The sequence below is a fragment of the Phocoena sinus genome, chromosome 5, assembly GCF_008692025.1.
Source record: "Phocoena sinus isolate mPhoSin1 chromosome 5, mPhoSin1.pri, whole genome shotgun sequence".
NCBI lineage: Eukaryota > Metazoa > Chordata > Mammalia > Artiodactyla > Phocoenidae > Phocoena > Phocoena sinus.
The window spans coordinates 37,033,353-37,610,068 of NC_045767.1; the positions used below are offsets into that span (position 1 = coordinate 37,033,353).

Genomic DNA, 576,716 nt, shown 5'->3' on the forward strand with positions numbered 1-576,716 from the left:
GGACCTTGAAGATGGCGGAAGAGTAAGACGCGGAGATCGCCTTCCTCCCCACGGATACACCTGAAATACATCCACACGTGGAACAACTCCTACAGAACTCCTACTGAAGGCTGGCAGAAGACCTCAGACCTCCCAAAAGGCAAGAAACTCCCCACGTAACTGGGTAGGGCAAAAGAAAAAACAGAGACAAAAGAATAAGGACGGCACCTGCACCAGTGGGAGGGAGCTGTGAAGGAGGAAAAGTTTCCACACACTAGGAAGCCCCTCCGCGGGCGGAGACTGCGGGAGGCAGAGGGGGGAGTTTCGGGACCGCGGAGTAGTGCACAGCGACGGGTGCGGAGGGCAAAGCGGGGAGATTCCTGCACAGACGATCGGTGCCGACCAGCACTCACCAACCCGAGAGGCTTGTCTGCTCACCCGCCGGGGCGGGCGGGGCTGCGAGCTGAGGCTCGGGTTTTGGTTTTGGACGGAGCTCAGGGAGAGGACTGGGGTTGGCGGCTTGAACATAGCCTGAAGGGGTTAGTGCACCACGACTAGCCGGGAGGGAGTTCGAGGAAAAGCCTGCACCGGCCGAAGAGGCAAGAGACTTTTTCTTCCCTCTTTGTTTCCTGGTGCGCGAGGAGAGGGGTTTAAGAGCGCTGCTTAAAGGAACTCCAGAGACGGGCGCGAGCCGCGGCTGAGGGCGCGAGCCCCCGAGACGGGCGCGAGCCGCGGCTGAAAGCGCAAACCCCAGAGACGGGCGCGAGCCGCGGCTAAAACCGCGGACCCCAGAGACGGGCGGGAGACGCTAAGGCTGCTGCTGCCGCCACCAAGGGGCCTGTGTGCGAGCACAGGTCACTCTCCACACCCCTCTTCCGCGGAGTCTGTGCAGCCCGCCACTGCCAGGTTCCCGGGATCCAGGGACAACTTCCCCGGGACAACGCACGGCGGGCCTCAGGCTGGTGCAACGTCACGCCGGCCTCTGCCGCAACGTCACGCTGCCTCTGCCGCCGCAGGCCGGCCCCGCACGCAGTGCCCCTCCTTCCCCCATCCCCCAACCCCCGGCCTGAGTGAGCCGGAGGCCCCGAATCAGCGGCTCCTTTAACCCCGTCCTGTCTGAGCGAAAAAACAGACGCCCTCCAGCGACCTACACGCAGAGGCGGGGCCAAATCCAAAGCTGAGCTCCTGTGAGCTGTGAGAACAAAGAAGAGAAAGGGAAATCTCTCCCAGCAGCCACAGAAGCAGCGGATTAAAGCTCCACAATCAACTTGATATACCCTGCATCTGTGGAATACCTGAATAGACAAGGAATGATCCCAAATTGAAGAGATGGAATTTAGGAGCGAGATCTATGATTTTTTTCCCTTTTCCTCTTTTTGTGAATGTGTACGTGTATGCTTCTGTGTGACATCTAGTCTGTATACTCTAGCTTCCACCATTTGTCCTAGGGCTCTATCCGTCCATGACTTTTTTTTTTTAAATTCTTTTTCTTAATAATTAAGTTTAATTGTAATAACTTTATTATACTTTACCTTCGTTCTTTCTTTCTTTCCTTCCTTCCCTCCCTCCTTTAGACAACGAATCACCCCAAATTGAGGAGGTGGTCTCAGGGAGCAGGATTTATGATTTTTCCCCCTTTACCTCTTTTTGTGAAGGTGTATGTGTATGCTTCTGTGTAAGATTTTCTCTGTATAGCTTTGCTTCCAACATTTGTCCTAAGGTTCTATCCGTCCCTTTTTTTTTTTCTAAATATTTTTTAATTCAATAACTATATTATACTTTATTTTATTTTTACTGTATCATCTTTCTTTCTGTCTTTTTTTCCTTCTTTCCCTCCTTCCTTCCTTCCTCCCTCCCTCCCTCCCTCCCTCCTTTCTTTCCTTCTTTGCTTCTTTCTTCCTTCCTTCCTTTCCTCCTTTCCCTCTTTCTTTACTCATACTTCTACTAATTCTCCCTACTTTTTCTCCCTTTTATTCTGAGCTGTGTGGATGAAAGGCTCTTGGTGCTCCAGCCAGGAGTCAGGGCTCTGCCTCTGAGGTAGGAGAGCCAACTTCAGGACACTGGTCAACAAGAGACCTCCCAGCTCCACATAATATTAAACGGTGGAAATATCCCAGAGACCTCCATCTTAACACCAGCACCCAGCTTCACTCAACGACCAGCAAGCCACAGTGCTGGACAACCTATGCCAAACAACTAGCAAAACAGGAACACAACCCCACCCATTAGCAGAGAGGCTGCCTAAAATCATAATAAGGCCACAGACACCCCAAAACACACCACCAGACGTGAACCTGCCCACTAGAGAGACAAGATCCAGCCTCATCCAGCACAACACAGGCACTAGTCCCCTCCACCAGGAAGCCTACACAACCCACTGAAACAACCTTAGCCACTGGAGACAGACATCAAAAACAACGGGAACTACGAACCTGCAGCCTGCAAAAAGGAGACCCCAAACACAGTAAGATAAGCAAAATGAGAAGACAGAAAAACACACAGCAGATGAAGGAGCAAGATAAAAACCCACCAGACCTAACAAATGAAGAGGAAATAGGCAATCTACCTGAAAAAGAATTCAGAATAATGATAGTAAGGATGATCCAAAATCTTGGAAGTAGAATGGACAAAATGCAAGAAACAGTTAACAAGGACCTACAAGAACTAAAGATGAAACAAGCAACGATGAACAATGCAATAAATGAAATTAAAATCACTCTAGATAGGATCAATAGCAGAATAACTGAGGCAGAAGAACGGATAAGTGACCTGGAAGATAAAGTAGTGGAAATAACTACTGCAGAGCAGAATAAAAAAAAAGAATGAAAAGAACTGAGAACAGTCTCAGAGAGCTCTGGGACAACATGAAACGCACCAACATTCGAATTATAGGGGTTCCAGAAGAAGAAGAAAAAAAGAAAGGGATTGAGAAAATATTTGAAGAGATTATAGTTGAAAACTTCCCTAATATGGGAAAGGAAATAGTTAATCAAGTCCAGGAAGCACAGAGGGTCCCATACAGGATAAATACAAGGAGAAACACGCCAAGACACATATTAATCAAACTGTCAAAAATTAAATACAAAGAAAGCATATTAAAAGCAGCAAGGGAAAAACAACAAATAACACACAAGGGAATCCCCATAAGGTTAACAGCTGATCTCAGCAGAAACCCTACAAGCCAGAAGGGAGTGGCAGGACATACTGAAAGTGATGAAGGAGAATAGCCTGAAACCAAGACTACTCTACCCAGCAAGGATCTCATTCACATTTGATGGAGAAATTAAAACCTTTACAGACAAGCAAAAGCTGAGAGAGTTCAGCACCACCAAACCAGCTTTACAACAAATGCTAAAGGAACTTCTCTAGACACGAAACACAAGAGAAGGAAATGACCTATAGTAGCGAACCCAAAACAATATATAAAATGGAAATAGGAACATACATATCAATAATTACCTTAAATGTAAATGGACTAAATGTTCCCACCAAAAGACACAGATTGGCTGAATGGATACAAAAACAAGACCCTTATATATGCTGTCTACAAGAGACCCACTTCAGAACTAGAGACACATACAGACTGAAAGTAAGGGGATGGAAAAAGATATTCCATGCAAATGGAAACCAAAAGAAAGCTGGAGTAGCAATTCTCATATCAGACAAAATAGACTTTAAAATAAGGACTATTAAAAGGGACAAAGAAGGACACTACATAATGATCAAGGGATCGATCCAAGAAGAAGATATAACAATTGTAAATATTTATGCACCCAACATAGGAGCACCTCAATACATAAGGCAAATACTAACAACCATAAAAGGGGAGATCAACAGTAACACATTCATAGTAGGGGACTTTAACATCCCACTTTCACCCATGGACAGATCATCCAAAATGAAAATAAATAAGGCAACACAAGCTTTAAATGATACATTAAACAAGATGGACTTAATTGATATTTATAGGACACTCCATCCAAAAACAACAGAATACACATTTTTCTCAAGTGCTCATGGAACATTCTCCAGGATAGATCATATCTTGGGTCACAAATCAAGCCTTGGTAAATTTAAGAAAACTGAAATTGTATCAAGTATCTTTTCTGACCACAACGCCATGAGACTAGATATCAATTACAGGAAAAGATCTGTAAAAAATACAAACACATGGAGGCTAAACAATACACTACTTAATAATGAAGTGATCACTGAAGAAATCAAAGAGGAAATAAAAAAATACCTAGAAACAAATGACAATGGAGACACAACGACCCAAAACCTATGGGATGCAGCAAAAGCAGTTCTAAGGGGGAAGTTTATAGCAATACAAGCCCACCTTAAGAAGCAGGAAACATCTCGAATAAACAACCTAACCTTGCACCTCAAGCAATTAGAGAAAGAAGAACCAAAAAACCCCAAAGCTAGCAGAAGGAAAGAAATCATAAAAATCAGATCAGAAATAAATGAAAAAGAAATGAAGGAAACAATAGCAAAGATCAATAAAACTAAAAGCTGGTTCTTTGAGAGGATAAACAAAATAGATAAACCACTAGCCAGACTCATCAAGAAAAAAAGGGAGAAGACTCAAATCAATAGAATTAGAAATGAAAAAGGAGAAGTAACAACTGACACTGCAGAAATAAAAAAAATCATGAGAGATTACTACAAGCAACTCTATGCCAATAAAATGGACAATCTGGAAGAAATGGACAAATTCTTAGAAATGCACAACCTGCCAAGACTGAATCAGGAAGAAATAGAAAATATGAACAGACCAATCACAAGCACTGAAATTGAAACTGTGATTAAAAACCTTCCAACAAACAAAAGCCCAGGACCAGATGGCTTCACAGGTGAATTCTATCAAACGTTTAGAGAAGAGCTAACACCTATCCTTCTCAAACTCTTCCAAAATATAGCAGAGGGAGGAACACTCCCAAATTCCTTCTACGAAGCCACCATCACCTTGATACCAAAACCAGACAAGGATGTCACAAAGAAAGAAAACTACAGGCCAATATCACTGATGAACATAGATGCAAAAATCCTCAACAAAATACTAGCAAACAGAATCCAACAGCACATTAAAAGGATCATACACCATGATCAAGTGGGGTTTATTCCAGGAATGCAAGGATTCTTCAATATACGCAAATCTATCAATGTGATAAACCATATTAACAAATTGAAGGAGAAAAACCATATGATCATCTCAATAGATGCAGAGAAAGCTTTCGACAAAATTCAACACCCATTTATGATAAAAACCCTCCAGAAAGTAGGCATAGAGGGAACTTTCCTCAACATAATAAAAGCCATATATGACAAGCCCACAGCAAACATCATCCTCAATGGTGAAAAACTGAAAGCATTTCCACTAAGATCAGGAACAAGACAAGGTTGCCCACTCTCACCACTCTTATTCAACATAGTTTTGGAAGTTTTAGCCACAGCAATCAGAGAAGAAAAGGAAATAAAAGGAATCCAAATCGGAAAAGAAGAAGTAAAGCTGTCACTGTTTGCAGATGACATGATACTATACATAGAGAATCCTAAAGATGCTACCAGAAAACTACTAGAGCTAATCAATGAATTTGGTAAAGTAGCAGGATACAAAATTAATGCACAGAAATCTCTGGCATTCCTATATACTAATGATGAAAAATCTGAAAGTGAAATCAAGAAAACACTCCCATTTACCATTGCAACAAAAAGAATAAAATATCTAGGAATAAACCTACCTAAGGATACGAAAGACCTGTATGCAGAAAATTATAAGACACTGATGAAAGAAATTAAAGATGATACAAATAGATGGAGAGATATACCATGTTCTTGGATGGGAAGAATCAACATTGTGAAAATGACTCTACTACCCAAAGCAATCTACAGATTCAATGCAATCCCTATCAAACTACCACTGGCATTTTTCACAGAACTAGAACAAAAAATTTCGCAATTTGTATGGAAACACAAAAGACCCCGAATAGCCAAAGCAATCTTGAGAACGAAAAAAGGAGCTGGAGGAATAAGGCTCCCTGACTTCAGACTATATTACAAAGCAACAGTCATCAAGACAGTATGGTACTGGCACAAAAACAGAAAGATAGATCAGTGGAACAGGATAGAAAGCCCAGAGATAAACCCACGCACATATGGACACCTTATCTTTGATAAAGGAGGCAGGAATGTACAGTGGAGAAAGGACAGCCTCTTCAATAAGTGGTGCTGGGAAAACTGGACAGGTACATGTAAAAGTATGAGATTAGATCACTCCCTAACACCATACACAAAAATAAGCTCAAAATGGATTAAAGACCTAAATGTAAGGCCAGAAACTATCAAACTCTTAGAAGAAAACATAGGAAGAACACTCTATGACATAAATCACAGCAAGATCCTTTCTGACCCACCTCCTAGAGTAATGGAAATAAAAACAAAAATAAACAAATGGGACCTAATGAAACTTCAAAGCTTTTGCACAGCAAAGGAAACCATAACCAAGACCAAAAGACAACCCTCAGAATGGGAGAAAACATTTGCAAATGAAGCAACTGACAAAGGATTAATCTCCAAAATTTACAAGCAGCTCATGCAGCTCAATAACAAAAAAACAAACAACCCCATCCAAAAATGGGCAGAAGACCTAAATAGACATTTCTCCAAAGAAGATATACAGAATGCCAACAAACACATGAAAGAATGCTCAACATCATTAATCATTAGAGAAATGCAAATCAAAACTACAATGAGATATCATCTCACACCAGTCAGAATGGCCATCATCAAAAAATCTAGAAACAATAAATGCTGGAGAGGGTGTGGAGAAAAGGGGACACTCTTGCACTGCTGGTGGGAATGTGAATTGGTTCAGCCACTGTGGAGAACAGTATGGAGGTTCCTTAAAAAACTACAAATAGAATTACCATATGACCCAGCAATCCCACTACTTGGCATATACCCTGAGAAAACCAAAATTCAAAGAGAGTCATGTACCAAAATGTTCATTGCAGCTCTATTTACAATAGCCAGGACATGGAAACAACCTAAGCGCCCATCATCGGATGAATGGATAAAGAAGATGTGGCACATATACACAATGGAATATTACTCAGCCTTAAAAAGAAATGAAATTGAGCTATTTGTAATGAGATGGATAGACCTAGAGTCTGTCATACAGAGTGAAGTAAGTCAGAAAGAAAAAGACAAATACCGTATGCTAACACATATATATGGAATTTAAGGGGAAAAAATGTCATGAAGAACCTAGGGGTAAGATAGGAATAAAGACGCAGACCTACTGGAGAACGGACTTAAGGATATGGGGAGGGGGAGGGGTGAGTTTTGACAGGGCGAGAGAGAGTCATGGACATATACACACTAACAAACGTAGTAAGGTAGATAGCTGGGGGGAAGCAGCCGCAAGGCACAGGGATATTAGCTCGGTGCTTTGTGACAGCCTGGAAGGGTGGGATGGGGAGAGTGGGAGGGAGGGAGACGCAAGAGGGAGGACATATGGGAACATATGTATATGTATAGCTGATTCACTTTGTTGTAAAGCAGAAACTAACACACCATTGTAAAGCAATTATACCCCAATAAAGATGTTTAAAAAAAATAAAATAAAATAAAATGTACATTTAACACAAAAAAAAAAAAAAAAAAAAACCTGTTCCACTATGGGATGTCCCATCTCTGAGTAGATGGTACCAAGTCAGAAACGTACAGGTCATCCTAGACATCTTCCTGTTTTCAACCCCCAAATATGATGACTACGTCTTGCTGATTGGACTACTGCATTAACCTTCACATCGATGCCCTCTTCCTCCCCTCCACTCCTTCCCAGGCCATGTCTCTCCTGGATGGTGCCAGCAGCGTCCATTCTCTCCAGGTTGGCTCAAGCCAATTTGGTCTATGGTAGCCATATCTGAGTCACTCCTTCGCTGAAAGACCTCCAAAAACTTTTCAATGCCTACAAGACCTCCATGAATTGTCCGCTAATAACCTTCCTACCCGTGTCTCTAGGGGAAGCCTCTACTTTCCACGGAGCCATTGATTGGCAATGAGACACAAAGAAGAAGGTGGATCTGGGTTTGCCTCCTGGATCTGCCATTTACTCTGTGGCCCTAGAGAAGCTACCTAATTTCTGTGAACCTCTGTTTCCCTCACCTGTTTTATAGGATTAATGAAGAGATACTGTAATGTGTCTGCTACAGGGAACACACAATAAATGCTAGCTATTATTGTTGTCTTAGAAAGTTTGTAAACAGAGGAGTGACATGATATGATTTGTTTTAGAAAGGAACTCTAAAGGTCTTATGGAGGATGGGCCAGGAGTAGAAGCAGTTACTTGGGCTTTTTATCGGCTTCTGTCTTCCAATACACAGCTACAGGTAGGGAGTGCGGAGATAATTCTATTCCTGCTTTGTATGCGTCCTTGCTTGTCTGGCCTTTGTTTGCCAAAATTACCAGCAACCACTCCACCACCACCAACAACACTAACACCATTACTCGTGAGTTTGCTTTCTCTGGATCAGGCACATCACTTGAAGATTTATCTAAATTTTTCCTAATCCTCAAGAAGACCAGGTAGAGGAGGATGTTATTATTCTTATTTGACAGATAACCTGCTATGAAATGACGTTACTCATCATTAATGTATATGGGAACGACCATTTCTCACCCACCTGAGAGTACTTCCTCCCTAATTTTACTGCACCCCTACTTCATTTGTGTGGTAACATGTTCAGGGGAAGGGGATTCCTCCTCCAGCCCCAGGAGATGAACCATCACTGACTCCCAGAGTTTCCTTACAGGCTGTGGGGGTGATGCTAAAGGTCTCTGCCTTTTATTTAATGGTGGTGGTTAGACCATTATATTTAATGTATTTGTTGATATTTGTTGTGTTTGCATTTTAATCTACCAAACTGCTATTTCGTTTTCCATTCTTTGATATGTTATTTGTCCTCTTTTCCCTCCCTTCCTGCCTTTTTGGTGTTGAGTATCTTTTATAGTTCAGTTTTATTTTCTCTGTTGGATTATTCTCATACTTCTTTTTTTAACTTTATTTATTTATTTTTGGCTGGTTGGGTCTTCACTGCTGCACGTGTGCTTTCTCTAGTTGCTGTGAGTGGGGGCTACTCTTCGTTGCGGTGCGTGGGATTCTCATTGCGGTGGCTTCTCCTGTTGCAGAGCGGGGGCTCTAGGCACGTGGGCTTCAGTAGTTGTGGCGCGGGCTTAGTTGCTCTGCGGCATGTGGAATCTTCCCAGACCAGAGCTTGAACCTGTGTTCCCTGCATTAGCAGGTGGATTCTTAACCACTGCACCACCAGGGAAATCCTATCATATCTTTTTTTTAGAGGCTGTCCTAGGTGTTACAATATACTTTTTTTACTTATATTCCATCTTCAAATAGTATTATGTACCTTCACATATAGTGTAAGAATCTTGCGACAATACACTTCCATTTCCCTGCTCTATCCTCTCTGCTATCGTTAACCACATTTTTGCTTCTATTTGTGTTAAACTCCCACGTACGTTGATGATATTCTACTTTTTATATGCAGTTATCTTTTAAAGACTTAAAATTAGAAGAATATGTTTTTACAAATATTTGCACCTTCTGGTGCTCATTTTTCTTTTATGTAGATCCATATTTCCATCTTGTATCACTTATCTTCTTCATAAAACATGTCCCATAAGATTTCTTCTAGTGCAAGTTTTCTGGCAATGAGTTTTCTCGCACTTTGTGTCAAAAGTCTCTCTATCGCCTTCATTTTCAAAAGCTGTTTTTACTGAGTGTAGAGTTCTAGGTTTCCAGTGTTTCAATTTTTTTCTTTCACTACTTTAAAGATGTCAGTCTTATTGGATTTGATTTGCTAATGTTTTGTTGAGGATTTCTGCATCTGCATTTATGAAAGATATTGGTTTGTTGTTTTCCTTTCTTATAATATCTTTATCTGATATTAAGGTAATGCTGATCCCATAGAATGATTTAGGAAGTGTTTCCTCTGCTTCTACTATCTGGGAGAGATTGTAGAGAATTGGTATCACTTCTTCCTTGAATAATAATAATTGTCATATGGAATAGTTTCACCAGTGAATCCATCTGGGCCTAGTGCTTTCTGTTTTGGAAGGGTATTAATTATCGATTCAGTTACCTTAATAGATATAAGCCTATTTAGATTGTCTGTTACTTCTTGTGTGAGTTTTGGTAACATGTGTCTCTTGAGAAATTGGTCCATTTCATATAAGTTATCAAATGTGCAAGTATAAAGTTTTGGAAAATATTCCTTTGTTTTCCTTTTAATGTCCAAGAGAATAGTTGTGATGACCACTCTTTCATTTCCAATATGTAATGAGCTTGTTCTCCTTTTCTCTCCCTTGATTAACATGGTTACACGTATATTGATTTTATTGATCTTTTCCAAGAACTGGTTTTATGTTTTCTTGATTTGTTTCTATTGTCCTATTTTCAGTTTCTTTGACTTCTGGTACAACAAATTTTCGTATTTCTTTTTCTCTATTTAAGATTAAAGTACAGTCTCTTACAGCCCCGTGTAGTCCCCTGACCACTACTCCTTACCTTTAATTTCTTCTTTTCCAGGAGCAGCTAATTTCAACTGTTTAGCTGTTTCTTGTGGCATCATACATTGACCTTCTATTACAGCAGATGAGAATTTAGCTTTCTTATACACACGTAAACACACACACCCTTCCTCTCCAGTTATCTAATGCAATTTAAGTACAATTTTCACTAAATATTCAGCATTTATGTTATTATAACTAATAAAATTTTATTTGAAGCTGATCCATGTAGTGCATTTTAATTACATTTCCTTTTTGGTGTAAATTTTCATTTTCCCTAGAGTTAACAATTGGCTAGGAATAATTGATAGTTATGGTAAAAAAAAAAAAAGACTCATCTTTTGGAGAGACATACTGAAATATTTATGGACGAAATTATATGTTGTTAGAGATTCGCTTCAACATAACATGAAAGGACATCTGGCCGTGACAGAGTAACACAGACTGAATTTAAACTTCCAACTTAAACAACTAGAGAGCTAGCCAAAATACAGGAAAGAACTATTTTCAGACATTGAGCAATAGGCAGCATGGGACCGTGATATCTAAAAAAAGGGAAATAAATGAAGGGAGCCCTATGACTGCCCTAGCTTAGTGCCCGGAGGCAGTTTTAAGGCTGCAGATCAGGGAGGGAAAACCCAAACAGAGCCCAGCAGTCTCCCTGAGTTGAGGAGACAGAGAGCGGAATTCAGGGAGGCTGAGGCAACTGGGATTTACGAGGCAGAATATAGAGGAGAGACGCAGAGAGGGAGAGAGAAAGAGAAAGAGGGAGGGCACGTTAGTATCAATAACAGGACCCCCTTGAGTCTTTGTCTGAATACTGAGCCATGTGTACATGAGGGTGAACTGTCAGCAGGGAGAAAGAACCACCAGAAAGACGTAGTTTCCGAACAATTCCCAAAGCTCACCAAGGACTGGGAATATTTCCCATTCCCGCCAGCCAGTGTGTGATGCATCAGCTGGTCTTCTGGTGGATCTTGCCTTGGTAATGGGAATACATTAACACTTCTGGATTCACCATAACAAAGCTTAAAAGCAAGTCTCAACAAATCTATAGAGACAGAAAGTAGTTGCCTGGAATCATGAGGGTTGGGCAGGAGCATGGGGATCGTGGAGAGTGATGGCTGATGGGTACATTTTGAGGTAACGCAAATTTTAAAAAATTAGATTATAGCTATGATTGCACAATTCTGTAAATATACTAAAAACACAGGGAACTGTACACTTTAAGTGGGTGAACTTTATGGTATGTAAATTCTACCTTGATAAAACCATTAAAAAAAAAAAAAAAAAGAAAGAAAACAAGCCTCAAACAATTTAAACTGATCTCAAGTGACTTCACAGCATGCCAGAACAAAGTCCGAAGCCACTTACAGGAATACAAGATAATCCAGTGCCCCCAAAACATAAAATCACCTATGCCTGGAGCCAATCCAAAATTACTAGGCAAATAAAAAAGACCAGAATAATGCCATTTGCAGCAACATGGATGGACCTAGAGATTGTCATACTGAGTGAAGTAAGTCAGACATAGAAAGACAAATACATGATATCGCTTACATATGGAATCTAAAAAAATGGTACAAATGAACCTATTTACAAAACAGAAATTGAGTCACAGATGTAGAAAACTAACTTATGGTTACCAAGAGGGGGAGATAAATTGAGAGATTGAGATTGATATATACACACTACTATAACTAAAAGATAACTAATAAAAACCTACTGTATAGCACAGGGAACTCTATTCGGTGCTCTGTAATTATTTGGGAATGGAGACTAGAAGAGAGAGGATACATGTATATACATGGCTGATTCACTTTCTATACAGCAGAAACTAACACAACATTGTAAATCAACTATACTCCAATAAAAAATTTAAAAATTACCAGGCAAGCAAAGAAGCAAGAATATAAGATTCATAAGTATGAGAAAAAACACCCGGTCAATTGAAACTGACTTAGAAATGACAGATATGAAAATATTAACATATGTTGACATTAAATCAGCTATTATACATTCCCCATATGTTCAAAATGAAGGAGAAAACATAAACATGATGGGAGAAACAGAAGATATAAAAAGTGTTCACACCACTTCTGGTTTCAGCTCTGACATGTTCAGCTTAGAAGTCAGAACTTCTGTCTTTCCAACAAGAAGAAAAGCTGAAAAAACTGAAAACCAATGTCTTTTCTGGATCCTATCAGAGAACTGAAGTCACAGGGCAAACCCCCCCCCTAAAATCTGGAGGGATGGGCCAATCAGGAGAGTCACAGCCAAGACCCAAGACTCAGACAGATTCTATGTGAAGGGATGGAGACAGACATTCCATGCATGCCAACACTAACCAAAAAGAGAAAGAAAATTCTGGATTTATACAGTGAAGCAAGTCAGACTTCAGAACAAAGGGAATTATCATGGATAAAGGAGACATTACCTATTAATAAATGAGTCAGTTCTCCAGGAAGACATAGCAATCCTAAATATGTTTGCACCTAACAACTGTGTATCAAAATACATGAGGCAAAAACTGATAGAACTACAAGGAGAAATACTCCATGTAACAGCAGCTGAATATGTATTCTTCTCAAGTTCACATGCAACATTCGCAAAGATAAACCACATTCTGGGCCATAAAACACAACTAAGGGCTTCCCTGGTGGCGCAGTGGTTGAGAGTCCGCCTGTTGATGCAGGGGACACGGGTTCGTTCCCCGGTCTGGGAAGATCCCACATGCCGCGGAGCGTCTGGGCCCGTGAGCCATGGCCGCTGAGCCTGCGCGTCCGGAGCCTGTGCTTCGCAACGGAAGGGGCCACAACAGCGAGAGGCCCGCGTACCGAAAAAAACAAAACAAAACAAAACAAAACAAAACAAAAAAAACACAACTAAAAAAATCTAAAAGAATAGAAATTATACAAAGTATGTTATCAGATCAGAGTGTAATTAAACTAGAAATCAAAAACAGAGAGAGCTGGAAAATCACACAAGTATTTGGTATTAAACAACACACTTCTAAAGAACATATGGATCCTCCAAAAGTAGTCTCGAGAAAATTTTTTAAATTTTTTTGAGTTGAAGGAAAGTGAAAATACAACCTAACAAAATGTATGGACGCAGCAAAAGAAGTATGTATGGGGAAATGTATACCATCAAATGTGTGTAGTAGAAAAGACAAAAGATCTAAAATCAATAATCTAAGTTTCTGCATTATGAAGCTGGAGAAAGAAGAACATTGCATGAGACAGACCCAAACTTGAGGCTCTGTTTTGCCCCCTGACTCTAGAAGAGTTTCTCAACCTCTATACTAATTTTATTCACCTGTACAGTGAGGATATGAAATAGTACCCATCTTATGGTTGTTGAGAGGTTGAAAAGAAAAAGCAAACTCCCAATGCCCAGCACATAGTAAGGGCTTAACAAATGTTGGCTAATTGTGCTGTTATGGATTTTTTATGGTAGTATAACATAATATAAATATTCTATATTTTATTCAGTTTTATTGTTGCTATTCAGTTGTTTAGTGGTGTTCATGAATATTTAATGACATAGGAGCGCTTTAACAAATACAAATAAGTAAAAAAAAAGCAGACTTATGGGAGATAACAATGTTTAGCATTTAATCAATGTCTGTTCAGTAAATGAATTAATAAAACAGGAAAAGAGGAAGGGAGGAAGGGAGGGAGGGAGGAAGAAAGGAAGAGAGGAAGGAAGGAAGGAAGGAAGGAAGGGAGGGAGGAAGGAAAGAAGGAACCTTGTTTTTCAAGTGATTGTGTAGAATAAAAAAAGAACTTGAAGAAAGTAGAGTAAAATCTTAACATTACTTGCCCCTGGAGAATTGATTGCAGATGATTTTCTGTTACTTTTCCTTTGTGCTTCTAAGTAGCTTCTAAGTTTGTTAAAATGAATCTCTATTGCCTTTGTAATCAGATAAGAGCACAAAATGGTATCTAAAATCAGAAATTTGGTATAAAGAAAATCATTTTCATAATTTAGCTTCTAATCATATTCCTCATTTAGGAGTATCTAAAACCCTCTTCACATAACAATAATAAAACTTAAAATAAACTTTTCTTACCAGTTTTTCTATTGTGCTATGATTGGGTAGATTTGCGTGATCAACAGACACGCGTAGTTTCAGTTAGAGATTGAGTTCTGCTGCATGTAACAGAAAGAAAAAGGTAATAGTGATGTAAATAAGATAGGAGTTTAATTTTCTCTCACATGACACACAATCTAGAAGTGACATCCAGGCTGGGACAGAAGTTCCACAATATCACCAGTGCCATCTTTCTGCTCAGCCATCCTAGGTGCATGGCTTCCATCCTCCCGGTTATCTCATGGTCCCAAGATGGCTGCTGCAACTCCAATCATAACATCCTCATTCTAGGCTGAGGGAAAGAGGAAGGAGAAGAGAAAAATATACCAGATGTGGCAACCCCCTTTAAAGAGCTTTACTAGAAGCCCCACTTCATAAGGTCTGCTTGCAAATTATTGGCCTGAACTAAATCACATGACAACCCCAAGTTCAAGGGAGGATGCGAAATGTCATTTGGAAATGGCATCCCCCAAACTGGGGTTCTCTAGTAAAATAGAAGTGGAATAAAGGGTGTGGGTGGGCAACTCAAAATCTCTGCCAAATTCTCATGTGGTCAGTGGGAGACCAGAAGTGGTTGAGACTTTTCTATTATGGGAAGAGGAAGCTAGGGCTTCTGTGTGCTGTTTCTTCTGTGGACATTCTCATTTACTCCTCAGAACTCTTTTTTTTTTTTTTTTTTTTTTTTGCGGTACGCGGGCCTCTCCCGTTGTGGAGCACAGGCCCCGGAAGCGCAGGCTCAGCGGCCATGGCTCACGGGCCCAGCCGCTCTGCGGCATGTGGGATCTTCCCGGACCGGGTCACGAACCTGTGTCCCCTGCATCGGCAGGCGGACTCTCAACCACTGCGCCACCAGGGAAGCCCAACTCCTCAGAGCTCTTTAGACTCAGAAGTGGATATTACTATTCCCATTTACCTCTGGAAAGTGGGCTTCAGATAGAGTAAATATCTCCCTAAGAGCCACCAGCTTTGCAAATTCCAGAGCTGGGTTTCTAACTCAGGTCTGTCTGACTCCAAAGCCCATCTCTTTCTACTGCACCATCCTGACGCTCCTGGTCTGCAAATGCAGGCATCATTTACTTTTTCTTTCAGCCATTGATAAGCGCATTGTGTATTGGCAGGTAGTAGATACTTAGTGAATATTTGTCCAATGAATGAATGAATGAGTGACTAAGTGCCTGCCTTGTGGGGAGGGGCTCACTGTCTTCCTGGTAAGGGACATCAATCAGGGCCACACAGCGCCATCTACAGGATGCTGTGACCCCCTATTTCTGAGGAGCACCCAGGAAAATGTCACCAAGGATACTGGGTGCGCACCTGAGCTGGGAGGACCGAGCAGGGTGTGCAGACAGGAAGGGAACTCGGGCTTGAAGGGATCACAGTGCGGGTGGGAAGATGAGGTGAGGATGTTCCAGAGCAGGAGGGTCGGGGTGGAACAGGGCAGGTCCTGGAGACCAAGGGCTGGACTCTATCTCAAAGACTCAAATGCTCTGTGTCCCTGGGGCGGAACAGGCCATGGAGCTCAGTCTGGGCATCTGTTGGTGGTTCCTTTGTGTCTTTACCAGTGTTTGTAGCCCCTCACTTCCACTCTTCTCGTTTCCTTCTCAGCAGCTAAGTTTTGGGAATTTACGAAGTGAACACCCAGTGTGATGGGCAGGAGACTCTGGTGGTTTGTCGTGAAACTCCAATTTCATTTTTCGAATTATGTGAGTTGACTCTTCCCTGTTGGTGAAGAGGGGGGATTCCGTAGCCACGGGCTTTCTGTGGGCTCACCCTCAGGTCTCCAGCTCCTGGGACAGAGTCGGCTGTGCTTGTTTTCAAGGTTAATGTACTTTCCCTAGAGTTGCACCTCTTGAAACTAAGAAGGCGGGAGTGTATGGCAGGGTGGATAGGAATGGTGGATGGTAGGATTGCGTTCTTTCCGGAGGAAATAAATATAAATCTCAGGTGGCTCCGTGAAAGCAAGGGTTAATCTCATTCCTCCTCTAGTGGGTCGAACATTTGACAACTTAGAGACATAGGCTGCAAACACATAGGCTGCAAACAGAGTTTTCTCTTTTTCCGTAATGACTTAATTTCCATTTCTAGCCAGCATTTTCTGCTGTAGAAAAACTTGACCAAGTCACGGTCAGGTAAGCCCCAGCAAAATCAGTGATTTCTTAGTTTTAATTTAAACTCAGATGATTTCAGCGTCTCTCCCTCCCCCCTTCTCCCACCGCTGCCGTTTTGGTTTCCAGGAGAGGGAGGTACCCACGGTTCTGGTCCAGAGTTCCCCCTGATGATATATTGAGGTGTATATGACCAGCCTGCTGAGGTCTTGTTGTCAGTTTCCACCTCAGCTTGTGGCCAGGACACCCCCACTGTCACCTGTGGTTGTGTCCCCTCATCTCAGCCCTGCAGGCTCCAGGTCCCCTCACTCAGCTAGGACCTGCACCCTTTTCTAGTCTCCCTGTGCCATGCAGGCGTGGAGGTGAATTCCCTGAAGCCGCCCTCCAGTCTACCACCTGGACCCCACTCTACCAACCCGACTCCAGCACCGTGATGACAATGCACCTTTTCCTTGAGCGTTGTTGCCCTCCTGGAGTCCCAGAAAGGAAGCAGGTGCAAGTTCCCTGCAGACACTCCTCACGTAACTGAGGTTTCTAACATTCTCCTCACCCCACCTCCAGGGTCTCACCTGGAGAAAGGGGAATAGTGTGGTATTCCTTCTAAAAGACACTCTCTCAGCCTCTTCCCCTCTTTTCTTCTCTCTCCCTCCTTCCCTCATAGCCTCACCTCCTGTTGGGTTAGAAAACTTGTTTTTATTCTTAACATATTTCTTGCCATCTCTACTGGGTGTGATCCAATCTTTAGACTCAGAATCCTCCCAGCTCCCAGATTCGGGAAGCACTTCTGAGTCTCTCAAAGCTTTGCCTCTTGCTGTTGAAAATCTGGGTTTCAAACCTGTGTCTTCTATGATTTTCAAGAGATTATTTTGGAAGTCAACAGCCTCCACTGTAATCTGATTTCTGCCAGGTCATTCCAAGGAGAGGACCATGTGTGTTGACTGTCGCTGCTTGTTTGGGGTGGATGGGTAATGGGTACAAGGAAATGGGTGGTGATGGTGGGGGGAACCTTGGTTAGCCCAGAATTTTCTCTTGCTCCACGTCCAGGTATCTGGTAGGGACCCCACAGATGTTTGTTAAGTGGGTGGATTTCTGAAATGTAAGAAGCGCATTTCTACATGATTTTAGACTAAGCATTCCAATCATCAGAACCTCCGTGTCTGTAATTATAAGTTGGTTAAATAAGGAATTCTTGCCTATCTGCCTCACTTAAGCAATGTGGTCGGGGGAGTGGAGGAATTGTTTCCACGGCAGCGCAGAGAAAACCATTCATTGCTGATACTGTTGAGGTTGGCAGTGGGCTCAGGAAAACCAAGGAAGGGACTGGGACAGCTGTTGTGGTTCCCATGAGCAGGCTATGAGTGAACTTTCCCCGCCATGATGAGTGGTCCTTTTTTCCGGAAGGACTTGGTGGGGCCAATGCTGAGAGCTTGCTGTGTGACCAACGACTAGCCCCTCGTGTATAATAACACGCTTATGTCTCACAACAACTCTGCAAGGTAAATACTAATATAATACCCGTTTTACAGATAGGAAAACTGGGGTACAACAGTTAATACACACAGAAGGAGAAACTTGTAGGTGAGGGAGCCAGGATTAGAACTTAGGCGGTCTACCTCTGGAGACTACATCATCATCAGATGACAAGGATGAGTGGTGGCCCCAGAGGGGTAAAGGTGTTGGTTCTTTTAGGAGGTCCCCATAAAAGCTGTGGGCACTGGAAAATGAGGGCTCCTCACAGGAAGCTGAGATACACATCATGGGTATAAATATTGGGGATTTCCCAGGCACAGGTCACTTTCGCATGGCATGTCCAAGCCAGATCCACCCAGAAGCTGGTCTCCTGTAGGAATCAGTCAGCGTTCGTTGAACTGATTGAAAACAAGGTGTTATTAATATCACTTCTCCCAGGGCTTGTTTTCTCATCTGGAAAACACACACAAGAATCTCTACTGTCAAACCTGCGTGTGTGTAGGTTAAATGCAATAACAGAACCTGAGATTACTAGAGGGGTGATGGGACAGTGACAGTGTCCTGCACCCTGATGGTGGCTCAGAGCTCTAGGAAGGAAAGACAGGAAGTCCCATGTATCGTGCATCTAAGGGAGGGAGCATCTTCTCAGGTGGTCGCATTTGACTCTACGACCTTGTGAGATGAATATTCTGCTCCATCAACACTGGTCCTGGCGTTCCCCTCAATTCCTTGAAAAGCATCAGCGTCTGTGCTGCCTCAGGGTTCTTTACACCTGATCTGTTCCTGCTTCCTGGTATGTTTCCCTTCCTTGCAACACACACATGTGTACAGACACACACACACACACACACACACACACACACGTGCCATCCTTGTTCTTCTACCTGGCTAACTTCTTTAAGTCTCATCTAAATTCCTTTTTGGGAAGCGTTCTCTGATGTCCAGACCTAGCCTGGTCCTCTCTTTACGCCCTGTGGCCCCTACATGTCTTGCTGGAAATGTGCATCACCCTGGGTCTTTGCACACATCAGCATGCCTGGCTGGATACGGAACCGTGAAGGCTGTGACTTTGTCTTACCCACCAGCACCCTCAGCACCTGGCACTGGGCCAGGCACTTACTAACTGCTCGATTCGCATTTGTTGGATGAGTGCACAAATTATTTATCTTCTCCATTTTCACACGAGGAGACAAGGGCTCAGAGATATGCAGTGACCTGCTCAGGGTCACCCAGCTGGTGAGAAGGACTCTTGCCAGGCCTGGGACTCTGAGCTCACAATAAAACAGCAACAGGCCTTGAAAAGACCTCAAAGCTCTGGGGAAAGGTGCAGAGGCTGAGAAGAAAGGGCATGAAATCCCTCTGGCATTCCAAACATGCACAAATGGGGAAAAAAACTAAACTCATGCTGGAAAAGGAGCTTGTTTTCCACCCTTCCAAATCATCTTATCCCAACACTTTCTCTCTCTCCAGGTTTTACCTTTCACGGTGACCCACCTGACCCCTCTCTTTCAAATGACAACTTCCTCCGAGCTCCTCTCTTCCCCATCTCTGCACCTATTTTTCTCCATACACCGCCTGGCACATACCTATGTATCTGATGGGTTGTGTATGGTCTGCATGGCGACACTGGGGTGTCAGTTCTGTGGGAGTAGGGATGCTGTCAGGTTTGTTCACAGCTATATCTCCAGTGCCTAAAACAGTGCCTGACACCTAGTAGGCATTCAATTAAAAGTTGTAGAAATTTATAAAATAGGAAAAAATGAGTAAGTGAAAAAAAATTGCATCTCACTCATGCTGATTCCTCTCTTAAAAATCTATATTCCCACCGAGCAATCTTACTACAACAGTTGACTGCAACTCCGCTGTGTGGAAAGGTCAGAGGCAGCTGGAATAGCAAAAATTAGATTTTAAAAATTCATTAGCATGGATGAGTGTGTAGTGATGGGGAACATTCAGACAATGAGGGTGGGAGTGGAAATTGAAAGAGCTTCTCTCAGAAACCTGCTTCCCTACAACCTTGCTAGCAGTATATGTTGTCCAAGTGTTAGAATTTTGCCAATTTGATAGGGGAGGAACAGCACATTAAGGTAGTTAAAAAAAAAAAAAACTGTACTGAGGTATAACTGACGTGTAATAAATTTCACATGTTTAAAATGCACAATTTGATGCATTTTGAAGTTTGGATACAGCTGTTAAACCATCACCAAAATCAAGATAAAAAACATATCCGTCCCCCATGAAAGTTTCCTTGTGCTCCTTTGTAATCCCCACTCTAAAGGCACCTCCCACGTCATCCCCAGGCAACCACTGACCTGCTCAGACCTTATAAATTGGTTTGAATTTTAAAGCATTTTGTATAAATGGAACCAAACAGCCTGTATCCTTCTCTGACTTCTTTCACTCAGCATAATGATTTCGTTTCATCCATGTCATTGCGGTGTATCAAGTTTATTCTTTTTATCGCATAGCAGTACTCAGTTGTACAGATATACCACAAAGTGTTTATTCACTTACCTTTTTTTTCTTTCTTTTTTTTTTTTTTTTTTGCGGTACGCGGTCCTCTCACTGCTGTGGCCTCTCCCGTTGCAGATCACAGGCTCCGGACGCACAGGCTCAGCGGCCATGGCTCACGGGCCCAGCCGCTCCGTGGCATGTGGGATCCTCCCGGACCGGGGCACGAGCCCGTGTCCCCTGCATCGGCAGGCGGACTCTCAACCATTGCGCCACCAGGGAAGCCCTTCACTCACCTTTTGATGGACATGTGAGTTGTTCCCGGCTTTGGCCGGGAACATATAAAGCTCTGTTAGTGGGCTTTCATGTCTCTTAGATACATATCTATGAGCGAATGGCTAGATCTTAGGATAAGCATACGTTTTTTGTTGTTGTGGTTGTTGTTTTTACATCTTTATTGGAGTATAATTGCTTTACAATGGTGTGCTAGTTTCTGCTTTATAACAAAGTGAATCAGTTATACATATACATGTGTTCCCATATCTCTTCCCTCTTGCGTCTCCCTCCCTCCCACCCTCCCTATCCCACCACTCCAGGTGGTCACAAAGCACTGAGCTGATCTCCCTGTGCTATGCGGCTGCTTCCCACTAGCTATCTACCTTACGTTTGGTAGTGTATATATGTCCATGCCTCTCTCTTGCTTTGTCACAGCTTACCCTTCCCCCTCCCCATATCCTCAAGTCCATTCTCTAGTAGGTCTGTGTCTTTATTGCTGTCTTACCCCAAGGTTCTTCATGACATTCTTTTTTCTTAAATTCCATATATATGTGTTAGCATACTGTATTTGTCTTTTTCTTTCTGACTTACCAACTTAAGTGTCCATCATCGGATGAATGGATAAAGAAGATGTGGCACATATATACAATGGAATATTACTCAGCCATAAAAATAAACGAAACCGAGCTATTTGTAATGAGGTGGATTGACCTAGAGTCTGTCATACAGAGTGAAGGATAAGCATATGTTAAACTTTGTAAGAATCTGTCAAGCTGCTTTCCACAGTGGTTGTTCCACTTTACATTCCCACTGAGAATTCCAGGCGCCTCCACGCCCTCACCTAAATGCGTATGGCCATTCTTTTTACTTTAGCCATTCGAATAGGTGAGTAGTGATTTCTCATTGCAGTTTTAATTAGGATTTTATATGTTTACTTGCCAACCGCATATTTTCTTTGGTGAAGCATCTGGTTAAATCTTTTACCCATTTTTAATTAGGTGGCTTGTTTTATTTTTGGGGGTGTAAAGAGTTTATTTATATTCTGGAGACAAATTCCTTATCAAATATATGGTTTGCAAACATTTTCTCTCCTTATCTTTTCATTCTTTAAACAGCATCTTTCAAAGAGCCGAAATCATTAATTTTGAAGTCCAAATTGTCAATTTTTTCTTATATGGATTGTGCTTTTGTTATCTAAGAAATAAATATTTGCTCAACCCAAGGTCATGAAGGGTTTTTCCTATATTTTTTCCTAGAAGTTTTTTATACGTATATTATATATGTATGTAATATATACTATATATGTATATATGGACATACATATGTGTATGTATATACTATATATGTATATGTACACATATACAACAATATGTATACGTGTATATACATACACGTATACATATATAGTTTCATAGCTTTACATGTACATCTATGATCCATTCTGAAGCTTTTTGGTATATAGGGCAAGCTATGGATCGAAGTTTGGTTTTTTTTTGCATATGCATATCCAATTGTTGTTACAGCATCATTTTTTTTGAAAAGGCTCTCCTTTCTCCACTGAATTGCCTTTACACCTTTGTCAGTTATGCACAATGAGTCAGTCTGTTTCTGTATTCTCTATTCTTTTCCACTAATCTATTTGTTTATTTTGACACCAATAGCACAGTTTCTTAATTACTATAGCTTTATTGTCTTAGATCAGGTAGTATTAGATATATAAATTTGTTGTCCTTTTAAAAGGTCGTTTTGGCTATAATAGGTTCTTTGTATTTCCATACAAATTTCAGAATTATTTGGTTTTTTAAAAAATATTTACTTGTTATTAATTAGTCATTAATTAATTAATTAATCAATAATTAATTATGGCTGCGCCGGGTCTTAGTTGCGGCACATGGGATCTTCATTGTAGCATACAGGTTTTTAGTTGCAGCATGTGGACTCTTAGTTGCAGCATGCATGCATGCATGTGGGATCTAGTTCCCTAACCAGGGATGGAACCCAGGCCCTCTGCATTGGGAGCGTGGAGTCTTACCCACTGGACCACCAGGGAAGTCCACAGAATTATTTGTTAATTTCTACCAAGAATCCTGATTTTGATTCAGATTGTTTTGAATCTACAAATCGGTTTAGGCAGGATTTACATCTTAAAAAGACTGAGCCTTCTGACCCACAAATATAGTAATGAATTATTTTTAATACTATTGTAAATCATATTGCTTTTTAAACTTTTCAATTTTTGGCTTTTTTTGAGTCTCCTGCCCATCATTATTACTTTATTGAGTGACAGTCATTGTAACTTGTTAGGGGCTAGATATTTTTGTATTCCTATAAATATCCTTGAGCTTTGTTCTGGGATGCAGTTAAGCACTTGGAGTTGTTTTGATATTTTGAGTCTAGTTTTTAAGATTTATTAGGTGGGACCAGGGCAGTGTTTAGTCTATGGCTAATTATTCCCCACTATTGAGATATGCTTTTTCTGAGTACTCTACAGAATGGTCCCAGAATTAAAAGATCGTCAGGTCTGGGAAGAGCACTGTTCCCAACCCTGTGTGAGTCTTGAATACTATTCCCTCTAATCCTTTTTGGTGTTTCTTTCCCTGGTCTCAAGTAGTTTTCTCACATGCATATTCTGACTATACTCTGCTGAATAGTTGAGGGTGACACTTTGAAGTTCTCTGAAGTTCTCTCCTCTCTAGTACTCTGCCCAGAATCTCTGGCCACCTTGAACTCTCTGGACTCTGAGCTCTGCCTCCTTAACTCAAGGAGCCCTTGGACTCCACCTGAGTCCCCTTCCCTGCAGGGATGCCTAGAATGTCTTTCAAGACAGAAAGTGGGGCCATCATAGGGCTCAGTTCATTTATTTCCCATCTCTCAGGGTCACTGTCCTTCATTGCCTGATGTCCAATATCTTGAAAACTATTGTTTTGTAACTTAGTCTATTAAAAACCTTTTTTTTTCTAGTGGAAGGGCAAATCTGGTCCTTGTTACTACATCTTGGTCATAGGCTCTAGACTAAAGTAGCTTTAGTTATTTTTTCTCATATCAGTTATGCATCTTTTCATACACTTTAGATTCTTATTCTGTAAATTGTCTATTTGTTTCTTGGCTCATTTTTCACCGGGGTTTTTCTTCCTCCTATAATTTTGGAGAACTCTATAGAGATTTATATATTAGGGATACTGATACTTTGTTGTTCTTGTGATTTAAATTCCAAATATTTTCCTAGAATAATATTTGTCATTTTAATTTTTGTCATGCAAGTGCTTTTAATTTTTACGTAAAAGTATTTTCCCTTATTGCTTCAAAATTATTAAATGGGGCTTCTCTGGTGGCACAGTGGTTGAGAGTCCGTCTGCTGATGCAGAGGACACGGGTTCGTGCCCCGGTCCAGGAAGATCCCACATGCCGCGGAGCGGCTGGGCCCGTGAGCCATGGCCGCTGAGCCTGCACGTCCGGAGCCTGTGCTCCGCAACGGGAGAGGCCACAACAGTGAGAGGCCCGCGTACCGCAAAAAAAAATATATATATTAAATGTATTTCTTAAAAACAAGCAATATAAGTAAGCACATTAGGGGGAAAAAAGCATTCAGATAAACTCTTTAAACATCCCTTGGGTGAGGGACACTAAGGTTCTGACGTAACAGCTAGACTGTCAGTATCCAGATTTTTTTTAGAGAATAATGTCTTTGAAATATGCTTGTGTTGAATATTTGCATGAACCTGTGCTACGAATCTGTTGCTAAAGTTGTATGAGGTAAACCTCTGAATATTGAATTCAGTTGTTCTTCCTTTCAAAGCTCTGGTTATAGTGAAAGGATCCCTGGGAAGAAATTCCAAGCACAGGAACCCAAGCAGAAAGACTCACATTTAGGGATGGGCAAAGAGTCTAAACAGGGAAGCATGGCTAGGGAAAAGCAGTGCCATCATTTACTGAGCATATACTATGTGGTGACACTGTAGGAGAAGATAGTTGTATAGGAGAAGGGCTGCAGTGGGTATAGTCCTGTTTGTGGCTGCCTAGTCTGTGGAATACCCTTCCTAACTTTGGAAACTTATCCTCCTTATGATACCTGCATCCCTGAAGCAGAAATCAGTAACTCACTTTCCCAGCCTTTCTTGCAATTCAGGGCAGGCATGTGACTCAGTCTTCACCAATCAGATGCACTGACCTGAGACTTTGATTTGCAAAAGAGAAATGATTGGATGAGACAAGTGCCTCTGGAAATCCACTTTCTCAGAAGAATTACAGCAGAGGTTACTCCAGAGAGGGACAGGCAGGACTGGAGTTCTGGGGTCCAGCCTCCCAGTCAGCCTAGTAAGATAAGATGTCCAAGCTCAGTGGAAGTGCCAGTGACTGAACTTCACTGGAGGTGACAAGCAGGGAGATTTGGACATCGTTCCTGGATATTGTAGCCATCAAACCTGATCCTCAGACCCTTTGGTAGGGGCGTCTGGGGGGTCCCTCACATCTTTAAACTGGTGCTGGGGGAACCTCTGGCTTTTGCCCATTATTTAAGTCTTGTCAGTAAAGAGTTGCATTTGAAACTTGCAGCTTCTTCCCAAATAACGGGTAAAAAAGAGGGAGACAAATAAGAAAAAAATTCTCCCTGTTTTCTTTAGAAATTAGAGATGAAAGTAAAACCATTGCATTATCGCCGCCAACCATTCTCTTTGTTCATTTGAAAAAGAGTCTAGCATTTTCTATACACCAGATGCTGTGCCGAGTGACAGACCTCTATGAGATGCAAAAGGAAAACCAGGATATCAAAACTTTTCGACCAGTGGGGACACCAAAAACAGTAAAAGCCTTTATCGCTCCCTGCAGTCGCATCCGGAAAATAATTCTGCACAGGCTGCGCGGTGTGAGATGTTTGAAGTCACTGAACACGAAGCCCAAACATGTTAATTTGAGAAATTAGCGGGAGGTTATTCCACCCCCCTTCCCAGGAATATCATAGGAAATTTGTTAGCACAGAATGACAATACGCCAAGGAAGAAGAATCCCCAGAATTGTTCATTAAGCCTATAGTTCCCATTGCTATGTCAGGTTCTCTTGAGAAAGCCTTTAAACTCTTTCAAATTTATTTTATTGAAGTATAGTTGATTTACAATGTTGTATTGATTTCTACTGTACAGCAAAGTGATTCAATTAAACATATATATATATATATATTTTTATTCTTTTCCATTATGGTTTATCCTAGGATACTGAATATAGTTCCCTGTGCTACACAGTAGGACCCTGTTGTTTATCCATCCTATATATAATAGTTTGCATCTGCTAACCCCAGATCCCAATCCATCCCTCACGCCCCTTCCCCCTTGGCAGCCACGAGTCTGTTCTCTATGTCTGTGAGTCTGTTTCTGTTTCATGTGGATAAGTTCATTTGTGTTATATTTTAGATTATACATATAATTGATACTATATGGCATTTGTCTTTCTCTTTCTGACTTACTTCACTTAATATGATAATCTCTATGTCCATCCATGTTGCTGCAAATGGCATTATTGCCTTATTTTTTATGGCTGACTAATATTCCATTGTATACATGTACCACATCTTCTTTATCCATTCTTCTGTTAGTGGACATGTAGGTTGTTTCCATGTCTTGGGAAAACCTTAAACTTTGATGGTAATGCAAAAACCCCCAGCCTCTCACCTTTAAGTGGTGCTTCACAATTTTCAAAGCATATTCCTTCCTTCCTTCCTTCCTTCCTTCCTTCCTTCCTTCCTTCCTTCCTTCCTTCCTCCCTTTCTTCATTTATTCGACCAGTAGCTAACGGAGGATCTACCATATGCCAGGCACTGTTCTAGAATCAGTGCACAGCAGTGAACACTACTTGCAAATTCCTCCCCTCCGTGGAATTAACACCCTAACTTTGGAAACTTATCCAAACCATTCTTATGGAAACGTATCCACCCATTCTCCCATAGCACGGTGAACAGTTCTCTTGGATTAGGATCACTTTCCATATGGAAACCTGAGATTCAGATTATGTAGCCTGTAAGCCCCTCCCCAGTCTGTTCTCCACAGAGCGGCCAGACTGATCTTTTAAACAATGCAAATCACTCCCTGCTGAAAATCCTCCAGTGGTTCCTCATCACTCATAAGAAGGAAATCCAAATTCCTTACCATGGCCTGCAAGGCCTTGAGGGATCTGGTCTGCTTTGACCTCATCTTGCACCTCTCTCTCCCTTGCTCACTGTAATTGAGCCACATTTGTCTTCTCTCTATCCTTCCAATACACCAAGCTGCATCCCGCCTCAGGGCCTTTGCACCATCTATTACTGAACATGCTACTCTCCATGTATTTCCCTGCTACCATTCAGGTTTTGGCTCAAGTATCATCTCTTCAGGGAGGCCTTCCAAGACTTGTCTACCTTACCTAAATTATCACACACTCACCCATCTTCCCCCAACACCTGTTGTATTTTTCACATAATGCTATCAGTCAGCTTTCTTAGTCACAAGAAATGGAAAGGGACTCCGGCTGATGTAGTGATGGTGAAAGGGAATAACAGCCTTCACACTTTGACACACTGACCTGTCCTTCTATCCCTTACCAGCTGTGTGGTCTGAGACAAGATTCTTAATCTCTTTGATCCTATAAAGATGGTAAGTCAGGCCATACGCTTCCTCTGCACAAAGCCTTCTAAGGGTTTCCATCTCAGACAGAGAAAAGGTCAGGCTCCTTTCTCAGCCCTGTAAAGCCAAACCTACTGGACCATTATTACGTGCCTGACCTCTTCACCCGCTCCTTCTCCTCTCACTCTGCTCCAGCCACTTTGGTCCTTGCTATACCTCGAGCAGCTAGACATGCTGCTCCCTCAGGGCCTTTGCACTTGCTGATTGCTCTCTCCGCAGTACTCTTCTCTCACCATCCACAGGGCTTGCCTCCTCACTTCTTTTCAGCTTTCGTTCTGATGTTGCCCTCTCAGTGAGACCTTCCCTGGTTGAAAACTGAAACCCCATCTCTCCCTCCCCACACCTATCCCCCTCCCCTCATTTCCTGCCCTGTTTTTCTCCATAGCACTCATCAGCTTGTAACACACTGTGTCATTCACTTGTTTATATTCTGTCTCCCTTCACTGCAGTGACCGCTCCATGAGAAAGGATGCATCCAAGCACTTAGAATCCAAGCACATCGTAGGCAGATCTGCTGAGCAAATGAATGAACCAGATCAGCTTCCTTTCCTCCTCACCTGTGCAGTGGGTGGTTAGAATCCCTCCTGACATGAGGGTGGTGAGGATGAAATGAGGTTACGCCCTTAGAGTGTCTGGTGTGCTGCCTGCAGGTACAAATCTCAGGTCCCCTCCTGTCCAGCTTGCAGGCCCGGCTTCTCACCCAACACAAACAGCCCAGGGCACAGATCTGATTAATACCCTTCACCTCAAGCACCCTGAGCGCCATGTTTGAAGAAGGCATGTAAATAACTGTCAGGAGCTAAACTCCTGTCTGCCAGAGGTTCAGCCCAGAGGTGGCCACACTCAGGTGGTCACTGGGGAGAGGGGACAAAGATGCTCAGCTTTGGAAGGAATCAGGACACCATTGATCCTGCAGATGGGGTGGCAGCCGGGGATGCTCAGGACGCGCTGTCAGCCTGAAGGACGCACAGTCTAGCTGGGTTCACTCACGTATCTCATGGTATAGACGATGGAATGCAAGTAAATAATGAGCTGCTACAGAGATTCACAGGTGGGAAGGGAAGATACCTTTAAGAAGGTGACAATTCAATCGAATTATATTGCGAGGAATTTGTGGGTATCTTGGAGGCAAAATAACACCCAACTTTGAACCAATTAAGACCAGGAGCACAATAGGTGGAGATGAGAATACCATCTTTAAAGGTTGAACTGGAAGATGGTTCTTTGGGACACTAATCTACCACCTTCTTGATCTACTGGCTTTCAGAAGAAAAGGCTGGACTGGTCCCTGTACCTGAGCTGAGTGGCCACATGGATTTCCTTCTACTTTACCACTACCTCATGCGTTAGGTAGGTTTTCTCCCCACCATCACAGTAGTTCATACATACAAGATGAGTTCAGATTTAACCCAGACCCAGTCAGTGGTGCTGTCCAATGGTGCCCAGCAGGCAGCTCTCTGAGAAAGGGGTTCTGAGACGACCATGTGCCCAGCTCAGTGATGAGACAGAGAGAAGCTCAGACTCTCCCTCCTGGAGAGTGGGATGCAAATACTCTTGCCCTTATGGAAATACCAGGAGTAGGGAAGAAATTTCTCCTTGCAAAGCTGGCCAATCATGGCCGGCTGAAGTTTACGTTGATTTGGAAAACTGTAACAGAAGCAATGAATTCAGACAGGTATATTAACACGGCCCTCATCATCAACATGTCAACAAAAACAACAATAATAGTAACAGCAGCATTTCGGCAGCACCCCCTCTGATGCTAGGGAGTAGGACAGTGTGCTTACTTAACATGTATCATCTCATTTAACCCTCACAAGGATTTGCCTGAAAAGGTGAAATGGGGAGAGACTGTGGATGAAATTATACCCCTAAGATATTTGCCATCCAGTGAAAAAGAACTCAGTTTTGGAGGTAGACCAGTCGGGGTTCTAACCCAGCTTCTTTTATTACATGAACAACCTCAAGCAAGTTCTATAACCTTCCTGAATTTCAGTTTTTAGTCTCTCACAGGGAGCTTACAAAATGAATTCTAGCTTTGTCGTGAGGACTGAGTAAGGTAATGTGTGAGGTGCAGAGCACCCTCCCAGTGGGGTCACCTGGAAGGCATCTTGTCAAATCAGATTCGAAGAGAGAAACAACTGGGGGATGAGGTCACCCACCTACCCACCCTCTCTCGTCTCTGGGGTCCTTTATCTTTCATCATTTAGTGTCCTATCAGCTGGGAGCTGTCAGAAAATCTCAGAAGGGTGGGAGAAGACACCTTGGATCCCTCACGCTTGTCATCTTCAGCTTCTCACTGATGCTCAGTTCTGTTTTCTCAGGAAACATTAAAAAAAAAAAACCCTTCACAAACAGAAAAACACCCAAAACAACCCTACTTCTTCAAGGCAGACTCTCCGAAGACAGAGGGAATTGAACCTCTATCCATCTGAGGACCTTGTTTGGGTTCTGCATGTCTGTTCCCAAGAGAATTGGCACAAAGGCCAGGATGCTCAGGGGACCCTGGGCTTCCACTGAACAACAACACGTTTTCTTCAGGCTCCACACCTGAAGGCAGCGCGGTGAAGCACATGTGCTCTGAGAAGCGGGGTTGGGAATGGTCCATGCAGAATATGCATCTGTGGAAGAGGGCTGAAGCAGTCCCCCACCTTCGGCCAACAGGATTCATCCCTGACTATAGGCCCTCACCCTCCTTGGCCTGCTGTGGTCAGCACCCACCGACAAAGCTAGCGTTCTTCTTTGCCATTGGCTTCCTGAGCTCAGGGGCTGCACTGTTCGCTTTGCCACTCTCTTCCTCATGACTATTTCCGCACCCCCCCCCCCCCACCCCAGGTCAGATTCTGATCTCCGGCAGAACTCCAGCCTCAGCCCCAGGGTGAGTGGTGCGCGGAAGCAGAGATTACATCTCAGAATTTGTCCCGCCCCAGGCGAAGGTGCAAGCTTTTGTATTCCCGTACTGGCCATCATTGGCTATGGGGTGGGGGGGTGGGAAGGACCCTGGGAGAGTTCTTCTAGCAAAGAACGCTCCAGTGCCCAGGGGCAAGCCTGGGAAGGTTGCAGGGGCACACCCTTGACAGCAAAGCATACAGGGCCGGGGGTGGAGGCATAGAGCTGGTGAGAGGTTTCTAAGGAGGTCTGGGCTGGGCCTGCTGTGCTTTCCTTCAACCAAAGGTTTGGGCAATAGATCAGTGTATATACAATGGAATATTACTCAACCATAAAAAGAAACGAAATTGAGTTATTTGTAGTAACTAGGTGGATGGACCTAGAATCTGTTACACAGAGTGAAGTAAGTCAGAAGGAGAAAAGCAAATACAATATGCTAACACATATATATGGAATCTAACCAAAAAAAAAAAAAGGTTCTGAAGAACCTAGGGGCAGGACAGGAATAAAGATGCAAACGTAGAGAATGGACTTGAGGACTCAGGGAGGGGGAAGGGTAAGCTGGGACGAAGTGAGAGAGTGGCATGGACTTATATACACTACCAAATGTAAAACAGATAGCTAGTGGGAAGCAGCCGCGTAGCACAGGGAGATCAGCTCGGTGCTTTGTGACCACCTAGAGGGGAGGGATAGGAAGGGTGGGAGGGAGACAAGAGAGGGAGGGGATATGGGGATATATGTATACGTATAGCTGATTCACTTTGTTATACAGCAGAAACTAACACACCATTGTAAAGCAATTATACTCCAATAAAGATGTTAAAAAAAAAGGGTAGGCCTGCTTGGCGTTGCTCACACGGTCCCCCTGATCTGGGCAGAAGGAGACCTTCACTGCCACAGTCAGATACGGTCATCCTGGGGTTTGAGGCCGTAACCCCCGCTGGCATCAGAATGTCCCCTGCATGGCTCTCCCCACCTGTTCAGAATTCCCACGTGTGCAGGTGGCCATGAGGGAGGGGCCTGGTGTGCCCAGGGCTCTGGCACAAGGCTCCTGTATCATTATAAAAGCAGTCTATGAAAATGAAAACATAGAATACAAGCGTCCTGAATGGGTACCCCACCTCCAGATGAGTCCTGCCACAGAAATAGTGTTTAAACTTTTCTGCTTTTATTTTTTCTGATTGTGTATCACCCAATTTTATGTGCACGTATGTATGTTTTTGTGGTTTTTTATGTTATAGGTGGTATTTATTGAGTCACTAAGATAATCACATTTCAAGCATTATGCCATTTAATATTGAAAACAATTTCAGAGGCAGATCCTGTTTTCAGTTTTATTTTACAAATAAAGAAATAAATTCTTGAAGGTTGATGAACCTACCAAAATATATACATAAAGAATCCAGAAGTTTGAACACAGATCTTTCTGATGATAAATGCATGTTCTTTATCACTAAATTTGTTTTTTTAAATTGAAGTATGTGTGTGTTTTTATAATTATACATAATCAAATTTTTTGAGATTATATATTCTTTACATTGAATAATAAGGGATCTAGTGTATTTGCTCTATTATCCACTTCCTCTTCCCTCCCTCTACATTTTCTAAGTTTTCTTGAAGTTTGGTGTCATCTGTTGATTAGAGGTAGAATGACTGTAAAGTTTAGATAGTTTAAGCTTTGGGTGCGTCAGTTTCTCAGGTTCCTTCCAAAGCCTTGGACCTAACTTTTTTTTTTTACTTTTTGCCGTACGCGGGCCTCTCACTGCTGTGGCCTCTCCCGTTGCGGAGCACAGGCTCCGGACGCGCAGGCTCAGCAGCCATGGCTCACGGGCCCAGCCGCTCCGTGGCACGTGGGGTCTTCCCGGACCGGGGCACGAACCCGTGTGCCCTGCAACAGCAGGCGGACTCTCAACCACTGCGCCACCAGGGAAGCCCTGTGCTCATTTTCTTAAAGAAAGTCCACAAATTGCACAAGCTTCAGACCCTCAAAATCCGGATCTGCCCTGTTAACTTTATGTCAAAGTTGTCACATATGTATGCAGTATAGGTATATAATATATAACTACTAGCATGCTGTAATCACCATGCTATAATGAGGATGATAATAAGCTCTATTTCTTATTTCATCAATTGAAATTGTGCCTGTGGACTCCCATCGTGAAAAAATGAGCTGCCTAGCACCTGGAGGATTCTCTCCATCTCTTCACCCCTCCGTCTTCTGACTTCTATCAGCTAAATCACAGTCACATTCTCTTTATTAAATAGAAGGAAAACATCTTTGCTCTGTCCATGGTTTGATTCTACAATTTTACACCAGCAGAAGTATTTGCAATACTATGTTTGTTATGTTTCCTTGGATATAAATTTCTACCAAGCCAAGGGGTTTGCTTAGTTCTAAGAAGACGCAGCCACTATGCAAGAAGCAGAGGAGGAAAGAGATTCAGGCCTGGATTTGGGGACTGGCTCTTTCCTTCGCTAAATGTGTGACTTTCACAAGTCATTCCTCATCGCTGGGCCGTGGTTTCCTCATCTGTGAAATCGAAATCCTAACTGAGTTGATCTCATCGGGCTGTGAAAGTTCCGTGTATGTGCATGCAAGGTAGACGGCTTAGCATGTAGTAAGCACTCAGTATACCTTAGTGTTATTATTACAAATACTGATCTCATGTGTCTCAACCTCTCCATCAGATTTCATGGATGGAATATTCTCTTTACTCATATTCTCTTTACTCTCAGTTCTATGACATTTCTTCCCCTTGCTTCTCCAGCCCTTTTATTGCATTTTTTATTGGGGCCATAATTTTTAATTTCCAGGAACTCTTTCATATTCTTCCCTTTTTTTCAGAACAGCTTGTTCTGTTATTTTATGGCTGCAATGTCTTCTCAAATCTCTCTGAGGATATGAATTCAATCTTTCAGAGTTCTCTTCTCTTCCCTGATTCAACTATTTCCTTTGGGGAGAGCTGTTCTGTGTTTATCCTGGCCTCCTTCTCCTGTGATCTGCTGTTCCCCAAGGTCTGCTTATCCTGGCCTGTTCTTATGGTTTGTCAATAAAGGACCAAGCTGATGGTCAAGGTGGCTCCATGGGTTTCTGCCAGGCCTGTGTGACCGTGTTTGATCCCTCGACTTCCCCGTGAAGGAAGGTTGACGTGGGCTTTCCCCGTGGGCGGGGTCTGTCAGAGCATGGCTTGACTTCAGTCTGTAGGGCTGGCACAGACAGACAGACAGAGTGCCCCTCCTCCAAGCATAAGCTCTACCCTGAGCACTAGGACCTGCAATTAGGTTAGCCTTCCTCAGGGACCTTTCCGATTCTTTGGAAAGTAAGACTCCAATTTCAGTCTTGGAAAAAATGAAGTTTTGCTGGGGTGTGGGTGGAGGAAACAGTGTTGGGAGGGCTGATGGCCAGCTCTTTTGCAGACATATTTTTTAAAAATCTTTTTTAAGATACATGCACCCCAATGTTCATAGCAGCATTATTTATAATTGCCAAGGTGTGGAAGCAGCCTATGTGTCCATCAATAGATTAATGGATAAAGAAGATGTGGTATAGATATACAATGGAATACTACTCAGCCATAAAAAAGAAGGAAAATTTGCCAGTTGTAGCAACATGCATGGACTTGGAGGGCATTATGCTAAGTGAAATAAGTCAGGCAGAGAAAGACAAACACTGTATGATATCACTTATATGTGGAATTTAAAAAATACAACAAACCAGTGAATAAAACAAAAAAGAAACAGACTCACAGATATAGAGAACAAACCTAGTGGCTACCAGAGGGGAGAGGGAAGGCGGGGGTGGGGGGAGTATAGGGATAGGGGATTTAAAAAAAAGGTTATTATAGGATTACATGAAATCATGTGTGTGAAAGTTTTGAAAATTGTAAAATACTATAGAATTTAAAAAAATAAAAAGAGAATCAAAAAACCTTTTTATTTTATAATAATTTTAGATTTACAGAAGAGCTTCAAAGACAGCATGATTTACCTCTCCCAGTGTCGACATCTCACGTACCCACAGTACATTTGTCAAAGTTAAGAAATGAACATTGGTACGTTACCATTAACTAAATTCTGGACTTTCTTGGGATCTCACCGGTTATTCCACTAATGCCCTCTCTCTGCTCCACAAGGCCATCAGGTTACCTCATTCATTTAATTGTCGTAGCTCCTTAGTCTCTTGTAATTTGTGATATTATTCAGTCTTCCTTGTCTTTCATGGTTCTGATACTTTGGTGAGTGGTGGTCAGGAATTTTCATCTGAGGTTTGTCTGATGTTTTCTCATGAATCCACTGGGGTTATGGATTTTGGGGAAGCACACCGCAGAGATGAAGTGCCCTGCTCATCACATCTAACTCGGGGTACATGATATGAATGTGACTTTTTCCTGGTGATGTTATCTTTGATCACCTGGGTTAGGTGGTGTCTGTCAGTTTTCTCCACTATAACATACTTTCCTCCTCTTTCCATATTGTATCTGTTAGAAGCGAGTCAGTAAGTCCTGCCCACAGGTGCCAGGATAACTGCCATGCTCTCCCATGACCCGCCTCCCTTGCCACTCTTGAGAGGGAGATATGGGAATGTACCGTTCCTTCTCCTTCCCCTGAATGTGCCTCTATCTGGATAGGATGTGCACAACGGAGGCCACCATTTAATGACCAAGAGGGTCAACATCCTGAAGACAATGCCGACACATCAGGGATATCAGTGCAGAAGGATGAACAGAACACGGGCTCCTGGTGATGCTGTCGATCTGTGAACAAATATTTAATGAACAAATGAATAATTGGAAGAGCTCTCTATTTATTGCCCAGCTATTTCACAAAGGTTTCGAGGTGGCTCTAAGGAAGAAACCTAATCAGATTCTGTGCCAGGGATTTTCCCTCCCGTGGACTTGCTCTTAAGTGGGATAATACATTTTCTCGTATAAGATGGTTAGAGTTGGGTTTCTTCTTGCTTATAGCAGAAAGAAAATGGATACACTACACTTTTAGAAAAATCCTCCTGCAAACAAGCAACCTTTTTGAAATACCTCTCTGGAGACTCTTACAGAGATGTCCTTTAAACACGGCTGATGTTTTTATCTGAGAGAGAACGTGTGTGTGTATTTGTGTGTAAAGGGAGCAGGACATAGAGTGTTGAGTAGAGGAGCAACCAGCTAAGAGAAGCAGGTGGGAGAAAGAGCTCAGCTGAAGGCATCGAGTGCTTACCGTTCCCACAAGAGGGATAAAGGAGAGGAGAGGACAGTTTTCACTCAGTGTGTATTGCATGTCAGGCAATAGGAGCTCTAAAGACACGATTTTATTGACTCCCCACGATGGGCTTAGAGATTTAAAGCGGCTTAAAATCTGACTCCAAAGTCCTGCCACTTCCTTTACCACCCCAATCCAATCCTTAGACAAGTCCTCTAGAAATGTCCCCAGTCCATCCACTTTTCTCCATCTCTGGCGTTACCACCCTGATCCAAGCCCCATCATCCCTTTCCCAGTCTGCGCCATCTCCCATCTAACTGGTGTCTCAACTCCCTCACTCCTACTGCCTATTGTCTGTTGTCTGCACTGTCTATTGGTCGCTCCTCTCTCCAGAATGATTCAAGGACATCTCAGTGTGCAAATCCAAACTCTTTCCTGTGGTCCCTTCAGATTTCCATGATCTGGTCCTGCTTGTCTCTGCAGCCTCATCTTGTACATTTTTCACTCCACTCACCAAGCTCCAGCTTCCTTACTGTTCTTCCAGTAATTCCTAACTTAGGGCCTTTGCCCATTGGTCCTCTTTGCCTGGAATGATGTTTTTCAACCTGCAGGTCCTGACACAGGAGGCTTTCATTGAGCACACCAGGGTAGCTCCTCTCTGTGTGTCACCCAGGGTACTCCCTTTATTACCTTCATCTCAACTTGAATTATTTTTATTTCTCAGTTACTCTCCTTGACTGACTCCCCTGTTTAGAATATTGGCTCCATGAAGGCTAGGACCTTCTCACCACTGAGCCTCCAGCACTCAGAACAACGTTTAGCACATGGTAGGTGCTCAATAAATATTTAATGAACCAATGAGCATAATTGGAAGAGCTCTCTATTTATTGCCCAGGTATTCCACAAAGGTTTCGAGGTGGCTCATAAAGAAGAAACCTAATAACATAGAAAAACGTAAATGAACGCTGAGAACATCAGACATAGGGAAAATGTAAATTAAATGACAAGAGCAACACCAGATACTTAACCCAATGCAATTCTTAAAAATGAGCCTAACCTTGGCTACGGGTTCCCTTTGTAAATAGTTCAATAAAGCCCTTTGTAAATGGCAAGGGGTTCTAGACATGGACTTCCTGTCCACACAGCCCCACCTGACTCAATCAGGACGGTCACTGACCTGAACTGGGCCAAACTCTCTCACACTTGGACCAAGAGATACAGAGAGGGACTTGGACGGGGGGTGATATGTTCTGGAACTATGAAAAGAGCAAGCCTTGGGCCATGGGCAAGCAGATGGAGCAGCTGGAAAAGCAAGTGTGGGAAGAGGAGCAGGAGTACGGCATGGCCATGCGGAGATGGAGCCGCGGAAGAGCACGTGCAGCTTCAGAGAAGACGGTGGCAGCTGTAGCTGCCTGCTGACTCCCCAGTTCCCATGAGGCCATCTGCAGTTCTCCAGTTAGATCAGCAGGACTCCACTGGGTCCTTCTGACAAATCTTTTTCTTGAGCTTCTAAGTCTCTGTTCTTGGTAGTCATGTGGTTCTGAGGCCAGGACTGATTGATGAGAGACGATAACGCTGAATTACACTAGGTTAGGTTGTGCTGCAGTAACAAACATCCCCCCAGGCTGAGTGGCTTACAAAGCAAAGACCTATTTACCACTTCTGCTACATATCCATCAAAGGTTGACTGCTCTTCTGCTGCAAAAAATCTTCACTCTGGGTCCCAGACTGACGGAGTAGCCCGTATTACCAGCCACTGTGGCAACTACCCAGTGGGTTATGAGTGGTTGGAAGGAGGATTCCGCCTATCGTGGCAATGAAATTTCCTAACTATCCAAATTATGGATGGACAGCTGACACTTGCCAAAACCCAGACTGGCCATGAGAGGGCACAGGGTATTAATGACCACAGGATTCTAGAGTCTGAAAGTCCAATATCCACAATATCACTTTCTTCCAACCTTCTATCCACTCCCTGCTTAAACCATATTGAATATTTGCTATTCCTGGAAGATGCCCAGATTTCTTTTTTATCTTTGGGACTTTGCAAAATAATGGTCTTCTCCTCCTCCTAATCTTCATCCCCTAATTAACTCCTTCTTTCTTTCACTTTTCCTTCTGGACTGAGGGACTCTTACCTTTTCCAGGAAGTCTACTCTGATCCTTTAAAGCTGGGCTAGGATCCCTGCTCCGTGTTCCTATAACTCCCCCTCCCCCTGTGCAATGTCGTCTACCTGAATGATAGACGTCTACGGTTCAAATTGTCAGGTGGGTAGCCTGACAGTGTAAAAACCTTAGCAATAGCCAGAACCTTACAAGATATGGGACTAATTCTTTCAGAGGCATAGATGTGAAATGTAATACAAAAGAGCATGTCTATGAGTACACCCTGGCTGTGACTTCAACGAGTGGTAGATAGGTGAGGGTGGAGAAACCCTATGGAAGGAGATGTAGAGGAGGCAAGTGAATAAATCCTGGGCTTATTCGATTTTGGTTTCTCTGATAGAGGACTCTCCTACAGCTTCACAGTTAAGAGAAAAGGGGAATTTTCACACATTTTGCTTTGCCAGGCATGTCGCTGATCAATCCTTTCCCATTTCTCTCAAAATAAAGGAGGAATTTGATCTCATTAATTAGAGCCTAATTGATAGTTAGCCATTCATGGGGCCACTACTACTAATGGGTAGAACCGCCATGCTTGGCACCCTTGAGGCTGCTGGATCCTAGGTCAGATTTTGAGAAGAGTAGGGGGCCTTGCTAATGCTTTGATCCTGGGCTTCTTACTTCCACTTGAACTTCCCACAGGGCTGGCTCGGCATTGGGGTTTCAACATTGAGAAGGTCAGTTGTTCGCTGATTCCTATTATGTTCTTATATGCTGAACTCCCTTGAGAACCTGTTGTGAGGGGAGCAGGGGAGCTGGGGAAGGGCTGATCAGCAAAACAGGATTCAGGTTTTTCTCTTCCTGGCCAGAACACCATCCAGGACGCCCCCATTCTCACCCTTAATTGTTAAGTTGACTAAACATGACATGTGAAATGAGCTCCTATTTAGAAGATGCCATTGAATTGAGCATAGAAGGTGGTTGTACAAATAGATTCTTAGAATGAATACAAGGCCAGGAAGGATGCAGGCTCTACACTTGCAAAGGGCCTGAGTGTAACTTGCCATCCTCTCTGCAGAGAGGAAATAATTAGCAAGTGTGTGTTTGGTGGGGGGGGGGGATGGAGAATAAACATGAAGTGCAGAGACACTGATTAATGTATTTGAGGGGAAAATACATTAATCATGTTTGTCTGTGATTACCCAGGAAGAAGCACCTGCTTGGTCCTTGTGACAGTTAGTAATTAAACATGAGAGAGGCCTAGCCATGGTTTCATGTTTGAGGTCAGAAGAGGAAATGGGACAGACAGTGAATGGTGAGAGGCACAGTGTGTGGGCTGAATCGTCAAAGTGATAGGCATTTGCTAAATGTGGCCCAAGCTCGGTGCCAAGGTGGGAGTGTCTGCACTTCTTTCATGTCCATTGAGAGATGGCTTTAAGGCAGCTCTGTGCTGGGGGGCCAACTATACACAGCCTGTGAACCCTGATGGAGTTCACGGCCTGGAGTGGGGTGTGTGGGACACATAACCATCATTGTGTTATACCAAACTCAAGTTCAGCTGCTCACTGCTCAAAAGCCAATAATTCGAGAGGCAAGTGCCAGTAGAAAGGAAAGGTGCTTTAATCAGAAAAGCCGGCAATCTGGGGAGAAGGTGGACTCACGTCCAGCGACAAACTCTGAAGATTCTGTTCAGCCATGACAGTTTTTTAAGGGGAAGAATCTCAGTGAATCATTGAGGCAGGAGGTTGGGTTCTGCATCATTCTTCATTGAATGCAGACTGGCTGACCCTCTATCTTCAGATGTTACCTTGTCCGTGTGATCTGCCTGCAGGATTCCTTAGGGGGTTGTTGGGGCGTAGAGAGCTAATCATTCCTTAACTACTGGATTCTTTATTCTTCTTTTTATCTAGGAAAAGGATCGACAGGTTAGACAAGGCATGGTGTGCATTCAGGAAAGCATAATTCAGGAGTTAGTTTCAATTGCTTAGTGAGAGGGGGACAGAAATGGGTAAACAGGAAAGGGGCAAAAGAGCTCCTTTCAATTGGCCCAGTGTGGTAATTGCTGCCAAAGTAAACTGCAGGGCTTCCCTGGTGGCGCAGTGGTTGGGAGTCCGCCTGCCGATGCAGGGGACGCAGGTTCATGCCCCGGTCCGGGAAGATCCCACATGCCGCGGAGTGTCTGGGCCCGTGAGCCATGGCTCCGCAACGGGAGAGGCCACAACAGTGAGAGGCCCGTGTACCGCAAAAAAAAAAAAAAAAAAAAAAAAATTAAACTGCAGAAGCAGAGACGCTACACAGAGCGCTGCTGGGGGGACTTGCTGGCACCGGGAAGAAGAAGAGAGAAAGAGAGTGACTTTCAATGCTCAACTGGGAAGGGTGTCACTGACAAGCGTCCACAGTTGGGAAAAGGCCCAGCAAATTCTTCGCCATGGGGAACTTGTGGGGCTGAATTCCCGGTTGCAAGCCAAAGGTGCATTCTCAATCCGCCCATCTAATGTCCCAGATGTGCCTCCTGGACCAGAGGCCAGCAAACTTTTTCCCTAAAGGGCCAGACGATAAATATTTTCAGCCTTGCAGGCCATCTGATCCCTGTTGTAAATAATCAGTTCTGCAATTGTGGTTTGAATGCAGCTGTAGACACATGGAAGCAAATGGGTGTGGCTAGGTTGGCCTGAGGACAGAAGGGACTAGATCCTTGTTACTCCAAGTGTGGTCCCTGGTCCATTATTATCAGCATGCTCTGGAAGCTTGTTAGGAATACAGAATCTCAGGCCCCACTTGGGGCCCACTGAATTAGAATCTGCTGCTCACAAGGATTGTTCCTGAGGCCTCCACATACGTCACTACCACATATGGTGCTTGCACTTTTGTCACCTGTAAAATGGAGACGATTCATATACCCCGCGGGCTGGGTGGTGTGAGAGTCCTAACTTCACAGTTTGACAACGCTGGGAGACAACTCTCCATGGGTATCTTGTGTCAGTGTATGTCTTATAAGTGAGACTGATGGCCTTTCTGCTCTAGAAGGTCTTCTCAAGGATGTTTGTGCAGCAGACAAACCTGGCTGATGGAGACTGTGTCTCCCTGGGAGCAAAGGGCTAGTGCGCTCACTGCCTGTTATAAAACCTCCAGGTTCCCTGAGCTCAGGGTGCCTTTCGTGTAATGCATCCCACTGCGTGTGCATGGGTGCCTTTCGTGTAATGCATCCCACTGCGTGTGCATGTCTGCTGGCCTGCTCCACGGCATCCTGAGGGAAACGGGGCCCAAAAGGCAGCACAAGTAGTTGCTGATGCTATGGTACTGCTGTCGTTATTAGTAATGAAGCCCTCTGATGACTTAGGAGTCTCTTGACACACCTCCCTTCCCTGAAGAGAAGGAAGTTTCCTGGATGGCTCAAAGTCAAGCAACCTGTCAAGGTAAAGGGTTCCAGGCAACTTCTCCCAGCGACTCCTTGTGCTTTTAATTCCACAAGAAAGGAAGAAGGGGTAGCATTTACCTTTCCTTGGACTCCACGCTTGGCTGGTCCCTGGGAATCTTCTGTAGGATGCTCGAGGTCAGAAGTGCTAGGACCGGGTCCTGATTCAGAGATTCCATCCCCTGGCCACCCTCTTTCTCCCTCCTAGAGCAAGGGGCCACAAACAACCCATGTACTGGGAAGCGTTTTAAACCTGGTTCACAGCAGCGTGGAAATGGTAAGGAGCATCACATCAGAGCTGGAAGCTGGGTGCTGTCCCCCCTGAGAAGGTTCTCTTCCAAATGCGTTTCCTGGTAGGGGACAGAGTCTCCTTGTAGTGACAAGTGGCAGGGTGGCTCCAGGATCTCTGTAGAGCAGGGACTCAGGGCACCGTTCTGGAGGGATGGGGGAGGATTTGCCTTAGGGCCGCTTTTGTTAAGCATGCACCTGTGCTTAGCTAAAGAGCACCTTAATGGGGTGGCTTTGTGATACTAAGAGAGACTGGGAAGGGCACCCCCAAGCCAACCCTGTGGGGTCTCCACTATGTAATAGAAAGTTCATGAAGTTTGGATCCTGGCAGACAGTTCAGATCTTGACTTTACCACCAAGTAGCTGGGGGACGAGCAGGCTGGGGCACTGCCTGCTGGGCTCCCTTCGCGCCTGGTCTTTGTAGTGGCTTCTGGGAAGGTCAGTGGTAGCTATTTGACCCGAAGCCTGAAGTAGGCTGCATGGGAAGGGACAGAGATGGAGGGCTTGCGAAGGGGGTGGGTGGTGGAGACCGCTGTCTGCAGAGATCAACTTGGACAATGTGTGGGAAGAGCTTCATGAAGTGGGAAGCGATGCCCTGCATGGTGAGGACTTCAGCTTTACACGGCATGAGTGTAACACGAGTTAACACGTGCGCCCGCTTAGAGCCCTGAAGTTGACCTTCATAACTGCTGTATGAAGAAGGCAGAGCAGGAATGACCAGGCCCTGCTCATGGGTGCAGAAACTGACACTCAGAGATGTAGGCACTTGCTGAGAGCCTCCCAGTGCGGCCACACAGTGAATTGTGGAGCCATGATTTGAAGCCAAATTTCCCACTGCAGAGCCAGCTTTCGCTGGGCCAGTATCGGACTGGGTGGGCTCATGCCCACCCCAGAGAGGACCAGTGTGTCCAGTGGGGAACAGCCTCCCAGCCATCGCTGGAGACTTCAGCACATGGAAGCTGCTGCCTGCCTCAAGAGCTGATTTCTCTGTGGGCCGAGTACCCCGGAAAGGGAAGCGGACCAACCCATGATGGGAGTGGAGGTGAGTCTGATGGACAGGGGTCCCTGAAGAAAGCTGAGAGATAAGCCCTGGCAAGGGGGCCAGGGAGCACCAGGAGGCAGGGACCCCAGGGTCAGTGTGTCCCTGCACAGGACCGTCCCAGGACCAGCCACATCGTGTATTCTGAGAAGGTGAGGGAGGAGGCATAAAGGCAAGAACTGAGTTGCCTACAGCTCAAGAGCTTTGCGTTGGAACCACCATTAGAAGAGCTGATTTTTTTTTTTTTTTTTTTTTTTTTTTTTTTTTTTTTTTATGCGTTACGCGGGCCTCTCACTGTTGTGGCCTCTCCCGTTGCGGAGGACAGGCTCCGGACGCGCAGGCTCAGCGGCCATGGCTCATGGGCCCAGCCGCTCCGCGGCATGTGGGATCTTCCCAGACCGGGGCACGAACCCGTGTCCCCTGCATCGGCAGGCGGACTCTCAACCACTGCGCCACCAGGGAAGCCCCAGAAGAGCTGATTTTAAGAAGTCCAGGCTGTGTCTCTAGAGGCTGGAGAGAAAGAAAAGGGGTGCCACTGGTGTTCTGGCAGAAGCCTGTAGGTGAGGGTCACGGCTCATGGTGGCCAGGAACCAGGATGGTCAACACAGCAGAATGACAACAGCCGTAGGCACTGAGGATTCATAGGGGATCCCCTTCTCCCCAGTGGTGGGGAGGGGGCCCTTCTGGCTAACAGGAAATTATGCTGTGGTCACTCAGGCAAATTTGGGGAGGATTACGGACAATATACTGTACTTTCTGCCAGTAAGTGGGAAGGGACTCAGAGCATGCAGCTTGGGGTTACTATTACTATAAACGTGACCTATTTTTACTTACTGGCACGAGAAGCCGAAGTTATATTTCAGTGGAGGTGGGAAAGCCCTGTCAGTGTTACCAATTTACTGCTTGTCCCTCTGTGCCTGAACCCCAAATCATAAGGTGATTCCTAATGCGAATTCTTGCTTGGATACATGTTTCTCTGATCGGACTGCTTTCCCAACAACCGGCTTGGGGCTCTGTACTCTGGGAATGGGGGTTTGGATGAGGGAGAAGGGAAAACTCATTTGGAACTTGAGACTGAGGAGATATGCTCTTAAGGGGATTGGGGGTGGGGACTGGGTACCTCATTGGTGGTTCAGGGGGAGGCAGCCTCTGGGAAACCACTGGGACCAAGAGAGAAAAAAAGAGCAGGGGAGGTGGCAGTGGGACCAGAGAGGAGGCTGCCAAAAAGCAAGCTTCACCCACTTGGAGAGTTTGTGTTGGGCTTGCATTTATCTCATTCATTCCAAATTATTGATTACCTCCTGTGAAACAGGCACTGTTAGGACCGGAAGATGGAGGATGAGAGGAGATAGGCACGAGAATCAGACCTCTCATAGGAGCTTGAGGATGAGCCATGGGCGAACGTAACCCTGTTGTGCAGTTGGCAGCAATCAGAGCTGCGAGAAAATGCGTGAGAGGGTGTGTGGAGGAGATTACACCTGGCTTGGGTTAGGGTTGCCATGAGACCCAGAAGGCATCATGGGAAAGGTGGAATTGGCCCATGAGAGGCACGTATTTTAACACGTAGAGATGGGAGTTGAAAGGCATCTTGGGTAGGGAAGGCAGGGTGGGCAAAAGCAGGGAGGCGGCAAGTTAAGTTAGAATCTGTACAGTAGAGCAGTTACTGTTCATTTGCATCCACGTGTGTGCTATATAAAGGTTTGAGCAGTAATTTGAGGAGATTTTAAGAGTGTTTTTCTTTAGGTGGAGAATCTTCTGTATTTTTTAAAATAATGATAAGGACGGCAATGATGATGGTGATGATGATGATGATGGTGATGGTGATGATGATGGTGATGATGATGATGATGGTGATGGTGATGATGATGGTGATGATGATAACATGAATTGTGATCAAGCTGATTGAGCCTTGAATTGCCAAGTTTGGTTTTATTCTGTGGGCAAAGTAAACACATCACTGACTTGAAATCCTTCCCACCTCCCTGCCCCCAGTCTCTATGTGCCTCATTAAACTTGTCTTTGAGGGGACATTGCCCATCCAACCCAACCCTGAGTAAGAACAAAGTTGTAGGAAGGAATGGCCAAGAAATAGTTTATTCTGAACAACGAACAAGGCTAACTTGAACAGAGCCAGGAAATCCAGCATCTTGAGCTACTTCCAGCTCCTGCCCCTAATTCATGAACTCAACCCAGTGAGGGGCCCTAAGTGCTGCCAGGGTCACAGTGAAGAGAGAAGCAGCCCTGTTATTTCCTGGAGGGGACAGGATGGTGCCAACGGGAATCAACGAATGAAAAGTGTCCAAGACAAGTGGACATGTGGGCAACACCATCTAGAAATAGCCTGGGTTTGAAGGAGGAAAACAATAATCATTTCTTTCCTTTTTTCAAATAAAAATATAAAACCACACAATACATTAAAATGTCTCTTAAGAAATCTAAGAGATGGCCTTGACAGTCCCAAGGATTGATTTATGAGGTAAAAAGTGAAAGTTGGATGCAAAATAAAAACACAATTGAACTTTCAGAGGAATGTACAGATATCAGAGACTCTAGGATGAAAAGTTCAAAGAATCTTAAACACCAGGCTTGTTTCTACAGAGAACTGACTGCCAAATGAATGAAACAGGAAAGTTTCTTCAAATGATCATAATGCAGACCAAAAAACCAGCTACCATTCACAGAGTATTATGTGCTGGGTATATCACACACAGGATCTTTTTTTAACCCTACAACAACCCCCGAGGGTTAGTTTTATTATCCTCCTTTTAAAACAAGGAAACTGACACTCAAGGGATTATGCGATTTGCCTGAGGTCTTCCGGTTAGTAAACAGCAGGGCTGGATTCTGGACACGGTCCTGATTCCAAGTCCAAGCTGTATCCCCTATGCTACAGCATCTCCCACTTCAAAGACAAAGTGCTCCCTGAACAGATCGTAAAGTAGTTTGCTCTTTGTGTGAGCCCACCGTCCTCCTACACTTTCTAACCACCTGTGCTTCCTAATTTATCAGTGTGGAGCAGCCTCCTGGATGGCAGTTGGAGACCCTCTTTAAGACAATGCCGATGAGATGACATAACCCCTTTTCAGGAAAGAAAGCGTGGAAGGGGACGGAGACTCAGAGTTCTGCTGTGGGACTGGGTTTTGGGAAGAACTCTGCTGACACTGTATAGGAGAGACTGATGGTCAGTGACTTGACCTTCTGAATGGGCATCTACGGGCCATCCCAGCACCAGGGGTGGGGTGGGAGTGGAGACCTACTGAAATTAAAGGTGGAGATGGTGGAGAGCCATCTTAGAAGGTCAGAAAGACTGGCCTGACAGAGAAGACAAAAGAAGACACTTCCGGCTTAGCTCCAGGATTCGGGAATGGTGTTTCCATAGGCTGGGCTAACACATCAGATGTTTGAGGGCTGCATTTTCGAAAGTACTGTCTTAAGAGTCAGGATGGACCGAATTGCAAAGTTGTGTTGGTCTAATTGCTTTGGGGGAGGGGAGTGCACTTCAAATATTAAGGTTTTATTTTGCCCGTGTAAACAACTTTATAAAGGTTTTGCATGTCCGCTACCCAATTGGATTCTTTGAATAACCTTGTAATTAGAGGTGGGGCAGAGAGCTGTTTAACCCCTTTGGCAGATGTGGAAAACTGAGGCACAGAAAGGGCAAGGCTTGTCCACAGTCAAGCAGGTATCAGCCGGGCAGCTGGGATCAGAACCCAGGCTCCCCAGCTCCGAGTCCAGGGTTCCTTCTCTGCATCTGATGTTATTAGAGGTGAGACAGGGACCATCGTGGCACAGAGAGGGGCTTTTGGTGGGCAGGGCAGAGGTGTGTGCAGTCCCGCTGAAAGCCACAGGTGGTGGCTTAGCTGCTGCAGCCACGGGAGCAGGCGTGAGCCAGAATGTCGTTGTTACACCCGTCCTGGAGCTTGCTCTGGGCCTGGCTCCCGGCTCGGCCTTCTGTGTCCAAGAGCTGGCCGCTCTGCCCTTGCTGCTTCCTCAGCCTGCAGACAAGCACAGCAGAGACCCAAGTTAGTGATGTGGAGCGGGGGATGTCCAGGGACACGGCTGGGGAAGCAGCGCGACCCAGGAGCCTTCATGTCGCGCTGGCCTGGGGAAGCACAACCCCTGAGGGGGCGAGAATGCTGTGTCTGGAGCCTGGCAGGCTGGGATCCACACCCAGCTCAGGTGTGGATCTGAAGTTACTCAACACCCAGAACCTCGGTTTCTCTATCTGTAAAATGGAGATAGTAATACCTACATCACGGCTCCTTGTGAAGTCCACAGGAGATCATGTATATAATTTGCCTAAGTTGACACAGTAGGTAAAGGGGTGTGTCCCACACATTATTCGCGCATGTATGTGTAGTGAATGCCCACTGATGGACCAGTCACCATGCCAGGGAGCAGAGGAAATCCTGGCGAGCAAAGCAGTCAGGTTCTCTGTCCTCATCGAGCTTATCACATGATGGGGAAGAGGGACAGTGATCAAATTGTCCCACAAATATCTGAACAGATGAGCACCCAGACTTACAAACTACCCCATGACAAACTGTGTTAAGGGAGCACAATTTTTTAAAAAAAAATTTTTCTTGAAGTATAGTTGGCTTACAATGTTGTGTTAGTTTCAGGTGTACAGCAGTGACTCAGCTATATATCTATATATATCTCTATCTAACCATCTACCTATCTACTCTTTACATATTCTTTTCCATTATGGTTTATTACAGGATATGGAATATAGTTCCCTGTGCTATACAGTAGGACCTTGTCGTTTATTTTATTTATAGTAGTTTACAACTGCTAATCCCAAACTCCTAGTTTATTCCTCCTCCTTCCCTTCACCCTTTGGTAACCATAAATTTGTCTTCTATGTCTGTGGGCCTGTCTCTGTTTTGTAAATTAGTTCATTTGTATTACATATTTTTTAAAAATTTATTTATTTTTGGCTGTGTTGGGTCTTCGTTGCTGTGCGTGGGCTTTCTCTAGTTGCGGTGAGTGGGGGCTACTCTTCGTTACGGTGCGTGGACTTCTCATTGCGGTGGCTTCTCTCGTTGCGGAGCATGGGCTCTAGGCGCACGGGCTTCAGTAGTTGTGGCTCGCGGGCTCTAGAGCACAGGCTCAGTAGTTGCGGCGCATGGGCTTAGTTGCTCCGCGGTGTGTGGGATCTTCCCGGACCAGGGCTTGAACCCGCGTCCCCTGCATTGGCAGGCGGACTCCCAACTACTACACCACCAGGGAAGCCCCTGTGTCATATTTTAGATTTTGCATATAAGTGATATCATATGGTATTTGTCTTTCTCTGACTTACTTCACTAAGTATGATAATCTCTAGGTTCATCCATGTTGTTGCAAATGGTATTATTTCATTCTTTTTTATGGCTGAGTAATAATATTCCATTGTATGTATGTACCACATCTTCTTTATCCATTCATCTGTTGATGGACATTTAGGTTGCTTCCATGTCTTGGCTATTGTTAATAGTGCTGCACAAACGTGCGTGTATCTTTTCGAATTAGAGTTTTCCCCAGATATATGCCCAGGAGTGGGATTGCTGTATCACATGGCAACACCATTTTTAGTTTTTTTGTGTTTTTTTTTTTTTGCGGTACGCGGGCCTCTCACTGTTCTGGCCTCTCCCGTTGCAGAGCACAGGCTCCGGACGCACAGGCTCAGCGGCCATGGCCCACGGGCCCAGCTGCTCCGCGGCATATGGGATCTTCCCGGACCGGGGCACGAACCCTTGTCCCCTGCATCGGCAGGTGGACTCTCAACCACTGTGCCACCAGGGAAGCCCAACCTCCTGTCCTTTGTCTACTTGCAGGGACTAGGACCAGGTGCCCAGTGCCTCTGCCTCTGAGGTTTGCAGCCCTCCAGGTAAGACAACTGGGAAAGGTAGTCAGGATAAAATATATCATCCTAGTGGAGGAGGGCTCAGGGTCCAGAGGCCCAGAGGCACTGGATCTAGAGGCCAAAGTGAGCAGGGAGGGGAGAGCCTAGGATGAGGAAGGGAGGTGGTCAGACTTCCTCAGCAAGGCTGGGATTGCCTGGGAATCTTGCTCCCCTGGCCCTTTATTCCCTCTCCTACATTCAGAGACTCTCTCAGATACCTCTGGAGAGAAAATCAGATCGGAACTAGGGAAAACTCAAATGACTAAGAAATCTATGAGAGTGAAAGGGAAATGCTTTTACTTCCAAAGTAGGACACTGTTGTTTGGTTCACAATCTGTGAAGCCCCATAATTCTCTGGGTAAATTGCAAGGTAAAGATGAATGCCATTAAGATTTTCTTTTAAATGCCTAAACATAGCATAGACAGCATTACTATCTCTAGATTTCTGAACTTCCCCAATTATAACGCAAAATAAAGCTTCAAAGACTGCATAATAAAGAGTGGAGCATAGGGATGAGAGAGCCCTGATGAGGGAGAGATGGATTCTGAAATCTTGTGTAGATCAGGGAAGGCTTCCTGCAGGAGGCAGACTTTGAGCTGGGCTTTAAGGATTGGCCTGGAATGTGTGAAGCTGGAGGGGGCGAGGGAGGAGATTTGAAATGAAGGGACACCAGTGAGGTAAGTCACAGAAAGTAAAAACAATACTGCATGGTGGACCAGAGTCCTTTCTGGAGCTGGATAGTTTCAGCCACTTCAGCTCCTCCTTCTGGCCAGAGCTATTTCAAAGAGTAGAACCAGGGGCTTCCCTGGTGGCGCAGCGGTTAAGAATCCACCTGCCAATGCAGGGGACACGGGTTCAAACTCTAGTCCGGGAAGATCCCACATGCCGTGGAGCAACTAAGCCCATGAGCCACAACTACTGAAGCCTGTGCGCCTAGAGCCCGTGCTCTGCAACAGGAGAAGCCACCGCAGTAAGAAGCCCGCGCACCGCAATGAAGAGTAGCCCCCGCTCACCGCAACTAGAGAAAGCCTGCGCACAGCAACGAAGACCCAACACAGCCAAAATAAAGGAATAAGATATTCTTTTTAAAAAAGAGTAGAACCAGCTGTTTCAAGTCTCCCCTCCTCTATGGAGGGTCATAAGTATTCGTAAGAATACTATGACCATGGGTACTGGAGGCCTAGAGTGGTGTCTAAATGAGGTGTGAGTCATGCGCCTTGTAACTTACCACCAGGTGCAGTGTGAGAAGGCAGAATCCAGAAGGATGGACCCCTCTCTAGACATCCACGCATCCATCCACGGGCTTACACAACTGGATTCGAATCTAGTTCTGGGAGGCTCCAAAACCTGCATTCTTCCCACTACATTTGCATTCCCACCTACTACCAACCATTTAGCATCCAGCCACCATCCACCCACCCATTCACTTTCTATCCACCTATCCATATATTCATTCATTTGCTTACCCTATTCATCTACCCCATCCATCCAACCATCATCCATCCATATGTCCATCTGTCCCACCCCACCCCCACCTGTCCACCCCTACTCACCTAACTGACCTCCCCTTACTCACTTACTTATTCACCTACCCACCCATGTACCTCTATACAGATACCTATCTATTTACCTCAACCATTCATTATCCATCCATCCATCGATACATCCCTCCATCTACCCTTCTACTCATCATCCAAGTATCCACTTACCATCCATTTCATCTATTCACTATCCACCCATCCATTGATTCCCCCCATAGACCCCCTATTTACCCATCCACCCACACAGCTACCTCACATCACCTGTTCATCTAGTATCCATCCACCCATCTATCCCTCCATCCACCACCCTTCTGCCCATCCAATCATCCATCTACTCCCATATTTCCATTCATCACTGCCACCCTCCCATCTGCTCAATGCCCACCCACCCATTCACTCCCCTATCCTTCCACTCATCCCTTTTACCAGCACTATCCGTGTGCCAGGTTCTATGTTCCAGGCTCACAGTTGAAGGGGCTGGGGAGCAGGACAGAGAGCAAACAGTGAACATTCACTGTGATGAAGTCTTTCCTGGAAGGAAGCAGTATGGCTTGGCATTCAAGGCCTGGGTTTGGAGCCAGGCTGTCTGGTTCTATCCCTGGGTCTGCCACTTACTAGCCGTGTAACTTTGGGAGGCTAGATTCAAACCCAGGGCTCTCTGTCTCCAAGACCCCTGCCCTTTCCACTGACTCTTATGCCTTTCAATCTGGATATGGAAGGAAGGTAGCATGGAATGATTTTTCCACACTCTGAAGGAATTAGAAAGTCTCAGTTTGCTCAAGTAGGAACCCACGAACCAAGACAATGATATGAAACCATATGGTTGGCCCCGAGAGCTCACTTCCATGACTAGCCCAGAGCCTAGTTATCTATAATTCAGGAGGAAACGAAAAAGGATTTTACATATCTTCCTAGACATAGCCCAAGTCTACGGAAGCAAACTGGCTAGTTATCTCCATGATGGCAGGTCTCAGCCACTTTATCAAATTAATTGTCAGCTTTGTGACCAGAATTCTGAGGGATGGATGTGAATGCTCTCAACGTCCCAAACTCAAGCATTAGATTCCAGAAGGAAGTGCCCTGTGATGGAGACCCTTGATTAACAAGAATGGAACCCATTAAAATTTGTAATAATTTGGGCTGGAGGCATTTTTCAAAGGCAAAGCACTACATAGGACTAAAAGAAAATGGTTAGCAATCACATAATTTCAAATCAAGCTATTTCACACCCCGAGGATGGAATCAGTTTCATACCAACATTGATCTGCAACATCAAACCCTAGGTGCGGCCTGGCCTCCTGTTCCAGGGTGATGACCAGCTTTCCTTTGTGCTGTGTGCTTTAAAAATGGGAAACATTTCAAGTGCCGTCACACCTATTCACGTCATTTCACTGGTTGTATGTCTCCTGGACTGTGTGGAGTCGTGGCGTGGCAGTGTGGCATGGTGGGAGAAGGCAGGATTTGGAGCTGTACAGAATTTGATCAGGATCCCACCTTTGCCATGACTGGCTGAGGGGCCTGGGGGAACTTACCCAGCTTCCTGAAGCCCGTTTCCTTACCTGTAACATGGCCACAGCACCACCTCTTTAAAGGAGAAGGTGAACTAATGCATAGTATCCATCTGCCCTGTAACAGGCACTTTATAAAGGGCAACGATTTTTATGATGATGATTGCAGTGTGGGGACACCCCCATTTCACAGATGGAGAAACTGAGGATCGGTAAGTAAAGCTTAACTTCCTGCCACAGTTCTGATGAATGTCTCCCAGCAAGGAGGCCCCCACAGATGGTTCTGCAGGCCTCGCTCTGGGGGATCAAGGCTGAAGACCTGGAGAAGAGGAGGGTACTGGAAGGGGGTACACACAGAGTGGCTGAGAGTCAGGACCCAGAAATGGGTGAAACAGGACAATAGGCTCATGGGGAGGGAATCCAGCCCCACAAGTCATGGTGGGGTCCAGAGGGGCCTGTAAACCAGGGAAGGCTGGGCATGGAAATGGCAACTGGAACTGGGTCTCCAGCCTGGTTACTGGTCTCCCCTCCTCTGGGCAAGGGACACCGAAAGCCGTCTGTGGCTGCACGGCAGCCGGCACAGCGACCAGCCTGGGGCTGGTGCACAGTCAGTATGTGTTGGAAGGCTGGGTGGGTGAATGCAGGGATAAATGCCCAGCCAGGTTTCCACCCCTCATCAGCAGCCTGTTTGCACAGGTTGGCAGGCTCTGTTTCAACACACCGAGGGGGGAAGGATGCCAGTCTCAATTAAATGGAGTAAAAGGATGTCTTAGCTGGACAAAAATTGGATGACCATTAGAACTGGCGAGCTCACAGCCCTCGTGGACAACAGATTGCATGAGTCAACATGCATGGAGCTTTTTCTCTTGTGGCCAAGGGAGTTGATAGGTTGTTATTTTGTGTGTATGCGTAAGAGTTCGTTAAAGAATTAAGGCAAAATGATGTTTGATGTGGCACTTAATTGATACAGTACTGTATTGGTCTGATAATTTTGTGCATAATTAATGTTACTAGCAAACACTTGGGCAGTGCCGACTGATTGTGTAGGGGGGCTGTTAAGCGCTTAACATCTGTTAACTCACTGGTCTTTACAACAATCCTTCATATGGAGTAGATTTTAGTACCCCATTTTACAGATGAGAAAAACTGAGGCAGTAGTGTGAGGCCCAAGGTCACAAAGCTAGCATGGATCAGGATTCAAAACCAGGCAGTCTGATTCCAGAGGCTATGCTTGAAGCTGTTATGTACACTGCTTCTCTATGGTTAATAAAAACCAGAGTCGAAGTTACCAGAAAGTTCTGAAAGGGAACACTCCAAATTGAAGAATGGTTGTCTGTTTGGGGACAGGGGGTGGATACTGAAGAGAAGAAAGCAAACAGTCACCTGGTCTAATTGTTTGTACACTGCAGGAATCCCGCCTCCAGCATCCCTAGCAGAGAGCCAGCCAGTCTTAACCCAAACCCCACTGCCCACCTCTCAAGATAGCCCATTTCATGTGGGAACTGCTCAAATCCTTAGAAACTTTTCCTTCATATAGAATTTCAACTGAGAAATCTGCTGCCTGAGAGCTCCTCCCCGTTGGCCTTTGTTGTGCTTCCCGGAATTATTCAGCTGATTCTAATTTCTCTCTCATGGGACACTCCTTCAATTCTTAGAAGCCCCCTGGACCTCCATCATCCATCTTCCATCGTCCCCCAGGTCCACCCTGCCCCACTCCCTGCCTGCTCTCCAGCTTGGGAGTCCGACTTGTAGGAATTGTATCAAAAGCTCCCAAGCTCTTTGGGCTTCCAGCTGGGCTTGGCCCATGGGGAGCTCTGGCAGAAATCAGGAGTAAGGGCAGTCAAGTTTGGGCATCAGGTCCCCAGCCCCTTTCCTGCACTGTCACCTGGGGCTGCTGGGAACATCGGAAGGTCGCTGCTCTAATCAAGGTAGCCTTCTCCCTGGACGACCTCCCTCTCCTCCTCTCTGTCACCCACCGGGTGGGAACACCTTGCCTTCTCCGAAGCCCCAGTTCACTGCACAAGCTTCTATGACGCCCTTACAGCCACACCTTTGTAAAGTGTCCTTTGAAAATAAATTATCCTTGGAGTGTTTCCTCTGCAACTCTGACTGATACAACATGTTTCTGCTCTCCCATGAGGTGTCTCTTCCTTAAGTAAAAACTCAGTATAACTGGCTGTTCCGCTTTCAAACCTCATCACTTATTGGGAAGACCACCTTGTATGCAATACTTATCTCACAAATTCAGTAACAGCCTTTGGCCAGAAGCATTACAATTCTGTCTATTTTATCGGCTTTGCCTGAAGCAAAACCTATTTGAGGGAGTCTTAGGATGGCGTCAGCTATGGCATGGGTGTGATATAGCAAATTGTAGGGGATTATTTTACTGAGCATCCTCTCTATATACCCCTTTGCAAATGGATGAGCTCTGGGAAAATTGAAGGGATGGCAGCCCCGGTTTCTGAGTGATAGGGGTTGAGATTTGATGAGTTCATCCTCACTCAGCACCTCCTCATTTAATACCTACACCCACCCTTCCAGATAAGAATTAACAGCACCCATTCTGAGGGTGAGAAAAGGATGAGAGAGGATGAGGAACTGGTGGTAGGTCACACAGCTTTTCAGAGGGGAGCCCCGGGCTCAAATGGAGGACCTGGCTCTTCCCATCTTCCCAACTAAGTGATCCTCCCTATACACTGGCACTAGTAGATTTCTCTCTAGATTTAGAGGTGAAGCTGAGCTTTTATGTCTGAGCTGGCTTAAGGATGAGACTTGCTGGGTCCTCACTTCTGTGGGTTGGGGGCCTGATGGACAGGTAGCCGCTAATGGTGTTCACCAAACATTCTGATTTGCCCCTCTCTGGGCACGCAGCAAGATTGCACCTCCTGGCTCCTCTGGGGCTGGGTTCGGCCATGTGACCAGTTCTGGCCCGTGAGTGTGAGTAGAAATGCTACCATCAGGCTGGAGCATTGCCGATGCAAGACCCTCCTGAAGTCTCTTTCCCTCTGTCAGTCTCACGGCAATGTTCCAGAGATGCTCCTTCAGTCTGCATCCTGGAATGATGGGGATGGTGACATGGCAGCAGCACCCCCCAGCTAACCTGCCATGAACAGGAAACAGACCTTTGCTGTTGTAAGCCGCCAAGATTGGGAGTTTGTGCCTCTTTAGGTTCAGAGAGGGGTTCTGGAGATTCAGACACTGGTCTGTGGGTGAATAATGGCCTCAGTCCAATTCTGGGCCAGAGAGTAACCATGGGAAAACCCTGGGGCTGCAGATTGAAATGAACTCTTTGATGGCCAAGGGACCTGAATTGGTGTCCACTTTGGGGCCGGTACTTCCATGCCTGGGCAGCCAGCCCTCCCTGTCCCCTATCCCCCCGTCCCATCCATGTACAGTTATCACGTTCTACCTGCCCAGAGGAAGGGAGGAGGTCAGACAGAAAGCCAAGAGGGACCACCTGCCATTTCTTTATTAACCTTCCCCAGACCTCAACATCTGTCACTCCCTATTCCTTCCTCTCCTGGGCTCTATTTACCCTACGCTATCGTCCTTACTTTCCAAGTGGAGTGGACCACCATCATTTTGCCTTTCTAGTGATTTTATAAATCTTACCTCCCTCTCACAGCTATTGATTGGCCTAAGGGCAGACACATGACCCAATCAGCACCAGCCAGAGTTCTCCAATGGCCAGATTTGATTGGTCCAGGGACTAGCACCTGACCAATCAGAGTCATTCCCTGGGGTACTCGAATTTGAGATCAGGAAAGCATTCTCCTTCTTGTCTTTCCTCAACTCCCTGTTTTATCTATTTTCTTGAGTTTGGTGGCAGAGCTGGGAGACTCAGGAGCTCAGTGTGTAGAAAGAACTGGTTTACAATAAAAGAAAATGACTTTGATGTGCAGAGAAAAACAAATCACCGGAAGGAGGAAGGAGTGAGTTCAGGCAAGGTTCCTGGCCCCCGTCCCAGTTACTTTGGGATCACATTGCATTCCAGCACTTCTGTGGCTGCATGAGTCCTGCAGTAAGTTTCCATTTCACTGAAGCTGTTTTCTTTTTGTTTTCATCCCTTGTAGCCATGGTAGTCTCAGAGAATTCACCATTTATGCTGGTATCTTCCTCTCGAGACTCCTAGAGCCACGATTTGTGTAGGTTAAGCTATGGGACTTAGGTATGTGTTTTTTTTATATATATATACACACACATATAAACATATATACACATACATATATATATACATACACAAACACACACATATATATACACATCCCAATAAAGCCCTTGTAAGTCGAAAATATCCTAAAAGTCAAAAATGCATTTAACATACCTAACCTACCGATCATAGCTTAGATCTTCCTACCTTAAACGTGCTCAGAGCTCAACATCATTAATCATTAGAGAAATGCATATCAAAACTACAATGAGATGTCATTTCGTACCAGTCAGAATGGACATCATCAAAAAATCTACAAACAACAAATGCTGGAGAGGGTGTGGAGAAAAGGTAGCTCTCTTACACTGTTGGTGGGAATGTCACCACCACCACCACCACCACCATCATTTATTCTAAAACAGAACATTAGGCCCTATTTATAATTTTCAAATTTACACATAGCCTCATTTCACGTAAGGCCTATAAATATTCACATAAAAAATTAGGGTACCTCTTTTTTACTAGAGAAAACCGATTGAAGGGAAAGTAAAATGGGTCTTTAAATGAGTTAAGTCTGAGCAGCCCAGTAAGAGCATGTGCTTTACTGCTCGGGGCAACGGGGTTGTATACACTCGGGGCGATCTGTCAGGGTCTGCGTGTCTCCCTTGGCTGACTGAAAACCAAGGCTCCTATCTTTTATTGGTTGAGATTGATATGTCAATATCAGTCACCCTTTTCCACCTGGCTGAAACTTCCTTTGATGGAGAACCAAGTGAAATGGACAGAGGGCCCTGATTCCTGTGTGATTTCTTGATTTTGAGTTTTCATGAAATTTGAGTTTTTGAAAGAGCCCAGAATCCAGCAGATGGAAGAAGTGAGTTCAAGTCCTTCATCTTCCAAGTAAGAGCTGCAAGAGCTTCAGAATAATTAATAATAATAATAAGTACCTCAGGAAAATGTGATGAGTAAGGATTAGGGCAATGGTTCTCCACTGGGGGTGATCTGCTTGCCAGGGAACATGTGGCAATGCCCGGGGTCATTTTTGGTGTCACAGCTATGGAGGTGCTACTGATATCTAATGAATAGAGGTCACAGATACTGCTAAACATACTACAATGCACAGGACTGTCCCCACATCAAAGAATTGATGTCAATAGTCATCAAGTGTCAACAGAGCTGAGGTTGAAAAGCCCTGGATTAAAGGAACAGGATCTAAACCCAAAAAATCATGTACAGTTACTGTTAATAATATTATTAAACATAACATGTGCAGTGTTCGATTTTTAAAATGTAATGTTTTCAAGGGCTCCAAAGGTAGCTTAAATGTGCTTTTAAATATTTTTATTTCTTTAAGAGAGGAAGCAGATAGAAAATTCACCTCCTCAAACTCCTTTCGCACCAGGGGCTTTTTATCCTGCAAAACTTTGTCAAATGCTATTGAAAAGACTTTTTGGAAAAATCACCCCTGCTCGGATCTTTGGTCAAAATAGGAGGACAAGCCCCACAGTGCACTTCTCAAACTAATGGAAGCTCAGCTGCCCAGGCCCTGGAAGCCCCGACCAGTCCCTGGAAGCAGATGCTCCACCTGGCTCAGTGGCCTTTTGCCAGCTGAGACCATTAACCAATAATAGCTGCATTTCCAGAAAATTAGGCAGTGCTAATTTTAATCTTGTTCTCTGTTTAGAAACTGAAGTCCAGAGAGGTCAGACCTAGGGCATCTCCTCCGCGTTTGCACAGCGGCCTAAGAATGTCTGCATCCCACCATCTCCCCTGCAGGCTTCAAGCATCCTGAGGACATGGTCCTGCTGGATCCACTTCCATGACCCCAAGTCTCAGGTCAGGATATAATATATCTGTCAAAGGGCTGAGTGAGAACCTTCTATGGGAGCTGCCACAGTAGATGCCCGGCCCATGTCCCCTTGGCACTTCATGCCTATGACAGCTTCCTCATCCCACGGAGGGAGGGGAGCTTTTTCTCTGTCCAAGAGTTTTTTTCTAGTTGAGGAAGTGCACCTGGCCCGTGCAAGAGGTAGGTAGTTATGCTGGGGCGGTTAGAGCCTTCAGCAGTATTCTTCCACCCACGAGGGCTCGAAGTTGCAGGTGAATGATCCAGGGCAAAGGAGAAAGAGGGCTGGAAGGTTTGCAGTGTGTATGGCTGTTAGCATAACTGACGCCATCTTGGGCCTGTTCATTTCCTCCTGTCCTTCCACTGACCCTACCTAGGACTGTACTGTGTAGTAAATCTCTTCTCTGTCGTCAGTGGTTTTGTAATGAATAGATATTGTTTAATGATCATGAGGTCCAGGTAGTCTCCAAATAATGATAAAGACCTTCGCTGACATATTCCTGGCACCCACCCATCATAAATCAGATAAGGCCTTGACTTAGGAATGCGATCCCCGTCTCCAAGCACTTACCCCCATACCCTAGGTTAACTATAAAATTGTGATGGTCCCTCGGAGGTGCGGAGTGCAGCTGCCGATGCCTCCAGATTGCCATATGCCCCATCCAATCTGCATGTAAGTTACCCGCAATAAACTTCACAACTGTACTTTATGGAGCTGCCTGCCTCGTTGTGTGGTCTCAAGATACCTTCTCAGTTCGTTGGGCACTTTTCATTCCCTCTGTCCTCGGAGATAGTTTTAGATGGGGAATTCTCATGACTCAGTCCAGAACCAACTGGAGGATGCACGGTTTGGGCACTCTGGTCTCCTGCAGAAATTCTCATCAGAACGACTGGAAGAACATGTTACAGCGCAGATCCCCAGGCCCATTCTCTCAGCTTCTGATTCAGAAGCACACCGTGTTGGTTTCCTGGGTGCGGGGCTGGGGAGCTGTAACACGGTACCACCAGCTCGGTGGCTTATAGTAACAGAAATGTACTATCTCACAGTCTGGAGGCCAGAAATCTGAAACTAAGGTGTTGGCAGGGTTTGTTCCTTCTGGAGGCTTTGAGGGAGAATCTGTTCCAGGCCCCTCTCCTGGCTTCTGTTGGCTGTGGGCCATCCTTGGCTTTCCTAGGTTTGCACGTGGATCACTCCAATCCCTGACGCCATTTTCACAGTCTTCTCCCTGAGTCTGTGTCTCTTTTCTTATTAGGACACCAGTCATATTAGGACACCAGGCAAGGGTCCCCTGCCCCAATATGACCTCATCTCAACTAATTATATCTGCAACAACACTATTTCTAAAAAAGGTCGCATTCTAAGGTCCTGGTGGCTAGAACTTCAGCATATCTTTTTTTTTGGTGGGGGAGACATAGTTCAACCTGTAACAGGTGCAGCAATTCTAAATGCTAACAACCCCCCGGGAGATTCCGACATGACCCCCTGTGACTGTGGCACTTCCGTCTGGTTCTTCTTTACAGAGCCTTCTGCAGAGACAAGGCCTGTAACAGCGGTACATGGAGCAGGACCAGTCTGTTGCACTTTGACGGCCGGGCGTGCAGAGAATGAAAGGAAACAGAACTGCTGGAGGGAGGCAGGGAGGGGCAGCATGGTCCCAGCGGAGCATGAAGGGAAGCCTGGCTCGGCGTCTTGGCGTCCCCTACTGTCACCCCACTGGCCACATGTCTGAGGTCGGAAAGAAGGTACTTGACTTAATTTTCCAGCTACTCAAATGCCAACACAGCAGGTGCTTCAAAAACAGGATTGCAGAAAGACGTGCAGGATGAATAGCGCCGACTTTTTTTTCTTGGTTTAAAAGGAAATCTCTTGCTTTGGGGCAGATCATGCCTCATGAATTGACTTCTCACAGGCACTTTTGTAGATGAGAAACCGCAGCAGAGAGGGTTATGGGTAGATGCAGTGTGGCTCCCTTCCCATGTACTTTGTGGAGCAGGGATGGGGTCTGACATGGAGGGGTTGACGTGATGCTCAGACAGCATCCAGACACCAAGCCGTCCACCTGGATAGTTTTATATGGTGGGTGGGGAGAGGCTGGGGGAAAGGCACTGCTCCCAGCACACCTGCTCTGACAGGTAGCCTATAGCCTCAGAGCCACGGGGGAGCACCTGAGGTGAACAGAGAGGCAGGGATGAAACAGCAGGAACCTCGGTGAAACCCATGCACATCTCCCCTTACAGGCCATCTTCTTTCCTGCCTCCTGCTTTTGCATATGCTGGTCCTTGACCCCGCAGCCTCCATTGGAAAATGACTTCCACCCTCCCTCTGTTAACAGTGCCAGCCTCACTTCAAATCCATGACCACAACTCTCAAAGGGGTTCTCAGCACGGCTGGGCGATCCTACTACATTTCCCTATCCATTCACTCTTTTTTTTTTTTTTTTTTTTTGCGGTACGCGGGCCTCTCACTGCTGTGGCCTCTCCCGTTGCGGAGCACAGGCTCCGGACGCGCAGGCTCAGCGGCCATGGCTCACGGGCCCAGCCGCTCTGCGGCATGTGGGATCTTCCCAGACCGGGGCACGAACCCACGTCCCCTCCATCAGCAGGTCGACGGTCAACCACTGCGCCACCAGGGAAGCCCTATCCATTCACTTTTCCATGTGAGAAAGAACATCTAATTGGTCGAAGCCACTACATAGTTAGATTTCTGCTAAAAGCAGCCAGATGCAACCCCTAACAACACAAGGACGGATATCTCATGTTCATCTTCTTTTAAGGGGAAACAACTTGGATTCTTCGGATTCTAGATTGAAGCATCTTCTGGCACGCGGCACAATATGAAATGTGACTGCTCTCCGCTCGGGTCCGTCACCCCTCTGCCTTTTCACAGGCTCACATTTGCCATCCAGGCGCTCTCTGAGGACCCTTCAGACATGCCTGAACTGATAAAGGACCTGAGGCAAGGTTGCCTGGAGCCCACCATCACTTTGGCCCAAAGTGCCCAAGCTGGTTTGAGCGCAAGTTCCCAGGACTGGGTGTCTACCGCTGGGAGGGGACCATGAGCCTCAGAGCAGGCAGGACCGCCGGGAAATTGTGATGAGCTCTGAAACCGCTCACCACGTCAGTATCCCTCCGCCCCCCGCCCCGTCCCAAGTCTGACGCGCTGTGTTACAGAGGCACTTCCCGTTCTGCTGGGACCAAGGACGTAGTCCCGCAGTGGGTGAGGCTTGCTGCCCAGCTTGGTGTGTGTGTCTGGGCTAACCTGGGCATCCACCAGCCCTAGAGCTTTAGCTGACCAGGATAAATGACAGGCTGCAGTCTCCTTCACCTCCCCCAGTGCCCACTGGGAATGGAGCCCCACCCTGCCCCCCCGACCCAAACAACTCTGCCCCGGGGCCCTCACCTCGTGGTGCTCCACCCTCCATGCATGCTTAGGGAATACAAACTTCCTCAACAGCCACTGGTCCCTGTGTCTGCCAGGCCGTCTCGTTCTCTGGGCACTGTCCTCACTCCTGGAACTCCACGCCTTGCCCTCCTCGCCCGTCAGGACTCAGCCGGGCATGGTGGCTCCAGAAGCTTCCCTGACACCCAGGCTGAGCCTGGCATCTGCTGTCGGAGCCACGCCTGGGCTGCCGTTTTCCATATCATGCATCCCCAGTGCTGCTGTCACCTGCTATAAGCTGAAAATGGTGGAACACTGGTGAACGCCTAAGGGCCAGCCTGGCACGTGTCCATCTGGCCCTCCTGGAGGTAGGGAAGCGCATCCCATCATCTCCGCAAGCCCAAGGCCTAGTTGAGTGTTGGCCAAATGGGGCTGATGTGCTGTCAGTCCTGCCTACAGGGTTTCAGCTCCTGCTGCATGAGCCCACGGCTGCCCAAGCCTCTGCTCTAACTCATCAGGCACAGACGGATGAGCCCCCAGATAGTAACGTCAGCTGGGACCAAGCCTGAGCCTCTGCTTCCGCGACTGCTGTAAGGGCAGTCATGCGGCCAGGTCCGACCCCAGCTTCGCCCCTCCCGACTCAGCGTCATCCTATCTCCTGCCAGCCCATGATGCTGGGGTCCTAGCACTGTCCACACCACCTCACCCCATCAAATAATAACAAGAACAGTGGCAATAACAACAATAATAGTAACCCTTTTCACGAGGACTCCTACCATGCCAGGTGTTGTATGAACAGCCTCATTTAGCCTTACAACAAACACACGGCAAGGGAGTGATTTCCACTTTGTCACTGCTGAAAATGAGGCTCAGTGACGTTAAGTGACTTGCCTTAGGTCACTCTGGCAGCGGAAGAGCCAGGACTTGATCCCGGGCAAGTCTGCTCCAGAGCTTGGGCGCGTAACCATCTGTAGGCCTGCCCCTCTGCGCCAGCATCCTGTGTGCCGGCTTGGTCCTCCTGTGGCCGCCCCACTTCACATGAACACCCTGAGGCCCAGAGAGGTGAAGTTAGTGCCTTGCTCGGGCCACATGGCAGAGGCAGGATTAGAACAACGGCGTCCACCTGCTGTTTCCCTTCCAGCGTCGTGGCTGGCTTCATGGGGGGCCAGGGACCCCGATTCCCCCAGGGAGACTTTCTGCCCTTGGAAGGGCTCTGCCCAGCAGATGCTGGTGGTGGACTTACTTCTCTCTGTTGAATATGATGAATTCTTTCCGCACTGTCTCCAGGCACTGCTGGAGGTGTCCATTCTGTCAAAGAGCACAGAGAGGGGACTGTAAGGGATGAAGCATCAACCAGGGAGTGAGGACGAGCAGAGACTGATCTAAATGGGGCTGGGGACAATCAAAGCGGCTGGAGCAGCCCTGATTGTAGCGGCGGCTGTGCCCCCGGGGGTGGGGAGGGGGGCTGGCAGACAGAGATGCTTTTCTCCATTTTAAGCCATTAAATCCAATTTAAAAGCCATGTTAAAACGGAATAGGAATTGAAAATCATGACCTTGGTTTCCTGATCACTTGAATGTTCGTTAGTCCTAATTAAGAAGCATGGTGGGGAGAGGGAGAAATTTCAGGCCAGCGTGCAAAGGTGCTCAATCTCTTCAGGAACAGGTGCCAAGGACCACCCGTCCCACGGATGCTCTGTAATACACGTCTCAGAGGCTTCCTGGATGCCGAATGTACACTGCATGCCTGTGCAGGAACCCCACACCCTTGTGTGCCCTTACGTACACACACCCAGCCCTTCCCAGGCCAACTTCTGCATTGGGCTCTGCAGGCACTGGCCTAGGCTCCACGATACTTTTAGGGGCTACAAAGATGTTTTAATTTCTTTTCAAGTAAGCTGAAAAAAATGAATTTTTCAAATTGAAAGTTCTATTCATCTTCCTACCAATGTAATCCTGCATTGCAATTTTTAATATATTTTGATGGAGGAAGGGGCAGTTGTGGGTTGAATTGTGTCCTCCAAAAAGGTATGTTGTGGAATGGATAAAGAAGATTTGTGTATATACAATGAAATACTACTCAGCCGTGAAAAGGAATGAAATAATGCCATTTGCAGCAACATGGATGGACCTGGAGATTATCATACAAAGTGAAGCAAGTCAGAAAGGGAAAGACAAATACTGTATGTTATCACTTACGTGTGGAATCTAAAAGATGACACAAATGAACCTATCTACAAAGCTGAAATAGACTCACAGACATAGAGAACAGACTTGTGGTTGCCAAGGGGGAGGGAAGGAGTGGGAGTTTGGGATTAGCAGATGCAAACTATTATATACAGGATGGTTAAGCAACAAGGCCCTACTGTATAGCACAGGGAACTATATTCAATATCCTGTGATAAACCATAATGGAAAAGAATATGAAAAAGAATGTACATATGTGTATAACTGAATCACTTTGCTGTACAGCGTAAATTAACACAACATTGTAAATCAACCATACTTCAATAAAAAATAAAAAATAAAATTTTAAAAGACATGTTGAAGTCCTAACCCTCTGGACTGGTGAATGTGAGCTTATTTGGAAACAGGGTCTTTGTAGATGGAACTAGATAAGCTGAAGTCATCCTGGAGCAGGGTGGGCTCTACATTTAACGATGGGTGTCCCTAAAAAAGGGCCGTGTGAAGACACAGAGAGGAAAACGCCACGTGAAGACGGGGGGAGAGATGGGAGTGATGCAGCCGCGAGCCAAGGGATGTCAAGGGCTGCTGGCCACCGCCAGAGGCTGCAAGAGGCAAGGAGGGACCCTCCCTATAGCCTTTGGAGAGAGCAAAGCTCTGTCGATACCTGATTTTGAACTTCTGGCCTCCAGAATTGTGTGAACACATTTCAGTTGTTTTAAGACACCAAGTGTGTGATACTTTGTGTTGGCAGCCTAGAAAATTAATGCGGTGGCCCACAGAGTGTGGCCCTGGGTGCCTCCACAGTATAAAACCTCTGCAGAGGGTGCTGGGGGCTACTCGGAACAGCGCTGGTGTCGCTCAGCATCATTTCTTCTGCTCTTGCTAACAGATACGGAGGTTCCTGCGCTAGGAACAGGGCTAATGTGAATGACGAGAGCACGGATATGTCCCTCTACAGGGATGATTTCACAGGGCCCTGCTATGAAAGACCACTTGTTCGATGGAGGCATTTTATTGACTGCAAATGAACGTATTTGGTGGGGCAAAGTGACAAGCCCCCCATCTGGCTAAGAAGCAGCTCAACCATATTCACTGGAGTATAGGATTCCTCTCTGCCTGTGGTCTGCTCCTGAGACGGCACTCACCAGAGGACAGCTGTCCTTCGTGCCATCTTTGGACCTGTTCTTTGCCAACCTCTTCTTCTTTTTGTGAAGTGGTTTGGATTCAAGAATCATTTCTTCAAGTTCAAATGTGGGATCACAGTTCAGTCTCCCTTTCTGAAAGGAAATGGAAAAGAAAACACGGTTTGTCTTTGTTCCGTGCCATTGAATTGTATTTTCGTTCATTTGTTCATCCATTCATTCTATCAATCATTCATTCAACAAGTAACAATGAACTACTCCTATGGGATACATCAGCTACACTTTCTTCCTGATAATGAACAGTGACACATCCTCGCTGCACACGTCATCATTTATCCCCATAATCCCGCCCACCTTGCACACCCCACTTATTAACATCCACAGGTTCCCTTGATCTCCTTACGTATGTTCATTTCGTGAGGTTGAGTTCAGTTTTCCAATCTGTTCTTTTCACTTATTTTCTCATACTCTCCTTCTCATGTCATTACTACCTTTCCTATAAATATCATTTTTAACAATTCCATTTAAAAATACCATTTCTGGCCAAAATCTACCCAGTTCCCCAGCCTGGCTCCCTGTTCTCCTGCAGCTAGAGCCAGCTGACCCTCAGGCCTGGCCCTGCCCTAGGCTGGCCTCCTGCCACTTTGGTCAGGAGCAATATTGGTCTCCCTGACTTATCCCAGGTGGCTCTTTTCCATCCTGAGACCCAGCCCAGGATGCTGGCCCTCTCAGGCAGCAGTCTGGTGGTTATAACATCAACGGCTCTGAAGGTGCTCAGAAAAACCAACAACCCAGTTCTACTGCTTTCTGACCTTGAACAAGTTTTTAACTTCTTTGGGACTCAGTTCATTATCTGTAAAGTCTGGATAAGCATTCCTCCCTCATGCAAGATTAAACAAGTTAAAAAAGTTCTTCATGTAGGGCCAAGTGAGAATTGAGTCCTTGAGTAGGTGTCCCTGTTCCTGATTGGATGGGGGCCAGGGAGGGGAGGGACCAGGCACAACCGTGGGGGGGCTGCCAGCCTTGCCACTGAGTCCTACAGCCTCACCTTTCACCTGCGTGTCTTTGAGGGAGACATATAACCTCTCTCTGCCTCAGTTTCCTCATCTGTGTAAAATGCAGCAGGCTCAGTGGGTTGATGAGGATTAACTGAGATAGGGCTTGCAAATCTTCTAGAATGGGTCCTTCCTGATCCATGGCAGGCCTGCAATGACTGACCACTCCCTCTGCTGCCCTGCAGTCCCAGCCGCCTCCCATGGGAGCCCCGGCCTTAAACCCTAACTTATAAGCGAGGGTCTTGCTACCTGCCATCAAACTTGCCTTGGCCAGGCTGCCTCACCTCTCGATGTCAGCCAGTGCCCTGCCGTGGCCAGGACAGGAGGAGGAACCAGGGCTTTGCAGATAGAACTGGGGCAAGGCCTGGCTTTTCCACTCACTAGCAAGTCCCTCAACCTCTCTGGCCCTCAGTTTCCATAACTGTAAAATGAGGGTAAGTGCTCTGAACCTGTGAGGCTGGGGAGCAGTACTACATTCTTTTCCCTTTCCCTTCTCCATCCTGGAGAGAGGTCCCAGCAGAACAGTCCCCGCTGGGATTGTCTGTACTGACAGCACTCCCCCACCTGCCCCGCCGGGATCCTCACACCGCCAACTTCTATGGCTCCACTAATAGTCCCCTTTCCCTTGGTGGCACATCTGTCCCCCACCACTCTCCCTCTCCCAGTGAGCAGGTCAGATTCCAGGCCCAAGTCTTTCCTGGCCTGATCTATCTTCCCTCTCTCCCTCCCTCCCTCCCTCCCTTCCTTCAATGGAGGCTCTGGATCCAGACTGCCTGAGGTCAAGCCCTGGCTTTGCCAATTTCTCACTGAGTAATCGTGGGCAGTTTGCTTAACCTGAGGCTATTCACTTAAGCTGAGACTACTAACAGGGCCCCCCTCCCTGTTGTGAAGCGTATATGACATAATGTACGTGAAGCTTTAGAACACGCTTAACCCTATTGGCTATTATCATTAACTGATCCATACTCAGGTGACAAGCACATATTGAGGTCTTCTAGCAGCTTCTGGGGTCAACCATTGCTCTGGGATCTCTCTCAGGCGAAGGTCAGCCAACCCACCCTCTGAAGCTCTCGGGGAATGGCGGATGCACGCAACAGAACGTTATTGACCGCTAACGCAGACCTAGGCACCTGTCCAGTGGGGAACCAGGGAGGGTGAGATCCACTCCAGGTTAGGGGATGGAGAGGCTGGCTGGGAAAACGTCCCAGAGGAGGCAATGACTGAGTTTCCTCCTTATCCAGAAGGCAGTTACCAAGACCCTCCAGTGGACCACTTGCTGCGTTTTATGCTGTCTGGAAGGAGGGGGAGGAGATTTCCAAGTGGACAAGAAAGGCACTCCTGGAAGAGGAAGCACTGTGTTCACAGGTATGGAGCTAAGGAACAGTGTGGCCAGAGGGGACAACTGCAGGCATCTGCGTGTGGACCTCGGAAATCAGGTACAAATCCACCCTGAGTCTCAGTGAAACGTGATTCCTCTGGTGCTCAGGTGACCGTGGCCAGCAGGGGCCCCACTGGACAGCTTCTGGCGTCTTCCTGCCCACCCAGGTGGGGGACCCCGCACAGGGCGGGATGCCATCGAACAGGACCTCACTCACATTGGGTACGAAGCCGGGCATCAGGGCCTTCTCCCACACCGCGTCCCAGTTCATGTCGGCCAAGTAGGGTGCACTCTGGACGTCACCGAGGCTGGACAGGCGGCTCTTGGGGTCCTTGGTCAGGAGCTGCAGGTAAAGGGCAAACGTGCTCGCTTGGGCAGTGCACCCCACCGAGGTTTGTGGGGGAATCCAAAGGTGGAGTCTTGGGAAAATGAAGGTGCCCCTGCTTTCTGCGTTCCATGAGTGTCCTGCCCTGTTTGGGCTGCTGCGTTGGAAGCATCACCTACACTCATCTCTTTATAGCCAGGGAGGAACGGAGGGGTCAGGCTGCTGGAAGGTCATCCAGCAATGGGCTCTTTGGACAGGGACTAGATTTTCGCCCGCCCTGCTCCCCTTGGGAACTCGCACCCTGTGACATGCCACCTCTCAATGAGGTCTGCAGAGGCTTCCAATTAAAAATAAAAAGAATTAGCCACCTTGTTTTAGGACTTTCAGCTTGGTAATGGGATGCACAAAAGCATAATAAAATTTCTCCCTGGACAGCTATGAGGTGACCTCTGCAGTCTGATGGAATGGCCTCATTTGTAGCCAAGGGGTCAACTTTTAGCTTCCCTTCAAATGGAGTTTCTGCTAATAAGGGGTGATGCAGTAAAAGAAAAAAAATAGCCGTACATTACCTTGCATCCAGAGGGGTTTTCAGCTTTCAAAACACTAGCTTATCTGGTGCAAGGACACTGAGGCTAAAAATGAAAGACGGGGCCCAGCCCTGGGAGGGCTACTCGGTAGCAGTGTGGCCCCGGCTGAGCTGCTGGCTGTGCTGTGCATGTTTCCTCCTCCGAAAGAAGGAAGGATAATGGTAACTCTTCCACTTCTGGCTCATGAGTCAGATGAGACCCATAGGGGATGGATGAGGACCTGGGACACACCAAGGCAGGATGCCACCCCCAGCTGCTGGCAGGTGGGAGCTGGAATCAGGACCCCTGCCAGTCGGCTCCCACCTGCCACTGCAGTGAGTGGGCTACAGTCACACCATGGGAGGGGCACCTGGCAGGGTCGCACCTGCTGATCACGGTGGCCTCTCTCTAGGAACTGTCCCCAGAATGACGGGTACAGATTTAAACAGAGACGCCGCTTCAATGCCCAGGGCAGGGCGGCGGTGGAGGCGGGTGGTCACCGTTTAGGACAGCAGTTAGCTCTCTGACTCCATGGGTGGGTGGGAGGTGGAGGTGTTGGCAGGTGGGTAGAGCTTCCAGGTGATTCCAATCAGCAGTTGGTTAAGGACCACTGATGTCTAAAACCCAGGGGGTGAATCTCCCCTAAAGCAATTTAACTGATGAGTAATTCCCTAAGTCATCTACAGAGTTCGGAGGGATTAAGAGCTGACATCTGGAGTTCAGAGAGCTTGCATTTAAATCCTCCTCTGCCTCTAACAGCCTTGTGGCAGTGAGTGAATGATCTGCTTTCCCGAGCCTCAGTTTTCCCATCTCTACTATGGGGGCACTGACACTACTCCTCTCACAGGGCATGTAAGGACTAAATGAGCAGAGCCCCCATATAACATTCCCCCAACCAGTGCTGGCTGCCGTCATCATAATTCCTTCATTAAAGGTGACTGGTGCTGACCACATGCAAGGCTCGACTCTGTGTCTCGGAGGATTCCGAGTGAGTTTAGCTGAATGCCAGCCTCAGAAGGAGGGCGCCACGACCCACTGCCCATGCTGAACTCGAGCTTATCAGAACACAAACAACAGGGCCTGCCCCACCATTTCTGATTCAGCAGGTCTGCGGGTGGAGCCTGAGAATCCGCATTTCCAACAAGTTCCCGGGGGATGCTGGTCCAGGAACCACCTTGGAGAACCACTGCTTTATTCTACTAGCAACTACTAGTTCCCAGGAAAAGTCAGGAGACGCCCAATGTCTTAAAGGTCAGTGAGTTAAAAGATGATTTGTAAAATTTTTAAAAAGCTATATGCATTAAATATTTCTAATTACTAGAAGCTTGTTGTGGAGTGAAAAGAGCCTGTGGGCTTTGTTGTCACAGACGTGACTAAAAGCCACCTTGTCCAGCGGCTTTGTGATCTTGATGCGGGATGGTGAGAGTGTTTACGATGAGGCATTAGAGGACCGCTGACTTTATTATTTCCACTACTGTCCCACCATTTGTTTTCTCATTCCTTAATCTGCTGGTCTGCCTGTTACTGCACTGAGTGCCCAGCTCCCTGGCCAGGTGGGCTGGCGGCTGCCCCCTTACCTTCTTCAGCAGGGCGACCATGCCCTTGCACCACGTGGAGGAGTAGTGGACACGCTCCACCTTGAAGATGTTGAGGATCTCATCGATGGGGGTGGCCGAGTGGATTTCATATGGCCTCTGCAACCAAAGGACAACAGGTGGCATCAGAGAGAGAGACCCCATGTGGTTAAAACAGACATAGAGAACAGACTTGTGGTTGCCAAGAGGGAGGGGGAGGGGGAGGTGGGATGAATTAGGAGATTGGGATTGATAGATATACACTATTGATACCATGTATTAAATAGATAACTAATGAGAACCTACTGTATAACACAGGGAACTCTACTCAGTGCTCTGTGGTGACCTAAATGGGAAGGAAATCCAAAAAAGAGGGGATATATATGCATGTATAGCTGATTCACTTTGCTGTACAGTAGAAACTAGCACAACATTGTAACGCAATTATACTCCAGTAAAAATTTTTAAAAAATAATAAAATAAAGTCAGCTCTGCACCTTTAAGCTCCAGGCTCAGCCTTAATCTGTTTGCGTGGTTGTGGAGAAACCCAGGTCCTTCGACAAGAATACTGGCACATACTAAGATCCATATTCCATCTGCATCAGGTAAAGAGTTTTACTGATGCTCGGTTCTCACTTAGGATGTCTTGACTCAGGAAACCAAGTGGTCTTTATAAGGTAAAGTAATTACATGTTCTGCTGGTGAAAGTGATTTTGGCAGCAGGGCACTGGATATATATATATATACACACACACTCATTATGGAGTGCAGGTGCATCTCTATTCCAGGAAACTCAGTTTACAGAAATTGCCAATTTACCGAGAAATGGAAGAAACAGGAAAAGAACTGCGGTAGACCTGTTATTTTATTTTATTTTTTTTACATCTTTATTGGAGTATAATTGCTTTACAATGGTGTGTTAGTTTCTGCTTTAAAACAAAGTGAATCAGTTATACATATGTTCCCATATCTCCTCCCTCTTGCGTCTCCCTCTCTCCCACCCTCCCTATCCCACCCATCCAGGTGGTTACAAAGCACCAAGCTGATCTCCCTGTGCTATGCGGCTGCTTCCCACTAGCTATCTATTTTACGTTTGGTAGTGTATATATGTCCATGTCACTCTCTCACTTTGTCACAGCTTACCCTTCCCCCTCCCCATATCCTCAAGTCCATTCTCTAGTAGGTCTATGCCTTTATTCCCGTCTTACCCCTAGGCTCTTCATGACATTTTTTTTTTCTTAGATTCCATATATATGTGTTACCATATGGTATTTGTCTTTCTCTTTCACTCTGTAAGACAGACTCTAGGTCCATCCACCTCACTACAAATAACTCAATTTTGTTTCTTTTTATGGCTGAGTAATATTCCATCGTATATATGTGCCACATCTTCTTTATCCAATCATCCGATGATGGACACTTAGGTTGTTTCCGTCTCTTGGCTATTGTAAATAGAGCTGCAATGAACATTTTGGTACATGACTCCTTTTGAATTATGGTTTTCTCAGGGTATATGCCCAGTAGTGGGATTGCTGGGTCATATGGTAGTTCTATTTGTAGTTTTTTAAGGAACCTCCATACTGTTCTCCGTAGTGGCTGTACCAATTCACATTCCCACCAGCAGTGCAAGAGTGTTCTCTTTTCTCCACACCCTCTCCAGCATTTATTGTTTCTAGATTTTTTGATGATGGCCATTCTGACCGGTGTGAGATGATATCTCATTGTAGTTTTGATTTGCATTTCTCTAATGATTAATGATGTTGAGCATTCTTTCATGTGTTTGTTGGCAATCTGTATATCTTCTTTGGAGAAATGTCTATTTAGGTCTTCTGCCCATTTTTGGATTGACTTGTTTGTTTTTTTTGTTATTGAGCTGCATGAGCTGCTTGTAAATTTTGGAGATTAATCCTTTGTCAGTTGCTTCATTTGAAAATATTTTCGCCCATTCTGAGGGTTGTCTTTTGGTCTTGCTTATGGTTTCCTTTGCTGTGCAAAAGCTTTGAAGTTTCATTAGGTGCCATTTGTTTATTTTTGTTTTTATTTCCATTTCTCTAGGAGGTGGGTCAAAAAGGATCTTGCTGTGATTTATGTCATAGGGTGTTCTGCCTATGTTTTCCTCTAAGAGTTTGATAGTTTCTGGCCTTATACTTAGGTCTTTAATCCATTTTGAGATTAATTTTGTGTATGGTGTTAGGGAGTGTTCTAATCTCATACTTTTACATGTACCTGTCCAGTTTTCCCAGCACCACTTATTGAAGAGGCTGTCCTTTCTCCACTGTGCATTCCTGCCTCCTTTATCAAAGATAAGGTGACCATATGTGCGTGGGTTTATCTCTGGGCTTTCTATCCTGTTCCATTGATCTATATTTCTGCTTTTGTGCCAGTACCATACTGTCTTGATTACTGTAGCTTTGTAGTATAGTCTGAAGTCAGGGAGCCTCATTCTTCCAGCTCCGTTTTTCGTTCTCAAGATTGCTTTGGCTATTCGGGGTCTTTTGTGTTTCCATACAAATTGTGAAATTTTTTGTTCTAGTTCTGTGAAAAATGCCAGTGGTAGTTTGATCAGGATTGCATTGAATCTGTAAATTGCTTTGGGTAGTATTTTCACAATGTTGATTCTTCTAATCCAAGAACATGGTATATCTCTCCATCTATTTGTACCATCTTTAATTTCATTCATCAGTGTCTTATAATTTTCTGCATACAGGTCTTTTGTCTCTTAGGTAGGTTTATTCTGAGATATTTTATTCTTTTTGTTGCAGTGGTAAATGGGAGTGTTTTCTTGATTTCACTTTCAGATTTTTTATCATTAGTGTATAGGAATGCCAGAGATTTCTGTGCATTAATTTTGTATCCTGCTACTTTACCAAATCCACTGATTAGCTCTAGTAGTTTTCTGGTAGCATCTTTAGGATTCTCTATGTATAGTATCATGTCACCTGCAAACAGTGACAGCTTTACTTCTTCTTTTCCGATTTGGATTCCTTTTATTTCCTTTTCTTCTCTGATTGCTGTGGCTAAAACTTCCAAAACTATGTTGAATAAGAGTGGTGAGAGTGGGCAACCTTGTCTTCTTCCTGATCTTAGTGGAAATGCTTTCAGTTTTTCACCATTGAGGATGATGTTGGCTGTGGGTTTGTCATATATGGCCTTTATTATGTTGAGGAAAGTTCCCTCTATGCCTACTTTCTGCAGGATTTTTATCATAAATGGGTGTTGAATTTTGTCAAAAGCTTTCTCTGCATCTATTGAGATGATCATATGGCTTTTCCTCCTTCAATTTGTTAATATGGTGTATCACGATGATTGATTTCTGTATATTGAAGAATCCTTGCATTCCTGGAATAAACCCCACTTGATCATGGTGTATGATCCTTTTAATGTGCTGTTGGAGTCTGTTTGCTCGTATTTTGTTGAGGATTTTTGCATCTATGTTCATCAGTGATATTGGCCTGTAGTTTTCTTTCTTTGTGACATCCTTGTCTGGTTTGGTATCAGGGTGATGGTGGCCTCACAGAATGAATTTGGGAGTGTTCCTCCCTCTGCTATATTTTGGAAGAGATTGAGAAGGATAGGTGTTATCTCTTCTCTAAATGTTTGATAGAATTCTCCTGTGAAGCCATCTGGTCCTGGGCTTTTGTTTGTTGTAAGATTTTTAATCACAGTTTCAATTTCAGTGCTTGATTGGTCTGTTCATATTTTCTATTTCTTCCTGATTCAGTCTTGGCAGGTTGTGCATTTCTAAGAATTTGTCCATTTCTTCGGGTTATCCATTTAATTGGCATAGAGTTGCTTGTAGTACTGTCTCATGATCTTTTGTATTTCTGCAGTGTCAGTTGTTACTTTTCCTTTTTCATTTCTAATTCTATTGATTTGAGTCTTCTCCCTTTTTTCTTGATGAGTCTGGCTAATGGTTTATCAATTTTGTTTATCTTCTCAAAGAATCAGCTTTTAGTTTTATTGATCTTTGCTATCGTTTCATTTCTTTTTCATTTATTTCTGATCTGATCTTTATGATTTCTTTCCTTCTGCTAACTTTGGGGTTTTTTTGTTCTTCTTTCTCTAATTGCTTTAGGTGCAAGGTTAGGTTGTTTATTCGAGATATTTCCTGTTTAAGGTAGGATTGTATTGCTATAAACTTCCCTCTTAGAACTGCTTTTGCTGCATCCCATAGGTTTTGGGTTGTCGTGTCTCCATTGTAATTTGTTTCTAGGTATTTTTTGATTTCCTCTTTGATTTCTCCAGTGATCACTTCGTTATTAAGTAGTGTATTGTTTAGCCTCCGTGTGTTTGTATTTTTTTTACAGATCTTTTCCTGTAATTGATATCTAGTCTCATAGCGTGGTCGGAAAAGATACTTGACACAATTTCAATTTTCTTAAATTACGAAGGCTTGATTTGTGACCCAAGATATGATCTATCCTGGAGAATGTTCCATGAGCACTTGAGAAAAATGTGTATTCTGTTGTTTTTGGATGGAATGTCCTATAAATATCAATTAAGTCTATCTTGTTTAATGTATCATTTAAAGCTTGTGTTTATTTATTTATTTTCATTTTGGATGATCTGTCGATTGGTGAAAGTGGTGTGTTAAAGTCCCCTACTATGAATGTGTTACTGTCGATTTCCCCTTTTATGGCTGTTAGTATTGCCTTATGTATTGAGGTGCTCCTATGTTGGGTGCATAAATATTTACAATTGTTATGTCTTCTTCTTGGATCGATCCCTTGATCATTATGTAGTGTCCTTCTTTGTCTCTTCTAATAGTGTTTATTTTAAAGTCTATCTTGTCTGGTATGAGAATTGCTACTCCAGCTTTCTTCTGATTTCCATTTGCATGGAATATCTTTTTCCATCCCCTCACTTTCAGTCAGTATGTGTCCCTAGGTCTGAAGTGGGTCTCTTGTAGACAGCATATATATGGGTCTTGTTTTTGTATCCATCCAGCCAGTCTGTGTCTTTTGGTGGGAGCATTTAATCCATTTACATTTAAGGTAATTATTGATATGTATGTTCCTATTCCCATTTTCTTAATTGTTTTGGGTTTGTTATTGTAGGTCTTTTCCTTCTCTTGTGTTTCTTATCTAGAGAAGTTCCTTTAGCATTTGTTGCAAAGCTGGTTTGGTGGTGCTGAACTCTCTCAGCTTTTGCTTGTCTGTAAAGGTTTTAATTTCTCCATCAAATCTGAATGAGATCCTTGCTGGGTAGAGTAATCTTGGTTGTAGGTTCTTCTCCTTCATCACTTTAAATATGTCCTGCCAGTCCCTTCTGGCTTTAAGAGTTTCTGCTGAGAGATCAGCTGTTAACCTTATGGGGATTCCCTTGTGTGTTATTTGTTGTTTTTCCCTTGCTGCTTTTAATATGTTTTTTTTGTATTTAGTTTTTGACAGTTTGATTAATATGTGTCTTGGCGTGTTTCTCCTTGGATTTATCCTGTATGGGACTCTCTGTGCTTCCTGGACTTGATTAACTATTTCCTTTCCCATATTAGAGAAGTTTTCAACTATAATCTCTTCAAATACTTTTTCAGTCCCTTTCTTTTTCTCTTCTTCTTCTGGAACCCCTATAATTCGAATGTTGGTGTGTTTCATGTTGTCCTAGAGGTCTCTGAGACTGTCCTCAGTTCTTTTCATTCTTTTTTCTTTATTCTGCTCTGCAGTAGTTATTTCCACTATTTTATCTTCCAGGTCACTTATCCGTTCTTCTGCCTCAATTATTCTGCTACTGATCCCATCTAGAGTATTTTTAATTTCATTTATTGTGTTGTTCATCGTTGCTTGTTTCATCTTTAGTTCTTCTAGGTCCTTGTTAAATGCTTCTTGCATATTCTCTATTCTATTTCTAAGATTTTAGATCATCTTTAGTATCATTATTCTGAATTCTTTTTCAGGTAGACTGCCTATTTCCTCTTCATTTGTTAGGTCTGGTGGGTTTTTCTCTTGCTCCTTCATCTGCTGTGTGTTTTTTTGTCTTCTCATTTTGCTTACCTTACTGTGTTTGGGGTCTCCTTTTTGCAGGCTGCAGGTTCGTAGTTCCGGTTGTTTGTGGTGTCTGTCCCCAGTGGCTAAAGTTGGTTCAGTGGGTTGTGTAGGCTTCCTGGTGGAGGGGACTAGTGCCTGTGTTCTGGTGGATGAGGCTGGATCGTGTCTTTCTGGTGGGCAGGTCGACGTCTGGTTGTGTGTTTTGGGGTGTCTGTGGACTTATTATGATTTTAGGCAGCCTCTCTGCTAATGGGTGGGGTTGTGTTCCTGTCTTGCTAGTTGTTTGGCATAGGGTGTCCAGCACTGTAGCTTGCTGGTCGTTGAGTGAAGCTGGGTGCTGGTGTTGAGATGGAGATCTCTGGGAGATTTTCGCTGTTTGATATTATGTGGAGCTGGGAGGTCTCTTGTGGACCAGTGTCCTGAAGTTGGCTCTCCCACCTCAGAGTCACAGCACTGACTCCTGGCTGCAGCACCAAGAGCCTTTCATCCACACGGCTCAGAATAAAAGGGAGAAAAAGTAGAAAGAAAGAAAGAAAGAGGATAAAATAAAAGTAGGATAAAATAAAATAAAAGTAAGATAAAATAAAATAAAGTTATTAAAATAAAAAATAATTATTAAGAAAAAAATTAGAAAAGAAAAGCAAAAAACGGATGGATAAAACCCTAGGACAAATGGTGAAAGCAAAGCTATACAGACAAAATCTCACAGAGAAGAATACACATACACACTCACAAAAAGAGGAAAAGGGGAAAAAATAATAAATCTTGCTCTCAAAGTCCACCTCCTCAATTTGGGATGATTCGTTGTCTCTTCAGGTATTCCACTGATGCAGGGTACATCACGTTGATTGTGGAGATTTAATCCGCTGCTCCTGAGGCTGCTGGGAGAGATTTCCCCTTCTCTTCTTTGCACAGCTCCCGGGGCTCAGCTTTGGATTTGGACCCGCTTTTGCGTGTAGGAAGCCTGAGGGCGTCTGTTCTTCGCTCAGACAGAACGGGGCTAAAGGAGCCGCTGATTCGGTGGCTCTGGCTCACTCAGGCCAGGGGGAGGGAGGGGCACGGATGCGGGGTGAGGCTGCGGCGGCAGAGCTCGGCGTGACGTTGCACCAGCCTGAGGCGCGCCGTGCGTTCTCCCGGGGAAGTTGTCCCTGGATCCCGGGACCCTGGCAGTGGCGGGCTGCACAGGCTCCCCGGAAGGGAGGTGTGGATAGTGACCTGTGCTCGCACACAGGCTTCTTGGTGGCGGCAGCAGCAGCCTTAGCGTCTCATACCCGTCTCTGGGATACGCGCTGTTAGCTGCGGCTCGCGCCCGTCTCTGGAGCTCCTTTAAGCAGCGCTCTTAATCCCCTCTCCTCGAGCACCAGGAAACAAAGAGCGAAGAAAAAGTCTCTTGCCTCTTCGGCAGCTCCACTTTTCCCGGACTCCCTCCCGGCTAGCCGTGGTGCACTAACCCCCTGCAGGCTGTGTTCATACCGCCACCCCCAGTCCTCTCCCTGCGCTCCGACCGAAGCCCCAGCCTCAGCTCCCAGCCCCGACCGCCCCGGCGGGTGAGCAGACAAGCCTCTCTGGCTCAGACCTGTTATTTTAACTGTTAGAGCTGAGCTGGGCCTTGGGGATCATCTCATCCGATGTTTTCCCCCCCGAATCATTTTACTCAAAATCCCAAACATAGAACAGATGAAAGGGAATAACAGTTCCCTGGGCTATTTAAACCTCCAAAGCCTGGAGAAACATTTTTTTCCTGTATGAACTGTTGAATCACCTCTTCAGGGTCCTACACTTCCAGGAAACACAGCTTGAAAACCCCTCCCTTTATGGAGATATAAAACCTGGAGGGGCGAGGTCCCAGAGTTCATTTCCCCCCAGGTTTTTGACTCCCAGCTCAGGGCTCTCTCTGTTTGCTTTACTGAGGGACAGAAAGGCGGTGCTCAACCCAAGGGCTGCCTCTCTCCCTTTCTTGGGTTAGTATACCAACAGATTCCTCATCTCTGTGGTTGAGCCCACCATCCGGTGTGTACCCAGCAGTTCTTAGCTCTGCTCCAACCTCTAGGAGCGCCATACCCCTTCCTCTATTAGCCATCACCCATACCTTCTCTGTCTACTGAACCCTAAGGAGAAGTGCTGACAGAGGTCAAAGGCAAGGGTAACACCACGTGAGGCAGGTGGCTGGGGGGAAGCAGAGAGGCACCATAGCGTGGGCTCTTAGGGCTCCACCCCCTGCTGCAAGGCCATGGGCCAGTGATCTGACGTTCAGAATCTCATGTATTTATTTATTTTTAAGAAACTTGACTTTATCCATCTGTTATTTAGTCAGCAAATATTGTGTCCCCAAGGTATACCAACCTCTGCTCTAGGGGCTGGGGAATACGTTAGTAAATAAACAACAGAAAATTCCCCACCTCATGGAGTTTACATTCTAGTGTGGGGACATAGACGATCAAAATACGTAAAATAAATATTGCATGGTGTTACGTGTCTTAGAGAAAAAGGAGGGCCTGAGGTGTCTGTGGGCGGGGGAAGCAGGGGAGTTGCAACTTTATTTTTAAACATTTTATTAGCGTATAGTTGATTTACAACATTGTGTTAGTTTCAGGTGTACAGCAAAGTGAATCAGTTATACATATACATATATCCACTCTTTTTTTAGATTCTTTCCCTGTATAGGTCATTACAGAGTATTGAGTAGAGTTCCCTGTGCTATACAGTAGGTCCTTATTAGTTATCTATTTTATGTAATGGTGCGTATATGTCCAACCCAATCTTCCAATTTATCCCTCAGTAAGTCAGACAGAGAAAGACAAATATCATATGATATCACTTATCTGTGGAATCTAAAAAAAGGGTACAGATGTACTTATCTACAAAACTGAAATAGAGTCACAGACGTAGAAGACAACGTTTGGTTACCAGAATCTCCTTTAGTCCCCTTGGTTACTCTGTGGCAGCGGTTCCCAACCGGGGATAATCTGTCCCTCCAGGGGACATATGGCAATGTTTGGGGACATTTTGGTTGTCCTTACTGGGTGGCGGCAAAGTCCTGCTGGTGTCTAGTGGGTAGAGGCCGGGGATGCAGCTAAACATCCTACAGTGCACTGGGCAGCCCCCATCACAAAGCAGTACCCAGTCCCAAGCGTCCGTAGAGCTGAGGCTGAGGAACCCTGTGCTTTGCAACCACTGTTCTCCCCATCTGATAGACAAGAAACAGGCTCACCCCCAGACATTCAGAAACTGTGCAACAAAGCTGGGATTTGATCCCCAAAACGTGTGATTCCAAAGCCCAGACTCTCACTTGACCACCATGCTGTCGTTTCCATGGACAGCACCACACTACCTACAGAGTGAAGCCGGTGCCTCCAGCTGACCTCAGTCAGGGTCCTTTCTAGACAGCCCCCAGACTGTCTTTCTGACTGCTGGTCAGTCTAAGATGTTTGCTGTGTCAGCCTCAGCTGCCCTTCCCGGTCTCTGCTCACGCGGTTTCCCAACCAACTCATATATGATCCCCCTTAACGCTTCCTCCCTCAGAAATTCTTCCCTGCTCCTCTAAGAAGAAGTCATCAGCATTGTCTCTGCAGCTGCCTGTCTCAGAATCATCACCACGTGCACATTTATGTAGCAGTTAGCATCCCTCCAGTGTGCTGGACGCCGCGTGTGCTCCGCCTACGTTTTCTCCTGGAATCCCCACGGTGACCCCGCAGGCCGGCCTCATCATCCCCATTTCATGAGGGAGGAAGCCAGGGCTCAGATGAGTTAAGTGACTAAGGCGGAATCACAGCATCAAGGAACACGGGTTGTGGATGGGAGCCCGGACCTCTGCTCACCGGGCCAAGGACCTCCCCACTAACGGTCAGCAGCCACATGTGACTCAGCTCCTCTCCCAGGGCCTGTCTCCACCTTGAGAGGTGCTAAGTTGGAAAGGATGCAGACCTGCCAGCAGGCCCCCGGCATGGGAATCAGAGACACCAGGGGAGGGGAGCTGACATTGACCGAGTGCCGACCCTTTATCGGTCACAGAGCTGGGTAATTTGCATCGTCAGAATCACTTTATATTCACAGCCACCCTGTTGCGTAGGTGTTACTATTATTATTATTTTCTCAGTTAACAGATGAGGATTCTGAGCATTTGGTCTGTCTATTGGCCTTGGTTAAGATCACAGACAAGGTGCCTGGTAGAGCCAGGGTTTGAACCTGTGAATTCTGCTAAGATCCTCTTTCTGTGTTACGAGGAGGCAGCTTTCAGTTGAGTAAGAGGAAAATCTTTCTAGCCATTAGGGCTTTAAAAAAAATGAAACACGTTCTTTCTGGATATAAGAGCCCTGTGCATGCGGAGGAAAACCAGTGGACAGGTGGGTGACACTGCCAGGGAAACCATCAAGGAGCCTGGTAGGTGGGGAAACAGGCGCTGGGTAAGACCTTTAAGTCCCTTTTCTGAGTCGGTGGATGAGAAACCTCCCTTTCCTCTCTGTCCCCATGGGGTTCTCTTCAGGGGGTGTGGTCACAGTCCCTGAGACAACTGTGCTCAAAAGGGAACTCTCCAGGTGGCGCTTTCTTTTTGTTTTGCATCTTTATTGGAGTATAATTGCTTTACAATGGTGTGCTACTTTCTGCTTTATAACAAAGTGAATCAGTTATACATATACATGTGTTCCCATATCTCTTCCCTCTTGCGTCTCCCTCCCTCCCACCCTCCCTATCCCACCCCTCTAGGTGGTCACAAAGCACCGAGCTGACCTCCCGGTGCTATGCAGCTGTGTGGCGCTTGTTGAGTCTTTTTTTTTTTACTTAGCAGGTCTCAGGGTGAGAACTGAGATCCTTGTTTGGGCTCATTGGAAAGTTGGGTACAAGTTACTCCCCTCGTCTGGGCTACAGGATCCAAGCAGGCTCACCAAATTCTCTGCATTGAAATTTCAAGCCCACTTGATGACACTCCACTCCTCTGCTCTCCTGATAGAGCATTTCGGGAGAGATGTCTCTTTCTGCTCTAAGACTAGAGCATGCCTGGGTCCCTGGCTAACATACCATATTAATACCTTCAATCTCCCACTTTTCATTTCTAATGCTTTCCAACTCTATGATCTTACAATATGTGTTAGAAAATTCCCATCATGACTTTTATCTTTTGGAGGTAAGGAGCCCCCTGGATCCTGAGGGAATCAAGGAACAGGGGGGTGATCACCTATCAGGGATGCTGTCACTGACATGATGGAGGAATTTCAATGAGGAAGGATAACTTCTAAATTCACACAGTCCATGGAAAAATATGAGTGTTTTTCAGTATAGCTTTTGGACTAAATGTGATCGTTTCCAGGATTAAAAAAACAGAATAAGCTATTTGCATAAACCCATTGTGTTTCAAGTCAAAGACGAACAGACCAAGATATCTGGGAGACAGAGTCACACCAACCCATGACAGGCATTCTTGTTCACTCTGTCCCCACACCAAAGGCCCGATCCCACCATGTGACCCTCCCTCTTCTATTAAAAGTGGCATTTGGATCCCTAAGCAGAAAACTCAGATACATTGAAAATGAAACGTTTTATTTTGAAGCCCTTGGGGCTTTTTGCCAAGTCATCATCTTTGACTGTTCTGACTTGTATTCTGGCAGAGAATACACTTTCTGCTGGCAAATGACCAATCGTGCTTAGGCCGACTGCTTGCCAAGGTCATTTGTATGATTGATTCCGTGATAAACATCATCCGGTTATGTCTGTGTTCTCTGGTTCATACAAGTTTCATGGGGACCCTCATGTCCCCTCCTGGAGCATGTATATTAAAGAACCAGTACACGACAAAGGAACCAACCAGGGAGGTGGGGAGAGATGAATTGTTTTCATTCAGTGCCCGAGAAAACTCACAAGTTCATATACATATTTTTTGCATTCTAACAACATCATGTACTGTAGTATGTTTTTGAGGAATTCGGGGGAAATCACTGAGATCAAGAGAGACCCCAGTTGCTTGAACCACACGGTGATAACTAATAACACTCACATAGCTTGTATGGTTTTCACACAGCTGCCATCATTCATTCCCTCATTCATTCCCACCAGTTATCACTGTGAACTGGGGGCTCCTGCCCTCAAGGGGCACCGTCTACCCGCCTTAATATGCATATATGCAGATGACCGTGAGACACTGTTAAAGCAGCATCCAGTGGGAGGCACTGACTCTCTACGCTGTGTGCTGGGTGCTGGAGCTATAAGGTGAGTTATACGCAAACTGAGTGTCCCAGTCTAGGGGTGCATCGATCCCAGGATAACTTCAGCACCACAGAATAGACTGAAAGGATGTTCCTATCCCCATTGTATGAAGGGGAAACCATGGTTCTGAGAGGTTAGATGGTGTCATTTTCAAATGATACTTGTGTAAGAAAAAAAAAAAGCCTCGAAATTCGTTTGTCATAATTCTTTCTGCTAAAATAAAACTGAGTTATTAGTTGCCAAATAGTTCCATTAGTCATCTTCAGCTTTTAAATTTAAAAGAAATAAAACAAAAATACGTACTGAATGCCCCATTTTTATAGGACACTGAGCTAAGTATTCAGGGAAGGTTGGAACTAAAATAACAACAACAAAAAACCAAGCTGGAAAGCTGGGCACGGGCGCGTCATGTTGTGGGTTGAAAGAGGACAGCGTTTGAAATCATGACACCAAGATGCTTTGGGTGTTTGAGCTGCCACGGATCAGCTGCTGAGCTTCACACAAGACCCTCCCCCTCTGGACATCCCTGTCCCCGTGAGTAGAATGAGGGGCTGGACCAGAAGCTTGTTAAGAGCTTTCTAATGCTCAGGACCTTGGAGTTGGCACACGGGCAATCAGGACTGCCACCCAGGGCCGGCATGGTGCACATCCAGCGGCAGGGCCATTCCACCCCACCCAAGCCTGGTAGAAGCTGAGCCCCCCACTTCCACAGCCCTCGCGTTCACCACACAGGCGGACATCTTACCCAGCCCCGCAGCAGCTCATAGGCCGTGACACCCAGGGACCACCAGTCAACAGGGTAGGAGTACCCAGGGCCTCCGTCCACATACACCTGGAACACTTCCGGGGCTGCCAAAGACAGAACAAAAGAACGTTACTGCACGTCTCACTTTCCACTCATTGCCTCTTACAGAGAGGACACGGGGCCAGAAACCCAGCTTTTTGGATGGCAAAGCCAGTATTCCATCTGCTATGCCACGTGGTTTCTGCACTCCGTAAGTCACGAGATGGCTAGAGAACAAGGTGCAGGCATCACAGGAAACACTGGTGTGACACCTGGGACAGGATACAAATGGGGCAACCCAAGTGTGCTGTGGAGGGTGTTCTGTCGGGGAGGGTCAGGGAAAGTCTGGGGAGGAGGAGGGTTCGCTAGAGCATGAATCACGGTCACAGCCTGGGGATTAAAGTCTGAGTTAAGAAGAAACTGCACCCCCAAGGGGCTAAGAACCTTGCTGAATGTCATTCTGCTCTGGCACCAACACCAGGTCAGGTGTCCTAACAACTAGGATGCTCAGAGCCCTCTGTGCCTGGTGCCTGTCTCAGGTACGGTTTTATTTTAGCGTAGGTGGGATCGAATATGAAATATCCAGGATAAGTAAATGCACAGGGACAGAAGACAGGTCGTGGGTTGCCAGGGGCCGGGAGGGGGGATGGGGAGCAACTGCTCACTGGGTTTCCTCTGCGGTGATGAATGTTCTGGAACTAGACAGAGGTGGTGGTTACACAGCATTGTGAATGTACTAAATGCCACCCTGTTTGAAAACAGTTCATTTTACGTTATGTGAATTTCACCTCAATAAATGAACAAGTGGAGGGTGGAGGCCCGTGGGTGATGGATCCTCACTCCTCAGGGGGCTGCAGCTGTTCCAGGGTCCCCTGGCCCTGCTGCTTCCTAAGCTAAAGGGTGGTGGGTTCATCATTACCTCACCCCCAACTCATCAGGCCAGGAGTTGCATCTCCAGCTCTAATTGTTCATATTGGCTTCCAGGAAAGTCTTGGGAAATGTGGATCATTTCTAGCAAATTAATTTGTAGATATAATTCCATTTTACGGGTGTCAGAGCAGCCAAACTCTCTTGCAGGGAACCAGGACATGCTGTGTTTAAAGACATCTCGACTCAATTTTCAGACTGGCATTCAGACGGCGTGGGATTGGGGAGGGCTGGATGAGGCAGATGAGGGCAGACATGGATGCTCAAATCTGGGCTCTGGATTGGCAGCTGGACCACTGAACCTGACCAGCGGGCAGATCTCAGCTGCCCTCTAGAGACCCTCTCCATTTACTTTGTATTTTCTAGCACTTTCACCCGAGGGTTCTCCTTTCCTCTTCACAACAACCCTCAGGGCCGTGTTATCATTTGACACATTTTACCGAAGAGGTTCAGAGAGGGACAGCGGTGCACAGGAAGTTACACAGCAGGGAAGTTCAGAGCTGAGGTGCGCCTTATACACTGGTCAAATCCCAGTTTGAAATAAGGTTCGTATCAACATTTGAGTACAGAAACATACCCAGTCTACGTTGGGGAAGATGTGATTGAGAGTTTGAGGAAATGTCCCTTTGGGTAATTTGAGCTTCCCAAAGGAAGCAACATGGTGTGATGGGAAACAGGAAGAAGGTCAGTGGGGCTGGAGCTGAATTAACAAGTTCTATTTGCCTCGGTTTTGTAAAACATGAACAAGAATCAACAGTGTGTTCACAGGGTTCTTAGGAGGATTAAGGAACAACGCAGGCTGACAGCTAAGCCGGATGCCCGGCTGGTCTATTGTGAGTGTTCCAGGAATCTTGGGCGTGGTTTTTATTACTAGAATTGTCATTCAAACCTCCTCTTCCGATCGTGCTCAGCCTCGCCACGGTCCACCCAGTCAGCCTGGGAGGTGTGATAAACTTCACCGTCCTCAGCCTCTTGACTATCCGTCTACAGACCCGCTGAGTTTGGCATTTCTGGCATCTTTCTGTCTGCCCCTTCCTATGGATCCTAGATCAGCCTGAATGCAAAGGTGGCAATCATACCTGTTCATTAAACATCTAGTGAGAAAATATTTGATTCCCTAGCAGCTCCAGGCACTGAGCTGTGCTATTCTGCATCCCACTGGGAGCCTGAGGCTGAGCTCCAACCCAGCGGGGCCTCCTTCCCTGCACCCCAATCTGTGTACTTGTCCTTCTTCCCTCCGTGCTGAGGGTTCCAGGACAGAAGGAGCCACATCATGCTGGTATGTGCATGTGTAGATGTAATTCTACAGAACCAGGGCCTCGACAGCTGCTGGCCCAGCCCGTGTGCTCAGTGAGGGAGGCAGGGATGTGCCCAGGAGTGCAGGCGAGGCTGCGTGCCCAGGTGTCCCCATAAATCCTTGTGGCGCCTGGCAGCCCCATGCCCAACTGGAATTCAGGGTAGAAGCAGCAGCTGACCAATTCCGTCCTGGCTGTTGTGACCAACCAAGTGACAAACGTCTGCAGCCTGTGACCCCACTCCCAGAGAAGGTGACAGTCTCTCCTCCCTTGCACAGCTGGGGCTGAGAGAACATAAACAACCTTTATGTCACAATCCGTATGCCACCAGAACGGCTGCTTTAGTGGCCTGGATCAGTGATTAGAGGCGAGGGCATCATACAGGATTAGAGCTTGAAGGACAGGTACAAGACACATACCTGTCACCATCATTTCAGGTATGAATGAATGAGTATGGAAACTACAGTTTGCCAGGTGCTTTGTTAAGGATTTTACACGTACTACTTCTCTTCATCCTCCCAACCGCCCAATAAAACAAGTCTACAATGATCTCCACGTTCCAGATGAAGAGGCAGAGACATGAAGGGGTGTAGTTGGGTGAAGTGTCCCCAAAAGATAGGTCCAAGTACCTGTGAACGGGGCCTTATTTGGAAATAGGGACTTTGCAGATGTAATTAATACAGACGTCAGGATAAAGCCATCCCGGATTCAGGGTGGACCCTTCCTAGATTCAATGGCTGATGCCTTTCTAAGAGAAAGAAGAGGTGGATTTGAGAGAAAGAGGAAGCCGTGGGAGAGGCAGAGCCTGGAGGGATGCGGCCACAAGCCAAGGAAGCCCTGGAGCCCCCGGAACCTGGAAGAGCCTCTCCTACACCTCCGAGGGAGCACGGCTCTGCAGACACCTTGATATTGAACTACTGGCTTCCAGAACTGTGAGTGAATGAATTTCTGTTGCTCCAAGCCACCGCATTTGTGGGACTTTGTTGTGCAGCCCTAGGAAACTAGTAAGAGGGGCTGGGAACTTGCTCCAGGTCAGCCAGCTGGGATGGCAGAGCTGGGATTAGCCTCTCTCAGTATCTGATTCCAAAGTCCTTTCTCCTATACCGAGGTGACTTCCAGGGGTGATGGACTTACCTGAGGATGGGTCCTAATGAAAGCTGCTACCTTCCTTCCCTCTGTCCCAGAGCCTGGCACTCAGCCAAGTACATGGTAGGCACTTAATCAATGCATGTCAATTTCACCCTGGTACCACATTGCTTGCCTGCTTCAGAAGTAGAGACAGCTCACAGCCTAGGACTGTCAGCATGGCAGAGGTGCAGGGTCCCTTGGAAACCATCTTGTCATCATCCCCTCTGTGTTAGAATTGGCCACCAGGCTTGAGGGGCGAGAGTGGCTTGCCTCGGCCACAACTCACCAACTCAGGGCTCAAGTCAGAACTCCTGGTCCTGACTTCCAGGTTCAGGGAGTTCCCATTATTGGAACAGTTAAATTCAGCCATCAATGCCAGATGACTCTCCCTCCTCAGCTCCTGTATCCCCTTTGTCCTCTTCGCCAACACATGGCCCTTGTTCAGATCCCCATTCCCTCCTCCTGGTCTCCTGCACTAGCTTCTCCACCCATCCTCTGGCTTCCAGAGTCTCCTTCTCCAGTCCGTCCTTGCTTCTGGGGGAGTTAGCTTTCTGATATGCAACTCAGACCACGGCAGTACCCTGCCTCAAGGTCTTCCTATCACGATGGCTGTTTCACAATCTGTATTCCTAGGAATGCCACCAGCCATGTTAGGCTCATAGATTTTGGAGGAGAAATGATTCTGAGGTCAAACGTGTCTGGGAAATGACGAGGTTCAATTGCGTTCTTTCTTGTAGACTTCTTAGCGCCTTTAATGACTCAATAGCAAGCATGGTTTGGAAATTTATTAGACTTGATCCTGGAATCTTTTTGATTTTTCAGTGGAACAGTACAAAGTACTAGGGCTGGAAACCCATGTGGCCTAGAGGGTGGTTTAAATTCTGTAGCCCCTCAGCTCCTACCTGTAGATCTTCTAAGCTGTATTATGGCCTAGGAGTTGCCCATGGCCACCTTGGGCTCCAGCTGCACACGCTGCTTGCCGTTCCTAGAACACCCTGTCTGTACATCTGTCTCTTTTTCTCTCCCCTAATCCACCAGGTTCTCTCACAAAGGGTGCAGCTTCAGAGTTACCACTTCTAGGAACCAAATACGTACCATTCTGCAGGCTTCTTTACATCTGTCATGTATTCCTCAAAATACATCTCTGCTATTATCATTTTCTTATCATTCCCCTCCCTCCAGACTAGATTAGAGCTTCCTCTTTATCCCCACCTCCCCCAGGCATCTCTTGATTTTTACATTCCGGCTGCATTTTTGCTTATTTGTTTGCTTCTTGCTAGACTTTAAGCTCCCTGAGGGCAGGGACGGTCATGTTCTCCCCGGCTCCCCAAGTCTAGCCTGGCATGAAGAAGACACGTGGGCAAGGTTTATTGACTGACTAAATAAATGAATGGTCGTATTTTAAAAAAGCAAACAACACCAGTACAGCCCTCGCTACGTGCCAAGCCCTGTTCTAAGTTCTTGACACACTGTTAATAAAAATAGCTCATCTCTCTGGAGCATCTGTCATGCACCAAACTTTGTTTTAAGAGTTTAGCAGGTATTAACTCATTTAATCTTCACCATGACGTGCAATTTGGCTAGCTGCAGCTGAGTCTCACTGAGGAAAGGACCAGGAGGTTCTGGGCTGATGCTGGCAAGGCTAGGACTGGGGGTTCCCTGGAGCAGAGTGAGTGATGAAGGAACCCTGAAGGGGGAGCCCAGGACAGCAAATGACAAACCAAGCAGATAGCTGAAGTTGGCTATGGTCTCGCCCAGAAAGGACGTCTAGGGTCCAAGGTCTGGGTACACCTGCAGGGGTGATGGATAAATGAAATTTCCCAAGGTCTTCCAGAAAGAAAAACAACTAAAACTTCTTGCAATGCCCTGGTGGGGTAAGGGCCAACCCTGAGTCTATTTTGAGCCATTGGAAATGCCCACTGTAACCATCACCATCATGCACAGAACAGTCATGCGAGCTTTCTAGGGCACAAAGATTCCTTCATGATCACCCCCACCCGTGCTCAAAGCACCCTAAGCCCCAGATGAAGAAACAGATGCACAGAGAGGTAAAGGGGCAAGTTCAGGGCCGTGGAGACAGCAAGTGGAAGAGCATGGACTGGAAAGCTGCTCTTAACCACTTTCAAGGGGCGCTCAATACAACTGTTCCATTATTATCATGAGCAGTGGTTTTCTTTACAACACCAAGAGCTGCATTATCAATGTGGCCATTTGTTGAGCATCTACCATGTGCTAGAAGCTCTTCAAGTTTCTTTACATATATGATTTACTCCTCAGGAAAGCTAACATTTACGGAACACTTTCTATAGTTTCACATGCATTATCTCATTTTATCCTCAGAAGGAACTTGAGAGGCGAGTACGATCATGATCTCCATCTGAGAAAGCCAGGCTTGGAGAGGTGACACAGCTACCGTGGCTCCGAGCCTCATTCGAACCCAGGCCTCCCCCATTCTCTGGGGTCATCCAGAATGACGACCAGACCTTGCCCTGTCTCCTTCAAACTCCAGACATTACACCATCTTTATGTATATGCTGAAACTGAAAATAATGTATCATAAAACAGATATACATATACACACAACATATGTACTCTATATGTTCTATACGCCAAAATCTCTCCATGGTCAGTGCATTAAATCTGTGAATTCAATTGGAACGAAAATCAAGAGTATTTACAAAGGTCCGGGTATTCTAAAATTAGGAAATTAAGGTTTCAACATAGTCCAAAAGAAAAAAAAAACCATGTGGTTCGCCATTAACATGCACATTAATAAAAGTGGCTGTTGAGTTACATTCCCCAGCAACACCTGTTTCCTTCCACGCTACATCCCCAGGAACTTCCACGGTGTGCATGCACGTTGCACGCTCCATGGATAGTTGTGAGCCCACGAATGAATACACTGGGGGGAAATCGGCCTGCACGGAAGCTGCTTCCCCAGCACGGCCCAGTGGCATGGATAGATCAGCCCCACTTCCCACTAACCTTTTCTACCAGTAGCTGAGCAATTGTGTCAGTGCAGGTTTTAAATGGAAAGTGAGTCTGGATTCCAAGGGACGTCAGAGAATTGGCCTTCCAGAAAAGCAAGAACATGGGGTGTCGTCTGAAAGAGATCACCCCGAGGCAGTGTAAATATGCATGTGGTGGGCTGTGCCCCCTATCCTCACCACACAGAGCTTACTTCCTCATTAGACTAAAAATATGGAGAAAAACCACAGAAACCACCTAAGTTATAATTATTGGTCTGATGCTTTAGCTCTGTGAATATTCCTGAAGGCTTTGATGGCTGCAGTGGAGTACGACAATGCTATTCAATGTCTAGCTTACAGGCTGACTGGCTTCCAGGATCGGTTTCTACAGGTAATCGCATCCTTCTGGACTGGGAACATAGAATTACCGCATTTCAGCCTAGAGGGGACCTTCAAGGTAATTTCCTTCCTCCCCTACCTTTTGTAGGTGAGGAAGCCGAAGCCTATTGGAGGAGTTCCATGGCTTCCAGCCCAGCTGGGACCAGAGCCCAGTTCTCCTGTCCACTGAGCCTTTCTGTGGCTCACACATCCCGGCTGGCAGGATGTGCCAGATCTGGGCACCTCTACCTAGAAGCCCCACACAGGCATGGCATGTTCAATCTGTCCAAGCCAAACTCTCCCTCTCCAACTGCCCCTTCTCCTGGGTTCTCAGTCTCTGTTGATGGGCTGCTCAGTCGTGCAAGTCAGAAACGTGGGAGGCTCATGGACCCTGCCCCTCGTCCAGCCTATGTTTTGGATCATGTGATTAATTCTCAAGACTCATCATTTTTCCCTTCCAGAATCTTCCTCTCTTCTCTGGTCCTTTTTCACTTCTGCTCGGACTCATGACAGCTCCTCCCCTACCCCAGCCTGGGGCCCTGTAATCCCACTACGCTTACTCCTCAAACACCTTTCTAAGTCAGTAGAATCAGTGGAACGGAGAGACGGAAGGTGTGAGTGTAGTGGTTATTCAACCTGAACCTGAACCCCAGCTCCCAGGCTTACTGCCACAGTGGCCTCAGGCAAAATGCCTAATGTCTTATTTGTACCTTGGTTTTCCTCGTCTGTTAAAAGGAATAACGATGTCTGCTACATCAAGTTATTGAGAAGAGAAAATGAAGCACAAAGTAAGTGCTCAATAAATGCAACCTAACATTGTTGTCATTGTATTATCATTCACATGTTCAAATCACTTAATTAAAATCTTTCCAAATTTTTCTATTTACTGTAGAATAATGGTCAAACTCCTTAGCATGAAAAATTCCTAAAAATACGTTCCAACCTCCTCGTATTTTGGCCACTATCTTTATTATAGCCATTGTGCCAACTTCAAAGAATAGGACACACTTTATGTTTAATCTTCTATGACTTGCCTGGTAACCGTTACCTTATTTTTTATACTCATGAACTCCTACTCATACTTCAAAACCCAGACCAAATTTTACACCTTCTGTGGAGTGTTCTTCAAGTCCCTTCCTGTTTCTCAGTTCCCTTCTTTTCCCCTCTCTTGAACAAGTACATCAGTGTTCTGGATTCTCACCAAACCCTTGTTGGTTCCTCCCTTGCAGCACTGATCATGCCGTACTGTAATTAAGGATATACATGTCCACCGTTCTCACTGGCCTGTGAGCTCTTTGAATAGGGGTATGACTAAGTCATGGTCAAAACGTCAGGGATTAGCACAAAGCTATATGTGAGTCATTTAGAACAAGGACTGACACAAAGCAAGTTCCAAATAGATGTGAGCTAGTTATTATCACATCAATTCATTATTGAATGGGAAATGAAGTGCACACATAAATGAAAGACCAACTCACAAACGTACATGTTGTACATGTTCCCCCAAATGATTCAAGAGCTCCATCATCATTCTTTGATTAGAGTGTGTGGAAAAGCTTTGGAAAGCAGAGATGAGCAGGGTGCCTGGCCTCTGTCTGGATCCCTTGGGGGCAATTCATGTTTCTTTGGCTTTTTATCTTGGCAAATGAACTCAGATATTAATTTGAGATGAAATGAATCTGCTGCATCAGTCTGATAATTGCTTTCTATCTGGTGATGCTGGTAGTGTTAATAATAACAGAAGAGTCATTTCATTAAGGTATGTAAGACGCTGCTCAGGTGTGGACCAGTAGGACCTCACCTGTCTGCATGAGAAAAGGAACAGCAGGGAAAGTTTAACTGGCTGAGAAGCTCTGATGAGGTACAGAAATTAATGATGCCCCAGTACCAGAAAACTACTTCATGTTAGATGTGTCAGATTAAATTAGTAAATTAAAAAAAGAAGACCCTTGGAAAGTTTTCAGAGAGAATGATGGAAAGTGCTAACTGAAAGCACAGGGTTAGAATCAAGTGCATTTTACACGGTTAATATGTGAAATGGGTGATAAACATCTAAACAGCATATTAGGCCGATGGAAAAGTTCATTTAGATAGTGCTACTCTCTTAAAGGATTCCAAGATCTCTGTTTATCTAAGGCCCATAATGTTCATTAAAATTTCCCACTGTCAAAAGCTTTGGTGGGTACACAAGTACCATGTGATCTGGTCCCGCCATGTCTCCAGGCTCACTCTCCTTGCCTACTTTGTTCAGGCCAATCTAACTTCCTTATGGTTCTTTCGATGTGACAAGCTCCTTTTTGCCTCAAGGTCTAGGCAAAAAGTTGCTATCTCCTGCAGTGCTTTTCCACCTGCTGTGCTGAACAACACCTACTCGTCCTTTACGACCTAGATGAAAAGTCACTTCCTCAGCAAAGTTATCCTGACCCCTCCAATCTAATCATCTATCCCATCAGCGCCTCTCTTTTTCCACCATAATCCTTATAAAGACCTCAAACAATTCTACTCTGTTTAAAATACAGGAGTTGGAAAGAGTGTCACTCCCAGACTAACAGTGAGAAAAAGCTAGATCATCTATGAAACCATAACTTTTCTTGAACTCAACTAGTCTGAAATTTAAGGAAAGACGGGTGCCTTCGAGAAGGTTTGGGATGTGAATCCTGGCTTACCTTGGGAAGAGCATGGGAAGAAAACAGGGCTGCCATAGAAGAGAGTAAGGAGACTTAAATTAAGATGCTTAATTTAACTGAATTGCTGAAGGTTGTATAAGAACTTAAGTGAGAGAATAGAACTATTGTTTGTCCAGATACAGGAGGAATTTGCCTTACTCACAGACTCCTCTCTACATACCCTCACTGGGTACTCATGGCAAAGACTGGGCACAAAGCCTCTTCCTTATATGAAAAGGCAAAGGATAGAAAAGCCAAAATAATTTTGAAAAGAAGAAAAAAGTTGAAGGACGCTCACTACCTGAGCCGAGTATTATTATGAAGTGAAAGCAAAAGTATGAGATTAGTCAAAGCAGAAACAAGTAGATCAATGGAACAGAATAGAATCCAGAAACAGACCCATGCATTTATGGTCAATTGAGTTTTGATGAAGTTGCAAAGCCAGTGCAATAGAGAAAGAATCGTCTTTTCAACAAATGCTGGATGTAACAATTGGACAGCCCTTGTAAATCAATGAAAATTCACAACACATTCGAAAGTGAACTCAAAATGGCCTATAGTTCTAAATGTAAAACCCAAAAGTATAAAACTTCTACAAGAAAACAAGCAGAAAAATCTTTGTGACCTCATGTGAGGGAGGAAAAGATGTTTAGAATGACACCCCATACATGATCAATAAATGAAAAATAAAAAATTGGACTTCATTTGAATTTAAAACATCTGCTTTTAAAAAGATGCTATTAAGGTAACAGAAAGACAAGCCACTGACTGGTGAAAATATTTGCAAATATATCTGGCAAAAGACTTATAACCAGAATATATAAAGAATTATCAGAACTTAATAATAAAAAACAGATGACCCAATAAATTAATGGGCAATGATTTGAACAGATACTTCACAGAGAAGGTATTTGGATGCAAGCAAATAAAACTATATTCAACAGTTTGTCAGTTTCTTAAAAAGTTAAATGTACATTTACATATGACCCAACAATCCCACTTCTATGTAATTATTCTAGAGAAGTAGAAACTTGTTTATATACAAACCTGTACGCAAACAGTTTATTTATAATTGTGTAAAACTGGAAACAACTCAAATGCCGTACAACTGGTGAATGGATAAACCAAACGTGTATATTCATCCAAAGGATTTCTACTCAGAAATCAAAAGGAAAGCTACTGATCCACACAACGTGGCAAAACCTCAAATGCATTATTCTAAGTAAAAAAAGCCAGATTCAAAAGTTTGTAGAAATATGACTCTGTTTTTGTGACTTTCTGGAATAGTCAAAACTATAGGGATAGAAAACTGATCACTGGTTGCCAGGAACTGGGATGAGGGAATCTTGGAGGTGATGGAGCTGTTTCTCTGTCTTCATTATGGTGGATTAATTTACTGGATTACATTAAAAGAGTGCATTTTACCGCATGAAAGTTGTTCCTCAAAAATAAGCATCTCGAACTATATATATTTATCAGTTCGATGATTTGCAAAGTGATTGTCTCCCTCACAAACAGCCAAACTGACGAGGGCAGGAATATTGCCTATTTGTTCACAGACGTGTTTTCAGCCCATGGAACACTGTCTGGCAGGTGGAAAGTGCTCAATAAATCTCTGCTGGATGGATGAATAGATGGATGGATGGATGGATGGATGGATGGATGGATGGATGGATTGCCAGGTTCTCAGGAAAGATACTGGGCCCTGGAGCCTCACTGGCCTGGGTCTGAATGCTGGCTCTGTCACTTTTCTCTGGCACAGGGGTAGCAAACTTTACTTCCTTTAGCCTCCATCATTTCTACAAGGGAAGTACAAGCATGGCCATGGTGCCTCCACAGCCACCCGTGTTTGCTCACTGGGGAAAGGAACTCACATATGGTGAGTACGGACAGGGCACCGGCCCAATGATCTCCCAGGGCACCCACCACCCCCCAGCCGACCCAGCTCCTATCATGAATTAGGATTTGGTTGGGGTCTCTTTCCCCAATTAGACGGCAAACTCCGTAAGGCAAGGGAATGTCAGATTTGGGTCTGGGCTCCCAGGGCTTAACATATACTAAATAGTCTGAATAATGATAACAGCAACAATAATATCAGTTACCAGTCTGATGCATCTACACTTGACTTTACGTTAGGTACTTTCCATAGTTACATCATGAAATCCTCACAAACAATCTACTAAGGCAGATTGCATAACCATTAATCCCATTTCTCAGATGAGGACGCTGTTGGGTCCCGTGGTTTGACCTTCACCATGCTGGGCAGTTTAAGTGTATTACGTTGGCTAATGGGATTTGCCTAAGTTCACCCAGCCTCTAAGTGGAAGACACCCAAATCACACCACGCTGAAGCCCATACTTCATCGAGACTCATTTCTGGCGGGCCCGATTGCCCATTTTCTTCTCCAAGGCCACCCATGAGGCCAATCCCGTGAGTCTCCAGCACTGGCCTTTCCACTGGTTCCGTGGCCCTTATCATGGCATTCAAGACCCTGGTACTTTGGCTTGTTTCGTCTCTCCCCCTCACCTCCTCTTGTTCTACAAGCTATAAAAAAATGGCAGTGCTAGGGTCTCCCAGCCCACCATGCTGCGTCACTCCTCTATGCCTTTGCTCGGACTGAAATGACCTTTCCTTATCCTCGCCTGGCAGGTGAGCTCTGAGCACACCCTGAGACTTTGACTGCTCAGATGGTCCCATTCTGGGGAATCCATCTTGACAGGGACCTGCTTAAAGCCAGGCCTGCACAGCTCTCTGCCCCACAGATGTTGAGCCCCTTTGGCCCCGGAGAGCATGACTCACCCCTGTGCCCCAGGGCCTAACTCTGAGCCTCACACCTCTGAAACACTGTATTTGCTGAAAGAACACTCAGCTCTTCATTTCACCTCAGATGAATAAACTCTGAAGCCCCGGGAGGCTGCTGGAACATTTCTGACTTCTAATTTGGCACGTTTCAGAGAGTTTTTTTTTTTTCTCTGTTGGTGAATTCCATCTGCTCTTTTAATGAATGAAAATTCAGTACTATGCAAATATTTCTTCTGGGATCATCCTTCGTGAGCAACCTTTGGGAGCTTACTCATCAGCCCGTTCCCTGAATCCATGTTTGGAACATTCTGGGAACTTGTTATTGAGCCTTTGAACTGAACAGCTCAAGTGAGCGAAATCAACAAACCTGCCACTTGATAGCGGGAATTTATAGCCCTGGGAACTGCAGGATGTGACCTGAATGAGAGAGTTTCCCTCTCACCCCCATTTTCCCCACCAACCTCCCACTGCTTGGCACTGCCAACCCCTACGGTCTCTGAAAATATATCCATTTGGTAAATCAGCTGTGCTCTCTAAATCCCATAAAAATCTCTCCTGTGCATTCGTTCACTAATTCAGGACTGAAGCTCCTTTAATTAGAAGGACACCAGAAGCCCTGAATCCTAGGTACAGCTGGGACAATACACTTTTTTCTTGTCTGAGAAATGTGACTTTCTGATACAAGAACTCAGTGTCAAAAAGCAGCTTGGTACAGTGGCGAAAGCATGGACGTCAAAAGCAATGTAAGTGCCCATCAACAGATGAATGGATAAAGAAGATGTGGTACATATACATGATGGAATACTATTCAGCCATAAAAACAAATGAAATAATGCCATTTGCAGCAACATGGATGGACCTAGAGATTGTCATACTGAGTGAAGTTAGCCAGACAAATATCACATGATCTCACTTATTCTAAAAAAATGATACAAATGAAGTTATTCACTAAACAGAAGTAGACTCACAGACAGAGAAAACAAACTATGGTTACCAAGGGGAGGGGAGGAAGGGATAAGTTAGGAGTTTGGGATTAAAATATACACGCTACTACATATAAAATAGATAACCAACAAGGACCTATTAAATAGTACAGGGAGCTCTCCTCAATATCTTGTAATAACCTATAATGGAAGAGAATGTAAGAAAAGAATATATATATTTATACATATATATACATACACATATACACACGTATATATAAAATGAATCACTTTGTCGTACACCTGAAACTAACCCAATGACTGTAAATCAACTCTATTTCAAGAAAAATTTTTTTAAAAAGCATGGACGTCGGACCCAAATAGACATGGCTTCAAATTCTGGCTCCATCACTTGCTAGCTGTGTGACTCTGGGCAGGTTAGCTAAACTCTATGGGCCTCAGGTTACTCATATATAAAATGAAAGAGATGTAGAAGTCTCATGTGGATCTTCTGGGGATTAAATGTAATGACAGACATCTGGTAGGGTCAAAATACATGTTGGTTTTCTTCTCCTTTTTGACAGTGGGGCCTCTGGGTCAACCCTGGTCTGCTTTCCCAGAGGCTGAGAGCCAGGACAGAGCTGCGTCACAGATGAGTGGGAAGCCAGGGCATGAGGCTGAGGTAGCCCAGGAAAGTCTGATATGAACAGTGGTAAAGCTGGGGCAGAAAGGTCAGGGTTGGGAGAACATTGTCTTGAATTTCTCCAGTGGTCCAGAATCTACTTTCCTAGAGATCAATTTGCTTTTTGGAAATAGCCTCAAGGCAGTGGGAACTAATTTATAGGATTATAGAGGTGGCTCCAATTGGGAGATTCTTCTTTTATGTCACCTCTCTCCTCCATCCTCCCTCTGGAGATGATGACTCCTCCGGCCTCTACCTGCCCCTTCTGGCAAAATGCTCGTGGGCTTAGAATTGGTGTTCTTCTCTCCTGTGTCCTCCCTGGGGGATCCTGTCACTGCCATGCCTTTGCTGCATCTCCGTGCCGGTAACTCCCCATGCACAGATGGAGTCCACATCACTCTCCAGTTGCTTGGAGTACATCTGAATGTCTTGAAGTTCCTACAGGCCTCACTTTCAAATTCATCCTTCCCACCATCCCCCACACCTGCTCCTCCTGCAGTGTTCCCTGCACAGTGATCATCACTGTAATCCCCTCTACTGCTTGATTCAGAGGCCTGGAGGCAGCCTTATCCCCTCCTTCACTGCCATTCTCCATCTCCATGTCTGATCTCTGTTGAATCTTAAAGCAAGGACCTCCTTGGATAGAACTGCCCCAGCTCTGGATCCTTCTGGAATGGGATTTCAGAAAGGTCGTCAACAGTGAAAGCCTTATTAAGGTCTGTATTCAGCATCCCAAGGGGATTCTGTGAAATGGACAGACCCACTCATTGTATACCCTCTGGTGTTCACACTGACTTGGGTCTGCTCTCACCACCAAGGTCAACTTGGGTAGGTCTCCCGATCTCTCTCAGCCCATTTCCTCAACTCTAAAATGGGAATAAAGAATTGCACCTACTTCATGTTTGTGAGGATTAAATAAGGTTATGGATGGAACGCCTGGCACATACATAGTAAATACTAAAAAGTATTGTTTTTACCATTATTTATTGCCAAACTTCATTTATGTAATCTATTTAGTAAGTTAAAGATGAAGGACACAAGGAGTCCATTCTGGGGAGACGATGACATAGTTTTTGAATCTCCACAATCCACCTATAAACAATGGCAGAGCAGATAAATAGCTAAACCAAAAACCATGGGCAATATTTACTACAAAGCTAGGTTGTCCCCCCAGACCCCAAACTATAAGCAGGTGGGAACAAACCAGCAACAGTGACAAGCCCTCCATGGCAGTGATTTCTGTACAGAAGGAAACAAGGAAAATAATAACACAGCCTATGACGGACCAGAGCACAGGGGAATTCAAAATAGTGAGCCGACATTGACTGGGAGGCACAGCTGACCAGTCTGAGAATAGCAGATGAAACTGGGAGGGACTTGTCCAGACCCATCTCAGGTGAGTGAAAAGGGCCCTTGGTAAGTTTTGCAGGAGCTGGAGAGTCTGGGACACAAAATCGCTTTAATCAATCCAGCCAGAGCTCCCATCTAGGAAAGATCCCAGGGAGAAACTGTTGGGAATGAAATCAAAACTGAGCAGGAAGGGGGCCCCTCAGACCAAAGAAAGAGGAGGTCCAGAGAGAAGTGGGCAAGTGGAAGTGGGCAAGGAAATCCCAGGTACCAAGCTGCCTTGGGATGTGACATGTCACTTAAACAACAGAAGAGGAAAGTCTGTTAGAAAAGCTACCCTGAGCCACACCATCTTATAAAGGTTCAGGGAAACTAATATTACGTGAAAATGAGCAACAGAAAAGTATCAAAGTCAAATTCCATGTCAAGTTATAAGCCAAAGGAGAAAAAACAGCAGAACAACATTGTACAAGGAAAGCACCTCAGAAAAGACAGTGTGGTGGATTGTTTCATAAATGGCTCCCCAATGAATCAGGCTGCCTGGTATCCATGACCAGTGCAGTTCCCTCCCATGTGGTCCCTGGTCTTCGTCATGTGACTTGCTTTGTCCAGTTGGACATCAGGAAATGTGAAGCAAGCAGAGCCTTGATAGGCACGTGGGAGTTGGTTCTCCTTCTTGAAACCGCTGCCACCATGTGAGCAAGCTCTCTCTAGTCCCCTTGATATGAAAGACCACCCAGAGAGAGGGGCCCATTTATCTCAGCTGTCCTGGCTGACCCAGCAGCTGAATGAGTGACCACAACAAAAACCAGCAGAAGAACCACTCAATCAAGTGGCAGATAAAAAGGAATGAAACTGAGTTATTTGTAGTGAGGTGGATGGACCTAGAGACAGTCATACAGAGTGAAGTAAGTCAGAGAGAGAAGAACAAATACTGTATGCTAACACATATATATATGGAATCTAAAAAAAAAAAAAAAAGAAAAAAATGGTCAGAAGAACCTAGGGGCAAGATGGGAATAAAGATGGAGATCTACTAGAGAATGGACTTGCAGATACAGGGAGGGGGAAGGGTAAGCTGGGACAAAGTGAGAGAGTGGCATGGACATATATACACTACCAAAAGTAAAATAGATAGCTAGTGAGAGGCAGCCGCAAAGCACAGGGAGATCAGCTCGGTGCTTTGTGACCACCTAGAGGGGTGGGATAGGGAGGGTGGGAGGGAGGGAGATGCAAGAGGGAAGAGATGTGGGGACATATGTATATGTGTGACTGATTCACCTTGTTATAAAGCAGAGGCTGACACACCATTGTAAAGCAATTATACTCCAATAGAGATGTTAAAAAAAAATCAAGTGGCAGAATTGTGATAATACAATTGTTATTGTTCTAAGCCACTAGGTTTTGACATGGTTTGTCATATAGCAATTGACAACTAATATAGACATTAAGAATTAATAACTAATATAGACATTTAAAAATTATGCAAGACATGAAAGAACACATAAATTATAATTTAAATACTCAGAAATCTGGCAAAAGAACTCAGGAAAAAAATTAGAAACAAAGGGAAATTATTTCAGAAATAAATATTTCACTAGAAAATACACAAAGCAAATAAACGCAACAGAGAATGCTTTAATGTAAAGAGAAAGAAAAAAAATGAGAAAAAATTTAAACATAGGATGAAAGAGATAAGAAAGATTTGAAAATGGCAAATATTGAAGACTGACAAAGAAGACCCAACATTCAGATAATAGGCAGCCTTAACAAAGGAAAAGAATGTGTACTAAAAAAAATGACATTTCCATGAAAAGTCCTAAAGAAAAACCAACCTGAAACCACATTGCAAGAGCACTGTGTACCTGAGAATATAGATCCAAAATGACCAACACCAAAATTGTATTCTGGCAACACTACTGGACTTTAAGGAAAAAGAAGAAGGGTTTGTTGTTTACTTGTTTGTTTGTTTTTCCCTAAGCTGGAGCCAACCTTTCTGGCTGAGTAGGAGTTCTCTAGAAAACACAGGAGGAGATGGTCTTCCTGGCAGGGGAGACAGTTTAGGTAAGGGCCAAAGGTGTGACAGAGCATGGCACATACTGGGCATGGTTTGGGGTCTGGTGAGGGGATGGGAGGTGGGTGAGGGAGGGGTGAGATGAAGCAGGAGAGGAATGCTGAGGCCTGAGGGGATCTGGAATACTCACCCATGTAGGGCTTGGTCCCGGCCATGGAGGAAGCCTTTTCTGTGCCTTTCACGACCGTCGCTATGTTGAAGTCTGTGATGTGAACATGTCCTGGAGATACAGAATCAGAAACCACAGTTAGCAAGAGCTGTAGGCAGCTGGGTTATTTCCTTGTCTGATTTAAAGCTGTGGTCTGCAAAGCGGTGGGTGGGGCAGGAAGAAAATATTAGAACTTTTATTTACATTAGTATTTTAACTGATACTTTAGAAGTGCCTATTTTGGGCAGCATCATTTACAGTAGCCAAGCTATGGAAACAACCTAAGTGTCCATCAGCAGTCAAATGGATCAAGGTGTGGTATGTGTATACAGTGGAATTTATTCAGCCCTGAGAAAGAAGGACATCCTGCCATTTGGGACAATAAGGATGGATCTTGAGGGCATTATGTTAAGTGAGAAGGCAGACAGAGACGGACAAATACTGCATGGTCTCACTTGTATGTGGAATCTAAAAAAAAAAGTCGAACTCATAGAGACAGAGAGTAGAAAAGTGGTTGCTAGGGGATGGGGGAGGGGGAAATAGGGAAAGGCTGGTAAAAGGATACAAACCTTCAGCTGAAGAAGAATAAGGTTTGAGGATAATGCAAAACATGGTGACTATAGTTGATAACACTGTATTGTATAATTAAGATTTGCTAAGATAGTAGAACTCAAATATGCTCATCCTCCAAAAAATAGATACATATACATATATAAATATGTGAGGTGGAAAAAAAGTCTATTTTATACGCAGGTTTTATAATGTGAATTTTGGTGGTACATGCATATTATTTATAAATAAACAAATATGTTGAAGACATAATGAAGTTTTTATAGATTAAAGTTTAGCAGCACTGGTCCAGAGAGTGAAAGCTCCTGATAAATAAATGAGACAGGAGAGTCCAGACTCCCTCTCTCAGGAAAACAGTGGGTTGGGAGAGGGTGCATGGAGGGAGGATTCTCATACCCTGAAGACACCCTTGTTCTGCTGTCTGTCTGCTCTGGTCAGCGGGGGCCTTAGTACTGTACCTGATGAATTGAGTAAGGAGGGGGCTTGGGGGTTGAGACCACCTTCCATCCAGCCTAAAGTAATGACAGCAGATGGGACGTGGGTGTTGAAGAACCCTGAGAGGGAAGGAAGAGGGACAGAAAAGGAAGGAGACAAGGAGATGTGGGGATAAAGGGGAAAAGAAAGAAAGTGACAGAAAGAGGGTGAGAGGTGAGAAGGAGGAAAATCCAAAATAGTGAGTACTGGCTCTCTGGGGAATTCAGAACATAAAATAAAACCAGCTCTGTCCATCAATGGATGAATGGATAGAGAAGAGGTACGATGGGTCTACGTAGATATACAATGGGATAGTACTCAGCCCTAAAAAAGAATGAAATTTTGCCATTTTCAGCAACATGGGTAGACTTGGAGGGCATTATGCTAAATGAAGTAAGTCAGACAGAGAAAGACAAAAACGTTACGATATCACTAATATGTGGGACCTAAAAAATACAACAAGCTAATGAATAAAACAAAAAAGCAGCCAACTCACAGATGTAGAGAATAAACTAGTGGTCACCAGCGGGGAGAGGGAAGGGGTAGGGGATTAAAAAATAGGGTTATTATGGGATTATAGGAAATCATGTGTGTGAAACTTTTGAAAACTGTAAAGCACTACAGAATTTTAAAAACACATAAAATAAAATAAAACCAGCTCTGAGACCCTTGAATACCTGATATCAATGCAATCACATTTCTTTCTGTTTGTCATCACATCATCTTGTGAAAATGGTTGGATTTTCACCAAATCTGAGAGCTGTGTTTGGGATGGTGGGGCTTAAATACAGAAGTGGGTGGCATACACAAAATTGGGACATTGGGAGAGCCTGGAGGGCACCTCCAAGAGATGGACAGACCCTCAGTAGAGCAGGTGCAAAGAGGCCTGCTGAGAGGTTCATGGGAGAGGCGTACCTGATGTGATCAGCCACGGTGGACGGAAAAAGCACCAGCGGTGTCACATGCAAATCCCAAATCTCAGGCTCAACAGCCAGCACCGATGTGTGACTAAGCTGCTCTGCCAGGCGCTCTGTCCAGTGCCCCCGGGTGAGATGCAGCCGGAGGTACTCAGTGATGATCTGTAGTACCCTTCAGCTGCTTGTGGATGAAGCTTAAGTCACCCAGCCAGGCCCTTGCTGGGAACCCTTTCTGGCCAGACACACAGTGTCCCCACCCAGGTAGCATCTCTAGAACATATCCAGTCTGCTCCAGCCTCTGGGGCTGGGATGAGCATCCCTCCCATTCAGCCATCCATGGTCCTATCTGCAGAGAGGCAGTGCGGTGCAGTAGTTGGGTGTACAGACTCTGAGACAGGCTGCCTTGGTTTGGGTCTCAGCTTTGTTGTGACCAGCTGTGTGACCTTGGGCAAATAATCTCCCTAAGCCTTGGTTTTCTCATCTGTAAAATGGGGATGATGATAACAAAACATCCATCTCAGAGGGTGGGAGGAGTCAGGAAGTTAATACATATGAAATGGTTAGAGCATACTGACCCACATGAAGTAGGGAATTTCGTATAAGCATTTACTCTTAGCAGCACTGTCCTGCCAAGGCGTGGCTCCAATCCCCTCTCCAGCTAGGGCCAGTCCACTCCTGCATCCTCTATTGCCTCATTTCTAATACTAACAAACAAGTAAATTCACAGTCCTGTTTTCCACTGTGAGGTATGTGAAAGTAGGTGGACGTCTGAGTCGTTTCTGCACCCCACACCTGAACAGTTCCAAGCACTGCATCACCACTGGGAGGGAATTCTGGAATCTTCAAATATGGTTTTTATTTGGTTTTCTTTCATTTCTCCTCCTCTTAAAATGTTTTAATATTTGCATTATGAAAGTAAAGCCAGCTCATTATAATAAATCACAGAATACAAACATGTGTTTGAATCTCTCCTTTCCCTGCCATATAACCACCCTGATTCATACAACTCCTCCATTATTTCTCCCTTCACTTATGCAAACGTATATCCACATACGTTAGGATTTGGTTTTGTTCTTAAAATAAAGAGCTCAATACTTCATGGGTCATTCTAAGAGTCACTTTTGCATTTAACCATGTATTGTGGACATATTTCCAAATCAATATACGTAGGTCTACCTATGAGGTCCACAATCCCTACCTCCATTCGAAATCCATTGTTTTGTTTTGTTTTGTTGTTTTGTAATTCATTTAGTGATAAAATCTGACCTGGAAGTCCTCTTCATAGTTTTTAAATTTTATTTTTAAAAATAAATTTATTTTATTTATTTTTGCTGCATTGGGTCTTTGTTGCTGTGTGTGGGCTTTCTCTAGTTGTGGCGAGCGGTGGCTTCTCTTGTGGAGCACGGGCTCTAGGCACGTGGGCTGCAGTAGTTGCAGCGTGTGGGCTCAGTAGTTGTGGCACGCGGGCTCTAGAGCGCAGGCTCAGTAGTTGTGGCGTATTGGCTTAGTTACTCCACGGCATGTGGGATCTTCCTGGACGAGGGCTCGAACCTGTGTCCCCTGCATTGGCAGGCAGATTCTTAACCACTGCGCCACCAGGGAAGCCCTTCATAGTTTTACTTATTCTACTTAGAGTGAAAAGTCATGTTTTGCTACAGAAACATTTATATATTTGATTACAAGATGCTCTCCAAGCCTTGCTACATAGTATACAGTATATATTACATAATATACAGCATATATTATTTTAAAATATTATTATACGTTATGTTAGACACATTATTTTCATATTATTATGATATATATTATTTAATACAAGTATATATTTAAGTCTGAAAATATCTGGGTTATGAAACCAAATCTGGCCCCAAGGGTTTCAGATAAGAAATTGTGGACCTGTATTTGCAGAGTATTCCATATATGGTTATACCATATTTTATTCAACAATTCTCCTATTATGGCACTCAGGTTGTTTCCAGTTTTGTTTGCTTAATTTTTTGTCTTGTTCTTATAAAATATGCAGCAGTAGTATTCTTGAACTTATCTTTACATATTGATACTTTTATTTTGACTGGAGAAACTCCCAGAAGTGGAAGCGTGGAGTTAAAGGGTATGCATTTTATGTTCCCGAAACTTACAATTTATGGTACTATAAACAGAATATGAGTGTGTATTTCTCTGCACTTTTACTAGCACTCACTGTTATCAATAATTTTACTTATTGGCTATTATCAGATGATGAGAAAGGTTATTTCAGCGCTGATGCGGCTGCATAGTTTTCACATGACCAGTATCTCTGCGAACTGCCTATCTAGAATGTTGGTCAATTTTCAGTCAGAGATCCTTGACTATTCAATACATTTACCCTTTTCTCTGGTCCAACTACTGCAAATATCATCTTCTAGATTATTGCTTTTCTTTTGACTTTATAGTATCTCTTCCATATGAAAGTTTAAAGAATTCAAACAATATATTATTTTTATAGTTTCTGAGTATTATTTTACTTATAACTTTCCAGTTTCCAGAAACCTACTCTACCCCTAAGATTTTATATATTTTCTTATAATATATATATATAATTTATATTTTATATCAATATTTAAATCTCCCAACCATATGGATTATATTTTTCTATATGGTATGATATAGTTTCTGATTTTATTTCTTCCAAGTAGATAGCTATTTGTTTCAACATTTATTGAAAATGTCATCCTTTTCCAATAACTTGTAATGTGACCTTCATTTTACATCAAGTCACACATATATGTGGATTTGCATATGGATTCTTCTTCTGTTGTACTGACCTATTGTTTATTGCTGGACCAGAATTATACTCATTTCATTACAATAGATTTGTAGCCCATTGTAAAATTAGATGAGAGCGGTCACCCTCATGATTGTTTCTTTTCCATGTTTTCTTGGAAACACAGAAAAGAACATTTATTCTCAAATGTTTATTTTTGGAGATGAATTCTGTCTAGTTTTAGGAGATACTCCCATTAAGATTTTGATAGGAATTACACTAAGTTATGCATTCATGTGAGAAGTGTGGACATGTAATCCACCCAAGATCATGCTCTGTCTTTCATTCAGCTTTATTCCTTCAGTGTATGTTTAGTGTTCTCTTCATTTAGACCTTGTAACTCCCTGGATAAATTTATTCCTAGATATTATATAGTTTTGGTCACCATTTTGAATGAAAATATTTTCCTTTCCTTTTTATACCTAGTCATTTTTAGTACAATAAAAAGCTCTTAAGTTTTGCTTATTTATCTCCTATTTTGCTACTCTATTAATCATCCATAGTACAAGAAATTATCTCCCAATATCCTATCTCCCCTTCTAGGTAGTAATAGAATTTTTAACTGCGTTCATGCTCACCCAGTTAAAGACTATATTTCCCAGATCCCCTTGCAGCTGGTCATGTGACAAGGTTCTGACCAATGGGATATGAACAGAATGATATTTGCAACTTTCAGGATATTTCCTTAAAGGGAATGAGAATTCCCTCCTTCCCTCCACTACCCCCCGCCCCGCATTCTGTCACCTGTTATGTGGACTTGGGGGGATATTTTGGGCCACACAGATGAGGAGCAACAAAGTAGAAGCAGCTTGGGTCACAGTAAATGTCAATGGAGGAGAGATTAGACTTTTACCAAAGAGAAAACTACTTCTGTTTCGTTAAAAAAAATTTTGTGAGTCTTTGAAAAGCAATTATGTCTCTCTTAAATTTCACAACCCGCTATTAATTTTGATAATTTTTCTAGTGAGCCTTTTGGTGTTTCTAGGCACAGAAGCACATCATCTGCATACAATGATGGTGTCCTTTCCCTGGTTGAAGGGCTTAGAGCACAGTGGTTAAGGACACAGTCTTTAGAGTCAGATTGCTCAAGAACAAACAGCTGTGCTCCTGTGTGGGACATCTGCTGTTTGTGGCCACTCACATCCCCTTATCTCAGCAATTACTCATCCCTGCGCATCTGGCTGTGGAATGAGGCATGTGGCTCCAGCTGCAGCCAGCCAGGCTAACCTCACGCTTTGGCTCTAACAGTTGGCTCAGGGTTGGGCATATGAACCAACTGGGGCCAATGAAAACTGGGGAGATGATTTTCTAGGGATTCAGGAAATGGAGAGTTTTCTTTCTTTTTTTTTCAGGAGCTACCTAAAGTGATATTCTCTGCCTTTGGCCAGTGTGATGTGGGGATATAACCACGCTCCTGCCCCCCCAGGAACTGTAGAAGCCATTGGCTTCCACAAAGAAAGACAAGCTAAAGATGAAGCCTATCCTTGGAGAAGGCAGAGCTGCAAGGGTGGCAGAGAAATGGTGCCAAAGCCTGAGCGAACCCTGCCTGAAGCCACATTCCACTGGGCTTCAGCTATACAAGCTAAAAAAAACCCTTTGTTGCTTAGGACTATTTGAGTTGGGCTCCCTGTTCTTTGCCACACACGGCTGGTGTCCTAATTGATGTAGCCACTTACCATGAGATTTGGGCAGGTTATTCCACTCTATAAGCCTCTGATTCTTCTAATACTAATAAGTACCTTGTAGGGTAGTTGTAAGCATTAAACAGGGTAGACAGGGACTGAGAATATGACCTTTGAGCAAAGACCCAAAGAAGAGAGGCAGCAAGCCATTGGACTTCTGGGGGAGGAGTGTGATGGCAGAGGGAATGGGCAGCACAAAGGCCCTGCAAGGGACCAGCGAGGGGGCCAGAGAGAGAAAGTGGGAAAGGGGCTCAGATGGCTTTTACTCCAAGTGAGAGGGTTTTGAGAAAGAGAGATACAATCCAACTCACTTTAGAATCACTTTGGCTTGTGTATGGATTGTAGTGGCAATAGTCAAAGCAGGGAAACTGATAAAGAGGGAGAAAAACAATGTATCCCCCATCTATTTAAGCTGCTGTTGTTTAGGGTTGCGTAACTGGTACATAACTGGTGCTGAAGCGCATTTAATCCTTAAGTACTCTTATCAGGGGGGTATGGCTACCCTGTTTTTTACAGAAGAGTAGCCTGAAGCTCCAGAGACCAGTGACTCATCCACGGTCAGCAGCTGATACGTGGGAAGCTGTTTGTCTCCAGCCTCTTCCGGGGCGGGCATTTCCCTCCGCCCCACGCTGCCCCCTTCAGAGCTGAGTCTCACAGACCAGCCCTTACTTCCTTCCGGCCTTCTGGGGTGGAGGATCTGGGGCAACTCTGAAGCCGACCAGTCTACAGGGAATTCACGTCCAACAGGAGCGCCAGACAGCAGAATTCCACTTCTGGTTTCTGTACCGCGTGAGTTGATGAGCTGTAACTTCCCGGTGTGTCTCCTTTAACGGTTGAGTCAAGATGTGGGAAAGTGAAAATTAGTGCCATATGAGGTCTCCGAGTTCCTTCTAAGGAGGATGGAAATTTACTACAAAATGTGCAAATATGAACTGACTTTTCAGCTATTTGTTTTCTGTAAATTAAAAACATTCAAAATTCAGGGAGAGAAGGAGCCCAGGATACTGTGTGAGATCTGTTAGTACAAGTTTTAATGAGAGAATCAATAATCAATAATCATCCTCCCGGCCCTGTTTATGAATCCTGAACTCCAGCCCTGCTTCTCTCCTTTCTCTGAACTCATGGAAATTCATCACACCTCCAAGACTCTGACACCATTTGGAATGCTTTTTCCTCCCCTCTGCCTTGCAGATTTCCATTCATTCTTCAAAACCTGGCTGGAGAGTTATATTACTGCTGGATGCACATCTAACCTTTGCTTGCTTGCTTCCACTAACAGGAGACTCACTACCATGAGGGGTGTGTGTGTCTTAGTTGGCTTGGGCTGCTAAAACAGATTACCACAGACTGAGTGGTGTAAACATCAAGCATTTATTCTTCAAAGTCCTGGAAGCCAGAAGTCCAAGATCGGGGTGCCAGCATGGTAGGGTTCTTGGTGAAGGTCTTCTTCCTAGTTTACATGACAGCTTTCTTGCTGTATCCTCACATGGTGGAGAGAAAGAGAGAGCTCTGGTCCCTTCATCCCCATATAGGGCACAAATCCCATCATGGGGGCTCCAACCCTATGACTTCTTCCAAACCCCATTACTTCCTAAAGGCCTCAACTCCAAGTACCATCACACTGGGGGTTAAGGCTTCAACATGAATTTTGGTGGAGACACATTTAATCCATGGCAGACTGACTAGTTTAGGCTTCTCCTCTGGACCCCGACCCGTACCTCCACAGTCCCCTCTACTGTCATTCCCATGCTAGCATTCACCATGTTGTATCTGTCACTTTGTGCATCTCCTTGAGGAAGGCCAGGAATCCTCCCTCATTCATTTCTATGTCCCCAGTACCTTAGCACTGGCCTGACCTGGAAAAGGTACTTATCAAGTGTTTGTTGACTGGCTGATCGACTGACCAAACAAAAGACTGAATGAAGGAAATATGGTAGGCAATCCTATCACCTTTTTTTCATTCTTTACTTCTTAAGGCTATTATGATATTTACAGGAGTTGACAACACTTCACATTTCAATTTTTGACTTTTAAAACTGTAGCAACGTCACTTTTTCAGCTGGACCTCAGCTGACGGGACTCAGCCACCCTCTCCATGGTTTTTGTAATCACTGGTGCCAGTGTCAGGATTGGCACCACGAGGACCTGTAACTTGGGCTATTTTCCGAGTACAGAAGTACTTGACATCCATGTGACTTGGAAAAATTCTCACTCATTTCTTCATTCACTTAGCAATCATTTAATGAGCACCTCCTACCTGTGCATATGGGTGGTGGGGGCTTGAAACTGCAGACACTAAGGATGTGCCAGTTACCTGTGTCATGGAACTGGGGGGTGGGATGATGGAGATTACACGGGGCTAAAGTCCCATCCACAGTCCCCTCATTGGGGTATAACTGGCAATGCAGAGAATCTTCTCAGTATTACCAGTAACAGGGACTCCTACTTCGAAGACTGATTCCTGCATCTTCCCTGTATATTCCAGGAGAAAACATCCAAAGCCTTCCTGACTTTTGCTGACTTTTCATCTGTTTCTTCTGCACCTACATTGCACAAGTGTCTATTCCTGCTCCACCATGCCACCCCCCTTCCCTTCTCCCCTCTCAGCCCCTGTAATGAAATAACCCCAAACCCGCGTGGGTATTCACCAAATGAGTGAGGGCAGTGCAGTGCTCTCACTGGGACCGACAAGGCCACAATCCAGGAAAAGATGGGGTCTGCTTGGGAGGGGATAGTCAACCGAACGGCAGGCTTTGTTTACTGCAGAGTGAGTTCTCTCTAGGTCTGTCCTCAGGAAGCCAAGATTGGATTCGTGGCTCTGAATTCCTGGGAGTGAGTACTAAGGTAGTGCCCACCAGAGGGCACTAGATTGGGAGTTAGGCTGACAGGGGGGTCCATGTGTAAGAGATGATCTCCTCGCACATTATTTTCTGCCTTGTTTCCCTGGAATTTGGAGTAAAGCCTCGTGGGAACATCTATCCCCACCTTAGCTGGTTTACGGGGTCTACATCATGCCTAAGCCAGAGGCCAGAGTGGTGCTGCTGAAAAGACGCAGCTGGATGCCCAAGAGGATGAGAACCTTGCTGTGGACCCAACTGCCCCGCCCATGACAGGCTTACATGCTCACTGCTAATAATATCTGTACTTCCAAGATGTCAGTGTGATGCTACCCTGGCTGTGATACTTCCCTCAGGATCACACATCCTGGGCACTGTTTCCTGTTGCCTTCATGGAGATGACAGTGAATGTACTGTAGGACAGTGGCAGAAAGAGAGTGGGGGTGAGGAGAGGGAAAAGGAAGGAGGGAAGGAAGAAGAAAAGAAAGAAAGAAAGAAGAAGCCAAATCAAATTCCAGGGCACCAGCTTATCCAGGCTTCATTTGGCTTTACCTCAACCAAAGATTGACTCTGTTTCGGGGCACACCTTTGCCGGATGTAGAACGAATGACCCTCTGATTTTCTTCTGTTCTATTTGATTTGACCTCCTCCCCTATCTTGGACATGGGATGGGAAAGAAGGACTTTCAAAACAATCTGTGTGGGACTTCCCTGGTTGTCCAGTGTCCCCCTTCCAATGCAGGGGATGCTGGTTCGATCCCTGGTCAGGGAACTAAGATCCTACAGGCTGCAGGGCAACTAAGCCCGCGCGCGCCTCAACTACTGTACTCGCGGGCCTCAACTAGAGAGCCCGTGTGCTGCAAACCACAGGGCCCACGTGCTCTGGACCCCACGCACCACAGCTACAGAGCCCACACACCCTGGAGCCTGTGCACCACAAGTAGAGAAGAGAAAACCCGCATGCCACAACCAGAGAGAAGCCCGCGCACCACAATGATGGTCCTGCGTGCCGCAACTAAGACCGACGCGGCCAAAACTAAATAAAATAAATAAATAATAAATAAATAAATCTTCGAAAAACCAAAAAAATCTGTGTGCTCCCTGCTCCCCCTGTGCGGGGGTGGACAAGCAATAGCAGGGTACAAGAAATGCAACACGCGTGGGATTTCTTGAGCTCCTAGGCTGAGATTCGGGGGAAGTCCCACCCAAGACGAGTTTCAACGCCTTCACCCGGGATATATTGTGATTTCGTAAAACCTGCCCAGCCTTCACACCCTGTTTGATATGATGCTGCTTGGAAACCGCCTCCCCCAAGGCTTTTGAGAGGGCGCAACAGTTCTGAGTTTCTTTCCCCTCTTCTCTACTTCTGTGGCTTTTAATGTTAAGTCACGAGATTTTGGGTTAATTAGTTACTGCAGCATAGCCATGGCTACCTGATCAATCATTTCCCTTCCACGTCTCTGTGTTGGCATGTAATTTTATGCAATCATACTAATCACAGTGAATTAGGTTTACAGGGAGGTTTTTACAAACTTTCTCAGCCATGATTTGCTCTTTGCAATGACTGAGAGGCACGGGGATAGAGACTATATTTTGATACCTAGTATACTTTTCCACTCCATTCTTTCCTGCCTCCTGTATTATAAGGACCAGAAAGAGAGAAAAACCACATGTCCTGACCCTCTTGCAGCTAGGGGTCTGGACAAGATTTAGCTTCTGCCTTTTAAATGCACTCAGGCAAGGTTTGGAAGCAGAAAGGAAGCAGAAGGAGAATGCCATTTGAAGTCTGGAGTTACACTGTCTCAAGTCAAAGAAGTATGCGTGTCTCCAAACCAGAAGCTGGCAGACAGACATGACACACACCCTTCCCTGTCACCTTCAGAGGGAGCACAGCCCTGCGGACACCTTGACCTCGGGTTCCTAGTCTCCAGGACTGGGAGACAATACATCTCTGCTGTTTATTGCCTCTCAAATCTGTGGGACTTTGTTCCAGCACCCCTAGGAAACTAATACAGGGGGCTATTTATTGGGGGTCCTCAGAGATTCCTGCTTTGGGTCTTCAGGACTTTAAGACATCACACTGTGCTAGACACTTCCATTCCCAGCAGTCTTCAGAAAGAATCTCATTACAAACCTCCCAAGGACTCCAGGCTAGCTTTAAGCCACATTCCTAAGCTTTATCCTTAAACTCGTCTAGAATAATGACACGCACTGTTGGCCCCTCTGACTTAGCAGAAACACCTCTGCCCACCCCCCACCCCCCCAATTTGCCTGGGTGGCTTTTCCCACTTCCATCTCAGCTGCTCCAATCCCTGCATCTGAGGCTTCAGAATCAACACACGCCTGATTTGTTAATTTCCTGGAGTCTCGGTCGTGAGGGGGATGTCACAGCACATACAGTGTTTTGACAAGTGATAAGGGGGTGTTGCTGCTGGCCACTGCCGTTTTGGGGAACACTTATCACACTTGCTTACAAATATGTCAGCAACAGATGGAGAGTAAATTCTTTGAAATAAGTCCAGTGAATGAGTGCTCTGAAATAGAGCCTGTTAATAGAAAATTAGAAGTGAAGTCCTCAGATTAGGAGACACTTACCATTGAAAAGATAGTTTGTTATTCACAGCTCCTAAGAGGAGGGGTCACATCACACCATGTGGGTCCCCCCAGGGAAGTACTAGCGTTAGTCATGAGACAGAGGGAGAAGGGAGGAAATGTGGCCAAGAGCCTTTCTGGTGGTTTCTGTGGGAAGGAACAGGTAAGGCAGGGCAAGCAGGCTTAGGACTGGCTAGTCTGAGTGATCTCAGGGGTTCTGGGGCACAGGAGCTGTCCCTGGCTGTTTGGATCCTGGCGCTGGGGTGTTTAGGGATACAATGAGAAAACAGATTCATTCTGCTGGCATGGCTGCTGTGTCACCTGTTACTAAAGGTCCAGGTGAGGTTTCTGATCCCCAAGTGCCCATCCCGAGGTCCCTGAGAAAAGAATGAGTTCTACACCTCACAGCCTGCTGTCCTCTGGCCAGTGGAGCTTTCTCCTTTGCCCTCTGGAAGGCTCTGCTCCCAAATGCTCTGGTGCCCACACTCTGGAGGGAGGATGCAGAAAGCCCTCCCTCCCCCTCCCCCTCCCCCTTCCCCAGCTTCACTGCCCTTCTGCTCCGGCACAGCCTCACCCCTGCCAGTCCCAGCACTTACCCTGCTGGGTCAGAATCACCTGTTTACTTTTCTGTCCCTCCCTCAGCCCTGGCTACACCTTAAAGCTACCACCTGGTAGCTTTAACCCCATGTTCACCCCCGCCCCGCCCCCGCCACACCCCGCCCAGCACTTTCTCCTGCGAGATGAGTCAAGTGAGTGCCTCTGCGGGTGGGACCTTGGCATTGGCACCTTTTACGGTTCCTGGGTGACGTGCAGCCGTGGCTGAGACGCGCCACCCTAGACCACGATGTCCTCGGCCACAGGGGGTCTGTGTCCTTGGGTCGCCTGTCACAACACCTGGCTTATGGCAGGTCTGCAAAAGTGAAGGAATTACTTTCCTGCATACAGAAGAGGACAGAGCTACAGTTGTCCCTCAGTATCTGCAGGGGATTGGTTCCAGGACCCCCACTGATACCCAAATCTTTGGATGCTCAAGTCCCATGTATAAAATGGTGTACAATTTACATATAACCTGGGCACACCCTTCCATATACTTTTTTTCTTTTTACTTATAGATACCTCATACAATGTAAATGCTATGTAAATAGTTGTAAGTACAATGCGTATGTTATGTAAATAGTTGTCAGCTAGCAGCAAATTCAAGTTTTGCTTTTTGGAACTTTCTGGAGTTTTTTTCCCTGAATGTTTGCCATCTGAGGTTGGTTCAATTCGAGAATGTGAAACTCCAGATAAGAAAGCTGACAGTATATGGTCAGTACCTTTTGACCAAGGGTCCTCAGTAGACACTCAGGGCAAAACGCAGGCACTGCCCTTCTGTCTCTGACTCCCGGCTCTTTGCTCATTTTGGGGGACGTCAAGCTCCCACGTGTTAAAGGCCAGCCCCCCACCTGCCCATCTGCTGGATGACTGCGTTAATCTCCGCACTTCCTCCTCCTCTGTATCCTTCCTTTCGCCATGTCATTTGGCAGTGCTCAACCCCGACCCGGTTGGGTCTTGTGAGTTGCTTTGCCCACTGGGGTGGCAGCAAATGTGATGCAGGTGGTGGCTTAAGTGACTGGGCTTTCCCTGCCTCTGTTTCTGCTATGGCCACGCGAGATCACACAGGGCTGGCCTGCCAGAAGGTGAGCCATGAGGAGCTGGGCCGACTTGCCCAGTCAATGAGCCAAGGTCACGGTGTACCAGCTGGCAGCCAGGCGACCCCCAGACATGGGAGTGAGCACAGCCAACGTCACCGTAGCTGCCTGGCTGACCCTGCAGGACCTCAGTCTTAGGAGCAAGCCCTGCCTACAAGAGCTTAACCCCACAGGCCTGTGAGCTAACTGGATGTTTCTTGTTTATGCCATTGAGTTCATGTGGTTATCCATCACCCCCCAGCATTATTGTACCAACAGAAAATGAATGCAATCCCTTCCCCTTCCCTCTACAGTTTTAAATTCCCCATTTCCTAGAGCACTTTGCCCTCAGCCCTAAAGCACTCTCAACTCTTCCTCTCACGCTGTGCTATGATGCTACATCCTCCTTCAACTTCATTTTACCTCCAGGTACAGTCTCCCTCTGCTTTTGCTGCTAGCCAAGAGACCCCAAATCTCAGAGTAGAATTAGCGTCCATTCTAGGAGATAAAACCAGTCTGAAAGATCAGGAAGCAGAGGGGAGCAGAGACGCTGCTGGATTTTATATAACCAGCAGATCTTGAACATTTTGAATAAAATATGAATGCATTTATTTAATTATGCTTATAACTCACTGTAAACACAGCAACCAACTTGTTCTCTGAGAAAACACTTAATGAGGTCAATCAGCAAACTCTTTAAATAGAAACACATAGCTATCTGTTTTGTAAGCTGTTTTTTTTTTTAATGCATTTAACAACAGGGTAAGGAGATCTAATGTACAGCATGGTGACAGTAGTTAATAATACTGTATCGTGTGGTTGAAATTTGCTAAGAGGGTAGATGTAAATGTTCTCACCACTCACACAATAAGAACGTAACCTTAAGAGGTGCTGGATACGTTCATTACCTTGTGTTGTTAATTTCACAATGTATATGTGTATTAAATCATCATGTTGTACACCTTTAAAAAATCACATTGTACAACCTAAACATATACAGTTTTTATTTGCCAATCACACCTCAATACAGCTGGAGGGGGGAAAAAGGCAACAATGACTAAGTAAGAAAAAAAGAAAGAAAAGCTGATGAGCATCTATCTCCTGTCATAAATCAGGGGAAGGAAAAACATAGCCACAGTCTCCTCTCTTGTCCTTCTCTCCTAGGGGAGAAAATTTGTGTTTTTTGAGAATCCTCTGCTCCTGATTTTCCTTCTGCACTGCCCCAAAAGGCACTCACTGGATGCTAAAGCTGACGGAGGGGTGGGTATCAGCCATTCACATCTTAGTATGAAATAGTGTTCAGTGCTCTGTCTCGACAGCAAGCTTGATGAAAAAGGAGCTTAGAGAAGAGAGAGGAGGGTTCGAATCCTTGGGGAGTGTGTGGAATGCTGCAAAGCCAGAGGGCAGGGTCAGGACACTGTGTAAGGCATGCGGGAGGTGGGGAAGGATGGGGAGATCTGGGAGGAAAGTGGGAAAGGGCTGAGGGGGAGAGGTGAGGACGAGCACAGAGGGGGAGGTAGGAAGGGATGGACGGAGATCCAGGAGCCCAGGAACGAGGGAACCCGGAGAAGGCTGTGTGAGCTCTGACCCGAGGCTGTAGCATCGGGCAGGAACTACGGCATCAGGCAGGCCCTGGGTAACCCCACAGGCTTGCTGAGTCTCATTTCATCCTAGAGGAAACGGCTGAATTATTCCTACTGCTTGGCGTTCCTGCCTTGATTTTGCTTCTGGAAAGCTGCCCAGGGCCTGAAAGGTCTTTGTCCAAAAGTCTCTCTCAAGTCTCTAGGCTGGGGCTGTGAGGATCCCAGCCAGAACCCTGCCCTCCACACCCCTGGTTTCCAGGGCAGCCCTGCCAGGGGTCCTGCATCACCCAGCCTGTGCCTCTTCTCCCTCCACCTCACCTGCTTCTGTGATCTGAGCAGAGAAAGGACAGGAGAGGCTGAGAGCTATAAGCTAATACAAGCCCTCCCGAGCACCTTTATGTCCTGGTGCTGGGACAGTGGCTCATCCTCCCCATCTTGTCTTAGACCTCTGCCACCCTGCAAGGCGGTATTACTTGTTTTGCAACTTGCCTGAAGACACACAGCTAGTTGGGGGACCAGCTGAGACCCAGGTCTGGGGTTCCTGCCTTTTAGATACAAACTGGGGACATTGATTTGCAGCCTCAGCTCTGCTCAGTTTCCCCCTGGCCACCTAAGGTCATCCTTGACCTTCCATTCGGGAGCACAGGGATTTCACCTCTCTGCCCCAAAGCATTTGGGCTGGTTTCAGCCTCTGGCAGGAGACTGGAGCCCAGATGGTCCCATCCACCACTCCCACTCTGTATCCCAGTACCAAGGGGTTTATACAACGAGGCAGGATTCCCTGAGACACACTGGTGACACGCACAAGTCCTAGAGGGGCTTCGGGCTGGAGCCACAGCCCCAGCCTGCGGGAGGGAGTGGGGGAGGTAGGTCAGAGGAGCCGTGTAGATGAGACGGCAGACTCATCCCCGAAAGATTCAGCAGCACGGCAGAAAAATCCCCACCTGCTCACTCCAGCCCACAGCCCCGAAAGCCCTTGGGAGATGAGTTCCTGAAGCAACATCGGGGAATTTTGTCTCCAAGGCTGCCATGATGGTTGGCTGCAAAGTTGCCTTTGGCACGGACTGCAGGAGACTGTCGGTCATTGCTGGGCTGTGCCCTGGACTTGTCCTGACTTGACTGGGCACCACATCCCTGGGACTGACTCAGAACACAGAGGCCCAGGTTCTCTAAACAGGACAGGGTCTGGCCTCTGATTCTTACCAAGTCCCCCAGGGGATTCCGATAAGACCAGAGTTGGAGAGCCACTGACATGGAGGCTTCTCCATGGACCAGCCGTGTCAGCCTCAACTGGGAGCTGTTATAAATGTAGAATCCCAGGTCCACCTCACTCCACTGAATCAGTTTAAGAAGATGCCCACACTCCGTACACACATAAAAGCTTGAGAAGCCTGGATGAGGGAAGGCTTAGAGGATTACTGATTACTGATTTCTAGCTTGCCAAGCACACCCTATCGCATTTGATCCCCATGACAATCTGGAAGGTGGGTATCATTTTCCCCATTTTACTGAAGATGACATTGAGCCTTAGAGAGGTGAGTGACATCCCTGAAGCCCCGGGTTCACAGGTCGGAGAGCAGTGCCGGGAGGCTCAGAGATTTCCAACCTTGTATCCCATTCCCATTTCTGCTCTGTTGTCCTCACACCAGGACGGGAACGGTGATGTCTTTAGATATGAAACCATCAAATACATTGGACTTAACTCACCGCAGCAGGACACAGACCAGAAATTTACACAGGTGCTCATTCACCAAGATTGAAACAAAAGAAGGCTTTCTAGTCGACCCTAAAATCCAGCTCACCAGGACCAGGACCAAATTCCCAGAGCCTCAAAGTTCCCACTGAAATAGTCTCTAGAAAGCGTTCATAACCGGCTTACCGTGTTCATCCAGCAGTATGTTGTCTGGCTTGATGTCTCTGTAAGAGAAAACAAAGAAGCTGAAAATGTGATTTCTGGAGCCTGCGGAGGAGCACGTGACAAACATGACAACCGGGGATAAATGCCTGATGACACCTAGAGTGCCTGTCTCTCCCCCGGCATGAGGGCTCAGACAGGGAGCAGAAGAGTGAGTGTTACGATAGTGGAGCCCCGTGTTCCTGCTTCCTTCCCTTTTCTTTTCCTGGAACTGCAAGTGGATTATTGTGTGAACATTCTTCTCCTCAATATTCTTAACGATTTCTGGCCTCTTGAGTCCCAGGAATGACTGCTCACTGAGCACAGGGTCTCTACTGGTGGGTACAGACACTTACCCTTCCTGATGGAATTTAGCCCTCCCACCTTGCTAGGTACTAAACCTCCCAGGTGTAATGGTCTCGGCTCTATAGACCTGGGAACTGAGGCTCCGGGAGGTTCAGTAACTTGTCCTGGTCATCCTTGTCCACAGCCTCTGCCAGTTTTGGTACAATCTCAGAAGATTTGACATTTATTATAAAGAAGTGAATGGGGCTTGAATTTCTAACATCTGTGATTTTTACATGGAGCTTTGGAAAGTGTATGCACGTTCATGATGATTAAATCAGGGTTGAAGATGTCAATTCAGTTTCTTAAAAGATCACACCCAGCAATCAGCTGGTTTTTGTACAGTCTGTGAGCTAAGAAGGGCTTTTACATTTTTAAAAGATTGTAAAAAACAAAACAAGACACACACACACACACACACACATGCACAAAGCAAAAATGAAAAGAAATGTACAACGCAGACTGATGTGACCCTCAAAGCCTAAAATATTTATTATCTGGTCCTTCAGAAGTTTGCCGATCCCTTTTGCACACAGAAGGCCATGTGCAGTGAAATCTCGGCTGGGGAGTTTCTGGAAAATTCTGCTCTATGTCATCATTATAGCAAAGGGTTCCCAACTCCAAGCTGTGCTTTTCAAAGGCAGGGGTTTTGCTTTCTTCACTTCTGTACCCCTAGCATGGCGTCTGTCACCAGAAGACACAGTCAAAGAAAAACCAGGACCGTAGTTAAAGCAGTAAAGACAGATTTTATTCAGTTGCAATCACCAAAGGGGAAAAGACACCTCCGCATAGAACTGGGCTCGATTCTGAACACAAGGGGGACAAGTGGGGATTTGTAGCCGAGGAGCAGGTGGGGATCGGTGGATGGAAAGTTACTAAGAGGAGACATCAGAGGTGAGGGGGGTTCAGGATTCCTGCTGATGGCAGGCCAGGGGGATCAAACCACCCGGGGGATGAGCAACATGACCAGAAGATGATCAGGTCGGGAGGGTGGGGGATTCTGGCTAAACCAACTTAGCAGGTTCTTGCTAAGACCGGATGATGCAGAGACAACGCAGAAGTACAAAAGACAAGGTTGGATTTCAGAAGAACTCATCAGAAGACCCTGAGTGGAGTTTTAGGGGGAAAAGAACCTTTGTCAACACACAGGAAACACGGAAGAATGAATGTGAAAGAAACACAGCCTTGGAGAAACTCAGTGGACAGCTTCAGCTCTGATTTACCCATCATTAACATGCACACACTTTCCAAAGCTTTGTATTAAAGCCGTGGGTTTCAGAAATGCAAGCCCCACTCACTCATTTAGAGTAAATGTCAAATCTTTTGAGACTAATGACAGCTTTCTTCAAAATAAAAAGCGATTGCTCCTGAGTTTATCAAATAGCAATTCTACCTGAAAACACACCGTGGTTATTGGTTATTTGTAACAATATGGGGGAGAAAGATACACTCATACCATAGCTTTAAATTTTCATTTGCATTGTGACTTGTGAATACTGATGAGCATTAAGCCAATGGAGCCCCAGCTGCCAAGTTCACAGACACAGGTCCCTGGTGAACAGAGATTGGTCGTTAGGGGAGTCCCCAGGGGGAGGATGAACTAGAGAGCTCACACAATTAAAACAAAAGACGGAAGACCTGGAGTCAAGTGTTTGTGGCTCAAATCAGCAGACACTTGGCCCCTGTCTAGGGCCTCTCCCAGGAGGAGTTCTCCAGAAGAGGTGAGAGAAGGGAAAATAAATACTTGTCAAGAATGAAAACACAGCAGCAAATATTCAAGAGCATCCTTTCTTTTTTTTTTTTTTTTGCGGTACGCGGGCCTCTCACTGTTGTGGCCTCTCCCGTTGCGGAGCACAGGCTCCAGACGCGCAGGCCCAGTGGCCATGGCTCACAGGCCCAGCCGCTCCACGGCATGTGGGATCCTCCCGGACCGGGGCACGAACCCGTGTCCCCTGCATCGGCAGGCGGACTCTCAACCACTGCACCACCAGGGAAGCCCAAGAGCATCCTTTCTTTAAGGTGTCACTAGAACTGCGATGACCTTGTTTGGGGTGTGCGGATCTCGGAGGAGCTGGCTGTGGACCAAGACCATGAGCCCAAAAGGGCTGCAAGGTCCTTGGCCTGAGCTGCCGCCCCCGCTGATGCTGAAATTGCCCTGTTTTGGGGTTTTCTGCCCACCCCGCTCCTTTTCTTCCTTCTTCATCCCTCACTCCCTCCTCTGACTTCTTCCTTTTCCTTCCAGGGCATTCCCGGGATAGCCCTCAAATGCTCCCTCCTGGCAGGTCTGGGCAGAGAGCTGGGGACACAGTCCCTTCCCTCTGGAAGCTCAGAATCAGTGGGAGAGGGAGACACGCAGGTGGGGTGGCACAGAAGCCACGGTGCAGGGAGACTGCTCTGGAGCTTGGGGGGGATGGAACTGGGGCAGCTGGAGAGGGAATGGCCGGCCAGGGAGTCACACGGACCAGTGGGGACCAGGGTGTCAGAGCCAAGAAAAGTTGGGGCAGTGGTGGCCGACCTAAGGAGAGGTGACCTTGTGTAGTAGGGTGAAGAGTGTCCCCCCCAGAATTCATGTCTACTTAGGACCCCAGAAAGTGATATTATTTTGAAACAGGGCCTTTGCAGTTTCAAGGAAAGATGAAATCATCCTGGGTTTGGGGGGTCCTAATGCCTGCTGTCTTAGAAAAGAGATGGAGGTTTGGACACAGACACAAAGCAGAGAAGAGGCCATGTCAAGACATGGGCAGACACCACAAGCCAAGGAGAACCAGGACCCCCCAGAAGCTGGAAGAGGAAGGAAAGGATTCTCCCCCGGAGCCTCTGGAGAAGGCTGAACCCACTGGCACCTTAATTTCAGTCCTGGCCAGAACCGTGAGGTCACGAATTTGCGTTTTTTTTAAGCCACCAATTCTGTGATAATTTGCTGTAGCAGCCCACAGGAGGCTACACATCTGGCAGAGAAGAAAGAGAGCTAATGAAGGAGGTGGGTACATGTCAAGTGGCAGCCAGCTTCCCCCACTGACCACGGTGTGACCTTGGATAGGCCCACCATCCATCAGAGTCCACATTCTGAAAGGCCTCCATTCATGGTCTCTCGTATCATGAGGACCAAACAGGGGCACAGATATCAGTGGCTTGGTCAACTAGACCCCATGGCTCCAAGGAAAGAGGGTGTCCTGCCCAGGCGAATCCGGCTTGGGAGCTGACTGACTGACACCCCGGCGCCTCTCCTGCTATCCGGGTGACCTCCCTGTGCCTCGGCTTCCTTTGTGGTGTGGACTAAATGTCTGACACATGCCTCTGTGTCAGCTCTTAGCACGGAGGGGAGTCAATGGTCCTCAAGCATCTTGGGGGCATCCCTTCCATGGTCACTGGGGCTGCAACAGTGAACAAGGCAGCCCCAGCAAATGGAGCTCGCTTCTAGGAGGCTGACAGGGGTGAATAAGTGACAAGACCCCAAGTTGAGACAAGTGCTCTGAAGAGAACAAATCAGGGTCTAGAAAAGAGACCTGCTTTTGGTAGGTGGTCAGGGAAGGACTTTCAGAAGACGTGACATTAGGTTGACATGTGAATGACAAGGAACAGTCAGTTAGACGCAACCTGGGAGCAAGCTCTCATCGTGCAGGTGAGTCCACGGAAAGCTGGGAGGTTGAATGGTTTAACCTGTGACATCTGTCCAGCCTAGGGAACAGGACAAAGGTGGTGGGGTCATTCCCATGATTACAGGCTATCAGACTGAGTCCTGGCGGTCTGGAGTGGGAGTGGCCACATGGCAGGGACCTGCGGGCACCTCTAGGAGCAGAGTGCCAGCAAGGAAACAGGAGGACTTCATTCCTGTAGCCACAAGGGACTGAATTCTGCCAACAACCAGGAGAGCCTGGGAAAGATCCAGAAAGGAGTGCAGCCCAGTGGACACCGGGGTCGAAGCTTTGTGACACCCTGAGCAGAAGGGCCAGCTAAGCTGTGGCCAGACTCCTGACCTGTGGAAACGCTGAGGAAATACATAGATACAAGTGTGTGTTTGTTTTAAGCCGCTCATTTAGTGGAAATTTGTTCCACAGCGACAGAAAACTGTCATGATAGCTGTATGGTCTTGGGCAACGTACCCTGAGTCACACTCTCCTCATCCGGAAAATGGGAATGACGGTCCCTATCTGACAGTTGCTGGGCATGTACACGGAGGTGCTGTCACACAAGGCTTAGCAGGGCTCCCAGTGTGTAAGAAGTGCTGAAATAAATAACGATGAGGGTCCTATCTCTGCTCTTTAAAAGGAGCTAGGGAGGCCTCAGGGGTGGATTCTTGAACTTTTAGCAAAGTGAATTAGATCTCTTTCAGAGGAGACTCACCAGGCAGACTCCTGCAAAGCTTCACGTAGGAGACGGGAGCCTGATTCATTCGGGATTTAATAAGAATAACATTTTATGGGCAAAGCATCTTATCAGAGCCTCTAGGTTAGTGGGTTCCGGGACCATTTCCTCCAGTTCCACTTTTCACATTGATCATATCTCAGCCCAAGCACGTCATCCTGCTGAAAATGGGCCTGTGTGTTCAGAAAGGGCATCAGAAGCATTGCGAGGACGGGCAAGTCTGCGACAATGTTTTCCGAGGACAGGACCATAATTTCAGAGCTGGGCAAAATGACACTTTGATAGAAAGTGTGCATGCGAGGATATAAAACCTGGTTCTGCTTTTGAATTATCCCCTAACCCCCAAATAAAACAAAGCATAAAATGTCAGTTGGGCTATTCAAAAAAAAAAGGGAGGGGGCTTCCCTGGTGGCGCAGTGGTTGAGAGTCCGCCTGCCGATGCAGGGGTCGTGGGTTCGTGCCCCGGTCCGGGAAGATCGCACATGCCGCAGAGCGGCTGGGCCCGCTAAGCCTGCGCGTCCGGAGCCTGTGCTCCGCAACGGACATTACAGAAGTGATGCAGGAGGAGGTGGACACACAGCGGTCCCATTCCAGTCCCGACTTTGCTGGCCCTGAGGTCCTGGCACAATGCCCAGGGCGAGCCTCAGTTTCCTCAGCTGTAAACTGGAAAATAACACATACTCCACGTACTTACGGTGAGGATTTGTTTGTTTTAGTCGGGTTTTTTTTGCCCATTGTTAAAGCACCTAAACCTACATCCTATCTATTACAGGAGCTTATCTTTATCGTGTTCTGAAATGCAAATTCGATAGTTTCAGTCGTGTCATCCAGAAACTTCTGTAGTTCCTCACTGCTGTCCAAGGAGTTACATGTAAGGCATTACAGGCAGGACTGGGGACAGGAGGAAGGATAGCCAGCTCTGAGGCTGGAGAAGACTGGTTGTGCCGGAGTGGTGGGTTAGAGGTTGGTGGGTAGAGGGAGATAGGTTTAGACAGGTGGGTTGAGACCACTTATGAGGGGCTTTATTTGATTATGGAGCCAACTTCAGGTTTTTAGACTTAGGAGGCAATACCTGGGATTTTCCTCCAGGCTGGCTGGGTACTAGATGATTCCGTTTGATGTAGGTGGGGTTTTATGAGAGCAGCCAGCCAAGGGCCAGGCCTGTAGGATGCATGCCTGTTGTTAGTAACAGAAGGAGCAAAGACATTTCGGTCTTGGGGATGAGCTACCAGAACGGGCACTGGGGAGGGAGGCTGGATGCAGTGACTGAGCCAGGGTTGAATGGGTGGGATTCACCTTGGCCGTGGAGCTCTGTGGCCAGCTGGCACCCATCCAGCAGCAAGCCGACGGGGGGCAGGAGGCTGATGAACTTGGTTCTCACGTTTTGGAATCTCTCACCGTATTGGTGTGGACTGTCCTTCCAGAAACTGGGTACCGATTCTGAAACCGCGTATTGTTGCTACTGGTTAGATTTCACTTCTTTCTCCTGTCTCTCTCCTGCCTCCTGTGGAGGGCAGGGACCATGTACGGCCCCCAGCCCCCAACACGATGCCCCCACGTTAACAGAAGTCCTGATACTACTCACAGCTGCACTTCCTGGAGAGCCTACTGTGGGTTGGGCACCACGTGGGCAGGTCACGTGGGTTTCACAAGGAGTGTGGCTTCTCTGGATCAGGTGCTGTGGCATCACCTTCTGTGTCACCCCGCTCAATTCTGACACAACTCTAGAGGCAGGTATCACTCACTACTCCTATTTTATTGATGAAGAAAGAAGTATTTACAGAGGGTCAAAGGTCACATGTCAGCAGACAAGACCCATTCTCAACTTGCCTCTAGATCAGTGTTCTCTACCTGGGGGAAATACTCAAGAAAAAAATGAATCTCATAATTCCAGGAGCGTGGCTGTAATACATATGATATTTGGTCAGCAAAATTATGTTACTTGGATTTCAGGATATGTTTCTTTATTACAACACCCACATACAAGGTTGTATTTCTTTTTTAATATGACCCGAATGGCTTTACAAAACATACATCTGTCCCTTCTTACACAAATTCCCTTAATTGCCCTCTGGTACCCACAGTGCTGGTGGCCGGTGTCTGGGATTCCATATTCTAACATAATCTCAAAAATAAAAAGTGAATGCTGAGATGTGGCTGTCAACTTTGAAAACCATCAAGGGCATCAAAGCAAACTAGCAACCACTACCACTGTACTTGTACAAAAAGAGGGAAAGGGGAGCCCGGAAGAGTCATGAGGACACAATTTCAGAATAAGGCACAGCTGTCACAGGCCTCAGGCCCATTCCTGGAAAAGTGTTTATTATTTTTTAAAATTTATTGTATTGAAGTATAGTTGATTTACAATGTTGTGTTAATTTCTGCTGTACATACAGACAGGGATGACCATGTGAGGACACAGGGAGAAGGTGCTGGTCTACAAGAAGAGAGGGCTCAGAAGAAACCCTGTTAACACACTGACTTTGAACTTCCTGCCCCCAGAATTATAAGCAAATAAACTTCTGTTATTTAAGCTACCGAGTCTGTGGTACTTTGTATGCAGCCCGAGCAAACTAACACAGGTAGGTAATATTATTATCCTTATTTTACTGGACAACAAGACTGCAGCTGAGAGCAGTTAAACATTTTCTCCAGGTCACAGAGTTCATGGTAGAGCCTGGATGTACCAGTCAGAGACCCAGGTCTTGATTTAAAGGTATGGAAACAATTTCTTAAATGTACACACAGCCTGGTGAGTCAGTTCTTTCTTACATCTGGCTTAAAACCTCTTGTTGCAACTCAAATCACTTTCCTCTCCCTTTAGCCTTCGGGAGGGAAAGTGCATCTTGTCAAGCCATGCTTGGGGCTTGTTGGTTTTTCTTTCATCCTGCAAAGAACAAGCATCAGCATGGTTGACATTGATTCATTGCATTCAAACGGCTATGCCACTCCACGGGGCCTGGGTGTAAACTGCATTCGGCTAATTGCCAAGTATACCTCATGGATGGGTGAGGCCAACAACACACTGCCCTAGACACCATGAGGGCGTCGCCTTTCCAGGCAGGTCAGGAAGGGTCCGTGAAGCCCACGCAGACCCACCTAGCCAGTTTTATTTCTTTCTAGTTGCTCTAGGAACACTAAATTACAAAGGTCTGTCCATGAGTCAGTCTGTGAACTCCTCAAGTTAAGCGCCACCGCACAGCATATGGAAAACAATAAAAGTGTGTAAGAAGGGTAGGGTGCTTGCCCACGCCCTGCAGGGACCGCAAGACAGCCTGTGATGGTAGATAAAGCTTTAAAGCCCTTCACACATGAACTCTACGCCTGCCTGGGTCTCAGTTTTCCTCATCTGTAAAATGGGGATGAAATGAAATAATGAATGTAAAGGACCTAGCTCAGTTCCTAGCATAGAGTAGGTGCTCCAAAAATGGTGACCCTTTCCCCCACTTTGACCCACCCCTACTTAGCAGGGAGTTTAGAGGGAACAGTATGGGGCAGAAAACGAGATGGAAGAGCCGACCCTGAAAATGATTATGACCATCCTTCACATGTACACAGTTGTACAGTTCACAAAACCCCTTCCCATACTGTAATTCGTTTAACCCACATGAATGCTCTGTGGGACAAGCATTACCTTCTTTTCATGGACAAGGAAGCTGAAGCCTTAGAGAGGTGAAGTGACTTCCCACGGTCAGAGTTAAAAGTGGCAGCAGAGGGATTGGAACCCAGCTCTCCTGATGCCCAATGCGCTTTCCATTTCCTGGGTGGGGCAGACACCCAGTCCTCGTGTCCGTGCGCACGCTGTTCCCTGGCCTGGAGCTCTCCAATCGCCTCCTGGTCAGCCCCTCGCATCTGGTTGCCCTTGCTCAGCCGCCACTGCCTCTGAGAAGCTCTCCTTGAAGTCCTGGATGGTCCCGGTCACTGTCCTGCATTTTCTTCTTCCCTGAACTTCGCTGGCTGTGACCACAGCCAGCGTGTATGTGTGAGTGATTATATGAATGATGTTCTTCTTTCCCAATAGGCTCTGGGTTCCATCGAAGCAGGGCCCACCTCTAGATCAGCAACCTGGCGTGGTGCTGCGCACAGACTGGGCTTTTGACAACTATTGATTAAGTTTCTACATCTATAAACTTGTCCCAAGGCACTGGGTAAATGTTGGCCAGAACCCTAACGTCTGAGTCCAAAGGTCCCGAGGGAGAACCAGGCCAATTAGTGTCAGGTCCTGGCAGGGCGTGGTCCAGGCAGGGGATCCCCCCCAACTCTCCCGACTTCCCCAGAGACCACGGCTTAGCTCTCGCTTTACTTCACTCAGTTCTGGCAGCTTGCAAACTGCCACAGTCATTCGGTCCTGCATTTCCCTCTTGGATTCAGTAATCGTGGTGGGTTCCACGTGGCGGAGCCTAAGAAGTGCTGTGACTCTTCAGGAGCTCCGTGGTCCCTCCCACAGCTCCCAGTTCTTTGCTTTTCCATTAAGATGCTCAGACATAGGCCTCATGTTCTTAATCCTACTTTCTGAGGAAAACACTGCAAAGAGACTCCACGTCAAGGTCTTCTTCTATTCACGTGATTCCTACTGGAATCTAAGAACACTGGGCAGGAGGACGCCTGACCACCCTCAGGAATAACCTGTCATTTTCCAGACCAACAGACTGACGTTCAGGAGAGGTGAGTCATTTCCTTGGGTCAATCGGTAAGTGAGCCTCAGGGCTGGGGTCTGAATTTTGCTTTCCTGACTATTGTAACCTTCTTAACTGCCTGGATCTTCCTGAGTCAGTGAGAAAGGTATTGAATAGCTAAAAAGGAGCTAGGAAATAATTTTGTTTCTCCCTCCCTTTTTACAGACAAGGCAAATGAGTCTCGGAAAGGTTCAGTGACTTGCGCTAACTTACAAATACGTCCTTATAAATCTGCGATCAGGTCTGGCTTGATCTTTCGCCATGGCCAGTGCCCTTTCTATCGCCAAGAATTTGTTTTCCCGCTTCTACTACCTTCCTCCTACCCCCTCCCTCCAGACCACTGTTTACCTCTCTCTCGGCTTCCTCACCACCTGACATTTTACGTACTGACTTGTTTTCGTGGTCTCCCTCTCCAGACTGGGCTATAAACCCCATGACGGCAGGGATGATTCCCCCCATTGCTCTACCACCAGGACCTAGAACGCTATCTGCCATAAAGAACACACTCAGTAAACAGGTGTTTGGATACTTGGGTGGGTAAAGGTCCAGCATTCAGGACTACCTGCCCCCGTGATTCCTCTTCATCTGTTTCTCAGGGTTGGTCCATAGTCTTCCAGCTCCAGAAACTAGGGTTCTTTGAGTAATACAGCAACTCAGGCCCCACCCTAGACCAGCCACAGCCTCAGATTCTGTGAGCCAGGCCTGGAAACCTGCATTTTGACAAGCTCCAGTGGGATTTTGATGCCTCTTGGGGTTTGAGAGGCCTGCTCTGCTTAAGGGGCAAGACAGATATCTGAGTTGGTTCACAATGGGAGGCTGAATTCAGGAGAAGAATTGCCCAGAATTCTTAGTCTCCAATCCTGGCGTGTAGACGTCTTTCACTAAAACGTGGGGCCCGGGTGATGGGCTCTGATCCCTTTAGGAATAAGTTAGGAGGATTGTGTTATAGCTGCTGAGTCCCGTGGGTCCCCTTAGGGGCAGGCCCGCTCAGTTTGATCGGCGTGATGGGGGGATGGGGAGAGGGGAGAATCACCTTTTGACTCACAGCGTGGATCTGTGTGCAGAAGTGAGCAGAGGAGGCTCTATTTTAGTGGGTTCTAAAGCAACCAGACACGGCAGGTACTGATCAGCCGGCAAAGGGAAGAAGAAAACAGCCCCTCACACCCACCCACCCAAGGCTGATGGCAGGGCCCAGATTGGAACCACAGAAGGAGGGATTTCCCTTCTCTGATTTTTCTAGGAATGAGGGAGGCCTGGTTAGAAAGTAGAGTCTACGTGAAGCATTACAGTGAATTAATATTTTAAAGAGTTGCTATTTTTAGGGCCCAATCTCTCTGATATTTCATCCAAGGGAGCACGCTGCCAAAATGTGTAAGAGTCACCGAGTCCCAGCCTGGGACCTTAAGTGTATCTGAAACAAACTAGCCCTGGGTCTTGTAACCTTGCTGAGACTCAGTTTCCTTATCTGTAAAGTGGGATAATCATCACGTCCACCTCCAAGGGTTGTTCTGAGGATTCAGTGCAATGATGTAAACAAAAGAATTAGCCTAGGCTTGTTGTGAGGTCTCAGTTAATACGTCAAAAAATTTTAATTGCTTAATTATAAATAAATCTTGGTTTGGAGAAGGGAAGTGCCACGGAAAGCAGCAGAACTGAGACCAGGATGGAAAGCTGGGGTCTTTTTGCTGCAAGTTGCTGAGAATTAACATCTTGGGGCAGCCTCAGGAGGAAGACCACAGACGGACTGAGGGGCCCTCTGTCACATCTCCCTCTGTTCCTTCCACCCGAGGGAAAGCAAGACACAGCTGAGAGGGAAGCTTAATAAGATCTGAACGGTGGGGGCGGGGGGCCCTGCATGTTCATTTTGTACTGGACCCCTGTAATTATGCGGCTAGTCCTGCTTTTACCTCTCATCATGTAATTCTTAGCTTATTCTGCAGACTCAGAGAAGTCAAGCAGCGTGCTCACGGTACAAAGGTCGTTGTGCCATCATCACCATCGTCATCACCATTGTCGTCATCGTCACCAGCACCACTGTCACCACCACTGATGTCACCATCACCATCATCATCCCCACTGGCCTACCCTGCCCCCCAGCTCTCTGTCCTGTCACCCAGGATACATCTGCACAACCGTAACACGGTGTGAATGACTACATGTGTCACCTGTTTTCTTGTCACTCCTTGTCTTTCCCTATTGGAGCGTAATCTCCAAGAGAGTTAAGAACCTGCCTGAGTTTTGCCCACTCTGTTTCAAGGAGAGAGCAGAGCCTGGCACATAGTAAGCTCCGAATACACTGTGGAAGGAACTGATGATTTCCCAAGTTTCCATTGCCACAAAGTGCTGTAACTTTACATCCTTTATCTTAATTAATCTTTCCAACGACCCCTCTGGAAGGACAGTTATTCCCATTTGATGGATGAGGAAGCTAAAACAGAGAGTTTAAGTCCCTGTATACACACACAGAGAGGGAGAGGGGCTGGGACAGGATTCCTGTAAAGTCATCCTCAGCTTAAACATGAGGCTTTTCTCTACATAACATCTATTCACAAAATTAGGGCATTAGGACAGTTCCTGTATGTCTCCCAAGCAACACCCTTCTATTTCATAGCGTAATTTCAGCACAGGAGTTTGGCCTTTTGTGTTTCTCTGGGCAGCACTGGAGAAGTTTGGGAGTGGGGCTGGGAGGGAAGCGAGGACTCTGGATTAAGAATAAGGGGTTGCTCTGATGCAGCCCACTGTGTTCCATTTTCTTTTTTATCTGTTGAGTGAAGAGATAATGAAATAGCTCTCAGCCAGCTGCAGGATAGGTCTGGTTAGGGGCAGCTTCACCAGAATAATAAACATATTAAATTGTCCCCAGGAAAGAAGCAGTGGGCTTGGCAGATGCCCTGTGCACTGGATGTGGCCCTGAGATTCCGGCAGCCTCACATGTGCACGCTTTCATCACGTCCTGTCTCAGACAATGGTGGCTCCAGCTGTAATCCTGGCAATACTGATGCCAGCAGCCCCTGGGCCATGATCCTCACTGTTCTTAGTAATGGAGTCCCCTCCACAAAGATCCTAATTCATCACGTGCACAAGGAGGAGAATACCTGTGCCCTGCCTCCTTGGAGGAAATGACCTCAGGTAGCTGGCTTTAGGCGGGGCTGGGATCTAGGGGTTGTACTTGCTCGAGGCCCCAAGGATGCACCAGAGGGACTGTTAGCCTTCAGTATAGTCTGCTTGGGCTGCCATAACAACATACCACAGATGGGGCAGGGAGGATGGAGGGCTTAAAAATCAGAAATTCATTTTCTCATATTCCTGGGGGCTAAAAGTCCAAGATCAAGGTGCGGGCAGGGGTGACTTCCTCTGGGGCCTTTCTCCTCGGCTTATAGATGGCCGTCTTCTTGCTGTGAACTCACACGGCTGTCTCTCTGTTCATGTCTATGTCCTAATCCTCCCCTTCTTGTAAGAACGCCAATCATATTCCATTAGGGCCCGCCCACATGATCAATCTCAGTCATCTCTTTAAAGACCCCATCTCCTAATACTGCCACCTTCTGAGGTACTAGGGGTTAGGGTTTCAACATATGAATTTTGGGGGACACAATTCAGCTCATGACACCCTCTTATGGGATTATATGAAAAGGAGAGAACCCTCCTGACCTCTGGGTGGAAGGGGGGATGATCTACCCCCTCTGGAGATGATTATGGGGAAATAGAGGTCCAGGAAGAACCAGGCTCCCTGAGGTCAGAAAGGGTGTCTGCAGTCGGCATTAAGGATGAGATGTCCGAGAGTGGACTGACCAATGGAGTTAAAGGATGCTGTAGAGAGTGAGGACCAAGTGATGGAACCAAGGGGACCCTAGAGAAAGGTCTGAGAAGAAAGGGAACGTGGTAGGGAGCGCCCAGGGGGAGCAGAGAGGCTAGTGCCACAGATCTTGGAGACCTGGGTTTGAATCCAGCTGTGCCAACAATCTCACAAGGAATAGAGGAATATCCATTTACAGGACCTCAGCTAACCGGTTACTCTCAACTTCACCGTTATCACTGACCAGCAGAGGCGGGAAGGAGGGGGCCTAGCTCAGGGCTGAATCCTGAGGTTTCTCCCCACCAGTGTTCCCTTGTCCCTAACCTCAGGGGTGACCCCTGAAAGCTCTCTGAGTGCTCACTATCTGCACGGCTCAGAGCTGCCCAGAGGCTTCACCTCTCCACGTAGAGCTTGGCAGACTGGACACACCAAGGAGAGCCGGGGGAGGCGGGGGAGGGGGAGGCGGGGGAGGGGGAGGCGGGTGGCAACACAAGCTAAGTTGGGAGCAGCAGCAGCTTGTTATGAGGAACAGGGCCACCGAATCTGGGCTTTTTGAGGAGACCTGAGGAGAAGCCGCAGCGGGAGAATTTCTAACACAGTGGCAACTTGCTTACTTAGCATCTGAAAAAGATCCTTCGGGACAGCTGGGAGAACAAAGAGGCAGAGAAAGAAGGCAAGGCGTTGCGACCACCAGGAGGGTTGTCAGTAAGCTGGGAGAGAAGTGAGTGGGCATGGAGAGGAAGGGACAGAGGAGAGGGGAGGGGGAGGGGGTGGCAGGGGAGGGGGGAGGGGGAGGGGGTGGCTGCAGCTTCTGACCAATAGCTTTAAAAGGGACTAAACGTGCTGTGGGAGACTCTGCTTCTTCCAGCCTCATTTTCATCAACCTGAAGCTCACAGGTGGCCGCATTTGTGACAGTTCCCTGGGATCTGTGCACGCCTGTGGAGGAGAAAAGAAGTACATCTCTGTGCCGGCCTTTCTAAGACAGGTGGGGTTGCTGGCTCCTGGGTCTTGCCAGTGCTGTGCTTGGGTCCCTCTCTGCTCTCAGACAGATGGCAGGCGGGGGACCAATGAGAAGAAGAGGGAGAGGGAGAGAGAGAGAGAGAGAAAGAGAGAACATGGCTTTGTGCACTGATCTTGGGAGAAGGGAGGGAGGCGGTTTGGGGGCCAAGGGGAGCTGGGATGTCAGACGTCCCTCCTTGAACCCAGCTGGCTTCACTTGCATACTTTGTGACCTGACCTAACTCAGTCACGTGACCTCTCTACACCTCACTTTCCTCATTTACAAAGTGGAGGCAACAATTCTTGCCTCCAAGGAGCGCTATGAAGCCTAATGTGATAACATGAAAACAGGACACCCAATGCTGCAGGAAGACAAAGGAAGCATCGAGGCTGAGAGGACTGGGGGTGAAGGGTCCTGGGAAGACTTGGTTGGGGGGTGTCAGGACACACTCCAGCCAGTGTGAGGATCCTGCAGGGGTGTACAGAGGACAAACCTGACTCCATGCTGGATCTATTCCTTTAGCTCTAACCCCTGTGCTCTGTGGCCGGTGCTTAGTCATGCTGGCTCTGCCCCTTTATAAAAGAACGTTGCCTATAGCCTGAAATATACACGATAGCCCATTCTCAAAGCTCTGACCTTTAAAGGTTTAACGCTTTCCCATTCATATAGAGATAAAAAGTTGCAGAACAGAGGATAACATTTGTCTTGCAGGCTTAGAGGAACCTCGTGAGCTGACATATGCGGACAGCTGCGAGAACAAAGGATTCCAGCACCTAGAAGTTGCAACAAACAGCCATACGCCCTCCCCTTTTAGTATAAAAGAAGCCTGGCAACAAACAGCCATACGCCCTCCCCTTTTAGTATAAAAGAAGCCTGAATTCTAACTCGGGGAAGATGATTCTTTAGAACGCTAGTCCACCATCTGCTTGGTCTGCTGGCTTTCTGAATAAAGTCACTATTCTTTTCCCCAACAACTCATCTCTTGATTTATTGGCCTGTCCTGCAGCGAGCAGTATGAGCTTGGACTTGGTTACAGGGGTTTCCACTGGGGGAGTGACATGGTCTGATTTACGTTTGTAGAAGATGGTTTGACATTTTCCAGTAAACATGGGGAACTGACAAGATGCATTTGGACCACTAGAATGCAAGCTCCAGGTGGACAAGGACGGCTGTGTTTCTGCTCATTACGTTGGAAGAGTGCCTGGCACAGGGTAAGGGATCAGCAAGTATTTATTCAGTGACTGAATGAGTCCCCCCGGCAAGACAAGGAATAAAACCAGTATGAACCCACTGGGACAAAGAGATCAGGACAATTTATACCAAAGGATGAGCTGTCATCACATGTTTAAAAAGCAAAGCAGATGGAGGAGCCGATCGAATGGGCTGGAGGATGCTCTGACGTCAGGGCTCCCATAGGGGAGCCCAGCAAGCCAGTCACTCACAGAACCTTGGAGCATCTCCAGCCGTAGAAGGACCGGGAGCCATTGAAGATGGGCTGTGCTGGGGGCTGGCTAGCTGACACTCCGCCCCTAGGGTGTTGAACCCACAAATCCACTCCCAGCCCCATGACGCTGGGTCACTCACAGGGAAGGGTGGACGTGAGCACAGGGCTGAAACGGGGAGGGTAATAAACAAAAGTCTGATTCATAAATGGTGTCCTGTCCTGCAGCCACAACCTCAGCAGCCAGGCCAGGGTCAACACCGTTCATGAGACTGAGGGTGCCCCAGGGCTACTGCCTGGGCATCCTGTGGAGGAAGCTCTCCACCAGCTCTCGCTGTATGAAGCTCCACTGTGGGGCCCTCCATGCCCAAGACCCACCAACCAGCTTTTAACTGCCTCCTTCTTCAATATCAGTGAACAGTTATGCATGACCAGTGGCCATTTGAGAAAAATCTTCAAAATGAAAAGCAGAGATAAAATAAAAATATCAAAGGACCTCAGAGGAAACAGAAATAAATTCAGGGAAGAGGAAACTTCAAAATAACTATTATTAATATCCTCAGAGAGGTAGGAGGAGATACTGTGCCCATAAAACACAACAGGGCACAATGAAAAAGGAACCGTCAGAGGAGGAGAAAGAGCTCTGGGAAATCGAATATCTGACAACTAAAAAAAAAAAAAACGAATCAATAGACAGGTTTGGAGGATGAAGCCAGGGAAATTTCTCAGAAACTAGAATGAAAAGTCTCACAGATGGAGAATAAGAAAAAAAAATTAAAACACAGGGGATCATTCTAGCAAGTCCAACATCCAAATAATTTAGGAGCACAGGAAGGTCCAATGTGAGCAGAGGGAGTGTGGCCAATGAGGCTGGGCCAGCAGGTGGAGGAGGTGGCAGGGTATGAAAAGTAGGCTGGTGGGGGGAGCCTGGAGTTTCAGGAAGTGTGATTTCGAGGACCATAGTGGGTGGGCGGTGGTTTTAGTACACACGCAGCCTCATTCTGTCGCACTGGAGCACAGAATGAGAAATTCTCATTCAGTCCTTCTAATTAGGTCAAAGAGGTGTCTTGGTTTGATTCTTTTATCTCTTTAGCATCGGCCACTTGCTAATATCCCTTTTAACAAAGAGAAAGCAGATGGCGGGATGAGCACCTTCGACAACTGGATCTAGCTAGCCCTTAATAACATCATTTTGATTTCACTATGTTTGTTTTCATGGCCACCTTATATTTACAACAAACAGCATCGTTTCCTCTTTCAAGGACTAACGTAGAGTGTCTTTCTGAAACAAATTTATCTTAGCAAGAGCGAATTGAGTTTGAGTGCTATTTAAACAATAGTATAGGTAGTATGGAGATACGGCAAAAATCATAAAGGTAGAGTATGTGTTTCCTAGGGCTGCTGTAACAAATCATCACAAGCTGAATGATTTAAAACAACAGAAATTTATTCTCTCACAGTTCTGGAGCCAGAAGTCCAAAATCAAGGTGTCAGCAGGGCCAGGCTCCCTCTTGAGGTTCTAGGGAAGGGTCCTTTCTTGTCTCTAGTTTCTAGTGGCTCCAGTGTTCCCTGGCTTCTGCATCACTCCAGTTCCTGCCTCTGTCTTCATGGCTTTCTCTCCTCTGTGTCTCTGTGTGCCCTCTTCTGCGTCGTAGGACACAGTCTTTGGATTTAGGGAATTTAATGGTTAATTTTATATGTTAACTTGACTGAGCCATGAGGTGCCCAGATATTTGGTTAAACATTATTTCTAAGTGTTTCTGTGAGGGTGTTTCTGGATGACAGTAACGTTTATTGTTGTTTTTTTCCAGTTTTTGTGGTTTTTTTTTGGCTGCACCACATGGCATGCAGAACTACCCTCCTGCTGACGGATCGAACTTGTGCCCCCTGCAGTGGAAGCATGAAATCTTAACCACTGGATCACCAGGGAAGTCGAGAATAACATTTAAATTGGTGGACTGAGTAAGGCAGATTGCCCTCTGCAGAGTGGGTGAGCCTGATCTAATCAGTCGAAGGCCTGACTAGGACAAAGAGTAACCTCCCCTAAGCAAGGGGGAATGCTGCCGGCAAGATGATCTTCAGACTTGGACTGCAAGGTCAGCTCTTCCCTGGGTCTCCAACCTGACAGCACACCCAGCAAATTTTGCACTTGCCAACCTCCATAATTGCATGAGCCAGTTCCTTAAAATAAAGCTCTCTGTCTTAGAGAGAGAGACAGAGAAGCGGGGGAAGGGTATATATAGATGTGTAGATATATCTTACTGATTCTCTTTCTCTGAAGAGCCCTAATAGTGGAGGAAATGGATAGATCTGGGATGTTCTTTCAACTCTGGGGGTTTGGGATGTTGGTGAATTGGAAAGCTCTTGCTTGAGCACTTGCCACTGTCCACCACCTTCTTCTTGAAGCTCCTTCCCACGAGCGTTGGTGTGTGCTGGCTGAGTTCTCTGTTCTTCTCATTCCTTTGCTGCTTCCCTTCCGGCTGCTCTCAAAGTGTGGGAATTTGGGTAAAGTCTTGCCCTGGCCCTCTGAGTTTCTTTTTAAACGTTTTCTCTACCATTCCATGAATCTTCTTTTCTCTTATGGTCTTGAACTTTCAACCTCCAAAGTTTAACTCTTACTAACTTATTAAATCATTAAATTAATGTATGGCATCTCTGAGCAGACGTCTGCTAAATAGCACATATCCTTCACACCTGGAGTGTGAGAACTTTGAGGAATAAAATAAGAGTAAAGCTGGAGACCAACATGGTATCTTTATTACTGGTAGAGGTTAGGTTGGAGGATGAGGCTTAGCAGGAGGGCCCACAGGGCCTGGGAATCAGAATATTCGCCCACTCAGTCTTGGGTAACTCAACCAAGGAAGGTCCCTCCACATGGAGAAGGTCTGCTCAGTTAAATGTGTAGCACAGAGAACAGAACACGTGCTCTGTGGGCAGAGCTGAGCAGGCCACGGCCAGTAAGTCTTTCCAAGTTACTAATCAGATGAGTCACTCTACATTAGCACAGAGGGGCTCAGAGAGGCCAAGAGTTACAATGAGTGCCCTTCAGAGGCAGAACATCAGGAGTGAGGAAGGACCATGTCCACCAATGCCTATGATGCCAGTCATCTGTCCAGACTGACATGGTTGTCCCTGCCTGCCCAGCTGCTGTCTCCAACAATCTCAGCTGTCATTGGTTAAAATTCCAGATCAATCCATAGACCGGCCACCCTAGTGGGAATTGTGAATGGATGGCATGATGGTAACTCTACTGCATCAATGTGACTGAGCCACAGGGTGCCCAGATGTTTGGTCAAACGTTATTCTGGGCGTATTTGTGAGGATCCTTTGGATGTGATTAACATTTGAATCGGTAGACTGAGTAAAGCAGATTGCCCTCCCCAATTTGGGTGGGCCTCATCCATCAGTTGAAGGCCTGAGTAGAACAAAAAGTCTGACCCTTCCCCTTGGAGGAGAGAATTGTTTCCTGCTTGCCTTTGACCTTGAAGTGAAATATCAGCTCCTCCTGGGTCTCAAGCCACCTGGCCCTTGGACTGGAACTACCATAGGCTCTCCCGGGTCTCCACCTTGAGGACTCACCTGTGGATCTTGGTACTTGTTCACCTGTGTAATGAAGAGAGCCAGTTCCATAGGCAGATGGTGCCTTGCTTATGATGGTTCAACTTAATGATTTTTCGACTTTACAACAGAGCAAAAGCAATTTGCATTCAGTAGAAACCATACTTCGAATTTTGAATTTTCATCTTTTCCCAGCCCCATAATATGCAGTGTCACGATGCAGTGGCTGCAGATCCGTCGGTCACATGATCACGAAGGTGAACAACTGATATACTTACAACCGTTCCGTACCCAGACAACCGTTCTGCTTTTCACTTCACTACAGTCTTCAATAAATTACTTGAGACAGTCAACACTTAACTATAAAGTAAGCTTTGTGTTGGGTGATTTTGCCCAATGGCAGGTTAATGTGAGTGTTCTGAGCATGTTTAAGGCAGGCTAGGCTAAGCTATAATGTTTGGTGGGTTAGGCGTATTAAATGCATTTTTGACTTACAATATTTTTAACTTACAATGGGTTTATCAGGAAGTAACCCCCACGGTAGGTCGAGGGAAATATGCGTATCTATCCTATTGGTTCTGTTTCTCTGGAGAACCCTAACAAATATGGATGTGCAAGCTATATCCATGAGGACTCATCTTGTTTCTGTCTTCTGAGTGACTCCTACTCATGCTTTAAGTCACAGCTGCAAAGTTATCTCCCTCTAGAGAGCTCTTCCTGGCTCCACAGGCTGACCCCGCTGCTGCTGTACTCACATCTTTCAATTGGTGTGAACAAAATGCTTGACTCCTAGACAGCATCCAGTTAATCCTTGTCGACCTCAAGCAAGCAACATGAGGATTCACCACTAGGTCCATGGGTCTTGTGTCCTGACGCGCCTCTACCGTTGCTGAACCCAATCTTAAACTTTATTGGGCTTATGGCAGAAAACTCAGCTTCCATGCTCTGTAGCATGAAATGCCTTGCAAAAATCAATCTGAATTCAGGAAAAAAGTACGGATGTGTGTTGGAGAGGAAGAGCTGGGAATATTAGTTTGGTAGAATCCCCTTTCTCCTGCTGAGGCCTTGAGCTCAAAGTGTGTAGATGCAGTTATTATTGTAATGATAGGGATTAAGCTGAAATCTTAATCTTAAATAGTCCACTGACCCAGAAAAAGATGAAAGCTGTCATCTTCTCCTTTTTAAACACTCTGAATTCTTTGGTCAACTATAGGACAACTGCCTCGGTAGGATGCCAATATAGAATAGCAATGACGATGTCTAGAATGCAGAACGAGAGCTAAGGGGTGCTGGACACCATGAGTCCTGGCCCAACGGTAGCTTCAAGGCTCCAGCTGAAAGAATGGATGGCATCATGGTGTCTTCAGTAAATTAACAAGCCCATGCACAACCCGGCTAGACAGAGGAGGCAGGAACCAGGGAGTACCAGGGCTGTGGCACCCTCTGCTTCCACATTTTCTGTTCTCTTGCTGGTTACCCTGGTCCCCAATCCTTTGTCTGTATTTCCTCAAATGTAAGCCCTTCTCACTACTGGTGCTCATCTCTCTGTCATGGGGTTAGTCAACTATTGGCTAATTTTCTTGTGCTCTCATTCTGGACCATCTGCTTTTTCTGTATTATTTGCCTGTCTGCAGGGATGAGTAGGGTCAACTCAAGTGCAGCCCACATCCTGGCCTGTTGCCAGGGGTGGAGAGAAGTGGCTTGTGCCTCCAGCAGGACATCTCTGTGACCATCTGGGTGTGTCCTGCACCGGGGGGGGGCTCTCATTCCCACCGTGCCACCTCCTGCGACACTGCCCCTCCCTGGTCTCCCTGCCCCAAGTTCCATAGGCTGGAATCTTGGACAGTCACACAAAAGAATATATTTATTTATATCCACTTTATTCCAAAAAGGTTTATAAAGTGGCTTACACAACACATACATTACCACTGGGTTATAAAATAAATAATAACTGATAATGTGAGGGAAACAGAATTCAAGCCCTATGAAAACTGCACCATTGGTCTATACAGTACTCTTGTACGAACTGGAAAAAGACGCCCCCCTCTAGACAGAGGTCAACCTATGTCTCAGGCACAAATCTTGTTTTGGTAAATAAAGTTTTATTGGAACGCAGTCACCCCCATTCATTGGTGCATTGTCTATTATTGCTTTCACACTGTGATGGTGGAGCTGAGCAATGAGACAAAGACCTTACGACCCACAAGCGTAAAATATTCACTCACTGGCCCTGTAGGTAAAACGTAAGCACAGTGAGCTAGCTGAGCACAGCCAGGGCTGGATTCCAGCTCCCCTCTCTCCTCTGCTGCCCTGCCTTGTTGTTGTCTTCATAATAACCTTGCGAGGGACTTAAGACAAGAGACAGGCTCAAGAATGACAAAAGCTTGGCTAAACCCCGGACAGGTTCCTCCGAGCCCCCTTTCTGATCAGACCTCATCTTGGGGTCTTGTCTTTGGCCTGCCAAGTTTGATTTTAGGAAGAACACTGCTGCCACGTCAGTTTAGTGAGAATTCCCCTACTCTTGATGTCTCCTTCTAGTAAGTTTTCATCTGCTGAACCTCCATTCTGCTCCTTGGCTAGAAATCTCCACTTGTCTTTGCTGTATTTGGACCTGAGCCTGATCTCTCTTCTCTATGGCAACAGTCTTGACCCCTTTGCAACAGTCCTGAATAAAGTCTTCCTTACCATTTTAGCGAGTGTCAGGATAATATTTTCTTTAACAGAGGTGACTATCTCGCCTGAAGTGCCACGGTCAGTCAGTGATGGCACCAGGGCTCCAATCCAGGCTCTGTGGCAGCCAGTCCAGCAACTCTGTTCTGTGGCACCTGCCTCTCCAGCTAGGCATCCAAGCTCAGACGCTGCTTGCACACGCTGAACTCTGGATTTGAGTTTGGGGACCCCTTTGCTTGAATAAAACATTTCTCACCCCAGAAGTATAAACAAACCTCTGATTCATAGTCTTGATCACCATCTTTACCCACTGATGCCATTAGTCACTCTTCAGGATTAAACTCTCTCAAAAGGGCTGTCAAAGAGTTCATTCATTCACTGGTTTGTTCATTCAAAAACATGGCGCTCCTGCAACATGGCAGGCACTGAGTCAGCCAGTGAGAATCCCACAGCGAACATGAAGACATCCACAAGAGCCTTACCACTGGTGAACTGCTTAAATCAACTCTGTTCAATGTACTTGCTCATAGCTTCCTGGACCACCTTGGCCCACAGCTGGGAAATGCACCTAACGGCCCACATCTGGGAAATGCATGCTGTGCCTCTCTGCCTGTTTCCTCATTTATAAATTGGGAATAATAATAGACCTAATTCAGGACACTGTTGTGAGCATTAAGTGAGTTATTGAATGCAAACCCCTTAGAACCAGACCCAGCAAGTGGTAAGTTTGCTGTGGTTTTATTCAGACATCTCCATGTAGAGAGCGTCCATGGCTGGTCAGCCAACAGCAAAAGGACTAACATGGCTGGTTATTCAAGTCCCTTTTTAATCTTCCTCTTCTTTGACCTGACACACCAGAGAAGTGAGAGACCCAGAAGAGGGGGGACTTGGGGGTGGGTATCTCCACATTCACATGCCAAGGGGAGAAACGGAAAAGGAAGGAGAAGGCAGATAAGCACCTCCCCACTCAGCGTCCGTAGCCACACCTGGACAGTGACTGGGGAGGGGAAAGCTCTGGATCTTATATGAGATTAGGGTTTTCAAGTGGACTAGATTGGACTTTTGGTTACCAGTTTCCTGGGATGTGATGGAATCTACCTCAAATGGGATCTGCTATCCAACACAGAGAGAACATTCACCACTGTACAACTGAACCAGAATTAGAGAAAAAATAAAGATGATTTGATTTAAATAGCCCAACAAGCAGAAATAACGTAATAAACTGGTTATGTTCACATTTCCTTCCTACAAGTTGACTTGTACTTGGCCAAGCGCAACAGCCCCATGGGTAGTTCAAGGGTGTTGCTATAGACAAGCCCGAGGAAGTTTCAGTGTTGGTGCAGGGGAGCTGCTAGCCCCCCGGCCTGGTGCTCTGTCCCTGTATGCGTCCTCTCTCCAGCATCCTGTTCAGTGGTCCTCCACTGAAATGGGCTCAGGGAAAGGCAACTACTCAGTGCCTGGTGAGACTGTTGGCCACGGGCTGGACAGCTCCAAATCCTTTATGTGGTGGAGAATCCAACCAGCCTCCCCATCACATCTGCCCCTTTGTGCCAATTCTGCCCTCTGGGGCCACACAACTTAAGTATCTTTCCTCTTCCATTTGACAAATCAAAAGGCATAAAGAGCTACCCCAGAGCTGCCCCACAGCATTTCTGCATCATGGTGGAGTGAATGGCCTTTCACTGGGCATTGACAAAGGAATCGTCAATGTCTTATAAAAAAAAAAAAAACAACCCATGTGTCACATTTCTCTTTTAGCTTAGTTCTAGGGAGAAATGTGAGTTCTTTCCATGTGATAAGGGTGTTTTCTTCTGAAGTTAAAAGCTAAACGTAGACTGGAGGAAAAGGGCAGGGACACTGAGATCTGCAGTTGCGGGTTTAAACGCCTTCCACCAATTCCTGTCCTCAAGATCTTCCACAGGCTATTTAACCTTTCTGGGCCTCAATGTTCATAGCCGCAAAATGGGAGGCGGGTGGTTCATAATGTCCAACAGACACGATGATTGTGAGGGTTAAATGAGATAGTGCATGTAACGCGCCTAATGGAACCCTATAACGCATTAGGCATGCAGTAAATGGCAGCGATCCTCAGGGCCACAATGGGTATTATTCACTCCAATTTGCCTTCTATACTTAGCAGTCTAGGAATCTGACACCAACTTCAACCGAGACAAGGTCAGGATTTGGACCCAAGTCTTTCTAGGTGAAATGTCTGGTGTTTCTGCTCAATGCAAAACATTACAAAGAGGCCACCAAGAATCCAGGTACATCTGATGCCACTTGCGTCATCACCTGGGACAGGTGACTGGGGCCATTCTCGCCTCTTGCCCTGCTCAGTAGGACTGATGTGCATGTTTCCTTTTCTCACACGTGCTTTGGTACCTCCCTGGCACTGAGCATCTTCTTCTGAGTGACATATACACTCCCCTCATTTTAAAGATGAAGGAAATGAGGAATCAAAGCGATTGATCAGCTTGTTCCTGGGACTCAGAGAACAAGTGGCAGCCTCCAAACTCAGTTTTTGTAAATAAATATTTCACTCTGTTTTAATGTACCTTGCTTGTCAAACCCTTTGGGAAGGTAAGAGATGGGGAGATGTGACAAGTTGAGTAAGTGACTGTGACAAGACACATCCAGGGCTTGGCCCTCTGGCACATTAACTCTTTAATCCTCACAGGACCCCTGTGGTTTGCATCCCCATCCCCATTCTGGAAGACGAGAAGTAGATCAAGGCTCAGGGGACTGAAGAAACTTTCCACAGAGAGCACAGCTAGGGATTCGGCCTCGGAACCTGGAATCTCTGCTTGTTGCCTTTCATGCTCTCCTTCCATTTAGGTCACCCCGGGTTCTTTTGGAAGTAGGTTCGGGGGATGCACACCTCTTACAGAAATAAATACTAGGGAGGAGGATCTGTCCAGCACCTGCACAACTGTGAGTTCTCCATACATTTTTCGTGCACATCTGTAAACGTGGATGAGCACAGCGGTGTGGAGTCCCAAGTTCTAAATCAGGTCCTGGAACACTGCCCTTTAAAATCCCAAGCCCTCAGCGGTCTGATTCTTGGCAGCACACCTTTGCAGGATACACACACACACACACACACACACACACACACACTCACTCAACTCTTGATAACATCCTCTTCCCAGTGACTCACTAATCAGTCTCTTTTGAAAAATGAGTAATATCAACATTGAAGGCAAGCTCCCAAGTTAACTTTTCAACATTCCACAGGAAAATGTGTGTTGCGACATCAGGAATATCGCCTGCTGCCAAACGCAATAGAAATTCTCTGCATTTTCAGGCAACTGGTGAGGTTGAAGGTTTTTTAAACGTGGAAGTCTCTTCTCCAGCCCAGAATCTAATTTCACTGCTGTAAAACCAAATGTGACTTGAGATGCAGCTTTTGAAGTATGCAGATAAACAAGATGGGTGGTAAAAACATGTAAGGAACTTTACAATGGGGATGAAATGGTATATTGAGGTTTAATATAGAGAAAAGTGAGAGGTTGCTTATTGATCACCTTATTCACTGCTTCTAGATATATCTGGAACCTACTGTGTGCTAGACACTGTATTAAACCCCAAAGGGAGCAAGATGCATAAAAAGATTCAAGGAGGGGGGGAAAGCTACATTTTAGAAGACTTTGGGAAGCCTTCTCAAAGGAGGAAGTATTTTTTTTTCCAGGAAGAGTTGATAGAAGAGGGGCATTCAGCCTGTGAACACATGGAGACCTAAAAGGATATTGTGGGTGTGGACTGGAGTAGCAAGTTCTTTTTCGGCTTAACATAGTTTCCTGCCTCTTCTTCTGGTTCCTTTCGGTAACCCCCCTCCCCTCATGGTGGTCCCAGAGGGGCTGTCCATGGGGCTTGGTTCAAGTATCTAAATTATAATATTCCATCATTCTGCCTACAGGGATTCAGTCAGGGATAGTCACGTGACTCAAGTAGAACCAATCAGAGGCTTTTCTGGGATAGTCATGTGACTCAGAAGACTCAATCATGCTTCTCTGGTGAAAGAGAAGACCAGCTTCCTCTGTGATGGTCCAGCTGGGGACATGGCAGCAGTGGGGTTGCGAGCAGCCGTGCTGCTGGCCCACTGGAGAGCTTATTTGCCAAATGAAGTTGGCAGACAGCTACAAAGCAAGATCTCTCTCTCTCTGCCCATGCCTCCCCCCGCTCACACACCCCACGCGAGACTGGGCTTCAACAATATCAGATATGCTAACTTCCAAACTTTTAAAATAAAAATTTCCTTTTTCTTAAACTGGTTTGAGCGTCTATCACTCTGAATTTATTAAAACAGCTATGACAACTTGCTGTAGCCCTAGTAGCATAAAGGGAAGAGTGGGCAAAATGAGAATTAAGGGTCCGATTATGAACAACAGGGCTAAGACACTCAGACTTCATTCTGTGGGCAATGGGGAGTCAGTGAGCATTTTTGAGAAGCAAAGTAACATGGTTCAGTTTTGTTTTAGAAAGATGTCTCCAGCAGGGGAATGAGTCAGGAGATCTTTCATTCATTGGTTCATGCAAATATTGTGAGAGTTTCCACTTACTCAGTGAGGGTGGAGAGAGAAGGATGCATGTTTTGAAACTGATAATTTCATCTGAATATGCTAGGAGGCAGTTTTCTCTTTTAGTAACTCAGATTATTCAATTAGCAATGAATATTGAATTTTTTCTGTGTTCAGTAATGGGAGTAAACACTTCACGGGAACATCTCTCATACAGCCAAAGCCCCATAGGTACAGGACATGTGTCACAATTAGCAAACACATCAATGCATAAAGGAAACAAAGGAACAGTCACAATAGGGAGGCTGGCCAAACAAATTTCTCCACATCTAATTCTTTGGTTAGAGCAGCTCTGCTCTGGATAACATCTTTGCATAACCCTGAACTAGAAGTCATTCTGTTTTGGTCTAAAAGCTTCAACTTTTGACTATCCTTATAAGATCTAAAAGAAGCAATGCCGGGCATAGTAACTGAGCAAAGGCCACAGAGCTAGCATCAAGGCTGGAGTCTGCCTTTAATGTGCAAAGGTTGCCCAGAACCCACAGGTGACACATCACCCAGGCCTTGGACTCTGATCCAGAACATGAGCAGCAGGACCTGCTTCCAGCCCTGACTAATCCTGCAGCCTTGACAAGTCATAGCCTCTCTCTGAACCTCCATTTTCTCCATCTATAAAATAAGCGAAATCATAAGATATAGCCCAAGCTAAAGAATTGTTGCGTGAATTATATGAAATAACCCAAGACTCTCTAAAGTTAAACTGTTTGAATTTCAAAATATTTATGTGAAAGATGTATTTATATAAAAGGTGTATAATCTTGTTTACAGGCATTCCATGGTCATCCATCAAACATTCTTGATAGGTACTCTGTTAGGCATTGGGTCTGTACTGATGATGAGAATATGCTTCCAAGCTTGTAGGGACTGAAACCAAATGGGAAAAATAGATTAAGACCACAGGGATGGTCATTATGATAGTGGGGGTCTGTATGAGGTACTTTGGTAGCAGGGAAGCATGGAACTGCAATGTGTTTCCCTTTGAAGTCACGGTAGCCATCATGGAGGGGACAATGCTGGAGTTGGTAGTGACATCGCACAAACGAAATTCTAGGGAGATCACCCAGGAAGTGTGGAGGCTGGATTGATGGAAAGCCAAGTATAACCAGCTAGACCAGGAGGTTGTGCTGGTCATGGGGCCAGCAACATGGTTTGATCCATTTCCTGTTCTTTTCTATATCACAGGGACCACATTTCCTGGGGATACTTGTCTTCTGGTTTCCAATTAGTTTTGCCCTATGGCGGAAGACTGGAGAGTGGGAGTTGGGGAGAAGCTAGGGTGTTTCTTTGGGCAGCACCCCTGGCAGGGCTGCATCTTCTCCATGTTGTTGTTCCAGCTTGTATCACACAGTCCCTGCCTCTGTGGGACTTCTCAGCTCCAGCTCTCACGGACCAGATCCTCTGAGGGTCTAGCTCTACTGCAGAAACCTGGCTCCAGGGGTCCAGGACACCACCCTCCCCATCCCCCGTCCCCCGTGTCCCTCCAGGGTATGTAGCAGCTGCCTGCTCTGGCTAATCTCTTTTGTTGCCTCATCAACCCCTGTTTGTTCCTCAATCCAGAAGACATACATCAATGTCACCAATTCCTTGTACTAAGTTCCCTCTGTTTGAAATACTAAGGGTGATTTCTATATTCTGCCAGCATCCTGACCTATATACAAAGGCCAATGAATTAGTCCGAGAGAGATGATGATGGATGGAGGCAGAGAGGTGAACCAGGAGGATTGTGAACTTCTGTGCACGTGGGAATAAGAGAGAGGAGAGCTGAGGGATGGTTCCCGAGATGACAGGATCTGCCAATTTTCAAACAGATCAGGAGTGCATAAGGGCTTAAATTTATTCCTTCCATTCCTGGGGTTTAGCTGACTGTCTGTGATTTGTTTGTGTCTTCATATCTGCAATTCCAAGCTGAAGTCAAGGAACAGATGTAAAATTTCTACTTTCAGCACTAAGGAGAGCTCCTCCCGCAATACGCAATTTTTATTGCCTTTTCAAAGAAATAAATAACAGTGCTCTATATATCTTGATGGAGATGAACTCTCTCACATTAAAGAAGGCTTGTTTACTTTTGCAGAGAGAAATCTTGTTTCTGCACCAAAACATTCAGAATTTGCAAATGCCTCCCATGATGGTGGAAAGGAAGCAATCTCAATTACTGTGAGTGCTAGAAGTTAATTCTAATGTCTAAGTTAATTCTAATATCCTCAGAACTGAAATACTGATTTCCATCTTTCCTTTTACATTAGTACGCCATGACATTAACATTTGTAGCCATCTCCTAATTGGCTGCCTTGGCCTAAACCTCTCTCTTAGAATGCTTGCTCTGTGTGGTTGCCAGGAAGAGTAGAGTACACTGTTCATCTCCCCATGGTCTACAGAACCAAGTCTGAATTCTTCAGTCCAGCAGTTGAAGTTCTTCAATATAAAACTCTAGCACAGGGAGCTTCTCAAAAAATTAAAAATAGAATTCCCATGTGATCCAGCAATTCCACTTCTAAGTATACGCCTCAAAGAATTGTTTACAACAGCACTAATCACAATTTCCAAAAGGTGGAAGCAAACCAAATGTCTATAAACAGATGAATGGATAAACAAAATGTATATACATACAATGGAACTTTAAAAATGAAGGCAATTCTGACACATGCTACAAATGGATGAACCTTGGACATGATGCTGAGTGGGAAAAAAGCCAGTCACAACAAGACAAACACTGTAGAAGTCCACTGATATGAAGTGCCTAGAGTTAAATTCAGAGACAGAAAGTACAACAGTGGATGCCAAGGGCCGGAGGGAGCGGGGCTGGGGCACTGCTGTTTAACGGGTTTATTCTGAGCTTCAGGGTGGGAAGATGGAAGAGTTCTGGCTGCACGACAATGTGAACTGCACACCTAAAAATAGTTACGATGGTAAATTTTATGTTATGTGTATTTCACCACAATAAAAAATAAACAACTCTAGCTCAGCTTTTCAGCTTCATCCTCTCTGCCAGCTGTGAGGCTATCTAGGTAATGCCCACCTCACACACCTGAGCCTCCTGCACATAGGATCACGCCATGCCCTGCATCAGTTATGCCCTCCCACACAATAGCTCCAGCAATCAGAAAATGGCCAGCCCCTCACAGCAGAGCACACCCCCCTCCTAAAGCATCAAAGGGTCACCTAATCTCACCTGGCACCCGCTTCCCTGGGCGGGCTTACAATGACATTGCCCTGACTTACGGCTTTATCTCTCCAAGAATGTGGGGCTCTCTGACCTGTTTTATTGTAGTTTGTGAGCATCCCTGATCTCCCCCCCCCACACTGGGCATGGAGTGCTCTGAAGATTGGCATGGTTCCAGCCCAATTCTGTCACCCCAGAATGTAGTGTTGGATCGGGCACCTCACAGCAGAATGTGTCAAACAAACAACAAATGGTCTTTGTGTCTCTCTTTCCTGGTAACTGAACTGTGGTTGGTTTGGCCAAATGAGGTATTAGGGCAGGATATCTGACCTCCTATCGAAATGTTTCTCTGCTCTCCAACAAGAGCCATGCCTTCTCTTCATCCGTAGGGAGGGGAGGCTGCTCTCCGCTCCTCCTGACTACAGTCCATCTTCAACACAGCAGCCAGAATGACCCTGTGAGAAGCAGCCAGCATGCCCTTCTACTGAAGCCATAGATCAAATCATGTCACTCCTCTGCTGAAAATGGGTGCTAGCTTTCCACTCTGTTAGGGTAGAAGCCCAAGCCAATGACTAATCCCCTCTATCTCACCTCTCCCCTGGCCTCACCTCCACCACTCTCCCTGATGCTCCAGCCACACTGCTCTGTTCGCTGTTCCCGACACATGCCAAGCACACTCCCATCTTGGCATCTCTACACCTGTACCTGGAAAGGTTACCCCAAGATTGCCACAATCCCAACCCTCACAACCTCCAGCCCATGCTCACATGGCCCTGTATGAGGTCTTTTTCTGACCACTCTCCTCCATAAAGCATCAGCAAGCCAGACCCCTGCTTGCGGTCCTCCCTATGTTGCCATAGAATTTAACAGCACTTATCATCTCCTGACATATTACATACACATTTGTTTGTTGTCTGCCTCCCTCCACAAGAACATATGCACCAAACAGGCAGAAACTTGATCAGCTGTTCACTGCTGCAGCCTTAGCCTGACATGATGTGGGTACCTGGTAAGTCACTGTTTAGTGGATGGATGCATGGATGGATACATGGATGGATGCATGCATGATTGGATGGACGAATGGACAAACAACTGAATGAACAAATGAATGAATGAATCAATGAATGAATGAGTACCTGTGAAGACTGCACAGGTTGTTGGGTCCAGCCCAAGGGAGATAATGCAGACTGGCACAGTAGGTATCACCAACCTGTAACTATGGAAAATCTACACCATCTTCCTCTCTTCTCTCTTTTTTTTTAAATTAATTTTTTATTCTTTTTGAACATCTTTATTGGAGTATAATTGCTTTACAATGGTATGTTAGTTTCTGCTTTATAACAAAGTGGATCAGCTGTACATATACATATATCCCCATATCTCCTCCCTCTTGCATCTCCCTCGCACCCTCCCAATCCCACCCCTCTAGGTGGACACAAAGCACTGAGCTGATCTCCTTGTGCTATGTGGCTGCTTCCCACTAGCTATCTATTTTACATTTGGTAGTGTATATATGTCCATGCCACTCTCTCACTTTGTCCCAGCTTATCTTTCCCCCTCCCTGTATCCTCAAGTCCATTCTCTACATCGGCATCTTTATTCCTGTCCTGCCCCTAGGTTCTTCAGAACTTTTTTTTATTCCATATATATGTGTTAGCATATGGTATTTGTTTTTCTCTTTCTAACATACTTCACTCTGTATGACAGTCTCTAGGTCCATCCACCTCACTACAAATAACTCAATTTCCTTTCTTTTTATGGCTGAGTAATATTCCATTGTATATATGTGCCACATCTTCTTTATCCATTCATCGGTCGATGGACACTTAGGTTGCTTCCATGTCCTGGCTATTGTAAATAGTGCTGCAATGAACATTGTGGTACATGACTCTTTTTGAATTATGGTTTTCTCAGGGTATATGCCCAGTAGTGGGATAGCTGGGTCATATGGTATTTCTATTTTTAGTTTTTTAAGGAACCTCTGTACTGTTCTCCATAGTGGCGGTATCAATTTACATTCCCACCAACAGTGCAAGAGGGTTCCCTTTTCTCCAAACCCTCTCCAGCATTTGTTGTTTGTAGATTTTTAAATGATGGCCATTCTGACCCATGTGAGGTGATACCTCATTGTAGTTTTGATTTGCATTTCTCTAATGATTAATGATGTTGAGCGTCCTTTCATGTGTTTGCTGGCAATTTGTATATATTCTTTGGAGAAATGTCTATTTAGGTCTTCTGCCCATTTTTGGATTGGGTTGTTTGTTTTTTTCATGTTGAGCTGCTTGTATATTTTGAAGATTAATCCTTTGACAGTTGCTTCGTTTGCAAATATTTTCTCCCATTCTGAGGACTGTCTTTTTGTCTTGTTTATGGTTTTCTTTGCTGTGCAAAAGCTTTGAAGTTTCATTAGGTCCCATTTGTTTATTTTTGTTTTTATTTCTATTTCTCTAGGAGGTGGGTCAAAAAGGATCTTGCTGTGATTTATGTCATAGAGTGTTCTGCCTATGTTTTCCTCTAAGAGTTTTACAGTGCCTGGCCTTACATTTAGGTCTTTAGTCCATTTTGAGTTTATTTTTGTTTATGGTGTTAGGAAGTGTTCTAATTTCATTCTTTTACGTGTAGCTGTCCAATTTTCCCAGCACCACATATTGATGAGGCTGTCTTTTCTCCATTGTATATTCTTGCCTCCTTTGTCAAAGATAACGTGAACATATGTGCGTGAGTTTATCTCTGGGCTTTCTATCCTGTTCCATTGATCTATATTTCTGTTTTTGTGCCAGTACCATACTGTCTTGATTATTGTAGCTTTGTTGTATAGTCTGAAGTTAGGAAGCCTGATTCCTCCAGCTCCGTTTTTCTTTCATTGCTTTGGCTATTTGTGGCAGTTTGTGTTTCCATACAAATTGTGAAATTTTTTATTCTAGTTCTGTGAAAAATGCCATTGGTAGTTTGATAGGGATTGCATTGAATCTGTAAATTGCTTTGGGTAGTAGAGTCATTTTCACAATGTTGATTCTTCCAATCCAAGAACATGGTATACCTCTCCATCTATTTGTACCGTCTTTAATTTCATTCATCAGTGTCTTATAATTTTCTGCATACAGGTCTTTTGTCTCCTTAGGTAGGTTTATTCCGAGATATTTTATTCTTTTTGTTGCAGTGGTAAATGGGAGTGTTTTCTTGATTTCACTTTCAGATTTTTTATCATTAGTGTATAGGAATGCCAGAGATTTCTGTGCATTAATTTTGTATCCTGCTACTTTACCAAATCCATTGATTAGCACTAGTAGTTTTCTGGTAGCATCTTTAGGATTCTCTATGTATAGTATCATGTCGTCTGCAAAGAGTGACAGTTTTACTTCTTCTTTTCCAATTTGGATTCCTTTTATTTCTTTTACTTCTCTGATTACTGTGGCTAAAACTTCCAAAACTATGTTGAATAAGAGTGGTGAGAGTGGGCAACCTTGTCTTGTTCCTGATCTTAGTGGAAATGGTTTCAGTTATTCACCATTGAAAACGATGTTGGCTGTGGGTTTGTCATATATGGCCTTTATTATGTTGAGGTAGGTTCCCTCTGTGCCTACTTTCTCAAGGGTTTTTATCATAAATGTGTGTTGAATTTTGTCGAAAGCTTTTTCTTCATCTATTGAGATGATCATATGGGTTTTCTCCTTCAATTTCTTAATATGGTGTACCACATTGATTGATTTGTGTATATTGAAGAATCCTGGCATTCCTGGGATAAACCCCACTTGATCGTGGTGTATGATCCTTTTAATGTGCTGTTGGATTCTGTTTGCTAGTATTTTGTTGAGGATTTTTGCACCTATGTTCATCAGTAATAGTCTTTCTTTGTGACATCTTTGTCTGGTTTTGCTATCAGGGTGATGGTGGCCTCGTAGAATGAGTTTGGGAGTGTTCCTCCCTCTGCTATATTTTGGAAGAGTTGGAGAAGGATAGGTGTTAGCTCTTCTCTAAATGTTTGACAGAATCCCCCTGTGAGGCCATCTTGTCCTGGGGTTTTGTTTGTTGGAATATTTTTAATCACAGTTTCAATTTCAGTGCTTGTGATTGGTCTGTTTATATTTTCTATTTCTTCCTGGTTCAGTATCAGAAGGTTGTGCTTTTCTAAGAATTTGTCCATTTCTTCCACATGGCCCATTTTATTGGCATATAGTTGCTTGTAGTAGTCTCTCATGTTCCTTTGTATTTCTGTGGTGTGTTTCTACTTCTCCTTTTTCATTTCTAATTTTGTTGATTTGAGTTTTCCCTTTTTTTCTTGATGAATCTGGCTAATGGTTTATCAATTTTGTTTATCTTCTCAAAAACCAGCTTGTAGTTTTATTGATCTTTGCTATTGCTTCCTTCATTTATTCCTGATCTGATCTTTATGATTTTTTTCCTTCTGCTAAATTTGGGTTTTGTTGTTGTTCTTCTTCTTTCTCTAGTTGCTTTAGGTGTAAGCTTAGGTTGTTTATTTGAGATGCTTCTTGTTTCTTGAGGTAGGATTGCATTGCTATAAACTTCCCTCTTAGAACTGCTCTTGCTGCATCCCATAAGTTTCGGTCATCGTGTTTTCATTGTCATTTGTATCTAGGTATTTTTTGATTTCCTCTCTGATTTCTTCAGTGATCTCTTGGTTATATAGTAGTGTATTGTTTAGCCTCCATGTGTTTGTATTTTTTACAGATCTTTTTTCTGTAACTGATATCTAGTCTCATAGCATTGTGGTCGGAAAAGATACTTGATACGATATCAATTTTCTTAAATTTACTAAGGGTTGATTTGTGATCCAGGATATGTTCTATCCTGGAGATCCATGAGCACTTGAGAAGAAAGTGCATTCTGTTGTTTTGGGATGGAATGTCATATAAATATCAGTTAAGTCCATCTTGTTTAATGTGTCATTTAAAGCTTGTGTTTCCTTATTTATTTTCATTTTGGATGATTTGTCCATTGGTGAAAGTGGGGTGTTTCAGTCCCCTACTATGAATGTGTTACTGTCGATTTCCCCTTTTACGGCTGTTAGCATTTTCCTTATGTACTGAGGTGCTCCTATGTTGGGTGCATAAATATTTACAATTGTTATATCTTCTTCTTGGATTGATCCCTTGATCATTATGTAGTGTCCTTCTTTGTCTCTTCTAATAGTGTTTATTTTAAAGTCTATTTTGTCTGATATGAGAATTGCTACTCCAGCTTTCTTTTGGTTTCCATTTGCATGAAATATATTTTTCCATCCCCTCACTTTCAGTCTGTATGTGTCCCTAGGTATGAAGTGGGTCTCTTGTACACAGCATATATATGGGTCTTGTTTTTGTATCCATTCAGCTAGTCTATGTCTTTTGGTTGGAGCATTTTATCCATTTACATTTAAGGCAGTTATCGATATGTATATTCCTAGTACCATTTTCTTAATCATTTTGGGTTTGTTATTATAGATCTTTTCCTTGTCTTATGTTTCCTGCCTAGAAAAATTCCTTTAGCATTTGTTGTAAAGCTGGTTTGGTGGTGCTGAATTCTCTTAACTTTCGCTTGTCTGTAAAGGTTTTAATATCTCCATCAAATCTGAATGAGATCCTTGCTGGGTAGAGTAATCTTGATTGTAGGTTTTCCCCTTTCATCATTTTAAATATGTCCTGCCAGTCCCTTCTGGCTTGCAGAGTTTCTGCTGAAAGATCAGCTGTTAACCTTATGGGGATTCCCTTATATGTTATTTGTTGCTTTTCCCTTGCTGCTTTTTATATGTTTTCTTTGTATTTAGTTTTTGACAGTTTGATTAATATGTGTCTTGGCATGTTTCTCCTTGGATTTATCCTGTGTGGGACTCTCTATGCTTCCTGGACTTGATTGACTATTTCCTTTCCCATATTAGGGAAGTTTTCAACTATAACCTTCAAATATTTTCTCAGCCCCTTTTTTTTTCTTTTCTTCTTCTGGGACCCCTATAATTCGTATGTTGGTGCGTTTAATGTTGTCCCAGAAGTCTCTGAGACTGTCCTCAATTCTTTTCATTCTTTTTTCTTTATTCTGCTCTGTGGTATTTATTTCCACTATTTTATCTTCCAGGTCACTTATCCGTTCTTCTGCCTCAGTTATTCTGCTCTTGATTCCTTCTAGGGAATTTTAAACTTCATTTATTGTGTTTTTCATCATTGTCTGTTTTCTCTTTAGTTCTTCTATGTCCTTGTTAAACGTTTCTTGTATTTTTCCATTCTATTTCCAAGATTTTTTAAATCATCTTTGCTATCATTACTCTGAATTCTTTTTCAGGTAGACTGCCTATTTCTTCTTCATTTGTTTGGTCCGGTGGGTTTTTACCTTGCTCCTTCATCTGCTGTATATTTCTCTGTCTTCTCATTTTGCTTAACTTACTGTGTTTGGGGTCTCCTTTTTGCAGGCTGCAGGTTCGTAGTTCCCATTGTTTTTGGTGTCTTCTACCAGTGGGTAAGGTTGGTTCAGTGGGTTGGGTAGCCTTCTTGGTGGAGGGGACTAGTGCCTGTGCTCTTGTGGATGAGGCTGGATCTTGTCTTTCCGGTGGGCAGGATCACATCCAGTGGTGTGTTTTGGGGTGTCTGTGAACTTATTATAATTTTAGGCTGCCTCTCTGCTAATTGGTAGGGTTGTGTTCCTGTCTTGCTAGTTATTTGACATAGGGTGTCCAGCACTGTAGATTGCTGCCGTCGTTGAATGGAGGTGGTCTTAGTGTTGCGATGGAGATCTGTGGGAGAGCTTTCGCCGTTTGATATTACGTGGGGCTGCGAGTTCAGGACTAATGCCCTGATCTGGCCTCTCCCACCTCAGAGGCTCAGGCCTGACACCCGGCCAGAGCACCAAGACCCCGTCAGCCACACGGCTCAGAAGAAAAGGGAGATAAAGAAAGAAAGAAAAATAATAAAGTTATTAAAATAAAAAAAATTATTAAAAATAAGAAAATTTAAAAGTAATCGAAAGAAAGAAGGAAGAGAGCAACCACACCAAAAAACAAATTTACCAATGATAACAAGTACTAAAAACTATACTAAAAATCAAAGCAAAACAAAACAAAACAAAAAAGGACAGAGAGAACCCTAGGACAAATGGCAAAAGCAAAGCTATACAGACAAAATCATACAAAGAAGCACACATACACACTCACAAAAAGAGAAAAAAATAATATATTATATTTATATAAAAAAACAAGGAAGAGAGCAACCAAATCAATAAAGAAAGCTACCAATGATAATAAGGTCTAAATACTAAACTAAGATAAACATAAAACCAGAAACAAATTAGATGCAGACTACAGTTGCTCCAAAGTCCACCATCTCAATTTTGGGATGATTCATTGTCTATTCAGGTATTCCAGAGATGCAGGGTACATCAAGTTGATTGTGGAGATTTAATCTGCTGCTCCTGGGGCTGCTGGGAGAAATTTCCTTTCTTTGTTCGCACAGCTCCTGGGGTTCAGCTTTGGATTTGACCCCACCTCTGTGTGTAGGTCTCCTGAGGGCATCTTTGGGAAGTCTGAGGTCTTCTGTCAGCAATCAGTAAGTGTTCTGTAGGAGTTGTTCCACATGTAGATTAGTTTTGAGGTATTTGTGGGAGGAAGGTGATCTCCATGTCTTATTCCTCCGCCATCTTGAAGGCACCTCCTCTGACTCTTTTTCATGAGCTAGACTTCACATTAGGGCACTAGTGGCCTTCCGTACACAGTGTTGGTGCTAGTCCACTGGGTGCCAATCAGCAGTCTACTCATTTAAGTGAAAGATCATTTTTTGCAGGTCATTTTCTCATCTTCCAAGCTCTGTGCTCCTCAGGAACAATCTCTTCTGTTTGAAAAGCAGTGCAATATAAATACATTGTGACTTTTAATTTTTTTAAAAAAGCCTGTTGACTTCCAATTGTTCTTTTTTTTTTTTGGTATGTGGGCCTCTCACTGCTGTGGCATCTCCCGCTGTGGAGCACAGGCTCCGGAAGCACAGGCCCAGCGGCCACAGCTCACGGGCCCAGCCGCTCCGCGGCATGCAGGATCCTCCTGGCCCAGGGCACGAACCCATGTCTCCTGCATCGGCAGGTGGACTCTCAACCACTGCGCCACCAGGGAAGCCCTGTTCTACTTTTTATTCATGTATTCTCTTTTCTTTCCAGAACTTCCATATGTTCACCAACCAGATGCTCTCCAAACCCTTGTACTTCAGGGATTTTTATGGAGGCTTCATTATGTAGGCATGGTTGATTAAATCATTGGCCGCTGGGGAGTCCTCTCTTCTTTCTTTATCTCAATCTTCATCTGACTTGAAGGATTATTTCAACAATCCTTATGGCAACTGTCACAAGATAAAGCCCATATTTAATAACCTTGTACTCAAGGTCCTGCACAAGAAGACCTAAAGTAAGCCAACCCCTTTCTCGTGTCAATTCCTCCTCCTGAAAAAATGTTCTCCACCATCTGTGCCTGTTAAAATGCTATTCAGACTTCAAAGTACAGCTCCTCCAGAAGCCCAGGCAAGGTATAAAATGTATGTGATCTCTCCCTTCTTGGAACTGTCAGAATATTTTGTCTTCACCTACCCCCTCTCATGATTCATATCCTTTCTAGCCCTGTATTTTCTTCACTTGCTAAAAGGGGGTGGGGAGGCTACAATGAATCATAATAATATATATATGATATGTATAATAAGATATGTATAAGATATATATATTGTAGTAAGGTATATATCTGTAACTGTGTGTGTATATATATATGGTTATATAGAGCACCATATATGGTAGCTAATATTATTAATAACCAATGTGCTCCTCCCACAAGGATTGAGGCTTCCTAGGGGTAGTTTTGCTTTCTCAATGCATCTCTCCTTAATGCCCAAGCTTTGAAACTTGTCCATTATTGTTTATTGAATGACTACATGAATGAATGAAGGCTTCTACTTGGGAAAGGGATTCAGAGCCATAGGGAACAGCATGTGATCAAAGTTCAGAAATCTTGTGTTCTCATTGCATGCTGGACGCTTCCAAAAATGCTGACCTGATTTCCTGACACTGCATTCATTGTCTTGCTTTTGAACATCTTCTGTAAAACAGCCTCTAATTTATTGGATTCTTTCAGAGGTTTATTCTCTGCTTTCAAATTCTGCTCCCAGATTTCATTCTAGTTTTTTTGACATTAAACTGAGACCCAGGTCCTTATTTCTAAAATTTATTATCTAACATAAATGCTTGCCACCTAATTGCAGGAGCAATTTATACCCCCAGAGATAGAGCAATCCCTTTAAGGAATAAATTCGATTCTCTTGTATCTCATTTTTTTTTTATCATCACAAGTCATAAATTCTCAAAATGCTGGCCTATAACAGAAGGGAAACCAAGCTTTGTGCTTAGAAATAACAGAGTTACTCCTGAATTGAATTGGAATTTCATCCTAAATGACATTTCTGCATGTCTTCAATTTTTTTCCCATCTCAAAATTTCTTTCTCTTTGCTCTGACCCTGGTCCCATAGGATAGTGAAGAAGAATTGATGAAGTGTTTCTTCTTTAATCTGATGAGAATTGGCAGTTTATTTTGGCACAGTGTCGCCAGAGGGGTGAGGAGGATATTTAGGACACAAAAATAGGTCATATCGGTTTTATTCTGTGCTTATTAATTATTATTATTTTACTATGGATCTCACTGAAGGCTTAGTATGTGTGAAGGCAGGCATTATGCTTTGAGAATTCATGGATAATTTCGTCCCATTCTCACATGAGCCCATTTTAAGGATGACGAAACTGAGGAATGATGAGATGAACTTTCTGAGCTCTCACATTTGGCTTAAGCAGTGGTGTTAGGATTCCAATCCAGGTATTCCAATCTCAAGCTCATGTTTGATAGACTAATTGTAAGTCTAAGTGTAAAGCACCAAAATTTAGGAGGATGTTAAAGTGATTTCAACAGCTCTGAATTTTTATCAAATGTATTTGCTTTTCTAAGGTACTCACCTCCCCACCCCAATTGTGTAGTTTTCAGTAAGGATCTAGAAAAAATATATAAGGGAAACATAAGATGATTTAATTGGTACTAAAATATGCTAATTTCTGTAGAAAAATACTAAACTGTGTATCTGAATATACATATGATTACTGATGCAGCCATAAATAAAACATTGCTATTATAAAAAATAAAAATTCATAAAAAACAAAGTTCATGTTTGATAAACACCTTCCTTTTAGAGAGAAAGCTATGCTTTGATTTCTTCATTAAAAGGATGACATGCTTATTAAAGAAAATTTCAAAATAAGAAAAAGAAAGAAAGAAAAATCTCCCTTCAACCTAGTGCATTGGAAAGCTGAGGGATTTTTTTGTTTGTTTAATAAGCAGACATTTCTTTACATAGTCATGTAAAGACTATGTAAAGAATTTTACATAGTCTATATAATTTTATAAGCTATAATTTTCTTTCAAGATCATAAAAACAACCCCTTTTAATATTGCAGGATTTTCATAGTAAGCCCTACATATGTGGGTGTATCATAGTCTCAAGTCTCTCAACAGTAGGTATACAGTTTACTAAGCTGATTTCCTTCCCTTGGGTTATTTCAAAATTATTGATTAACATAAGCAATGTTGTAATAAAGATCCTCACACTTAGAACTTTTTAGGCAGGCCAGTCTGGAGCCTTATAATATATTCCAAGATGTGAAATCAGTGGGTCAAAGTGTATAAATATTTTTTAAAGTACTTGATTCTTATTGCCAAATATCTTTTCAAAAGGGTTGTAACAATTTCTATTGCCACCAGCAAATACATATTCAGACTGCCCAGAAATTATTTTTCTAGAATGCTTTGTCTTAGGAAGCACTCCCTTCTCCTCCGAAAGTAAAATCCAACCTAGATGCCATCATCTCCCCAAAGCCTGAATGATCCTTGAAGCCAAATTTTATCCTGGCTCCTCTGTGTTCTGTAGTACTTTGAATGTGCTTGAACCAAGCACTTCCCACCCCAACTGAGATGGCCATTACATGTCTGTCTCCCTAGGCTGACTGTGAGCCCAGTGGTAGGCACACAGTAGGTGCTCAATGCATACTTAAGAAGATTTTGGGTTTTGAAGAAAGGGACCAAGTATTTATGTATCAGGGTTTCTGCTGTGCTGTCTGATACACAGTAAGTGCCAGTTAAACACTTACTAACTGAATGAATGTGATCCTGAGATTTGGTTTACTTCACAGCCTGCCAGGGCAGAAATATCTCACTACCTGGACAAATCCTTTCTATTTCTTAGGCCTCAATCATTCATTTAAGGCATAAACATTTACTTTTTTTCTTTTTTAAAAATTCTTTTCCATTATGGTTTACCATAGGATATTGAATATAGTTCCCTGTGCTATACAGTACGACCTTGTTGTTTATCCATTCTATATATAATAATTTGCATCTGCTCGTCCCAAACTCCCAATCCAACCCTCCCCTGCCCCCCACTTCCCCTTGGCAACCACAAGTCTGTTCTCTAGGTCTGTGAGTCTGTTTCTGTTTTGTAGATAATTTCATTTGTGTCATATTTTAGATTCCACATATAAGTGACATCATATATTTGTCTTTCTCTGTCTGGCTTACTTCCCTTAGTATGATAATCTCTAGGTCCATCCATGTTGCTGCAAATAGCATTACTTCATTCTTTTTTATGGCTGAGTAATATTCCATTGTATATATGTGCTACATCTACTTTATCCATTCATCTGTCGATGGACACGTAGGTGGTGTCCATGTCTTGGCTATTGTAAAAAGTGCTGGTAAGGCATAAACATTTATTAAACACTTACTATGTGCCAGGACCTAAAATAGGTAACCAGGAGATAGATAATTCTGAAAGCATCCTCTGGAAGAGCGTATAGTTTTTGGAGGTCTCCTGAACACAATAAACAAGTGGAGGGAAGTCCTCCTTGAACTGTGAAGAGGATGCCCAAAGGAGGAACCACCCAGTTCTTTGGAGCAGTCAGGAGTCTTCACACAGGAGTGACCTTGGAGCTGGAACATGATCGTAGTGAGTTACACTGTGTCCTCCAAAAAATATGTCTAAATCCTAACCCTCCATGTCTGTGAATGTGACCTTATTTGGGAATAGGGTCTTTGAAGATATAATGAAATTAAGTATCTAGAGATGAGCTCATCCTGGTTTAAGGTGGGCCCTAAATCCTAGTACTGGTGTCCTTTAAAGGGAAAGGAGAGGGGGATTTGAGACATGAGGCAGGATGAAAAGGTCACATGAAGATGGAGGCGGAGATTGGAGTGATGCTGCTATAAGCCAAGGAATGCCAGGAGCCATCAGAAGAAACTATCAGCAGATAAGGAAGGATCCTCCCCTAGAGACTTCAGAGAGAACCTGACCCTGCTGACACCTTGATTGTGGACTCCTAGCCCCCAGAACTGGGAGAGAATAAATTTCTGTTGCTTTAGGTTTCCAAGCTTTTCGTACTTTGTTGCAGCAGCCACAGGAAACTAATGTGATGATGTAGAAGATGCTCAACACCAACTCCTTATATCCCTCTTTTCCTCACTTCTCCTCAGACCATTATTCTGAGAGGTTGGATTCCAGGTATGGTTAGGGCCTCTTCTCTTAGGTGCTGGGCCACCGTGTGCTGAAAGGTGAGTGCAGGGGTGGGGCTCACTCCCTCCTGTTTCTCCCTTCCTTGTGGTCAGAGATGAAGCCCTACAGATGACCTCTTTGCTGACTGACCACCTCTTCCCGTCCAGGGGTGAGGCCGGTCCGGGCCCATGTGGGGTGTGAGTCTGCTCAGCACTTGCCACGGATCCAACCGTCCCTATTGCCCACCTATCTCTGAGGCATCCTCCTGGGCACTAGGGAGATGCAGCCTCCTGGCCTCTGGTTTGAAGGTGCTGAGTCCTAATTAGCTCAGTGGGATCATGCTCCATAGCGTCCGGCTCTGCCCCTAGAAATGCCTTATTTTGAGGTTTGGGGCCCAAGCCCAGCTATAAATAAAGCGGTACTCAGGTTTTCCATAGGGTTGCATTCTTCAGGGAAGCCGTGTGTTTGCAAAGCTGTTGGTTTGGGGCAGGGCTCAAGGATGATATCCCCTAATGCAGTAATTCTCATCCAGGGATGATGTTGCCTTCCAAGGCACATTTGACAATGCCTGGGGACATTTTTGATTGTCATAACTTGGCGGGGAAGGAGAGGTAGGGCTCTAGGCATTTAGCAGGTAGAAGACAGGGATGCAGCTAAATATCCTCCAGTACACAGGACAGTTCCCACCACAAAGAATCATCTGGACCAAAATATCAACAGTGTTGATATGGAGAAACCCTGCCCTGTGGCCTTCAGAATTCCATTGTGAGTTCTGACAGATGGGAATAAGCTAAACAGGTGGATAGGGTAAGTAAAAGCATTTCTTAAAGAGAGATCATCACGCAAAGGAAAAACAGAGGTGGAAGACAGCATGAACTTGGGAGAAAAGCAGAGTCTGGGACAAGTGGACTGCAAAGGTCTATGGGCGGAACCAGAGGAGGGGGATGCAAGAGATGAGGCTGGAGAGATGGGCAAGAGCAAGGCCCTCAAATATCATCATCATCTTCATCTTCATCATGACCTTCATCAACACACCATCATCATCACCACCATCATCATCAATATCATCACCACCATCATCATCATCACCATCACCAGTAACCTTTGTCACAGAAGATCACATTTATTGAACACTTACTAGGTACTAAATTTAAACATGCAACACACATTATTTCAGTTTGTTCTTTCAACACCCCAGGGTAGTAGAGTATTGGTTTCCTGCAGCTGCTGTAACAAATGGCCACAAACTTAGTGACTTAAAATGGCAAAATTTATTACCGTATATTTTGTATGCCGGTCAGAGGTCTGATGCAAAGTCAAGGTTTCAGCAGGGCTGCTTTCCTTCTGGAGGCTCTTGGGGAGAATCTGTTTCCTTCCTTTTCTCAGCTTCTAGAGGCCACCTGCCTTTCCTCGCTCATGGCCCCTTTCCCCATCATCAAGGCCAGAAAAGAATGTATTGAGGGTCGAGTCCTTCTCACACTGCATCCCTCTGACCTCTTCTTGTGCCTGCTCTTCCACTGTTAAAGAGCCTTGTGATTCCACTGGGCCACCTGGATAATCCAGGGCAATCTCCCCATCTCAGGGACAGCAGATGAGCAACTTTCATCCACTGGCATCCTTAATTCCCCTTTGCCATGGAACATAACATGTTCACAGGGTTCAGTAATTAGGATGTGGACATCTTGTGGGGAGGACATTTTTCTGTCCACCACCATTTTTGTCTACAGGTGATAAACCAGAGCTTCAGAGCAATCAGATGCTGTGCCTGAGCTCACAGCATGGAAGCCTCCTCTCTTAGCGGAATCCAGGTTTTTCACCACTGTGCTTTCCTGCTCTTTGCTCCCGAAAACAAGGAGCTACACTTGCTGAATACTTCATGTGTGCCTGACACAACACCTGCATCACGTCATCATTCTGTTGGCGATCGCTCCTCTTGTTAACAGAGAAGCAGACTCAAGTCAGAGACGTAATGGACTTACTAAGGTCTCCTGCGGCTGCACCACAACGTGAGAACGCTCTCAGCACTACTCCTTACAATGGGAGCGGTGGGCCAGGACCCTGCCTACATGCAGGAGATGCCCTTGACCCCTCCCCTACGGTCAGGTACGAAGTCTGGTTTCTCCTCTTCACAATCTCATTCCCTGTGTCCCACCACTGTGGTCAGAGGTTGGGACTGTTTGTTTACAAATTCCACTGGTCATCAAATGGGACCCAAACTGGGAGCCAGAGACAGCAGGCTACTGCGAAGACTCAGCCAAAGCCACTGAAGCCACAGGTTAGGAAATTGTTCACTTCCACTGCCATTACATGAGGGACAAGCCTTTGCCAAAGATGACATAGGATTAGCAGCCCGGTCATATTTCACCCCTTGGCACAATCCCTGTCCCTACCGCTTAGAGGCATTTGATTTTCCAATTAACTGATTTCGGCCACTGAAAACCAACACCCCACCTCACTCTGCACACAGTTCCCTGGGAAATGCATGTAGGCCATGTTGCCAAATTATCAGGAATTAAGACAGTTTCTCTTTCCAGAGTTCAGGAGGCACAAGCATAAGGGAGTGAGTCTATTTACCAAAAAAAATAAAAAATCATAAACACACAAGCATTCTAAAGTAAGGACAGGAACGCTAGCCCCACCAGTTCGTGCAACCCAAGCTGAAAACTGGTGCTTGCCCCACGAGATAATGAGCAACTCATCTGGCAATGCCAAGGGCTTCAGGACGGAGGAGGTTGAATATTGCCACAAAAAATAGAGTTATATTTGTATGTGAACACAACAACAAAAGGTATCACCTTTTCCTGAGAGTCAGTCCACATGATTTTCCTTCACAAAGGCTGGGTAATAGAAAGATTCTATGTGTAAATATGATGAGAGAACTTGACTTCCAATTATTATCAGTATAGAGCCAGTAAGAGCTTGGTGACTTGAGGCATCCACTTAGTGTTTGCTCCCAGGCAAGTTATTTATTCCCTATGAGATTCAATGTTCCCACCTGTAAAATGGGGCTGATAATAGGCTCCACCTCTGTTGGCTGGTGTTGGGATTAGGTGAGATCATACATGCAAAGTACTTAAAACAGAGCCTGGCACAAGCAAAGTGCTCAGCAAATTTTTATCTCCATCATGGGTGTAGCATCTTACAAACAATGATTTCTATTTTGTTACCTACCAATCCCAGGTTTCAAATATGGGGATGATCCACTGCATTTAAATTCTTACTGTACATAAATATGAACAAAGCTCAGTTCCAAGCCCTGCCCCAGTGAGTAATCTCCTTCTCTTCTCATACTATTCCCAACCAAAAGACACACAATGCCCAAAATCTCATGTGTGTGCGTGCGTATGCACGTTTCATTTACTTTTACCTGTTAAATTTTAAATTAAGTTGTCCACAGGGAATATGAATGGTGAATTCAAAGTGGAAGTTTGAAGCATATGCTGTAAATAAGTGAAAAGTCCTCAAATAATGGGAGAACTATTTTTCACTTGCACACTTTTTAATCTTTTGAACTTTATAACACGTACACATACTCTCTATTAAAAAATAAGGCCTGGACTTAACGCTAACAAAAACCCATAGCAAAAAAAATTTTTTACTTCTTTATTTTCTCAGTTTATTCAATAAAGTGACAAAAAACTGTAATAGGGAGAACTGTTGTATTCTACTACAGGTTACTCACTAAAGGGATGTTAAAGTATGCATAATGGTCCATCTCTGGGAACCCTGCCTCCCAGGTAACAGGCATTAAGCTAAAATACCTTGGTTTAGCTCACAGGAAACATCCTGACCAGGCCCACCTATGAATGATAGCAGCAAGGAGAAAATGAACACATCCCCTCCAGAGGCTGACCGGAACCAGGAAATGTTTGGCTTTATTCCCTCCTCTTTTAGTACAAAAGAAGTCTGAATTCTAACTCAGGCAAGATGGTTCTTTGGGACACGAGTCCACCATCTTCTCGTTCTGCTGGTTTTCCTAATAAAGTCACTCTTCCTTGCCTCCACAACTCATCTCTTGATTTATTGGCATGTTGTGTGGTGAGCAGTATGTGCTTGAACTTGGTAACAAAATGATAAACTTTATATAACTTAGCATTTGTATACTTATTTTCTAGACGATTTGTAGAAATGAGGAAGTGGCTTTGAAAAGCTTGATCATCTCAAAGATAATGCTAGTTTAAAGAAAGGTGCTTGCTAGTCTTCCAGGATTGAACTATTATTTTTCCTAAAGATAAAAAGGAAAAGAAAAAGATTTCTGACACAGCCCATAAAGAAGCCCTCAATAAAATTTATAATTAGCTTTAATGATAGAGAGGGCTTTCACAAATATTGGACTCATTAAGCAGATATTTTCTCAAGGCTGAATACTTTCAATAAACAACTCCAGAGGCTTCCCTGGTGGTGCAGTGGTTGACAGTCCCGCCTGCCGATGCAGGGGACACGGGTTCGTGCCCCGGTCCAGGAGGATCCCACATGCCGCGGAGCGGCTGGGCCCGTGAGCCATGGCCGCTGAGCCTGCGCGGCCGGAGCCTGTGCTCCGCAACGGGAGAGGCCACACAACAGTGAGAGGCCCGCGTACTGCAAAAAAACAAACAAACAAAAAAAAAAAAAAACAACTTCAAGGCGAAGCTGAAGATGCTTCTCATGTATCTGATGAGATTTCTGCCCTGGAAAGTAAGCCTGTGCGTCTGATGAAGTGAAGGACCACTGGGATTACAAACCTTTGAGACTGGTGAGTTAATTTTCATGTGATGCAGGTTCAGGGCTGGAAGCAAAATAAAATGCACTATATAAATAATCAGACTTCATCGAGAGATTTTCCCAAGGGAGTAAAGGACACTGCCCTAGGACTTTCAGGAATTTTCAGACCACAGTTTGGTAGAAGTAACCTCACTGGTGAAAATTTTTCTTCAAAAGAAGTTTGAAAATGTTGCCCCAAACCCACTTCGATTAGCATTTAGATCACTGCTCTGTTCAAAACAGTGAACAAGCTTGCTGTTTACGGGCTCATATTTATGAGTGGATTGGATCTAAAAACAAAAGACAAGGGAGAGAATTACTGGTGCCGTGAACCTCACCTGAACCATGAGCTCTCTTCAAATCTGCTCATTTCTCCCAAATTGATAGATAATGTAACAGCGCCTGCCACTGACCAAGGAGACTCCAAGAAGCCTTTATTGTTCATTTCCTTTATTTTTCTGATGAAACGTAGTTCTTCAAAGCACTATTTTATGTATCAAAAGAATTATGATTACATATTGCAGTGGAACTTGGAGAAATTTTTAACATCAAACATGAGATTTCAAAGGAATTTCATGCTTGTGCATGGCTACTTTGGGCCCCATCAGAAATTTTCAAAAGGCTGACTCCTCAGATATCAAGGGATATTTGGGCAGAAAAGTTACAGGAAGCACTGCAAGATTTGGGTAGTGACTTATTGAATTTGAACCTGTATTTTCAAGTAATTTCAAGTAAGGCGTGTCTTTCATTTCTTTCTTTAGTATTTCTTCCTTGATTCAATACGTAGTTATGGAGCACTTCCTCTGTGCCGGGCAATGAGTCAGGGGTGACCTCAGGCTAGGGGCGTCACCACCAGAATCCTTCCTTGCTTCATGGGCACTGCTGGAAGAGCCTTCCTTGGGGGCGCTTGGGAGGAGTCGATGAGATCCATCCATGCATATTTTTATGTTCAGATGTGCAAGCACCCTCACTCATATAAGGGTTTTATAAACAGTTCAATGCAGAAAGCCAGGATAGCATGTGCTCATCAGCATGGGATCTGGGGTCAGAGTGTCTTGGTTTGAAACCTGGTTCCATGACCTGCCAGCTGTGTGCCAGAGTGCAAATCACCCAATTGCTCTGAAAAATTAGGATAATCCTAGTACCTAGCCCATTTGATTGATGTGAGAATTAAATGAGATATTTGTATGTATATGAATATACACACATATGCATATATATGCACACACATATGTAAACACACACATGTGTGTATGTATGTGTGTGTGTGTGTGTATATATATATAGTTTAAAGTAGTGCTGACACACAGGAGCTTAACAAACTTGATTCACTGTCACTGTTGTTAGTCATCTGCCCTTCTGTATGACCTGGCCCTTCTGGGTAGCTAGTCCAGTAACCAGCTCTGGCTGAAGAGCACCCCGGGGAGGTGCCTTTGGTGAACGTCATTCTCGATTACCAGTTGGACCACATCACTCCCAAGCTTCAACCCATCAATGACTGACACCAGCCGGAGCCTCAGGAAGTGCTCCCTGCCGAGCTGACCAGCTCAGGCTCTGCCCACCCAGGCCTCTCAGTAGGAGCCTGTCTGCCCAGTGCCTCCAGTGTTCCTCTTCTCTGGGCTACTGTCTATTTGTGCCACAAATCATATTTGCGTGTCCCAGAGGAAGCCTTGCCAGCCTCCTCTGTGTCCCCTGCTCTGCCCCCCACCTTAGTCTGGGCTGGGTGCCCTCCTCAGAGGTTCCGCCCTCCACTGTGTGGTGTCCTGTCCTGGGTCCCCTCTCCCCCTCGGACTGCAGTAATTTGGCCCCTAGAGTGGTTGTCTCTTCCACACAGGGAATCTGCTCAAGTGCAGGCAAAGGGTCCCACCCATCATTTTCTTCCCGGGGCTGGCACACTTCTTGGCCCACAGTGTTTTGAAAGAACGAAGGGCCAACTCAAGTGCTCTAAAAAGTAAAACTCCTAATTGTTTTAAGACAATGATTTATTTTGAACCCACAATGGTATTTTCCTGCTTATGCACTTTCAAGCTCACTGGGTTATACTCTGAAATACCTTTTATTTTCTACAGATCTACATCATCCTCAAAGGATGGAGATTTGTCACCACTAAGTATAAATGAACACCTGGTTTCAAAATCAATTCCCTCAGATGAAAGAAAGAGGAAGGAGGCACCTAAAAGGTCCCAGGCACAGTTAAATCCTTTATGAACTTTTTCTCATGGAATTTGCATCTCACGGAATTTGTGAAGTAGGTGTCATCAGGCCCATTTTACAGATTAGGAAATGGAAGTCCAAAAAGCTAAGTCACATGTCCAAGTCCACCAAGATGGAAGATAGAAATTCTTGGCAATTCAACTCAGGCTTGCATTTGTGGAATGATTCTGCCACTTGCAAGTGTGGCTACTTGGAAAGAAGCAACATTCATCAGTCTGTATAAAATATGGCATTGACAGTGCCTTGTACATATGCAGTAGGGGACTTACATATTCAGCTGTTGAATGAATACAAAACATTGTACAACATTATCTTATATCCCTATGCACAATGTGTACAGACACACATAATTTCAAGTCTGTACATACATACACAATGAAAAAGAGATTTATTGAGCCATATGGGAGGGGGAAAAAACCCTGACTCAAATTTCTGCCAAGTCTGTAAGTTTAGAAATGGTAATTCCATTTACCATATGGGAGGGGGAAAAAAACCCTGACTCAAATTTCTGTCAAGTCTGTAAGCTTAGAAATGGTAAGGTAATTCCATTTACTTTTAGTGGATTGTTAAAATTTTCCTTACATTGTTGGATAGCTCCTTTTCTCTCAGGTAGATCTGGAATCTGAGGGCAGATGACCCCACATAGAGCAACATAAAAACATTTGTTGAAATACAATGAAATGGTTCCAAACCACCATGCTCTTATGTGACAGTTCCATTTTCCGCCTGGTCTATCGTCAGCTCTGCTCTGGGATGTTGGCATCTCTCACCAAGGTCCCCATGACTCAGTTTGTGGGGGTATGTAGGCAAATAGATCATCTATTACACACTAGCTGAGGAAGGACTGTGATAATGCGTGAATGACACTTGTACAATAGGTTGGTAAAGAACTTGCTCCTCTCATTGCCTTCAAAGAAGCCCAGCCAGCCCACAGAGGCTACTCTGGTATAGGGTGACCTTCCTTAACAAATATAGCACAGCGCTTATAAACCCAGATTCCACAGCCGGAATGCCTGCGGGCAAAAGCTAGTCAATGAGCGCTTATAAACCCAGATTCCACAGCCGGAATGCCTGCGGGCAAAAGCTAGTCAATGACTGTGAATGAACAATGGACCTCAGTAAGTACGCTGCATTACACTGAACAGTCCCTTTCCTCCTATTCGACCAGGGCTGCTGCTGCTACTATTACTACCACTACTGTTACGACTGGGACTACTACACTTCCTCCTCCTTCCCCCTTCCTCCTCTTTCTACCTCTCCTCCCCCTCCTTCCTCGTCTTCATTTGCATTTTGTTACGTTTGTTACTATTTGTGTCAAAATGATACAGAGGAGTAGTTCCAAGAATCAAATTGTGCTGAAAGTTTTGTTACAATATAGCGACTATCTCTGTCACTTTCTCTTGATTTCTCCCTCTCCGTCCATTTATCTCTCCCAGGCTATAATTTTGGTATTTAGCTCCTTATCTTGAAAAGACTGATGTACAGGACTCCTTGACTTGTCAATTTCCGGCTCTATCTGCTGGCTTCCCACTATGGAAGATGAGTATGTAGCAGTCTTTCCTTCGTGTGTCCCCGCGAGACACACTCATCTTCCCATTTCCTCACTTCCCTTAATGGGGTATTATTGTATTTTTGGTTAGGTCAATTTTTAGGGGTTAGGTGATTATGATTACGCATGCTACGCAGAGATGATTCATGTAGTAAATTGTATGATATGCAATGTCCTGTCCAACACTTTCATTCCCTGGAGTTAAAAATTATCTTCTATTTATTGCTGAGTTTTTTCCCTGAACTTCTCATTTATTCAACTTCAGATTCTTTGCCAAATAAATAAATATCTCAAGGCAGCCAGATGTCTTAGGAATTCTATCAGCTCACTCTTCCTGAAGAAGTCTCTCCCAGGGACTTCTGATCCAACTCCAATCAGAACTGGTCATGGTCTACACCGCAGGCACAGCTGACATCCTTGACCCACCCATCATCTGGAAGATTTCCTTTGCCTCTCTCTTCTTTGCTGGAGCTCCAGCTTTCCGTATTCCATTTCTTCCTCCTTGATTTAGTCATTCATTTTAGTGGAGTCCATGTCATTTTCTAACAGCTACTTGAGAAAAGGTACATGAGAAGTATATTTTTTGAGGCCTTGAACTTGTGAAAACGTACATCTCACATCTGATGGATAGCATGTTTCCACTGCCTTCTTGTGTTTGATAATCCCAGACTATTGTTCTACAGTGCAAGCTTATTGGATCCAAAGTTTGTTTTGATGTATGTTTCTAGTCACTGTATCCTTGATGGACCCTTCAGTCTGGAAATTCATATATTTCAGGTCCAGGAGATTTTCTTTATTTCATTGATGATTTCTTCCCCTATGTTTATGTTTTCTCACTTTTCTTTCTTCCCTCCCTCCCTCCCTCCCTCCCTTCCTTCCTTCCTTCCTTCCTTCCTTTCTCTCTCTCTCTCCCTCTTCCTTCCTTCTCTCTCTCTCTGATACTGAACTTACTGTACCGGTCCTCTAATTTTCTTATATTTTCTTTTTGTCTTTTTATTCTACTGTGCACAGGATATCTTCAAGCTTTATCTTCCAACACATTTATCTTTTGAATTTTTCATTTCTACATTCATATTTTTAATTTATAAGAGCTCTGATCTGATGTTTGTCCTTTGAATTTTAAATACACATAGTACTTCTTATTTTACGATTGCGAAAATCTTTTCATCCCGCTGAAAATACTGATCATAGCTCTTTTCATAGTGTCTTCTCCTGGCAGAGTCTCTGTTTATTCCAAGCCTTTTTTCTTTTTCCATTTGACTGCGTGGCTGTCACTCTTCATGTTAGAAGATTTCTCTGGATGTCTGATAATCTTTAGTTGTCACTAACTTAGTTGGGAGCTTATAACAAATGAGCAGGGCTTGCTGACCCTGAACTACACTCCAAGGGTCTCGGGGAACTTCTGATGTCTAAATCTCTTTCCTCTTGGCTCGGCCAAACCCCCACTGAAATCATTCAGGTGTCCATTGAGGAGGAGGAAGGCCTGAGCCCAGCTGGAAGTGGGGAGGGTGTGTTATCTGAGCATCTGGTATGGATGCATCTACTTAGTTGTGCTATTTTCAGTACCATATCCCAACTCAAGAGGCTTGATGTCTTTCAGTCCAGACACTATCTATTTTACTCTCCTGAGGGAACAAGCCTTCAGTCTTCTGCTTGGAAGAGGAAGGGACAGCCATCTAGTTATTCAGGATGGGTAAGCAGATTGGGGGTTCTCCATACATCCTAAAAGGCTTTCAAACAATGAACCTCATTTTAGCCTCTCTTTTACCCCCTCTTCCTCCTTCCATCGATATTGATGACTCCCCATTCCTGAGCCTTGCGGGGGATTCTTTAGTGCCTATCAATTCATGGTTCTTCCCAGGGACAACTCAAAATTCAGTTTCTGGCGTCCTAAGCCATTTACTACTCTACATCTTCTTTCTAATCCCCCGCCCCACCATGTTTTGCTATAGTCTCCTCTTTAGTTTTCCCCATCCTTGTGAATTTACCATTTTTCAAACCCTCCTTACTGTCAATTTATGGAGATTTTAGAAAGGAGAAACTGTAAGTGTGTGTGTGCACGTGTGTGTGCTTCATCTACCGTCTTTAGTCTCAAGCTCAAGTTCTTGTCTTTCCCAAGTCCTCCAAAACTGTATAAGTTAGAAGAAGATCCACTAGGCACAGTGCAAGACGATGGGTGAACAGATTTGGAGCTACTCACGCTGGCCCCCTCCTCTGTGGTCAGAGATAGGACTTTATTAATGAAACCATTGCTTTCTTTCTTTCTTTCTTTCTTTTTTGCGGTACGCGGGCCTCTCACTGTTGTGGCCTCTCCCGTTGCGGAGCACAGGCTCTGGACGTGCAGGCTCAGCGGCCATGGCTCACGGGCCCAGCCGCTCCGCGGCATGTGGGATCTTCCCGGACCAGGGCACGAACCCGTGTCCCCTGCATCGGCAGGTGGACTCTCAACCACTACGCCACCAGGGAAGCCCAAACCATTGCTTTCTGAAGCCTCTCGCTGGCCTCCTGCCTCTGCAGTCAAACTTGCCTTGCTCACCAGGTTGGATGTGGTGGTGCTGTGCACAGGCAGGGAGAAGCAAAGGCCCTGAGGAAGCAGCAGAAACTCAGAGCTTATATCCAAAGCCCAGAGCCAGCACTGAAGCTTCCCAAGAGGAAGAAATCCTCCATGATACACAGCACTGATTTCAAAGTAAGGAAAGGAATAGAGAAGAATCCCTCACATTCCCATCTCACGCCACTGTGATTTTTCTAACCTGACGCTAGAGGGACAGAACATTCCAGCCTCCCAAAGACACACCAGAATGGAGAAGCAAAGGCCGACCACCAGCCATGTCTCTAAGCAGTGGGGTACCAAGAGAGGAGGTTACACAGGCAGTGGGATTGTTCCACCTCGATGCACGTGACAAGGGAGTAGGTAGAGAAGGTAAAAGCAATAAAGCTGTTCTGCTTTTTATGATCTCCATGTACTGCCACTTCTAGAGAATGTCAGTGAGAAAATACTCTCGATGGTCGCAGACTCCTCCCATCACACCCTACCCCCCAGCATCCCTCCAGCAGCCTGGTTACCTGTGGATGATGTGATACCTCTGCAGATACTCCAGGGCCAGGGCCAGCTCGCAGATGTAGAGCTTCACGGCCCCCTCTGTGAAATGTACATTCTGTTGCAGGTGATAACGTAGATCCCCTCCCAGCAGTAGGTCCACCACCATGAACATGTCCTCCTCGTCCTGGAAGGAGTACCTAGGAGCACCGAGGGGCAGAGAAAGTTAGGGATGGAGATGACTCCAATGCCCTCAAGACCGATGCCCCCATTTTACAGAAGAGCAAACTGAGGCTCAGAGAGAGGCACTGATGCTGCCCAAGTTACAGTGTTCTATGACAGAGCACCAGTCCTCTGGCTGACAAATGGCACTTGAACCAATACTGGACTCCAACATGTTACTTTGTTTTTAGCATATGTTTTAATTAGATGTTGTCGGGACTTAAGTAGCTGGTCTCCAAAGCTGCAGCCCCTTCTCCACTCATTACCCTGTCCTCCCCACACATGCCGCTCCCCACAAGGATCTTGTTTCTGCAGCCCTTGAAGGCAGTGATGCTCTGGTAAGACACATCCAGGCTTTAAGGGAACTGGCACTTTCTACTCACATTGCTTCTCAGAACCCGGCCAGAGCCCAAGCCCTATGGAGAGGCCACGAGAAGGAAAACCAAGGCGCTCTGTTCAAGAGCCCCAGCTGAGCACTCAGTGACAGCCAGCGCCAACCAGTAGCCGTGACAGTGAGCCACCTTGGGAATTTGGATATTCTGCTGCAGTCCCAGCTGACATCACATGGAGCAGAAGAGCCGCCCCGATAAGCCCAGTCAACTTATAGAACATGAGATAATGAAATGGTTGTATTTTGAGCCACTAAGGTTTTGAGTGTATTTTCCCCACAAAGCAACAGAAGTTGCACTTAGTCCTTTTAAGGGCTGAAGCACCAACATAAAAAGCCTGAGAATGGCGTTAAACAATTGTAAACTAGAATCACGTCATAAAATGTCGTCACATTCCATACAGAACCATGAACTGTAATAAGGGCATCACAGGATGACAGGATGTTGTCTTGGATGCTTAGATCTGTGTCTCAGATCCTCGACTGTTAGACCTGGGCCAGCCAGGCCATTCCCCTCGTTCGACAGAAGAGGGAAGAAGGGCCTCAGTGAGCCACCGTCAGGGTGAAAATAAGACTCAGAACCCCCACTCTCATCGAGCTCTTACAACCACGCACTGCTGAGATGCTGCTGTAACATGTACTTGCTGTGTTTCTCTGACCTGGGCATGCAGCCCTGAGGAGGGAGCCCGACTTGGCCACAGGAGAGGTGACAGACCATGTGCTTACGGGATGAGGGATTCCAGCGGTGGAAGGAACCTTAAATGCCATCTAGTCCCACCCGCCCTGTATTACAGAGACTGGGATCCAGAGAGAGAAGAAATGGCTGCCCAAGTGTCACAGTTCTCCTTGTATGTCTCACCTGCTGTTTATACGGGTCAGGATCAAAGCAAGGAGGAGGGGGGTGATCTATTGTGACCCCAAACTGTAAATTTACCAGATGTTTACAGAGTACCTGTCCTGTGACAGGCATTGGGTGGTGTGCTGGGGACACTGGGACAAAGCAATTGTCCTCACTCTGAAGGGGCACACAGTCCCCTAGGAGAGAAGGGCTAAGTCAACAGTCAGTGGTCATGCAGGGGGGCAGGGGCTCTAGAAATCTCTCTGGGGTGCAGTGGGCATGTGGAGGGAGGAAGTCAGCTCTCCAGCAACTGAGGTGGGTGGAAAGGTCTTTGCAGATGAAGGGTACCCTGGGTCTGGGACACACAGGGACTGTGACCCAGAGAGAAGGATAGCATGAACCTTCTGGTGCTGGGAGTCCAGGACTCTGTAGGGTCTTGGGGACAGCACCTCCCATCCCCCCAGTTTCAGCATCTTAGCCACTGACAATCCAAGGGTGATAATGCAGACCAGCTTCTTCCATTCTCTTTCAGGCTCACTTCAGGGCTGGCGCCGTGGCTGCCTGCCCTGGCAGGAAAGAGGTGGTCCAGGGGCTTCTGGGGGTGTCCAGGGCCGCCTGGAGGGCACCAGCTGGACTTTATATTTGGTTCAGGACAAGTACGAGCTGTGTGGTGCGTGATCACTGCTCCAATTGATGCATCGCAGGAGTTGGATGCTCGTGAAGAGGTTAAAAAATAAAGCTTGCCCAGGAGCCTTGCCCAAGGTAGGCTCCCAGCCTGGAGGCACTGGCCTTTTCCAGACACTATTTTTTCTGGGTGGACTATCTGGGCCCATGCGAGGATGGAGAGAATCAAACAAAGATGCTCTTGACACACTGGAGCATGGAGCAGGTAACAAAGGGCCTCCTTAGCGAACACTGTAAAAGCCACGCTTCAATCTGTCTTTCAACATGGTCATAGCCATCTGTATTAATCTTTTCTCTTTCATGGCAATTTTAGAATAAATGTATCTGGTTTCTTGAAAAACTCTGACTTTTGTTGGAATTATGTTTAATTTACAAATTAAGGAGAATTAGCATTTTTACGATGCTGGAACTTTCCAACCTTTCCATGAACATGAAATATCTATTTATTCTGGTCTTCTTTTTATGTTTGTCAATTAAGTTTTATAATTTTCTACTTAAGGGCCTGGCATGTATGCATTTTTTTATGACTTTAACTTTTTATTCTATATTGGAGCATAGCTGATTTACAACGTTGTGATAGTTTCAGGTGCAGAGCAAAGCGACTCAGCCATACACGTACATGTATCCATTCTCCCCCAGACTCCCTTCCCATCCAGGCTGCCACATAACATTGAGCAGAGTATTCTGATATTTTAAAATAAATTTTATTGCTATTGTGAAGATAATCTTTTAAAGTAAGGTGCACTAAATGGTCATTGCTAGGGGAAAATACACTCCGGAACTGCTTATGTTTATCTTAAATCTAGCAGCTTGGCTGACTTCTTAGTTATTAGTTCTAATACCTTTCATATATTTTTTTCCACTTATTATATGAAGATGATTATGTATTCTACAAAAAACTGCCATGTTTATACTCTTGCGATCCTTATGCTGTTTACTTTTTCTTGTTTTATTTTACTACCCAGGACCTCCAGTAAAACATTGATTATAAGAGGTGATGCTGGGCATTTTTATCTTGTTCTGGAAGTTAGTAAACTGTTTCTCCATTAAGTAAACTGTTTGCTATAGATATTTGATGGATATCATTTATCCAGTTAATAAAGTTGCTTTCTAGACTACTAAGAATTTTTATCGGATGGGTTCAAAGGCTTTATTTTATTTTTTTTTACATTAAACTGTCTTTGCATTTCTAGTCTAAACCTTACTTGATAAACACACATATATATATGTATATCTATATACATGTGTATCTGTGTATTATATATAACATATATAATAATTAATAAATATATAAGTATATATTTTAATTTATAACATATATAATATGTATAATAAATATATATAAGTATATTATATATAACATATACTATATATATGTATATACATATATATATATATATTTTTTATTTTACTGGGTTCAGGTTTATTCATTTAGGATTTTTGCATCAAACGTTCCAAGTGACACTGGCCTATATTTTCCTACCTTTGTCCTGACCCTGTTTTGGTATCATGGTAATACTGGCTTTGTACGATGAAGTGATTTTGTTTTGTCTATGTTCAAGAAGAGTGGGGCTTCCCTGGTGGCGCAGTGGTTGCGAATCTGCCTGCCAATGCAGGGGACACGGGTTCGAGCCCTGGTCTGGGAGGATCCCACATGCCGCGGAGCAACTGGGCCCGTGAGCCACAACTACTGAGCCTGCGCGTCTGGAGCCTGTGCTCCGCAACAAGAGAGGCCGCCATAGTGAAAGGCCCGCGCACCGCGATGAAGAGCGGCCCCCGCTCACCTCAACTAGAGAAAGCCCTCGCACAGAAACGAAGACCCAACACAGCAAAAATAAATTAATTAATTAATAAACTCCTACCCACAACATCTTCTTTAAAAAAAAAAAAAAAAAAAAGAAGTGTACAAGAGACATCATTTGCTTGTAGCAAGTCTGGTGTCAAAACGCCCTCCACTCCCCCACTTAAGATTCACCTGGGACTCTCCCCCCTCACTTAAGGCACACCTGCTGGAGCCGTCTGACGATTCCTGCTCCCCACTCTCAACAAAAGATGACAACATGACTAGAAAGTTTATGCGCGTCCTCTGGCCACTGGTGCTGGTTCGTCAGGCCCCCTCAGAGTGCTCCTGGGGTCAGTGTGTGGATGAGGACCTTGCTCTAGGTGTGCTCAGCTAGAAGCTGTAACTGAGGCTGTCTAGATCCTGTGGCCCAAAATGAAGATAAGACCCATCTGTAGAGTGAAGCTGCAGAGAGTCAAGCAGGGCTGAAGGGCTGAAAACAGAGAGAGGCCCTGCTGGAGGTGAGGGCTCCAGCCTGGGCGGAAGAGCGGTCTGTCCCGGAACTTCCTATTTACACGGGCAGTGACTGTACTTTTGGATTTAAGCTACTTAACACTGTGTTTCTGTCACTTGGAATTGAAAGAGTCATCTGATGCATCTTTCCACGTATTTGCTACTGGAGATAAGGGTTTAGATGCTCAGAAAGAAATGACAGGAATCAGCTGTACTACGCTCCTACAGATGCTCAGTTTGCATTCTAATAGCTGATGGACTATTGAAACGCTGTGTTAATGACCAGTGGGTTCTTGCACCCTCAATTCACAGCTAAACTGTCAAAGGGAATCTCATTCAGTATTCCATCAGAACTTTTTGGAGGAGCAACATGAATTTTCAGGGGAGAAACTTGCAGACCAGAATGAATTCTAAAGAGAAAATCCCAAATGCAAAGACAGCGATAATTTAGGCAATAACTCAGATTATGGATTTTTCTCGCTGCAGATCCATCGTCACCCTGGACCATGGACCCTATATTCTCCAGGAGACTCAATGTTATTACCGGAGAACAGAGAGTGACCTTGCATTGATCTCTCTGTAGTTTTGTGCCGTTCCACAGCTCTGTGCCATTGCCTCTTTTGCTTCTTATTGGACTGGAATTATAATTACGTTCTCATGATGCCGTCGCATATTGTCATGGAAATGATGGAGATCACAAATGAAAAACCTGCACTTGACTGCAGTAATGCTGACCATGGAGAAATCTGGATAATTCGGCTCAATATGCAAGATCAAAGAAGGTCAGGAGCTGGGATGGCATCAGTCCTGGCCTGGACGTTGACATAGGCCAACATGAAGAATCCAACATCCTTTGGGTTTTTAAAAAAATGTATTAATTTCCTACCTTATTCCAAAACGGACAAAAAGTGACTTGCAAAATACATATAACATAACACAATTAACAATAAGTAAGCCACAGACCAAGTCAAAGAATAATAAAGGAATACAAGAAAATGGTTGCAGGCAAAAATACCCCAATCCATGCCCAAAGAACTTGCCTGCTTGCCTGAAGTAGGCCATCAATGCATTTCTAACCTTCCCAGCAACCAGAGCAAAGTGAGAATCATGACCAGCTTCATGATGCAAGGGTCAAGGTGAAAAAACAAATCACTTGTTTATTTTTATGTTTCATTGTTTATTGCTGGTGCAGAAGCCAGAGGGAACTCTCTCCCACTGGATTCTTAGAAAGACGACATTCTGTAACGTGGTGATCAATGAGCTATCTAAAATAGCTCTGAACAGAGTTGCAAGTTTAACGGGATTTTTGTATGATGTTCCTCAAGATAGACTGAATGCATCCAAATCCAATTCCGTTAAAGCAGTGCTACATGGGGCGACAGCAAAGTGGTCTGGGCGTCATGCTCACAGGTGAGCTTTCTTAATAAAAGAGATGCTGGTGAATGGCCTCAGGGACTACTTCACAAATACGAGCTCATGCACACACCAACAAACACCCAGTAGGCGTCTACTACGCATCCAGCCCTGTGCCAGAAGCTGGGATTCAGTGGGAGGAGTTGCCCCAATAGGTCACCTGAGTTTGCGATAATCATAAGGGGTCTGGAGTTTGATGTCCTGTGCCAGGACAGGTGCCCCCTGATGATCCATTGCTGCATTTCCATTTTTTGCCCTTGGCCATGGACTTAACAGTCCCAGAGACACTCATTGTTGTCACTCTCTCATCCCTACCTGCTCCCTCACAATGCTCCCTAATCCCACCTCTCTACTCTTATCCATCATCCCCTTGCCAGTTTAGAGCAGTGGTTTCCAACCAGTGTTCCAGTGGGGACATCTGATGACATCCGGAGACATTTTTGGTTGTCACACTGGAAGGGATGCTACTGGCGTCTAGTGATTAGAGGCCAAGGACACTGCTAAACATCCTACAATGAACAGGATGGCCCCATGACAGAGAATGATCTGCCTCGAATGTCCAGTTAGAGCATCTCCAGCGCTCCCTCTCACTTCATCTCACCTTGCCCAGTACCTGGTCTCTTCAACCCATGGTGTGTTATTAATGGCTGGGGAGGCACGGAAAGGAAAGGGACCTTCATGCAGGAAATCCTAAACCTTCTTAGTCTTCCAGCAGCGCAATGCCACCCGACCACTGGAAACAAATGCCTTTCTCTACTTTTCCTGAGGCAAAAGGAGTCAACTGCCCAGAGGTAACTCCATGGGATGGTCATTCTGGAAGCCCTGGCAGCAGGACAAGCCACGTGTCTCCAACATTCATCTCCTCTGTCCTTAATCTGTCCACCCACAGGGACGAGGAGCCGAGAGTCTCCTAAGACCATTTTCTGTCCAATTTTATCTTCGAGGGGGAGCAGATAGAGAGGGGGGCTCACCCACCATGCTCACTTCCAGCGATTCTCAGAGACTTAATATCCAGCAAGAGAGGAACTAGAAATACCCTCTAGACTAAGAAATCCAATAATGGGATGCTGGGCCTTCTGTTAGCTCATACAGACAAATAAAAAGGAGCTTATCAAACCTGAACTGTGCTTGATACATATGCCTTTAATAACGTTCACAGTAATAAGCTGTTTTTAAATTTTTTAATTTGACTTCAGCCACAAAAGTCATCAAGCCATTCGAACACGCTAGCCCTCACTGTTCTCACACTAGGCTGATTCTGGCCCTGTCTCTGTCCCAGGAGATTACTGGTTAGTTTCCATCTGCTGCCTGTAAGCCAAGTGCCATCAACGGGAGACTCTCAAATGCCATCCAGCTCCCCGGGCTAAGGTAGTTTAGGGCAGGAGAAATTGTGGGATGATGCAAAGGCAAGATGCAAGTCCACGGTCCTCCCCACCTGCCAGCTACACAGTGGGATTTGCAGACCCTAAAGTGTCATCTCTTTGTGACAGTGCAGGACACTGTTCTTGTGGCTTAATGGTTTAATTTATAGATTAAATCTGTGCTCGCTTCTGCTTACTTCTAAAAGTTTTGCAGTGTCTAACAAAGTAAGACTGATGGATGCGGTGGAGAGGAAAAATGTGGAACAAGGGAGAGGTGAATGTTTTGTTCCCATGGACAAACTGATTGTGAGCATGGTTCAACCTCCTTCACAGGACAGAGCAACAAAGGCAATGCAGAACAGACAACCCACTCTCACCGTCTGATTGAATGAGATGGAGCCAAACATCTCCCCTTGGGCTAAATTCCAAAAGAAATGTATAATTTGCATTCTTTACAAAGAGGAGGCATGGAGTAAGAGATCGGAAGCAAATAATGGTAACTCACACTTGTGGAGTGTTTCCTATGCAGATTCCAATATTTATGAGAGATATTGGTCTGCAGTTTTCTTTCACTGCACTGTCTTTGAAAAAATTATTTATTTATACAGTAGGTCTTTGTTGGTTATCTGTTTTAAATATAGCAGTGTGTACATGTCAATCCCAAACTGCCAATCTATCCCACCCTTCCACCCTTCCCCCCGGTAACCATAAATTCAGCCTCTAAGTCTGTGAGTCTGTTTTTCTTTTGTAAATAAGGTCGCTTGTATCATCATATTTTTTTTAGATTCCTCATATAAGTGATATCATATGATATTTGCCTTTGTCTGACTTACTTCACTTAGTATGATAATATCCAGGTCCATCCATGTTTCTGCAAATGGCATTATTTCATTCTTTTTAATGGCTGAGTAATATTCCATTGTATATATGTACCACATCTTGGTGGACATTTAGGTTGCTTCCATGTCTTGGCTATTGTAAACAGTGCTGCAATGAATACTGGAGTGCATGTATCCTTTTGAACCATGTTTTTCTCTATATATATGCTTAGGAGTGGGATTGCTGGATCATATGGTAGCTCTATTTTTAGTTTTTGAGGAGCCTCCATATTATTCTCCATAGTGGCTGTATCAGTTTACATTCCCATCAACAATGTAGGAGGGTTCCCTTTTCTCCACACCCTCTTCAGCATTTATTTTTTGTACACTTTTTAGTGATGGCCATTCTGACTGATATGAGGTGATATCTCATTGTAGTTTTGATTTGTATTTCTCTAATAATTAGCGATGTTGAGAAACTTTTCATGTGCCTCTTGGCCATCTGTATATCTTCTTTGGAGAAATGTCTATTTAGGTTTTCTGCCAATTTTTTGATTGGGTTGCTTGGTTTTTGGATATTGAGCCACATGAGCTGGTTGTAAATTTTGGAGACTAATCCCTTGTTGGTCGCATTGTTTGCAAATATTTTCTCCCATTCTGTGGGTTGTCCGCAAATCAATCAGTGTGATACACCACATCAACATATTGAAGAATAAAAACCATTTGTTCATCTCAATAGAAGCAGAAAAACCTTTTGACAAAATTCAATACCCATTTATGATAGAAACTCTCCAGACAGTGGGCATAGAGGGAACATATCTCAACATAATAAAGATATATGACAAACCTACAGCTAACATCATACGCAATTGTGAAAAGCTGAAAGGATTTCCTCTAATATCAAGAACAAGACAAGGATTTCCACTTTTGTCATTTTTATTCAACATAGTTTTGGAAGTCCTAGCCACAGCAATCAGAGAAAAAAAAAGAAATAAAAGGAATACTAATATGAAAAGAACAAGTAAAACTGTCACTGTTTGCAGATGACATGATATGATACATAGAGAATCCTAAAGATGCTACCAGAAAACTATTGGAGCTCATCAATTAATTTGGTAAAGTTGCAGGATACAAAATTAATACACAGAAATCTGTTGCATTTCTATACACTAACAAAGAAAGATCAGAAAGAGAAATTAAAGAAACAACCCCATTTACCATCATATCAAGAAGAACAAAATAACTAGGAATAAATTTAACTAAGGAGACGAAAGACCTGTACTCCAAAAACTATAAGACGCTGATGAAAGAAATTGAAGACAACACAAACAGTTGGAAAGATATACCATGTTCTTGTATTGGAAGAATCAATATTGTTAAAATGACTATTCTACCCAAGGTAATCTACAGATTCAGTACAATCCCTATCAAATTACCAATGGCATTTCTCACAGAACTAGATCAAAAAATCTTAAAATTTGTATGGAGACACAAAAGAACTCGAATAGCCAAAGCAATCTATTTTTTTAAATACATTTATTTATTTATTTTTGGCTGTGTTGGGTCTTCGTCACTGCGTGTGGGATTTCTCTAGTTGCGGGGAGCAGGGGCTACTCTTTGTTGCAGTGCACGGTCTTCTCATTGCAGTGCCTTCTCTTGTTGCAGATCACGGGCTCTAGGTGCGTGGGCTTCAGTAGTTGTGGCACAAGAGCTCAGGAGTTGTAGCTCACGGGCTCTATAGAGTGCAGGCTCAGTAGTTGTGGCACATGGGCTTAGCTACTCCGTGGCATGTGGGATCTTCCTGGACAAGGGCTCAAAACCATGTCCCCTGCATTGGCAGGTGGATTCTTAACCACTGCACCACCAGGGAAATCCCCCAAAGCAATCTTGAGAAAGCAAAACGGAGCTGGAGGAATCAGGATCCCTGACTTCAGACTATACTACAAAGCTACAGTAATCAAAACAGTATGGAGGTGGGTCAAAAAGGATCTGGCTGTGCTTTATGTCATAGAGTGTTCTGCTTATGTTTTCCTCTAAGATCCTTTTTGACCCATCTCCTAGAGAAACGAAAATAAAAACAAAAATAAACAAATGGGAACTAATGAAACTTCAAAGCTTTTGCACAGCAAAGGAAATCATAAACAAGACCAAAAGACCAATCTCCAAAATTTACAAGCAGCTCATGCAGCTCAATAACAAAAAAGCAAACAATCCAATCCAAAAATGGGCAGAAGACCTAAATAGACATTTCTCCAAAGAAGATATACAGATTGCCAACAAACACATGAAAGAATGCTCAACATCATTAATCATTAGAGAAATGCAAATCAAAAGAACAATGAGATGTCATCTCACGCTGGTCAGAATGGCCATCATCAAAAAATCTAGAAACAATAAATGCTGGAGAGGGTGTGGAGAAAAGGGAACACTCCTGCACTGCTGGTGGGAATGTGAATTGGTACAGCCACTATGGAGAACAGTATAGAGGTTCCTTAAAAAACTACAAATAGAACTACCATATGACCCAGCAATCCCACTACTGGGCATATACCCTGAGAAAACCAAAATTCAAAAAGAGTCATGTACCAAAATGTTAATTGCAGCTCTATTTACAATAGCCAGAAGATTGAAGCAACCTAAGTGTCCATCATCAGATGAATGGATTAAGAAGATGTGGCACATATATACAATGGAATATTACTCAGCCATAAAAAGAAACGAAATTGAGTTATTTGTAGTGAGGTGGATGGACCTAGAGTCCGTCATACAGAGTGAAGTAAGTCAGAAAGAGAAAGACAAATACCATATGGTAACACATATATATGGAATCTAAGAAAAAAAAAATGTCATGAAGAACCTAGGGGCAAGACGGGAATAAAGGCACCGACCTACTAGAGAATGGACTTGAGGATATAGGGAGGGGGAAGGGTAAACTGTGACACAGTGTGAGAGTGGCATGGACATATATACACTACCAAACGTAAAATAGATAGCTAGTGGAAAGCAGCTGCATAGCACAGGGAGATCAGCTCTGTGCTTTGTGACCACCTAGAGGGGTGGGATAGGGAGTGTGGGAGGGAGGGAGATACAAGAGTGAAGAGATATGGGAACATATGTATATGTATAACTGATTCAGTTTGTTATAAAGCAGAGGCTGACACACCATTGTAAAGCAATTATACTCCAATAAAGATGTTAAAAATATTAATTAATTAATTAAAAAAAACTTGGAAACTGTAACTTTGCTAAATTCATTTGTTCTAGTCGTTATTTTTCAGATTATGAGTGATTTTTCATATAAACAATCATGCCATTTAAAAAAGAAAAAAAACAGTATGGTACTGGCACAAAAAACCATAAATATAGATCAGTGGAAAAGGATAGAAAGCCCAGAAATAAACCCATGCACCTATGGTCAATTAATCTACGACAAAGGAGGCAAGACTATACAATGGAGAAAACAGTCTGTTCAATAAATGGTTCTGGAAAATCTGGACAGCTGCATGTAAAAAAATGAAACTAGGACATTTATTAACACCATACACAAAAATAAACTTAAAATGGATTAAAGACCTAAATGTAAGACTGGATACTATAAAACTCTTAAAGGAAAACATAAGGCAGAACACTCTTTGACATAAATCGCAGCAATATCATTTTTGATCTGTCTCCCAGAGTAATGGAAATAAAAACAAAAATAAACAAATGGGACCTAATTAAACTCAAAAGCTTTTGCACAGCAAAGGAAACCACAAACAAAACGAAAAGACAATGCACTGCCTTTATCTGCCTTTGGTATCAGGGTAATACAAGTTCACAAATTGAATTGGGAAGTGTTCACTTCTCTTCTGTTTCCTGGAAGAGACTGTATAAAATTCTTTAAATTTAATTTTTAAAATATTTGTTAGAAGTCTCCTGTGAAACTATCTGGACATGGAACTTCATTTTTCAGGAGCTTTTAAATTATAAATTCAATTTATATAAAAACGATAGAATTAAGTTAATTTTTTCTTGGTTAAGTTTTGGTAGTTTGTGGATTTTGAGGAATTGGTCCATTTCTTCTAAGTTGTCAAATTTATGAGTATAAAGTTGTTCCCAGTATTCCTTTATTATCCTTTTAATGGCTGCAGAGCCTGTAGTGATAGCTTCTGTTTCATTCCTGATTTTCTTAATTTGTATCTTCTCTCAGTTTATAGTTTTCAGTCTTGCTAGAGTTTTATCAATTTTTTTTTGAAGAACCAGCTTGTTGTTCCAATTGTTTTTTTTCTATTGCTTTCCTCTTTTCAATTTCATTGATTCTACTCTATTGTTTCCTTCTTTTTGTTTGCTTCAGGTTTATTTTTCTCTTTGTTTTTTAGTTTTTTGAGATCAGGACTAGATTAATTTGAGACCTTTCCCCTTTTCTAATGTAAGCATTAAGAGCTATAAATTTCCCTCTCATCACAGCTTTAGCTGTATCCTACAAATTTTGATATGCTGTTTTCATTTTCATTCACTTGTATGTATTTTTATTTCTTTTGAGGCTTCTTTTTTAACCCAAGGATTATTAGAAATTTGTGTTTAATTTACAAGAATCTGGAGGTTTTCCTGTTGTCCTTCTGTTATTGAGGTCTAGTTTGGGTCCATTATGGTCATAGCACATACTCTGTCATGATTTCATTTTTAAAACTTTGTTGAGGTTTGTTTTATGAACCAGGAGCCAGGCAAATCTTTGTGACTGTTCCATGGAAACTTGAAAAAAAAAAGTACTTTCTGTGTTATTTGGTGAAATGTTCTGTAAATGTCAGTTAGGTACTCTTGGTTATGGTGGTGTTCATTCTTTTATATCTTCACTGACTTACTGTCTAGAAGTTCCATCAATTGCTAAGAAGTCCCCAACTGTAATTGTGGGTTTTTCTATGTCTCCTTTCAGCACTATCAAATTTTGTTTCATGTATTTGGAAACTGATGATTGACCCATTTATAACACATTATTTGAATCATTTTAATATAGTATACTATATATTACCATGTATATATTTTATATTTATAAAGTTTATTTATGTATTTCCTACTGAGAGATAAATTTCAGCACAATTGTTTTTACTTTTCCCTTGTTACAAGTGATGCTGCAATGAGGCTATTTACATATTTCTTCTTGTGCTCACATGCACAAGATAATTTATTAAACAAGCATGTATTGAGCACCAGCCATAGGTTGGACACTGGTCTAGGTGCTTTGGATACGTAAGTAAACAACAGAAATCACGTCCCTCTCTATGTGGGATTACGTAAAGTGAACTAAGCAACTAGCACAGTGGGTAGCCCATAGGAGGCCTTAGGGGGAGCTGGTTATAAGAATGAGTGGCTAAATGAATAAAGCTAACATCCTGATGTTAAACATACTGAGTGATAAAGGTGTATCACATCTTTACTCTTATAATCCTTACAGTAACTACAGAGGAATACACAATTATACCTATTTTACTAAGGTCCAAACAGGCACCTTGAGGGTGTAGCTTACTTAACATCATACACTTGATTTATTTTTTAAAAGAAAGAGGGACATTTTAACCAGTGGCAAATGGAAAGTTTTTCAGTAAATGTTTCTGCATCAGTTGTATATCTATGTGGAGAAAAATGAATTCTGACAAAGACCACATATCATACACATCTATCAATTTAAGATGGATTGCAGATCTCAATGTGTAATGTTAACTGAAACTTCTAGAAAAAAACATGGGAGAAGATCTTCATGACTTTAGGATAGACAGAGACTTCTAAACAGGATATTAAAAGCACTGATAAAAAGAATGCATTGATAAATTGGATCTGATTAAAATCAAGAACTTCAGTTCTCAAAAAACACATGGAATAAAAATGGGGCATAATGTTAACAACTGGGGATATGTTTAAAGCATATAAGTATCTTGGTAATATTTTTGCAATTTTTGTAATTTTGAAATTATATCAAAATAAGACTTGCCAACACACACACACACACACCAACATCCAAATGAGATTGTTTTAACTTAAAATATTGTTATCCTCAGGGCAACAAGTAAGAAAATAACTCAAAGATATGTTAAAAGAAACAAGGAAATTAAAAGAGTATGCCAGAAAATATTTGTTTTACACAAAGGACAGCAGTAGCGGAGGAATAGGAGGGAAAAAAAACATAAGACATGTAGAAAAAAATAGGAAAGTGGTACATGTAAAATACCACCTTATCGAAAATTACATTAACGTAAACACTCTAAACAATACAATTAAATTGCAGAGATTGGCGGAATGTATTGTCTTTAAAAAATGATCCAATTATATGCTATTTACAAGAGACACATTTTAGATTCAAAGGAATAATTAGGCTTAAAGTAAAATAAACATACAAACAGTAAAAGATAGCTGTAGTGACTATACCATATCAGACAAAATAAACTTTAAGATAAAAACTGTTCCTAGGGCTTCCCTGGTGGCGCAGTGGTTGAGAGTCCGCCTGCCGATGCAGGGGACACGGGTTCGTGCCCCGGTCTGGGAAGATACCACATGCCGCGGAGTGGCTAGGCCCGTGAGCCATGGCCGCTGAGCCTGTGCGTCCGGAGCCTGTGCTCCGCAAGGGGAGAGGCCACAACAGTGAGAGGCCCGCGTACAGCAAAAAACAAAAAAACAAAAAAAAAACCACCTGTTTCTAGAGACAAAGAAACATATTTTAAAATGATAAAGTGTCAGTCATTCAGGCAGATATATATATATAGATAGATAGATAGATAGATATACACACACATATATATATCTTGTTACATATATATCATTATATATATAACATTATAAATTACAATATATCTTGTTATACATGTATATATAGGTATATACATATATATACACACATAACAAGTTTTTATATATATAACAATTATGGTAGAATTGTAATGTTGGCTTAATATACAAAAATCAATGTTAATACCATATGAATGGAGTAAAAGACAAAACCTATATGATCAGGTCAATAGCTGCAGAAGAAGAATTTGACAAAATTCAGTGCCCTTTCATGATAAAAATAGTCAACAATCTAGGAAGAGAAGGGAAATTCCTCAACCTGATTAGGGTCATTTATGAAAAAAACACAGTCAAATCAGGCTTAATAGGGAAAGACTGAACGCCTTCCCCTTAAGATCAGGAATATGACAAGGATCAGCTCTCACCACTGCAACTGAATGTTGTCTTGGAAGCTCTAGTCAGGACAATTAGAAAAGAAAAAGAAATAAAAGGTAACTAGATTAGAAAGGAAGTAAAACTATCTCCATTCAAAAATTACCTGATATTGTATATAGAAAATTTTAAGAAATCTATTTAAAAAAACTTTTTAGAACTAATAAATACATTCAGTAAGGTCACAGGAAGGAGAATCAATCGACCAAAAAAAAAAAAATCAAATGCATTTCTGTATATACTAGCAATAAACAACCTGAAAATGAAGTTAAGAATACAATTCCATTTAAAATAAAAATTATTAAAACATTTAGGGATAAACTCAACAAAATAAGTACAAGACTTTTACATAGAATACTACAAAACGTCAGTGAAAGAAATTAAACAAGACATAAAGAAGTGAAAATGTTCATGGATCAAAAAACTAAATAGCAATATTCCCCAAGTTCATCTACAAATTCAATGCAATCTCTATCAATATTCCAAATGCAGCTTTTGCAGAAATTGCAAGCTGACACTAAAATTCACATGGAAACAAAAAACATGTAATAACCAAAACAATCTTTAAAAAGAAGAACAAAGTGAAGGGATTTACTCTAACGTTTTCAAACTTATTACAAAGCTATAGTAACCAAGACAGTACAGTACTGGCATAAGGAGAGACACATAGATCAATGTAACAGAACTGAGAGTCCAGAAATAAGCCTTTACTTTTATGATCAATTGATTTTGATAAGAATGCCAAGATAATTCAATAGGGGAAAGAGGTCTTTTCAACAAATGGTGCTGGAACAACTGAATATCCGCATGCAAAAGAATGAGGCTGAACCCTTACCTGCCACCACACACAAAAATTAACTCAAACTAGATCACAGACCTAAATGTAAAGCTAAAAACTTAAAACTCATGAAAAATAACACAGGTGTAGAGCTCCATAGCTTGATTATTGAATTAGGCAAAGATTTCTTAGATATCACACCAAAAGCACAAGTAACAAGAACAGCAACAAAATAGATAAATTGGATGTCATGAAAATTAAAAACTTCAAAGCACACTATCAAGAAAGTGAAAAGACAGCCCACAGAATAGAAATTATTTGCAAATCATGTATATTATAAAGAACATTTATTTAGAATAAAGAACTCTTTCAACTCAACAATAAAAAGACAATCCAATTTGAAACTGGGCAAAATATCTGAATAGACATATCTCCTATAAGAAGATACACAAATGGCCAATAAGTAGACTAAATGACGTCCAACATCATTAGTTATTGGGGCATTTAAGTCAAAATCACAACAAGATACAATTTCACGCTCTTTAGAGTGGCTCAAAAAAAGATGGACAATAGCACGTACTGACAAGGATATGGAGAACCTTCATACGTTGCTGCTGGGAATGCAAAATGGTATATCCGCTGGGAATAACAGTCTGGCAGTTCTTCAAAATGTTAAATAAAGAATAACCACATAACCCAGCACTTCCACTCCTAGATATATACCCAAGAGAACTGAAAACATATGTCCGTCCACACAGAAACTTGTGCACGAATGTTCATAGTAGCATTATTTATGATAGGCAAAAACTGAAACAACCGAAACGTTCAACAGCGGATGAATGGATAAGCTAAATGCAGTAAATCTACACAGTGGAAGATTAATCAGCCATCAAAAGGAATGAAGTACTGATACATGTTACAATATGGGTGAAACTTGACGTATTATCCTAAATGAAAGAAATTAGTCACAAAGGCCATACATTGCATGGATTCCATTTTTACAGAATAGGCAAGTCCACAGAGACAAAAAGTAGATTAGTAGTTTCTAGGGACTGGGGGGTATAGGAAATAAAGACTGACTGCTAATGGGTATAAGACTTCTTTGAGGGGGTGATGGAAATGTCCTGAAATTAGATGGTGGTGATGGTCATACAACTCTGAATGAATTAAAAACTACTTAATTGTGCATTTAAAAAGGGTGACTTTTATAGCATGTGAATTTATATCTCAATGAAACTGTAACCCAAATAGCAATATACACAACCATGTCTCGTGTACTAAACCATTTGTGTAAAAAGTGGAAGAACAGTTTATAAATAACACATATATTTTCATAAAATATATGTGTTATTTATACACACTTAAAATATCTCTGGAATTATATTTATAAGACTGACAACTGTGATCTGGGCAGGATCACTAGATGGCCTGGTTTCAGAACTAGAAGAGGGAATTTTCACTATATACCCTTTTGTATTATGAATCATATGAATATACCTATTCAAAAGTGAATACATTGGATTAGGTTCATCCATTTAAAGTGAAAGAAAAATGTGCAAGAGACTTGAAGAGGTGCTTCAACAAAAGGGGGGATATACAACTGGTATATATACAAAATATACAAAGAGTTCAGCATCATTAGAGAAGTGCAAATCAAAATGAAAATGTGGTTTCTCATCACACTCAACAAAGTGGCTAAAATAAGAACTACGGACGATAACCATGAGTTGCTGGCTGTGTATCAGCCCTGACTCTCATACACTACTGATGGGAGTGTAAACTGGCCAAACACTTTGGAAAACTATTTGGTAGTATCTACACAGGCTGAACATAATCCAGCAATTTCTTTCCTCTGTATATACCCAGCAAAAATGTTCACCTATATACACCAAAATACATGCACCAAAATGTTCTTACCAACAGTATTTGATTGAGTGTGTTAGTTTTCAGGGATACCATAACAAATTTACTCTCTGACAATTCAGCAGGGTTGGAAGTCTGAGATCAAAGTGTCAACCTGAGGCCCCTCTCTCTTGGGCTTGAAGATGGCTGTCTTCTCCATGTGTCCTCACATGACTGTCCCTCTGTGTGTGTCTGTGTCCAAATTTCTTCTTCTTATAAGAACATCAGTCAGATGGATTAGGGTCCACACTGATGACCTCATTTAACTTTAATTACTTCTTCAAAGACCCTATCTTCAAATACAGTCACATGCTGAGGCTCTGGGAGCTTCAACACATTAATTGTGAGTGGACACAATTCAGCCCAAAACAATGAGTCTGATATTTAACCACAGATTCATTTGCCACTTGGGCCTTCCCCTCTATGCACTGCCTGTTGTTGTTCATCGTCCACTTATCTATATGGCTGTTTGATCTTTCATTAGTTATTTGTAGATACTGCTTACATATTGGAGACTAATCTTTTGACATGTGTCTAGGCTGACAATACCTTCTCTCAGCCAGTGCTCTGACTGACTGTTCACTTTGTTCCCTGGTATTTCTATGCATTAGCTTAAACTTATTAATTGTGTCTTACTAACTGTTCCTTTGATCTATCTCCCCATGAGACAGGTGAGTTAAAAGTCTCTCACCAAATATTTGACTTCTTATTTTTCCTTACAATTCCAGCAATTTTTTTTTTTTTTTTTTTTTGCGGTTTGCGGGCCTCTCACTGTTGTGGCCTCTCCCCCCCGTTGCGGAGCACAGGCTCCGGACGCGCAGGCTCAGCGGCCATGGCTCACGGGCCCAGCCGCTAGGCGGCATGTGGGATCTTCCCGGACCGGGGCACAAACCCGTGTCCCCTGCATCGGCAGGCGGACTCTCAACCACTGCGCCACCAGGGAAGCCCAATTCCAGCAATTTTTGCTTCACGTACTTCTCAGTTTTATATCAGCATACAAGTTAAGAGACGTGAATTTTCCTTCTTATCATTTTGTAGTTTATCCTCATTATCCTGAAAAAAAAAAAGGTTTTTTTGCTGTGACATCAATTTTGACCTATATTCTTTTCCTGCCCTATCTTTTTCCATCTCATTATGTACAGTTTTTCACTACCTTCATGTTTTTTGCTGTGACTCTTGTAAATAGGCCATGCATAGATTTTTAAAATATCCGAACTGAGAGTCTGAGTATTATTTAGTGAGTTCAGTATGTTTATATTTATTATAGTGACTGACTTTTTGAATTACAGTTATCTTTGTGTTTAGTGCTTTCTGTCTACCATACTTTTTGCTTACATTTTTCCCCTTCATATCTGCCTTCAAGTTCATTGACTGAGTTTCTTTAGTTCCCCTCTTTGCTATGTATCCTATTTCTAAACTTTTAGCGCTTACATTTAAACTTTAACGTCTGTACCTTACTTAACATGGTATTGAATTAAACAATATTTCTACTTTCTTTTTAAAAAACATACAAGTAATATGTTTTACTATGATCACCTCTTCTTCCATATCTGTTATGTTACTGTTACCTAGTCTTCTTTAAACCTAGTTTTTAGAATTAAATTTTATTTATCTTAACCTTGTTCTATTTTTGGTCACTTAAATGTATTTCAGACAAAGAATATATATATGTATATTTATATATATGTATAAAACACATGTACCTGTGGTTTGTAAATAAGAATTAAATAAACTCTATAGCTTAATAAACAGACCTGATTCTGGGAAGATGGTGGAGAAGGAAGCACCAGGAATCTCTATTCCAACCTTGACAACAATTGCACTGGTAGAATCTGTGTGATGTAATTATCTTGGAACTCTGGAGTCTGATGAAGGTTTGCAACTTTCAGGGAAAGGCTTGGATTGAAGTTAATTATGGTCAATTTCAGCTCTTAGTAGGGTAGTAGCTACCCATCCCTCACCTCCAAGCCCCAGAGCAGGCAGCTGTGCCTGTATTGCAGGAGCAGCTTGCACACAGCTTGCAGAAGCCTGGGTGGGTAAAGAGGACCCTGTTCTTCAAATTTTGGAGATCTGTGACCTGACTGCTAATTGTTGCTTCTGATCACAGAAGTGCAGACAAAGAGGTGGGTGACCATTGTTGTTGCACCTCCCCCCATTGTTGCGAACCCTGCCCCCACTGGCCGCAGTGACTTTTAGGAGACTTAAAGGGCGTGTGCCCTTTCTACCCCACTTTCGTTTTACTCTTTTTCTCTTTTGGGAACCAGATATTAATGACTAGTACATTTAAAACCACATACATGGGAAAAATTAGAAATTCACCATGCATGCACAGGGAAAAGCACAGGCTCAGAAAAAAATTGAGAAGATCTAAAGGATACACCTCAGACTTATCCTTGGCACAGACACAATATACAACAATCAAAAACAAAAGCAAAAACAAAAAAATCCTGAGGAAGGGAAAGAATCTGATTCCTGAGTTACCAAATTATTAGATTCAAATGTCCAGTTTTCAACAAAAAAAGCCACAAGACATAAAAAAGAAATAGGATAGTATGGCCATTTGAAGGAAAAAATAAACCAACAGAAACTGTCCCTGTAACAAGATCTGATGACAGATTTACTAGACATTGAAATAATGGCTCTAAAGATGCTCAAAGAAGTAAAGGAAGCTGTGGAGACAGTCAAGAAAATGATACACAAATAGCATGGAAATATCAAAAAAGAGACAGAAAACTTAAAAGAAACCAAAATGAAATTCTGGAGATGAAAAGTACAGTAACTAAAATGAAAAAATCACTAGAGGGATTCAAAGGCAGATTTCAATGAGCAGAAGAAAGAATCAACAAACTTGATGATAGGACAATGGAAATTATTGAGGCTGAGGAACAGAAGAAAAGAGACTGAAGAAAAGCAAACAGTGCATAAGGGTCCTGTGAGACACCATCAAGTGGACCAACATACACATCGTAGCAGTCTTAAGAGGAAAAGAGGGAAAGAGCAGAGAAAATACATGAAGATATAATGGCGGAAAACTTCCCAAATTTGAGGAAACACAGTAATATAAACATCTAAGAAGCTCACGAACTCCATAGGATCAACTCAAAAAGACCCACACTGAGAACCATTGTAAACTGTGGAAAACCAAAGACAAAATCTTGAAAGCAGTAAGAGAGAGGCAACATGCCACATAAAAGGGAACCTCAATAAGATTATCTGCAGATTTCTCATCAGAAACTTTGGAGGCCAGAAGTCAGGAGGCTGATATGTCCAAAGTCCCCAAAAAAAAACCCTGTCAACCAAGAATCCTATATCCAGCAAACAGTCCTTCAAAAGTGAGGGAGAAAATAAGACATCCCAGATAAGCAAAAGCTGAGGAAGTTCATTACCCCTAGACCTGCCCTGTAAGAAATTCTCAGGGAGTGCTGCAGGCTGAAAACAAAAGGATACTAGACAGTAACTTGAAGCCACAGGAAGAAATAAAGGTCTCAATGAAGGTAAATACATGGGCAAGTATAAAAGCTAGTTATTATTGTAACAACAGCTTGTAACCCCACTTTTCATCTTCTCCTGATTAAGAGATTAGTACTTTTTTAAAAAAGCAATTATTAGTCTAAAAGTTAGTACTATTATAACTTTAGTTTGTAACCCCATATTTTATTTTCTACATAATTTAAGAGACTAATGTATTTTTTAAAATATTAGTTTATGTTTTTAGATGCACAATGGTTAAAGATGTAATTTTGGGACATCAAGCACTGAAAGGAGTGGGGATGGAGGGGTAAAGGAGCAGAGTTTGTGTATGTTATTTAAGTTAAACTAGTGTAAATCCAAATTAGAATGTTATAATCTTAGGATGTTAAATTTAACCCCCATGGTAACCACAAAGAAAATAGATATAGAATATATACAAAAGGAAAGAGATGGGAGCTTGAGCATTTTACTACAAAAAAAAATAACTAAACACAAAAGAAGACAATAATGAAGGAAACGAGAGGCAAAAAGCTATAAGGTATACAAAAAACAAATAGCGAAGTGACAGAATGAAGTACCACCTTGTTAGCCCTAAAATGGAAGAAATTCTGACATGCTACAACACAGATGAACCTTGAAGACATCATGCTAAGTGAAATAAACCAGTCACCAGAAGTCAAATACTATATGATTCCACTTTTGTGAGATACTTACAGTAGTCAAAATCATAGAGACAGAAAGAAGAATGGTGGTTCCAGGGATGGGGGAGTTGGTAATGGGGAGTTATTATTTAATGGGTATAGATTTTCAGTTTTGCAGGACAAAAAGAGTTCTGGAGATGGATGGGGGTGACGACTACACAACAATACGAGTGTACTTAATACCACTGAACTGTACACTTAAAATGGTTACAATGGCAAATTTTATATATGTATTTTGTCAGAATAAAAAAATAAAACAAAAAACAGAATCTGACTGATAGCATCTAAGTCTTTGCAGATGTCTCTTCAATTACATCTTCCTCTATCTTCCAGATGGAACTACTTAATCTTTAAAAAAAAATTATCCTTGTCTTACTGTTTTATAGATATACGGTCGTACATGTATCTAAAATGTATTGCTTGGTTTAGCATAATTTAAAATGTATACAATGATATTTATTATACAGCAGTACTTCTCTGTAATAATATAGGTAATATATATTCAAGCTCTGGTACTTGTGAGGTGTACACTTGGGGTCTCACATTCACATGTGAAATAATTTTTTTTTTCTTTCCAGAGCCCATTAGAGACTTCCTGGTTCTCTCCTTTGCTGATGAACATTTTTTCCTGGTTGACTTTTCAATGAAGGCACAGCCTTCGGAGGTTCCCAGTTTACGTGGAGGTCTCAGTTCATACTCTCTGTCTTACCTTCGCCCAAAGTCTAATCTACCTCTTGGGTGCTGAACCCTAAGTCCCCGTGTAACTGAGATCAGCACCCTCACCTGTTCCTGGGCAGCCATAGTGTCAGCTCACATCCTTCATGCTCTGGTTTTTGGTGGCCGCCTTACTTTTGGCACATGAAGATGTTCCTTTCTTTCAAGCTAAGTTCTGTACTTAATTTTAAAAAGTACGTTTTGTCCCATGTGTCTTGGTGCTCTTACTGGGAGGCTTTTCATGTCCTATACTAGAGCACTGCTTTGCCGGAAGTAGAAACTGCCATGCAATCTCAAACGGCAGCTCTTTTATTCAAGCCTCACCACCCCTGGGACTCTTCATCAATCACTCCATTCACCTCGCCGCTGGCCAGCAGCTATGGGCACAGCAAGAGTATGGCTTCTTGATCAATCGCTCTCATTTAGGACATCTTAAAGATGTGGATATGCGGTAGAGTGTCACATCAAGCATTAGAAACAGTTCCTAGGACACTCACTTATTAATTCATTTGCACAAATAATTAAAGAATACCTGCTGAGTGATAGGCAAGGATTAGTATAGCCAGAAATACTTTTATTGATGGTCAAAGAAATGTTTAAAAGATCCAGATTACAGGTTGTCAGTAACATACAATTTTTATACAATTTAAAAAAAATCTGTGTATCCTTTTCAAATATGAAAGGAAAAATACTATTTAAAGGCTCCTGAAAATGTTGGCCATCTGAACACTAAAAAGACCATATATGGGTGAGCCACAGAGATATAAACTTTGAGGTGCAGCTCTTTATAACATCTTTTTTTTTCTTTGAGTAAAACACCTCCCGTTAATTTTCACATCACAGCCAGGTAGGCAGGTGAAAACGGATTTATCCACTTGTTATAAATGGAGAAAAAATGGGTTTGAGAGTTTACTCATAAGCAAACGAAGCTTCATGCTTCAATTTCTTGACTTCTGTGTTAGCTGATCCATAGGCACCCCACTAAAATTGCTACTGATTGTAATGTTCTAAGGTGTCTAAGGTAATTTAAAAAAAGAATGAATTGGCTGAGTTAAAAAATAATACTCCAAACAGCTTTCTTGTCCCAGAAATGACCTGTTCTCTAATAGTTCTTCCATTGCCCTGTACTGAAAATTAAAAGTGAGATACACACTTGCACAAATAATGGTTCAAACTAAGCGTATTCAAGTCAATCCTAGAATGGGCATTGATTCTCTCTGCACTCTACCATCTACAACACAACCATCCTACAATGCCAAATGGAACATGCTTGCTATACTCGATCTTAAAAAAAAAAATCCACAATAAACAGGAACAAAAACAAACAAACTTGTTTGGCTTTCAAAGGCTCCATGTTTATCACAAGGATTTGGAGTTGGAGAGAACAAACTCAGTGAGATAAAAGATCATCTGGAGCCATCCATCTTGGTTCCAAAGTCTGGCACTCATATTTAGTGGGAACTAGTCCAAATGAATGGCAATTAAACAAGTATTTACAGAGTGCCCTCTATACGCGTCAGTCAGTCCAGTGAGGAGATTGGAAAACCCCGCAGGCTCCTGTTCTCACTGTGAGGCAATTTGGTGCTGCAGAAAAGCACCAGAGCTGGGCATTTGGACAGCGCAAGAGGTGGAGACCATGTATTACCATTTGCCAGCTGTGCCTCTCTGGGCAAGTACCCTCAAGTCATTGAGCTGCATTTCCTTTCTTTCTAATATGATTATTGTAAAAATAATAAATCACGGGTTGTTATGAGAAACACATGAGAAGACGCATGTGGAAGCAGTTTGAAAATAGATGTAATTACTATTCCATTAAAATAATAAACGAAAGAAAAAGAATCTGCTTGTGTTTTAAGTCTTTTGGTTTTCTTCTCAGCCAAGAAGTTGCTACATGATGTACAACAACGCTTTCAGCGAATTCCTTCAAGATTCGATATCGGAGACTCAGAAATATCAAATTCTCTATCTTCACTCAGCAGCCTGTGGGAAGATGGAACCTTGGAAGATGGTTCCTTGGAATGGAACCTTTGCATGGCAAGGATGGCATAATAAGAGAGGGCCCCTGAACTCCCCAAAATAGGATGCGCATTCTAATAAGTCTGTATACTTTTTAAAAGCATCAAAACTTGATAAAATTTCCTTTAAAATGTGGGCTGTGTTCTCACTTTGTTCTTAGGCGAAATGAGGTGCTTTGGGGCATCTACAACAGAAGATAGAAGTGATGTGCTGGAGCACCTGGAAGAGTTGGGGTGACTGATGCATGGCTGAAAAACTGGTTCTGTTTAAAATGCTAAAAATTCCTCATGAGGCCCTCCTTGACTTCTCAAACGTGGGCCCTGTCTCTACTTCGAGCCCACCATCCTCCTCACCCCACCAGTGACCTGGGCCCCAGCCATACTCAATGTGAATGACTCAATGGTGGTTCTTCCTACAGGGGACCCTCCCAGAACTTCTCAACTCAGCCCTAAAGCCCCATTCATCCCTCCATCTATTCATCCAATGTTTCCAAAGCACCCAGTGGACACCAGCCATTGCAGAAATTGATGGGGATACAATGGTGACAGTCATGGATACAACATCTGAGCTACAATGTGAAGGGTGGACATGAGATAGCAAGCAAAGGATTCATGGGGTTCAGAGGTATGGCAAAGGCGTAAAGCAATCCTGGAAGACAGTGTACCTCCTCTGAGAAACCTTCTTCTTATTCCCCTCACAAACTGGGTGAGAGAGCAACCAGACATGAACCACAATAAGATGTTTGCATTGAAATTGATTTGTGGCAGTTTTAAATAAAACAAAAACAACAGACTCTTGAAATCATGACTGAAAAATAATTGTTTACTATAAAATATGATGACAAATTGGAACAGAATCAACTCACTCTCATTGTGATAATGAAAGGACACGAAGGCTAGACAGGCAGTGACTAAGTTGAAACTACATCACTGCTTAATATTATATAATTGGTTTACTTGTTTTATCTGAATATAGTCTGTGCCCCCCATTAGAAGAGGACTGTCCTTAGAGGACAGAGGTCTTGTCAAAACTCAATTGACCATATATCTGTGGATCTATCCCTGGACTCTCTATTGTGTTCCATTGATCTGTCTGTGTTGATACCAATACAACACTGTCTTGATTACTGTATATTTATGTCTTGAAATTAGTTTTGTAACTATATTCTTAATTTTTAAAGTTGTTTTGGCTATTCTAGGTGCTTTCCATTTCCACATATATTTTAGAACCAGTTTGTCAATTTCTACATAAGAGCCTGCTGGGATTTTGACTGAGATTGTCTTGAATCTGTGGATCAATTTGGGGAGAACTGACATCATAGCAATATTGAATTTTAAGACCCATGAGCAAGGGATATCTCACCATTTATTCACGTCTTCTCTCAACAATGTTTTGTAGTATTCCATGTATAGGTCTTATACATGTTTATTCAGATTCGTCTCTAAGTATTTCATATTTTTATGTTACTATAAATCGTATTTTTTAAAAATTCAATTTCCAAATGTTTATTGCTAATACACAGAAATGCGATAAATTTTTTATATATTGACCTTGTCTGGAACCCTACTAAGTTTGCTTATTGGTTCTAATATTTTTTATGCAGATTCTATCAGATTTTCTACATAAACAACATCATCATATCATTTGCAAATAAAGAGGGTTGTATCCATCCTTTCCAATCTGAATGCTTTTTTTTTTTCTTTCATTGCCTTATTGCACTGGCTAAAACCTCCACTATAATGTTTAATGGAAGTAGTGAGAGTGGATATTCTTGTCTTGTTCCAGATTTTAGGGGGAAAGCTTTCAATTATTCTCCATTAAATATAATGATATCTACAGGTTTTCTGTAGATATCCTTTATTGGGTCGAGGAAGTTCCTTTCTACTCCAAGTTTGTTAAAAGTTTTTACCAGGAATGGATGTTGGATTTTGTCAAATGATGTTTTTGCACTGATGGAAATGATCATATGTTTCTTCTTTTTTAGCATGTTTATATGGTGAATTACATTGATTGCTTTTCAAATGTTAAACCAATTTTGAATTTCTGGAATAAATTTCACTTGGAAATGATGTATTATCCTTTTTATATATTATTAGATTTGATTTTCTAGAATTTTGTGAATAATTTTTGAATCAATGTTCCTGAGGGTTATTAGTCTGCAGGTTTCTTTTCTTCTTTCCTGCAGGTTTCTATTAATGCCTTTGTCTGGTTTTCATAACAGGGTAATGTTGGACTCAAAGAATAAACTAGGGAGTATTCCCTCTATTGGTATGTCTTCAAGTTCACTAACCACTTCTCCTGCAATGTTTAACCTGCTATTGATCCCATCCAGTATATCTTCAACACAAACATTTAGTTTTCAACTCTAGAAGTTCAATTTAGGTCTTTTTTATATCTTCCATGTTTCTACTTAACTTTTTGAACTTATGAAATACAGTTGTAATAACTTTTAATGTCCTGTATGTTTCATACAATTTTTCCCTTCTTTGGTTGTTTCAGGAGGGAGGATAAATCTGGTCTCCCTTTCTCCACCTTGGTCAGAAGTGGAAGCCCTTAGCCTACATTCTGTTACAGAGTAGATTTTGCAAAAGAAATGCTGATGGAATTAATGACTATGGAATGTTCTAGGTGCAAAGAATGCACAGTGAACAGGACAAAAAGACCTCTGTGCTCATGAGCTTACAGTCTAGTGGAGGATGACAGTCAACTAACATAATGCAAAAAATAAATATATAAACGAGACAATTTTAGATAGCGTTAGGCAAGTGAGGGTGATCACTAGGGACTGGAAGACAGTGGGAAAACAACCTTATAGATATTGGTCGGGAACGCATCTCTGAGGAGGAGGTGACCATGTAGCAGTCATGGGGAAGGGTACTGCAGGTAGAGAGATCCACAGGTACAAAAGTCATGAGTGGGAAGTGAGCTCAGGACACTGCAGTGCAGAATGAGGGCTAGAGTGGCTCATGTAGTGAGAGAGAGAAGTGGAAGGCAGGGGCCAGATCTGACAGGGTCTTACACATCAGGGGCAAGGTGTGGAGCAGAGTGGGAAAACTGCACCCAAATACACAAAGAAATATTAAAGTGAAACTTTCTTTACATCCCTCCCTCTAGAAGGATGAACAACAAACATCAGAGAAATTGGCTCACCTTTCCTTGTATCTGCAGAGTGTGTTCAGCCCACAGGCTGCTGGCAATCAGGATGGAATGGTTCCTAAACCTACTGCTGTCCTGCACCTCATCCAAGGCATCCTCCCACAGCACCACCCTAAGCATTGCCGGCAAACAATTCCTGCGGAGCCCATAGCCATCCTCCTCACTCTCTGGCCCCAAAAAGGAGACAACAGAGCTGCAAGTTGTCTGGCAGCTGCCACATTTCCTTCCAGACATGACAGAGCATAGAAATGGATGAAGTATTCAAGTGTTCTCTTTGCATGAGAAAAAGTGGTACAAACAGTATCTCTTTAGAGTGGGTTGCCATTTACAATAATAAGCGGAACCATTTTTCAGATTCCTTCCCCCACATTCTGGTATAATTTGTTCTCTCCATATTTGGCTTCGAGAAATACATAACCAGAATATCTGAAAAACTTGATTTATGTCCCAGCTGTGTGACTTACTCACTGTGTGACCTTGGGCAAGTCATTTAATCTCCCTGAGATTTTGTTTCCTTTCCTGAGATACGAGGATGCTCCCATCTTCCCATCCTCTCCCAGGGGAGCTGCTATTAACCATATTAATGATACAGGAGTCCTTCCCTACCCAGACATGAGGTTTAGCCACACACAGTCCCCCAAGTAAGAAGAGAATTTGGCGCTAAGCTGAGAAACCTAGGGGAAATGGGGAGAGGGAAAGAATCAAGATCACAGTCTGTAATAAATACTTTTACTCAATTTTAAAAATTAAAGACTGAACTGAGTTTAAGAGAATGTCAAAGTCAGCATAACTATTACCCCCCCATGTATAGACAGAAACCTGAACCCCAGAGAGATCAAGGGGAATTGGTGACGATCACAAAGATGGTGGAAAGGAACTCACACCCAAATTGCCTATCCAAACTCAAGGCTCCTGAGAAGCATCTAAGTCATGCTAGAAGAGAGCTATGACTGGGGCAAAATACTATTAATATGAGACCAAATAATTTTGATTCAGACTACTGCAAATTTTCACTTTCATTCTGCGTTCCTTGGCGATTGCAACAGAGTTTTTTATCTAATTTCTTCACCTTTTCCCAGAGTTCACGCCACCTCCCAACTGAGACCCATCTGTGAATTTAATTAACCAGCTGCTGTCCTGGTCTTTCAGATCATTAATTAAAATTTTCTTTGAAACCAGACCTAACCCTTTTACCCTCAGACACTCCCTGGAGACTTTCATTTGGCTCTGAAGATAACTGTTTATTTTAATCTCACATTATATGCTCCGTTTGCAAAGAGAGTTTTAGAACTGTACTATCTCAAAAAGTTAGTTTCTCCAGGGACAGATTGTGAGCCAGCTCCGAATATGTTTTGTCAAAATCCATACACAATAAACTGCTTCCAAATGTTGTTGATGCTTTTGTTATTATTAATGTTAGGTAATCAGAAAAAAATATCGATAAAATTCACCGTTGCATCTTTGGTTTAAATCCCAAACCTGCTGAATGCATACGTGTTATCAGGGGACTACATGTATATCAGCAGACTAGAAATACCCATCCATTTATCCCTTTCGTGCAGGAATCCAAGACTTAGGAAGTTGCCTTAAAGAACTAAATTAATATAAGAAAAAAATGTTTATGTATAAAGATGCTCATCATTTCATATATTACCAAACACTGGAGTTGATCTTATTATCTAACAATAAAAGAAGGGGTAAGTACATTTTGGTACCATATTATGGGATATTACACTGTTACTAAAATCAACACTATGTAATTACAGGGAAGGCACTTGGGATATAACAACATCAAGCGGAAAATAAAGAAGACAAATATGCAAAATCTATAATTACTTTATATAGAAGTAAGTCTGTATGGGCAAACACTGAAATGACCAGGAGTGAAAATTAAGAACAGTCAATTTGGAGTGACAAGATTGTGGAAAGTTTTATTTGCATGTTTATTTTTAAGTTAATATGTATGCAACAAATAAAAGTTAGACTGACTTAACTCAAAATATCTTAGAAACATCTCAATGATCATGGTGCGATTCAGGATGTTCGCACTATAGTTCTCTACAGCAAATGTGTCAAAGCCCGCCCATAAACTTTGGACCCTACCATTTCAATTAGCCATGAAGTACTTCTAATTGCCAGTATCTGTATTTCTATACGCAAGGACGTTTACCTGGACCTGCAGGAGGCTATGTACACAGCAGATTAGAAGATCCAAAGAATTAACACTTTCTTAGAAGGAGCCTTCAACTATTCTTAGGAGTCAAACAAACATCCAACATTCTCACTTTTCAGGTGGTATAATTCTGAGATGGCTGTTTTGCACCATTTCCCAGATTCTAACAAAGGACCAGAGTCACTGGAGAAAGGAAAGTTTTTCTAACAGTTAGGACTAGAAAAACTGGTCATCCATATGGGATAAAAGAAATAGCTATCACTACCTCACACCATACACAAAATATAACTTGGGACAGATAACAGATCTACAAGTTGAATATATTTTCTAGAAGAAACACAGAAAACTCTCTTTGTGTTCTGGGGTAAGTAAGAATTCTTAGGGGATAAAAAGCAATGAACCTAAAGAAGATTGATCAACTCCCCTGGCAGTCCAGTGTTTAAGACTCAGCACTTCCAATGCAAGGGGTGTGGGTTTGATCCCTGGTTAGGGAACAAATATCCTGCATACTGCACGGTGTGGCCAAAAGAAAAAAAAGTAAAACCACCACAAGGAAAAAATGAAGCCATACATATGATAAGAAGATTGATCAATTGCAGTTCATCCAAACTAAAATCTTACTCATCAACGATATCACAAAGAAAACGGAAAGCAATTCACGGACTGTGATACGATATCCACAGTGTATAATTGACCAAGAACTTTCATCCAGAATTTATAAAGGACATCTATAGTTCAATAATTTTTTTAAAAAACCTAATTTTAAAAATACAAAAGACTTGGGCTGGCACTTCACAGAAAAGATATATAAATGCTAATAAAAAGTTCCTAACATCATTAGTTATCAGAGAAAAGGAAATTAAAACCACAGAGAAATGCCTGTACACACTGACTAGAATGGCTATAAGTAACAAGTCTGATGGCTCCGAATGCTGAAAACATGGAGAAAGCAGAATTCTCATAAGCTGCCATAAGTGAGCATCAAATTTTATGATAACTTTGGAAAATTCTTTGGCAGTTTCTTATAAAGTTGAACAATTCAACTCTTTCCTAAATGTTTACGCAATAGAAACGAAAGCAACTGTTCACAAAAAGACCTATACAAGAATATTCACAGTAGCCTTACTCATAATAGTCCCAAACTGGAAAGAGCGAATGTCTATCAACAGGAGAACGGATAATCAAGTGGGGTATTTTTCATACAGTAGAACTCTACACAACAAGAAAAAGGAAGGAACTACATACACACAATGAATGATATGACTGAATCTCAAAAACATGTTGCTTGAAAGAAATCAGGCACTAACTTTCCATTCATATGAAATTCTAATAGGCAAAATGAAACTATGGTGAAGGAGATAAGAACAGTGATTTCCTGGAATGCAGTGATGGAGATTGACAAGGAAGGTGCATAAAAGAAATCTGGTGTCTCTGTGTCTTGATGAGAGCTCTGTGTCCGGCGAGAGCCAAAACCAAGTCTGAGATACTCCCTGATGATATATACAAAATATATGAGCCTGTATTGATCCAAATGGACTGTCCCCCAGTGAGACATCCCTCTTTCTCCACCACCTTAGTGAACACCAGTTCACACCAGCAAACATTTTCTGAGCCCCTAATGGTGCTGACACTGCCCTTCAGGAGCTCACGGTCTAGTAGAAAGAGCTCCACAAACCAATTTAATAAAATAAAGTGCTAAAATGGAGGGGTGGGTAGGAGATCATCAACTCTTTGGGGCAGGTGGGGAGTGAGTGGTCAGGGAAGGTTTCAGAGTGGAGCTGATATCTGTGCTAAGTCTTCACAAGGGAGTAACTCAATGGCTTTACTCTGATTATTAAAGTAACAGAGATTCGTTGTGAAAAAAAATTAGAAAAGCACTGAGTATTAAGTGAACCTCAGTCTACATCCTATCATTCAGAGATAAGCTCTGTCAGTATTATGACTGTGTCTTTCCTGCCAGACCTTTCCATGCTAAGTGCTCTTTATTTCTTTAACATGAAGATGGGATCTTATTATCCATGTTGTTTTATAGGCCGTTTTCTTTAATACTTCACCATATATTGTTGCTAGCTCTTCATGCCTGTATGAATCCACGTAGCCATTTTTAATGGCTGTGTAGAATTCTACCCCACAAGCTGTGCCCTGCATTTAACCAACCTTCTCTGGATCATCCACAGTGGTTTTCAGTTGTTTACAATTGTTACAAGTGTTTAACTAGGTCTTAGAGAGGGAGGAGCTTCCATGAAGATGTGGGAGGGGAAAAGGAAGAGATGACTGCAGACATGAAGCCAAAACCATGCAAAGGGGCATGGAGAATTTGGAGAACGCAAGCCATTCTGTGAGGCTGGGGCACAGGCTGTGTGCGGAGCCAAGATGGGAGAGGGGAATATGGTCAAACAGAAAGGGTCTTAATGGCCAGTCTAAGGATTTGCACCTGAGTCCAAAAGTCTGGGGGAGCAAATCAAAAGTCTGAATCAACAGAGTGACACCAGCAGATCTGTGTTTTTGAAAGGCCACTCTTTTCTTCCGGAGTACTTTGTTGCCTTATGCATTACAGTCTTGGGTATCTATTCTAATCAGTTCAGGAAATAACGCCCCACCCCTCTAGACCATAGGGACTGAATATAAGCCAGAGGCAGCCAATAATTCCTTTCTTTGAGTTTTTATCCCTGTGGATACTTTGGCCTTGAATAGCTATTCTTTGAGGTTGGCTCAGGCTAATTCTTCTCTCAGGTCTGAGCACATGGCTTCTGGATGGATTACCTGACTTAGGGACACATTGAAGGTTTGGACATATGTGGTTTTGGCTGACACTCTCTAGTTTAGGGGACAAGAGGCTCCAGTAAGAAGTATATCAATAGGAAGAGAGTCGGGACACAGAGGTGAAGTGGGGTGAACGCTCTCCCACTCCAAGGGTCTGGACATTCTGAATAAAAGATAACCAAAAGGTCGGCGGGAAGATGGCGGAAGAGTAAGACGTGGAGATCGCCTTCCTCCCCACGGATACACCAGAAATACATCCACACGTGGAACAACTCCTACAGAACACCTACTGAAGGCTGGCAGAAGACCTCAGAGCTCCCAAAAGGCAAGAAACTCCCCACGTACCTGGGTAGGGCAAAAGAAAAAAGAAAAAACAGAGACAAAAGAATAAGGACGGCACCTGCATCAGTGGGAGGGAGCTGTGAAGGAGGAAAAGTTTCCACACACTAGGAAGCCCCTCCGCGGGCGGAGACTGCGGGAGGCGGAGGGGGAAGCTTCGGGACCGCGGAGTGGTGCACAGCGACGGGTGCGGAGGGCAAAACGGGGAGATTCCTGCACAGACGATCGGTGCCGACCGGCACTCACCAACCCGAGAGGCTTGTCTGCTCACCCGCCGGGGCGGGCGGGGCTGCGAGCTGAGGCTCGGGTTTCGGTTTTGGACGGAGCGCAGGGAGAGGACTGGAGTTGGCGGCTTGAGCATAGCCTGAAGGGGTTGGTGCAAGAGACTTTTTCTTCCCTCTTTGTTTCCTGGTGCGCGAGGAGAGGGGTTTAAGAGCGCTGCTTAAAGGAACTCCAGAGACGGGCGCGAGCCGCGGCTAAAAGCGCGAACCCCAGAGACGGGCGCGAGCCCCCGAGACGGGCGCGAGCCGTGGCGGGAAGCGCGAGCCCCAGAGACGGGCGCGAGCCGCGGCTGAAACAGCGGAGCGCAGAGACGGGCGGGAGACGCTGGGGCTGCTGCTGCCGCCACCAGGGGGGCTGTGTGCGAGCACAGGTCACTCTCCGCGCCCCTCTTCCGCGGAGCCTGTGCAGGCCGCCACTGCCAGGTTCCCGGGATCCAGGGACAACTTCCCCGGGAGTACGCACGGCGGGTCTCAGGCCGCTGCAGCGTCACGCCGGCCTCTGCCGCAGCGTCACGCCGCCTCTGCCGCCGCAGGCCCGCCCCGCACGCAGTGCCCCGCCTTCCCCCATCCCCCAACCCCCGGCCTGAGTGAGTCGGAGCTCCCGAATCAGCGGCTCCTTTAACCCCGTCCTGTCTGAGCAAAAAAACAGACGCCCTCCAGCGATCTGTGCGCGGGGGCAGGGCCGGGTACAAAGCTGAGCTCCTGTGAGCTGTGAGAGCAGGGAGGAGAGGGGGAGGTCTCTCCCGGCAGCCGCGGAGGCGGCGGATTGAAGCTCCACAATCAACTTGATGTGCCCTGCATTGTGGAATACCTGAATAGACAGGGAGTGATCCCAAATTGAAGAGGGGGAATTTAGGAGCGAGATCTGTGATTTTTTTCCCTTTTCCTCTTTTTGTGAATGTGTGCGTGTATGCTTCTGTGTGAGATCTTGTCTGTATACTCTTGCTTCCACCATTTGTCCTAGGGCTCTATCCGTCCATGGTTTTTTTTTTTTTTTTTTTTAAATTTTTTTTTAATAATTAATTTTAATTGTAATAACTTTATTGAACTTTACCTTCGTTCTTTCTTTCTTTCTTTCCTTCCCTCCTTCCCTCCTTTAGACAGCGAATCACCCCAGGTTGAGGGGGTGGTCTCTGGGAGCAGGATTTATGATTTTTCCCCCTTTGCCTCTCTTTGTGAACGTGTATGTGTATGCTTCTGTGTAAGATTTTCTCTGTATAGCTTTGCTTCCAACAGTTGTCCTAGGGCTCTATCCGTCCATGGTTTTTTTAAAAAAAATTTTTTTTTTCTTAATAATTAATTTTAATTGTAATAACTTTATTGTACTTTACCTTCGTTCTTTCTTTCTTTCTTTCCTTCCTTCCTTCCCTCCTTTAGACAACAAATCACCCCAAATTGAGGAGGTGGTCTCTGGGAGCAGGATTTATGATTTTTCCCCCTTTGCCTCTCTTTGTGAACGTGTATGTGTATGCTTCTGTGTAAGATTTTCTCTGTATAGCTTTGCTTCCAACATTTGTCCTAGGGCTCTATCCGTCCATGGTTTTTTAAAAAAAAAAAATTTTTTTTTTCTTAATAATTAATTTTAATTGTAATAACTTTATTGTACTTTACCTTCGTTCTTTCTTTCTTTCTTTCCTTCCCTCCTTCCCTCCTTTAGACAGCGAATCACCCCAGGTTGAGGGGGTGGTCTCTGGGAGCAGGATTTATGATTTTTCCCCCTTTGCCTCTCTTTGTGAATGTGTATGTGTATGCTTCTGTGTAAGATTTTCTCTGTATAGCTTTGCTTCCAACATTTGTCCTAGGGCTCTATCCGTCCATGGTTTTTTTTTTTTTTAAAAAAAATTTTTTTTTTCTTAATAATTAATTTTAATTGTAATAACTTTATTGTACTTTACCTTCGTTCTTTCTTTCTTTCCTTCCTTCCTTCCCTCCTTTAGACAGCGAATCACCCCAGGTTGAGGAGGTGGTCTCTGGGAGCAGGATTTATGATTTTTCCCCCTTTGCCTCTCTTTGTGAACACGTATGTGTATGCTTCTGTGTAAGATTTTCTCTGTATAGCTTTGTTTCCAACATTTGTCCTAGGGTTCTATCTGTTCTTTTTTTTTTTTCTTTCTAAATATTTTTTAGTACAATAACTATATTATACTTTATTTTATTTTTACTGTATCTTCTTTCTTTCTGTCTTTTTTCCTTCTTTCCCTCCTCCCTCCCTCCCTCCCTCCCTCCTTTCTTTCCTTCTTTGCTTCTTTCTTCCTTCCTTCCTTTCCTCCTTTCCTCCTTTCCTTCTTTCTTTCCTCAAACTTCTACTAATTCTCTCTACATTTTCTCCTTCTTTCCCTCCTTCCTTCCTTCCTTCCCCCCTCCCTCCCTTTCTTTCCTTCTTTGCTTCTTTCTTCCTTCCTTCCTTTCCTCCTTTCCTTCTTTCTTTCCTCATACTTCTACTAATTCTCTCTACATTTTCTCCTTCTTTCCCTCCTACCTTCCTTTCTTCCTCCCTCCCTCCCTCCTTTCTTTCCTTCTTTGCTTCTTTCTTCCTTCCTTCCTTTCCTCCTTTCCTTCTCTCTTTCCTCAAACTTCTACTAATTCTCTCTACATTTTCTCCTTCTTTCCCTCCTTCTTTCCTTCCTTCCTCCCTCCCTCCCTCCCTCCCTCCTTTCTTTCCTTCTTTGCTTCTTTCTTCCTTCCTTCCTTTCCTCCTTTCCCTCTTTCTTTCCTCATACTTCCACTAATTCTCTCTACATTTTCTCCTTCTTTCCCTCCTTCCTTCCTTCCTTCCTCCCTCCCTCCCTCCTTTCTTTCCTTCTTTGCTTCTTTCTTCCTTCCTTCCTTTCCTCCTTTCCTTCTTTCTTTCCTCATACTTCTAATAATTCTCTCTACTTTTCCTCCCTTTTATTCTGAGCCGTGTGGATGAAAGGCTCTTGGTGCTCCAGCCCAGGAGGCAGGGCTCTGCCTCTGAGGTAGGAGAGCCAACTTCAGGACACTGATCAACAAGAGACCTCCCAGCTCCACATAATATTAAACGGTGGAAATCTCCCAGAGACCTCCATCTTAACACCAGCACCCAGCTTCACTCAACGACCAGCAAGCCACAGTGCTGGACAACCTATGCCAAACAACTAGCAAAACAGGAACACAACCCCACCCATTAGCAGAGAGGCTGCCGAAAATCATAACAAGGCCACAGACACCCCAAAACACACCACCAGACGTGAACCTGCCCACTAGAGAGACAAGATCCAGCCTCATCCAGCACAACACAGGCACTAGTCCCCTCCACCAGGAAGCCTACACAACCCGCTGAAACAACCTTAGCCACTGGAGACAGACATCAAAAACAATGGGAACTACGAACGTGCAGCCTGCAAAAAGGAGACCCCAAACACAGTAAGATAAGCAAAATGAGAAGACAGAAAAACACACAGCAGATGAAGGAGCAAGGTAAAAACCCACCAGACCTAACTAATGAAGAGGAAATAGGCAATCTACCTGAAAAAGAATTCAGAATAATGATAGTAAGGATGATCCGAAATCTTGGAAGTAGAATGGACAAAATGCAAGAAACAGTTAACAAGGACCTAGAAGAACTAAAGATGAAACAAGCAACGATGAACAACACAATAAATGAAATTAAAAGTACTCTAGATAGGATCAATAGCAGAATAACTGAGGCAGAAGAACGGATAAGTGACCTGGAAGATAAAGTAGTGGAAATAACTACTGCACAGCAGAATAAAGAAAAAAGAATGAAAAGAACTGAGGACAGTCTCAGAGAGCTCTGGGACAACATTAAACGCACCAACATTCGAATTATAGGGGTTCCAGAAGAAGAAGAAAAAAAGAAAGGGACTGAGAAAATATTTGAAGAGATTATAGTTGAAAACTTCCCTAATATGGGAAAGGAAATAGTTAATCAAGTCCAGGAAGCACAGAGAGTCCCATACAGGATAAATACAAGGAGAAATACGCCAAGACACATATTAATCAAACTATCAAAAATTAAATACAAAGAAAGCATATTAAAAGCAGCAAGGGAAAAACAACAAATAACACACAAGGGAATCCCCATAAGGTTAACAGCTGATCTCTCAGCAGAAACCCTACAAGCCAGAAGGGAGTGGCAGGACATACTGAAAGTGATGAAGGAGAAAAACCTGCAACCAAGACTACTCTACCCAGCAAGGATCTCATTCAGATTTGATGGAGAAATTAAAACCTTTACAGACAAGCAAAAGCTGAGAGAGCTCAGCACCACCAAACCAGCTTTACAACAAATGCTAAAGGAACTTCTCTAGATAAGAAATGCAAAAGAAGGAAACGACCTATAATAACGAACCCAAAACAATATAGAAAATGGGAATAGGAACATACATATCGATAATTACCTTAAATGTAAATGGACTAAATGCTCCCACCAAAAGACACAGATTGGCTGAATGGATACAAAAACAAGACCCTTATATATGCTGTCTACAAGAGACCCACCTCAGACCTAGAGACACATACAGACTGAAAGTAAGGGGATGGAAAAAGATATTCCATGCAAATGGAAACCAAAAGAAAGCTGGAGTAGCAATTCTCATATCAGACAAAATAGACTTTAAAATAAGGACTATTAAAAGGGATAAAGGGGCTTCCCTGGTGGCGCAGTGGTTGGGAGTCCGCCTGCCGATGCAGGGGACACGGGTTCGTGCCCCGGTCCGGGAGGATCCCACATGCCGCGGAGCGGCTGGGCCCGTGAGCCATGGCCGCTGGGCCTGCGCGTCCGGAGCCTGTGCTCCACAACGGGAGAGGCCACAACAGTGAGAGGCCCGCGTACCGCAAAAAAAAAAAAAAAAAAAAAAGGGATAAAGAAGGACACTACATAATGATCAAGGGATTGATCCAAGAAGAAGATATAACAATTGTAAATATTTATGCACCCAACATAGGAGCACCTCAATACGTAAGGCAAATACTAACAGCCATAAAAGGGGAAATTGACAGTAACACATTCATAGTAGGGGACTTTAACACCCCACTTTCACCCATGGACGGATCATCCAAAATGAAAATAAATAAGGAAACACAAGCTTTAAATGATACATTAAACAAGATGGACTTAATTGATATTTATAGGACACTCCATCCAAAAACAACAGAATACACATTTTTCTCAAGTGCTCATGGAACATTCTCCAGGATAGATCATATCTTGGGTCACAAATCAAGCCTTGGTAAATTTAAGAAAATTGAAATTGTATCAAGTATCTTTTCTGACCACAACGCCATGAGACTAGATATCAATTACAGGAAAAGATCTGTAAAATATACAAACACATGGAGGCTAAACAATACACTACTTAATAATGAAGTGATCACTGAAGAAATCAAAGAGGAAATAAAAAAATACCTAGAAACAAATGACAATGGAGACACAACGACCCAAAACCTATGGGATGCAGCAAAAGCAGTTCTAAGGGGGAAGTTTATAGCAATACAAGCCCACCTTAAGAAGCAGGAAACATCTCGAATAAACAACCTAACCTTGCACCTCAAGCAATTAGAGAAAGAAGAACAAAAAAGCCCCAAAGCTAGCAGAAGGAAAGAAATCATAAAAATCAGATCAGAAATAAATGAAAAAGAAATGAAGGAAACAATAGCAAAGATCAATAAAACTAAAAGCTGGTTCTTTGAGAAGATAAACAAAATAGATAAACCACTAGCCAGACTCATCAAGAAAAAAAGGGAGAAGACTCAAATCAATAGAATTAGAAATGAGAAAGGAGAAATAACAACTGACACTGCAGAAATAAAAAAAATCATGAGAGATTACTACAAGCAACTCTATGCCAATAAAATGGACAATCTGGAAGAAATGGACAAATTCTTAGAAATGCACAACCTGCCAAGACTGAATCAGGAAGAAATAGAAAATATGAACAGACCAATCACAAGCACTGAAATTGAAACTGTGATTAAAAATCTTCCAACAAACAAAAGCCCAGGACCAGATGGCTTCACAGGTGAATTCTATCAAACATTTAGAGAGGACCTAACACCTATCCTTCTCGAACTCTTCCAAAATATAGCAGAGGGAGGAACACTCCCAAATTCCTTCTACGAGGCCACCATCACCTTGATACCAAAACCAGACAAGGATGTCACAAAGAAAGAAAACTACAGGCCAATATCACTGATGAACATAGATGCAAAAATCCTCAACAAAATACTAGCAAACAGAATCCAACAGCACATTAAAAGGATCATACAACATGATCAAGTGGGGTTTATTCCAGGAATGCAAGGATTCTTCAATATACGCAAATCTATCAATGTGATAAACCATATTAACAAATTGAAGGAGAAAAACCATATGATCATCTCAATAGATGCAGAGAAAGCTTTTGACAAAATTCAACACCCATTTATGATAAAAACCCTCCAGAAAGTAGGCATAGAGGGAACTTTCCTCAACATAATAAAGGCCATATATGACAAGCCCACAGCAAACATCATCCTCAATGGTGAAAAACTGAAAGCATTTCCACTAAGATCAGGAACAAGACAAGGTTGCCCACTCTCACCACTCTTATTCAACATAGTTTTGGAAGTTTTAGCCACAGCAATCAGAGAAGAAAAGGAAATAAAAGGAATCCACATCGGAAAAGAAGAAGTAAAGCTGTCACTGTTTGCAGATGACATGATACTATACATAGAGAATCCTAAAGATGCTACCAGAAAACTACTAGAGCTAATCAATGAATTTGGTAAAGTAGCAGGATACAAAATTAATGCACAGAAATCTCTGGCATTCCTATATACTAATGATGAAAAATCTGAAAGTGAAATCAAGAAAACGCTCCCATTTACCATTGCAACAAAAAGAATAAAATATCTAGGAATAAACCTACCTAAGGATATGAAAGACCTGTATGCAGAAAATTATAAGACACTGATGAAAGAAATTAAAGATGATACAAATAGATGGAGAGATATACCATGTTCTTGGATGGGAAGAATCAACATTGTGAAAATGACTCTACTACCCAAAGCAATCTACAGATTCAATGCAATCCCTATCAAACTACCACTGGCATTTTTCACAGAACTAGAACAAAAAATTTCGCAATTTGTATGGAAACACAAAAGACCCCAAATAGCCAAAGCAATCTTGAGAACGAAAAAAGGAGCTGGAGGAATCAGGCTCCCTGACTTCAGACTATACTACAAAGCAACAGTAATCAAGACAGTATGGTACTGGCACAAAAACAGAAAGATAGATCAGTGGAACAGGATAGAAAGCCCAGAGATAAACCCACGCACATATGGACACCTTATCTTTGATAAAGGAGGCAGGAATGTACAGTGGAGAAAGGACAGCCTCTTCAATAAATGGTGCTGGGAAAACTGGACAGGTACATGTAAAAGTATGAGATTAGATCACTCCCTAACACCATACACAAAAATAAGCTCAAAATGGATTAAAGACCTAAATGTAAGGCCAGAAACTATCAAACTCTTAGAGGAAAACATAGGAAGAACACTCTATGACATAAATCACAGCAAGATCCTTTCTGACCCACCTCCTAGAGTAATGGAAATAAAAACAAAAATAAACAAATGGGACCTAATGAAACTTCAAACCTTTTGCACAGCAAAGGAAACCATAATCAAGACCAAAAGACAACCCTCAGAATGGGAGAAAACATTTGCAAATGAAGCAACTGACAAAGGATTAATCTCCAAAATTTACAAGCAGCTCATGCAGCTCAATAACAAAAAAACAAACAACCCCATCCAAAAATGGGCAGAAGACCTAAACAGACATTTCTCCAAAGAAGATATACAGAATGCCAACAAACACATGAAAGAATGCTCAACATCATTAATCATTAGAGAAATGCAAATCAAAACTACAATGAGATATCATCTCACACCAGTCAGAATGGCCATCATCAAAAAATCTAGAAACAATAAATGCTGGAGAGGGTGTGGAGAAAAGGGGACACTCTTGCACTGCTGGTGGGAATGTGAATTGGTTCAGCCACTGTGGAGAACAGTATGGAGGTTCCTTAAAAAACTACAAATAGAATTACCATATGACCCAGCAATCCCACTACTGGGCATATACCCTGAGAAAACCAAAATTCAAAAAGAGTCATGTACCAAAATGTTCATTGCAGCTCTATTTACAATAGCCCGGAGATGGAAAGAACCTAAGCGCCCATCATCGGACGAATGGATAAAGAACATGTGGCACATATACACAATGGAATATTACTCAGCCTTAAAAAGAAATGAAATTGAATTATTTGTAATGAGATGGATAGACCTAGAGTCTGTCATACAGAGTGAAGTAAGTCAGAAAGACAAAGACAAATACCGTATGCTAACACATATATATGGAATTTAAGGGGAAAATATGTCATGAAGAACCTAGGGATAAGACAGGAATAGAGGCGCAGACCTACTGGAGAACGGACTTGAGGATATGGGGAGGGGGAAGGGTGAGTTTTGACAGGGCGAGAAAGAGTCATGGACATATACACACTAACAAACGTAGTAAGGTAGATAGCTAGGGGGAAGCAGCCGCAAGGCACAGGGATATTAGCTCGGGGCTTTGGGACAGCCTGGAGGGGTGGGAGGGGGAGAGTGGGAGGGAGGGAGACGCAAGAGGGAAGACACATGGGAGCACATGTATATGTATAGCTGATTCACTTTGTTATAAATCAGAAACTAACACACTATTGTAAAGCAATTATACCCCAATAAAGATGTTAAAAAAAAAAAAAAAAGATAACCAAAAGATCTAAATAATCTGTTCAAGGTCAAGAGTGAGAAAGTTAAAGAAGGCCGATGCGGAGACCAGGTGGTATCTCTAAGTTAGGGAGGTGAGATGAAGCCAGACACTCACAAAGTCAGCAACAGGCCTTAAAGGTGGGGAGGAGTCAGCCCATGTGGGGAAAGGAGATGGAGGTTGGGCCCAAGATAAATGGGAGAAAAGGGAATTGAGGGCTCAATGAAGCAGGGAGCATTGAAGGGCTTACATGATCAGTGGAAAATACACTTAAAGCACCTCCTGCACAACCAGGGAAATACAAGAAAACCTTGCCATCCACTCTGGGAAATGGTGGGAAAAATAACCTGCAAGAAATAAAAATTGCAAGTCTGCATCAAATGTGGTTGGAAGGTGAAATTCATACCACCCATCTGGTAGGCACTTAACATAAAAACTGGCCTTGAACTAGTGGAAACTGAGACCCCAGCAGAAGAAAATGTGAAACACTTCTGCAACCAATGCAACACAGATAATTGGCTGAAGATGAATTCTCTGACAAAAACTTTAACCACACATCAGATTTTTTAAAAAGAATTAACCTCCCAATAAACGGACTTAAAGGAACAATCTGAAAGGGAGCTGTAGATAAGTATTTTCAAATTATTTAAAGAAAAAAAATAAGGAATAGAAGCCATGAGTCAAAAATAAGAACTTGAGAACAACAACCAAAAAAAAAAAAAAAAAAAAACAGGAAAATTGAAAAATAATGAAATAGTCCAAACTATGTGCTGGTCACAGTTCTGGATGATGGGAATATATCATTAAGGAAAACGGACAAAGCCCTGTCTTCCGGAGCCTTCATTCAGGAGGGGGAGACGGCAAATAAATAAACATAGAAGATAATCTCAGCAGTGATCAGTGCAATCAGATTGTGTCAAGACCAAGTGAACACATACACTGACCAAACATATAATGAACAAAGTGATGCATGTATAGCTGATGAAAGAAAGCAGAGAGGACATTTGGTGTCATGGGTATGACACAGGGCAGTTGTATTAAATAGGCATGAAAAAAAAAGTGCTCATTTCACCATAATTTCATTAAGACTAAGAAGGACCTAAGATAAAATCAGACCTTCTTAAGCAAAGCTCAGTCCTTGATGTCCCAACCTCCAAATCTTTTGAATTCATATAGCTCTTCCTCAGTATAATGCAAACCCAGGAGGAGTCTTCTCCAGAGAATTCCATTTCTAACATTAGTTGACTTCTGCCATTTTTAATTGAAAGTTTTATTGAAATAATTTGACTTACATGAAGTTCTAAGGAATAATTCAGAGAGAGCCCATGTACCCTTAACCCAGTTTCCCCCAAACAGTAATATTTTGCAAAACTATAGTACAATATTACAACCTGGTATTGACACTGTTGCAAGCCACCCATCTTATTCATATTTCCCCAGCTTTACTTTTACTCAAAGGTGTGTGCATTTAGTTCTACACAATTTTATCGCACGGGTGGGTTCCTGCAACCACCACCGTGGTCAAGATACTGATCAGTTCCATCACTGCTAGGAGACCTGGCATTGTCCTTTAAAGACCACACTCACCTCCATCTTCCTTTGCTCCACCACTATGCAGCCCCCCCGACTAACCTTTGTCATTCACTAATCTGCTCCCCACTTCTAAAAATTTGTTATTTCAAAAAAGTTATATTAGTGGAATCATAATGCAAACTTTTGGGATTGGCTTTTCTCATTACCCATAATTCTACAGAGATTTATCCAAGTTGTATACATCAATAGTTCCTTTTGATTGCTAAGTAATATTCTATGGTATGCATGTACAACAGTTTATTTAACCATTCACCCACTGAAGGACGCTTTTTTTTGTATCAATAGATATGATCAACAACCGGGCTGTTTTTTAGCATTTGGCTATTACCAATTAAGTTGTTATGATTAGGTTTTGTGTGAACATTAAGTTTTCATTTCTCTGGGATACATTCCAGAGAGTGCAATTGCTGGGTCTTATGGTAGTTCAATATTTAGTTTTATCAGAAACTATAATACTGCAAAAGTTTTACAGAGCAGCTGTATCATTTCACATTCCCACCAGCAAAGAATGAATGATTCAATTTCTCCACATTCTCACCAGCATTTGGTGTTGTCACAGTTTTTAAAATCTTAGCCATTCTGATAGATGTAGAGTGATTTGTCATTGCAGTTTTAGTTTGCATTTCCCTCATGGTTAACAGTGTTGAACAACTTTTCATGTGCTTATTTGCCATCTGTGTATCCTCTTCAGTGAAATGACTACTCTTGTCTCTTGCTCATTTTTTAACTGGCTTTTTTTCACTGTTCTTTATCTATTCTAGATACTTGTTCTTTGTCAAATGTGTGAGTTGCAAATACTTTCTCCTACTCTGTAGCCTGTATTTTCATAGGAGTTTTTGCATAACAAACATTTCAAATCTCAGTGAAGTCTATTTTACCAAATGTTTTGATCATGCTTTTGATATCAAGTCTAGGAATACTCACTAAGCCCTTGATCCCCAAGATTTTCTCCTACACATTTTTTCCTATAAATTTTAGAGTTTTACATTTAAATCCATGATCCATTTTCAGTTAGTTTTCATATAAGGTGTAAGGTTTAGGTTTTTTTTTTTTCTCTTGCCTATGAATGTCCAATTGCTCCGCACTATTTGTTGAAAAGTCTATCTTTCCTCCATTGAAATGCCTTTTGATCTTTGTCAAAAATCAGTGAGCACACACATTTGTGGTTCTATTTCTGGGGGTTTCATTCTGTTTCACTGATTTACAGTTCTACCCTTCCGCCAATACCATGTGGTCTTGATAAGCATAACTGAATAATAAGCTTTATTATCAGGTAGAATAACTTATTTTTTCTTTTTCAGGATTGTTTTAGCTAATTTTAGGCCTGTGCCTTCCATATAAATTTTAGAATAGTCTTGTTCAGGTCAACAAAACTCCTTGGTGGGATTAATGCTAGGGATTGTTTTAAACCTATAGGTCAATTGGCAAGAATTTATCTATTTGCTATGTTGAGTTTACCAGTCCATGAAGAGGGTATGCTGCTCCATGTACTTAGGTCTTTCTTGGTTTTCTTCATCAGCACTTGCAATTTTCAGGACACAGAGCCTGTAAATGTTTTGTTATGTGTACACTTACGTATTTCATTATCTTTAGAGTGATTATAAATGATACTGTGTTTTTAATTTTGGTTTCTGCATGTTCATTGTTAGAATATAGAAATGAAATGGAGTTTGGTGTGATGGTTTTGTATTCTGCAACCTTGCTGAACTCATTTATTAGTTACAGGAATTTTTTCTGGTAAATTCTTTTAGGTTTTTTATATAGACAAACATGATATCTGAAAATAGAATAGTTTCATTTCTCTTTCCACTACATATACATTTTTATTTTCTTTACTTGCCCTATTACATTGACTAGAACTTCTAGTAGTACGTTGAATAAAAATGGTGAAAGTGAATTTTCTTGCTTTGTTCCCAATCTTAGGGGAAAAAAGTTCAGTCTTTCATCATAAGTATGATCTTAGCTGTTGGTTTTTGTAAATGTTCTTATCAAGTTGAGTGGTTTCCCTCTATTCCTAACTTGTTGATAGTTTTTATTATGAATGAGTATGGGATTTTATCAGATGTTCTTTTTTGTATCAATAGATATGATCATATGATTTTTTTTCTCTAGATTGTGGATATGGTAGATTACATTGACTAACAATGCTGAAGGCTGAACTTGGCATAGCTGGGATAAATCCTACTTGTTCATGGTGTATGACTCTTTCTATACATTGTTGGATTCAATTTGTTAATATTTTGTTGTGGATTTTCAAGTGTATGTTCATGAAAGATATTTGTCTATAGTTTTTTGGGTGCAGGTTGGTACTATCTTTGTCTGGTTTGGGTATCAGGTAATAATGGCTTTGTAAGATGAGTTGGGAATGTTCTACCCTCTTCTGTTTTCTGGAAGAGATTATATAAAGTTGGTGTTAATTCTTCTTTAAATTTTGGTAGAATTCTCCAATAAAACTCTCTGGGCATGAAGATTTCTTTTTCAAGAACATTTAAATTACAAATTCCATTTCTTTAATGGTTGTAGGAATATTCAGATAATCTATATCATATTAGTTACATTTTGATGGTTTGTGGTCTTCAAGGAATTGTTCCATATCTTCTAAGATATTGAATTTATTTTGACTGTAAACTTGACTGAAATATTCCCTTATTAACCTCTTAATGCTGCAAGATCTGTACTAACAGCCTCTGTTTTATTCCTGATATTCATGGTTTGTATCTTCTCTCTTTTTATCTTTGTCAGTCTTTCTGGAGGTTCTTCCATTTTATTGATCACGTCAAAAAATCACCTTAAAAATTTTTTTCTACTGTTTTCTTTTTTATTTCCCCCCACTCCGGCTGTGCCATGCAGCTTGCTGGACCTTAGTTTCCAGACTAGGAATTGAACCTGAGCCATGGAAGTGAAAGCGCTGAATCCTAACCACTAGACCACCAGGGAACTCCCTCTACTGTTTTCTTATTTTCAATATTGTTGATTTCTATTCTTATCTCTAATATTTCCTTCCTCTGTTTGTTTTGGGTTTAGTTTGCTTTTCTTTCTCTAGTTTCTTGAAGTAGGTACTTAGATTATTAATTTGAGTTTTTTCTTGTTTTCTAATGTAAGCATTTAATGTTATACATTTACCTCTCAACACTGTTTTGTTTCCCACATATTCTGATGTATTGTATTTCCACTTCCATTCAGTTAAACGTATTTTAAATTTTTTTGATACCTCTCAATTGATCCTGTATTATATAGGAGTTTGTTGTTTCAGTTCCAAGTGTTTGAGCATCTTTCTGATATTGATTTCTGGTTTTGATTCCATTACAGTCAGATTATACTCTGAATGATTGTAACTCTTTAATATTTGTTGAGGCTTGTTTTATTTTTATTTTAATCTTTTTCAGGCTGTGACTCCTGACAATTTAGTCATCAGCCACTTAGGAGCAATTATGAACTCCATCCAGCTCTTTCAGGCCTCAGCTTCTTCATGTGTAAAATTGTTGTGGATTCAGGCAGACTTACTGAGAGTCTGCTCTGTGCCAAGCACTGTTCTGGGTGTTTCATGCACAGTGCTAGTCCTCATAGCAGCCTTGCGACAAAGATACAGTTGATTCTCACTGCTCATGGTAGCTTTGTTGGATGAAGTTGCTATGAACACTGGATTAGTGAATAGCAAACCAGGGCTAGGCTCCCAAGAGCCTCTGGTCCCAACGTTTTACCAACCAATCAATATACAACCTTGCTTTGTGTGTGTTTCTGTTTAAAGACAGCTTATTTGATGTATATTACTGATTAATATACAGTGAACTCACAGCCAACAGCCCTATAATTCATGTCTGAATGAAACTTACCTAAGTACACCTAAGTACACGTATTTTCTCCATAAGGTGCATCACAGCCTTGAGATTAGGAACACTAGACAGCACTTCAGCACTAGGCTTGGGGACCACTTAAAACACCAACAGCAACGACAAAAAGCATAAGAATGCAAATAGGACACTTGTCACAATATGAGAGCTGAAACAAGGCAGACTTGTCCAACCTCAGCTGGAAACATGCACATCTGGTGACTCAGGTTTTTTTTGCTGCTCTGTGCATGTCCACAAATGACCATGAAAGTGCCACAAGTATTGATTTTGGGGTTTCAAATAAATTTTAGTGAGTAGGCAAATTTGCAAATATGGGATCCACAAATAGTGAGGATTGACTGTATTCTTATCTACACTTTCTAGATGCAAGAACTGAGGCTCAAAGAGGTGACGGCATCGTCCAGTAAGAGGCTGAGTGTGTCCCTTCCACAATACAAGCTCAATTTAACACCTTCCCCCAGACTTTCTTTTGCTCTTCCTGAACTCGGTAACTCCCAGGGCAGAAGTGCAGCCCGTCCCTCCTCTGAGTTCCAAGAGCAGAGATAAGGATGTGACCACAGCTCACATTCCCCAAGCATCTGCCGTGTGTGCTGTGTACTGGGCTAAGTGCTTGGCGAGAACCGATTCGTCTTCACAACCACCTTTGTGAGTCTGTGTTAATATTATCACTGTAAAAATGCACAGAGCGGTCAGGTGACGTGGCCACTGTCACCCAGCTTGTAAGAGGAGGATCGAGGATGCAATTGCAGGCAGCCCAAACCCTTGGCAGGTGCACTGCACACATGGCCCTGGACCGAACCCTAACCTCTACTGCACACACAGCATGCTGTGTGGAAATTACCTATTTGCTTCTCTGTTTTTCTCCAAAAGATTGTGAGTTCCCAAAGGGCATCAGCCTTGTTTTATTCCTCTCCACCTCCTAACTGCCTGGCCCAGACGCTGACATGGAGCAGGTGGTCAGCAAATGATTGGCAGATAAATAAAGGAAGGCGTGAACCGATGCACCTCTGTCCTCCTGGTGCCCGGCACAGGGCCTGGCACACAGTGGCTGCTTAGTAAGTGTTCGCTGGAGAAGATGATTAACATTTTCCATGAGCAGCATCATTTGTCAGCAAAAGAGAGAGGACACAAAGTTCTCTGATGGCTCCTGCCCACTGGCCCCGGGCAGCCTGTGAAGCTAGCTCCTTCTCTGAGCCACAGCTAGATGCATCCTGGCTCCGAGACAGTCCAGCTAATTAGACTCTTGTCTGCCAACAGAGAGCGTGGACAAACATGGAGCGGAAATTGTTAGCAGCAAAGAGAAGGGAAACGCGGGAGGGGAAAGGCAAGGCATCAGCAATTTGTTAGAGGCGATGAAATGGAGCAAGTTATGCCTCCCACTAAATTACCATGTGTGCTAACTGCGTATGCACCAGGAATTGCTGGCTCCGGCTCATTTACATTCGATTATTATATTTGCTGTTTTTAATTGCATTTGAATACGTCTGCCCCTAATACTGTCAAGATCATCAGAGCTGTCAGCAATCCTCAGTGCTTTTTCTGCTAATAAAATGCAGATCTGCTACCCGGGCCTGCATTTTATCCAGAAAATGATGGCAAAAGGCGTAATAAGTAATACTAATGGCGACTGGTGTTCTGAGCACCCACTGTGTTTCAGAAGCTGTCCTAAGTGCAGAATTTCAAGTTTGATAAAATTGGGTTTCATTCCTGGCTCTGTTCTTTACCACTGTGTGATTTTAGGCAAGTTATTTAACTTCTCTGATCCTCAACTTTATTCTGTGTAAAAACGCATACTTTGCATAACTGTTGTGAAGGTTGATAACATTAGGTTAAAGGGCCCGCTGTGGGGCAGGGGCTTAATAAATGATGACTGTCATTACTCTCCTTGACCCAGAAATCTTACACGGCCCCACTGCCACAGTCTTTGCTAAGGGCCTCATCACCACTCACCTGCACTGAAGCAATAACTTACCCCACGGGTCCCTCTCCCTCCCTCCCCTCTCCTCCAGTGCTGCCCATATATACACATCTGAATACACGTCTTCTCCTTGTGCACAGACTGTTGATGACTCTTTGCAGCCTGCAGGACAAGTTCCAAGCCTCAAAAAGACACACAAATCTTCATGTAGAGGGTCAGGCTGCCGTGATGGAGGCTGCGAGCCACGCCCTAGACCCTTAATAAGATGGCAGGCTCGTCACCCAGCTGCTGGGAGAGCTGAGGGTAGACAGCCCTCAGACATCAGCTGCTTTTAGAACTGCCTCAGCTTAAGAGAGCTGCCTTAGCCAAGGTCACTCGCGCCTTCCTGGGGCAGCCCACAGCCACTGCCTGGCCACCCTGGGGGTAGAAAAAGCCTGGCCCGTCACCCTGACTCAGGATAACTTGAAAGAGCTGGCCAGTTTCAGAACGCCCCATGGGGTCATCCGAGGCTTCACTGAAACCCCACCAGGACCAACCGCTCCCCTGCTCAACCCTGTCTCCCCCCTTCTCCTCCTTCCCCAGATGCTGATACCCAGGGCACTCCCTAATTAGACACTCCCTACCAATCCCCTGCTTGATCATTTCTACCCCAGAATCTGCTGCCCAGGAAACCAACTTGCAACCCAGGCAACCTCTCTAGATGGGTGACCCACCTCTCACATGTGTCACATGTGTGACATGTGTCAGCTGTCTTTCCTTCCCACTGGCCACTCACTGTCCCGCCTTCCTACCGTTACCCACACTTCTCTCTCTTTCTAGAAGGACCTTTCAAACTCAGCAGCCTAGAGAGCCCCTTCTCCTCCAGCAGGTGCATATTGAATGGCATCTCCTTCAGGAAGCCTCTCCTGAATGTCCAGGCAGAATTCAGGTGTGGGTCCTCTGGGCCCTGCCTGAGAGGCCTGATTTTCTCTGTAAAGTACGGGTTGCTCAAAACCTACAAGGTGCGAACTAAGATTCTCCCAATGCACTACGGGGAAGCTGAGACTTAGAAAGGTTCTATAACCTGCCCAAGGTCACACGGCTCGTAAGTGGCAGACCAGGACTTGAGACCAGCATTGTATGCGGCCTGCACTTTTACCCCAGTGCTGTGTCACTTTACAGTACCATCACCATTTTTGTTTCTATTCTCTGATTTGATCCTCACCACACTATACTGACCTTATTCAGTCCTGACTATGCTCCGGCACTGTCCTTAGTGCTTCTTATGAACTGACTCACTCAGTATTCTCCACAAACCCATCAGTAGGCACAGAGGGGTGAAGCAACGGAACAGAGTCACGTAGCCAATACCGAGGAGCCGGGATTTGGACTCAAGAAGTCTGACCCCATGGCCCACACACTTCCCCACCGTAGTGTTTAAATGAGACGAGAGTCACTGAAGGATTCTGAGCAGAGTGACGTGATAAGAGGTCAAAGGGTCCCCCTGACTGTTGTGTTGTGAAGAGACTGCAGGGGGCCAAGGATGGGAGGAAGAGACCACTAAGGGTTGAGACCCTGGTGGTCAGAGAAGGGTCATGGTGAAGTGGAGAGGAGCTGCCATGTTCTGGGCAGAAGTCTGCATTCATTTGCCCATTCATTCATTTACTTATTCCTGGGGTGCCTGCTTTGCACTTTTCATAGCTCCATCCTCCCCTGTGTGAGGCCCTGTGCGAGGTGCCAAGGATAGTGGGCTCGAGGCGGACACAATCGCCACCCTCACAGAGCTCAGAACCTCACCAGGAAAGGAGCCAGGAAGCACATGACTGCACAAGGCATTCTAGAAGGTCAGGGCTCCACGGGGCATGTAGGGCTTATCTCAGAGGAGCCGATCCATTGTGAGCCGAGGCCGACTTTAGCTCATACAAAGCTGCAGGAACCCAACAAGAGAGTCAGTCTCTCTGGGCACAGGATGTCTGACCTGGGCCTTAAAGTTAGAAAAGTAGTTAAAGGGTGCTCAGACACTACAGAGAGAAAAGCTGAAGCATAAGCTTGGCTGAGCATTCAGAGAACAGAGGTGCTCTAAGTCTGTACCGAAGGATACAGCTGGGTTATTCCATGGGGAAGCGGGAAAGGGCTGGGAGGGCTGGGGCTGGGGAGGGAGGGCCTTTGACGGATGCTCACCTTGGGTCTGCTCTTTTATGTATACCAAACTCCACCCCGCTCTGTGCTCCTGTCCCTTAGAAAACCTCAGGTCCCCCTCCTGAGATTCCAGGCTTGGACACCCTGTCAATATGCCTACACTCTGTCTACGACAGAACATTCTGTCAACTGAATTTCACACATGTTTATGAAAGACCGTCTCTGGCTTAAAAGACATTAAGTTTGGGTGCTTCCCTGGTGGCGCAGTGGTTGAGAGTCCGCCTGCCGATGCAGGGGACATGGGTTCGTGCCCCGGTCCGGGAAGATCCCACGTGCCACGGAGCGGCTGGGTCCGTGAGCCATGGCCGCTGAGCCTGTGCGTCCGGAGCCTGTGCTCCGCAATGGGAGAGGTCACAACAGTGAGAGGCCCGCGTACCGCAAAAAACAAAAAAACAAACAAAAAGAAGACATTAAGTTTGTGAGATGAACCATCTGTAAATTCCAGGTGTGGTCCCAGGAATGTCACGTCTTCCCTTTGGGTTCAGTGTCTGCATCTATAACAGACGGGAAGGCCTGATGAGATCAAACATCAACTCCAGAGCACAAAGCCCACAATTTCCTTCTTCTAAATTCAGAGTAATAAATAACCAAAGCAACCACTTACATGCAGTATGGCACTGGGACTTGCAATATCCTCGCACCTACTATATACTTTGCATATTATACTTCCTTCAACAATACTCCATGAGGTGTAAATTGCCCAAGAGACATGAGTACATATGTTCACCATGGACAAGAAAATTCACATCAGTCTTATTAATAACAGCCTCAAATTATAAGCAACCCAATTGTCCATCAGTAGGAAAATGATTAAATAAACTATAGTAAATTCATATCGTAGAATAGTATACAGAAGTGGAAAAGAACTTCCAAGATACAACACACAAATCTCAAAGACATCGTTCAGTGAGAGAAGCCAAACGTGAAAGAGTATTTATTTCATTATTCCACTCATATAAGGTAGAAAGAGACCACATAATCCTCTAGAGATAGAGACTGGAAGGGAAGTAACCTCTTAGTAGGGGTATTGACCAAGAAGGAACATGAGGGAATCTTCCAGGATGCTGACGAAGTTCCACATCTTGATTCAGATCATTGTCAACTAAGGTACATACATATGTAAAAATTTGTTTAACTGTATAGCTAAGATTAATGCACTCTGTATATGTGTGTTAAACCTCATTTAAAAAATAAATTTAAAAAATTCTGGGAATTCCCTGGTGTTTCAGTGGTTAGGTCTCTGCGCTATCACTGCCGAAGGCATGGGTTTGATCCCTGGTAGGGGAACTAAGATCCCGCAAGCCGTGTGTTACGGCCAAAAAAAAAGAAAAAAATCCTATGAGGTAAGTATTAATTAACAGAAGGCGAAAGTCAGATGGCTGAGTATTAATTAACAAAAGGGGAAAGTCAGATGGCTGTGATGCTCTCAAAATAATACAAGAACGTTGAGATGTTAGGCACCAAACCCTATTAGTTTTTCTACAACTTGGTGTGTGAATAATAGACCTGCCCCTCTCCAACCCTGAACAAGCAAGATTCCTTAAGTATATGGTCTCAGAGAACGTGTTCATTTTCCTCAGAACACTTATCTCAGTTTAAAAGAGCACATTATTACACTGATTATTTGATTAATGTCAGTCTGCCCCATTGGGCTGTGAAATCTGGGATGCTGTCTGATTTTTCTCGCTGTGGAATCTCCAACATTTAGGTAAATGCCTAGTGTGAAAAAGGTTCTCAATAAATATTTTTTTAGTGAATGCTGGCTGCTAGTAATAAACTAAGAGTTTTATGTATGGAATGTTTATTGAGGCTTGAGGATAATTCAAAAGAAAACCCAAGATCATAACATCCACTTCATCTCATGAATCTTTTCCTTTACCTTTATTTTTGGTAATCTTTAAAAAAAGTATGTGCAAAATTTGAAGAACTGCATCTAAGAACGCAGCACGTGTGAGGTCAGAAGGCAAAACCTGACAGAAGATTACATTCTGGTTACAGTTCAATTAAGCTAGATCTTAATAACAAAATGTTAATTAGAAAACCTCCAGATGTTTGGAAATTTTAAAATACACTTCTCAAAAACGAATGAGTCAAAGCAAAAATTACCATTGAAATTAGAAAATAATTCAAAATGAATGATAATGGAAATATGATATACTAAACTCGTGTGATTCAGATACAGCAATGTTTTGAAGAAAATTACAGCCTTAAGTGCATTGTTAGACAGAAAAAATAATGCTGAAAGTTAATGATGCATGTATATATCTAAAGAAATTAGAAAAAAATTAAAAGTTGCAAGCTAGGATATAATTTTTTTAAAGTGCATAATCAATGAAATAGAAACAAATGTACAATTAGAAGACCAAAAGTTACTTCTTGGAACCCATTAATAAAATTAATAAACCCCTGGTAACATGGATGAAGAAAATAAGGAAAAGACACAAACACCATCAGGTGTGAAGAAAGAGGCATCATTCTGGATCCTAGAGACATTAAAAACATAAGAGGTATGGTAAATTAATTTATGACTATAAATTTGAAAATTTAGATGAAATGAAAATCTCTAGAAAGACATAGCTTACTAAAACTAGCACATGAAGAAATAGAAAATCTGAGTGGTCCTGTATCTATGAAATAAATTATAAACACTTGCCAGGTTCTGGGGATTCCAGATGAATAAGCCATCACCCTTGCCCCGGAGAAACACTCAGTCTCAAAAATATGTCTAGTTGCAGGAGCAGGCTTGGTTTTATATAGGCTTTCTTTAGGCAGAGGTAGAGGGGAGCTCCCTCTAGGCAGAGAGAACAACATAACTATCCAAGAAACAACAGGGCAAGTGGATGAACCCTGTGCTACTGGATGGACTGCTGTAACCCCCAGGGGCTTTCCAGGAAGCAGCTTTGGAAAGGGATGATAAGGCCAAATTATCATCCTGAAAAGCCAGAGAGAAGAGTTGTCCTGGTAGGTGTTCAGAAGCCAATGAGAAGAACAAGGATAGGTCCTCGGGAAGCCAAATGTGGCAGTGGTGGTAGAAGGATTAAAAGGGACAAATAATTACAGAGAGTAGAGCAATGGTGATCAGTTACAGGTTACAACCAATCCTGATGAGAGAGGAAGAAGTTCGCATTTACTCAGCCCCCAATGAATGCCAAGCAATGCACCAGGCACTTTATAAGTCATTGCATGTAGCTCTGACACTGATTCGATGATTTTACTGCCTTTGTTTTGCAGATGGGGAAACCAAGGCATGGGCTAAATAGTCTGCCTCAGATCACACAGGTTAGAAGTGGTACTGCTGGGATTTATATCCAGGTGTGACTCCAGCTCAGGTTCTTTCTCTTCACTCTTTTCTCTCCTAAAAATGAGTGACAATGACCGCCTAAAGTAGAGGGAATAGGTAAGTGTAATAGAGTGGACAGGATAGCTAAAGGGCAAGGGACAAAGGAGAACACAGGGCTGAAGAAGATGTGCAGATGGGGCTGCTCACCATCTACCCACCCAGCATCACTCTCTGAGATGAGGTACTGTAGCACAGGTGGTCGTTATCATGGATACGGAAGATGTTTCAGCTTCTTCCACTGCCCATGAGCTTCAGTTTTATTTCCTATAAAATGGGGATACTGAAACTGATGTCATAGTATTCTTGTAAGAATTAGAGATTCCTTGTCCAGTGCATGCAGCACAGGTCCTGGCACTGGTACATACTCACGAAACGGTTCTCTTACGGTCAATCGTAGTAAATGTCCAACAGGAATTTATGCGACGGGGTGGAGATAGAAAGAAGTGGCTTTGAGTATAGAAAAGGTATCGCATCACAGAAACTCCTCCTTTCCCACTCTTTTCCTGGAAGTGCCTCAATTAAGTCCACTGGCTGGGTTTTGCCATAGACTAAGCCTTCTGGGTTAGAGAAGTTCAAAGAATATGAACTTCATAATGTAAGCCTTACACATATCCATTTATAACTTGTACCTTCTCAGGGAGCTTTCATAAGCATCATCCAATTTCGACATAACTCACTGAGAAGCAGCGAGGGTAGCATTATCAGTCATATATCTCAGATAAGGAAACTGGTACCCACACAGGGTCTGACATCTTATCAAATGTCACAAAACGAGTTAGGGGAAGAGCGAGCCTGAGAACTTCGGCATTCACACCTTGGGAAAAAAGGCTTTTAACCTACCTCTATGCTTGATATCTAGATCAAGGAAGAGGGAAACCACTGGGGAGAAAATTATTTTAATAAACATTAAACCTATGTTTTATTATGAATTTTATGTGCTTTGGGCCTTTGCTAGCCCTTGAAGATACATATAGATAAATATACTTCCCCTTACTTCAGTAGATCCATTGTTGTCTTAGCTCCTCACAATTGTATAATTTGTTTTTATTCCTTTCCCCCCACTACGCTGTAAACTCCTTAAGAGCAAGAATCACATTTAATTGGATACCACTGTGTCCCTGGCACACAGTAGCCAATGAATAGTTTTGGAGAAAGGAAAGGGGGGGAGGGAGGGGAGACAAAGGGAGGAAGGGAGGGAGGGAGGGAGTGAGGGAGGGAGGAAGGAAGGAAGGAAGGAAGGAAGGAAGGATGGAAGGAAGGAAGGAAGGAAGGAAGGAAAGGTGGAGAAATGGAGGGAGGAAAGAATGGAGGGAGGGAAGAAGATGGAAAGTGGAGAGAGAGAGCTCGGGCTCTAGAATCAGAACGCCTGAGTCTGGATCCCATCTCTCACCAATGGGAACTTCGGGCAAGTCACTTAACCTGCTTAAACAATCCAGACACCAGGGACCAATCTCCAAGAGCACTGTGCATGTGCTCTACTGAGCTCACTTTGCAGATGAAGACACAGGCTCATGGCTTTAGTGACTTGCTGAGGTTTCATGGTGAGGAAGTGATGCAGCCTGGCTCCAAAGCCTAGACTGCCCCATCTCAGCCCACAGCCTCCCCAGTCGTGGGAGAAAACGGAGACCCTTTCCCTCTTAATGGCACTTAGGGCAGGAGGGCTTTCCCTGCATGGTGACTGACCCTCCAGTGAGCGGAGCCAAGCTCAGAATATTTGGCATGCTGTGAAGGCACCACACATTTCAACATGAGAGTCTCCAGTGACTCATTTTAGCTAAGAAGGCAAAGCGCTTCCTTCTATCAGCTGGGATTAGGACAAGGAATCAGAGTAGGACAGTGCACAGAAGATGAGTGACTTTATTCCTGACCATGAACGGAAACTCAGTATTATTTCAGATTCGCCCTTTGAAATCTGGTAATGAGGCTGAGGGAGTCTTCACTCATGACAATGGCACTTGCTTCTTCCACCCCGTTCCATCAACATACAAAGGACTCCTACAAATCAACAAAAGCTAAAGACAACTTCACAAGTCATGATAGAATGCTAAGTAAAACAGCAACAACAAAGTTTCACACTATCAGATAGCCAAAAATTTAAAATTTGACAATATCATGTGTTGGCAAGAATGTGGAGCAACAGGAACTATCAGCATCTTAGAAGTGATACAAACTGATAAAACCACTTCGGGGGACAACTGACTTTATCTGGTTGCTGTATCATGTGACCCAGCAATCTTACTACCCGTCATAAACATGGAGAAACACTAACATAAACACGGACAAACATACAGCATGTATAAGAAGGCACGTAATGGCATTATTTGTAATAATAGAAAACTGGAAACACAAATATTCTCCAGCAGAAGAATGGATAAATATGTTGTGATAGTTTCCTATGACAAAATCTTTATAGCAGTAAAAATGAATGAACTTCCAAACACAAAACAACAACTAAGCGAGTTGGATAACTTTCATACATGGTATCATTTATAACATGATAACATTTACAAACATGCAAACGATATCACATGTTGCTTATTGATACATCCATATGGAGAAAAGTAATGTAAACTTTACCATTAGGTAGTGTCTGTGGTCGTGTTTTACTGTACTTTCACTCCTCAATGGTTTCTTAAGAAAGGTGATGGGTACACTGGTGTATTTTTTTTTGTAAGTCTGAATTGGAATAAGGATACATTTCTTGCAGTATTTGTTTTTAAGTTTAAGTGAGAGAGTATATGAAAAAGCACATGGCACACGTAAGAAGTCAATAAATACTTGTTGATTTAGTAATTGACTGCTCAGAAATAACTAAAAATTCAGACTTTCAGGATAAATGTTTCTGCAATCCATCTTTTAATAAGGTTAATATGTTAAAATCTATGATAAATATTAAAAAGATGGATTGCTTACTTAAGAGAGATAAAATCACAAGGTAGGAATTAATGTGATTATTTGGTCCAGGAGATGTTTAATAGCTAGGCAAAATTTCTCCACTTCATTTTTCTATGTTTCTTGATGGATATAGTTACAGATTCACTTTTCTTGATCTCATTATTTGTAAACCTCAATGAAGTGTCATCCCTACAAATTATAACCCAATTTCAGGCTTGACATTTCTGAATAGCATAGAGAGTTTACAGTTAAAATGGAAGTTGGCAGTCTTGCTAACCAGCCTCCCACTCAAGGCATAAATTCACTGTCTGAGTGAGGGTCATCCAGCCGAGAGTTACATCCTCCAGATAAGAGCACCCACTCCCACCCCAAGCAGCCTATCCCTTCCCTAAGCGGAGGTACCTGTGAGAAGGTTCTTTCTTAATCTGAGACCAAAGATGCCTCCTGATATCAGAATGCCATTATTGTTTTTAGTTTTATTTATTCAATTATATCCTTACTTGCTCACTCCCTCATTCACCCACATATTCAAAAACATTTACTGAGAGCTTAGGTTTGAATCACTGCTTCAGTCACAAAAGTAAGTAAGTCACGGTCCCAGTCTCCAGCCAACTTCTAGTCTAGGGGGTTACGGAGAAGTAGACGACATCAATTTCATCTGCTAAGTGCTGCGATGGAGAGAAGCACAGATCAAGATGGGAGCACAACTCAAATGTCTAGGGCAGCCTGGGGTGTCAGGGAAAGCAAGCTTCCAGGAGGAAGCAAGAGTGGGTAGGAGTTAACCTGGCAGAAGACGGGGTGTCCAGGCACAGGCAACAGCCAAGAAAAAGGTATGGGGGTATGAAAGAGAATGATTCATTTGTAGCAAATCATGTTGTTCATATTGCCGGGAACAGACGTGCTGTTGGGGAATGAAGTTGGAGGCAAAAAGAGACCACAGTCTAACCTTCAACATCATTCAGATAAAAGAAAAAGCTTCATTTTATTTAATATAGCCATAATAATAATTACAGCTGATAGTCAACACTTATCTTTTTATCTTGCCTTTGAGTCTTTTAAGCACCTGCCTCAACCCTCTGGACTTCCTGAGAATGGGCGCCACCTGCAGGCTCAGCCCTGTCTGGCACCTGAGCGGGCAGGAAGTCCCCGTCCACGCGCACTTCCATGCGCATGCGCAGCACCTCCATCTGGGGAGCATTAAGATCAGTTTCACTCTTCAGACCTCGCATCTCTGGCATGGTCAGCAGGACTCAGAGCCTCATACTTCACTCTGGCCACCCCTCCCCACAGGGGCTGAGTCCCGTTACCCGAACCAACCCCCTCAACCCCAGGCCACGAGCCCAGTTCTGCCTGTATGGGACACATCATCTGGAAAGCTGTGATCCTGCCTTCCTCCCTCCAGTTCTGCTGGTCACTTGACATCTGTCCCCCAGCAACCTCACTCCTTAACCCCAACCCACTCCAATTCATTGTTCACCCAGCAGCTAGAGAAATCTTTTAAAAGAAAATATGATCTCTTTGCTAGTTAAAACACCTCACCGACTTCCTGGAATAACACCCAGACACCGGCCCCCGCTCACCTCTCCCGTCTCTGCCTCTGTCTTCATGCCTTCGGTGCTTGGCTCCGGTAACATCAGCGCTTCACTGTGCTCTCACGCTGGGTCTTCCACATGCTGCTCTTGCAAGCTTGGAAACCTCCCCCACCCCAAAAATGCTTCCTTTGATTAATCCCATTTTTCATCTGCAAGATTTAGGATAAACATCATCCCTTCTAGACACCACCAAAGTCTCTTCAAAAGCATTAAGCACTTCCTGCTCTAATTTCCATAGTATCTTGCTTATTCTCTGTTACAGCACTGAGTTTATTGCCTTGTAATTATCTACTCATCCATATTCCCCACCAGGCTTTGAACTCCTTGAGATCAGGGTTGCTGGAATGTGCTTATCTGTGTCCCATGATGCCGGCACAGTCCTTGGCATACGTTTGATGCTGAGCACGCAGTTACGGAGTGGATGAATGAATTAATAATTTATCATGGCCCGCCTTCTAGATACTACCTTCTCCACTTGCCTAAATCATGCTTGAATCTGTGTCATCCAGTGGACACTCGTCGGGCACCACCAGGACCAATGCCAAACATGGGTCCATTCACCCAGGCCTGCCTTCTTCTCCTCGCACTGCTCTAAGAGGCTCCCGTTCCCACACATCAGGTGGTCTGGTCATCTCCATCCCATCATGACCCTATCCTGACTCACCTTGGTCTTGTCTTATTGAAAGAGAGGTTTATATTTCTCAGATATAATTTGTACCCCTCATCGCCTTTTAGTCTCCTCTTAGTGCAATGTGCTGACATGAGGCTCCCCGGAGTTGACCCCATTACCACCATGATGGTGTGTACAGAGCAGAACCCTGTAGGGTAGTCACTGACTGTGATCTGTTCACCACTCCCCATCCTCTTCCCCAGGAGGACGGATGCCTGCCTCCTCTGTGCACAGATGTGAACGCTTACAAAGCCTCCTACAAACATCAACTGCAAATGTAGGCTGACTTGTCTGTATCTACTACTAGACTAGGCTCCTTAATTCAATATCCAGTTAACAAACCTTGTTGAATCCTTCCCCTACAATGGCAGGCAAGAACCACATGTAATTCCCTCTTCTTTGACACAAGCAGATACCAGAACACATTTACTCAATGACTAAGTGGATAAGCACCTACTCACAATGATGGTATGTGCCACTTTTTTGGTCAAATTAAATGTTTTATGAACTACTGCCAAGTCAAGTCTTCCCACCATTTTCTGGGTAATTAATTGTTTGATTCTAAATGCTGACCTTTATATTTATCAGAATTAAATTTCAAATTGCCAGGTTTGAACCCAGGATGTAAGCCAAAACATGCACAAGTGAATCTAGATTTTTTTGCCCTCCACAGTTTGAACAATCCCTTCAAAAAGGATGCCACTTAAAACTGCTATAAGGGGCTGAATTACGGCTCCCCAAAAGACTTGCCCACCAAGAATCCGTGAGTGTGAACTTATTTGTAAAGAAGAGTCTCTGCAGATGTAATTAAGTTAAGGATCTCAAGGTGAGATCATCCGGAATTAGGGTGGGTTTAAAATCCAATGAAGTATCCTCACAAGAGACAGAAAAAGAAAAAAGAAACAGAGAGAGGGCCACGTGAAGACGGAGGCAGAGGCTGGAGTGATGCAGCCACAAGCCCAGGAACGGTTGCAGCCACCAGAAGATGGAAGAGGCAAGGGAGGATTCTCCTTCTAGAGCCTTCAGAGGGAGCATGGCCCTTCGGACACCTTGATTTGGGACTTCTGGCATCCAGAACTGTGAGTGAATAAATTTCTGCTGTTTTAAGATATCCGGTTTCGGGTACTTTGTCGTGGTAGCCATAGGAAACAAATCCAACTTTTGACGCCTCCTTCTATATTTTCATCAAAGAATCACACAACCATAGACTGTGAGCTTAAAACAACCTTGTATATTTTTAAGCTCCCTTTTTTTAAAATAAGAAAACTAAGACCTAGAAAAAGGAATTTGTTGGGCGGAAAGAGGCCTCGACCTCTGATTTGGACCATGTATTCTGATTCTCTTTCCATCTTATCATCCAATTAAATGTTGAAAAATATTAGTGAGAGAGGACAAAGGAAAGAGTCCAGTGGTCCTTTACCGGAAAGCTCATTTTAACTCTCCAACATCATCAAACACATCACGTGGCAGTAGAGACATCCAATGCAGATTTCACCTTGACATACTCCTCTCTGGGGAAAAGGGCGACATTGGCATCACATATCCTGGGTGATAACGTGCTGCTGCTTCTCTCCTTGGTCGCACACCACCCTTCCCATGATCCACTCTCATTAAGGCTTACATTTGTTTCTAGCTCACATTTCCTTTCTCTTTTTAATAATTCCTTTCCCTCATCCTATTAGATTCATTGTCTCAGTCTTTCTGGTAAGGCCTCAGAGAAAACATCTGCAAGTTCTTCACTCCCCAACAATTAAATCCAGCTGGGCTTACAGACCTCACTGACAGAAGCTGGGTTCTTTCTTATTAATCTGTCGAGTGGGAAAACTCTTCACAATAAAGGATGAAGTGGATGCAGGACATTAATAACTAACATGTGCAGATGTTCGCACAGCATTTTCACATCCAGTTCTTCATGTGATGCTCCCAGCGGTCCCTCCAGACAGCGTGAAGCAGGTGGTGAAATGCAGGAGCACCCTGGCTCTCAGATGCCCCAGTGGCTGTGACAGGAACGGTCCGCCTGTCAGGGTATAGTCGCCTATTCGCCTTTGGCTAGCTGCCCATGCAGAGGAGCTGTCAATCACAGTGTCCCACCCTGGCAGAGCACTAGGGAGCCAGAGTGACAGCCAGGCTGGCCAATCAGATGGTCCCATTGCCCTGGTCACAGGGAGGGGCTCAGGCACGAGACCAAGCCAGACCAGAACACCTTTTGGCGGCGGGGGTCGGGGGTTGCAGAATTTAACCTTCATTTAGGCTGATGATTCCTGGAGGTTCTGGACAATGCTTTTTCTTCTTCTTAATTATGCATTCCACTTCTACAAACTAAGTTCATCAGAGAGCTTCCCATGCAGCACGATCAGTAACACGTGGTGTAAGAAGAGACGGTGTTGGTATAGCTGCTTTCGCAAACCGTTTGACTCTACCTGTTCAAACTGGATATGAAAACATTCCACCTATGTGCCGTGACCCAGTCATTCCACATCAAGGTATATATCCAGCAGAAATGTGCATGTTTGCACTCAAAGCCTTGTAGGGGAATGTTCATAGCAACACCATTTGTTAGAATCCCAAAGTAGAAATAACTCAAAAGCCCATCAACAGTAGAACGGATAAATAGTGGTATATTCACATAAATGAAATACTACACGGCAATGAGAACAAGTGATCTACAATTGCCTAGGAAGGTATGGATGAACCTCAGATCACAATGTTGAACACAGTAATCTAGAGAAAGAGGCTCTGGTCCCATGCTGTGTGCACTTTATCTACGTCTCATAACTACTGTCGGATGACATTTATATAAAATACAAACACAGGCAAGACCAATCTATACTGTTCCAAGTCAGGATAGTGGCTACTTTTGGGGGATAGAGATCGAAGGGGATCTTGGGGTGCCTATGTTCTGATTCTTGTTCTGGGTGCTGGGTGAGTACAGTTTTGGAAAATTCTCTGAGCTGTACCACTTACTACATGTGCGCTTTTCTGTATGTGTTGAATTTTTCTTAAAGCTAAACGATTTTAAAGAAAGAACAAAGGCCATTCATCTAGGAAAAGAGAAGACTTGGGTAGGAGGCACAACTGTAGATCTTTATGTATCTGAGAGAGTGCCAGGTAGAAGCAGGTGTGAAGTTCAGAAGACTGAACCTGAAACAGGAGGGGAATGACCAGGAGACACTACAACTGAGTTGTAAAGGTGACCTTTTTGAGAATGAGAACTTCCCCTTGAATCTTCGCCTTTGGAAGGTGGTCAAAAGGTACAAACTTCCAGTTATGAAATAAGTCTTAGGGATGTCGTGTACAGCCTGGTGTCTATAGTTAATAATACTGTATTGTATATTTAAAAGTTGTTAAGGTAGTAGATCTTAAAAGTTCTCATCACAAGAAAAAAACATTGTCACGTGTGTGTGGTGATGGATGTCAACTAGACTTACTGTGGTGATCATTTCACAATATATAAAAATATCCAGTCATTATGTTGTACATCTGAAACTAATATAGTGGTGTATTTCAGTTGTATCTCAATATAAAAGGCCATGTGGCAGGACTTCCCTGGAGGTGGAGTGGATAAGACTCCGTGCTCCCAATGCAGGGGACCCAGGTTCGATCCCTGGTCAGGGAACTCGATCCCACATGCATGATGCAACTAAGAGTTCGCATGCCACAACTAAGGAGCCCACCTGCCACAACTAAGACCTGGCACAACCAAAAAAAAAAGGCCATGTGGCTGTTTCATAGAGAGGTACGCAGGGACTAAATTTTCCGTGGCTTTATGGGTCATGTTAAGGATTTTATGCTATCTTCTAAGAGTAATGAGAAGACCCTGGACTATGTTAACCCAGAGATGTTAACGTGGTCTTATGAGGACTGCATTTGAAGCATTTTACCATGTTGGCAGTGGAGAAAATGAACAGAAAAGGGGTTAAGAATGGGCACAACAAAACCACTTTACGGCGATGCAGTGGATGTTCAGTTGACAGATGATGATAACTTGGACTTAGGCAGTGGTAATGGATATGGAGGAAAGTGGAACGACTAGAAGTATGTTTTCTAGTAGAACAATAGGACTTAGTGACAGACTGGATGTGAAAAGGAAAAGATGTGAAAGATCAGTGAGGGTGGTCATGACCTGCCTAGTCATCAATGCCTTCCTGACATCTAGTTCCTAACACATCACAGGCAGACAATAGGTATTTGTTGAATGAACAGGTGTGTAAATGGACTGAGGTGCTGTCCTTTGACTGATCTGGGAAATATGGCAGAAGAAACAGAACTGGAGGTTAATACCACGAATCCAGTTTTAGACATAGGGAGTTTGAGATGCCCATCTCATTCATGAAAGAAGAACTGTAGGCACTGATATGCAGCAACATGGATGGACCTAGAGGGTATCATACTAAGCAAAGTAAGTCAGAAAGGGAAAGACAAATATCACTTATATGTGGAATCTAAAGTACGACACAAATGAACTTATCTACGAAACAGAAACAGACTCACAGACATAGAGAACAGCCTTGTGGTTGCCAAGGTGGGTGGGGACTGGGGGAAGGACTGGGAGTGTGGGATGAGTAGATGCAAACTAGTATATATAGGATGGATAGACAACAAGGTCCTACTGTAGAGCACAGGGAACTATAGTTAACATCCTGTGATAAACCATAATGGAAAAGAATATGAAAAAGAATGTATGTATATCTATATATATGTATAACTGAGTCACTATGCTGTACAGCAGAAATTAACATAACATTGTAAATCAATTCTACTTCAATAAAATTTTTTAAAAAAACAACTGTAGGCACTGAAAAGATGAGTCTGCAACGCAGAAGATGAGATCTGGCCTGGAGATTCTCATGTGGGCACTGCGGGTGTATGAAAGGTAATGGAAGCAGGTTCAAAAAGGAATTAGAATGAGAGGGAAGAAGACCCCGAAACTCAGCTCTGAGGGACACTAACATTTAAAATTGGGAGACTGGGACTGACATATACACACTACTATATATAAAATAGATAACTGGGCTTCCCTGGTGGCGCAGTGGTTGAGAATCTGCCTGCCAATGCAGGGGACACAGGTTCGAGCCCGGTCTGGGAAGATCCCACATGCCGCGGAGCAACTGGGCTCATGAACCGCAACTACTGAGCCTGTGCGTCTGGAGCCGGTGCTCCGCAACAGGAGAGGCCGCGACAGTGAGAGGCCCGCGCACCGCGATGAAGAGTGGCCCCTGCTCGCCGGAAGCAGAGAAAGCCCTCGCACAGAAACGAAGACCCAACGCAGCCAAATAAATAAATAAATAAAACTAATTTAAAATAGATAACTAATAAGAACCTGCTGTATAGCACAGGGAACTCTACTCAATACTTTGTAATGACCTATATGGGAAAAGAATCTAAAAGGAGAGCGGATATATGTATATGTATAACTGATTCACTTTGCTGTACACGTGAAACTAACACAATACTGTAAATCAACTATACTCCAATAAAAAATAAAATAAAAATAATAAAACTCAGGCAGAAGAATCTGCCTCGTGTTTCCAGCAAAGTTTTCTAACGGTGAATTAGTGTGTCACACTGGCTATCTCAAAAACTTAAAATTGAAGAATATTTTTGTGTCATTAATGAACATTTATTGACAATCTTCCTGGGACTTCCCTGGTGGTCCAGCTGTTAGGATTCTGCACTCACAAAGCAGGGGGTCCAAGTTCGATCCCTGGTCAGGGAACTAGATCTCGCATGATGCAACTAAGAGCCCGTATGCTGCAGCTAAGACCTGGTGCAGCCAAATAAGTAAATAAATCTTTTTTAAAAAGAAATAAAGAGGGCTTCCCTGGTGGCGCAGTGGTTGAGAGTCCGCCTGCCGATGCAGGGGACGCGGGTTCATGCCCCGGTCCAGGAAGATCCCACATGCCGCGGAGCCATGTGAGCCATGGCCACTGAGCCTGCGTGTCCGGAGCCTGTGCTCCGCAACGGGAGAGGCCACAACAGTGAGAGGCCCACGTACCACAAAAAAAAAAAAAAAAAGAAAGAAAGAAAGAAAGAAAATCTTTTTTCCTGTATAAGCTCTTAGGTGCGGGAGATACAAACCTAAGGCATATTCTCTGCCCCAAAGAAATCAGTGACCTAACCAGCCATGTGATAATGTCCTGAATTGCTCCACACCCTACGATACCCAAGAGGAAGTAACTAAGACTACGCATTTTGTCTTCATCATAAGGAGTGCTCTGGGCTTGGCTACAGAAAAATAAAATTTTATTTCTGCGGGCCAAAAAAAAAAGAACTTTTCCAATACAACCTAGCTTGAGAGGCGGCTCTGACCACCAACACACCACAGTTGATGGTCAGTAAGTGTCCAGATGCTCCCACAAATGGATCCCATAGTTACCCCACCCACCCCTGTTTTCCTGGAGTCTTATTCTGCTCCTGTCCCCTTCTGCAGGTCTCTCAGTGTTAGATGCTCAGTTCCCCTTGTTTGTTGAAGAGCTGGTAAGTGACAAGGACCAGACTCCAGCCCACGTCTGCCAGCTGATAGCCCATCTCCCCTCCTTCTGCATCTGGTACCTCCATCTTCACTTCTGCAGACTCACTCTTAGGAGGAGGAAGTTATACCAGGACTTGATGTTATTAGCCTTGTTAAGAATCTGAAGTGCTGTTGGGTTCAAAGGTTCAAATTGAAGATTCTATTTTTAGCCAAATGAGACAGGAGCCAACTGTTCTCAACAGATTCTCTTCCTCAGTGACAAATACTTTATTTAGTCAAAATAACAAGTTATGTTATAACTTGGATTTAGTAAGTTGCGATGCCAACCTTTCAAGTGTAGGCAAATTTCTGTATATTTGGCTAAGGTAGAACCTTCTATTTATCTTCAATTCTCTTCATACAGACAAGCTCTTGGATAAAGTTGCTGGATTGAGTCTGACATGCAATCTAGGATGAATAATCTAAAGAGGAAGAGTTCTTTCTGTAAAACTTTAAAACTCTTTAAAACTCTTACTACCCTTCAAATGGTCCAAAAAAAACACACCATTTACAGCGTTGCAGTGAAACCTTTCAAAGGAGAGGGGAAGGCATGAGAAGAAGAGCAGCAGCTACTTACAGAGCAGCGTCCACATGCCCAGCGCTGTTCTAAGCTCTCGCCACATCCCACCTCATTCCACCTTCCCCATAACACTAAGAGGGACACACACTGTCATTCCCTTTCCAAGGAGAGGAAACCAAGGCACAGGGAGATTAGGTAACTTACCCCAGGTCTCACAACCAGTAAATGGTGGAGCTGGGATTCAAAATCAAGTATTCAGGTCCCAGGGAACGTCTTCTTGTCCACCAGGCTGGCTACCCAGCACCCGCCGCGTGCTAGGCATCGTACACAGCACCCTGCATGACAATCTCGTGCAGGAGGCAGCCAAGAACCCATTCTATAGATGACAAATCTGCAGTTTTTTTTCAGATTGAGCTTCTTGCCCAAAGCTGCCCACTAGTAAAAGATTGAGAAAGTCCACCTCATCTCCAAATCTGTGCATGACCAGGACGCACCTCCATCCTTCTCCACCCCATCTCAAGCAACCAGCACAGGACCTGGCATATAACAGGCATTCAGTTACTATTTGATGAATGAATGAATGAATTCTTACCACCCTTATTATGGGGCTCCTTCTCCCTTGTATCTTTGTTCTCTCTCTCTCTCTCTCTCTCTCTGTCTCTCTGTCTCTGTCTCTGTCTCTGTCTCTCTCTCTCTCTCTCTCTCTCTGTCTCTCTCTCTGTCTCTCTCTCTCTCTTTCTCTCTCGCATCTTTCATCTCAGCACATGATTCTGCTAATCCTGCCCCTCGCAAAAAAAGATTCTCTTTTGTTCCCTAGATCGTCACAGGGCTACTGATTCTTCTTTCATTCTTCACGTTCATGTTTCTTTAAAGATGTGTTTACACTTGTTTCTTCTCCGTCCTCCGTGACCATCGATCTTGAGCCCTTTGTTATCTGGTTTCTCTTTTCTACCCACGACCATTCCTTTGAGAACAACTCTTTCTAAGGTCACATCCATCCTCCATTTGCTCAGTCAGTATTTATTGGGTGTCTACTGTATATGAGGCAAGGCAACTACAGCATGGAAGAAGTCATTCATGAGCTGTTCACATCTTGGAGCTCAGGGAAGCACAAATAAAACAAGTCATAGAAAGTGTGATAAGGAATATTGAAAGAAGCCCATCACTTCTTTATGAGAGCGACAGTGGAGTTTCTCAGGCCTGGCTAGTCCTCAGTCTGGCAGGGAACACTTCCTACTGCTGTACAACCCGACAGGGAAGCCTGGAGGACCTGGGAAACTGTACCTACATCAGCAGTCCTGCTTGATTATCTCCTGCCTTTTTGTATCTGTCTCCAGAAGTTTCTATATCCTTTTCCACGGACTCTAAATAGGTCTGCTGGCATAGGTCTACCCATCACTGTGACAACCACTCTCTCCCAATTCCCCCCACCTCCGCTGTTCCTGGAATTTCTTGGTAGTACATCCATTCCTTAAATATTGGTATTCCTGAAGGTTCCATTCTAGAACTGTTCTCACCCTCTTCTAAGGTAATCCCGTGGGGAAATTTTCTGTAGGTTCATCTAGCCCCTGTGATAAATAGCAGCTAATATTTCTTCAGTGTTCTAAGCCAGAACTGCACTCCATGTTTTACATATGTACATGTGTATAAATGCTTCTTAAACACCATATCACTGGCCCAAATAAGCATCTTAAGCTCTGCACTAACAGTTCTCAAAATGTGCTCCTTTGGGGATCTCCAAGATCCTTTCAGGGTGTCTACATCATCAAAATTGTTTTTATACTATTAAATCTTTATTTGCCCAAACTTTCATATTCTCATGAGTGTGTAGTGGAGTTTTCCAAAGCCACATGACATGTTATGAGGTCAAATTTAAATGGAATGCGTGTTTGTATATTCTTGTGCTTTCTAGACCTTTCTAAGGTAGCAAGTTTGAGGTTTACATATGTTCATTTTCAAAGATTATCTCAGTTTGGTCTCAGAATCTCCACTGTGTTCTTATTAGCCATCTTTGGTTATATCTGCTTAATATCTGTAACCTCATTATCATCCAATAAATTGTTCATCTGAAATCCTGAAGTTCTCCTTAGACTTACTTAGAAACATAAAAACTATCCTATGTTGTCCCGTTTTGTAATAACATTTAGAAAAGAATCTCAAAATAATTTCTAGAAAATAAAAATATGAAAATTTAAATCTTATCTAAAACCTTTGCTATTTTATAACTTAGTAATATTTTACTTGAAAATAAATGAACATTTATAAAATATTTTTCTTCTGCTTAAGAATAGGTCATTAGCTTAAAATAATTTAGACGATTCACCTCCTCAACCCATAGCTGAATCATCTGTAACTAAAATTGCTGAGAAAGATGAAACGGACATATCAGACCATTCTGACTCATGGAAGAAAGCAATCTATTCCAAAGAAATTAGGTAAAAATACAAACAAAACTACAATGAAAAACAAACAAAATTACTTTAGTTCCCTCAACTTCACAGATGTTAATCATTTATCTTACTGTGTTCTATGGAACAGACCATTTTAGAATACTACAGTGGTGTCAGTTCATTCCGAAGTTAGAGAAAAAGGAACGAAATATATTAAACATAGACAAAACAAGTTCCTTAAAAGCCAAAAAGGTTGTTTATTACAGTTTTGCACAGTTTAAATGAAAAAGCCACTCAAGCACGTTACAGGATAAGTTATCGCATTTCATTGGCTGGGGAAGCACAGATGATAGCTCAGAGACTAATAATGCCTTATACCCTTGACATTACTGAATGTCTGACGAATAAGTCCATGAAAGAAATCATGGCGTTGACAGTTTCCAACAACACAGTAACCTTCTGAGTTAAAGAGTTCGTTGCAAACATAAAGACTGAGTCAACCAATCAAATGTGGAACTGTACTTTCGTCTTACAAATCGACAGACATGGCAGGACTTGCGGTTTTGCTTGTATTCTTCTGGTGACAGCATCTGCTAATCATCAAAGAAGATTTTGCAACACGGGCGCTGAAGTATTCAAAGTGCTGACTATCTTAGGAATCTTGGAATGTGTTTTCACTGACAGCACAAATGCAATGATGGGTAAAATGGATGGCCCCTTTGCACAAATTAAAGAAATGGCACCAAACTGTACCAATAGTCATTGTGTTTCTCGCTGCCACACACTCATAAATAAAAGCCAATTCACTTAAGAAAGGCATTGATGAAGCAGGAAAAAAACCGTATACACTTATATCCTTTCTTTTTAATAGTCTGAGTGACGAAATGGGAAATTTGTATAAAGCACTTCTCTCCAGAAAAAAAAAAACAAAAAAAAAAACCCTTTTGCAGTTAAGTCATAAACTGAACCAGACACGTTTTTCATGGGATGCCATTTTTAATTCAGAGATTGACTGACTGACAAACCTGAAGATGAATGAAGTCAGCCTGTCATTTCGAAAAAAAACCCATCTAATTGGGGCTTCCCTGGTGGCGCAGTGGTTGAGAGTCCACCTGCCGATGCAGGGGACGCGGGTTCGGGCCCCGGTCCAGGAGAATCCCACATGCCGCGGAGGGCTGAGCCCGTGAGCCCATGAGCCCGTGAGCCATGGCCGCTGAGCCTGCGCATCCGGAGCCTGTGCTCCGCAACGGGAGAGGCCACAACGGTGAGAGGCTCGCGTACCACAAACAACAACAACAACAAAACATCTAATAGTATTTGTTGTTGATACTAAAATTTAAGTTTTCAACTAAAAAGTAGACTTTTAGGAAACTTGTGTCTGTCATATGAGTTTGACAGCTTTCTGACACTTAAAGATGGTTCTGATGAGTTTGGTAGTCATATTAACAAGTGTGACTTTTAAATGGTGTATAATGGAGTATGCCAACACTGAGAAGCTCTGAATAAATCACTGACTATTTTCCAAAGTACTGATGTATTATGTTACAAAATAATGCATGAGTAAAGGGTCCACTTAAATTTCAAGACAGACTAAAGGATTTTAAGGTAATAGAATATGAAAAGTTCATTGACATGGTTTCAGATATCATACCACAACTGATCTTTAAGGAGATGCCACTCATTGGGTTTTGAAATAATATGAAAGAATATCTGAAATTATCTGAAAAAAGGCCATCAAAATACTCCACCCTCCACCAACAATATATGTGTGTGATGCTGGGTTTTCTTTATATACTTCAATGAAAGCATCACATTGCAACAGATTGAATGTGGAAGCAGATGTAAGGATACTGCTTTCAATAAAACCAGATATTAAAGAAATTTGAGAAAATGTAAAACAATGGCATTTTCTCACTATATTTTTGTTTGGAAAAATAGGAATTTTAATAAAAATTTTATTTATGTTAACACATAGGGGATTTATTATTGTCACTTAAAAATACATTTATAAATAAATCCTTTTTAATTCCTTAGTTTTCATTCCTAAAATTGTAAATATTAATAGATACAACCCATATAAACAAAATCTCTTTGAGGTCCTCAGTAATTTTCAAGAGTGTAAAGGGGCACCTGAGACAAAACATTTTGAAAACCACTGATCTAAATTGTCTATTTGATGTCCACTTAGATGACCACGGACACCTGAAATAAACATTTCTAAAAATCTCAGCTTAAAAAAAAATTAGCTAACGGTTCTTGAAAGTTGACTATGATCCAATCACTATAGTAAAGTCCTTATAAGCGTTATTTAATCCTCACAGCTCTATGATACGGGTATTATTAATTACCGCTCCCAGTCTTTGTTTTGGTTCTCCAATAACAGGTCCTGAGATGAGGATCTGTCTGAAAGCAGTTTACTAGTAAGGGTTTCTAGGAAAACCAGTCAAGGAGTAGAGAAGTGGGACCCAGCATGAAAAGAGGCCGAGGAAAAATGTGACATCTATACCCAGGAGGGTTCTAAGGGGGAGCTCTGGAGACAATGAGAACCACTCCTGAGATGTCCCTGATTGAGGTTCAAGGGAGCTGGAGGATTTACACATCTGCACTCAGGTACCTCCAGGAGGATATAAATTCCTGGGCAGTTCCAGCAATACGTGCATCAGGCAGAGAAGGCTCTGGAAGGCTGAGAGCAGCCCAACAACAAAGACATGTAGGTGCTGGCAAGCTGGAGGGAAGCACGCTGGGATCCAACAAGTGGTAAAGTGATCCAAGCAGGCAAGGGCATGGCCAGAGCACTGACAGCATCTGCTACATGCCCATTTCACAGGTGAGGTAAGTTATTTTGCCTCCCACCCAAACATGTCTTCCTTCGTCTGTATTATCCATCTCAGTAAACAATACCATCCTTCCAAGCCTGAATCGCAGGTATCACTAAGATTCCTCCTCTTCCCTTATCTCCTATCTCCTATAGGAATCAGGTCACCAAGCCCTGCCAATGTTACTTCCTTAACATCTCAGGAATGCACGCCCATTAGAAATACTGCATGCATTTTATTGCTGTAAAGTTGGGTGAAGAATACAGCTTATTCTACTGGTGGAAGTAGAGATACCACTGACTACTTCCTTCCAACAGCAGACTCTGGAACTTCAACATTCAAAGAGTTGGATCTATAGAGCAGATCCTTAACCCACCATCCTGGTGGGCGGGGCAGTAACAAAGAGAAGGACATGAACTGCTTCCAGGCAGGCCATCTCTAAGGAACAGAGAGGGCCAGGCACCCTCAGAGGGACACTCACCTTCAATATGCCAATTATTTTCAATAGAGAAAGGAGGTTTAAGTGATATTATATATCCAATTACTCAGAAATCCAATAAGTTATGAGAAGCATGAAGAAATGACAGCAGCTTATTCAGAAATAATTTTCTTAGAAGATGGATTGGAATTTTTAGTAGAAATTCCTATTTGGGGTGTGAACTTGATAAAGAGGAGAGAGCATAGATGGTTCTCACTGCCACTCTTTTAGTTGATTACTGCAACAGGGACCTCACTCAGCTCCCGCCTCTGTTCTTTCTGCCTCCAGTCAGTGCCACACTCCCATGGAGATGTAGTCAAGGTATAAATCATTTCATGCCCTCACTTCCTAGTTAAAATCCTCTGTGCCCCCTCACTGTCTCCAGATGAAATCTAAATTTCTAAGCCTAGCATATGAGGTTCTTGGTGATCTGCTCTCTGCCTTTTCAGCCTCAGCTCTAGTTGTTTGACGTTTTGCATTTTATGTTTCTGTATTTTATGTTACCGTAACCTGCTTATATATGAAATGCCTTCTCTCTGCCTCACACTAACCTGCAACCTCTCACTCACTATTCAGTATTCAGCTCAGAGATCATCTTCACCAGAAAGCCTTATCTGACCTCAGCAGGCTGACCTATACTCAACACTCATCACCCTGTCTCTGGGATTTCTTACATACTTGCTAATCCTTACAAAAGGACTGTGTGCTCATTTGTGAGAGCTGGACCCCTGTCCTGTTGGTCTTAACATTCCCAAACCGTATCACAGTGCCTGGCACAAAGCCAGAGGCCCTTGGATGGATGAACAGCTGAGAAATGCTTCAGGACCCCGGACAGTTCCCAAGGAGCTCTTTTGCTCTGATGGTTCCTGAAGCCATAATGAGTGAGGGTTCTGGGGTTAATCCCATCTTCTCTTGGGACTCTTTGTTAAGAATTCTTCACGTATTGTAGGCTGGCCTTTGTAGTTCTTACCCATGAGGCCCAATCCTTTATCTGGCTCTACATTTAAAATGTATCTCAAATTCATCTACTTTCCATTTACAAGCCTAATTCAAGACACTATTATCTTTTTCCTGAGCCACAAAAGCCTCCTAAATAGGCTGTTTTCCTTTTGCACCCCAATCTATCTTCCCCACATAAATCAGAGTGAGCTTTTAAACATACAAATCAGCGTGGTGGATTAAAAGTGGACACCAAATTCTTCGCCACTGCTCCCATCAAAAGGTATAATCTACTTACACTCCCTTTGAGTCTGGGCTGGCCCAGTGGCTTGTATTAACTAGCAGTGCAGCAGAAGTGTCTCTGTGCAACTCCTAGGGCTGGGTCTTGAATAACAGCAGTATAGATTTAAGCCGTTTATAGAGCCCTGATAGGTTGATAACGAGGTACACCCACTTCACCTGGTTTAAAACCCCATAGGATTTTAAGTGCTTCCCATTTACCTTGGGATAAAAACTAGACATCTTAAGCTAGCTCAGAAAGCACCTCCACCTCCTCCAGCCTTCCCCTTACTTCCTGCACATCCATCACATTGGCTGTATCTATGCATCTTGTATTTATGTGCCATCCATCTTCGTCCAACCTGTGCCCACTCATAGAACTTGTCTTTCTCACTGCTCCATCCTCCTTCTTCAGTCTGACAAACTCCAATCTATATTTCAGGTCACAGCTCAAAAATCACTTCTGCAAGGAGGCCTCCCTGACTCTGACCCATTGACCAGATGAGGTCCCCTACTGTATACTCTCGGAGTTTCTCAACAATTCCCTGTCATGACAAACACCTTACTTTGCTGTTTCTATCTCCAGTAAGTTCCCTTGGACTGTAAGTTCCATGAGGATAAATGCTGTGCCCATTTTGTCCACTGCTGTATCCTTGGCAGACAACAAATGCCTAGCACCTAGATAAATGGATGTTATTTGTCTTTAGCAGAAGTTCTCAAAGTGTGGTCCCCAGACCAGCAGCATGAGATCCCCTGGAGACTTAGAGATGCAAATTCTCTGGTCCCATTCCAGACTTACAGAATCAGAAACTCTAAGGTAGGGCCAGAAGATCGTGCTTTAGCAAGCTCTCCAAGTGATTCTGATGTGCACTAAAGTTTGAGAACCATTGGTCTTTTTTAAATTAATTAACTAATTAAAGTATAGTTGATTCACAATATCGTGTTAGTTTCAGGTGTACAGCACAATGATTCAGTTATATATATTTTTATATATATATTCTTTTTCAGATTTTTTTCCCTTATAGGTTATTACAAAATATTGAGCGTAGTTCCCTGTGCTATACAGTAGGTCTTTGTTAGCTATCTATTTACCTCTAGACAGCACCAAGAACCACTGATCTTTAACACTAAGACACTCACACTGTAACAGGCAAGACTTAACACTGCTCGACCACAAAAGGCAAGACTAGAACCAATGGGTGGATGTTCTTTGCAGGCTGATTTTGGATAAGGGATAGGAGGCATTTTCTCACAATCAGGAAAGTTCCATAACAGAATGCACTTGAGAAAGTGAGCAGGGCATACCAGGTACATTTTCTGGCTTAGAGTTACCACTCAATAAATGGTGACTTGAACGGTGGAGAAGAGATCCCTGAGTCAGGTAAGACCAGCTGCTATGTTCCCATTCATCGCGAAGACTGTTGGAGACAACACAATTGTGCCTACTCTGAAGATTTAAAGGAGTGTAATGAAGCTTAGAGTGGCTTAGGTAAAACAACATCTAATGTTGAATAAATATAGCAGAAGCCATGAACTGTCCTCTACCTGACTCCAGGAGAAGCTAAGTAATAAAGATTTTATAAGTGGCTCTAAATTAAAAAAAAATTAAATCTAAGTGGGAAGCTGTTTGACTGATCAAAGAAGGTCCAACTTCAGGAAACCTCAACAGGAGAAGCTGCCAGTATCGGAAATCAAACGGCGTGTGTTCCCTGTGAAAGGTGCTCTGCGTTTACACACTGTCTACTAATTGGAGCTGACTGAATAGATAATCATTTGGAGAGGAAATGATGTCGAAAGTCCTGCAGTCAAATTAGAGAAAGATGTAAAAACTGATTGAAGTGACTAAGATCTTTAAACACCTCCCAACAACAATCAACACATCAGTTCCCTATTTAAAACTGCAGTTCACACAATCGCCATACAAATTGCAGGATGGTTCTCTTTCGACTTAGAACTTAGTTAACACGCTATGTTCTCCAGACTCTGTTCTCTAGACTCTGAAAGGGTCACGATTGACACTGCTGAAGGGAAAGGATTCCACATATTTTTGTGTCACTGTTTGCTCCTGAAATAAATAGTTCAGTGATGATCCCATATAACAAATACCTTGCTTCCATCTAAAGACCTTCAAAAATGATGGTTAGACTTTTAATACATCCATCATTCCCAGATGTCTTCGTGTCACAGTTTTGAATGGATGATCCAGCCCTTTCCATATATTGTTACCATTCACTTATCAACAAGAAAAGAACTATGTTAAGTAAGTAGTTTAGAGCCACAATATCTTTCTCGATTTCTCCCAAGATGAAATGCTTTCTTGCTTCCTCTTAAAACTTTAACGCTTTTGTTCATATCTTTCTCATAAAAAAAACACAAATTTGGAGCATTTGCCAATATGCATCTAAATATAGGAAAAAATGAAAATTTCTTCCTTATAAGGAAAAAAATGAAAATTCAAACCTGTAGGAATTACAGATGTTAAGGAAAAATTAAAATTATGTTACGGAAAAGTGAAAATTCATATCTGTATATACAGTCTCTCCTGGATGTGCAAAAATAGGCAGAAGCAAAAGACTAAAAGGAAATGCCAAAGAAACTGAGACAGAGATAGTCTTTTTTTTTTTTGCAAATTTATTTTATTTTATTTTATTTTTGGCTGCGTTGGGTCTTCGTTGCTGCACGCGGGCTTTTCTCTGGTTGTGGCGAGCGAGGGCTACTCTTCGTTGTGGTGCGCAGGCTTCTCATTATGGTGGCTTCTCTTGTTGCAGAGCACAGGCTCTAGGCGCATGGGCTTCAGTAGTTGTGGCACGTGGGCTCAGTAGTTGTGGCTCGCGGGCTCTAGAGCGCAGGCTCAGTAGTTGTGGTGCACGGGCTTAGTTGCTCCGCGGCATGTGGGATCTTCCCGGATCAGGGCTCGAACCCGTGTCTCCTGCATTGGCAGGCGGATTTTTAACCACCGCACCACCAGGGAAGCCCCGACAGAGATAGTCTTTAGCTGATGGGATCATGAGAGATTTAAAAATCTCTTCTTAATTTTCTCTTATTATTATCAGGTTATAACAATTCATACAGTGTGACCGTAGTGCAGGGTTGGACAAGTAGACCATAGGAACAGAAAGACAACCCAGAAACAAAACCACAGGTATAATAAAATGATATATAACACTGCAGGTCACTGGAGAAAGGGGGGACATTGTATCCATGAGGGACTATAATAAGTGGTGCTGAAATAGTGGGCTTTCTAAAAGGAACAAAAGAAAACTGCACCTAAGTATCACCATATACAAAAATCAACAACTCACACCATACATAGAAACCTTTTGGATTTAAGCATCAAATGTGAAAAGCCAAACTTCAAACCGTTAGAAGAAAATATAGGGAAATCTCATTGTGACCTGGAGGTTGAGAAAGCTTTTTCAAAGCAGACATAAAATATACTAACTTTAAAAAGAAAAGATTGGTAATTTAATTCCATTAAAACTGAGATCATTTTTATGAAAAGTCACCATAACATGTGAATACAAGCTACAAATTGCAAGAAGATATCCAACATATATAAATCCTCCCATAAATCAATAAGGAAAAAGACAATCTTGTTAAAAATGAGCAAATGGCATGACTATAGATGGGAGAGGGACTGTCTGAAACAGGGGACAGAGCAGGCTTCCCCGAGAAGGCAACATTTGTGATTTTAATGAGGCAGGCTTCTATACAGCAGGAGAAAGTTCAATTAAGGGGAGTATTGAAGTCCACTCATTGGGCAGACCCAAGCTCTGTTCTTGGACAACCTCTGTATCAGTAATAAACATGATATTTGCATCTTTATCGGCCTCACTTCTGGGTTCATTTCTCAACTGGTTCTAAGCCGGCCGGGTAAAAGAGAGGGAAAGGTATTATTTATCAGACTCAGATCCCAACAGGAAAGAACCTGAATTTTATTCTGGATGGTTTCGAACAAGTATGACATGGCGTGACTTCAGTTTTTCTGAAGTTTATCCTGGCGGCTCTATGGAGAATAGACTCAGGGGCAGAGATGAAAGCTAAAAGATCATTAGTCTACTTTCACCAAACCCAGGGCAGGCATGAGGGTGGTTTGGTGACAGGAGTGGAGGGATAATAAGCCATCAGAGCCAACGGGGTGTGTACTGTATTGAATGGGAGAGGCGGGGGAGGGGAGAGACGGGACCAAGGATGAGCCCTAGAATTAAATCAAATGTAAAGAATAGTGGATATGACGTGTCTTGAAGATAGAGGTGCTAATTCACAATGGCTCTTCAAATAAATAGAATATTTATTATATATTATATATTGTACTAATATATAAAGGGGATATTCATATATATACATATATATGCATTTTTAATGAATGAATGCTGATCAGGTTTTATCTGACGTTTAGAGCAGGAAGATGGAGAGAGTCTATTTTATAGTGATGCAGTAAGAAAATGCAGAGGGCGGACGCTTGCTTTTAAGAGAACAGTGCCAACCTTCTTCCTGCAGTAATTAATTTCTCTTTGCCTGGGTCATCAGAAGCTGCTTTCTTCTCACTCACCAAGATCTCCAGTAAGTCTGCTCATCCCTCATGAACGTTTTATCCTTACAGCCAGCAGCCTCAACCTAGTGCAAATATGACATTTATGCCCAAATTGAATGTGCATAAAATGTCATCCTACCCTCAGACCAGCACAGCAACTTCCAATTATATCATGTTTTAAGGGATGATGACAAATGCAGGAGAGATGGCCTAGTGGCCTTTGTTAAGGTAACAAAATTGGAATGTTTGGATTAAATCACAGCGTGTTGAGGGCATTCTGACTTCAGGGCTGCCAGCTGACTTTGATTAAGCAACCACTGGGTGCTTCCTCAGAGGGACCATGGGGGGCTGCGGGTTCACCCACATCTTTTGTACCTTTCATGGTCCACACAGTCCCTGTAAATCAGAAAATCATGAATTATGTCCCGAGAGCTCTTTATTAGGCTGATAGCAAGGCCACAGGATATAGCGAAGGGACAGTTGTTTCATGAGGTGTCACATCCAAGCGTTACTTGGGCAAGTAACCCTGACCACCCGAGGCCGGATCCTGGTCAGCCACAGGCAGCTGCACCACTTTGGACAAGTTTTTTTGAATCTTGTGCTTCAGTTTCTCCATCTGTTAAGTGTGAACACTAATCCCATCTGCTTCCCTACTCATTGTGAGGATTAAAAAAGGATGACCTGTATAAAATGCTATGTCTTGATCAGCTGGGGATGCTATAACAAAACATCACAGACCAGAGGGCTTAAACAACAAAAACAACAAACTTTTATTTCTCTCTCTTATGGAGACTGGAAGTCTAAGCTCAGGCTGCTAACAGATTCGGTGTCCGGTTCATAGACTGTCTTCTTGCTGTGTCCTCACATAGTGGAAAGGGCAAGGGAGCTCTCTGGGGTCCTCACGACCTAATCACCTCTTAAAGGCTCCACCTCCAAATACCAGCATATTGGGGGTTAGGTTTCAACATGTGAATTTTGGGGGTCACAAACATTCAGTGTACGGCACACCAGAAGAGTGCCTAATGCACAATGGATGTTCAACAAAGACTAGCAGGTAATATTATCTTTAAATAGGACCACCTGCAACAATACTCTATTACTGAACACAGCACGTGATAGGGGCCAAATAACCATTTGTTGCAAGGGTGTTGAATGAATTATCATCACTCTCCCATCTTCAGTCTCCTCATTGGTAAAAGAGGACAGTAAAGTCAACTCCCAAGGTTGTCACAAACATGAAATAATATGGCAGATATCAAATGAATGGTGGTTCATCAGGGACCAAAAAGAAAATACAATCTACGGAATGGGAGAAAATATTCACAAATGAAGTGACCGACTAGGATTTAATTTCCAAAACATACAAACAGCTCATACAACTCAATAACAAAAAAAACAAACAACACAACCAAAAAATGGGCAGAGACCTAAACAGACATTTCTCCAAAGAAGACATACAGATGGCCAACAGGCACATGAAGAGATAGATGCTCAACACTGCTAATTATCAGAGAAATGCAAATCAAAACTACAATGAGATATCACCTCACACCGGTCAGAATGGCCATCATTAAAATGTCTACAAATAACAAATGCTAGAGAGGGTGTGGAGAAAAGAGTACCCTCCTACACTCTTGGTGGGAATGATAATTGGTGCAGCCACTATGAAAACAGTATGGAGGTTCCTTAAAAAACTAAAAATAGAGTTGCCATGTGATCCAGCAATCCCACTCCTGGACATATATCCAGAGAAAACCCTAATTTGAAAAGATACATGCACCCCCAGTGTTCACAGCAGCACTATTTACAATAGCCAAGACAAGGAATGTCTCGGAATGTCTCGTATATATGTATATAAATATGTGTGTGTGTGTATATATATATATATATACACACACACACACATATTTATATACATATGTATACACACAATGGAATATTAACCATAAAAAAGAATGAAATAATGTCATTTGCAGCAACATGGATGGACCTAGAGATTATCACACTAGGTGAAATAAATCAGAAAGACAAAGAAAAATACCATATGGTATCACTTATACGTGGAATCTAAAATATGATACAAATGAACTATTTACAAAACAGAAACAGACTCACAGACACAGAAAACAAACTTATGTCTACCAAAGGGGAAAGGGGGTGGGGGAGGGATAAATTAGGAGTTTGGGATTAGCAGATACAAACTATTATACATAAAATAGATAAACAACAGGGTCCTACTGTATACTACAGGGAACTATATTCAATATCTTGTAATAAACCATAATGGAAAAGAATATTTGTGTGTGTGTGTGTGTGTGTGTGTGTAACTGAATCACTTTGCTGTACACCAGAAACTAACACAGCATTGTAAATCAACTATACATCAAGGAAAAATAAAAATCAAAAAATTTTTTTAAAAATCAGGAAGACTTGCCACTTGCTTGCTTTGATTCACAGTTTAAAATGCAAGTTTGTTTATTTTTCAAATGAACAGACTGCATTTTAAACTGTGAAACAAGATTGTTTGGTTTCGTTTGTTTATTTCTCTCTGGGAGGGAATGATGCCTACCTCATTGGGTCATTATGCAGAGTGAGTGAATTAACACAAGGGAAGCCTGGCCTGTAGGATATGCTGGATGGAGTATTCCCTTCCCCGAAAAAACGAACAAATAACATTCATTAGTTGTTAAGAACAACATATCCAGCAAGGAATCAGAGTCATCCATCTCCATCTCCATCTCCCTCCCTCTTCTGCCTGAATCCCATGAGCCAATGGACACATGGCCTGGTTTGAGCTCTGTCACTGGAGGGGAGGTAGGTCTTCAGGTCATCCCACTGCTGGTGAGGCCACTTCCGGTGGCTGTTGATGCTAACCTTGCTCCCCACGTGGCAGCTCTACATCCAGGAAGTTGGAGTCTGTGGGGGAAGAAGCTCTGTTTCTCTCTACCAGAGTTACAAATCGTTTCCATTAGCATTGGACCAGAAAAGCGTTCTCTTCTTAATTTCTTACAACATATGCAGGGAAGAGGTGTGAGGAGTAATGGGTATTTGTGGAAGGAAGGGGGGCGTCCAATGGGCAAATAAGTTTACTGGGTTATAAAATGAAAATGGGTTTCTCAGAGCCTTGCACACCACTATTCACATGACTCTTCAGGAGTGGGGATAGAAGAAGAATTTCTAAAGCTGACTTAACCACAGTACAGTCTTGCATACTGTGGTATGTGTAACCATGTTAGAAGGAACAGATTTAAGACTGCATTAAGTGCCCATTTATCTGCTGCTGAATGCCCGCCAGTGGCTACCGCAGGGCTGGGCACATGACGGTGAACTCCACGCTCCATCTCTGCTGTCACGGAGTTTGAAGTCTAACCAGGGAATGACTGACAAGTCAATACACCCTCAAGTCGAGTTCATAATACACACCACTAACGATGCAAAAGCACAGCAGGTTAAGTTTGAGGAGAGGGCAAGAAAAAGTCTCCATGGAAAAGGAAGGATTTGTGATTTTGATGAAAGACTGGCTAAGGTTTGAATGTGCAGAGATGGGTAGAGCAGAAAGAACAGCAGGGACCAGGGCAAGGCTGGAGTACACAGGCCCAGGCTGTCATGCAGGTGCGAGGAGGGGCGAGATGGAAGCAGGATATGCACAATGGGTCAGGGCATCCTGGGAAAAGCCTTGATGATGATGAGGATGATGAGAATGATGCGGGGGAGGAGGAGGAAGGGGAGAGAAGCGGCTGTTTGGTTGTTGTCCACAATCATAATGATAAAGTATCAATACTTCTACTACCATGTTGGAACACCCACTTCATTCTTGCCCCGTAACTGCTGTTTGACATTTCAGATACTGTTTAGACCTCCCAAGAACCCTCTGAGGTAGGGAATCCAACAGTTACGGCTTAGTGAGGTGGTTAAGAGCACGGGCTTTGGAAGCAGAAAGACCTAGACTAAGCCTGGCTCCACCACCTACTGGCTGTGTGGCCCTGGGCAATTTGCTTAACTTCTCTGAACTTCAGTCTCCTTATCTGTAAAGGCGGGCTCTGTAATCCAGCTCCCAGGATTGTTGGGGCCTGACAGATAATATATGAAAAGTGCAGAGCAGCCCACCTAACACTTAGAAAGTACTAGATAAAAACACATTGACTGAAGAAACAGAGATTCAGGGAGCATAAAGGACTTGCCTGAGGCCACACAGCTAATAAGTGATAGGGCGGGCATTTGATCTGCAGGCTGCCAGACACCAGAGTCAATGATCACCCCTTAGTGAATTCGCTGCATTGGAATGATGATTATTAACATATAATTAATATTCACTGAGGGCTGGCTCACTACCCTGAGCGCTTTACATGTATTAATTTATCTAACCTCTGCAACAATCCAATGAAGTAGGTACAATTACTATATCCATTTAATAGATGAGGAAACTGAGGTCCAGGATGGTGAGATGACTTGAATAGATCAGAGGCGCTCACCATCCTGAAAGGAAGGAAACGGCTTATTGCAGAGAGATCCAGGGGGCACCCCCATATTCATCTTTACTGAGCTGCAGTGCTGAATCAGGTCCCTTTCATCGATGCCACATGCCTGGAGCTATGGAAGGGGGGATGTCTCAGCCCTCGAGCCATTGGCCCTGACCAGACTCTTCACTCCTCTCCTCAAATGCACTTAGAGAAACCGCATTTGCATACGTAGGCTGGAGATTCAGTCTGCGACATTATGCCTTTGTAACAAGATGCTATTTTCAAGGAAATGGCTGCTAGATTACGTATGTGCTGAGCTATGGGCGTGTGTTTGACATTTTAACTTTCCAATGGAAGTGCTTCAATGATGCATAATTTAAGTCTTCTAGGAATTGTGCTGTTACATCCAAACCAGGCAGTCAGCCTCTAAAAATTCACATATTTGACCAAAATCCCTTGTGTCGGCAACATGAAACACATTGTCCTTGGAGAAGTAACGGCGTAGATGAAATGGTCTGGGTTTTGGAAGTAGACAGTTGGGGGTGGTGCACATCCTGATTCTGTTTCTTTTTAGCCTTGCAATTCTGGACGGCTCTTTAAAGTTTCTGAATAATTTTCTCCTATGTAGAATGAGGATATTATAAATGCTTCCTAGGGGTTTATGATAATTAGGCAAGATAATGTAGACAAGGGATCTAGCATGGAGACCAGCCATGGTAGGTGTTCAATGTAAACTATGGCTACTATGATTACTATATCATCATTAGCCATCCAGTTCCGTTCAACAACTATTTACTGAGTGACATGGTGAACTATGTGTCATGCAGTCAGTCCTCTAAAAAGTCACATAGACAAGAAACAAGGGGAAGTAAAGGTTGGTCCTTGCCTCCTTGGCACATAGGAATGAGTCGGGAGAAAGCAAGTTCATGAGATTTTTCTCTTGCCCACTGTTATTCCCCTCACTGTCTTTAGAATTTTGACTGTTGCTTGCCTCAGTCAAGAAATGTAAACCTGAATTTCTCATACTTAGTCTCCCAATCTCTCTCTCCCTCCATCCATCCTACTGTCAGTGTCTTAGTCCAGACATTCATCTTGTCTGCCCTGAACCTCTCCATCTACAGAAGAACTGAGGGATGGAAGCTGGGAGAAAGAGAACATTGAATAAGGAGGAGGGGTCACTGGGCAGGACTTTGGAAATCAGTCAAAGACATTTGGGCTTTCTCCTGAAGGCAATGGGTGGCAGGGCAGGGGGTGGGGGGGAGTGGGGGGAGGTCATGAACAATCTCACAGAGGGGAGGAAGTGGTTTCTGAAAATGGAATTTTTAAATTTATTTTTGTTTTTGGCTGCGTTGGGTCTTCGTTGCTGCGTGCAGGCTTTCTCTAGTTGCAGTGAGCAGGGGCTACTCTTCGTGGCGGTGCGCGGGCTTCTCATTGTGGTGGCTTCTCTTATTGTGGAGCACGGGCTCTAGGCGTGCGGGCTTCAGTAGTTGTGGCATGGGGCTTCAGTAGTTGTGCCACGTGGGCTCAGTAGTTGTGGTTCGCGGGCTCTAGAGCGCAGGCTCAGTAGTTGTGGCGTACGGGCTTAGTTGTTCTGCAGCATGTGGGGTCTTCCTGGACTAGGGATCAAACCCATGTTCCCTGCATTGGCAGGCAGATTCTTAACCACTGTGCCACCAGGGAAGTCGCTGAAAATGGAATTTACTGAAGAGTGCTTATGAGGCATTACAATAATTTGTCAGACTTTGGACAAAATGATCATATCTGCCAGATGGGATTGATTTGGACAACTCAAGCCAAGATAAGGCTCTCTCATCTCTTTCCTACCCACCATGGGGTGATCAACGAGTGGTTAAATGGATCGTCCCTCCTGCCCCATTTCAAAGACCAGTGGCTGAAGTCACAGATGGGAATCCAAAGCCAGAGTTTGAGCAGGGAAACTGGGGGCACTTGTAGCATGACAGATAGGGCTCTTTCTTTGATGCCAGAATTATACCCATAAGTCCCACCAGCTGAGTGACTTTAATCAAGTCATGTAGTCTTGCTGGGACTCAGTTTTCTCACCTGTAAGTGGGGAAATTTCTCATGACTCATGTGAAGATCAAATGTCATAACACCTACAAAACGCTGTGTATACAGTAAGAACTCAATAAATCACATATGAGACTTGGTTCTCCTCCAGAGCACAGATTGTGATTTGTTCTTATTTATCTCTACATCACCAGTGTTTGATTATCATTCATTCTACTCAGCAATACCCGGTTCTCCTTCCATTCTAGGCACATGGTAGAAATACATTTCCTGACCCCTTTGGGGTGGACAGAGCCCTGTAACTAATTCTGAATTGTGAGCAGAAATGGGTATCTGTCATCTTGGGGCTGAGCTCCTTTTCCCTCTGGCCTGGCATGGATGGTGCTCAAGACGTATCATCAACTTATAGGCCTGGATCCCTGTGAAAACCGGGGCCCTCTGTCAGGCCAGGCTGCACATACTGTAGCAAGAACGACAAATAGATCTTTGTTATTCTAAGCTCTTAAGAACTGAGGGCTGTTTTTTACTGCAGCATAGCTTAGCCCATCTTGACCAACATAGCAGTGCCTGAAACATCACAGCAACTCAGATAATGTTTTCTTTTTGAATAAATGTACATAAAAGGAATTGAGGATTAAAAAGTGAGGGGTGGGGCTTCCCTGGTGGCGCAGTGGTTGAGGGTCCGCCTGCCGATGCAGGGGACACGGGTTTGTGCCCCGGTCCGGGAAGATCCCACGTGCCGCAGAGCAGCTGGGCCCGTGAGCTATCGCCGCTGAGCCTGTGCGTCCAGAGCCTGTGCTCCACAACGGGAGAGGCCACAACAGTGAGAGGCCCGCGTACCACAAAAAAAAACAAAACAAAAAAACAGTGAGGGGCAAGGGGAGAAAAAGGAAAGGAATGAGAGTATCCAGATGAGGGACAACAAATGTATGACAAATCCCATGGCTAGAAAAATAAAAGATCTTTCCCCCTCCTGGGTCTGCTCTCTCTAGCTTGGGCTGTGGGGTAAGTGGTTGGACCAGCCTGGGAAAAATCGAAAAGGCTTTAGTTCTCCAGGAAGTTGGAGAAGATGGAGACAGAGTGAGGGATGACAGGGGTCAGGATAGGTGCTGTGGGGTCAATGTTTTAGGCTCTGTGGGACATATATCTACTCGGCTCTGCTTTGGTCATGTGATAGCAGCCATACACGATACTTAAAGAAATGAGCATGGCTGTGTTCCAATAAAACTTTATTTATAAAAACAGTAGGCACACCAACCCATCGAGACTGAAAACAAGAACCATCTAAAGCAGTTTAGAATCAAGTGGGTCAAGAATGGGTTGAGTCTGCAACGGCACTTTGTAATAGTTGGCCAGGGTGGAAAGAACGATATAAAGGGACTTAAGGAGAAAAGAATGGAAGAATTTGTGGAAGCAGAAGAGAAGGGAGAGAAGACAGCCAATGAAAACTCAAAGATGAAGGCACCCCAGGCCCAAATCCTAACCTCCTCCTCTCCCCGTGCCCTGGCTCAGGCTCCTCCTTGTATGTGTCCCTGTCTTCATGGGTGCAGAATGGTTCTGGCGGATGCTGTCTTGTTTCCGCAGAAACAGATCTAGGTTTATGGAAAGGCTCCACAGACGGGACTTCCACCTCCCCCTCCACAGCTGTTCCCACTCTGCTCGAGTGTGCATGACTCACCCACAGTCGCTTCAATTACTGAGGCCTCCATTTGCTAGCCCCTCCCTCTGCCAGGGCTCTTCCTCCTGAGGACACCAGCCACCACCCCTGAGAAGTGATGACGCTGTTGTTAGCTCAGGACTAGAGAACTGTAATGATCTCTCCAAGCAATAACCACCATCAGCTACTGACCACATTACTGTTTCCAAGAAGTATGGCAGCTCTGTGGAGGAGCAGCCAGAAACAGGGGCTACGGAAAGTGACTCTATAGTAGGATTTTGCTGCAAATCCACTTACGTGGAAGCCATTCCCTGCCCTACTGCTAGAGCCATCCCCGGTTGAAGGAAAGTCAGGAGTCAGAAGGAAGTTCTGATGAATTACCACAAGAGAAGAAAGTCTTAGCTTTTATTGGAATATAAGGGGGTTGGTTTGTTGGATGTTTTGTTTTTCTGCTAGGCATTATGACCTGGGAAGGTATTTGATCAGAACTTATAACTAGCCTCTACCCTTGTCACAGACTTGAGAAGGAAATAGCAAAGGTGACACTCTAGACTAAAGCAGTTGGTTGAACACTATAAAGCTTTTCAATCAAACCCCCAGTTGGGAAGTCTTGGCCCCTCTTGGACTGGACTGGCTGGGTGCCCTGGTACTAAGAATATTCCTTCTGACCTAAGTAGAGACAACCCAGGTGGCCTGACTTAAAGCCAGCTCCTGTTGCCTTTTCCATTCTTTTGCCCCAAGGCCCCATCCTAAACTTGTGTCCCAATATCTTCTGATGGAGAGAGGAAAGGAGGTGAGACTAAGCAGGAAAGAATTCCTCTAAGGCAGGATGGATTCTCCCCAAGGCCCAGAGTAGAGGATGAGGGCTCTACACAATCCTAGGCTTTCCCCGTTTGAGCTGCCCAGACACACAGAGTCCACCACCACCCCCACTGTGTCACTTTCCCCTCCAAGCCCGAACCTCTGAAATGACACCTCAACTGAGATGAAAAACTGCCTCTGACATCGGCAGAGCCGTCAGAGGTACAGAGTAGCCATCCAGAGAGGCCCTCAGGGCTCCAGCCACCAACAACATAGTCTAGTCCAGTCCAGTTAGGTTCATGGGCAACACCCCTTCTTCTCCATGTCTCCATGTGCCCTGGATGCTGCCTTGTCTTTGGAGAGAGTGAGGGAGAAGAGGTAAAGAAGTAGGAGCCTCACGAGCCCCAGCCCTACTTTCAGCCACCAGAGGTCCACGAAGGAGAAGAAAGAAATAGGGTCAAGGACTATATTTTGCACAAGAAGCAAAAGACTTGGGTTCTTGTCCTGTCAGTACCACTCATGTGCTCTGTGGCCCACGTCCGCTCTCTAGGCCTCAGTTTTCCCATCTGAAGCCCATCACAGTCCCACCACAGAGCACATATTCAATAAAATGCCCACTGAAATGAATTATGGGAATCTCACTTGTTAACCTCTAGGACTCTGTCCAGCTCTAAAGTTCTACAATTCAGTTATCACCATTTTTCTATGAGCACAGGTTCAGATATCAGAAGCAGAAGTTCCAGAGACCATGTTCATTCCACTCCCCAAACTGTCTGTTTCCGAGTTCTAGAATTCTACCATTTCAGATATGCACCTTTCTTAGTTGGGTTTTTCTGGACGCAGACCCTGGGGTGAGGATTTATCAGCAAGTGATTCATTAAGGAGTGCTCCCCGGGTGACCAGCGGGGTAGGAAGCAAGGGTGTGACATCAGGCAAATACAGCCTCAGCCTGATCCTGCAGGGAGCTCTGGAGGGCACATACCTCAGTACAAGAGAGTTGGCCTCTCACAGTCCTGGGACCATCATGCAATGGCTACAGGGTCACCTGGAAGGGGTGCAGACTCCCAGGCAGGCACTTCTGGCTCTGCAGCAAGTTGCCATTGTAAGTAGTTTTGTTTTCTTAATTTGCTTTTCAGATAGTTTGTTGTTATTGTATAGAAACACATCTAATTTTTCTACATTGATTTTGTATCCTGTGACTCTACTGAATTCATTTATTAGTTCTAACAGTTTTTTGGTGAGTCTTTAGGATTTTCTATATATAGGATCAAGTCATCTGCAAACAGAGACACTTTTACTTTTTCCATTCTAATTTGGATGCCTTTTGTTTCTCTTTCCTGCCTAATTGCCCAGTTTAGGGTTTCCAGTAGAATGTTGAATAGAAGTGGTGAGAATGGACATCCTTGTCTTGTTCCTAAACTTAGAGGAAAAGCTTTCAGTTTTTCACCTTTGAGGATAAATTTAGCTGTGGGCTTGTCATATATGGCCTTTATTATTTTGAAGTGCATTCCTTCTATACCAAATTTGTTGAGAGTCCTTATCATGAAAGATATTAAATTTTGTCAAATGCTTTTTCCGCATCTATTGAGATGATCATATGACTTCTACCTTTCATTATGTTAATGTGGTATATCACATTTACTGATTCATGTATGTTGAACCATCCTTGCATCCCAGGGATAAACATCACCTGATCATAGTGTATGGTCCTTTTAATGTGCTGTTGAATTCCATGTGCTGATATGTTGTTGAGAATATTTGCATCTATTATATTCATTAGGGATATTGGCCTGTAATTTTCTTCTCTTATCTGGGTCCTTATCTGGGTTTGGAATCATAGTAATGCTGGCCTTGTGAAATGAGTTTGGAAGTAGTCCCTCCTCCTCAATTTTTTTGGAAGAGTCTGAGTAGGTTTGGCATAATTTTTAAATTTTCGGTATAATTCACCAATGAAGCCATCTGGTCTTGGACTTTTCTTTTTTGGCAGGTTTTTTTCTTCTTAATATATTTTTATTTATTTATTTTTGGCTGTCTTGGGTCTTTGTTGCTGTGCACAGGCTTTCTCTAGTTGCGGTGAGCGGGGGCTACTCTTTGTTGCAGTGCTTCGGCTTCTCATTGCAGTGGCTTCTCTTGTTGCGGGGCACGGGCTCTAGCCAGGTGGGCTTCAGTAGGTGTGGCAACTGGGCTCAGTAGTTGTGGCTCGTGGGCTCTAAAGCGCAGGCTCAGTAGTTGTGGTGCACGGGCTTAGTTGCTCCGCAGCATGTGGGATCTTCCCAGACCAGGGCTTGAACGCGTGTCCCCTGCATTGGCAGGCAGATTCTTAACCACTGTGCCACCAAGGAAGCCCTTTTGGGAGGTTTTTGATTACTAATTCAATCTCCTTGCTCATTATTGACCTGTCCAGATGTTTATCTTCATGATTCAGTTTTGGAGGGTTGTATGTTTCAATTAATTTATTCATTTCTTCTAGATTATCTGTTGGGACATAATAGTTCATAGTAGTCTCTGTGTTATCAGTTTAATATCTCCTCTTTCATCTATGATTTTATTTATTTGAGTTTCTTCTTAGTCTAGCTAAAGGTTTTTCAACTTTTGTAATCCTTTGTATTTCTGTGTTATCCTTCGTATCTCTGTGTTATCGGTTGTAATATCTCCTCTTTCATCTATAATGTATTTATTTGAGTTTTTTCTTAGTCTAGCTAAAAGTTTTTCAATTTTACTTACCTTTTAAAAAATCAACTCAGTTTCTTGGATCTTTTCTACAGTTGCTCTAACCTCTGTTTAAATACTTCTGCTCTAATCTTTATTAGTTCCTTCCTTCTACTAACTTTGTGTTTAGTTTGTTTCTTTGTCCTAGTTCTCTGAGACGTAAAATTGGGTTGTTTATTTGAGATCTTTCTTTTTCTTAATGTAGACATTTATCGGTATAAACATACTTCTTAAAACTGCTTTTGCCACGTCACATAACTTTTGGTATATTGTGTTTCCATTTTCATTTGTCTCAAGACAGTTTCTGATTTCCTTTTTAAATTTCTTCTTTGACCTATTAGTTGTTCAGAAGTATGCTGTTCGATTTTTACATATTTGCAAATTTTCTAACTTTCCTCTTGTTTTTGATTCCTAATTTCATACCATTGTGGATGATAAAGATACTTGATTTGATTTTAATCTTCTTAAATTTCTTAAGACTTGTTTGGTGACCTAACATATGATTTTCCTGGAGAATGTTCCATGTGTTTGCTTCAGAAGAATAAATAAACCAGTTCTGTAAGAGCCACAGAGCTGGAAATGCGAGTCAACATCAGCCAAGTTAATTTGGCCCCAAGCTCGGTTGTCCTTTCCCAGGGTAAACATTAATAGGTGAATCTTAACTAAAGTACCCAGAGGACACTCCTGAAATTACTGCTCCATTGGGAGTAGACGGAACAGTCAAGGGCTAGGGCTGACGTGCAGGTACTATGCCTTGCAGGTCACTCCATTCCAGGGTGCAAGCCCCACATCTAGGGCCAGCTCTGTGTTTCTTGCTGATCAGCTTAAGCAATGCAAGAATATGAGCAGCCACACTACCTTTTCCCCAAAGGTGCCCTGCACTGGACAACTCTGCTTTCTTTCCTCCCCTCCCCATACTTTAAGACTGGGGTACAATTGACTTTGGGGAATACAAGTGGCACCTCAATCACTGAGCAGTGTGTGAACATCAAACAACTTTTCCTAAAACGAAACGCCTGGCTGACAGCCTCCTCAGTGGAAACCCACAGAGCTGGGGGTCTTTCAAGGCTAGATGGGGTGCAGGAATGCTCACTGCATCCTCAGACTCAGATGCAGGGACAGGAGCGCAGGGATCTCCCATGAGCAATGTTGCCTTTTTGGACAGGAGGGAGCTGCTGCCCCTCCCACTCCAGAATGTTGCTGAGAACACTATTGGTCTCTCACTTCCCCATTGACTCACATCTCCCTAGTATAGGAGGAGAGGTTCACCCAATTGATCAGACCCTGCTGAGCCTCAAAAAGCAAGCCTGTGCATATTTCCCTGCCAGCTATTCCTCCACCCACAGGGTCCCAGGAAGGGTCTGGCCTCTGCTTCCTGCACCCCTTTAATTCACACCTCCTAGGGCTGAGGCATTCAGCAGCTCAGTAGTTTCAACACTAGCTGCACCTTAGACTCAACTGAGAAGCTTTCAAACCACTGATGCCTGGGCTTTGGTCTCAGCTCAATCACATCCCACTGAGTGGGGTCCCAGCACCCATCATTGGCAAAGTCACCCCAATGATCTGATGCTCAGTAAAGGCTGAACCACCAAGAGGCTATTTGGTTAATTACATTCAGGGTCTGCTGGTTACAACTCTTCTCAGTTCTGCAGCCACATCTGGGTTTGTGGATCCCCACCTCTAGCTTTTTTTTCTTTTTCTAACATCTTTATTGGAGTATAATTGCTTTACAATGTTGTTTTAGTTTCTGCTGTAAAACAAAGTGAATCAGGTATATGTATAGATATATCCCCATATCCCCTCCCTCTTGCATCTCCCTCCCACCCTCCCTATCCCACCCCTCTGGGTGGAGACAAAGCACCTAGCTGGTCTCCCTGTGCTATGCGGCTGCTTCCCACTAGCTATCTATTTTACATTTGGTAGTATATATCAGTCCATGCTACTCTCTCACTTCGTCCCAACTTACCCTTCCCCCTCCCCGTGTCCTCAAGTGCATTCTCTATGTCTGCATCTTTTTTCCTGTCCTGCCCCTAGGTTCATCAGAACCATTTTTTTTTTTTTTAGATTCCATATATATGTGTTAGCATACGGTATTTGTTTTTCTCTTTCTGACTTACTTCACTCTGTATGACAGACTCTAGGTCCATCCACCTCACTAAAAACAGTTCAATTTTGTTAGTTTTTATGGGTGAGTAATATTTCCTTGTATATATGCGCCATATCTTCTTTATCCATTCATCAGTCAATGGACACTTAGGTTGCTTCCATGTCCTGGCTATTGTAAACATAGCTGCAATGAACATTGCAGTACATGACTCTTTTGAATTATGGTTTTCTCAGGGTATATGCCCAGTAGTGGGATTGCTGGGTCATATGGTAGTTCTATTTTTAGTATTTTAAGGAACCTCCATACTGTTCTCATAGTGGCTATATCAACTTACATTCCCACCAACAGTGCAAGAGGGTTCCCTTTTCTCCACACCCTCTCGGGCATTTCTTGTTTGTAGATTTTTTGACGATGGCCATTCTGACTGCTGTGAGGACGTACCTCATTGTGGTTTTGATTTGCATTTCTCTAATGATTAGTGATGTTGAGCATCCTTTCATGCGTTTGTTGGCAATCTGTGTATCTACTCTGGAGAAATGTCTACTATGTAGGTCAACTGCCCATTTTTGGATTGAGTTGCATGAGCTGCTTGTGTATTTTGGAGATTAATCCTTTGTCAGTTGCTTCATTTACAAATATTTTCTCCCATTCTGAGGGCTGTCTTTTCATCTTGTTTATGGTTTTCTTTTCTTTTCTTTTTTTGTGGTATGCAGGCCTCTCACTGTTGTGGCCTCTCCCGTTGCGGAGCACAGGCTCCGGACGCGCAGGCTCAGCAGCCATGGCTCACGGGCCCAGCCTCTCCGCGGCATGCGGGATCTTCCCAGACCGGTGCATGAACCCATGTCCCCTGCATGAGGCGCGCTGTGTGTTCTCCCGGGGAAGTTGTCCCTGGATCACGGGACCCTGGCAGTGGCGGGCTGCACAGGCTCCAGGGAGGGGAGGTGTGGATAGTGACCTGTGCTTGCATACAGGATTCTTGGGGGCTGCAGCAGCAGCATTAGGGTTTCATGCCTGTCTCTGGTGTCCGAGCTGATAGACGCAGCTCGTGCCTGTCTCTGGAGCTCATTTAGGCAGTGTTCTGCCTTCTGCGGGCAGACAGGGAAGGAATCCTCTCTCCTCACACACCCCGAAACAATGGTCTCTTGCCTCTTCGGCAGTTCCAGACTTTTTCCTGCACTCCCTCCCAGCGCACTCGCCCCCTTCAGGCTGTCTTCATGCAGCCAACCCCAGTCCTCTCCCTGGGATCTGACCTCCAAAGCCCGAGCCTCAGCTCCCAGCCCTGACCCGTCCCGGCGGGTGAGCAGACAAGCCTCTCAGGGTGGTGGGTACTGGTTGGCACCGATCCTCTATGCAGGGATCTCTATGCTTTGCCCTCTGCACCCCTGTTGCTGTGCTCTCCTCCGTGGCTCCGAAGCTTCCCCCTGCCACCCCCTGTCTGCCAGTGAAGGGGCTTCCTAGTGTGCGGAAGCTTTTCCTCCTTCACAGATCCCTCCCGTGGTGCAGGTCCCATCCATATTCTTTTGTCTCTGTTTTTCCTTTTTTCTTTTGTCCTACCCAGGTACGTGGGGATTTTCTTGCCTTTTGGGAGGTCTGAGGTCTTCTGCCAGTGTTCAGTAGGTGTTCTGTAGGAGTTGTTCCACATGTAGATGTATTTCTGATGTATTTGCGGGGAGGAGGGTGATCTCCATGTTTTACTCCTCTGCTGTCTTGAAGGTCCCCCCCACCTCTAGCTTTGAGCTGAAGGAAGAAGTTTCTGTTTTGACCTCAAGTCCAAGCAGAGCATTCCAAACCTGCTTTTTGCAGAACTGTGTATGAGGTATGGGGATTTTGCCAATATATTAGTAAGGCAGCACTCACACATCTGGCTCTGTATCCCTGTGGGTCTGTTCCATCGCCCCAGCCCTACAGGAGAAAAGCAGTGTGGGAGGACCTGGGTGCCATGACTCCCTTACACACTATATGGGAAGGTTTCAACCACTTTAAAAATAGAACGGCTTATTTCAGTGTGTTTTGGCCAGTCCCACAAGTGACTTTAGGTGGCTTACAACATAAACATAGAAAACAAAATGATGATAAAAATAGAAAGAGAAGAGGGACCAAGGAATTTTAATGTCAAGTAGAGAACAAAGCAATAAAAAAAGAAGAGCAGAAAAATGCAGATCAAAATGAGGCAGGAAATGAAGATATAAATGCACATGGAAGAATGAACGTCCTTCAACGTGTGAAGAACTCAGGCACTGTGACATTTAATAATATACATTTAAAACTTAAGCACTAGGGCTTCCCTGGTGGCGCAGTGGTTGAGAGTCCGCCTGCCAATGCAGGGGACACGGCTTCGTGCCCCGGTCTGGGAAGATCCCACATGCTGCAGAGTGGCTGGGCCCGTGAGCCATGGCCGTTGAGCCTGCGCGTCCAGAGCCTATGCTCCGCAACGGGAGAGGCCACAAAAGTGAGAGGCCCACGTACCGCAAAAAAAAAAAAAAAAAAAAAAAAGTAAGCACTAGACATTAGTCCCATTTTACTGATGATGAAACTGAGTCTCAATTGATCATCCCAAGTCCTGCAGCCAGTGAGCTGAGACTCAAATTCAGGCCTGCTTGTCTGAGGGTTTTCACTTCTTAAGGCACCCTGTAGCCTCCTAATGTGGTTTAGCTCTGAGCTTCCTTTCAGTCACAGGGGAGAGGATGACACAGCCAGATACACAATTTTCATTATCAGAATGAAGATGCTTCCTAGTTCCTCGGGGAAATCAAACTTTTTTCCCAAGCACTGACTTCAAGAAAGGCATCACTCACACAGCAGCACTATTCACAACAGCCAAGACATGGAAACAGCCTAAATGCCCATCAACAGATGAATGGATAAAGAAGATGTGAGAGATACACACACACACACACACACACACACACACACACAGATAATGGAATATTACTCAACCATAAAAAAAGAATGAAATAATGCCTTTGCAACAACATGGATGGACCTAGAGATTATCTTAGTAAGTGAAGTAAGTCAGAATGAGAAAGACAAATCCCATATGATATCACTTATATGTGGAATCTAAAATATGACACAAATGAACTTATCTACAAAGCAGAAAGAGACTTACAGACATGGAGAACAGACCCGTGGCTGCCACAGGGGAGTGGGGTAGGGGAGGGATAGATTGGGAGTTTGGGATTAGCAGATGCAAACTATTATTAAAGAATGAATAAACAACAAGGTCCTACTGTATAGCACAAGGAATTATATTCAGTACCCTGTGATAAACCATAATGGAAAAGAATATGAAAAAGAATGTGTGTGTGTGTGTGTATATATATAAAACTGAGTCACTTTGCTGTACAACAGAAATGAACACAACACTGTAAATCAACTATACTTCAAGAAAAAATACATTTTAAAAAAGAAAGAAAGAAAGGCATCCCTCAGATGGGATCAGAGAAAGCTTCACAGATAAGCACTGGGCAGGGTTTTGTGGTGCAAATAGTAGCTCATCAGGCGAACAGGGTTGGGAGAAAATTCAGGGAAATGGAACATCACATGCAAAGACCTGGACAAGTGTCTGAAACCACTTGGTGTTGATGCTTGGCTCCAAGGAGTCCAGTACTTGTGGAGCTCAATGTGAGGTTAACTAATTTAATCACAATTTCAAGTTTAGTCAAGTTGGAAAACCAAAGAGAAGTGAAGAGAACATTTAATTTAGAGATGGATAATAAAATCTTATTAAGGTGGGCTCCACTAATTTGGAATATGGAGCAACTCAGATAGGTAAAATGAAGCATCTGAGGAACTGATTTATAATGTAAGCAAGATTAGACGCATTAATTCCAAATCACACAGGCTACTAATAGGTTTTCAAATATTCAGGAGTACATGGTCACATAGCAACAAAGATATGCTAATGACAAACACTTAATACATTCATTAAAATAGTTCCCCATGGTACCACTCCTGTGTACACCTTATTAGACTTTCTACTTCCCACACCATGTTGATGTGCGTGGGCCTGCCTCACTTTGGGCTGTTTTTGCAGAAATCACCATCACACATCCTTAATTAAAATGACATTCACTGCACACCAGATGTTCCCCAGACTTGTGGTTGAGAAGGGCAGCTGAGGCCACCCATCTGAATTTTAACATCCCATAAAGGATCTCCATAAGGCCTGAGACTCCTTTGAGCTTACCATCCAGACGTGAAACCCGAGACTGGCTCAGGGTTCATCAGAAATCTCATTACTCCCAGTACAGATCTCAAGGGTGCGAATAAAATGGAAATTGTCAGAGTGGTTTAGACTGATTTTCCCTCTCACTGCACCTCATACAAAAGCACAGAATTCGGAGGGAAAGACAGGATTAGCCACCTCCGTATAAACGCTGTGCACAGCAGGAATTCTAAACCAGCCTGACACCAAGATCTGCCATTGTGGGAATTCCCTGGCGGTCCAGTGGTTAGGACTCCGCGCTTTCACTCCCGAGGGCCTGGGTTCAATCTCGCAAGCCCCACAGTCCGGCCAAGGAAGAAAAACAGAAAGAAAATTAAGATTACCATTGTGTCCCCCACAATTTATATTTTAAGCAAATGATCAGGGAAGCAGATAAAGTTTTATCATCATAATAATAGCTGAGTTTGAGATTTAACCATTGTTGGGCACCATGCCCTCATTTTACATAGGTTTTATGAAGTTCCTACTCTGTGAAGTAGGAATACTCCATCATAGGACGTGGTTAGGATGACACGGGATGACACATTTTAAAGAGAAACTGACATGCAAAAAGAATGCAGTACATTTTAGATATTGCTATTATTTCATTGTTATTTGCTGAAAAAACAACAACACGTGTTCTACCATGAAACATAATAGTGAGATTTACTCCAGGTGGCATGAGGCACTGTTGAAAAACTTAATAATATAATTAACCAGACTTCGAGATCAAAGAAACCAAATACCTAAGCATCTTGATGATTCTTCAAAAGGCATCTGACAAAATTCAAAGTCAACTCCAAAGATAAAAAAAACTCGTAGGAAAACAAGAATTAAAGGGTAACATCCACAAGGTTATCCATGCACTCAAACAAGGGAACTAGTTAAGAGGTAAAACTGTTGGAAAAGTAACATCCACAAGGTTATCCATGCACTCAAACAAGGGAACTAGTTAAGAGGTAGAACTGCTGGAAAAGTAGAATATGTTTTCAAGTATTCATTCATTTTACCAATATTTCTGGAGTGAATTCTTTGTGATCAAGTGCTGGTGGCCCAGAAATGATGCATTCATTCTGGAGGAGGAAGTAAATAAACTACTAAACGAATTTAATTTAATTTCTGATGGCGACATATGCTCTGAGGAAAATGATCCAGGGTATTGACAAACAGGTAGAAGGGCTGCAGTCGTAAGAACCTTCCCGTCACACATGTCCCTCACTGCCTGCAGCAACTAAAGGGATGGCACAGAGTTCAGCCTGAAACCGATTGGTCCACCCACCACCTTGCCACATAGCAAAGTGAGACCAAGAGGATGCCGAATGATGAGAGACGGTCAGCCCCAGACAGCGGGTGACGTACAGAGCTGGGAGCCTCCTCTCAGCTCCACCCACCAACCCCGCCCTGCATCATTCCCACAGGCTGACGATGTGCTAAGGCCACGATCTCTGCTGGCCACAATTCTTACCTTTTTCTTCATTTGTTACCTGTCTGCACCTGCAGGCAACTGAGCCTGTGAGTCCTAATTTGACATGGCTCCTGGTCCCAAGGGCCTGAGGGTAAGGGTCATTTCTCAAGCCCACCTGCTCATAGAAAGAAGCCAACTGAGGTCCTGGCAGATTGAGTCCCTGCTGCTTCTAAAGAGGTTTGAGTGGGGGTAAGGGGATTCATGTCTGCCATGGCGTCTACCATCACTGATCCAGGGCAGTGGAGCTATGTGCTTATCTGAGCTTGGACTGATTCCTCACGACATTTTCATTGCCTACATTCCCCACATTAGTTCTTCCTTTTGTTTTCTCGCTTAGTAATATCTTATCTTGAATTTTAAAAAATGTGTGTGAGTGGCTTTAAGTAATTTTGGAGCAAAACAACAGGGTAGAAAAGGAATAGAAAGAAAAAGAGAGGGGGAAAAAGAAAGAGTAAGAGAACCCTGCAGAGTGGTACCTGGCTCACGTCAGGTCATCAGCACCCAGCATCACTGAGGATGTGGGCTTGTGTATCACAAGTGCTACCAAGAAGATGATCCCAGGTGCCTTTGGTGTGGCACTGAATGCCATCTAATGCAGAGCAAAGGGCTGCTCACTCCAATTCCAATTGCATTTCCATCCTGATTATATCAAGGGGAAGGTCTGGGTTTGATGCCAGCCTCTCTTCAACACTATCCTACTACCTGTCAATCTCCATTCCCAACAATGAAAAGACCTGATCTCAGGTTCACCATCTCCGCAGGCAACAGTATTTAGTTAGAATCTAATGATACTATATATGTTTCATATATATAAATTCTTAGTGTTGCTTTCTATTTAAGAAAACAGAGGATAGTTTTGTACTCATGGGGTAATACCAAGCTTTTAAGATCAAGTTAATCTAAATAAAAAAGTGAGCTGATATAAAAATGTTAAGTCCATAATATGCAGGTGGTTCTTAGATACGAAGACGATGTACATATCATCATGAGGGACCACTATGGGGTCTCGCCAACCTCCTTCTCCAGGAAGTCACGGAATCAATTTATCACCTGGAAAGTGGTTAATCACTTTTCAAGGTCATTTCAACCTTTTTTTTTTTTTTTTTTTGCTGGTTGAAATGTGCCTGGGGAATGTCAGGTTGCTAGCATTAGCAGGGCATGGAGGAAGGAGAGGTAGCAGCAAAAAAGGCTGGAGTAAACGTGAATCTTACAGAAATATATTTTACAAATGCCTCATTCCCCCACTTCAATGTGAGCCAACAGCCTTAGACCTATTGTAAAGAACACATTGGCAAATCAAAGGTACGTGCCCTGCCAATCAAAAAGAAAACGCACTTCTGTTATGAATTATGGAGAACATAATTAAAAATGAAAGAAATAAAAGGATTTTTGAGATCGAGAAGCATTTAAGTGCATTGTTCTGTTGCTGGGGCACATATGTTTGCATATTAAACTCAGCATGTTATGGGGCTAATTTATCATCCATGCAAAGCGTGTTCTCCTGTGCTAGAAGCCAGGGGTACAGACATGAAAAGGCATGGTCCCCGCCCCCAGGGACCCACTGGGAGAACAGGTACCTCCCCATTTCTTTCCAAACATCCCTCCCTTTTCTCTCCCATCCATTGAGAGACTACCATGTCCCAAGCCATGGATTGGATGCAAACATCCAACAAATGGATTATCAAGTGCCCACCTATGCCAGATCCTGTTTTAGGTACTGGAAACACAGCACATGAGATACACAGGACCCTGGCCTCAGGGAGCTCATATTTATTCTGGGAGAAGTCTGTAAAGTAATGAGCAAACACCAGAGGCAGAAAGGAGCTGAGCTTTCTACATAAAACAGGGTGACGTGACAGAGAAAGCCTGGGAGCTGGATGAAGCCAATGGTCCAGGACGGCCTCTTGTGAATGAATGAATGAGCCATGACCCTCTTTTGAGATTCTCGGATGGAACAATCACAGGGCAGACTCTGAGAAGGACCACACGAGAGCACTAGCCGCGTGCTGTGGGGACCCAGAGGAGGGAGCAAGGATTTCTGCTCTGCACGGAAGTGCTGATCAGGGATGTCCCTGGAGGATAAGGATTTCTGACTATGGTGGCCTTTGTAGGTTTCCAGTTCAACGTGTCAACAATCCAGCAACCACATTTGGCTTCTAAGTCAGTAAACATCCTGAAATCTCTTCTTGCATGTGTGTCCGGAACACTGCTCCTCCCGTCACCACCTTTTCAAGATATTTCTCCCAGTTTCACGCGTGACTGATAACGTGGCTGGAAATAAAAAACCCAGTGTCACCTGTGAAGAAGTCACCCCTGGGAGCCGTGGGTGGGTTCGTGCAGGGCAGGGGCCCCAGGTGAGGGCACCGACCCCTTGGAATACAGAAACGCAGCCAGAAGAGGGACTCACAGAGAAGCAACATGTACACTTATGATTCCCGATGAGCATCTGCACCAGCTGGACGGCGGCCGAGGCTTCCACGGAGCATGCGAGGCCGGGAAAGTGGTGGGAGATGCTCAGGCTTTGGAGTGAGACAGACGGGTTAAAATACTGACTCCCCAGCTTAATGGTCCGATGATGCTGGGGAAATCGCTCCACCTTACCAGATCTGGGTCTTTTCATCTACAGATCGAGCTAGTGATGCTCACTGCATGCCCTCCCCTCTCCTTGCACAGGAAGAAGGCCCATGATCCACTGGGGGCAAGGGGCTGAGAGGTGGAAAGGAGTGAATGAAGTCTGGTCTTGCAGGGGCAAAGTCTTACAGCAGAGAGGAGGGGTCAACACATTGTCAGGGTCACGTTCAGACAGGGCATCAGGAGTCATGGAGGACAGTGATGGTCCGCAGAGCTCTCAGGGGCAGCCAGGAAGGCCCTGGGGACCAGGCTACCATGTTGCAGGAGACTGTGAGGGTGTGATGGTCCCCTCACAGCACAGGTATCCCTGGGGATCCAATAGCAGGAAGAATGGCCCTCGAGGTCTCTTGTGACGGGTTTTCTAAGAAAATATCACCATTCTGGACTGAGGACCTTGCAAATCTCCACTCTGCCCTTCATGAGCAATGTGGTCTTCCACTGTCATTTCCCATCGCCTCTCAAACAGTTCTCAGGGCAAAAGCACAAGTGGCCATTTATCAACGAAGCACGCATTCCTGAGAGTCAACAATGACTCTATTATATTCTCTGTGTATCTCTACTGTCCAGACATAATTCCTGACTCCCGAGGCCCTGCGAGGCTCCTGGTTCTGTGGGAGCCGCATGCGGCTGGGGGAGCACGTTCAGACATCCCTTCCTGTCCCCTGTGGTATCTGTCACTGGCCTGGGCACAGCAGTTAACCTGAGTGTGGAACAGAACACTTTTCTTTAACCATGAATGTGCAGCCTCTAGTTTTACCTGTTGAGATGTATTTTCATTAAGCCCGTAGTTCTTTGGATTTGATCACAGTCTGGGTCATTCCGCTCTGCTTCTCAGAGCTGGCTGTGCTTGGGCCCAGTTCTCAGCCCACAGGGCAGGCTGCAGTGGTCCAATCTCACACTCACAGAGCAGGAGAGACAATTCAGGCTACTGGCTGTCATAATAGTTAAGCAGCAAAAAGTCTTCCTTAAATGAAACCAAATGTAGAACATTACGAAACAGGAATGCAGAATGAGGCAGGACAGAGGCCTGGTCCCTACACATTCAGCCCCATCAGCCCCAAGTAACCTCTAAGGAAGTTCCTGGGTCCCCCAGGGCTCCAGGGAAACCAGTGGATAGAGTCTAAGGCCTTCAGGCCACGGAGGAGAAAACTGTATCCAGAGAAGGAAGGTATCAAATTTCAAGTGAGTGGATCTCAGTTTTCCCTCTGAAATTCCCACACAATTTCCAAAAACTCTTATCGCATCAGCTTGAAAAATGGAGGTGGTGGCTCTATCCTGTTAACTGTGGGGCCCTATACAATCAATCACTCAGCTTCTCTGAGCCTCAGTTTCCCCGTGTGTAATAACCCCTGCCATGGGGACTTGCTGTGAGCATTGGGTGCCGTGAAATCCCCAAGGTGCCACTTGGTCAGGGAGTCTCCCCGATGCCACAGAGAATGCCAAGCTTCCTCTTCCTTTACATTGTCAGTTTCCTGTGCACGTGCACTCCCTTCCCAGCACTTGCCAGAATCTCGAATTGTCCATGTTTTTATAAAGTTATTGGATTTTTGCCTGTCTCCTGTCCAGACTGGAAAAGGGGATGCTCTGCGCAGGTGAGGCCATGCCTATTTTGCTCTGCGCATATCACCAGCACTTAGGACCATGCCCAGCACGCATAACAGGTGCTTAATAAACAGGCGCTGAGTGAACGAACTCGTGAACCCAAAGGCAGTGGGCGCTGGTGCAGAGCGCTAGTCCAATGCACGGTCTGCTTATTTATAGCCCCGAACCCCTCTGAGCCTCAACTGTCTCTCTGCAAGATGGAGAGGCACAGTGGCGCTCTTGTCAAGGCCGTGGGAACAATGAACGGGATGACTCACGTGGAACCCTCAGCACAAGCCAGGTACCCAGCAAGTGCTTAATAAAGGTTCGCTATTAGTACTGCTTCCATCATTACCCATCAAAATATAAAAGGTCACTTTCCTTCCTCAGCTTCACAGACTTACTCTGGATCAGAGGTAGGGGGTGGAAACACCATTTGTTCAGATTAGCAAAATCATTTCTATTGGGTTTAGAAGACTAGAGGGTTCGATCTTGGTTTTGGTTTCCAGGTCAGTGTGGGTCGGTGGGAGTGAAGAACCAAGGTGGCTGCCATATATGGCTCCCTGAATATCACGTGTTGGGAAGGCAGGACATTTATTCATTCAATCCTTCATTCAGCAGGTACTCACTGAGCATCTCTTTGATGCCAAGACATATTTCTGAGCGCTGGGAAGGAGCAGTGAAAATGCAGACAAGTCTGCCCTCCTGGAGCCCTTCCTTCGTGTGTGTGGTGTGTGTGTGTGTGTGTAGGAGACATAGAAAAATAAACAAGATGAATAAGTAAAATGTATCACGTGTTATAGGATGAAAAGTACCATAGCATATAAAGCAAGGAAGAGGGTTAGTGGGTTAGGGGCTGCCAGCCAGGGTGGGGAGGAGCTTATGATTTTAAACTGGGTGGTCAGCGAGAGGGCTCAGATAGGGAGGTAACATTTGAGAAAGATCTGCAGGAAGTGAAGGTGTGAGCCCTGCAGGTGTCTAGAGGAAGTGGTCCCAAGCAGAGGAAACACCGGTGCAAAGACCAGGAGTAGGGGTGGAAGCGAGGAGTGGGGATTGGGGGGGTGGGTGCCAGGCTGTTGGAAGAACATGGGGAGCTTCCACGTGACTTTCAAAAACTTGAGGAACAAGGGCGCCACAGTCTCCAATTTAATTAAGCTCACTACAGCGGGTAAACGCTTCCCAAATGTATTACGTTCTAATACAATTTTTGTATCGCTTTGGGATTTGAACTTAGCATAAAATTGCTCCTCACTGAGCATCCCTCGTCTTTATCTGCAGTCCTTACATGTATAACCGCATTCACTGCCTTCCACTGGCAATTTCATGCACACAAACTGTGCATGGGATTTACAGGCTATTACCAATCCTTCAGTTTTTCTCAGAAGGAAGTATATTAATGTATATCTCACTAACAAATTATCATTTCCATAGGGCTTTCATTCACTGGTCCTCATGTGATTTGGACTTCACAAAGTCCAAGGAAGGGAGGGAGGTATTATCCATTTTACAGATGAGGAAACTGAGGCTTTCCAAGAATACCATCCTAGAAAGGGGAAGGACCATTTTTTGTCCAGTATCCAACTACTGTATTTCTTCTTTTTAATTTCTCTCAAGGTATCTCTTTCCTTACTTATTCATCTTAGGTTCATGAGGCTTATCCCCGGGCCTGGCTCCCAGAAGTTGGTTTAGGAAGAGCAAAAGCTTTGGTGCTAGATCTGGGTCTATCAGGGTTGTGCTGGAGCTGGCTCATACTGGCTCATGAGAACTGCTGAATTTTCAGAAATTTTATAAGCGGTCAACATGCTGTTAGTTTGAAATCAACTATGTCTTAGTCTGTTTGTGCCACTATAATAGAATATTATAGACTGGGTGGCTTATAAACAACAGAAACTCCTTTCTCACAATTCTGGAGGCTGGAAGTCTAAGATCAAGGTGCGGACAGATTTGGTGTCTGGTGAGCATCAGCCTTCTGGCTCATAGATAGTTGTCTTCTTGCTGTGTCCTCACATGGCAGAAGGGGAAGGAGTGAGGCAGCTCTCTGGGGCCTCTTGGAGGGGCACTAATCCCATTCATGAAAGCCCCACCCTCATGACCTAATCATCTCCCAAAGGCCCCCACCTCCAGATACCATGCCATTGAGGGGCTAGGGCTTCAACATACAAATTTTGGGAAGACATATACATTAAGTCTATAGCAGGCCATGACGGGACTATTTGCACCGCAGAAATCAGCTGACTCTACAAATCGGGACTTGCTTTTTGTCCTCTTGGACAGCTGTTAAGCATTTCCTGGTACATCGTTACCTCTAATCCCAGTGCTGCCTCTTGTCAGCTACATAATCTTACACAAGTTATTTAACCCACCAGTCCTCTGCTTCCCCAACTGTACACTGGGGATAAGAACATCCATCTTGTAAGATGATTCTGAAGATTAACTAGGATAAAATAGGAAAAGAGCCATGTACCATAGGTGATCCATAAAGGATAGTGTTACCAATATTTTAGGCCTTGATGAAGTGTGGGAAGACTTTAATGATTCCCCAAGGACCAAGTAGAGTCTTTTTTTTTTTTTAAGATGTTGGGGGTAGGAGTTTATTAATTAATTAATTTATTTTTGCTGTGTTGCGTCTTCGTTTCTTTGCGAGGGCTTTCTCTAGTTGTGGCAAGCGGGGGCCACTCTTCATCACGGTGCGTGGGCCTCTCACTATGGCGGCCTCTCCCGTTGCGGAGCACAGGCTCCAGACGCACAGGCTCAGTAGTTGTGGCTCACGGGCCCAGTTGCTCTACGGCATGTGGGGTCCTCCCAGACCAGGGCTCGAACCCATGTCCCCTGCATCAGCAGGCAGATTCCTAACCACTGCGCCACCAGGGAAGCCCAGGAGAGTCTTAATTACAGAAAAACATGTGGGAAGCATGAGGAGCAGTCAGAGAAATGGGCACAAGAAGGTGCCATGTGGGGACAGAAGGTGGGGAATCAGAGGGCCCCAAAGACCACCAGTGGGTCCAAGTGAGCCCTGGCTTTCCCTCTGACCTTGGGCAAACTCCATGCCCTTCCTGATTGATTGCTGGATCCACCCCCTTCACCCACAGGAATTGTCTGATACACCAGGGCCCAACCCCACCCTCCTCGAGCCCTGGAGTTACACAGCATGACCTCTGGCTCCTCATGCATTCCTTTCCACGGTTCAGCGCTGACCCCCTGGATGTCAGAACGCAGCTGGGACATCTTGCAATCCACACTCACCCCCTTCAGAATAACAAACCTAAGAAATCTGCCATCTTGAAAGCACAAACTGAAGTTACCAGTGATGTTAACAAATCTTGGAATAGAAAAGGATGAGAAAAGGAGCCTGGATGAGTCAGCATCACCTCTTGTGCCCTTTTATTAAGGGAGTTACCATGTTGATGGAGACTAAAGAAGATGATACTAATTGCAACTGGGAAAAAACCCACGAGCATTTCCCATCTGTGACCTCCAGGACATGGTGGACATTTGTAATCTCTATATTTTTTAAGTTACCCAGGACCCCAAAGGACAGTGACTACTTAAGATGGAAGGAAGAGAGCAGGGGAGCAGGGTCAACTGTTGGTTTAAGGTCTGTCCTCTCTCATCTGTAAGCTCTGTAAAGAAGGAGAGTGACTGTCTCGCTCATTGTTCTATCACCGATGCCAACACAGGGTTTGGCATGTTGTAGGTCCTTAACAAACACTGAATGAATTAATTTATTAAACATTGGATGCTAGGAATACAGAGGTGAATAAAGCATGGTCCCATTCCCCAAGTGGCTCACTGCTAATGGAAGAAACAGTTTAAACTGAATGCAGCTATCTGTTCTCATCCTATCCTGCTAGGTATCCGTCCTCACAGTTAATCCAGCAGCAAACAGGGCAGGGGAGGCGCTGCCTAATTATAAACAGAACATTTTAACAGTATAGTAAATATAGTCAATCTGGTAAGAATTGGATTTTGAAAATACAGTCTGAAAACACAGTGAACTACCTACCCCACTACAATGTAATCAGGATAAAAATCTAGTACCGAAATCTCAAGACTCATCTTCCAACAGTCAGCATGTCCTCATGTTCCCCGCTGGAAGAGAAGGAGAGAACTGGTCCAGCCAGCCCCAGACTAACCTGAAAGACGGGTGCTAATCATATCAACAGCAGTGGAGGTCCCTGATCCAGCGGTCACCTCATGCCTGGGACCATGTGGATGCTTGTTACATATTCCCCCATTTGGTCCTTGTAGCAACTCTATCATGTGGTCATCTTTTCATTTCCATTTTCCAAATAAGGAAACTGAGACACAGGGGGGAGAATCAAATCACTCTCGAGCCCTCTGTATTAGTCTGCTCAGGTTGCCATAACAAAATACCACTGTCTGGGAGGCTGAAGCACTGGAAGTTAGTGTATTCTCACACAGTTCTGGAGACTAGAAGTCCAAGATCAGGGTCTGGGCATGGTCGTGTTCCAGTGAGGGTTCTCTTCCTGGTTTGCAGACAGCCACCTTCTTGCTATGTCCTCACATGGCAGAGACTCGCTCTCTCTCCATCTTCTTACAAGGCCACCATCCTTTCGGATTAGGGTTCCACCCTAATGACCGCGTATAACCTTAACAGCCACCTAAAGATCCTGTCTCCAGATATAGTCATATTGGGGGTTAGTCATATTGTGGGGCGGGGAGGCAACACAATTCCAGAGTAGCCGCTTTGCCTACAAGAGGCAGAACTGTCATTAGAACCTGGGAGATCGGACCTCAGAGCCCGAGTGTTGAAACTCTCCCCGCCATCTCTCCCCTCCCCGCCATCTCTCCCCTCCCCACCTCTCCAGGGCTCCCGCTAGTGCACAGCCCTCTTCTGTGGGGTGTGATTTTTCATTGCCTTTTTCCTTTGCCCCAGTTGTCTTAAGCCCCAGAGAGCAAAACAGCTTTGCTTCAAAACAGGTGAAAATATTGCACTTGACAACTCCACCTGGATCGTCATGGGCTTGGGAGCACCCATCATTCGTTCTTTAGAGGGCAAATTGTCGTGAAAACTAATCAGTGCCCGGCCTTTGCCTTTGCCTTTGCCTTTGCCTTTGCCAGTTATAGAGCATGTCAGCAAAAGAGAAGAATGACAAGGGGCGTAGTCAGCCTTTCCAAGTCTGCGATAATTCACCCTCCGTGTAATGAGATGACAAGCTGATGTATAATTAATTTAAAGCAGTGGTGTCCTTATGAACCTGACAAGCAATCCCACACCATGCTCCCTCCTAGCAGAGTAAGGGAGGCAGCAAACAGAAGCCCAGCAGGAGCGGCTCCATGCAGGGAGGAAGGGGGTGTGGTGGGCTAAGCAGGGTAGGGTCAGGGCCTTCTCACAGCAGCCATGGCAGAAGGGTTGTGAATGTGGGCCATGATGCCAGACAGCCTGGGTTCAAGTCCCATCTCCTCCATTTATTAGTGGTGTGACTCAGTTACCCCATCTGTAAAATGGGGACAATAATAATAGGATGATAGTAGGAAACTAAAGAGGCCATTAGGAGGATTAATAGCAGTTAAAGAAGACACTTATCAAGTACCTAATAAACGTTAGTGGTATTTGCCTACAAGAACTGGAAACCTCAGGGCACACTGGACGATCTTGAGTTTGAATCGCAATTCCATTGATTCAGGTAAGATCATGAACTGCTTTGAGCCCTGCTTTACTTCTTTGACAAATGGGGCCCAAACCCCTTGTCCCACAGGGCTGTTATGAAGACTCCAGCACAAGGATATAATGTCTGGGTGGCAGGTGCCAATCACGTGGTGGGCACAGTCACTACTGTTTTCTGGAAACAGCTCCCAACCTCCCTCTGCAGATTCCTAAGACTCAGGTGGGACCAACCTCCTGGCCCCTTCCCCACTGCTTTAGGAAGGGGCACATGACCAGGTCAATCACGCCTGTGACCTTCAGCCTCTGCTGTGGCTGTTCAGCTAGTAGAAGTAGGAAAACCATCAGTCAGCATGAGTCGTGGCTCTGAAACACAGCCAGCACAGGGGAAAGCAGGAGATAGAGACCGAAGTCAGCTGGAATTCTAGACTTTTTAGGTATAAAACCCAAGAAATTCCCTTTGGTGTTGAAACAAGTTTAAGTTTCTGCCCCCTGAGCCACACAGTCTGTAAAGTACTCATTACTGCCCAATGACTTAAGGACCCTCTCCTTTTCACTTATAGCTGAAAGGAGCATTCTCTCTCTCTCTCTCTGTCTATCATCCATCTATTATCATATGTAGGTACACACATGCACACACACATATATACATAACCTCTTACAGTAAACAATATTTTCATTTCCAGAAAATATACTGTCATATCTTTTCCTATCAGTTAACTCTCAAAACAGTGCTACCAGTAAACAAGGTATTATTTTCACCATTAGCAGGTGAAAAATTGAGGCCAAAGAGTTAGAGACTCCAAAGTCAAGCAGCAGGTTCTATCCTTTCTTGCTTATGATGGGAATCCAATGCCCTAAGAGGCCAACGTGCACAGGGAGCTTTCCCATTGACCCAGCGCTTACATGGAATTAAAGGGGGTCTGTCATTAATCTGTTGGCATCTTGGAGACCATGAACAGAGCATCAAAAAACGGTCCTAAAAAGGGAGGATGCCGACACGTCGTCCCTCCTTCAACACACATCACAGTCCAGATGTACATCCCATGCCCTTACTCGGTCTAAGGAGTCTCCCCTGAAACAGTTCAAGCTCAGAGATCTTCATCTCAGCATTATTTACCTTGGCAAGATAATTAGAAACAGCCCTAAATAACCTATACGACAGGTTAGAGGTTAGATGTCTTATTGGACTTCTCCACAGTGGAAGGTTATGTAGCCATCAGAAGTGATTTACAGAAAGTTTGTAGTAAGGAGGTAATGCTCCAACTAGACAATTAATTTGAAAAAACCAAAATCCAACATTGTTATGCATGGTTTTATATCAATGACATTTACAGTCATATTGATATGAGAAAAGAAGTATAAAAAGAATTACACACCGAAATGTAATCTGGTGGTGGTAGGATTCTGGAGAATTGTTGCCTTCTTATGTGTGTCATTGTCTGTATTTTGCAATGAACCTATGTTGCTTTTCTGATTAGAAATGATGCAGCCACAGTGGAAAATAGTACAGAGGTTCCTCAAAAAATTAAGACTGTAAGTACCATATGAGCCAGCTGTCCCAATTCTGGGTATTTATCCAAAGAATACAAACACATTAATTAGAAAAGATATTTGCACTCCCATGTTCCTTGCAGTGCTATGTATGTATAATAGTGAAGATATGGTAAACACCGAAGTGCCCGTCAACGGACAAATGGATAAAGAAGATGTCGTATATATATACAACTGATTACTGCTCTGCCATAAAAATATAGATGAAATCTTGCCATTTGAAACAACAGGGATAGAATTTGACGGTTATTATGCTAAGGTAAATACGTCAGATGGAGAAAGACAAATATTGTGTGGTTTTACTCATATGTGGAATATAAAAAGCAAACAAACAAAAAACAAAGGAACAAATCAGATCAATCAAAAACAAACACGTACATACATACTGAGGATAGACGAGTGGTTACCGGAAGGAAAGGGATGGGCTGGGGGAAGGGGAGTGAAATGGGTAAAGGGAATCAACTGTATGGTGATGAATGGAAGCTTAATTTTTGGTGATGAGCACACCGTAGGGTATACGGAAGTAGAAATATAATGTTGTACACATGAAATTTATGTAATGTTATAAACCAAATGTCACCGCAATAAAAAATAAATTTAAAACATTTCCTCGTACAGCAATCAAAACATGAAGAGGTTCATTGCCCCCAAATAACTGAAGTGTTTGGGTGGCTGGAGACATGACAAATGCACGCTTGTTACCCAGATTCTAGTGTATGACACACAGTATGGCGTTTGCCCACAGAAATGCCCAAGTCTGAGGCATCTGCCGGGCAGACTTGGATTTTCTCAAACAGGACAACTGATGTCCCTCCTTGTCCTATCACCCAATGTTCAGAGTGCTTCTATATATGAAGGGCAAGAGAAATAATTGGTGATGTTAGGGATTCAGGCTAGGCTAGACTTTCCCATCAGAAAGGATGTTGTGAAGATCAAAAGATGCAGAATGCAACTGTCAGGTTTTGTTTCCTAGAACAGCCTGTCCTCTCCCCTTCAACAAAATCCAGCTCAGGAAACATTGGTTAAGTGCCCCCAACATGTCTGAGGCTGTATTAGACTCCCAGAAACAAAGAACCAGGAGACAGCCTTTGTTCTCAAGGAGCAAGTGATTTCTTAGTAAGGACAGATAAATAAACAATAATTTGGGTTCAAGGTGATGCAGGCGATGTTGGGTCAAGCACAGGTCAAGGTGGAGACATGAGGAGTGTTCACCCAGCCTGTGGGGCAGCAAAGGCTCCTCGCCTACGGACCTTGAAAGCTGAAGCAAAGGAATGCACAGCATTTGGTCAGAGGAAGCTGGGGAGACAGGAAGGTGGAAGTTTCAGGAAGAGGAGACTTCACATGCAAAGACACAGAGGCAGGGAAACAACCAGCAAAGGGGCAAATCTAGGACACAAATTAAAGCAGAGATGATAGCCAGGGGTGGGAGGGAGAGAAAGTTCCAGAACATGGCTCCTAGCGGGCCTCGTCGGCCAGATTCAAAACTTGGAATTTAGCATGTCCACACCGGGCAGCCATCCTAAGTAGAGTAAAACGTCAGCTCCTCGTGTTCATGGCAAGTCCTGCTTGCCACGAACACTGTGAGTGTAATTTTCTAAAAAAGTTAAATTCCCCTTAGAAGGCTCCATTTGGCATCCTCTTATCACATTCTACATGTGTTCTCGAACATACAAAAACCTTCTCTTCTAAACCGATTTCAATTCTGATTCACCAGGTAAGAGGACCGAATGAAAATTAAGCCTATGTTTAATGATTTCATCAGAAAATGTACTCTACCGAGTAGTCATCAGAAAGTGTAGCCAATGAAATATTCATAAGAATATCTGAACCCAGAAAATTTCATTTCTTTCTCTCTACAGCACAGAAGCTTCCTTCTAGCAGAGCCGGATTTGCATTTGGCTCCATAATGAGGATTTCACCGGAGCCCTGGATGGAATCACTCACCACAGATTGACCAAGAAAGGATGCTCCAGCCCCTGCATGATCTGGAGCTCCCGGAAGACGTTCCGGACTTCGTCCCTCTCGATGCACTTCTGCTTGTTCATGTACTTCATCGCGTACATTTTCTTAGTGTCTCGCTTCTGCACGATGCAGACCTGAGTGACAGCCAAAAGGGAGAACGTTCAGGCCAACGTTTCAAAGGAACAAAAAGGCAGCCCCTCACGGCATCCCTACTCCTGGGTTCAAGTCTTGGTTCTGAAATCTTGCTAGTGGAGCCGTGCTGGCTACGCCACAACCTCTCCAATATTTGCAAAATGGAAGAGCTGGACCAGATTCACCTGTTGATCAGGTATTTACACTAAGAAGGTGCTGAAAAAGCAGCTGCAGAAACAGGAGGGGGAAGAGGCAGCCCTGCACTCAAGGGGCTCATAGCCTGGGAGGAAAAACAGACAGATGCACCAATATCTACGATGCTGAGATACAAGTATCTGTGCCTCCCGTGGCCCCCACCCTCCCCACTTCAGCTCACACCTCCATCGCCAGCCCCGCTTCTCTTTGCCCGACGATTCTGTCTGCCAGCAGAGCCCGCACTGCCGTAACAGACTGGCGATGCCAAAGAGTTAAGGTCCACAGAAGCAACACTCGGCCCATGCAGGCAGCTGGGGCATCTACACCCCAGACCCCCTGTCCATCCCATGGCTCCCAGAGTTTGAGAGTTTGCCCACAGGGCTAACTGGCTTGACGGTACACCCTTACCAGCAGCCTCCTGCCCTTCCTTCCCTGACTCACTTCCCAACTCACTACCTGTGCCTGCTTCCTCTCCAGGGCCCTTGGGGAGACCCAAACTAAGGCACATGGGCCCTGGGGGAGCAAAGGAGAAGTGGTGACAGCAATGGTGGCAGCTCCTGTACTGAGCACTCTACTTTGGGAGACTGAGCAAACTGTCTCCTTGATTATCTCACGTCATCCCCACGAGAACAAGGCTCCGCCTTCCCTTGAGCACGAGGAAGCTGCAGCCCCGTGTGCACTAGTTAACTCGCCCAGAGTTCAACAGGCCCCTCGGTGTCAGGACAGTGATTCAAACCCACAACAGTCCGATTTTTGAGTGACGCCCTTACTCACAAGGGGCAGCGCTGGGAGGGGGGACATGCTGTCAGAGAAGGCTCTCTCGAGGCACTAATGCCAGAGGGTGGGCATGAAAGGATGGAAAGATGGCAAAGGCAAACGAAGAGGCTTTTAGGGGAAAGGGAAGATATAAAGGAGAACATAGAGCCTTAGGACACCCGGCAAGGAGTATGGTGTGGCTGGAAAAAAGTAGCAGGGTGAACAGGTACGTATTCCCGACATCCTGATGGAGAATTGTATTCATTTCCTCGGGCTGCCTTAACAAAGTACCGCAAACTGGGGGCTCAAAGTAACAGAAATTTACCGTCTCACAGTTCTGAGCCAGGAGCTCCAAATTAAGGTGTTGCCGGGGCCACGTCCCCTCTGCAGGCTCTCGGGGAGGGTCCTTCTTTGCCTCTTCTAATTTCTGGGGGTTGTTATCAATCCTTGATGCCCCTTGCTAGCAGCTACATCACATGAATTTGGGGACGGATACTATTCAACCCAGTACAGTAACTAGTTTCATTACCCTCACTTGACAGATAAAGGAAGAGAAACACAGAAAGATTTTAGACCTTCCTCACGCCTCAGGACTCAAACCCAGGCTCTCTGCCTTCCCAGGACGCACCAACGATGCATCCTCCCTGGGAACAGGTCTGTGATAGAGAACGCGAGGGATATGGTTACGGGCCTGGGAATTCGGGGTTTTCTCTGGGCGTCCCAAGTTGGTCTTCTATTGGAAATTGGACCCCTTTTGCTCCGATGTGCTATGAATCTGAGGCAGATACAAGACGGTGGGGGAAAGCCTGAATTCCAATTCCCACTCTGGTTCTTGCTGCCTTTCTGAGCTTCTGTCTCAGCATCTGTCTGAACAGAGTTCTCAAAGCCCACCCTGCCCCACTGGAGTGAAACTAAATGAGACCAAGGAAGTGGGAGTGCCCGGCTGTGTCTAGGGGATGATAAATGTCACCGGAATCTCAATGTCTTAAGAAGCACATTTCATGAAATCTCCAAAAGAATGCTTTTCCAGGCAGTACGATTAGTGGCATGAGGTTGAAGGCCCAAGAATTTTACCAGTGAACTTGAAAATATAAAACCACAGAAGGCAAAGGTGTGCTGGACAAAAGCCCCTTGGGGCCCTGGTTCGCAGGAATCTGAAGAGAGACTTCCAGAGCCCTGAGACGCATGTCCGCAGGCAGACACACAGGGGGCAGATCATTCCACTAATTAGAGTTTCTCACCTCTCTCACTCCTCATTTGCCTTCTCAGAAGAGATGTGGAGTAGACATGGTCTCTGCCAGGGCTGGGAGCCCTGATATCCAGTTGGCTGCATCATCTCGAAAAACTGAGGCTGTGATTCCACGGAGTCTGGGCAATGCCCCCGTCAGAGGAAGACCCCTCCCAGCCCCGGCTCTTGTTGGTATGACTGACGATGGGCAAAGGTGCTGAGAGATGGCTCTCACCTCCTGGGCCAGGGTAGGGGGGGGGGGCGGGAAGGAGGAGGGTGACACTCACAGCAGCTTGGAGACAGCTCAGGAACTAGAAGAGATTCTTCAAAATGGGATTAGAATTCTGGCTTTCAAAGTGGAGCTCAGGATTCGAATAGGGTTTGGAGGTCTGACTTTGGGTACCAGATAAGAAAGAGAGGTTGGTACAGGACGTTGCCTGGAGCTTCAAGGCTTGGATTTACAAGTCAAAGAAGAGGTTGAGACCTGGGGCCTTGGCCAGCTCCATGCTGATGAAAAGGTGTGGCTGGCAATCTGTACATCTTCTTTGGAGAAATGTCTGTTTAGGTCTTCTGCCCATTTCTGGATTGGGCTGTTTGTTTTTTTGATATTGAGCTGCATGAGCTGCTTGTATATTTTGGAGATTAATCCTTTATCAGTTGCTTTGTTTGCAAATATTTTCTCCCATTCTGAGGGTTGTCTTTTCATCTCGTTTATGGTTTCCATTCCTGTGCAAAAGCTTTTAAGCTTCATTAGGTCCCATTTGTTTATTTTTGTTTTTATTTCCATTCTCTAGGAGGTGGGTCAAAAAGGATCTTGCTGTGATTTATGTTATAGAGTGTTTTGCCTATGTTTTCCTCTAAGAGTTAAAGGATGCTCAACATCATTAATCATTAGAGAAATGCAAATCAAAATCACAGTGAGGTATCGCCTCACACGGGTCAGAATGGCCATCATCAAAAAATCTACAAACAAGAAATGCTGGAGAGGGTGTGGAGAAAAGGGAATCCTCTTGCACTGTTGGTGGAAATGTAAATTGATACAGCCACTATGGAGAACAGTATGGAGCTTCGTTAAAAAACTAAAAATAGAACTACCATACAACCCAGCAATCCCACTCCTGGGCATAAACCCTGAGAAAACCATAATTCAAAAAGACACATGTACCACAATGTTCATTGCAGCTCTATTTACAATAGCCAGGACATGGAAGCAACCTAAGTGTCCATCGACAGATGAATGGATAAAGAAGATGTGGCACATATATACAATGGAATATTACTCAGCCATAAAAATAAATGAAATTCAGTTACTTGTAGTGAGGTGGATGGACCTACAGTCTGTCATACAGACTGAAGTAAGTAAGAAAGAGAAAAACAAATACCGTATGCTAACACATATATATGGAATCTAAAAAAAAAAAAAAAAAAAAAGGTTCTGATGACCCTAGGGCCAGGACAGGAATAAAGACGCAGACGTAGAGAATGCACTTGAGGACACGCGGGAGGACACGCGGGGGGAGGGTAAGCTGGGACAAAGTGAGAGAGTAGCATTGACATATATACACTACCACATGTAAAACAGATAGCTAGTGGGAAGCAGCCGCATAGCACAGGGAGATCAGCTCGGTGCTTTGTGACCACCTAGAGGGGTGGGATAGGGAGGGTGGGAGGGAGACGCAAGAGGGAGGGGATATGGGGATATATGCAGGCATATGGATGATTCACTTTGTTATACAGCAGAAACTAACACAACATTGTAAAGCAATTTTACTCCAATAAAGATGTTAAAAAACAAAACAAAACAAACAAAAGTAAAAAGACAAAAAATAAAAGAAAAGGTGTGGCTGGGATCCCTTAACTTCCTCCTCTATAAACTGAGGGCTTGAATCTATTTTCTAAGGCATCTTAGAAACACTCTATGTTTCTCAGGAACACAGAGCTGGACGCGGGGTCTGGAGAGCTGGGCTCTGCTCATGGCCCTCTTGCACATATCCCTGGCTCCTCTGCCCTTGCTTCTTCACTGGCCAAGCAAGGTAGGTAGCAATGGCTGACTCAACCTGACCAGGGGACAGAGAGGCTAAAATGAGAAAAAGACCGAAGACAAGTCTAAGGCAGTGAGTAGAGACAAAGGTCTGCTGGGAAGTCTCAGAGACACAGAAAGAGTTTGGGTTCTCGGGTCACTCTGAGCGGGGCTTATATTCCAGTTCTTTGCTGTGCAACCATCCTCTCTGAGTCTCAGTCTACTCATCAGTAAAATGGGGGTGGTATGTTCTTACTCCAAGGGCTGTTGTGAGGATGTGGGAGGGGATGCTGTGAAGGGCGTGGTGTGGTGCTGTCATGTTGGAGGTACCGAATGGAGGTGAGTTTTCTTTACTTCCCATAGTGTTATGGACATTTAATGCTCCCGGGACAGAGGCCTCTCAGCAAATGCAGTTATTACTGTGATGACTGGTACTGTCATCACAACCATCATTAAGGACTTATCTGAAGGCAGGGCAGGGTGCTGGGAGGGAGGCATGCTTCCCAGGACACAGGGTCCCATGGCTGGAGCTTGGGGTGACATTTCCTACTGACTTGCCAGGGTGGCTTGAGCCAATCCCTTCACGTTGCAGACCCAAGGAAGCTGGGACAGTTGGGACCAGCCCTCAGGCTCTCTGTCAGGCAGGATGACTGTGGCACAGGGAATGCAATGCACAAAACCAAATAGGAGGGGACAGGCAGGCTGTAGTCCTGGTTGAACAGTTCTGACCCCCTCAGCTTGTGACGGAGACTTTATTTGGTTAAAGCGTCTTTGCAGATATAATGAAGGCTCTCAAGATGTGTCATCTAGGATTAGGGCGGGCCCCAAATCAACCAGTGTCTTTATAATAAGAGAAAAGAAGGCAGAGATGATGCATCTTTAAGCCAAGGAAGGCCTAGGATAGCCGCAACCCCAGTAGCCAAGGGACAGGCCCAGGACAGATCCTTCCCAGAGCTTCCGGAACAGTGGAGAATAAACCTCTGCTGTTTTAAATCACCCCGTGTATTAAAGCAGCCACAGGAAACTAAGACAGTCTGTAAATGTCCATCATGGCCATCGACTTCTGGCTGACCAACTCGGCCAGGCACCTCTGTGATCCTTCCTGTGCAGTGCGTTTCATCTGAGCCCCGCAGGTCTATAGTCAGGTGTCCATAGAGCCCAGCAGAGCGTGTGGCCCACACAGGTGCCCAGGAAACATGGGCTGGTGGGGAGCTGAACACACTGCTGAGCCTGAGCCCTGAGTGCATTAACTCCCAAATCAGCGCCCGGGACTCCACATTCCAGCCCGATCCCCTGGCCTGTGTCCTCTCCCCCTAAGTCCCTGTGACCAGAGTGACTGCTGGTACTTAGAGTTAGTGCTTGAGATTTCAGACGTGGGAACATTTCACCGTAATAGCTTCGTCACCAGCAGCGTCTCCTCGGCTCTGGTCTCTGCACATGTCCTTCTGCCCAGTGGGAACTTCCCCAAAATGTAAGACCTGAAGCCCTGCAAGGGCTTTCTTTCACCTTCAGGAAGTGTTCAAGGTCTGTGTCTTGTCATTCAAAGTCCTCCGCACCTCCGTCACCTCTGACAGGCAAGTGCGTGCCCACACCACACAGAGACATACGTACCACACACATACACATACATACACACACCACACACACATATATACACATGCACACAAATACACACACATACACACACCACACACGCACACCTCCCCTTCATGCCAGCTAGCTCACCCCCCTTAGAATTTCTTTAAAGCGTTTCTCCACCACCACCGCTTTCTCCCCTTCTCACTTCCTCCCGGGCCCGTGACCCCCTCCCTCCCGCTCACCCACCAGCGCTGTCTCTGCTCACTCGTTACTTTCTGTAGGAGGCTCCCTCTTATTTCGGGGGGGCTGCATCAACAGCCTTCCCAGTGGGCTCCCATAGCCCCTATGTCTACTGTGCTGCTTCCTGCACTGGATCTGCCCTGTTTACTGACCGACGGGCAGACCCCAGGCACCAGGAAGGCAGGAGCCATGCTGCCTGGTTCCCTATGGAACCCCGAGCTTCCAGAGGCTCAGACATGTGAACTTGTCACCTTGGCCCCTGACGCCCGGCACAAGCATGTGCTGTTCCCTCTGCTTAGAAGACCCTTCCTACAGGCCATCCCCTGCCTCACCCCTTGCGGGCATCACCATCTCCTGACCTGAGGGCCACCCTGACCTCCAGGCCTGAGCGGGAGTCCACAGAGGCGCTGGAATTTCAGTTAAGACAAGGCCCACCAGGTCCTGTGTGCTCGAGGGAGGTGGGGTCCTCGATGCCTGGACTCACAGCAGGAGGGCCTGCCGGTCCTCCCAGCTCTGAAGCCCAAGGCGACCCCGTGACGGAGGGGATCTGCTAAAACTAAAGCAGCATCTCAGCCTCCTGGGCTCAGGACAGGTGTTCTAGAGGGAACGTCAGCCCTCCTCACCAACAGGCAGCTCTGCCCACATCCTGGGAACCTTCAAAACAGAAGAGGCGGGTCCCAAGTGGCCCCAGGGCTCCTGAGCAGGTCAGCACATAGCGCTTTCCACTAGAAATCACAGTTAATGAGTCAAGGGATGAGCAATTTGGCCAAAGCCACCCAAGCCGCTGACAGGCAAGCACCCAGTTAACACTCCTCATTAGTCTAATTCAATTAGGACACCTGATGTTATCATTATTAACTACAATTTATTGGCACAGATAAATAAATGCTAGCGAGCATGGATTTCAGGCGATTTGCCGTGAGAATGGCACGTGTCAAGCACACTGCACCAGGAATTTGGGAATTGACCCCAGTTCAGCAGAGAAGGGGTAGGGATGCGTGTTGAGAACCTCCATCACGCCAGCACCTGGCAGTCCTCAGCCGGATCTGACCTTCGAAGCACTGATGGTCTTGGTTCTGTGGCACCCCCAGAGGTCGGGGAGGGTCCTGGGATGTTGCATTTTGTAAAAACTCCCTGGGGGGAGTCTGATAAGCAGGCTAGTTGAGAATCACTTTGCTGGATTCTTCAGGAAAGTCCTTGTCTGCCTGCATCTTCAGTGACCTTGATGGTCAGGACTGTAACCCTCCCTTTTCAGCTCAGGCAAGCCAAGCTCTGGGGGGACAGGTCACCCCAGAATCAGAAAAGCCAGAGCTGTGCTGGTAATCCAGAACTGTGCGGGTGCAATGGCTGGCTCTGCCCTTCCATGCACCAGCCTGGGTGCCCTTTCTCACCTGACTCAGTTGACCTCTGTGCTGCCCACCCCACCCCCAGCTTGAGTACACTCAGCAGACGCTGTTGATTGATGCAGAGCTTTAGTGCGGCATTAACGGACACTGGTTATGCTTACAGGGGCAAGCTTCTGGGAAACAACCAATTTAGGGAAAAGCAAAAAAAAAAAAATCAAGATTAAATAAGGTCACTAAAAAAGAGTGATCGTGCTAGGTACTGCTGTTCAAATATCCTTATCTGACAAGCAGACTGTCTTTGGCAGACAATGATTGTTAACTACCCAAATGCATCCTCCCTCTTCTTCCTTTTGAATAGGACAATTTTCTTCAAGGAGGCAGTATGATCCATTAAATACTCATTTGCAGCCAGAAGTAGCCATAGTTCTTGCCAATGAAATATTAGTCTGCTATTGGCTTCTAAGAAAAGTCTTGTTTTTTGAATAAAAGGGAATAGCTACAGATGGTTCCACTTTTCTCCCCTTGGCCACTATTCTTCTCCTTTCTACCTTGAGCACATATGTAATGTCTGGAGCTGCAGCAGCCCCTTGTGACCATGAAGCTACGAAGGTCTCAGAGTTACTGAACCTGTTATCATAGCGCCACCTACCTTCAGACTTCTTGTTATGTGAGAAAATAAACCCTCTTTGTTTAAGCCACTATAAGGCAGATTTTCTGTTTCTCACTCCTGAGAACATCTCCATCTGATACACAAACTATACGATGATGTTTCATGGCACAGAAAGTCCATGTGGGCTGTGACCAATGGTGGCCTCACTAGAGTGATCAAAAGTTAGCTTCAAGAAAAATACTCATTTGGATGAATATTTCACTCAATAAACATGTGTGAAACGCCTGTCATGGTCCTGGCATTATGCTAGCCATGAAGATATGACACGGCTCTAGGAACTCAAGGTTCAATGGGATAAACAAACAATACTCAAGAGTGAAAGACAAAGTTGCTCACTTCAGGTCACTGGGCCCTACATGGCGTGGCCCCAAGTCCCCTCTAATTCCATCTGTTACTCTCCTCCCTGCTCACTTCCCACCCTGGCCCCTGTGCCATTCCTGTGTCTGCCATGCTCTTCCCCAGGTGTCCAGTCTTGGGTCCTCACCTCCTTCAGGCTCTACCCATGAATCACCTTATCCTATAAGCCATCCCTGACCTCCATGTGTGAATGAGCTAATCCCTCCCCAGTCCCCATCCTCCCTCCCTGTTTCCTCCATCACCCTGGCCAACTCCCGTAACAGCACATGCTTCTTGGTTTGTTTGTTTTCCCTTTGTCTGTCTCGCCCACTGTGGTGTAAACCCCATAATAATAGGGATTTTCCTATTATTCACTGCTCCCTCCTCAGTGACTAGAACAGTGTCTGGAACATCTAGTTGACATCTGTGGCTGGCTGGCTGGAGAAATGGAAAATTACTACTTAGGAAAGAACAGTGCTATAGGATAGGTGAGCACATGGGACTAAGGGACCTGAGAAGAGGGATCCTAACCAGGATATGGGATTAGGGAAAGACATTCTGGAAGAGGCTGCATTTGAACTGTTTCTCAGTCATCAAGGGTTGGGTCATGAGGATGGAGGTGTAGGAAGAGGGGGAAGGAAGTGCATTACCAGGAGAGTGCCAGCCCCTCTCTAAGTACAGAGAGATGGAACATGCGTGGTGCATTTTAGCATGTGTGAGTAGCATTCTCAACTTCCCCATCTGTAAAATGGGGGTAGCAGTGTACTTATCTTAGTGGGCGGTTGTGAGGGTTACATGGTAAGCACTTACTAAATTATTGACTATTATGGTGATTATGATCATCATTCATACATGTACTGAAGGTAAGACCAGAGAACATTGTAGAGATGTGCAGAAGTGGCCCAAGAAGGAGCTCAGGAACAATTTCACAATTATTTGGTGTGATGGTTGATTTTATGTGCCAGCTTGGCTGGGCTATGGTGCCCAGACATGTGGTCAGACATGATTCTGTATGTTTCCGTGAAGGTGCTTTTAGATAAAATTAATTTGTGATGAATTTTAAAAGGTGGACTTTGAGTAAGCAGATTGCCCTCCATGTGGGTGGGCCTCGTCCAATCAGTTGAAGGTCTGAATAGAACAAAAGACTGACCTCCCCCAAGAAAGAGGGAATTCTGCAGCAGATGACCTTTGGCCTTTTACAGCAACATCAGCAACTTCCTGGGTCTCTAGCCTGACAGCCTATCCTGCAGATTTTTAGACTTGCCAGCCTCCATCATCATGTTAGCCAATTACTTAAATAAATCTATCTATATCTATATCCACACACCTCTTTTTAGTTCTGTTTCCCTGGAGAACACTGACTAATACATGTGGCAATGAGCTAGCCAGGATCAGAAGTCAGCACCTGATTTCAACTTCTCATGGACCCAAGGAGTCACTCAGGCCACCAGTGCTGGGCACAGGAAGCTCAAACTGCTTGGTACTTGATTCTAAACTGTTTGTCCCCAGTCAGCATAAAAAGAGACAGCAGCATGGGGAGACACGCCCTGATTGGGGCACAGCCCCATGGTGTGCCCAGCTATGCTCTAAGCCAAGCCAGTCTCTCCTTAAGATGCTAAGAAACAGTGCGCCTGTCCCGCGGACACTCCTGTGGTTTAAGGCCCCCAGCCTGTGGGATTTTGTCACATCAGCACCAGCAGAACAATACAGTTGGCTTTTATCCTGAGGGCACTGGGGAGATACAGAAGGGTTTAAAAAGTGGATCCTAGGTATACAATTGCAAATGAATGAATAAAGGAAAGAACATACAAACAAACAACATGGAAAATGTGGGTTTTGAGGGGGAGGGGAGTTCTTTCTGGCAACAGGGTGGAGGAGAGTTTGGAGGTAATTCCAAGAGGTGATCGTGTGTTTTATAAATAATGCCACTGCTTACGCACACAGTTTCCCTCTGGAGTCATAAGGGACATCACTTTGTCAGGAAACACCAAAAAGTAGTCATGGGGGCAAGGGTCCAGGACCAACCTTGGTGCTTTCTGACACCCTTAGTGCTGGAAATGTATCTTTTAGGGTGAAGCAAGGTTGAGACCACTTTACAGATGTAAAAAGGCCTGGGAAGGCTCATTCAGAATATGAAATGAGCCGTCATTGTTGGAAAATGCGAAATGCAAACGAGCAATGACGTCTATTTAATTGGTCAGTAATGGATCATTTGCTCTGGCCTATGCTTGACAGCCATTCGCGAATGAGCTTGCATTTCCTGTGATATTTCGCTCTTAGTAAAGTGACCCCTGGGAGCCAGCGAATTCCTCCAACCTATGCTTTCAAGCCAAACATGGACTAATTAATATGAAAGGAATAAATATTTCATTAAAAAGAAATGGATTCCACCACTTATAAAAGATGTCTGCATGAACAGTAAAAGCTTCTAGCAAAAGTATCATGTTTAAGAATTCTAAAAATGATTTTTACCTAAGAATAACAGCTCACTTTGGAAACACAGAGAAGTTAGGTAACTTGCCCAGAGTCATCTGGTTGACCAGAGTTCCAACTCAGCTCTGTCAGACTTGGAGGCAAAGCTCTCTAACCATTTTGCTATAAACTGATTAACTCTTGCATTGTCCTTAAAAGAGCAAACATATTCCAAGTCCCTGCTTGTGGCAGACACAATGTTGGCTGGGCGTCTTACACACATTTGCTGCCATGGCCCCATTACTAAGTCTGTCCCTGCCACAGGACCTTTGCATCTGCTGCCCCTTTTGTATGTGATGCTCTACCCCCTGGATCTCCACGTGGTCTGTTTCCTTCTTAGCACTTAGGCCTTGGCTTAAATGCCTCCTTCTCAGCAAAGGCTTCTCTGTTGCCCTCTCCTCCAAGGAAAGCAGGCCTACCCTCCCAGGTCACTGCACTATGCATTTTCTGCAGAGCAACTCTCATTATTGAAATCGCGGTTGGATATTGTTTGTGTATTTGTCTCCCTTTACTAAACTGTCAGCTCTGTGGCATCAGGGACCTCGTCCATCTTGTTTGCCACACCATCACAAGTACCTAGACTAATGCTGGGACAGAACAGTTGGCATAAACGTTTACTGTCTGACTCAAAATCCTGCTATGCTTTCCACCATGCTACCCTTATCTTAAAAGATGAACAAGATTTCCAAAGACTACATTTTTAAAGGAAAAAAACACTAAGTCAAATGTTTCTGAACATTCAAACTTATAAACATATATATAAAATCGAATCTCCACTTAATTCCAAAATGGATTTGTTGCAGTCTGGGCACTAAATCGGTTCGTCCGCTATTAATCAAAAATTTTTTTTCACACTATGAATTCACATGCAGATGTGAAAATCTGGAATGTAGAATGAGACAGCGAATAATATGCTTGCGTGTAGAAATGATCATCATTGCATAATAAGAGTGTGGAGTCTGGAATTATCAGCTGTGCGACTCTTGCTGAATTTTACCCAGACTCTTCCTTTGAGGGACATAAAGAGCTATTATCATATAAATCTGTGCCACTTTTTGCTGTTTTATGTGCAGACTGCCTCTGGCTATTCCATGAATTTTAATTAACTCTCTGTTTATTTTGCTTCAACCCTATGACTCTCTAAGCACGGGGCCCATTTGCTAATCCAAGAAACACACTTTGGAAGCAAACTTCTCAGAAAGTTCTCCCAAAGGTATCTTCCTCCTTCCCTTGAAAATAATTAAGCCCTGTTGACTTCAAAGTTGACTCAGAGCAGGACACTCCAGTCTGGACTCTCTCTGCTGGTGCAGGAGCACAATGTCCAACGGCTCAACGAACGAAGGGGTCAAGAGCAACCTGTGGGAGGTGGAGAGTGAGTCAGGGAGAGAGGTGGAAATTGAAGGGGCATTTGTGAAAAATGAGAGTTTGCAGCAGGGGAGATAGAGAAATTCTCCTCGGGACCCTAACCCCAGTCAGTATAAACCAGTCAACTAACTCTTAGCAGTTGATTGGTTGTCAAGTTTTTCATTCATTTACATAATATGTATTCATTCAGTTAATTATACAGAGCATATATGTCATATGTATCATATGCACATGTATATGTAAGTATATATTATATATGAATATAAATATACACACTGCTTAGTGGATATGTACATATGCATGTATTTGTATGTATATACATGCATATATATATGTGTGTAGATATACATATACACTGTTTTGTGGGCTTACATATATATGTATACATATATGAGTGTGTATGTGTATCTATATAATATATGGTGGGTATATGTATATCTGCCTATATATAAACTGTTTAGTGGGTGTATATATATATGTATATACGTATATTTACTGCTTATATGCATATACATTTACATGTGTTTATAAATACTATATGTATGTGTATATACATGCATGTGTCTATGTGTGTATATATATATATGCATGTGTCTATGTATACAGCTTACTAGGTGTGTATATATGCATATTCATATGTGTTCTCATATATATATATATACACTGCTTAATGTGTGTATACGTATATCTATATGCTGATTAGTGAGTGTGTATATGTATGTGCATTAGACATATATGTATGTGTAAATATACATATGTGTGTATATGTATTATACTTTATACATATATATTTGCTTAGTAGGTACTGGAGATACAACTGTGGACAGTGAGGGAACATTGCTGCCCTCAGAGAGAGCTTATGTTCTGGTGCGTGAGACCAACAACTAAGAGGACAAATTAATAAGCGTGCAGTGGAATTACAGGTAATGACGGGTGCACTGAAGAAAAGGGGACCAGAAAGGGTACATGGATATGAAATGCTTGGGGTGGAGTCAAGTGGGGTGGATATTCAGAGAGGGCCCCTACTGAGGGGACATTTGAGCAGAATTCTGTATGGTATGAGTGATCCTTGCAGAGTTCTGGGGGAAAGTGATCAAGGCTGAGGGCACAGCAAGTGTAAAGGTTCCGAGTTAGAAATAAGTTCAGCATGTTCGAGAGATGAGAAGATGGGCTGAGCGGAATGAGTAGGAAGATGGAGGGGGTAGAGAGACGTGTCAGCAAACTAGGCACAAGTCAGATTGCTGGGCCTTGGGGGCCAGCAGAAGAGGTTGGCATTCATTCTGAAAGCAGCAAGCATGTGATCCAATCCATGCTTTATCACATCACTGGCTGCTACGTAGACCAGGGCTTTCCCTCTTCTTTCTCTCTCCCCCTCATCCATTCTCTAGGTAGCATTTATTGAGCCTTTACCACCTGCTGAGCACTAAGCCAGGTGCTGATGGGACTGGGCAGGTGAATATGACCAATCCCAAGCTTTCAGGGATCTCACACTCTGATGGCAGAGGCAGCTGAGCAAGCTGAAGACCATCCCTTGGCAAGATGTGCTGTGACAGATGGAAAGAGGAAGCTAAGAGTGCCAGGTCTTCCCCTGACGCACCCCTTCAGGTGGTTACCTAAAACTTTCCAGAACCCACCACATCACCCAGGGCCAAGAAGACAGGGAAGGCATTTTAAAAATGCCAACCATTTGTCAGGTCTGATGCTGGAGGCTGCATGGTCTCTGCCCCTTATTTTCCCAGTAAGATCACTCAGGGCATTCTTTATAAGTCTTTATTTGCCTTCATTGTACAAAGGTATTTTTGTTCTCTTTTATCACTAGAAAGATATCGCTCCATTGTCTTTGGGCTTACATAGTTTCCATTTCCTAACACAACGTGTCCTTTTGTTCTCTGGTTGATTTTAAGATTTTCTCTTAATGGTTTTAAGCTATTTATTAATTGATTATGATGATCATTGATGATGTTTTCCTTGTGTTTCCCTTGCTTGGAGTCGGTTGAACTTCTTGGATTTGATTTTATCATTTTCATCAATTAAAAAAAAATTCAGCCACTATTTCTGCAAATATATTTTATATGCCCATCCCTCCTTCTGGGACTCCAATTACACATATGTTAAACTATTGCATTTTGTTCCATAAGTCACTGAGGCTCTGTTAATTTTTTTTCCTCTATGCTTCATCATGTATAGTTTCTATTGCTATATCTTCAAGTTCACTAACCTTTTCCTCTGCACTTCCTAATCTGCTGTTAATCCCATCCAATGAATACTTCATTTCATATATTGTAGATCTCATTTCTCTAGGTTCTATTTGAGTGGTTACCAGAGGAAAGAGGGGTGGGGGGAAGGGAAAGAGATGGGAAGGGAATTAAGAGGTACAAACTACTAGGTATAAAATAGATACAAGGATATAATGTATGGCACAGGAATATAACCGATACTTTATAAGAACTTTAAACGTAGTATAATCTATGAACATATCACAACACTATTTTGTACACCTGAAACTAACTTAACATTGTAAATCAATAAAAACACATAAATAAATAAAGTAAAATTGCAATGTCCAGTGTCCAAAAAAATTACTAGACATGCAAAGAAGCAGGAAAATATGACTCATAAGCAGGAGGAAATCTAATAAAGACAAACAAACCCAGGAATGGCACCAGTGATGAAATTAGTAAATAAGCATTAGTGACCAAATTATTTAAACAATTTTAAACAAAATTTAAAAGAGCTATTATTAATATGTTCAAGGATTTTAAGGAAAATGTGAACATAATAAGGATAGAAATGGGCATTCTTGTTTTTCAGAAGAGGAAACACAGATTTGAAGAAGCTTTATGACTGGTCCAAGTTCACATGGCTAGAAACAGCAGGACCAGAATCTGAGCCTAGGCCTCCCCATCTAGAAAGCCCATGATCTTTCCTCTATGTTATGTTACTTCCCAAACCAAATGTCCAGTGTTTTTGGACACTGATGGACACTATCCCCCTGACCCCCATGGTCTCCTGCTGATACACATGTGACTAAAGCTAGTTTCAACCTAACTTCTGTATTTGGGAGGAACATGTGGAAACAAAACAGGCTGTGTGTGACAGTGGGGTCCTCTCCAGGCTTCCGACTCATCCTATGTAAATGGGGATAATAATGCCCAGCACACTGGGCTTTTAGGGCAACCAGGATGGTAAGAGGGGTCCAGTTCCTAGGACAATGACTGTGAGTTTCTGATTGGTCAGGACTCTACTTCACGTTGCAGATACAGGGAACCCAACATGATCTTGCATAATCAAAACAGGACGCCAGATCCTGTAGCTGGTAAGGACACTGGATAAGGCTCAAAGGACTGGAAGAGCACAAAGGCGGAGGCACTGATGGTACCTGCCCACGTTCCCTCTCCTGCACCTCCACACACCTCAGGATGCTTACTGTGGACACCTGTGACTCTCTGCTGGGGACCTTCTTCTGCCCTGGATGAGATAAGCCAAAAAGTGCAGGAGAGGTAATGCTGCTTAAAGCAGCCCTCCATCAATGATGAACAGGGAGGGAACTGTGCATAAAAACATCAGCTTCTCTGACCTTCGGCTGCCTCAGGGCACCCTCGGCATTGAGTCCCAGAATGGAGGTGAGTCCAAGGGCCTCAGTGGTGAGTGCTTTCACCAAATACCCATCCTTGGCTGCCTTGCCTTCTGGGTCTCACTCCCCCTCTCTTTCAGGTGTTTCCTGGGATCACCTCCCCCCCCAAAAAACTGCTTGTACTCAATTCTCTGTCTCAGTTTCAGCTCCTGGAGGAACCCAAGCTCAGACAGTGCCCAGCAGGGCCAGGACTGGGGTTCAGCAAGTGAGGGGGCAAAATGTAAGGAAGCAATGTCGACCTGCATTTGGAGGACCCTGGGAGCAATGCCTCCTTAAATTTTCACTCCTGGTGCCTTGCTCGCTCGCCCCAGTCCTGACCCTACTCAACAGGAGTCCATCTCTCCACCTGCCTCTTACATCTGTTTGTTTCTTCACTTTGGGCCTCATTCTTGCCTTTTGCAGAGAGACTTTTCACCTTCACCAGTTGCTGAGAAAAATGGTCACCAACTCATGCAGACCTGTTTTCTTACAGAACATCATCAATGAGAGCCTTTCACCTCTGATTCCATGGAAGGACTATGAATGGCTGGGCTTGGGTAACACAGCCACTCCTTGGACCAAGCACCAGTCTAGCTGAATATGGCCCAAGTGGTTGGCCCAGCCAGGTCACATGCCCATCTCAGAAGGTGAGTGAGGGACCATAATAATTGACAGTCCACATGGGGTGGGGGAGGTGTTTTCCAAAGGAAAGAGATGCTACCGTGATGAGAAAGGGGACCAAAAAACATGCTGAACAGTCAAAAACAACAGCTACTACAGTCCACTATGATTCTCCATTCCCTTTCCTTTTTACAGATGAGTAAAACTAAGCTTCAGGGTGGCTAATTCACTTTCCCAGGTAGCCACAACTAGTACATATCAGAGTCAGTCTGCTTCCCAGATCTAAAGTGTCTCCACTGAGATATGTAGAAAAGAATCTGCTGTGCCTCAACTGTCCTAAAATTCAGTCATAAATGGGTTATAAAAATTTTCAGTGAATTCCTGCTAAAATCAATGGATTGCCTGCAGCTGTTCACTTTGGTGCTACACTGGGGAAGCACAGCTTCCTCCAGAATGAAAGTAAAATGGGATTTCTGGGAATTCACATGTGCTTTTTCCTGATAACCAAGGCTACTGTCATACTTTTACAATGAAATGTCTTTCTTGAAAACTCTTAATAAATGTCAGATATCAAAACCTGCCAAAGGCAGATAGCAAAGCCAAAATATCCCTTCAATATTAGGAGGGTGGTTTTCTTCATCTTAGTCCAGCTCAGTTCCACCTTGAGTCTCATAATAGTCATATAGACTCATCTACACTTACCATGAAATGCAGCGATTATTTGGTATTTTGACCACAACAAAGCTACGTTCGATTGCCTTGAAGTAAACTAACCTCGTCCTGAATACTGGATGTTTGTGTACATTTTACATGAATTTGGGTGTCATCAAGAAATTGCTACAAGCTAAAGAGGGACTTAAAACTAGATCCTCAAAAAAAAAAAAAAAAAAAACTAGATCCTCTATAAAGCTTGCATGTTTTTCAGAACATCCACTATAACCATAGCTTTAATACATTTATGCTCTGGAATACAGGTTCTGAGAGCCAAGCCAGTAGGCAAAGAGCAGCACAGATGTAGGCAGAAAAGGAAAACAAAACTTTTAAGGATGGTGACAGGATATAATCCATTAATGATTCATGAGGGCACGTGCTAACAGATTTGGTAGTATGACAGGAAGGGGTGCAAGGAGCTCAGGACCCAAATCATCACTGACATGAGGGTAAAAGTGATATGCGTCTATGTGGTGCCGATTGTGTTGTGCACTTAAAAAGTTGCTTCCATGTTCCTTCATCCATGAAATCCTCGACATAAGGGACAACAGAAAATAAAGATTTAACAGAATTTTAAAATCTTTTGCTGTTGTTGAAGATCAGCTACTATCCATAGAGACTAGAGGCAAACTTCCTAAATTCTCTGGGCCACAACTCCTCTCTCTGAAAAATCCAGAGAGGGGGAATCTCAAACGTGGCACATAAACTCTGCCCAAATCTCTGGCTGACCCCTAAGGGCTATAAGGGGCAGACTATAAGCAATACAGTGAAGAAGAAAAGACTACGCTTCGTGTGCCTGTCCAAGAGGCAGAGTATGCAGTGTAAATCCAACCAAGTTAATTGCTCATTAAAACTATATTTTCAAAGAAATACAATGCAATCCGAAGTCTGTACAACATAGCATTGGCAATACCCAGGATGCAACCCAAAACTATTCAACGTATAAAGAACCAGGAAAATGGAACCCATCCTCAATGGAGGTGAATCTTAAAATGACCCAGATGTTGGAATTAGCATAAAGGACATGAAAACAGCTCTTATGACTATGAATATGCTGCATGATATAAAGGGCAATATGACAGAAATAAATGAAAATATAGGAAATCTAAGCAAAGGGAGAGAAAATATTTTCTTTTAATCCAGAATTTCCACCTAGGCACAACATAGTCAAATTGCTGACAGTCAAAGATGAAAGGAAAATCTTGAAAGGAGAGAGATGAAAGTGACACATTACTATCAGATAATAATGATTCAAGTCTAATGACGTCTCATCAGAAAGCATGGAGGTCAGCTGACAATGGTACAAAATCTTTAAAGCAGTGAAGAAAAAACTGTCAACCCAATAACCTGTATCCAGTAAAAATATTCTTTAAGAAAGAAGGTGAAATAAATACATTTCAGAGAAAATAAAATTAAGAGAATGCGTTGACAGGAAACTTGCACCACATAAAATACTAAAGAAAATTCTTCAGGATGAATTGGAAAGGACACCAGAGGGAAATTCAGACCTTCACGAAAGGTATGGGTAAATATCAAGAACTACTTTCCTCCTAATTTTTTAAAAGCCAAAAAACTACACATACTTTAAAATAGATATATATTTTACACATATATTATATATTCATATATTTCTATACATTTAAAGCAAAAAAACTATAATATTGTACTGGAGACATGACTTAAGAAGCTGTAATACATATGACAACTATAGTATAATGGTTGACAGGAGTGGAAAATAGACCTATATGGTTGCCAGGTTTTTATATTTTATGTGAGGTATAAAATATTAACTCTAAGCAGATTGTGAAATAAACTGAAGATGTGTATTATAATCCCTAGAGCAACAATTTTAAAACATAGCACAAGGAAGTATAGCTATAAAGTCAGTAGATAAATTAAATGGAGATTCTAAATATTCAAGTAATCCAAAGCAAAACAGGAAAAGAGAAACAGAAGAACAAAAGAGAAAGAGAACAAGAACAAATAAAGGACTACAAGAGATTGCCAGGTGGATTTAAAGAGAAGCAAGACCTAACTATATGCTATCCTCAAGAGATTTATGTCAGATATAAAAACACAGATAGAATGAAAGAAAAGACATGGAAAAATATATGCCATGTAGGTTGGAATGACTATATTAATCTCAGAAAAAATAGGCTTCAAAAAAGATTATTAGCAGAGATAGAAAAGTTTATTTCACAATGATAATAAGGTCAATTCATCATGAGGCCATAACAACCATAAAACTATGCACCTAACAACAGATCTTCCAAGCATAAGAAGCAAAACTGACAGAATTAGGGCTTCCCGGGGGGCGCAGTGGTTGAGAGTCCGCCTGACGATTCAGGGGACACGGGTTTGTGCCCCAGTCCAGGAGGATCCCACATGCCGTGGAGTGGCTGGGCCCGTGAGCCATGGCCGCTGAGCCTGCGCGTCCGGAGCCTGTGCTCCGCAATGGGAGAGGCCACAACCGTGAGAGGCCCGTGTACTGCAAACAAACAAACAAACAAAAAAAAAAACTGACAGAATTAAAGGAAGAAGAAGCAACTCCACAATCAGAGTTGGAGATTGTATACAACCATCTCAGAAATGGATAAGACAACCAGATTGTTAAAATCAGTAAAGACAGAGATTGAGAAAGGAGGCGGTTCAAGATGGCGATGTAAGAAGATCCTGAACTCACCTCTTTCTAGGGGCACAACAAATTTACAGCTACCTATAGAAAAATTCCCTATGAAAAGGATCTGAAAACTAGCTGAACAGCTCCTCCACAACAAAGGATAAAAGAGCCACATCAAGATGGGAAGGAGAAGCAGAGATGTGATCTTGCCCGAACCCCACGCTCAGTGTGGTGACCTGAAATTGGGAGGGGTCTCACAAATACAAAACTTCTCCCTGAGGAGCCAGGGGTTTGTGCTCTCATCTGTCATCCCAACCCTTGGGACCTGCACTGGTAAGAAGAGCTCCCAAAATGCCTGGCTTTGAAAACCAGCAGGACTTACATCCAGAAGAACCATAGGGCTGTAGGGAACAGGGAACACACTCTTAAAGGGCTCGCACGCAGACTCACTCGCCCTGGAACCCAGCACAAAAGCAACAGTATGAAAAGGTCTGGACCATAGGTGAAGGAGATTTATTTACTAATCTTAAAGCATCTGCTGGAGGGGCAGGAATCTGTTGGGACTCTTCCTGGAGACAGAAGCTGGCAGGTGCCATTTTTGTGCTCTCTCTCCACCTTGTTAGTCCCACTGTACATGCCCCATCCTCATGCCACTTCTGCATCCCTGCCAAAGCCAGTTGGCACATGCAGCCCATACAGTGTATGCCTCTTGAGCACCTGGCTCTGGTGTCCAGGGGGGATTGTGTTTTGGGACCCCATGGGTCTGAAACAATGAGAGAGACTATTCTTGGCAGGCTACCACACTCCAGTTACTGCACAGACAGCTGCTGTGATGCACCCCCAGTCTTCCTGTGAAAAAGCCCTATTTACCTGTCTTGAAGCTTCAGCCTGATGGACAGGCTTCCAGTTTTCCATATGTCTAGAGGCTACGAAAGGTCTAGGGGATATCACCTTTGTGCTCTCCCTTGACCTCACTACAGCTCACTGGTACCTCCCAGAAATGAAATCAAACACTCACCTGGAGCCCCGATTTTTGCAACTTCACTAATGGGACACCTGTAGATCACCTGGTGCGGAGGCCAGCAAGGTTTACAATTGCATTTTCACAGTACTGTGTATACTTGCATACCTTAAAAGCTGCTGCCTAGTTTCTAATCAGCCTGAAATTAAGGGCTAACTGAGATCCCACCCTCTGGAACGCTCACAAGTCTTCAACAACTGGGAATTACCAAGAATAAATCAGGGTGCTACGACAATCACAATGGTTCAAAATATAACCAAGAGCTAGGGCAAGGTTAAACAAGAAGGTTAATCTCCTTCACAAGGCCACTACTTCAAGAATGGGAAAGACAGCTGTTTTGCCTAATACATAGAAACACACAGAGAGTCAAGCAAAATGAGGAGAGAAAGGAATTTGTTCCAAACAAAAGGAAAAGATAAAACCACAAGTTAAAAAAAAAAAAAAACCTTAATGAAATGGAGATAAGTAATTTAGCTGAAACAGAGTTCAAAATGTTAGTCATAAAGATGCTCACTGAACTTGGGAGAAGACTAGATGAACACAGAGAGAACTTAAACAGAGATAGAAAATACAAGTAAGTACTAAATAAAAGTCACAAAGATGAAATATACAATAACTGAACTGAAAAATACACTAGAGGGGTTCAATAGCAGACTACAAGAAGCAGAGGAAGAATCAGTGGTCTGGAATAGAGGTCACTGGAACTCATTCAAATAGAGCAGCAAAAAGAAAAAAAAATTCAGAAAGTGGAGATAGCTTAAGGGACCTATGAGACAACATCAAGCAGAATGACATTTGCATTATATGGGTCCAGAGGGAGAAGAGAGAGAAATAGGCAGACAACTTATTTAAGGGAATAATGGCTGAAAACTTCCCTAATCTGGAAAAGGAAACAGACATCCAGATTCAGGAAGCCCAGAGAGTTCCAAACAAAATGAACCCAAATAGACCCACACCGAGACACATTACAGTTAAAATGTCAAAAGCTGAAGCTAAATCATAAAGGCAGCAAGAGAAAAACTTGTTACAAACAAGGGAACCCCCATAATACTATCAGCAGATTTTTTTTTTGCAGAAACTTTGAAGGCCAGCACTTTCAAAGTGCTGAAACGAAAAAACTTCCAACCAAGAATAATCTACTCAGCAAGATTATTATCTAGAATTGAAGGAGAGATAAAGAGCTTTCCAGACAAACAAAAGCTAACCCATCACCACTAACCCAGACCTGCAATAAACGTTAAAGGGACTTCTTTAAGCTAAAAAGAAAGGGCACTAATTAGTAACAAGAAAACATATGAAAGTAAAAATCTCACTGGTAAAGGTAAATATATAGTAAAGGTAGTGGATTGATCACTTACAAAGCTATTATGAAGTTTAAAAAATAAAAGTAATAAAAATAATAATTCAGTTAAATGATACATGAAATTTTAAAAATGTAAAATGTGAAATCAAAAACATAAAATGTGAAGGGGAGTTCAAAATGTAGAGTTCTAGAATGCATTCAAACTTAACTATCAGTTTTAAATAGATGATTTTATATATACACCTACATATATATTTATGTGTCTGTGTATATATATATAAGCTGTTACATGTGAGCCACATGGTAACCACAAAGCAAAAGCCTATAGTAGATACACAAAAGATAGTGATAAAGGAATCTAAGCATAACCCTATAGAATGTCATCAAACCAAAAGGGAAGAATGCAAGAGAAGAAGAAAGAAACATAGAAGAACTACAAAACAGCCAGAAAACAATTATCAAAATGGCAATAAGTACATAGTCATCACTACTTACTATAAATGTAAATGGACTAAATTCTCCAAACAAAACACATAGAATGGCTGAACAGATAAACACCAAGACCCATATATATGCTGCCCACCACAGACTCATTTCAGATGTAAGGACACACACAAACTGAAAGTGAAAGGATGGAAAAAAAATGTGTCATGCAAATAGAAACCAAAAGAGAGCTTGGGTAGATATACTTATATCAGATAAAATAGACTTTAAAACAAAGACTAATAAAAGGCAAAGATGAGCATTACATAATGATAAAGTCATCTCCAGCAAGAAGATATAACACTTGTAAATATTTATGCACCCAACATAAGAGCACCTAAATATATAAAATAAATATTAACAGACCTAAAAGGAGAAATTGACAGCAATACAATAATGGTAGGGGACTTATAACACTTATAACAATGGAAAATTATCCAGACAGAAAATCAACATGGAAACATCAGCCTTAAACCACACTTTAAACAAGATGGGCTTAATACATACATATTGAACATTCCATCCAAAGGCAGCAGAATACACGTTCTTCTCAAGTGGACGTGTAACATCATCCAAGATAGATCATATGTTAGGCTACAAAGTAGTCTCAATAAATATAAGAAGATCAAAATCATGTCAAGTATCTTTTCTGACTACAATGGTATGAAACTAGAAATCATTTACAAGAAGAAAATTGGAAAAACACAAATACGTGGAGACAAACAACATGCCACTGAACAACCAATGGGTCAAAGAAGAAATCAAAGGAGAAATTTAAAAAAATACCTTGAGACAAATGAAAATGGAAATACAACATACCAAAATCTGTGGAATGCAGCAAAAGCAGCTCAAAAAGGGAAGTTTATAGTGATAGAGTCCTACCTCAAGAAACAAGAAAAACCTCAAATAAACAACCTAACGATAAAGCTAAAGTAACTAGGAAAAGAAGAATAAATGAAGCCCAAAGTTACCAGAAGGAAGGAAACAATAAAAGTCAGAATAGAAATTAATGAAATAGAGACTGAAAAGATCAATGAAACTAAGAACTGGTTCTTTGAAAAGATAAACAAAATTGACAAGTCTTTAGCTATACTCACTATGAAAAAAAGAGAGAGGGCTCAAATACATAAAATCAGAAATGAAAGCGATAAAATTACAACTAATACCAAAGGAATACAAAGGATTGTAAGACACTACTATGAACGATTATATGCCAACAAATTGGACAACCTAGAAGAAATGTTTAAATTCCTAGAAACATGCAGTCTTCCAAGACTGAATAATGAAGAAAGAGAAAATTATGAATAAACATAATCACTAGTAAGGAGATTAAAAACTCTCAACAAACAAAATCCAGGGTCAGACAGCTTCACTGGTGAATTCTACCAAACACCCAAATGTTTAATACCTATATTTCTCAAACTCTTCCTGTGGAGGAGAGAACACTTCCAAACTAATTTTACAAGGTCAGCATTACCCTGATACCAAAACCAAACAAGGACACCACAAAAAAAGGAAATTACAGGCCAATGTACCTGATGAACATGGAAGCAAAAATCCTCAACAAAATATTAGCAAACTGAATTCAACAATACATTAAAAGGATCATCTACACTATTCAAAGTGACATTTATTCCATGGCTGCAAGGACGATTCAACCTCCACAAATCAATCAACATGATGTACCACATAAACAAAATGAAGGATAAAAATCACACGATCATCTCAATAGATGGAGAAAAGGCTTTTGACAAAATTCAACATCCACGTATGATAAAAACTCTCAACAAAATGAGTACAGAAGAAACCTCAACATAATAAAAGGCCATATATGACAAGCCCACAACTAGCACCATACCCAACAGTGTAAAGCTGAATGCTTTTCCCTTTAGTTCAGGAACAAGACAAGAAGGCCCATTCTCACCACTTTTGTTCAACATGTGTAAATCTTGAGGACAGTATGCCAAGTGAAATAAGCCAGTAACAGAAAGATAAATACTGCATGATTCCGTGTACAGGAGCTATCTAAAATATTCAAATTCATAGAACCAAAGGCCGGTTGCCAGGGCTTGAGGGGATGGGGACACAGGGAATTACTAACTAATGGACATAAAGCTTCAGCCAAGCAAGATGAGTCAGCTCTAGAGATCTGCTATACAGTGTTCTCTGTATAGGCAACGACGATACATATATTGTATACTTAAAAATTTAAGCCGGCAGATCTCATGTTAAATCTTCTTTCCACAATAATTTTTTAAAGTGCCTCCATTGCAGGAAAGAGCTACTGCTGGCCATCACATAAATTTGTGGGGTTTTTTCCACTTTCCTTATTTACATCCTCAAGGAAGAAATAGCATTAGCAATCTTGAGATAATTACCATAGTAATTCACCTAAAGCAGGACTGCTGTAATTTAATTTTCAGAATGAAATTACAGCATATCCAAAGGAAACTATTCAGACTTCCTTTCACATTTCAAATTTAGCAAATTCAAATCTTTCTGTCAAACAGGAAATTCCCAGTGCCCAGCAATCAACATAGAAACAAACACACAAACATGCACATAGGCATAAGCCCAGTGGTCGGAACTTTCCTATTTTACTGATGAAATTTGTTAAAATCCATCATTCTTACCTTCCCAAAACTCCCTTTACCAATGGCCCGTAGGATCTGAAAATGGTCAAAGTTGACTGTAAAAGAAAAAAGAGAAAAACAGGAATAAGTCAGATTTGGCAAACCTTGTTTTGGTTCTTAAATGTCCTTACCTGCACACCTACCCATTTATTTCAAACGGCTCCTGGTTTACTGCATCATGTTTGACATGGCAGCGCTCCACCACTGAATGGATACTTCTCGGCATATTCCATTTCCCCTCCCAGCACATATATTTGGCAGTTAACACCTCACCATATACTTAGACACCCACAACCATATACACCTATATGGTATATAGGAGGAGAGACATCTTTTGGGCCAGAGGGAAGGCAGGACAGAGAAAAACTTGGATACTTGGATTATCAAATTCTTGTACCTGCTAATCCCTTTGCCAGGATGACCCTTCCCTACTCCTAGCTCCTGTCTTGTCCATCAAGCACTCTTACCTTACATACTCAGACATCAGCTCACCTGCCTCAGTAGCCAAGGAGTTAATCCTACCTCCATTATGGAACCTCTGGACCCCCAAGTTTCATGGCCGCATCATGGTCCTTCCCTGCTTGGGTGTCTGTCTAACCACTGATATCACGAGCCAAGAGGATGAGGAGGATGATCCCACTCCTTCCTCCTGGTATTGCCCTGTCTCATGCCTCCCTTTCATCACGTTTCTTGATGGGGCTCCCCATTCCTGCTATCTCTACTGCCTTGTTCCAGTATGGCTTATACCCCATCCCCATAGCACAACAGGCCAACAACGTATGGCTATGCCACTCGAGCCAATGGACAACTTTCTGTGCCCCTTCTACTTGGCCACTCTCTCAAAACACCTGCATATCTTCAATGGAAGCGCACCCTCTTGATTTTCCATATCATGCATCAGCCCTTTTGCACATGCATCTTTGTCCTCCTGGCCATTAATTACTGGATTCCATCAAGACTCCATCCTACAACCTTCCTCTCCTCACTGGCTCCAAAGGCTTCAGTCACCACCTAATGGCCAATGACTTTCCAGGCTGTGCGTACCGATTGATCCTACCACACAGAAACTCCTGGAGGCTTTGGAGCCACCTTGAACTCAATGGGTCCAAAATGGAACTTAGGAGAGGGTGTGGAGAAAAGGGAATTCTCCTCCACCATTGATGGGAATGTAAATTGATGCAGCCACTATGGAGAAGAGTATGGAGATTCCCTAAAAGACTAAAAATAGAACTACCATATGATCCACCAATCCCACTCCTGGGCATATATCCAGAAAACATGAAAACTCTAATTCAAAAAGACACATGCACCCCAATGTTCATAGCAGCACTATTCACAATAGCCAAGACATGGAAGCAACCTAACTTTCCATCGACAGATGAATGGATAAAGGAGAAGTGTTACATATATACAATGGCATACTACTCAGCCATAAAAAAGAATGAAATAATGCCATTTACAGCAACGCGGATAAACCTAGAGATTATCATACTAAGTGAAGTAAGTCAGACAAAGACAACTATCATATGATATCACTTATATGTGGAATCTAACAAAATGATACAAATGAACTTATTTACAAAACAGAAACAGACTCAGAGACATAGAAAAGAAACTTACGGTTACGAAAGGGGAAAGGGGAAGGAGGGAAGGATAAATTAGGAGTTTCGGATTAACAGATACACACTACTATATATAAAACAGATAATCAACAAGGACCTACTGTATAGCACAGGGAACTCTACTCAATATCTTGTAATAACCTATACTGGAAAAGAACATATATATATATGTATATATATATACATACATACATAGGTATATATACACACATATACATATAGGCTGGTGGTTGCCAAGGGGGAGGTGGGGGGGAGAGGGACGGTTTGGGAGTTTGGGATGAGCAGATGCAAACTAGTATATATAGGATGGATAAACAAGGTCCTACTCTATAGCACAGGGAATTATATTCAACATCCTGTGATAAACCATAATGGAAAAGAATATTAAAAAGAATATATATATATATATATATATATATATAAAACCGAATATACAACTGAATCACTTTGCTGTACACCTGAAACTAACACAACATTGTAGATCAACCGTCCATCAATTAAAAAATAAAATAAAAGAAACACGGCCTAGGATGAGCGGTTCAACATTCATTCGACCTCACAAGCTCAAAGCCTGGAACTCATTGTGGACTCCTCTCTCTCCCAACCCCACATCTAATCCTTCACTAGGTTAGGTCCATTTCACCTGTTCACTGTCTCTCCCATCCATCCACCCTATGGCCACCCTCTGGTCTAACCCACATCGTCTCTCGCTTGGACAACCACAGTGGTCTTCCAACCACCTCTCTCAGGAGGGGGGTCTTCTTGCTCGTCCTCTGCTTACACCCCTCCAATGGCCCTTCCACTGCTTTCAGGGAAAAGAGGAAGTTCCTCCCCATGGCCATGAGGCTACACAATTGGGCCCCTGCTACTTCTCCTGTTTCACCTCCTACCATGCTCCAGACACCCACTGAGCTTCAGACTTGCAAGCTTTCTTTCTGTACTTTGAGCAGCCATTCCCCACACCTTTCTTGGTCCCACACTTGTTAACTCTGCTTCCTCTTCATTCTTCTGCAAGCAGAGAAGGCTGCTCTGACCCTTCAGCCTAAGTCTGCTCCCCCTATTATATACTCTCACAGCACCCTGGGACTTTGCTCCAAAAGACATTATTCTGTGTTATTTTACATGCATTTGATTAAGATCATTGATCCTCCACTAGACTCTAAGCTCCCTGAGGTCAAAGGCCATGTTTGTTTTTCTACTGTATCCCTACAGCTAGTACGGCGTTGGTACACAGTCATATTTGACAAATATTCATCAGCTAAAGGAATGATTGAAAGCAGATTCCCATATTCATGGTGCCGGACACACTTCGTGGTACATAATGGGTATTCGGTAAATATTTCTGAATTAGATTGAATTACGGCCAGTTTCTAGTAACTAGGAAAGACATGCTATTTACAAAAGATGAAGTGAACTGATTCGTTTACTACTATGGGGGCAAGGATAGGGGGAGGTGAATGAATACAATTAGTTCCTTGTGCATTCAACTCACCACCATGGAGGATAATTATGTTGAACTGTGTCCCTGCCAAACCAACGTCAGAATCCAGTGTGCCATCTAACACCTAACGTGCTTAGAATAGAGAGACAGGGTTAACGGTTAACTTAGCAAAACCTTGACCTAGATTGGTTTCCTTTGCACATAACTTGCCAGGAAAAGAAACTGGGAAGAGAGAAAGCAGTGGGCTGGGACTGCACTTGTGATGTGACCGGCAATGAGCTAGAAAATGCACATATCCTATCCCAAGCCCCCACGGTCCCGGGAGGCAGGCACCACTGTTGGCATTTGACACCTGCCCTCCCCGCCAATTAGCAAGAAACATCCCCACTTCCCCGAAGGCTCCATGCTCCCTGTGCTGTTATTTCACCTGCTTGGAAAGTCATTCCTCCGACACCCTTTATTTCAGGGAAAACCCCTACCTGCCCTTTGACACACGGCTCACATGTTCTTTTCACTCATGAAGCTTTCCCCCACTTCCAACAAATCACTTTCTCCTTAGTGCGATAGCAGGACCTTCTGTAGACATCCGTCCAGGGATCAGGAGACCCCAGCCTGGAGTCAAACTGCTTAGGTCCATAACCCAGCTCTGCCACAGTAACGTTGGATGAGTCACTGAGCCTCTATGTGTGTCACGTACCCCGTCTGTAAAATGGGAGCAACGGTGCCTACCTTCCAGAAGAGCATAGAATGGTGCCTGGCACACAACACATTTTCAAAAAGCATTAGCTATTTGTGTCGGGGATGGGGAGCCATCCTCCTCCTTCTCTGGGTTCTAGGAGGGATATTTCAGTGAACATCTGTGGCCTCTTGTCCCATCAAAGGTGGTGTGAGTTGTCCAAGTGGTGAGCTGGAAAAGGAACTGCACTGGTGTATCTCTGCTTGTCCTGCTCTCTCTCCGGAACCTGTCTGTCTTCAGGGAGCAAGCTTTTCCTCTGCTCCCTCTTGCCAGAAGCTTTTCAGGGCCAGCCACTGTGTGGAGAGGTCTACGGGGTCCAGAGTCATTGCTGAACAGGTGGGTGAGCCTGGTTAATTCTGGGCTTCAGAATCACGGGGCCCATTGCTGCTGCCCTCCTGGGTCCCACTCCTCAACCCCACCTAGATCCCTTCTAGGGGTAAGGCTTGGTTCTCCACTGGCCTCCTCTTTTGTCTTGTCTCATAACTGGAAGGGGTTTTAATTAATGAGCAACTTGGCAAATGCCTAAAGCTATTACTGTTTTAATAATTAGCATTATAATATTGTAAATAATCTCGCTCATCCACATCCTCTACAGAAATGTGTGTTCATGGGGGTGGGTGTCTAACACAACGTACGAGGCAAACAGGTACTTATTTAACGTTTACTTGCTTACTGGACTAGATTGGATTTAAGTGACTGAGTGTATGGCCTGGGTTTTTCATTTATTTCGCATTCCCCTGACCTGGTGTACTGAGATTTACATAATAGTGCCTCCATGAATACACTGTGAATAAGGGAAGGGTTTACACTTGATTGATAAGCAGATTGAAATGACTTCAGTTAATGAGAGTCCCAGGCCAAAGACGGCTCCTAGAAATCACACTGTCACCTAGGGCTGGTGGCCCAGAGCAAGAGGAGTTGGCTGGGGGGTGTACAAGGAGGGGTGATTAGTGGGTTTCTTAGGGTGACCATCGGGTCATGGTTTGCCCGGGACCTTCCTGGTCTTAGCATTAAAGGTCCTGCAACCCTGGGAACCCCACAGTCCTGGGAAAACTGGGACAATTGGTCACCTGTAGGTTTCTAGACCACCTGAAGTCACTAGCACTGACAGAGCTGGCTGGGGGACAGGAAGGTGAATTCTTGAAAAGCAGCGTTTGTTCAGACCACCAGACACTAGGGTTGCCAAGGGTGACACTGTGGTAAGTACACTGTTAAAGTAGAAACAGGAAGCACACTGCCAGCCAGAAGCAAAGCCAAAGGGGTGCCACTGACCTCACCCAAAGGCTCCACAACAGTGACGCCCACCTGGAGGGCAGGCCAGGCCCAACTCGCCCTTCATCCTTGATCCGGAAACCTCAGATCCGTCAGGGAGCAGTGTGGCCGGCCCCAGACAATGAGTCACAATTGACCAAATCCAGTGAGTTCATCAGGATCCCCTGGAGGCTTGCTAAGACAGATCGTGGGTCCCCTCCTGAGTTTCTGAGGAGGGGCCAGAGAACTTGCATTTCCCAGGTTGCAAGTTTCCAGGTGATACTGATTATCCACTGGAGAATTCTGTTCTCCACTGTCACAGACAGTCATGCAGTTGGCAGTGACCTCATGACATAGGTCTAGTCAATGAGATCTAAGCAGGAGATTAATGGGGGTATTTCTGGGAAAGCATATTTTCCTGATGAAAAGGGACAGTTACAGCTGGACTGGCTCTTGAACCCTCCCACCTCTTCCTGCCATATATGATGATGTGATGTCTGGAGCTGCAGCAGCCATTTTGTGACTATGAAACAACAAACACAAGCCAAAGGCCAAGATTTATGGGCACAGAAGCCACTACCTGTTGTTGAGCCTCTGAAGCTATGCCAGCAACCACCTACCTCTGGACTTCTTATTATACTAGAAAAAAGAACAAAGCAGTCTTACTTGTTTAAGTCACTGTGGGTCAGATTTGCTACTACAAGAAGCCAGAAGCATTCCTCTCTGATACACAAAGATAGTCACATAGTAAGAGCTTAGTAAATGCTAACTATTTTATTGTTGAATTTCCAGCCTCATCGTGATTTTACTGAAAGGCAGAAGACCAACGTTGTTTGGGGTGTAAACACAGGGGCCACACTGCTTGGATTTGAATTCTGGCTCTACCACGCACCGGCTGGGTGACTTTGGGGAAGTCACTTAACCTCTCTGTGCCTCAGTCTCTTCACTTATAAAATGGGTAAACTAAAATACCCATCTATGGTTGTCATGAATATTAAGTGAATCAATATAGGTAAAGTACTTAGAATAATCCTGAGTCTGAAGTAATGCCTACCAATATTAGGTATGATTATCATTATTATTCTGTATGAGTAGCTTTTCCCCACTTTTCACCTTTATGACACAACACTAGTCTGATTAAATCATGACCAAACATTGCTTGGGTGATAACGTGAGAACTGTATTAGGGCCTATTAACTACTGATGGTAATTATCACACTAGGTAAATCTGGTTGTTCTACCTTGTGAGCTACTGGGATCTTTTCTCATTTCCAACAGGCCAATTATTTCTAAGGAATTTCATAGCACTCTTTCAACATGCAATATTCAGGAAGCAGCTTATTCAGAGAGCCAAGTGTGAATTTTCAAGATGGCTAGTTACTCTTTAAACAATCTGTAATAGAAAGTAAACCCCAATCAATATCCTATAAAAATACATCAAGCAAAGACAGCAAGCAAATGTCCCCTTTTCCATTTCCCTAAAAAGCTGAAACCTGGAGTTCATTCCTTGTACCACTGCACTTGGGCTGGTCGTGCGTGTATAGGAAATTTCACCTCAAAATACTGATTTTTGCCATCATTTCAAAAATTGGAAGATCTGCCATAACTGGCCCTATGATGCCCCCAGACAACAGGACAATAGTCTTCTCTGAGTCACCACTATCCATGCCTGCCCAGTTCATGCATTTCTGTTTCCTGCCTGATCCCGTAAGTATCTGAGGTTTTGGTCATTGGACTGCAGTGGGAAAAGACCTATCATATGGGGAGGTGGTAAGGGGCAGAGGTGGAAGGGAGAGCTTGGTGTTCTGCACAGCTAGCTTTAAACCTAACCCCACCATTTTGTCCTTGTGAACCTGAGGGAATAAGTTAACTTCCCCAGCCTCAATTTTCCCATCAGTAAAATGGGAGTAGTGATGCCTACCTCCCCAAGTCGGGGCGAGGGCCACAGGCTATGACAGAGCAGAAGGTTGATTCTGCAAACGGAAGCCACCCTGAAAAGTATCAACTCAAATCCCTGCTGCAGCTGTGGACCCTCAGCCTGGTCACTTAGCATCTCACAATCTGTTTGCTCATCTCTCAAATGGGGCCACACTCATCCGGTGGAATTTTTCTCGGGATAAGACGATTCCATAATCAGCACATAACGCTGGTGATTATTTGGTTTTGGCTTTGTCTCTCATTAGCATAGAGATAATGCATGTATCCAGGTGACTCACTGAGAATGGGGCTGAGCCCTGTTCATCCTTGACTCCCAGATACGTGACAGGTAGCACAGAGGAAGTACTCAGTTGAGATAACCAAACACAGGCATGAATACATGAACTGTGCAGTGAGGCAGGAGATCAGGAAGGGGCTCTCCAGGGACTGGGCTCTCCAGGGACTGGGACTGGGAAAGACAGTGGTGTCTTTATAGGACACAACTGACCTCCATACAGAAAGGAGGGACGACCCAGATGCATCAGGCAACACCATGAAATGCTTCTATCAGTCACTTATTCAACAAGTATTTATTGGTTGAAAAAATAAAGGTCTACTGAGTGGATACATATACTTGTTGAAGTGACAACAAGTGTGTGCTGTGCCAGGCCCTGTTCTAGGTACTGGGACCCAGCAGTGAACAGAACACAAAATGACTCTCCATCCATGGAGCTGACCTTCTGGTGCAAGGAGGCAAATAATCCATCAGTGTATAACTCATTGGTATGAAGTGGTAAATTCTACGAAGAAAACAATAAATTCACGTGTATTAGTTTCCTAGTGCTGCTCTAGCAAATTCAGGCACAAACACAGGGGCGTAAATAATATAAATATATTATCTAATAGCCCTGGACGTCAGAAGTCTGACACAGTTCTCACCGGACTAAAATCAAGGCGTCAGCAGGCTGAGTTCCTCCTGGAGGCTCTAGGGAATGATCCATTTTGTGGCCTTTTCCAGGTTTCCAGGTTCTCGAGGTCACCTGCATTGCTTGGCCGATGGCCCCATATCACTCCAACCTCTGCTTCCAATGTCACATCTCCTTCTCTGACCCTCTTTTCTCCCTCTTTCCCTTATAAGGATCCTTGTGATTACATTGTGCCCACAGGATAATCCAGGATAACCTCCCCAACTCAAGATCTTAACTTTAGTCACATCTGCAAAGTCCCTTTTGCCATGTAATGCAGTGTATATGCAGTTCTAGGATTGAGATGTGGCCATCTCTGGGGAGCCATTATTCTGCCAACCCCACCAGGGACAGGCGTAAACAGCGACTATGTTGGGAGTACAATAGGGTGGTCAGGGCAGGCCTCTCTAAGGAGAGGACAATTGAGCAGATCCTTGAAAAAGGCCATGCAAATATCTGGGGGATGGTAACAGCAGGCAGAGGGGAACATGCATGATGGTCTGCAGGAAGAGCAGGCAGGCAAGGATAGCTGGAGTGCAGCTCGAGAGGGTGAGAAAGTAGGAGAGATGAGGTCAGAAGGGTGGTCAGGAGCTGGCCATACAGGGCTGCGGTAAGGGCTTTAGGAGATTTTTCTAAACATGGTGGGAAAGTACTAGAGGGTCCTGACGAGGGAAAATAAAACTATGGTTTGGTGTTGTTGGTTTAAGCTATTTGGAAATAAGCAAATTTAGCTGTAATCTCAGGGAAACCGGACTGCCCCATGATGGTAATTAAGGACGTGGAATCCCAGCAATGATGTTACAGTCTGCTAAATAAATTTATCTGGAAAGATAAAGTGGGCATGGTGGACTACTCTGCAGGATACCATAATGATGGGTCCATGTCATGACACATCTGTCCAAACCCATAGAATGCACAACACCAAGAGTGAACCCTAATGTAGACTATGGACTTTGGGTGATGATAATGTATCAGTTTCATCGGTTCATTGATTGTAACAAAGGTACCACTGTGGTAGGGGAGGTGATAATGGGGAAGGCTGTGCATGGGTGGTGGCCAGAGTATATGGGAAGTCTCTGTGCCTTCCCCTCAATTTTGTTATGAACCTTGAAATGCTTTAAAAAAGTCATTAAAAAAAGAAAAAAAAGATGGAGTGGTGATCAGCCAGGAGCCCAGGAAAGGGAGAAGCAAAGCAAGAACGTAGCTGCCTTGGTTCAGCCTGTGCCTATGTGGAAGCAGGGACGAGACATTCTCATTACTAGATTTAGGTCCATCCTCACATCTTCCGTGTCTATGGTGTGCTGATCCTGATGAGAGAAGGGGGCTTCGAAAGTGACAGGGCTCTGCTCACAAAGAGCTGGCAGCCTAGCAGGGGACACACTGGGCCCTGCAGGCTGCTGAACCCGCAGCGACTAGGACCAAGGTCATAGAGAGGGATCTACTCCATCCTTCGGGGACAGTCAGGGAAAGTTTTGAAAGCACAAGACCCTGAGTGTGGGTTTGAGGAATAATAAGAGTTCTCCAGGGGGTGAGGAGAAGAAGTAATGATTCCAAGAAAAGCTATAAGGAAAACAAGCACCCAGTGGCATGAAACAGCAGGATGCGTTCCTGGAACAGCAGGACAGGGGTACGAGTGGAAAGGAGTGAGTAGGGTGGGGTTGGGGGGGGTGGTGGTTAACCCATCAGAAAGATGACTAGACATTTCTTCAGGGCAAGGACACATCCAGCCTCTGCAAGAGCTTTTTGAGAAAAGCACTGCCCAAGAGGAGCCTCTCCCCTTATTTACCAAGTCACCAAGTCCCCGGGAATCAGCCTCGCAGGGACTCGGGGTTTCAGTAAGATGGGACAGCAGATTGGACCATTGCACTTCTTAGAAAGGGACCAATTCGCCTATTGACCCCAGGGTCTGAGTGTGTTCTCAGGTCCAAGAAGAAGAGTCCTCTCTTCCCTCCTTTGCCCACCATCCCGAGAGCCTACAACTCAAGTACTATTCAGATTCATTCGTCAGTAGTGTCCGGTTGCACACAATCACACTCTTCACCAGGACCTGGAAGGACCTGTCCTCGCCTCCTTCCCAGCCGCCCCATGCATGCTCCTTTCCCTTGGCATCCATCAGCCTCCAAGGCCTCCCAGCTGTTGCTCAAATGCCCAGGCACTCTCTTGCTGTTCCCCCGCCTGGAATGCTTGGCTCCTGGTTTACCCCTGTGCCAGCTTCTTCCCATCCTTGGGTCTCTCTTCCCTGCAGAAGTGAGAGGTATTCCCTGACCGCCCTGCTTGGGTGACCTCCCCCTCAGCCCTCCCTACCTCATCACCATCTTATTTCCGTCCTAGTCATTCTCACAAACTGAAATATCTGTTGCTCTCTTGTCAACCTGCTCGTTGTCTCCACCCCCATATTGAATGCCGGCTCCCTGTAGGCTGGGATGTTTGCCTGTTTTGTTCACTGCAGTATCCCTGGAGCCTAGAACAGTGCCTGGCGTATAGTAAGTGCTCAATAAATACCTATTGAATAAATGGCCATGAAAGGGAAAAGTCCAAGAGCGTGCCGAGCACATTAAGGATGGCAGCCTCACTTCTGACTGGGGTTACAGATAGCTTCAAGGAGGAGGGGGCCCTCCATGTCTCAGCATCTCGCCCTAGTCATCTGTGAAATGGGCACAATGATGCCAGTCTCACGGGGTTGTCAGGATGATGAATGGGATAAGGCAGTAAAGGTTTCAGGACACAAGAAGACATCTGTCAGTTCCTCTCAAATTCATGCTCACATTTATATAATCATAACTGAGGTTGTTTCCCAAAACTGGCAAAATCATTCTTAAGGATAAGTGAGAATAGGGTAAAATGTTCTACCAAATAAGTTTTGAAGAGAAAAGTCTTATCCTACCAGATATAAGAGTAATAGTTTATTTACTCATTCAACGGTCACTGCATGTGACAAGATGCCTGTGGTGAACAAAAAAGACATAATCCCGAGTGAAGTGTGATTCTTCTGGGAAACTGAGGTACAAAAATGTCCACCAGAGATTCAGGATGGAGCAGAGGAAGGAACACAGCTTTGCAGGTTGACAAGCTCAGGCTGAACTCCAGCAGAGAAGAGAAGAGCTATTTGGTAAGTAGGGCTGGGAAAACTGGTTAGTTCTTGGGACAAAAATCAAATCAAATCCGTACCTCTCTCTGTTCACTAGACTCCAAAATCAACTTGAGTGGATCAGAGTTCAATGTAACAACATCAAAACCACAAAGCTCAGTGCCTTCCAAGAAGCATTCAATGAATACCAGTCTCTTCCTTCCCCACGACTGATGGAGACGACCATCTTCTAGGTGTGTAACCTCCTCCCTCACCAGGTAGCCTACTTACTCAGAGGCCACAGACTCATAGGCTACGCGGAACTGGAACTGACACCTTCCCACCCAGGAAGAGTGGCTGCACGGGGGTGCCACGTGTGTATATTCACTCCCAATGCTGAAGGCTATGAGTTCATCCGCAAGTCTATGCTAGTAGCACTCAGGGCTCTGAAGGGAGCCATCTTTGCACAGAGCCTCCCTCGCTCATCCACGGTTCCTCTGCCCTAAGGTGTAGATTTCATCCATGGTTACATCAGGGGCTGATATTCAGCTGGAGACGCTGATCCAGCTCCTTGGCCAGCATCCATTCTGGCTGGTCGGGGCCAGAGCTGGACCAGTTATTCCGTCCAGACTTCTTACGTACAGAGTAGAAAACCAGTGTTTGCTAAACTGAGCTGCTTCTTTTAGCCTCATTAAAAACTCTTTTGTTTTCTAGTTGATAAATGTGTTTCATAAAGACCAAAAGCCTTTTTTTTTCTCACTCTATACCCTTATCAGCGAAAACACTGAATCTATAAGCATTTAGGAAATCATATGCCCAATTCATAGAGGAAAATATTATATGGCAATAATCTCGGGACAGAAGCTAATTTGGATGCTCTTTGACAGGTGGGATCTATGATAATGAAAGTATCAAACACATGAGAGAGAGAGAGAGACTAACAATTCCTCAAAGCAAAGACTCTCTCAGATACATCTGCTTCCTCTGTGCCCAGTATATTCATTTCCTGGGGCTGCCATAACCAAGAACCACAAACTGGGTGGCTTAAAACCACAGAAATATATTCTCTCACAGTTCTGGAAGCCAGAAGTCTGAACTCAAGGCGCCAGCAGGGCCAGGCTCCCTCCAGACAGTCTAGGGAAGCGTCTTTCCCTGCCTATTCCAGCTTCTGGGGCTGCCGCGCCAGCCATCCTTACTGCTCCTTGGCTGTGGCTGCATCACTCCAGTCCCTGCCTCTATCATCACGTGGCTGTCTCCCCTCTGTGTCTGTCTCTGTGTCTCTTCTCTTCTAATAAGGACACCAGTCATTAGATTAGGGCCCTAATCCAGAATGACCTCATCTTAACTAATTACATCTGCAAAGACCCTCCTTCCAAGTAAGGTCACATTCTGAGGTTCCAGGTGGACATGAATTTGGGGGGACAGTATTCAACCCAAAACACCCAGAACGACACCTGGCCCAGAAGAGAGGCTGAATAAAGGATGACCAAGCAGATGCATGAATGACCAAACAAACGATCCACATTCGTGGCTGTATGCACCTGTGTGTATACTTATAGCTGTCTAGTTGTAGAAACAAAAAGATACTTTAGAAACGAAATGGCATCACTTGGTTCCTCATTCTGGTACAGTGGAACCAGCTCTGGCAGAGGCAGGCTTTCGTTATTTCCAGCTGTGCAACCTTGGACAAAAAGTGCTGTCCCAGCCAGCTCTCAACACAATGATTGAAAGAGAAACTCAGTGTGACTTAGAGCATGACCATTTTTCCTAGAAACCAAGCTACCAATTTCCTGATTTTTGACAAAAGTACAAAAACAATTCAACGGAAGAAGGCCAGCCTTTCAATAAATGGTGCTGGAACGACTGAACATCCATGGACATCCCTCGACCTAAGTCAAGGCCAGAGTCTTTGGTGGGGGGCAGGGTCAGATCACCGATCAATTTGCTGGGACGGGAACAGGAGACAGCCCTGCTGTGAGGTCCGAGGAAGAGCTTGGGCAGCCTGGAGGCAGATCTGTGGATACTGTGAAGTTGGTGTAAGGGGCTGCCATTTTCACTGTGAAAGAGAAATCAGACTCCTTGATGAAGGCAAATGGGGAGGGTGGAAGCAGAGGTTCGGGGAAGGTGAGAGAGAAAGCCAGGGATGGGTGCCCTGGATGGCCTCGAGCCCACACATGCCCACGTGACCCAACAGCTTCAGAAAAGCCACCCTGGGTCAGGGGGTAGGATGGCCAACTCGGTGTCCTCTCCCCCAGTACCTGCCCTGGCCCCAGGCCTGCCCACTACTCTTTCCCACCATCAAGTGCTGCTATGGCAGCCCCCCAGTGACATTTGCCTTCAGCTGAGGTCCTCCAGCCTGAACTCTGGATTCTCACATTTGACCATGAGCAACCTGGGGGCAGGGGCCTGCCCCAGGAATCTCCATGTCCCTGGTTCCTGGCCCAGGTTCTGCCCTACACATAGAGGAAGGACCTGTATTGGTTTTCTATGCTGTGTAACAAATATCACACATTTAGCAGCTTAAAATAACACCCACTGATTAGCCCACAGCTCTGTAGTTCAGAAATCTGAGTGGAAGCAAGTGGGTTCTCTGCTCAGGGTCTCACAAAGCCAAAATCAAGGTGTTGGCCGGGCTGCTCTTACTGGAAAGTCTGGGGAGGAGTCAGCTTCCTAACTTATTGAGGTTCTTGGCAGGATTCAGTTCCTTGTGGTTGTAGGATGGTGGTGCCTGTCTCTTTCCTGGCTGTGAAGTGGGAGTTTTCTAAGCATCTGGAAGCTCCTAATGCTTCTCATGCTTCCAATCTCTCTCCTACTGTCCTTTCTGTAACTACTCTGATAAATCTCTCTGCTTTTAGAGGGCTCCTGTGATTAGATATGATCCACCTAGATAATCTCCTTTTTGCAATATAATGTGACATAATCACAGGAGTGGAGTGGGAGACCGGATGCTCATGGGGGCCATCTTAAAATTCTGCCACCTACAGGGCCAAATAAATGATGAATTTATTGTCATGAACTGCTAGAGATTAGGGATGGCCCCTAAAACACACACACATGCACACAGGCAGGCACGTACATGGGCACACATGCACAATGTAATTCCCTTACTAGCCTAACGCAAACCAGAATAAGATGATAAGCCTCATTGAAATGCTTTATATCCATGGCCTGTGGTGTCCCTTTGGGGTTAGAAGATCTGTTTATTTTGTATGTCCTTCCTGACCTTCACAGAAATATGATTCTATTTCAGGCCCCGGGGCAGAAACAAACCAAACTTGGTCCCAGCCATATCCAGCGTGTGCCCGTCAAGAGGGTAAGCAGCACCCACAAAGGCTAGAATGGAGGAAAGCTCCGGAGGCTTTGGGTGGAGGCAGATGGGGCACTGGCCACCCCCTCTGACGGTTTCAGGAGGCTCCAGAGCCCAGAAATTGCTGCTCACTTTTAGGTAGAGTTGGGATTATTTAGCTCTGGACAATCACAGTGAAATCCTTTGCTGCTCAGACATCTGGAGAACTCAAAGATTTCAGGACTTTTTCCTCTGTGAGAGAGCCAGATTCTATAATTCAAAGAAGGGTGTGATTTCTAAGTGGAGGGGCTACGTAGCAGCTCCCCTGGCCCACAAACTGGAGGGATGATGACATTTTGGCAGAAGCAGGGCACGAGAGAACACCTCCTTGAGGAGGCAAAGTGGGGGTTTACCTCACCTCTCTCCTCCCCATTCCTGTGAAAATTAAATGAGATCACACGTGGAAAGGTTTACACCAGAGCCCAACACATACCAGGTGATCAATAAATGTGTGTGGTGGGGAGGAGTGATGGGGATGATGACAGTGGTGACATGATTGATGATGATGGTTACGGGCTGAACTGTGTCCCCCAGAATTCACATGCTAGAGTCCCCAGAACCTTAGATGGGACTTATTTGGAGAAATGGCGTTTAAAGAGGTGATTAAGGTAAAATGAGGTCACTAGAGTGGGCCTTAATCCAATATGACTGGTGTCCTTATAAGAAGAAGAAATTAGGACACAGACATGCACAGAAGGATGACCATGTGAGGACACAGGGAGAGGGCGGCCGTCTACAAGCCAAGGAGAGAGGCCTCAGAAGGAACCAACCCTGCTGAATCCTTGATCTCAGACTTTTAGCCTCCAGGACCGTGAGGAAATAAATTACCATCGTTTAAGCCCCTCAGTCTATGGTACTTTGTTATGGTGGCCCGAGCAGACCCAGACAATACTGATGATGCTGTTGATATTATTGGAAAAGCACAGGACTAGGGGACATGAGGGACCCTGGGTTATAGAGGGAAAACTCTGTATTCAATCATCACCCATGCCCACCACAGTGTGGATCCAGGGACGAGAGGTCAGGAGGCATGTAGCATCCAGACAAGGGGGTCAGAGAGTCTGAACCAGAGCCAGGATAGGAGGAGAGAAAAGGACACAAATCGGCAAGAACACTGGAAGTGGCCACAGAGGGAAGGGAGGAGTGGACTCAGTGAAGATTCTGGATCCCCAGCACAGGTGACTGATTAGATATGGAGGGTGAAGGCCCCAGCAGAGGCAAAGACCAAAGGAGAAACAAGGACAATTTGTAGGGAAAGATGGAGAGTTTGGTTCATGGCCTGTGAGCTTGTGGGGCCCGTGGTGATAAAGAGACAGCAGGAGGACCCAGGGAGTTGTAAGGAGCGGGTGCTGGCTCTGGACTCAGCAGCCGGAGTGGGAGAGGTGGATGAACTGGTCCAGGTGGGGCACACCAGTCAAGAATAGGGGCTGAGGACAGAAGCCTGGGGACACCTGCAGCTAAAGGCAGGCAACACGGGACACAGGAGGGGACACTGCTTGGAGACAGGGGAGAGAACCCGAGAATATCACAAAACTGGTCTCAGTCAGCTCGGGCTGGTGTAACCAATACCATAGACTGGGGGGCTTAAACAAACAGGCATTTATGTTTCACGGTCTGGAGGCTGGACGTCCAAGAACAAGGTGCCAGCAGATTCAGTTCTGGTAATGGCCCTCTTCCTGGTTCAGAGACAGCTGCCTTCTTGCTGTGTCCTCACATGATGGAGAGGGAGAGCTCTCTTCTCTCTTCCTTTTCTTACAAGGACAGTAATCCCATCATGGGGCCCCACCCTCGTGACCTCATCTAAACCTAAGTATCTCCCAAAGGCCCACCTCCAGATACCATCACCCTGGGGTGTGAATTCAGGGGGACATAAACATGCAGTCCATAAGAGAACCCAAGGAGGAGAGTCCACAGAGGGGTCCACTGCGTCAAATGCCACAGGTATGGGTGTGGTCAGTATCCCCAGTGGAGCCAGGGCCTGCACACAGTAGGCCCTCAAAGCACTGGCAAATGGACAACTGAATGAATGAATGAGTGAATGGGTGGACACAGTGAACACTCAGTCACTCTTCCCCATTCTGTGGACGTTTATCCCTTCTCCACTGGCCCAGGAGACCTGCATGGACAGGCCTGGGCTATGTTTTTCCTAGCCTTCCTGGCCTCTCGATGTGACTGGCTGCCAAGTGGTGGCCAGGAGAAGTTTCCTGAACAGACGTCTGTCCCTCCCCCTTATCGGGGACAGCAGTCTTCTCAGCTCTCACAGCGAGACCCAACAGAGACTTGGATGCAGGCCCAACTCCAGACCCAGCCTCTCCACCCAGCACTGTGTGACCTGAGGCTGTCTTAACCTTTCTGGGGCTTTGCTTCCATATCTGCAAAATGGGAACAGTAATTTCACTACCTTTGAAAGTCACTGTGAAAATTAGAGATGATTTACAGAAGACATCCAGCATTCCACCTGATAGATCTGACCTGCTTTGTCCTTAGTGTTACTGCCATCTAAGCCATTACTACTGGCAGTTGTTGATATTATTGTCAATTGTTATTGACATCACTACATACACAGAACCTGAAGCTGGCTTCTCCCCTTACAAGCTGTGGGACCTGCTTCCTCCTCTGTAATAGGAAAGTAATAATAACAGCTACATGATAGGATTGCTGTAGGATCAAATTATTTAATATTTGTAAAGTGCTCAGAACAAAGCACGGCACCAGGCAGGTTCCCGATCACTGTCACTAAGTCATTTAGTTGTTTTTACACTAACAGACAGATCTCAAAAATTCTCATGATTTCACACATGATCTGCAAACATTACGATCATTCATTCAAAAAGTGTCTATTTGTGAGTCCTGGATCTCTATGTGTAGGGATTAAAAACTGACTGGATATTGAAATAAATGTGGAGGAAAAAGAAATCATTAAAACTTTAAGGACATAATAGAGTCTATGCAAACAAAAGCAACTTCTGTAGCTCAAGTCACCCCATTAGTCTCAGAACATACAAACGTGCTATTTCAAATTTGTGAGTTCATATGTGAACTCACATTTATAAGCTGAGTGCACTCTTTCAGAACTGAGACTGTCCTTATCTAATTTGTTTTGAAAATGGAACATTTGGTAACAGAACCATACAGTCATAACACAGATTGCTCAGTCACTGGGCATATGCTTGGGTTTTGTCAGATTCTTGGAAGGAGATAAAACCTTGGGAACAGAAGTCTGAAAAAATTGACAATATTTGAGAGAAAAAGAAAAGGAAATGAAAGCTTTCTGGAAATCTCATGCTTCCAACAGTCCAGCCCAGCTCCAAAGCACTCCTTGTCAGATATTTGCTAAGAAAAAGGCCAAACCGTTTCCTTTTCTGTCCATTTAGAAATGGAAACTGTTCCAGCCTGGTATGAAATCTTCCTAACGCCCCAGTGGTTACACGTGCTCCTGTCCCTTCCGTGAGCTTTCCCAGCTAACAGAATATCAAACTTCCCATTTCTAATGTTGACGAAACTTCGCACACAGGACAAGGCACAGAAAGAATTTACTAAACTGTGGGAATGACACCAAACTCAGAGCCTGCCTGAGGGGCAGAAGCTCGCCACCATCAGGACTGCCCACAGCACACAATCCTGCAACAAGGGGGAAACTGGTTCTGGGGGCAAAATTATCTTAGTCTTTTAAGTGCAAAGCACAGGCACACAGAGACGGTGTGCACAGGTATACAGTATACCTGAGCTATCAAAATCCCATGGCAGGTGGGGAGTGGGGGAGATGATCAGGAAAACAATGTCTCAAAAGGCTCCTGGGACGGGCGTGGGAAGGTGAAGATGCAAGAGAGGTTGAGAAGCTCTGGCCTGCAGTGACCAGCCAAGCACGGGGAACGTGCCATTTGGCCAGGTGTTTGTAACAGTCATCCTAGTTATTCGTGCACGAGTACTCGGCACAGGGAACAGCACATGCAAAGGTCCTGGGGCAGTAACAAGTTTGGTGTTTCTGAGCACCTGACAAAAGGCCGTGTGTCTGAAGTGGTGAGTGATGGGAAGGGCAGGTGGGAGTGAGCTGAAGTCAGAGAGGTAGGTGGGCCCCTCAGGCCACTGTTTACAGAGCTTGGAGCGAATTTAAATGCAGGGGGTACTGTGGAGGAGTCCCAAGCAGGGACAGTATATGACCTGACTTAGATTTTCAGATGATCCCTTTTGCTGCCTGTCACAAGTGATGGGTTGGGAGCAAACTCAGAAAGGGGGTGTGGGTTAAGAGGCTGCTGTAGCCACATCGACTGCCTGATGTTTCAGACGATTCGGGGCCAGGCGTAGCTCTCAGTCTCCACAGTGAGGAGCTCACACCCGCTCTCTCCGCTCTCCATACGAGGAAGCTGAGACCCAGACAAGCCAGGAACCTTGCCATTGGGTCAGAGGCGCGGAGGGCCAGGCCGAGGACTTGAACACTGGCCATTCCAGCTCTAGAGCCTGAGCCTGGAACCACTGGGTCCACAGCACTGTGCAGGAGGATATGCACTGGTGCAGGCGGCCATGGCAGCATGAAGATGAAGAGATCAGAGGCCAGTGGGAGTCACAGAGACGGAAGAATGAAAGTCAAAGATGCAGCAAGCACCGGCCACACCAGCATACCCCCATCACATGTCCCCTTCTCCCAGAAGCAGGCGGAAGCCCCCCGTCTCTGGGGGTCTCAGGCAGGCAGCAACATGCAGACACCAGAGTAAGTAAGACAGCCCTCTCTGCTTTACTGAGAAAAGAAAGAGACTCTGGGAGGAAGTTGAGCTTCCAGCTCTAAAGGTCTCTTCTCTTCCTCCTGCAATGTGCTGGCCGGTCACGCATGTAGACAGGACAGGACCAGCTGTTGAACTTGCAGGGCTCAATGTAAAGTGAAAACGCACAATCCCTTATTCAAATATTATTAAACATTTCAAGATGGTGATAGAGCATCAAACCAAATGTGGGGCCTCTCGCAGGGTACAGCCCTAGGCGACTGCCCAGGTCCCACGCATGGAGCTGGCCTTGCTTGCAGGTAATGTAGGAGAATACAGTGTGAGGTGTGTGTGTGTATATGTGTGTATGTGTGTGTGTGTGTGTGTGTGTGTGTGTGTGTAACATGTGAGTATGTAGAGCATTCCATGTATGTACAGTGTTTAAAAGAATAGATAAATGTTCAGAGCAGAACATTTATGTCATTATGATTTGAATCCACTCCATTTCAATCTGAGGGTCTGTCCCTCTTGCTTAATGAGAGAAAGCCAGAGAGGGAGAGAATTAAGATCAGACAAGTCCTGCCACCAATCGGACTATCTACATTCTTACAAAAACCCTGTGAGGTTGTTATTATGCCCGATGTTATAGTTAAGGTAACTGAAGCTCAGAGAGATTAATTAGCACCATCAATTTCTTATAGATAATAATGCCTCATGCTTGTATCGTTCTTTCTGGTTCAAAAAAGCATTTCCACCCTTTTCTGACCTTCATGGCACCCTGGGAGGGGAACAGAACAGAGATGCTTGTCCTTGATTTAATGGGAGCCAAGTGACTTGGCCAAGTTCCTGCAACCAGCAGAGTCTCAGTGCCAAGGAGAGGGCCAACACTCCTGACAGCTTGTCCAGGGCCGCCCCGCAGGGCCAGGAGTCCTTGTGCAGCTCCTCAGCACCAGGCCTGGTTTCTCTGTACAGACGTGTGAAATGGGTTACTGCCTTGACTACACTTTTCGAATTGGCCACGAGGAAGCTCAGATCTGCATGGGGACTTTGAAGGTACACATTTCCAGCTTCCCTCTGGCGCTGTTTCTGCCCCATCCATGTTTTTCTTCCTTGTTTTCACTCACATTTTCATTTGTGTCACCCTCTTATACATCCAGTGCCTGCTAAGACAACTGAATCTTTCCTGGAACACAGTAGGAAAGCAGTTTTTCAAGCTCACGCACGTGTCTCTCTCACTATGATCCTTTTCAGGGCCGGTGCAATTTGGGAAGCCTGGTGGCCCAGGGATTGGAACTGGGTTGGGCTCAATCAGCCAGTTACGTGCAAATCCGCACGTGAGGCCCTGTAGGCACTAGAAGCATCCCGAGGACCGGGAGATGGGAGTCTCCCTTTTGGACAATAAAGCAACTTGACAAAGTTAACCAATGACACAGGACAGCCTGAGATGTGACACTTACAAGAGAACCACCCTTGAGCATCTCCCAAATCCCTGTACTTCTAACCAAATTAAATCATAATTTCACTATGATCTTTGACAACTGATGAAGGAATTTCAGGGAAGGTCTCCAGCTACCCCCTCCCATGCAGGGTAGGTTCCCTGCAGCCCGTGACCTCACATAGTGGTCGGAACAGTTGCCCTCTCCTTAACTTGGGTCATTAATGTGGGGTCAGGGGTTGGGAAGAGCTGGAGCTGCTGAGTAATCCCAAACAAATGCCGGGCTCCAACCTGGGAGGTGCATCACACCTCCACCCACGGAATAGGAAGCCCCCGCTGCTCCCAATTAAAGCATCACATCTCCCCCTGCTGCCCGCCATGCAGGAGGCAGTGTGTTCTGGAGGAGATGTGTTTCCTTGGTTCTCCTGTCTCTCTTTTTATTGGAAGACAGGAGGGAGTTCTTTGAAAAGACTGGAACTCACAAAAGTGAGTCCTATGTCTCTATGCAGGACTCCTTTTAAGAGAAAATCTGACTTTTAATAAAAGCACTCTGGTGGAAAGATGTCAGAAAGATCTGTTATTTATTCATTGGTTACATATTTACAGGGAGCTTATTCTTTGACTTTGTTGGTGTTGTGTGCTGAGACACCAGAACAAATAAGACGGGCATCTCTGTCTTCCAGGAACCTAAAATCTAATAGGAACCTGACATTCAACAGGAATTTTACCTGTAATTGGCGGAAGTGCTGAAGGGTACAAGAAGACATGTCATGGGAAGGAAGACACCTGGGGGCAGGGAAGGCTCCTTTGAGGGAGTGAACTTGACACTGTGACCAGAGGATGCACAGGAGTTGGGCAGTGTTGGGAGGAAGGGCAGGAGGGGTGGAAGTGGGGAGAGTATGAGAGATTATTCCAAGCAGAAAAAAGAGCAAGTTCAAAGACGCTGAAATGGGGTGGGGGGTGTGTGTAGAGGTTAGAGATGATACTGAAGAGGTGGCAACAGCAGGCCATTGCTGGGCTTTTGAGGTTGCCTAAAGAAGTTATTCCTTATCCTGAGGGCAATGGGGAGCATACAGGGCTCTGAGTGGTAGAGGGGAGAGGGGAGAGTGTGAGTGTGTGTGTGTGTGTGTGTATTAAAAGGATAGGTTGAGGGCTTCCCTGGTGGCGCAGTGGTTGAGAGTCTGCCTGCTGATGCAGGGGACACAGATTCATGCCCCGGTCTGGGAATATCCCACATGCCGCAGAGCGGCTGGACCCGTGAGCCATGGCCGCTGAGCCTGCGCGTCCAGAGCCTGTGCTCCGTAACGGGAGAGGCCACAACAGTGAGAGGCCCGCGTATCACGCAAAAAAAAAAAAAAAAAAAAAAAAAAAGGATGGGGTGATATGATCTGTTTTGCCATTTAGCAAGATGGTTCATCAATCAGTATGGGCTAGGTTATGCTGTGTAACAAGTAAACCCAAAATCTTGATGGGTTGTAATAATGAATGTTTGTTTTGTCACTTGTACTACTTGTCCACACAGATCAGCTGATGGCTCCATCTACTGCACTCACTCAGGGACTAGGGCTGACAGAGGCTCCATCTGACCTACTATGTATTTTACTCCTTTGGTTGTTGTCTATCTCTCTCCTTAAGAACTAGCATATTTGTCTGATTTGTTCACTCCCTTCTCCCCAGTGCCTGGTACATAGGAGGCACTGAATCACATCTATTGAATAAATGAATATTGTTCACTTTGGTCAGTCACTGTCACCTGTTAACCCTGAGAGCCAGCCAATCTCCTCCCTTCCCCACTCCAGGACTCTTCTTCCCCAGCTCTTTGTGAACCCCACCCATGGTTCATTTTTCTAATCTTAGACCTCTGCTCCACAGAGAAACTTTCTTGGACTACCTTTGTGATGGTCAACTTTATGTTTCAACTTGACTGGGTGTGAAATGCCTAGATATTTGATCCAATATTATTCTGAGTGTGTCTGCAAGGGTGTTTTGGATGAAAGTAACATTTAAATTGGTAGTATGAGTAAAGCAGATTGCCCTACCCAATGTGGGTGGGCCTCATCAAATCAGTTGAGGGCCTGACTAGAACAAAAAGCTAACCCTTTTGAGGAGTACGAGAACACTCCAATTGACTCCCTAGAGCTGGGAAATCAGTCTTTCTGCCATCGGGCTTGAACTGAAACTTTGGCTCTTTTTAGATCTCGAGCCCGCGAGTTTTCAGACTGAAACTTACACTATTGGCTCTCCTGGGCCTCCAGCCTTCTGACAGCAGATCTTGGGACTTCTCAGCCTCCATAGTTGCATAAGCCAATTATTTATAACAAACCTCTTTATCTATCCATCCATCTACCCATCCAATAGCGTCCCTATTGCTTCTGTTTCTCTGGATTCCCTGACTAATACTACCCTGCAGCTGACATTGTTGGTACCCCACTCATCTTCTGTCCTTACCACCTCAATGCACACACTGCAAACACCTGCATCTCTTTGATGGAGGGCTTTCCCTGGTGATGGGACTCTGCTCTGCCCTGCACGGAAGCTGGTAAATGCCCAGAATTGCGAGTACCCTGGGGGAGCCTTCAACCAGTGACTGGTGGGCATGGGTGAATCAACATCCCACATCCCTTGAACATAGGGGTGGGATGACCCTGAGGCATGTTCTACACCACTTCCCAAAGTCTGCAGGTGCCCACAGTGGTAACCTGCTTGATAACCCAAGCTTTAATGACTGTCTCCCCTTCCTTGCCTCACTTGCCCTCCCTCCGTCTTTCTTGGGATCGCCTTCTAAGCAAACTGCTTGCACGTAGAACCTTGTCTCAGGGTTTACTTCTAGAGAAACCTGAACTAAGACAAACCCCATCAAGGAGGTCCACGCACATCATTTTCTATCATAGGACCCTGTATACTTCCTTCCTGGCATATATCATACTCTCCCATTTTGTATGTATTAATTTATTATCTCATTGTCTGTCTGTAACTAGGGCACTTTTCTATCTTTATTTCCATTGTGCCAGGTGTGAAGTAGTTGTTCAATAAATATTTGATAAACATCTGTCGAGTAAATGGATGAAGGAAGGATCTAACCCTGGACTTGTGCCTTCTTCCCGGACCTCGGCTCCCTCACTAGGAAAATGAGGCTGTTGTGCATGGCACCTGGAAGGCTACTTCTGGCTTTCACATCCTGAGATTCTGAGACATCAGTGGCAGGCGGGATAATGAAGCACATGGTTTTGTTGCCGGACAAAGCTCTGGGTAAGAATGTGGCTTCTGTCTGCATTAATTTGACAAGGAAGCTGGCGAGAGCATGGCAATTAGGAGGGAAGAAAAAGGGAGAGGGAAAAAATCCTCCTTAGAGGTGGTCTTTGGCAAGCTAATGATGGTGTGCAGCCTGATGCAGAAAGAACATTGGAAGTGTTTGCATATAAATTGCCTTTTAAGGTTTCCATTCTTTGAGACTAATGAGTGTTTCAGATTTAAACATAACGGTTCTCTCCTAATTACTGTTTTAGTCACTCTTCTGTTTTTCCTCCTGATTTCTACTTGTGATTCTAGGAGGCAGAAAGATAAGCCCACTTCTTGAAGTCAATGACCCTCAGCATCGGCAGATTTAAGGTCTGCAGGTGATCCTGAAGCACGCTGTGGTGGAGTAGAAGTATAATACTGTACATGTCAAAAATAATAATAAAGTTTTATTTAAAAAAAGAAAAAAATTGCAGCTCAAAGAAGTGGAGCATTGTTCCCCAGATCACACAGCTAGAACTGGTAGGATTGGACTTTGAATCCAGGTGCCTGTGGGTTTATGTATTTTCCATCACCAGATCTGCTAACCACTTAAGAAACAGTCATAATTCCCAGGAGTAGAAATATTTTAAATTATAAGCCACTGATCCACAATAGCAAGAAATGGAAATAAAGAAATAAAATCAAATGCCACTATAAAAAGCAACTTAAATAATGTTTAAAGAAATATACATGATAACTAAATGTAATATGTGATCTTGAATTGGCTCCTGAACTGTGAAATTTTTTTCCTTATGTTATGAAAGACACCAGTGGAATGATTGATAAAGTGTGAATAAAATCCATTGACTTAAAAAAAATGTGTAATGCCAAATGAACCTGAACTTGAACATGAGCTTGATTCTCTCACTCTGCAAGTTGCCTGACTGGTTGACAGATAAAAAAACTCAATAGAAAATCTGAATAGTCCTGTATCTCTCAGGAAGTAGAATCTATAATTAACTATATTATCACAAATAAGTCTTTAGGTCCAGATGGCCTCTTCCATTATAGTAGGAAAGAACACCAAAATTATGTAAACTCTTCCAGAGAACAGAAAAAGGGGGAACATTTCCCAATGTGTTTTATGAGACTGCCTCATCTTGATACCAAAACATGAGAAAAACATTATAAGAAAGGAAAATTACAGGTCAATCTGACTCATGAACATGGATGCAAAAATTCTACATAAAATATTAGCAGACTGAATCCTGCTATAAGAAGGTTACTATAACATGACCAGAGTCAGTTTATCCCAGAAATGTAAGATTGATGACATAAAAGATAAAGAGAAAAAAAGGCATTTGAAATAATTTTAATTGCTGCATTAAAAGCATTTGATAAAATCCAATACAAATTCATGATAAAACACAGTATATTTAGGAGTAGATGGAGTTTCTTTAATCTGATATTTACCAAAACATTTTTTAAAATAAACCTAATGGTTAAATATTTAAAGAAATTAGGAAACAAGCAAAATGCTTATCACTATTTGTATTCAACCTCTAGTAGGTCCTAGAAAATTTCTCAGGCACAAAAAGAAATTAAAGGTATGAGGTTTGGAAAAGAAAATATAAAACACCCTTGTTCACAGAAGACACAATTAGATATGTAGAAAGTCAAAGATAATCTACAGAAAAACTAATGTACTCAATAAGTAACTTTAGAAAGGACACCAGATACATGATCAATATACAAAAAAGCAATTGTATTTCTATGTATCATTTTAAAGATAACTCAAATAGCATCATACAATTAAACATCTATAATGTTTAATTGTATGCAGACTTTTTCATATCTAAAAAATGTGCAAGAGCTCAAGTTTTACTGAGAGAAATAGGATGACTATAAATAGAGGGATATACTATGCTCATGGATTAGAAGACTCAGTACTTTGAAGTTGTTAATGGTCCTCCAATTTATCTATTTAGTTAACAAAATTCCAGCCATTTTTTAAAGAAAATTGACTACCTGTTCCTATGATTATATGGAAATACAAAGGGCCAAGAGTAGCCAAGGCAATCTCACAGAAGAATAACAAAGTAAGAGAAGTTAAAATGCCATATCTAAAATTACAAAGTTAGGGGAATTAAGGAAATATGTTATTAGCATATGGACTGACAAGTAAAACCATGAAATAAAGAGTCCAAAACCAAAAACAGACCGACACACGTACAGTCAATTCCTTTGAGACAAGGGTGATACTGTAGTGCCATGGAGACAGCATGGTTTGAGCAGATTATTGCAGAATGGACCCCAATATGTCCACACTACCCTATATCCATGACATGGGGAAGTCCCCTCCCAAAGTCTGGGGTTGAATACTGGCCTTCCTCTGGCCAAAGGGATGATAGCAAATGTGATATAAACGGAGATTGAAAAGTGCTTTCACATTATGACATTCTCTTCTCTCTTAGAACCTAGCCACTATGTGAACCAGCCAGGTAATCTTGCTGTAAGGTGACAAACCATAAGAAAAGGTGCCCCAGTCAACCCAGAGGCAGGTTGCAGATATATAAGTGACCCTCAGCCCAAATCGCTGACATGCAGAATTGTGACCAAAATAAACGGTAGCTGTTTCAAGTGACTAAATTGTTTTTGATAGTTTTTGTTACACAGTGATAGCAAACTGTTCACAAGGGCCTTTTCGATTCACAGTACTGGGTAAACTGGAAATAAATACTGTCCCCTCCTCCCCTCACCCCATAAAGAAAATCAACTCCAGATGGATGGAAAATTATTAATGAAAGGTAAAAATGTAAACCTTCAAAAGGTTACACAGGAAAAAAATATTGGGGACTTATAAGTAGCAAAGATTTTTTAAATAGGAAACAAAATATGTCTTAACTATTACAAAGGACAAACTTGTTATGTTGGGTACATTCACATAACAATTTCTGTTACTAAAAGATACAATTAAGAGAATGAAAAAGCCAGAGTGTGAGAAAATATATGCAGTGTATATAACTGACAAAGGTTTCTTTTTCAAAACACATCAAGAACACCTAAGAATCAGTAAGAAGAGAGAGAAACCAGTTTGACAAATAATTGGTAGAAGACCTGAACATATATTTCATAAAATGACCAATATGCAGATGAAAAGGCACTCAATCTCATCAGGCATCAAGGCGATATAAACTGAAAGCACAATGGATCGTCACTGCACATACACCAGAATTTCTAAAATTATAAAGAATGACAGTACCAAGTGTTGGCAAAGGCGAGGGAAAACTAGAATTCTCATATATCACAGAGCAAGTGCAAATTGGTAAAAACACTTTGGAAAACGATTTGACAGTGCCAATCAGAACTAAGCATTTGCATATGACCTAGCAATTCCATTCCAAAGTACACATCCAAAAAATTACAGGTACACCAAAAAAAAAAAAAAAACAATGTGCAAGACATATACAAGATTTGTTCCAGCCCCAAATGGAAACAACCCAAATTCCATCAAGCCAAAAGAACAGACTGCAATATAATCAAACACTGAAATACAGGCACAAGCTAGAATAAACAATCTACAACTACGTGAAACAAGTGATCCTCAGAAACATAAGGTTGAATGAAAGAGCCTCATACAAGAGAAGATACACCACAGGTCTACATTTATTTAAAGTTCCAAACCTGGAAAAAAAGCTAAATGAGGCTGACGAAGTCAGGGCAATGGTTATCTTTAGGAGGAGATGAGTGGCAGAGAGCCTGGGGTGGAGGAGAGAGGGGCTGCGGTTCTTGAGGTCAGTGATTTCTTTCTTTCCTTCTTCTTACTGCTCTTTTTTTTGTCTGCAAGAGACTCCGTTTATTTTTATTTGCTTTATTTTATTTTATGGTGAAAACACTTAACATGATATTTATTCTCTTAAATTCTTAACAAATTTTTAGGTGTACAATACATTGTTCACTATAGGTACAATACCGTACAGCAGATCTCTAGGGCTTATTTATCTTGCTTAACTGAAACTTTATGCCCATTGATTAATAACTCCCATTTCCATCTCCCTCCAGCCCCGGCAACCACCATTTCACTCTTTGGTTCTATGAATTTGAGTATTTTAGATAACTCATGTAAGAAGAATCATGCAATATTTATCTTTCTGTGACTGGCCTATTTCACTTAGCATAATGTCCTCAAGGTACATCCAAGCTATATATATTTCAGAATTTCCTTCCTTTTTAAGGCAAAATAGAATTCCAATGTATGTCTATATATATATGTGAATATATGTGTGTGTATATATATGTAGTGCACCTTTCTTATTCTATTCATCTATCAATGGACATTTAGGTTGTTACCACATCTTGGCTACTCTATATAGAGTTACAATGAACATAGGAGTGCTAATATCTCTTTGAGATTTGGAGTTCAATACTTTTGGAGAAATACCCAGAAGCGGGATTGCCGGATCATATGGTGGTTCTATCTGTAATTTTTTGAGGAACCTCCATACTGTTTTCCACAGCACCTGCACTGTTTTCCATTACCACCAACAGTGTGCAAGGGCTCCAATTTCTCTTGTTGTCTTTTGTTTTTTTTGATAATGGCCATCCTGACAGGTATGAGTGGCATCTCGCTGTGGTTTTTGACTTGCATTTCCCTGCAAATCAAAAGAACATTAGTGCCTTTGAACACTTTTTTTTCCTATATCTACCTGTTGGCCATTTGTTATGTCATCTCTGGAGAAATGTCTATTTAAGTCCTTAGCCCATTTCTAATTGGGTTATTGGTTGTTTTCACTGTTGAGGTGTAGGAGTTTCCTACACATTTTGGAGTCTGACCCCTTACCTGATACATGGTTTGCAATATGTTCTCCCGTCCTGTAGGTTGCCTTTTCACTGTGTTGATTGTTTCCTCTGCTGTGAGGAAGCTTTTTAGTTTGGCAACAGTCCCAGTTGTGTATTTTTGTTGTTGTTGTCACTTGTGCTTTTGCTGTCATATCCATGAGATCATTGCCAAGATCAACAGAATAAAGATTTCCCCCTATGCTTTCTTCTAGGAGTTTTACAGTTTCAGGTCTCGTATTTAAGTCTGTAATCCATTTTGAGTTGATTTTTGTGTGTGGTGTGAGATAAGGGTCCAATTTCATTTTTCACAAGTGGCTATTTAGTTTTCCCAATACCACTGTGGAAAAGACTATCCTTTCCCCTTGTGTCTCCTTTGCACTCTTGTCAAAGATCAGTTGACCTTATATGCCTGAACTTATTTCTGGCCTCTCTGTTCATTTCCATTGGTTTGTATGTTTGCCTTTATGCCCGTATAATACTATATGGATCACTGTAGCTCTGTAATATATTTTGAAATCAGGAAGCGTGAGGCCTTCAGCTTTGTTCTTCTTTCTCAAGATTGATTTGGCTATTTGTGGTCTTTTGTGGTTCCATATAAACTTTAGAATTGTTTTTCTATTTCTGTAAAAAAATGTCTTTGGGATCTTGGTAGGGATGGCATTGGATCTGTATTGTAGATTGCTTTGGATAGCATGGACATTTTAACATTATTAAGTCTTCCAATCTGTGAATACAGGAAGACTTTTCATTTTGTATCTCTTGATATGAGCAGCGGTCATATAGGTATCACCTTACGAAAACCACCTCAAGCTGTACATTAACCGTTCATACGATCACCTATACATATATTATGCTTCAATAAAAATACTCATAAATATTAGACTGTAATTTACTAAAATACATGGAATATATGGAAAACAATGAGTTAATAATTAGCCTCAATAAAAAAGGAGAGAGAAACAAAGCTCGCTGGATGGATAACACTGGGTCTTGCGAAGACACCAGCTCCTCTGAAATTTGATATATAAAGGGAAAGAGTTACACATTTATTCTGCCACTCTAACATGAATGTAACTTCAGAGTAATCAAATATCAAAGAGGATAAAGTTCTTTCGCTTACTAAATACTGAAGGAATGGTAGAATTAAAATTTACCATTTCGCAATTCCTCAGTTAATAACTGATTCAGACAATGGTCATTGATGGATGGTAAAATTATTAGGTGGAAGGTTGATGAGAGATTTTACAAGGAAGGAATGAAACTGTCACTAGCTAACCCACTTATCAATCTAAGCATCACTAAACATGACAACCCAAAATTGGACATGAGGTAAAGCACCACTAGTGAAGAATCCATAACAAAAATAAAGTTAAACCTAATGCACACTTTACATCTAACTGAAGATCTGTAAGACACATAAGCGCCAGGGGAGCAAATTAAATGACACCACAAAGAAGAAATAATAAAACCCATTACCTAAAACATCTTTCAGGACAACTCACCTCCTTCACAAGTAGCATGAAAAAGTAATGTTTAAAGAAAACCCTTGTTTGGATCTCAATTTCAACAATCTACAAAAGGCATAGTTTAGGCACTGGAGGGAATTTGAATATGGACTGAAAGATAATTACATAACTACTGTTAATTTTATTAAGTCTGCTAAAGACCTCTCTCTTCCACCTTATACAAAAAATCTTATTACAAGTAGGTTGTAGATCTGAGTATGAATGGCAAAATCGTAAGTTCTCTAAAGGAAAACTGGGAATATAGTAAATTTCCTTAATGTGGTAATAGGTAACAATCAAAATATTTAAACAAACATAATTTTTAATGTTAAAACTTGAGAAGCATCTCCACTGAAGTCAGGAATAAGACAAGGATGCCCTCTCTTACTGATGCTATTCAACAATTCAACCTGTTCGGAAAAAAATGGGCAAAGGATACAATGGGCAATACCCTTTCCCATTTTGGAAACCTGAATGAACAATAAATATTTCAAAGAGTCTGAACTTCACTGGTATCAGAATACGCAATGTTAAAAACTCGGGCTTCCCTCGTGGCGCAGTGGTTGAGAGTCCGCCTGCCGATGCAGGGGACACGGGTTCGTGCCCCAGTCCGGGAAGATCCCACATGCCGTGGAGCGGCTGGGTCCGTGAGCCATGGCCGCTGAGCCTGCGCGTCCGGAGCCTGTGCTCCGCAACGGGAGAGGCCACAACAGTGAGAGGCCCACGTACCGAAAAAAAAACAAACAAACGAAAAAAAACCTCACCATACTGGCAAGAATTTGAAGTTTCATAATACCAAGTGTTGGCTAGGCCTGGACAAGTAGGAACTATCAAAACTGCAGGTGGAAATGCAAAGTACTCTTCTGGGGAGTAATTTGTCACAATCTTATAAATATCAAGATGGCAAATCCTATGACCCAGCCAGACCACCCTTTTCTCCGTATGTATCCTGTAAAATGTGCCCTACAGAACTTCCCAGAAATGTACACAAGGAAACTCAAACAAGAATGTTCACATCTACATCAATATGGAAATAAGTTAATAAACTGTGGCATAATCCCAGGGAACACTGTAGAGCAGTTACAATAAATGAATTGCATCCTATGAATAAACATTAAAAAGTAATGGGGAGTGAGAAAAGCAAGTTGCAGAATGATGTAATTTCATTTTGGTAGAGTTTAAGAACAGGATCTATTGCTTTGGGTTACAAAACATTAGGCAAAAGAATAAAAGAAACCATGGAAATGTTTGTGGTAATCTCTGGGGAGGGAAAACGATTACAGTGTGCTAGACAAGAGGCTTCAACTGTATGTACGATGCTTCATTTCTTAAACTGGGGGAAGGATATGCTGGTGGGCATTATATTATTTCTGTACTTGTCTGTGTTTGACAAATTTCACTTTAAAAAAATCATTAACAAAAGAGTGATCCTATTCAAGAATCCTCAAATCCATGAAGGACTCTAGACATATCTCTTGCAAATGGCAAGTGTCAGTTGCATGTGGCTATGCCTGAGATGTCATAATTTCCCCACAAGTATAGAAAAAGCCAGTGGCAGACTTGAACATCTCTCCTTCTGTGAGTTGGTCGATGCAGTTGGCCAATCACTAGATGCATGGCAGAAAACAGAAGACTGAAATGGTTAAGGTATAGGAGGTAGCAGCTGTATGTCTGAGAACTCCAAATCTGTAGTTCACTTGAAGCCAATTTTTTTTTCTTTCCTCCTGCAGCTGTTCCAGTGGTATCACTTGCCTCTGGAAAACAACGATTTGCATCTTTCTCCCTCAAAACATGCTTTTGGAGCCTCATCTCCTCTTTGTCACACTGGCATGCTGATTTGGAGTCATGATAAGTGAATGGGCTGGAATGGAGCTCCGAGGATGTCCATATCTAAGATAAGGGAGTGTACCAGCCCCCAGGAACTGCAGCCAAGTGAAGGGACACGTCCCACCAGTGCAAGTGCTTCTGCTCACCCAGCAACACCTGCCTGGACACCGTGACCTCTGGGAAGGTCTGTCGGTATCTGGGGAATGCTTTAACAAAGTACCACAGACTGCGTGGCTTAAGCAACAGAAATTTATTCTCTCCTAAGTCTGATATTAAGGTGTTAGCGGAATGAGTTCATTCTGACGCTGTGAGGGAGGATCTGTTCCAGGCCTCTCTCCCAGCTTCCGGTGCCTTGCTGGCCATGCTTGGTGTTTCTTGGCTTGTGGAAGCGTCACCCCAATCTCTGCCTTCATCACCACACTGTGTTCTCCCTGTGTGCGTGTCTGCGTCCAAATTTCCCCTTTTCATAAGGACACCGGTCATATTGGATTAGGGCCCATCTTGATGGCCCCGATTACCTCTGTAAAGACCCTGGCTCGAAATAAGATCACACTCTGAGGTCCTGAAGGTTAGGACTTCAATATATGAATTTTGAGACGGCACAATTCAGCCTACTCTGAAAGGCCTCTTTACCCCTCTAACTAAACCAGAGACCCGCCTTTACGGGGGCCTCGGCTGCACCACAGCAATCTCAGGCCATGTTAACCAGGGTTTACCTCAGTTACCAGTGAGTCCCCAGAACCCTGCTGAGAGCCTAGGTTAGGTAGGAAACATGTAAATTACTTGTTAAATAAACGAATGAATAAAAAATGCCTTTGGATTCTCTGTCATTGTTTGTGTGTGCTCCTTTCTCCTTCACTGGTCCACAGCTTACCTTAGTGTGCTCTCGTCTGCTACACACACACTGGACCAGGCACAGTCCCTCCATTCAGGAGAAATACTAACAATGATAACTAGCATGTAACCAGCTCTCTCTCTGTGCCAGGGACTCTGCTACAAATTTTGCATGGAATGGATCATCTAATTTTTCACAACCACCTCACTAAGTAGATACAACCAGGTGCGCTCTACAGATGAGGAAACTGAGGCACAGAGACGTTAAGTAACTTGCCACGGGTCACAAAGCTCTGAGGTGGTTATTTAAGGAAAGGGCAGGGATGTGTCTGCCCCATTCAGCACCTCTTCCCTCTGGGCTGAGAGCAGTGCCTGGTGCAGAGTAAACACCCAAGCATATACTTTAGTGTTAGAACCAGGACAATTCTGAGAATAAAAGGAGACACTAAATTGAGGAGACTCTGGAAAAACAGTGCAGTCGTGGACAGACTGGGAGGAAAGGTTACTTTATTAACAAATAACTATTGAATGAATGAATGCAGACCCTTCCTACTTGAGGGCCAGGATCTTAATCACCACATAACACTGTAAGACATATCTGCGAAACTGAATTGTACTTACCTGGGGCATTTGCTGAAAAAGTAGGCACCTCAATGTAAACCTACAGCAATTCCCATCAGATAGGAATTTCAGTTGCAGTTTTATCATTGCACAGCCTGTTATTCAAACCCAGAGGTTAAAAATGCAAATTAAAGAAATGCTTTGTATTTTAAAAAACTCTTTCTAAAGACTAAGTCATTATGGTCTGTAACTGGGGTACAAGATGGGATAAAATTTCTATTCTATCAGAGATGATGATGAAGGAATCATTTCTATCGTTCCGTTCTTGAAAATAAAAGGAGTTTCCAATGAACTTTCATATCATTAATGATCTTAATTATCCATCCCCTTTTTGTGAGCCAAATGCCTTTTCTTTCAGCAAAAACAAAAGAGGTAATTTTGGTTTTTCTTTTCTTCTGTTTTTTTTTCTTCTCCTTCTTTCCTCTCTCCCTCCCTCTCTCCTTCCCCTCCCCACCCACCCCCCACCTCTCTCTTTCAGAGAAACAACTGCAGGACATAAATTCCTGAATCAACGTTCCAGATCTCATGCTGCGGAACAGTGCAGACCCTCCTGGGAAGCCACATGACGTGTCCCGAATCTTCCTGGAATGACAGCATCTCAGGGTTGAAAGAAATCTTGTCCTCTTGCACTAATACTCTTACAAGGCCATCTTACTGATCAGTAGCCATCTTCTCCTGACTTGAACACCTCCTGTGGTCCATGACAGCTGTCTAGCCACCTCTCCAGAGGTTACTCACGATGGCTGAGTAATTTGGAGCATGTTATCAAGAACCCAGGGATCACTGACTATGCTGGCTTTGTCATTTCACAGCCGTGTGGCCTTGGGCAAATAACTCAATCTCTCTGTGCCTCACATCAGAAGTTACAGCTGGAAGCCCTCTGATTTCCATTTGGCCTATTCAGTGTGGTGTGTCTTTTTTTAATTTATTTAATTTATTTATTTTTGGCTGCATTGGGTCTTGGTTGCTGTGCACGTGGGCTTTCCCTAGTTGCAGCGAGCGGGGCTACTCTTCGTTGTGGTGCGCGGGCTTATTGCAGTGGTTTCTCTTGTTGCAGAGCACAGGCTCTAGGCGCGCATGCTTCAGTAGTTGTGGCTCTTGGGCTCAAGAGTGCAGGCTCAGTAGTTGTGGTGCACGGGCTTAGTTGCTCCGCGGCATGTGGGATCTTCCCGGACCAGGGCTCAAACCCATGTCCCCTGCATTGGCAGGGGGATTCTCAACCACTGCGCCACCAGGTAAGCCCCCAGTGTGGGGTTTTAGAACTGAATTACACATTCACTTTTAAAACCTAAGTATTTCACATAAAAATCCAGGTTTCAGGCTTCTTTAGAAAAGCAACAATCTGGCCACAACAGCCCAGGTTTCTGCATGGCAACAATATGCTGGAGCTCGGTGGTGGCTGCCCACTCTGGCTGGGACCCACCCCTCCTGAAAACCCAGGAGCCAGCAAGGGGGAAGGAGGTTCCTCTCTCCCCTGTGACTGTTGCCCCCTGAAGGCAGCTAAGCTGGGGACCACGACGTACACACCTCTAGCAGGACACTCATCCTGTGTTTCTGGGCCATTCCCTTTGCTTAGGATGTTCTCCCAACCAACTTTACCCTTTGAAATTCTATCCATCATTCAGCACTAAGTTCACTGACCACCTCCTGCAAAAAGCTTTTCTATATCCCCTCAACTCCCCAATCTGAAGCAATACCCCTCCTCTCACTTCCTCTACCTCCTAGACAACCCTGCCATGTCCCTTTTCACATCCTGCCTTTTATTCCACTTAGCTGTGAACAAACACACACACACACACACACACACACACACACACACACACACACACACACCCCAGACTATAAACTTCTTGAGGGTAGAGGCCCTAATTCATCTGTGTTCCCCATTTAGCAGAATCTCTCTATGGTGGGCAGAATAATATCTCCCCAAAAGGTGTCCACGTTCTAACCCCTGGAGCCTGCAAATGTTACATTACATGGCAGAAGGGAATTAAGGGAGCAGACGGAACTGAGGTTGCTAATCAGATGACCTGTAGATGGGGAGATTTTCCTGGATTATCCAGGTGGGCCCAATATAATCACAAGGGCCCTTAAATGCAGAAGAGGGAAGCAGAAAAGTCAGAGTCACAGTGATGCGAGAAGGTCTCAACTGGCCATTGCTGGCTCTGAAAACAGAAGGATGCTACGAGCCAAGGATGCAGGCAACCCACAGAAGCCGGAAAAGGCAAGGAATAGATTCTCCCCTGAGAGCCTCCAGAAGAAAGCAGCCCCACGGACACCTTCATATTAGCCCAGTAAAACCCATTCCGAACTTCTGACCTCTAGAACTGTAAGAGAATAAATCTGTGTTGTTTTAAGCCAGTGGTGATGGTAATTTGTTAGGGCAGAAATAAGAAACTAATACGCCATCTTTTCATATAGTTGGTGCTCAATATAAGCCTGTAGATACTGAATCTGAACACATATTCCTTATCTGCCTCCCAGAATCACATAAGGACAAGGATTCACTGTCTCTCATTCCATGCTTCTGAGTCACCAGGATACACAATTAACGCCTAAGGAGAAATCAGCTTTAACAGAGAGAAGATGGGAAGAGTGCAGGGCTTTGGCCTCGGAAGATGGAGGCTGGAATCCTGGCCCACCACAGAGTAGCTATGGTAACTGTAAGTTATTTCACTTTGATGAGTCTCAGTCTCCGCGCCTGTAAAATGGGGCAAGCGGTACCTCCTTACAGAATTACTGTAGTAAGTAACTGGTACACACAGGAGATTTACTTTAAATGTTTAGAACATATATACATATATGCACCACATATTCATTATAAACTCCTAGGATGGCATTTCAACTCACTCTCTGCTGCTGACACTGGGTTTTGGAACCTGGGAAAGAGCTCTGGTTCTCAGCCAAGAAATACTGGGGTGGTATGTTAACTAACCCCAAGGGTGTACTTGTTCCCTGGGTCCTTCTGTTACATGAATAATATATATAGATCCTTTTTTTTATATCTTTATTGGAGTATGATTGCTTTATAATGTTGTGCTAGTTTCTGTCGTACAACAAAGTGAATCAGCTATATGCATACATATATCCCCATATCCCCTCTCTCTTGAGCCTCCTTCCCATCTTCCCTGTCCCACCCCTCTAGGTCATCACAAAGTATCAAGCTGATCTCCCTGTGCTATGCAGCAACTTGCCACTTGTCATCCATTTTACATTTGGTACTGTATATATGCCAATGCTACTCTCTCACTTCATCCCAGCTTCCCCTCCCCCCCCAACCAAGTCCTCAAGTCTGTTCTCTACGTCTGCGTCTTTATTCCTAGCCTGCCACTAGGTTCATCAGTACCGTTTTCTTAGATTCCACATATGTGCGTTACCATACGGTATTTGTTTTTCTCTTTCTGACTTACTTCACTCTGTATGACAGACTCTAGGTCCATCTACCTCATTACAAATAACTCAATTTCGTTTCTTTTTATGGCTGAGTAATATTCTATTGTATATATGTGCCACACCTTCTTTATCCATTCATCTGTTGATGGACATTTAGGTTGTTTCCGTGTTCTGACAATTGTAAATAGTGCTGCAATGAACATTGTGGTACATGTATCTTTTTGAATTATGGTTTTTCAGGGTATATGCCCAGTAGTAGGATTGCTGGGTCATATGGTAGTTCTATTTTTAATTTTTTAAGGAACCTCCATACAGTTCTCCATAGTCGCTGTATCAATTTACATTCCCACCAACAGTGCAGGAGGGTTCCCTTTTCTCCACACCCTCTCCAGCATTTATTGTTTGTAGATTTTTTGATGATGGCCATTCTGATCAGTGTGAGGTGACACTTCACTGTGGTTTTGATTTGCATTTCTCTAATGATTAGTGATGTTGAGCATCCTTTCATGTGTTTGTTGGCAATCTGTATGTCTTCTTTGCAGAAATGTGTATTTAGGTCTTCCGCCCATTATTGGATTGGGTTGTTTGTTTTTTTCATATTGAGCTGCATGAACTGCTTGTATATTTTGGAGATTAATCCCTTCTCAGTTGCTTCATTTGCAAATATTTTCTCCCATTCTGAGGGTTGTTTTTTTGCATTTCCTCTAAGATCAGGAACAAGACAAGGGTGCCCACTCTCACCACTATTATTCAACATAGTTTTGGAAGTTTTAGCCACGGCAATCAGAGAAGAAAAAGAAATAAAAGGAATCCAAATTGGAAAAGAAGAAGTAAAACTGTCACTGCAGATGACATGACACTATACATAGAGAATCCTAAAGATGCCAACAGAAAACTACCAGAGCTAATCAATGAATTTTTTAAAATAGTAGGACACAAAATTAATGCACAGAAATCTCTTGCATTCCTATACGCTAACAACAAAAAATCAGAAAGAGAAATCAAGGAAGCACTCACATTTACCACTGCAACCAAAAGAATAAAATACCTAGGAATAAGCCTACCTAAGGAGGCAAAAGACCTGTATGCACAAAACTATAAGACACTGAGGAAAGAAGTCAAAGACGATACAAACAGATGAAAAGATATACCATGTGCTTGGATGGGAAGAATCAACATTGTGAAAATGATCCAAAGCAATCGACAGATTCACTGCAATCCCTATCAAATTACCAATGGCATTTTTCAAAGAACTAGAAAAAATTTTTTTACAATTTGTATGTAAACACAAAAGACCCCAAATAGCCAAAGCAATCTTGAGGGAAAAAAATGGAGCTGGAGGAATCAGGTTCCCTGACTTCAGACTATACTACAAAGCTACAGTAATCAAGACAGTATGGTACTGCCACAAAAACAAATATAGATCAATGGAACAGGATAGAAAGCCTAGAGGAAAACCCTGTGCATATATGGTCACCTTATCTTTGACAAAGGAGGCAAGAATATACAGTGGAGAAAAGACAGCCTCTTCAATAAGTGGTGCTGGGAAAACTGGACAGCTATGGACAGCTACATGTAAAAGAATTAAACTAGAACACTTCCTAACACCATACACAAAAATAAACCCAAAACGGATTAAAGACCTAAATGTAAGGCCAGACACTATAAAACTTTTACAGGAAAACATAAGCAGAACACTCTGATATAAATCACAGCAAGATCTTTTTTGACCCACCTCCTAGAGTAATGGAAATAAAATCAAAAATAAACAAATGGGACCTAATGAAACTCAAAAGCTTTTGCACAGCAAAGGAAACCATACATATAGATCTTAACACCCCATTTCCTCCGCTGCTCTACTATGAAGATAACAACTCTCTCTGCTCCAAGTCACTGACTTTAACACCCATTTTTTCAACCATCTTCATATCACACCCTTTGCACTACAACTTTCTGGCATCTTCCATCAAGATATGGAGTCTATTTCCCCAGTCCTCGCATCTGGGCTGGCTTGGAGATTTGATTTAGCCAAACAAATGTGGTGGGAGGGATGGTGTGTCAGTTCTAAGCCTAGGTCTCGAGAGGCTTTGCACAATTACATCCTTTCTCTTGGAACCCTGCCACCATCTATGAACAAGGTGATTTGTTATGCAGCAATAGCTAACTGATATATATCCTTTTGTTACTCGTTAGTGACTGTAGAAACCTGTGAATCACATATGCAGATGACCAATGAGTGAGTGACCAGGGTGCTGTTTGAGTATCAATCTAAGTCCTTTTGAAACTGTAAAACTGACTCCTCTGAAAAGACTCTGATCAGTCACAGTCATAAAAAGAGTCCCAGTTCTTAGATTTTCCTTCTTGGCTGCACTTCAGTGCCTGGAGGATAGAGCAGCAATGACCACACAGGATTGGCAAGAAAAAGGGATGCTTGGCAAGACCCTAACACTCTGTAGAGGAGCAGGCAGGGACTCTTTCTTTGTTGATGTGTAGACATTCCTAATGAAACAGCAGGATCTAGGAGCTAGGATTTCCTATTCTAACATCTTGCTGACATCACTCTACCAGTTTGTGGAATTTTAAAAATACCATGCAACTCCTCCCTTGCTCAAGAGGACACAGTAGCTTCAGTTAGAAGGGGCTTCCTTCTGGGGAGGGAAACAGTTGAATTATGTATTCAATACACCAACTTTTCCAGTGATCCCCAAAGAACTGGCATCTGACTTTCCAGTCTTGAAGCCCTGACAGGTATGATACAGTCTAGCTTCCAGGGAAAGAACAGAGATGGTGGTTTCGACTGGTAGACACCATAGTTTTCCACTCACTGACTCAGCATAGAACAAGCAGACAAAAACACAGCTGCATGTTTTTTCCTGGGGAGGTGAACTGGTAGAGGCCCCAAGATTATCTGGCCCAGCTTATTGGTGGGGTTTTCTCCTGTATGAGACCAGTTGGCAAATACTGGGAGAGGTGTCTCCTTTGTACAATGTGCAGACACCAACAAGGAGAATCAAAGAAAATGAAGAATCAAGCAAAGATGTTCCAAACAAAAGAACAAGATAAATCTCCAGAAACTAACCATAATGAAGAAGAGCTACATGATTTACCTGACAGAGAATTCAAAATAATTGTCATAAAGATATTCACTGAGGTCAAGAGACCAATCCATGAACAATGTGAGAATTGTAACAAAGATAGAATACATTTTAAGAACCAAACAGAAATCAAGGAGCTCAAGAACATAGTAACTGCACTGAAAATTTCAACTGAAGGGTATAATAGTAATTAGATAAAGCAGAAGTAAAGATCTTCATGTGAACACGAAGACAGGTTATTGGAAATAATTCAGTCAGAGAAGCAAAAGGAAAAAAGAATGAAAAAGAGTAAAGAAATGTTTAGGAACTTATGGGGAACCCCCCAAATGATTAGCATACATGCGATGGAAAGCCCAGAAGGAAGAGAGAGAGAAAGGAAGGACCAGAAAGCTTATTCAAAGAAATAATAGCTGAAAACTCCCAAAATCTGAGGAAAGAAATGAATGTCCAGATCCAAGAAGCCCAAAATGCACCACATAAGAACTGCCCAAAGGAATCCACACTGACACATATTATAATCAAATTGTCAAAAGTCAAAGATAAAGATACAATTTGAAAGAAGCAAAAGAAAAGTGACTTGTCAGGTACAAGGGAACTCCTATAAGACCCTCAGCAGATTTTTCAACAAAAAGCTTGAGGGTCAGAAGGGAGTGGGATGATATATTCAAAGTGCCCAAAAAAATTGCCAACCAAGAATATTACACTTGGCAAAACAACTATCCTTCAAAATGAAGAAAAGATAAAGACTTTCCCAACAAACAAAAGCTTAAGGGGTTTGTCACCACTAGAACTGCCTTACAAGAAATACTAAAAAAGTTCTTCAGGATGAAACAAAGGGACACTCAAGAGTATGCCATGTCATAAAAAAGTCTGAAACATGATGGTAAAGGTAAATACCTAGACAAATACAGAATAATGCATTCCTGTAATAGTAGTGGGTAAATCACTTTTAATTCCAGTACAAAAGTTAAAAGACAAAAGTATTAAAAATATGGCAAAAACATGTTAAAAGATAAGCAGTATGAATAGATATGAATTGTGACAACAATAATAAAAAGAGTGGAGAGGAAGAAGTTAAAGTATAGTGTTTGGTATGCAATTGAACTTAAGTTGCTATTAGCTTAAAATTATGTTAAAATTATAAAAATATTTTACTTAGGCCTCAGAGTAAGCACACATGGAAAAAAATACCTATAGAAGTACATAAAAGAAAACAAGAGGTGAATAAAAGCATATCAATACAAAAAATCAACAGAACACAAGGAAGGACAGCAAGAGAGAAAAAGGCAGACAAAAGAACTACAAGACTGACAGAAAACTAAAAAAATGTCAATAGTAAATCTTTCCCTATCAGCAATTACTTCAAGTGTACATGTGTTAAACTCTCCAATCAAAAGACAAAGAGTGGCTGAATGAATTAAAAAAGAAAACCAATTATATGCTGCCTACAAGAAACTCACTTTATTTATTTATTTTTTTTTGCGGTATGCGGGCCTCTCACTGTTGTGGCCTCTCCCGTTGCGGAGCACAGGCTCCGGACGCGCAGGCCCAGCGGCCATGGCTCACGGGCCCAGCCGCTCCACAGCATGTGGAATCTTCCCGGACCGGGGCAGGAACCAGTGTCCCCTGCATTGGCAGGCGAACTCTCAACCACTGCGCCACCAGGGAAGCCCGAAACTCACTTTAGATTTAAGAATATACTTTGGCTGACAGCAAAGGGATAGAAAAATATATTCCATGCACACAGTAACCAAAAGAAATCAGAAGTGGCTGTACTTATATCAGACAAAATAAACTTTAAGTCAAAGACTATCACAAGAGATGAAGAAGGATATTATATAATGATAAAAGGATCACTCCATCAGGAAGATATAACAATTGTAAGTATATATGCACCCAACATCAGAGCACCTAAACATATAAAGCAAACATGGACAGAATTGATGGAAGAAGCTGATAGCAATACAATTAATTGTAGAAGACTTCAATGCCCTAATGGACTGAAAATCCAGACTGAAGATCAATAAAGAAATAGAAGACTTGAATAACACTACATACCATGTGAACCTAACACATAAATAGAACATTCCAACCAAGAGTATCAAAATATACATTCTTCTCAAGCACACACAGGTCTTTCTCAAGGATAGATCACACGTTAGATCACAAAGCAAGTCCTAACAAATTTAAGAAGACTGAAAGCAAAGTACGTTTTTTTTTTCTGACAACTAAGGAAAACTAGAAATCAATAGCAGAAGGAAAACTGGAAATTCACAAATACAGGAAATTAAACAACATTCTTGAACAGTCATTGGATCAAAGAAGAAAACAAAAGCATAACTTAAAAAATACCTTGAGACAAAGGAAAATGGAAGCACACATACCAAAACTTATAGGATGCAGCAAAAATAGTACTAAGAGTGAAATTCACAGTGATAAACACCTACATTAAAAAGGAAGAAAGCTCCCAAATAAAAATCTAACTTTACACCTCAAGGAGCTAGGCAAAGAAGAGCAAACTAAGCCCAAAATTACAGAAAGAAGGAAATAAATATTAGAGCAGAAATAAATGAAATTTTAAAAACAGAAAAGCAACAGAAAAAACAATGAAACTAAAGTTTTTTTTTGAAAACACATACAAAATTGACAAACCCTTATCTAGACTAAGAAAAAAAAGAGAAAAGAATCAAACAGGCAGAAATAAAAGAAGAGACATTACAACTGATGCTACAGAAATAAAAAGATCATAAAAGACTTCTGTGAACAATTATATACCAACAAACTGGATAACTCAGAAGAAACAGATATATTCCTAGAAACATACAACCTTCCAAGACTAAATCATGAATAACATAAAGTCTAAATAGGGCTTTAACTAATGTAGAGATTGAATCAGTAATCGAAAACCTCCAAACAAAGAAAACTCCAGGACCAGATGACTTCACTGGTCAATTCTACGAAACATTTAAAGAATGATTAATACCAATCTTTCTCAAACTCTTCCAAATAATTGAAAAAAAAGAAACACTTCCAAACTCATTTTGTGAAGCCAGCATTACCCTGATACCATAGCCAGACAAAGGCATGACAAAAACAAAAACAAACAAACAAAAAAATACTGGCCAATATCCCTGATGAAAATGGATGCAAAAAATCCTCAACAAAATACCAGCAGCACATTAAAGGAATCATATACAATGATCAAGTAGTTTCTTCCTGGGATGTAAGGATGGATTAACATAAACAAATCTATTAATATATTTCACATTAACAAAATAAAAGATAATCACATGATCATTTCAACAGACACAGAAAAAAAGTCTGACAAAACTCAACAGCATCTCATGATAAAAACTCTCAATAAAATATGAATAGAAGGAAATTTTACCTCAAAATATAAAAGCCATTTATGACAAGCCCACAACTAACATCATACGCAATGGTAAAAACTGAAAGGTTTTCCTCCAAGATCAAGAACAAGTCAAAGAGGCTCACTCTTACCACTTCTATTCAACATAGTACTAGAAATTCTAGCCAAAGTGATTAGGCAAGGAAAAGAAATAAAGGCATCCAAACTGAAAGGAAGAAGTAAAACTGTCCCAGTTGGCAGATAACACAATCTTATATAGAAAATCCCAAAGATTTATATTTTAAAGTTTTATGTAACTATACTTCTATGGTTATAGAGTTAAAAATAACTATTAGAACTAATAAAGAGATTCAGTAAAGTTGCAAGATACAAAATTAACATACAAAAATCAGTTGTGTTTCTATACACTAATAATGAACTATCTGAAAAATAATTAGAGGAACAATCCCATTTACAACAGCAGAATAAAAGAATACAATATGCAGGGATAAATTTAACTAAGGAGGTTAAAGTCTTCTATACTGAAAACTACAAAACATTAAATGAAAGAAAGTAAACAAAACACAATCAAGTGGAGAGGCATCCATTTCATGGGGTGGAAGATAATATTATCAAAATGTCTGTACTACCCAAGGCAATCTACAGATTCACTGCAATCCCTATCAAAATCCCAATAGCATTTTTTACATAAATAGAAAAAATAATTCTAAAATTCAAAAGAAACCACAAAATACCATGAACAACCAAATCAATCTTGAGAAAGAAGAACAAAGCTGAAGGCATCATACTTCCTGTTTTCAAAATATATTACAAAGCTATAGTAATTGAAACATAGTTTACTGGCATACAGACAGACATATAGACCAATGGAACATAATAGAGAATTATAAATAAATCCACACGTATGGGCAATTTATTTTTGTCTAAAGAGCCAAGAATACACAATGGGGAAAAGAGAGTTTCTTCAATAAATAGTGTTGAGAAAACAGGATATCCACATGGAAAAGAATGTAATTGGCCCCTAATCTCACACCATACACAAAAATCAACCCCAAATGGATTAAAGACACAAATATAAGGCTGTTTATGTCCTTAATCCATAAACTGAAAAACTCCTAGAAGAAAACATAGGGGGAAAACTGCATGACGTTGATCTTGGCAATGATTTTTTGGATATGACACCAAAAGCATAGGTAACAAAAATAAAAGTAAACAAGTGGGAGTACATCAAAATAAAAAGCTTCTACACAGAAAAGAAAACAACCAGTAGAGTAAAAAACAACTTACAGGATGGGAAAAAATATTGCAAGCCGTATATCTGATAAGGGGTTAATCTCCAAAGTATATAAGGAACTCCTACACCTCAATAGTTTTTTTAAAAAAACTAATAACCAAATTTTAAAATGGATTAAGTACTTGAATAGACATTTCTCCAGAAAAGACATAACAAATGGCCAACAGGTATAGGAAAAAAATACTCAATATCAGTAAGCATCAGGGAAAAGCAAATCAAAACTACAATGAGATATCATCTTACAACTGTCAGGATGGCTATTATATCTATCTATCTATCTATCTATATATATATATATAAAAGGACAACCAGTATTGGCAAGGATGTAGAGAAATTAGAATCCTTGCACACTGTTGGTGGTAATGTAAAAAGATGAAGCTGTTATGGAAAACAATATGGAGCTTCCTCAAAATATAACAAAGAGAACTACCATATGATATAGCAATCCCACTTCTGAGTGTTTAACCCCCAAAATTGAAATCAGGCTCAAAGAGGTATTAGCACTTGTGTGTTCACTGCAGCACTATTCACAATAGCCAAGGTGTGGCAGCAACCTAAATGTCCATGGACAGATGAATGCATAAAGAAAATGTGGTACCTATGTACGGTGGAATAGTATTCAGCCTTAAAAAGGAAGGAAATTCTGTATTATGCAACAACATGGATGAACCCTGAGGGAATTATGTTAAGTGAAATAAGTCAGTCACAGAAAGTTAAATATTGCATGATTCCACTTATACGGTATCTAAAATAGTCAAATTCATAAAATAAAGAGTGGAATGGTGGTTGACCAGGGCTGGGGGTGGGGAGAATGGGGAGTTAGTAATCAATGGGCATAAAATTTTAGTTAAGCAAGATAAATAAGCTCTATAGATCTGCTGTACAACATTGCACCTACAGTCAACAGCAATGTACTGTATTTAAAAATTTGTTAAGAAGGTAGATCTCATGTTAAGTGTCCTCATAACAATAAAATTAAATAGGTAAACACATACATACATACACATATACATACACAGGAGTATAACAAAAAGCAGCATTTATACCATTTTTAAGGCACGTGCATATCATTCAGTCATTCAACAAACACTGGTGGAGTGTGACCACATCCACTTACTGCAGAAATTAGTCAGGCTTCCCTTGTTAGTATAATAATAGTTTTCATGTTCCCTTTTCCTGCCCACAATAAAAGTATCATGGGCAAGAAAGCCAATCTGATTAAATGAGACTTCATATACGTAAAGCGCAGTCAGGACAAGAAGAAGAAACAAGGTCTTTAGAACTGGAACGACTGAGGTGCATATCTCAACTCTGTCACTTACAAGCTGGATAAGTTCCTTACTTTCTCAGCTTCAATTTCATCTTCTCCAGAATGGGAATAAAAACACTTAACTCCTAGGGTCACTGAGATGGTTCAATGAGCTTCCACATGGAGTGCGCCTGGCACTTAGCAGGAGCTCAATAAATGTTAGTCCTTTCCCTCTTCACAAATGGCCAACATCATGAAAGTAAATCTTGGTTGCTATGAGTGTTAATATTTGTTCCTATTTTTCTGCCCATTGGTAATCATCCAGGCTCCTTATGTGGCAACACAGAAGTGCCAATCTCCAAAGGGGGTTTGGGCTTTTGAACATGGGCTGACATACTCTACCCTCCCCTTTCCCATAATCTCAGGTAAACCACAGGGTGTCCCCAGATGGATTCGGCAGTTGCCGTAGGCCCCAAGTTTCTAAAAGCCACCAGACAATAAAACACCACTAATGCTTACAGACTGATAAAAAGCACTTCTCAAGTTCAAAGGGAGGATTTAAAAATAAAGAAGCCCCTCCAAAAGATCCAGGGTAAGACGAGGGAGCTGGATGTGCACTGTGACCGTGTGAATGTTTTATCTTTGTTGTCAAAATGCCATCTGGGGTGAAAGACACCTGGAGATCAATTTTCTTGGATTACATGGTCACTCCCAGCAGTGGGTGTGCAGAAATGCTGATCGCCTGCTGGCTCCTCCAGCACCACAAGCAGCTAACCGTGCTGAGACAGAAGTGGGTGTTTTATTATTATATTTAATACGAAAGTACAAAATTTCTAAAGTGCTAAGACAGTACTCTCTTTATCCCTTATACCAGCTGTCTGAAAAGTCTAAAAAGATATTTTGGTGTAGACCCAAATGTTTAGCGCTTTTAGGAGTTTTCTTAAGGCATATTAAATAATTTTTTACTATGTTAAAGCACATGCTCGTTGTAGAAAATATTTCCCTGCTTAGAAAATGTAGAAAAGTAGAGAGAATACAATGTGAATCACTTATAATTTTACCACCCGATGAAATATAATTCCCAGCAGTAATTTTTTCAGTTCATATTTGCAACCTGCTTTTTAAAATCTTAAACATCAACCATCAAAATTACCAACAAACGTTACTTTGAATGATTAATAACATTTCCTCATATTATGTCCACTAATTACTTAGCCATTCTGTTAGGATTGAACACTGAAATTATAGGTGTTCTCCGTTATAAATCATGCTGCCACGAAGACTTCTAATCACACAATTGAAGGGCTATGTGAGCAGTGACGATACCACTTTTAATCACCAACATTTCTCCCAAACCAAGTGCAGGGCCTGGAACAATGTATATAGTCTTATTGAATGAACCCTGTTATATTTTTAGAATGTAATTTCTATTAATATTTTTAAAGCCATATCTCCAAACTTAGCATTAAGTCACTGTCCAAACCCCAGCCTGGCAACTGAGGTTGGCCTGATCTCCTCACAGAGTGCCCTCGGCCACCTCTGCCTGGACCCCAACCACACCAATGTATGCCCTCCGACTGTCCCCTCCTAGTGAAAATGTCCCTAGCCCTCATTCTCACAGCTCAAGCACCTGTCCTCAGTAGCATTAGACCCACCTTACCTCTGTCTCACCTGCCAGGCTGTGGCCTCCTCAAGGGGGAGCCTGAGTCTCATTCCTCTCTGTACCCCTGGTACCCAGCTCAGGGCTGGCAGCTACTGGGTGTGCAGTAAATGCAGCCTGGATGAACGAATTACTTGCAGGACTTGACCTAAGACTGCACTACGGATTCTGAAATAACTCGGGGCTGAAAATAAGTATATGGTTTTTGCTGATTTTTTTCCTTTGCTCTGGCTGTATTAATCAGGGTTCACCAGAGAAACAGAACCTACAGGATTTATATCTATAACTACGTAATTTATTACTGGTTTATGAAACTATAGAGACTAAGAAGTCTCACAATCTGCTCTCTGTAAGCTGGGGACCCAGGAAGACCATATAGTTGGAAGGCAAGAGAGCTAGTAAGCATAGATTCTAGTCCGTGTCTGAAGGTCTGATCACCTAGAACCCCCGGGGTCAGGAGAAGATTGATGTCCCACTGGAGTAGTCAAGCAGAGAGAAAGGAAATCCTCCTAACCACCATCATTTTATTCTAGTCAGGCCCTCAATGGATTGGATGATGCCCACCCACACTGGGGAGGGCAGTGTGCTTTACTCAGCCTACTGATTCAAATGCTAATCTCTCCTGGAATCATTGACACAGACACCCCCAGAAATAACTGTTTACCCAGATATCTGCTCATCCCATGATGCAGTCAAGTTGACACAAAATTAACTATCATATTTGCTTTACTTTTTTACAATATTTTTATTGAGATATAGTTCACATAACAAATTCACCCATCTTAAGGTGTATAATTCATGATTTAAGTATACTCACAATATTGTACAACCATACCTCTATCTAAATCCAGGAAATTTTATCACCCCAAAAAGAGTCTGGGACTGGTTGGCAGTCACTCCCAATCCTCCCCCGTTGCCTACCACCATGTTTCCAATCCCTAGGCAAGCAATCATCTGCTTTCTGTCTGCATGGATTTGCTTATTCTGGACAGTTCAAATAAATGGAATCATACAAGATGTGGCTTTTTGTGACTGATTTCTTTCATTAAGCATAATGTTTTCAAAGGTCATCCATGTTCTAGGACATGACAGTGCTCCATTCTTTTCATGCCTAAATAATATTCCATTGTATGGACAGACCACATTTTGTATATCTATTCATCAGCTGATGAACATTTGGGTTGTTTCTACTTTTTGGCTGTTGTGAACATTCATGTACACATTTTTGTGCGCACATGTGTTTTCAATTCTCTTCTTATAAACCTAGGAGTTGAGCTGCTAGGTAATATTTTAACTCTATGGTTACGTTTTTGAGGAACTACCAAACTGTTCTGGATAGCACATGCACCACTTTACACTCCCACAAGCAATGTATGAAGTTTCCAATTCTCCACATTCTTGTCAACATTTATTATTTTCCATTTTCTAAAAATTATTGCTATACAAATCCTAGTAGGTATGAAATACTATCTCATTGTGGTTTTGATTTACATTTCTCTAATAATTAATGATCTTGAGCATCTTTGCATGTGCTTTTTCACCATTTGAACATCTTCTTTGGAGCAATGTCTATTCAAATCCTTTGCCCATTTTTTAATTGAGTTGTGTTTTTAATTTTGAATTGTAAGAATTCTTTATATATTCTGTATACTAGATCTTATCAAATATATGGTTTGTAAATACTTTCTCCCATTCGTTGGGCTGTCTTTATACATTGATGCTAGTGTCCTTTGAAGCACAAAAGTATTGAATTTTGATGAAGTCCAACTTATTTATTTTTTATTTAGTTGCTTGTATTTTGCAGTCATATAAAAGAAGCCATTGCCTAATTAAGTTTATGAAGATTGACACGTATGTTTCCAAGAGTTTTAAAGTTTTAGCTTTTACATTTAGGTCCTTAGTTCATTTTGAGGTCATTTTTGCATATGCTGTGAGATAGGGGGGGTTGCAAATTCATTCTTTTACATATGCATACCCAGTGGTCCCAGCACCATTTATTGAGACAAGTATTCTTTCCCCATTGCATGATATTGGCACACTTTTCAACAATGAATTTACCACAGATGTTTATTTCTGGACTCTCAGTTCTATTATATTGACCTATATGTCTATCCTTATGCCAGTACCATAACTTTCTTGATTACTGTAGTTTTGTACTAAGTTTTAAAATGATGAAGTGTGATTCTTCCAACTTTGTTATACTTTTTCAAGATTATTTTGGCTATTTCAAGTCCCTTTCATTTCCACTAAGTTTTAGGATCTGTTTCTCACTTTCTGCCAAAGAGGCAGCTGGTTTTTTTTTTTTAACAGGGGTTGCATTTAACCTGTATATTGATTTGGAAGCTATTGCCATCTTTACAATATTGTGTTCCAATCCATAAACATGGGATGTCTTTCTATTTATTTAGGTTTCTTTTAGTTTAGTTTTTTTTGATGTGGACCATTTTTAAAGTATTTTATTGAATGTATTACAATATTGCTTGTTTTATGTTTTGGTTTTTTGGCCGCGAGGCATGTGGGATCTTAGCTCCCCAACCAAGGATTAAGCCTGCACTCCCTGCATTGGAAGGCAAAGTCTTAACCACTGGACCACCAGGGAAGTCCCAGGTTTCTTTTAGTATTTTCCAACAGTGTTTTGTATAGTTTTCAGTATAAAAGTCTTACACTTTATTCTTAAGTATTTTAATATTTTTGATGCAATTCTTAATGGAACTGTTTTCTTAATTTCATTTTCAGAATGTTCATTGCTAGTGTATATAAGTACTGACTTTTTATGGATTTTATATAAGTATGCTGAACTTTTTTATTAGCTCTAAGAGTGTTTTTGTGGATTCTTTGGGTGTTTCTGGATATGAGATCATATCATCTGCAAAGAGAGAGAATTTTACTTCTTCCTTTCCAATCTAGATGTCATTTATTTATTTATCAATCATTTATTTACTTGTTGCTTGCCTAACTGCCCTGACTAGAATCACCAGAAAAAGCTGAATAGGAAAGGTGAGAGCAGACATCATTTTCCATTCCTAATCTTAAAAAGAAAACATCCAGTCTTTCATCATTAAGTATAATGTTAGCTGTGGGTTTTTCACAGATGGCCTTTAACAGATTGAGAAAGTTCTTGTCTACTGTATGCTGAATGCTTTTTACCTTAAGCAGCTGCTGAATTTTGTCAAATGATTTTTCTGTGTCTATTGAGACAGTTATGTGACTTTTTTCTTTATTCTATTAATATGGTGTATTACATTGATTTTGTTACATTGAACCAAAATTGCATTCTTTGGGCAAATCCCACTTGTTTGTGGTATATAATTCTTTCTAAATGGGTTCAGTTTTTGGTGCTCTGTTGTGGATTTTTGCATCAATGTTCCTAAGTGGTACTGGTCTGTATTTTGATTTTCTGGTGACATCTTTGTCTGGTTTTAATAGCAGAGTAATATGGGCTCCCCAAAGATGAGTTGGGAAGTGTTTTCTCCTCTTATACTTTTCAAAGAGTTTGAGAAGGATTGGTGTAAATTCTTCTTCAAATATTTGGTAGAATTTACCAGTGAAACTATTTGGTCCTGAAATTTTTATCTGTTGGAAGGTTTTGATATTTTATTATTATCAAATGCTCTTTACTTGGTATAAGTCTGTCTAGATTTTCTGTTTGTTCTTCGCTCAGTTTTGCACTTTGTGTGTTTCTTGGAATTTGTCTATTTCATCAAGATTATCTAGCTTGTTGGCATACAATTGTTCATAGCATTGCCCTGTAATCACTTTTATTTCTATAAGGTCAGTAGTAATGTCCTCATTTTCATTCCTGACTTTAGTATTGTAATTTTCTTCTCTCTCTCTCTCTCTCTCTCTCTCTTTTGTTGTCAGTCTAGCTAAAGTCTTGACCACTTTCTTGATCTTTTCAAAGAACAAATTTTTTGTTTTGTTGATTTTCTGTATTATTTTTCTATTCTGCATTTCATTTATTTCCATTCTGTTTGCAGGTGTTCAGTTTGCTATTCTTTGTCTATTTTTTTTTAAAGAAAGGTGAGGCTACTGATTTGAGATTTTTCTTTTTCTAATGTAGTCATTTACTATAAATTTCCCTCTGAGCACTGTTTTCACTTCATCCCATAAATCGTGGTATGCTGTGCTGTCATTTTCATTCATCTCAAACTATTTTCTAATGTTGGTCAGTTAGGGATGTGTCATTAATTTCCATATATTTGTGAACTTTCCAAATTTATTTTTGTTGTTAATTTCTAATTTTATTCTGTTGTGGTCACAGAACATATTTTGTATGACAAATATTTTTAAGCTTATTGAGACTTGTTTTGTTTCTGAATACACGGTCTAACCTGGAAAATGTTCCACAGTGCATGAGAAAGATATGTATTCTTCTATTGTTGGGTGAAATGTTTTCTATATGTCTGTTAGGTATAGTTGCTTTATAGTGTTGCTCAAGTCTTCAGTTTACTTTTGATCTTCTGTACAGTTGTTCTACCCATTATTGAAAGTGGAGTATTGAAGTTTCCAACTATTATTGCTCAATTGTCTATTTCTCCCTTCAATTATGCCAGTTTTTGCTTCATGTATCTTGGGGTTCTGTTTTTAGTGAATGTTTGTTATAGCTTCTTGATGGATTGACCCTTTTACTTTCAACCTATTTGTGTCTCTGAATCTAAAGTATTGATAGGTCTCTAGTAGGCAGCAGATAGTTGGAATCATATTTTTTATCCACTCTGCCAATATCTGTCTTTTAATTGGAGAGTTTAATCTATTTCTATTTAATATAATTACTGACAGTGTAGGAATGACTTCCACCATTTTGATGTTTGTTTTCTATTTCTTATATCTTTTTTATTCCTCAATTCCTCCATTACTGTCTTCTTTTTGTTAAAGAAGCTTTTCTAGTGTACCTTAATTAATTCCCTGATCTTTCCTTTTTCTGTATAGTTTTCAGTTATTTTCTTAGTGGTTGCCCTGGGTATTATAATTAATGTCTTAATTTATAATGGTCTAGTTTAGATTAATACCAATTTAATATAGAAAAACACTGCTCACATATATCTCCATTCACCTCCTTTATGCTGTTATTGCCACAAATTATTTTTTAAACATTGTATGCCTATCAACAAAGATTTAGAATTGCTTTATGTGCTCATCTTTTAGTACAGATAGAATAAAAAGAGCAAACAAAAATACATTTATTCTGTCCTCTGTATTTACTTGTGTAGGTACCTTTACCTTTACTGGTTTTCTTTATTTTTTCATGTGGATTTGAGTCGCTATCTGGTGTCCTTGACTTCACCTTGAATGACTCTCTAGCATTTCCTGCAGGGTAGGTCTGCTAGCAACAAACTCTCTCAATTTTTGTTTATCTGAGAATGTCTTAATTTCTCCTTCATCTTTTAAGGGTAGTTTTGCTGGATACAGAGTATTTGTTCAACAGTATATTTTTTAGCACTTTGAATATGTCATCTCACTGCCTTCTGGCATCCATGACTTCTGAGGAGAAATCAGCTGTTAATATTATTGAAGAACCCTTGCATATGAGGAGTCACTTTTCTTTTCTCAAGATTCTCTTCATCTTTAACCTCTGACAGTCTGATTAATCTAAGGAGGTGTGTATCTCGTTGAGTTTATCCTCTCTGGAGTTTGTTGAGCTTCTTGTAGGTATGGATTAACATTTTTATCAAATTTGGAACATTTTTGGCCATTATATCTTGAAATACTCTTTCTACCCTTTTCCCTCTTTCCTCTCCTTCAGAGACTCCCATTATATGCGTGTGTTGATATGCCTGATGACACCCCACAGGTCCCTGAGGCTTTGTTCATTTTTCTTTATTCTCTTCTCTTTCTGTTCCTCAGACTAGATAATCTTAATTGGCCTATCTCCATGCTCATTTTTTTGTTCTACCTAGTTAAATCTGATGTTGAGCCCCTTTAGTTAATTTTTCATTTTATTTATACTTTTCAACTCTGGTATTTATATTTGGTATAACTTTTACCTATTTATCAATATTCTACTTGGTGAGACACGGTTCTCAAACTTTCCTTTAGCTCTTTAGGTGTGGTTCTCTTTGGCTCTTTGAACGTGTTTTAAATACTTGATTGACAGTCTTTACCTAGAAAGTCCAATCTCTTGGCTTCCTCAGGGAGAGTTTGTATTGATTGCTTTTTTATTTTCCTGTGTAGCAACTGCACATTCTTGCTTCTTTGTAATCCTTGCAATTTTTTGTTGAAAACTGGACACTGAATATTACATTGAGGCAACTCTGGAAATCAGATTCTTCCCCCTTCTCAGGGTTTGCTGTTGTTGCTGTTTGCTGTAGTTGCTGTTTTTTTCTCTCATGGCTTTTCTGAACTAATTCTGTAAAGTCCGTATTCTTTGTCATGTGTGTCCACTGAAGTCTTGGTCCCATTAGCTTAGTGGTCAGCTAATGATTGGAAAGAGATTTCCTTACACTCCTGGGCAGAAAAAAACCTCCCACCTTTGCAGAGGGGCTCTGTGAGTATGCTGGAGCACACCTTCAGCACTCAGCCATGCAGCTGACAACAATACCTTAGTCTTCACTTCCTTCTGGTACAGACCCCCAAGGTCAGTCAAAGGTGAGATCTTAGGGCCTTCTCAGGTCTTTCATGAACATGTTCAAGCCCTGGAAATACATGTGACCTTCTAGATTCCCATGAATATGCTAGAACTATTCAAAACCCTTATTATCCAAAGCATCTCATTCTCCAGCCTTTCCACCCAAGATTTTTGATTAGTCCATTACTCACTCCAACTGTTATCCATTGTCTCATGTAGCAATGACTAAAACATTTGCCTGTAAATAGTTTTTACCAACACCCCCCAGATAGCAGTGGGCAAGTTCCAAGTCAGATGAAATAAAGATAAGCCTTCCCAGCCAGTCTTCTTCCAGGGAGCCAACAGACAGATCTAGTAATGATTATTCTTTGTGAATGAGGTCTGGACTGTTCCCCCTTGTACTAAGAATATGAGCTATTATTTTCAAGGCTACTGCTGAGGTACAAAGTGGGAAATGGGACTAGGGTGAGTTAAAATACCACAAAGCTTGCTGTTCTTACTGAGATTCAGCTGTTTTTCTTGAGTAAGTGCTCCTTGGGTTTCTATAAACCTCTGGTTAATTTCCTGAACTCGGAAAAGTTAATTCTGACAGTTTTTTTTCAGAATTTCAGAGTTTCTTGCTCTGCCACTTTCACTAATGTCCCCTTGATGTTTGTTTTGAACATGACTAAGGGTGCACTTGAATTTTACAGTTTATTCCCTTTGAATTATCCCGAGCTATGTTTCCAATGTGTGTTCCCCAGAATACTAGTTCCATGGGGAAACAACTGGTACTATATTCTGTGGTGAAATAAGTTTGGGATCCGCATGTTAAATTTAAACATATTTCCTTACTATAGATTTCTCAGAATCCATAATTTGCTATCCTAAAGATGCTGCACACTTTCAAGGGAAATATACTATATAAAATAAAATAACAGCAGGTAACTTGCAGGCCAGAAAATGGTGCTAGATATTTCTATTTATTATCTCATTTAATTCATACCACCATATAATATTATTCCCAGTTCACAGGCAAGGAAACTGAGGCATAGAAAGTTTAAGTAAATTATCCCAACTAGTAATTGCCAGAGTTGAGAATTTAATGAAAGTACTTTCCAGCCTTTGCTCTAAGTCAAAACACCATACTGCAGGATTTCCCTAACTTAATTTGGCCAACAGAAACATTTGTTCACAGAGAATCTTGGAGAGTTAATGTGTCTCAGAATACATTCTGGAAAATGCTGAGCTAAAACACCATAATTCAGAAACCTATTTGTGCTTTTCTCGACACTTTTGCTGTCATAAATCATGCAACAGACACTTGCTACAACATTAAATATCGATTGAAGAATGGAATGTGGAGCTCGTCTGCCTATAGATTATGCATACGTAGAAGCGTCTGAATTTTAGTGTCTCCTTCGGGGTAGGCATTAAAGGCTATCTTAACAAACACAAAAACAAAACCAAAAGATTCTACCCTGAGGCAGAATTTACAAATATAATTTTAATTTATGAAGTTGTAGAAGAACTAAGTGAACGGGTTCCACCTTAAAGATTTGCTTTCGTCAATATTTTGCACAAGCTATTTTTTCCAATGAAGAAGGCAATTTGTTCTCAGTGCAGGAAAATTTGAAAAGAAAACAAAAATATTTAAAGGAACAGAAAATACAAAACTTAATTCCTTCCACTCAGAAGTAATTTCTGTCAGCATAGCTCTTTCTAGCGTTTTGAGGACCTTGTTTTCTTTTCATCCTTGGAATCTTGCCATACATATAATTTTTATTACTAGAATTCTTTTTTCATGCTATTAAAACCCTTCATAAACATCATTTTTTTTGCATACCTTCAAAATATTCCATTCCAGGGAAGTATCACAATTTACAGAATCTTTCCACTCATGTTGACCTGTTAGGTTGTTACCCGTCTTTCACTGTTTGAAATAATTCTGTGATAAACAGCTCTGGATGATCACGAAATGCCAGTGTCCATCTTTTACACAGAAGTTGGTGCAGACAGAAGGTACACAGCGAAATACACACACAGCAGTGCCAACTGACAGGATACAGTCTCCAGCCATTGTGAAGTGAAGAGAGGATAAATGTGACATAGGGATAGACTCGTGGAAATGAATCCACAAATTCAGCAAAGAAAATTATATCTAAACTATGAAACATCCAATAAAACCACAAGGATTTAAAAATAGAAGTTTGAGGAGCAGCTGTTACTGAAAAGCATGGTCTTGTACAGAGGAACAGACATGGAAAGTTCAACAAACCAGGTAACAGAAGAGGAGCAGTCTGTAGCTAAGGAACCAAAACAGAGGCTATCACTTCCTTCTGCTATTTAAATACATGATGAATAAACATTGTTCTAATGATTATTTCTGTATGTAGTGAACACTGGGGATAATTCTAGTCCTTAATCATTTGAAATAGTAGTGGTGCCAACGTCCACTCACTGAGCATGTTCTGTATGCCAGTGTCTGTGAAAGGGGCTATAGGTATTCCATCTCATCTAATCCTTACCACAAAGCAGGTATAATTATATGCAATTGACTAAAGCAGAAAATGAGGCTCAAAAATTAGGTAACTCGCCCCAAGTCTTCTAGCAATGAGTAACTGATCCAGAGCTGAAAACACATCTGAGCCCAGAGTCTGTTACCTTCCACAGTACCAAGTGACCCCTCCTCAACAAACGCCATGAACAGAAACGAAAACATCTCAAAAAGCATTTGAAGCCAACAGAATACAGATTTCTAATTATATTTTGAAAGGGAATTATTAATTGAAGCTGAATTTTAGCCATCTCTGGGACTCTCCAAGCAGAGTCTTAAGTTGAAAAACTGTTACACCTTAAAACTATTCATAAACATTTTTTAACTTTGGAAAATCTAGTCCAAGAAAATGATCTGAAAGGCAGAAAAGGTGATTATGTACTAGGATGTTCATCACAGCACTATTTATAATAGTAAATAAAATGAAAGTAATACAAAGAGCCAATAATAGAAACTAAGGAAAATAAGTTCATTTAGTGTAATATTTTGAAATCACTAAAAATGTTATGTAGAAATTATCATTACATGAAAAATACAAACAACTCATAATGAATAGTGCAAAAGTTGGATGTAAAATTTCACCGCACAAAGAATACATTTAAAGAGTACTTAAGCAGAGAGGGAAAAAAATTGTCCCAGGAAATAAAGCAAAATTTAACATTGGTTTCAACTCAAAGTTAGGACAACAGCAGTGATTACTGAACTCTTCCCAATTTTTATCCTTTATTAGTTTTATGATAGAAAAAAATTAGTGAGGATCCCAAACAAATAAATGCCAAAGGATTGGGACAGACAACACACATGTATTCACTCATGCACATGTTAGAGCTACTATGATCTTCCCAACAGGCACTGATGCTGGGAATATAGGGGTGAATCAGAAAGACAGAAACCCCTGCCTTGCTGTAGCTTAATTTTAGTGGAGATGCAAACAACAATTAAGATTTAAAAAGTAGATTGTAAGATGGGAAAAAACAAGATGGCAGAGGAGCAGGAGGACATGGAGTTCACCTCTCTCCACAAATGCATCAAGAATACATCTAGAGATGCAACAATTCTCACAGAACACCAGCTGAACACTAGCAGAAGACCTCAGACAACGGAAAGGACAAGAAAGATCCCCACATAACCGGTTTGCATTCTGCTTTTGTTTTGTTTTTATTTTTGTTAGTTTTATTTTTAATTGTTTCCTTTCGTTTGGGGATCCTTTTCTTTGTCTCATTCTCTTGTGTTTTGTTTTCTCTGTGTTTCTTATTTTGTATGTGTGTGTGTTTCTATTTTGTTGTTTCGTTTTGCTTTTACCATTTGTTTGGGGTTTTGTTTGTCTGTTCATTTGTTTGTTTCTTTTTAATTGTTGCTGTTGCTGTTTACTTGTTTTTGTCTTACTATTTATCTTGGGTTTTGTTTGCCTGTTTGTTTTCATTTGTTTTCTTCCCACCCTTTTTCTTCTCTTTTCTTTTTTTCCCGTTTTGTGGAGCTGTGTGGCTTGCAGGGTCTCGGTTCCCAGGCCTGGGGTCAGGCCTGAGCCTCTGGGGTGGGAGTGCTGAGTCCAGAACGCTGGAACACCAGAGAATTCCCGGCCCCAGGGAATATTAATCAGCAAGAGCTCTCCTGAAGGTCTCCATCTCAACTCCAAGACAAGGTTCCACCCAACTGCCTGCAAGCTCCAGGGCTGAACACTCCACTCCAAACAACAAGCAAGACAGGAACACAAACCCATCCACCAGCAGACAGGCTGCCTAAAGTCATACTAAGCCCACAAACACCCCAAAACACACCACCTGATGAGGCCCTGCCCATCAGAGGGAAAGATGGAGCTCCACCCACCAGAACACAGGCACCAGTCCCTTCCACCAGGAACCCTACACAAGGCACTGGACCAACCTCACCCACTGGAGGGAGACACCAGAAGCAAGAGAAACTATGACGCTGCAGCCTGTGGAAAGGAGACCTCAAACACAGTAAGTTAGACAAAATGAGGAGACAGAGAAATACATTGCAGATGAAGAAGCAAGGTAAAAAGCAAAAGACCAAATAAATGAAGAGGAAACAGGCAATCTACCTAAAAAATAATTCAGAGTAATGATAGCAAAGATGATCCAAAATCTCAGAAATAGAATAGAGAAAATATAAGAAACATTTAATAAGAACCTAGAAGAACTAAAGAACAAACAAACAGTGATGAACAACACAAAAACTGAAATTTAAAATATACTAGGGGCTTCCCTGGTGGCGCAGTGGTTGAGAGTCCACCTGCTGATGCAGGGGACGTGGGTTCGTGCCCTGGTCTGGGAGGATCCCACATGCCGCGAAGCAGCTAGGCCCGTGAACCATGGCCGCTGAGCCTGCGCATCCGGAGCCTGTGGTCCGCAACAGGAGAGGCCACAACAGTGAGACGCCCGCATAGCGGGGAAAAAAAAACCAAAACACTAGAAGGAATCAATAGCAGAATACCTGAGGCAGAAGAACAGATAAGTGAGCTGGAAGATAAGTGAGCTGGAAGATAAAATAGTAGAAATAACTGCCACGGAGCAGAATAAAGAAAAAAGAATGAAAAGAATTGAGGGCAGTCTCAGAGACCTCTGGGACAACATTAAACACAACAACATTCAAATTATAGAGGTCCCAGAAGAAGAGAAAGAGAAAGGGTCTGAGAAAATATTTGAAGAGATTATAGTCAAAAACTTCCCTAACATGGGAAAGGAAATAGCCACCAAGTCCAGGAAGCACAGAGAGTCCCATACAGAATAAATCCAAGGAGAAACACACCGAGACACATATTAATCAAACTAACAAAAATTAAATACAAAGAAAAAATATTAAAAGCAGCAAGGGAAAAGTAACAAATAACATACAAGGGAATTCCCATAATGTTATCAGCTGATCTTTCAGCACAAACTCTGCAGGTCAAAAGGGAGTGGCAGGATATATTTAAAGTGATGAAAGGGAAAAACTTACAACCCAGATTACTCTACCTATCAAGGCTTCATTCAGATATGATGGAGAAATCAAAAGCTTTCAGACAAGCAAAAGCTAAGAGAATTCAGCACTACCAGACCAGCTATGCAACAAATGCTAAAAGAATTTCTGCAGGCAGGAAACACAACAGAAGAAAAACACCTACAAAAACAAACCCAAAATAATTAAGAAAATGGTAATAGGAATGTAAATATCAATAATTACCTTAAATGTAAATGGATTAAATGCTCCAACAAAAAGACACAAACTGGTTGAATGGATACAGAAACAAGACCCATATGTATGTTTGTAAAAGAATGTAAAAGAAACCTACTTCAGACCTAGAGACAGACACAGACTGAAAGTGAGGGGATGGAAAAAAATATTCCATGCAAATGGAAATCAAAAGAAAGCTGGAGTAGCAATACTCATAGCAGAAAAAATAGACTTTAAAATAAAGACCATCACAAGAGACAAGGAAGGACACTACATAATCATCAAGGGATCAATCCAAGAAGAAGATATAACAATTGTAAATATTTATGCACCTCATACAAGACGTCTCAATATATAAGGCAAATGCTAACAGCCATAAAAGGGGAAATCGACAGTAACACAATACTAGTGGGGAACTTTAACACTCTACTTACACCAATGGATAGATCATCCAGACAGAAAATTAATAAGGAAACACAAGCCTTAAATGACACATTAGACCAGATTGACTTAACTGATATTTACAGGACATTCCACCCAAAAGCAGCAGAATACACTTTCTTTTCAAGTACACATGGAACATTATCCAGGATAGATCACATCTTGGGTCACAAATCAAGCCTTGGTAAATTTAAGAAAATTGAAATCGTATCAAAATGAAAATTGAATCATCATATTTTCTGACCACAATGCTATGAGATTAGAAATCAATTACTGGAAAAAAAAACTGTAAAAACCACAAACACATGGAGGCTAAACAATACGCTACTAAATAACCAAGAGATCACGGGAGAAATCAAAGGGGAAATCAAAAAATACCTAGAGACAAATGACAATGAAAACAAGATGACCCAAAACCTATGGGATGCAGCAAAAGCAGTTCTAAGAGGGAAGCTCATAACAATACAATCCTACCTCAAGAAACAAAAAAAATCTTAAATAAACAACCTCTCCTTATACCTAAAGCAACTAGAGAAAGAACAAACAAAACCCAAAGTTAGTAGAAGGAAAGAAATCATAAAGATCAGAGCAGAAATAAATGAAAAAAACAATAGCAAAGATCAATAAAATTAAAAGCTGGTTCTTTGAGAAGATAAACAAAATTGATATATCTTTAGCCAGACTCATCAAGAAAAAAGGGAGAGGACTCAAATCAATAAAATTAGAAATGAAAAGAAGAAGTTACAATGGACACCACAGAAATACAAAGGATCATAAGAGACTACTACAAGCAACTATATGCCAATAAAATGGACAACCTGGAAGAAATGGACAAATTCTAAGAAAGGTAAAACCCTTCCAAGACTGAACCAGGAAGAAACAGAAAATATGAACAGACCAATCACAAGTAATGAAATTAAAACTCTGATTAAAAATCCTCCAACAAACAGAAGTCCAGGACCAGATGGCTTCACAGGTGAATTCTATCAAACATTTAGAGGAGAGTTAACACCTATCCATATCAAAGTCTTCCCAAAAACTGCAGAGGGAGGAACACTCCCAAACTCATTCTATGAGGCCACCATCACTCTGACACCAAAAACCAGACAAAGATATCATAAAAAAAGAAAATTACAGGCCAATATCACTGATGAACATAGACGCAAAAATCCTCAACAAAATACTAGCAAACTGAACTCATACAAGAGGTATCACACATTAAAAGGATCATACACCACGATCAGGTGGGATTTATTCCAGGGCTGCAAGGATTCTTCAATATATGCAAATCAATCAATGTGATACACCGTATTAACAAACTGAAAAATAAAAACCGTATGATCATCTCAATAGATTCATAAAAAGCTTTTGCCAAATTCAACACTGATTTATGATTAAAAACTCTCCAGAAAGTGGGAATAGAGGGAACCTACCTCAACATAATAAAAGCCATATATGACAAACCCACAACAAATATTATTCTCAATGGTGAAAAACTGAAAGCATTTCCTCTAAAATCAGAAACAAGACAAGGGTGCCCATTCTCACCACTATTATTCAACATAGTTTTGGAAGTCCTAGCCACAGCAATCTGAGAAGAAAAAGAAATAAAAGGAATCCAAATTGGAAAAGGAGTAAAGCTGTCACTGTTTGCAGATGACATGATACTATACATAGAAAATCCTAAAGGTGCCACCAGAAAACTACTAGAGCCAATTAATGAATTTAGTTAAGGTGCAAGATACAAAATTAATGCACAGAAATCTCTTTCATTCCTATACACTAACAACAAAAAATCAGAAAGAGAAATCAAGGAAACACTCCCATTTACGATTGAAACAAAAAGAATAAAGTACCTAGGAATAAACCTACCTAAGGAGGCAAAAGACCTATATGCAGAAAACTAGAAGATACTGATGAATGAAATCAAAGATGACACAAACAGATGGAGAGATATACAATGTTCTTGGATTGGAAGAATCAATATTGTGAATATGACTATACTACCAAAGCAATCTACATATTCAATGCAATTCCTATCAAATTACCAATGGCATTTTTCACAGAACTAGAACAAAAAAATCTTAAAATTTGTATGGAAACACAAAAGACCCCAAATAGCCGAAGCAATTTTGAGGAAAAAAAAAAAAATGGAGCTGGAGGAATCAGGTTCTCTGACTTCAGACTATACTACAAAGCTACAGTAATCAAGACAGTATGGTACTGGCACAAAAACAGAAATATTGATCAATGGTATAGGATAGAAAGCCCAGAGATAAACCCATGCACCTATGGTCACCTAATCTATGACAAAGGAGGCTAGAATATACAATGGAGCACAGACAGCCTCTTCAATAAGTGGTGCTGGGAAAACTTGACAGTTTCATGTAAAAGAATAAAATTAGAACACTCCCTAACACCATACACAAAAATAAACTCAAAATGGATTAAAGACCTAAATTTAAGGCCAGACACTGTAAGACTCTTAGAGGAAAACATAGGCAGAACACTCTTTGACATGCATCACAGCAAGACCTTTTTTGACTCACCTCCTAGAGAAATGGAAATAAAAACAAAAATAAACAAATGGGACCTAATTAAACTTAAAAGCTTTTGCACATCAAAGGAAACCATATATAAGATGAAAAGACAACCCTCAGAATGGGAGAAAATATTTGCTAGTGAAGCAACTGACAAAGGACTGATCTCCAAAATATACAAACAGCTCATGCAGCTCAATATCAACAAAAAAACAAACAACCCAATCAAAAAATGGGCAGAAGACCTAAATAGACATTTCTCCAAAGAAGGCATACAGATGGCCAACAAACACATGAAAAGATGCTCAACATCACTAATTATTAGAGAAATGCAAATCAAAACTACAATGAGGTATCACCTCACACTGGTCAGAATGGCCATCATCATAAAATCTACAAACAGTAAATGCTGGAGAGGGTGTGGAGTAAAGGAGACCCTCTTGCACTGTTGGTGGGAATGTAAATTGATACAGCCACTAAGGAGAACAGTATGGAGATTCCTTAAAAAACTAAAAATAGAACTACTGTGATCCAGCAATCCCATTACTGGGCATATACCCAGAGAAAACCATAATTCAAAAAGATATATGTACCACAGTGTTCACTGCAGCACTATTTACAATAGCCAGGACATGGAAGCAACCTAAATGTCTATCAACAGATGAATGGATAAAGAAGATGTGGCACATATGTACAATGGAATATTACTCAGCCATAAAAAGGAACGAAATTGGGTCAGTTGTAAAGACGTGGATGGACCTACAGTCTGTCATACAGTGTGAAGTTAAGTCAGAAAGAGAAAAACAAATACCGTATGTTAAAACATATATGTGGAATCTGAAAAAACTGGTATGGATGATCTTATTTACAAAGCAGAAATAGAGACACAGACGTACAGAACAAACGTATGGATATCAAGGGGGAAAGGTGAGTGGGATGAATTGGGAGATTGGGATTGACATATATACACTATGGATACTATGTATAAAATAGATAACTAATGAGAGCCTACTGTATAGCCCAGGGAACTCTACTCAATGCTCTGTGGTAACCTAAATGGGAAGGAAATCCCCAAAAGATGGGATATATGTATACATGTAGCTGATTCACTTTGCTGTACAGAAGAAACTAACACAACATTGTAAAGCAATTATATTCCAATAAAAAATGTTTTTAAAAAAGGATTTAAATAGTAACCCATATAGTAGCTAGATAGTCATAAGGGCAAGGTGAAATGTAGAGAGGGATGGATGAAAAAGACCTAAAGGAAGAAAGGAAGCTGGCCATGCAGGTATCTGGGGAAAGAGCATTTCAGAGAGCTGGAACAGCAAGTATAAAGGTCCTGAGGCCATGCTGGAGTGTTCATGGAAGAGCAAGACAGCAAACTGTGGCAGGAGCAGACAGTAAGAGCAATGGTGCTGAGGCAGGCATGGCCTTGGGATATTCAAGTGTCACTGGAGATCGATGGGAAAGCAGGAGATAGTGTCTGAGAGGTAACAGGAGATCTGATCATGAACGGCCCTGCAGAGTTTGAACTTCTGGCTTTTTTGCTGACTGCCAATAGGGAACCACAGAGGGCTCTGTGCACTAGAGTAACGTTGAGCTACGGTTTAACGGGATGACCCTTGCTGTTGTGCTAAGACCTGGCTGTAGGGCAAACAATCAGGAGGCTGCTGCAGTGATTCAGAGAAGACACCTGGGAGGAGCAGTTGGGGTGGTGCAGGAGGGTTTGCTGCAGACAGGGTGAGGGATAAGAGGTGGGAGAGAAACAGAAAAGTCAGGGATGACACCAAAATTTTGACCTGAGCATCTAGAAGAATAGATTATCCATGAGTCGCTGCCAGGAGCTGTTCAGAGGGGAAAATCAAGATTTCAATTTTAGACACATCGCTAACAACCACGTGTAAAAAATATTCCACCTCACTAAGCAATAACAATTCCAATGTAAATAATAAGGTTAAGTATTTGTTTTTTTAATTAGCAAAGATGTAAAATATTAGAACTTTCTTTGTTGGCTAGGATGCACTGGCATACATTTTCTGAGAAATAATTTGGGGATAAAAATCAAGACTCTTTGCCATGCTCATAAATTTCACCTTGTTAATTTCCCTTCAAGTAATCTGTTCTAGGAAAATAGAAAAATGTACAAAGATTTATGTATGCAGTTACATTCTTATTTCTAAAAATAAAAAATTGGCAAGAGCCCAACACTCAACAATAGAGATACAGTTAAAATACTATTGTGTACCCACCCACATAATAGACTACTGTGCAGCCATTAAAATTTTTATGAATTGTTAAAACATAGCTTCTAAAGGAAACGGCAATACAAAATGTAATACAGTGTAATATGGTGTAAAAAAAAAAACAATGAAGAGTAGCAAAAACGTCTGGCAAGGAATCACTAAAGCATCACAGTTGTCTCTGGATGCTAAGAATATTTTTTTCTTCTAACTGAAGTTTTTTCAACATTTTAATTTTAATATTATGAGGAAAAACAATCTTTTTAAAAAATATTTATTTATTTTGGCTGCATTGGGTCTCCGTTGCTGTGTGCAGGCTTTCTCTAGTTGCGGTGAGTGGGGGCTACTCTTGGTTGTGGCGCGGTGGCTTCTCTTGTTGCAGAGCACGGGCTCTAGGTACACGGGCTTCAGTAGTTGTAGCACGTGGGCTCAGTAGTTGTGGCGCACGGGCTTACTTGCTCCATGGCATGTGGGATCTTCCCGGACCAGGGCTCGAACCCGTGTCCCCTGCACTGGGGAAGCCTCAACAATCTTATTTTTAATGGAGATGGTTATTCTACTCTCACAGGTAGTGATATAAAATGAAATACACTTAAACCTGTGCTAACACCAAGTCCATTATAACGCTCCCTGCCTTGTGCTGGCCCCTCCTCTCAAAGACAGAGAGAGTTGGATCACCTGGGATAAGTGGGTGGTGGGGAGAGTTAAAGGGGACTGAGGCCAGGCAGCACAACGCTGGCCACCTTGACATGAGAAGATGGGAGGTGGAGGATCGTTCCCCAAATCCCCAGTAGTCCCCATGGATCTGACATCAGGAGGTTTCTCCCAGGTGATATTTAAGCCAGAGTGGACAAAAGCTACCAGGAGGTGCCAAATGGAATCTGGAGCTTGGATATATTCAGACCTAGGGGTAGGACCTCCAGAATTCCAGACCCCCAGAATCTCCCACTAGATGGCTAGTGGGAAAGGCTTACCCTACAAATATCATTAACTTCATAGTAATGTGGTCTTGCATTTTACGTGGTTTAAATTTAGCCTCCACTTTTCACACCATGGCAGGTATTTTGTTGGGTGTTTTGTTTTTTGTTTTTTTAGGCTGTAGCAGATACTACAGTTTGTCTACCCTAAAGCCATTCTATCTTCTCCCTGGCTGAAAGTTCCCATTTTCTTTGGCCAGTCCTGGCGAGTGAATCCTTGTTGATCCAGGACAAATATGGCATTCCAGTTATTTTTGGCCAGTGATTGGTGGAGGATGAGGACGTGTGACCTAGTTATGACTAATGAGTGGCAAAGGGAATTCTGCAAATAACTTCCAGGAAGTACAGCTGACCCTTGAACAACATGGGTTTGAACTGCATGTGTCCACTTATACACGGATTTTTTTCAATAAATACATACTACGATACGACACGATCCCCAGTTGCTTGAATCCAGGATGCAGAAACAAGGATATGGAGGGCCGACTGCAACGTTATACAGGGATTTTTAACTGCACAGGGGTCAGTGCCCCTAACCCCTCATTGTTCAAGGGTCAACTGTATTGCCCTCCCTGTAAGAGAGGCAAGAGAAGAAAAAGCCCTCTCTCCTCCTTCACTCCCCACCCCACCCTATCTTCAGACACTCTCACAAGGGGAGATGCTGAAGCTGTGGCAGCCATCCTGAGACCTTGAGAGATGAGCCTGAGGGGGAAAGCCAGTAAGGGGAGAAGGGTGGAGCGGCGGAACAAAAACAGCCAGGGTCTTCAATGCCATCATTGCTCCCCGGCCATTCCTGGTCCACGCCCTTCTGTACTTCTGGTTAATTACACAACAATGTCTTTACGGGTTCAAGTTACTATTTGTTGAGTTTTCCATTACCTGAAGCCAAAAGCATCCTACTGAGCATTCAAAAAGATCCTCTCCTGGGCTTCCCTGGTAGCGCAGTGGTTGAGAGTCCGCCTGCCGATGCAGGGGACACGGGTTCGTGCCCCGGTCCGAGAAGATCCCACATGCCGCGGAGCGGCTGGGCCCGTGAGCCATGGCCGCTGAGCCTGCGCGTCCGGAGCCTGTGCTCCGCAACAGGAGAGGCTACTGCAGTGACAGGCCTGCGTACCGCAAAAACAAACAAACAACAACAAAAAGGTCCTCTCCTTAGCCAAACTCTACTCAGCCTCCTCTGAACTTTTCAACTAGGCCTGACTTTTGAGCCTCCATGTTTGCTTATCTCTGCATTGTCCAATTTTAGCAGGAATCCTGGAAGTTAGTTTAGCTAAAATCTCCCATTCTCCATATCTGATTACCCTCAATATCTAATTGGGCTCCTCATTCTCCACCATCCTCCACCATCCTCCAGGTGATGTGTGATCACCCTGGCCTGCCTTCAGCAAGAATTCTGTTAGTTCAGTTTATTCTGAATCCTCCCTTAATTCTAATGTTCCTCCAAGACATTTTCCATCCCCCGACCCCCCACCATTCTCCATGGCTATAAATTCCCACTTGCCCATGCTATATCAGAGTTGAGTCCAAGCTCTCTCCCTCACCACAAGACTCCATTGCAGTGGTCCCTACACCTTTCAAGATGCAACCCCCACCTCAAATAGAGTCTTCCTTCCCACACTTTAGCAAGTGTCATTGAATAATTTTTTTCTTTAACCACACAACCTCCTGACGCAGATTCTGTCTTAGTGTAGGCTTGAAACTGTTACAATGGTGTCGGTCCTCCAGGGATCCTGATGTTAGGGAACCCTATTTCCTACCTTCCTAGCAGCATCTTTGCTAAGGATTACACAGAACTTGGGTTGTTGTACAAAACTACGAGATGTGTCTTAGGCTTGGCAATAGGCAAGAGGTATTTTGATCATTTAACCTCGGGGAAAAGGGAGAAGAGATCTTGGAAAGAAGGATGGGAGGTGCACCCAGAGGAAGGCTGAACAACGGGTCAACCGGGGAGAGGTTTTACCTCCAATGCCTGCTCTGGTCATTGGAGAAAAGCTGCTGGGGGTGCCTTGGGGGGATTCTGAAGCTGATCTGAGCTCAGTGGGTGTGGTGCCATGATTTAGTTAGTAGTGTCTGCCCTCGCAGCTGACTGGAGAAACCGGCATATAGCAATGACATCTTAGTGGCTGGGGTGAGATTGGGGGATAAGGAGGGATTAACAAGAGGTCTAGACTGTAAAAGGATGTGACTGTGTGCAGCAGGGAGGTGGACGGGGTAGTGAGACATAATATTTTTGTTAGATTCTGCTTATTCTCATTGTCATGACATTTTCATGTTGTTGGTAGCTTGACATGGGGGAAACCATACTCAACGTAACAAACACTAAGAGGCTCATTTATTCTTTCAACAAATATACGATGGGGACTTCTGCATATTGTGCCATGCGGTGTTCTAGTTGCTGAGTGTATAGAGAGAAACATGGCCCACAAAGTCCACACAGGTGGAGTCGACAGCCCAGGGATGCAGCTCGGAAACCCAGGAGTCCTTCAGCAAGACAGAGCATCTCATCCTGAGGGCATCAGTGCAGATGGCGAGATGTGAGCAAGGAAGCACCCCTGTCTGTCTTCTCCTTGCCCTTCTTCCCCCAGTGACCTAGCCCTTCCATAACAATTCAAAGAAAGAAAAACCACTGCCCAGGAAAATTTTACAATGAAGGAATAAGGATTTCCCTTCTGACCCACACCTAGTTATAAAAAAGGTCCAAGTACCCTATGATATCAATATCTCTTCCCATAATTGTGGCCACTGTAACCATGGTAAAGATTTACACATGCAGAGTTTATCATCATTACCATCTTGCAACCTGTAATTACCATGTACACAGTTCACCAACTTAAAATTCAACATCTTTTTAGCACATTTTTCCACGGCATTAGCCGATAAGATACAAAATGCAGATTATGTCAGTATAGATCAGCCTTGTGACTATGCAGTATTTACTAGTGTAGTGTCAACCCTGACAGTTGTTTTGGGTTTGTTTGTTTTTTTGTAATGCAAGTGCCTGACTTAAGCCTTGTCTGCCGAGGCATGAGGCATCCATTTCAGAGAGGCATCCACTTCAAAGACGGCTATCTCAACAAACACATTGCCAGCCACATGGCAAGATAAAGAGCCAGGCTCCCTCACTTGACTGAGGTTCCTTTGTTTTAGAAATCTTGGTTGACTCTGATAACTGACTATTTGGGCCGCGTGCTTCATTTTTTTCTCTTCCCACACTTTAAATTCCTGCTTTTATGTTCTAAATTCACCAATAAAGAGCGAACCAACAAATCTCTAGGCCCCCACCCTCAGTAAAAGCAGAACCCCAGGTGAACATCCCTCTACCTGTGACCTTGCTGTGTGGCCCCACGTGTGCTATGTGATTTCCAGGTCTTCTAAGTAATAAGTGAGCATTATTAACTATAAAAAAATAATTAAAATAGTTCACTAGGACTGAATTTGGTTATCATTCAATTTATCCAATGATAATCTTAAAAAGAGGAGAAGATAAAATTGGACACAAGGGTTAATCACCAAAATGAATTAACAGCCTAGTTAGATATATTTTTTAATCAAAAACACAACAGAAAAAAAATAGGCAAACGTATAAAAAGGTAATTTTCAGAGAGGACACATAATAATGAATAAAGACCTGAAAAAAGGGTTCATCCTTCTCAGGAATTGCTATCATGAACATTAATAAAACCCTCAAGTTCCATATCAAACCTAGTTAATCAAGAAAACAGATTTAACAACGCTAACACTTTTTGGACAGAAGTTCTTGAAGAATTGTTATACTTAAGCCGTACTGGTGGCAACAAAACTTAAGAAAAATGTTTTGGAATGCCAGTGTTTTACAAGTTATAAAGTTATAGAGACATATAGATTCTTTATTTCAATAATCACACCATTGAAATTTATACTAAAGAAATAACTCAGCAGGACACAATTGATTTTAATGCCCCAAAATGTGCATACAAATTCCCCTTGGAATCCTTAGTTGACTCCTGAAATGGGCATGAGTTGGGTGAGACTCCAAGGAGTCCAGTGAAACAAGTGAAAAATTGAAAGAGAGGGGCAGAAATTTCAGCAACTTTGCAGTGTATTCAACAACAGAGTTTGGAGTTCAAGTTAAACCCAGCAAGAGTAAGTACCAAGTCCCAGAAGCAAAGCCTAAAATCAAGACTCTAAAGATCAAAGTAAACAGACAGTAATTTATTTTTTTAGTGGAACAGAGCTCACACTCTTCAGAGGAAGAAAGCAACCAAGTGGAAAACCTATAACTGAAAAATACAATATCTGAAATAAAAAGTTTATTGGATAAAATGGTGTAGTATTCATAAAACATTCTAAAGCGATAATTCTAGCTAATATTTATTGTGCCAAGGATAAGTTTAGTGCCATCCTCTACACTGTACCATCTACAACGTCTAGCATATAAAGAAAATTACTAGATATGTGAAGCAACAAGAGAACGTGTCCCATGGTCTAGAAAACAACATCCATAGAAAGAGACACACATTAAGATGCTGAAATTAGAAGAACAGTTAAAGAATTTATAGGAAAAAAATGGAATATATTGGACAAATAAGCACATGAAGAATTTCAGGGGAGACATGGAAAATCTGAAAAAGCAAATGAAGACCGAAGAACTGAAAAATATGTCTTAAATTTTTAAATTCATTTAATAGAAAGAGCAGACTGAACAATACAGAAGAGTCTTGAAGACACAGATCAACAGAAAGATACTCAAACTGAAGCAAAGTGAGAAAATATATTTAACACACAAATAGAAAAAAATGGAACAGACACTCCAATATTCTATGGAATGCTATCAAGTGGTCTGACATACATGTTATTAGAGTTCCATAAGGAGAGAGGGAGACAGAGAGAAGGAAAAAGAAAAAATATTGGTCCAAAGTTTCCCAAATTTTATTTAAAACATCAATCCACAATCCAAGAAGCTCTGCGTACCCTAAGCAGAATAAATACAAAGAAAATTACATCTTGATGCATAAGATGCAAGCTATAAGAGTCAAAGATAAAGAAAAATCCTCAAAGCAACTGGAGATAAAAAGACACATTACTTACAGGAGGACAGTGATTTGGATGATGGCTGACTTCTCATCAGAAATAACAGAGTCAAGAAGATAATGGAAAGTGCTAAAAAACAAATGTCAAATTAGAATTTGTGTCCAATGAAAACACATTTCAAAAATGAAGGTGAAATACAGATATTTAGTTTAAGAAAACCTTAAATGATTTGTTATCAGCAAAACTGTATTACCAAAGGGATAAAGGCAATTTTTCATGCAAAAAGGAAATGATATGAGATAAAATTTTGAATCTACAGTAAGTAATTAAGCACATTGGAAATTGTATGCATGTAGGTAAATATAAAACTTTTTTCTTAAAGACAACTGATAAAGAAAAAATAATAACGAAGTACCATGGGTTTTATATCCTGCATAGAAATAAATACATTTGACAAAAAAGGACAAAAATTGGAGAATGAAATTACACTACAGTATTATAAGAGTCTACCATTATACACGAAGTGGTATAATACTAATTCAAGGTAGACTGTGATAAACTAAGAACACATATTATAATCCCTACAGCAACTTTTTAAAAATATAAAGAGGCTTAGCTAAAAAGCCAATAGTCAAAATAAAATGGAATATTAAAACATATTAGATTTATAAAAATTCAAAAAGGGAATAAAAAAGGAGCAAAGAGCACAGGGAACAAATAAACAAAGAGCAAAGTCAGACAGAGGCAGAATTAAACCCAACCACATCAAAAATATATTAAACATAAATGAACTAATTACTCCAACTAAAAAGCAGAGGTTTTCAGACAAAACAAAAAAAGGAAGATCCAACTACATGCTGTTTAAAGTGATGCTTAAATTCAAAGACACAGTAAATGAAAGTGAAAAAAAGGAAAATGATTTCCCATGCACACACTAAGCATTAAAAAGCTGACATGACTATATTAATAGCAGCCATGTAGAATTCAAAACAGCATTACTTTCAGAGATAAAGAAGATGATTTCATAATGATAAAAGTGTCAATTCATCAAGAAGACAAAATAATCCTAAATGTGAATATAACTATTAACATATTTCAAAATGCATACATATTGACAAAACTAAAAAGAATAGAAAAATTCACAAACATACATACAGATGGTGAAACTCCTCTCTCAGTAACCAATTTTTTAAAAAAGCAGCAAAACTCATTAAGGATACAGGAGATTTGAACATCCCTAAGTGACATTTATAGAACACTACACCAATCACTACGGGATACCTATTCTTTACAAGAGGCTATGGCAAGTTGACCAAATGCCAAGACATAAGTCTCAATAAACTCCAGAAGACTGAAAATAAACAGAACTGGGAGTGGGAGTGTGAGACAATTGAGAGAGATGAGTCTTTTTCAACTCCTGGTCCAAATTTCTCAGTGTCTTGGTATTGAAATGGTGGGTGTGAAAGGAGGGAGTACAGGACAGGAATGGGAGGACTACAGGAAAGAAGGTAGGTGCCATACGAAAAGTCAAGGATGACTCCAAAGTTTTGGCCTTCATCACTGGAAGAATGGAACTGCTATTTGTTAAAATAGGGAAGATGGGAAGGATCAGATTTAGGGAAGGGGCAGAGAAGCAAGAGTTCAATTGAGGGGTGCTAAGAGTGAGATTCCTACCAGATATCCATGTAAAACCTTTGGGTTTTAAGCCTGCAGGGCATAAGTTGTGCCTACAAAAACAAATGATGGGGTTGTCGGCAAATAATGTTCTAGTGGTTTGTTTGCTTTTTATAAATTTATTTATTTATTTATTTATTTATTTTTGGCTGCATTGGGTCTTCGTTGCTGTGCGCGGGCTTTCTCTAGTTGCAGTGAGTAGGGGCTACCCTTCTTTTGCGGGGGGTACGCGGGCCTCTCACCGTTGTGGCCTCTTCCATTGCAAAGCACAGGCCCTGGACGCGCAGGCTCAGCGGCCATGGCTCACGGGCCCAGCCACTCCGTGGCATGTGGGATCTTCCCGGACCGGGGCACGAACCCGTGTCCCCTGCATCGGCAGGCGGACTCTCAACCACTGCGCCACCAGGGAAGCCCGGGGGCTACTCTTTTGTTGCGGTGTGCAGGCTTCTCATTGCGGTGGCTTCTCTTGTTGCGGAGCATGGGCTCTAGGCGCACAGGCTTCAGTAGTTGTGGCATGCGGGCTTAGTAGTTGTGGCGCACATTCTTAGTTGCTCCGCGGCACGTGGGATCTGCCCGGACCAGGGCTCAAACTCATGTCCCCTGCATTGGCAGGCGGATTCTTAACCACTGCACCACCAGGGAAGCCCACTAGTGGTTTTTTAAACAGCTATTTCATCTCAAACCAATATCATATTTAAGACCCTCTGCCCTATAGGCCTCAGCCAGAAATCTATATCAAAATCTAACACAGTGTTCCCATTATTTACAAACACTTCCAGAAAGATGGGGAGTAGGTACACCTCCCCCAGGGGCAACTCAGAAGCATAAGCCAAAACACAAACCAAATTGCCAACCTGCATACCAGGGCCTGATCTTGTGTCTTATTTGCTGGCTAAGAAAGAAGAAGAGTCATAAATTATAGCTTTGTTTCTCTCCCTACCTGTCACATCCCAGAAATTAAAGGAATTGGTAAACAGAAGCTCTGAAAGATTTATAACCTCAGTTTAAGACCAAGATACCTCAGGAAGATCAGAAACATTTGTTATGTTCTGGAAGAAGTAAAATGCCAATGCAAATAACTTTCCAATGCAACTCCAAAGCAAGCACAATTCTGGTTAATGCATGAAAGGTGTGTTCTACTAAGCTCCCTCTGATTCTCCAGGAAGACTGATGGAGTAATTACACTCTGGAGAGGAGGGTTAAGAAACTATGTTGGAACTTATTAAATATGACATGCAGTGACTTTTCAATTTTTTTTAAAAAGTGTGCTTAAAATGAATTACATTTTAAATGGAATTTATAAACATATTATACCACCTACGTGAACTGTAGAAAATTCTGCTGTGCCATGATTTTGCTGAATTTGATAAGCTATATTGCCTGTAAGTGGAAGCTCACTGGCCTTATCCACAGGGTGAAGGGGCTAGATTCGTAAAAAAACACCTGTAGGAGTATTTGTGTTTTCCTGTACATCAATATATAGTGATACAGGTAACTGTCTACACATATGCCAACATATCCAATTATGGGGATTTACAACCCTCCTCCCTTTCTTATGGATTTTTTTATACTGTCTTCCTGGCCACCAATTTCTCCCCCTGCCAACCCATCCTTCAGTCTGCAGGTATCGTGATCATTCTAAAACGGAAACTGGTCACATCACTCCCCAGGTTAAAACTATTAGTGTCGCCTCATCTTCTACTAAGAGGGCCAGCTTTGTGGGCATGCAATAATACAGAGCTCTGAGCTCAGGGCCCTACACTTGGTTGAACGCTATGGAGTTGCTGTCTTTCACCTTGGAAATGTAGCTTTGTAAGGCATTACGGTGGGGCGTGCACATGAACAGAGGCTTTACACTCAATGTGCAAGTCCCTCATTCCCATATGGCATTTGTAATGCTTCGTGAGCACAGAATTCTGGTGGATCCATGAAGTGTGGAGGTTCAGCAAGACCCAGGTAAGTGTGTTTTGTCTATACCTGAGTAAGCAGGGGCACTGACGGCCCGCAGAGACCAAGTATTCTGTCCAACTAAAACTAACTTACTCCAGATGCGAAAAGAAGCATAGGTGTCCTAAGAGACTGCAAGGACCAAAGAACCTTGGTCATATCCTTTCCTTCCTGTGTTACTGCCCTGTGTTAGCGAATCACTGAGGCTGAAGTGATGACACAGATGGAAAGGAAAATATGAGACAACCATAGTTCCTCTTCCCTTCCATCTCTCCTCACTCATCAGTCAGCTGAAGGTAGGCAGCGTTGGTAGAAAGTGCACGTATCAAGGAGGGAAATAAAAAGAGTTAATTTTCTGCAGTGTTTCCACTGTTCTGGTCAGAACGAAATATATGTTCATATATGTACCTCGATGTATGAATTGGGTAATTTCTGTGATTCCGCACGAGAGTTCAATGCTCTTGTATTTGCATTTAAAACTGGCATTGCACAATTCAGAGATGAATGGTAAAATGCTCACTGATAATTCAAAATTTTAAATGTTATTTAGCGAGATTGCTATTAAATAGCAGATAAAAAACACCATGACAAACCAAGAGAAAGAGGGAGACCATGAAAGAAAGGAAAAAGCTTTATATCTTAGTACCTTTAACAGCATTTTTCCAATTTTGGAATGAGGGACCCCACCTTTTTATTTTGCACTGAGTCTCACAGAAAACAGAGTCAGTTCTGCCAACTAAGAATAAAAATCAAATTCCTTAGCATATGGAGATGTGCATATTTGTGTCCCCCAAAATTGTTATGCTGAAACCCTAACCCCCAATGAGATGACGGTATTTGGAGATGGGACCTTTGAGAGATAATGAGTTTAGAAGAGGTCATGAGGGTGGGGCCCCATGATGGGATTAGTGCCCTTAGAGAGAGAGTAATTACTGTCCTTACAGAGAGAGAGACTAGCGCTCTCTCCCTCTCCACCAGGTGAAGATACAAAGAGAAGACAGCTGTCTGCAAACCAGAAGAAAGGTCTCATCAGCACCTTGGTCTTGGACTTCCCAGGGTCCAGAACTGTAAGAAATAAATGTCTGTTGTTCAAGCCACCCAGTCTGTGGTATTTGTTGTGGCAACCCAAGCCAACCAAGACACATAGCATGACACTCCAGGCCCTTTAATGCATGGCTCTGGCCTAAGTCTCCAGCCCCATCTCTATGGCTTCCCTCCCCCATGCCCCCTCCCCCACCATACCCACTCCCCATTAACTCTAAACACCTCCCTGTTCCTTCCACCCATTCACCTCTGCACATGCTGCTCCCCTAGCCTTAAAGGGCCTCCCCAGCCCCACCTTCTCAGCTCTTTCCTTCCTCCCCACGTTACCTCCCCCTCAATGCTTCCTGTCCCTACCTCAGGATTGACTCAGAAATTGCCTTTTCTGGGGACTTCCCTGGCAGTCCAGTGGTTAAGACTTTGCCTTCCAATGCAGGGGGTGTGGGTTCAATCCCTGGTCTGGGAGCTGCTAAGATCCCACATGCCTCAAGGCCAAAAAACCAAAACATAAAACAGAAGCAATATTGTAACAAATTCAATAAAGGCTTTTAAAAAATGGTCTACATAAAAGAAAAATCTTAAAAAAAAAAAGAAATTGCCTTTTCTGGAAACACTTCCCAGACCTGATTTGTGGCTTCCTCTAGAACGTCACATTGAAGTTACTACATAATGGTAAAACAAGGTGAAATCGTGTCCTAGGGACACCATAACAAAGTACCACAAACTGGGTGGCTTAAAACAATAGAAATTTATTTTCGCACAGCTCTGGAGGCTGGAAGTCCAACACTGAGGTATCAGCAGGGATGGTTTCTTCTGAGGCAGTGAGGGAGAATCTGTTCCGTGCCTCTCTCCCAGCGTCTGGTGGATTGCCCAGTTTTTGGTGTGCCTTGGCTTGTGGTCATATTACCCCACCTGTGCCTCCATGTGTGCATGGCACTCTCCCTGTGTGTGTGTCTGTCTTTGTGTTCCAATTTCCTGTTTTTATGAGATTCAGGCCCACGCTAATGACTTCTTTTTAACTTAACTACATCTGTGTCCCCAAATAAGGTCATATCCTGAGGTATTGGGGGTTAGGGTTCAACATACTCATTTTAGGGGACTCAACTCAATCCACAATACCAGGCATCCAGAAGTCTTTTTCTTTTTTTCCTTTAAGCACCTAAGATGATGGACATTTTCTAAAAGACGGGGGCCCGATATCTAATCCTCCCTAAAATCCCACTCCACTCCCAAGCCCTCCATAGGGGCCGCCAAGAGATTTAGCAAAAAGACTCGAAAGTCGGCTTGATCCATGTCAGTGGCATTGACCATCAACAAGAGGACGGCTATCCCTGATTGCCTGTTCCACACAACTTGCCAGAGTCGGGCTTCTTGAAAATAGGCCTTGGCCTTCCTGACAGATGTGATGAGGACTCGGACAAGGAAGCTTGTCTGAACAGGCTGTTTCCTAGGAGAATGGAAATCAGGAATCCCTCCTGACGACAGGGGTTGAAGGCAGGAGGGAGTCAGAACAACTTCTTTCTTCAGGCTGAAAGGAACAGCAGTCCTCACCTGACCTCTCTCTTTGTACATATATCATGCTGCCAGGTGTTGGGCCAAGTGCCCTCCTAAGCACTGTCTACTGTAAGAAGCATCACCTCACTCCATTCCCGTGGCAACTGTATCAGATTGCATCCCATTGTCCAGAGGAGGAAACTGAGGCTTGGGAAGGTTAAGGCACTGCTCCACAGTTATACAATTTGTAGAAGAATCAGGATTTAAACCTGTGTAGCCCCCAAAACCTGTCCTTTTAACCTCTGTGCATGACCTTCTTCAGTCACAAAACTTAATCTAATTTAATAAACCTTACATAGCACATATTATGTGCCAGACTATGTAGTAAGAATTTTACATGTAGTAACTCATTTACTCCTCAGAAGAGTTTATGAAGTAAGTACCACTGAATCCTCATTTTACAGATGAGGAAACTGAGAATCACGGAGGAGAAGAAACTTACTTGAGGTTGCTCAGCTAGTAAGTAGCAGAGCCAGCATGGAACTCCAGGCAGTCTGACTCCACGGTCTGTGCTCTTAACCACTGTGTTGTGGACGGGGCTTCCCTGCTGGAAGATTCCAGGGTGTACCTGGCAGGGCGCCTGCTATGTCCCAGAGACACATAAGCCCAGAGGCCAATGTACTATCTCTAAGCAGGGCTGGAAGCTGCAGTGTGATTGAAAGAGCATCAAGCCGCAGCTCTGATGTTGGGAACAAAGCGTGGGACTCACTTCCCTTCAGGGACCTACCCCCGCCTTCGAGCTAACATGCAAACGCCTACCCTGCAGACCCCCCCAGGGCCCAACCCTGCATCCACCCAGCTGCCACCCAGGTCTGCTGGGAGTTCAGTGATTACAAATCCACTCCAAAAATATCCACTGAGCAAGTCACAAAGGAAGGGTGTACAAAAGGTTAATAAGGGCTTCCCGGATGGCGCAGTGGTTGAGAGTCCGCCTGCTGATGCAGGGGACACAGGTTCGTGCCCCGGTCTGGAAAGATCCCACATGCTGCAGAGCAGCTGGGCCCGTGAGCCGTGGCCGCTGAGCCTGCGCGTCCGGAGCCTGTGCTCCGCAACGGGAGAGGCCACAGCAGTGAGAGGCCCGCGTACCGCAAAAAAAACAAACAAATAAACAAACAAAAAAAAAGGTTAATATCTTACTACACTGAATATCATTGTTTTGTATCTACCTTACTTCATCTTGACTTTATCTTTCTTCCCAGTTATACAAGTCTTAATCCATTTAAGTGCCTTTTTAAAAAGTTCTATTAAAGTAAAATCAGTCAAGATAGAAAAAAGTATTAAGTAAATAACAGTACAGGTAATACATGGCTGTGGTAAAAAATAATTCTGCAGGTGGGACACAAACAGCTGAATCTTGGGAAAGATTGGCATGTGGGAAAGAGCGCTCCAGTTATACAGAAAGAAGTGAGAACAAGCGCCACAATTTTATCGCCTAAGACAACTTAGTCAACTTCTCCGAACCCCAATATCCTTGGGTATAAAATGAAGCCAAAGTTACCGCTCTTACTCTGCAGTGTTATTCTAAAGACCACATGAAATCGTGCATGAACAATGTTTGGCCCATACAAGGTGTTTCTTAAATATAATTTGGTTTTCCCTTTCCCTAGACTGCCTCCTTCAGATACAAGGAGGGAAGCTGTTACCTTTCATAGGTTACACAGTGATGTTTCTTTGCCTTTCCTGGCAGACGGTCAAGGACCAGCAGTTACAATGACAGACACTTTGTAAAAGCAGTGGGACCCACACTAGACACTTTACAAGAGTCACAGGCCCTGTCCTCATACAGACTTCGGTCTCACAGGGGAGACAGACATTAATGAAGGATTCACACAAATAAGCAAAGAACTGCAAATGTGATAAATGTAAGGAAGGGGCACATGGTAATTTGAGGGAGGTTCCCTGGGGGTCATGACGCAGTCTGGGAATAAGACAAGGCACCTTGAAGAAAGATGAGTGGGAGATAACTAAGTCAAGTGGGGTGGAGGTGGATGGGAGAGCATTTCAGGCAGAGAGAACAAGTGATAAGGCCCTGGGGCAGGAGTGGGCATGGAACTTACATGAAACTGAAAGAATGCTCCCATGGTCGAAGAGTATAAATAACAGCATTGATTACAGGAAGAATGAGAGGAGTAGCTAACTCGATGGGACAGTGCCCACAGCGCCAGGTACTCTACCAACTTTGCACTGAGCAATTTAACTCACACAGTGAACTGAACTCACGCGAGATGAGACAGGATGGGAGAGTTGGGCAGGTTCCAGACCATACAACCTTGGAGGCCATATTACATTCCTAATCTTCATCCTGAGAGCAATGAAGCCACTAAGGACTGCTAGGCAGGACCAGCTTGGTCATATTCATGATTTAAAACTGTGATTCTGGTGGTTGGATGGAGGATGTACTGAAATGGCAAGAGGGAGCACGGAGACCAGTCAGGAGCCAGCACAGGGGTCCCACGAGGGGCGATGTTGAATGGAGATGGTAGTGGTGTGGCTGGAAAGAAAGGGCAGATTTGGGAGATATTTGGGAGGTAAAATCAACACAGCCAGGTGCCTAACTGGATTCACGGGGGTGAGGGAGATGGAAGGATCAAGGAAAACCTCAGAGATGTTGGCTCCTGCAACTGGGTAGATGATGGTACTGCGCACTAAGCTCGGAAACTCTGAAAAACACATGAGTTTGATGGAGGTCATTTTGAATTTGAGGTATTAAATCTTCTGAGACATCCAAGTGGAAATACATACACAGGCACACAGACTGGGAGCCCAGAGGAGAAATGTGAATTAAGGAAATAAATTACTGAGTCATTGTTTTAGAGGAATAGGCACCAGTTATGCATGTGCTGTCTCTGAGCTCCAAATCCACTGCTTTGTGACACTGGACAGGACCCTGCGGACGTTTATTTCCAGCTGGCTTCATGTTCGGCACGGCCAATAGAGGGCACAACAGAGACACTGCCGGTCCAGAGTGGGAGGAAGGGGCGTCCCTTTTTCTTCCAGTGTGCTGCTTTCCGCGTGCTGCAGTAGGCTGGGGTGCAGGGGACCTGGTAGCCCTTATCTCAGCGGCCCTCCTGCGCAAGCTGCAGCCAGCATCCTCCGGCAAGCTTCCGTGCCACCCAGTAGGATGTCAGGTTCCTCTGACAACCAGGCCCTCCCAATGAGATCTGAAACAGCCTAGGTGGAGAGGGAAGCCCTCTTCTAGGTTTCTGAGTTCTTTCCTTGTTAACTCACCCTCAGCCCTAGCGGGAGCAGCTGTTTTCCTGAAATTGCTACTTCTGGATCTCCTAGAGTCCTGACTTCTTTTCGAAGTTAACCTTTTGACTAGATGACAGTCCTTTGTACTACATTTTCCCTTTTGATATTGCTTTGGTCTCCTGACTGCACTCAGACTGGTACAGAGTGACTGAACACGTAGGGGTTGGCAATCTCACCTGGAGAGACAGTACAGAGAGCTAAGGAAGAGGTACCAGGGCTCAGTATTGAGGAACTCCAAGACTTACTACAAGGGGGAGGAGGCTGAACGTGCAAAGAAGATGGAGAAGGAACAGCCAATGAACATCATAAAGGACTTAAAAAGGGAAATCAAAAAATAGGAGACAATATTTGCAACACATATACCTGACAAAGAAGAGCTTTCTAGAATATGTAAAGAACAAATCAATCCAAAAAGGCAGACTTCTAGAAGAAAAATTAACAAAGCTATGAACAGGCACTTCACAAATGTGGGAACGAAATATATAAAGAAACCTCAACCTGTTAGTGAGGAAATGCAATTTAAAACAATAAGATACCCTTTTATGCTCATTTGATTGGCAAATATGAAAAAGCCCGTAACTAAATATTGGCAAGGAAGGAAAGGTGTGTGGTCCTACAGGGTAGCCACGAGCCACATGTGGCTTCTGAACACTTTAAATGTAGTTAATCCAAATTGAGACATGTTGTTACTATAAAATACATGCCCAATTTCAAAGATTTAGTATGCATAAAAGGATGTAAAATATCTGAATAATTTTGACATTGAAATGAAAATAGTTTAGTTATGTTCGGGTAAATAAAGTATATTATTAAGTTCACCTAATCCTTTTTACCTTTATAATGTCACTAGTAGAAATTTTTTAATTACAAATATGGCTTGCATTTGGTGACCTCATCATATTTCTTTACAACAATGCTGATGTAGAGCAATGGAAGCGTCTATACATGGCTAATCAGAGTGTAAACTGGTACAACTACTTTGTAAAACAATTTGCCATTATCTAACAAAGTTGAACATACACCTATTCTATGACCCAGCCATTTTCCTAATGGTATACGTTCTAGGGAAACTCTTGCGGATGTGCACCAGGAGATATATACAAAATTGTTCATAGCAGCATTGTTCATAATAGTCAAAAACTAGAAAGAGTACAAATGTCCACTGTCAGTAGGAAGGATAAAATCCACGGTGCAGTCACATGATGGAACATTATACATTGGTGAAAGTGAAGAGAGTACAGCTATACACAGCATGGGTGAATCTTAGAAACTCAATCTTGAGCAAAAACTGCAAAGTACAGAAGAATACATAAAACGTGGTACCATATTTATAAATTTCATAAAGCAATAACAATTAAACACTGTATGGTTAGGAATGAGAAAGTGTGGGAAAGGGGATGGAGTCAGGGAGAAGCCCAGGGAGCTTCAAAAGTACAGGACAGGCTCTACTCTTCAGATGGGTCATGAGTTTATGCATGAGCTCATTTTCTTATTTCCAAGAAAGAAAAGACTTACAATCATATGCCAGTTTTAAGAACCAAATGATCATGGTGACTCTACTCAGAGCTATTTCACTGAAATGATGAAGCCAATGTAGTGAGTTAAGGACCAAGTTATCATGAGAAAGTGAGGACACCAAGAGAAGACTGTTTTGGGGGGAAGTATGGTTGTGAAAGTGAGGCGTGTTGGGTGGTAGACCTAAGGTGACACGGGTACCAGGGAGAGCATATTATTAAACTAGAAGGCATTACACACAGATAAACATTGAGGAGAGGACTTCTGCTTCCGGTCGACTAGAGTGTTTCTGGTCAACCTTCCTGCTAATAAGAACTATGATAACTGTACAAAATATATATTTTAAAATCTATTTGAAGGACTCATAGAGCTATCAAAGGAGTAAAGAGCTGCAGGTTGAATATCGATTAAAAAGAAAAGCCCAAAGAGATGGGTCCAGCACTGAGATCACTCTTCCTCAAGAGGTTATCTGCCAGATCTGAAAACAGCTTTCAGGAGGCTAAGAAGTCACACAGGGTTTGCAAGACCTCACAGGCTTTAGGGACAGGACACACACTAAAAATCAGAGTCTACCAAAAAGGAAGAGGCTTGGTAAACTCTGCGCTTCCCGTAAGGATGCCAAAAGGCTTTGTTCCAGCAATGAGTATGAAATAGATGAGAAAACAAAAACAAAAGATGTCTAAAAGGAAACAATTGACAATAAAACTAGAAGGTTACGGGCTTCCCTGGTGGCGCAGTGGTTGAGAGTCCACCTGCCGATGCAGGGGACGCGGGTTCGTGCCCCGGTCAGGGAAGATCCCACATGCTGCGGAGTGGCTGGGCCCGTGAGCCATGGCCGCTGAGCCTGCACGTCCGCAGCCTGTGCTCCGCAACAGGAGAGGCCACAACAGAGAGAGGCCCGCGTACCGCAAAAAAAAAAAAAAAAAAAAATAGAAGGTTACCAAATAATGGAGTCATCAAACATGTCTTCTAAGTAAACGTGATTGTTAGGTTTAAATAATTAAAAAGCAAGTTTTGAGAATTTCAGCAGAGGTGAAAGCCATAAAAGAGAACCAAATGGTGATTCTAGAACTGAAAAGGGCAACAATGAATATTAAGAACTTGAAAGTTATACTTCATAGCAGATAGAGAGACCTGAAGTGATTACAAAAGAAATAGGGTAGAAGAAAATATTCGGACTAAAAACAAAGAGAAAGGAAAGAGTTTTTTTAAAATACAGAAATATTGTCAGAGCCATACGAGGCATAGTGATAAGGCCTAATATCTGTGCAATTTGAGTTTGATAATGTGAGGAGAAAGAAAATGTCAGATGTGATATGAGAAGACAAAATAAGAATCCCGCAAAAATAACAATGCCCCTCAAGCACAGATACAAGAAGCAAGGGCCACAGGAGGTAATGGCTAAAATGCCAGACCTATGCAAACCGTAATTAAATTTCTGATTTAAATTTTATAGCAAAATATAAAATTCTTAAAAGCAGCAAGACAAAACGTCAGCTGAAAAGGAGCAAAAAATAGTACTGACAGTCGTCTTTTAATCAGAAACAATAAAAACCACAAGACAATAGAATCATATCTTCAAAATGCTGAAGGAAAAAGCTGCCGATACAGATTTGATACCCAGAAAAATAATAATTCATAAACAAAGTTTAAATGAAGACATTTTCAGACAAATAAAAAGTGAGACGTGTCACCAGAAGTCATACTCTAAAGGGAACGCTAAAGAAAATATTTCAGGCAAAATGAAGATAATTCCAATGGAAACTTCCAAGTGAAGGAAGAAATAATGAGCAGAATATGTGAGTAAATATAATCAATGATCAAAGAAGATTCTATCTCAAAAATCTAGAAAAAGAACAGTGAGTTAAACCAAAATGTACGTAGGAGAAAATTAAAATGAGAACATAAACCAGTAAATCATTAGCAAACAAATAATAATTAAGAAAGCCAAGGGTATTTTTAAATCTAAAAAACTGATAAACCCAAGCAAGACCAATCAAAAGATAAATTAAGGAGGGAGAAAACACAAATTACCAAAATCAGAATTAAAAGAGATGATATCATTACAGATCCTACAAATGCTGTAAAGATTAAGGAGATATTATGAACATTTGGCCCATACATGTGAAACTTAGAAATAATAACAATCCTAAACAAACTCTTACAGAGGATCGCAAGAAATGGTATAGTTCCAAATTCTTTTAATGAGGCCAATATAACCTTGATACAAAAAACTAATAAAGATGGGCTTCCCTGGTGGCGCAGTGGTTAAGAATCCACCTGCCAAGGCATGGGACACGGGTTCAAGCCCTGGTCTGGGAAGATCCCACATGCCGCGGAGCAACTAAGCCCGTGCACCACAACTACTGAGCCTGCGCTCTAGAGCCTGTGAGCCACTACTACTGAGCCCGCGTGCCACAACTACTGAGCCCGCGTGCCTAGAGCCCATGCTCCTCAACAAGAGAAGTCACCACGATGAGACACCCACGCACCGCAACAAAGAGTAGCCCCTACTCGCCACAACTAGAGAAAGCCCGCGCGCAGCAACAAAGACACAACACAGCATAAAATAAATAAATTTATTTTTTAAAAAACTAATAAAGACATTAAGGGGGTGGGGGAGGGAAGTACTGGGAGTTTGGGATTAGCAGATGCAAACTATTATATATAGAATGGATAAACAACAAGGTCCTACTGTAGAGCACAGGGAACTATATTCAATATCCTGTGATAAACCATAATGTAAAAGAATATGAAAAAGAATAAATATATACAACTGAGTCACTTTGCCGTACAGCAGAAATTAACACATTGTAGATCAACTATACTTCAATAAAAAAATTTTTTAAAGACATTAAAAGTGTGCCCTTTCTTGCTCTTCTCTGGAAGAGTTTGCGGAAGATCATCATTATTATTATTTCTACCATTTGGAAGAATTCACCTACGAAGACATCTGGGCCTAGACTTCCCTTTACAAGAAAATTTTTACTACAGGTTCAATTCCTTAATAGATATAGAATTATTCTAATATTTAAATTCTCCTCGTATTATTTTTGCTAAGTTGTGTTCTCCAAAGTAGTTATTTTATCCAAATTTCAAATGTATTGGCATACTATTCATAATATCCTCTTATGAAAAATTTATAAACAAAATATTACCAAATCAAATCTAATAATATATCATATCATGAGAAAGTGGGTTTTATGCCAAGAATGAAAGGTTGATTTATTATTTAAGAATACTCTAAAAATTTGATTCATCACCTAGTCAGATAAAGAAAAAGGAGAAAAAACACATATTATCTCAACAGATGGAGAAAAAGCATTTACTTAAATTCAACACTCATTGATAATAAAACCTCCCAGCAAATCATGATAGAAGGAAATTAACATGATAAAGCGTATCTACAATAACAATACAGCTAACATAATAATTAACTGTAAAATAGTGAATGTTCTCTGCCTGAGGGAGAGCTGGTTTTGGTAAATGTGCCAATCAGGACATGCTGTGTTATGCTACAGTAACAAGCAGCCCCAAATCTCAGTGCCTTCAAACAGCAGAAGTGTCTGTCTCACTGATGCCATGTCCCACGTCAGGTGGGCTGGTAGTCGCTGTGGCCTCCGTTCCACGTTGCACTCACTCTGGGAGGCAGGCTGGAATAAGTTCCACCATCCAGAACATTGTGGTTGCCCAGAGCTAGAGACATATGAAGGGACACCTAGTTCGTAAATACTTTTTCCAAGATGTGACACACGTTGCCTCTGCTCACAATGACCAAAGCGAGTCACATGTTCCCACAGAACTGCAACGGGACAAGGAAGGACAATTCTTTGCATGGAAATAAACAGGGACGGGATATGGGTGAACAGTGGTAAAGCCCCACATTGAGAGAATGGGGCCTATTTGTATTACTGACTTCACAGATGGAAAGAGGAACCAGAGGCCAGACTCCTCAATGAATAAGGACACTCCAAGAAGGTCAGAAAAACCAAGGGCTGAAAGGAGTTAGACTGCAGGATCAGTAACAATATCGGTCTTCACTTTTCCCTTGGTTGTCTCTGGCTAATAAGACTGATTTTCTCTTCTTGGTGGTTCTGGTGTACAATTCTCCCCTGGTATCCTAAACTGTTTGTCCCCATTGCTGTCTGCAGGAGAATATCCCTTTAGGGTGTCAGGACTCTCACTGCTCTTTGTAGAACAGTTTTTCCATCTCTGTCTGTAATAGCTCAGAGCCCAGATTTTAGATAACTGAGTATTGCTAAGAATATTTTGTTCCTACCAATTCTCTCAGGAGAATGCCCAAGCTCAGCGCTAGCTTATGCTGATTGATCCTTCTAAAATATCGATCCTTCTTCTCTCAAGGCATTTAAACCCTTCCCTCAAGACATCATAAATCCTGTCGCCATCCTAACAGCCTATCCACTCCAGCTCATATCGTGAGAACCATCTCCCCTCTCCACCCTTTTGCTGTCCCATAAAAGAGGGATTTTTGTCTTACCCAGAAAGCACCAGGGGAAAAAGATCTGCCTTCTCTCTCCATTGGGAGAGAAGTGACAGCCCAAATCATGACATACAAGAGTCCGATATCCATTGATCATTACAGGTTGCCATTTTTTGGAAATTTCTTGGGTTTCTCTGTGACTGGGAACCACGGTCCCAGAGCCCACCTTACAGACTCAACTCTCTGCCCAAGCCAGTTTCAAGCTTGAAATTAAGGGACAAGAATAGAAAGGCCATTCTGGACTCAAATCCAAGTCAGTTCTCCAAACCAACTTTATTAATAATACACCCGAAATGTCTTCGTTTGTTTCTCAACAGCTTCTGAACTCAGAAGAATAGAAGGAATTGGCCCCCAGTAAGTTATTACTTTGATCCCTCATTCAACGAAGAGCTGCCGTAGGCCTTCACTGGCCCCATTCTAGGCCTTGCAGACACCAAGGTGAAAAGGAAAGAACTGCTGCTCTTCAGGACGTCACAGTCTAGTGCAGAAGTGGATATGCAACAAAGTAAACAAGGCATGGTCCACGTTTCAAGGAACACAAAAAATAATCGTCACTGGAGTAGATGCTTCTGTTTGTGTTTACCTGCCTGACCCAGGGTCCACTTCTCTTCTTCTGTTGATACTGCAATATTCCTTGAGAATATTCTTCACATATCTTCTTTGTCCCAGTGCCTCAAGGGGAACCAACGCCACCCCCTGAATCCAAGGGTGGGCATGAGATCCAGCCCGGCCAGTTAGAGCCTCAGTCTCCCTGGTCACAGCCATTGGTGCAAGAATGACCCAAGACCTCATGAGAACCCATCAAAACTAACCCTGGGATGTTCTCTGCAACGATGGTGAAAAAGATACTCCCTTTTCCACACTTGGAGTTGTGAGGCTGTGAGCCTGGCGGTGGTAAGGGCCTCATGAGGAGAGAGCCTGCTTGGAGCCACACAGAGGAGAGAATCCAAGGAGGAGGATTTCTCATGATAGTATTCAGGAACTTGGTTCCAGCCACAGCTGATGAGACTTACACCTCCATTCATTCATTTATTGATTTGTCCATCAAAAATTTATTGAGCATCTATTATGTTCCAGGTGTTTTAGGGCTTGGGGACACAGCAGTGAATCAATCACACCACATCCCTACTTTAAGGAGCTTGTAACTCCTTAGGAGGAGACCAGTGCACGAAAAATGATGCCCACGTTAACAGGATCACTCTGGCTGCTGCATGGAGGTGCCACTGAAGAGGGGAAGGGTAAAAGTAAGCAGACCAGTTAAGGAAGTTATTGTAATAACCTAAGCAAGAGGGGTGACGCTGGCTTGGACCAGAATGGAAGTGATGAGAAGTGGCCGGAGCCAATTAATTCCCTTTAAAGGAACTCATGTTGCTTTTCTGTCACTTGCAGCTGAAGGAGGCTGGCATGCTCTATTCCATCTACTTTCAGGTGCCATCCACATTAAATGCACTATTACTTTATGTGCCACCAAGAAGGAAGAAATGCTGCCAATTAATCTACAATGTGATTCTTTCGCATCCCTTAAAAGAGTTCCTTTAGACCTTTCATATATCATGTTAGTACGAACAACTGTGACCATGTACAAACAATAAAATTACATCACAAGTACCACCATGACCAGCAGTGATCATAAAGCACATCCCAATTTCAGAAATATTAAAACATGGGAAGTGTGTGCATCATAGTCAATGAAATCCATTAGTGTGTATACTTATGTCTGACTTTCTAGAGATGATTAATACATGGTTTATCCTTATGAAGTCCATATTTATTTTCTAGGAGGGTTGAAAGGTATAAATGCATCCTACAATTCATTTCTACTTAACCATCTCAGATTGATTTATGGTAAATTTCTTCATCTCCCATGTACAAGACAAATCAAAATGAACTTTCAAATGAGGTGTAGATCTTAAAATCTAAGCTTTACATTCTAGACTCCTGCATTAGACACACACGTGCCTGATACACATATGGACACCAAGCCCATAAGCCCACATCCCTTACATGGCCTCTCTCCACCCTCTACTTCTGTACGTACTCTATATATAAAGCACAAAGTGCATTCAAAGCAACTCCAAACTTTCTCAGAATATGTTTGGTTTCCACCTTTTGCACAAGCCACAACTGGCACAAGGATGAAAAGCAATGTATAACATAAGTGAGCTTCCCCCAAGTTCTAAAAAAGTTGAGACAGGGCTCCCCTGGTGGCGCAGTGGTTGGGAGTCCGCCTGCTGATGCAGGGGACATGGGTTCGTGCCCCGGTCTGGGAAGATCCCACATGCCGCGGAGCGGCTGGGCCCGTGAGCCATGGCCGCTGAGCCTGCACGTCCGGAGCCTGTGCTCCGTAACGGGAGAGGCGGCAGCAGTGAGAGGCCCACATACCGCAAAAAAAAAAAAAAAAAGTTGAGACAAAGTTGGAAGTGAATCCTGCCCCATTAAGAGATTTCAGGCACTTTGTGAATCACAATGACAGGGACACCCCAGGTTCAAAAGACTGTCTCCAAGTGAAGCATGATTGCAACTTCAGGGAGTGATTTTTTAAATTGCCTTTGTTATCTGACTGTGCCCAGAGTTAAACAACTTTTGTTGTATATTTACGTTAACCAAGAAGATGCTTTCATGTTCTACGCTGCATGTGAAGTTACCTGGCCCAACAATAATACAGAAGTTACATTTCTTTTTAAATGTCCCTTTAACTCCTAACAATCTAAAATGAGAATACCCAGAGCTGTTTACAAGGTTGTGAAACTGATACCCTCAAATGTGGGTACAGGCCATAAATTGATACAACGTTGATATTAAAAAAAAAAACCTTTTGGAAACATAATTTAAGAACATGTTTCTGGAGTCCTAGAAGTTATTCAATCCTTTCGATCCAATAATCTCACTCACTGCACCTCATTTTAAGGAATTCACTTAAAAGAAGAAAAATGCTTTACGTATAAAATTTTCAGGCAACTTACTTATAAAGATGAAACACTGAAAACAGCCTGCATGTCTAACAACAAGAAAACATTTAAGTTACAATAGTTCCATCAGATGGAATACTATAGCCCATTTAAATAGTAATTTTGAAGACATTATAGCAACATAAACTACTTAAAACATGACGCTAAGAGAAAAAGCAGAAATCATTTTGTGTGGCAAGTGTACCCTTACGTAAAAATGTCTAGACATAGATTAGGACAGTAAAGGAAAAAAACCTTAGAAACAATTTTGACATGAATTTGGAAAGGGAGATGATTTTGCTTTCATTCCCAGAACTTGCATTATGATATGACAGCTCAACAAAATGTCTTTTGAAGATGGTAGCTGATTGTTGTAAATGATCGAGTGCTGTCAGGATGCAGTGTTACTATCTTCCTATAGACGTCTGCATAAAGAGACCTCTATCAGAGCCTGATGTCTGTGCTAGTCTCATTCTGTGTTGGTCCTACATATCTTTGAGGGATTAATTTTCTTGTAGGTCCTAAGGGGTGGCACAGGAAACAGCGTTAGGTACCAGACTCTGGAGTTAAACAGCCCTGGGGGTTTAACTCATGAGTCCCAGCTCATCCGTACACAGGCCATGGGACCCTGGGCAGTTTTCCGGAGGTCCTCTGTAAACTCTCTAGTAAAATGCAGATTCCGAGACCTCCCTGGCTGAGTCGTGATAATGATTCCCAATTAGGTATGAAAAGGAGTCCACACAATGCATCACTAGCTTACAGTTTTTAATATTATCTGGATGCAAGTTAAATGTTTGCCATCAGAACATAGACAGTTATGGTACAATTACACAATGGCGAATTTTCAGCTACAGTTTAGCTTTAAATTACTTACAAATCAGATTCGTTCTGGTTGCGTAGGTACCTGCACCTTCAACCACTCAGCAACTCTGGTTTGGGAGAGCATGTTCGGTCACCAGACCATGTCACTGCCCTGCTTAAAATCCTTCCGTGACTACAGATGTCCATAAGGTCAATTCCAAATACATGGCCACTGGGTCCTTTAAGGCCACTCCAGCACTCAGGGTTCATCTCCTGTAGCTTCCAGCCTCACACACCACATTGCAGGGGTACTAAAGTCCCCACAATCTCCCCAAAGAGCCATGTTTATTCTTTACCATCTGTCTTTGCACATTCTGTTCCCTCCCTCTGAAACACCCTTCCCCTATCTACCAACCTCTCCTTCCTGGGAACTTCTACCATTTCTGCAAAACTCAGTCTAAGAGGAAGTCTTCTCTGACTCCTCCTCTCTGCCCCAGGGTTAGGGCACCTCCTGTAGGATACCACAGTCCCCTGAGCTCTCTTACACTGTCCTGGCTGTTTATCTGCTCTGCGAGCTCCCTGAGGGTTAGAACTTTGCCTTCATCTTCTCCATATTCCTGCTGCCCAGCACAGGGGTGGGTGCAGAAAAGATGACCAGCACATGCCTATGAAATAAGCGAATCAGTTGGCAGCAAATAACAGTGTGTTACTTGCACAGGTATTGAGACATATGCTGGCAAAATCAAACAAGTTAATGTTTCACTGAGCTGAAAGCCCGCAAAATGAGGAGAGTCCTAACCTTGTATTTCAACCAGGCAGTTGACCTTGAGCCCGACCACTTTTGGAATGAGGAACAACAACAGGAAAATCAAAAGCTTGGCTATGCCAGATATAACTATTTTGCCAACAGATATTTAAAGCACATTTTCCGGGATGAAGGATAGAGACAGTTGTCGATATAAGGGAAGCAAATTTACTCTGAAAATAAAAGAGAAAGACACTAAAAAATTACCTAAAGCATGACCTTTGACCCAGGCTACTACCACGAACCTCTAAAATTGGGAGTGATGCATAAGTTTGTGCTTTCTTCTGGGAAAGGAGTCCATGGCTTTCATCAAAGGATCCTGTTATGGGCCAAAATGTGTCCCCTCCAAACTTGAGATGCTGAAGCTCTAGCCTCCAACATGACTATGTTTGGAGAGAGGGCTTTTAAGGAGATAATTAGCATTCAGTGAGGTCATAAGGGTGAGGCCCTAACCCTGTGGGACAGGCATTCTTATAAGAAGAGGAAGAGCCACCAGAGATCTCTATCTCCTTGAGCACACAGGTCACGTGAGGACCCAAGGAGAAGGAGGCTGTCTGCAAGCCAGGGAGAGAGCCCTCACCAGAAACCAACCCTGAAGGCACCTTGATCTTGGACTTCCAGCCTCCAGAACAGTGAGAAAATAAATTTCTGTTGTTTAAGCCACCACCAACAACAAATTTTTTTGTTTAGCATCTGGGGTATCTTGTGAATGCTTTCTTTTTTTTTTCTTTTCTTTTCTTTCTTTCTTTTTTTTTTTTTTTTTTGTGGCCATGTCACGCAGCTTATGGGAGTTTAGTTCCCTGACCAGGGATCGAACCCAGGTCCTCGGCAGTGAGGGTGCAGAGTCCTAACCACTGGACCACCAGGGAGTTCCACATCTGGGGTATCTTGTTATAGCAGCCTGAGCAGACTGATATAGGTCGGTTCCCCAAAACAGACAGGAAACCTTTGACTGATTGAGAACAGAAAGTTTTCGGCCCAAGTCATCCTCTCCATCTGTCAATGAGTGTATCTTCTCATAGGGTCTGAGCACCCCTGAATGTAACCTCACAGGACAGACGTTCTCCCAAAGGGACAGGCCTGCCCCACATCCACCCCAAGCAGGATGTGTCCCTAGCAGAACACATATTTAAATACTGATTTAAGTGTCAAGATCACTTTGACTTTCATAGAGCAATTCAGGGTCATTATGAACTTGACTGGGGAAGAGTTCAGCTACATGGTGTCCAAATGCTTCCTGGGATACACAAGGGCCTCCCCCACCCACCTGGCTACCTCTTGTCTGTCCACTCCTGGCTCCCTATCTACCTGTGCTCCAGACTAAACTACCAGGAAGGGCTTAGCCTTCCTTGGGTCTCCAAGGCCCTGCACTGGTCCCACTCACTGCCCTTATCACCATGGATGGTCCTCAGTGCCACTAGACCAGGAACTCCTTTAAGAAAGGACCAAATGGGCGTGACTCAATTACATTGACTGTATTCAGGTATTCTATTCAGAGGGACTGCCAGGGTGAGCGTTTGACTACCACCCACAGCCTTGGTAGATTTAGAGATCATGACTGATGCCCACAAGCCTATTCCTGGGCACAAGAAGCACTGCCTCCAGGGCAGACTGTCCAGCCTCAAAGCCAGCTCTGACTAGGACACATCTCTTTCTTCAACTGTAAAATGGAACAACAAAAGTACCCACCTCATACAGTTGCCATGAGGCCTGAGCGAGCACATGTAAAGCCCTAGAACACTGGCTGGCACATGGACTATGCTCAGTAGACCTGGCTCTCATTTGGGGGCACAGTGGAGACTGGAGAAACCAGTGCAATAGCAAACCGAGCTTTATAGAGGCAAAGTTAACACAGTGCAGAGCTCTGTAACTGATTATATTTACAAGGCACTTCTCACATGAATTACCAGTGGTTAAGCTTCAAACGACCCCCTAAGGTAGTAAGCGGTAATCGTAAGTCTCTTCTCCTAGGTGAAGAAACAAAGGTTTCAGAGAGGTTAAGGAAGTTGCCCACAGACACACAGCGCTGGAAAAGAGGATCTGCTATTCCAAATACGAAGCTCTACCGATATGAGCCACAAGAACCCAGTTCTGGAGTTTAGATGAGGTTGGACCGCCTACACCACTCCTCCACCTGGGAAGCTGCCAACAGCGGGACGCCTTCCGCCCAGACCCAGAGTTTAATCAAGAAAAGTTTCCCTAAGCTGTCCTGGGCGAATGAGGAGGGCAGCGTGGAACCTGCCCGTGCACAAGACCAAATGCGTAGTACACACACACACACACACACACACACACACACACACACACACACACACACACACAACGCCTCCTTCAGCCTCGGGCTCCAAAGGAGACCTCGGTTTCCCCGGAGCCCAAGCAACATCCAGACTCGCCTCCGAAGTCAACTCATCCCTCCTGCTCCCCCAAGTGAAGCCTTCGGGTTCACTCTCCTCTCGGAATCCCCCGCCCGGGCTCGCGCTCGGCACCGTCCCGGCCCCTAAGAGGCACCGACGCGAGGAGTTGTTGCCTCTGTAGAAGCCCGTAGCCCGGCACGGGCCGGGCACACAGCCGACGCTCGGCCATGGGTGCTGGAAGGAGGGATACCCGGCCTCTGCCCGAAGGGACAGCGCGGGGCACGCGCCCCTCGCCCTCTTACCTTCCTCATTCTCGTCAAACACCGGGGGCTTGTGGGAGTGGTTCCCGCCCATATTCCGCCGCGGCGGCTGCCGCAGCTGCCGCTACTACATGCCCGGCCGCCGGGGTGCGGGTGCGGAATATGCCGCGAGCGCCCAGCCCAGACTGCAGCCGCGCGCCGAGCCGGAGGGGGCCGAGCGCCGCGCAGCGGCGGGAACCGCGCCCCCTCCTCCCGGGCGTCCCCCTGGCGGCGCTCTCCCGCCTCGCCCGCCGCTCCCTGGCCACGCTAACTCTCCTGCCGCGCCCTTCGCCTGAGCCCGCCCTGGAACACTGGAGCTCGCGGCGCGGGGGCCACCGAGGCGCGCTCCACGCGGGAGACCGGAGGCGGCGCGGGAAAAGTAGGAGGAGCGGGAGGGGAAGGAGGGAATGGGCGGGGGCTGCGCAGAGGGGGCGAGCGGGCGAGCGCAGCCCCGGGGGCGGCCTGAAGGAGAGGGCGCGGCGGGCACAGAGGGCGAACGCAGCCCTACGGGCTGCCTGGAGGAGAGGGTGCGGGCCGCCACCTCCCCGCTGCACCCACCGGAGCTGAGCGCGGCGTGGGCCCGGAGGAGTCGGGGCGCTCCCTCCAGGCAGTAAGCGAGTCGTGAACATCTACTGTGTGTCGGGCCTCAGTCAAGGGCTTTATAAGCACAATCCCATGTCACCTCTCAACAACCCAACGGTTAGAAAAAGCGTTGTTGCCCATTTTACAGTCAGGTAGGGTTCAGGGGTAAAGGAACTCTTCGGTCAGTAGTTAGTCGGTCCTGGCTACGAAGGGAGACCCCCGGACGCCCTATTGGCCTTATTTGTCCACTCGGACTGAGACCCGGGGAGTGGTGTGTCTGCCAGTTCTGCAACACACGCTCTTCCTTCTTAATGTTTTTCTAAATGTTTAATGAGTGAAAGTAGAGTTACCCTTTTGGACTCAGTCTAACCCCTTCATTCTCCCGGGGAAACTGAGTCCGCCAAAGGGCGTGGTTTGCCCCAAATCATTCTCCCTAGGAGTGGCTCTGCGTGGACCTCCGGAGTCCCCTTTAATTGAACTAAGGGCGGTTCGCATCTGGGTCGGTGGGGTCCTGGAGGCGGGAGCTGGGGAGCCCAGACTGAACACGGGGCTGCTGATGACAGGGATGCGATGGGTGTGCCCCAAAGCTCTCGTGGGGCGAGCACGGACTCTCAGAGGGCGCTTCCTGAGGGACGCGCAGGTTACCCGCGCGGTGCAGTCCTGCCCGCCCAGGTGCCTGGTAGCCAGGAATCTTTGGCCACATCCTGCCATCTGCTGGGCGCCTTAAGTTACCGTCCGTGCTTTGGTGGAAAGCAGTGGTTCTTTTTATCTCCCTATCCTGTCTCCCCCACCCCCAAGCTGTCTCTGTCTCTTTGTCTGTCTCTTTCTGTGGGGGAGGAGGGAACGGAGGGAGTGTCTCTCTGTCTAACACAGCAAGAAAACTCCGAGAGACAACGGGAAGAGGTCGAGCAGACGAGCCAGCCCCATCCAGCTAAAGTTTCAGGATTGGCCTAAACTGCTAGGCCTCAGGGGTCAGACAAGCATCATTTACAGAACTGGTTCTACCACTTACAGGCTGTATGTGCCCCCCTACTTCCAGTTCTCATCTGTGAAACGGGGAGGTTGATATTAACTCCCCAGCGTCGCTATTAGGATTATATCAGATAATATTTATAAAAGCGGGTAACAGGGCCTGGCATGTAACAAATGATCAATAACTATTTCTTGCTTTCATTCTGCCCACAAGCATTGACTGAGTGGCCAGTCTACACCAGGCAATGTACTTAACCAAGATAAAGGAGGTACAGCCCCTAGACCAAGAGGCAGGAGGAGGGATGGTGACAGGCATGAGTGCTGGGCCCTGTTCTTCCCAGATTTCATTCCACTTTGCCACTCTCTAGCAAGCTAACTTGGGTAAATTACTTAACCTCTACTGGCCTCAGTTTGTTCATCTGCAAATGGGGATGATAATAGTATTTTTCCCCCTCCTTGGGTTGTTATGCAGAATAAATGAATTGGTGTTGATGTCTGGAATGGAATAAGCACAACACAGGTGTTAGTTATTATCCTCAGTAATTAGCTATGGTGTAAATTGTACTGTTGGCTCACAATTTTTTCTTCTCTCCCTGTCCTTGATACTGCTCACTGGAATGAGGGGGCATTTCCTACTTTCCCACCACTGAGGTGGAGCGTGCCATAGGACTTAGTTCGGCCAGTGGTCTATGGGAGGAAGTGACAATGTGCCAGTTCAGAGTGACAGCCTTAAGAGATGTTGCATGTTTCAGCTCTCTTGTCCTTTTGCCATCCACCACAAGAAGATCTGGCCCTGGGTAGCATCTGTTCCCAGAATGAGAGACCCAAGGTGTACACCTAAGCCCCACGTGTATCCTGAAGCAGAACGACAAGCTCACAAGCAAGAAAACTATGTTCTTGTAAGCCAGTGAGATTTGGGGGGGGAGGGGTTGCTGAGGGGGTGGTTGTTCCACAGCATTATCACAGAAAGAACTGACAAATACATATATTCAATGAATAGGCATGCATGCAAAGTCTCTAACTGTGATTTGTACTGTGTGGCAGGAATCCCAGGAGGCTACGGGAACACAGGAGGCACCTGTCCCAGCCCAGAGAGTCAGGGCAGGTGCAGGGTCCCCCAGAAAGGAGTCACGACTGTTTGTTCCTTCACTTCCTCCTTTGTTGAACAAGCATTTTCTGAACACTTGTTGTGGGCCAGGCCCTGGGCTGGGTGCTGGAGGCAGACCCAGCAATGAGTAAGACAGGGTCTGCTTCCATGAAGCTGAAGTTTAAAAGGCTGGTGAAGGACAAGGACAACACTCACAGAGTGGATCATACTTTGATTAGGGGGAGGGGGTAAGCACAGGCTGTGAAGGCAGAGGTAACTGGAACATTACCGAGTCCAAGTTCATACCATGCACCCCAGGACAGGCCAGTAGAGAGACTGCTGTTGGGTAAGGACTGAGATGATGGTGGACTAGTGTCCTGAAAAACCATCTTCCCCAAGTTAGAATTCAGGCCTCTTTTATACTAAAAGGGGAGAGAGTGTATTTGGTTGTTGGAAACCTCTTGATGTCAGAATTCGTTGTTCTTACAATTGTCCACTAGGTCAGGTCACTATGTTCCTATAACCTTCAACAAGGCAAATGTTATTCTCTGTTCTGCAACTTTTTATCTCTGTATGAATGGAAAAGTGTTATACCTCTAAAGTTCAGGGCCCTGAGAATGGGCTATCCTGTATATCCCAGGCCAGAGGCTACAAAAGCAATAGAATATAAAAGTTAAAGAAACAGATCCAATATGGAGTCAGATTTGTTCTTCCCTATTACAGAACCACACTCAAAGAAGCTGACAGGAGGGCGATGGCACATTAGCTGAGACCAGAAGGGCAAGGAAGAATCAGCCAGGTGGGAGAAGAGAGGGGCAACCAGGCAAAGTCCGGAGGCCAAGCGAGAAGGGCCTCGGCTGTTCCAGGTCTCCGGAGTGCAGTGACTGAGTGCAGGGGTGATCAGGATAGCAGCTGCAGCGTGCTGTATGGAGCGCTCTCTGTGTGTCAGCTCCGTGCCAGCACTTTGCAGGAAACGTGGCCCTCCAGACAACCCCTTCCCTGACCCCCTACCCATTTCTAGATATTGTGTCAGGCCTGTTATTTCAAGTACTTTTCATGGATCACCCCCTTTTAATACTCACAACAAACCTGGCAGGTGGACGTGACTATCACCCCTGTACTAATAGAGACAAAAGCACGGGGAGGTTAAGCCAAGGCCGAATGGTTGCAAAGTGGTGGAGATTTAGATCCACAAATTAAACATATATATCAGATCTGAAAGAAAGGAAGTAGGGAACAGTGGCTGTTTCTGGAGTTATGAAATTCAGATCATTTTTATTTTCTTTTTAAAATTTTGTATTATTTTAATAATCAGTAAAAACAATGAGCAATATTTTCATTTGGAAAAAAATTTGTGGACACTAACACACCTGATTTTGTAAGGCATGGTTCATCACTATGTTACTGTGTGACATGAGGGGGTGCTAGGAAGATCCCCATTTTGCAGATGGAGAAAAAGAGTCTCAGAGGGTCAAATGGCTTGTCCTTAATGCCACAGTTATTGTGTTATAGTTTCCTATGGCTTCTGTAACAAGTTATCACAAACTTGGTTTAAAGCAGCAGAAATACATTTTCTCACTGTTCTGGAGGGCAGAAGTCCAAAATGAAGGTGTCTGCAGGGTGGGTTCCCTCTAGAAGCTCTGAGGGAGGGTCAGTTGCAGGCCTCTTGCAGCTTCTGGTGGATCCAGGCATTCCCTGCCTTAGGGCTGCAGAACCCCATCCCTGCTGCTATCTTCACATGGCCTTCTGTCTCCGTGTCACCTCCTCCTCTGTCTCTTATAAATTGGATTTAGGACCCACCTAGATAATCCAGGATGCTTTCATCTCAAGATCCCAAAACACTGGCAAAGACTCTTTTTCCAAATAAGATCACATTTACAGTTCCCGGCGGGGGTTACACCTTGGATGTATCTCATTGGCGGCCGCCATGCAACCACCACAGTTACTCAGCAGCAACTCCGTCGCCACCAATCCGGAGTCTGGACTTTTAAGCGGGATGGTCAGGGAAGCCTCACTGGGCAGACACCAGAGGAAAATCCGGAAGCCAGGGACGGAGCTGGCCACATGGATACCTGGCGTGAAAACATTACAGGCAGAGGGGGCAGCCGGTGCAACAAGGGTGACTAGGAGGGTGTGGCTTGAACAACCGGAAGGAAAAAGTTGACATTGACCAAGTTGGGGAAAACTGTGGGCAGGATAGGATCTGTGCATTTGTGGGGCGGGGAGGCGAGTGGCAGCAGGAGATGGGAGGGGAAGTGGGGAGATCTGGAGTCCTGTTTGGGACATGTCTCTTGTGGCTGCTTACCGGCCTCTAGACAGGTATGTCTGGGGATTAGCGGAGAAAGTGAGACTGGAAATGTAAATTTGGGAATCCTGAGCTTCTAAATGACATTTCAGGCCCTGACATTGGAGGAGATCATCTTGGAGATGCCAAAGAAGAAGGAGATGCCAAATGTCAAGCCCCAGGGCCTCTAATAAAAACAGGCTGGGGAGATGTAGAGGCAGTGACCGGCATATAAGAGGAAACCCAAAGTCCGGGATGCTCTGGGAGCTATGCGGGGGAAGGGCTTGAGGCGCAGAGATGATCTACAGCGGCAAATAGAGTACCTTCATCAGGGGCAGGTGTGAGGATTAAACTTGTTCATGTAGAGAAAGTGTGTAGCACAGCCCCTGGTATATTGGTAACAATCAAGCTATGTTTATTAGTGGCCAACACAAGAAGTGAACCCGATAAAAATCTGGTTAGAAATAATGTCCAAACTGCTTCTGGCAAATGGCTTCCTCACTATCATTTAGTGCTTTAGTTAACATGCCCTGAGCTTGTATTTTGTGTCAGACGCTGGGCTAGGAGCACTAAGGAGACCAGTAAGTAAAAATGCATCCCACCGCCTCGTATGAGAAGATGCTGCCCAAGGTATCCTGGGGGCAGAGCAGAGGCTTTATGATTGTTCTCTGTGGCTTGTCATCTATAAAGTCATCATTTGTTCCAAGGATTATGTGACACATATAGCTCTAGATTTATGAGAGATGTAAGTGACTCCATATGCATAATTAAGACGAATACATGGAATATATGCTTAAAAGCTAAGTACAAGTTTATGTTTTCATTCCTCATAGAGCACTCAGTTCTTAACTCTTTCTACTTACAGCTCCATAAAATACTCTTTACAGAAAAAGATTTTGCAGGTGCTGTTGGGAAAGACTGAGATAGAGGAGACTCCAATGGACATTTTTAGTCAGAAGCCCACTGCCAAAAGGAGACAGATGAGAATTCCATTCTCCTACTGGTGTCTGGGTGAGGGCTTCTTTTGTCAAGCAGACAGAATCACACATCTAATCTGACACCCACCCCCCCCAACCGAGACTCATTTTCAACCAGGCAGGTCTCCAGGTATGGAAAGGGGGGATGGATGACAAGGTGTACCCTCCATCTCCCACTCTGCTCTCCCTAGCAGACAGCTGAGACTGGAAGCCTCCAGAAACCCTCGTCATGACTCTTCATGGCTGCAGGAATCGGTCACGTCCTCCTGGCACAATCTGGCTGAATTATTTTGACGTAAGTACCTTCCTCCTCTATCTCCTACACAATGTGGAGTGTCACCTAGTCCGCTGAATGAGAATGGCTGAACTTGGTATCGGCCGTGGTCAAGGCAAAGCCAGCTACAGGTCTTGCCCTCTTGCCTGGCTCACATACTGATAAGGCTTTGTGTGGTCTTCTGACTAGCAGCAAAATAAATAAATTAAATAAAAGCCATCTGCTTCTCTGCCCTGAGTGTATCTGCCTTTCCCAGGAGGTTGACTGTGGAAAGACCATGGAAGTTGTGGTCTAAGGCTTCTCCTATGAATGTGACACGAAATTGAGTATACGAGTCTGTGTTACATCTCAAATCCCAAATAGAGGCACAGAAAATAAGAACTGGGATGCTTTTTCTGATTTCAATTTTCATGAGTAGATTCTTGGGGCTGCTGGACCTATCACAGAGAACATGATTAAGCATTCACCAGACTTGCATTTAGAACTATAAACTCCAGCGGCTGTAACCTTTAATTTTATGTAACACAATCGCACGGGAGAGGCTCATGTAATTCTCCAGGCAGGCTGTCTTCTGTGCCAAGCGATTTTTTTGAGTCTGCTAGATCAGATTTTGTTATCGTTTCTGTTAAGCCTATTTTATTTAAAACTTGATTCTGGTTCACTTAGAGTAAATACTGTCTGCTTGCACTTTCTTTCAATATGTTCTGTTTGGCAGTGTTGTATATTATAAAGAAAAAAATGAGAAAGACTGTTCTGTGGCACACCAAGATAAGGAATGGTTTGCAGAGCCAGTTCATTGTTGAAAATCACCTCACTCAGATAGCAAATTATCCCTAATGATTTAAAAAATGATAATTTCAAGAATTACCTTTTATTGTTGAGTCTTTGTGGGTAAGTGCGTGGGTGTGCATGCTTACCCAAAAGAAGGATCCATCAGTTGCTACTATTATGGCCTTTCTTCCTTTCCTGGCCTGATAAAACTTCCCTCGTTTGGAACTTGGTAGCCGAGCAATTCTGAGATCCTCATTCTTATATTAAAACAATTTACATAGTAGCTCCACGCTGATCTCAAATTAAGTGTTTGCGGGGAATTCTAGCTATAACGTGAACCCAACTGGGTCAGGAAGAAGGCTCGTAGCTGCCAGGTACAGCATCCATGGAGTGTGTTACATTGTATTCCCACCTGGGTTGACAGGGATTCTTAGGGTCATATGGGAGGGAATACTCCAGACTGCACCTGAACTTGTGTGTGTGTGTACTTATGTGTGTGTGTGCCTGCCCGTGCGTGTATGTTTGAGTATTTTTATGGGGGGAGAGTGAAAGTCTTTCATAGTTCCCTGAAAAGTTCCACGAGTCTACCTTTTCCCCTAAAACAAGGGACTAAGAACCATTGATCTGTAGATCCATTGTGAACTAAAAATGCTACCTGCCATATCAGTGAACAAAGGCTGTAGCAGCTATCAGCCACTACAGACGCTTCAGCCACCCTGGATGGTGCCGGTGAGCCCTGAGGAAACTCAGGATGGAAAACATAATACCCACCATGGAATCCGCAAAATGCAGCCACCCACTCCCCCCTGCACTCCCCTTCTCCCAACGGTACACCCTGAGGAAACTCAGGATGAGAAAACACAGGATACTGGCCCCAGATAGCTGAGGTGCATATCAAAGGAATGATTTCAATGAGCCCAGAGTCTTGCATCTTCCCATAATGCATAGAAAAGCACTAAATTCCTTAACTTGAGATGTCTGGCTTTCTTTAATGAACAGTCATCTTGTGATGTTCCGACTACCTGGTCTTTGTTGCAGAAACCCCTGTATATCCTGGCTTCCCCCTTGCCTCTTCGGAGCAGAGCTATCTGAGATGCTGTGTCCCAGGCTTAAGTGCTCAGTTTTTTCCACCGAATAAAACATAACTCTCAACTTTTAGGTTGTGCTTTTTTTTTTTCAGTATACACAATTGGTATCAGAGAGAATAAATCCTTCTCTTAGAAAGCAGGAGCCAAGTGGAGTAGGAGTAATAATAACAATTTAATACAAGGCACCATGGAGCTTCCCTGGTGGCACAGTGGTTAAGAATCTGCCTGCCAACGCAGGGGACACGGGTTTGAGCCCTGGTCCAGGAAGACCCCACATGCTGTGGAGCAACTAATCCTGTGCGCCACAACTACTGAGCCTGCGTGCCACAACTACTGAAGCCCATGCACCTAGAGCCCATGCTCCGCAACAAGAGAAGCCACTGCAATGGGAAGCCTGCGCACCACAATGAAGAGTACCCCCTGCTCACTGCAACTAGAGAAAGCCCACGTGCAGCAATGAAGACCCAACGCAGCCAAAAATAAATAAATAAACTTTAATAAATAAATAAAAGGCATCATGTATTGAGATGGAAAGTGTATGACCTAGAAGGCTGGAGACAGGTCTTAAAAGTTCTACTGTCACTGCCTTGTTTTGCAACCTCAGACAAGCTACTTCCCCTCTCTGGGCCTAGTTTCCTTATCTGTAAACCAGAAGAATGAAGAAGTTGGGCTGTATGGCAGACTACGACTTGATCTTTGGTATTGATATGTCCCTTCTTTCTTTTAAAAAACAGAACATGCACACACCCAGTTTTAGCTGAGCACATGGCTACCTAGCTAGAGACTACATTTCCCAGCTTCCTTTATAGGGAGGAGTGACCATGTGACTAAGTTCCAGCCAATAGGATGTGAGAAACGATGTATATAATGACCTTACCTTCCTCTGTAGGCTGTAATAGGGACATGATATTGTGAGCCAGCTTCCACCCTGCAGGAAAGGACCACACCCTAGGGAGGAACAGGAAAATCAGATAGAAGGAGACCAGGTCCCTGGATAACCTCACACAGCAGAACGCCCTGCTGGCCTTGGACTGCCTGCCCACCTCTGGACTGTTAAGAGAGGAAAACATACTATCATAGTTAACGATCACAGTTATCATCATTTCTTTGGTTCAGCAGTTAAGCCCATTATTTAACTACTACAGATTGGGTGAATGCCAAGATCTTCATCTTCCTTTACATCCAGAACAAATACATAACAGATGGCCAGCAAAGTGAAAGAATGAATGAATAAATGAATGGGTTTAATGGGCATGTCAGGAGTATTATAGGGATGAACCAGACTGGCTATGGATGATATCATGTCTAAGTATTCTTCCAATACTAAAATTCTGTCCTGTTGTTTCTCAGAACTGAGGGTCACCTGGGAACACCAAGGTGACTGGTATTGTCTTAGCCAAGTGTCTTCCAAACAAAGGATGGAAAGGCGAGATTCTAAGAGGGATCAAAGAGATGTAACACACACCCCCTTCGTCCTCTCTCCTGCCCCCTTTCAGTTATTCACTCAACAAACATGTGCTTGTTACATGCCAGGTACCAGTGGGTACAGAAATGAACACGTCCGCATGCTAACCCTCACAAGCCAATGAAGAAAGGGGAGCAATGGTAAATAAAAGCAGTGCGGTGGAAGCTGAAAACAGGCTGAAACATGGTGACATCTTAATCTTTGAGTCTTCAGAGTCTTCCAGAGCTGGTCTCCAGAAAAGAACTATCTTTATCTCCACCAGCTTCAACACGATCAGGAGTTCCTGATTTGCTTTGGGGAAGTTCATCTGTCAGAGCCAGGTCTCAGAATCCTCAAGGCATCCTCACTCTACGTCCACTTCCTTTGCCTGCGGAGTAATTGAGTTTGATTAGCAATGAACCTGGGGTTCTGGAGGGGTCAAACTTCCAGCCTGGGAGTGAGAAGAGCTGGTTGTGATCTGAACCCACCATCGCTGTTGGACCACTCATTCATTATTCAGTCATTCTGCTCAAACAAGTTTCCTTTCAATTTCTTCATTTGTAAAATGAAGATAATTTTTCCTATCTTATAGCATCACTGTGAACTTCGAATCAAAGTACCCAACAAAGTGCCCACTGCCTACCAAGGGCTCAATACATGTGAATAGATGCTGATTTGGTAGCATGAGAAATATTGCTCTAGCCCAGTAGTTCTCAATCTGGGTGATCCCCACCCAGGGGAAATTTGGCAATGTCTGGAGACATTTTTGATTGTCATGACTGGCCCTGGGGGAAAGCAGTGCTGCTGGCATCTAGTGGATAGAAACCAGGGATGCTGCTCAACATTCTATAATGCACAGGACAGCTCCCAAGAACAAAGAAATATCCCTCCCAAACGTCAGTAGTGCCAGTGGTGGGAGACTGTGCTCTAGTCCATCAAAATACCAACTTCCACATGATACATTCAAACTCTTGCTAGAGATCTATAGTATGCAATTTAAAATGCTACCCTTGCCTTGGTGTTTAATAAATAATCATAAAACGGTATTTCTGTGACTGTCAACTGGAGTTTTGGAAGCTTTTCCTCAAAATAGCAGCAGCACAAGTTTTAGTTCCTTCTACCCATGTATGAATTGTTGCTGGCAGAACCTGATCTGACTTGCTCAGGTCCACTTGATTACTCATCAGGAAACAGCGCCATCTTCTAGTCTGGTCTGCAATTGTGGAGTCTATTTTCTGACTTCAGAGACACCTGGATGCAATCCTCATAATCAGAACCATAAGGGGCCTGCTGTATGGAGAAGGAGTGGGATGTTGATGATGGTGATTACCAGTGTAAGCTGTGATGATCTTAGCATATTTTTCCAACCAGTATTCGTTGAGGACCTACTACATTCCAGGCACTAACTGCTAAGTGCTGGGCATTTGGTGGGAAGTAAAACAAACGCAGCCCCCATGCTAATTGCACCTAGCTGCTTTCAGATGGCTTTAGCATATATTATTATATTTACACAAATCTTTGAAATAAGCAGGAATGGTAGTTGTTAGAGGTGAGAAAGTTACACACAAGTGCGTAATTAGGATTCTTAGCTGCAAATAGCAAAATGAGCCCTAGGTCATATACACATAAAAGGAAAGTATTAAAGGATATTTATTAGCTTACACAATCCCTGTGATGGCCAGAGAATTGAACAGGGCATGATGCAGCCAGTAACCAAGATCATAACTCCCCATTGGACAGGCTGCAGGCATAATCCCACTACTTCTAGGCACTAGCATTGGAGATGCTGATCAGAAGTTGCAACACAGCAGACAATTTCTCTCTTCTGGAGCCAAATCTCCTTTAGTTGCATCTGATTGCTGCTATCTAGGTCACATCCTTTGTCCTAGCTGCAAGGGAAGCTAGGAAAATCGAATTCTGATTCTCCATTGCAGAGGTAAGCAGGATTCACGAAGTGGAAATTTCCTTCCCTAAAATAAAAAATCCATTCAAAAGATAATGGGCAGACACCACGATGACATATGTCCAATTGCTGGGCAACCACAATGCAGAGGCCCAAATCCTATGGTGAGCAAGGCATGGACCATTAGTGGATTAAGTAGGTAGATTATTGCAGTAATGGCCTCCAATCTGTTTTTGCCTTTCTGCATTCCCACCCCCACCAACCTGGAATTCGATATCTAGTGAACTTATCCTTCAAAATGAAGGAGAAATAAGACTTTCTCAAACCAAAACTGAGGAAATTCAGACCTGCCCTACAAAATATCTTGAAAGAAGATCTTCAGGGAGAAGGAAAATGTTATAGGTCAGAAACTTGGATCTACCTAAGGGAAGGGAGGGGATTAGCGAAGGAACAAATGAAGATAAATAAAATCTTTTACTTTTCTTATTCTTAATTGATCTGGAAAAGAACCATTTGTTTAAAGTAATAAGAGTAACAATATATTGGGTAATAATAGCATAGAGATAATGAGATTAGTGACAAGAATATCACAGGTATGGGAGGGAGGGACTAGGAAATGGAAGAAACCAGGGCTCAGAGGTGCTACGAGCCCAAGTGCATGTAGCCAGTAAATGGGGAGATGGAGAGTCAAACCCTGAGCTCTTTGATCCATATTCTGTGCCTTTTTCTCTCCATGAGAATCTTGGTTATTCCTCTGGGAATACATGGGAATGAGCTCCAGGTCTTCCCTTCTGGGCCCCATTTCCCAATTAAAATTGGGGAAACCTCAAGCTTTTCCTTTGTTGTTGGTGACATTTCTCTGAGCCCCATGTGCATGTGACAACACCTGAGCCTCCATCTCTGTAAATGACAGCTCATTTATTGCAAAGCCTTAGAAATATCCGAGGCCCTCTGGTAGACCCAGGGCTCTGGCCTCTCTGGCTGATCACCTCGACTCACCAATAATCCCAGCCACCATTTACTAAGTGTATAATATGTGCCAGGGCCTCGGCTAAGCATCTGACACATATTTTAAGCATTTAATCCTCTTGACCTTATTTTCATCCCTGTTTAACCAAACAGGACAGTGTATCCAGAGAGGTTAGGCAACTCACCTTGATAGGTAGAACTTTGTCCTCCAAAAAGGTAATGTTCGGGCTTCCCTGGTGGCGCAGAGGTTAAGAGTCCGCCTGCCGATGCAGGGGACATGGGTTCGTGCCCTGATCTGGGAAGATCCCACATACCGCAGAGCGGCTGGGCCCGTGAGCCATAGCCACTGAGCCTGCGCATCCGGAGCCTGTGCTCCGCAACGGGAGAGGCCACAGCAGTGAAAGGCCCACACACCGCAAAAAAAAAAAAAAAAAAAAAAAAAAAAGGTAATGTTCAAGTCTTAACACCTGCAATCTGTAAATGTGACCTTATTTGGAAATAAGGTCTTCGCAGTTGTAATCAAGTTAAACTGAGGTCATACTGGATTAGAATGGGCCTAATCCAATGACTGTTCTTATAATAGAGGGAAATGCAGAGAAAAAGACACACAGGGAGAGTGTTACATGACGACAGAGGCAGAGATTGGAGTGATGCATCTACAAATCAGGAACACCAAGGATTACCAAGAACTGCCTGAAGCTGAGGGATGCATGGAACAGATTCTCCCTCAGAATCCTCCAAAATGGACCAATCCTGCTGACACCTTGATTTAGACTTACTTCTGGCCTCCAGAACTGTGAGAAAATAAGACTCTGTTTTAAGCCACCTAGTGTGTGATACTTTTATGGCTACCACAGGAGATGAATATATTGCCCAAGGTCACACTAACTAGTAGGATGGGTAGACTAAACTTAAATGCATATTGTAATAGGGAAGAACAAATCTGACTCCATATTGGATCAGTTTCTTTTGCTTTAACCTTTGTGTTCTATTCCTTTTGCTACAAGTTAAGAAAGTTGCCTACAGCCTGAGTTATACAGGATAGCCCATTCTCAAGGCTCTGACCTTTAAAGGTACAACACTTTTCCATTCACATAGGGATAAAAAGCTTCAGAACAGAGAAAAACATTTGTTGGAGGTTTATAGGAACATCATGACCTGACCTAGTGGACAACTGCAAGAACAAAGGATTCTGACACCAAGAGGATTGCAACAACCGAACACATCCCCTGCCCCCACTACCCCCGTATAAAAGAAGCCTGAATTCTAACTTGGGGAAGATGGTTCTTTGGGACAGTAGTCCACCATCATCTCGGTCTGCTGGCTTTCTGAATGAAGTCTCTATTCGTTGACGCAATCTCTTGATTTATTGGCCTGTCATTCGGTGAGCAGTACAAGCTTGGACTCAGTAACAATATCTGCTTTACTTAAAAGCCCATGCCCTTAACGTAGCCTTGTCCCACCTGCCTTGCACGGTGAAGAGTTAGTCTGGGGTGTTGGAGCAGGAAGATTTCAGAGATCAACCCACCCTAGTGTTCCCCAAACTGGAATTCCTGGAGCACAGTTCTAGAGGGTGGTAATAGGTAAGTCATGACATAAATTTGGTGTTTAAGAAACCATAAGTCTTAGGCTGGGTCCCACAGAAGCAACCCCCCAAAAAGGACGTGAATGCAGCAGCTTATTGGAGAGGTGACCCCAGAAAACAGTCACAGGGGAATAAGGAAGTGAACTGGGGAAGAGAAGTGGCCAGGTTGATACACTCAAGTATCACCTCCTTGGTGAAACCTTCTCTGATGGATCAAGGCAGAGTTAATCCTTATCTCAAGTTCAGTGCTTCCCCTGAGATGTGTTCTTTCCCATATTATAGAATTTATCATTCTGTCTAGAATGTGTAGCTTTACGTAGTGCCTCCCCATTAGCCTAAATACTTGAAGAGCATTTTCTTTTTAAATTCTCAAGGCAGTAGAGAAGATAGTGGGTTTAATGATGGACAGACTATTATACTAATGTGATCTTGAATGCCATGCACCTGGTTTCTAACCAAACTCTACAAAGCCATGTGATTTAGGTGAAGGAATAGGCTTTACTGGAGAAAGCAAATCTTATAAGGCCAAGGTCGGCAGGGTGGCATCCTCCCACCCTCTGCTGGAGAGGTGTGCTGGGCCAGGGTACTCTGCTGGGCGTCCAGACTAGGTCTACCATCCAGTAAAGGGACCCCACCCCTATTGCTCTCCTTTTGTGCAGGACAATCAGAATGGAAACTATTCAAATGCAGGAATAATTTGAGCCTTTTGGCACCAATTTGGATTTTGGTGCCAGCTCTTACAGCTGTCTGGGAAAGCCATCTGCCTGGCATCTGGGCACCTTGGAGTTGTCCATTAGAAGTAGTAGTCCCTCTGGTGGAGAAAAGGGAACCAACCCTCCTATGCTATTGGTGGGAATGTAAATTGGTGCAGCCACTATGGAGAAGAGTATGGAGGTTCCTTAAAAAACTAAAAATAGAGTTGCCATGTGATCCAGCAATCCCACTCCTGGGCATATATCCTGAGAAAACTCTAATTCGAAAAGATACGTGCACCCCAATGTTCATAGCTGCACTATTTACAATAGTCAAGACATGGAAGTAACCTAAATGTGCATCAACATAAAGAAGATGTGGTACATGTATACAGTGGAATATTACTCAGCCATAAAAAAGAACGAAATAATGCCATTTGCAGCAACATGGTTGGACCTAAAGATTATCATAATAAGTGAAGTAAGTCAGAGAAATAAGTAAGTCTGAAGTAAGTTGGACAAATATCATATGATATCACTTATATGTGGAATCTAAAAAATAGTACAAATGAACTTATTTACAAAACAGAAACAGACTCACAGACTTAGAAAACAGACTTTGGGTTACAAAAGGGGAAACTGTGGGAGAGGGATAGATTAGGAGTTCTGGATTAGCAGATACAAACTACTATATATAAAATAGGTAAACAACAAGGTCCTACTGTATAGCACAGGGAAAAATATTCAATATCCTGTAATATAATGGAAAAGAGTATGAAAAAGAATTTTTAAAAAGATATATATATATATTTAACTGAATCACTTTGCTATACACCAGAAACTAACACAACATTGTAAACTAACTACACTTCAATAAAAAAAAATAAAAATTTACAGAAAGATATGAGATACATTGTGAGGATGGAATACACAGTAAAAAAAAAAAAAAAAAAAAAGTCCCTCTGGGTCATAGGAAGTGGAAAGTACAGCCTCCATCCAGGATAGGGGACCCCCTACCCCCTGCTATCTCCTTGCCCAAGCAGCCTAACAGCCCTCAGGGTCAGTTTTGTGTACCACTCTCCATATTACACTGGCAAATGCAGTGAGTGAGTGAATGAGTCAAGGGGAGGCAAAGCAGGTCTGAGTCTATTTTAGAATCAGCTGTCCTCCGCTATGCCAGGCTATGTGTGGGCTCCTAAGTGGCCCCGACACCTTGGCATGTGGTGGGCCATCAAGGTACCTTTGTTTAGTTTTGCAGTCATTCACTGCTTATTCTTCAAGATCTTACAACATGCTGCTCAAGGCAGGGAAGAAAACAGAAAAAAATCTCCCTTTGCAGAGTTTACGTTCTAAGTAGGAAAAGAGGCAAGAAAGCATGCTTTTTTAAAAAAAAAAACAAAATATTTCAGGAAGTGATCAGTACTCTAAAGAATTGAAATTGCCCTTAAACTCAAACTGAAATAAACTGATCTAGGATACAGAAACTACCCTCAATCAGACTCTAATACAAAAGAGTGTATCCCTCTTAGATCAAGACATGAGGGGCTCCTGCACTGGGTCCCCCACTATTAGAAGGTCTGGCAAATCATAAACACACCTGCAATTTGTTAGAACTTCTGGGGCTTCCTTCTCAGGGGAGCTGGCACAGAATGCCCCATAACCCTAAAGATGGGTCAGAAACCCGGGAACACTTCTCTGCATCTCCGACATTATCTCTTAAAAACAAAATGTGACTGCATGCCAGTGCTTCCAAGATTTGTAAGTTGATTCACTGCTGATGTTAGAGACAGACACTGCTTCCAAGAGTAAGGAGGATTTGAGCAGCCAGAGGGTTTGGGTACCAGAAAAGACAAAGGAGTTAACACGTGGCATCCCTGCTCTAGAGCGCATGAACCATCAGATTCCTGTATAACAGGGTATCGTTTCCCTGCAGGGCTGAGTATCCATTTCTAGCTTCCTTTTGGTTCCAATAGGTAGATCCAGAGGCACTCATGAACCACCGGGTATTGGCAAGAATTGCATGGTGTGGCTGAGGAACATTTTGCATTACTAAATATTCATTTTGTGCTTATTTCGATGTGTGTAAGTCTAGATAGAACTTGTCTGAAGCGTGATACAGATTCTTTATATTAGCAACTAGGTGGATGTTAAACACTGAAATCAAAATCGTTTTATTTTGTAAAAGTAGTTAATGAGATTTCATCATATTTTCAAAAGTAGTCAATGAGATTTCATCATATTTCATCATATTTTCATCATATTTCATCATATTTTCAAAGTAATAAATCATTTTTGATTGGTTTAAAGAATTTTTATTTAAAATTTTCTTCTATTATAATGTATAATTATTAATTATATCAATTTATATTCTAATTTATATTCTTTTAGTTTAATAATTTTTGAATATGATAGAAGAAAAATGTTTTTGAAAACATGCACGAAGAATAATTTTAAAAACATTTTTACAATTAATTTGTGTTTCTGATGCAAATACATTCTGTCAACTAAAAAAATGTACAACGTGAGAGTTGTGAGTTACATTTTATTTGGGGCAAAATGAGGGCTATAGCCCAGGAGACAGCATTTCAGATAGCTCTGAGAAACTGCTCCAGAGAGGTAGCGGGGAGGTCAGTATATATGTGATTCTGGTGAAGGGGGAGTACATGTGGTCAAGCACATACTTTTTGCAGAAGGTTGCTGCTAGTCTCGTGAAGGTTACTAGTCACGAGGAGCAGAAGTCATCATGAAAGATTTTAGTGCTTTTCTAGATACGAGGAGATGCAAGAATTGGGCTCATAAAATCTTCTCCTGAAGATACCTAACTATCTGAAGACCTGTTCTGCCAGTTCTTCCCAGAGCACGGAGGGCCTCGTTCCTGATCTCCACCCTGAACTCCTTTCAGGGGGTGTTGAAGGTCAGCGGCTGCAGCGGCTCATGATTTGATCCTTGTAGCGGTAGATGGCAGGTGCCAATTTGTAGGTAACAATTCTAAGTTTGTTAACTTGGAATGTAAATGTTCTCAAAGATCTTTTAGCCCTCTGAGTATGAGTCCAAGTTTTTGCTGAGAATGCCCAGCCCCTCCTTCCTATGTGGGGACCCCTGACAAGCCTCTAGGGTCCAGCTGAGCCATCTCCTCATCTGGAAATGCCCCCTGCTTACTGCTCAACCCTGACAAAGTGAAGAGTTCCTCCTCTACCTTCCTGCAGCCCTTAGGACATCCCATGGTCAGGCACTATGTACGTGGGAAGGGGTCGCCTGAAATATTGGGGAAGGAAGCATCATTGAATGAATTGTCCCCCTTTACATAACTCCCTCTTCTTGTCTGCATGATATGCCTACCCCTTCAGTCCCCACAAGGACTAAAAACGTAAGTCACCATTTACCCATTTATTGAGCAATTACTATGTGCCATTTAGTATAAAAAGCATGTTACAAACATTCATTTAATTAAGTCTCCTGTAAAGATTTTTTTTTTCATTTTTAATACCTGAACAGTAAGGCTCAGAGACAGATTTATCTATTCATTTCTTTGATGAAAATGTATCAAGACCTCCTATGAAATGGTCACTGCTGCGTGCTACAAGTAAAATAAAGAAGGAAGGAAGTGTAGTGCATACAGTTTAATGACAATATGGAAGTGCGTGGTTCTGAAATGCCATCGCTGGTGAGAGATTGAGCCAAGCACATCCAGCAGAGGCTGTCAGGCTGCAAACTCCAAGCGTTCGGCCATGTGCTAAAATCCACCCCACCCCCAGTAGAATCTGCAAATGGGAGCAGAGTTTTCCAGACATCTGTGGAACTCTGGAATGAAATTTACATCTAACCACGAAAATGCATTTTTACCATCATTCAAAGGAAGTCACTGATGGCCAGTGGGGGGAAAGCAGACATCAGCCATTAATGGAAAAGTCCATTAAGACTCTTGCTACTGACTCTTGCAGGACTTGTGTGGCAAGGCTGCCACGAAAATGCATCTAGAACCCATGTCTGATGATGGAGCCTGAGAAAACCCAAGATGCCCCTCAAGCTACCTGACAAATTTACTCAAGTGCTGAGACCAGCTTAAGAATCAGCTGAATGAGTGGAAGGATGTGAGGATAGTTTTATTTTGCTTATTTTTGAACAGTAGTTCAAGCAGGAAAATGGGAAGATTTTTCTGGAAAACACCTGACACGTACACAACAGATAAAGTTGTTTTTTAAGCACACCGATCAATTTGCAAAGCATCAGGCAAAACTGTCATGACGTGAATAACGGTGATGACAGAGCTATCACAGGGTGCCCTGTAGGAGTGTGGCACTTACAACAGCTATCGATAAAGTTTGCTCAATCTGCCATTCATTCATCAAATACGCGGGAGGAGGAGAGCATGTAGAATATTTCTAGAGTCAGTCACTGTGCCGGTTGCTCACAGTCCAGCTGTGAGCAACATAGAAGGTGTACAGGAAAGAAGAACAGTAAACAAGCAATGATCTGTGGCTAATGTCTGAACAGGTAAGCATGAGAATCTAGGAGAGAGAACAGGGCAGGCAGCTCATCTTGCCTGGGGTGAGAAAATGCCTTGTCAGGGAGAGGACAGTCCAGACACTCAGTAGTCTGAGCCTGATTGCAGTAGGGCTGGGAGAAGGAATAGTGTTCCAGGCAGGGGAACAGCGTGGTCAGAAGCCCAGGCATCAGAGGGAAAATGACACATTTGAGGCACATTTTTAAAAAACTGAAGTATAGTTGACTTACAATATTGTGTTGGTTTCAGGTGTATAGCAAAGTGATTCAGATAGATAGATAGAAAGATAGATATAGATATGCACACACCCCTATGCATACATATATATGTATATGTTCCTTTTCAGATTCTTTTCCCTTATATGTTATTACAAAATATTGAGTAGAGTTCCCTGTGCTATACAGTAGGTCCTTGTTGGTTATCTATTTTATATATAGTAGTTTTGTATCTGTTAATCCCAAACTCCTAACTTATCCCTCTCCCCTCCTTCCCTCTTCGGTAACTATAAGCTTGTTTTCTACGTCTGTGGGTCTATTTCTGTTTAGTATATAAGTTCATTTGTAAGGGGCACATGTTTTATAAACACGTGATGCCCGTGTATAAGAGGTTATTTTTACAGTGTGCTCGTTGAGAAAGGCTAGATTAATTTCCATACATCTTCTGGTTCATTTTTCAAAAGACTAATTCTGTAGTTGTAAGAAGCCCAATTGCTTCTTATAGAATATGCTCGGGGCCAGAGGGGATGAAATGGTTAAGCTGCTCAAGTCTCTGATGAACAGATGGATAAGCAAATAATAAGAATCCAAAGCTCCTATATTTGAAATAGAATTAGGAAGAACTACATGACAGTGTGAAATCAGCGTGACCTGTCTGGAAACATATGTGATATTCCTCCACCTGCTCTTTTGCCTTTTCTCCTTTGTTTTGAAATGTTTCAAGGATATAATTTTATACTATGTTTAGGGCCCTACATCTGCTGTGCATCAGTGAATGCAGCTCAATTTTAAAAACACCCTGAAAGTCTGTGATAAGTAAACACAGCCCACGTGAGTGTATTTGGCGTATCTGGATACCCCCAGCCAATGAAGATGGTTTAGAGACATCCCATCCCATGCGGAGCATCAGCTCTGGGACCCAGATCATCTAGGTTTTATTACCAGCCCATCAAGTACCAGCGGCGTATTTTTGGCAAGACACATGGCCCCTTTGAACCTAAGAGCTTCAAGTATAAAATGAGGATTTATACCCATCTCTCAGGGTGGTTGTTTGCTCAGAAAGTATTGAGACCTACAGCCGTAAATGCTCAGGACCTGTTTGTACCCCCTTTGCCTTCCTGATTCTGTGCCATAAGCGAGCCTCACTCAGAAACTATGGCCTCTTCATGAAGGAAAAAAGGAACTATTCAAAGAAAAAAGAAAAAAACTTAGGAGGTCACACTTAACCCGGCTCCCTGTGCCAGGAACATGCCAGGAACATGGATGTGCAGCCAGCTTCTGAAATGGTTTCTGAAGAGGTGAGATGCTTTCCACCCAAGGTTTAAGTCCTTCTCACCAACTTCCTGCCCTGGGTGTGTGTTGGCTACGAGGCTTCCTGAAAGGATGGACGCCAAAACACTCAAAGCGCTTCCCGAGGGAGGAAGCCTTCACCTCAGAAGCTGGAATCCACAGGACCGGAAAGATGAATGGGGGTTTCAGGGGGCCCTTGTTTATGGTGGCTGTGCTGGGGCGCTGGCTTCCCAGGGCTTCATGCTATGGGAGGAAGTGACTGGAGCATCACTGATTCGTTCATTCCACCCACGTTCTCTGTCCTTGTACCAGGCTCAAGCCCTGGGCCAGCGCCTGGGGGTGGAGATGGTGTGTCCTAGCTCCCGAGCCCCTCATCGTCCAAGGTGTTGGGGAGTTGGGGGTGGGAACCATATTTTGAGGGCTGGAAATCACATAAATAACAATAATACCAAACCCACAATGCTCTGTCTACCCCTGGCACTGGTGGTCTAAAGGCTTTGCATATCTTAACCATTTCATCCCCTCGGGCCCCGAGCATAAGGGTGACAACCACCATTGTCTCCATTTTACAGGTAAGGCAGTAGAGAAAGTCACATGGCAAGAAAATGACAGAGCTTAGATCTGTGGTTTGAGTTGAAACCTCTAAATCAAGCTGGCCCTCGAAAAGAAAATAGAATGGTAGGTGCCAGGAGCTGGGGGAGAGGAAGTGGAGGATAGTGTTTAGGGGGTACAGAGTTTCAGCTGGGGAGGATGAAAAGGTTCTGGAGATGGATTGTGGTGATGGTTGTACAACAATGTGAATGTACTTAATGCCACTGAACTTAATGCCACTTAAAAATGGTTTAAAATGGGACTTCCCTGGTGGCGCAGTGGTTGGGAGTCCTCCTGCCGATGCAGGGGACACGGGTTCGTGCCCCGGTCCGGGAAGATCCCATATGCCGCAGAGCGGCTGGGCCCATGAGCCATGGCCGCTGAGCCTGCGCATCCGGAGCCTGTGCTCCGCAGCGGGAGAGGCCACAGCAGCGAGAGGCCCACGTACTGCAAAAAAAAAAAAAAAAAAGGTTTAAATATTTCAAAAAATTATCTTGTGTATATTTTACAACAATAAATCTTTTTTCATAGGTTCAGGGGAATACGGAATAGCTCTAGAAATACTCATCACATTGCAGGAGAAATGGATCATCTTTCATTATAAAAGAAATCATTAAAGATGGAAACGGTTGTATAGATTTTTCATAGGTCAGGAGCCAAAACCAGCAACTGGTCTGAGGTTCTAAATTTAAAAGAATTCTGGTTGTATATGTGTGACACCAAAGCAACAAGCATATTTGTTCAGCTGAGTCAATTCTATTAATTTATTGAAAAGAATCAGTTAAGTGAATCATTTAGCATCCTATAAACAAAACAAACACAACAAAAGGGAAAAAAATCTGGGCCTCCAAATACAATCTCTAATACAACATGCTATCTGCTAACAACCAGGGAATTTTCCAGGTTCCCTGGAGACAGGGTCTGGGAAGGGAGATTACTCATAAGTGAGCATCGCCCGTTCTGCCTGAAACAAGTACCCCACTTCAATCCTCACGACCACGTCCCCATGAGGGACCTCAGGACACTGAGAACATGGGGATCAAGCACATTGCAGAATGGTGGTCCAGAGCCTGATGTGCCCGTGAGCCCACACTCAGGCTGCTGCAGCCGGTAGGCTGGTCCTGCCCAGGGCAGAGAGGACTCGCCATGCTCGTGATGGACCTCTTAAAAGCAACAAGCCACCACATCTAGAATGGAGAGAAATGCAAAACAGCACCTTAAATAGAGTCTCCCCTCATTTTCTGAGGAAATTAAAGTTCAGAGATAGGGTAGTGAGCTGCCCAGTATCACACAGCTTGTTAGCGTATAAAGAAATTATTTTTTTCCTTCTTGCCTTCTCTCCATCCCTCAACAAATTTTTATTGAGCCCTTTCTCTTAGTTGGCAGGGTAGTGGGGTTTTAGGAACTCCGATTTGAGCCAACCTGGCTGGTTTGAACCTGGGCTTCACTTTAATGAACTGTGTGACCTTGAGCAAGTTATGTAACTTCTTGCCTCATCTGTGAAGGGGGGATGTGATGGTACCAGCACCAACCTGGTGGGGTTCTTACGAGGATGGCCCTGGTTCACGTGCACAACACCCTAAGAAAAGCACCAGACCCTCAGCCAGCTCTGTATCCACATTAGCTGTTATTAGTTTCAAGGTCCCCAAACCAGGCATGATGGGATGTGGACATTTGGTGCAAAACATTACATCAGCGTCACAATTTTGCCAAGTGTCACCTCTATCTCATCTTAGAGTGTCTCTCCGGGGCCTTTGCTCAGCCCGGGGACACAGAGATGACCAGCCCAGCTCCTCCACCAGAAGATCCTGAGTCTGACACAGACATTGGCAAACAAACCACTGGAAGGCAGCCTGGGGGATGTCACACGTGTTATTAAATTGAAAAATTATAATCCTCAAGGAATAACCTCAAGTAATAATGTATTGTTCGGTGTGTTTGTTGTCTATTGTTGTGTAATAAATTACTGTACCACAAACATGAAGGCTTAAAACAACACCCATTTGAACCCTCCTCCACTGTTGGTGGGAAAGTAAATTGGTGCAGCCACTATGGAAAACAGTATAGGGGTTCCTCAAAAAACTAAAAATAGAGCTACCATATGATCCAGCAATTCCACTCCTGGACATATATCCTGACAAAACTATAATTCAAAAAGATACATGCACCCCTATGTTCATAGCAGCACTATTCACAATAACCAAGAAATGGAAACAACCTAAATGTCCATCAGCAGATGAATGGATAAAGAAGATGTGGTACACACACACACACACACACACACACACACACACACACACACACACAACGGAATACTACTCAGCCATAAAAAAGAACAAAATAATGCCATCTGCAGCAACATGGATGCCACTAGAGATTATCATACTAAGTGAAGTAAGTCAGAAAGAGAAAGACAAATACCATATGATATCACTTATATGTGGAATCTAATATATGAGACAAATGAACTTATTTATGAAACAGAAACAGACTCACAGACACGGAGAACAGACTTGTGGTTGCCAAGGGGGAGGAAGAGTGGGGGAGGGCTGGATTGGGAGTTTGGGATGAGCAGATACAAACTATTATCTATAGCATGGATAAACAACAAGGTCCTACTCTATAGCACAGGGAACCATATTCAATATCCTGTGATAACCATGATGGAAAAGAATTGAAAAAATGTGTATATGTATAACTGAATCACTTTGCTGTACAGCAGAAATTAACACAACATTGTAAATCAACTCTACTTAAATAAAAAAATTTTTAAATAAATAAAATTAACATCACTAAAGGAAAACAACAACATCCATTATCAGCTACTGGCTGTGGAGGGCAGTCGGGGTGAAACCAGCTGGGTTCTCTGCTGTGCGTCTCACTGGCCATGTCTCATATCTGGGGGATCTGGGGAAGGATCTGCTCCCAAGCTCATTCAGGTTACTGACCTACCCAGTTCCTCGTGGCTGTATGTCTGAGGTTCCCATTTCTGTGCTGGAGGCCAGAGGGGCCACTCTCTGCTCCTAGAGGCTGCCCCATTCCTTCCTGTGTTTCTCCCTCCACCTTCAGACCAGAAGTGTAGGTCAAATCCTTTCCACACTTGGTAGATCCCTGGGTAATCTCCCTTTTGAGTAACTCAAAGTCAAATGATCAGTAACCTCCAGGACATCTGCAAGATCCTTTTTGCCATATAACTAACTAAACCACAGGAATGATGTCTCCTACGTGGGCTCCACCCACACTCAAGGGGACGGGGTTCTACAGGGGCCTGGAGGTCATGGTAGAATTCTGCCTACCACAGTCAGGCTGGGCTAGGTTCTACCGTCATAACAAACAAGCCAGAGGTGGGCTGGGGTATAGCTCTAGGTCTCCACCTCGGGGTGAGGCCATCAGAGCCACCACTATCTCTGACTCAGCGGTCCCATAGCAGAGAGAAGGGGAGAGTGGCAACGCATGCACGGGCTCTTAAAGCTTCTGCCCAGAAGCAAAACCCATCATGTCCTCTTATGTGTCGTTGCACGAAATGACGCACGTGGCCATGGAAAATTTCAAGGGAGCAGGGAAGCTCAGTGCTGGCTTGGAACCAGGAGAGAGGAGACTGGATGTATTTGATGATCAGCACCAATGATTGCCACAAATAGTGAATCATCAAAGAGAAGGCAATGGCTGTGAGCCCCAGCTCTGTGCTGGGCGCCGTGCTGGGTCCTGTCTTGTTCAGAGCTCCTTTATTTTTAAGAGATAGAAAAACAACTCACTGAAACCAGCTCTAGCCAAAAGGAAATACTAAGCCTATAGCTAGAAATGACCCCAGGACGGCTTACAGAGTCCAAGGAGGAATTCCAGGACTGGGCCTCTGAGAACAGAATCAGGGATGGAGCTCCATCCAGACTCTCTTCTCCATCCATCTCCCAGCTCTGCTTCTGGCCTTGCCTGCTCCTCCAGCAGAGAAGCCCACTCCAGGTCAGGAGACATAACTGTTGGCAACCATGTAGGGACATTTGTGGAATGAGAGAGCGACTTTCTTCCTGTACCCATCAGTTCATTCCAGGGAAGGAAGCTGATTGGTCCATCCTGGGCCATGTGCCCTTCACCATAACCATTGTGGGAAGGTTAGAACTGGCCTAAGATGGAGTGAATGAACAAGGTCCACAACCAGGAAAAAAAAATGAAAAGAAAGAAAAGATAAAGAAAATGAAAACCACAGCCCCCACAGTCACACTGGCTATTTCATGTTTATTTCATCTTCACAAGAACTCTGGGCAATAAACGTTATAAATCGCATACATCAGAGGAAGACAAGGGGTGACAAGATTTGCACAGTCACATCACAGCAGAAGTGAGATTTAAACTGAAGCCTCTATCACTCCAAAGCCTGTGTTCTTTCTGAGAAGCCAAGCTGGGACCCCTCTGAAAGACTTTTTCTGAGTCCTTTCTGCATAAACAGGCCCAAGGAAAATGTTTGAGAGAGTTTGTCCTGCACACTGTTTCCTATTAAAATTTGAATCCATGTTTCAAGGATTATAGAGGGGTCTCTATTCTAAAACGTGGGATTATTTTCAGAATCACTGCCCCAAAGCAAAACCTGGCCTTGTTGTTTGTCTTCATTCCTTTACTCTGGACTATGTGGGCCAACTTTCCACTTGGGTTTGCCAAGAGCGCAAGTAACAAGCTCAAAACACATCACATAAACAGGGGGAGATGTGTGGCTTTTAACCAAAGGAACACTGCTGTTGACAGGACACCCTGGAGGCAACATTCCGGCTAGTTGTTCAACCTACACCCCTTGCTCAAATACCTCCTGGCTGTTACTGCTCTGTCAGGACAGCACAGGCATCACTGGCCCTGGATTCTGACCTCAAATGCAGGCAGGAAGGGGGACTCAGAGGTAGTCTCTTTGCTAGAGAAGTGGCCTCTACCACCAGCCCCTGATGTCAGCATCTCAGACTCCTTGTGTGTCCAGTGTGATGTTTTCCAAGGATGGAAACTGCCACAGGGCTCTTCCGATCTCTGGCGAAAACAGCTACTGGCTGGACTTTGGGTAGCCGAGGAGATCTGAGATTGGCCATGGCCCTTTCAACCTTGGCTGCCATTGCAAACAGGCACAGGACAGGAACACAGGGAATATTCGGGGGAAAGGTGTGATTCTGAGTTTGAGCCAAGTAATGAAAGAGTTCTTATTTCTTACGGTCTGTTCAGGAATTTCCCATAACCCCGTAGGGCTGGGAACAAAAAAGTGTTTCCCTGGTTACCTGCATCACTTACAGGAATGTGCCAGTCTGAATAGCCAGAAGGAAAAGGTTAAGTGATCTTTATCTAAAAATGCTAAAAAGGAGTCCCAGACTATGAAAATACGAGGTCACGAGACAGACATGGCAGGATCTGCCGGCAGCACAAAGCTCAGGACTTCCTTCAATGGGCAGGGGATGAGATGGCATGTGTCCTCTCCAGACAGGGATGGGATAGCGTGTGTGCTGGACTCTACCAGCAGCCACATTGCGACCACAAGGAGACCTGGCTTTAGGATGGAGTCAGTGACATATGTGTCAGTTCAGGTTCAACCAAAGATGCAGAACCAGAAGCAGAGGCATAGTAAGAGATTATTTTATTTTAAGGAATTGGCTGACATGGTCGTGGAGGCCGGCATGGCCAAGAAAGTCCAAAACAGCAAGGCAGGCTGTCAGGAAGGGCAAACTAGAACTCAGGGTGATGGGTCGAAGCTACTCCACAGGCAGAATTTCTTCTTCCTCAGGGAATTTCTTCTTCATCAGCTCTGCTCTTAACATTTTTCAACTGACTGAATCAGGCCCACCCAGAATATCTAGAATAATCTCCTGTCCTTCGAGTCAACTGGTTATGGACTTTAATCACATCTACAAATACGTTCACAGTAGCACCTGGAGTAGCATTTGATTGAATAACCAGGGACTATAGCCTGGCACAGTTGACACATCAAAAGACCATCACAGTATGGAAGAGGGGGACAGAATAATTTCTTGGTGACTTCATCGAGCTCCTAGATCAAACCATTCCTGAGCTCCACACTACCACTACATGTTCCAGTTGAACTTTCCAGAAAATCTGGCCATGGGTATCTCAAACCGTGTTTTCACAACCTTTAGTCCTAACTGACACAACAGGGGCCCAAACCAAGGAGGTTAACAGTTCTGACTAGACCTCTCAAGGAGGGCTGTGTTCCAATCTGGGTTCCAGCTAGTGGGAGACACATTGACACACAACAGGGATAAAGGGGCAGTCACTTCCATTCAGCAGGGAGATGTTTACTGAACACCTACTCTGTGTTGGACCTGGCCTCCATGCTGTGGACACAAAGACAAAGAGGACACTCGCTCTGCCTGTAGGGGGCAGACAAGCAAACAGACAAAGGCCAGAGTAGACAATGCCGTGTCAAAGCAGGGGCCATGGGAGCCTGTGCAGGCAGGTGGAGGGGACCCAATCCAGCAAGGCAGGCTTCCTGGAGAAAGTGACATTTCAGCTCAGTCTGGAAGGGTGAGAAGGAATGAACCAGGAACAAACAAGGTGAGGAAAAGACATTCCAAGAAGCAGGAACGGCATGTATGAAGGCCAAAGGCCACTTGGGTGTTATAACTACAAACACTAGGAATTGCTAATGCTGTGTGACTTGGAGCAAGTCACTTCACCTCTCTGCGCCTCAGTGCCCTCAGATGAAGATACTAGAATGAATGCATTAAGCCTTGTACAGGGCTTGGAGCAAGACCGCATTTCAGGGTTAGCTATCATCACCATCATCATTGTCATTCCTTGATAAAAGTGCAGGAAAGGACAGGCAGAGATAGCTGGAGAGGTAGTCTGGGACCAGGCCACAGACCTCAGACTATCTTCCAGGCCTCAGGGAACCAGGGAAGAATGTGAAACAGGCAAGCGTGGATTTCTGCTTTAGAAATGTCTACTGGGAGGAGAAAGAATTCTGGGCAGAGAGATGGTAATCGTAATGTAATTGTGGAAAAGGATGTTGAAGCCACTTCCCATGGAAAAAGTTTCAAGAAATTGGGGTGTTTGCTCAGAAAGAGAGCCGACTCTGTCTGGGGGGCAGGGATGAGTAGTGGTAGATAGGCTGACGGCTGAGAATCACGCAGGGCTGTTCTGTGGAAGAAGGTAACAGAGATTTAGGTCACAGGTGGTAGCTCCAGGGAGTCAGCACATCTCACCTTCACCTTGGGAAGAATTTGTATTGTTCACAGCTGCCCAGAGACTGGAGGGCAGTCTTAAAGGGCAATGAGCTCCCCATCCAGGGAGGTATGCAAACAGACTCTGGATGAATGCTTGACAGGGAAGCTGTAAATGAAGCACAAACACCAGGCAAGTTGATGCAGATCATTTCCGAGTTCCTCACAACCACGATCTCTGTTATCCTACTGAACCCCAGAGAGATGGTGTATTAGTTTCCTCTTGCTGCTGTAACAAATAACCACCAACAGAATGGCTTAAAACAACACACATTTATTCTCTCACAGTTCTAGAGGTCAGAAGTCCACCATGAGTCTCACTGGACTAAAATCAAAGTCTTGGCGGGGCTGTGTTCCTTTCTGGAGGCTCTAGGGGAAAATCTTTTTTTTTTTTTTTTTTTGCCTTTCTAGAGGCTTCCTGCATCTCTTGGCTTGTGGCCTCTTCCTCCACATTCAAAGCCGACAGCATAGCAGCTTCCAAATTCTCTCTCTCCTTCATACACTGCCCCCGCCCACATCCCCATGCCCATCCCACATCCCCACAATGTTCCTCCACTTGCTGATGGAGCCACCGCCAGAGAGAGGCTCCTGAGGCACCAGGGTTCCCACTGTCATGCCACTTACCCTGTGTGTTCGATGAGTTAATTACCCTCTTTACTCTCCTCAGAGGACAGCATCTCTCATTCACTGGTTTATCCATATTGTCCATCTCAGGCCTGCACACAATAGATTCTCAATAAATAAAGAAGTGTCTGGAGAATGAATGAAGAATCCATTCAAAGAGAATGGCTGGTAGCTACCATTCCAGCTGAGAAGCATTCACTCACTCATTAGCTCTGGCTGCTCAGCTCTCCTGACATAATGAGGTACCATGGCTTGATGGGACCCCTGCTCTTCTCACGCACTAAGGGGGTTGGGAGAAACCTTTGGAGGAAGACAGAGGCTTCAGTCTGTGCGGAAATTCCAGCCTGGATTTTTAGCATTCACGTTCCATACTGAGTAGCCTGATGCTGAAGGAGCCAGGGAAGGGGCCAGGGAAGGGAGCTATTGGGGGCGCAGGGGGACGGCAGTGCCAAAGGAGAACTTTGTGAGCAAATACACATGTGGGTCCCCTGAGACCTCCTTCATCGAGGGCAGGGTCTCTCTGGTGTGACTCCGGCTGTGCTCTGTGGGTTTCTTAATGGGTTTGTGTCTCACTCTGAGTAACAAGATTAACAGCCATCAGGTTAATTCAGCAAAGCTTTCCAGAGCATCTGCTCTGCCCGGCTGGGTGCTGGGTAGCTGACAAGCCCAGATGCAGAAGGCAAGCACGGTGGGTGGGAAGGCAGATGGGATCCGGTTAGCGGGATGTCTGGTGCTAGGGTGCAGAGGAGGCTTCTGATTTGCCCAGGGAGTCCTATCAAAAACCACACACGTGTCCAGGGTGGAACAAGGCCAGGTCTCCCAGCGACACATTTATCTCACCGTCAAGTGCACAGAAAAGCCGGCTTTTTCAGCACAGCAATGCCTCCTCGATCGGATGGTCCAAGGACTTGTTTTGCTGCTTGGGCTGGTTTTTCCTCCCTGTCCTGAATTTGAAGCTCCTTCGATGAGCACATCCAGAAACACTGGAGCATTTCAAAGGAGTCCGGAGTCCCTGACTGGGGCCGGTTTGTCTGCCAGGGCAGCCCATGCCCCAGGCACTGCCACAGAATGTGGGGAGACCCCTTGATCCAGAAGAAAAACACATCTGTGTTTGCTGCTTGCACCTCCAAACACACACAGTTCTGCCCTGCCTGAGAGGGCACCCAAAAGGCGGTCCCCAGGCCATCTTGCTAAAGGTGTTTAGAGAACATGCTCTCACCTGCAAAACAGGAAGGCAAGGCTGTGATCCCTGCCCAGGGCTTGAACACAGAAAAGTAGCAAAATAGAACATCAGGGCGGGAAGAGACCTCTCGCTGCCTGGGGTGGTGCTGCTCTGTTTATGGACAGGGAATGGCACCTGTCAGGAACGGATTTTTGTGGGCAGAGACAGGGAGAGGCTGGAGCTGAACTTTCATCCCTGCTGTTGATCCTCGATGCTGCCCCATATCCAGGACACCACGCTCCTTTCCCTCAACCTTCTGGTCCTCCACTTTGGTTGTTTTGTTCTGGGAAGGTGTGCCGGCCTGGGCCGCTCTTCTGCCCTCCCCTGCAGTGAGACAGGCTTTGGAGACAGGCAGACCCAGGTGCACAGCTCTGCCTCCCCTTATAAGCCTTGTGACCCCAGACAGTTTCATATCCCCTGAGAGCCTCAGTTTCCTCATCTGGGAAATGGGAATAACCCCACCCACTTCACTGACTTTCTGTGAAGCTCATGGCATTTGTGACAACAGCTGTGTAGTTGTATAAATGAGCTTCATGCATCACTGCTGGAGCATATGTGATACTTGGTGTTAAGTAAGAACCTTCCTCTCTTTTGACAGCTCCTTCGCGTTGCTTGTTCCTTGGTCTTGGGCAGCCCAAGAGCTCAAACTCATCTCTGGCTGCAAGAGTCCTGCTCTTCCCCAGTTCCACACTGCAGAATGGGAGGACGGAATGAAGACAAGGCAGAAAGCCCCACTGGACCCATTTGCCTCCAGCTTTATGACCTTGTACAAGCCGCTGGAACTCTGTGAGTCTCAATTTTCCCACATGGAAAACTGGACTGTTTTCTGCAGTACCTGCCTCACAGGGATGCTTGTAGGAAAGGAGACAGTGGCATTAGCTCTGACTGTGATAATAGCTCAGCATCTTCTATTCCTCACTATGCTCTTATCATCCCCATTTCACAGATAAGGAGAGGGAAGAAAGAGTTAAGAAACTTGCCCAAGGTCATCACAGAAGTGGGTGACCATGCGATGCACCGAGCACCTAAGGGCAGAGCTTACTCTTCTAACCGGTACCCATGCTCCTGTATTTACAGGAGAGCAGCCTTCAGGGCATCATTTCTAAAAGAGACCCACATATGGAGAACCAACCCTTCCAGTGGGTCTGCTCTGTACCAGGACTTGTGCTGGGAGCTTGAAGTGGACCAGCTACGGGAATGCTCCCACATCCCTCATCACAGGCCCTAGCACAAGCCCATCTTCCAGATGCAGAGGCGCAGCTGCTCAGAAGGCAAGGGATTTCCCAAGGTTCCCCTGGCCAGTCAGTGGTGGGTGGATAGTGATACCCAGGCTGCCTGACCCCAAACCCCAGGATCACTGGTCCTCAATCCATCACTTCTGGTCCCTTTCCCTCCCCCAGTTCTGCTCCAAGAGATCAGCCAGTTTTACCAAACGGTCCCCATTCTAACTGAAGGGGCTGAATGCTCACTCCCGCCCCTCTGGCTGAACCACCATCCCTCCTGTCTCCCTCTTGTCCTCTGTCCCCCTCATCTGCCAATCCTGCCACTTCAGGAAGAGCCCCTGCCAAGAGAGAAAGTTCTATTGCAAGTTGTGTGAGAGGAAGACCCTGTTCCCTTCCAGGTGCCTGGCATCTCCCCCTCCCCGCCCCTGCCAGGAAGCACCTCCTCTCAACAAGGGGGACCTTTAGGTCTGAAAGGCTCCAGTGTCCACAGGCCAGGTGGGCGTGCTCTTGGCCTTGGCTGGGCACCACAGGAAACGGAGGCGTGGAGGACCACCCCCAAGCCTCTGCTTAAAGGGGCGGCTGGCCTCGGGCTGCAGTCAGGCCGCCTTTGCACCATGACCCCCCAGCTGCTTCCCCTGCTGATGCTGCTTCTGGCCGGCCCCCCAGCTGCTCAGCCGGCTCCCCCGACCTGCTACTCCAGGATGCTGGCCCTGAGCCGGGAGATCACCGCTGACTCCCGGAGCCTGCAGGTCACGGAGCCTTCGGTGAGTGCCCTCGGCCCCCCTGAGGACTGGGAGACCCAGTTCTCAAAAATTTGCCTTTGGACCAGGGAAAAAACACTATTTTTCTTTTCTGGTCAATGTTAATTTCAAGGGTATTTGTGTTTTATTCCCATCTTATTAAATACCAATGGTTTGCACTTCCTTTTAAATACAAAGAAAATATAATCAAAGACATCACAATTTTTGTTTATAACTAGCTAGCAAATATCAGAGGATCTGTTTTAAAATGTAAAAAGAGAGAGAGAAAGAGAGAGAAGAGAAGAGAAGAGAAGGGAACAGGAGAAGAGAAGCTCCCATAGAGTTTAGAGATCCAACTTAAGGAGGACCAAAGAGTCCTGCTTATTTCTTCTCTCCACTAGCCAGCAGGAGCTAAGGGGGCAACTCCCAGAATCAGCCCCACCCCTAACCTGCTGTAGGACCCTGAGCAAATTACTCAGCCCTGGGTCTCAGCATCCTCAGCTGTGAGAGGGGATGGCTGGGCCCCTCACCGGCTTCGGGCAGCTGGAGGGTTGAAGACTTGGATGCAGACACAGCCTGCACAGAGGACAACCCAGGATGTCTGCACTGTTTTCAACACTGTGTTAAGAGGAGGACCCAGGGGCTCGGAGCCAGGGGCCACCCAGAACTAGAATCTGGCCTCCTGACAGCCCATCCAGTGTAGAAACAAAACAAATTAAACTTCAAAGGTCTGGTAAAATTTAAAAGTATCCCTTTACCACTTGTGAACCCTTCAAATAAAATGCACCGTTCTCAGACGTGGGGCTTACGATACCCTAACACCTCCTTTGGATTTTCTTTTTGAAACTTAAATGATGAGTATTTTTTTCAACTTATGAAAGTCATATACTTTGAAAATGGTTGGAAAAGGCACAAAAGACAAAGAAGAAAATAAATATTACTGCGATTCTACCACCTAGAGGTGACCTGCTGCCATCACAGTCAGAGGATAGGATTTCAGCTCTGGGTCTGTACATAGTTATCCAAGTGTGTAGACAAATTGGATCAAACAACACAGCAGTTCTGCAATCTACTTTTTAGCGACTCTGTCAAATAAATTAATATTTCTTTGCAACAACATTTGGTTGTATTTTTGCGCCCCAATGTATCCGCAAATTCCTTGCTATTAAATATGTAGAGCAATCATCTTTTAAAAATATATGATTTTAAAGCTTAAAATAATGCATAGGCTCAGAGCTGGAAGGAAGTGGAGGTTATGTGTTCTAACTCTCTAATCTCACAACTGGGAAACCGAGTCACAAAGAAGAAGGAGACCTACCCCACGTCACACAGGGAATCACTGGTCGGGAGGGACCAGAATCTGGGTCTTCTGACCTTCAGGCCAGCACAGAAGCAAAAGTGAAATATAGTAATATGAAAGTGTACATATATATACTGTTTTATATTACTAAAGTATATACTGTATATATTACTATGTCTAGATTACAGTTATAGAACTGTTTTAATATATATACATATATAGACACATATTTATATGTATCTCTCTCTCTCTCTCTATATATATATATATATGTATGTATGTGTGTGTGTGTGTATATATATATATATATATATATATATATATAAAACTGTTCCCTAGCTCATAGTCAATGATGAAATGGTTGCATTCTAAAAGTCGAATTCTAGAAGAGCAGTTTACTTTGGGGGAATGTGGCATATGGTACAAGAAAGTATTGTACATGGCAGCATCAAGGAAGGCCCCAGGGATCTGGGGCTGCTCTGGTTTTGGGGAGGCTGGCAGAGAGCCTTCTGTGGCTAGGCTGAGGGTGTGTCCCTGTGAGCAACACAGAAACCCGTTTCCCTTTCTGCAGGAGCCGTGTGTGAGATACCTACCCAGGCTGTACCTGGATATACACGTAAGAGGGGTCTGTCTGCCTGCGGGAGGGCTTGGAGTGGGAGTGGGGAGAGACTGTGCAGAAGGGCCAGGAGTCCCCAGCTCCCGCGTCTCTGGCTACTGACTTCCACCACGAGACCCGTCCCTGTTGTCCACTCACAGAATTACTGTGTGCTGGCCAAGCTGCGGGACTTTGTGGCATCGCCCCAGTGTTGGAAGGTGACCCGGGTAGATGCCTTGAAGGACAAAGTGAGGAAACTGTACACCATCATGAACTCGTTCTGCAGGAGGGTAAGTGATGCCATTGAACATTCTTTTTCTACTTGTCATCAGCCAAGAACTTAAGAGAAGGGTTAGGAGAAGAGGGAGATGAGGAGGAGGAAAACAAAAGCTTGTGGGGTGCTTCCAGGTCACAAAGCCCTTCCTCAACCCTATAGCTCTTCCTGAGTGCTGGGGGACTCGGGACAAGGCTCCTCCTGTCCTCCAGCTCCATCTCCAACACCCAAGACCACAGGCTGCGAGTCAAATGGGGCTGGGATTGCGGGTAGAGGACTCTGGAATTCCGAGAATTCCCAGAGCCCTGGGATCGGGGGAGACTTCCTGGGGGAGGGGCTTCGGGTGTGCTCCGTGTTGGGAGGAATCTGGCAGCAGAGGGGAGGGAGACGGGAAAAACACAGAATCGGCACTGGTTAAGAGGTAGAAAGCAGAGTTGTGCAGTCCTAGGGGCACAGGCTTCAGCATCAGGCAGACCTGAGCCCCTGTCTTCACCCCCCTGCTTCCTAAATGGCAGTGTCCCCTCCTCTCTCTGAGCCACAGTTTCCTCATTCGTGAATGATACCCATGTCAGGAGAGCATTGGGAAGATAATACTACGTACAACCTGACCCTGTGTGTGCTGGGCGCTGTAGTAACTCCCTCGGTCCTAAGATCTCTATCAAGGTGACTAAACATAGAATACCGAACACCAGGCCTGGCCCAGGAAACTAATAATTAGCTATTAAGTTTTTTAGCTTTAAGTTTTATTAAGATTTGTTTGTTACTATGCATCAAAAATGCGCCAAGCACTTTGTCCCACACCCATTCCCCTCCTCATTCCCCTCTCCCCTTGGTCATGGAGGGGAGACAAGAAGACAGAATACAGTCTGAAAAGTGCTGCTGTTGGCTATAAAGTGTTTGAAGGTGAGACCTGGTGCTGTTACTCATGGTATCGCCGATGTCTGGCCCAGAGTTTTTGCTCAGTAATTGAGATTTATTCAATTATTCACTCCCTTGCCCATCTATCCATCCATCCATCTGGTCAACCAACGTACAACTGAATTCAATAGTCAAAGACTATATGAGATTCAATGGGAAGGTGAAGAAAGACGTAACCAGCTCTCCTTGGGGGAATGAAGGTTGGAAAATTTTCACACAAAGGGGAACAATTGAACAGTCTTTGAGGATAACCAGGAGTCCTATAGTTGTGCATGGGCTCTGTGGCCACCTTCAGTGACATTCCTGCTCATTGCACATCTTTTCCAGGATTTGGTGTTCCTGTTGGATGACTGCAATGCCTTGGAATACCCAATCCTAGTGACCACGGTCCTGCCAGATCATCAGAGCTAAGGCAGCTCAGACCAGAGAGAGACCCCAGGGGGACTGAAGTTATGTCAGCTGCCCAGACACAATGGGCTAAAGCCACGGCCCCCACAGGTCTCCCTGAAACTGTCATGTGTCTCTCCACCTTCTGGAAAACAAGGCTTGTGCTCCTACCCTAGAAACGATTTTTAACATAGTTAGAAGCCTTGCTTCTCCTTCCCCTTGGTTTTGTCTCACCAGGATGGTGAGGTACACAAGCATGTTGATTCGATCACTAAGAAGAAAAGGGCAAACCAGCTTCTTTTTTATGAACAGCTAGCTTGAGAACAAGCAAAATAGTATGTTTGCAGCACCACTTTAACGGGGTAGTGGTACCATTTTTCTTTCTTGATAAAAACCTGCTTTACATTTAACCAAGCTTCCATTTTATACCTTCTCTCTCTACAAATTTTCCTTACACTTATCTTTCATTTTCAAGGAAATTTCATTATCTATAAGATGTATTTGCGAGGTTCATAATTACATAGTGCTGATGGGAACCACTCTTTCATTGAAAGGTGATGAAAATCAAATAAAGACTATCATTACAGTGAGAAACGCGTGTCCTGCTGTATTTGTCCAAGGTGGGTGTCAGGGTGTTTATTTCATGCTCTTTCTGCAAGTTGCTGCTTTTAGCAAGATATGTCTTTCTTCCTCTTTCCATCGAGCACAGGTGTTTCTGGGTCTGCTTCAAACCACCTGTGTGAATGTCTGTCTTTAAAGCGTCCGAAGATGCTCTAATTTATGTTTGGGGACAGACTGTATCCTGCATCGTACCCATGGCAGTGCAGTACCTGACACGTCATAAACATCAGTTCACTGAGTCACCATAACAAACCTAGAGACGGGCATCGTAGGAGGCTGAGGCTCATGTAGATTAGGTAACTTGACCAAGGTCACCAGCTGCTAAGTGGGGAGGCTGGATTGAACTCAAAGAGCTCCAAAGCCCGCACTCTCCCCTGTGTCCCACACTGGCTCTCTGCAGGTGAAGCATGCTTGTTTAATTAATTTGTGAACACAACAGTAACATCTCAGTTAAGTAACTGGATTGTTGAAAAAGATTTCAAATATTGATTTTTTAAAAGTTCACATGCTCCACTGTGGTCTTTTTGTTCCCTTTACTCCCTTCTGTACACGTGGGCCATACTTTCCCTCCTTGTTCTTAGGTGTCTTTGACTTAGATGATTTATGAGAATGATTTAGTAGCTTATGATTTTCTATCTAGAAGCACAAGACCAGAGCATCACAGTACTGGTCTCCTAGGGCGCCATAACAGGGTACCATAAACTGGGCTTAAAGTAAGAGAAATTTATTGCCTCATAGCTCTAGAGGTTAGAAGTTCTGCAATCTAAGTGTTGTCAGGGTCATCCTCTCCCTGAAGGCTTTAGGGTAGAGGATCCTTCCTTGCGTCTTCCTAGCTTCTGGTGGCTACTGGTAATCCTTGTCATTCCTTGGCTATAAACACATCGATTCAATCTCTGTCCCCATCAACACACGGTATTTACCTGGCGTCTGTATCCCTGTGTCCAAAATTCCCTCTTCTTGAAGTAAATTACCTCTGTTTGCAGATGACATGATTTATATATAGAAAATGTTAAACACTCCACCAAAGAAAACCTGTTAGAATTAAGTAAAGTTGCAGGAGAGAAAATCAATATACAAAAATCAGTTGCATTTCTATACACTAACAACAAACGTTCAGAAAGAGAAATTAAGAAAAAATCCCATTTACAATAGTATCAGAAAGTATAAAATACATAGGAATTAATTTAACCAAGGAGGTAAAATACCTGCACACTGAAAACTATAAGACATTGATGAAAGAAAATGAGGAAGACACAAATAAATGGAAAGCTATCCCCTTTTCATGGATTAGAAGAATTAATACCATTAAAATAAAAGTATTGTCCATACTGCCCAAAGTGATCTGCAGATTCAACTTAATCCCTATCAAAATTCCCCCGGCATTTTTCACAGAAACAGAAAAAAGCAATCCTAAAATTCATATGGAACCACAAAAGACCCCAAATAGCCAAAGCAACCTTGACAAAGAACAAAGCTCAAAGTATCACATCATTTCAAATTATACTAAAAGCTATAGTCAAAATGAGATGGTACTGGCACATGGATCAGAACACATACAACAGAGAAAGAGAACGGAGAGCCCAGATATAAAAGGAGAACCCAGATATATACTCATGCATAACTTTGACATGGACACCAAGACCACACAATAGGGAAAGGATAGTCTCTTCAATCAGTGGTGCTGGGAAAATTGGTATTCACACACGAAAGAAACTAGACCTCTGTCTTATACCACTCACAAAACTGGATTAGACTTAAATGTAAGACTTGAAATCATACAGCCACTAGAAGAAAACATAGGGGAAAATCTCCCTAACATTGATCTTAGCAATGATTTTGTTTGTTTATTTTAAATATTTTTTTAATGGTTAAATTTTTTTATTTTTTTGGCTGTGCCATGTGTCACGTGGTATCTTAGTTCCCCGACCAGGGATTGAACCTGTGCCCCTGCAGTGGAAGCACGGAGTCCCAACCACCGGACTGCCAGGGAAGTCCCAGCAATGATTTTTTGGATATGACACTTAAAGCACAGGCAACAAAAGCAAAAGTAAACAAGTGGGACTACATCAAACTTAAAAGCTTCTGCACAGCAAAGGAAACCATGAAAAAAAAGGCAGCTTACGGAATGTGAGAAAATATTTGCACTATGTATCTGATAAGGGGTTAATATTCAAAGTGCATAAGAAATATTTAAAACCCATAGCAAAAATTCCCAAATCTGATTTTAAGACGGGCAACGGATCTGAATAGATGTTTTGCCAAAGAAGACATACAAATGGACAACAGGTACATGAAAATGTGCTCAATATCACTAACCATCAGGGAAATGCAAATCAAAACCACCATGAAGGGCTTCCCTGATGGTGCAGTGGTTGAGAGTCCGCCTGCTGATGCAGGGGACACGGGTTCGTGCCCTGGTCCGGGAAGATCCCACATGCCGCGGAGCGCTAGGCCCGTGAGCCATGGCCGCTGAGCCTGCGTGTCCGGAGCCTGTGCTCCACAACAGGAGAAGCCAGGACAGTGAGAGGCCCGCGTACCGAAAAAAAAAAAAAAAAAAACCACCATGAAAAATCACCTCATACCTGTTAGGATGGGTTTTATAAAAAAGACAACAGGTAAGTTTTGTGAAGATGCGGAGAAAAGGGAATCCTTGTACACTGTTGGTGGAAGTGTAAATTGGTACAGCCATTATGGAAAACAGTACGGAGGGTCTTCAAAAAATTAAAAATAGAACTACCGGGACTTCCCTGGTGGCACAGTGGTTAAGAATCCGCCTACCAGTGCAGGGGACCAGGATTCGATCTCTAGTCTGGGAAGATTCCACATGCCATGGAGCAACTAAGCCCATGTGCCACAACTACTGAGCCCACACACAGCAACTACTGAACCCTGCACACCTAGATGTGTGCTCCACAACAAGAGAAGCCACTGCAATGAGAAGCCTGTGCGCCACAATGAAGAGTAGCCCCCTCTGGCTGCAACTAGAGAAAGCCCGCGCACAGCAACAAAGACCCAACGCAGCCATAAATAAATAAATAAATTTATTAAAAAAAAAAAAAAAAGAAGAATGTAATCAGTGTGGACCATGGTGAGGCCTGGCAGGGACACGCAGGCAGAGGGTGTCTGTCCTGACCCCAGTTGTGTAATAACCAGTGTTACCTAAAGGAGAATCCTTTTCTAGACAGAAAGACTGGGACCCAGTGGTTGGAAGTTGTCAATTCCTGAAGGGGTCCCTCTGCTTTAGATTTCAAAAATAACAAAATGAGGACACGGCTCCTCCCCTATGAACCAGCCCATTGCCAAGCCAGACATTTGGGTACCAGCCTGGGTTCCTTCTCCTTCTTTGTCTATAGCCAACTGGTCAACCCCACCTTCTTTGCATCTCTTGACTTCACCATTTGCTCTTTACCACCTCAACATTAGTTCAGAACCTTCTCAGAACATGACATCCAACCTTTGCCCAGGACTCCTTTCTCTGATGGAGGATGGAGCTAATGGTGAGGTACTGTAATAGGATGCTTTGCAGAGACTGATGCTGGTGATGCTAAATAAGGGCTTTGTAGACCAAGGTGAGAACTCTGTCCCCTTATCCTCACTCACCATTAGCTCTTTTTGTCCCAAGTGAGGTTCTGACAATCACTGATCCTTCTCCCCTGAGGCTTCCCCAACAGAAGGTTGTTTTTTATTTTTTCTCACGTGCTTGTTAATTGTTAGAGCCCATGTTCTTTCTTCAACTGATTTAACCCACCTAGTGAAAGGACCCCCAAATTCACACCTCCTACTCAGACTTTCCGAGGAGGCTTAGGCTAATTTTCCAACTACCTTGTTATTACATTTTCTCTTAGAGTCCCCACAAGTACCTCAGAATTGACTTCTCTAAAGGTAACTCTTGCTTTTCTTGCCCATTGGCCTTTCCTGTCTCAGTAAAATTGCCCCATCATTCACAATTTGCTTCCATGAAAAACGTGACCTTGTGTCCCCTGATTTTTTTTTCCTCACCTTTCTCCCATCTTTGCAACTAAGAAGCAAGTCCTGTACTTTCTGCCTCCAAAGCACTTTATGTGTCAACTTCACTGGGCCAGAGAGTGTGCAGAATACTGGATTAAACATTATCCTAGTTGTGTCTGTGAGGATGTTTCCAGAAGACGTTAACATGTGAGTTAATGGTCTGAGTAAAGAGATTGCCCTCCCCAATGTGGGTGGGCCTCGGCCAATCCACTGGACGCCTGAATAGAACAAAGACTGAGTAAGAGAGAATTTGTTCTCTCTGCCTGACTGCTGAGCTGAGACGTTGGTGTTCTCCTGCCCTGGGACAGAAGCTTACACCAACGTCACTGTTAGTCCTCAGGCCTTCAGATTCAGACCAGAAATTATACCATTGACTTTCCATTTCTCAGACCTCTGGACTCAGACTGGAAACATACCATCAACTTTCTCAGGTCTCCAGCCTATAAATGACACATCATGGGACTTCTAAGCCTCCATAACTGTGTCAGCTAATTCCTGATAACAAATTATTTTTCAAATAAATATGATATATTATATCCGTAAATGTATAACTATATCCAGGGTTCTGGACAACCCTGATTAATATCTGGAACCTGTGCTCTTTTCTCCATACCTGTTATCCATATCCTGGTCAAGGTCACCATGACCTCTTACCTGGACTGCAATTGCCTCCCAGCTTTCACTCTTGCCCCCTTCCATCCAATTTCCACTCAGCAGCCAGAATCATCTACTTTAAAACATCCATTAGACCATGTCCTTCCCTTGTTGAAAAACTTTCTACAGCTTCCCACTTGGAATGAAATTTGAAGTTCTCACCTTGGTCTACAAACCCCTTATTGACCATCACCACCATCAGTCTCTGCAAAGCATCCTATGACATTACAGTACTTGATCATATGTTCATTTGTTTATTTTCATATTCTTTGTCTTTCCCACTAGACTGTAAGCTCCAGGAAGGCAGGGACCACGTCATTTTGTTTCATCACTTTATCCCCCATCTAGCACCATTCCTGACACTTAGTAGATACTCAGTAACTATGTTTTGGATATTTATGGAGACTGGATACTGGTTATTGGGAAGACCAAGAAAAGTCAGAAGTTAAGATTTGGCAATTCCAAGTGGTCCAAGCCCATTCTTTCTTCATAAAGTATATGCTACTTACAACACTGATATATTCACAGACTTGGAGGCCTGGTTCCTATGCTTTTGTGATTCTCACTGTTTGGTCAACTTCAAAACCTCTGTAACTCTCTGTCTCTGTCTCTATCTCTGTCACACACACACACACACACACACACACACACACACAGACCCACCTCTTGCTGAAACTCATTCTCACAGGGCTCTGACCAAGGTCTTCCATAAAACATAACTGTCTGGACTGGAGCCAGCAGCAGAGACGTGAACAGAACCTTGTCTTTCTTTTAATGGCCTATATGGAAAAGAACCTAAAAAAAAAAAAAGAGTGGATATATGTTATGTATGACTGATTCACTTTGCTGTGCATCTGAAACTAACACAACGTTGGAAGTCAACTATACTCCAATAAAAATTTAAAAAAAAGGGCTTCCCTGGTGGCGCAGTGGTTGAGAGTCCGCCTGCCGATGCAGGGGACGCGGGTTTGTGCCCCGGTCCGGGAGGATCCCACGTGCCGCGGAGCGGCTGGGCCTGTGAGCCATGGCCGCTGAGCCTGTGCATCCGGAGCCTGTGCCCCGCAATGGGAGAGGCCACAGCAGTGAGAGGCCCGCGTACCGCAAGCAAAAAAAAAAAAAAGAAAAAAAAAAAAAGCAAGCTTAGTCATCAGTCTCGGCTGTCTCAGAGCAATTTATTTCTTTATTGATTGACTGATTGATCAGCTGTGTTGGGTCTTAGTTGCAGCATACGGGATCTTCGTTGGGGCATGTGGGAGTTTTCCTTGCCACGCGCAGGCTTCTCTCTAGTTGTGGCACAAGGGCTTAGTTGCCCCGCGGCATGTGGGATCTTATTTCCCCGACCAGGGATCGAACCCATGTCCCCTGCATTGGAAGGCAGATTCTTTACTACTGGACCACCAGGGAAGTGCTGTCTTGGAGCAATTTGCTGACATCAGCATTGCACCTTCACACCAGTTGGTTGGCGATGTCAACCAACTGAGAATTATTAGGCAAAAGTCCTCATAGTTTAAGCCTCGTTGATTTGCAGAAGTGCTAATAATGTGAAATCACCTTCTGCCTTTGCAGGATATTCAGGTCTAGACACAGATCAAGAGCTCACAGGATAATATGATATTACTTATATGTGGAATCTAAAATGTGACACAAATGAACTTATCTACAAAACAGACTCATAGGGAACAGACTTGTGGTTGCCAGGGGGGATGGGGGTGGGGAAGGGATGGAGTGGGAGTTTGGAATTAGCAGATGCAAACTATTATATATAGGATGGATAAACAACAATCTCTTACTGTATAGCACAGGGAACTATATTCAATATCCTGTAATAAACCGTAATGGAAAAGAACATGAAAAAGAATGTGTATGTGTATATATATATATATAACACTGAATCACTTTGCTGTACAGCAGAAATTAACACAACATTGTGAATCAATTATACTTGGATAAAATAAATTAAAAAAAAAAAGAACTTACAAGGTAGAGTAATGAACTGCCCTTGAAATCAATTAAGTGTTGGAGGAGAAGAAAGAACAGGAAAATAGAGCACAATGTGCAGAAAATGGCCAGGTCAGCAGTCATAACTTAGGTTTACATTCCTTCATAGTGAAAAAATCCCAGGAATTATTTAAGCATTGGATATACACTTCCAAAACGTTTGTAATCAAGTTCCTAAAATGCAAGCACCACTTATTTTTCAAGAATTTTCTGGCTGCCACCCAAAAACAAGAAAACATGCTCAAGTTATGGCTTCTTAATTCACTTCATCTTGATCCCGAGGTTCCAGAATCAACCCAGCTGAAGATGCTATAAAATTGGAAGGTGTTCCTTATTCAGAAGATGGGCTCAGATCACTGTCACTGTCACCACAATGGGCATCCTTCCTCTGGCCTACAGGTCTACAGACATTCTGAGCTTGTAAATCATTTAGCTCGAGAGGGGAAGGGTCTGGAGTTGTGCTGTAACATTGTCTATTGATTCTCTAGGATACTCTCAATTTACTGGTGATGATAACGTCTTAAGTATGTGGAAAGCTTTGTAATTTACAAAATATTTTCAAATCTATTTTCCCCTCTGTTAACTTTAGTTCTTATGCCAACATTGAAGGATGGGTGGATTAGGACAAGTGATCTCCGTTTATAGATTTAAAAGCAAGTCTTTGATTAAATACCTGTTGTATCTACAAACATGCCTAAAAATTTAAAATATGACAATATCAAGTGTAGGTGAGGACACGAGGCAACTGACATACTGCTGGTGGGACAGATATTTGGAAAAACAACTTGATGTTACCTAGTAAATTTGAAGATGTGTATACCCTATGACCCAGCAATTTTAACCCTAGAATATACCCTAGAGGAATTCTTGCACAAGTGTGCCACAAATATATCTAAGTTTATGACAGAATGTTTACAATAGCAAATCTGGAAACAACCCAAAAGTCCATCAATGGAAAAATAAATTGTTGTTGAGTCACATAATGATAATGATAATGGTACAGAATATATTACAATGGCACATAATAACATGACTGAATCTCAGGTATCTACAGGGAGGAGGAAACATAAGTAGCGGAAAACATGCAGATTGATTTCGTTCATGTAATGGACAAAAGCAGGAAAAGCATAAAATATATTTTGGGGGATAGAAACAAATGGGATAAAGTTTTTTAGTTCATGAAAGTGCTTAAGATAAAATTTAGGACAGAAGATAGGCCTTTTTAGAAAAAATATTATTATTTAGTCAATATTTAATAAATAAAAATGGATAGCAGTGACATCAAAAACTAATTGGAAAATGTAGTTTAAAAACCAATCCCATTTACAATAGCAGCAAAAACCATAAGGCAACTGGGAATAAATATAAGTAAACATGTGTACAGGCTTTATGGAGAAAATTCTAAAACTTTATTGAAGGACATAAAAGAATGTCCTATATAGATAAAGAGATAAGCCATGATTATGAATCTCAACTTAAATTCAATGTATTCAGTGAACATCCCAACAGGACAGATCTTGATATGCTGAGCCTAAAATTTATAGAAAAATGTAAAAGATTAACTAAATTTTGAAAAAGAAAAAGGGAAGGAGGGAAATTTCCCTACCAGGTATCAAGACTTGTAATAATATTGTAGAAATTAGTATGCTGGCCTATTGATGCAGGGGAAAAAAATAACCAGTGGAACAGAACAAATGAAATTTGGTGTATTGCTGAGAATACATGACAAATCAGTGGGAAGATAATAAGCAGTACAATAAATGCTGCTGGGATAATAGGATATCCACTTGGAAAAAATGGAAATTTTATCTCATACACAAAAATAAATTTGAGAGGGATGACAGACTTAATAAGTAAAGCAATATTTTAAAATATTTAGAACAACACATGGCAGACTATCGTTGTGTTATTAGGATAAGGAAATAATTCTTAAACAAGATCCAAAGAATATATTCAATAAAGAAAACATTAAAAAATATAACATAAGATTTTAAGAGACACAATAAACAAAGCTAAAGAAAAGCCTTGTCGATTGGAAAAATAGTATGTTAACTAATAACTAATCTTACCCAAATTGCCTACAGATCAATAAGAAAGATATAGAAAGATGGGCAGGATGTGGACTGAATAATCGAACAGGAAACCATAATGGCCGTTTAAGTATATGAAAAGATGTTGAACCTTTCTAGCAACCAGAGAGAGGCACGTTAAAACAGCAATGTGAGGGCTTCCCTGGTGGCGCAGTGGTTGAGAGTCCACCTGCCGATGCAGGGGACACGGGTTCGTGCCCCGGTCTGGGAAGATCCCACATGCCGCCGAGCGGCTGGGCCTGTGAGCCATGGCCGCTGAGCCTGCACGTCTGGAGCCTGTGCTCCGCAACAGGAGAGGCCACAACAGTGAAAGGCCAACGCACCGCAAAAAAATAAAATAAAATAAAAGCAATGTGATACAGTTTTATACCTATCAAATAGGAAGAAACATGAAGTCTCATAATACCAATGGTTAGTGTGGACAAGGAGAAACAGGACCTCTCGTGGGCTGCTTTCAGAAGTGTAAATTGATACAAATTACTTAAAGAGCAATTTCATGATATTTGGTCAACCTATTTCTTTCCTGGGAATATATCTCAGGCAAATTCTCACAAGGAGATATAAACGAGGATGTTCACTACCACCTCATTATTGGCTATAATGGAAAAAAGAAAAAGAAAGATCCTAAAAGTCCCTCAGAAAAATGAGTAAACTCTGATATATTCATTCCATGAAATATTACACAGCTGTTAATGTGAATGAATCAGCTGCCCATGATTCAACAAGCCCTGATCTCAAAACCTATTGTCTCAGGCTTCCCTGGTGGCGCGGTGGTTGAGAGTCCGCCTGCCGATGCAGGGGACACGGGTTCGTGCCCCGGTCCAGGATGATCCCACATGCCGCGGAGCAGCTGGGCCCGTGAGCCATGGCCGCTGAGCCTGTGCGTCCGGAGCCTGTGCTCCGCAACGGGAGAGGCCACAACAGTGAGAGGCCCGCGTACCGCAAAAACAAACAAACAAACAAACAAACCCTACTGTCTAATAAGAAAAGAAGTTTCAGGAGTGTATGCTCCCCAAAATAGCTGTATGTACTTAAGACTATCAAAAACTCCTTAGAAACATAGGAGAATGGACTGGAAACACATCGCATTCGTGTGACTAGTTGCTTCTGGGAATGGGGAAGAGGAAGCAGCACAGGGCAGGAAACAGAACTTCACCTTTATCAGTAATACTGGATTTTTTTAAAAGCTTAGGCGTGCAGGACAAAAGGTTAACGTTTACTGAATCAGAGTTGTGCTGTTTATTTATAATTTTCTGTCTTATTTTCTGTATGTTTCCAATATTCCAGAATTTAAAATGTGAATATAACCATTCTATTGATTGGAATAACTGAAATCCCCTTCCAATAAATGATTCAATGATTCAATTATTACTTTTCCCCCTGCTTTTCTAGCATAATGTACCATTTCCTCCTGTGAAGAGTATAGCTGAACATTGCAGTTTAACGCAGAGCCAGAGAGAACTTTTGGCAGAAAACCATACTCAGAGAGGTTTAGTAACTTGCCAAAGGTAACCCAGCCAAGAAGTGGCAGGATTGGTGCTCACACCAAGGGTTCCAAACACCAAGCCCACTGCTCTTTCCATTGATGGAGGAATTACCTGACAAGACTCCCTTGGAGGACATTTCAGGGCTTGCATTGTGCAAGTGGGAGCCCAAGGGGTGAGGCGGGAGCTTAGACATTTGCTCAAAAGGCTCAGAGAGGGAAAGAGGCTGGCCGGGGCCACACAACTGCTTCATTGCAGAACCTCCAAAGTCTGAATACTCCCCTCCCTGGTCTGCACTCCCCACTCCCAGCAGAGTGCTCTGGGCTAGTCCACAGCAGCACAGTCCCACACCCCACACCCCAGCTGCTGGCCAGGGCCTGGAGGAGGTCCGGGTCCCCCACTACCCACTGTACCCCAGCAGGAACTCTATGCTGATCTACTCCAAGTATCAGAAGAAGACATCTGTGTGGGAAGCCCATCTCCTGGCGACCTGATGGAAGAACATTATCTGATATCCTCACGACTCCTCACCTGGCAATCCTATCTGCTCTCCGAGAAAAGGAAAAAATAAAGGTAGAAGGGTCTCAGGCCCAGGAGTGATGTCCCTGGCATCTTTCCTTGTTTTGACATCCCTTCAAATGTCTATCTGCTGATTTGTGCTTTCTGTTCCACATAGTCTTTATTCCTTGTGTTCCTTTCTTGTTGGCATCTTCAGAAAATACTCTGCTCCAGGCCACGGACTCAATAGAAAGTTCCCACCAGGCAGATTAGCCTCCATCCCTCCTTCCTCTCTTCCTGCCCTGGCCCCCATCCCTGAATTCACATTTCTAGACCAGCTCCTCTGGGTCTCCCACTGGGTACCTCGAGGTTTCCTGCCTCTTAGACTCCCCAAACTGCCAACGCCTCACACCTCGTCCCTCCCAAACCTCTTCCTCTTCCCTCCAGTTTCAAATGGAAAGTTCTGGAGTGGTTCAGCAAGTTCACCCCCTGGAGCAACATATTTATAAGACAAAGAATGGTGTGGTTTTGATTTAAAGTGAAGAGATAATGAAGGAATCATTACTGTAAAATTAGATCCCGCTCGTTTTCTGGAAGGCCCATGGTTATGACACATATGAGCAAAATAATAATAAGAAATTCGGATGCACAGTTTTCAATGCTGGAAAATTTATGCGGAACCACAGTACCACGCTGACAAACTGAAAACCCAGTTCCGAGGGGCATCCCGGCGGAGGATCACGGCCCTGGGAAAGGATGCTCTTGACTGTCGTTGGCACCGCTGAGCTGTGGATCCCAGGCACCCAGCGCAGGCCCCGCTGCTGTCACAGGCAGCTCACAGCCCTGGTTTCCGTCTTATCGGTGTCACAGGCCTCCTGAAATCACTGATAAGCCTCCCTCGCTGCAGCCAGGATGCCGCCTGTGCAGACAGCGATTCCAGGCCTCATAAAATGGATTTATAGCTCTTGCTTATCTCCGGCCACAGGTTGTGCTTCCTCCGAGGATACTGGGCCCTGGAATGTGTCCCCTTCAGAGTGTGGACACAGCCGGAGGATCCATCTGAAGAGGGAGTCCAACTCTCTCCGTCCCACCTCAGACCTGGGGTCGCCCCCATTCTCACGGCCCCCGTATTTTCTGTGATGCTCTGCAGTTGACAGAGCCCAGGGGACACACTGACCCACGACACACGTTGTGTTTCAAAACAACCCTGAGATGCATTCAGAACAAAATGATGTCTTCCATCTTTAAGATGACAAAGGGGGGCTTCCCTGGTGGCGCAGTGGTTGAGAGTCCGCTTGCCGATGCAAGGAACACGGGTTCGTGCCCTGGTCCAGGAAGATCCCACATGCCGCGGAGCGGCTGGGCCCGTGAGCCATGGCCGCTGAGCCTGCGCGTCCGGAGCCTGTGCTCCGCAACGCGAGAGGCCACAACAGTGAGAGGACCGTGTACCGCAAAAAAAAAAAAAAAGATGACAAAGGGGAGTCTTCAAAGATTAGGTGAACTACCTGAAAACGCAGGTAGTCGGGCGGAAACAGCCTTGGACCAGCTCCTGCACTTGGGGTCACGTGACCGGCTTCTCAGCAGCACCCGGGACTCTCCGCTATAGAATAATCCTCCTTCCTTGTGGTTTCATGTTTTTAAAATATCGTTTGGCAAAGTTCTCTCATGGCTCTTGTTTGGGGAATGAAATGGTCAGATACTACCAGTCCTAGGCTGGAAGTGGGAGCAGAGGTGGGGTGGAGGTACTTGGCAGGGCCCCAGAGCAAACGTCCTGGCTGTTCACAAAGTGGGATTTGTTTTGATTTTGAAGTCACCCCACCTCTGATTACTCTCCTGCTAAAATAAGCAAACAGGATAAACCCATGGACTATGCTCCAGTCTCACGCAGGGAGTTGGGGTGGCCAACCAGAGGGAAGAGGTGGGACCTGGGGAAGACAGAGGGAAGGTCTGCCGTGGACAAAAGCAAAGGGATGCGGATGCTTGGCCAAAAGCAGTGATGAGAAGCAATCTTCCTCCAACGGTGGACGAACCCTGGGTGCAAACTGAGAATTCCCCACAGTTACCAGCGAGGGGCCCGATCCTAGGAAGACTTCTGGAATAGAGGGTCTAAGAAGAAACGTGGAAGAGGAATTGGAGTTGCCAGATGAAGAGAGGAAGGGCAAGGAGGCGTCAGGAGGAGAGAACAGCTCCAGCAGAGGTGTGGTGGCATGACCCACACCAAAGCATCCAGGACACTGTGAGATGGCTCAGTGCCCAACAGCGTACCACGTACAGGTAAAGGAGATACACTCTCCAGCCAGATGCCTCGTTCCAATCTTATTTCTGTCCCTCACAAGCATCTCTTGGCCTCAGTCTTTACATCTGTAAAATGGGGTTAATAATAACAGCTACTGAATAGGGCTCTGCCAAGAGTTGTGTGGATGAGTGATGGTGTAGAAAACACTTGGGAAAGAGGCTGGCTCACAGCAAGTGTTACGTCAGCCATGAATGGTGCTCGATAGGTGTGAGCAACTGCCAAGACTAGGACGCATCAAGGGAGCGGGGAGATGGGACTGGAGGGCAGGGCGGGGCCTTCACAGGCCTCACCTGTGGACATGAGTCAGGGAAAGGGGCACTGCTTGGAGAAGCCTGAAAGCTTTGCCTGGACGTGCTGACCAACAACAGGAAAAGCCAGAGCCTCCGAAGCTGGCATCAGGCTGTGGACAGGAAGCCCTGCCAAATGCAATTAATTATAAATTAATAATTATAAATTATATTAATTTACACAGGCGAACGAGGTTCTCAGCCAGCCAAGCAAATATTTATGCGGGGATTTGGGAATCAATCAATGTGACCCTTCTATGTGCATGTCTGAAGCAAGAGAGGATTCTCAAAGGTCAAGCTGCAGTGGTGTGTAGATGCTTAAAAATCAGTCCACACTCGGCTGATGCCAGGATACCTGAGGCTGAGAAACTTAGCACCATTTGCCTCTCACGATTACTGCTCTCCGGTCTGTGGACTGAAAATGTAGACCAGGAAGGGGTCAGCAGGCTGCTGGAGCAGGCCTCCTCCCTGACTGGCCCTCCAGCCCTTGCTGCCTCCTTGGGACACTGATCTGATCGGGTGCACACGCACACCACCACCACCCCCCAACGGCCTCCCCGTGTCAGCTGGACTGACGGAGGACCCTGGGGTCACAGGAGAGAAGGGCTGGAGCGGGTCTCAGAGAACAGGGTGATCACATGGCACCAAGTCTCTGTGTGACCTGGGCAAGTCCCTTCCCCTTCCTGGCCTCCCTTTCTCAGATGTGAGGTGGGGGCCAGGGAGAGGGGTAGCGACGCAGGTCTTGATGGTCCTGTCCAGTCTCCCGCCAGGGTCCTCGAGCGTGTTCTTTTCCTCTGGCTTGGGTAGGAGGCTGGGGTTGGTGGAGGGATGGTCATCAGTGGGGCCCTTCCCTCCCAAAGTTTCTCAGTTCCAGGTGACCTGGGACCAGATGGGGTTGACTCAGCTGAAGCTGACGTCCTGAAACTTTGCGCACAGGAAAAAGCACTGCTGTCCTCTAGTGGCCACTGGCCAGAATGAACTATGGCTGCACCCAGAGGGCTCCCTGCAGGATGCAGCGAAATTCACATTTGATGGCACTGAGTCTCTGCTGTGTACCAGGACTCAGTGATGGGTCAGACATGCCCCACTCCAGCAAGTTCATCCCTCAAGGGCACAGATTCGTGGACTCTATGGATTCATACATAACCTTTAGCTTTGGTCTCACATTTCTTAACCTTTTTTTTGGTCTCCATTTCATCATGAAAATTGGGCTAAAAATCAAATGTCTTCCTAGCTGCAGCTAGCCATCATAACTACCTACCTATGTCCCCAATTCAGCCCCTTCTCACCATACCCACAGCTCTCACATGGGACCAAGCCACCAGCATTTCTCCCTGAGAATGATTTGGACATTTTACAGTATAACATCAGCTCACACCCAGAGACTGGATACTTAAATAAGGACCTGAGCTTAGGACTCCTGCCACAAACTCCCACTTTGCTTTTCCTGGGACACCTTTTAAAATAACCACTTAGTTTTCTTTTTCTATTTTTGCATGTGGCTGTCCAGTTTTCCCAACACCATTTATTGAAGAGACTATCCTTTCCCCATTGTGTGTTCTTTGCTCCTTTGTTGTAAATCTATTGTTCATATATGTGTGGCTTTATTTCTGGGCTGTCAGTTCTGTTCCATATGTGTATCTGTTTGGGGGCCAGTACCATGCAGTTTTGATTACTGTGGCTTTGTAGTATAGTTTGAAATCAGGGAGTATGATACCTCTAGCTTTGTTCTTTTTTCTCAGGATTGCATTGGCTATTCAGAGTTTTTCATGGTTCTGTATAATTTTTTGTTCTATTTCTTTGAAAAATGTCCTTGGGATTTTGATAGGGATTGCACTGAATCTCTAGATTTCTTTAGGTAATAAGGACATTTTGACAATGTTCATTCATCCAATCCATGAGTACAGGATATCTTTCCAATTATTTGTGTCTTCTTCAATTGCTATCAACCATATCTTATAATTTTCAGGTCTTAAAAATGAAACTAGACTGCTGTCTCACACCATACACCAACGTAAGTTGAAATGGATTAAAGATTTGCATATAAGACCTGAAATCATAAAACTCCTAGAAGAAAACATGGGCAGTACATTCTTTGACATCAGTCTTTACAATATCTTTCTCGATATGTCTCCTCAGGCCAGGGAAACAAAAGCAAAAGTAAACAAATGGGATTACATCAAACTAAAAACTTCTGCACAGCAAAGGAAACCATCAATAAAACAAAAAGGCAACCTACCAAATGGGAGAAGATATTTGCAAGTGATATATCAGATAAGGGGTTAATACCCAAATTATATAAAGAACTCATACAACTCAAAAACAAAAAAGAACAGATTATAAAATGGTCAGTGGAGCTGAAAAGACACTTTTCCAAAGACATGCAGATTACCAAAAAGCACATGAAAAGATGTTCAACATCACTAATTATTAGGGACATGCAAATCAAAACCACAATGAGATATCACTTCACACCTGTCAGAATGGCTAACATCAAAAAGGCAAGAAATAAGTGTTGTTGAGGATTTGGAGAAAAGGAAACCCTTGTGCACTGTTGGGGGGAATGTAAATCAGTGCAGCCACTGTGGAAAACAGTATGACTACTCAACAAAAAATGAAGAACAGAACCCATATGCTCCAGCTATCCCACTCTGGGTATTTATCCAAAGAATGTGAAAACACTAATCCAAAAAGATACCTGCACTCCCATGTTCATCATGACATTATTTACAATAACCAAGATATGGAGGCAACCTAGGTGTCCATCAACAGATGGATGGCTAAAGAAGCTACTACACACACACACACACACACACATACACACACACACACTGAAATACTACTCAACCACAAAAAAGATGAAATCTTGACATTTGTGACAACATGGATGTACCTTGAGGGCATTATGCTAAGTGAAATAAGGCAGATGGAGAAATACAAACACAATAGGCGGAATATAAAAACCTGACAAACAAAACAAAGAAATGAACAAAACCGAAATAAGTGAACAAACCAAACTAAACAAAAACAAACAGGTAGATACAGAGAACAGAATAGTGGTTACCAGGAGGGAGGGCACTGGGGGAGAGGGTTAAATGGGTAAAGGGGGTCAACTATATGGTCACGGATGAGCACTAAGTTTTTGGTGGTGAGCGTGTTGTAGGGCGCGTAGGAGAGGGGATACAGTGCCGTATACATAAAACATACAATGCTGTAAATTAATGTTACCTCAATTAAAAATAAACAATACATTTTTAAAATTAAAAGAACCACTTAGAGTTGAGCCTGGGAAGTTGGTGACCTCCACCCCAAACATCTTGTAAGAGGTGCTTGCCACTCTGTTCTCTATCCATGTTCTGCCCGCCCTTGACCTGGGACGGAGGACGGCCCTTCCACCAGCTCACTGTGCTCCCCACCCCTGTTTCTGGGATGTATAAGTGATAAATCTTGTGTCTTGTCTTCCTTTGTGTGGATGTATTGAAACTCCGCCTTTGATCGAAGCAACCCAGGGTTTTCACTTCCCGAGAGTGGGAGATTGTATGCAGGGGGAGCTCCCATTGGACCCTGTGTAGGTGGTTTGTGTTTCCTCGTTCAGCATGTCACCATCTGCATGTCCTTTTTTTTTTTTAATTGAAGTGTAGTTAACTTACAATATTGTGTTAGTTTCAAGTGTACAGCAGTGACTCAGTTTTATAAAAATATATATATATATATATACATTATTTTTCAGGTTCTTTTCCATTATAGGTTATTATAAGATATTGAATATAGTTCCCTCTGCTGTACAGTAGAGCCTTGTTGTAGGACAAGGCAATCCTTACTGCCCAAATCGCAGATCCATAATTAATGACTCAGATGACCCAAGGTAGGCAGACCAGAGCGGTACCTGGGAAACACCAGGTATGCCAGTCCCCAGACTGGATTCCCACTCTGCATCAGGAAACGTCTAAACTCTTCCATTTGCAGGACTCAAGGAGCCTGTGTCCACCTGCTCACTTTACAGACGGGAAAACAGTGGGTCAGAGAGCATGGTGGACGTCCACAGACACGTCCACGTGAGCCCAAGCCCAAGGTCCCTGATGTCCAGGACCCTGCTCGCTCGGCCTCCTTAGGCTCCACTTTTGAGGTTTTAAAAGGTCAGTGTATTTCCTCTTACCTGCAAGAAGGAAGCCAATGTGACAGGGTGAATGGGGGTGGCTGTTTCCACTGAGGTTTTTTTCTCCCCATATGAGAATCTGGGAGGAGAGAGAGCTAGAACTCATCAAAATCAGCTTGCGGTCTCCAGGTGCCACCTTCACCTCTGGGGCTTCGTCCCTGGGCCCTCAACACTGGCCCCCCCACCCAGTTCTCCAGGCCTTGCTTCCGGCTTGGCGGCAGATGGCAGCTCTCTCACCCCCGACAAAGGTCAGGCCACAGGCATGTAGTAGGGCGTGGTGACTCCTGGGTTGACAGCCAGCGCTGCAGGGTCCCACGGGCACTGCTTTGCATCGTGGGGAGTAGGGCCAGTGGTGGGGACCAGTCTGTGACCAGCCAGTCTCAACGCTCCATTCAAATCCTCTGTGCAGGGTGCCTGCCTCGGCCTGGGCACGTGGACACCTGGGGCTGGTTAATCCTTTGTCATGGGTGAGCATCCTGTGCATTCTAGGATGTTTGGCAGCAGCCCTGGCCTCCACCCACTAATGCCAGGAGCATCACCAGATGGTCACCCACTCATGATAATCAAAACGTCTCAGACACTCTCGCATGTCTTATGGTGGAGGCAAAAATCACCCTCCGGTTGAGAACCACTAAGCTAGGACCAGTGGCATCTTCCCTCTTTGCCTTGCCCCCAAAATATTCTTGTGAGGTCCTGGAGCAGGAAAAAACATATTGTTAAGTTTAATGTTAGAACATGCACGTTAATGGGTGACACAGGCCCTGGCGTGACTCTGGGGTAGCACTTCCCCGCCTGGCCATCACACAAGGCCATCACTGTGCCAGCTCCTAGAGGCATTGAGTGTCCCTGATCCAGTCCAACCTTTACCTTTCATGGAGGAAGGAAATGTGGCCCAGAGAGGGTAAGCGACCAGCCTGAAGTCACACAGCGGACTTCCTTGTCTCATTCTCCACCCAGGACTCTTTCCACTGCCCCACAGCAAGCCTGGATCCAGCCAGCACCAGTCAGGAGGCATAAACTTTGGGGAGGGGGGCAAAAAGTTCTATCCCAACAGGAGAGACACAGGCAGAACCTCATTTTCCTGTTATAATGCTGTGAAAATGTGCAAAGCAAAGTGTTGTAAAAACTTTGTAAAAGTGTTGACCGGGGCCAGGGCAGTGGAATGAACAAACCCTGTTCTCCCTGTGAGCCGGCTAATAAAAGGAAGAGCCCAAAATTGTTTGTTGCTATTATAAGGGTCATTTTCCCCCTATAAAAAGAGTAATTTTCATTTACAGGGACCCTGGGCAATTTTCCATCTAATTTGATGTTTTATAATGTCTGCAAAGCCACACAGCCTTAGTCAGCTGTGCGGCCGTAGACATTTTATTTTCACATTTTCAAGGTTATTGGTTCATCAGGAGCAAAGAAAAAATGCGACTGGATTTTCATGGGTCCTGGTGAGAAAGGGGTCAGCGGATGGTCTGAGAGACGGACTGGAAATGAACTTGCTGCGAAGCCCTTAACCCCACGCATTTCTCTCCCCTAGAATGTAAGGCTGGAAAGGCTGGGGGGAGGGTCACTGCCCCGGGTGAGGCGCCCACCCAATCCTCGTGCTGCCCAACCCAGAGCCCCACCCTGGGCCCCTGTCTCCAAGTCCGGAGCCCTGCTCCTGCCAGGCAGGCTACCCCGTGAAACCGCTTTTGTGGGTTTTCTCATTTAATCATCACAACAGCCCATGGAGCATGGGACTATTGTTATCCCCAGTTTACAGAGGGGAAAAGCTGGCTTGGAGGTGGGGAGCCCTATCTGAACCTAGTCGTTGGTGCTGAGGTCCAACCACCCTGTCTACAGTGGGGCAACACTCTTTCCCACCATCGTTGCACTGATTCTCCCTGGTCCAGCTCATTACCTTGCGCCCCAGCGTCATTCTGTAAAACAGGCATGATGACTCTGTTTCCCTGGGAGGTTCTGAGGCTTCAGTGAGCCTTTGCTGGTGAAAAGCAGCTCTGAGAAGATGGCTGGGCTGAAGCCCAGACAGACGGGGTTGCTTCCTGCCTGAGAGCGAAATGGAGGAGGGGTTATGGGAGGAAGGAGGAGACAAGGAGAGGTGAGAAGAAGCAGGGTGATGGAAAATGAGAAAGACAAACGGAGAGGCACAGGCCGATGTGGAGAAGAAGCCCAGTTAGAGTAAACAAGACCTGGGCCTTGCTCTGCGCCAGGCTGGGTGCTTCACACTTTTATAGCCGTTCCGTCCTCACACCAGGACAGTGGAGACTATGGTGTCTGTTTTAGAGATAAACCTCTACTCCAGAGGCTGTGTGTGGGCATCTCCCACACCCCGGAGGAGGCCGTGTCAGGGTTCCTAGCCCAGCCTAGGGAACAGGGTGGGCAATCAGATCCCCAGCTCCTGGGAAAATTCCATTTATTCCTAGGATCTCTCTTCTTCCAGGCCCATCTCTGTGCCAGAGAAGACAGACTCCGTAGATATTAAAGAGACTGTTTCAAATAAAAGTATTATTTTAGGTAACACCTCTTCTTATAGAAGTAGAGAATACCACAGATGAACTCAAGGAAAATTAAGATCACCTGAATCCTAACCCAAAGACATAGCTGCATACGTTTCTAGATATTTATATCAAACGGATCATTATGTATATTATACTTTGTAAGGTTTTTTTTGGTCAATAACTACGATGCACAGCTCCCCACAAGTTAATATTCTGGGCAGCATATCTAACGGCAGTAGGGTGCTTCATTGCATGGCTACAGCAAGACATTTTCTAACCATTCCCTTTCAGTTGGACACTTAGGTTGTTTTTAAAGTTTTGCAATGGTTTACAACGCAGAGCTGGACAGCCTTGTAACTAAGGTGCGTGTCCTTGTTTGCAAGAGCCCTTTAACTACAGGCAGAATGGCAGGGAGCCCAGACGGGCCTCAACTTCCAAGAAATCAGAACCCATCGCCACCTCCCGTGTGGAGCAAAGCCAGGATGCTGTGGCCATGAACCCCTCTCGGCCACGCACTGTATGTGGTCGAGGTGAAGTCTGGGTTTCCTTGCCGGTTAAGTGAAGTTGTTAATAACACTCCCTTCCCCTGGCTGAGTGAGGACTAAACTCGGTACCGGCACACCTTGGGATCTCTTTCCAGATCTCCCTGAGAAAATGTAACCAACCAGCAGACCTCAAGGCAGAGAGTATCCAATCCCCTCGTGGGTAAGATGGGCAGGATGAAGAAGTGGCAGGAACTGATGGGGATAACACATGTGTGGCTTTTTACTGAATGTATTTATACTTTAAAAAAAAAGGTAAACTGGGCTTCCCTGGTGGCGCAGTGGTTGAGAGTCCGCCTGCCGATGCAGGGGACATGGGTTCGTGCCCCGGTCCAGGAAGATCCCACATGCCATGGCAGCGGCTGGGCCCGTGAGCCATGGCCGCTGAGCCTGCGCGTCCGGAGCCTGTGCTCCACAATGGGAGAGGCCACAGCAGTGAGAGGCCCATGTATCGCAAAAAAAAAAAAAAAAAAAAAAGGTAAAGTGAAAGCCGAAATCTGAGCTCCTGGCTATTGAATGTTAGGAAACCCGTGTGTTTTAAGGGCACCAGTACTTGTTTTAATGGGTGTGGTGAGACATGCAGATGCAGAAATAGCTCTCCTGAGGGAAGAAGTTTTTATTCTGGAGACGTGAGACACGCCATGCCATGCAGGGCCACTTGAAGGAGCGCCAGCGTGGGTCAGAAGGCAGGGAGAATGGGGGCGCCAAGAGCCTTTACTGAGGTTCTCACGAGAAGGAACAGGGAGGCGGAGTGAGCAGGATTGGGAGTGGCTGGTCTGAATCATTTCAGCAGGCTCAGGGTCAGGGCTGTCCCCGGCTGTCTGGTACCCGGCCTGGGGTGATGAGGAAGACAGCGAGGGATAATGGCCCTGAATGTGAGAAACAGATAGAGGAGGGGGTGTGCGTGTGAGCTCTGCGTTTGTGGATTTGAATTTAGAAAGTGCACTTGTGAGTGAATTGTTTATTATCTATAGTAATTGGCTAGTCCTGGGAGGGGCAGTCCCTCCGGAGTCAGCAAGACCCCAGAGGTGAACGCATCAGAATACAGAAAATAGAAGATATGGTTAACACAGCCTGAGGCCCAGGGCAAAAGAGAGCTCTGGAAGCAGTTGAGTTTAAACCCCAGCCCCATCTCTTACTAGTTATATGACTTTTAGCCAGTGACTTAGCATCCCTTGGCTGTACAATGAGGATTGCAGTGGCTGCCTCTAGTGGCATATTAAGTGGGACCAGCCGGGCATCCGCCTCGGGCACTGACCAATAAGGGCATGAAAACATCACTGTCATAAACCAGAAACCAGTGCCAGTTAGCGAAGGTCTCTGTGCAGGAGTCCGTACAGAGGTGGCAGAATGGGAACTTAAGCCCTGGCCCTGCTAAATTGGATGCTGCCTGGAGTGGAAAGAAACCCATGTCTCTGCCGGTGGATGAGCGTCCCCTGCTGAGTATTTCTGCACCAGGCTCCAGCCAACGGGAGGGACTGTGAGGGTGCAAATCCCAGCCAACTGAGATCCAGAAGCAGAATGAGGTATTATGTAGCACTGCTTGCCCCCAAACGAGGGCTTTCTTTTATTATCTACATTTTAAACTTTTTAATATGCCTCCCAAGATGCTGTCTGGTTCAGAAAATCACCTATAATAAATGCACATAATAAATATCTTATTTTGAACAGAGAGAGGCATGCAATTTTTATTAATAGAAAATGTTTCTCTCCTCCCCCCACCAAATAAGCATCCAGCAAATGCCGGGTCAGCAGGCCAGGCTCAGCTTAGCCCCTCCTGCTCACAGGCTCTTTGGGGGGTAATGGAAATGTGTCTGCAAGACTCAGAGGGGCTTCCCTGGTGGCGCAGTGGTTGAGAGTCCGCCTGCCGATGCAGGGGACACGGGTTCATGCCCCGGTCCGGGAGGATCCCACATGCCGCGGAGCGGCTGGGCCCGCGAGCCACGGCCGCTAAGCCTGCGCGTCCGGAGCCTGTTCTCCGCAACGGGAGAGGCCACAGCGGTGAGAGGCCCGCGTACCGCAAAAAAAAAAAAAAAAAAAAAACTCTGAGACTCCGGCACCTGCTCCTTCCTGATCACCCCTTGGGGCCTGGCCATTTCCAACGCCCCCTCATGCTCTCCCCCAAGAGAGTCAGCAGACATAGAACCTCTGTACCTCCTTCTTCTCCCATTCTGTGACCCCTGGGCTCCTGGCCTCCCGTCTCCCTCCCTTGTTCATCAGACTCTTTACAAATCAGCTCCCAGGACAGGGAAATGAAGGCACCCTGGGGGTCCACCCCTGGGGGAAGAGAGGGGGAAATGCAAGTTGGGCACCCCTGGAGCATAATGTAGCAGCCGGAAGGGATGAACCCACTACTGTGTAGTGAGTACGCAGTAAAATCCAGGGCTGTGAAGGAAAGAGAGCAAGAGAGGGGAGGGAGGAAGGATGGAGGGAGAAAGAAAAAGAAAGGAAGGAGGAAGAAACTGTGACCCATGACCCAGTACATCTCACAAAAAATTAAAACTATATCCATGCAAATGACAAGGCATATTTTATAAGAACATGCAAATAAGACTACGTACACACGTGCACACATGTGCACACAGAAGGAGTTGGAAGTGGGGTATGAGGCTAAAAGGGAAAAACTTGATGAAAAGACTTTCCCAGCCAGATGAAGTGAGGTGTCAGGTATTGAAGATCTGACCACCTCGACATCTGCCCCTGAGGGCCAACAGGAAAGGAAAAGAACTCTAAACACTCACTTACTCACACACACCTACACATACACACACACACTCACACACACACTCACACTCTCATACATAAAGCACATCTGACTCTAAACTGCCTTCTTCAGCCACATAAATGAGCCACATGTCCTCCATGTCCTGCTCTGGCCATGCTGTTCCCTCTGCCTGGAATGCTCTTCCCACCCCTTCAGCCCTCCTCTTGGTCTCACCCTTCAGCTCTCTGCTCCTGCGTCCCATCCTTGCCTGACCCTAACTTGGGCGGGGTGGGGGGCCTCACCCTTCCCAGAATGCCTCCCTCACACCCTCCTGTCCTCTGAGTGCAGTGAGGTCGGGCTCACCACCACCCCCTGCCATCCTAACCCCTGCAGACTCCCCTCTGCCCCCTCACCACAAAGCCTCAGCCCAAAGGGACACTGCAGCTAGCAAATCCAAAGGCCCCTCTCGGCCCACGTCCCTGCCGCGTCCCCTTTGGAGCCCACCCCTCTGGCTCTGCACCTTTGTGCAGAGCCCTCCTCCCATGCCCCCCAGCGATGGCCTCCCACCCCTGCTTCCAAATGTAGCCCGACTTCCCTGGGCCCACTTTGGTCTCTCTCCGCACAGTCCCTGGAGGGTCTCTCCACACCATAGCTTCACTGTTCCCTGATCCACTGGCCACGGGACACCATAGGCCCTTCCAACTCAATATACGTCCAGTAATAACCTCGCCCTCCCCCAAGCCCACTGCTCTGCCTGGCAACACCATTGGTGACAATAGAAACCTGGGTGTCATCTGTGACTTCTCCTTCAACCAGCCACAAGTGCTCACCCTCCTGTCCTGGAATCTGTCCTTGGTATTCTTGTCCCGGCTTCCCGCAGGATGGCGCCTGCTGTGCAGGTGGGGATGCCGAGATACGGGGAGCAGGGGCCTGGCCCAGGGATCTCACAATTTGGAGGCAGGTGAGTCCAGGCACCGTGCGGCAGGAAGGACCCTAACATGCTTCTCAAGATGGTTGGATGGACCATAAGGACAGCATTCACCTTGTCTGCTCCCAGGTTTTACCCCCAGGTACCAGACAGGGTCCTGTAACTGAGAAGATGTTCATACAAACCCGACTCATAAAGGTGTGGACAGTGCAGAATCTGGGGGCTAGTAGGGGGAGCTGCTAAGGCTCCTTGCCCTGAAGTGCAGGGGAGGTGTGAACACTGGACTGGACTTGAGGCAGAAGCATGGGCTGTGGGGTGTGGAGGGGGGCAATGCTCCAGCAGAGGGAAGCAGCTACCCCACAGGAGCTGTGTTTTGTTTTGTTTTGTTTTGTTTTTAATTTATTTTATTTTTGGCTATGTTGGGACTTCATTGCTACGTGCGGGCTTTCTCTAGTTGTGGCAAGCGGAGGCTACTCTTCGTTGCAGTGTGCGGGCTTCTCATTGTGGTGGCTTCTCTTGTTGCAGAGCACAGGCTCTAGGCGCTTGGGCTTCAGTAGTTGTGGCTCACGGGCTCTAGAGTGCAGGCTCAGTAGTAGTGGCACAAGGGCTTAGTTGCTCCGCCACATGTGGGACCTCCCCGGACCAGGGATTGAACCTGTGTCCCCTGCATTGGCAGGAGGATTCTTAACCACTGCACCACCAGGGAAGCCCTGCAGCTATGTTTTAATTTACATTTTATTATTACGTAGGTACAGTAAAGCCAACAGATCAAGAGAGAAAAGATTTTTGCTATACTCAGAGATTCCAAAACAAGGGGACATGCCACAGCATGGCGGGCCACACGGGGAAGCACCAGGGTTGCTCGGGAGGTAGAGGGAGTGGGGAAACTGGGAAGCAGCCTTTCTTGAGGTTTCCAACGGAAGGAACAGGTGAAGCAGGGCGAGATGACTTGGGCTGCTTTGAATGATTACATCAGGCTCTGGCAGAGTGGCTATCCCCAGTCGTCTGGTACCTGAGGATTAGGACAGGTGGATAGTGGCCCAGAGTGTGTGAACACCATAAAGGAGGTGGTTGGAGGGTGTGGGCTCTGGGTTGCTTGGTTTGCATTGGGAAGCGCACTTGTGAGTGAACTGATTATTATCTCTAGGAAATGGCTAGCCCAGTCCTCCAGGGTGAGCAAAGCATCAGAGAAATAAAAGACATGGTTAATGCACAGCACAGAGAAGGAGCCAGGGGCACGGATGCCCACCCCTCCCTCTCCTCCTGACCTGGCATCACCTGCTGACCAAATCCAGCAGGAGGGCAGAGGGGGGCCAGTCGACACAGTCAGCCTCCTGGCCCCAGAGCAGGGAGCCGTGCAGCTCTGTGCGAGAAGTGGACCATACTCAGTGGCCACTAAACTGAGCTCGTGGGCAGTGACTGGGTCGATGCAATCAGGCTGATGAGGCCTGAGGGATTGCACTGGAGGAAGCTTCTCCTGAGCTGGGTTTTGAGGGATGAATAGGCATTTTCCAGGGAGCACTAGAATAATTGAAGAAAGCCATGGAGATGAGCACAATGTGTTTCCAAGCAGCATCCTTTGCAATATTGCCGGTTTGTGAACTTTCCGGGGAGGATGATGGCTGGGGTGAACTGGAGGATCAGGGAATGTCTCTACCTTAAGTCATTTCATTCTCTCCGGACCTATCTGCAAAGCCATGGTTCATGGGTGTCAAGTACTTCCAACAGGAACTGCTACAGAGTCAAGGCTCAGCAGTTCTGTCATCACCACTGTGATTGTGTTGAAGACGAGGTGTGATAATATCACGGAGCCTACCTCCCAGGGGTCTGAGGAGGATCAGGTAAGATGATGCATAAGGAAGTTCTTCAGAAATCAAAGGACCAACCAAACCCACCTCATGAGCAGTAAGTAGTCTGCTGTCTGGCTGGGCGAACAGGACAAGGGGTCAGGTCCATGGGTTCCAGTGCCCCGGGGCAGGGGTGCTAGCTGACCCGTTTGGACCTCACTAACCTCATCCATCAAATCATCCAGTGGGACGAGGCAGGATGCCAGGGTCCGTTTCCCATCTGTGGTCAGCCTTGACTCCAAGCCCACCCTCCACACTCCGTTTTCTGGAAAAGGGAGAAATAGCCTCTGGGGGCCAAAGAATACAATACCCTTGGATGCCCGTGGCTGTGTGAGATGGTCTGAAAGGGCTTTACCGTTACACAGAGCGGCCGCCAAAGTCAGACGGAAACCCTTCCCAGGAAATTCTTAGTTCTGCCTGTGAGCAGCCCATCTCGTGGAATTAATTTTAGCCTATATGATGCTAGAGCCGTGCAAACAGAGACATATAAAATAGCCCCCCCAGCCCTGGCGTGGCAGTAAGTACTGAACTGTGCTGAATTTATGCATGTGGTGCATCCGCCCCTCTGCAAAAATCATAAGAGCCATCCCGAGTGGGAGCTGGAACGTTAGGAGGCTCCTGGTGCCACTGGGCCCCACTAAGGGAGCTCATGCCTCTTCCCAAGCTCGTTCCATCTCTCTGCTTGGATTGTGGATTTCCGGGCTCAGGCTCCAGCCTTTGTGGAGCAGACAGCCAAGGCGAAGGTGGTCTGCAAGGGCTGTGGAAGCATAAGCGGAACCATCTCCTAGGCTCCAAGCAAGCCCACTGTAGAAGGGATGCTTGGGAGGGTGTTTGCACCCTGGGGTCACTGGACTGTAGCCTGCAAAGCTGGAAAGAGGTTTTGAGATCATCTACTTCGATCTGGTAATTTCAGAGGTTTTCAGTGCCTCAGTCAAGGTCATACAACAAGTTAATGGAAAGACCTGGCCTTTGGCATCATGGTGGAGGAGACCGGCTCAAGGATTTGGAGTCAGAGAGTTCTGGGTTCAAACAATTCCTTATTTTCTGACGTCAAGCAAGTTGTTTCAACTCTATGCTTTGGTTTGCTTGTTTTTAAAATAAATGATAGCAGCATTGTATAGTGGGAGTTCTGGGAGAATTAACTGAGAGGGTGTGTGTTCATTACAACCTCGATACCTGGCTGATGGTAAGCACCTAGGAAATGGCAGCTAACTTGAGGACATGGGGAGGGGGAAGGGTGAGCTGTGACAAAGCGAGAGAGTGGCATGGACACATATACACTACCAAACATAAGGTAGATAGGGTAGATAGCTAGTGGGAAGCAGCCGCATAGCACAGGGAGATCAGCTCGGTGCTTTGTGACCACCTGGAGGGGTGGGATAGGGAGGGTGGGAGGGAGACGCAAGAGGGAGGAGATATGGGGATATAGATATATGTATAGCTGATTCACTTTGTTATAAAGCAAAAACAAACACACCATTGTAAAGCAATTATACTCCAATAAAGATGTTTAAAATATATACACTATGGTAATTATATATATATATATATATATATATATATACTTTTTTTTTTTTTTTTTGGCTGTGTTGGGTCTTCATTTCTGTGCGAGGGCTTTCCCTACTTTTGGCGACCTGGGGCCACTCTTCATGGCGGTGCACGGGCCTCTCACTGTCGCGGCCTCTGGTTGCAGAGCACAGGCTCCAGAGCTGCGCTGTGGCTCACGGGCCTAGTTGCTCCACGGCATGTGGGATCCTCCCAGACCAGGGCTCGAACCCTTGTCCCCTGCATTGGCTGGCAGATTCTCAACCACTGCACCACCAGGGAAGCCCCTATTATATATATATTTAATATCTATTAAATACATATGTATATAATATAATATCAACTATGTAAAATTAAACATAAGCTTGAAAAAAACAAGTACTGGAATATTAGCAGTGATTGCCCTTCTGTGACATTTTCTCATTTTTCTATATTTTCCAAAATTTTTGAGTGTATATTACTTTTAAGAATTAAAAAAAACAAGGACAAGGTTTATTTTAAATTTTTATTCAACATTATTGATTTTCCAAGGACTCCCTTGTATCAGGGTTTAGATCCATCATGGGGAGGAAATGGAGAGCAGAGAATGGAAAAGAAGGAAAAATTTGACATTCTTCAACAGATCTGTTACCTATAAACCCTCAATTGAAAATTGTTACCACTGTGAAGCTTTGCAAAGAAAGATTCCTGGGCCAAGCAAAGTCTATTCAGAAGTTTGTTTTGCTTTTTATAAAGTTTATTTTCAACTTATTAAAGTTAAATATCCTAACACCTAATCTTTTCTTTAATATTCTGTAAACCATATTAGTTAGAGAAGGCTAGGTAACAATTAGTCCCAATATGGAGCAGCCCAACACAAAACAAGTGTATTTTTTGCCTATGTAACATGCCATGGCAGTGCTGAGACAGCACAAGTGAGGAATGCCCCATAGTCCATGAGGTCATGCAGGGACCCAGGCTGACCAAGGCTTTTTTTTTTTTTTTTTTTTTCTGACCAAGGCTTTGACTTTCCAACCAGTGGCTTGAAAATTTGCCTTGGTCATCTCCATTCCAGCCATGGGTGAAGATGGGAAGAAATAAAGGCCCATGAGAGGTTTTCATGGGCCAAGCCTGGAAATGGCCCACATCGCTTCTGGTCGATTCCATTTGGCTAGAACTCAGTCATTTGGCCACAACTAACTGTAAAGGACTGGGAAAAAGTAACATCCACCAAGGAAGAAGAGAAGCAGATCTTGTTAAGCCACCAGAACTTTCTATCAGAGTTTACAAGGCCTTTTTATGACCAGCAAACAATCACTCACAAGAGATACAAAAATAATACTTGGTCCTATTAACCACATTAAATAATTAAACTTCTTCAAAAATTTGAATTACGCTTGTAAATTGTGTATACCTGATTTGCTTTTAAGTATTTCAGTGGTCTGGCAAACTCTCCCAATACTGAAATAATTCTTATAAATCAAATAAACTTATAAAAACAGTGGTTTAATAATTTTATATACATACACACACACATGCCTTATAAGATTTCCACTTAAAATCACAAGTATAAGTCAAATACTGCACATTTCAGTGGAGCTAAAAGACTATCCCTCTAAAACACTAAATTCTCCTAATACCAAATTTACATAGACTCCTTAATACGAAAAAAATTTTTGATGGGTTTTAATTTTTTTAAATAAATTGACAGGGCTTCCCTGGTGGCGCAATGGTTGAGAGTCCACCTGCCGATGCAGGGGACACGGGTTCATGCCCCGGTCCAGGAGGCTCCCACATGCCGCAGAGCGGCTGGGCCCGTGAGCCATGGCAGCTGAACCTGCGTATCTGGAGCCTGTGCTCCGCAACGGGAGAGGCCACAACAGTGAGAGGCCCGCGTACCGCAAAAAATAAATTAAAATAAAAAAAATAATAAATGGACAGAATCCTGCAATTTGTTTGTTATGTATGGTACTCTTTCCTGGGAACACTTTGCACCTAGCCCACTGGGTAATGCCAGGATTTGAGTGTGGTTATTGACTTAGAAACAACAAAGGGCAGTTGCAGGAGGTCTTCAGAAGGATCAGCGGTCCTGGATTAGCAGCTAGGAAATTTTCCACAGGAACTCTCACTGGAGTTTCAGGCAATAGGAGGCTAATCTCCTCAGATAGAGAAGGAAAGGCTGCTTCTACTCCTGTCAAAAGAGGCATGGCAAAGTTTAGGAGTTCAAGGCTGTCATTGGAATCTGCCTATATGTCCATAATCCAATTCTTGAGGGCCCACTTTTCCCCAATTAATGCCATAAAGTTAACATAAAATAATAAAAATAAAAACATACATTCATGAATGTTTATAACAGCTTTACTCATAATAGCTAAAACTGGAAATGCTGGTAGCATTTCTACTGCTGTAAAATTCTAAAAGACCTTGTAGGTCTCCCATGTATGTCTTAGGGATTCACTCCATTAGACAAGAAGATTCTCTACAGATTCTTCCTAGATAATCTCATATCTATTTTTGGCTCTTTTGAAATGGCTGAGGGAATCTAATAGTCACACCTTGAATCTCTTCAAAGAGCCTTTTGTGTAACTGAATATTCGGACATTTTCATCTTTCTGAGGTATTAGAAAAGGTTGTTAAAGCATACTTTCCTGACAGTGAATATCTTAATTATAGTGTCTTCTACAATCTGGATAGGCTGAGAATTTTCTGAGTTATAAAGTCCTGTTTCCCTTTAGTTTAACATTCTTCCCTTAATTTATCTCTTTCCTCTCACATTGTACTCTAAGCCACAAGAAGAAACTGGGTCAGAGCATTAGCTCTTTTTTTTTTTACATTTGGTAGTGTATATATGTCCATGCCTCTCTCTCGCTTTGTCACAGCTCACCCTTCCCCCTCCCCATATCCTCAAGTCCATTCTCTAGTAGGTCTGTGTCTTTATTCCTGTCTTACCCCTAGGTTCTTCATGACATTATTTTTTTCTTAAATTCCATATATATGTTTTCACATATGGTACTAGACTTTCTCTTTCTGACTTACTTCATTCTGTATGACAGACTCTAGGTCCATCCACCTCATTACAAATAGCTCAATTTCGTTTCTTTTTATGGCTGAGTAATATTCCATTGTATATATGTGTCACATCTTTTTTTTTTTTTTAAATCTTTATTGGGTCAGAGCATTAGCTCTTTGATTAGAAATCTCCTCAGCTATATGTCCAATTTCATAGTTCACAAGTTCTGCTTTTCCACATAACTGTAGGTTCCAGATCCACTAAGTCTTCTACTACTATAAGGATCCCTTTATTCCAGTTTCCAGTAACATGTTCCTCATTTCCTCCTGAACCTTCACTAACAGGACCTTTCACATCCATATTTCCACTACTGGCCTATTTATGAAGATTTAGATATTCTCTAAGACAATATAGGTTGTTCTCTGCCATGCTCCTCACTTCTTTTTGAGCCTTCACCAGCTAAGCCATTAACAGCCATTTCTACTAAAGATATGTTCAAGGCAAGTTAGACATTTTCTATGATACTCCTCAAAATCTTCTAAACTCTGCCCATTGTTCAATTTCAAAGCCACTTCCACGTTTCAAAGTATTTGTTACAGCAGCACACCACTTGTGGTACCAAATCTGTATTAGTATCCTATTGCTACTATAGACAAATACATTCTTAGTGACTTAAACTACACAAATCTATTATCTTATAGTTCTGGAGGTCAGAAGTTCAAAATGGAACTCACTGGGCTAAAATCAAGATGTTGTCTGCAGTGCATTCCCTTCTGCAGGTTCTAGGAGAAAATCCTTGCCTGGCCTTTTCCATCTTCTAGAGACTGCCCACATTTCTTGTCTCAGAGCCCCATCCTTCCATCTTCAAAGTCAGTAACATTGGGTGTTGTCTTTCTCAAGCTGCCATCTCTCTGATTCTACTACATCTATCTTCCTTTTCCACTTTTAAGAATTCCTGTGATTCCATTGAACCCACCCAGATAATCCAAGGTAATCTCCAATTTTTAGGTCAGTTGATTAACAACCTTACTTCCATCTGCAACTTTAATTCCCCTTTGCCATGTAACATAACATATTCACAGGTTCTTGCACTTAGGAAATGAAAATCTTTAGAGGGCCATTATTCAATCTAGCCTGGAGAGAATTTCCATGAAGTGGCACAGTAAAGGATAACCCAGATGGAGTCCAGTGGTCACCTTGGGTTGATTGGGATAAGAGTCCAGGGAGGTGGGCTTCCCTGGTGGCACAGTGGTTGAGAGTCCGCCTGCCGATGCAGGGGACACGGGCTCGTGCCCCGGTCCAGGAGGGTCCCACATGCCGCAGAGTGGCTGGGCCCGTGAGCCGTGGCCGCTGAGCCTGCGCATCCGGAGCCTGTGCTCCTCAATGGGAGAGGCCACAACAGTGAGAGGCCCGCGTACCATAAAAAAAAAAAAAAAAAAGGAATAAATAGATAGCCTAAATAGTCCTCTATCTATTAGAGAAATTGAATTTGTAGTGAAAATCTTCCCGTAAAGAAACTCCATGCCCAGGGTCTTCACTGGTGAATTCTACCAAATGTGTAAGAAATAAATAACACTAATTTTATACTAACTTCCAGAAAATTGAATAGGAGAGAATATTGCCCAGCCCATTCTCTGCAGCCAGCATGACCCTGATACCAAAACTAAACAGACGTTGCAAGAAAAGAAAACCAAAGACTAATATCCCTCATAAACATAATTGCAAAGAAAACATCAAATTTTAGGCTCCAATAGTATATAAAAATGATAATACATCATGACTGGTAGGATTTATCTCAGGAATACAAGGTTAGTTTAACATTTTCAAAAGATCAATGTAATTCACATTAACAGACTAATAAAAAAACACATGACATTATCATAAATGCAAAAAACACATTTTATAAATCCAATATCCATTTCTGATTTTTAAAAATCTTATTAAACTCAAAATATGAGAACTTCCTCAATCTGATAATGGACATCTAGGAAAATCTACAACTAATATCGTAATTAATGGGGAAAGAGCCAGTGGTTTTCTCCTGAGATCAAGAACAAGACAAGGATGTTTGGTTTTACCTTTTCTATTCAACATTTTACTAAAGATGTAAATCAGTAACAATAAGGCAAGTAAAGGAAATAAAAGATATCCAGATGGGAAAGGAAGAAGTAAAACTGTCTTGATTCATAGATCATATGATCCTTTCTGCAGAATATCTGATGGAATGGAAAAAAAAACTTTTTAAGCTAGTGGAACTAATAAGTGAGTTTATCAAATTTGCAGGATATAAGATCAATATACAAAATTCCATTGTGTCTCTAAATATTAGTTTTTAACAATCAGAAATTGAAATTAAAATACCATTTAGAATAGCATTAAAAGTATAAATAGTAACGCAGAATGGACTGTCAAAAGTGTTCAAGACTATATATATTGAAAACTACAAACATTGCTGAGAGAAATTAAACAAAATCTACACAAATAGATAGACTGTGTTCATTGATCAATAGACTGTGTTCATGGATCGGAAAACTCTATATCATTAGATGTCAGTTCTCCTCAAATTGATCTATAGATTCAACCCTTTCCAAATTTATTCCCAACGGGTTCTTCTGTAGAAACTGACCAACCAATTCTAAAATTCATGTACAAAAGACATAAAATAGCCAAAATAAATTTGAAAGAGTAAAGTTGGAGGACTTAACACTACTTGACCACAAAACATTATAAATCTACACTAATCATGACATTCATTACTGGTGTAAAGATGGGCAAATAAACCAATGGAACAGAATAGAGAGTCCATATACAGAGACATTCATATAATGGTCAGTTGATTTTCAACAAAGGTACAAAGCCATTTAAGTGAAACAAAGATAGTCTTTTCAACAATGAGTGCTGGAACAATTGGATACCTTATGCAACAAAATGAACTTTGATCTCTACCTTGTACCACATACAATAGTTAACCAAAAGAAATCACAGACCTGAGTTTAATACCTAAAGCCATAAATCATCTAAAAGAAAAACTCTTAAGAAAACTTTTGTGACCATGGGTAAGGCTATGTTTTAGATGTGACACCAAAAGCACAATCCATAAGAGAAAATAAATGATACACTGGACTTCGTCAAAATTTAAAACTTAGGCTCTTCAAATGACACTGTTGAGAATAAAAAGACAAACCACAGACAGGAAAAAATATCTTAGCAAGTATGTCTCTAATAAAGGACTTTCATCCCGGACATATAAAGAACTCTAAAGACTCAATGATGAGAAAACAAACAACCCAATTTTTTAAACGGTCAAATGTTGAACATACACTTCACTCAGGAAGCTATCTGGATAGCAAATAAACACATGAAAAGATGCTCAACACTCTCATAGTCATATGAACTGCAAATTAAACCACAATGAGATATTGAAATGAAGCAGGATCCTATCGTCCTTTGCCCCTTCATGTCCTCCACCTGCCTTTTGTCTGTAGAAAAACTTTAGTCAAAGAATAAGTTTAATCAGAGAAGTGAGAAAATGCAGAAGCAAAGGATAACCGTCAAACAAGACCAAATCATAATAGTCTAGTCATTAAACAAAGTCAAGGACCTTCAGTTCCTCTTCAAGGGCTATAGATGATATTCTGAGCCATATCCTGTGAGCTGTTCTGTAGATACTGAAACCCCTACCAGGTGGAAGAAGTTAACTACAAGATGACCAGACTGTAGCCATGACATAAGCTGTCGCAATTCCGAGAGCTGGCCTCAAAGAAATGGGAACAAACCAGCCCCGGAACTGAAGATTAACTGTAGCTAAAACAGTCAAGATGATGCTGATCAGACCACCGCGTGACCAGTTTCCGGATGACTGTCGGAGCTGACTGTGCTGTTTCTGCACGTAGCCCCCTCCCTCCACCTATACACCCCTGACACTCCCCTTTAAAAGCTCTTGCCCACTGGTTGTCAGTGGGGGAGCTGGCCTTTGGACACGAGTCCGCCCTCCCCCGGATGCTGGCCTCCACAATAAAGCAAACTTTCTTTTCCACCAACATTGTCTCTGTAGTATTGGCTTTAGAGCGGCAAGCAGCTGGACCTCACTTTCGGTAACAATACCAAGACATACCTATCAAAGTGTCTAAAATTTTCAAGGTTGGTAATAGCAACTTTTGGCTAGGAGCTAGAACATTTGTACACTACTAGTGAGAAAGTAAAATGGTGCAATTACTTTGGAAATCAGTTTAGCAGTTTTTCAGAAAAGTTAAACATAAACCTGCCATATGATCCAGTCACTCCACTCTTAGATATTTACCCAGCATAAAGGAAAATATGCATCTGTGTGAAGACTTAGATATAAATGTTTAGAGCAGCTTTATTTTTAATAGTCAAAAAATTGGAACAATCCAAAAGTCCATCGGCAGGTAAAAGCACAACCAAATTGTGGTCTGTCCATGCAGTGAGATATACTCGGCAATTAAAAGGAATGAACTGAGGCTTCACTGGTGGCGCAGTGGTTGGGAGTCCGCCTGCCGATGCAGGGGACACGGGTTCGTGCCCTGGTCCGGGAGGATCCCGCATGCCGCGGAGCAGCTGGGCCCGTGGGCCGTGGCCGCTGAGCCTGTGCGTCCGGAGCCTGTGCTCCGCAACGGGAGAGGCCATGGCGGTGAGAGGCCCGTGTACCACAAAAAAAAAAAAAAAAAAAGGAATGAACTCTTAATTAACACGACCACAGTGATGAATCTCAAAATAATTTTGGTGAGTGAAAGAAGCCAAAGTGTGATTTCATTTCTATAAAACTTCAGAAAATGCAGAGTAATCTGTAGTAACAGAGAGGAGATCAGTGGTTGCCAACCATCAGTGGGGATGGGGCAAATAAAAGGAACAGAGGAGTCGCAAAGGGGCACAAGGACATTTGGGGGAGCTGGATCACTATCTGGTTCGTGGTGGTGGTTTCACGAGTATGTACATCTGTCAAAACTTCTCAAATTGTACACTTTATGTGCAGTTTATAGTGTGTAAATTATGCTCCATAAAGCTGTTTACAAAAAATCTTATCTCAGGGAGCTTCACCTGTGGGCGGAAAGAAAGTGAAAATTGAGGGAATCGCTCCAAATCCAAATATATTGACTCATCACCACCTGACCCATTCTATGATTATGTGTTTATGTGCTTTTCCCCTTTTCCTCCCACTGAAATGTAAGCTCCCAGAGGTCAGAGACTTAGTTCATTTTCACCAATGACTTGTAACACGATGAGGGAAAGTTCCTCCTCTTGGAACTGAGTTCCTTGCTGGGAGACTGGCATGATGGGCCTGCTCGGGGGGAAGGAGGCTCTGCGAAGCCCAGGCGAGAGCAGGGACCAGGGCTTCTGAGATCTAGGGAAGCTGACATGTGATGAGGTGGGGGCAGGTGGTGGGTAGCCAGAGGGTGGGATGTGCCACTTAACTTCACCCCATAACCCTCTCACCCCATAACACCCCGAGCTGTGGGTATCGGGGTGTCGTGGGAGAATGAGAAAGGATGAGGATGGAGGAGCTGGGCCCTGAGAATGTAAAACCAGGGCTTAACAGACTCCCTGGGGAGATTTGGGGTGCCCTCAGGCAGTGGAACGAAGGTTCAAGGCAATCCTACCTGGATCTCAAGCGCTGGGGAGGCACCAAGGGCTCCCTGAGTTACAGGCATGGGAGTGAGTCCCAGCATGACTGAAAGTCTTGGCAGGGTCTCAAGGCTGCAAGTCGGGGCTCTTGCTCTTTTCTCCCCTCTGCTGCTTTCTCTCAAAAGCTCTGTGCCCCTGAGAGAGAAATCATTGTATTCTTTTCTTCATGGTGAAGCATAAACACGGGAGAGAAAAAGTACAGAGCAACAGCAAACCCTCCTCCTTCCAATTAGCTGCTGAGAGAGAGGCTGGCTTCTCCGGGGGCTGCGTGAGTGCCCCTGGCCATGTGGCCTCCTGGAATCCCGGGGTGAATAGCTCCAGAGCATGGGGCCAGTCCTCTGGGTGGTGACTAAAGGAGGCTGGGGGAGAACCGGCCAAATAACCAGGGCATTCACATGAGGAGCTTTGTTTGCTGTTTCAGTGCAAATCAGCAATTAGCAGGGGCTGGCACTGGGCCACCTCCCTTGCCAGGCCAAGTGGCAGCACATGTCGTTTTGTTCTTGGCTGGGGACCCGCAGGCTGGGTGGCAGGGAGCAGGGACCTAGCAGACTGCTCCCACTCCTGTGGCACGGTGCCCAGGGACCCCCCAGCAGGCTGCCTTTATCGACGGACTGGGAGGAAACATGACACACAGCTAGATGGGGCTCTGGGGGCCTTGGTTCCCCCATTACCCTCAGCAGAAGGAAACAGTCTAAGAGAATAAGTGATTTGCATAAGGTCACCCAGCCAGGGAGGCATGGAGCTGGGCTCTAAGCTCTCCTGCTTCCTAATTCAAAGCAGATGGCTTGAACCAGAGGTTCTCAAACTTGTGTAGGCATCAACACGCCCTAGAGCCTTGTGGAAACCGAGTTTGGGGCCCTACCCCAGAGTTTCTGATTCATTTGCATTTCTAACAAGTTCGTTGATGACGCTGATGTTGGTGGTCCTAGGACTCCAATCTGAGAACCACTACCCTAAAACATTTCTTATAAAATAATGAAAGAGAACATTTTCTTCCCTTATTCACACTCAAAGTAATCGTGGGATATAGGCAAAGACTAGCAGAAAAAATGAGGGGGCTAGACAAATTATGGGCATCAGAAAGCAAAAGAAAGAGTAATTGCGTCATCTGAATCCCTGTCTCTTTTGCTGGTGATCCCTTTGAGATAGGTGCAAAGGATTCAACGTCACAGGAGACCCAAAGATGACTCTGAAGCCCAGGGGATGCACACCTCCCGTTACAGGACTGTCCAGACTTAGTACACGTAAGCTTCCAACCCACACCCCACCCCCAGTGCCTGAAAAATGTTCCACGTGAGCCATGAACACTGGTTTTATTGGAGGCAGTGGCTCAGATCTATGGGTACCAGATATAGCAAATAAAAATACGAGACGACCAGTTAGATTTGAACTTCAGATAAACAACAAATAATTACGTAGCCTAAGTATGTCCCAAGTATTGCATGGGACACACTCAGACTAGAAAATTTGATCTGGCAAACCTACTCAGCCCCTGCTCGTGCCCGACCCTACCCCAGCCCCCTGTGTGCTGACCTGCATCTGACCCATGGACTAGACTACCCTTCCCTCTCAGAGATGCTGGAGATTAAATTATTTCAGCCATCAAAGTGCTTAAAGCCACGTCTGGCTCAATGAACGGTAGCTCTCAGTCCCCTGGCTGTACCATGTTGTACCAACACTTTATCACTTTTCACGCTCACCATCACCTTGCAAGATGACCGTAATTCCATTTTACAGGTGAGGAAATCAAGGCTGGTAGTAAGAGATGGAGGCGGGTTTATTTTTAATTTTTTAGTAAAAATTGTTAAAGGTGTGTAACATGATAATTTGCCAACCGTATACATAGTGAAGTGATTACCACAGTCCAGCTACTTAATATATTAAGTTGATTAAGCTCATTAACTTATCTTCTCCTTTTTGTGTGTGTGATGGGAGCCCCTGAAATCTACTCTCTTAGTAAATTTCCCGCATTGGAGACAGTATTATTAACTACAGTCATCTTGCTTTACATTAGTTCTCTTAAACGTTTCCCTGTCTCACTCCGAAAGACACTCTCCCTCTTTAGTACCCAACCCCACACCCCTGCACGCTGCCACTGTCATGAAGCATATGTGACAGACCAGGAGGACTGAGGTTCTGGAAGCCATGTCATTGTCCCCCTGGCTTGGCACCGGTGTGGGGGGTTCAGCTCAGCCATGTGCTTTGGGGCTTCCTGAAGTGGAGTCTTAGCATTGGCTTATTTGATGCTGAGATCTTCGTTTTTCACGTGAGGGAATAACTCAGAGAAGTGGTAGATATTACAGGGAAAAGACCACAGACTTTATTTTTTTAATGGAATATAATTTTTAATTTTAAAAAATTGTACACAATTTTAAAAGGCTACTTTCCATTTGCAGTTATTGTAAAATATTGGCTCTATTCCCCGTGTTGTACAGTGTATCCTTGAGCCGATCTTACACCCAATAGTCTGTACCTCCCACTCCTCCACGCGCAAATTGCCCCCTTCCCCTAACTGGTAATCACTAGTTTGTTGTCGTATTTGTGGGTTTGCTTCTTTTTTGTTCTATTCACTAGTTTGTTGTATTTTTTAGATTCCACCTATAAGTGATATCATACAGTATTTGTAAAAAAACCACAGGCTTTAGAGTCAGACAGAGCTGGCCCTTGGCTGGATCACCCACCAGCTGTGTGACCTGGGGAGAGTGGCTTAACCTCTCTGAATCTGTTTGCTAATCTGAAAAATGAAATTAATTGTGCCTACTGTTTCCACTCCCCTGGGCTGCTGGAAGACTGAAATGGAATAATAGGTGAAATCACTTTGCAGATTGCAAGGGGCTGTGATGGGAATGCCAGGGTTTCTGGTGAGTCCTGAGATCTCAGGGGATGGGTCCCTGAGGAGTCTGGCTCTGACGTATTGCCAAGCCTGAAAGCAACTGAGGTTTTCCAGGTGTCGCAGCGGTGCCACCAACCAAGGATGGCAAAGAGTCCCTCCCCGAAACGACTCAGAACGCATGTTCTAGCCATTGTTCAAAAAATGTTGCAAATGGATCCTTTTCAATTTCTTTGAATGAATTCATGTTGTCTGAGATGCTCATTACTGGGGTGACCAACACTAAGGGGCTTCCTGGGACACTGGCCTTTCAGTTTTAAAACCAGGGCAGTTCCAGGAAACCCAGGCCAAGCTGATCTCCCTAGTTGTCGTTATTTTTACCGTTATCATTAAACCCCTTAAATTTACTCATTATATCTTCCTCTATATCTCTTAGCCCATACCATCATTTCTTATTACTAGAAATTCTCATCATTTATAAGCACTTCATGGTTTCCGGGGTGGCTTTACAGCCGTACTTATTTAGATCCTCACATCGTTTCCCTGAGACACACATTTCAGTTCCTGGTTTCTCTGGGGAACTGATGGAAAATATTATCTCTTCCCCCCACTCCCTTGTAGCTGCCCTTGAGGGATCTAAGGTATCTCTGTCCTCCCAGCTTCTGGAGGTAGTCAGATCTCCAAGCTGTTCCTGGAAAAACAGAGCAATTAGTCCCAGGAACGAATGACAATCACAGACAGAAAATCTCTTGGGGAAACAGAAACAGGTGGGCACCTTGTTCTCCTTCACGACGAGGGCCTGTTGGAGGCAAAACTGTGACTCTTTCGCCCAACCAAATCCCTGGCCCAGGCCCAGCTTTCCACAGTGGGGTCCACCCAGGGCACCCATCTGCAGCCAGAGATGCAGAATCAGCTTGTTCAAGCTGAACGTGGACCCTACCGCAACTTCACTTGATTTAAGTGATTAAAAGCATGAAGATGACAAACTTTCAACATTCCAAGCCACAGTGGGCCCCGTTGCTTTGTTTTGCTCATTAGTTCATTCCAGACATTGGGCTTTTGAGGAATTACTATGTCCTCAGTGCACCAAGAGGAGCCACAGAGGTTGGAAGGTGAGGTTGAGAAGTTGTCTACTCCTGGAACTGGTCCTTCAGTGATAATTCCTAAGAAGGGCTTTGGAGCCAGTGAGAGCTGAGTCATACCTTGGCCTCTGCCTCACAACAAGGCTGGACATTAGGCAAGTCTCAGAGCCTTTTCCTGCACTGTGACATGGACCTCGGGACTATCTGACTTACAGAACCATTGTGAAGTTGAGAAGGAAGTTATCACACAAAAGAGGTACCAAGTAAAACTCCAGGCACACAGGCAGTTCAGAAATGGTCCACAGCTTGTGATCATGGGGAGACTGGTATAACCATGGAAATGTCTGCATTCCCATATAAACAATGATTGGAAGCAAAATACAAAGTCAAATATTTGCAGTGTGGCTGTTGGATGGAATAAACAGTTAAGAAGTGATTTTAAAATTATTTTAATATTCCTTGTAGCCCCTTTTGACCTGTTGAGACCTTCAGGAACTTCTGATAATATCAATAATAAGGACAACAAAACAGTAACCCACATCAGTGGAGGGCTTACCAGTAATAGTAGGAGCAACAATTTTATCGTTGTATCAATAGTATTATTAATATTATATTTTAACGTATTATTTAAATTATTAATATTATAATGAACAATCGCATTATTAATATTACAATATCATTATAATTAGCATTCTAATATATGATTATACATAATATTATTATAATTCCTATTATAATGTTATTAATATTCTATCAATAACCCCCACTGATGGAGCGCTTAGTGTATGACAGACACTCTTCAAAGCATAGTGCATTTACTACCCACCTCCCTTAATCCACACAGGGGAAACAAAGAAAATATAAGAAACAGATAATATTTTTGACCCTACATTTAAGATGAGAGGTTAAGGCATAGAGACATGAAACACCTTGCCTGAGTGCACACCAGTGAAGGTGGGGTTTGAGCCCAGGCAGTCTGCTTCTGTCCTCTGCATTCTGAACCATCAGGGTCTGGGTCCTGGACCTCAGGCCTCGAGGTACTGCTGATCAGCCCCTCGTGTGTCCAATGCAGCAGTCAGGCTTTCATTACAGGGATAAGTTTCATTACTGACAGAAAGCGTCAGTGTAGGTTTATGGTTTCTACAACAGAAAGTTTAATCAACATAAAATGATAAGCGGATGTGATTTTCATTTGATTTAATGCCTCCGGTCACCAACCTTCTTCAGTCTCACCCTTCTCACCAGATCTAATTGACCCTGTATAGAGAAGCAGTAGATAGTAATTGAGTAGACAGAAGAACAACTCTTTTTTTGTTTGTTTGTTTTTTTGCGGTACCGCGGACCTCTCACTGTTGTGGCCTCTCCCGTTGCGGAGCACAGGCTCCGGACTCGCAGGCTCAGCGGCCATGGCTCACAGGCCTAGCCACTCCACGGCATGTGGGATCTTCCTGGACCGGGGCACGAACCCGTGTCCCCTGCATTGGCAGGCGGACTCTCAACCACTGCGCCACCAGGGAAGCCCAAGAACAACTCTTATTCTAAAAGGAAAATGGGAGAACTGGTAAGACAGATGTGCAGAGCGGGGAAATCAGCAAGTCTTCACCCAAAATGGATCTTGGAGTTAGCTGATCCAGGTTCAAATCCCGGCTCTGCCACCGACGGGCCTGTGACAATAAGCAAGTTACTTCATTGTGCTGTACTAGCTATCTAAGGCCACCGTGACAAAGTAGCCCAGAATGGGTTCTGGAGGCCAGAAGCCCGAGATCAAGGTGTCGGCAAGGCTAGTTCCTGCCGGGGGCTGTGAGGGACACCCTGTTCCAGACCTCCCTCCTTGCCTGTCCCCTCCCCATGTCCCTTCACCCCTCTATACAAATCTGTGTCCAAATGTCTCCTTTTCTGTAAGGACACCAGTCATATAAACATAAAACTTAATTAACAAAGTTAATACATATTAAGTGTTCACGGTGCACCTTGAATGTTTAAATAACACTCATTGGCCATTTTTAATTTGGATGTCATTACTTTATAGATTTGTTGTTGCAATAAAATGAGGTACTGTGAACAAGTGCCCACCACAATGCAGGGCATATGGCAGGTGTCCAATTAGTGACAGATGTTAATTTTAGGAAGAAAGTAAGGAGGCTCAGGTTTGAAACTCAGGATTGATGTCCCTGGACAAAGCTGAAGCAGCTGGAGCTCCCTTCTATTGGGCTTAAGGGCAGAAGGTACAGGGTCAGATGTTGGTGAGAACATCGACCAACCTCTGCTGAGTGCCTTCCGTTTGCAATGCTCCAAGTTCTAAATTTCATAATTCAACCTCCACTAATGTCAGTGGATGAGTTATTTAGCTGTGAATTAAATACTGTGCCTTAAGGTCTGCTAAGATACAGCGATGGGTTGTTTACCCGTGAGTTAAATTCAGTCTCTAGTATTGTCCCCATTTTCAAGAGGAGGAAGCGGAGGCTCAGAGAGGCTCAGTGACTTGCCCAAGATTCCACAGCAGTGAGTGGGGAAGTTGGGTGCACACCGCGGGGGCTCTGGCCCAGGGCCCTCTCTCTTAGGGAGCAGAACTTGTCCTTAGGCAGAATCAGCTCAACCTAGCTGTTCACTCCAAGATGCAAAAGGGGGCAGCTGTCTGGACCATTTGCAGGCCCAAAGCATGTGTGACAGAGTGCAATCCTGCCCCAGCGGCCCAGAGCCTGTCAAAACAGCCTGTTGCACACGGGCTGATTCCCTCACACACGCAGTCAACCAGCCTGAATCAAGCACCGCGAATCTGTTTCCTGTTTTGACAGCTCAGCTGTCCACCGTGTCACGGCTCTGAAGTGAGTCCCTCCCCTGCTAGCCTTGCTGCTTCTGGGGCTCTGCTGTGCTTCCAATCAGGATCCCGTTGGCGGTATGGGGGAATCGATCCCACGGAAAGCTCCACAGATGGATGGTTTGAAGGGCTGACGTTTAAATGTGCTAAGTGTTCACAGACTCCCTGGGGCTCCAGGGCGCTGAGACCTTCAGCCTTCAACTTCTCAGCGTCACTCAGAAAGGCAGATATGGGCATTCTTACTCGCTAGAAGCAGCTGCCCGCACCCACCCCTGCCCCGGCTTGGCTGAGCGTGTGTGCGAGAGACAGAGACAGAGAGACAGAGAGAACTTTCTAGCAAAACTCAAGCTCTACCAAAACTAGCTGGGTGACTCTAAAAGTCACTCACATTTTTGGAACTCAGTTTTCTCATCTGGAAAATGAGGGGTTTAGACTACATCCAGTGTTTTCAAACCCAGAGGAATCGTAGAAATTTATGGATGTGCTTGGCCTAATTTAAAATCCTGAGCTCAATAAAAATTCTCTTCCAGAGAGCATGAACATCACCATGAACCGTCCCTGAGCCTTACTGAGGACAGGATATTGTCCTGAGGGCAGGAGTGTGGACAGGCATTATATCTACTCGTTCCACATTTTGCCTCCGGCCAAATGACTGTTAACCTTAATAGTAGCTTCTTCTAACCTGTTCATTGATAGAGCAATCAAGTAACAACTATTTAATGCCAGTGCAGGCCACAGGCCAGGGGAAAAAGTTAGAGCCAGCCTAAGCTCATCTTCGAGTTCAGATCCCACAACCTCTCTGAGCTCAGAGTCCCAGCTGTAAATAGTGGGTGAATACTAATGCCTCCCTCAGAGGCAGCGAGAACTGGAGAAATTGACATGTGGAATTGCCTGACACAGCGATGGTCCTCGATAAAATGCAGATTTCTCTTTCCTAAGATAATCAAGATTTAGGGCTTGACTATGCCATGGAGAATAAAGATAAGGATTTGGGCTCACAGGATGGTTCAACCTGGCTGCAAAGACAAACACTCAGAGCGGCTCTCTGTGTGTGCTGGGGATGGTGGAAGAAAATTTCCATGATGTATCTGGGGAGATGAGTAGCTACTCTTCAAATCAGGTGAAGCTTGGCTTCCAGGGGGATCCCTCACACAAAGATTTTCTTAGAGTTCCTCTTTGGAAACTAATTTTAGAACCAGAGAGACGTTTTTAAAATACATGATCACTGTTAGTGGTTTGGTTAGAGTAAGCGCTATGTCTCAGCGTTGGAGATACTCGGAAAGGCAATTGTGAATATCAAAGCGTTCCTGTTGCGATTTTATCATAGTTGCTGTGGTGGTGGTTGTTTTCATTGTTTTTATAATGATCCCTGTTCCAAAGCATTCAGTAGCCTGGTTTGACTATTTTGAAGGTCAAAAATTATTTGGAGCTAAGTATAGCCACTCAGGAAACATTAGATGGAGTAATAGTAAGAATATCTTCATCCTGCTTTCTCATAAAGTGCTGTTCCATAGAATCACCTATTTTATCCTAGTAACACCCCTGGGAAAAAGGAATGATTGTTCCTATTATACAGATGAGAAAAGTGAGGCTCAGAAAGAACACAGGTCTTATCTGAGGTCACATGGCTGAGCTACCATTCACATCCAGATTCCCTGAAATATAGCCAATATTTTATAATAAATATAAATGGAGTCTACCCTTTAAAAATTGTGGATCCCTATTTTGTATACCTGAAATTTATGTAATATTGTAAATCAACTATACCTCAATTTAAAAAAGAAAATGATCCAGGTTCCCTGATGCAAGTTAATAAGAGTGACACAAAATAACTAGACCCATACTCCCGTCACTGTGCGAGTTTTCATTAACAGCACCCATTCCTTACCCCTCCCTGTATCCACACCCTTCAGTGAGTGATTTCTCATTTCTTTCCTCCCAAAGAAAGAATACTTTCTACCCTTTGACTTTGGGTTCAGCCACGTGACTTGCTTTGGTCAATGGAAAGTTAGCAGGTGTGACATGAGCAATGGCATGATCGCGCCCCTGTGCCATGGCCATGAGGAGAGCAGGCCTGGGTTGGTGCACTGGACCCTGGAGAAGGATGAGAGGCATGTGGAGCAGAGCCTAGCTGCCCAGATGATTCTTGCTGAGACCAACGGACCAGCAGACATGTGACCAAGCCCAGCCAACATCAGCCAACCACCAGCTGATCCTTGAGCTAAATAAATGCTTCCTGTTGTATGCAACTGAAATCCTGGGCTTGCTTGTTACCCAGCATTATTGTGGGTAGCTTGTACATCATCTTATCCTGTTTTTAGATCACAGTGGCAGCTATAGTGTGATGCAGTTCCCTTCAATGTATGGTTAAGTATGCCAAGGACCTACCCAGTGGCTAAGACACAGAATAAATACAGCAGGTCTTCTTAGAGCATCTGTCTTACTGGATAAGACATTCAATGAATTATATCTATGTTTAAAAAACATATTTGGTTATAATATACCACAAGATGCAATGTTTGTATGAATTAAGATAAGACATTAGACTTAAATGACAGTTTCCTTATTTGAGGGGACCGCTGTAAACTTCCTTCTAGAACCCCCAAGACAACCTCTCTCTGATAGGAGTACTTTTGCAAGAAAATGAAGCACTGATCTAATGCTTGGACCTCAGACCGAGAAGCACGAGGAGAAAGTTCCAGTGTTTTCCAGCATGTGGCGTTAGGTAAGGCACTAGCCTCCAGGAGCCTCTTTTTTCTCATTTATTAAATGGGCCTAGGCTCCGGTACAGGAGTGTGTGGAAAGTCAAATAGTATAAGGGACTTTCTGTTGCGAGGGTAAGGTATGGATGCTTCTTAAGGCCTGATAAATAAATAACAATAACAACAAGTTTCTGTTGGCACAAACAAGTCTTTCCACCTTCCTCTAGCCATTGCTGTGCTTGGGAACTACAAGAGGAAAGATTCATCTCTTGGAATTCAAGAGAAGCACGCACAACTCAGGGGGACCTCTGAAATCAAGGTGTGCTCATGCCAAGACCCTAATGAGGGACTGTCACACTGGTGCTACTGTTATTTATCGTCTGGGAGTGTTTACAGAGGCTGGCGGGGGTTGGCTCACTGTCCAGAACCTTCAGGCTGACATGGTCTCTCCCCTGCAAATAAACGAAGACTTAAAATATTGTGTTTTTATTTGTGCCACAGGCTTTCTTAAAAATAACATGCCCTCTGCTGTGTTTTCCTTTCTGTGCTTTAACGCTCTCGTCCTCAACAGGAGAGAACAGTAAATGGAAGAATTTTCAGGCCGTGGATCACAGGTCTCTAGACCCTGTGATATGTCTAAACCCTCTGGGTTTAGAAGTTAGAAAACCCAGCTGCCCAAATGAGAAACCCAAGGCTCACCTTGGGCCTCCACCTGCCTGCCCCGCCTCCATCGGGAATCTCACCCTGCCCTATGGGCTGTACCTGGGTATTCTCTCTCAAGTGAGCGCCCCCTCCCTTCCCTGCAGCCTCACCCGCATCCAGACCCCATTGTCTCTGGCCTTGACTCTCTGCACCAGCCTTTTTGCCACTCCCCTACCTGCTCTGCAACAGATCCCTCTTTCTGAGCCCAAGATCTAATGGCGTCTTCAGTGGTTTCCCATTGTCAATGGTAGAGGTCCAAGTTCCTTAGTTTAGAATACAAAGACATTTCCAACCTGGCTCCAGCTCTCCTATTCAGCCTCATTGTTGCCCCTCCCTCCTTGGCACAAGACATTTGAGCCATGCCAACTTGACCACAACCCCCATCCTGCAATGACTTCTCCTGCCTCTGTTAGGTCTCCCTTTCTCTGCCTGGGAGACTTCCATTTGGCCAATCAATCCTAAACCAAATATGATCACCTTGGGGAAGATTTTCACTCATCAGCAAAACTGGCCAAGGTCCTGGGGACAGGGCCAGCTTCATGGACATGGAACCTGGGCAGTTTCTCAGACCCTCACACCTGGAAGGACCCCATGCTTGGTTGAATGCTCTGCTATCACCATCTTGAAATTCTTAATAATTTTGTCTTTCAACTTGTGTTTCATAAGTGAAGTCCAGTGGGGCCATAGAGCAGAGGAGGTACATATAGCATGTATGCCTGCCATTCCTTGCCACGCCATCCACATCCAGCATTCATGAAGCCCCGTGAGCACAGAATTCCTGTGGACCCACTATGCGGGAGTTCAGCGAGACTCAATGCAAGTTCAAGGTAAGCATGTAACATCTGTGACTGAGTAGCAGGGGCCTCTGACAGCCTCCACCTTCTTTTTTCAACTGGAACTTATGTCGAATGCAGAAATAAGGCAATGATATTCTAAGAAACACTAACGACCAAGAAATCCTATCACATCCCTTCCATCTCTCGTCACTTCCCTGTATTAGCCAATCTCATGCTGAGAATGATGACATACAAGGAAAGGAAGGACTGACTGACCCACAATTCCTTTACCTTTCCGTCCTTCCTCACTCATCAGTGAGCTGAAGACTGAGAGCAATGTGTGCACATCAAGAAGCAAAATGAGAACAGGTGAGTTACTTTTGGGCAGGTTCCCCTGTTCTGGTAAGAATGAACCACGTGTTCACATACGAGCTATGAGCATGGAATTCCTGAGATTCTGCATAAGAGTTAAATGCTCTTAGATTTGTATTGAAAACTGGCATCACACAATTTAAAGATAAATGATGAAAGTCATGTTAATAATTTTTATTTTTATTTACTTAGATGGCTATTAAATAGTAAATATTTAAAAACACCATGAGAATTTAAGAAAGAGGACACAAAAGAAGAAAAACTCTATATTTTTGTAACTTTGATGGCATTTTTTCCTTTTTTTGAACAAGGGGCCTCTCGTTTGTGTTTTGCATCCAACTGGCCCTGCCCAGGGAGACAGACAGACCAAGAGGCATCTCCTGCCCTCGGGAAGTTGAGGACCCAGAGAGAGGACAGATGTGAGACAGACGTGGCAACACAGACCTGTCTGGGGCTCACAGCTCCATGTCCACCCCCTTCTCAGCCCATGGGTCACTTCATGGTCATTGTTTATTGTCCTTCCATCCTCTAAATTGTGGGGCCCATGAGACCCAGGCCCTGGCACCCAGGATTCCTCAGTGAATGTCTCTTGAATAAACAGATGACTGTTGACATTGTATCTTCTTTGTTCGCATCATTAATTGACCCTCATCCAATGGAGATGCATATTTTTAGTGATGCTTGTTTTGAATTAAATCCCTCTTGGCCACTCTTTCTACAGTGCATGTGTGTGCACGCACGCACACACACACACACACACACACACACACACACACAAAGCAAAAGCAATTGCTTTTTGTTAAGACCGTGAGGACACAAAGATTAACCAGAGGTGAGATGTGCCTAGGACTCCCAGTGGTCTCACAGGAGCCGATGTCTTCTGTGGATCTCCATTATTGGACCCCGTCCTAGAGATTCAAGGGCTCATTCAAGGGCGCTCATCTGGTTGCTGAATCCCAGGACCTTGGCAACACAAAGGTCAACACTTCCGCAAAGCCTGTGACTCCAGGGAAGTCATATTTCCCTACAATTTCCTGTATGTGTGATTGCCTTGTACAATTCATTTTATTGAATGAATGAATAGGTTGATCAATGAATCAAAGGATGAAAGAGTCAAGGAAAGGATCAAGCTGGAGTAACTCAAGCTACTACCAAGCTAGAGTTTGCTCCCCCTGTAGCAGGGCCTGGTGGGCATGCGATTTGCCGGTACTGAAGCGTGGCCCCTGAGACCCTCTGGGCCCTGCTGCCTCCTGCTGATCTAGGATGGGTAGCCAGACCAATCACGTCAAACTCTAACTTTTCACAGGCTGTTGGATGGACAGGCAAGAGCATGGGCTTCAGAGGCAGTCCGATTGGGTTCCAATCCCAGCAGTCCTCTACTTCCTGTGACTCTGGGCAAATCACTTATTCCTTCTAAGACTCTTTAGCACATCTGTAAAATTGGGAGGAGATACCTTGTGGGATTCTAAAGAAGTATTTCATATAATGTATATATTTTAAATTGGCATCTCCTGGCAGTGATGGTTATCCTTATTTTCATCCATCCCCTAGATGTACACAGAAATCTTAAGGCAGCCGCAACGGGAGGAAATAGCTTTCAAGGTCATAAGAGCTTTCATCTGTGCTACTTGGCCCCTTGAGATGTTTTCATAGACTAGCGTGAGTGACTGACAGGAGAGAAGTACAACAAAGGACACAACGCTGGACAAGCATTCACTGAAATTAACGGAGTCCGGGTCTCCCCCCACTCCCTGTTTCCATTAAAAGCAATGTTGCTCCCCACTTCCCAGGCCCCTTCACTGCCCTCCCATTGCCCCACTCAGCTACCATGTCCTGGTGGTTTTGTTTTCATGTATTCATTCACCAAACACTGACTGAGCACCTATTGTATGCCTGGCACTGTGCTGGCCACTGTAGGTCTTTGGAGAACAGGAAAGAGGTCCCTGCCCTCTTACAGTCTGGTGGAAGAAGACAGACCCTAAACAAACACATACCAAATACACATTTCACTACATATCGTGGTCAGCGTTCCGAGGAGACAGGATGGAGAAGGGGGTGAGTACAAAACATCAACAGGTGGGAGCAGAGAAAGCCCTCCTGAGAAAGGAGTCGAGATTTAATTAGAGATAGAATTAGAAGGATCTGGCCAGGCAAAAGAGCATGAGAAGGGCTTCCATGGCAGAGGAAACAGCACATGCAAAGGCCCTCAGGTAGGAACCAGTTCCGTGGGTGTGGCTGGACTACAGCAAGCAAGGCAGAGATGGCATAACAGGAGCTCACATTTACTGAGCACTTAGCCCTCTTCTAAGGGCTCCAGATGTACCGGCTCATTTAATCCTCACAACAATTCCGTGAGAGAGCTATTATTTTTTATCATCATTTTGCAGATAGAGAAGCTGAGATGCAGAGAAGTTAGGTGGCTAGCCTGCGGCCACCCAGATAATCAGCCATTGAGCCTGGATTCAGTCTCAGGCAAAGCCCTGCCTGACCCACTGAGCTGCCTTCCACAAGGAGGCTGCAGAAGCAGCCAGGGGACACTAGAGGCCAAGTTATGGAGTCAGTTTTCCTTTAAAACAGCTCTTGTCTTTGTTCCTTAGATTTGAATCCTAATTCTCCTACCTGCTAAGTGGCTGGTCTTGGACAAATTCCTCAGCCAGCCTTTACTTCATTGTACATCTATCTATTGTATACCTACTAGGTGCCAGATACACTACAGGGGTAGGAGAAGAAACAGTGATGTGCAAAAGCAGGGGTGGACCTGCCATCAGATACTCACAGCCTACTTTGAGAAAGAGGCTAATCAAATAGTCAAACAGAGATAAGGGTTCTGGGGGCAGAAGCACAGTCCTGGGAAAAGCTGTAACAAGGGTCCAGTCTGGGCTAGGAGGCAGGAATGCTTTCCCTAAGGAATCTGCACACGAGCTGAGTCTGGTAGGATAAGTAGGAAATATCCAGGTGAAGTAGGAGGTTGAGGTGGAAATCGGGCTGCCAGATAAAATACAGAACACCCAGTTAAATTTGAATTTCACGTAAACAACAAATAATGTTTAGCGTAAGTATGTTCCAAGTATACATATGGTGCTCAATAAAGTTTAAAGCTACCTCCTCCTATTCCTCCTCTTCTTCCTCTCCACCATCATTTTCTCCCTCTCCTTTTCGACTGCATCCAACCAATTCTAAATCCTATCAGTAGTCCCTTGCAATTTCCCCCTAACTGCCTCCATTTAAGAAAGGAGTGGGGCTTCCCTGGTGGCGCAGTGGTTGGGAGTCCTCCTGCCGATGCAGGGGATGCGGGTTCATGCCCCGGTCTGGGAAGATCCCACATGCCGCCGAGCGGCTGGGCCCGTGAGCCATGGCCACTGAGCCTGTGCGTCCGGAGCCTGTGCTCCACAATGGGAGAGGCCACAGCAGTGAGAGACCCGCGTACCGAAAAAAAAAAAAAAAAGAAGAGTGGCTGAGGTCATGGAAGCAGCCTAAATGCCCATCAACAGACGAATGGATGAAGAAGATGTGGTACATATATATACAATGGAATATTACTCAGCCATAAAAAGGAACACAATTGGGTCATTTGTAGAGATATGGATGAATCTAGAGACTGTCATACAGAGTGAAGTAAGTCAGAAAGAGAAAAACAAATATCATATATTAATGCATATATGTGGAACCTAGAAAAATGGTACAGATGAACCGGCTTGCAGGGCAGAAATAGAGACACAGATGTAGAGAACAAACCTATGGACACCAAGGAGGGAAAGCCGTGGCAGGTGGTGGTGGTGGTGGTGATGTGATGAATTGGAAGATTGGGATTGACATATATACATTAATATGTATAAAATGGATAACTAATAAGAACCTGCTGTATAAAAAAATAAATAAAATAAAATTCAAAAAAAGACAGGAGTGGCTGGATTCTCATAATGATTCTGACAAAGAAACCCCTAGAAGCGAGGATTTTGTTTGATGTCAGCTTAAGCTACTCCATTACAATGTTCATGCTAGTAAGTATGATATTATACACCCATATTAGAAGATAATGACTCATGAGTAAAAATAGCTGCTACACACAGGGAACTCTACTCAATACTCTGTAATGACCTATATGGGGAAAAGAATCTAAAAAAGAGTGGATATATGTATATGTATAACTGAATCACTTTTCTGTACACCTGAAACTAACACAACATTGTAAATCAACTATACCCCAATAAAAAATTTAAGAAATAAATAAATAATAGGAGCATGGGTAGATCATGAAGAACATAAAAGAAGGGTCTGGGGCTTCCCTGGTGGCGCAGTGTTTGCCGATGCAGGGGACACGGGTTCATGCCCCGGTCCAGGAAGATCCCACATGCCGCGGAGCGGCTGGGCCTGTGAGCCATGGCCACTGAGCCTGCCCGTCTGGAGCCTGTGCTCTGCAACAGGAGAGGCCACAGCAGTGAGAGGCCTGCGTACTAGAAAAAAAAAAAAAAGAAGGGTGTGAACTACTTTATTGTTGTTCATGATTAAACCAAAATTGTTTTCATGTGAAAAACACCAGCTGCTACAGAAGGACCATATATTATCAGATATGGGGTTAGTTACCGCTCAGTTACTTGAGCAGAGGCTCAGGATAAGCATTTCTTTCTCTCTTACATATGCAGGTTAGCCAGGCAGCCACCAGGCTGCAGGGACCCAAGCTTCTCCTAGCTTGTTGTTGGATCATCTCCATGATGTTGCTTTATCATCTGCCTCCGATCTTTCCAACATCTGACAAATTTGTAGGTCTATTTCTATTGTCTTTTATCTCTGTGGGTTATCCCTTGTGGAGTCTTGTTCGGTTATGTTAATGAGATGAATGAACAAATGTTTCCGCCGAGTCCACCAGCACCACGCTTACGTTTGAATCAGTGGGAAGGGAAGAAAGGATGCTGAAGAGCGTACAGCCCTCCCCTGAAGGACACAACTCAGAGCTTGTACGAATCACACTCATACCTTTTGAGCAAGAAAACTTAGCCAAATAGCCACAGCGAGCAGCGAATCTGAGAAATGTAGTCTTCATTTTGAGGGTGGCCATGGCTCAGCCAAAACGTCACGCTCCTCTTACCATAGAAAGAGAGGAGAATGGATATTGGAATACACCAGTGGTTTGCCAAGAGCCAGGACTCAGAAGCCACTCAAAATAGACTCGGCTGGCACGTCCTTCTGCGTGGGTTCTGTTCTAGCTACAAAGAATGAGGATACAGGGGCCTTGGAACCAGGGTGGCTGGGAAGCCAGAGATGCTGGGGAGTAGCAAAACACAGAAACAAGTCTTAGGCTAATTAGGACAAGCAGCTGAATGTGATGTTCCATGCCAGCCACAATGAAAGAGCAAGTTTTCCACTGCAGTTGCTCATAAATTCAAAACAGCTTCCATGAAGGAGAAACAGCTTGAAAAACTTCTGTGAATATAAGTATATTCACAGAAGATTTGTACACCACACACACACACACACACACACACGCAGAGAGAGAGACAGAGAGACAGAGAGACAGCGAGCGAGCGAGAGAGCAAGCAGCTTAGCCCAGGCCTGGAAGAACACCAGAGTTAGATTATGTCACATAATGAAGGACAACCGTTGATGCTAATGAGAAAAGTTACCACATTGTACTTGTTTGGAGTTCTTTTAAAACTGGTCCTTATTTTATGTCTGTATTTATGTCTGCCAATTATTGAGTCATTGAACGTTTGTGTTGCTGCTTAAATGAAAGCAAACCCATGTGTGATCTCGCCTCTCATTCCCGCCGTGAAGCCTTTGTGGGTCCCGCTCTCTCCCAGGCAGGGCTCCAGGCCAGGCAAGGAGGCGGCTGTTGCAAAGACTCAGCTTTCTCCCTCCAGATGTGTGCACAGCCCCTGGAGAGGTATAACCACTAGGCATACCTACCCATTCACAGCAACGCCACAGGGCTAAAGGCATTCTGGAACCTTCCACCATCGTGGTCTTATAAGAAAAAGAGACTCTGGGGAAAGACAGTCTTTGGTTCAAGTTCTTCCTCCCCATCTTCCCACTGCATGGCCTTGCTTATAGGCTTTACCCTGAGTGGGAAGATCTCATGAGGGCTGGAAGCTAGCAGCTGGCATGGTGTAGATGTGAGAGCAACGGGCTTGGGGACCCGTTGGACTCGGCTTTAATCCTGGCTCTGACTCCTCTGGGGTGACCAACTGTCCTGGTTTGCCCAGAATTGAAGGTTTCCGGGGATGTGGAACTCTTCGTGCTAAAACCAGGACCATCCCGGGCCAATCAGCAGAGTTGGCCACCTTCCTACCAGACAGGTGACGCTGGGTAAGGGACACAACCCCTCTGAGCCTCAATTTCCTTGCATATAAAAATGGGAATGATGGTGTCTGCCTTACAGGGGAGCTGGAGAGAACAGAAAGGGTGCCTTGGGCAAAGTAACCATCATCATCACTATTGAGAGTATTCACCACTCCAACACTACCCACTACTGGATTCGGTGTTGAGGCAGCGTCAGTGTGTCCTTCCGGCCCTGCCTAGGCCCCGCCCCTCCTGGTACTCTTGGGGTCTCAGGTGTGTGAGGCCCCGACCTCCCCCTCTCCCACAGGCATTGCACTCTGGGAGGGAGGGTTTGTGCGTTTTGTAAATAAACATATTTGCCCTTGGGGAAAAAAACAGAGTATTCATTTCTCTCCTCATGGGCTCCTATTTTCTCATGACCAAGGCCCTAAGTTTACCAGGAGGGTTCACACAGCTCTGCCAGCCCATTTGAAAGCAGCCAAAGTGAAGGGCTTTCTCCCTGATGCATTGTTTCTCCAGGGAGGGGTCAGGGAAGGCTTGCAGCCCCTGGGGTCCCCCAAATCCTGGACCTGAGCCCTCCTGTCCCTCCGGCAGGGCTGAGGCCTCAGGTCAGTTACAAGCCTTCCCTCTGGCCATTGTTACGGCCATGGATGGGCTCTGCAGCTCCAAGACAACCCCAAGTGTGACCTTGTCCAACCTCATCTTAACTGTATTCAAAAGTCCTTCCTAAAATTAACTACCAAAAAAAAAAAAAGGCCAGATACAGGCTGGTGTTTCTTTATCAAAAGAAAACAAAATTCACCATTCATTCCAAGTAAAATTGCTTCACAACCCAATGATTTCATCTGGTCTCCCAGGCTCCCAGAAGGAGCTGGAAGTCATTAGGACACGGCTGACTGCAGTGCCCAAGTCCTGTCCCAGAGAGGTGCGAATATGCAGGAATGTGGAAGCTTCTCCAGCCTTCTCAGTTCCATCACAAATGACTACCTTCCTGCTTTCCAGGCCCAGCTCCCCAGACCTTTAGAATGGGAAATATGCAACGTTGATTGCAAATTAGATCAGTTTGTGGAGACAGAGAGGGTGGCTCTAAAGGAAAAATGCCAGAACATTCTTTTTTTCCTTCTTAAAGAAGGAAAAACATGCATATTGATTCTGTGGGAAGCTTATCTTGGAGCTAAACCTGTGCTCAGTTTCCCCTGCTGAAGGAAGTTTTAGGTACGGAGCTATCAGACTCAAGCCATCTTCTTTCTAGAAGTTACTGGAAGGTGCCCCAGCCACCTGGGGCCACCTGAACCATGACAAGGTGGCAGCCCCTGCCCCAGGAGTGATTACAGACACAGAACATGCAGGGGCTTTCAGGAGACCATCTTCCTGAGCCCCTCCCAGGAGCCAGCCTCCTCTCCCTTGTGACTCATGGACCAGAAAGTCATCCCAGGTCCATGCCTAAACCAATCACAGGCAAGGGGCCTGGGGCACCATGATTGATTTAGATCAACCAAGACCCCAGCCCTGAGGCTGGGCTGGCGGCAGCCTCCCTTGAAGCCCATGATGTCTGGAGAAGGTTCTGCTGGGGACAGAGGAAGTTGGTGGATAGATAGCAATGACAGCAAACAGCTCTCTGATGCTCGCCAAGGCCAGGCATGGTTTTCTCCTCCATTACCTCCTGTCACCCTCACACAGCCTACGAGGTGGCATAGCAACCACTGTCAGCATCTGGCCTGCACCCCGTCAGCTGGCCCTGGAGTCCCCTGGCTTCCTGCATCTCTGCCTAAGCGTGTTCTCTGGTCACGTAGGGCATCGGTGGCCTACACATAGACAGGCAGGAAGTTCTGCGGCATTAACACCCTGACAGCACCTCACAGCTGGTAGACAAACACCAGCTAGGTTCCTGGCCCCCTTGTGGAGTGACTCTGGGTGTGTTCTGCACCCTCTCTCAGAGGTTCTGGGGGATCCTCCCTCCTTTACCCCCTTCCCCATCCTTCCTGGGTTATCACCAAATTACTTGAATCTAATCTATGTGTTGAGGGTCTGCTTTGGGGGATCCCAACGTAATTACTGGGCAAATTCACTGCTGCACCTATTTTATGTTTGGGGGCCACCAGATTTGGGGATCCATCTCGATTGCAGAGGTGACAAGTATGGTGGCGTTTCATTCCTATGATCTCTCCACTGCGTCACACTGGGAAAGTTTGCCCACCTTAACCACTCCCCTTTTCAGCACCATGAATTGACTCCGGGACTTGTCACAGCTTAGTGCTGCCATTGCTAAGGAACCACGGCAGAGAGATAGCATCCCCTGCACGAGTCCACAGTCTCTCACAGACCAGGAAGCCCCTGCCCACCCATCATCTCCTTTGGGCCTCACACCACCCTATGAGATGGGCGGGGGTATTTCTTTCCTACTGTCCTGCCCCTGGGGACATAGAGACCTTGGGATGTCAAGTGACTTCTCCAAGGCTACACAGCTAGGAGGTGGCAGAGCTGGGACTGGAACGCAAGTCCCCATCTTCATCATGATGGGCCCTCTAAGTGGCACTGGCGTGAGAGCCCATCACAATGAGAGACCAATCCTGGAGGAAATTCTAGCAGGAATAGAGAACCCCACCCATGAAGACTTAACAGTGATGAATGACTTTCAAAACCTTGAGTCAGTTTCAGGGAAGGCAGCCTCCTTCAACCAGCCAAGTCAGAAGGAGTAGCCCAGCTGCCAGGGAAGCCAGGCCAGGTCAGATTCCATAACATGCTTGGAAAATTGGAAGGCCGCAGTCTCAGCTGGCATGGCCAGTGATATGGAGGGAGTCTCATCCTCATGGTGGGTCCTGAGCAAGCATTCCATGGCTGCATCCTTTGGGAAGAACTTTGCACCAGATCTGATGGGACCATGCCCCACCCCATCCCCACAAAAAAAGTACAGTTTAGTCAAGAAGAAATGGGATGTGCAGGCTTCTGGAAGGTTGGAGCTGGCAGGGCCCCTGAAATCAGCCAAGGCCAAGGGTCAAGACTCTTATTCATAGATAAGGAAAATGGGGGCCCAGAGAGGGTGAGTAACCCAAGGGCCCATCTCTCCATGGATCAGAGAAAGCCAGGGCTCAGATTCACACGTCCTGGCTCCTAGCCCGCTGCCTCTTCTCTACTACTCATTTCTCATTTAAGAGGAAAATAGTTATTTCTCATGCTTGAGCTATTTGAGCTATTTGGTCTCTGCCTCCCTATGAGGATGGCAGAGAAGGGACTATCTCTCTATTTCCTAAGAGGGGAAACTGAAGGTCAGAGTCACTGCAGAGATCACCCAGGGACCATTAGGACCCTCATGACAATGAAGGATGCTGGGATGGTGGGCAGACGAAGAAGAGAAAGAAGTGGAGGCTGATCAGGCATGGGTCCCTAATCTACGCTGACCTGGGCTGGGGGTCCCAGAAGTCTAACTCACAGGGTCCTACGAGCCTTGCAATCTTTTAGGGAGAAGAGTCTGACTTGGACAAATCAGCCACTTTAGTTTTCAGTTTCCAGGGAACCAACCTGGTTCCCATTTCCAGAGCTCTAACCTTTGGTGTATCTTTGAGTAACTTAAAAAAATTAACCCTGAAGAATCTTAGAAGACGTTCGTCAGCAAGTCCCACCACCTGCTCCCATATCCCCTGCCGACCTCACTCTCACGCCTCCCTACAAATGCACACACAACAAGGACTCAAAGAGAAAAGCTGGCAAAAGATTTCATCAGCTGAAATATCACAGTGACTTTCTCAGGCCTCTTTCCAGTTACACCTCTCTCTTCTCTCTCACCATGACAATCGGCGTAATAAATTGTAGCAGGAAGCTGTGTTCAGTGTTCTTTGATGGTCCAAGGTTTTCAGCTGGTGGCTGAGCAGGGCTGGATTTGGGTCTTCTCAGAGCCAGGGGTCCTTGGTTGGAAAGTGAGGCCTGATAGGGTCTGGGCAAAAGATTGAGGGTAGCAGCTCTGTTCTCCTAACTGGGAGGCCATTGTTGCCCCATCTCCACGAGTCCTTCATTTAGTCTCTCAAAAAGTGTCAGAGGACACCCCCTACAGGTCCACCCCAGTGATGCAGGAATTCTCTGAGGTGCCGGGGCTCACAGCCAGAGAGAAACCAGAGCAGGGACATGGGGGCCCTGGTGGGGGATCCTCAGCTCACTGGGGCACAGAGGAAGCTCAGCTAAGAACATCTGGGGCGCAGGTGAGGTCGTGGAAGGCTTCTCAGAGGAGGTGATCTGAGCTGAAGAATGTCACTTGCCTGGGTTGATGGGAGGCCAAAATCTCATCATGTCACCTCCTGCCACAAGAGGAAGATGAGGAGTTAGCCAGCTGAAGAACGTGGGGACACATTTGAAGGGAACAAGGTCAACAAAAGCACAAAGCTGTGCTTGATGGGAAGTGCCATGCCTATTCCAGAGCCTAGAATGTTCTAGAATTCCAGGGCTTGGAATGTTCTTAGAGTTCTAGAGCCTAGAATGTTCTAGCGTTCTAGGGCCTAGAATGTTCTAGGGCCTGGAATGTTCTAGAGTTCTAGGGCCAAGAATGTTGGGGAAAGTATGGTGAGAGAGGGGCTGGAGAGGGTGCTAGGGACCAGGTGGGGTCTTTTGAGGAACTTAGATGTCCTCACACTGTGGCCAGTGGGAATGGGGTGACAGAGGAGGAGAGCAGATGGACAGCATGGATGGAGAGACTGAGGCACCATGGAGCACCAGTGTTATGTTACAGGGCACCCCCTCTGTGCTGATCTAGGCACTGTCCCTGCCTGCTCTCACTCAATCTTCTCACGGGCCTGGGAGGTGGGTTCTGCTGTTCTCCCCTCTTTTGTAGATGGGGAGATGGGGCTTAGAGGAACAAGTCTATCCATGCACCCAGAGCTTGGAGCTGGCCACCCAGAGCCCACAACCTGGAGATGGACCTGATGCCCTGCAGCCTCTCCCCTCAGACTGAACCCGCCCTGCAGCCCAGTTTTAACCTGGCCCTAAATGAACACATTCCTCATTTGCTTCCCAAACTCCCACCAGCCTCTGACAACAACAATAAGAAAAAGGCCCAGAGGATCTGATGCATGCTGTGAGGGATGCCAAGTTCTTAATGTTACTCAGCTGTGCAGAGGGCTTGGCCAGGGACCCGGCCCGGGCAACCAGAGGCGCCATGATTCAGATGGGCTGGACAGGGGCGAGTGAGTCAGGGCCTCAGCACCCAAGCAACCCATCTGACCGTGAGCTCCTTGTAGGCAAGGAGGGAGCTTTCTGGATGCCTGGCCCACAGTGGGTGCCCAGACAGGCTGGGTGGCTGCCATTTCTGCCACGCTTTCAGTGCCTTATAAAAGGCACTCACCATCCACAGCCGCCACCCCCTGCCTCGCTTTCAGCACTGGTTCTTTCTGCCCTCTGAGAGCTTCCCATCCCGGCTGTTCACCTTGAGTCCTCTCTGGACAGTTCAGAGCGGCAATTGGCAGGCAAGACTTGGTGCAAGAACTCAACGTTCCTTTGAATGAGGTAAATCCAGGTGAAGCTGCTCGGGGAGTTGGATTCTCAAGGACATCCCTCTCCCAGGAACTCTGGGACACCAGGGCCTGGAGAACGAGACCATCCTCTTTAGCAAGATGGGCTCCCCAGAGCCTCTGAGGTAATCAGATGAAGGGTGTACATCTGAGCCCTCACCCAGATCCTTCCCTTCAGCTCCACATTCTAGCCCCACGATGTTTGCACATGCTCCAGAGCACGGATATCACGTGGTCCTGCCTCAGTCCCTCAGGGGGGCGCCAGCTCAGAGGCCCAGGGAAGCACATGAGGACAGGGGCAGCCACAGCCCAGAACACCTGAGAATGGAGAAACTAACTTTTAGCAGTTTGCTCCCTGGGGAAGGGGGCCCAGGGAAGGGCATGCCAAGAAGCAGGTGGAGCTGCGGCAGGAGGAGCCGGAAGCAGGAAGCAGGAAGCTTCTGTGGCAGAGGTGGGAGCAGAGGGCATCTAGACTCCAGGACAGGGCCGGAGGCATGATATGGTTCCAGATCCACGGTAGCCACCGGAGAGACCCCTTCATGCTGGCCCAGTCCTGCTCCTTCCCTCTCTGGTCACAGCCCAGGTCACGGGAGGGGCGTGGGATGTCCTGTCTAGTGCCTGACCTTCTGGACCGAAGTGACGTGTCCAAGGCAGAGCTCTCAACCCAGCTGAGCTGACCATAGTCCTTCCCTAGGATTTATCAGGTGGGAGTGAGAGAACAGATTCTTTTTTCTCTCAGATCTCAGGGTCCCAGGGCCGTGTCTCCCCCAGTGACTGCAGCGGAAGAAAATAGACATACGAGAGACCCGGAAATAGACCCCGGAGTGAAATAGATACACAAGGTTAAGAAAGAGGGACATGGGGTTTCTGGTTGTGGCTATCCCTTCCCCAGTCCCTACTCTGCTCTTCCTGTAACTGATGCCTTGAGCCAACAATGTTCCTCTTGGACTTAATTAAACTGGTTGAGTTTGGTTTCTGGCACCTGCAACCAAAACACAGTCTCACACACAACAACCAGCCAGGATCCAGTTCCTGAAACGATGTGACCTTGTTGGTCTCCCCCGAGGCACCTTCAGGACTGGGACTGAACCCCAGCCCAGCAGGGACCTCATACATGGTAGTCCGCCTACCTGCTGGTCTTTCTCCGCCCCGACCCGCAAACCCAAGATGGTAAGCTTAGAGGGCAGAGCCCAACCCTTTGGAGGGGGAATGTTTTGTTGCATTTATTAATTAATCCGGGTGGCCCATGTTGCCCAACCCAGTAGGAAACATGGCTTCAGGGATTCCAGAAGGTGGCAATGACCAAAATCAGGGGGCTGACAGCATCTGGTTCGGTTCTGAGTAGATGTAAGGCCAGAGGGTAGGACAGAACTGACAGCACAGAGCAGGACCTGTGGGGACAGGTGAGGGCAGGACACTGAGGACGGGCAAATACACATCTATTCATTTATTTAACAAATACTTTTGAGGGCCTACTATATGCAGGGACTGTTTTGGGCATGGAGGATACAGTGTTGAGTGACAGGGGCCATCCTGCCTTCATATAGTTTACGTTATGCCGAGGAGGCAAACAATGAAAAAATAAGCAAATAAACCTATCTTGTGGCTAATGGTGACAAGGGTTTTGAAGATAAAGCCGTGAAGCAGGTGGATTTTAGATGGAGGGGGGGGGCGGTCAGGGTGGACCTCTGAGCAAAGATATGACTGAAGAGAGAAGGGAGGTGTGCCTCCAGCCTTACCCCAACTTTGCCAGGTAGGACGTCCTGTCCCCACGGGACAGATGAAGGAGCTGATGACCGGGGGGTTCTGAGAAGAGCCCAGGGTTCCACAGCTTGCGTGGAGGGATGCAGGATTCAAACCCAAGCTCACCTGACTTCAAAACGCAAATCTCAGGTCTTTACAGATGCAGGTCGGGGGGTCCAGGCTCACAGAGACGGGAGAGGTGGCAGATCTGTGGATAAGCAGGAGCCGAGGGGCGCTCCAGTCCCCCCGCTGACCAATCACCAGGATCCTGATGGGTTCCCACCATGCAGGGGCGCTCCAGTCCCCCCGCTGACCAATCACCAGGAGCCTGATGGGTTCCCACCATGCAGGGGCGCTCCAGTCCCCCCGCTGACCAATCACCAGGAGCCTGATGGGTTCCCACCATGCAGGGGCGGTCCAGTCCCCCCGCTGACCAATCACCAGGATCCTGATGGGTTCCCACCATGCAGGGGCGCTCCAGTCCCCCCGCTCACCAATCACCAGGAGCCTGATGGGTTCCCACCATGCAGGGGCGCTCCAGTCCCCCCGCTGACCAATCACCAGGAGCCTGATGGGTTCCCACCATGCAGGGGCGCTCCAGTCCCCCCGCTGACCAATCACCAGGAGCCTGATGGGTTCCCACCATGCAGGAGAAGAGCGAGCCCCCGCTCTATCAGGCGGCATCCAGCTCAACACTGCCCTCATCCCTCTGCTGACGGTGATGCATCGAGCAGGAATCACACATCAGAAATGGCTGGAGTCCTGGCTCTCCAGGGATCCAGAACATGTGATGGGCAAAAGCACACCTTTTCTCTGCCCTGCCCCAGCGAGCATGCACGGAAGGTGCTAGCTACTGTTCCACCTTGAACTGGAAATGGGGAAGAGACAAGTTTCTGGAGCTGGGTAAGTGTATCTCAGTCTTGGACAAGACAGGACAAGAGCTATCCGAGAGGTCAAGGAGATCTTGGAATGGGGTGGCTAAAAGGGAAGCACTGACCGTGCCTCAGCAGGTAGCAAATTCCAGACTGGAGCTGAGATCATTGATGGAAGCCTCGGGATGCCTGGGTTGAGAATACCTGGCGTGGATGGGCAGTGCACAGCTTCACACCGCAGGGACAGGTGAGGGTGGCGGCATCCGAGAACACAGAAGTGTTGTCCTAGCTTCTCTGAGGGTCTGGGGGCAGCTCCCTGTGGCCCGTGTCACTCAGTGAACGGACATGGGGCAGACATGCTGCCAACTTGGGGAAACCAGAAACCTGAAATTGGCAACCCTTCCCCGCGCCCAGTGGATTCCGTCACTGGGGAGACGCTGGCAGTAAAACCCCAATAAGACAAGTGGGGCTCAATCCCAGCGCAGCCTCAGACCCCACTGCACATCTGTTGGCGAATCATTTCTGAGCCCCTCCTTTCTTATAGAAACAGGGTGATCATGAGGGCCTTGGCAGGGCTGTCCTGGAGCTCACAGGGGGCACTGGCTGAGGGACACTGGAAGTGAAGGGAGGGATCTTCATTGTTAAACACACGGAAACAGAGCCCAGATTCCTGAAGATCTCTCTGGAGACTTGGGGGGCTGCCTTCTCCGCCAGCTGGATGCCTGGGAAATGCTGACCTGACGTGAAACGTGATTCCTTGGTGTGGACTCAGAGAAGCGGGGGGTCCTACAAGGGTCATGGCCCACAGAGTCCCAGACCCAGTCGGGACAGCAGCGTGTGCCTTGAAAGAATGCCCAACTGAGGCAGGACCTGCATGGTGGTCCCGGCTCTGGTGACTTTGGGGAAGTCACTTCTCGCTGGCTCTGGTTCCCCCACCTTTCCTGTGGCCACGTGACAGACTCCAAGGCCCAGACAGGAACATCAATGACAAAGGGAGCCTGGGGTATGAGACGAGGGTGTAGGGCTGGTAAGCATACCACCCTTACGTAAAGGGGCAGGTAGCCCTGGTCCAGCCTCTCCCAGCCAAGCAGAAGTGTAGGACCAACGGTACCAATGCTTTTTCAAAAGAAGCCTGAAATTCAGATTTTTATGTGATGGCTCCAAATTTTAAGTATTGGCAACTAAGTCAGTTTTTCTGTTTGTTTATAGAAAACACCATTTGGTCCAAACTAGACATATCTTTGGGAGTTGACCCATAGCCTGTATCATTCAAGGGCCTGTGCATCCCAGCTTCTGGGTGGTGTCAGCCAGTGCGGGGCTCTGGCAGTGGTTGGTGGGGAGAGGAAGAAAGGGAGAGGGAAGTTGTTTTCTAACGACCAGGTTGCAAGTCAAACAGCTCCAGGGACTGGGCAGGTTCCAACAGTGACTGACACCAGGGCGGCCCCTGGTCCACGGCTACAGCTTTTACCAGGCTCCAATGTTCCTGCGTCCTCCCCTTGTCTCTTCAGACTGGAAGGAGACAATGATTGCCTGAATTAGTATTACCAGGAGCCTGTATGAGGCTGCCAGTGTCCTTAACCCTGCCCACAGCTCTGTACATGGCCCTTCATTAAAACGACTGAATGGGCTTTTTTTCAGTGGAATTCTGCTTCCTGCAGAACCCGGGCTATACATAACGTTATATTCATTTACTAAAACATCTTGCAGGTTCCCAGAGGAAGGAGGAAAAAAGCTGGATGCAAATCCACGCTCTTCCCTAACTGCTTGTCCCATAATCTTTCCATGCCTCAGTTGCCTCATTTGTCACCTCAGAGGGCTAACGGACCAATGACGACTCATGGTACTGTCAAAAGCCTCCCGCCAAGGTGGCTGGGCAACGGGGCTTGCTCTGAGCCTGAATTTAAACGAGGTAGTATCTGCTCGGTGATGCCGATTTCTGGAAGTGAATGGCCAGTAATCTGCAGACAGTGACTGTCATTTCTGAGCAAGCCCTTGGTACTCTGTGTCCCCCTCCAGCTCCACCGGCACCTTCCACCCTTCCACCCTGGGCCAGCCCTCCCACTTGATGGGCAGGCTTGAGAGGTGGTGGGGAGAAAGGGACTGGTTTTCCTGAGGCCAAGGGTGTCAGATCCCAGCTTGGCCGCCCGCTCTCTGTAGGATCAAGGGCAAGTCCCTTTCTGTCTCCGGCCTGTTTCCACATTTACATAAGAGGGTTTGTCCTTGAGCTTCTGTGGTTTCTACCAGCTTCCCCCCGTCAGGGGTCTATGGTGATTCCTACCTCTACAAACCCAGTGAAAGTTCTTCCACACACCCTCGAAGACACTGTGTCATAATTAAGCATAAAAATTAGGAATTCCAAGCTAAGCTTTCTTGAATCGTGTGGATAGAAGAAATGTTTAAATCTCCTTTCTTGGCTGAGTCTTTGCAAGGGAAGCGTTTCCAAATGTTTGGCCCAGTCCCCTTGCTTGCACCTCCCCGTGACTGCCTGTCCTCAGGAGGAAGGCCCCAAAGATAAGGGGGGAGGGCCAGACCTCGACCAACCAGGAGGCTGCCCGGCTGACCGCGGATGACCCATTGGCTGGGCCTCCCCAACACCTGGATGATTGTGATTCTGGACTTCCTTTGCGCCAGATGTGTTTGGCAGTCGCTCACCGTCAATCAGGGGGTTGGAAAACTGGAGATCTGTAAACAAAGGCAAGAGTGAGAAGGGCGAGGCCTGGTTAGAAAATGTTGAAATTCATCCTGGTTTCTTTCCAGCCCAAAGAACAGGCTGTTCCCTGGGTTCCCGGGAACCATGGAGGAGAGAGAAAGTAGGGCCTGACAGCCGATGGAAGTCGCATGGCCGCCATTTTGTAAAACTAGGCGTGCTCACCCAGAGGAGCAGAATCTGAGCGGGATGGTGCACGGGAAAGACCAGAGCTTTGGGATCAGACCACCCTGGGTTTCGAACCCTACTGGTTTGTTACCCACTAGTTGGGTAATTTGGGCAAGTTACCTAGTCTTCTTGGCTCCCACTGGAAACGGAGACAGTAATACTTGTCTCACAGAGTTGATGGGAGGATAAACAAAGATCAACTTGGATGGCTGTACAAATGGACAGGTTGCCCATACATCATTATCACCATATGCTAGAACTCTAGGGCCACCACACAATAGTATCAGAAGCCCTGTTGAGAGAAAAACAAAACGTGGATGGAAGAGTTCCTGGAGACTTAGCATCTATCCATTCTCCTTAATACTCTAAATTTTATCCCACTTAATGCCCACCGCACAAAGGTGTTACTGCATTTTCACTCTGGTGTGATGTCACACGCCTGCAGTCAGGGATGCTGTAAGGAACGGCCACTGCATTTACCTTGAAGACAGGGCTGAGGACAGGGCTCCCTGCTCCCCAGTGAGTCATCCTTCTGAAGCCCACAGGGAGATGTTTCTGTCCACTTCAGGACCAAAAATAGTTGTGTTACTCTCCGTCTAGTACCAGCTTCTCAGCAGCCAGTTCAGTTTCGCCTTGTGGACACCCGACATCACGTGCCTAGTCACGTGTCCCTCGGCACTGGCTGCTGGAGAGGCCAGACCCAAACCTGTGACCCACCTCTTCCAACTCTCCTGCACCTCACTGTCCAGGCTGTGGACCAATTTCACCTCGCCTGCGTTGGATTTTTCCAGCCTTTGTTTCCTCTTTGACCTGGTATTTGTTTTCTTTTTAACCAAGTTGGATTTTGAGTATTTGTAAGCCACTCTAGATCTTCTGAGGGAAAGCTGGAGATGGATCATTAGATGATAACTAGACAGGGAGATAGAGGACTCAAAATGGAACATGCCACACAGTGGGTGGTACCTAATGTGCTCAGCAAACATTGCTCCCTGTCTCCTTCTCCTTCGTGATGTAAGCCACACTGACACGGGTAGGGGAGGGCCAGAGATGGCTTTCCTTCCACGGAGCAAGGATCTGGCATGCCTGTAGGCATGTCCTGCTCATGGCCATCGACCTGGGGTTCCCTGCTTTCACCTGGTGTCACCTGGACATCATGGTAGCTCGGGCACCGTCCCCTCCGTGCCTCACTTCTCTTACGTGACATTTTGTCCGTCACGGAGCTCCACGTGGCTGACCATCTGCTCCGTGTCTGGTTTTACTCTCTGCACAGAGCGGTGGCGAGGGGGCCCCCCGGGGGGGCGCAGAGGAGGGGTTGTAGGCAGCTGAGGCCAGGCCTGATGGGGGCTGGGAAACCCCACCTCTGTGGCTTTGTGGGGAGGGTGTGAGGAGTCAGCTGTGCAGCCCGGGGAGAACCTTCTAACCCCACCCCCTCAGTCTGTCCCCTCTCCTGTCACACTGCCTCCCTCCCTGTGGGGCGGGGCTGAGTAGCTTAGAAGGATCATGGATATAAGAGATGCTTTTCAGTAGATAGTTATTGAACACTACTACGTGCCAGGGCACTAGGGGATCAGCAGTGAACGAGGCAGGTCCAGGTCCTGCCCTCACGGAGCTTACACTCTAAGGCGGGGTGGGGAGGGAAGAGGAAGCAGACAAATCAATACAGAACCTAGAAAATGATGGTTATGAGGGCAAGACAGAGAATTAAAATGGGTTGTTGAGACAGTGACTGGGAGGATGCTCAAATGTCAGAGTTGCCAGCAGAGAGGAGGCCGTTCCAGAAGGATGACTGGAGAGGAGCTTCAAGATATGGTCCAGATTGTGAAACAGAGGTCACTGGAGTGGAGGAATTACACAGCCAGGGTGGGAGGAAGGACCGTTGGCTGGGAAGTTAAAGTCTACAGTTTTCTATCATCTGGAGAGGGGGAAAAGAGTTACTGGCCCAGGTTGAAGGGTGGAACACGTCAGGGAGATACTGTAGTGATTTGCGGGCGCACATAACACAGCAGCAGTGAGACAGCTCCCTGGACGCACCACCCTGCCTGCCTCCAGACCGAGTTCTCTGAGAAACCTGCCTACTGTGCACGCTGCCCATCACCTGCCCTGGCTCTGCCAGATGGCTGTCAGCTGGTAACGGAGCCATATGCTTCCACGAGTTAAAACACCCAACTCTCTTCCCCAGTGGAGGGAAAAGCAGATCTTGATTTCGACCCAGAAAGGAATGGACAGATAGGAGTCCAGAGAAGCAGACTATTTGATTCCCTGGCCATCGTCTGTATACAAGTAGAGAAGTAAACTTCTGTGGTTACCTTTAAAACTTGCGTACATTCACATCTGTAACTCTGAAACGTTCCGTCACAGTTCAAGAAATCATACTCCATGCTGGCTTGTGTTTTCCTCTGAGTGAAGGAAAAAGTGCGCGCTTAAGATCAAGTGATGGCCCCAAATGAACATATAGAAGTCGACAGGGTCAGGTAACTCTGATGGAAAGTGCCAGAACCTGGCTTCTCTCTCTGGCTTCTCTCTCTTACCAGCTTCAAGGCCTTAGAATAATCACTTCACTCCTCTGATGACAAGGAGGCTCTCCCACTCAGTACTTGCTGTGTGGATCATTTGAGTGAAAAAGCTTTGAGAGTGCCTTGTAAACTGTAAAGTGTCAAGGAACAAAATCAATTTTTAGTTAACAGCTGGACTCAACTTCTGATTCAAAACATTTTCGTTGGCCCAGCTCAATCCCTCTTGTAGCTTCTGTCCTATTTTCCTGGTCATCCTTTGATTGGTTTGAACTCATTTTAGTAGTTCTGGGATGAAAATCAAAAATGCTGGTGAAGATGCTGCCTTTAAAAAGCAAGAGAACTAAATAATACTTACTCAGAGATAAACTGGAGTAGATGCTGATACTGGTCAGCCAGACCCCATTCACTGGGTGGGCACCCATCCCTCTTGCTGCTGTGATGGTGACCTCTGGTGACTCTGAGTTGCCCGTTCCCTGGAGCACTGCTCTTTGCTTTTTGGAATATATTTGAGGAGTCACACCCTGTCCCCTTCCTGGCCAGGGTCCGTGTGCCAATTTCTGACTAATATGTATATACAAAGTCTCATCCACCTTGTGTCAACATGAGACACTCAAGAGCTCCCCATGAGATCAAGCCGTGGCTAGAATTTAGCTGAACCTACATCTTTGCCAAGTTGTGTCCCTGGCTCTGTCCCTCTCATAGACGTCATCTGAAAGTATTCTCTTAACGTATCAGTTGCACAAGAGTCCCTATCACAGGCTCTGGTCCTGGGGAATCCAACCAGACACATTTGGTACCAGTCTCTAAGAAACAGGTTCTTAGGACAGAACCTAGATTTGGGTCTCTCCCTATCCAGATGGTGATGAAGACCCCATCACTGGTAGTTAGGGGGGAGTCCCCGGCATGCTGTAGCGGCACAGTTGCTGAGAATTTCACCCGTGTTAATTATGATACTGTACAAGCAACAGGGAGATGCATTAGCCTGTGTGTGGTCACTGAAGTTTGGGAGGTAGCGGAGAAACAGTAACTGTAAGATCTGTGCAGTCGAGTGACTGTTGCTAAACACCAGCAATGAATTAAAGGGAGAAAAGTGATAAGCTCAGGTTGATTAATCACTGGTTAAAAGTCAAATGTGGGAGTCAGAGGATCCCCATGGCCACGTTTCAGAGACTTTTATCTCTGCAGCTGGAGGGCACACTGAGCTGAAGGCCAAGACAAAGCTTAATTGTCAGGTAGCAGACTTCAGGGAAGGTGGAATTCTCAGCTGGGCGAGTCTCCTCTACCAGTGTCAGGGCAACGATAAGGAAAGTCCGAGACTCTTGAGACTTGGACAGGAGACACCTCTGTAACTACAGCTGAGAGCTTAGAAATTCCCTTGAACCCCCTGACCCTGGAGAGGGGCCCATCCCCCTCATTAAAAGGTCATGGTGATCAGCTGCTTGAAGCCTCAAGAAAGGGATGCCTTATAAGACAAAATTCCCTCACCTCAGAATCTTCCCCAAGTCCCCTTCTAGCCATCAGAGCAATAGTTAGGGTCAGTCCCAGCATGACCCTCAACTGGGGAAGTGGTTAAGTGTTCTAAGGGAGGAGAAGGCTAATAAGTCCAAAAAGAGTTTCAGGACTGGCTAATGTGCTCTAGCAGGAAGCTGACAGTCTCCTCTGCAGTGGACCTGAAGGTACTGGGTCGAGGAAATGGAATATAAAACTGAGCGAGGGGGATTTTGTTGACATGGGGGGGCGGGGGGAGCAAGCTCCTCATATACAGACTTTAATATATTTTTTTAAATCTTTTTTTTTTTACAGTTTATTGTATGTCTCTTGCATGTCTTTAATCTGTACATTCTCACTCAATCTTTTCTTTTTTCACACACACACACACACACACTATTTTATTTTTACAAGAGATAAATAGACTGACACCAAGCATTGTAAATGGATGACCGCAACAAAAGCAACAATGATTGCAATTACGAAACACGAAACACACTCATACTATGTCAGAATATGGACATTCAGTCCAGGAATCCTCCACGGTAACAGCTCCTTCACTTTGCAGTGAAAATTGACTTGTATATTTTTTGCCTCTGAGTCCTTGTGGGATTTTTTTTTTATTCAAACAAAAAGTCACAAAAATTATAATCATCCTCATCAGTTCACTCAGTCCCATGTAATTAATTTTTTTATCTTGATCTTTTGTTACCACTTTTATGAATTCTTCAGTTTTCCATTAGAGTTCTGAAAATGCTTATTCATTCAGTTCAGCAGTGTAGTCAGTTACCAGAAACCTGTACTTGTCATAGTCTTTTCCATGAATTCCTTGAAGATGAAACCCTTTTATAGGAACATTTTTGCAAAAGCCTCAGAGTACACCCAGAACTGTCTGTAAATGACAGAAGACTTAAAAATGACCACGGTTAAAGATTTGATGAAAGTTCATAATAATGCAATTGACAAGGAAATGTAGTTATTTCTGAGGTATACATTTTAAACTAATAACTAGAATTATGACTTATAACATTAGATCGGAACATATAAGAGTTTTAGAAATTTCATGTAATGTCTGAAACATTTATATTAACATATTTCCATACAAATTACCCAAAGAAAGTTTAGTATTAGTTGTTTTTGTTTGTTTGTTTGTTTATACTGCATGTTCTTATCAGGCTTTAATATCTTGACAAGGGACCCAGGAAATGGTTCTAACATGCTGTTCTTAGAAGCTCTGAAAAAGTGATGGGCCGCATTATATGAAGTAGAGATGTCAGACTGTGATGGAAGTTTCTAGAAGAAGGGAGCAAAACACTGAGAGAAGAGGACATGCTATAATGGATCTATATATCAGACCAGAAGACCCATTGGCTATGTTCTTCAGAAAGGCTTGAAGGACCCTGCATCTACCAAGGCCATACGAAACACCCTGGAAGAGAGACAGAAGCATCAATGAGAAGTTCCTTAGTGGTCATCCACTGTAATCTGGGACTGATGGTAGGAGATGCTGTTATAAAGTAGCAAGGGGGATGATGGGATTCCCAAACAGTAGAGGAGCGGCGGCAGAATTTTACTGTCAAAAAGAAGGTGGGAATAGTTACCCTAAATAGGCAATCAGGGACCCCTAACCCACAAATATCTATAAATATATCTAAGAGAACATGGTGTTCCTAAAGCAAGAAGGCTGGGAAGCCCCCCAGAAAGGCATCAACTATTAAATTAATATATAATCCAAAGAGATTAAGCAGAAAGACGAGTAGAAAGCTCATGTCAGCCGTTATGACTTATAAAAAGTCATAATCCGGCTTCCCTGGTGGCGCAGCGGTTGAGAGTCCGCCTGCCGATGCAGGGGACGTGAGTTCGTGCCCCGGTCCGGGAAGATCCCACATGCCGCGGAGCGGCTGGGCCCGTGAGCCATGGCCGCTGAGCCTGCGTGTCCGGAGCCTGTGCTCCGCAACGGGAGAGGCCGCAACAGTGAGAGGCCCACGTACCGCAAAAAAAAAAAAAAAAAAAGGAATATTAAGTGACCACCCAGCAGAAGTGCCCATTGCATGCTGCGTGCCCTCAGACTCGCCAAGCCATATGGTCAGGTGTGCCCAGCTGGCCTTCATAGGCAACCCTTCATGAGATGGACATGGCACAGCTGAGACTGGGCTTAAGCACATCCAGAGGGTACAAGTACACTGAACAAAGAAGTGGCACAGACCCCCACGGCATGCTCAGCCCACACTTCCTATTCATGGTTGTCCCTTAAGATGGATAGAGCAGGAAGCTGACCATGTAAGACATTCACGTGAGACCAAGTGAGCAGCCACAGTACCCAGACTCCCTCCAGAGGGCCCCGAGGACACTGCTGTGGAAACTCCTGCCGATCAGCGCCGCACAGGGGCCCGCAGGAGGGCCAGGGGTTACATGGCACCTGGGGGGCCCAAGGACACAGCCAGTCAGGTGATCACCAGGGGCCTCAAAGGCATTGTTTGGGGGCAGGGGCTCCAGAGGGGAGCCACTTGGATTCAAACCTGGCTCTGTCTCCTTAGCTTGTGTGACCTTGGGCCAGTTCTACAATCTATCTGGACCCTATTTTCCTTGCCTATAAAGTGAGAACAATGCTAAGAGCTAGACTGCTGGTATGAGAACTCACAAGTTAAGGCCTGTAAGCTGCTTAGAACAGTTCATGACACACAGTGACTCCTGGGTCACCGTTGAGGGTAGTTTATGAGGACTCTGGTCTCTGGCGGTAACTCAGGGAGACTGCTGGGGTTGGGGAAGAAGGCAGTTCATAGCTAGCACTGAAAAGAGGTCTCTCTTGGTTTTGGAGTCCCCCGAGAGCATAACCCGAGAAGGGTAGTTCACTGGGGGTGACCCAGGATGCAGGGGGAGGAGGGAGACAGTGGGACAGGGGAGATGGGGAAGCTGCTATGAGCATAACCAGAGTGGCTGCTGCAAGCAGCAGGAATTCCATTCCTCCAGGACCTCCCGAGAAGGGTACAGGGGCCTCCAGGCTGGACTGAAGGGTGTCCCCAAAATTCATGCCACCTGGAACCTCAGAATATGACCTTACTTGGAACTAGCGTCTTTGAGATGTAATTACTTAAGATGAGGTCATACTGGATTAGGATGAACCCTAAATCCAGTGACTGGTGTCCTCATAAGAGGCCACGTGAAAGCACCCAGAGAGCAGAAGGCATGTGATGACAGAGGCAGAGATTAGAGGGATGTGTCTGGAAGCCAAGAAACACCAAGGATTGCCAGGAGCCACCAGGAGCCAGGAGAGAGGCTGGGGATGGCTTCTCCCTCAGAGTCTCCAGAAGGAATCAACCGCACCAAAACCTTGATCCCCAACTCTGGCCTCCAGACTGTGAGACAACAAATTTCTATTGTTTTCAGTCACCCAGTTTGTGGTAATTTTTTATAGCAGCCACAGAACGCTAAAATAGTCTCCCAGAACTGCCCACCCCTGGGGACAGGAGACAGGGCATCTCTGCAGAATTCCCCACTCTCCCTGGGTGAGTGGGGCTGATAACTTTCCTGCACCTCTGGTTTGCACTGCAACAGAGCCAAGGGAGGTGCCAGGACACTGGAGAAGGCCCTGGATGGATGCAGAAAGATTCCCAGAGCTGACCGGAGCAGGGATGCCTCAGAGCGAGGTGAATCTGAGCTTGCAGAGAACTGGGGGCTGTGGACAAAATCAGGAGGCCGAGGGCAAGTGATGGGACTAGCCATCCGCCATAGCCACCACCATGACTGAGCGGCTGGGGAGGAGCTGCCCCTCCTCGTCCACTCATACCTCCTGCCATGACTTGTCCAACCTTGTCCGAGATTATTTTCATTCACTCATTCAGTGAGCACAGACTCCCTAAACTTCTGCTCTGTATTAAGCATGGGAATATACAGATGGACAGACAGATCCAGTCCCTCAGCTCAGTGAGCTCCCAGTCCAGTGAAGGAGATGTTCAGACCTTCACGACACAAAGGGATAAGCCTCGATTTATGGAAGTGGAGTAGGTGGTGGGAGCACGGAAGGCAGACCCAGCTTGGCCAGGGCTGGGGGCTGCAGGCAGGGAGAGCTAGGTGGGGATGGGCAGAATGGCTTCCAAAGAAGGCTGTGGAGGCAGAGGGAAGAGCATGTGACAGCATGAAGGCTTTGGGGAAGGACACATTGGTGTGGTGGTGGAGAGTGCAGTAGGAGAGACAGCAGGTGAGTGATGGGGTCCTGTCATCTGCAGCCCTCCAGCGCCCCACCCAACCCTCCTTCCAGAAACAGCAGCCTCTCTTCCCTTGCAGACTGTCCTTCCCCTGCTCCACAGGGTCCTCGTGGGGCTTGAATCCTGGTATCCCACACCCCTGGCTAAGGGGTGGGCCCAGGGATAGACACTTGACCCAAGATGGGCCAATAGAATCCTTGCCTGAGACCTCATCTGGCTTGCCAGAGAAAATCTCTCTCCCTTTTATCTGACATGGCTGGAGCTAGGAGTGGCCTGTGACTCTGCTTTTTCCCTCCTACTTAGAGGAAGCATAGGAAGGGGCCAAAACACAGAAAAAGGCAAAGGAAAGAAAGAGAGAGAAGGGTGTTGCCCCACCATGTCTGAGGTCTGCTCTGCTCCTGGCCTTCCCAGTCTTATGTCAACTCTTTTTTTTTTTTTTTGCAGCACAGAAAGGCTTATTGCAGGGCCAAGCAAGGAGAATGAGTGGCTTGTGCTGAAAAACCAGAATTCCCCGATGATTTTCGGGGAGAATTTTTTTTTTAATTTTTGATTTTATATTCACCTTGTTGTGTTATAATTCAAAAAGAGTCATGTATCACCATTTTCATTGCAGCTCTATTTACAATAGCCAGGCCATGGAAGCAACCTAAGTGTCCATCGACAGATGAATGGATGAAGAAGATGTGGCACATAGATACAATGGAATATTACTCAGACATAAAAAGAAACGAAATTGAGTTATTTGTAGTGAGGTGGATGGACCTAGAGTCTGTCATACAGAGTGAAGTAAGTCAGAAAGAGAAAGACAAATACCGTATGCTAACACATATATATGGAATCTAAGAAAAAAAATAGAACCTAGGGGCAGGACAGGAATAAAGACGCAGGTGTAGAGAATGGACTTGAGGACACGGGGAGGGGGAAGGGTAAGCTGGGACGAAGTGAGAGAGTGGCATGGACCAATATATACTACCAAATGTATAATAGATAGCTAGTGGGAAGCAGCCACATAGCACAGGGAGAACAGCTCGGTGCTTTGTCTCCACCTAGAGGGGTGGGATAGGGAGGGTGGGAGGGAGACGCAAGAGGGGGGAGCTATGGGGATATAGGTATATGTATAGCTGATTCACTTTGTTATGAAGCAGAAACTAACACACCATTGTAAAGCAATTATACTCCAATAACAATGTTTAAAAAAAATGTTGCATTAGTTTCAGGTGCACAGCAAAGTGATTTAGTATACATATTCATATATTTATGCTTTTTCAGATTCTTTTCCCATATAGGTTATTACAGAGTGTTGAGTAGAGCTCCCTTGTTGATTATTTTACATTCAACTCCTTTCCTATGTAAGTGAGTTGGTGTTGGACTTCAGACCCCTAAAACAGAAAATGTCCAGAGAAATTTTTTAAATGAAAGAGTAGTGGGTTGGATGCTGGCCCATAAAAGACATGGCAGCCCAGAATGTCAGAATGTGACCTTATTGGGGGTAAGTGTCTTTGCAGATATAATTAAGTTAGGGATCTTGGGATAAGACGATCCTGGATTAGGGTGGGCCCTTACTCCAATGACAGGATACGTAGAGAGAAACACAGTGGGGAAGGCCCTGTGAAGTCAGAGGAGTGAGGCAGCCACAAGCCAAGGACTGCCTGGAACCACCAGAAGCTAGATGTGGCAGGGAAGGATGCTCCCTTGGAGCCTTCAGAGGGAGCACGGCCCTGCTGACACCTTAATTTTGGACTTCTGGCCTCCATAACTGTGAAAGAAGAAATTTCTGTTGTTCTAAGTCCCCCAGTGGTGGTATCTTGTTACGGCAGCCCCAGGAAACTAACACAGTGGACATTATGCAAAAAAACAGGGAAGGACGTTAAGCAGCTGAGGACAGGACCCAACTGGTGTCCTCTGTCCGCTTCCCCCCACCCCACCCAGGGAGTCTGGTTAAGGCTGTGTGAACAGCTACCAGACATCACGGTTAGCGATGGGGAGGACGACGATGGAGGGAGGACGGACTTTGCTGTGTTGACTCATCTCCTCTACTGATGTTCAGAGCCCCTCCCGTGCACTTGAGATGCTCGTGACTCCCCTGCCACTGATCCCAGCCATGGCTGCATGGGCTCCGCCCAGCCTTAGGATGCAGAGACCTGACCGCCTCTGACCCCAGGGGTTCTCTATTGATGCTGGGCTCTTGATGCCACGGGAGCACCCCCTGTGCCCACACATTCCAGCAATTTGAGGAATTAACACCGCATGGGTTAACCTTTGGCCAAGGCGGGGTCAGGTGCCAATGGAAAATTGCTCTGCTCTCTTTCCCCTGGGAGATCCTTCTCACAAAATAGTTGGAGTTCGGGTCACCAGTCACCCTTAATGTGGTCAGCGCATCTTTCCGCCCAGCTTCACTCGCTGCCCCCTGGGACCACGCTCCCCAGCAAAGTTGTCACACAGAAGCCTTTTGTCTCAGGTACTGTTTTCCGGGAATCCAGGCAGAGGCAGGACTTACGCATAGTTGTAAACAGAGACTGCATTTAACTCATCTCCATATGCAAGTGTTCTTCACGGCGAAAGCCAGTAAATAGCCAAGTATTAAATAAAATGCTGATGAAGCCATTTTAACAAGCAAGCTTCAAGTACAGTGACTTCAAGAAGAAGAAGTTTAGTTTTTGCTCTCGTAAGCCTCTGGGTAGAGAGTCCAGGGCTGGTGGGTGTCAGGAGCCAGGACCCTTCTGTCTTGTTCTTTGCCATCGCAACAACCTGTGGTCAAATTTGCTCCCATCACCTTCCTGCTGACAGGAAGAGGGAAGACGGAGAGGAGGTATGCCTGCTCCCTATGACGGCATGCAACCCATCACTTCTGGTCACATCCGCTCGACCAGATTTGGTCACATGGTCATTCTTGCTACAAGGGGCAATTTTAAAAAGTGGTTTTAGCTTGGCCATTAGGTCCTCAACTGCTATGGACTGAATGTGTCCCCCCCCTACCAATTCATATGTTAAAGCCCTAACCCCCAATGGGATAGTATTCAGAGATGGAGCCTTTAGGAGATAATTAGCTTAAGATGAGGTCATGAGGGTGGGGTATCCAGGATGCCCTTACAGTATCCTTGAAAGGAGAGGAAGGGACCAGGGCTCTCTCTCCACCAAATGAGGACACAGCAAGAAGGCCGTTGTCTGCAAACCAGGGAAAGGGCCCTCACCAGGAACTGAATCAGCAAGCATGTTGATCTGGGACTTCCCAGGCTCCAGAACTGGGAAGCCCCCCCATTCTCTGGTAATTTGTAAGAGCAGAACAAACTGCTTAAGACACCAGCCGATACTGGGAGACTCCAGCAGCAAAGGGAGTCAGGGAGGATGGATGCTGCGAGACAAGGTATCCTCTGCCACAGATAAAACTGCTTTCTGGAAGAGACTACTATAGACCCTCGACCACACAAAACCAACCAACATTTAAAGGGGACCCAGTGAACACGAGTGACATTGATTTAGGTTCTCCTGGGCTAAATCAATGACACGGCTATGTCTTTCAAGTTCTGGATCAACTAGAAACCTCAGAATAGTTCTACGAGGCTAGGGCTCCATCATCCCCATTTTATGGGCGAGATAAATAGGCTTAGAGTGCTAAGCAGCTTTTCCAGGACCAGGAAGTGCCATAGTTGGAATCTAACCCAAAGCAAAGTTCTCAGAGCCAATGCTTTTGATTCTCACATCACACTGCCTCCTTGGAGTCATCTCCATATCATCTCTTGTTTGTTCTTTGTGGAGAACAAACTCTAGGGTGCCCCATGATCTGATGTTCATGCTCTTGTGGGAGCCCCTCTCCTCGAGTGTGGGCAGGACCTGTGATGCACTTCCAGACATAAAGACTGTGGAACAGTCTTTATGTCTTTATGGATATGTGCAGTTAGGCCCATGTGATTACATTACATAAGACTGTGACATCTGTCTTGCTGTGTGTGAAGAAGCAAGCTGCATGTTGTAAGCTGCCCCATGGAGAGGGCCACGTGGCCATGAACTGAGGGCAGCCTCCAGCCTCCAGCCAAAAAGAGAACGGGCCCTCAGTCCAGCAGTCTTCAAGGAACTACCAACAGCCACAGGAGCTTGGGAGCAGGTGCCCTCCCCAGTCAAGCCTCAGATGAAACAGCCCCAGCCAATACCTGGATTGAGAGATCTGCAGCAGAGGACCCAGCCAAGCCATGCCAGACTCCTGACCCACAGAAGCTATGAGATAATAAATGTGAGTTAGTTTAAGCTGCCAGTTTAAATGAGTTGGTAATACTGTTACACAGTTATACACAACTCATGCTGTCTTAGTTCCTGCTCTGAAAATGGGCACATACACCACCTTTCAGATGTTAATCTCAGCCTGCAGGAAAGGAAGCCCTTCCCCTGCACCCAGCTATATTACTTTTCCATTAATGCATAACAAAGTTCCTGGCTGGAAACAACGCGAAGTTATTCTCTTACAGTTTTGGAGTCAGAAGGACAAAATCCGCCTCACTTGTTCCTTCTGCAGGCTCTAAGGGAGAATCTGTTTCCTTGTCTTTTCCAGCTTCTAGAGGCTGCTGCGTTCCTTGGCTCATGACCCTCCCTATATCTTCAAGACCGTCGGCTTTGATCAGAACTGTCTCAGGCTTCCATCTTATGCTGTTTCTCTCTTTTCTGCTTCCCTCTTCCACTATAAAGACCCTTATGATCACACTGGACCACCCAGATCATCCAGGATCATCTCCTCATCTCCAGGACACTAAGGACCTTAATACTATCTGCCATCTGAACTCCTCATCTTAATGCCATGAAACCTGACACAGTCACAGATTCTAGGGGTTAGAACATGGACATCTCTGGGTGCCATGATGCTACTTACCACAAGGTGATACACCCGGTGCTAGCATTTTGAAATATCATCTCATTTCGTCCTCAGAACAACCAAGTAAAGTAAGTACTATTATAATTCCTATTTTACAGATGAGAAATGGGGGCAGGGAGGGTTTAAGCAATTTCCCCAAAGTCTCGCAGTTGGCAGGGGTAGTATTTGAAAGCAGAAAGTTTGGATTCAAAGCCCGTTCTCTTGGCCATTGCACTGCATTGCCTCACAATAAATGCCCAGTGTGTGTCAGGCACTGTGCTATATATGTGTTGATATAAAGAAACCCTGAACTCTCAAGATTGCAACGATGGGGAAAGAATCTCCATTGCCGGATGGGGTGGGACTATCACAGTCCCAGTGCTCCTTTCTTCACAGACCTTGTGCTGGTCTCGGCTGCTCCTACCCTGGTCCACCTCTCTGGTCTGGCAGAGGTTGGGTGGGCAGTGTCCCCCTTAGACACACTCACAGAGCCAGGCTGAGAGCCAACAGCTGAGCACTTCCCTGAAGCCCACCCACAAGAGGGGCCAATCATCCCTGGGGCAGTAAGATGGAGGGAATTGTGTTTACAGAACATCCCTCAAGGGAGGAGGGTCTGGAAAGAATCCCCACGTGGGCTGAGGAATAAGACCCCCCACCAAAGGTAGGCCCGAGGACTGACAGATGGTTGCTAAACTCTAATCTAAGTAGGGCCCAGTTATCTGAAGAAGTTTTGTTTTACTCTGTGAAGCCTGCAAGTTTGGGCCAGAGCAGAATTGTTCTGACAGCAGAGGCGATGTCAAGACAGCCACCAGGGGCCTCCTTCTCCACGCCTGCCACCCTCTCGCCATAAATATCTACAAAGTAAATACTTAGAGAACATCAGTTTGAAAGGAAAATTGTTAGCCTGCTCAGGGGTCCCACACATTGTCACCCTCTTCACAGAAGTTCTTCCCTTGAATATCCAGTAGCCGATTTCTATCCAGATTTTTTTCCCTAGAGACTGAAGGATTTCAAAACGGGAATAAATATGGGGAGTAACATATTTTCTCAGCAGGCTACGTCATCCTGGCTTCTGACCTGCTTCCATCTTGGTACCCACTGCCTGGAAGACCACCCTGCCATCTACACCTGCCCTTCCTGAATGATGAAGAGATACGGGCAGTCTCTTCCCCCATCTTCCCAAGGCTCACCCTCCAAGGTCCAGCTTCCCAGCTGAGGACCCAGCTCACACCACACTCACACACACACACATACACCAGAAAGAAGAAAGTGAAGACCAGAAGATGATGTGATTTGCCCAATCCATGCTACAACCGGTAACAGGGTCACAATTTGAATAAATGTTTTCAGACAGCAGAAACCTCACTGCCTCCCTATCAGAAAAGAAAAAAATAAATAAAAATAAGCACATACAAGTTTTCTTGGCCTGGCTGCCCCACACCCTTCTCATGTCACCACTTAATATTCAAATGTGGAGAATTTCCACGCTGGAGAATAAAAAGTCAAAAGATTTTCCCTAGAAGGCCTCGGAGCTTGATTTCTCACAAATGGCCCCAGGGATGGAAAAAGTCTCCCAAATTGAGACTGGCAGGAGAGCAGGGCCCACTTTGTCTGATATTTCTTCTCTCCTTTCTTGGCACCAGTAGGCTTGACTTGCGCCAATGGAAAATTCCCAAGTGCCAAGCAGTTCTCAGATAATCTGCATGCAAGAAAAAAAAAAAAAAAAAAGCCTTTCAACTGAGACAGCTCATGAGGGATTAAGGTGGGGCTCCAGCCAAAACATTGTTTTTTCAGATTCCTGACATTTTTTTTATGTCCATCAGGAGGTTTGCACCCAGCCTCAGTCTGTCACTAGGACCAGCACTGGGTCACATTAGAACCTGGATTACAGGCTCCCAACGTCCCCAGGCCTGGGCTTGGAAATGTCCCTGGGGAGGAATGGAGGATGCCTGGAGGACCAAGGAGGAGGGTCCCTGCTTGCTCCCATCAAAACTGTGGCCAGGAGAGGTTATGGGCAAGCTTGGAGATGATCAGACCAAGAAAATGCCAGTGGCTCTGGACCTGCCGGAGAGGTCAGACTTGAAGACGAAGGATGGACAAAGGTAGAGATTCAGAGAGGGTGGGAAAGAATGAGAGAGTTGGATACGTAAAATATCCTAGCGCATAAAGACCAAATCTAGTACGTAAGGCTCTATCCGTAAGACAAAAGATTTTTTTTGAATCCTACATCATGCCACCTCATATTAACAATAGTGTTAGTATATTCATTTAGGCACTATTTATTAAGCACCTATGTGTCAGGAATCATGTAGAAATGGAGGATTCAGCAGTGAAAATAACAGCCACAGCTGGCCACTGATGGCAGGGAGTTTTTATCCCAAGGATAAAGACAAGCATTAAAACTAACAGTAATAGAGCTAAGAGGTGCTGCTAGAGCTCTGTGAGTGCGTGGGACCAGGAAAGCTGCTGTTTATTTGGCCTTGATGATTTTATGACGTATGTTCACCCAGGGTCATTTTCAATCTTTTAAACAACCTTGCGAGGTAGGGATGACTGTTATAATCAGTAGGTTTTCCATGTTAGCAATGAAGAAACAGACTCAGAGAAGTTAAGGAGTTGGCTGGGGGTCACACAGGGCAGCCCAGAACGCAGATGGGCCTTCCCCAGGTCTGAGATGCTCTCCCTTGGAGCAGGGCTGGGGGGGCCTCTGCTTCCAGGCAGATCCAGGTGGAGGTACAGGCCTGCCACAGCTAGGGCTGGCCGACTCCACTATGTGGAGAGGCTGCCTACCTGGCACCCCCTTACTCAGGCTTCTGCTGGCCCCAAGACTTTAGCAAGTTCTGCCTTTTCTGGGCTCAGTGTCTCAGTAACAGGGCTGGGTCTCTAAGGACCCTTCCAACCCTGACCTTCTCTGAGGTCAAGAACAGACCAAGACTTCCTCCGGGCCCTACTGCATCTCTCTTGGACATTGGGGGGTGCCAACTCTGGTTTCAGAGCTGTGATTCTTCAGGGACTGTGTTACCTGAGTCTTGCATAGAACCTTGTTTAAAATGCTCGTGCTTGAGCCCCATGTCAAGAGAGGTAGCTCTGGGAAGGAGACCAGGTGACTACCTACGGTGAAAACTACAGAACCTGCAAGAAATGAGCCAAGCCTGCAGTGCAAAGAAACGTCAACCCGAGACTGGTGTGCGGGTCTCCGGAAACCATGCCCTGCTTCACGAGATATCCACTTCTTTATACATGGGAGAATTCTGAGGCGCTCTAAGTGATACTTTCACTTAAAAAATTTTTTTTCCAATGGCATATATTAGTTTCCTGTGGCTACCATAACAAATTACCCACAAACTTGGTGACTTTAAATAACAGAAATTTGTTCACTCACGGTTCTGGAGACCAGAAGTCTGAAATCAAGGTGTTAGTAGGGCTCAAATAACAAATGCTGGAGAGGGTGTGGAATAAAGGGAACCCTCCTACACTGTTGGTAGGAATGTAAATTGGTGCAGCCACTATGGAGAACAGTATGGAGGTTCCTTAAAAAACTAAAAATAGAACTACCGTATGACCCAGCAATCCCACTCCTGGGCATATATCTGAACAACACTATAATTCAAAAAGATACACGTACCCCTATGTTCATAGCAGCACTATTCACAATAGCCAAGACATGGAAACCACCTAAATGTCCATTGACAGATGAATGGATATAGATGTGGTATATATATACAGTGGAATATTACTCAGCCATAAAAAAGAATGAAATGATGCCATCTGCAGCAACATGAATGCAACTAGAGATTATCATAGTAAGTGAAGTAAGTCAGAAAGAGAAAGACAAATACCATGTGATATCACTTATATGTGGAATCTAAAATATGGCACAAATGAACCTATCTATGAAACAGAAGCAGACTCAACAGACATAGAGAACACATTTGTGATTACCAAAGGGGAGGGGGAAAGAGATGGACTGCGAGTTTGGGGTTAGCAGATGCAAACTATTACACTTAGGATGAATAAACAACAAGGTCCTACTGTATAGCACAAGGAACTATATCCAATATCCTGGGATAAACCATAACGGGAAAGAGTATAAAAAAGAATGTATATATGTGCATAACTGAGTCATTTTGCTGTATAGCAGAAATTAACACAACATTGCAAATCAACTATACTTCAATTAAAAAAAAGAAAAAGAAAAAGAAGGTGTCAGTATGGCTAAGCTCCTTCCAGAGATCCTAAGAAGGGATCCTTCTTGTGTATTCCAGCTCCTGGTGGCTGTGGGCATTCCTGGGAGTATGGCCACATCACTCTAATCTCTGCCCCCATGATCACATTGCCTCCTCTGTGTGCCTCTTATGAGGACACTTGTCATTGGATTTAGGGTCCACATGAGTCATCCAGAATGATCTCCTCATCTCGAGATCCTTAACTTGATCATATCTGCGAAGACTATTTTTCCAAATAACACGCCATTCACAGGTTACAGGGATTAGGACATGGACGTATCTTTCTAGTTTTGTTTTGTTTTGTTTGCGGTACGCGGGCCTCTCACTGCTGTGGCCTCTCCTGTTGCGGAGCACAGGCTCCGGACGCGCAGGCTCAGCAGCCATGGCTCACGGGCGCAGCTGCTCCGCGGCATGTGGGATCTTCCCGGACCGGGGCACGAACCCGTGTCCCCTGCATCGGCAGGCGGACTCTCAACCACTGCGCCACCAGGGAAGCCCAATGGACGTATCTTTTGGAGGGCTTCCATTCAACACTGTATGTGGCATATTTGAGTTTTCAACTGCTTTTATACTTTATATAATGGAATTGTACTGGAGTGGACCCTCCGTGATGCCTCCATTTTTAAGATAGGGAAACCGAGGCTCAAGAGGAGACTTGATATACCCGAAGTCACATGGCTAAAAGTTGTGGAAATTAAAGCTGACGTACATGTCCCTCCATAGGGAGTGGTTAAATACATTTTGGTAGGTTTTGTTGTGGAATATTGTACTCCTGTTAAAAAGAATGAGGTTGCTCTAATGGGCTGGTATGAACAGATGTCCATGACTGATGGTTGGATTAGAAAAGGAAGCTACGGAGTAATGCTCACAGCCCGATTGTGTGACATTCACCCATTCCTGTGTGTCCTTGTGCACACAGGGCCGGGAGGATCTGCACAGGGCGAGGTTAGGGACAGGCTCCAGAGACAGACCTGGTCCTGAACTCCTCCTCTCTACTCATCAACACTGGTTCTGGGCAAATTACCTGCCTAGCAGAGCTTCCCTTTCCTCATCGGTAGTATGGGAACAAAATAGTGCTCAGTTCCTGTGTCATTATGAGACAGCGCCTACAAAGCACTTCAACAGTTTGAGTGATGGACAGTAGTTATTATTATCATCAATGGATTTATTATTATGTAAATGTCTCAAGAAAGGTTTCTATTTCCATATAAACACTGCAGATGAAACACACTTATTTCCACTTCCTCTAACAGTCCACTACAATAACAATAAAGGGATTTTTTTAAAGGCATTCATCTATGAGAACAAAGGGTGCAGGAATCAAGAGATGTCCATAAGGTCTGGGAAGATGGTGAATGAATGGGCAAGTGATACACAACCTGGCAGAGCCGGCTCAAGTGAATTCCAAGTCTTAGAGGAGAAAGTCTACACATGAGCTGGTCATACCCAGAACCAGAGGATAAGAGCTCAGAATGAGAGGCCCACGTGCCTCTAGAGATTGGGTGAGGGACGGGTGGAAGCAGAGGAGGACTGGTAGAAAGTCCTCCCTCACGTGCATCAAGATGTACACTCGTCTCCCATTCTAGTGAACCACTAGAGCTTTCTTTAGAGAAATGGACCCAAACCGGCTCTGGATTCCAAGATATCAGATACATCTGAAGGAGGCAGGCTGACACCTGCCTGAAAACAGCATGAGGAGAAATTCTGCACTTACAATAATAAGACCACTTGGTGCCTTCCCTACTCAGCTCTCAGAAACCTATTGGCCAGGCTCTACCCTCGAGGTCCTTCCCAGGGAAGAAACTGAAGTGATTCTCTCTGGGGAAACCCACCAGTTTAAGGGGAAAGATCCACAGAAACAGTCATTTGGGCTGGATCACTGCCTTACTGCCCACCCAGGTAGCCCACCTGTCCACAAGACACGCCCATGCCCACAGAGCCTGTGGCCAACTTTTTTGTGCAAAGATGACCATCCCTTTGGGAAACACCTCTTAATGGGAAAGAAGAACTTGGAGAAAAAGAGAGACAATGCAGCAAGCAGAAGAAAAATTTTAAAATATAATTCAAAGCCTCAAACAGAGAAAATACTGCATCTGTGAAATAAGAACACAGTAAGATGCTATAAAAAGGGGACATTCACAGAACACAGAAGCGGTCTTAAATATTACATGCGTAACACAGGAATGAAAACATCAAGGAAAAGAATGAAGGATAAAATAGAAGAAATCTCCTAGAAAAGCACTGTAGAACCTAGGTGAGGAAAGATTAAAAAAAGATTTTTAAAGTGTTAAAGTATCTCTACAGTTATCAAGACAGTATAGTACTGGCACAAAAACAGAAATATAGATCAATGGAACAGGATAGAAAGCCCAGAGATAAACCCAGGCACGTATGGTCACCTTATCTTTGACAAAGGAGGCAAGAATATACAATGGAGAAAAGACAGCCTCTTCAGTATGTGGTGCTGGGAAAACTGGACAGCTACATGTAAAAGAATGAAATTAGAACACTCCCCAACACCATACACAAAACTAAACTCAAAATGGATTAAAGACCTAAATGTAAGACCAGACACTATAAAACTCTTAGGAGAAAACATAGGAAGAACACTCTATGACACAAATCACAGCAAGATCCTTTTTGACCCACCTCCTAGAGAAATGGAAATAACAACAAAAATAAACAAATGGGACCTAATGAAACTTAAAAGCTTTTGCATAGCAAAGGAAACCATAAATAAGACGAAGACAACCCTCAGAATGGGAGAAAATATTTGCAAACGAAGCAACTGACAAAGGATTAATCTCCAAAATTTACAAACGGCTCATGCAGCTCAATATCAAAAAAACAAACAACCCAATCCAAAAATGGGCAGAAGACCTAAATAGACATTTCTCCAAAGAAGATACACAGACTGCCAACAGACACATGAAAGGATGCTCAACATCACTAATCATTAGAGAAATGCAAATCAAACTACAGTGAGCTATCACCTCACACCAATCGGAATGGCCATCATCAAAAAATCTACAAACAGTAAATGCTGGAGAGGGTGTGGAGAAAAGGGAGGGAACCCTCTTGTACTCTTGGTGGGAATGTAAATTGATACAGCCACTATGGAGAACAGTACGGAGATTCTTTATAAAACCTAAATATAGAACTACCATACAACCCAGCAATCCCACTACTGGGCATGTACCCTGAGAAAACCATAATTCAAAAAGAGTCATGTACCACAGTGTTCATTGCCACTCTATTTACAATAGTCAGGACATGGAAGCAACCTAAGTGTCCATTGACAGATGAATGGATAAAGAAGATGTGGCACATAGATACAATGGAATATTACTCAGCCATAAAAAGGAACGGAACTGAGTTATTTGTAGTGAGGTGGATGGACCTAGAGTCTGTCATACAGAGTGAAGTCAGTCAAAAAGAGAAAAACAAATACCGTATGCTAACACATACATATGGAATCCAAAAAAAAAAGAGGTTCTGATGAACCTAGGGGCAGGAAAGGAATAAAGATGCAGACATAGAGAATGGACTTGAGGACTCAGGGAGAGGGAAGGGTAATCTGGGACGAAGTGAGAGAGTGGCATGGACTGATATATACTACCAAATGTCAACTAGATAGCTAGTGGGAAGCAGCCACATAGCACGCGAGACCAGCTCAGTGCTTTGTGACCACCTAGAGGGGTGGGATAGGGAGGGTGGGAGGGAGATGCAAGGGGGAGGAGGTACAGGGATATATGTATACGTATAGCTGATTCACTTTGTTATAAAGCAGAAACTAACACACCACTGTAAAGCAATTATACTCCAATAAAGATGTTTTAAAAAAAAGAAAGAAAGAAATGCGGGTTAGGAGGCCATGAGAAGCAGAGATTGCAGTGATGCAGCTACAAGCCAAAGGATGTCAGGGATTGCTGGCAACCGTGGAAGCTGCTGGAAGAGGCAAGGGAGGATTTTTCCCTCGAATCTTCAGAGGGAGTGTGGCCCTGCCAACATCTTGACTTCAGACTTCTAGCCTCCAGAACTACGAGAGAATAAATTTCTGTTGTTTAAAAAAAAAAAAAGTTAAAGTATCAATTTAAGCAGGTTAACAACCAAATGATAGGACATAATAGGAAGTCTGAAAGAGAAATGATCAGATTAACAATTCAGGTGCTTTCTTACAACTGAAGGCCATAGGTTTCCGGATTGAAATTACTCACCTGGGGCCCAACACAAAGAATAGAAAAGAATCACACCAAAGTACACGATGATGAAATCCCCAAGCAACAGGAATAAGGGAAGGATCCCAAATACCTACAGAGAGATAAAATAGGAATCAGAATGACATCAGACCATCAGTAGCTGGAAGTGGGAAGACCACGGAGAAATGGTTCCAAGGTTGCTGGAGCAAATGTACAGGCAAACAAACTATCTTTGGAATGTGAGAGTGAAATGAAGACAATCTCAGTCATGCAAAATTTTGAAAAATTTACCTTCCATGCACCCTGCCTCAGAAAGTTACTGAAAGAGATCTACACCAACACAGGAAATAAACTAAGCAAAAAAAAAAAAAAAAAAAAAAAAGCGTGAAACTCAGGAAATCAGGGATCCAACCCAGGAGAGGGGCAAAGGGAACTTCCTGGGTGATGGGAAAGAGACATTCAAGGCTGACAGTTGTGTAGTGGCCTAGATGGCAACCAGTGGTAAGAGGGTAATTCTCTCCAAGAGAAATGACTGCAAAGGGGAGAAAATGGATCTGAGACATTACCTGGTATGTGTGAATTTGCCCAGAAGAGTCTCCATTTCTGAAAAAGTGAGAAGATGAATTAACTACAGACACATAGGAAATTAAATAAAATGTAAAGGCAATTATCAACCCCAGAAAAAAGAAAAAGCTATACAAGACAGGAAATGTAATTAAAGTTAGCATACTATGTGGTATGATTGTGAACACAATTTACATGGTCATAATAATAAACACTGAATGTTGATTTAACAAAAAATGAAATTAGACTGGTGGGAGGATAATTGGGGGAACTAGTGTAAGAGCAAATTTCATCTTGGTAACAGAAAGTCCATTGATAATGTTTGATACAGAAAAAATCAAGAATTATTAGTGGGTTTCCCTGGTGGCGCAGTGGTTGAGAGTCTGCCTGCCGATGCAGGGGACACGGGTTCATGCCCCGGGCCGGGAAGATCCCACATGCCGCAGAGCGGCTGGGCCCGTGAGCCATGGCCACTGAGTCGGCGCATCCGGAGCCTGTGCTCCACAACGAGAGAGGCCACGATAGTGAGAGGCCCGCGTACCGCAAAAAAAAAAAAAAAAAAAAAAGAATTATTAGTGTAGAGATATTACTTAGAAAGAGGGAAGAAAATGCCAAAAGGAATAACTAAAAGTTGAAAATGGTTGCATCTGGGCAGAAGAATTGAGGTGGGCAGGATGGAGGCTGCTCTTTGTCATTATAAGCCTTTTAAACCATTTGACTGTAAAAACTATACAAACTTACTTCTTTAATAAAAAGTCAAAATTAATTCTAAAAAGTTTAAAAAACCTATCATCTCTGGGGAGAAGAGTGGACATATGCTCTATACTCTGAGTACTCTCGTTTATTTTTCAGTGGGAATGGCTTATAGTAAAACAAAAACTAATTGTTTGGTGGGAACAAAAAAGGATCTGGGATTTGAACCCAGGACTCTGACTCTCTGTGAGGAGCAAGGCTAGCCTCTAAGATGGGGGAGGGGAAAGTTGGACCAGCAAAACACATAGGACTTGGAACAACAGACAGACAGTGAGGGGAGGGGGGCGGAATTCCCACTTGGGAAAAGACACAAAATATTTGGCTCAAAACAAGAAACCCACACAGAGATTTTGGTTTGAAGCTTTGGAAAACATTTGTTTTTGTTCCTCGTAAAAAGGGGATGACGAACCGAATTATTTGAAATGCGGTTTGAACAAGAAAAAAAACTAATAACATTTCATTAGCATTCTCTTACCAGGCTGTTACTAACAAGTCCAAAGACTGATTTTAAGAGTTCTGGTTCTGTATCATCTCCAGTGAAAACCATCGACACCAGGAGAGAGTTTGGGGTTTGTTTGTTTGTAGTTTGCTTTTTTCCCCAACATTCTTTCTTCTTATAAGTGTTTTACTTGATTTGTATTTTTGAAACCATATCCAGTGCTCTCAGAGCTTGCTAATGTGTTTAAAGGCACTTAAAGCAAGCGTGGCTGGATTGCATGGACATGGGCATTCCAGTCACACAGAGCTTAATTTGAATTCCAGATACAGGCTCATTAACTGCATGATCCTGAGCAACTGACTTACCCACTCTTGGCTCCAGTATTCCCTGAACAACTGGGACAAGATGCCGTGTCACATATTATACTAAAGAACAGGAGTAAGGAACCAAGTAGGTGCTCAGCAAACAAAAATCATTCTTTCTTTACCCTAACGACATACAGAAAAGTACCCAAATGCTAAGGACTTAAATATCCATATCTTAATTTCATCCTAGCAGAATTTCCTACATTCACCTGTACTTTAAGAACTTCTGGGAAATCCTTGTCAAGAGTGATCTCACAGACATCACAGACTGAGGGCAAAAGCTTCTGTGAGAGCCTTAGCATTTAGTGGCCATGCCCTGGCCTGGGATCAGTGGTGAAACAGGGTCCAACTTGCTATTATGTCTTCAGGCTCCAGCTCATCCAAGTCCTGAAACAACTAGAAAATAAAAAAGGCAGCCAGCTGTAATGCAGAAGGCAGATGCTAGGAAAAGCAGTCCAGTGTGAAAATGTGATGGGAACAGAGCACGGGTCCAGGAATCCAAACATCCGGGCTAATTCTAGTCCATTCCTCCCTGTGCAACCTTAGGCAAATACCCCAAACTTTCTGGCCCTCGGTCTCCTTGTTTGGCACAAGGGAGTTATAACTCCTGCTTTGTCAGCCTCGCTGATTTGGGGTGAGAGTCTACAAGTGGAGAGCGCAGCTGGGGGACATATCTGTGTGTCTTTTCCCCCGGTATTTCTCCTCCTCTCCTTTCTCTCCCACACTGGCTGATGTTACAGCAGGGGTGGGCAGGAGAGCAGGAACCAAGCCTCAGGCTTTCTGGCTTCTGAGTCCAGGAACCTGATAGTAGTGGTGAATTTTGAGACCTTACTAAGTCCCTGTCACTATTCCAAATATATCACATGCATTGACTCATTTAATCCCCATACTGGTCCCATGAGGCAGGAATTATGACACCCATTACACAGATGAAAAAACTGTTAACTAGAGAAGCAAATAAACATGCCCAAGTCCACGTGGTCGGTTAGTGAGCAGCCAGCACTTGAACCCGAGCTTCCTGGCTTCAAGAATGGCTCTCAGCTCCATCAACATCAACTCCGTGTGCACGCCAAGCCCGTCCCTCCTTTGAATCTCAAGGTGTCCTGCCTTCACTCTGGACAGGGACGTAGCAGGATGTGAGAGCTGCCAGGCCTGCATGGGAATGATGGCCTTTTCCTCCTTTACCATTTTCCCCTAAATCTGTGTTCCCGGGGCTGTCAGATGGGAAGCTGCTGACTTCTCAGCACCCATCTTCTTGCCTCCTGGGTATCCAGGTTTCCCAGGGCCTCCTCTGAGAAATGGGCAGCAGTGTGGACAGAGACCAAAACCTGGGCTCATTGTTCAGGGGCCCAGTTTGCCAGCCAGCTGCTCCCCCAGACCTGCAGGGCCTAGAGCTGCCCACAGAACCTCTCAGGGCTCCTCCTGTGTATGAGACGAGAAATCTTCATTTAATTAATAAATACTGAAGCCTTACTATGCACTGAGCACTATCCCAGGTGCTGGGGCACAGTCACTGCCTCATGGTGTTGAGAGTCAAGTTGGGAAGAGACAGGAAATACATAAACATGTAAACATACACTCTGCTCTCAGGTAGTGATTTATATGAAGAAAAACAAAGCAAGCTTAATCATGATCATGCAGTGAAGACAATGCAGTTTTAGACAGGGGGAGTAGGAAAGGCTTCTCTGAGACACTGGAGCAGAAACCTGAGAGAGAGAAAGAGCCTGCAGGCATACAAATACCCAGAGAAAAGCACTGCAGGCAAAGGCAACAGTAAGTGCAAAGGCCCTGGGGCAGGGGTATGTGTGCTGCGCTTGAGAGACATCCAGAAGGCCAGAGGAGTTACCATTGCAAGAGTAATTGGGAAAGTCATAGGGGGCAGTGGGGCAGATCATGTAGGGCCTTGTAGGGTAAGGACTCTGCACTTCACTGTGAAGGAGATGGGAAGCCATTGAGGCGTTTAGAGCTGGGGAGTGAAATGATCAGATTTCAAGTTTTTAAAGGTCCCTTCTGCAGCTGCTATGGAGAACTGGGCAGGATGGCCCAAGCAGCAAGCTAAAGGGTCTTAGAAACCATTATATCAAAGCTCACTGAAGGCAGGGGGACAGCGGGGATGTTTGCTTTGGACTTAAGCTGGACAAGATGACCTGAGTGCCTGACCTCACTCTGCTCCTCCGCCCAGTGAGACCCCCAGACTGTCACCAACTCTCTCTGGGCCTCAGTTTCCTCCTATGGCCCATCAGGACCTGCACCCATGACTGGCTGTCTCCGTGTCCAGCTAGCTCTCTGATTCTGAGCCTGGAACTCCCAGAATATGGCAGACACGTCACCCCTGAACCGAAGCAGCAGTTCCTGCTGGTGTGCTGCCAAGAGCACCTCCTTGTAAAGCTGGGGTTCGTGTGGGAGGCGGGCATCCCATTTTATGAAGACTTGATTATTAGCTGAGAGGTTGCTCTTACCTCTGCCCAGACCCCTGGAGGAGCAGCTCTGCGGGTCGGGTGAGCGATACTGAGCCTCCAGCAAGAAAAACCCACGAGCCACCCTGCACACGGGGGCAAGACTGGCTGCATAGTTTGTGGGGTCCAGGTCAAAGCGAAAATGCACAGCCCCTTTTTCAAAAAGCAGGGGTGAAAGTGTGCTAAAGGGGCTCACGTAGAAAGTGTTTGCCTCTCCCTGTGGCCTCTCTCTTGTCCTGTAGAGGGGTTTCCTATGTGGTGTCACCCCCTTGCATTCACAGGGACACTGGCAGGTGTCTGGGGGGCCCCACGTGTGACCTGGCTGCAAGTGCCCACTCTACCAGCTGCCTGGCTCCTCCATCCTGCCAGCCACCAGACCTAACCAACGATGGGGAAGTCGAATCGGTCAGGTACCTCCTCTTCCCTCGGACCCCCTGCCCCGACCCTTGGCAAACGGGTGATCCCCAAGGGTGTTGCAATCTCTATGCTGGAACGTGCTGGGCTCCCGGATCAGGGTGGACAAGAGGCTCACCCCTCCCAAGTTGCCCATGGGACACGTTCGCCCACCATGCCCCACCTCCAGATGCCCTGGCATGTCTGCGCACCCTGGCACACTGGCCCCTGCCAGATGGAGAGAAGCAGCAGCAGTCACTGGGAGGGAGCAGAGGAGGAGGCTGGGTGGGTCCTGAGTTACCAGGAAGGAGGGGAGCAGACAGCCAAAAACTGTCCCGGGGAGGCAGCTGGAGACAGGTCCAAGACCCCAGCACATAAGACATCACTTACAAAATGTAAACTCAACGGTCAAATTCCTAAGGACTTTGAGATGGTGACTGCAGCATTAAACACCCAGCCTGGGACCCTTCTGAGAGTGGGTCCCAGTGTGACCACACTGGTCACAGGCCCATGAAGCCGGCTCAGCATGAGAACAAAATCAGAATGGCCCCTGCAGGCAGGGGTAGGGGGTGGGCTTCATTCCATCAGAGAATTTCAGAGCTCCCATTCAGTCCTGGTGAGGTGGGCCTGAATGCAGTGCTCGACCCACCCAGCTGCAGATGGAGACCAGTGGTAGGCACACCCTCCGAGGTGGAAACAAGGACTCCCCAGGCAACTTAGAATTCCACCCAGGAGGAGCAGATTTGACTCAGGAAAATGAAGACCCCCCAAGATCAATGAACATCTGTAAAATTGTAGATCTTCAGGCACCAAGACTTCCTGAGCCTCTCCAGAGGCCACTCAGCAAGACAGTGCTCTCTCTCTCTCTCTCTCTCTCTCTCTCTCTCTCTCCCTCTGCTGCATGCTCTGATACCTTCAGCCGGCCCATCCAAACCGCATGCCTCGTCCTTCCTTAAATGGATGTGCTGGTGGGAGGCGGACGTAGATCTAAGCAATCACCTGAAACCAGTCCATCTGGAGTCAGCTAGGGTGTCATGGAATGACTCAGGTTTGCCTTCTCACCCCAGATTTACCCTGTCATGCACTGAGGGGCCATGGCAGGGCACTGGGCCTCAGTTCCCTCATCTGTAAAATGGGCACAGTGAGAACCTGTCCCAACTGCACGCTAGATGATGAAAATCAAAGGAGACCAGATTTGTGAATTCGGTTTAAAAGCAGAGATGCCCGTTTTCCAGACAAATCATGCCAGTGCCTTTCCACTGCCAAAGGATGCTCGAAGCCGCAAAATTCTACCCACGTCAGTGATGGGGGACCTTTGCATTTCCTGGTCCCTTGGCCTGGAGGTCCTTTATTCTATTAAAATGTTCCCTACATCCCCCGTCAGGGATCCCATTCTCCCAGTCACATCCTCATCATACCACCTGGCTTGACAACATCTGTTTTCATGTCATTGTTAGTGCCAGCAGCCTCCACTCTCATCCCGAGCTGCTCAGGGACCAGCACCTTGTCTTGTCACAGCATTGTCCCCAACAGCTCTCCCGGCTTGCCTGACACAATGAACACTCATCAAATGAGTGGGTGGCCCAGGGTCTCTAGTGGTCACTTTACACCTTTTAACATAAGAAACTATCTTAATCACATTGAAAATAAAAGGTGAGAAAGGGAAAAGAATTGGGGCAGGGTGAAGGAAGGGTAAGAAGAACGTCCTTTCAGGGTCCTCACCACCTTTCCCTGCCTCCTCCAGCCCGGCTCTCAGGGGACCTATGGAGTCAGACTGAGGGCTCCCCTTCTAGCAATCGAGGCCAGGACGCAGGCGGTGCACCTGCCCCAAGCTCTCATCCACGAACCCAGTAGCGTTTACTGGGCCAGGGGGTCCGCTGACCGGGCCTCTCGGATCCGCCGCCCCATCCCCGGACCCTGAGCAGTTCGATTTGACCTGGATGAGCCTCAGATATCAGCCGACAGGCATTTTAAGAGAGCAGAAATATTCGCAGGGCGCCTCCTTGCGTCCCCCGCCCAAATCAATGCGCCGTGAAGTTTCCAGCTCAGGCCTCACCTCACGAATTTCTCCTTCGAAACCACCTCCCGCCCCCAACGCTGCCCGGTCCCAGCGTGGAGGAAAACTGGCTATCCCGGTCAAGAGTCCAGGTTCCTGAGGGTTCACCCGGAAGCTGCTTAGTGACCTTGGACGGGTCACTTGACGTGTGGAGCACAACTGACGTGTCTAAGAAAGGGAGTAAAGACAATCTTTTCTTTGAAGGTCATAGGGTGAATTAAGTGAAATAGCGCGTGTTACGCGCCTGGCACAGCGTCTGGCTCAGAGTAAGCGCTCATTTAGGGGATGCGGCACTTTCTTCCCCACGCGGGGCTGTACTGGGCGCTGGCATAAAACAATCTATCAAACCACAGCCTGCCCTCAGCTCACAGGAGGAAACGATGTTGACAGATGTGCTTGGTGCAAGGCTTGAAGCCTGAATAAAGTGGGGGTCAGGGCAGGGAGCTCAGGCTCCGCCTTTGTTAATAACACCAAAGGAGCAGATATTATTCAGATAATTGAGGTGGGGGTATCTTCACTCTCTGGACATGTAGTCCCTTCCCTCCATGTGCCCACCCTGCACTCACACAGCCCCGAGAGTGAGTGCTTCCCCAGCTTTTGCGCCCTGCGCACCTGGCTTGACTTGCCGGGTGTGGCTTGGAATCTTGTCTAGCCACGTGGCCCTGGGCAAGTACCTTCACTTCGCTGGGCAGCAGTGTGCTGCTGTGTGCAAAGCGGTAACGGTAAGAATCCTGTCGTCGGTTCGTGAGGATTAAATGCGACCGTGCAAGGCAGGCGTTGGGCGCAGAGTCATGTACCCGCCCCTGCCCAATAGCAGGCAATCCTCTTCCTTCGCTGGCGTCCAGGCCTCAGTCTCCTAAACTGCGAGATGGATCCAGGGCAGGCCCTGGAGGACGGCTGAGCTCCGGGAGCGCACTCCGGGGCGGGACCTCACAGCTGGCGCACAGCTGGGCCTCGGGAGCCAGGCCGAGTGTCAGAGGGAGGGGCGGGGGAGCGTAGTTTTGAGCTGCGGTCGCCGCGGGGGGTGTCCGCGGCGGACTCCGCCCCACAGCTGAGGCCCAGCTGGCTCTAGGGCTGGCGCGGCCGGGTTCCAGGGACTCCAGGGCGGGACCAGGGCGCCGGGGGGCGGGGTCTCGAATCTGAATGAGCTCCGAAGGGAAGAGAAACTACAGTGGGGCCTGGGGCTTGCCTCACCCCGCCGGGTTGCCAAGCTTCTCCAGAAACTCTCTCCGAAGGTGTCGGAGCGGGGAGAGGGGCAGAAGAGAAGGAAGGTTATCAAGAAAAAAGCATCTCTTCAGCGGTCACCCTGGTCCAAGTCGCCGTCACTTTCCCTCTAACTGGGGCCCGCGGTCCCTCCTATTCCGCCCCCACCGTTCTCCTCGCTAACATCTCCCAGAGCTTCAGAAACTGCAAAGCGGACCCTGTAGGCCTCCTGCTCTTAATTCGACAGAGGCCAGTTTCAGCCTTGGCTAGCCTCTTCCCGCCTCAGGGCCTTTGCACTGGCTGCTCCCTCTCCACGGGAGATACTTCCCTTGGCTCCTCTTCGCCCTTTGGGTCTTAGCTCACAGGTCGCCTCCGTAGAGAGGTCCACCTTGACCGTTCCCATCGTGCTTCCTGTCGCTGTCCTGTTATCTTCTCCCTTCAAAGCATTCATCTCTACCTGAAGTTCGTATTTGTTAGTGTGTTCGTCTTGTTCAACCATTGAATGAATTAATGAAAGTACACTGGACACAGACTTTCAGTTTGTGACCTTGGCCAAATAGCACGACCCCTTCGAGCCTCAGTTTTCTCATCTGTACATGAGGACATTGATCCCATTGGCGACAACGGCACATCTCTAAGGCAATGTCCAGAATGGTTTCTCCAAATCTGACATGGGTTTAGGGAGGCACCGAGCACCTAGAGCAAGGCAACATGGTCAGTTCTGACTGTGGTCCGAGGGGGATTCTGCCAAGTGCTCTGGCCCAGGTGCCGGTGCTTCCTGGTGGCTTTGTTGCCATTCAGATGAGTTTCTGCATTCACGCTGGAGGTATCGGCAGTGGTTGATGGAAAACACTGATCCGGTCTTAGGCACTTGTGTGACCCTTGGCAAGTCACTTACCCGCCCTGTGACTTGGTTTCCTCACCTGTAATATGGGTTAATAGTGTGTCTGAGTCTAAGGGAGAGGATTAAAGGATTAATTCTGGGTTCACAGTGGTACAGAATCTTCCATCCTTCCCACCACCATCTGAGGACAAGAACACCCCTGCCACTTTTCACCCACTCATCCCCCACCCTTAGGGCCACCCACCCATGCCCTTGGGGGATCCAGGCATCCCGACTTCCAATTGGCCAGCCATAGCAGCCACAGAGGGTATCACCACGACCAGCGCAGAGCGTGATCATGGCCATCCCTCCACTGTGCTGCATGCCTTCCTGCTCCCCAGGCACGTTCTAGGTCGAGTCACCCCAGCTTCCTCTGCATTAGCCTGAATGCGACTCCATTCCCAGGGCCAGAAAACTGAGGCTCAGAGAACTGAGAGTCTAGGTGACAGCACCCAGCAAAGGCTGCCTCATTCAGAAGCTCTGCTCCAGCTCTCATTAGCTGTGTGCTTTTTCCTGAGTCATTCGATCTATGCTGCAGTTTCCTCGTCTATGAAATGGGGATACCAATGGTGCATGCCCTCCTGGGAGTGAGGATTCGTTGACATAATCCACGTGGAGTGCCTGGAATGGTTCTTGTACATGCAAGGGCTCTACGCATGTTACCACAGTCACATCAGGAAGGATAGGTCCATTGTTATTTCCCAGCCCCAGCTTGGGAACGCAGGTGATATAACAGACCAACAGACCTGGGGAGAGCTCTTTCCCTTTAGCTCTCTCCAACCCTCCCAGGAGTCATTGCTGTGCCCACTTAGCAGACATGGAGCCTGAGTCTCAGAGAATCGGGGTGGGGGCGTGGGGTGTCACTCAGCCTGCCCCAAATATTTACTTCCAGTAGGTGTGGCCCTGACATTGGCCACTTGTTTGGTAGAAGAGCCCCAACTGCCACCGGAGGACAGAAACAGGGAACCGGTCATCAGAGAGAAAACGGGGTATACTTTTTTAAGTAGCATCCCCAAACGCAGAGTTCAGCCTTCCCTCGGGGTAGCTCACCTGAGTGTCGACAAAGTGACAGGGGCCGAGGAGTCCTGAAGGTGCCTGGCTGGGGAGGCAGAGGAGGCTTTGAGGTCGCGCCCCCATCTACCAAAATCTACACCACCCAGCTCCTGGTAAACAGGGCAAAGACAGCCTGCAGCGCCCCGCGTGCGTGTACGCACAGACTCGCAGCGCCGAGCACGGAAAACCTCACCCAGACCTCAGCCCCGCGCGTCTGCAAAACCCGCTTCCCATGGGTGGGGAAGGAGGCAGCCCCTGCGGTCCTACAGCAACGAGTTGGGATCCAGCCACCGCTCGGCGCCCACCTGGAGCCATAGTTTCCCGGCCTAAAAAATGGGCAGCAAAGGGAGCCGCGGCAGGGCTGCTGCCCGGACCCACTCAGCCTCTGGTCGGGGCCGATCATTCTCTCTGCTCCCAGTCAGCCCGTTGAATTCGCTTTTACTACCTGCAAACACAGGTCTTTGTTGCACCCCGCCACGATGCTCTAGGCCCTGTGAGCCAGGCTTTAGGGGCAGATTCCATAGGTTCCAAGAGGAGCATCACCTCGCTAGAATTCACCATCCAGAAAGGCATAAACCTGGATTCCAGCCCCCATGTCTGAGTCGTCAGCCCCGACTCTTTCGGATTCTCTAGGAAAGTACACACGCACACACCTCAAGTACTCATAATCAAGGGTAATTCCGGGCAGTGCGAGGCATCTCACAAGCACTTTATTTCATTTTATACTCTTAATAATTCAAAGGGATTGTTACCACATTCCACACTTTCTCTATAGGGAAAGGTTCAGAGAGGTTAAGTAACTTGCCCAAGTTCACACAGCTAATAAGTACCAAAACCAGGATTCCTAAGACCAGATGGTCTGACTCCAGCGGTAAACTGGCTGCTTCTAGGAGCACCGCCTTCTCTGTTGGGGGCAGGACGGGGGTGTCTGAATGGCTATTCCAGATCTTGGGCCTGGGTTCAGCGGAGCACATGCAGGATGTCGGATCTGATTCCTGGGAAGGCATTGGAGACTCTGCGGAGGCACAAGGCGGGTGTGTGAGATGGAGGGTTGGGGGGAGGGTGTTTCCAAGGAGGACCCCCAGGATGAGAAAGAAAAGCTGAAGTCACCCCGGGGTACTTGGGAGTGCCTAGCATTCCTGTGGGCGATTCTTGATGCCTCCCAGGAAAAGCTTTTACATCCTGGGATTGATCCCACGCACACGCGCTGGGCACGTTCCCTCACGGTGTCCTCCACGCAGCAGATGTTCCCCCAACCGCATCCGCTGTGCTCTAGGCTATGCGGCTCGCTCCTCTGTGGAGCCCTGTGGCGCAGTCTCTGAGTGGCTTCTCTCGGCCTCTGCCTGAAGTCTCTTTCTGCGGGCTGGAAGTCTCTCAGTACACCATTTCTCAGTTTATCTCCCCCCAGTCAATGTCTATCAGTGGGTCTCCCCCCGTCAAGATCATGTGTAAATATCAGTGTCACCCGGTGCTAAGTGACAGAACTCCCGTAGGACGTTGGAGCGTAGCCTTCATGTGTCTCTATGAACCGGAGCCATTCATTGGAATGCGTGTATGTTGATTGTGGGCGTTGGGTGTGTGCTGTGTGTGTTTGGTTGGGTATGTGTGTTGGTTTTATGTGTACGCAGTGTGCAGCAGCATACATTGGTTTTGTGTGGTTCGGTGTCTGTGTGGCTTGGTTGTGTATGTGTTGTGTGTGTCGAATTGCATGTGTTTGGGAAGTGCCGTTTGTGTGTGTGTGTGTTTGTTGACTGTGTGGGTCTGTGTGCTGGGTGTGTATGGTTGGTGATGTGTGCTGGTTCTGTTTGTGTGTGTGATGAGTGTTGATTGGGTGTGTGTTGGGTATCTGTGTTGGTTGTAACATGTTTTGCATGTGTCAGTTCTGTGTGTGTGTTAGATGTATGTTTTTGTGCTGTGTTGGTGTGTTGTATATGCGTTGATGATATATGTTCGTGTGTGTGTGTGCGTGCGTGCTTGCGCGCGCAAGAGTAAGCGCTCTCTGTCGCCGACGGAGCCTAGTCCAGCGTCAGGCTCAGCGCAGCAAGGGACAGGGGCTGGCGAGAGCAGGGGCTGTGGGCCTGCGGGGCCGCGGGAGGGCGCTGTGGAGGAGGCAGGCCAGTGTGATGAGAGGGTCGCCGAAGGCGTGGAGCGGGCGTGCTGTGCACGGCGGCAGTGGGAGCTGAGTGGAGCGGAAGGAAATCCAAGAGTCTGGGCCGGGCGAGCTGGGGTGCTCTGAAGAATGGACACCGGGCGGGGGTAGGTTGAGGTGTTTGTGCCGGCGGCGGGCGGCGGGGCTGGGGGAGTGTCCCGGCCCGGCTGCGGTGTGAGCTGCTGAGCGGGCGGGGACAGAGCCGAGGAGGCTGCACGGCCCCGAGGGCCAGGCCAGGCCGGCGCCAGCCGCCTAGTTGAAAGGCGGCCGCGGCCTCTCCTCTCTGCTTCCCGTTGCGCCCCCGAGGGCTCCAGGCTGGGCGCAGGCCGAGGCCAGGCCGGCCTCACCTCCGCGCCGTGGGTCACTAGGGGGCATCGGTCGGCGCGTGGCCCGGGGCCAGCCTCACAGCGGTAGGATTCGCACTCATGGCTCCCGCCTCGTGCCTCGTGAGTAACTGTCTTCACTGGGTCTCCTGAGAGAGCTGGACCTTCAGCCCCGGGTCATAGAGCAGAGAAAGGAACCCTAGAACTAGGCCCTCTTAGCGCGAGCTCTCCAGCCCCACCCCAGCCTCGCAGGTCCCTGGCCGCCCGGGCCCCGCCGACCTGCACCCAGAGCTAGGAGCGCCCCAGGTCCCCCGCCGCCCGGTAATCTCGGTTCTCCGCGGGCTTCCACGCCATGGGCTTTGGTCTCGCCAGAGTGGTCAGAAGCTGACTTTTGCAGATTGAGACGTCCGTCTCCCCAACAAAACGAAAACGCATTCACAGACAGCGTGCCGGGCAGGTGAGATGCCCCTCTTGTTCCCCAAGGGGCAGCGCTTACTTGTGGTCAGGGCTGGAAGGAGTTAAATTCGTAGAGCTAGGGCCTGAGTTCTGAGCGGCCGGTTTTCCCAGCCCCAAATTGCTGGCCCGGACTCTGTGACCCTCAACGAGAGGGAGCTGGGCAGTACCGGGAAAGCGTGGATCCCCGAGTGGAATCTGTGTTCGGAATCCTTGCTCTCCCCCTTATTGGCTGTGTGACCTTGGGAAAACCGCGTAACCTCTCTGAACCGCAGTGCTCTCCCTTGTAAAAAATCTCCTAGGGTTGTTGGGAGGCGCGGGGGAGGTGGCGTGCGCCTGAACTCCAGCGCACAGTAGGCTGCGTTAAGTGCTGGCTCCTCCTCCATCACTAAGTACAAGCGAGGTAGGTGGCGACTCCGCCGTGATTGACCCGACGTTTCCTGCCGGGCAAGGAAATCGATCCTTAAAGGACCAGACCCGGGAACCCCTGCCCACTCCGCCCTCGCCTGATAAACAAGCAACTGCGTTCCAAGGACTGGGCTGGACAAGAAGCAGTGCCCCAGCCCCGCCTCGAATTCCCGCCGGACCCGGCTGAATCTGGCTCAGGGTCCTCACCCCACAGCGGCGCGCCGCCCTGATCCCGCAAACATTTATTGAGCACCTTACGTGTGCACGCCCTATCGAGGGAGGGAACTCAGAAACAAAAGCAGGGAGGCAAAGAAAAGGCTGAACGAAAAGAAACAAAAATGGGGAAACCAGGGGACATAGGAGTGGAAGGAGACCCGGACCCAAGGCTTGCAGAAGGGCTGGGGTGCGCGCGGAAGCGGGCTTGGGCGGGGGTCCCAGGGCGGTGGCCGGTTCCATACTGGCTGAGGCGCTGGGTGGGGGAAGGGGGCGCGCCCACTTCGCCTGCAGCTACCGCCAAGCTGGAGCCTCGGTGCGTCTGCTGAGCGCGAACAGTTGCTCATTACTGCAATTATGTTGCTCTAAGGTTGCCTGGACCCTAAATTGCCAAGTTTCGAGGAGCCAGGAGGCCCGGGAGCCCGGGCCGGAGGAGATACCCGATCCTGCCCCGCCATTCCCCTATCCCGCACGGGTGGAAAAGATTCCAGTTTGCCGACGCACCGTGAGCTGAGAAAATTCAGACCGCCCCGTATAACCCGGGCGCCCTCCCGCGCAAGGGCTCGTTGACGCCTCCCCAAAATCCTGGGGGCGGGGGAAGGATTCCCAGGACCATTTCGCAGATGAGAAAGCAGGAATGGAGAGACAGAGTGATCTTCCCTACCCAAAAAGTCAGGCAGCTAGGAAGTGGCAGGGCTGGGATCAACCACATGGGCTTCTCTGACTTCAAGTTCAGTACAACCCCCAAGACAGGAGAGTCGCCAGGGGTGTTCCAGAAAGGAACCCGGAAGATTTGTGGAAGCCAGGGTGTCCTGCGCGCGGTCACTCGGGATGCTGTGTTTACAGAGGGGGAAAATATCCTTTCAGTGTCTGCAAGACATAGTGATGTACCTAAGCCCCTTTAAGGGGCCGCGTGGGCATACGGAGTACAAGACATTTTAAAATGTAACTCCCCTATCTTGGGGATGAAGAGGCCCAACTCGGGTTATGGCCGTGCTTGTGCCAGCCCAGAGGCCGGGGACTGCCTGGTCATCGGAACTGCACTCCACAGCAAGCTTGCTTTCTTTTCCTTGGGAGGGGAGTTGTGACAAGTTCAGGCTGCAGCGCCAGCCGCGGGGACAGAGCCTTTGCCAGAGCTACCTAGACTGCAGGATCCGAGACCCACGGTACCCCGGAACTTGCCCGGCACTAGCCGAGAGCCCACCTGGGGCGCGTGCGCGGAACCCTGCGCTCTCTTGGAATTCGAGGCTGACCTCCCCTAGGGCTAGAAGCCGCGCAGTGCGCCACAGACTCGGTTTCCACATCGTGAGACGTCTCTATCCATGGAGACGTCCACCCTCCCCGATTCCAACGCCAGGTAACTTCGAGTTCTGACAACCCTTGGTTTGTTGGCTTCCCGTCGCAAAGGCTCGAGCAAAGGCTGCCGGGGGGCTGCCCAGCGTGGAGTTTGGAGGCGCCGCCACTGCCGGACAGAGCGGGAGGGGGGGCGCAGATCTGGTGAGAATTAAGCCAGGGCCCCCAACTCGAAGGAGAACAGAGCGGGGCCTGGAACACAGTAAGCTTTATTTGCTGGAGGTCATTTTCTGCCTTCAACATCCTCACAGAATTGCCCCCAGAAGGCTAAACTTGGCGCTCGTTCAAATATCTTCTCCTGGTAGCCTGAATATAACCTACTATATATAAAAGAAAAACCAAGTTTGTAGGCAGGGCTCATGCAAAGGACACACCAAGGCGGGAAGTATATGGTCGCCCTGGGTTTTCGGTAAAGATTTTTTTTTTTAAGGGTCGTAATAGGAAGTGTGAAGGCGCTCACGTTCTGGGAGCTCAAAAATTAGTTCCGCAAACCGCGTCTACACCGGCGCGGCGATTTAGAGAAGCAAAGCAATGCCTCTCCATCCCCCACTTGGCCTCCTGTGGGAAAAACAGGTTTGCGGGGGTGGGAATTGTCTGGATTAGCTGTCTGCAGTCATCAAACCATTTGGGTGATTCGCTTTGTTTTCATAGACAGGTTAAAAGGGGAGAAAAAAGAAAGAGTCGGTTATGGGTCGCCTGAGCAAGTGTCGATTTCAGCTTAAAGTGAATTGGAAAATTGAGCCTAATTATCCTAGGTAATTGCTTCAATTCTCCACTTGACTTTGCTAACGCAGATCGGTCCTGTGCGTTCAAAAAGACACCCCCCCTCTGTCCCTGAATACCCCGTTGTCACCTTTGAAAAGTTGCTGGCATCAAACTACCATCAAACTGAAAGCAACTGGACATGTGAAGAGATGGCAAGAAGTTAAATTAAAAGACTAAATCAATAAGGATAATTTCTTGTAGCTTAAAATTAATTTATTTAACAAATATAGCTATAATATAAATGATAATAAAATTTCAAATATACAGTATATTACAACAATCCCTTCCAAAGGGAATCTTGAGAGCCACCCAAATGTACTGTTAAATAGAAAGAGGATTTTTAATTTTTATTTTACAATTTCTTTCTGGTACTGGTAAGAGAGAGGTCCTTTCAACCTACCTTTGTCGCGCATCTGTGTATCCCTCCCCCCAAAAGCAAATGTTTTGCTGTTGAAGTTCTCTTAAGTTTTCCAGTGGAAGGACCCGGGATCCGCCTCCCCCGTTAAGTTCTCTTTCTCTCCCACTGTTCTCATTTCCGACATCTTCAGACATGAATTTCTCTGTGCTTTTTCCTGCCTGGTGCAGGAGGCACGGCCTCTAGTTCTGGTGCAACCACTAACTCTGCTGGGGACTGTGGATACATTTCTCAGCCTCTCTGGCCTTGGTTCCCCCATCTATAACTCGAGGGGGTAGATCTAGCTTCTAGAAGAGCACTATGGGACCCTTCTAGCCGCTTTGGGGGAAGGGATCAGACTTCAGAGAGTGAACTCAGGGGTCAACCGAGAGGAGAAATCAGAGCAGTGTAGGAGTTAAAGGGAAGGAGCCAGGTGGGGCCGAGCAGGGGAGCGCCTTGGGGGAAGGCTCCTGCTGCTTGCTGGAGAGATCGGCTGGCACCACAGGTAGGCGACCCTGGGCCCTCTATGTCAGGTGGTACATGCTGTAGCCTACGTGGGCTGTGTAGAGTCCCACGGGCGCCACGGGCAGCGCAGCGCGCTGGAAGGGGCTGGAGGCACCGTAGAGCGAGGCGCCCGCGGCGGCCGCTACGGCCGCGGGGCCGCCGAGGGGGAAGGACAGACCGAAGGCTGCGGGGGGCAGCATGGGTTTGGCAGCCATCTTCAGCTTCTCCAGCTCTGCCTCCTGCAGTCTCTTGGCCTTGGCGCGGCGGTTCTGAAACCAGATCTTCACCTGCGTCTCCGTGAGGCTGAGCGAGCTGGAGAACTCGGCGCGCTCGGCGATGGACAGGTACTGCTTCTGGCGGAACTTGCGCTCCAGCGCCAGCAGCTGGGCTGTGGTGAAGGGCGTCCGCGGCTTGCGGTTGGTCTTGTGCTTGCGCAGGGTGCAGGCCGGGGGGCTCAGCCGCCCTAGGGGGCCGAGAGAGAGAAACGCAGGAGGTTAAGACACCCGCGCGGGAGAGTCATCGGCCCATAAATGGGAATAATATTAAATTACAACACCCGCTCTTCATTTGCGTGGAGCACCTCAGCGCCAGGCACCATGAGAAGCGCTTGGAAAATATTTTCTCCAATTTCCACCGCAGCCCCTCAGGGTAGATGTTCTTGTCTACCTTTTGCAAATGAGGAAACTAAGATTCCAGGTGACACGAGCGCATGTTCAAGGCCCGAAATAACTGGGGAGAGGCGGGACAGCCCTTAAAGCTAGATGGCCGCTTAAGAAGGCCTTTCTCAGTGGGGCCTTCTCCACCACCACGCCACGCACATTGGGACGGTGGATGTTAGAATGGTGAAACGCACGGAAAGAGGCCCTGCACCCAGCCCGGGATCCCGTTTAGTTTTAGGCGTTGGCCGAACATTTATCTGTGCCCACTAAGTGGTCAGCGCTGGGCTAGGCCGTTCTGTGGCCTGGAATCCAGATCTCTGATTTCCACTCTTTCCCTTGGAACAATGCGTTCCTACAGGGCTCTAAGCTCGGTCCCTGCTGACTGGAGGTGGAGCGACCCCGGATGTCACGAATGTCGCACCACGGCCAAGCCTCAAATATAAAAAGTGCCATGGTTTGAGGAGGCGCTTCATCTTAACGGGGCTGCTTCTTCTGATTGTCTCAATTGTCTCCTGCGCCTCTCCCACCCCCAGTGCCTTGGCCTCTGTTCACTTTCAAATGTGTGTGGGGGGGGATGTGCCTCAGTCTGCAGAGATCAACACTGCTGGTGCCGAGATGTCTTTTTCTTATGGCTTCAAAATATACCTCGAGGATGGGCTGTGAGCGAGCACCACCTCAGAGGGCTCATGCAGGTCCGGGACAGGGTCTGCGGGGCCAGTCGACCCCTGCCACACCCAGCAGCTGCGGCCAGTTAAAACAGGGACCAAAATTATTCCCAGGACAACAGAGATCCCGTCGACTTTGGGTCGGGACCCAGGCCCTAAAAGAATCCTCAGGTCTTGGAAAGGACGCTTTGCCTATGCAGCAGCTGCTCTCGGGGGAGCAATTAATTCAAATCGAGAATGTTTCGCCAGGCGGGTTTTGCCTAATTATGCAATGTTTTCTGCACGCTTAAAAAAAAAAAAAGATCCTTTGGGCTCTCAGGCCACCAGGATGTGAGTCAAACGAAATCTCGTGTTCACATCCCTGCTTCTTCCCTGGTCGAGACCATTGAGAGTCCGGGAAGCAGTTGGCCCCTGACTCGCTTTCCGCCGGGCCACCCGAGGGGCGGGCGCCGAGGGAAACGTCACTCCCTTCGGTAGCAACAACCCAGCGCTGGGCCACCTTCTCCGGCCGTTAGGCCCAGGGAGGGGCTGGCCTTTCAAAGACGTTTAATCCCCAGATAAAAATCATTCCTCAGCATCACGCCATTGAATTCGGGTTGCTATTATGCCGCGCAAAATAATCAGAGGAAACGAGGAAAACTTGGGAATTTCCCGTGCTCCTGAAATATCTCCGAGTGTGTTCGCTGCGCAGAGAAGCCAGGGGGCCCGGAGGACTTGGAACGACCCCGGAGGCGTCTTTGGCGGCTGGAGTCAGCTTCCATGACCCAGTCCGAGACATTTGGGAGCTCCCTACCATGTTGGAGGGGGCGCCTCCCACTAACTGACTTGGTGCCCCGCCCCCTCCACTGGAACCTGAGCGCCCCCTCCCCCTAAATGATCCATCCACCCAGAGTACCAAGTGTCTACCTGAAACACGAAGGTGTGGAGGGAGGATTCTACAAGAGATTAGGAAATACTTTGGGCAAAGAAATACTTTGGGGGAGGGGTTGGAAAAGGGGAGGGGGCGCACCAGGCTTCAACTATGAGAAAGTGAAACTCTGAGCACTGGAAAGGTGTCCGCACCCCTAAAACCCACCCGTTGCCGGAACGGCGAAGTAACAGGGCTTAGGGTCTGAAAGAGGAGCCAGGCGGGACTCCTGGGGTCGTTTGGGGGGTGGGAGGGGCAGGAGGAGAGGGTGCCCAGACACCCGTGTCCTACAAGTGGATTCCTATCCGCAGCGTCGCCTAGCCAAGGCAAGGAGCCCGCGAAAGTGGACCGCCTGCTGGGCCTCAGCCAGGCCTCAATCCTCTTCCTGGGTGGGAGTGGGGTGAGGCATCAACCGCCGGCCTCCCCGCCAACCCATCTGCTGCACGGGCCCCGGGTACCGGGCTGCAGGTACGCAGACGCCCGAGACAAGCAGGCGCCGGCGCGCGGCCTGGCGCCCTCGGGTCCCGCACCCCCGCTGGCCCCCTCCCCTGCCGCCTGGGTTCTGGCTACTCACTGGCCGGGGGCGGAGAGAAGCGGGGGTTCTGCAACCACGGGGTCCTCTCGGGCTTCTCGGGGCTCTCGGCTTTGACGAGCGCATCTTCTGGCAGCTTGAGGAGTCCTCCCACCGAGAAATGGCCGAGCGGCCGCGGCGAGGACGGCGCATCCGGGGCGCCCAACGACCCGGGCCGGGAGCCCAGAGGCTGCGCGGAGCCGCCCGCCGCCTGTGCGCCCTCGGAGGCCGCCAGGACGCTGTCTTTGGCCCCGGGCTTCCTGTGATCGGCCATGAGCGCCTCCACGCTGAAGGGCAGAAGCGAAGGGGACACTTTGGGCTTGGCCCCCTCCTCGTCTGCGCCCATGGCGGCCGCCGTGGCCGTGGTGGTGCTGGGGGTCTGGCCCCCGCCGCCCCCCGCCGGCTTGCCGAAGGCGGAGTCCTCCACTTTGACACCGAGTGGCAAAGAAGTCATGTCAGCAGCCGGGGCCATGCAGAGCCGGGCCCCCCCTCCAGCCTCAGCTCCGGCCAGCCGCCGGGCATGAGCTTCGGGCGGGCTGGGAGCGCGGCCGGCCTCTGGGATTGCCCGGGGCCCTGGCCGGGCGGGCCCTCCCGCGCGCGCCTCCCGCCCCTCCCCAGAAGACCAGCTCCGGCGCTCCGGGCCTGCTTATCCGCTGGCGCCGCCGCGCAGGCCGAGTTCCCGGGCGCACCAGCCGGCTCCGGGTCGGGCCGCAGCTCCCCAGAGAACTTGTTAATAAGGCGAGGCCAGTGCGGCGGCGGCCAATCAGAGCGCGAGGGGGCGGTCCCGGCGCGATCCATTGGGCCCCGCTCCGGCGGACTCGATCGGAGGCGCGCTGGGCCTCGGGGCGCGCAGGGCTGGGTCAGGCCCGGGGAGGGCAGAGGAGGGGAGGGGGCGCTCGAGAAACGTTCCTCTGCGCTAAAGCCCGCGCCGCCTGTCCCTGTGTGGTTCCTCCTGGGTCTCTATTTTACTGTGCTCCTGGGGGACTTTCCCTTGTTCTCAGTCCTTCTCTTCTGCTCTTCCCTCTCCTCCCCTTCCTTTATCGCCCCTCTTTCCCAATTCCTCCCTTTTTTCTCTACTCCTTTCCTGTTTCTCTCTCCTACCTCTCCCCTTACCTTTCTGTTCAGTCAGTTGCTGTGTCTGTTTATACCCAGTGGATAGTGAAGGATAGTCCTCCTCCAATATCTGCCTCCCCTCTTCTCTACCACGATAATTTGTGTTGAAGCCATTTCTTATATATTCTTTTTATAGTTTAAAAAATCTGCAGGGTTATTTATTATAGTAGAAAGACATAACATTAATTTCTTCTTTAAGCATTCATTTTCTTCTGTTCCAATCTTCAAAACTTTACCTCTGCGTAAAAGTGGGCCTTTGTCTCCTAAGCGCTGGACTGAAGTTTGCCCAAGAAGCCACGCTCCCGTGGTGCTATGGATGTTAACAATAAGAATACATTATGTTATCTGGAATGGATAATCGAGTTTCATACCCGATGTGTACTTTCCAGCTGTGAACTTTCAGGAGGATTACAGCACCTATACCGACGACCGGCTCGGGGACGAAGCTGATCCTTTTGATATAGAACTTATTGAATATAAAACCAACAGAAACATCAACAAAACACTGATCTGGCCTTAACGTAACCTCGATCAGCGTGTCCGCAAAAACAATAACAGTCCCTATCTCTGGATCGCTGATCTTGTGTGTGTGTGTGTGTGTGTGTGTATGTGTTGGGGGTAGGGGGAGGCGCATTTGGGAGAGACGGCCAAGAAAAGAGGACTGCTCCTGGGACGGATCCTTGGTGCTGGGCTTGAGAATTTTTATTTTGCCAATTTCGGAGGAAACGTGATTTTATTTTTGCTGTTAAAAGATAGAGGAAAATGAGTTGGGGGTGTGGGGAGACGGAGGATCTACACAAACTCGGGTCGGGGCTCGGCGGTTTTCTGAACCTCTTTTTTATGGCTTCTTATCCCGGGGACCAGGCCGGCGGCTCCCGGGGAGCTGGCGGCAGTGATTGGCGGCTCACCGGGACCGGCCATTGATGGCTGCGGGGTTCTAATCTCCAGGAAACACAAGGGGCTGCCGTGGCCATTTAGGGGTAATTATCCGAGCGCGGAGGGACAGCGAATTCCCTCGCCTTTTAACTGGGCGCAATAAAAGCTGTAGATTAGGGGCATCCAGATTAAGGAAAATGAATTACTAGAGAGGGAACTTTATTACCCGGACGGCGTCCGGGGTCTGGCAGGAAGGGTCGGGCTGCGGACGCCGGGGCCATTGGCAGCCTCCCATCTGTCCGCAGGCTCCATGACGTTAAGGCCTTGGGCGAGTTCGGTAACACTCTCGTCTGTGAAATTTACGCAGCCTCTCCAGACTTCTTGCGCTCCCGAAACTGCAACACAAGCATTGGGCAGGGTCTGGGGCCTCCAGCTCGCGTCCGGCCCAGTTGGAGGAGCGGCTCACGGACGCGGCCTCTCTAAAGGCACCGTACCTCTGGGGGGCACGGAGAATAGAGAGTCCTTCCTCCAGGCAGGGAAACCTAGACCCTGGAGGTTTGCCCGAGGGTGCAAAGGATAGAAGGCCAGAGATGAGCGACCTGACACTCAGCAAGGCTGTAGGCCAAGCACCTTGCTAGCAGCCCAGACCGGATGGCCGACTTCTATTGCCCGCCTTTCCAATTAAACTCTCCCTGGAACGGGCGAGCCGGAATCTCACTCTGCACTCGGTTGAAAGAGGGAGAGGAAACCGAGGCCCCTAGGCTGTATGGGTCAACATTTTAAAAGCGAGCAGTGTGACTTTCGGTTGGGACCTGCTGTGTTCTGCCCTCGTCTCCCATAGCAAAATGTTTGGCTCCCAGATCACTATGAAAATCTAATATAACTAAGAACTTTCTAACTAGAAAATGTGCATCAGCAAAAGCAACTTCAAAGGCTCTGTACCCACTTGGAGTCCGCCAGATAAGAACCCCTGCTTTAGGGCGGAGCTGGGGCTCGAACCCCGAGAGTGCAGGCGCGCGGCGCAGAGGGGGCTCAGGGCTGTGTCCGGCGGGCGCAGCAAGGCCAGGCCGCGGGCCGGGGACCGGGCGGCCGGGCGGCGGGAGAAGGGCCGCATCGCTAATTGCGGGGATAAACAATCTGTCACGATCCCTCAGCGCGCCTAATAGGCAGACGAGGATGTTGTTTTTAGGCGCCAGCGGCGGCCCGATCAAAGGCAGCAGCCGGCGCAGGGGCCCTTGAAGTCGCGCCCCCGCCTCCTGGGAGCAAACCGCCTGCGCCCGCAGCCCCCGGCCCTGCCGCCCGCCCCTCTGCTTCGCGAACCCGTCCCGAACCCCACGGCATCTTTTTAGGTTCGGTCTGGGTTAGTGTCTGTTCTGGCTCGGCGCGGCGGGTTGACCGCAGCACCGGTGCAAGGCGAGCAGAGTGTCTGCAGAGGGAAAGGGGTTCAGAGTGTATTCCACGTGGAGTCCGTGCTCAGAATCGCGCGGGGTTCTTCCACCGATCCGCCACTGGGCTGCGAGAAAAAGATACCCACGGTCTCAGAGAAGGGACTTAGAGAAAAAACCCAAAATATCCATCTGTCTCCCGGGGCGCGTTGTTCCCGCGGGAGGAAAGGCATAAGTTTGGGGCAGTGAGAGGGAGCCTTCTCTGCGTTGATTTTCGTCTGGGCCTTTTCGGATTTCCCGGTTGGCGGGTTCCGAGAGCTGACAGGGCCGGGGGGTGCGCCTGTTATCTCGCCGCCAGCACTAACCCCCAGGCGCTTCTACTCCCGGCATTTCTCCGCGTGGCCGCTGCAGCCAAGAAAGCCGGGCTGTAATTCATGCCTGGCAAGGGCAGGGCTGGCCCGCAGCAGATAAAGCTCCGGGACTGGCGCTAGGCTTCCGTCCTCGCGCACTCCGCTCCCCTCCCCACCTCTCCCGCCTGGCTCCTACTTCCCTCATTCCGGAGCATCTTATTAAAGCACTCTCCATGCCCCGAACAGATCACCTCAGCATTTCGGTTCCGAAAGAGGGTGTGTCCTGCGGCCACTCTCTGGGCAACTGGTGGTGGTGTTCTTTTTTTCCCAAAAAATGCCTATTTTACGGGACTGCGTGGCTGCAGAGGAAGGGTGGTGTTTTAAGACTCCCGCCTCGTGGACAGAGATTTGTTTTGAGAGGGACCCCATTGTAAAGACCTCCGTCACTATCTGGGTATTGCGCACGGATTCGAAGAGCCTGCAGGCTGGTCCCTCACTTTGGCATTCGTTGTCACCTCCATCGGGTTTTTGTTTACGTCCCCTCCCCCCCTTTCCCAATGCATTTTGTGGCCTCGACCCAGGAATCCCGCGTGCATTTTTAAAATGTGCAGCTCAGTGGGATCCCCCGGCAATTAGCGAGCCCCAAACAGTCCTCTTTAATAGAATGAATGTGCTATGAAAACCGATTACCCGGAACGATTTATTTTGGTGGGAATTCACCAATCTCCAGGAGGGCGACGGAGGGGGAGAGAGGGGAGGTATTTTGTCCTGGAGGTAAGGGGGGTTGACGGGTAGACAGAAAGCACCACCCCGGGATCCCCCAACTTGCGGAGGGGGCCTCCCGACCGGAGTTCTCCAGTCTTTTGGTCTCCGTCGCCTAGAAGTGAACGGCTAGGAGTCAGAGGTTTGGGAAACTGTCCGGGAGTCACTGATGGTATCCTTCAGGAGGATTTCACAGCTTTCCAGAGAAAGACTCCGGAGAGCTAAGAACTCCAGGGAGTCTTCAGCTATTGCCTGAATATCCACGGCACAAATTCGGAGCAAAAAGCTTTCTGCTTTCCCGGGACCTGGGCAGAACTTATACCTTTGAAGAGTTGTGGTGTTCTTTTCAATGCGAAGTGGGGGTGGGGGAAGCTACTAGTAAAAAACATTTTCTCCTTCTTGCTCGTTCCTCAGCTTAAGTGGGCCCAACTTGTGGGTGGAACTGCCCGAGTGGAGGATTTCACTGGGAGAAATCGACAAGCCCGACTCCCTGTATCTTCCCCCTTCCCGCCCTGCCCTTCCACCCCCTCCCCGCTTAGTTCTTTCCTCCAGAGCCGGCTGGGGCTTCCTTGTGTCTTTAAATTCGGAAGGGGGTGAGGGGGTCTAGATCCGCGAGGGGAGAGAGGGGCCCCCCTTTCAAATGGCCCAAATTAATGTGATCGCGACATGAGGGTGCACTTGGGGAAGATGAAAGCGGAGGCCGGCCGGCTCCTCCTAGAGCTCTATAATTATAGATAATATATCCCATTTCAAAGCAATTAGACCAATCAGGCGTAACGAACCACTTTGCTGCCGACGAATAACAAAGGCGCACGGTTATTTAAGCCTGGAGATGTCAGGCAGACCCCGAGGCTCCAGGGGCCGACCAAACATCTTCCATCCCGGCTCTGCCCACCCTGAGCTGAGGAAGGCTTGCCCTTCTCCCCCCAGGCTCTGCCCAGCCCACCGAGGCCCCCATCTCAGTTCCGGCAGGGGCCTGGACGTGCAAGGGTTGGAAGGAATGGGAGGAAGAGAATTGACTTTTTTTGAGTTGGGTGTTAGGGCTCTTGTCAGAGGTTTCACAAACTTTCCCCGATTTAATCCTCTCTACTCTGGGAGATAGGTATTACTATAGCCTTTTTCCCCCTTCCAGATGAGAGAATAGAATCAGAGAGGTTAAGTGTCTTCTCCAGGGTCACACAGCTAGTTGGTGGTGGCGCCAGGATCTGGACACAGGTGGTCTGAATCCCCAAACCACTCTTTTCACTTGCTGTAGCGGTCTCCTCTCACTGAGCTGTCAAAAGACGAAACGCATTAAAATACAGAGGGTGCTGTCAGGATTTGGCGGCACCGCCTCCCAGTCCCGCCCCCAATCCAGAAAATGGGTTTTGCGTCCATCACTTACTACTCTTCTCTCCTGCTCCTCCCCTCCCCCTGCCCACCACATTCTCGAGTCTTGAAAACTGTCCAGATTTCCCGTGAATTTATCAAATGTGGAGGATCTCAGGTGTGTCAGAGAAGAAAACAGATCCGGGCTGCGAGCTGCTTCACCATCTGAAGGCCATTTTTTCCGAGCCTCAGTTTGTCGGCTTTAAAATAGGAACTCTGTTCCCCAGCTCAGAGACGCTGAGCTTGGCCCTCCCGCCCGTTGGCCATACCGCCGGACTTCGCGCTGTGGCAGGCTCCCAGCGCTGTGAGCACTTGGAGGTGCTCTGAGGCATCCAGGGGGTTCTGGGGCCTTCCTCTCGACTTGCAACTTCCTCCTCTAAGGTGCCTATGCGGGTGGGAAACCTCGTATTTCACCCGCGGCTCGACAACCCGGGGAAAGAGGCTGAGCGAAAGACCAGACTGGGCGGAGATGGGCAGGAACAGTGAACAACAGACACAGGCAAAAAGACACACAGCCTCGGAGATGGTTGGAGGATACAGCGATGGATACAGCGATGCCGAGAGCCGAGGAGTCTCTAGGATCCTGGGACTTTTGAAAGACATAGGTATTGAGTGGGATGGATGGCGAGTTTGGGATGCCCAGGAAGGCCAGAGCTGAGACGGGAAAAGAGAACAGTCGAGGGGAGCCCAGGGAGTGTCCTCCTAAGTGTGGCCCGCACCCCGCCGTGGCTGGGCAGCCGACGGGACTGTGCCGAGTTCTCGGGCAAGGGATCCGGCCCTTCCGCGACCAGGAGGGATCCCTACAATATGGAGAGGAACGGGGGTGGGGCTGCGGGTGGGGCTAGGTGGTCTGGGAGGCCCCTGGGCCCCCTCTCAAGACGCTTCCCACCTCCACCCCTCTTTCTCTCCATGGTCTCTCTCCCTTGGGGCCCTGGCTTTTGACATTCTTCCTCTGCATCCTCTTTCCCTCAGTCTCTCTCATCTGTCTCTGGGGTGGGTCTTGGTCTCAGGTGTGTCTCTCTTGGTCTCTTCCGGTGGACCTGGCAGCCTCCATCTCTTCATCTCTCTGCTGTCTCTGTGTCATTCTGTCTCTACTACCATGTTTCTTCCCACCCCTGCCCTCCTCTTTCCCTTTTTCTGTCTTTTTTGCAGCCTCTCGCCTCCCCCCCAGACCCATGATTCAGTAGGAATCACTGCCCTCAAGTCACTCCAAAGCTAATGCAACTCCAGCGAGTTCTTTCTGCAGATAGTTTCCCATTTCTGGAGCAGCAGTTGGCATCTTTGGAGCTGCAGGAAGTGCTCCTCCCTGCCCACCGGGCTCCTGCCTCTACTGCCCATGGTCTGGAGCTAGTAATTGCTCTTCTGAGCCTCAGTTTCCCCATCTGGATCATGAGCGCACAATACAGCTTCCCTCTAGGGTTGTCAGGAGGATGGAAAAGGAGGATGACAGAGTCTGAATGGTGCTCTGTGGGCACCCAGAAGGCTCGGCAGACCTCAAAGTGCCAGCTAAGAGCCCTTCACTCCCACCGTTCCAGAACCTGAGGGAGGAAACGGCGTGCAAATGCAGGGCACGCTGAGGAGAGGGCAGGAGTGGCCGGGGAACCCACGGGGAACAGTGGAGAACAGCAGGCAGCAGGTCTGTAGGGAGAAGCAGTTGGCCCTGCCCCTGCCCTTGACCCAGCGCAGGGCACTTAGACCCAATCCCAGCCAGTTCCCTCCTGGCTACTCAAGACTCCTCCTAAGGGCTTGAGGGGTACGAGCCAGGCCGCCCCAGGTCTCTGTACTCTTACTACCCTCAGCTGTTCGGAAAAGGCGGTGCCTTGCCTCTACCCTATACTGTTCCCTTCCTGCCTTCGCAATCCTTGGACCTCTCTTTCCTTGCCCATGATCATGAACGAGGGATGCTCATCATTTGAGATGAGCTGGGTGCCACCCTCCTGGGTAGGGTGGAGGGCTAGGGGAGACAGTGGCTGGAAAGCCTCCAGCATGCAGTAGGCGCTCAATCAGTGCATTATGGAGCACACGTTCCATAGATAGGGAAACTGAGACCCAAAAAGGAGTCATTTTCCCACAGTCTCTGAGCCAGAAACGGACAGAACTGGCACTAAATGTATGTTGCCCAATGCCTTACCTAGTGCTCATCCTTCCCAGCCCCCAGGAAGGTCAGGAAACCCAGATGTTCCAACTGTGACCAGTGGCTTGCACCTCTGCGACCTCACAGAGGACCCTGTCCATTTTTGAGGACTCAGATGCAAAAGACTGTAAAGTGTGGTGCACCCTGGTGCACTCTGACCCTGGTAGGTTCAGGGAACGTCTGTCCCCTCTCTCCAGCGAGGGCTGGGGCATGGGCTCGTGGAGCCCTGGGACAGGGTTTGTTTCTTGGAGCCAGGGCGGGATGGAGTGAACCCGCTTTGACTGAACACCTGCTATGTGCTAGGTGCTTTCAATGCATCACCACAGTTAATGCTCACAACAGCTCCCGAGATGGCCATCCCACTTTCCAGACGAGAAAACCGAAGGGACTTCCTTGGTGGTCCAGTGGTTAAGACTTCGCCTTCCAATGCAAGGGGGTGCAGGTTCGATCCCTCGTCAGGGAGCTAAGATCCCACATGCCTCCCAGCCAAAAAAAAAAACAAACCAAAACATGGAACCAGATGAGAAAACCGAGCACATTCAGGCCGCACAGCTGGGCATCGGTGACACCAGGACTGGAAATGGCGTCACTGCTCATTTCCACTGCGCCACGCATGTAGAGAAGAGGGGGAGTTTTTGTTGTCCCACTCTCAGCCTCTGCACAGCGTAGATGGGCCGTGGATGTTGTAAATGCCTGCGGTTTTGATTCAGTTCTGTTTTTCCCCCACTGCCAGCGAGTTTGAGCTGGATCCGGACTAGACTTCACACCCACAAGTTCTAAGTGCGCTTGGAAGGCGCAGGGCCAAGACTCCCTATAGGGCCACGCCCCTCACCATGCCACGCCCCTCTGGAATTCGGGGAGCCCTGGCCCTGCCCATGACCTCAGAGGAGGTGGGTAACAGGGTGAATGACAACCCCGGCCTGGACCTCAGTTGCTGCATCCATGTAATGGATGTGCCAAGCCCCACTTTGCCATCCTCCCTGAGGTTGTATGAGGAGGATCTGAGTCCAAGGAAACTGGAGAGCTGAAGAGCTGAATGCCAGGATGAGTGAACCATAAGTCCCATTAATAATAGTTAATACCTATTGACAATTACTATTGCAAAGCACTGTTCTGAGCTCTTAACGTGTCTTAATGCATTTAATCCTGACAACAACTCTATTTTTATCCTTGGTTTACATATGGGAAAGCTGGAGTTAAATTGTTTATGAGCAAAAACCAACATAAAAAATATAAAATGTTCTAAGATTTCACATGGCACCCAGGGGATTCTCAGGGTGCCCTTACTGCATGGATGTGCCTCACCTTGGAGCCTCCCGATCTGGACTCCCTGATGGGGAAGGGGCAAGCAGCCTGCAAAGCCTGGCCCACCCACGGGGCCTGGTGCTTCCAGTTGCTCCAGCTCTGATCCCTGGGTGTACCTTCTGGGGTGGCTCTCTAGAGCAAGCTTGTGTGGGGCCCCTGGCACTAGGACAGGGCCTGGCATAAAGAGGGGACACTTCAGAAGAGAGGTGAATGGATGACGAGCAGGCAGTGTCAAACCTTCAGCACAAGACCCTAACCCAGAGCGTCCCCATCAGGTCAGACACATTAGGGCCAGAGACCTGAGCCTTGGGGTCAAGGGTGAAAACAGTCCATTTTAGTGCTGATCAAATAGTTCTTGAATGACGTTTTCAAAAGAACACTCAGTTGCTGGCCCTGCTGAGTTTAAACCTCCTTTAAACATGAAGTTGAGTTCTAGCTGCCTTTTCCTCTCAAGATAGGGAGTTGAGGCCTAAAGAGATCAAACAACATATGCTTGGTGTCACTCAGAAAGGCCTGCACGGACTCCAAGTCCAGCGGCACGGATTCCAAGTCCAGCGGCATGTCCCTGGCCAGCTGGCTGCCTCCACCCGGCAGGACCTTCCCTGGCTGCGTGTTTCTCCCTGTGTCAGACGCTGACTGTAGTGACTGCTGGATGCTGGGAGGATGTGGCAATGTGACTTTCATCCAGAGGCCCCACCCTTCCAGGAAGGCCGAATTTCCCTCCCTGGGCCTTCCTGGTGGGGGAGAATTATGGTCCGAACAGCCTTTTCCCCAACCTTTTCTGCAGGAATGAGCAAACTCTCACGGGGGCCCTCCCCAGCCGGGGGCGCCCCCAATGCTCTTGGGCTTCCCAGCCAGGGATACAGGGCAACCCCACCTGAAATGGACCCTTTCCATCCCTGCGGAGACCTCCTATCTGATCAAATCGTGGGTCCTGGGACGCAGCCCAATTAAGTGAAAATAGATCCGGCCTTATCAGGTTCAGGCGTGGTCCCAGCGGTGGTCCCCCGGCGGCCCTGGAGGGTCCCTGTCTGTTTGATTTTCCTGCTCAGACACACTTGTTTAAACAGACCCCTCAGGGCCTCCAGTAACTGGAGCCAGCTCAGAGCCTGATTGCCAGGTAAGGGGAGGCCAGCTCAGATGGTGAGTGGGGGAAAGGCGAGTGAGAGAGCCCAGGCAGAAGCCACCTTCGGCACCTGGAACAGTCTCCTTCTGGTAGTTTGCTCCTTGAGTTCCAATCCTGGCTCCATCCCTTCCAACTTTGTGCCCTTGGAGGAGTTCCTGACCCTCTCCTGTCTCCCTCTCTCATTCTCGGAGAAGCTTAAATGAAGAGGAATACCTCCTAAGTGCTCGGAGGGATTTAGTGATCTGGGAGTTGGCTTCTGCCATCACAACAACCCCGAGATGGGTCCTCCAAACCTGGGAGGTGGGCACTGTTGTGCCCACTTCATAGGTGGGGAAGGATCCTGAGAGCTACAGTGACTTAGATGGGCCAACATCTGGAGACAGCATCCCAACCCAGCCCTAAGGCCCCAAAGCCCGTGTTCTTTCCACCCCATGGTGTCCTGAGGACAGTTCCTAACTCAGGGTCAGGGTCAGGGTCAAGGTCCTGGGGTGTGGGGAGGGACAGAGTGCAGTGGCACAGCGATTGCCTCACTTGGGCCCATGGGGCTCTACCTGCTCCGCTCTCTCCTCCCCACATCTCCCCACGTTATCGAGCCCCCTATCCCTTCGCCTCCAAATCTGCTCCATGAGCAGCCACCCTGAGCCCCTTGCTGGTGCCCAGACACTCCTGCCCCAGGACACCTGAAATGTTCTCCCTCAGATGTCCCCATAGCTCACTTCCCTCCCGGTCTCCATTCATGTGTCACCTTTTCAGAGAAGGCTCCCCTGAACACCTTCTCCCACTCATTCACTCGCTCCAGCCTGCTTTATTTTTTTCCGTAGCATGCGTCCCATCCAACATTTTATTATTATCTCTGTTATCTCTCTCTCCCCCTTCAACTTCAGCCCCCTACTGGCAAATGCTTTATTTTGCTCTCGACTGTCTCTCCATCACCTAGCACGGGGCCCAGCATATAGCAATTGCTCAATAAATACTTGTGAACGACTGAATAAATCTCCTGCATAGTTGCTATGATTTTAGGAAAGTTACTGACCTCTGCATGTCTCTATTTTCTCATCTGCAAAATGGGCCTAATAAGTCTACCCACTTTCTGCTGTGAGAAATAAGACAAAGGATGTGCGGTATTTGGTGCAGTGGCTGGCACTGAGGAAGCCTGCACTGAAAGTTTTTTTCTGACCAAAAGAGGTCAGTGGGCTTTCTAGAAGATTCTTGTCAGCAAATACAGTGATGCAAAAGGACCAGCCTTGGTGCCAGGTTTTGATAACTCACCCCAGAAGATAAAACCACTTCCCATCTGTTATTTCATCTGAGCCTTGCAATGACTGTCTGACCTGACCAGGAGATATTGGAGCTTTTTGCAGGTGCAAGGTCAAGTCCCAGAGAGATCAAGACATTGCCGCATTGTCACACAGCTCAAGAACCTTTCACATTCCCAAGAGAAACTCCCTTGTCCTTGCCCTAAGTCCCCAGCCAGAGGCTGGCAGCTCGTTGACTGACATTCTTGGACTTGATCCAGGTGCTATGTTTGGGAGGATGGTGGTGTAGGTTCAAACAGGGTGTTTTCTTCACAGGAGCTGGTGCCAGAAGGACACTGGGGTACAGGGCAGCCTGTGCCAGAGTGTGGGCGTGGGAAAACAGACAGGGTTTGGACATGCTGAGTGGAGGAGAATACGCCGGACCAGGTGGGAAGAGCAGAGGCAGGAGGGGGAAAGAGGCAGGCTGTGCAGCATTTGAAGGTCAGAGAGGTGAGACCCCAAGGCTCTGTGGCAACCCTGCCTACCCTCCAGCATTCCCAGACACTCTGGGCTTTCGGTCAGGGAGGGCATGGGCCAGTTTGGGGCTTCCATGGACTCTGTTTTCCCAGCAATAACAGTCATTAAAGCTGTCTTCTCAAGCCCTCATTATCCTGTGTTTACAACCCTTCTAGAAAAACAAAAGCCAGCCCAGCATGCCTCTCCCCAGATCACAGGCAGGCGTGTTAGTTCTCTTTTCTGAGTGCAAAGAGGAAAAGCCTTCCCTGAGATTCTCCTGAGGCTGGGTTGCCTGTGAGGCTGTGTTGTAGACTTTCCAACTTGGAAGGCAGATTTGGAAGAATTTTTTGGACTACTGTTAAGATTTTACCCTCATGCTGCAGAGAACGGTAATGAGAAGGGAAGGCAGAGAAGTAAGTGATATTGGCTCTGTGTTAAGTGCTTTAACTATCTTATGCACCCAGCAGCCTTAAACCCAGGCACCAGTAACCCATTTAACAGATGGGAAAACAGAGGCACCAAGCAGCTGTGGTCTGAGGTGAGGGGCTTAGTGTTTGCTTCTGACCTCAGGCACATGGAGAATATTAATGATGGAGTAATCACCACCATGAAACTTGCCAAACACCCACGATGTGCAGGCACGTTACCTCATTTAATCCTCCTGGCCACATGGGGTCCGTGCTGTGGTCTCCATTTCACAGATGACCAAAGCGATGAGGGTGATGTGATGGGGTAACTTGCCCAAGGTCACTCAGCTACTGGGGGCTGAGCAAGGACTTGAACCTCGCAAAACTTGGCAGTTGTCGCTTTGGGGGGAAGACTGGAGAGGCTTGTGAAACCCAAAGGAAAGGAAACCAATGTTTTTCATGCCCTCCCTGCCCCCACCCCTCACAGGAAGAGTCCCCCTTGCCTTCTCCCTCCCCACACGTGCTCCGACATCAAAGGTGGGAGCAGCTGGTCCCTCTGCTCAGCTGGTGCATCTGGGGCAGAACAATCCCTAGCCAGTGGCTGGGTCTCAGCAAGGGCGGGAACCCAGAGAAAAGGGAGAGAGGGAGGAAGAGGGGCAGGAAGAGGAGGAGATGAGGGTCCATCAAAGAGGCTCCTCCCGGGCTTCCCTGGTGGCGCAGTGGTTGAGAGTCCGCCTGCCGATGCAGGGGACACGGGTTCGTGCCCCGGTCCGGGAGGATCCCACGTGCCGCGGAACGGCTGGGCCCGTGAGCCATGGCCACTGAGCCTGCGCGTCCGGAGCCTGTGCTCCGCAACGGGAGAGGCCACAGCAGTGAGAGGCCCGGGTACCACAAAAAAAAAAAAGGTGGGGGCTCCTCCCACTTGCTCTGCTTGGGTGTGCTGTGCATGTGTAAACCCCCGGGGTGGGCTGGGGGTCTTCAAAGAGGAAACTTTGAGGAGCTCTGCCTCCTCCTGGATGCCAGGGCCCTCCTGAGTGGAGACGCAGGGCTTCCCAATGAGAACTTAAAAAAAATAAAAATCAATGCTACGGAATCATGCCATGGCTTCAATAATCCCATCAACTGTGCTGACACGTCACAGACTGGATGCCACGTATTCTTCATGTCTGACTTGCAACGTGGCCTCATAGCCCCGTATTTCTGGGAGAATGGGTTGAGTGATTTGCTGAAGGTCACTCAGCAAAGTGGTATCCCCACTGTACCTCAGACTTTGATCTGAAGTTGTCCTATTAGGGAGTGTATCTGTTTCCTAGTATTCGTTTCCTATGAAGTACCCAGAACACAATTTGTTTTCTCACAGTTCTAGAGACCAGAAGCCGGTGATCAAGGTGTCAGCAGGGCTACACTGCCCCGAGACTCTAGGTAGAATTCTTCCTTGCCTCTTCCTGGCTTTGTGGTCGCCAGCAATCCTTGGCATTCTGTGGCTTACAGCTGCATCAGCCCAATCTCTGCTCTGTCTCCTCCATGTATGTCTTCGCATCGTCTTCCCTCTGTGTGTGTGTCCAAATTTCTCTCTTCTTAAGAGGACAGCAGTCATATTGGATTAAGGTACCACAATCCTCCAGTGGGACCTCATCTCGATCACTTCTGCAAAGATGCTATTTTCAAATAAGGTCCCATTCACAGGTATGGGCGGTTAGGACTTCAACATGTCTTTTGCAGGGACAGAATGCAACCCACGACAGGATGTATGTGTGTCCTCCTCTTTGCCCAGGGAGCTCTGTGGTGCTGCTGGACACCCAGGCTCTAAAAGCAGTAAACTCAGAGCAGAATGACGGCAATAGCGACTCCTGGGTCCCACAGCTCCTTGAAAGGACACAGTGCCTCCATGTCCTTTTTCAAAGCCCTTGCACAATTCTGTGCGTTAGCTGATGGGCATCCTTATACCCATTTCACAGATGAGGAAACTGAAGCTTAGAAAGATTCAGAAATAGTATCTGTGTGACTCTAGAACTAACCACTGTCCCCAGGGAGTGGGGTGGGCAGGCAAGGGTTAAGGCTAAGGCGGGGCAGGTGGGCCCAGTCCAGGCCCTGCTGACTTTCTGGGCCTTAATACTGCTACTCTGCTCCCTGTGGGCACGGTCAGTTGCCTGGGAGCTGATTAAGATGTCACAGAGGATTATGATGTCAGGTGCAAGAATCACGCTCCAGGAGGGGTGACTGCTGGGCCCGGAGGGAGGTTACCCTAGCAACAGAGACAGGACATCCATGCAGAGGAGTGGCACAGCCTGGTGGGAAGGGCATGGGGCTTGGGGTCATGCTGTCCTGGGTGCGAATTCTAGCCCCTCAGCTCTGCAGCTGGGTGACCTTGAGTAAAACACCACACCTTCCTGAGCTACTGCCTCCTCATACACAAGATGGGGGAGAATAATTCCATTCCTTTGTAGATCAAATGGAACAGCCGAAAAAAATCCCCTGGCCTCTGCAAGCATCTGCCTAAGCGCGGTCCCCAGGGAACCCAGGCATCAGCTCCAGAGTCGGGACTCAGGCGTGGGCAGGCTTGCCAGAGGTGGCAAAGAAATAGTGCCAAACTACCTCGCTGCCAAGAGCTGAGGCTGCTTAGAAAGCACTGTCACCTGGTGACGGGGAGCCCTGTTAGCGGCCTTCTTTGTGCCAACCAGCAGGAGGGGAACGGCTCTTCCCCGCAGCCTCCTAACCGTTCTGCTCAAATAATGCTGACCACAGCATGCATTCACCGCCTGTTCGCTTGTTGCTTTCACTATTTGGCCATGAACCCCGTTTATTTAGATCCCTAGAGCCCAGCATAATGCCGAACAAATGTTTGAATAAATGAAGGGAAAAAAGAAGGTGTTTTCTCAACTTCCCTTTTTATTCCTCGGAAAAAATTTTTCGTCTTTGAGGAAGAAATATTCCTCCTCCTCTGCGAAGGTACCCTCCCCAGTGTCCTTAATTCTAATCCTCTTATTTCCCTAGATCCTGACTTTCATTCATCTACTCACTCATCTACCCACCCAGGTATTCAGCAAGTCATCCATCCATCCCTCTATCATCAATTCATCCAACCACCCATCCTGTCACCCATGTATCTATCCATCCATCCCTCCATTAACCACCCACACATCCATCCTTCCATCATCCATCCATCCATCCCTCCATCATCCATCCATCCCTCCCTCCATCCTGTCATCTATTTATCTATCCATCCATCCTTCCATCAGTCATCCACCCTTTCACCCATTCACCACACACCCATCAGGGCAGCATACATCAAAGGATTTACCTCTGAGCCGTGTCCTATGCTAGGTCTGCAGGGCCCACAGGGTCAAGTCAGATGAGGATCCTGGCTCTAAGGAGTTCTCAGTCTTGCAGGGCTGAGAAAACATGAATGGAAGTACCCCTGATGCACGAGAGAAAGGGAGAGTATTTCAAAGAGGGGAAGGCCAGGTACTGGTGGCCCACAGTAGATGGAGAAGGGATGCTATAAATGGGAATCAGGGAAGGCTCCTGGGAGGAGTAAGAGCAGAAGTGGGGGGGGTTCTTGGGGGAGGGGAATTTGGGCGGGAGAGGTGAGCGAAGGGGCAACTGGGAAGCAACACACTCTTCCACAGCCCCTACCACGTGCTGATGTCTCCTCCCCTTTGTGGAGCCTTCACACAGGTTCAGAGAGATTAAGTAACTTCCCCCAAGTCACTCAGCTTCGTGCGTGGTAGAGCCGATTTGAGAGGCTCAAGTCTCAGCTCCTCAGAGAGGCCTTCCGGGACCACTTCTGCACGTCACACTGTGCCTATTTCCTTCACGCCATGTCCTTTCTGTGTCTGATGTCTCTCTCCCCCACTGGAAGGCCAGCTCCATGAGGGCAGGGACCTTGCCTCACTCCCTGCTCTGTCGCCAGCCCCTGGAGCATAGTTGGAGCTCAGAGACGTCTTTCCTGAGATGCCGTGACTCTACCAGTCCTGGGTCAGGAGATGGTTCCCTGGTCCCTGACCTCCTGGCCACTCTTTGAAGCGCTTTTCTCCCTGGAAGCCTCCCTAATCAGCTGTCTTCTGACTCTGGCCAGACTGGCCTTTCAGGTACTCAGGGCCCATCTGCCAAACAAACGCTGCTCTCAGGCCTCCTCGCCTCCTGGCTCGGGTGGGCATCCACCCTGCACATTTTTGATCGTCTTAGGAGACGAGCACTGAGCAAGTAGATAATTGAAAAGATTATCCCAGGATGGGACTCGTGGAAGGCTGATTTATCGCGCGTCATCCCTACTTCAGGGTTTTTATTGGAAATTGAAGAATGGCTTCCCAACTTGAGCCTCGTGGCTGCGTTTAACCTCCACCCATCATGCAGACCCCCACTGGCTCCCGGGCTGTCTGCAAAGTCACTGTGCCTCAGAGCTCTGGATGTGACCCCAGCAGCGGCCCTGTACTGAGACCCCGCCTGCCCCCTCCCCTTCTTCTCTCCTCCCTCCAGCTCCAGCTCCCCCCTCCTCCTTTCACTCCTCTCTTCCCTTCCCTCTCCTTTCTGTACTTGGGGTAGTTGAGGGAGGTGGCTGATAGGAAGGGAGGGGGCTTTACCAAGAAAGTGGAGGGTCCATAACAATGCTTAAGTCAAATCCAGCTTTAGCCATCCTCCAGGACTCAGCTCAGATGCCTTCTTCCATGAGGCCTGCCTTGATTCTCCTTTCGAATGTATTTCCAGAACTCCTGGCTGGTCCTTCTGTTCATGGGCGTGTACCCTTCCCACCCGGCACCAGAGAAGCCTCCATCTCTGAAGGGCAGAAGTTCTGTGGGAGTGGGCTTGACCCCGGAGAGTAGGGGCAGGAGGGCGGGCACTGAGGTGGGGCAGCTAATGTGTTGGGGGTCGTTGGCCAACAAGGAAGATCAGGTGGGGACCGGTGTCATGATCCAGGTGAGATTATAACCCAGGTGAGCTGTGCGGCTTTGGGCAAATCACTTTACCTCTCTGAACCTGTCGTTTCTCATTTATACTATGGTGATAATGACACCCACCTTAGTACAATGTTCTCACCTGGACCAGCATCATCAATACCGCCTGGGAACTTGTGAGAAAGGCAGATGCTCAGGCCCAACCCTCGACCTGCTGCTGAATCAGGAAGTCTGAGGTGGGGTCCAGCAAGCCCTCCAGGGGACTCTGATGTCCAGGAGAGTACTGCTGAAGCGATACCTGGGATAATGCAAGGGAAGGCGTTGGCATAGGGAGGCAGTGGGGACTCCTCGTCCCTTCCTGCATGCTGAGATGAAACTGTGGGTACTGTTCTGACAGGAAGATGCCGGCCAGAAAAAATGTGTGTGATCTGGGGTCTGTAGCAGCAAATGCTGACAGATCCGACAGATCTGCAGAACGCCCTCCCTTCCCAAGGCATCTGTGAGCCTCAAGGAAGGAAACAGCCCCTGGGGCAGGCCCCACCCTGGGGGAAGGCTGGAAGATGCAAGCAGAGAAGGAAACAGGCCTGGGTTCAAAGCAGACCCTGAGGAAGCCTCTGCGTGAGAAGCAATGCAGCGGGTCATCTGTGCTCCCCTGCATCCAGGCTGTGTCTGGCCACTTCTCTTAGAGAGAGATGGGTGGCACAGTTCCTGCCTGTAAGGAGGGCTGGGACGTAGAGCTGTGCAGGTAACTGACACCGGACATGTGGTGGGGGGGGGGGGTGGGCTGACAGTTCCTACTGTGAGCCCGAGACCCTGGGAGAAGGCCCGGTGACGACGGAGGCAGAGATGGGGATGATGCAGCCACAAGACAAGGAATGCTGCTTGCCAGCAACCACCAGAGGCTGAAAGAGGCCTGGAACAGCTTCTCCCCTGGAGCCCTCAGAGGGAGCACGGCCCTGCCGACACCTCGATCTTGGACTCTGGCCTCCAGAACTGTGAGAGACAAGGTTTCTGTTCTTTGAAACCTCCGGTCTGTGGTACTTTGCTAAGTCATCCCTAGGAAGTGAATACAGACTTTGTTTTAGTCCCACAAGAAATGCTCTGAGGAGGGCGTATTACTCCCCATTACACAGATGAGAAGGCTGAGGGTCAGAAAGGTCAAGTGCTTTTCCCAGGGTCACTCAGCGCCCGGGGGTCACCAGGATCCCAGACAAGATGTGTCTGCACCCAAACAGTGTGTGTTTTCCCAGTGTAGCTTTGCTGCGGGCAAGTGCCCATCCATGGGCATGACTGCAGCTTCTTTCTCTTTGCTCCTGTCTTGGGCTCCCCGTGGGACAGGTGCTAACACCTCTGACCCCAGGACCCTCTTCCTTCTCACTGTCTCCCCCTGCCTGCTCCCCAGGATCTCTCTCAGGGGTCCTTTCACACTTTCCTGTTCTTCTGGTTGAATAACTTGGAAACTCAGTCCTGAACAGCTCCCATCCTCTGGACGGCTGATTCCCCCACTACTCCAGGTATGGTCCTCAAACGGTGGCAGCAGCCTCACTGGGAATGGTCAGCAATGTCTAGAGCTCTGCCAAGATAGAATCCACATTTGAACAAGATCCCCAAGCACCCTGACCAGCACTAGAGTCTGCAAACTTGAGTTTGGGTCTGTACAGTCTTTGGCACCCATGCCCCCTGGGGCGTCCATGCAGTCCCCTGGCTCGGGAAGGGCTGTGTGGGGCAGTGAGGAGAGCGCAGGCTATCAAACCAGAGCTCGATTTGACTCCTGGCTCTGCCACTGGTCAGCTGTGTGACTTTGGGTCAGTTTCTCAACCTCTCTGAGCCACATGTCCGTGTTGGTGGATAATTGAACCAAGCGCCTCCACAGAACCACATTCAGTGGGCTCACTCAGGTGACAGCTCAAGTACGCCAAAGCAGGGACTTCATGGAGGCTGGGGCTGAGCTCGAGGAATTCCTGGGGCTTCTGGGGAGACGGCCTCTAGTCCTGCCCACCATCATCACATCACCGCCCCCCCACCCTGCACATTCTTCTGCCCTATTTCTTGGGAGGTACCTTGAGGCCTGGTCGCAGGACCCTGGGTCTGGGGAGGGCAGCGGTGATCAAGGCCAAGGGCAGTGGGTCCTCCTTCCTCCCTGCCTGGGCTGGGGGCCCTCCTCGTCCACACCTCCCACCATCTTCAGATGGCTGTGCTCTTCAGCCCCTTTGCCACCTGCCTTCTCAGTCTGGTCCCAGCCCCCCTTTTCTCCCTCCCTGCCTCTCCTGTGTGTCTTCTCCCATCCTCTTCTCTCCCTTCCTTCCCCGCCCTCTGCCCTGGGCACACAGTGGGGAGAGATCCTTTGTTGCCCCCTCTCCCAGGACACCTCTCATCCTGGCCCTCACAAGCCCCAGGTCAATGCAATCCCTAAGATGGCGACCCCGCCCAGTCCCTAGCCCCTCGGCTCTTCTCTGTTTTCTCCTTCCTGTCTCCCTGTCCCCGTCTCTCCCTCTCTGTCCCTTTTCTTGCTTCTCTCTGTGTTTGCCTGTCTGGGTCTGTTTCTAAGTCTCTCCCTCCTTTCTCACCATGGAAACTGATTTTAATTCTGACCTTATCCAAATGATTACAAATAGGAGGGGAAACCACAGGCCTGAAATCTCTGCAAGGAGGCTCCTTCCTCGGGGTGGGGCCGGGGGCCCCTTGCAGCCTTCCAAAGGGCAGCCTGGGATGCCCTCTCTCAACACCCCTCCCAGGCCTGAGCCCCGGTGGAGGAGGGGCTAGGACACACCCCAAGGCCCTGGGGTCAGAGGTCCACGTGACTCAGGCTGGTCTGGGAGGACTGGGCCGCCCTGACCTGGGCTTTGGGGCTGCACTTCGTCTCTAGGCCTCCTTGTATGCAGCAGCATCAGTGGAGTTTTATGGTGAGCAGGCCCGGGATCTGAGGAAGCTGGAGGTGGGGAGCCGCCCCGAGGCAGTGCACAGCCCGGACAGCTCACCTATCAAGACCTGTTTGCCTGATTCTCGCTCCCCTGGGGGCTACTCAGAGACACGGTGTGGGGCAAGGGACTTAATCCGGCCTCTTTCATCAAAGGAGACTTGCCTCTCCCTTCATCCTTCCCCCTCCCCAGAGATAGACCCACCATCACCTATCACTTCGGTCCCTTAGAGAGAGAAACACCTCTGTCCCCACTCCTCATATCCAGTCCTGAGGTTTAGCCAGTAAGGAAGGATGGGGATTTGCAAGATAGGGGATAAGATTACATTAAAAGGTTTGATTAAGGAAATAGAGGAAACGGGGTTTAGTGTTTCTTACCTCTGTTCTGGGTCTTAAAAATGCATGCTTTTATTCCAGTTCTGAGGCAATCAGCCACAATCTTGGGCTGCAGCCTCCAACTTTACTGTTGAATGCCCTCCGTGCACACTGGCATGTTCACTCGACATGGACACACACTCACATCCACGCACACACAACTCATACGCTTGCATACATACTGAGCGCTTCTACACACTCACGCACACAGACCCACAAGCTTATGCACACTCACGCGCGTGCGCACACACACACACACACACACACACACACACGATTTCCCCAGCTCTAACTGAGAAAACATACAGACTCCCAAGACTGCTGATGCTACAAGGGAACCTCAGAGGCCCTCCGGTCCAGGAATGGCAAACGCACTTGGCCCAGGGGCAGGTTGACCCCAGCAGGGTGGGACCATGCCGACCACCACAGCTCTGGTCCCCTGGAGAGGAGGAAGCCAACACAGCGCAGCAGCTGGTGCCGTGGGGGTCCTGGCCGGGGCTCACCCAGCCTACTGCAATTTTAAGAGATGCTAGAGACCCAAACTTTTATTAGGAATTTCCCAATGTAAAAACGCTGGCTAATGTCATTAACTAAAAGCAACAACAGCTTTTCAGGCTCCATCCATCCTGGATGGATTGAGGTCCTCTTAGCAGGCCCACAGTGCCCATTTCCCAGATGGGGAAACTGAGGTTCAAAAAGTTCAGTGGCTTCTCAAGGGTTACTCAGGAGAATTGATACAACCAGGAATAGAGCTAACATCTTTTGGGGTTTCTCAACAACTTGAACCTGATAAATCCAGATTATTCACCAAAACAAAGAAAAGTTTATCAAAGCAGTCGCTTCCCTTAACCTAAAGTTAATATTCCTCTAACAGTTCAAATGTCACTTACCCAGAGTGTCCCGTTTAGAGAACCTCCTGCCCTTTGCACTCCCTTCTCTTTACCCCACAACCCTGTTTTTGTTTCTTTCTAGCAGTCATCCTGATTGTAAATGAGCTTCCTTTGCCAGGAGTTTATTTTTAATGGTAGTCAGTGGCCTGTTCTCCCTGCCCTCAGGCATATGGGAGGTCTCCACACAGCCTTTCCTGGCCCCTCATCAGTGGATGGGGCCATGTGACTGGTTTTAGCCAGTGATCTGTGAGCAGAAGTAACGTGTCATTTCTGGTGAAAGATTTCATAGCTGTTGTGCGATCCTACAGAACACCCCTCCTCCCGCGCATGGTGACTAGCAGTGTCTTGGAGGTAACTCCTCCATCAGTCTGTTCCCAGTGATGAGCAGTGGCCCCCAGGTGACCCATGGTGGATGTGCAGCCTGAGAAAGAAAGAGACTTGTGTTAAGCACGGAGACTGAGGTGTTGTTTGTTACTGCAGCATAACCTTTCCTATCCTGACTGCTACACTTTTAAAATGCCCAGTTCCCACTATTGCAATGTAGGGAGAAACCTTGCCTGTTTGTTCACTGTTGGTTCACACCGCCTAGACCCAAACCTGGCACTTCGTGTGTACCTAACGAATGTCTGCTGAATAAATGGATACATCAGATGGTGCAGTGAGTGACAGCCCAGCCCTTTGAAATAAGACAGACCCAGGCTGAAGACCCAACTCTGCAGAACGACTGTGAGCAAGTGACAACCTGTCTCAGCCTCACTTTGTTCTCCTGTCAAATGGGGCCGCAATGAGCCCCATCTCACATGGGTGTGCCACAGGTGGACTGAGAACACTGTCCTGCACTCCCAGGACTGTGCCTGGATCTGGGTAGATGCTCACGAATGAGAGCTGATGATATTCTCATTAACGTGATTGACGGAGCCCGGGGAGTAGCTTTCAGAATTTCTCCAGATGCGTGGTACAACTCCTATGCCAGGGCCCAGTCCTAGAGGGTCTAGTCTGGTAGACCTGACCCGGAGCCAGAAATCTGCATTCTAAAGGAGCTTCCTGGGTGACCTGATGTGATGGCTTCAGAAGCCTCACCTGCTTTCACTGAGCCTGATCTATCATCAGTTCTGGGAAGGTGGAAGGCTTGGTCCGCCTGTGTTTAGTTTGACATCTGACAGGAGGGCTCGTGGTTTTCTCACAGCGATAATACTGAAAACAGTTTGAAGCACTTGCCATGCACCAAGCTCTCTGCCAGGGTGGCTAGCAGGTCTCCCCTCATAGGGACCCAAGAGGAAGATGTTGCATCCCCACTTTACAGATGAGGAAACTGAGGCTCAGAGAGGGATGGGTCTTGCCCAAGTGCACCCAGCTGGGGAGTGGTGGAGACTTTGGGGAACTCGGTTTCACGTTCTGGGATGTAATGAGTGACCCAAACTGTAAATGATATTGATGTGAGTGAGGAGGTTTGTATGTGGAATCCTGCAGGGATCTCCAAAAAAGAGAGGATTAACAAGATGAAGTATAGTGCAGTTCAATCTAAACGCTGATATTTACTTAAAACAATTCTATTCAGGTATAGTCAAATACAATAAGATATACGTATTTAAAGGGTATGATTTATTAAGCTTTGACAAATTTAAACACGTACGAAGACTTCATCGTAATGGAGATCTTGAATGTGATATTTGTCTTAGTCACGTCAGGCTGCCACAACAAAACACCACACACCGGGGTCCTTAAACAACAGGCATTTGTTTCCTCACCTCTTTGGAGTTTGGAAGCCCGAGTTCAGGGTTCCAGGATGGTCAGGTTCTGGTGAGGACCCTCTACCTGGCTTGCACATAGCTGCCCTCTCCCTGTGCCCTCACATGGCATAGAAACAGAGGCAGATCCCTCTCTCCCTCTTCTTATAAGACCATGAACGCTATCGGATTAGGGCCCCACCCCATGAACTCATTTAACCTTAATTACCTCCTAAAAGCCCTATCTCCAAATACAGTCACATTGAGGGTTAGGACTTCAATCTGGGGGGAAACATAATTCAGTCCATGGCAATAACTAACTTTTAAAACTTCATTGGTTATCCAAGTGTGGATAAAAATTTATACTCATAGAAGTTTATTGCAGAATTATTATAATAGCGAAAAACAAAACCACTTAAATGCCTAACCGTTGGAGAAAGGCTGGAAAAATTATGGTGTGTTTACAAAGTATATTATGAATGTAAATCCAGATCTAGGGCAGTACCTGACACTTAGTAAGTGCTTAATAAAAAAGTTTAAAAGCTATGCTTACTAAGAGTTTCCAATGATATGGAGAAATGCTTTAGATACAATATTACGTGAAAAAAAATCAGGATTTTAAATGGCATTAGAAAGCTACTTCTAACCACATATACGACAAACAGAGAAAAGACTAGAAAACATAACAATTTTAAGAGAGATTGTCCTGGGGTGATGGGGTTCATGGAAATTATATTTGTTGCTTTAAATAATACTTTTCTTTAGTTTCCTAATTCTTTAAAATCAGCACACACTACTTTTATAAAGAGGAAAGAAACCTGTATTTGCCGATTAGAAGTAGCACTGAAAAACGGGAATGGGAGAGGAGAAACCCAGCTTGACACACGTTCGTGAAAATGACCACAAACAATTCAAAAAATAAGAGAGATATGGGTTTGTGTCACAGATGCAAACAGATGTGTAATTTGGGGGCGGTTCACTTAGATTTCCTTGGAACTCAGTTTTCACATCTATAAAATGGGTACCATAATGGGCCCCTTGGAAGGATGCTGTGAGATTAACTGAGTATGTGTTTTATCCTTGCTTTTCCTGCCTCCATCCTCCCTGATTGCTTTCTTTCGTCTTTTGTCTGCTCTTTACATTGCTGATTCTTTCTCTTGTTTATCCAGTTAACATTTGTTGACACAGTTTTTTCCAGGCGTGGACTAGCTCCTGGGGTTGCAAAGATAAATCAGACATTTACTCCTCACCTTCCAGGAGTGGGAGAATGTCCACAGTGGGCCAGGGACAGGCCAGGCTTTCGGGGCCAACCACTTCTTGTTGTCATGGTAACACGGGCACCCACTCACCTGCCAGAGGAAACTGTCTTACATGGACTGACCCATCCGTGAGAATAGGTTTACCTACCCATGAGGGGCTGGCCCACAGGGGCCCTCTACTAGCAAGTTCTGGACCCATAATCCTACTTCCGCCTAGGGAGAAGGAAGGCTGCAGATGGGATACATAACCCTGACATCAGGTGGAGTTAAGAAAGAGCAGACATCTGACCCAGGCCTGGAAGGGTTAAATTGGAGCTTAACAGATTAGGAAAGTTCAAGGCAGAGGGAAGAGCGTTTTCAAAAGCCTGGGCTTTGACCTGCATTGTGTGCAACGTGACTCATTCTGGATGGAGTGGAGTATAGACCATGAAGGCAGCAGTTGGAGAGGCTAAGGGGGTAGATAGGGGCAGGAGCCACATCCCAAAGGGCTTTGTAGATGGGGCTGGACAGTTAGATCTTTAACCCAGAGGCAACGGGGAGCCATTGAAAGGCTCAGGCATGGGGAGGCACCCAGACTGACTTCCTTAGGTAGAGACGCCTGTGGATCCCTGAAGAAGGTGGAACAGGAGAGAGAAAGGAAGCAAAAGCAAGTTTGAGAGCTGTTTTATGATATAGGGAGGGCTGTGGGGACGTGCTGGGGCAGGCAGGGGTGGTAAAGTCTGAAAGATACAGGGAAGGGAGAGCTGACAAAGCTTGGTGACTGCCTGGATGTGGGTACGGTGGAAATGGAGTGTGGGAAGGACTGCCAAGCTCCTGGAGGCAGTGACTGGGGACAACGGTGGTCCCTTCAAAGGCAGGAAAGCCTGGGAGAGAGAGGGAGGGGGAGGAGGGGGGAGGGGGGGGGAGGAGGCACTGATTTCCTCACTGGGGCAGGGGTGGGGGTGAAGGAACTCTGCCTGGGGGAGCCAGCAGTCTCTTCTCCAGGCCCTTGGGTGACCTTCCTGCCCTTCAGAGGCCCTGCCAGGCTTAATAAGGGCCTGTGATGTGTGGAGACTATCAATTAGTGAGATGAGTTTATTTTGAAGTCCAAGATAAGAATGGTGGTGTCTCGACCAGGTATGTGTTTACACCTCCAGGTCGGTGAGGCCAGAAATAAACACTTTGTCACAGCGTCAGAGCTGAGCCCAGGCCCTAGAAAGGTGCTGTGCCGAGGTCTGCCCTCCAGACTCTGGGTCCTGGGGGAAGGAGGCCACACTCATTTATGGGGCCCCTGTTGTGTGCCAGGCAGTGCTGAGAGGCAAGAATGATGCAAAGGGACCTTCACCCTGGAGACACTTGTCTGGGGGCAACAGGCGGGTCCAGGCAGTGACAATGGGACGCAGTCAGTATTGGCAAAGAAGGACTTGGACTTGGGGCTGGGGGCCGGGGGGGGGCATCTTTGCTGAGCATTGGAAGAAGATAGTCTGGGGGTGGTGCTGTGATGGGGTGGGCAGGGGGCTGCACTGAACTGTGTGTTCGTGTCCTGTGGCTGCTGTAACAGGGACCCATTGCTTGAGGGGCTTCAGACAACAGGGACTTATCCTCTCAGAGTTCCGGGGGCCGGAAGTCCAAAGTCAAGGTGTCAACAGGGCTGTGCCCCCTATGAAGAATCCAGAGAACGATCCTTCCTTACCTCCTCCCAGCTTTTGGTGGCTGCCTGCAGTCCTTGGCTTGTAGACACATCACTGCAACCCCTGTGTCTGTCTTCACACTGCCTTCTCCCCTGTGTCCGTGTTTCTTCTCTTCTCAGAAGGACACCAGTCATATTGGATTAGGGTCCACCCTAATCCAGTCTGACCTCATCTTAATCACATCTGCAAAGATCCTAGTTCCAAATAAGGTCACCTTCACAGGTGCCAGGTAAAGATGAATTTAGGGGAGACGATGTTCACCCCAGAGCAGACTGCGAATGGTTCATTGCGACTTGGACTTTCATCTGAGATAGGCGAGGGGTGCTAAGCAGACCTAGCTGGAGAGGGGAGGCACAGGCCAGACCGTGGGAGCCTATAGGCTATGCAAAGAGCCTAGGTCCCGGATTGCAAGGTCAACAAACACACGTCCCCTGTCCACGGAACACAGGTGGGAGACCCGGAGTGGAAATCCTTGCAGAGTAATGCAGAGAGGGATCTTGATTTGCATCTCCGATTTGCATCAGAGGACTGTCTAAATGCAAGGGGTTCTGGCTTCATCCTCACCAGCACGTCTGCAGCCCTGACACTGCAAGTTTATTCCTTGGCAACAGTTAAGGTGGAGAAAGGCAGCCACACCAGGGGCAGCCCCTCTTTCTGGTGTCTGGGATTGGTTTCCTTCTTCCTACAGCAGCCCTGTCTCCAGAATTTGATGCAGCCACCACTCTCCCTCCAAGGAAGACCCCCTGCTTTGTCAGCCTGGGCCTGGTTCTCCCTGTCCCAGATCTTCTTGGGCTCCCTGAGCGCCGTCACTTAGAGTCACTCGTGATACCTGGTGCCCAGGCTGCATCTCCTCTAAGGACGCTGGGAGAATGGGATGCTTACTTCTCACTTCTTGGGTACCAGGCATTACGCTCACCACTTTAAATTCATTTCCAATCTGAGGGCTCCCACTCACTGTGAACTTGGTTATCCTCATGTTATGGAGGTGGGTGCTGAGGCCCAGAGCAGCTCAGCCGTCAGCCAGTGAGAGGTGTGATGGCTAATTTCCTGCATCACCTTGGCAAGGCTACGGGGCCCAGCTGTTTGGTTGAACGCCATCCTAGAGAGTATTGTGTAGGTATTTCTTCAGTGTGATTAACACTTGAATCAATGGACTTTATAGACAAAAAGACTGTGTGATCTCACTTGTAAGTGGAATCTAAGAAATACACAACCAACTAGTGAATATAACAAAAAAGAAGCAGACTCACAGACATAGGGAACAAACTAGTGGTTACCTGTGGGGTGAGAGGTATAAACTATTGGGTGTAAGATCAGCTCAAGGATGTATTGTACAACACGGGGAATAGAGCCAATATTTTGTAATCACTTTCATGGAAAGTAACCTTTAAAAATTGTATAAAAGAGTTTAAAAATAAAATCAATGGACTTTGAGTAAAGCAGATGACACGCCATAGTGTGGGTGGGCTTCACTCAATCAGTGGAAGGCCTGAGGAGCAAAGACTGAGGTTTGCAGAAGAGGAAGGAACTGCCCTTAAGACTGCATCCGAGGGCTTCCCTGGTGGCACAGTGGTTGGGAGACCGCCTGCTGGTGCGGGGGACACGGGTTCGTGCCCCGGTCCGGGAGGATCCCACATGCCGCGGAGTGGCTGGGCCCGTGAGCCATAGCCGCTGAGCCTGCGCATCTGGAGCCTGTGCTCCGCAACGGGAGAGGCCACAACAGTGAGAGGCCCGCGTACTGCAAAAAAAAAAAAAAAAAAGGCTGCATCTGAGAAACCTTCCCTGAGCCATCTTTCTCTCCCTCTCTTTCTCTCTCTCCATATATATATATATATATATATATATATATATATATATATATATATATGCATGTATAAAAATATACGTACATATATATAGTATACATATGATAGATACATAGATATAGATGCACACATAGATCTAGATATATAGATAAATATCTATATCTTTCTGTCTCCCGATTGGTTCTGTTTCTCTCGAGAGCCTTGATTTACACAAGCAGTGAAGCGGTGATTCAAATGCTGGGCTGCCTGACATCAAGCTTCTCTCCCACCCTTTCCGTTGCAGGGCCCCCTGGATGAGATGCACCAGGCACACAGGGGCGGTGTCTGAACCCTCGCGGAGCGGCAGCATTTCAGCATCACCTGGGAGCTGGTTACCAGTGCAGTTGAGAAACCAGAGCCCAGTCTGATTGAACCAGAAACAACATCCCAGCAAGACCCCAGGTGATGCAGAAGTGCACTGCAGTGAGAAACGCCACTGGGAGGGCCGGTCCTTCTCCTTCTCTAGGCAAGCCTTCCACCTCCCTCACTGTCCCAGCTGTCCTGCTGTGGCACACAGTAGACACTTAATCAATTCTGATTGGCTGATGAGTTGACCTCTGTCCAGCCACTGATATTTAGAATTTGCCCTTCCAACCTCTGTATCTTTTATTTCCTCTCCAGATTTCTTTTTTTAACTGGGGTAAAATATACATAAAACTTTCCATTTTAGCCATTTTAAGGTGTACAGCGCAGTGGCATTAAGTATATCCACAGTGTTGTGTAACTGTCACCACCATCCAACTCCAGAACTTCTTCATCTTCCCAGACTGTAACTCTGTCCCCATTAAAGGTCTTCTTGTTTCTCCTGCCCCAGCCCCTGGCACCCACCGTTCTACTTCTGTCTATGAATTTGACTCTAGGTGGCTCACATAAGTAGAATCATGCAGTATTTGTCTTTTTTGACAAAGTCATGCTCATTTCACTTAGCGTAATGACTTCAAGTTTCATTCATGTTGTAGCATGTGTCAGAGTTTCCTTCCTTTTTAAGGCTGAGTCATGTTCCCGTTGTATGGATGGACCACGTTTTGTTCATCCATTCATCTGCTGATGGATTTTAGGTTGTTTTCCACTTTTTGCTTATTGTGAATAAGCTGTGAACACGCGAGTAAAATATCTGCTTGAGTCTCTACTTTCAGTTCTTTGGGTGCATATCCAGGAGATGGAACTGCTGGATCATATGGTAATTCTGTTTAATTTTGTGAGGAACCGCCATCCTGTTTTCCACAGCAACTGCATCATTTTACATTCCTACCAGCAGTGCACAGGGTTCTAATTTTCCACATCCCCGTCAATATCTGTTACTTTTCTGTTTTGTTTAACGGTTTTGATAGCGGCTATTCTAAGGGGGTGAGGTGATATCTCATTGTAGTCTTGATTTCAGGCTCCGTTTCACACCTGGTACCCCGAGAAGGCACCGCGTTTTATCTACGTGCATCCCCGCACTTACTCAATGCCGCACAGAGCAGGAACCCAGTCACAACATGCTGAATGAGTTAGTTACTTGAGAGATTTCTGGATGAATTCTGGAAGCCAAGCTCGGTGTAAAAACCCTCTACCTGATCAGAGTAATCTGCCTTGCGTTTCTTTGCTACAGTTCGCACAGCTTCTGACCGGGAAAGCAAATCACATCTGCTCCCACCATCCCAGGGCCCTGGAGAAGCTGAAGGGCGAGCGCAGCCTGGCCGGCCCTCCCTAAGCTGGTGAGTGTAGCACACAGGTGAAGGGCTCTGATTCAACGAGGGCTTTTTTCCCTGTTGTAATTTTTCCCCAGCGGACCCATAATTTCACTGGCAATTCATGATGTATGTTGGTGCATGCAAGCGCGTGTGTGTGTGTGCCTGTGTGTGTGTGATGTATTATTCCCTAGAGCAGCCACCGTGGTTCACAGAGGAACCAGCACCAGCTTTGCACTCAAAACAGCTGGCATGTAAATTCCAGGGTTGAGATGTGGTCTCATGAACCCTCAGAAGGAGCATCCAACCACTGGGAGCCTTGAATTCCTCTTGGAGTGTAGGCTGGGGACACCAGGACCCTCTTCATCTGGTGGTCCTGAGGATATTGAATAATAAATACTTATCAGCTGCATCCATGCTTTACATAGATCAATGCATTTGAGTTGGGTACCGTTATCTCCATTGTTCAGATGAGGAAACTGAGGCTCACAAAGATGGGTGACTTGCCCAAGGTCATGCAGCTCAAGAGTGACAGACCTGAAGTGTAAACCCTGGTGTTGTGGCCCCAGAGCCCACACACTTGACCTCTGGGAGGTGCCTGGGACAGGAGAAAACCTGCGAGGTAGAACTTGTCAGCCCGAGACTCAGAGAGGTTGAGTGACTGCTCAAGGGCACACAGCTGGACCAGGGTTCAACACAGGTGGCTCTGATGCAAACAATCTTGAGTTCTTGGCACTCTGCACAGGAACCATGACCGTGAACGATAACTAGCAGCCACGTGGATGGGAAATTTTACCCACATTGCTCTTTCACCAGCTTTAAGAAAAGGGTCATCCTTGAGCTGTATGGCCCGTTGGCTTCCCAGCTGCTCTCCAAGATTCCACGGTCACCAAGGCCTCCGTGGATGGGGCTGGCGGAGCAGGCGAGCAGAGGGCGCTCTCTGTGCGGGGAGCCCTCCTCTCAGCAGCCCGGGCTGGGATTATCCCCACTCTGGCCTGGAGAGCCCAGAGCCTTGTCCCCACCAACAGTCAGGCTGCCTCCCTCGCTACCTCCCGCCCTCTGGGGGTTGTCACAGCAACTGCTTGGGCATCTCAAAGGCGTCTCCTTCAATAATCTGGGCCTCTGATCTCCGGCAGGCCGGTAATGAAGGGACAGTTTGTTAGCGCTGACATAAACACTGGGTTCCCCGAGCTGTCTATTTCATGTCGTGTAAGAAGTCAGCTCAAGCCGGCCGACAGCCGAGCAAACTGTGAAGATATTTATTTGTTCAGCTTCCTACGGTGAAAACCAATGTTTATGAAGCCAGGATTTTTTTGTAGTCGTTGATTTTTTTTTTTTTTTTTTTTTTTGGTAAGGAAAGAATAATATCTCAGAAAGTGATCACGTATGTTTTTTTCCTTCAGTCGACCCACGGCTAAGGCAAATGGAACAACAGTGAATAATAAACACAGGAGATAGTAGTTGCTCCAGACTGTCTGGTTTACAAAGCTCTTTCCTGGGCATTCCTGCTTCGGTGACATGTCAGTTCTGAGAGGAAGGAAAGGGCATCCACGCTTGTCCCCATGCACAGATGTGGAGAAGGATAGCAGAGAGGTTTAGTCACATATCCAAGATCACACCACGGATGCGTGATGGAGTGGCGTAGGAACCCACCCCGGGCTTTTGAGGAAAAATCCACAGTCCTTGCAGCTACGCTGTGCAGTAGTGCCTTCCTGCAAGGCATCCAAGGAACTGAATGTCTTTAACCCAAATTCATAGTAGTGACAGGTGTGGGAACATGTGTCCTAGATCTTTCTGCGTTGTTGTTGTTTTTTTTTATTATCATCAACTTGATAGTGTTTTTTTCAGAAAAGGAATTATAAGAACGGACACAAAAACAAAACTTGCTGCTGTTGGTTCTATATTTCTTCTTCTTAGCAAGTCGGCCCCTTCATCAGGGCTGGGGGGAAGAGGGAAGGGTTCAGATTCTAGGAGCTTGGCAGTGCCCGGTGACCACCAGGGCCTCACCAGGAACCCCAGGGGTTGGGGCTCCTCCATCTGTCGTGTGCTTCAATCTTGGGGCCCCGTTCTACCTGGCTGGCAAGGTTCTAGCCCTTGCTCCGGCGCCCACTGGCTGTGTGAAGTCAGGCAATTTTCCTAGCCACTCTGAAACTCAGTTTTCTCTTCTGTAAAACGAAGCTGACAATCCCTATACTTTTCTCATGGGTCAGGATTCCACATGGAAAAGAAGCACTTGCCAAACACTTAACACGTTTAGTTCTTGGGCGGCACCACTATAATAAGGAAAGAGCCCTGGGTCCGAGTCAGAGGTTCTGATTCCGAGTCTGTGTGATCTGAACGGCTTATGTTACCTCTTGGGCTTCCGCTCATTCATTGCAAAACCAGAGGGCATCTTGAGTGCGGTGCCTACCCCCTGCTGGGCTCAGCCTCCCGTCAGTGCTGTGCATTTTTTGCATCCATCGCTTAAAACTCTCCGAGCACATGCACCCTTTTGACAGAAGAGGAAAGTGAGGCCTGGCAAGGTCAAGTCACTTGGCCTGGGTCCCTGGAATCCTAAGTGGCAGACCTGGGATTTGAACCCAGGCCTGTCTGATTAGTCTCTCCTTCTGGGCCGTAAAATGCCTCTCGGGAAAGGGTGGGAAATGCCAACACTTTGTCAAAGAGGAATTCACCAGTGATTCTAATTTTCCTCTACTGCTCCCACCTCCTCTAACTCAGGAGGGTTCTCTGCCCCACTAGGACCCAGACCTCCCAACTTCCGACAGGGGGAATGCATCCCGGTCCCCCGTCCTCCCTCCCAGGCCCCGCCGGGCAGCAGGGGGCGGGGCAGCCGTCGGCCCCAATCCTCCCAGAGCCACTTTCTTCGGGAGCCCGGTCCCCAACTGTCCCCTGGGGTCAGATCCATCACGCCACTCGATCAGGCGTGCTCAGCCAGAGGGTCAAGTGGCCGGCTGCCGCTGGGCACTAGGAGCCCATCACAGCCATATTTAATTTAATTAAGGCTGTCAGCACTATTGATTTTGGCAGTTTCAATTACTAGCCTGTTATGGTTTCTGGATCAACTGATCTGTGATGGGTCATATCAGCAAAGACACACATTGAGGAGAGGGCCCTTCATCTCCTTTAAAACCTGACACATCCTGCCACGGGCTATAAGTTATTGCTTTTATCCTGTCCCGCTCCCCTTCCCTTCCTCATAATTAATTTCTCATTAGACAGCTCTTTATTGTTTAATTTGTGCAGTTTATAATCAAATTGGGCACATTAATTGTCGTTGAATTTAAGGCTAATGAAAAATAAAGGTTTTCAATAACTTATTCTTCCATTACTCCCGACAAGATAAAATAAAGCGCTTGGAGAAGTGTCAGCTTTTTAAATTATAAATTAGGTTTTTTAAAGAGCATGGGCATTTAAGGAGCCGTTATCACGCATTTAGTAATTAAGATCTTATGCTGCAAAACAACTATTGAGATATAATTACGCTGCTTTACTCTTAGGCAGCCCAGCAGCTTGCTAAAGGCTTGATTCTTCATTGTGACGCGGTGGGGATTTCTGTCCGGTTCGGGGAGGGAAAGCTAAGTGGGCAAACTGGGGAGCCAGGACGCGTCACTGCTTTTGATTGAAATTATTTGATCAACGGGGGGTATCGAAGGGGTACTCACTCCTGGGGCTTGTCTCTCAGTCTTTCAGATCTTTGAAAGGCTGCCCAAGGCCCCTGGGTGTGCCCGACCTGTGCTGAGTCCTAGAGACACAGGGACCAGGCAGACACGGGGGGGACTGACAGACACGCAGACAAAAGTATGCACAGGTTGGTGGGGAGCAGATGAGGGGGGGAGTGCTCAGATCCAGCTGTGGGAGTGTCCAGATCTACTTATGGGGGTAGTCAGAGCTGTGGAGGTGGTCAGATTTATCTGTGGGGTAACCAGGTCCACCTGGGGACATGGTCAGATCTACCTATAGGGTGACTAGATCCACTGGAGGGGTGACTGGATCCACTCGTGAGGGTGGCTGGGTATAGTTTCCTAGTGGAGGTGATGCTTGAGAGTGGAAGCTCTTCACTGCTTGGAGAGTGAGGAAGGCCCTGTGGGCAGAGGTCCCAGCGTGAAGAGGCTGCTGGCAGATGACGTGGCTGTTCTTTTGGAGGAGAGAAAGCGATTTGCAGGTGGGGTGGAAGGTGCAGAGCCCGGGGGGTCATCGTGGAAGGACGAAGCCTGAGGGGATGTGTGCGGGGTGGGGTGGGGGGGATGTTTAAAGACCAGATACCAAATAGGGCACTTGGAGGACTCGTGCACCTGAGCACCTACTATGT

At 45.0% G+C, this 576,716-nt stretch overlaps 3 protein-coding genes across 4 annotated transcripts; 1 reads left to right on the plus strand and 2 right to left on the minus strand.

The window, feature by feature from the left end:
- Positions 1-44,616: 44,616 nt before the first annotated feature.
- On the minus strand, positions 44,617-400,697 carry STK32B (serine/threonine kinase 32B). The gene is made up of 12 exons (XM_032631757.1): positions 400,546-400,697; positions 306,983-307,038; positions 281,622-281,773; positions 170,099-170,272; positions 116,386-116,423; positions 99,362-99,451; positions 82,001-82,104; positions 69,080-69,196; positions 66,829-66,954; positions 64,182-64,313; positions 62,094-62,158; positions 44,617-46,536 (listed from the first exon to the last, which is right to left on the minus strand). Exons 1-12 carry the CDS (start codon positions 400,595-400,597, stop codon positions 46,398-46,400), a joined length of 1,245 nt encoding a protein of 414 aa, XP_032487648.1. The 5' UTR covers positions 400,598-400,697; the 3' UTR covers positions 44,617-46,397.
- A 31,961-nt stretch (positions 400,698-432,658) lies between these two features.
- CYTL1 (cytokine like 1) lies at positions 432,659-436,282 on the plus strand. Its single transcript, XM_032631965.1, has 4 exons — positions 432,659-432,808; positions 434,656-434,700; positions 434,841-434,969; positions 436,199-436,282. The coding sequence occupies exons 1-4, from the start codon at positions 432,659-432,661 to the stop codon at positions 436,280-436,282; spliced, it is 408 nt and encodes a 135-aa protein (XP_032487856.1).
- Positions 436,283-539,050: 102,768 nt separating this feature from the next.
- Positions 539,051-543,286, minus strand: MSX1 (msh homeobox 1). Of its 2 annotated transcripts, none has more exons than XM_032633769.1 (2): positions 542,583-543,274; positions 539,051-540,249 (listed from the first exon to the last, which is right to left on the minus strand). In XM_032633769.1, exons 1-2 carry the CDS (start codon positions 543,050-543,052, stop codon positions 539,799-539,801), a joined length of 921 nt encoding a protein of 306 aa, XP_032489660.1. In that variant the 5' UTR covers positions 543,053-543,274; the 3' UTR covers positions 539,051-539,798. The 2 variants fall into 2 exon arrangements, with proteins under 2 accessions (XP_032489660.1, XP_032489661.1); XM_032633770.1 differs by having other exon boundaries at positions 539,076-540,241; positions 542,584-543,286.
- Between the last annotated feature and the right edge of the window lie 33,430 nt (positions 543,287-576,716).

Bases quoted from the DNA above. Each gene is read 5' to 3' on its own strand.
- STK32B (XM_032631757.1), bottom strand. From the start codon at position 400,597: ATGGGCGGGAACCACTCCCACAAGCCCCCGGTGTTTGACGAGAATGAG. The intron at 66,955-69,079 runs GTAAGGGGGCAG...CTTTACCTGCAG, and splicing joins TGGTCGCCCTGCTGAAGAAG to CTCCTGACCAAGGACCCCAA. The intron at 64,314-66,828 runs GTGAGTGAGGTC...ATTTCCTTTCAG, and splicing joins TGCCCGGCTTCGTACCCAAT to AAAGGGAGACTGAACTGTGA.
- CYTL1 (XM_032631965.1), top strand. From the start codon at position 432,659: ATGACCCCCCAGCTGCTTCCCCTGCTGATGCTGCTTCTGGCCGGCCCC. The intron at 432,809-434,655 runs GTGAGTGCCCTC...CCCTTTCTGCAG, and splicing joins TGCAGGTCACGGAGCCTTCG to GAGCCGTGTGTGAGATACCT. The intron at 434,970-436,198 runs GTAAGTGATGCC...CATCTTTTCCAG, and splicing joins TGAACTCGTTCTGCAGGAGG to GATTTGGTGTTCCTGTTGGA.
- MSX1 (XM_032633769.1), bottom strand. From the start codon at position 543,052: ATGGCCCCGGCTGCTGACATGACTTCTTTGCCACTCGGTGTCAAAGTG. The intron at 540,250-542,582 runs TGAGTAGCCAGA...TCTCTCTCTCGG, and splicing joins TTCTCTCCGCCCCCGGCCAG to CCCCCTAGGGCGGCTGAGCC.